At 35.6% G+C, this 576,716-nt stretch overlaps 1 protein-coding gene, 1 non-coding gene and 3 pseudogenes across 2 annotated transcripts; 3 read left to right on the top strand and 2 right to left on the bottom strand.

Moving 5' to 3' along the window:
* The first annotated feature begins 41,922 nt into the window (after nucleotides 1-41,922).
* On the top strand, nucleotides 41,923-88,947 carry LOC101140295 (dolichyl-diphosphooligosaccharide--protein glycosyltransferase subunit STT3A-like; annotated as a pseudogene).
* A 7,864-nt stretch (nucleotides 88,948-96,811) lies between these two features.
* CFAP47 (cilia and flagella associated protein 47) lies at nucleotides 96,812-566,490 on the bottom strand. Its single transcript, XM_019019001.4, has 64 exons — nucleotides 566,242-566,490; nucleotides 560,235-560,386; nucleotides 544,636-544,751; nucleotides 537,607-537,745; nucleotides 534,688-534,916; nucleotides 534,083-534,243; nucleotides 532,326-532,453; nucleotides 529,850-530,085; nucleotides 519,473-519,662; nucleotides 518,389-518,602; nucleotides 515,296-515,451; nucleotides 514,447-514,633; nucleotides 514,254-514,350; nucleotides 510,848-511,064; nucleotides 510,299-510,540; nucleotides 496,763-496,893; nucleotides 494,272-494,394; nucleotides 492,896-493,027; nucleotides 488,817-488,894; nucleotides 485,765-485,909; nucleotides 484,485-484,579; nucleotides 471,306-471,444; nucleotides 454,820-454,914; nucleotides 450,328-450,487; nucleotides 447,002-447,197; nucleotides 439,092-439,301; nucleotides 420,431-420,531; nucleotides 414,193-414,339; nucleotides 412,796-413,021; nucleotides 400,696-400,920; nucleotides 387,328-387,409; nucleotides 386,323-386,451; nucleotides 381,527-381,719; nucleotides 348,118-348,215; nucleotides 347,712-347,828; nucleotides 340,837-340,971; nucleotides 336,958-337,073; nucleotides 326,854-327,004; nucleotides 325,662-325,750; nucleotides 307,019-307,096; nucleotides 297,728-297,798; nucleotides 296,226-296,371; nucleotides 285,935-286,049; nucleotides 284,933-285,159; nucleotides 281,317-281,470; nucleotides 257,611-257,807; nucleotides 250,361-250,504; nucleotides 249,579-249,752; nucleotides 235,020-235,131; nucleotides 206,716-206,859; nucleotides 201,674-201,771; nucleotides 188,894-189,069; nucleotides 186,878-186,985; nucleotides 184,089-184,200; nucleotides 181,189-181,293; nucleotides 177,080-177,236; nucleotides 168,794-168,892; nucleotides 140,769-140,928; nucleotides 138,934-139,028; nucleotides 135,383-135,535; nucleotides 127,571-127,742; nucleotides 115,850-116,011; nucleotides 103,171-103,339; nucleotides 96,812-97,898 (listed from the first exon to the last, which is right to left on the bottom strand). Exons 1-64 carry the CDS (start codon nucleotides 566,488-566,490, stop codon nucleotides 97,686-97,688), a joined length of 9,567 nt encoding a protein of 3,188 aa, XP_018874546.3. The 3' UTR covers nucleotides 96,812-97,685.
* LOC101138498 (small ribosomal subunit protein uS8-like) lies at nucleotides 107,515-107,937 on the top strand (annotated as a pseudogene).
* LOC101138118 (high mobility group protein B1-like) lies at nucleotides 274,696-275,318 on the bottom strand (annotated as a pseudogene).
* LOC115932455 (U6 spliceosomal RNA) lies at nucleotides 464,180-464,286 on the top strand. Its single transcript, XR_004068735.2, has one exon. It is a non-coding gene; the product is annotated as a U6 spliceosomal RNA (small nuclear RNA).
* Nucleotides 566,491-576,716: the final 10,226 nt, after the last annotated feature.

The following is a 576,716-nucleotide window of genomic DNA, read 5'->3' as shown; positions in this document are numbered from 1 at the left end:
TTAACTTCTGTTTTATTGAGGAGGGTGGGTGTGAAATCCCAGGAAAGTAAGGGATTAGAGAGAGAAGGAACTGAGGGGAAAAAAAATACAAGAAAGAAAGTAAAGTCAATGTAAAGAAATAGTATTATCAAGCTTATCATAAGAAAAGGTAGCTGCTTAATTCATCACATTGGTCATTCCCTGAGAGGCTATATGGAATCACTGTACCTCAGAAGAACATGTGGAAAGAAGAAAGCGAATGGGATTTATCTAACAAAACCTTCTTGTTTACTGCATCACGCTGGTCTTAGTTTGACACACAAAACTTTATCTCTCCAAACCTCTAGGTTGTGTTACTTAGCTTCTTCAGGTAACCACTAGGAGAGTAAGATTCCCCCATCCATTATGCAAGACATCATCTAAACCAAGAAGTGGTGCGGTTTGCAATAGCTTCTATGGGTTGTAGGACTTGAGTGTCTGAGCTGTGATGACTACTGCTCTCAGACCATGTGGAAGCCCAGTATCACCCTTGAAGGCAGAGAGAGCTGGTAGTGTTAGGAGATGTGTCCATTAAAATGATTGATGAGTTTGGGAGGCTGAGGCGGGTGGATCACGAGGTCAGGAGATCGAGACCATCCTGGCTAACATGGTGAAACCCCGTCTCTACTAAAAATAAGAAAAAAAATTAGCTGGGTGTGGTGGCACATGCCTGTAGTCCCAGCTACTCGGGAGGCTGAGGCAGGAGAATCGTTTGAACCTGGGAGGCAGAGGTTGCAGTGAGCCGAGATCGCGTCGCGCCACTGCACTCCAGCCTGGGCGACAGAGCGAGACTCCATCTCATATATATATATTTTGATCAGGCTCTTCATTAAGAAGCTGGTCAAATCTTTAGGTGGTTACAGAGAGGCATATAGGTACAAGAGAATCTGGGGGAGTACATAAACTGGGTTAACCAATTGTACTCCCCCAATCTACTTGCACACTGAGACTGAAGGTGATGATTCAATCTTCGCCAGTTGAAATCTCCTAAAGTTCTAAATATTTGTATAACCGTTGCTTTTACTGGTCTTGAGGTTGTAATAGATATTCATCATCTTTTATTTTACCAGAAGTTCTGATTTCCATCATCATCGGCAAACATTTAGTTTCACATGGGTTTCTTAAATGGTAGGGTGAACTAGAGTTTCATTCCCTAGGAGTTTAATCCCTATTTAGCCTTGCCCCTGTTGACCTGGTGTTATAAGAATTGCCCATTTATACTAATCTCTTAGGTAGGAAGCATCAGTGTATGACTCTGGAATTTCTGGCTGAAAGATGAACTCTCCTCTGCCCCCCATTGTGCCATAACATCCTTGCTCTTCATAATAATCAAATTATATTCCATCTCTCAGTCTAGTAACACTTTGCTTACTTTCTCACAGCTATAGGGAGTCCAAAATTGATAAGAGGTGGTTGCACCTTCCAATTCAGTTCCATAATGTGCACCTGTCAGGTTATTCCCCTTCTGAGACCTAAGACATTTAATCTGCTGCAGCTAAAGATTACATAAGTGGGTCAGTAAAACTGAAGGTGAAATGGACATATCCTACATTATGTGCATTCTAGATGTTAAATACAAAGGACCATATGTCACCTGTTGATTTAGTGCCTATACTGCACTTGGGACTCCTCCTATCCATGTATTTGGTGACTCATAATGCTGCTATCCATGTATTTGATAACTCAAGTATTTGCTTTGAGTTTAGCTCATTTTGAGAGAGGGCTCTTTAGCATGTCTAGTTTGTGTCATATGTTGCACTGGCATTTGAGTCAAATGACTTAGATCTGATAATGCTAGAGATATGTGGTATGTGAATAATTCTGTGTGGAATCTCTGGCAAAGCCCAATAGAAGAGTTGTATAACAGACCCCTGGAGCTCTGAGAATAAGCTGTGGTCTACACAATGAAGAGCTATTCTTATTTTTAATAAAATAAATAAAAATAAAATGGCTCCTGGCATGCTACTGAACCCTTATAAATACTGAGCAACTTGATGCCAGGTGGCTAAGAGACCAGAGATACTTGCAATAAAGCAACTGCTATCAAGTCCATTGAGTTATAAATTTGAACTGAGTTTTAAAAGGGGAAAAAGGGGAAGAGGCTTATAAGCTGGGTTCAGAATATATCATGTAAGAGATTGTTATGTACTGAATGCTTGTGTTCCTGCAAAATTCATGTTGAAGCCCTCACTCTTAATGTGATGTTTGGAGGTGAGGCCTTTGGGAGATAATTAGGGTTAGATAAGGTTTGGTGATATTAGTGCTATTATGAGAAGAAACACTAGAGAGTTTTCTCTCTCTCCCCAAGTGAACAAAAAGGAGGTCTTATTATCAAAAGCCAAGAGAAGAGGCATCAGAATGAAACCTACCTTGTAGGTACCTTGATATTAGATTAGCCACTAGAACTGTGAGAAATAAATCTATGTTGTTTAAGTCTGTGGTATTTTGTTATAGCATCCTGAGAAGACTAATACAGAGACCAAAACAAACACAAAAACGTAACAGGTACATTAAGCCTAGAATATTAGAAATAAAAGGGATCTTTGTGAACTTATCAGTTCACTTAATAGTTATTTTGCAGAGTTCTTAAAGGTTTGCAGAAATTAATAGGAAGAGGAAATATTTGATGTCCAAAGCTAAGTAATAACTGAATAGGACTAGCTTAAAGTCATTTACTTTATATTAAAGCAGCTGGCTGCATTTAAAGGTAGAAAATGTAAATCACAGTCTAGAATGCTCCAGTTCATAAAACTTGCTAGGTGGATAAGGGCAATGTTGACAATTCAATTTAACACATCATCCAATACCTCAAAATTGTTACCAAGAGAGATTTTAATGATGTCACAAAGCATACAACTTATGTAAAATTGAATGCTATTTAACTTATACAACATTTTTGTGGAAGAATTGGTAGTTCCTTTTGTTTCTAATGAATATGAGGAGCAAAACAAAAGAAAAAAGGAAGGTAGGAAGGAAGGAAGGAAGGAGGGAGGGAAGGAAGGAAGGAAGGAAGGAAGGAAGGAAGGAAGGAAGGAAGGAAAGAAAAATAAATCTGTTCCAGTTAGAAATTTGTTATTGAATAAAAAATTATAGAGATCTTACTCTACCAGTGCTTCATAAATGTTAACACATTAAAGTTCTTGACAGACTTATGAAATTTTACTATTATCCCATTTTTACAGTTGAGAAACTTTGTGACCTTGAACACTTTATTTAATATTTTTATGTGTCTTTTTTTATATGAAGTTGATAACTGCCTGTAGTTGTGCAATAAAATATCCTTATTCTTACAAAATCCAAGCAGGAAGTGGCAGTGGGAGATATTTTATTTTCATAGGTAATACTTAGTGACACAATTAAAAAGTCTTACAATTACACAAATAAGCAAAAATTATCACCAGAGTTTAGTCTTTCATAAGATTCGCAAATGATAAAGGAGGATTAGTGCTCCTGTCATGGCATAATAATTAACTGTTCTTTATTCATAAAATAATGCTAAAACTAAATTCATGTTTTAAGCAACTGAAATATCAGTAAACCTATTGTAAAAATATGTGTGGTTCAAAAAATAAGTCTACAAACTACACAGAAAAAGAATTTACAGATACTGCAACATATTTACAGCAACAAGAACAAAGCATTTAATCTGAGTTGAAATTGTTAATATCACCACGGAGATCCATTTCTTAGAAAAAAGCTAAAACCTGTTTTCTCCAAAGTTCTAACTCTGATGGAAAATCAGCTTACAGAAACAATAACAATAATATTGAGAAAGTATCTCATCTGAGAGACTCGGTGGGAAAGAAAACCATTCTTCTGGCTGTTGGCAGATTGTGTTAAGCAGTGGACCATAATATGGAGCAATAACCTTCTACTGTGCACTAAGTGCACAGCTCAGAAATTGCCATGAACTCAAAATTCCCAGTGAGATCAAGAGATGTCACTGGGAAACTTAACAAGTAGCACATTTTCTAAATAGGCATGTGCCTGTCATTCAGTGTAGAAATGTCAGTACCTTCAGCAAAAGATAATATTTGACCTCCGTCTCCATTCCATGTGATATTTGCCACAGGGAGACAAAATTGGCATGCTGAATGGCCTTGCAGAAGAACAAACGCTTTCAAAGATTCCTATCATGGCACTCTGGATTGTCCCAGGTGAGAAACGGAAATTTTGTGCTCTCAAATACCTTTGGCCTGGGATCCTTAACTGATGCTGTTGGTGCCATGCCCTTCTACCCTTGGCATTCACCTCAGCACACTAAAGGCAGCTTACTGCAAGCACTTGCTACTCTCTGCCTGAAGGCTTTGTTTGGAGCTAGCTCAGTCTCTGTAGTGAGCAGGACAAAGTGGCCAATAGAGTCAGTACCTCAAGAAGCAGTTTTCAATCAATAATGGGCAGGCCATAAGTCCCCATTGGGCTCAGTGCCAATTGCTTGAAGTAGAAATTACCTTATAATGTACCATGTATGGCTTCCTCCCTTCCTTGTCTTACTTCCCTAGCCCCTCATGAGTTTCCAGGAAATAACGTCCAAAGAAAATATTTGACTCAGGTTCTGCCTTTGGGGGCCCCAAAACCCATACTATCATTGAGGTATTTTTAAAGCCTCAAGGGATGGAAGGAACATCCTTGTAGGCCATCTGGCCCAAAGTTAACCATATATAACTTTTCATGGTGACTTTCTTTAGTAAACATGAATTATGCCCTTTAAGGAGAAAAGATCTCACAAGATGAGCATTCAGCTTAAAAGATATTTGAAAGGAAGAGATTTTGCCTGCTTTGGCCTGCTGGCAGAATGGACTCCACATCTTATTACATGCCATATATGTTTACAAAGGCGAGCTCACATATTTTAAGCACCACTTGTAGAAAAATTTTATCCAATTTCTTGACCCTTGCATCTGTACTCCCTGAGTCATTGCTTTACCTAATTCATCAACAAACTCGGAAAAAGACAGGATTTTTGCCAGCTAACATTTTTTAAACCTTAGGATAACCTTTGAATGGTTTCCCTTGAAAAGTTGGGAGTTGCATATTCAGGGAAAGGGGATGAGTCAAGAAAAAAGGAAGAAATACAGATTTGAGTTACAGAAATAGGGAAGTCAACCTTTCCAATGTTTTGTTTCCTTAGGATTTAAGTCATACCTCTTTCCACCAATTATCATTGCCCCTGATGAACCACAAGTCTTTTATATTTGGGTTGGTGTTTTGAGGGGAATATTTCATGGGAAATTTTGTCACAATTTTTAATTTTATCAACCTGAGAGATATCCTCAGCTTCTCTTGGTAGCCAGGCAATCCTAAACAAAATTCTGGAATAGAAAAATAAATGCTGTGTGTGCTGAAGTCTATGATATTCCTATCCAATGTCTTTCACAACTCATGGCCCTCTCATTCAAGTACAGTCTTGCTTTCCTACTGTGCTCTTATTTAGACCTACTCTTAGGAAATATCTTAACTTCAATTATTTATAAATCTGTTGCATTAGGTCTTGTAAGAGTGTTTAAGTTCTTCTTAATTATGAAATGGAAATTTTTACTTCTCATTAATGATATTTTGGACCAAAGCATGGAAGTGAGTAATGGTTGTGGGGATGGGTAATTTTCTGCTTAGAAAGTATTAACTCACAATTATCTGTTTATCACCTATCACTAGACTTTTCCACAGCCATTTCTCTATATAATTTATATCTTTAACGGAATCTTAGTAATAACATTCTTTCCGTAATTTTGGTTTAAAGTATCACCATTATTTAACTACGTGGCAAACAGTACATATTTATTGAACCACCAGAAATGAAAAGTGTAGCAAGGATTATCATTTCTTTAAAATTTACCATCTGATTCTTCATAGCCTTTTAAAAACTAATTTTACTTGAGAGTTCATATATTCATTTTTTGAACAATAAAAAGCATCGTAAGTGTTGTCTTCCTGGCCTTTTAGGGGAAAGAATAAAATGGGGTTGGTAGGTCTGCAGGGAAATTAGGTAAACCTAGCAAAGGATATCCACTGCACACTACTATATTGAAAATCTAGGGATCTACATTGGCCCCATGTCTATCCTATGAGGCCAGATGCTAACTTATTTTGAACACAACTTAAGGGAAAAATTTTGAAGGCTGAGGTAGAATGTAGCAATAGAAAAGATTTGATCTCTTCATTACCATTCTGTAGCATGTATGATTGTTTTTTGATATGTTTTCTTATGCATTATAAGAAAACATTATACTTTTTAATTGATTGTTTTGCTAACCTATTTTATGTTTTATTTCTTAAATTTTAATTAAAATGATAATTAAAATATACTTTTTATTAAGTAACCATAAATGACACAAACAAAGGAAACATATCCCATGCTCATGTATGGGAAGTATTAATCATGTGAAAATGGCCATACTTCCTAAAGCAATCTACAGATTCAACGCAATTTTCATCAAAATACCAAAATTGTTTTTCACAGAACTAGAAAAAACAAACCTAAAATTGGGAACCAAATCCAATCCTAAAACATGAAACCAAAATACAGCCCAAATAGCCAAAGCAATCCTAGGCAAAAAGAACAAATCACAAAAAGAACAAATCTGGAAGCATCAGATTACCACACTTCAAATTACAGTACAAGGATATAGTTACGTAACAACATGGCAACGGTATAAAAATAGACATTTAGACCAATGGAACAGAATTGAGAACCCAGAAATAAAGCCAAATACTTAGAGTCAACTGGCCTTTGGCAAACCATAAGAAAACACAGACTGGGGAAAGGGCAGCTTATTCAATAAACGGTGCTGGGAAAACTGGCAAGCCACATGTAGAAGAATAAAACTGGATCCCTATCTCTCACCTTACACAGAAATCAACTCAAGATGGATCAAAGACCTAAATCTCAGACCTGAAACCATAAAAATTCTAGAAGATAACTTTGGAAAAACTGTTCAACTCTTCTGGACATTGGCCTAGGCAAAGAATTCATGAATAAAACCTCAAAAGCAAATGCAACACAAACAAAGTAAATGGGACCTGAATAAGTGAAAAAGCTTCTGCACAACAAAAGAAATAATAATCAGAATAAACAGACAATCTACAGAATGGGAGAAAATATTTGCAAACTACACATCCAACAAAAGACTAGTATCTAGAATCTACAAGGAACTCAAAGAAATCAGTAAGAAAAAAAATAGTCCCAATTTGTTTAAGGGATACATTATACTTTTTAAATAACGCTAGTCATAGTCCTATTATATTAAATAATGTACCCAGCTGCTTTGCATTTAAAAATAAGACATGGTGTCAGTAGTTAGTTCAAGATTCCCATTATTCCCTTTGAACAAAAAAAAAAAGACTGAAATTCTTTCTGAAAAAAGTAGTCCATAATGTTGCCTTTGAACACAGCAGTGTGACTATATGACAGAATTGCTAAACATAAGAAACACTGGTGGTGAATGACAAATAATAAAATCACAAAAAGTCATGACTAAAAGACAAACCATAGATAAAATGATATCCAATGTCTTCACTTATTTTTTATTGATTCCTTGTTTTTTTTCACTTGTATTTTAGGTTTGGGGTGTATGTGCAGGTTTGTTATGTAGGTAAACTGCAAGTTATGGGGGTTTGGTGTATAGATTATTTCATCACACAGGTAATCAGCATAGTACCTGATAGTTTTTTGACCCTCACCTTCTTCCTATTGTCTACCCTCAATTAGGTTCTGTTGTCTGTTTATCCCTTCTTTGTGTCCATATGTGCTCAATGTTTAGCTCCCACTTATAAGCAAGAAGAAGTAGTATTTGGTTTTCTGTTCCTGAGTTAGTTTGCTTAGGATAATGGCCTCCAGATCTATCCATGTTGTTGTGGAGGATATAATCTCATTTTTTTTTAAATGGCTGCATAGCATTCCATGGTGTATATTTACCACATTTTCTTTACCCAATCTACCACTGATGGACATATAGGCTGATTCCTTGTCTTTGCTGTTGTGAATAGTGCTGCAATAAACATATGTGTACAAACATCTTTATGGTAAAAGCAAATTATATTTCTTTCTGTATATACTCAATGATGGGATTTCAGAGACAAATTGTAATTCTGTATTAAGTTCTTTGAGAAATTACCAAAATGCTTTCCACAATGGCCGAGCTAATTTGATTTCCACCAGGAATGTGTAAGTATTGCCTTTTCTCCACAACATCAGCAACATCTCTTATTTTTTAACTTTTTAATAATAGCCATTCTGACTAGTGTGAGATAGTATATCATTGTGATTTTGATTCACATTCCTCTAAGATTAGTGGTGTTGAGCATTTTATCATATGCGTGTTGGCCGCATGTATGTCTTCCTTTGAAAAATGTCTGTTAATGTCCTTTGCCCACATTTTAATGGGGCAGTTTGTTTTTTGCTTGCAAATTTGTTTATGTTCCTTATAGATTCTCGATATTAGATATTTGTTGGATGGTAGTTGGCAAATATTTTCTCCCTTTCTGTAAGTTATCTGTTTACTCTACTGATAGTTTCTTTAATTAGTTGCCATTTGTCAATCTTTGTTTTCCTTGAAATTGCTTTTGGCATCTTCGTCATGAAATCTTTGCCAGGTCTTATGTCCAGAATGGTATTTCATAGATTATCTTACAGGGCTTTTATAGCTTTAGGTTTTATAATTAAGTATTTAGCCCATGTTGATTTGATTTCTGTATATGTTGTAAGTAAGGGGTCCAGTTTCAATCTTCTATATATGGCTAGCCAGTTATCACAGCACCATTTATTGAATAGGGAGTCCTTTCCCTGTTGCTTGTTATTGTCAACTTTGTTGAAGATCAGATGGTTGTAGGTGCGCCACGTTATTTCTGGGCTCTTTATTCTGTTCCATTCATCTAGGTGTCTGTTTTTATACCAGTACCATGCTTTTTTGGTTACTGTAGCCTTGTAGTATAGTTTGAAGTGGGGTAATGTAATGCCTCTAATTTTGTTCATTTTGCTTAGGATTTCTTGTCTATTCAGGCTCTTTTCTGGTTCCATATGAATTTTAAAATGTTTTATTTCTAATTCTGTGAAGAATGTCATTGGTAGTTTTATAGAAACAGCACTGAATCTGTAAATTTCCTTGGGCAGTATGGCCATTTTAAAAATATTGATTATCCTATTCATAAGCATGGAATATTATTCCATTTCTGTCAACTCTTGATTTTTTTGAGCAGTGTTTTGTAACTCTCATCATAGAGATAATTAACCTCCTGGTTAGTTTTTTTTTCTAGGTATTTTATTTATTTTGTGGCTATTGTGAAAGAGATTGCATAATTGATTTAGCTCTCAACTTGATGGTTGTTGGTGTTTAGGGCCAGTCTTCATTTGGGCCTTCACAGCAGCCATCTTCACTTTTGAATTGAGTGATCTGAGGCCCAGAGATAGGTGAAGTAATCCTGATCATCATCAAAAAGTTGCTTGACAATATATTAGCATTGGGTAATGTTCAGTTTTAATATCATAAAACAACATTTGTGCTCTTAAAGTTCTCTGTGGAGTTATTTTACAATTGGCACTGCCAATATATAGTCACAGAGTTTCACAGGTCAAGGTGTTGATATTACTTTTTGTGTTTAAAATGTCTTAAATTTAATAGTATCCCTTAAACTACAATTGTCCAGAGCACATATGAACATAAATAAATCTTTTACAGATCACATTATTTGTTTTTTTTTTTCTGACTACTTCCCCTTAAACAACAGTTAGTTGTGGGGCGGTTTCATTTCAGTTGTAAGCATGATGTTATTTATGATAATTAATATTTCAGATTTTAGAGATTTAAGGGCTTTTTAAACAATGTTCAACAACCTGTTTGTTTTCAGCATTCCTGGTTAAAATGTAGTATTATTATCTGTGATATTCTATAATAAATGAAGTAAATTTTTTGTTCTGTATATCTTTAGATATAAGTAATCATTTGTCACTTTATAGCAGGGCACAGTAGCCTCTTATTGAAAGGGGTAGGTAATATCTCAGGCTTAGCATGCCATGGGGACTCTGTTGCAACTATTCAACTAACTCTGCATTATAGTGCAAAAGTAGTCATGAACATTATGTGAAACAATCATCTGGATTTGTTTTTATAAAATTTTATTTACAAAAACAAGGCAGAGTGAATTTACCCCATAAGTTGAACATTGCTAGCACTTTAGAAGGAAATATATTTTTAGTAGGACAATCAGAATTCATTAATAAATGGAAAATCTCAGCATTGTCTTCCTAAAGTCTTCTGTAAAGATTTATGAATAGGGTAACCTGTCTACACTCTTCTTTATTCAGATATTACTATTGTACCCATATCTCCACCTCCAACTGGGTTCATAAATGAGGTTCGATTCCTTTGTCACCACCTCAATTTGGTGGGATTAATTAATAATTTTTAATCTTATTTTTCTCCACCCCAAACATGTTTCACCTACCATATAAGAATAATGGGAATCATAATTTTGGTGTAAGACATAATTTTTTCAACAATATTACTTTGCTGCTGATTTTCAGCATAAGATGCCTCAGGTTACAAAGAAACTTGATTTTATTTGTAAACCATTATATTCTATCTTTTGAAAAACTATGTCTGTGACATATGCCTCTGAGATACATAATGTGAGTAATTGAAGATGTTATTTTACTATTGTTAAGCAAACAAAGAGTATAAATATAAACACAATATGTCATACCTGAATATTAAAGAAAGCAAAAAACATATTCATTGGCTAGATGTCTCATTTATTGTAGCAGGATTAATTCCATTGTAAAGGTGTTAACTTGTAGGTATTATTCAATTGTTTATCTTAGGAAACAAATTGAAATTGCTAAAAACAAACTATTATATTCTTTACTGTCAAACATAATTACTATTTAAAAGCCATTTTTTTCACAAATGTAGGACATTCTGATTAGGGCCATTTTATGTAGAAGCACAAATACATACTTGGTGAGGCGGAATCTAAAATATGTAAGATGAATTAATGCATATAGAGATCTGGGAACATAAATCCCAAACCTTGGAAGGTTATTTCTGTTTTCTAAATTAAAATTTATTACTTGTTCCATAATATAAAGACAGTTTTCTTGTAAGAATTTCCAAAATAAGATACTTTCCAGTGCTTAGAATGGGTATACTATTCTGGTCCCACGTGAAAGATGAAATGTGAAAAAAACACAGGTATCCCTGAGTCAGTGGTTATATTAAAACTGGGATGTACCTCATAAAGTAGCTACAGTGGTTATTCAACTGACTTGGTCATGCACTAAGTGACAGTCTATGTATATTATATTCAATAATCAGATGCACAGAGAGGACTATATTAGAACCTTCTACCCTCAACCAATGTGTGACTCCTAATCTTTTGAATAGTTTGATGCCAACTGAATTCACTGGTGGCATAAGATGTCTGATTCCTACACAGCAGAAAAGACCGGAAAGACTTGTGGATACTTTCTCCTTAAAAAGTAAGCCAACCTAAGCCAACCAACCAACAAAAAATGAATACATGAATATTCTGATTCTGAACTGTAAACCTTTCTATGAAATTGTAAAGAGCGGTGCAGTAGATGACAGTGAGAATATGTAAAGCCTGTTGAAGTATTTGTTAATATTTCTGTCCATTTTCAAATTGTGTTTTTCTTTTCTTTTGCACTTTTAGTGTTCTTTGTCTAATGTCTTTTTCCATACCAGTGTTTCATACAATTACCAATATCACGTGCCTCTCAATTGGAATATGTATGTTTCAATCCATTTTCTCGTTGCTATAAAAAACTACTGAGACTGGGTAATTTATAAAGAAGGGAGGTTTAATTGGCTCACAGTTCCAAAGGCTGTATGAGGAACATGGCTGGGGAGGACTCAAGAAACATACAATCATGGCAGCAGGTGAAGGGGAAGAAAGACATGTCTGGAGCAGGAGGAAGAGAGTGAAGGGGGAGGTGCTACAAACTTTTAAACAACAAGATCTCATGAGAACTCCTTCATTATCATGAAAACAACAAGGGGAAAATCTGCTCCCATGATCCAATCACCTCCCACCAGGCCCCTCCTCCAACACTGGGGATTACAATTTGACATGAGATTTGGGCGGGGACACAAATCTAAACCATATCAATGTCTTCTGTTTGTCTCACAATTAGACTGGGATTTTGGGTTTGGGAGAGGAAAATCACAAAGATAAATTTTCATTTTTATCACATCAGATCAACAACTGTTATGATTATTGATATTACTATGTTTCCCTTGTTTCTTTTATTGTATGTATTTATTGTGTATAATATGAATTTTAAAATATGTATACATTGTGAAATAACAAAGTCACACATAGATTACCTCACATACTATATTTTGTGGTGAGAACACTTAAGATCTCTCTTAGTGATTTTCAAGAATACAACGCATTGTCATCAACTACAGTCCCCATGTTTCACAAAAGAACTCTTGAACCTATGCCTCCTGTATAAGTGAAATTTTGTATACTTTGACTAACATCTCCTCAAAATCTGCTCCACCCCAGCCTCTAGTGACCACCATCTACCCTTTACTTCTATGAGTTCAACTTTGTTCGATTCCATACGTAAGTGAAATCATACAATGTTTACCTTTCTGTACCTGGCCTTTAATGTCCTCCACATTCATCTATGTTGTCAAGAATGACAGGATTGCTTCTTTTTTAAGGCTGAATACTATTCCATTGTAAATACATGTACCACATTTTCTTTATCAGTTCATCTATTGATGGACACCTAGTCTGATTCCATATCTTGGCTATTGTGAACAATGCTGCAATAAACATGGGAGTGCGGACATCTTTTTTACATGCTGACTTCATTTCTTTTGGTTATATGCCCAGTAGTGTGATTGCTAGATCATATTGTTAAAGTTAATTTGGATCACTTGATTGAAGTAATATTTGTCAGGATTCTTCACTGTAAAGTTACCCTTTTGTCCCCCTTCCCATACTGTACTCTTTGAAGGAAATCAATATGGGCAAGCCACACTTAAGAAATAGGAAGTTATGTTCTACCTGTTTGAGGATGGAGTGTCTACGTAAATAATTTGGAATTCTGCATGGAAGATTTATCTATTCTTCGATTCTCTTTGTAATTCACTCCTCCTGTAGCCAGCTGTGAAGTTCTCCTCAGTGGCAGGAAAGAATGGGCCCCTACTGTGCAGAGTGGACTCTGGGCAAAGAGGCCAGCTGAGGCTCTGAGATCAAAAACGAGCCCAAACAGATATTTAGAGAAAATTATCTAATTCCAGGATCCAAGACTTCAAATCATCCAGTCTTCTTCTTTCTAATGTCACAATAGCCCAGTTCCTTAAAATTTGACCCCTGGAGAGTTTGTGTTTTCCCCCAGTGGAACCCCACAAACCATACTCACATTTTTAAAAAGGAAACCTGCTTTATGTTACAGATTATTTCTCCTTAATTTGATAAAAATAATTTTCAGAATTCTGGGACAGAAGGTGGGTAATACCCCTGAATTTGTCTGTTTGCTGCCTCAAAAAACAGAAATAAAATCCTATTATTTATAATATTTCATGTAACTTTGGGGCTAATAATATAGGTTTTCTCTGAAAATAGACCACTGCTCACTAAAATTATCCCCCAGTGCTGGAAAAATGTGACTCTTATCATTCCCATGGTACATCTCAATCTTTCTTTTCAAAAGTTTGGGAATCAAGTCTTCCTGAAAAGAAAGTCAAGTCCCTAACATACTAAATAGATTTATTATTTGAAGCCAAATATGCCCTTCGTCCCATTTAAACTACAGAGATAACTTTAGCAAGTGCCCTAAATAAATGATTCTAAACTGTAACATCTATACAAATCTTCTGCATATTTTGTTAACTTGTAGATTCTGATTCAGTGGGTCTGGTATGGGGATGGAAATTCTGCATTTCTAATAAGTTCCTAGGGGATGCTGGACCATGCACCACACTTTGACAAGCAAGGGGCTAGATACCCTGAGTGGACAAATTTATCCTGGTCAAAACCCTGGCAGGAATGAACTAGCTCAACCTTTATCCCCTTCCATTCTCTGTTTAGCTTGACGTGAGCAAAAGTGACCCATTTTGAGATTAAACTACACAGTTCTGCTATAGATTTAGGTGCTCTGAGGCAGAACCAAATAGAATAATTTTTTGTGAGCTTTGCAGAGAGTTTGGGCTAACTCTGCCTGTGGCCCAAATTGCCACATTTAGCTTTTTGCATGTAACTTGCTTTGAATTGGTCAACACCAATGTGCTTTCCACCTCCTCCCTTTCCTGCTCCCAGATTCACAAACAACTCAAACATCTTACCCAGCACCCCAGGCCACACACTTTTGGAAAATCTAGCATACACACACAAATGGAGAAGCAAACTGCAAGTTGTGTTTGAGGCCTGTTACCTGCTTTTCTCCCATTTCAGTTGAATTTATTGGACACTTGTACAGGGAAGCCCAGGCTTTTTGATTGCTCTATTCTGAAAACAACAACAACAGCAACAACAACAAAAGACAACTAGGCTGGAGAGGCAACTGCCTGTACAAATAGTCTTCACTCTGATTGGGGTCTTTCTAGAGCATATTGTAGTTGCAACACTGTGCTGGTGAGCATGACAGTGTCATGCTTAGTTGTAGCAAATAAAACAAAATAATGATGGAAAAAATCGAAAAGGCTGCTAAGACATTTCCCCCACCGCTAGAAGAAGAGGGGCTATGCCATGAAAACTTAGTTGATGGGCCTTATAAAACATTTCATTAGAGGCCAAGTTGGTAGCTAATAGAACTCAGTTCCTCTAACATAGTGTGCCACCTTAAGGGACCTGCAGCACAGGTGATTACACCAAGACATGAGGAGAAGCAAGAGAAGAGGCAGGTATCATTTACAAAGGCTCCTACTAGAATGGCCCTACTTATAAATAAGCAATGATACCTGACTGACTTTCTCTGTGTACTCCGCAAGGGATGTCATGAGGAATGGTGCTTCGAGGTGACATAATCTACAGGACATACACTGCCCACAGCACCAAATTGCTGTTAAGAATGGACATTTCTAGCTACTATTGAAGGAAAACGCCAGAGCCTTTTAATTTCCTGAGCATTATTAGTGTGAGCCTGAAAATTACTGACAGCCAGTCAGAACATTGTTTGCGTTCTTTGCTCTCTGGGCACTTCTTAATTATGAATAATAATTCCATTAATTATGCACTTGAAACAAGTAAATTATCCAGAAGAATATCATAATCAGTTGTATGAAAGAGCCTTCCAGGAACCTCTATGCTGCTTTGTTTTTAACTTCTACATTTGCAGCTCTCCCAGGGAGCTTCAGAAAGTCAGGAGTTAAGAGGCTTGGCTCCTAGCACTGAAAGGCATCTATCAGCGAAAGGCTTTGCAAATGAAGCCACATCCTATAAAAGAATTGGTTGTTATTCACCTTTTTAGGTTTACTTTTAGCCTTCTGACTTGCCAGACTTACCCTTTGGGTTACCACCAGGGCATGCTACAGACTGACAGTGAGCATTTCCTCTCCTTTTCGGAGCTCGCAAAGGACATGTCCTTTCTTCCTTCCTTCCTTCCTTCCTTCCTTCCTTCCTTCCTTCCTTCCTTCCCTTCCTCCCTCCCTTCCTTCCCTCCTTCCTTCTAGCTTTTCTTGGCACATGAATACTTGGTTCCATCAATTTGTAACACATCTTGCTCTCAGCATTTGCTGTGTTGTGCTGAAAAGCAGGTTATCTTTCTGGGGATGTCACTGGTGAGGCAAATCCCAGAAAATGGTCAATCTATTTTTTTTTATTAAGGTAACATTTCTTCTTCTCAATTTTGTTTTATTTGTATTATCCTTTACCAATAGGAATTGTATTCCTTCTTTCACAAAAAATAGACAAATTAATTGATTTGAAAACCAGAGCCAGATCCATCAGCAAAATCAAGTGATACAAAAGCTCTATATATTGACATTAAGTGAGGGGGAAAAGGTAAACCTCTGGATAATTAGTCATTCTACTAAATACATTTACTGTGATCCTCCATGGCAGCAGATGCTACACTAGGCTCTTAATTTTGTGTGTGGGGGGTGAGATTACAATGAAAATATATAAATAGCTGGACTAAGTGGCTCACACCTGTAATCCCAACACTTCACGAGGCCGAGGTGGACAGATCACTTGAGGCCAGGGGTTCAAGACAAGCCTGGCCAACACAGCAAAACCCCATCTCTACTGAAAATACAAAAATTAGCCAAGCATGGTGGCACATGCTTGTAATTCCAGCTCCTTGGGAGGCTGAGGCACGCGAATCAGTTGAACCCATGAGGCAGAGATTGCAGTGAGCCAAGGTCACGCCACTTCACTCCAGCCTGGCTGACAGAGTGAGACTCTGTCTTACAAAAATAAAGAAAGAAAATATATAAATAAGAATAAAAGATAGTACTCTTTGCCAGGGAATCCACACTTCATTTTATCAAAATGAAACTGAAATGTGACACAGAATCTGGCCAAGTCCTACAGTGATTCCTGCTCCATTTGTACTAAATTGGCTCTTCTGAACAGTTGAGCATCCTGGATGTCCAGATGTTTGTCTATATAGAAGTGGTTGTTGAGTATATAATGAAGCACCACAAAAAAGTATCACACTTGTACAATTAAACGAAAAGCTATGAATACAAAATTGAATACACAATCAGTGATGGGAGCCAGGGATATGTGCAGTTAAGATCTCATTATAAAACAAAACTCACTCTTCAGCTTCAAGGGGTGCAATTGGCTGACAGCGTCCAGCTGCATGACCTTCAAGATCTACTACAGTTTTCCAGCTGATGCCATGCTCTTCTTGGACAGTCTTCGGTCAATGACTATGCAACATGGGGTTACTAAGGCCTGGCACTTCTGCCCAATGCATGGGTACTCTAACAAGCAACCTAGCTCTTCAACTCCTCTCTGGGTAAGCTGAGACTTTGTCAGATCTGAATTTTGAACTAAGCCCCTCTCTGCCCAATCCTGATCCCTCCCGCATTGTATCTTTTTCAGGCATCATCCCACAATGAACTTCTTGTAATAGCAAAATGTATTTGATTGGCCAAGCTTTGGTCAGGCATCTGAAACTTCTGCTGAGCCCATCTGAGCACTTCTCTGTAAAATTCAGTTTTAAGGGTGATTCCTGCTAAGTCAAGAACTCCTATTGTTGATATCTGATCATCCTTGATATCTGATCAGGTTCATCTTTCTCCACTGTCCCCCAAGTGATGTTTTACCACTCTGGCCTGTCGTCAGCAGGGATCCTGTTAGATCAGTTTAGCCAGAATATCTTTTACCCCTGATGTTTCCTTTGTTTTTCTTTTCTGCTTATTGTATTTGATTCAGGGAGTACATGTGAAGGTATATTCCATAATAGTGGGGTTTAGGCTTCTACTGAACCTACCACCTAAGTAGTGAACTTAGTACCCTCTAGGTAGTTTTTCAACCCTTTACCCACTCTCTCCTTCTTTGGAGTCCCGTGTCTATTATTTCCATCTTTGTGTTCATGTGAATCCATTATTTAGATCCCATTTATAACTTAGTACATGTGGTATTTGATTTTTGTGTTTCTGTGTTATTTCTCTCAAGGTAATGGCCTCCAGTTGCATCCATGTTGCTGCAAAAAACATGATTTTGTTATTTTTATGGCTGCATAGTACTGCATGGTGTTTATGTATCACATTTTCTTTATTCAATCCACCATTGATGGACACATATGGTAATTCCATGACTTTTCTATTGTGAATAGTGCTACAATATACATGCAAATGCAAGTGCCTTTTTGATAGAATGATTTATTTTTCCTTGGGTAGATACCTAGTTGTGAGATTGCTGGGTCAAATTGCAATTCTATTTTTAGTTTTTTGAGAATTCTCCAGAGTGTTTTCCATGGGGCTGAACTAATTTATATTCCCCCAAACAGTTTATAAGCATTCCCTTTTCTCTGCCTCCTCGCCAACATCTGTTATTTCTTGGCTTCTAAGTAATAGCCATTCTGACTGGTGAAGATGATATCTCATTGTGGTTTTAATTTGCATTTTCTGATAATTAGCAATGTTGAGCACTTTTTGTTTGTTGGCTACTTATATGTCTTATTTAAAAAGTGTCCATGTCCTTTGCCCACTTTTTAATGTAGTTTTTTTTTGTTTATTTGTTTAAGTTCTTCATGTATTCTAGGCATTATTCCTATGTCAGACACATAGTTTGCAAATATTTCCTCCTATTCTATAGGTTATCTATTACTCTGTTCATTGTTTCTTTTGCTGTGCAGAGCTCTTTAGTTTAAGTGGGTCTCATTTCTCAAATTTTATTTTTGTTGCATTTGCATTTGGGGTCTTAGTCATAAATTATTTGCTTAAACCAATGTCCATGAGAATTTTCCTAGGTTTTCTCCTAGGATTCTTAGTTTATGGTCTCATATTTATGTCTTTCGTTCATCTTGAGTTACTTTCTGTATATGGTGACAGGTAGAGGTCCAGTTTCATCCTTCTGTATATAGCTAGCTAGTTATCCCAGCACCATTTTTTGAAAAGGGTTTCCTTTCCCTATTGTACATTTTTGTTGACTTTGTCAAAGATAAGTTGGCTGTGGGTGTGTGGCTTTATTTCTGGGTTCTTATTCTGTTTCATTTATCTACGTATTTGTTTTTGTACCTGTACCATTCGGTTTTGGTTCCTATAGCCTTGTAGTACAGTTTGAAGTCAGGTAATGGGATGTCTCTGACTTTACTGTTTTCGCTTAGGATTGCTTTGGCTATTTGGGCTCCTTTTTGGTTTGATATTTAGAATTATTTTTTAGCATTATGTGAAGAATGGCATTGGTAATTTGATGGGAGTTGCATGAATCTGTAGATTGCCTTGAGCAGAATGGTTATTTTAGCTGTGTTGATTTTTCCAATTCACGAGCATGGAATGTTTTTCCACTTGTTTGTGTCATTCATGATTTCTTTCAGTACTGTTTTGTGGTTCTTCTTGTAGACATTGTTCAACTCCCTGGCTAAATGTATTTGTAAGTACTTTATTTTATGTATGGCTATTGTAAATGATATTGCATTCTTGATTGGGTTCTCAACTTGAACTTCACTGACATGTAGAAATTCTACTGGTTTTTGTATATTGATTTTAAATCCTCAAACTTTACTGAAGTCATTTATCAGGTCTAAGTGTATTTTGAAGGAATCTGTAGGGTTTTCTAGGTATAGGATTTTGCCATCAGTGAGGGGAGATAATGTGACTTCCTCTTTTCCTATTGGCATGCCTTCTATTTCTTTTTCTTGCCTGCTTGTTCTGGGTAGGCCTTCCAGTACCATGTTCAATAAAGGTGTGAGAGTGGAAATCTTTGTCTTGTTCCAGTTCTTAGGCGGCATGATTACAAGTTTTGCTCATTCAGTATGTTGGCTGTGGGTTTGTCATAGATCACTTATTATTTTGAGGTATGTTCATTCAATGCCTAATTTGTTGTGAGTTTTTATCATGAAGAGATGTTGGATTTTATTGAATACTTTTTCTGCATCTATTCACAAGATCACATAATTTTTGTTTTTAATTCTATTTATGTGGTGAATCGCATTTATTGTCTTGTGTATGTTGAACCATCATTGTATCCCAGTAATAAAGCCCACTTGATTGTGGTGAATTATCTTTTTGATGTGCTGCTGGATTTGGATTGCTAGCATTTCATTGAGGATTTTTGTGTCTATGCTCATTAGAGATATTTGCCTGTAGTTTTCTTTTTTGTTTTGTCCTTGCCAGATTTTGGTATCAAGATATACTGGTTTGTAGAATGAGTTAGGGTGGAATCTCTTCTCTCTGACTTTTTGGAATAGTTATAGTAGGATTGGTACCAGATCTTCTTTGTATGTCTTGTAGAATTCAGCTGTAAATCCATTTTTCCTTGATTTTTTTGGTTGGTAGATTATTTATTACTGATTCAATTTTGTAACTCATTTTTTGGTCTTTCCAGCACTTCAGTTTCCTCCTGGTTCAATCTTGGGAAGTTGCGTGTTTCCAGGAATTTATTAATCTCATCTAGGTTTTCTAGTTTGTTGGCATAAAGATGTTTATAGTAGTCTCTGAAAATCTTTTATACATCTATGGTAGCTGTTGTCACTTCTGATTGTGCTTATTTGGATCTTCTGTCTTTCGTGCTTGCTTGATCTAGCTAGTGGTCTATCAACCTTGTTTTCCTTTCCACTAACCAACTTTTTGTTTTGTTAATTTTGTGTATGACTTTTTAGTCTCAAGTTCATTTAGTTACACTCTGGTATTACTTACTTCTTTTCTTTTATTATCTTTGGTTTTGGTTTGTTCTTATTTTTCTAGTTCCTTGAGGCATGATGTCAGGTTTTTAATTTGCAATCTATCTACTTGATGTAGGCATTTAGTGCTATGAACTTTTCTATTAACAGTGATTTTAGGCCAAGGTGGGGCAGATCACCTGAGGTCAGGAGTTCACAAACAGCCTAGCCAACATCACGAAACCTCGCCTCTACTAAAAATACAAAAATTAGTTGGGCATGGTGGCACATGCCTGTAACTCCAGCTACTCAGGAGGCTGAGGCAGGAGAATCACTTGAAACCAGGAGGTTGAGGTTTCAGTGAGCTGAGATCGTGCCACTGCACTCCTGGGTGGCAGACTGAGACTCCATCTCAAATAAAAAAAGAAAGAGAAAAAAAACAGTGCTTTTGCTGTATCACAGATGTTTTGGTGTATTGTATCTCTATTTCCATTTATTTCAAATAATTTTTGGATTTTTGCCTTCATGTTGTTGTTTATCCAAAAGTTATTCAGAATCAAGTTGGTTAGTTTGTGTGTATTTGTGTGGGTTTGAGACCTTTGTATTGATATCTAATATTGATTTACTCTTTGTATTGTTTTCTAATTTTTTCGACTATGGTCTGAAAAAATGCTTGATATGATTTTTTTTAAATTTATTGAGACTTGTTTTATGACCAAACATGAAGTCAGTCTTACAATATGTTCCATGCTAGGATGCAAAGAACACATATTCTGTGGTTGTTGGATGGAATAATTATTACATCCATTTTGTCAAGAGACGAATTTAAGTCCAGAGACTTTTGTGAGCTTTCTGCCACAATGATATCTCTAATGTTGTCAGTGGAGTGTTAAATTCCCCACTATTAATGCATGTCCATGTGTCTCTTTTTTCCTAGGTCTAGTAATATTTGTTTTATAAATCTTGGTGCTCCAATGTTGCATGCATATATATTTAGTACAGTTAATTCTTATTCTTGAATTCACCCATTTATCACTGTATAATGCCCTCTTTGTCATTTTTTTACTGTTGTTGGTTTAAAATCACTTCTGTCTGATACAAGAATAGCAACTTCTTCTCTTTTCTGTTTTATATTTGCATGACAGATCTTTTTCCATCCCTTTACTTTGAACCTGTGGGCATCATTACACCATGTGAGATTGTCTCTTGTGAGCAATGGTGTCATGTGACATGGGTCTCTTGATGGCAGCAGAAGGTTGGGTCCTTTTTAAAAAAATATAATATGTCACTCTGTTTCTATTAAATGGAGGATTTAGGTCATTTACATTCAAAGTTAATATTGATATGTGAGATTTTGTTACTGTCATAGTGTTGTTAGCTAGTTTATTTGTAGTCTCAATTGCATAATTGCTTTATAAGGTCTGTGAGGTTTGTACTTACATGTGCTTTTATGGTAGTAAGTACCTTTTGTTGTTGTTTTTGTTTGTTCCCATACTTAGAACTTCTTTGACTATTTTTTTTTTTTTTTTGGTAGTCTGGTCTGTTTGTGATGAAATCCTTTAGTGTTTGCTTATCTGGGCTAGATTTTTTTTTTCCTTTCTTTATGAAGCTAAGTTTAGCTCTATATAAAATTATTGGCTGGATTTTTCTTAAGATGGCAAAGATAGACCCCCATCTCTTCTTGCTTATAAGATTTCTTCTGGGAAGTTTGTTGCTACTCTCATGAGATTCCCTTTATAGTTAATTTGGCCCTTTTCTCTGGCCACCTTTAAGATTGTTTTCATTTGCTTTGACCTTGGATAGTCAGATGACTGTATGTCTTGGGGATGGTTGTCTTGTATAGTATTTTGCAAGAGTTCTCTGAATTTCTTGTAACTGTATGACAATCCCTCTAGCAAGATTTGGGAAATTTTCCTGAATTATTAATTTAAATGTGTTTTCCAAGTTTCTTACTTTTTTTTTTCCTTCTCAGGGATGCCAATAAATCATTGATTCAGTTGCTTTACACAACCACATGTTTCAATAAGATTGAGTTTATTTTTAAAAAAATTCTATTCGGGCCAGGCACAGTGGCTCACGCCTGTAATCCCAGCACTTTGGGAGGCCAAGGTGGGCAGATCACAAGGTCAAGAGATCAAGACCATCCTGGCCAACATGGTGAAACCCTGTCTCTACTAAAAATACAAAAAATTAACTGGACGTGGTGGTGCACACCTGTAGTCCCAGCTACTTGGGAGGCTGAGGCAAGAGAATCACTTGAACCTGGGAGGTGGAGGTTGCAGTGAGCCGAGATCACGCCACTGCACTCCAGCCTGGCAACAGAGCGAGACTCTGTCTCAAAAAGAAAAAAAAATATTCTATTTGTTTTTTCCTTAATGTATCTATCTCATTGTTCATATCCTTGGTCTAGTCTGTTGTTAAAACTTCCAACTGTATTTTAAAATTTCTGCGGTAAAATTTTTACAATTCCAAAAATTCGATTTGGTTTTTCCTTAATGTAGTTATCTTGTTGTTCATATCCTGGATCATTTTTCTTTTCTTTATATCTAATTTAAAATTTATCTTGCATCTTGTTGAGTTTCATTGCAATCCATATTTTGAATTGTAGTCTGTCATATCAGACATTTCAATCTAGTTAAGATTCTTTGCTAGAGAGCTAACGTGAACCTTTAACAGTATGAATCACTGACTTCTTGTACTGCTGAATTTCAGCATTGATTCCTTCTCACTTGAAGAAGCTGTTGCTTGTTATTTCTATATTTGCTATCATTCAGATGGGGCTTTTAAAATTATTTTATTCTTTTTCCCTTAAAAATATGACTAGGTGTATGTTCTTTATGATTGTTTAGCGCAATTTCAGGGTGCTTTCCGTGGTCCAGTGCTTTGTATGAATTCCTTAGTTGTGGTTATCTTTTGTGTGATGGCTTTCTGCTGCTTGTTGTAGCAGTGTATTGAACATAAGGGCCAACACACTATCTCTGGAAGGGTTGACGGTATGGAAGACTCAGGAGTTTTATCTTGTGGACTAGCATTAAGCCCTTCAGGTTGAAGGTTTTTTATTTGGTGGTGCTTTTCAGGCTGCAGTCAAGTATATGTTGATTAAAGATAATAGCCTACAGGTAGGCTGGTGATTAGTGGACGCACCTGCCCTGATGTGGGTTGCAGGAAGAGATTGTGATGAGCTGCACTGACGTCTTGGGAGGAGGTGCACTGGCTCCTCATTCTGAACCAGCAGGAATATTATCCACTTCCTTACTGTGCCCCTGTTTCAGGGCTCATGACCTTCAGTTTATGAAGACTTCATCATTTGCTTCCCAGCCTCAGTGAGGCTGTGGGCTACTGGTAAGCTTTTCTGATGGCTACCACTAAAATAGGGCTTGGAGCGCAGCCATTTTTTCCCAGGCCAGGGCAGGCAACTCTGTGGTATGTCCCCTGTTGCTGGGGCACTGTCATTTTGTGTAGGGATGGGGAGCTGGGCCTCACCCTTCATGAAAGCCTGAGTGGGCACACATTCACATTCGGTTGAGGTGGAGTCACTGCAAGTGGCATGAAAAACACTTTTTTTTTTAGTTGCTCTAGTTGTCTGTCCCCCAGTGGGAAGAACCACTGCTGTACCTGCAACAGTGTATGGGAATGCAGGAGATAACTCCCTCTCCACATCCACTCCTGGGCATAAGTGCTGCCCGCTTCAGTGGTTGGTGCCACACACACTTCTGATTGATTGGAGATCAATTGGTGAGACAGTCTTCTGAACCACTGTTCCAGAACAATGTCAGTTGAAGCTGGCAAAGTCACATTTTGATTCTTAAGGTAAGTGTGCGCTCTCTGAAACTTGGTTAGAGTCCTAGGATTCCGTGGAAAAACATGTCCTGGGCTGGAAGGTTTTCTACCTGGGCCCTTGTTCTGTGTTGACATTATTCCCTGACTCTTTGGACTGGTAGTCTCTTCTTTCTGGCTCTTTTCCTGAGTGGGGATTATTCCCTGACTCACTGGTACTTCTTCCTGGCTTTCTGTGGGGCTTTTCTATTCTCCCTATTCTCTCTGTTGTATCTATTGGATCCTGGTTTTTCGATGAGAAGCATTGTCAAATAAGAAATGCTAAAACTTAAGTTATATTTATGACTATATTATTGATATGAGTTTCCCCCAAATTTCATAAGATTCCTAGAAATCTAATGTATCAATATAATTAAATAATGTATAATCATTATAATAGTGATTAAATGATATTTAATAATTCCTAGAAATCTATCAGTTTAAAAAATGATACTTTTGGTTATTATGTTAAAATGTTTTATGCCACAAAACTAAGGAAATTTTCCTTTACATCATTATTATAATGAATTCACATTATATTTTTACTGTGGCCATTTTAAGGACATTGTCCTCCATAGACAGTTATTGTTTTACATTAATTATAATGTAAAAGTATTTGCATTCAACTGGAGTCCAAAATTGCTTTTTCTTCAAGGAGATTCATGGAAAATACTCTGATAACTACTCTTGAATACAAATTTCTGGTAAATTTTAATTTTGAATTTTCATGGGTACATAGTAGGTATATATATTTATGGGGTATATGAGATGTTTTGATATAGGCATGCAATGTGAAATAAGCACATCATGGAGAATGGGGTATTCTTTCCCTCAAGCATTTATCCTTTGCATTTCAAACAATTCAATTATACTCTAAGTTATTTTAAAATGTACAGTTAAGTTTTTATTCACCATAGTCACTCTGTTGTGCTATCAAATAGTAGGTATTATTCATTATTTAAAATTATTTTTGGACCCATTAACCATTCACACTTCACTACACAACTCCTCACTACCCTTACCATCCTCTGGTAACCATCCTTTTACTCTCTATGTCAATGAGTTCAACTGTCTTGACTATTAGATACCACAAATGAGTGAGAACATGGGATATTTGTCTTTCTGTGCCTGGCTTATTTTACTTAATGCAATGATTGCCAGTCCCATTTATGTTGCTGAAAATGACTGGATCTCATTCTTTAGTTATCGCTAAGTAGTACTCCATTGTGTATATTTGCCACTTTTTTTTTATCCATCCACCTCTTGGTGGACATTTCGATTGCTTCCAAATCATAGCTATTGTAAACAGGGCTGCAAAAAACATAGATAACTCTTTGATATAATGACTTCCTTTCTTTGGGGTACATACCCAGCAGTGAGATTGCTGAATCATATGTAAAATCAATTTCTAGTTTTCTGAGGAACCTCCAAACTGTTCACTGCAGAGACTGTACTAATTTATATTCCCACCAACAGTGTACAAAGGTATCCTTTTCTTCACATCTTTGCTAGCAATTGTAATTGCCTACCTTTTGGGTATAAGCCATTTTGACTGCAGTGAGATGATATCTCATTGTAGGTTTGATTTGCATTTCTTTGATGATCAATTTTTGAGTACTTTTTTGTATGTCTGTTTGCCATTTATATGTCTTTTTTGACAAATGTCTATTCAAATTTTTTGCCCATTTTTTATTAGGTTATTACATTTTATTCCTGTAGAGTTGTTTAAGCTCCTAATATATTCTGGTTATTAATCCCTTGTCAGATGTGTAGTTTGCAAATATTTTCTCTCATTCTGTGGGTTATCTCTTCACCTTCTTGATTGTATCCTTTGCTTTGCAGAAGTTTTTTAGCTTGATGTGATTCCATTTGTCCATATTTGTTTTGGTTGCCTGTGCTTCTGGGATATTGCTCAAGAATTTTTTTTTCCCAGACCAATGTTCTGGAGATTTCCCTGATGTTTTCTTGTAGTAGTTTCATAGTTTGAGGTCATAGATTTAAGTCTTTAATACATTTTGATTTGAATTTTGTACATGGTGAGAGATAGAGGTCTAGTTTCATTCTTCTGCATATAGATATCCAGTTTTCCCAGCACCATTTATTGAAGAGACTGTATGTTCCCCAGTGCATGTCCATAGTAGGTTTGTCAAAAATGAGTTCACTGAAGGTGTGTGGATTTGTTTCTGGATTTTCTATTCTGCTCCATTGATCTATGTCTCTGTATTATGCCAGTACCATGCTGTTTTGGTTACTATATCTCTATAGTATAATTTGAAGTTAGTTAATGTAATTCCTCCAGTTTCATTATTTTTGCTTAGCATAAGCTTTGTATAGTTTGTATACTTTGTATACTAAGTATACTTTGCTTTGACTAGTCTGTGTCTTTTGTGGCTCCATATAAATTTTAAGATTCTGTTTTCTATTTCTGTGGAGAATGTAATTGGTATTTTGATAGATATTACATTGAATCTGTAGATTGCTTTGGATAGTATGGGCATTTTAATAATATTGATTCTTCCAATCCATGCACATGGAATATTTTTCCATTTCATGGTGTCCTCTTCAATTTCTTTCAGCAGTGCTTTATAGTTTTTATTATACAGATCATTCAGTTCTTTTTTTAAAATTCCTAGTTATTTAATTTTATGTCTGACTACTGTAAATGATGTGACTTTTTAAATTTATTTTTTATATTGTTCACTGATGGCATTTAGAAATGCTAATGATGTTTGTATGTTGATTGTGTATCCTGCAACTTTACTACATTTGTTTATCAGTTCTTATAATATTCTTGTGGAGTCTTTAGTTTTTTTTCAAATATAGCATCATATCATCTGTAAACAAGGATAATTTGACTTCTTCCTTTCCAGTTTGGATGCCCTGTATATCTTTCTCTTGTCTGATTGCTCTAGCTAGGACTTCAGGTACTATGTTGAATAACAGTGGTAACAGTGGGCATCCTTGTTGTGTTCCAGATATTAGAGGAAAGGCTTTCGGTTTTTCTCTATTCTGTATGATACTAACTGTGGGTCTGATGTATATGGCTTTTATTATATTGAGGTGTGTTCCTTCTATCCCCATTTTTTGAAGGTTCTTATCATGCAGCGATATTGAATTTTATCAAATGCTCTGGGATACATCCTACTTGGTCATGATGAATGATCTTTCCAATGTATTGTTGAATTTGGTGTGCCAGTATTTTGTTGAGTATTTTTGTATAAATATTTCTATGTGTTATTGGCCTCTAGTTTTCTTTTCTTTTCTTTTTCTTTCTTTTCTTTTCCTTTCTTTTCTTTTATTTTTGTGTGTCCAGTTTTGGTATCAGTGTAATACTGGCCTTGTAGAATAAGTTTGGAAGTGTCTCCTCACTCTCTTGCTCCTGATTTTTTCATGTGACATGTCTACTCCCCCTTTCCTTTTGCCATGGTTGAAAGCTTCCTGAGGCCTCCCCAGAAGCAGATGCTGCTACTCTTCCCATAGAGCCCAGAAAACCATGAGCCAATTAAAACTTTAAAAAATATAAGTTACCCAGTCTCAGGTATTTTTTCATAGCAGTGCAGGAATGACCTAATATAGAAAATTAGTACCAGGAGTGTGACATCAATATAAAGATACCTGAAAATGTGGAATTGGGTAACAGCATAGGTTGAAATAATTTAGAGAGCTCAGTAAAAGACAGTAGGATGAAAGAAAGTTTGGAGTTTCTTAGAGATTAGTTAAATGGTTGTGATCAAAATGCTGGTACTGATATGGACAATGAAGTCCAGACTGAGGAGGTCTCAGATGGAAATGAGCAACTTACTGGGAACTAGAGCAAAGGTCACACATGTTATTCATTAGCAAAGAATTTAGCTACATTGTACCCATGCTTTGGGGAACTAAAAACTTTGAATTTGAGAATCATAATTTAGGGAATTTGGCATAAGAAAGTTCTAAACAGCAAAATGTTCAAGATGTAATCTGGCTGCTTCTGACAGCCTGTGTTCAGATGTGGGTGCAAATAAATGACTTAAAGCTGGAAATTATATTTAAAGGGGAAGCGGAGCATAAAAGTTTGGAATATTTGCACCCTGGCTGTGTGGTAGAAAAGAAAAGCCCATTTTCAGAAAAAGAATTCAAGTGGACCACTGAGCAACCACTTGCTAGAGAAATTTGCATAACTAAAATGGAGGAAAGTGCTAATAGCCAACACAATAGGGAAAAGCCCTTGAATATGTATCAGAGACATAAGAGGCAGCTCCTCCCGAGGTCCAGAGGCCTAGAGGGACAGAATTGTTTTGTTTGTCAGGCCCAGGTCCCCACTGCCCTGTGCAGCCTTGGGACATGGTTCTCTGCATCCTACCCACTCCAGTTCCAGCTGTATCACCAAAGAATCCAGGCACTGCTTGGGCAGGATCTTCAGAGATTGCAAGCCATAATCTTTGGTGGCTTCCATGTGGTGTTATGCCTGCATGTGCACAGAGTGCAAGAGTGAATGAGGCTTGGGAGCTTCCTCATAGATTTCAGAGGATGTATGGAAAAGCCTGGGTGTCCAGACAGAAGCCTTCTGCAGGGGAAGAACCCTCACAAAGAACCTATACTAGGGCAGTACAGAGAGGAATCATGGGGTCAAAACCCCTGCACAAAGTCTCCACAGGGGCACTGCCTAGCGGAGATGTGAAAAGAGGTCTACTATCCTCCAGACCCCAGAATGGTAGACCTACCAACAGCCTGTGTTTTCAACTTAGAAAAGCCACAGGCACTCAACAACCTGAGTATAGCATCTGGAACTGAACCCTGTAAAGCCACAAGGGCAGAGCTGTCCAAGGCCTTCAGAGTCCACCCATTGCATCAATGTGCCCTGGATGTGAGATATGGAGTCAAAGGAGATTAGTTTGGAGCTTTAAGATTTAATGACGGCCAGGCACAGTGGTTCATGCTTGTAATCCCAGTGCTTTGGGAGGTCAAGGCAGGCAGATCACCTGAGGTTGGGAGTTCGAGACCAGCCTGACCAACATGAAGAAACCCTGTCTCTACTTAAAAAATACAAAAGTAGCTGGCGTGGTGACACATGCCTGTAATCCCAGAGAGGATGAGGCAGGAGAATTGCTTGAACCCCAAAGGTGGAGGTTGTGTTGAGCTGAGATCATGCCATTGCCTGAGCAACAAGAGTGAATCTCCGTCTAAAAAAAATTAAAAAAAAAAATTTAATGACTACCCTGTTAGGTTTAGTACTTGCCTGAGGCCTGTAGCCTGATTTGGTTTGGCTGTGTCCCCACCCAAATCTCACCTTGAATTGTAATAATCCCCATACGTCCAAGGTGGGGCTAGGTGGAGATAATTGAATCATAGGGGTGGTTTCCCTCATACTATTCTCCTGGTAGTGAATAAGTCTCACGAGATCTGATGTTTTTATAAATAGGAGTTCCCCTGCACAAGCTCTGTTTGCCCACCACCATGTAAGACGTCCCTTTGCTCTTCCTTTGTCTTCTGCCATGATTGTGAGGCCTCCCCAGCCATGTGAAATTGTGAGTGCTCTTTCCTTTACAAATTACCCAGTCTCTGGTATGTCTTTATTAGCAGTGTGAGAACAGACTAATACAAGCCCCTTTCTTTTGTGCGATTTCTTCCTTTTGGAATGAGAGTGCTTATCCAATGCTTGTACCTTCATTGTACCTTGGAAGTAACTAACTTATTTTTGATTTTACAGACTCATAGGTAGAAATGTCTTGCCTTGTCTCAAATGAGAATTCAAACTGTGGACTTTTGAGTTAACATTGGAATAATTTAAAACTTTGGGAGATTCTTGTGAAGGCATAATAGTATTTTAAAATGTGAGAAGGACATGAGATTTTGGAGGTTACAGCGGTGTAATGATATAGTTTGGATGTGTGTCACCGCCCAAATCTCATATTGAAATGTAATATTCAGTGTTGGAGGTGGGGTCTGGTGGGAGGTGATTGGATCATGAGGGCGGATTTCTCATGAATGGTTTAGCACTATCCACTTGGTACTGTCCTCATGATAATGAGTAAGTTCTCATGAGATCTGGTTGTTTAAAAGTGTGTAGCAGGTCTCCCATTGCTCTCTTGCTTCTACTTTCACCAGGTGATATGCCTGCTTCCTCTTAGCTTTCTGCCATGATTGGAAGCTTCCTGGGACCTCCCCAAAAGTAGATGCTGCTATGTTGCTATGTTTCCTGTACGGCCTGCAGAACCATGAGCCAATTAAACTTTTCTTTTTAAAGTAAATTACCCAGTCTCAGGTATTTCTTCGTAGCAATGCAAGAACGGCCTAATGCAATATATATGAGTATAATAATAAAATTTTCCTCATGGGGTCATTGTAAACATCAAATAAGTAAATACAACTAAAGAATATGAGTTGGCATTCAATTACCACATTGTGACTGTCTGCTGTCCTTATTATTACCAAATATATCACATTTCTGAGATTGTGAAAACACTACCACATAATTTGTGATAATCTTAAGGGTATAAAAATCAGAGTCCTTGGCAGGAGTTGTACACACATATGCAAATGCACACACACACACACACACACACACAGAGCTCATAATAACAGTGAAAATATGTGACAGACAATCTCGAGGTCTATGACGATTACTATGAAAGAGTCAGAGTGGTCATCAAATCCTTTTGAAATTTTTAATAACCAAGCTTCCTTGACAAGAATTTTTGAGACAAATAAGTGTAAATGAATTTTGCTTTTTATTGCTTGGCACTGTAATAAGTTTACGGGTTATGTGTCTTTTAAGTTAGAATTGAATATAGACACAATACAGATACTGTCAGTTTTAGTTATAGAGCAACTGTTACAAAACGATGCAATATAACTTTTTTCTCATATCCCTAAGAGGCAACACTTGGGAAACAAAATGCATTTAGACATTCTACTGACCAGAGGTGGATTCCCAAAGAAGTAAATTATGCTTCAGCATCATCAGCACCCTTCAATTGCATGGACCCTTGAGTGCATTGGAATTTTCTGGGAGTTGTAGAGTGTTCTAGGTAGAGAGACGAAGTAAATTTGCCAAAATGAAACCTGTCTTATAAGCATCGTTGGCCAATTTCCTGAAGTTTCTGGGAGAAAGGAATCTGGATTTCCAAGAGTATGCAAAAGTGTTGTTATTTATTTTCTTATTTTAAATATATATTCAATTTCCTATATTTTCATAATCTTGTATTATTTTCCTTAAAGGGACACACTCAAATTGTATAAACTTCAAATTCCACAATATCTGGACCTGCCCATGTGATTGACTTCTTATCTTTTGTGTTAACTTCTACTACTTGATCTCAGACCCTTTCTTTACCCTACTTACCCTGTTTAATATTTGTTAGTCTCTTCAGTCCTACTTAGTGTAAGAAAGGCAAATATTTCCAAATTAGTTTCTATTTCAAAATCAGTGAGAGCTGATGTAAACTAGTACTACAGATACGATTTGAAATGTCAGTGAAAAAATATATTGATCTATGTTTATAATTATATTCGAATTGGTGCTAAAGCATACATATATATAACAAATAATTATGTCTCCAAGGCCATACCATGTGTTAATCAATGGGAGTCAATAATAGTCTTTCCTACTGATTTGAGAATTATCCTATACATTAGTTATTATCACACAGTCTTCATTAAGTTTTGTTACCACAAAGTTAAGTATCTGTAAACATATTGATGCCAAGTACAGAATTAAATATATGACATGCATTGTGTAGTCAGAATCCTATGGAATAAATCCACTTTAGTCATTTATTTCCTAGATATTCCAAATCAGTCTTAGAATCATGATTATCTCTTTATTGAGTTAAGAAAATTGGTTTTTAGAATAGAGGAAGACAAACTTTTTAAGATTAGAGTCACAGGACTGGCATAGGAAGAAATAAGAACCAGCCACTCAATGGCCTCCAGTGTGAATGGCACAGTGCAATTAGAGTTTGGCTGCCTTTCACTTTCAGGGAAAAGCCACTACTCAGAAATGCAGTGTAGGCAAAAATTGGGTCATCAAATGTCCTCCTTTTACTGAAAGTGTTCCAGAAGAATTCTTTTTTTAGACTATAGCCCTGATTCTGCAGTTTCTAACCAGACTCAGCTGAAACTGTTTAAGGGAGGAAATAGTAAGCATTTTCAGCTATATTACAGTAGCTTAGCTCAGAGACAACAAAAGTCCAGATATACACTAACCTATACTTAGGAATACACATGTTTACACAAATTCTATTTATCTTAAGCAAGCATTGGAAGTATACTTACTTTTTCATTCTCAGAACACTAATGCAGGAGTGCCACAAATCTCTTTATTTACACTGATTTTCAACTGTACACTCCAAAATCATACTAGCTAAAATAGTCCTATCTAAGGAATAGGGGATTTTCACTCCTAAATTCAGAGCTTGTGCTGATATAATCATAGTAACTTTCATCCTTTCCTTGGACACTAACACACAGAAATAAAGGATTTCTCTCACCCTTTTTGATTACATAGCTTTTGACACTGATAGACTAATTTCTTAAGACAATCATCCTAAAATGTTTCCCATTCTATGCCCTAAGGAAGGCATATAGATAATTTAGCTGTTAACAAAAATGAGGATATTTGCTTTTATCATCCTCATCATTATCATAACCATCATCACCCATTATACATATAAAATAGCATGTATAGCATATAACACATTTAAAGAGCATTGAGGTGAACAATACAATTGCTAGCCAATATGATGTCTTTGTGTGGCTAGAGGAAGCTCTGCTTCACGTTGCAAGTCAAATTCATCTCTTCCCATGTGCCTCATTCTGGGACACAGACTAAAGGGGCCCTAGCTACCTAGGGCATATTCTCATTATGGCAGAAATACAAATTGCCCGCAAAGGGTGGGTGTAAACACACAATGTCTCCTGACCTAGGTTTGAAACTGGCACACTGTCACTTCAATCCACTTTGTATTGCCAAAGCAACTCACATCGTCAAGTCCAGAATTAATGGGATGGAGATAAATAGACATACCCCTCTCAAGAAGATGGGGTGAGAGACAAATATTTGCTGAAAACTAATGTAATTTATCATTGCCATACTTTTGATACTTTTATTTATTTAAAAATATTAGACACGGGCCGGGTGCGGTGGCTCACGCCTGTAATCCCAGCACTTTGGGAGGCCGAGGTGGGCGGATCGCGGGGTCAGGAGATCAAGACCATCCTGGCTAACACGGTGAAACCCCGTCTCTACTAAAAATACAAAAAATTAGCCAGGCGTGGTGGCGGGCACCTGTAGTCCCAGCTACTCGGGAGGGTGAGGCAGGAGAATGGTATGAACCCGGGAGGCGGAGCTTGCAGTGAGCCGAGATCGCGCCACTGCACTCCAGCCTGGGCGACAGAGCGAGACTCCGTCTCAGAAAAGAAAAAAAAAAAATTAGACACGTGTCTGATAATGCCAATATTCTTTGTGAACTTGATATCATAGTTTAATATTTTTGTTGACATTTATTTATGATACTTTGTTTCTCTGTATATGTGTGTGTTACTGTAATATCTTATATTACAGAGCTTTAAGTGGAGTAATTTTTGGAATTTAAAGTACAGTCTTTCAGATAGAATTTCCTTTACTTCTGCCAAGTAATTGATGATGTGTTCAGCTTCAGAGGTTGTATGAATTCAAGCTCCCACAGGTTTTGAAGAAAGAGTGAGTTAGGAAAGACATAGCAGTCAAATTGGCAAAGGGGCCAAATATTCTCCTGAGAAAAGATATATATATAGTGTCTGACTTCTTTCCCTCTCAAGGTTCCACATTCTTGAAAATCTTTTAGAAATGAACTGGTTCAGAGAGCAGTAGGAAGGAATTTGGAGTGATAATTAAGGCAATTAAGGCCTAAATCAGGCCTTAAACTAATAGGATGTATCATTCCAGGAAGGTTAACTGCCTAACTACCGACCCCTAAATCTTAGTTGCTTAATATGACACAAATCTAGTACTGGCTCATGAAATTGTTGTGTGTGTGTTTGGTGGATGATCTTACATGGAGAGATACAGGACCCAGACTTTTCCTTCTTATAGCACTGCTAACTTGTAGAGCCTCAAGGTCTCCTGCTAGGTTTTCATCTTCCAGGTACCAAAAAAAAAAAAAAAAGAAAAGAAAAGAAAGTGGAGAATTCAAGAGCACAGGGCCCTGAATAACCTTGACTGATACAGCTCTCCCCACTATCGCTTGCAGTTCTCAGATCAAATGTACCTAGAATGCAGCATCATAAGATAAGGAGAAATGGGAACAACCCAGGCTTCTTCCTCATTCCTCCTAGAACAGGACTACCTGCAACACTTGATCTCAACAAGCCAAGTTATCTTTGGGGTATAAAACCCAGAGTGGAGTGCTTTTTGGGGTCCCTCAGCTGTGACATAAAGTGGAGTACCCACAGAAAAACTTCGCCCTGGGAAGCTTTCCTGAGCCTTGGGGAACTGGCTCACTGTGGATCCTAGGCCTCTGTTTATTCTTGCTGCCCATTTGTGTGTAATAAATTTGCTTTCTCTGATTCATGCAAGTGATGTGTCTCGCTAGACTCATACTCTGACAGCCAGGTTTGTGCAAAACCTCTGCTAGCTGAGTTTATGCAAAGCTTCCTGCCAGATCTAGGAACTGGTGCAGAAATTGATGAGGCATTTAAAGTCCTTCCCTGGCATTGGTAACTTATGTATAGCGTTCCCCTCTCAAGGACTGGTACTGGTGCACAGTATTCTGTGTCACAAAGGATAGTTCAAGAGATTTATTGATGGGTTAGATCTGGAAGTGGTTTGTATCACTTCTATCTACGTGTCCTCATCTGCTGCAAGGAGGGTCAGGAAAGGTGTCCATGAAGAAAAGGAGGCATGTACAGTGGCTCACTCCTGTGATCCCAGCAATTTGGAAGGCAGGGATAGAAGTGTCGCTGGAGCCCAGAAGTTTGGGACGAGTTTGGGCAGCAGAGCAAGATCTTGTCTCTACAAATAATAAACAAATTAGCCAAGCATGGTGGTGTGTGTCTGTTGTACCAGCTACTTGGGAAGCTGAGGTGGGAGAATCACTTGAGCCCAGGTGGTCAACGTTACAGTGATCTGTGACTGTGCCACCTCATGCCAGCCTCATATAAGAGTGAGACTCTGTCTCAAAAAGAAAAAAAAGAAAAGGAAATGGGTTTGCTAAATAGAAAACCAGTGTCTGTGATGCATGGAGTGCTAAGGAAAGCAGGTTGAACCTGAAAACTTCCTGTGGCTAAATAACTCAAATACCAGGATATGGTTTAGGGATTAATGGCTATACAGACAAACCCCAGCTTGTAATGGTTCCATTTATTCATTTATTTATTTATTTATTTTGAGATGGAGTCTCGGTCTGTCGCTCAGGCTAGAGTGCAGTGGTGCGATCTCTGCTCACTGCAAGCTCCGCCTCCCAGGTTCCTGCCATTCTCCTGCCTCAGCCTCCCAAGTAGCTGGGACTACAAGTGCCCGCCACCATGCTTGGCTAATTGTTTGTATTTTTAGTAGAGATGGGGTTTCATCGTGTTAGCCAGGATGGTCTCGATCTCCTGACCTCATGATCCACCCGCCTTGACCTCCCAAAGTGCTGGGATTACAGGCGTGAGCCACCACGCCCGGCCTGGTTCCACTTATATTTTGACTTCATGATGGTGAAAAGTGATACACATTCAGTACTTTGAAATTGAATTTTGATGTTTTCTTAGATTAACAATATGTGGTATGACACCTGCTCATGGGGTTGAGCAGCAGCAGTAAGCTGTGGCTCCCAGCCAGCCACACAATCAAAAACTGATACGCTACAGTGTACTGTGTTGCCAGATGATTTTGTCCAACTATAGGCTAATGTAAGTGAGCACGTTTAGGTCAGGCTAGGCTAAGCTACGATAACTGTGATGTATGGTAGGTTAGGTATATTCAATTTTCAACTTACCATATTTTCCACTTGGGATGAGTTTATTGGGAGGTAACCACATGGTAAGTAAAGGAGCATCTGTATATTAATAGTAAAATGACGGGTTATAATGTTGGGAGGCTATGATGGTATGCAGTAGTCACAGCTCACTATAACAGTGGGAGAAAATAGATCATTTTATCTCCACATTCTCCCATTCCCTCCCCACCTCTTACCTCCAAAATCACCACCACAACAATAGGAACCAAAAAGAGCAAAAACAAAATCATAAAACCTGAGCAGCCACAACTCGACCAGGAGAGGTATTACTGTATTACAGAAATGATATGTGGCTACTGAAACCACTTTTTCTGTTTTATTTTGTTTTTTGTTTTTTGTTTGTTTGTTTGTTTGTTCTGAGACGGAGTCTTGCTCTGTTGCCCAGGCAGGAGTGCAGTGGCGTGATCTCGGCTCACTGCAAGCTCTGCCTCCCGGGTTCACGCCATTCTCCTGCCTCAACCTCCTGAGTAGCTGGGACTACAGGCGCCCGCCACCTCGCCCGACTAACTTTTTGTATTTTTATTAGAGATGGGGTTTCACCGTGTTAGCCAGAATGGTCTTGATCTCCTGACCTCCTGATCTGCCCGCCTGGGCCTCCCAAAGTGCTGGGATTACAGGCATGAGCCAACGCGCCCGGCCAAAACCACTTTGTTTTTAACAGTGACACCATAAGGTTGCAATAGCATTAGTCAAAACTGGTGGGTTCTGCTTACCTGAATGACCTTGGCAGGGCAATGGAGATTTGGGAATTGTCTCCCTAGATTGCTAGGCACAGACATTGGTCTCTGGCTTCACAGCGAGTGGTGGTTGCAGAATCACTCAACTTCTAGTGGTGTTTCAACTCTAGACTGAAGTAATTTCCACAGCATACAATATTCCAGTAAATATTCTCCATCCAAATACCAGGAGTGGGATGATCTTGGTGATGTGCCTATGAGGGGAGGGCTGGATAGTCTTGCAGTACTGATAGGGGAATTCATAGAAATGCTGAATTGATTATTGAAACTACTGTTACCATATTTACACCCCTAGCATGTGAAGTAGGCTTTTTTTCTGTTACAGTTAGAATGAGGAAACTTATGTTGCTGCCTGTTATGGAGAGAACAAAATGTATTATCAAAAAGCATACCCATATTGTAGTGCCAGGGTGATGTAGATGTGCACTTCTACAGTTTGCATGTCTGCTTGGCAGGATTGGGATTTCACCATAACTTATGAGTCCTCTGAAGCAGCACATGGACATCTGCAGGGACTCACTTTCCTTCACTCAGAAAGAAATTGACCTTGAACACTACCATCAGCTGGCAAAGTAATGATCCCATTTCCTGTCAAAACAAGCTATCTATTTGCTCCAAAAATAACTGTTGTGTAAGAGAAAAAAATGCAAAAAAAAATACCCTGAATCAAGAATGCTTGAGTTTACAAATTGCGTTGTTTGTACCCTGTGTGTTGGAGGTATTATTTCAGGTCAGTCATTCTTCTTTTGATTGTTTCACAAGGCTGCCAGGACAAAATAGTAGCACAGTGATGAGCCAATGGTCTCCTGGGGAAAATATAGTCAAATGACTTTTCATTTGTTTATCCTGCTTTCCCTTGTCCCTGATTTTTCTTCTTGTGTTTTTTTTCCACAGCATCATAGGATATTCTATCTGTTCTTAGTGTGCCTAAGGAATAACCTGACTTAAAGTGGGTTTTTCAACTCTGATGCTCATGTTCTAGGTTGCACATTCTGCAAACTGGATCAGGTTGTAAATCTTTGACTTTTGAGCATGAAGATCTCTATCCCCATAGCACAAAACCATGCTGCTCGCAAAACCACAGATGCTCAAGAGCTGACACAGTGACACTGTTTTATTATGATGCATTGTTCCTTGTCTCTGAGCTCTGAGGATTGTTGACGTTTACAGACATTGTATGTTGGGTAGTACTAGGAATTGGGATCTAGATATTGACCTCTAGACATCCTATATTGCACTTTGGAAGTATTCTGGGGCAAAGAAAGAACTAGGTGAATACATAACCAAGCAAGGGAGATTCACACCTTACATTTTCAGGAAGAGATTATCAGTTGGTGCTATATTTAAATGCAGGATTTCGAAGATTAAGCACAAGAAGAGGCCTGCCATGTTTATACTCAGGAAGCAGCCCTGAGAGTAAGCCAAGTGAATGGGGTCCATCACTGAATTCTTAAGAAGAAAGGGCAGGAAGGGCCTTGCATTTGTCCACTCAAGGAACTAGCCTGAGGATAGGTAAGTAAAAGGCATGCAGGTTGAATTCCCCCTTTTACCTTAAGTTTATATGAATCCTTACATGTTAGATGAGTATCTTGAAGACAGCAGATGTCTGGTTTGTGATTTTTCTTTTTTTGTAATCCATTCTGACAATCTGCAATTTTTAAGTGGAGTATTTGGGACATTTATGTTGAATGTTAATATTGAGATATAAAGTACTGTTCCATTTATCATGTTAATTGTTACCTAGATACTTTGTTATTTTTTTCATTCTGTTATTGTTTTATAGTCCCTGTGAATTTTATGCTTTTAAGAGGTTCATTTTGGTGCACATTGAGCTTTTGTTTTAAGATTTAGAACTCCTTTTAGCATTTTTTTGTAGCATTTGTCTGATGGTAACAAATTCCCTCAGCTTTTGTTTGTCTGAAAATAACTTTTTTTCTCCTTCGATTATAAAACTTAGTTTTTCACTGGGCACAGTGGCTCATGCCTGTAATCCCAGCACTTTGGGAGGCCAAGGCAGGTAGATCACTTGAGGTCAGGAGTTTGAGACCGGCCTGACCAACATAGTGAAACCCTGTCTCTACTAAAAACACGAAAATTAGCTGGGTGTGTTGGTATGCACCTGTGGTCCCAGCTACTCAGGAGGCTGAGGCATGAGAATCGCTTGAACCTGGGAGGTGGCGGCTGCAGTGAGTCAAGATTGCGCCACTGCACTCCAGCCTGAGTGACAGAGTGAGACTCCATGTCAAAAAAAAAAAAAAAAAAAAAATTAAAAGAAACTTAGTTTTTCTGGTTACAACATTTTTGGCTGACGGTTATTCTGTTTAAGGAGGCTAAAGATAGGACCCCATTCCCTTCTGGCATGTGAAGTTTTTTGCTGAGAAGTCTGCTATTACTCTGGTAGGTTTTCTTTTATAGGTTGCCTGATGCTTTTGTCGTACTGCTCTTAGGATTCTTTTCTTTGTGTTGACTTTAGGTAGCCTGATGACTGTATGCCTCGTTGATGACCTTTTTCCAGTGAATCTCCTTGTAGTTCTTTGAACTTTTGTATTTGGATATCTAAATCTCTAGCAAGGCCAGGGAAATTTTTCTCAATTATTTCCTCAAATAAATTTTCTGAGCTTTTTGCTTGCTCTTCTCCATCAGGAACACCATTTCTTCTTAGATTTGGCCATTTTACATAATCCTATAGTTCTTGGAGACATAGTTCATTTCCTTTGATTGTTTCTTCTTTATTTATGTCTGATTGGGTTAATTCAAAAGCCTTGTCTTCAAGCTCTGAAATTCTGTATTCTACTTGTTCTAGTCCATTCTTTAAAGTTTCAACTGCATATTGTAATTCCTTAAATGTGTCTTTCATTTCCAGAAGTTCTGACTGGCTTTTCTTTAAGATGTCCATCTCTTCAGAAATGTTTTCACTCATATCCCGTATTTTTTTAATGTTTTTATGTTATTTTCCCCCTTCCCCTGGTATCTCATTGAGTAGCTTAATAATCAACCTTTTGAATACTTTATCTGGTATTTCAAAGATTTCATCTTGGTGTGGATCCATTGCTTGAGAGCTAGTGTGATCTTTTGGGGTTGCTATAGAAATTTTTTTGTCATATTACCAGAATTATTTTTCTGGTTTCTTCTTATTTGGGTAAACTATTTTTTCGAATTGGTTTTGCATTTATCTTTGATTTGACTGTGTTTTCTTTTATTTCTTTTTCCCCCTTAGGGGATGTGACTTAATGATTATAGTTTATTATAGCCTAATTCAGCTCTTGGTGTTTTCAGGATGAAGACTTGTATGTGTTCCTTGGTTCTAGAGAGTCTTTGTATGATGGCTTTCTCAGATGCTGATTCTAGTGTTAATCTGCTTCATGTGAGCAAATTCACTGTCTTCTATAGGGTTGGAACGACAGAAGTCTCTTGAAACTTATCTCATTCCCCTGTGGTGTGCATTTTTTTATTTATTTATTTTTCCTCGGTATTTTATTTACTAAGTTGAATAGTTCAGGCTTCAGGACAATAGGGGAGGTGTCCACAGGTAAAAATTGCTGACAGTAAAGCAGGTGGGTAAATGTAATACCCAATGGTGGGCAGAAGTCCCAGCCTTGACAGAGGTGGCTGAAGGAGCTCTTAGTGAAAGCATTGAGGTCTTATCAGAGAGAAGAATTTGAGCTACCTCAGCTCCCTTGCCAGGCCAGCAGGAAAGCTGTCCACCTCCCAGACATACTCGTGACCCAGTGTTGCATCTATTCAGATCAGACTGGCTCCTCTTTTCATCTCCAGGAATGGTTATATTCCAAGTATAGAGGAATCGTGACTCTAGCCCTCGTGCAAGCCTGCACCTGCAGGGTGCTCCTTCTGTGGGGATGCAGTCACCCTGAAGTGTTCCAGAGAGGCTGTTTATAGGTGCACCCATGCCAAGCTCCCATGGGAAAAGCCCCAACTTTGTCTGTGCTGGTGGATGAGAGGGAAAAGAAGTCCTCTTCTCCAAGACCCTTCACAAGCACTAGAGTTGCCTGACTGTTGGGAGAGAGCTACAGACTTTCCCTGCTGAGCCCAGCACTGCAACTGTGCTGCTGCTGAAAGACACTTCCCACCAGCAGAAATATCTGAGACTTAAGGTTTGTCATCCAGGTTCTTTTGTCCCACGGGGTGTTCCCTTGAGGTGGTGCACTCCCTATTCCTCCAGGAGTAGAAGTCTCTGATAACCAGACTACTGTGAATGCTGTTGCTAATTTGGGTCTAGCTATCCAGTGTGGCTGCCATGTTCCAGCTTGGCACTGTGGAATGTCTGTAACAGATTCAGAAATGTGACCTGTCCTCATGTCTGCAGTGAGTACCAGCACCAGCTCTGATGGGGGTGGTAAGGGAATGATTAAGACTCTGTGAAATTCCTTGGTTATAGATAATGTTAGTGTGTCGGCTTTCTCAAATGTCAGTTATAGTAGTAATAAACAGGTCATGTGGACAGACTCAGCACCTCCTCCTTAGCCAGGGTGATGCACACAATGTTTATAAGCTGAGGTCACATGCAAGTTTTCTTCTTTCTGGGTGCAGTGTTATTATACATGGAGATGCTGTGATGGACTGTATTTGTTGGCTTCCAGCCAGGAGATGGCATTTGCAAAAGTGCACCAGCTGCAGTAGTAGTGTGCGGATTTGTGCTTCTCTTATGTTACCCAGGGACAGTACTCTGGTTTCTTAGGCAATGAGCAGGGCCATAGAGCTCCCAAAAGTTTCTGTTATTTGTTTTTAAGTACCAGGGTGGGTTGTGGGGCAGAGCCAGGTGGGTGCTCTTTCTGGCAGGTCTGTGCTCTGACTCTCTGCATGCAGGGCAAGCAGTAGCCCTTGTGGGAGTTGGGGGTGGTTTTCTGACCACTGGGATAATGTTCCAGAAAGGAGTATATCTGCCTCTGCTGCACAGAAGTGTTTGTGCAGGGAGTGGGGAGTAACAGCCTGCAGTAAGCCCCGCTCTGCTCCCACACCCTTGGCAAGACAGATCTCACATCCACAGTTTTTCACTAGCAGCAGCAAGCTAAGTTTCAGGCTATCTGTGCTCAGAACTCAAAACTGCCCCAGGTCATAAGTCTTACCCACGAAGACATGAACCTTGGCTTTCAACACCTGCCCCTCCCAGTCCGCCCATACAACCGGGATGCCCAGCTCCCAGTGCTTGTGGCTGCAGCACACTTTCCACTCACCCCCAAATCTGGCCAAGGGAGTTCTTTCTCACTTGAGGTTATATCATGAAATTCAGTTGGGAGCTTTTCTCAACCTGCAACCATTGCCTGAGTTAGTTTGCAGACTTCTGCAATATCCCCTGTGAGGCAGAATAATGGAGGGCCTCCCTCGATCTGCACTGGAGACTGGGAATGTGCCCAAGGCTCTTCCTGCTGCTGTTCCTACATTTATATTCATCACTGCTCCCTAAATCAGTTCCAGCACTGGGTAGGGTTAAGGCCTTCCCCCCCTGTGGTTTGTATTTCTAGTTTCCCTGGTTGGGGAGTATATCCTCGAGGCAGTCTCCCCTCATCTTACACTTTCTTCTGGCTCATGGCATAGACTGCAGCCTGCCAGTTCTTTCAAAGAATGTGTTTACTTCAGTTTTCCTATTAAGTGCCTGCATTGCTTCTTGGAAAAAATTCACAGTGTGAATATCTATACACGATTTTGCCTTTCCAAGTGAGAGAGGTGTGCTAACACAGTCTCCGATCTGCCATCTTGGAAAAAAGAAAAGTTTACATTTTTTAAGATTAATTTTCTATGACCTCTATTAGTTCCTATTGCTTGAAGGTTGGCTAGATGTATAAATGTCTTATAAAACTTATTTGTGTGTTTTAATGCATTTTTAGTAAGACCTCTAGGTTTCAAAGCTGACTGACCTGGGTTTGCATCTCAACTCCTCTACACACTGTCTGTAGGGTTAGCGGGGGAAGATTTTTAAATTAATGTCACTAAGACCCTATTGGTAAAATTAGGACAATAATATAGCTTATCTTGTAGGGTTGTTATGATGATTAATTATATTTTGTAAAGGTGTCTGGTAGACATGCTAAATAAAAATTAGCAATGATGATGATGAGGAGGATCATGGGAGTGACGATGATGATGATGATGATGATGATGATGTTGATTACTGTGATGGGGAAGCTGATGGCAAATCATTAAGTGCCTGGTAGGTCACACTAAAATATTTTATGTAGATGTAATGTGCAGTCAGATATTAGAGATAGAGATATTTAAAGTCACTCTAGCCTTTCAAGTCCAGCAGAAGCAAACAATGAGGAATCAGAATGATGTAATCATGACTTGGCCAGAATGCCATGGATGTTGTCACTTCACCAGGGCTATTAGATAATTTAGATAGCTCTCAAGCAACAGGAGGTCCTGGTGCTTTCATAATCAACCAATTGTAACCAGATATCACTTCCTGTAATTTCCACTGAATTTCATCACACAGAGCTACTTAAAATGTATAATTCATAGCAGAAAAAAACAATAGAATTTGTAACTCACAGACTGGGTATGTAACTGCAGCTGTCTTATTCACATAACTAATTTAATGATACATAAGACATTAATGTATTTTGTTTATGTCAGAGAAGAAGCTCAGTTCTAGATGTCTTGAAGGAGAAATTCTAGATCCCAAACGTATGCCAATGTACAAAACCCCAAGTGAAGAGGCCAAGCTGCGCACTTGGTTTCTCAAGTCGCCCGCGCGGCCCTCTCCCAATCTGCCCCTTCCCCTCCCTTCCCCTCCCTTCCCCTCCCTTCCCCTCCCTTCCCCTCCCTTCCCCTCCCTTCTCTTCCCTTCCCTTCCCTTCCCTTCCCTTCCCTTTCCTTCCCTTCATATTCTAAAGCTTTTTCATAAACTTCCACTCCTGCTCTGAAACTTAACTTGGTTTCTTCTTCTGCCTTGTGCTCCTCAGTTGAATTCTTTCTTCTGAGGAGGCAAGAATTTAGGTTTCTTCAGATCTGTAGCAACGGATCCTCACTTATATCTCAGACTATGTAATACCCTAGCATTCCATAGTAAAGGGGGGGTGGCTGGTACATGAAGTAGGGGAGATGGGGATTGCTGTAGCTTATGTGGAATCCATCCATCAAAGGGCATGCCTAGTTATTATCCCATCCAGCTGATACTAGGTACTAACCAAGAGCAACTCAGAAGAGGTTATAAAAGTTTTTACTGAAAAATTACACCTCTCTCTCTGTCTCTCTCTCTCTCTCTCTCTCACACACACAAACACACACACACACATATATATATACACACACACATAAAGAGAGAGAGAGGCTCCCATTATCATAAAATGGTTTCAGGGTCCTAAAATCTAACATGGACCTTATAATAGAAAGGTGTGGGCAGCAAGCCACCCAGGTGCTGAGGTAAGAGACTGAAGGCACAAGGTGCTCCAGTATAATAAAGAAAATATATACAATAAGAATAGTTATACTAGAAATAGATTATAGAAATGATGATATATGAATATTATTAATCATTAGTTTGTAGCATTACTCTTTATTCCAATATTATAATAATCTTTGTTCTACAATTATAACCTAGGAAAAACCAGGCCATACAGAGACAGGAGCTGAAGGGACACGGTGAGAAGTGACCAGAAGACAAGAGTGTGAACCCTTTGTCACGCCCGGACAGGGCCGCTAGAGGGTTCCTTGGTCTAGTGGTAATGCCAGTGCCTGGGAAGGCACCCGTTGCTTAGCAGACCTTGGTCTAGCAGTAGCGCCAGTGCCTGGGAAGGCACCCGTTACTTAGCAGACTGGGAAAGGGAGCCTCCCTTTCCCCCAGGGAGTTAGAGAAGACTCTGCTCCACCACCTCTTGTGGAAGGCCTGACATCAATCAGGCCCGCACGCAGCCATCCGGAGGCCTAAACATGTCCCTGTGATGCTGTGCTTCAATGGTCACACTCCTGGTCCACTTTCATGTTCCGCCCTGTACACCTGGCTCACCTGGCTCCACCTTCTCGATAGCAGTAGCAAAATTAATGAAAGTATTAAAGTCTTTGATCTCTCTGAGGAATACATAGAAGAAATAATGATGTAAGCTGTCCCCTCTCTCTCTCTGCCTCGGCTACCAAATAGGGAAGGGCCCCCTGTCTGGTGGACACATGACTTGCGTGACCTTACCTATCAATGGAGATGACTCACACTGCTTAGCCTACCCCCTTGCCTTGTATACAATAAATAACAGCACGGTCAGGCATTTGGGGCCACTACCGGTCTCCACGCCTTGGTGGTAGTGGTCCCTTGGGCCCAGCTGTCTTTTCTTCTATCTCTTTGTCTTGTGTCTTTATTTCTACGATCTCTCGTCTCCGCACACGAAGAGAAAAACCCACAGGCCCTGTAGGGCTGGACCCTACAGAAAGGCATTTAGATATTTAAAATCTCAATAACAATAGCATTCTTGGAGTAAAATGACAATGATTCACCATGACTTGTAATTCTATATATAGCGTTTAGGCTTTATTATTATTAGTTATAATTTTTGTATGGATTCTTACCTCTGAAATGAGACTCAAGGGCTTTCAACATCACCCATATTGCCCATACACATTTCCTCTCCCCCTCTTTGTTCTTCAGCCAGATCCGTATCTGAATAAACTTTTACCATTTAATTTTTATCAAGCAAGGCAACAACACTGAAACATCTCTCAAAGCCTGCCTAAAAAAAGAAAATAACAAATTGGTGGAATCAAACACTTCTGAAGAGAAAAACAAAACAGGACTTTGCCCTGGTAAGTTATGTATTTTTCATAACTATTCTGACTTATGCAAAGCCACACTTGACACGTTTGTCTGTAACTGGGAGAATGAGGTAAGATTGTCTGCAAAGACATTTGTGTAGTAACTGCCACTTGTCTTTTTGCTTTCGACATTTATTATAAAACCAAGATATAAGGGCTTCACAATGGAAATAAATGAAGTCAAGTTGCTTTAGTTCCACTAGGCTGTATAACCAACATGACCTCATTCTTATGGTATTTGGTGATGTCCATACCCATACTACTAAATATTCTCCTTGGCTAGCAGTTGTCATGGTAACTATCTAAATTCATTCCAAGAATACATGACACATGATATGCGAAGTCTCTTCCTCCATATGTGCAGGTGTTTGGAGGAGCCTAGTCTCTTAGTCGAGCCATGCTAAAGACAAAGAAATGTCCTCCCTTCCCACATTTGTTATAGTTGAGTCACTAAGACTGTAACAGTTGGTGATAATGTAGTTTTCTCAATCATTAAAAAGGGTAAGTTTTGAGATGTCATTTTAGATTGTTCCTTTGGCTGTTGGTATGATACCTTTCTGTTGTTATTTAATTTCCACTTCTGATAAAATACAAACTGTGGTTTTAATTTTTATTATTATTTTATTCTCTCCAGTATAAAACTTTATTTTTTCTTATATTCTCTCTCTCTGTCTCCCTCCCTCTACCCACACACCCCCACGTGCTGGGTCTTCAAAAAGTTCATGGAAAATGTACATTATGAAAAAACTATGCATGGATTTTAAAATATTTTTGCACCAAAATAAACTCATACTAACTTCTCATAACATGTATGAACAGGATCTAGTTGTCTGGGGCTCTAGATGAGAAGAAAGATTTCATCAGTGTGAAAAGACCCCCTATCAGAGCAACATGAATTCTGCTGAAATTGAAGCAAGAACAAACATCAAATTTATGGTGAAGCTTGAACGGAAGAATGGTGAAATTATTAATGCCTTATAAAAGGTTTATGGGAACAGTACTCCAAAGAAATCATCAATTTACAAGTGAATAACTCATTTTAAGAAGGGATGAGAAAATATTGAAAATGATGCCCCAGCAGCCCACCATCCACATCAATTTGCAAGGAAAAGATAGTCTTGTTTGTGTTCTAACTGAAGAGGACCTATGATTAAGAGGAGAAACAATAGCCAGCACCATAAACACTTAGTTCAGCTTACACAATTCTGACTGAAAAATTAAAGTCGAACAAACTTTCCACTGAGTTATTTGTTAAGAGGTACAAAACTTCAGTCATGAGATATATAAGTACTGGAGACCTAATGTACAACATGGTGATTCTACTTAATAATGTATTACTATTATTATTATTATTATTATTACTGAAAATTTGCTACTAGAGATCAAGTGTTCTCACCACAGAAAAGGTAACAATGTTAAGTGATTGCTATGTTAATTAGCTTGATTGTGGGAATCATTTTATAATGAATACATGTATCAAAATATAACATTTTATACACTAAATATATACAATTATGTCAATTATATTTTAATAAAGTTATTTTTAAAAGAATAAATTTAGCCAAGTATGGGCAACAGATATATTATAATATTGGATAGATGCAATATTTTTTTTTTTTTTTGAGACAGACTCTTGTTCTGTCGCCCAGGTTGAAGTGCATTGGTGCGATCTCAGCTCACTGCAACCTCTGCCTTCCAGGTTCAAGTGATTCTCGTGCCTCAGCCACCTGAGTAGATGGGATTACAGGCCTGTGCCAGCATGTCTGGCTACTTTTTGTGTTTTTAGTAAAGATGAGGTTTTACCATGTTGACCAGGCTGGTCTCAAACTCCTGACCTCAGATGATCCACCCGCCTCAGCCTCCCAAAGTGCTGGGATTACAGTCATGAGCCACCGTGCCCGGCTTAGACTCAATACTTTTAAGATTTTCAAGCTACCCAAATACATTTATACACTTAATACAAACACAATCAAAATATAAGCATGTTATTTTGTAACAATATACAAGTTTGTTCTAAAATCATGTGGAATTACAAAAGATATAGAATAGTCAAAAATTATGAAAAAATCTGTAGTATCTGATTGAACTATTATACATTTTTAGTAAGCAAGACAGGGTAATACTGGCACAATATTGACAAATAGTTTAATGCAACAGTATATATAGTCCAGAAATGTATCCACACATATGAGATCAGCTGAATTTCGCAGGTTTCCAACTACTTTAGTGAGTAAAAGAGTATTTTTTCACAAATGCTCCTGGAGGAGTTGGACACTTGGAAAGAGAAACATCTTAACTCATTAAATCATTCAAAAAATAGTTATTCATAATGGATCCAATTTAAACATAAATGTTAAAACTATAGCATTTTTATAATAAAATAAAAATTGTAATTTTTAAACATCTTTGTGACCTTAAGATATTTTATATAAGATAAAAACATAAACCATACAATTTAAAAATATTAAACTACATCAAATTTGAAAACCTGTCCTCTTTATTGACCAGTTAAGAAAATGAATAGACAAATTGCAGCTTGGGGAAAACTATTTGCAAAGCACACATTTGAAAAGGGACTGGTATCTCAAAAATAAATGTAAATATTTAGATCTTATATTTTAAAGTAATATATATAATAAATCTATACATTCATTTAAAAATTCAATATTGAGGGAAAAAAATGAACAATCATAAATTAGCAAAAAAATTGAAGATATCTTTCAAAAAAGAATATATAAGAATGGCCAGGAAGCACATGTGAATAAAATATCATTAGCAATGAAGGAAATGCCAATTAAAACCACTATGTAATACCTGTACGTATCTCCTAGGTGACCATGTCGATAAGGATATGGAGCAACTGGAATTCTCATCATGCTTTGCTGGAGGTAAGGGAGAATAGTAGAATGGCTTTAGATAGCATTTTGGCAAGTTTTTATAATGTTAAAAATATACTATTGTGTGAGCCAATAATTTTACTCACAGGTATTTATTCAAGAGAAATGAAAGCATATGCACAGAGAAAATCTTGAATATGAATGTTCTTAGTACCCTATTCTTAATATTCGAAATCTGGAAACAATCCAGTTAAACAGAATATACTATATTCATATAATGGAAAACTACTCAACAATAAAAAAAGGGATGAACTGCTGATACACACAATAATATGAGTGAATTCAAAAACATGTTAATTGAAATAAGTCAGCCACACACACACACACACACACACACGCACACACAAACACACGCACACATAGAGAGGCTATCTAATTTTACTTGTACATGTATTTATAAAGAGCAAAATTAATCTATAATTATAGGAATTACAGCAGCTCTTCTCTCAGTCAGGAAGTCAGAAGACTGACTTCATGGAGCATAAGTAAATTTTTTGGAATAATGAAAAAGTTTTACATTTTGATTAGAGTGCTAGGCAAATTGTATATAAAAATGCTCCAAAGCTCTGTAAACTGTATGCTTATAATCGGTGCATATTTTGTATGTTGTCAACGTAAAAGAAAAGAATTGAGGCAAAATTAATGTAAGTAAACAGTTTATTTGAAACAAGTTTGAGAAGTGCAACGCAGGTGCATGTATTCACGTTGTGCTACAATACACACTCTAATTAATAGCAGTTACAAGCGGGTTTTTAAAGAAAAAGATCAGTTCCTAAGTTGTTTACCAAGAATTTACATTAAAATAGCAATCTATTGATCGGACATACATTATTCTTAGTGTCATAAATTCCAGAAACATGAAGATAATGAAAGAGACAGCCTTTAAACCATTGCTCCTAACATGGGGGCAGAAGTGCGAATGAAATCCCATAGTTTTGTCTTTTTAGGCCTGATAATTTTTGCATACCTCACATAGCTCAAACTTTTCTGGGCTATTTTCATTTTTTTCATTTACCCTCTTTTGATCAATAATCTTGCCATGGAAGCATTAATGATTGATTATCTTTGCTGAGGCTACAGTGATAGACAGCCTTCATCCCTTAGTGCTCAGAAAGCTTATTCCTGAATAGTCGTGTTCTGTGTCAGTAGGTGGGAGGGAGATATGTTTCAGTCAAGAATTTTAAGAGCACTGAAATCTGAATTGGGATGGCTTCACAGGGGGATGGGGTGGCAAAAATAATACTTCGGTGAAGTCAATGATTTATAGAGCTACTTTTGTTTGTTGAATCATCATCTCTATTCCTCGGAATACCACAAGTTTACTTTTCTTGGAAGACGTAAAACAATGAGAGATAAATTAAAAAAATAATTTGTATGCCAAAACAAATTTTAAAAAGATACCTGTTCCATTGGGGAGTCAACTAAAAACATAATGAAGAAAAATAAATCCATATTCTTCTTTAGATACTTGTAGCCAGGAAATAATTCGGAATTCAGTCTAAATTGTAGGAAAATAATAACAAAAATAATTTCAAGACTAGAATCTGATAACAAGCATTCTATACTTGTAGCCAGGAAATAATTCAGAATTCCATCTAAATTGTAGGAAAATAATAACTTAAAAATAATTTCAAGACTAGAATCTGATAACAAGCATTCTATACTTTTCTTCTGAAACATATTTTCGCTCTCTAATTCTCCATTTCTACTGAAGATAAATCTCATTAAGATAAATTTATTTGAAAATAAGTTTTAGTAGTATACTTGGCTTGATTATTTGCATAAGTGAAACAAGAATAGTGATTGGCGATGTAGGCTCTTTTAAGTTGGCTTTGATGAAACTTTTTCATAAGGAATCTCAATTAGACTTTCTAAATACATCTTATGGGTAGGAAGCCAAACCAAGTTTTTGCCATTAGACCGTTCTGATAATATCTGTACAAATTGGGTGAATCCCTCTCTTCTCAAGGTCCCCAAAATACCTTGAGTTTCATGGGCCTGTCAGAAAGTGACATTCTTTACTTACACAAATTTAGGAACCTTGTAAGAGAACCAAATAGACAAAGTATGAGGCCAGTTTTTTGTTTTGTTTTGTTTTTGTTTTTGTTTTTCCACATCTATTGGCTTTATCAAATCAACCTCAATTCCTCAAAGCAGTTTGGTTACATTTTAAACTATGACATTTCAGTCAAAGGCCTGATAAAATAATCAGTGTATCCAATATGTCCTATTACAAAAGAAAACAAATTTTTATTGAACATACTCAAATAACTACATTGCCAGAAAATAGCAAAATAAAAATAAAACAAAAAGTAGTTCTGAATTCTGGATAAATCAGGTATAGAGAAAGGAAAATGTTTGAATTTTTCTCACAAAAGTATACTTTACCCAATTGCCGTTAGCTACAGATAGCTCAAAGGAAAAAAGTTTTCTTGACCATAGAAAACTAAATATTTTAAAAAATCAACATTGTTTCACAATAAAGGTCATAAAAATCCTTTCAGTTTTCTATCAGTTCACTAACATGTAATTAATTATTAGTCTTCTTGATGTTGGCTTAGCAATCTTCATGGACAAATCATTTTTGTACTGAAGCTCTGAAAGATTTTACTTAGTCTAATGATACGAATTCCAAAGTTATCAGAAACCTGTATTGAATTGTACTTGTCAGGGTCATTTCTATTAATTTTCTTGAAGAAAAAGCAAATTTTGGACTCTAGCTGACTGTAAACTGTGTTCTGAGAAGAATCATAGTAAAATAAAAATTTTCTGTGGATAGCAAAAGATTTAGAGTAGCCATGGTTAAGGACACAATTGACATGGAAATTTTCTTATTTCTGTGGCATACAACAATTTAACATAGTAATCATAATTATGACTGATAACATATACCACACATGTCAGAATTTTGGAATATCACAGAATTTTGAAACACGTATTAATAACACATTTATACAAATACAACTCAAAGAAAGTTAAATACCATTTCTTGTTTGACAATGCTTCTCATATAATTTTAACATACCAGATAAGCCTAATACATTTTTCCTGAATTTCCAGGGGTTCCTTTTGGAAAAGACTTAATTTTAGAATTTGAAATTTGATTTGGAAACATCAAATATTAACTTTAGAACACTTGATATCAAAATAGGATCACAAATTACTGTAAAATAATGGTAATTAACTTAGCCAAAGTAATAAGTCTTAGATTTCATTAAGCGAAGACCTTTACTTTTTGATAGAGAGGAAACTCAGTTCTCAAACAATAAAGAAACCTAGTAAAGATAGCATAAGGCAAACTTTCTCCTCTTTTTTATTTTGCAGTTTACTCAAAGGATAAAGAAAATATTTTATTATCTCTTTTTAATACTATATGAAAATCTTGTTCAAAAGAGAAAACTAAAGTTTACCTTTTCATTGGTGTATTGTTAAAATTAAATCTATTTTTTTCTGTCTGAAAAAATAATCCACTTAATTGAAAAACCTGGAGGAGACTACTACACTCCCCCAGATGAGGAGGCTGAAGAGACCAGACCCCTACATCACCTCATAGCCACTTCTGATACACTTCACGAGGCAGCAGGCAAAGACAATTCCCAGGACATCATAAATCTTTTATAACCTCTTACAATTTTTTAAATTCTCTTTCATTTCAACTTCTCTATAGCCTTTCAATTTATTTATCTCATTGTATCCTTTTTTATCCATTCAACTTAAAAAAACTTTTAAATAACTTATACATTACTTTTCCTTTAACAAAAACCACATTCTCATATCTTTCTTATAACATTCATAACCAAAAACTTATTTCCCTTTCCTTGTACATTCTGTATATAGAATCATTTCTCCTTTTTTTTTTTTTTTTTTTTCTGACAGAGTCTCGCTCTGTCACCCAGGCTGGAGTACAGTGGCAAGATCTCAGCTCACTGCAACCTTCGCCTCCTGGGTTCAAGCTATGCTTCTGCCTCAGCCTCCCCAGTAGCTGGGACTACAGGCACGCGCCACCACACCCCACTAAATTTTGCATTTTTAGTAGAGATGGAGTTTCACCATCTTGGCCAGGCTGGTCTTGAACTCCTGACCTCATGATCTGTCCGCCTTGGCCTCTCAAAGTGCTGGGGTTACAGGTGTGAGCCACCACGCCCAACCTCATTTCCCTTCTTATGTCTAGTTTTAATTATCATATATTACTCAGAATTTTAACCCGTAGTAACCCTAGTAAGTAATTTTTAACTATTAGTTGCATACTAACAATTTATGAATACACATTTTATAATATTTAGAAACATAGTCTTCCTAATGGAACAATTTTTAAAACGTGGAATAGAACATATTTATTTAAAGGTCTAAATATATTTGTTTCTCTGAAATAAAAAGCCAAAAATATATAAGCTTCAACTCATAATTAGTCATTAATGTCTTAGTATTACATCGTATCTGTAAATGATTTAGGTATTCAATGAACATTTATAATTTAATTTAGCTTAGCAAAATCCCTAAGGGAAAAATTACCAAAAGGATTTGAAAAATGTTTTTAAGTAAACATGTTACCAGAGAGGGATCCCAATCCAGACCCCAAGAGAGGGTTCTTAGACCTCGTGGAAGAAAGAATTTGGGGCGAGTCCATACAGTAAAGTGAAAGCAAATTTATTAAGAAAGTAAAGGAACAAAAGAATGGCTACTCCATAGGCAGAGCAGCAGCATGACCTGCTCATCTGATTGATTATACTTATAGTTACTTCTCGATTATATACTAAACAAGGGGTGGATTATTCATAAGTTTTCTGGGAAAGGGGTGGGCAATTCCAAGAACTGAGGGTTCCTCCCATTTTTAGACCATATAAGGTAATGTCCTGACATTGCCATGGCATTTATAAACTGTCATGATGCTGGTGGGAGTGTATTCTAGCATGCTAATACATTAAAATTAGCATATAATGAGCAGTGAGGATGACCAGAGTTCACTTTTGTGACCATCTTGGTTTTGGTGGGTTTTGGCCAGCTTCTTTACTGCAAACTCTTTCATCAGCAAGGTCTTTGTGACCTGTATCTTGTTCCAACCTCCTATCTCATCCTGTAACTAAGAATGCCTAACCTCCTGGGAATGCAGCCCAGTAGGTCTCAAGTTTATTTTACCCAGCCCTATTCAAGACAGAGTCACTCTGGTTCAAACCCCTCTAACAAACACGTTATGAAGCAAAATTATAATTAAAATATTTATTCCATTTACATTTACTTAGTTTATTCTTAACAATTATGTTTGGAAAATTTCAGGAGACATTGGACAATTGTAGCTATCATTTCAAGTTACATTTTCCACTATCCATTTTTATATTACTCTATGTCAGGCAAGTATCATAAAAGCATAAAACTTAAAATACATGCCTTTTTTGTTGATTACTCAGAAGGCAGTTGTTTTTATTAAACTGATAATATTAAATTAGTCTTATTGGTTAGAGATATACCTAAGTCATGTGAACTAAAAGATATTTTAGTTTCTGATTTTCTGATAAAATAATTGATTTCAGTGGTTACTTTTTTAAGTCAATCAAAGCACTTTCATATATTTTAGTAGTGAAATATTACATATACATGAAACATACAGATATACATACAGACAGACACACAGGTAGAAGCAGAGGCCTAATAGCTTTATAAGATTCTTCATTTTCCAATTTTCAAATACCTTTTCTCCCACTTTTAGACTATTGATCCCTTGATTAGCTGTTCAAGTGCTGTAAACAATTGTTAGTGAGACAATCCCACATTTGCACTTTCAAAGGCATGACTCAGGTAAAAATTTATATCCCCAAAGCACAGAACTTACATATAAACACTATTATTTGCTGAAGCAAAGAAGGGCATAGGTAAAAACCCAATCAAGACAAGTTTCCTAGGATAATTATCTTGAACAAAGGTAAGGTACTTTATGTACAATTTAAGGCAATGCCTTCCCCATTATAAAATTTCTAGTAGTTTTGATGCAAAGAGGGAGATGCCCTTACTAATGAGAATTTTTTATAGATGTAAATTTCTTTTAAAAAAGTTCAAAGCAGCCATCTAAATATCAAAAAGTTGTAGGTTGGAGATGGATTCAGTTTAATAGGTGGTCTTTTCTGCTTAGCTTGTTTCTAAATTTGATTACTGACCTCAGCATTGAGCCCTTTAAAGAATAGGGCAATGAAAGCATTTGTAGTTTTCAGGGCCTAAGATTTAAACATATGAAAAGCAGGCACAGCTCTAAGGCAGGGCATCTAGATCTGTACAAAATCAAGGATCTCACTTTTACACTGAATTCCAGGTCCCCCCAAAAAGGGAAGCACCATGAGAATAGGCCATATAATGCTTCCATAGTGCACCTTACTACAAAGACATTCCGCAAGGCTAATAGGTGACCCAACACCAATCAACCCACTCTGTGATCAACCCATCTCCTGCCAGAGTATTAGTTCTTGGTGGTGAGTGTTTCCATAGCCTCCAAGTCTTCAAACTGTGCCTTTCTTATGGAAATCTACAAAGAAACAAGTATTCCTCTGCAGTGATACCCATTCACTGTAACAGCTGTCAGCAATTTCTGAAACTGCAACTTTTGCCAGTGACTTTTTAGCCACTGCACACACAAAAGTCAAATTCTCTCTCACAGTATAATGTAGTCCCTGGCACCCTGAAAGCAAAAGACATCAGGTAACTCTATGCAAAAGAGAGCAAAGCTTTTGACTGGAGAAAAAAACCTGCCTATGACTGAACTTTGCAAGGAAAACAGAAGACCCCCAAAAGGGAGTAAGTGGCATTTTTTTCTGTACTCCACATAAAGTCTGAGTCACTTGAAGTCTCCTTTGCATTTCTTCATGTGTTATCAAACATGGCAAAGGGATGGAAAAGCATAAGTGGAAAAAAAAGAATACATAGAGAAGCCAATTTGAGGAGATTTTATGCTTTCTGAAAGGCCAAAGAAGTTTTACATTTTTCTCAGCAGTTATACCAACAAGATAGTAAGCAAACAGAGGTATGAAACATTTTTTTAAAAGCTTACTTGACTGAAAAAATTTCACAGAAATATGATCCAAGAAAAAAAAGCAGAACAGCTTTTTATTTTCCCAAAAAATTTGTAGCCTGAATATCCGATTTTTTTTTTTTTTTTTTAGAGACCGTGTCTCACTCTGTTGCTCAGGCTGGAGTGCAGTGATGTAATTAAAAATCATTGCAGCCCCGATCTCCCAGGTTAAAGTGATCCTCCTGCTTTGACCTCCCAAGTAACTGGGACCACAGGTGCTTGCCAGCATGCCTGATTAGTTTCTGTTGTTGTTGCTTTTTTTAATCTTTTTATGGAGACGGGGTCTCACTATGTTATCTAGGCTGAGGTCAAACTCCTGGGCTCAGGTGAACCTCCCACCTTGACCTCCACAGTGTTGGGATTACAGGTGTGAGCCGGTGTGCCTGGCCTTGAATATAAGCTTTTAATTAAGCTAATTTATGACAATAGAGTTCTTAAACAATTATTTTCAAATCTCTTATTTCATCCAGAACAAACATGAAGTAGTTCTCCCATTCAATTTTCTTGTTCTAAAGGTAGCTTTTTCCAGTTATGTGCATTAATACATTATTTAAGCAAGTCAAAGCGCCCCCATTTTGGCCATTTCTGTATATGACCATCCCAGGTTAGGTGAGTCCTCTTTCCTAGATATTTAAGAGAGAATACCCAATAATTGTTGTACATAAAACCAACTGGTATTTAATTAGTTGATGACAAATAAAAAGCCAAGCCTAAATTTTAAGCAGTAGAAAGCAGCTGCAATTTTTAAAGCATGCTATTTAAAACAAGACCACTGTTGCCAAACTGCCAATCTCTTCATCCAAACCTTATGTTGTGAGACAGGTGGAAAAGCAAAATTTCTATGGAGCGCTCTTTGCCTGACCTTGACCCCAACCTCCAGTCCTGAGGCAAAAGCAGAGAAACTTTGACATGAACCACCTGCTGTGAGACAGAGGCAGAGAAAATGCAGTTTTTGTTTTGTTTTTTACTGTAATCCAAATCTGCCCACAGGGAAAACATTAAAAAATCTTTATTCTAGAAAGGAATGGTTTGTAAAAACAGCCCAAATAAAGTGTAGACCTTCCATCAAAGAGTGGGATAAAGTCCATATTTCAGTAGAACTTACCCACAACAACTAATGGGACTCCAGAAGAGAGAGAAGGCAATGGCTTCATGCTGCCATCAAGCACCCCTTTCAGACAGAAACACTGGATGATCTGGGAGAGTCACTTTGAAACATGTCGACTGTACCAGATACATCAACCCAAAGGGAAAAAACTGAGGCAAAAATTAATATAAATAGAGAGTTTATTTCAACCAAGTTTGAGAGCTGCCAACTGGAAGCATAGATTCAAGTTGCCCTGAATATGTGCCCTGATTGGCAGTACTTACAAGTGGGCTTTTAAAGGAAAAGGCAGTTCCTAAGTTGTTTACCAAGAATTTACATTAAAATAGCATGAGCTATTGATTCGTTCTACGATGTTCTTTCTATAACCAATTCCAGGAACAGGTAGATAATGGGTGAGTCAGGAACAAAATACCTTTAAACAATTTCCCCCATCCCAGTCACGAGTGCAGCAGGCATGACTGAAGTCCCATAATCATGTCTTTTTGGGCCTGATAAATTTTGCATACCTCATATAGCTCAGACTTCTCTGAGTCATTTTTCCTTTTTCAATGTGAATTATAATTTAATAAAGCTTATTTTGTAAAATAAAATAATTGGACAGGTGAATAACCTTTCTGGTACAGTAACATTCATCTTATTGTCACTTTCAAAAGCAAAAAAGTGAAAAAATTAGAGACATATTAGTTTGCCATGGCTGCTGTAACAAAGTACCACAGAGTGACATAAACAACAGAAATTTATTGTCACAAATTTCTAGAGACCAGAAATCTAAGATCAGTGTCAGCAGGGCCACATTCCCTCTGAAGGTGCTACAGAAGTATTTCTCTCAGGCCTCTCTCCAAGCTTCTGGTAGTCCCTTGGCTTGTGACAGCATAACTCTAATCTTCTTATGTTCTCTCAGTGTGAATGCATGTCTGTCTCTTCACATGACATTCTTTTCATGAAGAATCCAGTCATATCGGGTTAGGGGCCCACTCTACCCTAGCATGACTTCATCTTAACTAGTTACATCCCCAAAGCCCTATTTCGAAATAAAGTCACAATTTGAGGTATTGGGATTAGGATTTCAACATATAATTTTTTGGTGGGGGTGATACAATTCATCTTATATTTAAAATTACGGTGTTTTTATAAATCAGAATGGTAATCAGCTTTAGAAATCATATTTCCAATTGTAGTTAAGGATGTTGTAAACTACTATGTTATATTAAGTATAATCAGATTAATGTGTACATATATAGATATTATATGTAAATATAGATACATAAATATATATGTGTATTGTATGATGTATTTACAGAATTTTTGTAAGCACAATTCTGTACATAAAATAGGCACCACAATATTAATATTTCTTATCTGGTAGTGGTATAATTATAAATTCTTTGAATGAGAAGTGAACTATACGTATATATTTTCATCATTCATTCAACTTCACATGAAGTAACAATAGCAAATTACTTTAGATGACAGTTGGAAGATGTTCTATTATGTAGAAATAGTCTGTAACTCTTCTATCAGGTAGAAATAGTCTGATTAATAGGCCTATTGTATTATAATTAGAAGGAAGTTTCTCTAAATGTCTCTAGGAGTTAGGAGTATAATAGAAACATTTGATTTCAGACAGAGAACATCAACTGATGAGAATTTGCATGATTTTTTCACTGAGTCTAAAAATTCAGATTCTATAAATGAGTCATTAAATTCTCTTAAAAATCAATTTAGCCTAGCTGTCTTTTATTCATAATATTATTTCCACACAGACCAAAATGTAGCCAAGTTTGACAGGAAAGTAGTAACAAAGACAGAAAACTTTAAAAAAAAAAATAGAGCTCTGTTCCAAGATGGCCAAATAGGAACAGCCCCAGTATGCAGCTCTCAGTGTGATCAACACAGAAGATGGGTGATTTCTGCATTTCCAACTGAAGTACCTGGTTCATCTCACTGGGACTAGCTGGACAGTGGGTGCAGCCCACGGAGGGTGAGCTGAAGCAGGGCAGGGCATGCCTCACTTGGGAAGTGCAAGGGGTCAGGGGATTTCCCTTTCCTAAACAAGGGAAGCCGTGATAGACTGTACCTGGAAAAACGGCACACTCCTGCCCAAATACTGCACTTTTCTCAAGGTCTTAGCAACTGGTAGACAAGGAGATTCTCTCCCATGCCTTGCTCGGTGGGTCCTATGCCCACAGAGCCTTGCTCACTGCTAGTGCAGCAGTCTAAGATCAAACTGCGAGGCAGCAGCCTGGCTGAGGGAGGGGCACCCACCATTGCTGAGGCCTCAGTAGGTAAACAAAGCAGCCGGGAAGCTCGAACTGGGCAGAGCTCACCACAGCTCAGCAAGGCCTACTGCCTCTAGACTCCACCTTTGTGGGCAGGGCATAGCTGAACAAAAGGCAGCAGACAACTCCTGCAGACTTAAACGTCCCAGTCTGACAGCTCTGAAGAGAGCAGTGGTTCTCCCAGCATGGCGTTTGAGCTCTAAGAACAGACAGACTACCCCTCAAGTGGGTTCCTGACCCCCGTATATCCTAACTGGGAGACACCTCCCAGTAGGGGCTGACATACACTTCATATAGGCGGGTGCCCCTCTGGGACGAAGCTTCCAGAGGAAGGATCAGGCAGCAGTATTTGCTGTTCTGCAGCCTCCACTGGTGATATCCAGGCAAACAGAGTCTGGAGGGGACCTCCAGCAAACTCCAACAGACCTGTAGCTGAGGGACCTGACTGTTAGAAGGAAAACTAACAAACAGAAAGGAACAGCATCAACATCAATAAAAAGGACATCTACACCAAAACCCCATCTGCAGGTCACCGACATCAAAGACCAAAGGTAGATAAAACCACAAAGACGGAGAGAAGCCAGAGCAGAAAAGCTGAAAATTCTAAAAATCAGAGTGCCTCTTCTCCTCCAAAGGATCACAGCTCCTTGCCAGCAATGGAACAAAGCTGGATGGAGAATGACTTTGACGAGTTGACAGAAGTAGGCTTCAGAAGGTTGGTAACAACAAACTTCTCCAAGCTAAAGGAGAATGTTTGAACCATCACAAGGAAGCTAAAAACCTTGAAAAAAGGTTAGACGAATGGCTAACTAGAATAAACAGTGTAGAGAAGACCTTAAATGACCTGATGGAAATGAAAACCATGGCACGAGAACTTCGTAACGCATGCACAAGCTTCAATAGCCGATTCGATCAAGTGGAAGAAAGGGTATCAGTTACTGAAGATCAAATTAAAGAACTAAAGTGAGAAAACAAGCTTAGAGAAAAAAGAGTAAAAAGAAACGAACAAAGCCTCCAAGAAATATGGGATTATGTGAAAAGACCAAATCTATGTTTGATTGGTGTACCTGAAAGTGACGGGGAGAATGGAACCAAGTTGGAAAACACTCTTCAGGATATTATCCAGGAGAACTTCCCCAATGCAAATCAATAAACATAATCCATCACATAAACAGAACCAATGACAAAAACCACATGATTATCTGAATAGATGACGAAAAGGCCTTCAACAAAATTCAACAGCCCTTCATGCTAAAAACCCTCAATTAACTAGGTATTGATGGAACGTATCTCAAAATAATAAGAGCTATTTATTAAAAACCCACAGCCAATATCATACTGAATGGGCAAAAACTGGAAGCATCCCCTTTGAAAACTGGCACAAGACAAGGATGCCCTCTCTCACCACTCCTATTCAACATAGTGTTGGAAGTTCTGGCCAGGGCAATCAGGCAAGAGAAAGAAATAAAGGGTATTCAATCAGTAAAAGAGGAAGTCAAATTGTCCCTGTTTGCAGATGACATGATTGTATATCTAGAAAACCCCATCGTCTCAGCCCAAAATCTCCTTAAGCTGATAAGCAACTTCAGCAAAGTCTCAGGATACAAAATCAATGTGCAAAAATCACAGGCATTCTTATACAACAATAATAGACAAACAGAGAGCCAAATCATGAGTGAACTCCGATTCACAATTGCTACAAAGAGAATAAAATACCTAGGAATCCAACTTACAAGGGATGTGAAGAACCTCTTCAGGGAGAACTACAAACCACTGCTCAACAAAATAAAAGAGGACACAACAAATGGAAGAACTTTCCATGCTCATGGATAGGAAGAATCAATATCGTGAAAATGGCCATACTGTCCAAGGTAATGTATAGATTCAATGCCATCCCCATCAAGCTACCAATGACTTTCTTCACGGAATTGGAAAAAACCACTTTAAGTTCATATGGAACCAAAAAAGAGCCTGCACTGCCAAGACAATCCTAAGCCAAAAGAACAAAGCTGGAGGCATCATGCTACCTGACTTCAAACTATACTACAAGGCTATAGTAACCAAAACAGCATGTACTGGTACCAAAATAGAGATATAGACCAATGGAACAGAACGGAGAGCTCAGAAATAACACTGCACATCTACAACCATCTGATCTTTCACAAACATGACAAAAACAAGAAATAGGGAAAGGATTTCCTATTTAATAAATGGTGCTGGGAAAACTGGCTAGCCATATGTAGAAAGCTGAAACTGGATCCCTTCCTTACACTTATATAAAAATTAATTCAAGATGGATTAAAGACTTAAATGTTAGACCTAAAACCATAAAAACCCTAGAAGAAAACCTAGGCAATACCATTCAGGCCATAGGCATGGGTAAGGACTTCATGACTAAAACACCAAAAGCAATGGCAACAAAAGCCAAAATAGACAAATGGGATCTAATTAAACTAAAGAGCTTCTGCACGGCAAAAGAAACTACGATCAGAGTGAACAGGCAACCTACAGAATGGGAGAAAATTTTTGCAATCTACCCATCTGACAAAGGGCTAATATCCAGAATCTACAAAGAACTCAAACAAATTTACAAGAAAAAAAGAACAACCCCATCAAAAAGTGGGCAATGGATATGAACAGACACTTCTCAGAAGAAGACATCTATGCAGCCAACAGGCACATGAAAAAATGCTCATCATCACTGGTCATCAGAGAAATGCAAAACAAAACCACAATGAGATACCATCTCATGCCAGTTAGAATGGGAATCATTAAAAAGTCAGGAAACAACAGATGCTGGAGAGGATGTGGAGAAATAGGAACACTTTTACACTGTTGGTGGGAGGGAAAATTAGTTCAACCATTGTGGAAGATGGTGTGGCAATTCCTCAAGTATCTAGAACTAGAAATACCATTTGACCCAGCCATCCCATTACTGGGTATACACCCAAAAGATTGTAAATCATGCTACTATAAAGACACATGCACATGTATGTTTATTGCAGCACTATTCACAAGAGCAGAGACTTGGAACCAACCCAAATGTCCATCAATGATAGACTGGATTAAGAAAATGTGGAATAAAGGATGAGTTCATGTCATTTCCAGGGACATAGATGAAGCTGGAAACCATCATTCTCAGCAAACTACCACAAGGTCAGAAAACCAAACACTGCATGTTCTCACTCATAGGTGGGAATTGAACAATGAGATCACTTGGACACAGGGCGGGGAACATCACACACTCGGGGGTGGGGAGCTGGGGGAGGGATAGCATTAGGAGAAGAACCTAATGTAAATGACGAGTTGATGTGTGCAGCAAACCAACATGGCACATATATACCTATGTATCAAACCTGTACCCTGTGCACATGTACCCTAGAACTTAAGGTATAATTTTAAAAAAACCACTTTCTGAGCATAACAATAGCAATTATTTGATCCTAAATGTATTTTAGATATTTCACATTTACACTTTGAGGCATGGTAAGGAACTAAGACAAGGAAAATTCTGAGATACACGTATACGTAATACAAAAAACACCCTCTTTTCTTTTAACATTTAAAGATCTGTAAGTGTACTTTTAGTAGACAATGGGCTTATAAGCTACCTCCATTACCACAACAAAACTGAGAAAAGATTAAGAGAGATAATGATTCCTGAAATTTTAATATTCATTTTTGTACTTTTTGGATTGGTAGAAGACAGATATCATGGACACTATGTTTACCAAATAGTGAACATACACTGTCATCCTCTACACAGACACCACTATTAAATATACCATGAATAACAAAAACTTCATAATTGTTAATAATTTTATTTCACTTAAAATTATATCCACACTTGCTCTAGAAAAAATATGTAGGGATACTTTTCCTTTTCATCTCCGACCCGACCAGTTAGTACCCCTTACTCATTGGCCCTCCTCACCCACCGCATTATCCTGAAAAACTCTGATGCGTGAATGCTAGGGGAGACTGATTTGAGTAATAATTAAACACTAGTCTCCCTCACAGCCAGCTCTGCATGAATTACTCTTTCTCTATAGCGATTCCCCTGTCTTGATAAATCAGCTCTGTCTAGGCAGCAGGCAAGATGAACCCCTTGGACAGTTACAATACAGAAAGGAAATGTAGGTTTGAAGCCCCCACAGTTCCACTATGCAGAGTCTGGGGCACTGCGTAGTGGAACTATGTGAAGAGGATTGTTATCCTCCAGACCCCAGAATAGTAGATCGACGGACAACTTGCACTCTTAACCTGGAAAAGCCACAGGCATGCAATGCCAGCCTGTAAGAGCAGCCATGGAAGAAGAACACTGCAAAGCCACAGGAATGCAGCTACCCAAGGCCTTGGGAGCCCACCCTTCACACCAGTGTACCCTGGATGTGGGACATGAAGTCAAAGAAGATTGTTTTGGTGCTTTAAGATTTAATGACTGCTCTGAGGGTTTTAAACTTGCACAGGGCCTGTAGTTCCTTTTTTGGCTGATTTCTTCCTTTTTGAAATGGGAATGTTTATCCAATGCCTATAACTCCACTCTATCTTGGAAGTGACTAACTTGTTTTTTTTTAATTTTAGAGGCTCATAGGTGGAAAGGACTTGCCTCATCTCAGATGAGACTTTGGATTTTGTACTATTGAATTAACACTGGAATGAGTAAAGACTTTGGGGCACTACTGGTAAGGCAGGATAGTACTTTGAAATGTGAGAAGGGCATGAGATTTGGGAGGGGCCAGGGCCTAATGATATAGTTTAGATGTGTGTCACTGCCCAAATCTCCTGTTGAATTGTAATCCTCAACATTAGTGGAGGGGCCTAGTTGGGAGGTGATTGGATCATCAGGGCACATTTCCCATGAATGGTTTAGTACCATCCTGTTTGTGCTGTCCTGACGATAGTGAGTGAGATATCATAAGATCTGATCATTTAAAAGTGTGGTACCTACCTCCTCTCTCTGTCTTGCTCCTGCTGTGCTCATGCAATGTACCTGCTCCCCTTCCCCTTCTGACATAACTGGAAGTTTCCTGAGGCCTCTCAGATACTGAGAAGATGCCAGCATCATGCTTCTTGTACAGCCTGCAAAGCCATAAGCCAGTTAAACCCCTTTTGTTTGCAAATTATCCAGTCTCAGGTATTTCTTTATAGCAATGCAAGAATGGACAATTACATCAGGGTTGAACTTCTTCCTGGAACTTTTCTGAAACAAAAACTCAAGGTGCAAAAGTTACCAGTGGGTAATTTTTCACTGTGTACCCCCAAACCTAGAGACAGGTTACAATTTCATCACCTTTTAAATTAAAGTAGGAGATGAAGGGGTAATGTAGAGTAAGAGAAGATATGCATGCATGAAACTTATTACAGTAAAATGCATTATAAATATTCTGTGCTTAGTTACATATGTAAAATGTATCATAGATCTCAATTGCTTTGTGTAAGTACCCACCAGCAGAAACTTTGATATGTTAAAGTGTATATAAGAAAGAAAATGTTCCCAAAATCTCTTAATACTATTTATTATTTTGTATCTCTTGTAAATAACAGTACCTTGTGAGGACAGTATTTTTCTAGTGAAAATGTTATAATGGGGAAACCAAGGGGTAAGACTACCCTTCCTTTTCTTTAATGTTGTTTTAGAGGACAGATTTCATAAAACCTTCTTAATATGTACAAACAAAAGTGATCTACTATTACCGTCAAATGGCAAAGACAGGGCTAGAAAGCCTAGGTTCAGGCCATTGGCATACTGTGTCTTAATTTCCTCCACTAATACCTAGCCATAAGTGGAAAGCAGAATTTATATTTGTATGCCATGCATTTATAGAATGGAAAAGAGTAGTATTTTCCATCTTGTGTAGGTTCTCTGGCTAAAAGCACAAAATATCAAAGAGTAATACACAAAGCTATATGATTAAAGGACATTAGTAGCTTGCAGGAATTTTTCATCAGTGCACTACTGATGAGTTTTACAAGAGCCCTATGGAGAACATTTCATCAAAGCTGACATCTTGGAGAGCGTAACTTCAAACAGATGAGAGTAACGCTGGGCTCATATGTTGGTTACTATGTTTTCTGACATTAACTATAACATTAAACACATTAGGTGAGCAGCTTAAAGCTGTACAGAGCCTGACAAAACAAACAGAAAACTACTTTAGCAAGTTCCTGGCAACACTGTTAACTATGAATTGAGATTTCAATAGGGTTCTCGGGCCAGAACTCTATTATATTTTCTGGTGTGCAAGCTCAGGCAATGGGTGTTACATTTATCACTACTGACAAGAATGAGACACCTTCATTGCTCATGGCCTCATTTCGCTGTGACACAAGGTTTGTAGGCATAAGAGGTACACTTCCCAGAAACAGGGAAGACCAGTGGAGTTCATAGTCCAGTTCAGGTCTTAACATAGAAACTCATCCTGAAAAAAACAGCACATAAAACTACAGATTTTATGGACAGGCCATTGCTTATATTTATTTCAGCAAAATTCTGAATACATGGGAGGAAATTTTGAATGTTTATAATGTTATTTTTAGACTTTTATCATTAAGAAGAATAAGATGTTTAGCTAAATGAGTTGATCCATCAGAATAACTTTCAACTTATTAAAGCTTTGTTTTGGTTTTTTTCTTTACTGAACTTGTCTTCTGTGTTCATTTCATGTTATGCTGCTTTAACATTTTTGGAAACATTTTCTTTAGGAATTAGCATATTATTTTAACATACTTTTATAGAGTCAGAGAAGAAAATGAACTGAAGGAGATGGAAATATATGAGACAAATAGGAGCACAAAGGAGGGAGGCTAACCCTTTTGTGGAAAGACAATAAAACTTTTCATAGAGAATCTGAAGTTTGAGCTAATTTTAAAAGTCCTAGGTCATTAGCAAGACAAGAATAAAGGACATTTCTGGCATATGAAATGGCACTTTTGAAATCATTGCAGTGCATAAAGATATTTAAACACACTAAATGTATTGTGGTACTTGTAGAGAAAAAGATATTGCAAGACCAATGGGTTAGTTAAAGCAATATAATTTGGGCCAAATTACAATATATCTTGAGTACAAAATAAAGGCATTTATCTTTATTAATCATCACATTTATAAACAAAAATCATCTATTGCATTAGGCTGAGTAATGAAAAAAACCTGAATGTATATGAAAGAGAAGAACAACATATACTGAGCAACTATCATGTGCCAATCTTAACTTATGTAACAGAATATGTCATGAATTAAATCCCTATTCAGACTCCTACAGGTCAATCTCCATGCAAAAGCTTGAGGAGAAACAACATGGCAACAGGAAGCCATAATTATAGGCCACTGTTGCTGAAATCTGAGTTGTTTAAGAATATTGGCTCCATAGTAGAGCCAACATAAGGTGAATATACCAGGGTTTATGCCCCTAAAGTGTTTTGCATTGGATAAGTCAACCTCTCTAGAAAGATTTCCACTAAAAAACATGAATCATTGTACCAGGTGATATCTGGTGGTGTTTCCTGGAAAAAAATGTGAAGAACATTCTAAAATTCATAAGGACTCTCAAGGGATCCAGAATAGCCAAAACAGTCTTGAAAAATAAAAAAGTTGAAGGCCTAACATTTTCTGATATCAAAACATACTACAAAACAACAGTAATCAAGATGGTGTGGTACTGGCCTAAAGACAAATGTATATAAACCACTGGAACAGAATACAGAGCCCAGAAAAATATCTTGCATATTTGTCCAAATAATTGTTGACAAGAATGCCAAGACTACACAGTGGAGAAAAGACAGTCTCTTCAACAAGTGGTGAAGGAAAATCTGGATATCCACAGGCAAAAAAAATGAAGTTACACCCTTAACGTTACACCATATACAAAAATTAACTCAAACAGAAAAAATAAAATGATAAAAACCAGAGGGATAAAGTTACGGTATAGAATCCTTATTAATTTTCTTTTGCTTGTTTGTTTCTTTGTTTGGGCAAAGTGTTAAGTTGTTATCAGATAAAAATAATGGGTTATAAGATAGTATTTGCAATCCTTATGGTAACCTCAAATGAAAAATCGTGCAATGGATACACAAAAAATAAAAAGTAAGGAAATAAATCATATCACCAGAGAAAATCATCTTCATTAAAGGATGGCAAGAAGGAAAGAAAGAAGAGAAGACCACAAAACAACCAGAAAACAAATAAGAAAATGGCAGCAGTAAGTACTTACTTATCAAAAATAATATTGAATTTAAATAGACTAAACACTCCAATCAAAAGATATACATTGACTGAATGGATTAAAAAGAAACAAGTCCCATTGATCTGTTTCTTACAGGAAACACACTTCACTTGTAAATACACACATAGACTGAAAATAAAGTGATAAAAAAAAGATCTTACATGCCAACGGAAACCAAAAAGAGAAAGATTTCCTATACTTATGTCAGACAAAATAGATTTCAAGACAAAAACTATAAGAAGAGATAAAATAAGGTCGTTATATATTGACAGAGGGGTCAGTTCAGCAAGAGGCTATAACAATTATATGTATATATTTGTTATGTCCTCTGTCTCTCTCTATACATGTGTGTGTGTGTGTGTGTGTGTGTGTGTGTGTACACCCAACACTGGAGCACCCAGATATATACATAAAGCAAATATTATTAGAGCTAAAGAGAGATATAGGCCCCAAAACAATCATAGTTGGAGACTTCACCACACCACTTCCGGCATTGGATACATCTTTTGTACAGAAAATCAACAAAGAAACATGAGACTTAATCTGCAGTATAGACCAAAATGGATCTAATAGATATTTACTGATCATTTTATGCAACAACTATAGAATACACATTATTTCCCTCAGCATATGAATTATTCCCAAGGATAGACCATATGTTAGGTCACAAAACAAATCTTAAAACATTCAAAAAAGTAAAGTAATATCTAGCATCTTCTCTAAGCACAATGGAAAAAAATTAGAAATTAATAACAAGAGGAATTTTGGAACTATGAAAATACATGGAAATTAAACAATATGCTCCTGAATGACCAGTGGGTTAATGAAGAAATTAAGAAGTAAATTGAAAAATTTCTTGAAACAAATGATAATGGAAACACAACATACCAAACCTATGAGATATAACAAAAACAGTACTAATAGGGAGTTTATAACTGTAAGTGAGTACATCAAAAAGAGAAAAAATTCAAATAAACAATCTATGCATCTTAAAGAACTAGACAAGCAAGAGCAAATCAAGCCCAAAATTAGTAGAAGAAAAACATACTAAAGATCAGAAGCATAAATTAATAAAATTGAAATGAAGAAAACGGTACAAAGGGTTATTAAAACAAAAGGTTGTTTTTTTGAAAGGTTAAACAAAATTGACATACCATTAGCCAGACTAGGAAAAAAAATCAAAATAAATAAAATCAGATGTGAAGAAGGAGACATTCCAACTTATACTACAGAAATTCAAAGGATCATTAATGGTGATATGGGCAACTCTTTGCCAATTAATTGAAAAACCTAGAAGAAATGGACAAATGCTGAGACACATAAAACTTACCAAGATTTAACCAGAAAGAAATCCAAAATGTGAGCAGAACAATAACAAGTAATAAGATCAGAGCCTTAATAAAGCAATCTTCCAGTAAAGAAAAGCCCAGGAACTGACGGCTTCACTGCTGAATTCTACGCGACATTTAACAAAGAAGTCATACCAATTCTACTCAAACTTTTCAGAAAAATAGAGAATGGAATGCTTCCAAACTGATTCTAAAAGGCCAAAGTCACATCAAAAAAGAGACCAGACAAAGTCACATCAAAAAAGAAAACTACAGGTCAATATCTCTGATGGATATTGATGGAAAAATACTAAAGAAAATTGCCAAAAGATTTCTGTTCTCAGGTCTCCCATTTTCTTCAACTTTGGCTAGGAAAAAAGACATTCTTCTTTTGTCTGTGCTTGTCGGCATTTCTGGGATATGTGAAGTTGATTAAAAAAATGGGTTTTATTGACTGAATTGTGGCCTCCCCATTTTTACGCATTGAAGCCCTAACCTCCAATGTGACTATATTTGGAGGTAGGGCTCTTAAGGAGGTGACCGAGGTTAAATGAGGTCATAAGGCTTCATAAATGAAGCCCTAATCTTACATGACTAACGTTTTTATAATAAGAGGAATAGATACGAGAGTTTGCTCTCTCTCTTTTTACATGTATACAGAGAAAGTTCATGAGAAGGCGTTTCCGGTAGTAAGTCTGTACAGCTGTGCAGCACTCTCAATTCTTGCCTCCTCTGAAGAAAGAATTCGACTGAGGGGCATAAGGCAGAATAAGAGACTGAGGCAAGTTTTAGAGCAGGAGTGAAAGTTTATTAAAAAGCTTTAGAGCAGGAATGAAAGGAAGTAAAGTACACTTGGAAGAGAGCCAAGTGGGCAACTTGAAAGATCAAGTGCGCGAGTTGACCTTTTGATTTGGAGTTTTGTACATTGGCATGCTTCCAGGGTCTTGTGTTACTTCTCAGATTTCTCCCCTAGGGTTGGTTGTCCGCATGCACGGTGGCCTGCCAGCACTTGAGAGGGGCCGCATGTGCAGTGTGTTTGCCAAAATTGTGCATATGCTCACTTGAGACATTCTTCCCGTACCAGTCCTAATGTTTCTAGAAGGTTGTATACCAATTAAACCTCACCATTTTGCCTCTTAGTGTGCATGCTTGAGCCCACTGGCCCAACTCCTGAGATCTTATCTGGAAGCTGCTGATCACCAGTTTCAGGTTTTTTCTATCTATTGGGAGACTGCCTTTCCTTAGTGCCAGCTGGGACCAATTACTATTTTAGAGAAACAGTGTAGCAACCACCTGACCATCACTTGATGGTCCCCTGACATTCCTGATGGGGGTGGCAGGGATCCCTCTCCTGCTCTGCTCATGCCTGACTAGCTGCCTACTGTAACAGACACAGTACAAAGGTAGCCATGTGCAAGCCAAGGAGAGACGCCTCAGGAGAAATCAACCCTACTGGCACCTTGATCATGTACTTCCAATCTTCAGTTCTTTGAGAAATTTATGTTGTTTAAGCTACCTAGTAGGTGGTATTTTGTTGTGACACCCTAAGCTAACTAATACACTAGGGAATTCATTGCCATATTGTTCTTCAAGTTGCAAGGTCCCTAGGCAACCCACCTTCTTTCCATGTTTCAGAGTCGTCTCATGATTTTGTGTTGTATTATATCCAGAGTTTAAGTTGTAAGAGGGAGAACCTGGAAGGACAGGGGGGTCTTCTCAGTCTTGGTTGGAACTGAAAGTCTCTTACCACCTTGTTTGAGTGCAAACAATTAAGGGTCACCAGGAAGAGTAGGGAGTAACTTTATTATGTAAAACCTTTCTAAATTATATGGGTCAAATAAAGCAGGCTGAACATAGATACGTGTCAGCATTAGATGTCTACCTTTACTGTGACACCCTCCCTGCTTTTCAATCTATATCTATACCCTCGGCTGAATGTGAGTAAAGTAAGCATCAAATTCTGTCCACACTTCATTGCTCTTATCTCTTTTAATTTATTCTCTAAATAATAATGTCCACCTAGAGACCTTGACCAGCTGATACACCTGAATTGTTTCATCTTGGCTAGTGTATGCATCCAGGGAGATTCAACTTGCTTTAAGAAACAAATAAACACCTGTCTTTACCTTTGCTATAAATCTCCATAAATAGAGCATTGCAAGCCTCTTGCTTGCTCCATGTGCAGAATTATTCCAGCTTATTGCTGTCATTTCTTCAAGGATTAGTAAATAACAACAATGTTTTGGGTTTTAAAAAATCAGGTATCTTTGTTATCCACAAGACACTTTAAATCTGCACCAGTAGACCATTTGGGATGGAAGGGGCTTCCTGTGGCTTTTTATTGAGGATGGACCCCTTTTTCTTAGCCCTACGCATTACATTCCCTGAACGTAGAGGGCCCAGAAGCATTACAACTTCCTGGTCTCCCATTTAATTGCTCTTTAATAGTGACTGAAAGGAGTAAGCAGTGCCAGAAGCGTTATCAGAATCTATAGGGTTACATGGGATGACAATAAAGGAAGTTCTTGCTTGCCTTCTCATAGTTTAATCACATCTGATAAGAAAATGAGCTCCCAGTTTCTTATGTTTCTGAATGAGGCCTTTGCTCACACTCCTCCAGGTCCAACGTGCTTGACTGTCCTCATTATTTTGCTAATATTTGTAAGTGTTCAGCCGCAGAAAGGTCCTGCCAATTGATGGTAGAAATTTGTAGAAAGGATTCTTAATCTCTTCCCCTCACTTCATATTCTCTCTGTTCTCTCTAAACATAATTCAGAGTGGCCAAAATTTCATGACACTGTAAACTTTTTAACATCTTGTGTTGAACCAGAGGAGTGTGGCAGACTTACACAAACTCCTGACAAGTATTAGTGCTTAAAAGTACTTTGCAAATACTTTTTAGGTTCATAAGTTGCTATTTATAAATAGTTATAGTTAAGAACCTAAGTGTTAGTTCTCAAATGAGTTACAGTTATAGAAAATATAAGTCCCCATTCTGCATCAAACAAAAACACACAATTACAACAACACAAGCAAATCACCCCAAGTCATCTAGGCTTAATAGTAAAATCAGTGACTATTGTAATAAGAAACCTGAAACACTTTCTATTTGTAAAGGAAAATTTACATTTCAAATTGTATGTGGAGATGAAAATTCATACTCTCCCAGCTGTATACAAAGAACCTATTAATTAAAGCCACAACTGGTTTAATTGCTAGCCCTTTGTATAGTCAACAAAGCTCCCAATTCATATAATTTACCAAATTCTAGATAGTAGTTTCTCAGAGATCATACTTCCTTACCTAATTTGTGTGTTTCAGGGTCATCCTAGAAGGCTAAGGTAGAAAAAGCCCAGGAAGTTATATGATCCAGACCTCATTTGGAGATGAGAGAACTGATATTCAGAGAAAGTATGTGGCTTGTCCAAGGTTGCCAAACCAATTGATCCTGAACTAAAATTCAGATCTCTTAACTTCCAGAATAAGATTTTTGTTTCATCAGTGGTTCCCATTATTTAGTCTTGCATCCAAATCACCTGGAGGGCATGTTAAAAAAATAAATTGCTGAAACCCACCCTCAAAGTTTCTGATCTAGTTGATTTGGGATGGTACCCAATAATTTGCATTTTATACCAGATCCCATATAGCTGTTGATGCTGCTGGTCTCAGGGACACCTCTTTGAGAAATACTGCATTGCAATGTTTTCCTCTTATGACTTATAGTATTTTAATTTAAAGGGCTTCTTTTTGAATTTTACATTTTGGAAAATTTTGAAAATAAACAAAAGTGGACAGAAGTATACAAGGAATCCTCATAGAAACATATCAAGCACCAACAACCATCCAACAATGGTCAATCTAAAAACTTCTAAATTTACCACCTTATTTTTATTTTTTGCACTTTCTTTGGGAAGACAAGAACTCTCATAAGTTGCAAAAGTTTAGTATAAACAACATTTTGTATTATTACCTTAGTCTGTTTCAATTTGCAGTTATTTAACATATACTATCTTTAAAACTCAATGAAAAGGTGGAGACAGTGGAAACTGGCTTCCATATTACAATGAGGGAAATGGAGATTCAGATCATTGTTAAGTTACTTACTCAAGACTCAAACTGAAGTCTGACTCCAAAGTTTGTCTTGTCAGGCAAATGCTTCAATAAACTTCAAATATGTCCGATTTTAAGACAAAAGCAACTTAGCTCCATTTATTTCTGTGTATGTAGTCAGTAATGGTGACACAGCTATAGCACTTGTAGACAAATGTTAAATGATTGGTAGCCCAGGAATATTCAGATCAGTGGACTGGAGATGGCTGCATTTGCAGCCAAACTCCCAATATGATTAGTTGTTATAAGAATTTAAGACACCACCATCTGACTCCAATATTTATGCCAGAGTATGAGGTTATTCTTTCTTCTAAGACCAGAGACTCACTGGAATTCTGCCTTTTGCCTTCAGAAAAATGTATAATCTTTGTCATTTATGAGCCTCCAACAAATTATGAGGCTTAATGAACGATCAAGAGCTTTTTGGATGAGTATTTATTTATAGTAGCATGTGTCTCTACATAGTTTTATGTTATGCACATTCATATTCATATACATCATAAGTAATTTGTGCATAATTAGGATTCAGTGTGCAGACCAAATTATAAAACACCCATGTGTGGCAAATAAAATGCCACTGATCATATCTTATAAAATCTTAATATAACCTCTTAATCCTTGTACTATTCTAACAGTTACCACTTTTGAGATGTAACTAATTTCATTAATGTTATCACATGTGATATGGTTTGGCTCTGTGTCCCCGCCTAAATCTCATCTGGAATTGTAATCCCCATGTGTTCAGGGTGGGACCTGGTGGGAAGTGATTGGATCATGGGTGCAGCTTCCCCCATGCTGTTCTCGTAATAGTGAATGAGTTCTCATGAGAGATCATGGTTTTTAAAGGGTTTGGCAGTTCCCCCTTCACTCTCTAAATCTCTCCTGACACCATGCAAGACGTGCCTTGCTTCCGCTTTGCCTTCCACCATGATTGTAAGTTTCCTGAGGCCTCCCCAATCATATGGAACTGTTAGTCAATTAAACCTCTTTCCTTTATAAATTACCCAGTCTCAGGTGATATTTTTTATAACAGTGTGAAAATATACTAATACAATATGCCTCCCTGATTGTTTGTGACAGACAGCCTGCTCTGTATTTTTGATGATTAGCAGAGAACAAAAAGCAAAAGATCAGAGAAGCTCTGTTGAGCTAAAGCTTGGCAGTTACAGTACTTTCTTACCACTGACGTTTGGCTTTCTTATGTGATTCTGATTTCTTCTCTTCAAGTTTGGAATAATAGTGAACGGTTTTGGGGAATTTTGTGAAATGACAACTGTTTTTACCTAATATGTATGAAAAAAATAAAAACATTTAATTTCTACCTTTTAAAATTAAACTAGTTCACTTCCAATTCAGATTGCTAACTAGTGTAGGAAAAGTTGTTCAACATCTTAAGTCATCAGGAAATGCAAGTTTAAACTTCAGTGAGGTATCAGTAGGCCACTTCCAGAATAGCTAAAATTAAAAGGACTGAGAATACCACGTGCTGAGATGAGTTCTTGCTGTTATAAAGTAACTGGAACCTTTACACATTGTTGATTGGTGGTTAGATTGGTAAGACGATTTTGGAAAAATTTGTACTAGCAAATGATAAAGCCAAAAACAAATACTCTAGCATCCAGAAAATTTACCCTCGGCTATATATATAATAGAAATGCGTACACATATGCACCAAAAAACATGAACAAGAATTTTTTCTTGGGAGCTTTATATATAATGACAAAAATCCTGGAACAACACAGAGGTCTATCCACACATGAAAGGATGAATATACCTAATATGTACATACAATGGGAAATAACTCAGAAATAAAAAGGAATTGAAAACTGATATATTCAAAAATGTGAATGAATCTCACAGACAAAATATTGGATGAAAGAAAGCCAAACAGAAAAGAGAACAAATTATGATTTCATTTCTAAGAAGTCCAAAACAACCAAAACAATTTCATAGTGATAGCATTTGAAATTGTTGCTACTTTCTGGGGAATATTAAACAGGCACAAACAAGCTATCTAGATAGGGGGATAAATTCTACATCTTGATCTGGTACATATGTAAAAATTCTTTGACCTTTATATTTGAGACTTGTTTACTTACTAAAATATTTTTAATAGATGTGAAATTATTTATCCAATAGTGTAAAAGATCCTATTTGATACTTCGGGACTGATGATTTCCACATATTCTTTCTGAGTCACCAAGTCATATTTCTGGATCATCTATATGCATAGGCAATAGAACTTATATGCTGCATTCAGGAGCAAGTGATGCTGAAATGTAGATTTGGTATCATAATTTTCTATTCCTAAATGTAGATGTTAACAACTTAAAAACAATTTACAGCCTGCATATATCTATGTAGCCACCACAATTTACACAACTTCTTGTAAGCTATTGTTTAAATAACTACTACATGTATCCATTCTTGGAGGACTGTGATATGAGTCTAAGTGAAGAGTGTTATTTTAAATATTTATCTTTTTGAAATTCATAAAAACACATTATAAATGTCACATTTTTCTTATACATATCTTATTTTCAAATTTACCATATTATTCTTTCAAAAAATGATAAATCATATGCATACCTGTAAGAAAAGCACAGCCCCATTTCCAAACCATGCTTCAGATGGAACTATTTTCTTCTTAGTTTGGACTGTCTTACAAAGGCATACAAAACAGGAAGGTGCTCTAGATGCTGAGGAAAACTGAGACATGAAGACATCTGCCTAGAGGGCCAGGCATGGTGGCTCATGTCTGTAGTTCCAATGCTTTGGGAGGCCAAGGTGGGAGGATCACTAAAGGCCAGGAGTTTGAGATGAGCCTGGGCCAAATAGCGAGAACTCATCTCAAAATAAATAAATAAATAAATAAGTGTAGTGGCATGTGCTTATAGTCTTAGCTACTTGAGAGACTGTAGTCTTAGCTGGGAGACTGAGGCAGGAGAATTGCTTGAGCCCAAGAGTTGAGGCTGCAGTGAGCTATAATCATGCCACTGCACTCCAGCCTGCGAGATAGAATGAGACCGTGTCTCAATTTTTTAAAATAAGAAAAAAAAAATATCTGCTTAAGTGTTATGTTTTGCTTCTGTTAAAGTTTTGCTTGGGCCTCTGTGAGTGGTTGTCCTAGATATAAAATCACGTAGGGATTCCCAGGGATGAAGCTAAAGTCATAGGTTTTTTTTTGTCTCTGAAAAGCTCATAATGCTCTTTCAGCACTGCTTTTCTGATCTTTGAAATGGAGCAAACCCTTGTTCCCTGGGGATTATTTTTACATGAAAGATATTCTTAAATACCATTTTTATTTTGAGCAGTGTCTGTCCCTTAAATAGTAGACTTGACATATTATTAAATGTGTCACTCTCCCAGTTAAAAGATCTTGTTACAAGTCAGGTGCTACTCTCAATATTCCCATGACTGAAACAAGGATAATATGGAAGAAGGTGTTTTATGCCCGTAGAAGTGGTAAGAGCCCCACCATGAATTGGATTTCCTTTACGTGAGTCTCTTATGAATCAGCAGATTTATCCAGTTGCTTAAAAAGCAGTTAATACTCCATTAGTGACACACTGTGATCTGTGTCAGCAATATAAGCTATTCTTCAGTCATTTATTTTATTGTAATATGTTATTGCAGAAAAATGCAATTATTGAGTATCTAAGACACAAATAAATACTGAGATAAAACTGGGACATTTTCTTACAGAATTATAGACATAATGTTTGAATCTTCATTTAATCAAAGCATTTGGCTGTTTTATTTTTGTCAGTAAGTTTACAATAAGGAGAGATGAAATGATTTTTTTAAAGAATTTGAAATTTAACTTATATTTACAAAATTTATAGCAATAATTTAAGTATCAATTGCCTGAAGCTATTGAATGAAAAAGATAGGAAATGATTGTTGGGATTTCTCAAGCCTATATTTGGGGCAAGAGCACTACCAGACAAAAAGAGAGGCCTGGTCTCAAATGCTGGGGAGTCTTTGTGAGATCAGAGCATTCAGAAGCTCATCACTTCACAGTTCCATTCACCTTGACTGCATTGGGCTTAACTTTATGCCCCTAAATTTTAGAATTTCTCTTATGCATTCAGAGGACAGAGGCAAATAGCAGAAAAATTCAAAAGGTGTCTGTCAGGCCGGGCACTGTGGCTCACACCTGTAATCCCAGCACTTTGGGAGGCGGAGGTGGGCAGATCACTTGAGGTCAGGAGTTTGAGACCAGCCTGGCCAACATGGTGAAACCCCATCTGTACTAAAAAAAATACAAAAATTAGCTGGGTGTGATGGCACATGCCTGTAATCCCAGCTACTTGGGAGGCTGAGGCAGGAGAATTGCTTGAACCCAGCAGGCAGAGGTTGCAGTGAGCTGAGATCATGCCACTGCACTCAAGACTGGGTGACAGAGCAAAACTCCATCTCAAAAAAAAAAAAAGAAAAGAAAAGAAAAGAAAAAGTTGTCTGTGAATCACATTGAAAATTGATTTACCATAGAATGGGATTGATAGGTGAATAGCTCTGCACTCCTTTTGACTTTTGAAATAAACGGATGACAAAGATACTGGTGGAAATGAAAGCAGCCATGCTATTTTTTTTTTCTGAATTAAATAAATGTAAAGATGGATTTCCTCTTCTGTAAAGATGGAGTAGATAAACTTTTTTCTATTCCTCCCACTTAGTATAACTAAAATAACTTCTAAGTTATTTAAGTGTATAACTGAAATATGGAGAAAAGGGAATAAAGTAGATAAGAAGCTCTGAACTCAGGAAACAACACAGCGGTGAGTTTTCAAAAAAAAAAAAAAAGCCTTCCCTCTTTAGAAAAAAGACTAAGAAAAGGTCAGCATAGCAGAACGAACATTTAGACAGTCTGCTATATTCCAACCAAACACTGTAAAATGTCATTGAGGGAGCCCTCCCCTTCACCTTCACCAATAAGAACAAATGGAGGCTGAGAATTTGACATTCCCACTCACACTTGTCAGACTGTAATGAAGTGCCACGACCCCTCACTGAGGTGGTGTCAGAGAAGCACAAGTAGGGAGCAGGGATTTCACATTCATTCCTGCTGGGTGGTAATAAGGCTCTGCCCCACTCACAGTGACAGAGAAGACAACATGGAGGGCAGGATATCCACTTATACCCTGCAGTAATAAGACACTCCTGCCCTCCTAATTAGGGTGTATTCAAAGGAAGAATAGTGAAGAAACAGGATTTTCATCACCTCTTAACTGTGATGACACCCTCTTTGTGGTGTCACTGAAGGTCATGTGAGTAGCAATAACCAAGTACTTCTGCCTCCCAACAGAAAAGTGTCACTTAAGGTCAAGTGGAGAGCTCAAACTTCTACCCTACCCAGCAACAACAAGAGGCGCATCCATGTTGAATATCAAAAGAGGCCAAGTAAAGAAACTGGACTTCTACTTCCACCTGGCTGTAAAACTGTGGTGTCTCCCTTTCCCTGTTGGACTGTTATTGTATGAAACCACCTAAAACAGAAAGTTTAAATAAGACACAGAGACTCATAACATGATATCTAAAATGTCCAGGTTTCAAATAAAAACAAAAGTATTCTTCATACCCCAAACCAAAAAGCCTTAATCTGAATGAAAAAAGTTGACCAATAGATCCCCACACCAGGATTGCAGAGGTGTTAGAGTGATCTGACAAGTATTTTAAAGCAGTTGCCTTCAACAAATGATAAAATAAAAGCTTCAACAAACATTATGAATATGTTTGAACCAAACAAAAATAAAAACTATCAGCAAAGATAGAATGTCCCAGCAAAGGAACAGGCAATATAAGAAAAAAAAATCAATGAACTGGAAGATGGTACAATAGAAACTATCAAAACTGAGTAACAGTGAGAAAGTAGAATTACAAACAGACTTAGGAACCTTTTAATCCATATCAAAATATCTAGTATTAATGCCATCAGAGTTCTGGAAATAGCAGAGAAAAAAAAGGTAGGGCTGAAAATGTAATTATAAAAATAATTAATGAAAAATTCCAAAATTTGGCAAAAGATATACATCTATAGATTTGAGAAGCTGAAAAAACCCAAACAAAAAAAGAAACACAAAAAATCCACACTTAACACACAGCAAGGTCAAACTAATGAAAATTGAAAACAAAAAATTTTCAAAGTAGCTACAGTAATGTGTGACATCTTACATAAAGAGTAAATATAGAAGACCACAAACCTACAACTATCTGATCTTCGACAAATCTGACAAAAACAAGCAATGAGAAAAGGATTCCCTATTCGATAAATAGTGCTGGGAAAACTGGCTAGCCATATGCAGAAGATTAAAACTGGACGTCTTCATTTCAACATATACAAAAATCAAATCTGGATGAATTAAAGACTTAAATGTAAAACTCAAAACTATAAAAACCTTAGAAGACAACCTAGGCGATACCATTCAGGACATAGGCACAGGTAAAGATTTCATGACAAAGACAGCAAAAGCACTTGCAACAAAAGCAAAAATTGACTAATGAGCTCTAATTAAATTAAGATCTGCACAGCAAAAGAAACTCTCAACAGAGTAAACAGATAACCTACAGAGTGGGAGAAAATTTTTGCAATGGATTTATCTGACAAAGGTCTAATATCCAGAATCTACAAGGAACCTTAGCAAATTTACAAAACAAACAAACAAACCCAACCCCATTAAAAAGTGGGCAAAAGACATGAACAGATAGTTCTGAAAAGAAAACACACATGGGGCAAACAATCATATGAAAAGCTCACATCACTTATCATTAGAGACATGCAAATCAAAACCACAATGAGATACCATTGCACACCAGTCAGAATGGCTATTATTAAAAAGTCAAAAAATAACAGATGCTGCTGAGGTTACAGAGAAAAAGAAATGTTTATACACTGTTGACATGAGTGTAAATTAGTTCAACCATTTTGGAAGACAGTGAGGTGATTCTTCAAAGATCTAAAGACAGAGATACCATTCGACTCAGCAATCCCATTACTGGTATATACCCAAAGGACTATAAATCATTCTGTTGTAAAGACACATGCACACGTGTGTCCCTTGCAGCACTATTCACAATAGCAAAGCCATAAAATCGACCTAAATGCCCATCAATGGTAGACTGGATAAAGAAAATGTGGTCCATACACACCATGGAATACTATGTAACCATAAAAATGAATGAGACCATGGCCTTTGCAGGGACATGGATGGAGTTGGAGGTCATTATCCTTAGCAAACTAATGCAGAAACAGAAAAACAAATACTGAATGTTCTCACTTATAAGTGGGAGCTAAATGATGAGAACACATGGACACACAGAGGGAAACAAGACACACTGGGGCCTATCAAAGGGTGGAGTGTGGGAGGAGGGAGAGGATGTGGAATAATAACTAATGGGTACTAGGCTTAATATCTGGGTGATGAAATAATCTGTACAACAACCCCCCATGACGCAACTTCACCTATATAGGAAACCTGCACATGTACTCCTGAACTTAAAATAAAAGTTAAATAAAAAAGAAAATACTTGCAAACTAAACTCTATGTATATCTGACAAATAAATACTATCTACAATGTATTAGAATTTTTTAAGACTCAGCAGTACCCAATAATGACAAAGCAATCTGATTACAAAATGAGACATAAACATAAATATACATTTCATGGAATAGGAATCGTATAGAGCAATTAACCTATTAAAACATATTCAACATTATCAGCCATTTTGGAAATGCAATTTAAATCACAATGAGGTATTACTATACACGTATCAGGATGGCTAAGATTAAAAATATTGAAAAGACCAAATTTTTTAAAAATTCAATTTAATTTTAAGTTCCAGGGTACATGTGCAGGAGGTACAGGTTTGTTATATAGGTAAACATGTGCCATGGTGATTTGCTGCACCTATCAATCCATCACGTAGGTATTAAGCCCCGTGTGCATTAAGTATTTATCCTGATGCTCTCTGTCCCCTTGCCCCCTGACAGGCTGCAGTGTGTGTTGTTCCCCTCCCTGTGTCCAGGTGTTCTCATCATTCAGCTCCCACTTATAAGTGAGAACATGTGGTGTTTGGTTTTCTGTTCCTGTGTTAGTTTGCTGAGGTAAGCTCCATCCATGTCCCTGCAAAGGACATGATCTTGTTCCTTTTTATGGCTGCATAGTATTCCATGGCGTATATGTACCACATTTTCTTTATCCAGTCTATCATCTAGAAAAACCCATCATCTCAGCCCCAAATCTCCTTAAGATGATAAGCAACTTCAGCAAAGTCTCAGGATTCAAAATCAATGTGCAAAAATCACAAGCATTCCTATACACAAACAATAGAAAAGCAGAGAGCCAAGTCATGAATGAGCTCCCATTCGCAATTGCTACAAAGATAATAAAATACCTAGGAATATAGCTAACAAAGGAAGTGAAGGACCTCTTCAAGGAGAATTTCAAACCACTGCTAAAGGAAATAAGAGAGGACGCAAACAAATGGAAAAACATCCCGTGGTCATGAATAGGAAGAATCAATATCATGAAAATGGCCATACTGCCCAAAGTAATTTATAGATTCAATGTTATTCTCATTAAACTACCATTGACATCCTTCCCAGAATTAGAAAAAAACTACCTTAAAATTCATATGGAACCAAAAAAGGGCCGGTATAGAAAGACGATCCTAAGCAAAAAAGAATAAAGCTGGAGGCATCACACTACCAGACTGCAAACTATATGACAGGGGTACAGTAACCAACAAAAAAAACAAAACGAAAACAGACACATAGACCAATGGAACAGAATAAAGACCTCAGAAATAAGACCAAACATCTACAACCATCTGATCTTCGACAAACCTGACAAAAACAAGCAATGAGGAAAGGATTCTCTATTTAATAAATGGTGCTGGGAAAACTGGCTAGCCATGTGCAGAAAATAGAAACTGGACCCTTTCCTTATACCTTATATAAAAATTAACTCAAGATGGACTAAAGACTTAAATGTAAAACCTAAAACTATAAAAACCCTAGAAGAAAATCTGGGAGTCCCATTCAGGACATAGGCATGGGCAAAGATTTCATCACAAAAAAATCAAAAGCAATTGCAACAAAAGCCAAAATTGACAAACGGCATCTAATTAAACTATGGAGCATCTGCACAGCAAAAGTAACTATCATCAGAGTGATGAGACAACCTACATAACTGGAGAATATTTTTGCAATCTATGCACCTGACAAAGGTCTAATATCCAGAATCTACACGGAACTTAAACAAATTTACAAGTAAACGAAAAACAAACCCATTAAATGTGGGCAAAGGACATGAACAGACCAAATGCTTTTGAAGATGTGGAGAAACTGGATTTTACATACATTATTGGTGGGAATGGGAAGCAGCAAAACCACTCTGAAAACAATATGTCAGTTTTTAATAAAACTAAACATGCAACTGCCATATGACTCAGCAACTGCACTCTTGGGCATTCATCCCTAATAAATAAAGTGCGTGTTCACACAAAAATCTGTAAATGAAAGTTCATGACAAATTTACTTTTTAGTAGCCAAAAAATGTGAACAATGTAGATATCTTTTAATAGTTAAATGGCTAAACATATTATGTTAGCCATGTGAATATTACAAAGATTCATGCTATGGAATACTACTCTGTGATATAAAGGAACATATTATTTAGGTACAACAACCTGGTTAAATCTCCAGAGAATTATGCTGAATGAAAAAATCCAATCCCTAAATGGAACATACTGGATGATCCCACTTATGTAATATTTTTGAAATGACAAAATTATAGAAATGGAGAACATACAAGTGGCTGCCAGGGGTAAAATAGGGGATTGGGATGGCAGGGGAAGGAGCTTGGGTACGAAAGGACAATATTAAAGGAGCCTGGTAATGGCACTGTTGTGTATTTTGAGTATATATATCCATGTCAATATCTTTTTGGGCTATTATACTATAGTTTTGCAATATATTACTATTGGGGTAACTGGGTAAAGGATATATGAGATGTCACTTTTTTATCTTTACAACTGCATGTAAATTTAAAATTTTAATGTAAGAAAGAATATTAAAAACAAGTTTTTAAGTATAACTACTTCAAATTTCTGCCTAGGGGCTTTCTTTCACACATGTGTCAGTTAATGCCCTAAGAAAGTTAATTCTACTAGGGAGCAGTTCTTAGCAACAACTGTGACCAGAAAAATAAGAACGTGTAATTCTAAACCTCCCTTGGATGAAGATACTATAAATCTTTATTAAAAGTTATTTGACTCAGTTGGAAAGAATATGCAGAAATTGGAGCCCTTATACATCACTGGTGCTAATGTAAAATGGTGCGGGTGCTACAGAAAAGAGTATGGCAATTTCAAAAAATTAAAAATAGAGTTACCATATGACCCAGTAATTCACTTCAGGATATATATCCAAGAAATTGAAATCAAAGACTCAAAAAGATATTTGTATATCCATGTTCATAGCAGCATTATTTATAACACCCAAAAGGAGGAGGCAACTTAAGTGTTCATCGATCGATGAATGCATAAACAAAATGTGGCATATACATACAGTGGAATATTACTCAGCATAAAAAGAAATTTAATCCCAACACATACTACAACATGAAAGAACCTTGAAGATATTATGCTAAGTGAAATAAGCCAGTCACAAAAGGACAAACACTGTATGCTTCCACTTACTGCCCAGGGGCTTTCTTTCACACATGTGTGCGTTAATAGTGTGAGTACCTAGACTAGTCAAAATCATAGAGACAGAAAATAATATGGTGTTTGCCTGGGGCTGTGGAATGGAGAAAGAGGGAATTATTGTTCACTGGGTACAGAGTTTCAGCTTGGAAAGATAAAAAGAGATAGATAATAGTGGAGATATTATATAGTGGATAGATAATAGTGGAGATAGATAATAGTGATGGTTGCACAGCAATGCGAATGCACTTAATGCTACTCAACTGTGCACTTAAAAATGGTTAAAGGGTAAATTTTATGCTTTGTATATTTCACCATAATAAAAAAATGTGAAAATGAAAATGTACTTGACTCAGATATAATAAGGTGCCTCATAGTATTTTTTTCTCTATATATCTGGTAATATACTTCATCTTCCTCACTCCAACTTGGTCTGACTTTGGTAAAATGTGGAGGCTGTCAACCTCCTATGTTTTTTTATCCATATACCAGTATTCTTGTGCATCCTCTTTAAATGGGTCTAGAAGGAAATTCATTTGCTAAGTTCATTCAGAGTATAGAATTTATGCTTGAAATTTAAGTGTGAAGGATAAACTTATAAAATTCAGGTATAATCTGTGAAACCCAAGGATAGGCAATAAGGACAGACATCCCCAGAATATGAACAAGCCATTAGAATGTCATTAGTAAACAAACATCTCCAATTTGTCTCTCTATGTGTATTTGCCTTATTTCTCTATCTGAAGTCAGGAATTATTGATGCTTTTCTTGCTGCATACAGTGCTACCTCTCAGCCCCCAAACTTACCTGAGTAGGTGAGACCAAATAGCTTCTTCAGTTCCAAAGAGAAATGCCTAGAAAGAGAATGTAATGATTTTTTTTTCTAGGTCAATTCCATGCCCCTCATTCAATTAACTATGGGATCATGTGGGAGAATAAACATGGATATTGAGGATGAGTCCAGTGAACTGAGTGTTTCATCAGCTACTACTAGTACCTCCTCCATACTTTCTTAATATTCACTGTCTAGTACCTGACAACCTTGTCTAAGGCAAATTTCTGCCTGAAGGCTTTCTTTCACCCATGTGTAAGTTAATGTCCTAAGAAGGTTAGTGCTATTAGGCAGCAGCCTTTTGAAATGACAAATGGGAATCAGAGGATAAATACTAGATCCGACATTCCCCTGGAAAAGGAAGGGGATAACTCTCAGGCATATATTGTTCCAGATTTCAGATGTCTCCAGTAGAAGTGAGCCCCAGTTGCCCATAGTACTAACCTTGTAATAGCGTACCCTTTTCTGGCTTTATCCTCATTTGCATTTCAATTTCTAAATCCCCTAATGGTGCTTCCTTTGGTTAACTTCCAAGTAAACTATAATACCTCAAATTCCCATCTAAGGTTTTATGGCCTTCATTCAGTGCTGGCATGATGGAGGGAAACAGAAGAGGTCAATAATTGATAAAGATAAGAGACGTAAGCAAAAGCCATAAGAAAGCGTTGTCCACAGTGGACACTGCTGAATCAGTGCACAGAAAGTAAATATGGCTTGAACACTGGAGGAAGACCTGATCTGTGCAGAACAAGAAAGAAGAATTGTTCCAGAATAGGGCTCAAAGTCTTCAATCAGATCATGGAGTAAAATAATTAAGAGGCAAGCCAAGTGAAATTCATCACTTTGGAATCTTAGCAGATTGAAACGTAAAGGGAGAGGGACCCTGCCGGATGTCTGGATACAGAGGATTCCCCACCTATGGTCAATGACTTGAAGCATACTAAGGATATTTCTCAGCTGAGGTCCAGTAGAGTGAATTAATCGATACATACATTCTTAGTTCACTTGAATAAAAATGTTAATCTGTCTATGCAGACTTTATAATATGGCAAACATGGTAAAACCATATAATATGGTATAATATGGTAAAATATACAGTCTATGTCTCCATTTAGATTAATGTAGTGCTTCTTATAAGAGGAAATGATTGTTTCCTTGTAGGTATAATTTTTAAATATAAGACCTTCAGCTTAAAGCTCAATATAAAACACAACATTTTAGGGCTTCAAAACAGAGTACTTCAGACCTTCACTCAGGTACATGTTAATGTACAAGCAAAGATATAAAGATTCGACAACCTGATATTCAGTGTAAATTTTTTCACTCTTGCAGAAAAGGGTATAAAAATTACTTAACCAACACTAAAATGTAGACACTGAGGCTCTTCTCAGTGATAGCTGATGAGGAGGAACCATTCCAATATCCTTAACTAGTTGATTGAATTGCAGTTTTAGATAACTCTTTAAATGCTAAGCACCTCTTGAAACAGAGCAGAAAGAATTTTAGTAATTGATTATCATCTATATTTTTAAATTACTGGATACTCCATAGTCATTTTTACTTCAAAGTGGTTGGATTTCCTTTATGAATTACACTGAAAATCACTAATGGAATGTGAGTTAAAAATGAACCCAGGGACACCAGAAAAATGGCATGCTCTTTTTCTTCTTTGATGTAACCCCTTCTGCTCTACAAATTTGGCAAAGATGGATACAGTATAAAAATAAATAATCAAAGAGACTTGACAAGATAAACATTTTCATAGACCAGAGACAAAAATAGAAGGCTGAAGCGGTTAACGGAGCTGAAGTACCATATTCCAAAGCAGGCAATAGAAGCTACAACTTCATCTCCTAGGGGGTGGGAAGGACTACAGATCTGTGTAAAATGGAGAAATAAAGTTGGCCTCACTGCTTAAATCCAGGAGCTTATGATTAATAAAATTAGAGTGAAAATATACCGACAACTGGTGCCTGAGGCTACAATTTTTGTGGGGTTTCCAGGCAATGTAAGCCTGAGGATACTGGCATAGCCTCAGGACAGCCCTGTCCTGAGGCTCACTAACCAGTCTTGTAAATGCTTCATATCCCTACCAGGGAGGAGGCACAACCCTTGATTATAAAATAGCCTCATAACTTCTTGTCAGGGAGGAGGGAGCCAAGGGAATTAAAGAAAAATAAAGCAATGCAAAGCAAAAAATACGTTCCCCTCAAATAAGCCTGTGATCCACAATTCTAAAATGCATGAAGAAATCTAAAGCTAAGAAATACAACCAACATTCTAAGTGTTCTTGCCATGAAAAATAAGTGTTTGAGAAAATGTATGTTAATTAGCTCAATGTAGCTGTTTTACAATGTATACATATTTCAAAACAACATGTTGTGCAGGATAAATATATAAAAATTTTGTCAATTAAAAAATAAGTTAACTTTTAAAAGTAAAAATACAACCAACTAAATACAGGACAGGAATTGCCTCTTGATGATGTTAATTGTATGAAATAATTTGACAAATATTTTATAATAAATTTGGTTGGTATACTCAAAGAGATTAAAACATACCATTCAGAAATGAACAAGAAAGTATTAAACAATAAGTTACATATATAAAATATGAATATTAAAAATAATCAGGTTGCCAGGGTTGAGTGCACCACTGAATAGATCGCTGAGGGAGCCTAGGGGATTGCTTAGGGATTCTGGCCAGCTGAGTGTTGCCTGGCCTGTTGCCACCCGTTGATGTCAAGATGACTAAGGCTGGATGGATTTTTGTGGTTGTCCTATGAGAAGGCAGAACACACTTCTGAAGCTTCTCATTATGTCAATGGCCACTATGTTATCTTTCTCCAGCTGTCTCTTTGCTGTCCTGAGATTTTAAAGTGTTATCTATGAGGTTAATCCACACTTTAATTATCAGACTACCAGGTTTCTGGCTAAGGAAGAGTTTTATAAATTCTATAGCTTATGTGATGAGAGAGCCTAGTCATCATTGGGATGAATCATTGGAGGAACAATTTACCCAGGCTTAATTAGCACCCCTGCTGCAATCTACCACATACTCCAATTTTTCCACATCACCGTAGACATTCAGAATGTCTGCGTGTCTCCTCCTTCATTATTATTGTCATTGCCACCTTACAAAAGAGCTCAAGGATGCAGGCACTGGGCTTCTTTTGGCTGCTGTGTTTGCTATGGTTCCCACATATATCTTCCAATCTGTGACTGGCTCATATGATAATGAAGGGATTGCCATCTTTTGCATCCTACTCACCTACAATATGTGGATCAAGGCAGTAAAGACTGGTTGCATCTATTGGGAGGCTAAGTGTGCCCTTGCTTGTTTCTACATGGACTCTTCATGGTGAGGTGTTGTGTTCCTGATCAACTTGATCCCTCTCAGTCTTCTGGTGCTGATGCTCACAGGCTGTTTCTCCCACTGGATCTACATGGCCTGCTGTACTGTTTACTGCCTGGGCACTATTCTTTCTATGCAGACCTGTTCTGTGGCTTTCCAGCCAGTCTTTTCATCAGAGTGCATGGAAACCATTGGGGTTTTTGGTCTTGGCCTTATCCATGTCTTTCTGGATTACCTGTGCAACAAGTTGAATCCACAGCAAATTGAAGTTCTTTTCCAGAGTGTCCTCTCTCTAGCAGGCCTTATCCTTCTCACTATGGGAGCGCTCTTCACGCTGACAGAAAAAAATCCCTCCCTGGACAGGGCATTTCTATTCACTGCTGTATCCTTCTTATGCTAAGATGAACATCCCCATCATTGCCTCTGTGTCTGAGCATCAGCCATGACTTGATCCTCATACTATTTTGACGTGCATTTCCTTGTCCTTATATTTCTAATTGGCCTCTACTCCTGCTTTAGCAACTTGTTTGATGCTCAGAGGTTTAATATCATGTATGGTGTGACCAGTGTGCACTTTTAAGCTGTAATGGTGCGTCTAATGCTAGTATTGGCACCTGTTGTGTACATTCTTTCCAGCACTGGAGTCTCCCAAATGTTGTCCACATATAGGAAGAGACTGGACATAAGTCATCTAGACAAGAAAAGCAACAGGATTCTACCTACCTGATTTAGAATGAAGCAGTAAGTGGGATGATATTAATGCCAAAATGGCCTTGGTCCATTTTGGCTTTCTTTCTCATCCCCTACACTTTTTACTCACTCCTGGGTGACCAGTAAGGCCTCCTCTTCTTCTTCCTTCATGCTATATGCCTGGGGTGGATATGGCAGTAGTAGCAAAATTTCTGATGACTACTGAGAAGCATATTATTGGCTTTGTCACAATACTCCAGAGGATGCAAAGGTCATATTATGTTGGGATCATAGCTACCAGATTATAGCTAAGGTGAACTGGACAATTTTTGTGGACAATAACACATGAAATAATACCAATATTTATTGAGTAGTTCAGGCAACGGTATCCACAGAGGAAAACTCTATGAGATTATTAGAAAGCATGAGGTCAGCTATGTGCTGTTCATTTTTGGAGACTTCACTGAGTATTGCTATGATGATATCAACAAGTTTCTTTGGGTGGTCCAGATTGGAGGTAGCACAAACACAAGAAAACATATCAAGGAGAACGACTATTATACTCCAATTGGGGAATTCTGTGTAGGCCATGAGGGTTCTCCAGTGCTGCTCAACTGCCTCATGTACAAGATGTGTTACTACCACTCTGGACAGGTTTACACAAAAGCCAACCATCCATCAGGCTTTGACCATGTCGGAAATGCTGAGATTGGGAATAAAGGCTTACTTTGAGCTTTATGTCCTGGAGAAAGCATATATCACAGAACATTGGCTGGTTAGGAAAGACAAGGTAAAGGACCTGGATAATCCAGACCCATCAAGGACATAAATGTCATGTCCAGCTCTGATTTGCTTCACACTGAGTGCATCATATTTAGGATGTTGAAGATTTTTTATATGCCTTTTATAAGAACAGATCTAGATGAGATTAGAATTGTATGCAACTTTTGTCTTAGGCAATATGGCTGGGCCAAATAAAATAATTTTTACAATTCTAAGCAGGTTACCAATAAAATATCATGGCTTTACTGTGGTCAATTAAAGGGAGGAATAAAAAAATAAAAATAATCTAATCAAAATATGAGAAATAATAATATCAAAACAGAAAGTAATTAATAGGATAAACAGTGCCTTGGAAGATAGCACTGAACACTTCACTTACCACACAGCAAATCAATGAAAGATGGAAAATATTTGTGCAAGCATTTAAGATTCTCACAAGATTTATTGAGATAGTTGACACTAAAACTTCAGGTACTAATCTCCTGTAATCTCTGTTCCAGAATATAGAGAAGTAGACAATGGCAGGGAATAAGTATTTAATATAATATTAGCTAATTTTCATACGTTGAAAAGAAATGCAAGTACTACATGAATAGTGCATTTTAAGTAACAATCAGAATAAAATAATAATAACAAATATAATTAGATCAATTTCTGAATATGTAATAGAAAAATTTTAGGAAATCAAGAATAAATAAAAAAATCTTAAAAGTTAAAATGGTTACCTAAAAGTCAGTAATTTGGCATTCTAGATTTCTCACTATCAACAAGAAAAACCACAGAAAATGGGGTAAAAGCTTGAAAGTATTGAGGTGAAAATTATTCATGAACCCAGAATTCTATATTCCAGCAAAAGTGTAATTTGAAAGGAAGGGCAAGTGAAAACAGTTTTGGAAACAAAAAAAAAGAATAAAGAATTTGTTACAAACAAACCCTTACAATATTCACTTTGGTTAAAAGAAAGATGCTAAATGAATGCCATTTTTTAATTTCCTGAAGGTAAAGTTCAATATTGTGCTTACTGGGAAGTTAGTTAGAACTCAAAACTTTCCTTAAGTTCCCTACAATACCCCTGGCTTTAGTTCATTTTGTGTTGCTATAACATAATACCACAGACCGAATATTTAAAGAAAGCTGGAGATTTATTTCTTACAGTTCTGGAAGGTGGGAAGTCCAAGATTGAGAGGTCAGATCTTGTGAGAGCCTTCTTGTTGCATCGTCCCATGGTGGAAGGTGGAAGGGTCAGAGAGAGAGGAATGGGGCTGAACTCATCTATTTTTTCAGTAACCCATTCCCTCAATAACAAATCCACTCCTGCCATAGTGACATTAACCCATTTATGAGAGCAGAGCCCTCAGGGCCTAATCACCTCTTAAAGGTCTCATCTCTCAACACTGTTGCATTGGGGATTAATTTTATAACACATTAATTATAAGGGACACGATCAAACCATAGCATTTAGCCTTTTGCCACCAAAAATTTATATTATTTTCCCAATGCAACATATATTCATTCTATCCCAATAGTCCTCAAAGCCTTGACTTGTTCCAGCATCAATTCAAAACACCAAAGACCAATGTCTCATTTAAGTAAGATACGGGTGAGACTCAAAACACGACTCATTCTAAGACTACTTCCTCTCCAGCAGTAAGCCTGTAAAACTAACAAGTGACATGCTTTAAAAATGCAATGGTGGGACAGGCGTAGGATAGACATTCGCATTCCAAAAGTAAGAAATAGGCAAGAAGAAAGAAGTAACTGGTCTCAAGTAAGTCCAAAACACCACAGAAAAAACAACATGAAGTCTTAAAGCTGGAGAATAATCTCCTTTGACTCCATGTTCCACATCTTTGGCATAATGGAGCCGGGATTGGGTCTCCAGTGTCTCAGCCAGCCCTGCCCCTATGACTTTGCTGGGCTCAGTTCACGCCGCAGCTCTCACAAATTGGAGTTTCCCAGGCTTGAGTTGGATACTAGTGGCCCTACAGTTCTGGGATCTCTGGGTGGCCATTTTCTCTCAGCCTCCACTAGGTACTGCTACAGTGTAGGCTCTCTGTGGCTTATCTGACTCCATATTGGTACTCAGCATTACCCTACTAGCGGGTCTCTGTGGTGGCTCCACCCCAGCAACAAGTCTCTGCCTTGATGTCAAGAGTGTCTGCTACATCACTTAAAATCTTGGTGCAAGTCACACGGCCTTACAGCTCATACACTCCACATGTCTTTGGAGTCAGCACCACGTGCATATCACCAAGGCTTACCCTTTGTGTCCTCTGGAGCAGCAGCATAAGCCACACATGGGACAACTTGAACCGAAGGTAGAGAAGTCAATGAACATTGCACTGGAATGCCGGGAGCAGAGACTTGAGGTGGCTAAGGGCAGTGAATGCTGAGGTCTTTTTTGTGCCTCCCTGGAAACCTTGCCCTCAAGGTCCTAGCTTGCCTCAAGGATCTCTGAAATACCTTGAGGGTCATCCTCCCGTTCTCTTTGTGAATAACACCTGGATCCTTTTAATCCATATTAATCTCTTTAGAAAATGGTCTCTTGGCCACATCCTTGGTTTGCTTTCCTAAAGACACCTTTTTCACTCTTTACATGGTAAGGCGGTAAGGCTGTGAATTCTCCAAATTTTTCCATTCTTCCTCCTTTTTAGTTGTGAACTTCATCTTTAAATAATTTCTCTCTACTTGCACCTTACCCTGTTAGGTTAAAAGTAGTCACACGGTCTTTCTGTATTTTACTTAGAATTTCTTCTGCCACCAGATATCACACTTCATTGCTCTTAAATTCTGCCTTCTATAAAGCCCTTGGACAGGGACAAATTCAGCCAAGTTATTTGCAACATTATAAAAAGAATGGCCATAACTCAAATCTCCAATACTTCTTTCTCCTTTTCATCTGAGACTTCATCAAAATGGCTTTTACTATCCATATGTCTACTAACATTCTGATCATGACACATTATGTAATCTCTAAGACATTTCAGACTTTCTCTACAGTTCTTCTCTTCTGAGCCCACACCAGAATCACCCTTCATGCTCTATTCACAGCAATCTAGGCTTTTTCTATCCTGGTCCTCCAAATTCTTCCAGCCTTGTCTTACTACATTGATGTTGTAATAAAGAAATACCTGAGGCTGGGTATTTATTTATTAGTGTTTTGGCTCATGGTTCTGCTGACTGTACAAAAATCATGACACCAGCATCTGCTTCTGGTGAGGCTTTTAAGCACTTCGACTCATGGTGAAAGGTAAAGGAGAGCCAACACATGCAGGATCACACGGCAAGAGAGGAAGCGAGAGAGAGAGGGAAGGCAGGTGCCAGCTTCTTTTTAACAAGAAGTTCTCATGAGAACTAATAGAGAGTGAATTCACTCATTACCACAAGGACTGCATGAAGCCATTCATGAGGCATCTGCCCCATGACCCAAACACCTCCCATTAGGCACCCATCCCCAATATTGAGATCAGATTTCAACATTTGGAGAGTCAAATATCCAAAGCATAGCATTCTGCCCCAGATACCCTAAATCTCATCTGTTTCTCACATACAAAATACAATCATTTCATCTCAGTGGTCTCCAATGGTCCCCAAAAGTCTTAACATGCTCCAGCATCAATTCAAAATTCCAAAGTCCAAAGTCCTAAGACTCAAGGAAAGTTCCTTACAGCTATGAGCCTGTAAAATCAAAATCATATTGTTTACTTCCAAGATATGATTCTAAAAGGGAGAAATAGGCCAAAGGAAACTGGAAACAGGTCCCACATAAGTTGAAACCCAGAAAGATAGGCATTAAATCTTAAAGCTCTAAAATAACCACCATTAACACCATATCCTACATCTTGGGCACACTGGTATAAGGAGTGGGCTCCCAAGTCCAGAGGCAGCCCCTCCCTTTGCTGGGTGCAGTCCATGTGACTGCTAACATTAGTAGGAGTTGAATGCCTATCGCTTTTCCAGGCTGGGGTTGCATGCTACTGGTGGCTCTATAATTCTTGGGTCTGAAGGGGAGAAGACCTGCTTCCGAGGGTCTACTAGGTACTGTCTTAGGAGAGGCTTTCTGTGAAGTTTGTTCCTGTGTCAGGCTTCTGCCTGGGCACCCAAACTATCTGATACATCCTCTGAAATCTAGGCAGAAGTTGCCACGCACATTCAATCCATGGCTTCCCCTTAACCTTTTATTCCCAGTGGGTAATTATTCCACATCGTCCAGTCTTTTCTCCACGACCTATGCCTTGCTGTGGTTGGCTCAGTGAGGACAGCACCCTTGATTGGAGTACTCCCACCTCAGGAGGAAGATCCACACATATCTCTTTCTAACTAGTTTCTTCTCAGTGTATACCACCTCTTTTTCATTTCTATGCTTGTTGCTAATTCAAAAGTTTTCATTTTTCTGGGTTGTTTTTATGCCTTGCTTCTCTTACTCAATATTTTTTCTTAATGTGTGAACCTTGGAATCATCTGGAGCATGTGTTAAAACATACATTCTTGGATCTCACTTCAAATATACTGAATCAGAATGAGAGAATGTGAATATTATAAATCTGCATTTTGTAATCAACTCAGATAATTATAATGCATACTAAAGTTTGAGAACTACTGTTTTTTTAATAAACTTTGTCTAAGCCTTGCCTTGTACAGATTGGTTTTTGACAAATAATTAACCAATGAGTCATAAAATTTACGTCAAAATCAAATTCCTGTTCTAAGTTCCATATATCTGTCTGTTAACTGGTCATTTCAATACAAATGCCATATCTTTACCTAAAAATAGCATATTCAAATTTGAGCTCATCTTCTTACATTTTTATTTCATGTCGTCCCTGAACTAAGAATGTGAGTCACCTTAAGGTCAACTGTTCTCACTTATATTTGTTCCCACCTTTTTCGTCACCCCCTACACTATTTTTCTGAGCTTCAGCCACTTCTTCCTACTCTTGAGACTGGCCATGTTTTCACATGTTCCTCCTCCAAATTCAAGTTGTTTCTTCTTGTTACTCTTCTTCCACACTTGGAAGACTCCAATTTGAAGCCTTTTCTCTCTCCTCTGCCAGATTTCTGCCTCTAGGCTTCCACACCAAGCTCTCAATGACAGCACTTTCCACATGTATGGGAACTACCCGCTCATACCTGCTTTCTTTACCATTCAAGAAGCACTGTCAAGAAAGTTTTGATCAGGATTCTTTTCTCTTTTTATCTTAGGATGGAGTACAGAAACTAGTTCTGAGCGGTACTCAACATCTGTTTCCTAATAAAAGGCATAAACCCATGAGTAAATTGATAAGTATTTAATCTGGGTTCAGAGATTATACAATCATCTTTCAAATTTGCATATGTATTTTGTGTAAGTACAATGTCAGATTTATGTGGAACTTTCAGATTCCCCCCCAAAAAATCTCATCTTCCCTTCTTTTTTTTTTTTGAGACGGAGTCTTTCTCTGTTGCCCATGCTGGAGTGGAGTACAGTGGCATGATCTCGGCTCACTACAACCTCTGCCTCCTGGGTTCGAGGGATTCTCCTGCCTCAGCCTCCTGAGTAGCTGGGATTATAGGCTCCTGCCACCATGCCCAGCTAATGTTTTTTGTATTTTTAATAGAGACAGGGTTTCGCCATGTTGGCCAGGCTGGTCTTGAACTCTTGACCTTAGGTGATCCACCCACCTCTGTCTCCCAAAGTGCTGGGATTACAGGTGTGGGCCACTGCGCCTGGCCTATCTTGCATTCTTCAGAGAATTCACATACTAAAGGGCAATTCGTGATCCTCAAATAAGAAACTCCAAGTAAAACATCTTACAGTTTTTTATTTCCAGACTGCATTTTTAATATGAAACTATGAATATCGACATAACATAGCATGTTCTTTGTTCTCTAAGAATTAGGGAAGAATTTTGAGGCTATTAGGACATTGTTAGATCTCTTTATAATCACTCTATGTTTCCCACGTAACTGCTTTAGTCTCTGAATCGGTTTGATGCCATTTAAGAGCCATTGATATTCACTAGTGCTGTACTAAGAAATATCTGAAAGTACACAATGCAAGTTTACTCTCACTGAATCCTTTCCCAATGCCTTTGTACTATTAGAATAAAATAAAATAAAACAAAACTGGTCTTTCTTGCAGAATTTTAAGAGGTCTTATTGATTTTGCCCTAAAAGTTACCATAAGAGCTATAATCATAACTGTGTAAAGATGGACATTCTGAAAAAAAGCTTTTACAAGAAATTGAAAATGAAAAAGACTGCCAAAGGAAAAGTTTAATCTTCTGATCTAATTTCAAACCTTTTGAATGTAAAATAGTCCACAAATTGATGGGGCAGGAGAGGGGAGAGTTTGACACTATGACCTTGCCCCTTATGTCTTCTTGATAGCTTAAATAAAAAGAATAAATATCACCTTGAATAGCGTGTACTTCTAATCTCTTCTTGTGAAGAAAGTAATCCAGGATCATCTTCTAAGTCCAATGGAAGATTCCATATTTTTGGAATTGTGGTATTCATTCAATTATTCTTTCCTTTACTGCCAGAATTATCAACTTGAACTTGGCCAAATTGTCCCACATCATTCATTCCAATGGGCTGCTTCGGAATTCAAGAATAACTTGCTCATATTACCTTTATAAAAGAGCAAATAAGTAAAAAAAAGTGTTTTGAACATGTAGCAACAGTGTAGGGATTGTTTATTCATCCTCTCAAGACTCTTAGTTATACATGTGATAAAGTCACTTTTAGAACATATACATAAACACCAATTAACTTACCTAAATTTCCTGTGCTCTCTTCAATGCAACATGACTGAAAATTCATCATCTATTATCTATATAATAATCATTTATTTTGTGTATTTATAGAAGGGTTCATTAGTGTTAGATAAAAATGGAACTACCACCAGGGATCATAAGAGCAAGCAGAATGTATTCCTATCTTGGCAAGAGTGAGCTGGGAAGATGACTCAAGACACAAGTTCACAGGGTATCACCAAGTTAGAAGAAGAAAGACCGGATACAGTAAAAAAAAGAGTGAGATTTTCCCAAATCCATGGATGTTAAATCCATGGAATATGGACTTCCACTCCCCTCTTTCTCAATTGCTACAGACAATACAAATTAATCCCAAAGATACGTTTCCAAACATTTTCTGTAAAGAGATAGAGAATAGTTTAAGCTTTGCAGCCATGTGGTTTCTGTCTACTCAACTTTGCTGTTGTAGTGCAAAGCAATTACAGACAATATATAAGGAAGTGATTGTGCTGTACTCCAGTAAAACTTTATTTATAGGCAGTGAAATTTGAATGTTATATAATGTTCTTGTGTCACACAGTATTATTCTATTTATTTTTTCAACCATTTAACAATGTAAAAATTGTTCCTAGCTAGTGTGCTATATAAAAATACGTGGCAGTCTACATTCGTCCCATGGACCATAGTATGCCAACCTCTGTCCTAGTATAGTCCCTTCATTTTGGAAACAAGAAAATAGGGTAAAAAAAGGGTAAGCAACTTGCTTAAGAATACATGAATGTTCTGTGGCAGAGCCAGTTTGTGTCAAAATATCTTAAAGCTGGTCCATACTGGCTTCCCTTTAATGATAAGTACCAAGCAACATACTCCCCTTTACTTTGATTAATACATTACTGAAAAGGATCAGACACACATCGAAATGAACTTTCTCCTGGATCCTTTTGAGATATACCTATATTATTTAAATGCTGCAATATAGAAGTAGATGAACTACATACACATATCTACATGGAATTTTTAATTAATTAGTTTTTAAATAGCACATAATATTCCAAATAGAAGATATAAGATATAAGCATATATTTTATAAAGCAGATATAAGAAATGGTCAATCCTTCTGTCTTCAGTGCTAATTTAATCATTAATGTTTTAAAGACTCACAAGCAACATCTACATCGGAAATTGAGCTTTAATAGCAATACTAGTATTTGAAATATATACACAATGAGATACCGTTCAGCCTTTAAAAAGAAGGAAATCCTGCCATTTGTGACAACATGGATGAACCTGGAAGATATGACATTAAGTAAAACAAGCCAGGCACAGAAAAACAAATACTACGTGATCTCACTTATATGTGAAATCTAAAAATAGTGAACTCATACAAGAGTACAATGCTGATTACCAGGAGCTGGGTAGGGGGAATCAGGATGATAGGGAGATGCTGGTCAAAGTATACAAAATTTCAGTTAGATAGGAGGAATAAGAAGTTCAAGAGATCTGCTGTACAACATGGTGGCGATAGTTAATAACAATGTATTATATACTTGAAAATGGCTAAGAAAGTATATTTTAAGTGTTCTTACTACAAAAAATAAGTATGTAAGGTAATGCATGTATTAATTAGCTCAGGCTAACCATGCTGCAATGTATGCATATTTCAAAATATGTTGTATACCATAAATATATACAATATTTAGTTGTCAATTAAAACATAAAGACTAACAAGGAATATCTACATGAGACATTTAGCTTTATTAGCAATGCTGTTATTGGAAATACTGTTGTCATTTAAATTATATTTCGTTTTACCACAAATATACACCTGCACTTTAAAAGTGAACCAATTCCAATATTCGCAACCAAAAAACATTCATAACTCACAAATGAAGTATAATATATTCAGAGAACAGATTGAATTTTAAAAGACAAGGAAATATAGAAGGCCTATTATAATTAAACCATTATTCCTCAGAAATATTCCAAAAGATGAAATAGTAGTCATCAAAGTTCTACCTGAGACCAAGAAATATTTTGGAAAAAAATTTTATTGATTCTTCATCACCAAAGGAGCACCCTTGATGGTGGAAGACACCCCCGTTCTTATGAGTTTAGTATTTTCACGGACAAAATTACGTGGACGGACTGGCATGTTGTCATGTGTCTTGTGAGTAGCATCAATTTTGGCTTTTGCATTTTTCGGTGGCACAGTAGTTGGAGGTAATCCATTGATCTCATACTTCCAGTACATTTCTTCTGTCTGGATAGAAAGAGGGAGAAATTTTCATTTGAAATATCCAGGGACTTCAAAACATGTAGGGAAAAGTTCACTATAATTAACATCTTCTGTTCTCCATGTAGAGTATGGAAAAGGTACAAAACTGAAACCACTTACAGTGACAATTAATGTGGAAAATAAAGAAAGTATTTCACTTTATGAATTGAGAATTATTTACTAAAAAATCTCTCAGAGATTCTCCCTGTAAACTACACATCCATCTGATAATAAGGGAAAGCAATCTATTTGGCTTGCATAAGACTGTTGTACAGTATGAACCCCAACTAATGGAAATAGTACCTTCCAAGATAAACACATTCATGAGAATTTCAGTGTAACCATAGAAATCACTGGTAAAATATATTTAGCTGCTTTGAAGATTATGAAAGTACATAGCATGTATAACTATTTATTTATTTATTTTTATTTTTTATTTTTTAGACAGGGTCTCACTCTGTCACCCAGGCTGGAGTGCAGTGGCACGATCCTGGCTCACTGCAATCTCCACCTCCCGGGTTCAAGCAATTCTTGTGTCTCAGCCTCCCCAGTAGCTGGATTTACAGGCATGTGCCACGACACCCGGCTAATTTTTGTATTTTTAGTAGAGACGGGGTATCTCCACATTGGCCAGGCTGGTCTCAAAATCCTGACCTCAGATCATCCACCCTCCTTGGCTTCCCTAAGTGCTCAGATTACAGGCATGAGCCACCGCACCCAGCCCATAGTACGTATAACCATTTTAATATACCACAAATGATGTAAGATCATTGCTGACAATCACCATCTAAATCCAAGTGAGTAGAATTTACATAGTGATTTATTTAAAGATTCTTCATTTCTTCTGCATATATGTTTATGTTTATACTGAAGTCTCATTCCTTGTGCAGAACTTCCTGAAACCACCTGTGTTTATACTGGTGTCCTCCTAACACTAAGATTTACACCACGTATACTCAGAAAACTCATTCAGAATAGGTCCAGACAAAGTGAATATTGCAATGCTCTGAGCTTTATATGTAGTGTGATACCTGTCAATTAATATTAAGTGCAAGAATGTCTTGCACAACAATACAACAAGAATGTATTGCACAACAATAGCCTCATCTTAATCATATCTGGACCATTTATCTAGTGTTTGTAATAATTATGTATTCAGAATCAGTGTGTCAAAAGTGGACCAAACCCAGGAGCATAATACGACTGGGTAAAAAAAATTTTACTTCGTATAAGGATGTTTAATTTGAAAAACAAAGCTATATTTTAGTGATTGTGCACATACATATATTTTCCAGTACATTGACCCACTTGATGGGTAAAAATGAGTGAGCTAAATGAAGAGACCTACACCATGCCTGGCATTTGATACTAATGCCTGAGTTACTGAAGGGCCCTGCGCCCACGGCCAGCATTTAGTGGGTATACATGAGTAAGCTCTATGAAGGGATCTATATCCTTATTCAGCACTTAGTGGGTACAAATGAGAGCTAAAAGTAGGGACTCGTACCTTCACCTTCGCCAAGACACTTTGAAGATAATTACTTTTAAAAACATTGTTTTAAAGTCCCAATTATATTTATTGAAATTCAATTAATATTTAAATTTTACAATAAGTGATGCTGAGTGTGTGTGTGCTTGTGCGTGTGTGCTTCGTGTGTGTGTATGGAAGTTGTTCATACTCTTCATTCCAAAAAGCTATACAACATTAATAGCCTTATTTTATGAAATAAAGATTGAACATTATAGTTGTTTTACATATAGCTAAATTTCTTCAGTCTAACCATAAATGAAAGCAACTATCCATGTATATTTAAAAAAATTTAAAGATATAACTTTATATCTTCTATCCCCAATCTCCCTTTGAAAATATAAATACAAAACAGAAGTTAAAATAATATAAGAATACATTAATACTTCCATATTACTAACATCTCATAGAATTACCACATTGATTTTTCACAAAAAATGCCAGATTGACAATTATACTTCTCAACTATTTATTTAAAGAAATTTAAAAAAATGAACAGATGAAACGTCCACATTCAGGTTGTGTCTCTCTGTGTTCTGAAAAGAGATCACCCAAAGTCCGTGATCTCATGGGCTGAATAACCAAAGCTGTATATATATTTTTATTTCCCAAGTTTCCATTAAGAAAGCTATATATTTAAGGCATAGTTCTATGAATGGAAACGATTGATAATTATCCATTTGCAGATGTGGTCTGTGTCCACCCACAACCCTCAGGTGTTTTCATATCACTGCCTGCTTCAACTTTCAATTGTAAGATTGAAAGTTTTCCTTAGCCTAAAAGTCCTTACTATAAAATATGTGTGAAACTTCATAGATCAATTTTGTACCTCTTTGGCTCAAGATTGTTCAGAAACCCCAGAAGGCTTCTCTACTGGTGCTAGAGTTTGAACAATCCCTGAGAGCACTCTTCAATCAATGATTGGAATAGTGGCGGTTACTGTATACGTAAGCAAACTTTCTTAACCTCTCAGGTGTGAAAACTCTGAGGTATGTGTTCCACGCCATTTCCCAGAGATCTTCCACGGGATTCATTTCCAGTTGCTCACTGTGGCAGATGCCTGGATAAAGTACCCTTTATCGATTTCTTCCCCTTCCCTATCTCACATCCTGTCTTCCCTACATCTGTTAATTGAGATCACATAGCAAATATGGTACTTGGATTTCAATCCTGATTTCAAGATCTGCATCTCAGGAAATACAAACCAAGATATTTACAATGCCATTTCCCACAATTTCATGCTAATGATCTATTCCTTTAAAAGCAAACACAAATTATCAATGTCTGGTTATGTCTCTAGTTATAACAGGTACATCTGTATATAAATATTACTTATATGAATACTATATTACTTATATATTATCAATGAAATCACTATCATATATAATCTTATGTATTATATATTACTGTGTAATATATATGAATAATTTATATAAGTATAAAGATAAAGCATCATATATTTTATGTTAGATAATTCTGATAATCCTCACATTTTCATAAACTAAGATTTATCATATCCACCAAGGGAAAGTTGAGCAGATTTACTACTGTCTTTGAGTGGCACCGCTTTTTGTAAAACAGACTAAATAAGTAAACTTTAGTCTCAAAGTCTCAAAACTAGCACTATATATCTTGTTTACTAGTGGGAAAAGACAGCTTTTAATAATTTTAAATTTGATTTAATGGAATGGGAAATTATGAAACTTGTGAACAAGATCATTGAGGTTTGTTTGGGCTAATATTTAATTAACACGTTCTTTAAAATCATCATTTTTATTTCCAAGTGAGGCAAAATGAAGATAATATAGTTGCAAACATTGACTTAAGGCTTAAAATCATTCATTTAAAAAAGATGATAATGCAAATAATATTTTTTATTTGGATAATGCTTTAATGATTTAATGGTTCCATTTATATAATGTTCTAGAAATTACAAGATTAGTGGTTGTCAGGGGTAGGGCAAGAATTACAGTGTTGGATATGCTTAGCACAAGGTAACCCTTTATACAGAAGGTGGGGAAGAGAGTAGGCATATAGGCGAAGCAGAATTGGCCATAAGTTGATGAATGTTCATACTGGATTATTAGTGCATGGTGATTAATTATGCTCTCTATTTCTACACATATTTGGAATTTTCAATAATAAAAGTAGAATTAAGAAAATCATGATTTCTGAAACGTTTCAAACTCAATTTTCCCTACATAAACTGTATCAAATTGTACCACTTCAGGCTAAAAATGGCATATTCTCTGTTGTTCCCATGTAACAACTTGTTCCCTCACATAAAATCTTTAACTGCACTGCCAGTAATTTGTCAAATCAACACAGAGAACTCAGGCACAGGTTTTGTTGGTAAAGCCTTCTGTTAATTGCAGAACTGTCTACTGTATGCTAGATAAAATGAATATAATTTTAATTTGAAAATATTTTTAAAGATGCCATTTAATCCCCTTAAAGCAAACTGAAGCAAGTACAATATGATCACTTTAAATTATATATCAAGGCTGGGCGTGGTGGCTCACGCCTGTAATCCCAGGACTTTGGGAGGCTGAGGCGGGTGGATCACAAGGTCAGGAGATCGAGACCATCCTGGCTAACATGGTGAAACCACATCTCTACTAAAAATACAAAAAAGTAGCTGGGCGTGGTTGCAGGCGCCTGTAGTCCCTGCTACGCGGGAGGCTGAGGCAGGAGAATGGCGTGAACCCATTCGGCGGAGCATGCAGTGAGCCGAGATCGTGTCACTGCACTCTAGCCTGGGCAACACAGCGAGACTCCGTCTCAGGAAAAAAAAAAATTATGTATCAATGTAGGCAACAAGGTAGGTGCAAAATGTCAACAAATGCTTTTTCTTCTTACTACCTAGATTGTAAGGACTCTTAGAAAGATGAAAAGAATAGAAATAACTTCCTCAAACAATATTCAATATTTTGTCTCTGTTAAATAAAACAATAAATGTTTTCTGCCTATGGCACTGGCTAATTATTGCTTGACTGAGAAATCTAGAAATCGCTTTTGTACCAGGAGTTGTGTGTATATGACAACATGCTTGTGCGCCAATGTTACTGAAAGTAGACAGTGGTAATAGATATCTTTTTAGAAATAGTTTGAAAGTTGTATTTAGCCTGAAAGCTCTTACTATAAAATATGTGTGAAACTTTATAGATCAACTTTGGTTACTGAATAAATGTTCAAAATTGTATTTACCTTAACTGTTAATAAAATGATGACTTTAACAGATGATTACTGGCTCACATCATTTTTTTTTCAATTCAAAATAAATGTTATATGTTATTCCATTTTTTTATGTTAGACTTCAACATCTTGCCAATACTCTGCCTTAATTAAGGGCTCCAAAATCCCTATCTCAAATAACTTAAAGTTAATGAAGTCCTTGAATAGGTATGTTACAGAAAGTGATACATAACTATACAAATCACTTCACAGTCATTATTTGTCTCTTCTACAGTTCCTTAATATGGAAGGAAAGTATTTTCTTTTTTAACTTTCCTCTAGTGTTGACAACTGTTTGTTATATACCATACTTAAAATTCTGCTCTTTGACAAAAGAAAAGTAAACCAAGATGTAGCAGTTGAGATAAGTTGATTTTTGCACAGCAAAATTGTTATTCTTTATCTGTCACCATGTAGTAAAACCTTTTCTTGCTAGTTTATTTAGTGTCTTTAGTTGCATCAAACATCCTTGGCTATTGCCTTTATAGAACTCACCTGTATTACTAATGTTGCTTTATATTTCCTACAGTACATTTTAGGTTTAAATCCTACAGTGATGAGAGTTCCGTTTGTGTTAAAAGGAAGAAGTTCTCCAGCCTGAGGTTTTACAAAAAACTCCAGATCACTGCCAGGTAGGAAGTGTGCGGTGAACGGCTCAGGATTTCTGGAACAAAAGTACAAAATTCAACTTAGTAAATTTCATCATTACTTCATTCTCTTTGTGAGAACTTGATGAGTAGAATTTGAATCCTGCTGCAATAGGCCTGGTTAACATTAATGCTGAATGCTTACCAAATAATAGTGAGGAGGCATTTTAAAAAAAAATTACTGAAGTCATTCTTCTCAGGGTGACAAAATGAAATTCTAAAGATTCTTAAAATCACATCTTATACTTATAATGCACAAAGAGGCTGGGCGTGGTGGCTCACGCCTATAATCCCAGCACTTTTGGAGGCCAAGGCAGGTGGATCACCTGAGGTCAGGAGTTGGAGACCAGCCTGGCCAACACGGTGAAACCCCATCTCTACTAAAAATATAAAACTTAGCCAGGCACGGTGATGTGCGCCTGTAATCCCAGCTACTCAGGAGGCTGAGGCAGGAGAATCGCTTGAACCTGGGAGGTAGAGGTTGCAGTGAGCTGAGATCATGCCATTGCACTCCAGCCTGGGCGACAGAGTAAGACACAGCGCAGTGGCTCACGTCTGTAATTCCAGCAATTTGGGAGGCCAAGGCGGGTGGTTCACCTGAGGTCATGAGTTTCAGACCAGCCTCGCCAACAGGGTGAAACCCCATCTCTACTAAAAATACAAAAAATTAGCCAGGCATGGTGGCTTACGCCTGTAATCCCAGTTACTAGGGAGGCTGAGACAGGAGAATCGCTTGAACCCGCGAGGCAGAGGTTGCAGTGAGCCGAGATAGCACCATTGCACTCCAGCTGGGGCAACAAGAGCGAAACTCCATCTCAAAATAATAATAATAATGCACAAAGAAAAAAATGTTGAATCTATACAAATTGGAACTATTCAATGTCCTTAATGGAAATTTAGGCATTTGTAAATTAATCCATACATAAAATGACTGACCAGCAAAGCTATCATAATACCTTTTGTTTCTGTTTCTATTCCATGGCAATATTTACTCATCTTCCCTTTAGCTTTTCACTTGCTGAGTGAAATGAAAGCACTTTATAATTTCATTAAACATTCTTGGGCCTGAAAATGGGTTGTTATGATCTGAAGTGAATTGAGTGACATTTAAGATTCAAGTGACTATCTTTATGTCAAGGTTGACTATACTTGAGATAAGGACTGCAAAATAATTTGAAGAATTTCTTGGTAGAATACAGAAGAAGAGAGGAACACTGCATGGAAGTTTTGAGAAATTTAAAACTCAAATTGACAGGAGTGATACTCATAAAAGGCCAAGTTCAGCCTCCAAAAACAGATTCAACAGTGAGACATAGGAGAGGATGCAGAAAGGATTCAGGCTGGAACTCACTGATCTATTCAGCAAATATGTATTGAGTATCGTAACAGAAGGTTTGAGAACATGGACTGCGGATTGGAACCATAGCTTTATTTAGATGGATGACTTCAGGCAATTTACTTAACTTTTCCCTACTTTAGTGTTGACATCTGTTAAATTGTTAATAGTCACTGCAAAGCGATTAGATTAGTGCCTGACACACAAAAAGTGCATTATAAGGACTAGCCAATAATACTTTAGTCATCAGTATCGCTGTTGTTCTTATTTCAAAATATTTTATTACCAGTGCTAGGCTATGATGAATGATACAATAAATGAGAATGAATAAGACAGGGCACCTAAGGGAATTACATCAATAAAATGGCAGAACAGGAACTCCCAGACCTTCCTTCCACAAATGAAGACACAAATTCAACAACAGTCCCTTTTGTGAGAAATCCAGAAACCAGTTAAGAGGCTTTTGTAGCATAGTAGAGCATACATTTTGCAATCTACCCATCTGACAAAGGGCTAATATCCAGAATCTACAAAGAACTTAAACAAATTTACAAGAAAAAATCAAATAACCCCATCAAAAGGTGGGCGAAGGATATGAACAGACACTTCTCAAAAGAAGACATTTATGCAGCCAACAGACACATGAAAAAATGCTCATCATCACTGGCCATCAGAGAAATGCAAATCAAAACCATAATGAGATACCATCTCATACCAGTTAGAATGGCGATCATCAAAAAGTCAGGAAACAACAGGTGCTGGAGAGGATGTGGAGAAATAGGAACACTTTTACACTGTTGGTGGGACTGTAAACTAGTTCAACCATTGTGGAAGACAGTGTGGTGATTCCTCAAGGATCTAGAACTAGAAATGCCATTTGACCCAGCCATCCCATTACTGGATATATACCCAAAGGATTATAAATCATGCTGCTATAAGGACACATGCACACTTATGTTTATTGCGGCACTATTCACAATAGCAAAGACTTGGAGCCAAGCCAAATGTCCATCAATGATAGACTGGATTAAGAAAATGTGGCACATATACACCATGGAATACTATGCAGCCATAAAAAAGGATGAGTTCATGTCCTTTGTAGGGACACGGACGAAGCTAGAAACCATCATTCTCAGCAAACTATTGGAAGGACAGAAAACCAGACACCGCATGTTCTCACTCATAGGTGGGAATTGAACAATGAGAACACATGGACACAGGAAGGGGAACATCACACACCGCAGCCTGTCATGGGGTGGGGGGAGGGGGGAGGGATAGCATTAGGAGATATACCTAATGTTAAATGATGAGTTAATGGGTGCAGCACACCAGCATGGCACATGTATACATATGTAACAAACATGCACGTTGTGCACATGTACCCTAGAACTTAAAGTATAACAATAATAATAATAAAACGAACTATATTGAAGCCAGTAGGAAAATTATTGGCACCCTCTTGCCATTATCCCTCCTGCTGGCACAGTGCCACATAATTGGGAAGAAATGCTCAGCTTCTGGCTTCTCTGTAGGGAAAGAAAAAGAAGGCTGGACCAGACATCCAATGTTCTGACTTTACAGGAGAGTGAGGCTGCTCAAGGGGCTGGCTTCTGATTTGCCTGTCTCAGAATGCTGATGGGACTTAGCATGCTCTAGATTTCTGAGGACTACTAAGAACAAAAAAAGGCTGAGTGGTGTGCTGCTGCTTCAGAGGACTAATGGTACAGCAGACAGACACCAGAAGGAACAAGAGACTATAACTTTCTGAAAAAAGAAATAAACCAATACATCTCTCTAAATAGAAATATACATGAACAAGTCCAGAAAAGACACATCCACATAAAAGGTTTGCAAGGCCTCCAGAATCTCTAGCCAGGATGATTGGTGAAAATCTTCCCAGTAGAAAGCCAGTCTGTGAAGACTAAGAGAGACACCACGAACAAGCCCACAGCTGGCCTCTGCCTCCACAGAAGTGTCCACAGTTGGCTCCTGCAGCTGAGTGTGTGTACATTGCTGGCTGTAGCCTCATTGCTGCCTGCCCTGGCCTCTTGCTTCTTGACCCAGAGTCAAGACTAAGGATCTCAAGGGTCTTCACAGCCACCATGGGCATCCCATATCTCTTGCAACCATGGATCATACAGTTGCTGATGTTACAGACTCTAGCTGCCTGAGCCAAAGCAATATTAATCTCTCACAGCCTGAAGCTACTGCATGCCACCACACTTAGAACACTACAGAACTAGACCCAGTGCCACAACACACTCCAATGTGCCCTGTTACCCTAAAGGTGAAAGTTTTTATTTACTGAAGCCAATTCATAAAGTCTGGAAAAGATAACTTCTTTAAATGAGCAAACTTCTTAGCAAGGCTAGAAAGATCATGAAGAATCAGGGAAATATTACACCACCAAAGAAACAAAACACTGCACTTTCAACAATGGATAGATCATCCAGATTAGATATCAGTAAACAAACATTGGATTTGAACTACACTTTAGATTAATGTACATAACAGCTATATACAGAACATTCTATCCAACAGCAGCAGAATATACTCTTCTCAAGGGCCACATAATATTTTTCAGGGTGGATCATATGTTAAGCAACAAAACAAGTCAGCAAATTTTAGAACATTGAAATTATATCAAGTATCCTTACTGACCACAGCGGTATGAAACTGAGAATCTATAACAGGAGAAATTTAGGAAAATTCACAAATACGTGGAAATTAACACACACCTGAACAACCAATAGGTCAAATAGGAAATCAAAAGGAGTGTTAGAAAATATCTTGTTCCCATAACTGTGTGCGCTCTCCCCTCCCATTCTCTTTCCGCCATCTTTCCGCATTGCCACAATGGTGCTCATGAATGTCCTGGCTGATGCTCTCAAAAGTATCAACATGCAGAAAAGAGAGGCAAACGCCAGGTTCTTATTAGGTCATGCTCCAAAGTCATCATCCGGCTTCTCAGTGTGATGATGAAGTGTGGTTACATTGGCAAATTTGAAATCACTGATGATCACAGAGCTGTAAAAATTGTTGTGAACCTCACAGGCAGGCTAAACAAGTGTGGAGTGATCAGCCCAGATTTGATGTGCAACTCAAAGGTCTAGAAAAACGCCAGAATAATCTGATTCCATTGTGCCAGTTTGGTTTCATTATACTGACAACCTCAGCTGGCATCATGGACCATGAAGAAGCAAGACGAAAACACACAGGAGTGAAAATCCTGGGATTCTTTTTCTAGAGATGTAATACATATTTACAAATAAAATGCCTCATGGAAAAAAAAAGAAAATATATTGAGACAAATGGAAATGAAAACACAACAAAACAAAACTTAATGGGATGCAGCAAAACTAGTATTAAGAGGAAATCTTATAATGATAAATATCTACATTAAAAAAGGCAGATCTCAAAATAAGCCACTTAAATTATATGAACTAGAGAAGGACAAACTAAACCCACAGTTAGCAGAAGGGAGAAAATAATAAAAAATAAGAGCAGAAATAAATAAAATAGAGAATAGAAAAGTCATAGAAATTTGACAAAACAAAGAGTCTTTTAAAAATAAATTTTAAATTAACAAACCATGAGTGAGATTAAGATAAAAAGAGAGAATACTCCAATAAATCAAATAAGAAATAAAGGGGGAGACATTTCAATTGATTCCTCAGAAATATAAAGGAACATAATGACTATTATGAACAATTATCTGTAAGCAAATTGGAAAACCAAGAAGGAAATGTATATATTTCTAGAAACATATAACCTACCAAGATTGAACTAATAAGGAATAGAATGCTTGAAGGGGCCAATTTTAAAAAAGATCGTAGCATTAATTAAAAGCTTCCCAACAAAGAAAAGTTCAGTAGCAGATAGCTACATGGCTAAATTCTACTAAATATTCAAAGAAGATTTAATACCAGTCCTTATTAAACTCTTCCAAAAGATAAAATCTCATTTTATGAGGCCAGGATCACCCTGATACCAAAGCCATATAAAGACAACAAGAGAAAAAAATACTACAGACCAATATATCTGATGAACATGGAAGCAAAAATCATCAATACAGTACTAGTAAACCATTTCTGCCAATACATTAAAAGGCTCTTCACCATAATCAAGTGGGACTTATCCTTGAGATGCATGTTTTGTTTAGCATATGCAAATCAATCAACGTGATATGCCAAATTAAAAGAAAAAAGCTACATGATCATCCCAACGGATGCTGAATAAGCATTTGGTAAAGTTTAACATCATTTCATGATAAACTCTCAACAAATTAAGTTTAGAAGGAAATTTCCTCTCCATGATAAAGGTCATTTATGAAAAGCCTACTGCTAACACCATAATCAATGGAGAAAAACTGAAAGCTTTTCCTCTAAGGTCTGGTACAAGGAGAAAATGCCCCCTCTTTGCATGTCTATATAACATACTAGAAATACCAGCAAGAGCAATCAAGCAAGTAAAAGAAATAAAAGGCACCCAAATCAGAAAGGAAGAAATACTATCATCTATCCCTATATGCAGAGGGTGTGTTCCTATATGTAGAAAACTGTAAAGATTACACACACACACACACACACACACACGCACACATGCAAAAACCTGTTAGAACTAATACATAATCTCAGTAACACTGACATTGATGGATGAAAAATCAACATACAAAACAAAGTAGCATTTATATATTCTAACAACAAACTCTCCCAAGAAGAAATCAAGAAAGTAATCCAATTTATATAGCATTAAAAAGAATAAAATTCTTAGAAATGAATTTAGCCAAGGAAATAAAATATTTATACACTGAAAACTGTAAAATTTGATTTAAAATATTGACAAAAACACAAATGGGAAAATACCTTGTTTTCATGAGATTGAATAATTAACATTGTTAAAATGTCCATACTACCCAATGTGATCTACCAATTTAATGCTATCTATAAAAATTCTAGTGTTATATTTTAAATAAATAGTAATCTCTAAACACTTCAACTAGCCAGAGCAATTCTGAGCAAAAAGAAAAAAGCTGGTAGCATCCCACTACCTGATATCAAAATATATTACAAACCTACAATAATTAAAATAGCATATTACTGTCATAAAAACAGACACATAGGTCAATAGAACAGAATAGAAAGCCAAGAAATAAACCTAAGCATGTGCTGTCAAGTAATTTTTGACAAGGGCATCAAGAACACACAATTTTAAAAGGTTAGTGTCTTCAATAAATGATGTTGGGAAACCTCAATATCTATACTGAAATAAATAAAATTTGACCTTTATCATCTATATTTTGGTCAATGATGAACTGTACATACAATGGTTGTTCCATATGATTTTAATACTGTAGGTTTACTGTACCTTTTCTGTGTTTAGGTATACAAATATTTACCATTGTGTTGCAGGTGCCTTCATTATTCAGTATAGTAACATCCTGTGCTGGTTTGTAGCCTAGAAGCAATAGGCAATGCCACACAGCCTAGGTGTGCAGTATACTATACCATCTAGGTTTGTGTAAATGCACTCTATGATGTGTGCAAAATGATGGAATCACCCAAGGATGCATTTCTCAGAACATATCTTTGCCTTTAAGTGATGCATGACTGTACATACAAAAGAAGGAATCACAGTAAATGAATATATGCATATATGCACAAAATAGAACTACTATACTATGTCAGAATATCACACAACACTTGCAGAAATTTATCAATCATCAAAAAATGTTGCCCTAAGTTAGTTTCCCAAATATTCACCAAGATGTTCTAAATCCACAAAATTTTTAATGAGTATAAATTCATATCAAGTTTTCTTTATATGCCATCTTTTTTTAAAGAAAGCAGCTTTATTGTTATTGTTAGAAATAAATGGAGACTCAGCTGTGGTATAAAAGTGTTAATGAATTAGAGAGGGTTTAAACAATGTGGGCAGCATGATTCACTAAAGACTTCTTAAATTATATGTATTTAGCTGTGTGTTTATATATATATACACAAACACATATATACATATATACACACATATATACATATACATATATACACACATATATACACATATATACACATATATACACACATACGTGTGTGCATACAAACACATATACACACATACGTGTGTGTATACACACACATATATACACACATATGTGTGTGTATACACACACATATATACACATATGTGTGTGTATACACACACATATACACACGTGTGTGTGTGTATATACACACCTATATACACGTGTGTGTGTATACACACATATATACACATGTGTGTATATACACATATGTACACGTATATACGTATATATGTGTATATATACGTGTATATATACACATATATATGTATATATATACGTATATACACACATATACACACATATGTGTGTATATATACACACATATACACACATATGTGTGTATATATACACACATATATGTGTATATATACACACATATATGTGCATATATACACACATATATACACACATATATACACACATATACACATATATACACACATATATGTGTGTATATATACACATATATACACACATATATACACACATATATGTGTATATATGTGTATATATACACACATATATACACACATATATGTGTGTATATATGTGTATATATACACACATATATACACACATATATGTGTATATATGTGTATATATACACACATATATACACACATATATACACACATATATGTGTATATATGTACACACATACATATATATACACATATATATACACACACATATATATACACATATATATACACACATATACATGCCTATATACACACACACCCAGCCGTACAATTAGTTTTCTTAATGAAAATGCTCATCTACAGAAGATTTTCATTTTATAACAAGATAATTTCCATGTAGCATGATCCCAAATGACTATTTCAAAATATGATTAGCTTATATTACTAAGAAACCATTTGTTTCTAATTCCTATACTCTACCAGAATTGAGCTGGACTTAGTGATAGTGGCCAAGAGATGGTGGATTTCTCATTTCCTAAGATTTACATTATAGTTTTTTGTGTAATTCATAATGCTCATTTATATAAAAACAATTTTTAAATGTTATCATAAAGGGCAGACGTTAGTAAAAAAATAGGATATTCAGAAAAATAAGGATTTTATATTTCTCAAAAGTTTTACTTATTGCTAATTACTTATATGCACATAAAATATTTTAGGAATAGGTAACCTATTTTGATACTTTGAACTCTGTTATGTTTTTATACTGATTCTTCAGAATACTTTGTATTATTATGTTTAAAATTGCCCCTGGATACACTAACGCTTTACATATTTAATTTAGGAAACAGAGTAGCTACCACCACGTGGTTTGTCATGCATCTTCGTCCTTCTTTCCTCTCCTTGTATGCCCAGCACACAAGAAAAATGTATAGTCAGTAGGACAGGGGGTTGTTCCTTTTCAGAACTTATTTTACTCTTGATTCCTTAAAGAAAAAGGAAATATTACTGGGTTCGTGAGGAACCAGTCAAATCCTGAATATAATTAGGTCTGCCTGTTTTCCTATCCTATTTTTTTTCATATACGCCCCTCCAGTTCCCTAGATCTTCAAGATAACTTGAAATTTCTAATACCTACCTAGATGTAGCCTCCCAAGGGCTGGTAAATAAGCTAGAAATATTCAGTAGCTTATTTACATCACTGAATCCTCTAAAAAAAAGTTTAAAACAGACTTAATGTAAGGAAGCAGGTAGTTTCCATTTGCTGTAGAAAATAAACCCATGCAAAGACTTGGAACCAACCCAAGTGTCCATCAATAATAGACTGGATAAAGAAAATGTGGCACATATAAACCATGGAATACTGCGCAGCCATAAAAAAGGATGAGTTCATGTCCTTTGCAGGGACATGGATGAAGCTAGAAACCATCATTCTTAGCAAAATACAAGGACAGAAAACCAAACATCTCATGTTCTCACTCATAAGTGGGAGGTGAACAATGAGAACACATGGACACAGGGAGGGGAACATCACACACTGGGGCCTGCTGGGGGGTGGGGGGCTGGGGGAGGGATAGCATTAGGAGAAATAACTAATGTAAATGATGAGTTGATGGGTGCAGCAAACCAACATGGCACATGTATATCTATGTAATAAACCTGCACGTTGTGCACATGTACCCTAGAACTTAAAGTATAATTTTAAAAAAGAAAATAAACCATGAAGAGAAAGTAAATTCACCTTCTTCTGTAACTTGGTTATGTTACCCATCATGATCTGATTCTTGCCATCCAAAGACTTGCAGCTGGTGACAATACCCAGGAGGAATCTGGACAAAATTTTTGGACTTAGAAGAAGCTAAAAACATTCAAGTTAGCATACTCCACTGTGGCAAGCCTGCACGTTCTTTAACAATTTTTCCATAGAAAGGTGGGATCTATGTTCCCTTTCTTAAATCCAGGCCAATATAGTGACCCCTTTGTAACCAATAAAATGTGACTAGAGTGATTGTTGTTGAACTTGTGTGTGTAGGTCAGAAAATGCCATGCATCTTCTACGTGCTTCTCTCAGAATATGCTCTCTATGGAAAACCAATCACAATGTACAAATTCCACTATCCGGGGCATCCATTAAAGAGTGACTACGTGGAGGCACTATCAGTCAACATCCAGAGTAAACATCTCCAGTTATAAAAGTAAGTTATTTTGATCATCCAGCTGTGTAAAACCTTCAGATGACTGTAGACATGGCCAACATGTGATTTTAACCACAGGAGTGACCCTATGTTATTAAAATGTACCTCAAATCTGCACATTAGAAGCACTTATGGGGGATAATTCCATTTGCTATTGAATCTTTAAAAAAAATCACTCTCCAGCATCAATATTATAAAGGGTATATATAATTATGCCCTTAGAACAAAAATAGAAGAAAATCAAAATCTATACTTTAGAAAATAACCTATTGAGATTTTCAGATTTATCCCTAATTCTAAGTAGTTCATTCAGTATAACAGGGTCATCAGGGTTCAATACAGAAGAGTCAGGGTTTTTTTTTTTATATTTTGAATGTGTTTTTCATACATAATTGTATATCATAGAATTTCTGACAACTGCATTTATCCACTAGAAAAATGTTTATTGCAATCTAATGAACTAAGTCTACTGTATATTTCTGTAGAAACTGCCCTTGAACTTAATGCTTGCAGAAATATATCAGAATAGAAGAAACAGACTACTTCTAATTTTAAACCAAACATCTAACAGAATCTTAGTAATATTAATTAAAAATAAACCTGGACTAATCTGATTGTAGTACCACATCAGCAAGATGGCTGACTAGAGTTGCCTGGCTCTCAATCTCTGGGTTTTAAAACATAGGAGACTTAATATCAAAAACATTTACTCTCCCAATATTAGGTTTTGGATAACTGATCAGGTTGATCAAAGATATGAAAAAATACATAATAACAATACCATTTATTGAATATTTAAAAGTTCTTGGCATTGTGTTGAGTAATTTATATACACTGCATTATTTGTTCTCATGGCAACATTATGGGTTATATTTTATCTCCACTTTATAAATGAGGAAATGGAAGCTCGGAGAAACAAAAATATATAGCTAAAAGTCCCACAGGTATTTAGTGGTTGAGCAAAAAATTGTTTCTCATTCTGTTTGACTATGAAACCAGTTTTTTTCACAAGAGTATCATATTTTCAAACTGTAAGAGAAATTCCAGGTCATATAGTCCAATATCCACCTGATGTTAGTTTCTTCTACATTACAGGTACTTCTCTGACTTAACATTTAAAACTCTCTAGCAAAGTGGAACATTCTGATCCCCAAAACTATCGCTAAATTTAACTGACTTTACCTCCTTAAAGCCTCTCCAATCTGTCTACTTTCCCTCTCCACTCGCCCTGCAAAAACCTCAAGCAACCTTCAGACAACAGCATTAGCCAACTAACTAATCTACCTCCATTCACTCTTACCATTTTTGCATTTGTTTTCTACACATTTCAGCTAAATATTCTTTTTCAAATATATCACTCTGCTGATTTAATGACTTTTTAGTCTTTTTTGGATAAACAGCAAACATCTTGCCACAGCCTATAAGAACAGTAACTGTTAGGTGCTGGTTTGCTCAGATCTGTCCCAGTTTACCTTGTTGCCAAGCCTAATTATTAATTATCCTCTTTCATTCTCAAAAGGTTCAAGTTTGGACAGTGAATTTTGTGGTTATCCTATCTATAAAGTCTTGCATCACCTGGCACAAGTGATTATACATTTAACTGTTCACCACTCATTTTGACCATAAAGCTGGACAACTGTTACAAACAACCATTTCAGCCCTTGAGAAATGGACCAAATATATACAAAGCTAACAGGTGCTTACTCATGAAAACTACTGAACTTCAGATAAGTATAGTGTAAAAAGTCACATGCAAAATACTACATATTATGTAATTTCATTTATTTGAAATATCAGAAAGGGCAAAACTATAGAGACAAAGCAAATCAGTGGTTGACTGAGACTGGTAATGAGTATGGGAGTTGACTGCAAAAGGGTTTGAGGGAAATGTGGAGGGAAATGGAAAAGTTCCATATCTGGAATGTGGTTATGACTGCAAATCCTATAATTAAAAACTATTAAAATGTACATTCACAATGAATGAATTTTACGTTACGTATGCTGTACCTCAAAAAGCTGTAAAAGTATATTTTACATGTGAGATTTAAGGTAAAAGTATTGTCAGACTGCCTATGTTAGCACAAATGTAACAGACAGCTATCATAGAAAGAAAATTAAACATAACACGGAATCAACGTGGGTTTACCCAATTATTTCTGCTTAGTTAAACCATTTGATATACCAACACAATTGACATTTGCAGAAAAACACTGAAACATCCTTTGAAAACAAATGGAAATATTAATAGTATCCTATATTTCAATTTTTAATTATTTACTTTTGTTTTTCATTCTTGTCTTCACTTTGTATACCCTATTTTCCAATTGTTAAGTAAAAATTTATGTAGTATATGAAGCTTTGAGTCAGAGAACCAATGTTGCGCTGGCTTAACCAGCAAAAGATGAACTATAGAATTTTCCATCTTAAATTTCATTCCAAAGTTCAGCATATTCACTAAAACAGCTACATACTTTTGTTTAATATATTACCTTGTCTGACTTTTCAGCCTAAGTTCAAAAACAGATTCCTTAAATAAACCAACTCCTTCAATGTCAATGACAGCGTCCGTATCAGGCTCAGTAGCGATCAACATTATGGGAAACTTCCAGATCCCTTCTGTTACGCACTCTATTTTCAGTGTTATGTGAGACCTTGAATATAAAAGGAGATTTTAAATGATACTACATTAAAACAAGTAAAGAGAATAAATATAGCAAACTAAACTAAGGTAAAAATGTAAGTAAACTCTGTGGTTTCAGTGAAAACACTATGACATTTAATTCTTAAAAATAATGTAAATGACTTTTAATTACATTTTATAAATAATTTTTGGGTCATAGATTATATTTTCATTCTCCCTTTGAAGTAATTATTTTTAGGGTGTCTTATCTACCCTCTAGTTATTTTCTAAGAACTAACAACATATGCAGAATGAACTCTGCAAATTTTCTGTAACCAGCATAGATTATCACAGTGCATAAGAAGGTAAGGGTGGATTTGGCAAAATAGACCCATGTTTTATACTAATAGGTATTCCATTCGGGGATTTTTTTCAAAAATGAAACATTATGTGAAAGTATTTTCAACTCTTGTTTCACAAAGAAAAAAATACATTTTCTGTGAAAACATGCAAAGCCCATACAATTGACTTAAATGGCAGTTTTTAAAAAATGAAATTGCAATTGGTAAAGACCACATACACCTTGCAGAATAAGATAAAATTGAGTGGCAGCTGAATTAAGGAAGAAAGTTAGTAGAGATAGACTTAAGACTTTCAAAGCATTTGACTATGACAAAGAGTGGAGAGATAGGGCAGTAGCCAGAGTTGATGAATGGTTATCTGTTTGCTTGTTTAGGGCAGAAATGACTCAAACATGTAACAGTGTGGTTTCAATATCATAAGTCAGGATTAGAAAAGGAATCTCATACCTCTTACTTAAAAGTGACAGAAAGAACAGCTCTGGGAACTCTTACTCTTCTTAGGTGGGACTATAAAATTACTCAACCATTTTGTGAGCAACTGGATAGTATCTTAACAAATTTGTGTAAAGCAGTGTGGCAATTTCTCAAAGAGCTAAAAACAGAGCTACCACTGGACCCAGCAATCCCATTACTTGGTATAAACCAAAAGGAATATAAATCATTCTATCATAAAGACACATGTACTCATGTGTTCATTGTAGCACTACTCACAGTAGCAAAGACATGGAATCAGCTTAAATGCCTATCAAAGGAAGACTGGATAAAGAAAATGTGGTGCATATACACTGTGAAATACTATGCATTCATTTAAAAAAAGAAACCATGTCTTTTTCAGACACATGGATGCAGCTGGAGGCCATTATCCTTAGCAAACTAACATAGGAACAGAAAACCAGAAAACCGAATACCACATGTTCTCACTTGTAAGTGGGAAATGAATGATGAGAACACATGGACACAGAGAAGGGACCAATAGACACTGGGGCCTACCTGAGGGTGGAGGTTGGAAGGAGAAAGAGGAGAAGAAAAAATAACTATTGGGTACTAGTCTTCATACATGGGTGAAGAAATAATCTGTACAACAAACCCCCATGACAAGAGTTTACCTAGATAACAAACCTGCCCATGTACCCCTGAACCTAAAATAAAAGGTTTTAAAAAAGAAAAGAAAGCTTCACTCAGTAAATTAGGAGTTCCACTATTGGTACTTTCCTCTGGAGAAATGCCTCTAAGATTTCAAGAAGTGATGTATATACGGGTATTCATTACTGCATTGTTTATACTGTCAAAAAAAAGGGAGTAAAATTTTAAAATATTCTTTCAATAGGGTACTGCTAAAATGAAGTGTGTTGCATAGAAACAATGGAATACTATGCAGCATAATTTAGCCAATGATGATTAATACATAATCTTAAACTTAACACATTCAAATATACATTTTAAACCTATACCTCTTTCACATTCTCCTGTCTTTGTAAATGAAACTATATTCCTCTATTCCCACTATTTCAAGACCATTGTTTCAAGAACCGGTTTCTCCACTTCTGCTGTTACCATCTTACAAGAAGATTTCTACAATTTAGAGCTACTGTTTTCTTTTGGTTTTTCTTATTTAACTCTGTGTCTTCCAGTAAACCATTCCAAATTAATTTGGAACAAGGAATGGCAGAAGTAAATGAATATGTATATATATATATGCACAAAATATAACTGTTAAGTTACACCAGGTATCACTTAACACTTACAAAATTTGATGAATCATGTGCACACGTTTTCCTAAACTAGTTCTCCAAATATTTATTCTTCAATAGTTTTCTATTGTTTCTAATATAAAAGACCAATGCATATTGTCATGATCCTATGTGAAAAAATCCCAGTAAAATTCTCCAAACTTATTTCCTCCTTTACTCGCTCCATTAGAGAAAGATTGGCTTTCTTACTACTTATTGTTTGTGCTAAACACTTCCTGTCTTACGACTTCTGCATTTATTATTTTCTCTGGCTCAAATGCTCTCTCCAACTTTTTTATGTCTGTAAGGTCTTGGCTTAGACATCATTTCATGGAAGCCTAACTATCCCCTTTATCTGATGTGCATCCTTTAAAGTTCTCTATCTCCCTTTATTTATTTATTTATTTATTTATTAGGACAATCTGAAATTTACTTTCTTGCTTATTCATTTATTTCTGTTATCTATCACTTTCACTAGATGATACACTCCTAAAGTGCAGGGATTTTGTCTCTTTTGTAGATGTTAAATGATTTTTGATAAATTAATGTACAAGTTCAAATGAACAATGCTGAATAATTCTATTCTGCGAGCGACTTCTTTGAGTTAATGAGAAGTTGCTGAGTCAAAATGTGGGACCCTTCCAGAGAAGACCACAGAATTTCATGGATGACATGGTGAGCCATTTTATGATCAATACTGTAGATTCATAACAATGCATATGTGTGATATTTCTTATTTTAAGTTGCCACCCACAAACTCTGAAATAGAACTTTGTTTCTCATTCTGTTCAGCTCTTGAACAGGTATAAAGTTCTAGGAAAATGTCAAGCTAAGGTAATTAGCATTTCTGAAGATGCCATAAGACAAATGATATCTGTTATTTCATTATTTTAAAAAAGTTACGACCTGTTAAATTAGTATCTTCAGACTGATTCATTACACTCTTTTTTTTTCTTTTTTTGCATGCACAAAATCAGAGAGTCTGCTAAGAACTATCAGCAGACAATTTTCACTTATTACTACCTTTTAATGCAAAATCAGTTACTATGGCCTTTTCCTTTTTTTTGTTTTTGTTTTTGTTTTTGTTTTGTTTTGTTTTATTATTATACTTTAAGTTTTAGGGTACATGTGCACATTGTGCAGGTTAGTTACATATGTATACATGTGCCATGCTGGTGCGCTGCACCCACTAACTCGTCATCTAGCATTAGGTATATCTCCCAATGCTATCCCTCCCCCCTCCCCCCACCGCACCACAGTCCCCAGAGTGTGATGTTCCCCTTCCTGTGTCCATGTGATCTCATTGTTCAATTCCCACCTATGAGTGAGAATATGCGGTGTTTGGTTTTTTGTTCTTGCGATAGTTTACTGAGAATGATGATTTCCAATTTCATCCATGTCCCTACAAAGGACATGAACTCATCATTTTTTATGGCTGCATAGTATTCCATGGTGTATATGTGCCACATTTTCTTAATCCAGTCTATCATTGTTGGACATTTGGGTTGGTTCCAAGTCTTTGCTATTGTGAATAATGCCACAATAAACATACGTGTGCATGTGTCTTTATAGCAGCATGATTTATAGTCATTTGGGTATATACCCAGTAATGGGATGGCTGGGTCAAATGGTATTTCAAGTTCTAGATCCTTGAGGAATCGCCACACTGACTTCCACAATGGTTGAACTAGTTTACAGTCCCACCAAGAGTGTAAAAGTGTTCCTATTTCTCCACATCCTCTCCAGCACCTGTTGTTTCCTGACTTTTTAATGACTGCCATTCTAACGGGTGTGAGATGGTATCTCATTGTGGTTTTGATTTGCATTTCTCTGATGGCCAGTGATGATGAGCATTTTTTCATGTGTTTTTTGGCTCCATAAATGTCTTCTTTTGAGAAGTGTCTGTTCATGTCCTTCACCCACTTTTTGATGGGGTTGTTTGTTTTTTTCTTGTAAATTTGTTTGAGTTCATTGTAGATTCTGGATATTAGCCGTTGGTCAGATGAGTAGGTTGCGAAAATTTTCTCCCATTTTGTAGGTTGCCTGTTCACTCTGATGGTAGTTTCTTTTGCTGTGCAGAAGCTCTTTAGTTTAATTGGATCCCATTTGTCAATTTTGTCTTTTGTTGCCATTGCTTTTGGTGTTTTGGACATGAAGTCCTTGCCCATGCCTATGTCCTGAATGGTAATGCCTAGGTTTTCTTCTAGAGTTTTTATGGTTTTAGGTCTAACGTTTAAATCTTTAATCCATCTTGAATTGATTTTTGTATAAGGTGTAAGGAAGGGATCCAGTTTCAGCTTTCTACATATGGCTAGCCAGTTTTCCCAGCACCATTTATTAAATAGGGAATCCTTTCCCCATTGCTTGTTTTTCTCAGGTTTGTCAAAGATCAGATAGTTGTAGATAGGCGGCATTATTTCTGAGGGTTCTGTTCTGTTCCATTGATCTATATCTCTGTTTTGGTACCAGTACCATGCTGTTTTGGTTACTGTAGCCTTGTAGTATAGTTTGAAGTCAGGTAGTGTGATGCCTCCAGCTTTGTTTTTTTGGCTTAGGATTGACTTGGCAATGCGGGCTCTGTTTTGGTTCCATATGAACTTTAAAGTAGTTTTTTCCAATTCTGTGAAGAAAGTCATTGGTAGCTTGATGGGGATGGCATTGAATCTGTAAATTACCTTGGGCAGTATGGCCATTTTCACGATATTGATTCTTCCTACCCATGAGCATGGAATGTTCTTCCATTTGTTTGTATCCTCTTTTATTTCCTTGAGCAGTGGTTTGTAGTTCTCCTTGAAGAGGTCCTTCACATCCCTTGTAAGTTGGATTCCTAGGTATTTTATTCTCTTTGAAGCAATTGTGAATGGGAGTTCACTCACGATTTGGCTCTCTGTTTGTTTGTTGTTGGTGTATAAGAATGCTTGTGATTTTTGTACATTGATTTTGTATCCTGAGACTTTGCTGAAGTTGCTTATCAGCTTAAGGAGATTTTGGGCTGAGACAATGGGTTTTCTAGATATACAATCATGTCATCTGCAAACAGGGACAATTTGACTTCCTCTTTTCCTAATTGAATACCCTTTATTTCCTTCTCCTGCCTAATTGCCCTGGCCAGAACTTCCAACACTATGTTGAATAGGAGTGGTGAGAGAGGGCATCCCTGTCTTGTGCCACTTTTCAAAGGGAATGCTTCCAGTTTTTGTCCATTCAGTATGATATTGGCTGTGGGTTTGTCATAGATAGCTCTTATTATTTTGAAATACGTCCCATCAATACCTAATTTATTGAGAGTTTTTAGCATGAAGGGTTGTTGAATTTTGTCAAAGGCTTTTTCTGCATCTATTGAGATAATCATGTGGTTTTTGTCTTTGGCTCTGTTTATATGCTGGAATACATTTATTGATTTGCGTATATTGAACCAGCCTTGCATCCCAGGGATGAAGCCCACTTGATCATGGTGGATAAGCTTTTTGATGTGCTGCTGGATTCGTTTTGCCAGTATTTTATTGAGGATTTTTGCATCAATGTTCATTAAGGATACTGGTCTAAAATTCTCTTTTTTGGTTGTGTCTCTGCCCGGCTTTGGTATCAGAATGATGCTGGCCTCATAAAATGAGTTAGGGAGGATTCCCTCTTTTTCTATTGATTGGAATAGTTTCAGAAGGAATGGTACCAGTTCCTCCTTGTACCTCTGGTAGAATTCGGCTGTGAATCCATCGGGTCCTGGACTCTTTTTGGTTGGTAAGCTATTGATTATTGCCACAATTTCAGATCCTGTTATTGGTCTATTCAGAGATTCAACTTCTTCCTGGTTTAGTCTTGGGAGAGTGTATGTGTCAAGGAATTTATCCATTTCTTCTAGATTTTCTAGTTTATTTGCGTAGAGGTGTTTGTAGTATTCCCTGATGGTAGTTTGTATTTCTGTGGCATCGGTGGTGATATCCCCTTTATCATTTTTTATTTTGTCTATTTGATTCTTCTTTTTTTCTTTATTAGTCTTGCTAGCGGTCTATCAATTTTGTTGATCCTTTCAAAAAACCAGCTCCTGGATTCATTGATTTTTTGAAGGGTTTTTTGTGTCTCTATTTCCTTCAGTTCTGCTCTGATTTTAGTTATTTCTTGCCTTCTGCTAGCTTTTGAATGTGTTTGCTCTTGCTTTTCTAGTTCTTTTAATTGTGATGTTAGGGTGTCAATTTTGGATCTTTCCTGCTTTCTCTTGTGGGCATTTAGTGCTATAAATTTCCCTCTACACACTGCTTTGAATGCATCCCAGAGATTCTGGTATGTTGTGTCTTTGTTCTCTTTGTTTTCAAAGAACATCTTTATTTCTGCCTTCATTTCATTATGCATCCAGTAGTCATTCAGGAGCAGGTTGTTCAGTTTCCATGTACTTGAGCGGTTTTGAGTGAGATTCTTAATCCTGAGTTCTAGTTTGATTGCACTGTGGTCTGAGAGATAGTTTGTTATAATCTCTGTTCTTTTACATTTGCTGAGGAGAGCTTTACTTCCAAGTATGTGGTCAATTTTGGAATAGGTGTGGTGTGGTGCTGAAAAAAATGTATATTCTGTTGATTTGGGGTGGAGAGTTCTGTAGATGTCTATTACGTCAGCTTGGTGCAGAGCTGAGTTCAATTCCTGGGTATCCTTGTTGACTTTCTGTCTCGTTGATCTGTCTAATGTTGACAGTGAGGTGTTAAAGTCTCCCATTATTAATGTGTGGGAGTCTAAGTCTCTTTGTAGGTCACTCAGGACTTGCTTTATGAATCTGGGTGCTCCTGTATTGGGTGCATATATATTTAGGATAGTTAGCTCTTCTTGTTGAATTGATCCCTTTACCATTATGTAATGGCCTTCTTTGTCTCTTTTGATCTTTGTTGGTTTAAAGTCTGTTTTATCAGAGACTAGGATTGCAACCCCTGCCTTTTTTTGTTTTCCATTTGCTTGGTAGATCTTCCTCCATCCTTTTATTTTGAGCCTATGTGTGTCTCTGCCCGTGAGATGGGTTTCCTGAATACAGCACACTGATGGGTCTTGACTCTTTATCCAATTTGCCAGTCTGTGTCTTTTAATTGGAGCATTTAGTCCATTTACATTTAAAGTTAATATTGTTATGTGTGAATTTGATCCTGTCATTATGATGTTAGCTGGTGATTTTGCTCGTTAGTTGATGCAGTTTCTTCCTAGTCTTGATGATCTTTACATTTTGGCATGATTTTGCAGCGGCTGGTACCAGTTGTTCCTTTCCATGTTTAGCGCTTCCTTCAGGAGCTCTTTTAGGGCAGGCCTGGTGGTGACAAAATCTCTCAGCATTTGCTTGTCTGTAAAGTATTTTATTTCTCCTTCACTTATGAAGCTTAGTTTGGCTGGATATGAAATTCTGGGTTGAAAATTCTTTTCTTTAAGAATGTTGAATATTGGCCCCCACTCTCTTCTGGCTTGTAGGGTTTCTGCCGAGAGATCCGCTGTTAGTCTGATGGGCTTCCCTTTGAGGGTAACCCGACCTTTCTCTCTGGCTGCCCTTAACATTTTTTCCTTCATTTCAACTTTGGTGAATCTGACAATTATGTGTCTTGGAGTTGCTCTTCTCGAGGAGTATCTTTATGGCATTCTCTGTATTTCCTGAATCTGAACGTTGGCCTGCCTTGCTAGATTGGGGAAGTTCTCCTGGATAATATCCTGCAGAGTGTTTTCCAACTTGGTTGCATTCTCCCCATCACTTTCAGGTACACCAATCAGACATAGATTTGGTCTTTTCACATAGTCCCATATTTCTTGGAGGCTTTGCTCATTTCTTTTTATTCTTTTTTCTCTAAACTTCCCTTCTTGCTTCATTTCATTCATTTCATCTTCCATCACTGACACCCTTTCTTCCAGTTGATCACGTCGGCTCCTGAGGCTTCTGCATTCTTCACGTAGTTCTCGAGCCTTGGTTTTCAGCTCCATCAGCTCCTTTAAGCACTTCTCTGTATTGGTTATTCTAGTTATACATTCTTCTAAATTTTTTTCAAAGTTTTCAACTTCTTTGCCTTTGGTTTGAATGTCCTCCCATAGCTCAGAGTAATTTGATCGTCTGAAGCCTTCTTCTCTCAGCTCGTCAAAGTCATTCTCCATCCAGCTTTGTTCCGTTGGAGGAGGAGAGGCACTCTGATTTTTAGAGTTTCCAGTTTTTCTGCTCTGTTTTTTCCCCATCTTTGTGGTTTTATCTACCTTTGGTCTTTGATGACGGTGACGTATAGATGGGGTTTTGGTGTGGATGTCCTTTCTGTTTGTTAGCTTTCCTTCTAACAGACAGGACCCTCAGCTGCAGGTCTGTTGGAATACCCTGCCGTGTGAGGTGTCAGTGTGCCCCTGCTGGGGGGTGCCTCCCAGTTAGGCTGCTCGGGGGTCAGGGGTCAGGGACCCACTTGAGGAGGCAGTCTGCCCGTTCTCAGATCTCCAGCTGCATGCTGGGAGAACCACTGCTCTCTTCAAAGCTGTCAGACAGGGACATTTAAGTCTGCAGAGGTTACTGCTGTCTTTTTGTTTGTCTGTGCCCTGCCCCCAGAGGTGGAGCCTACAGAGGCAGGCAGGCCTCCTTGAGCTGTGGTGGGCTCCACCCAGTTCGAGCTTCCCGGCTGCTTTGTTTACCTAAGCAAGCCTGGGCATTGGCGGGCGCCCCTCCCCCAGCCTCGCTGCTGCCTTGCAGTTTGATCTCAGACTGCTGTGCTAGCAATCAGCGAGACTCCGTGAGCGTAGGACCCTCCGAGCCAGGTGTGGGATATAATCTCGTGGTGCGCCGTTTTTTAAGCCGGTCCGGAAAGCGCAATATTCAGGTGGGAGTGACCCGATTTTCCAGGTGCGTCCGTCACCCCTTTCTTTGACTCAGAAAGGGAACTCCCTGACCCCTTGCGGTTCCCAAGTGAGGCAATGCCTCGCCCTGCTTCGGCTCGCGCACGGTGCGCGCACCCACTGGCCTGCGCCCACTGTCTGGCACTCCCTAGTGAGATGAACCCGGTACCTCAGATGGAAATGCAGAAATCACCCATCTTCTGCGTCGCTCACGCTGGGAACTGTAGACTGGAGCTGTTCCTATTTGGCCATCTTCTCATTACACTCTTAACCATTGTTCTCATATGTTTTTGTATTGGACCCTTGATTTTTATTGGAAAAAGGCCAATAGAAATAATTTTCCTGCATTTCTTTTGTAATACCATCATTTAGCTTATTGATTATTATTTTTAGCATGCACAACACTGTATTCTGTGAAAAGATGAATGTCAGAATTACCTAGTATTCACTGTTGTGAAACATGATGTATTTTCTTTTTATCAAAACACATAAATGTTCTTTTTAACCTTGCCCACAAAAAAGAGCAGAATTGAACTTAGTACTAATTCATTAATCTAGGTAAAGCATGGGATAATTATTTTCCTGTTATTTTTCATAGCTCAATGCTATTGGTGTAATTTTGATTTTTCTTGTTTAATTGTTTCTCTTGCATTGACATTTTGGTCAATGATGAACTGTACATACAATGGTTGTTCCATATGATTATAATACTGTATGTTTACTGTACCTTTTCTGTGTTTAGGTACACAAATGTTTACCAATGTGTTACAGTTGCCTTCATTATTCAGTATAGTAACATCCTGTGCAGGTTTGTAGCCCAGAAGCAATAGGCTATACCATATTGCCTAGGTGAGCAGTAGGCTATACCATCTAGGTTTGTGTAAATGCACTCTACAATGATGGAATCACCTAAGGATGCATTTCTCAGAACATATCTTTGTTGTTAAGTGATGCATGACTGTACATACAAAAGAAGAAATCATAGTAAATGAATATATGTTTATATACACAAAATAGAATTGCTATATCAGAACATCACACAACACTCACAGAAATGTATCAATCATCAAAAAATTTTGCCCTAAATTAGTCTCTCAAATATTCACCAAGATGTTCTAAATCCAAAAAATTTTCATGAGTATAAATTCACATTGGCTCTGCCCATTTTCACAAATAATAACATTGTTCCCTTTCTAGTGTTGCTGTAATTTCCATGTCATTATATTAATACATATGAAGCAAAATGTGAAAAAAATTAACAAACATAGAAAACTGTGTAAAATGAAAGAAAATACAAACATAGAAAATGTCAATATGTATGGTATACTTTCTTCTTGTAGCTTGATTTTATTGCTGCTTCCTGAAGATGACCCTGGTATCTTTTCGTTATCAAACTACATATTCATAGCCACTTTAGATGTATGACTACATCGAATACAAGGTTGAACTTTAGAAATTGACTCAGCAATCCCATTATTGGGTATATACCCAAAGAAAAATAGATCATTATATCAAAAATCCACATGGACTCATTATGTTCATTGTCACATTATTCACAATAGCAAAGACATGGAATCAACCTAGGTGGCCATCAATGGCGGATTGAATAAAGAAAATATGACATGTACACACTATGGAATAATATGCAGCCATAAAAAAGAATGAAACCATGTCCTTTGCATGCATCCATGTCCTCCTTCCATGGATGGGGCTGGAAGCCATAACCCTAAGCAAATTAATGCAGGAATGGGAAACCAAATACTGCATGTTCTCACTTACAAGTAAGAGCTAAACACTGAGCACCTGTGGACATAAACATGGGAACAACAGACACTGCAAACTACTAGTTGGAAAGGGGATAGGTTAAAAAGCTACCTACTGGGTACTACGCCCACTGCCTGAGTGCAACATACCCATGTAAAAAACCTACAAATATACTTCCTGTATCTAAAACAAAAGTTGAGAGAAGAAAAAAGAAATCATTAAAAACACAAATAATATTTTCAATTGTTTTTTCATTGCCAGGCTGTACTTTGTGTATATCATGGTGCTCATCGTGTCTCTGCATTTAGACACAATAAAGCCCTATTTCATAGTGAAATATCATATAGTGTTTGCAGATGCTGAATAACAGGTGTCCAGAAAGCAAATATAATGACACTGGATGAAGTTTCCTAGAGGACAGACATCTAAAGGCCACCCTTCGCACAGATTCACTTATATCTTACTAAGGAATGTGTAATGTTATGTATTGAGTAGTAAAATGTAATGAAAGCAGTTGCAATGTAAAATATAGCTTAGGCATTTGCATCATTTGAACTGGTTCTGATAAGCAACATCAAGAAATATCATGTTGCTATTGTGCAATGCTAAATCAGCTTTTTTAAAAAAAGATTTTACAGAAGAGACTATTCTCTTTCATTAATGTGATACACTAATGACCTTAGGGAAGTCATAATTCTTGAGGGATATCTTAGATTTTCAACCATTTAGACTACATTCTTCTCATGAGAATATTTTTTGTAGCTAGATGCAATCCAGCCCGAAATATTTCTCAATAATATCAAGTAAGTAATGCAATTCAAATATTGAGAAATAAAAAGAGAAATCAACATTAATACATTTAAAAGGGTAATACTATTGTTTAAATAAAAAAGAGGAAAGTAGATTTACCTTAATGGTTTCTTTGGTGTGAATACCAGATTGAAGATAAATGTTATCCTTTTAGCCATAATATCATAAGATTTTTCAATCATATATAAAGCTACACAGGATTCCAACTTAGACTTCATAGCTTCAGATTCAAATTGAATTTCATACTCAAATTCATGTATTTTAGGAATTTCTAGGAAAGTCAAGATGAAAATATATTTCAATTTAATTAAATATGCATAGATTTAATATCAATTTCCTGTCAAGACTAACAATGCACAGGTATTTAGAGAAAGGGAGGGGGTATATATTATTTAGCTTAATGTCTATAAAGTCTAGTTCATTATCAGGCATATAATGATACTCAGTATATTTTTGTTAACAAGTTAATAAATAAATGAATGCATATAAAAATAAACATAGAAGACAATTCTCACCACTCTTAAATCTTTATAATTCAGGTCTATAAAACAAGAAAGGCCACATGGAAGTTAATAATCATTAACTGTCTAATGAAAATAATGACATTTGCTCTATATAATAAATGTATTAAAAACCTATAGACTTAAAACTTATGAAGAAGTCATTTAAAACTTGCTTTGAATTAAGTTTAAACAATATTGAAACAGCATTTCAAACTATTAGATCAGGATTTTCAATTTCTGGTATATTTTGATTAACAAAAACTGTTCCTCATGTTTTAGTGTTGGAGTATACAGACAATATGATGAACAAATATTTTCTTAATGAGTAGGTTACCAAAGAAAAGTAGTAGTTTTTCGTCCACTGCACATGAAAAATATCTTAAATCCAGAGCTAGCATGTAGATGAGAGGTACAAACATGTATTAAACTTACTCTCCAGTTATATGTAAGGAGCCCAACTCACAAATCAAGAAGTTTGTTGCATATGGAACTTGGAAGAGAGGTCAGAGAATCATGAATTGACTGGATCTACAGCTGTGCTAATCCAGAATCCAACCCTCTCAGCCCAGTGATGAGACATCCCCTTAGCCCAGGAGTTCTTAAACAGGGGAAGGGAATAGCAAAGGGAGAAGCCAACTCTGTCATATATCCTTGCACTAGGCCTGGCCTCATAGACCCTGGTTCCAGGCCTGTCCTTGTAGACACAGGTGCCAGATGTGTCCCCAGTCATGGCCCCAGATCTGCCTACAAACCCAGGCACCAGGCCTACACCAAGATGCATTATAATTAAATTGTTGAAAGTCAAAGGCAGGCTACTCTGGGCCACTCTGCTTATGGGATGTCCCTTCTCTGTCTATGGAGCAGTCAAAAACGGGTCGAAGACAAAAACAGAACTTTGAAAACAGCAGGAGAAAACTGTCTCATCACATACAAAGGAACTATTATTACACTACCAGTGGATTTCCCAACAGAAACATTGAAGGACAGGAAACAGTGAGATGACACATTCAAAGTGCTAAAAGAAAACAAAAGGCCAACCAAGAATACTACACTTGACAAATCTGTCTTTTAAAATGAAGAGATATTGGGAGGCTGAGGTGGGTGGATCACAAGGTCAGGAGATCGAGACCATCCTGGCTAACACAGTGAAACCCCGTCTCTACTCAAAATACAAAAAAAAATTAGCTGGGCATGGTGGCGGGCACCTGTAGTCCCAGCTACTCCGGAGGCGGAGGCACGAGAATGGTGTGAACCCGGGAGGCAGAGTTTGCAGTGAGCCGAGATTGCGCCATTGCACTCCAGCGTGGGTGACAGAGCAAGATTCCGTCTCAAAAAATAAAAATAAAAATAAAGAGATAAAAACCCTCAGATGAACAAAAGCTGAAGGAGTTTGTCACTACTAGACCTGACTTATAAAATGTACTAATAGGGAGTTTTTCAAGCTGAAATGAAAGGGTGTTCAAAAGCAACATAAAAATATATAAAAGTATAAATCTCACTGGGAAAGTAAATATATATACAAATGTAGAATAATGTAATACTGTAATAGTGGTGCACAAATAACTTTTAACCCTAGTAGAAATGTTAAAAGAAAAGTATTTAGAAAAACTATAGCCACAAAAAATTAGTTAATGAATATACAATAAAAAGTGGCTTTTAATATCCATAATATAAAGTGTATTTAGGAGGAGTAAAAGTATTTTTGTATGTGATTGAAGTTCTTATCAGCTGAAAATAGACTTTTCTATATTATGATATAAAATAGTTATCATGCTTGCCTTTTCAAAGCACCTCTATTGTCAGTTGCCTCCCCGTCTGTATATATTTTCATGAACTGCTGATGAAGACCTATAAATTTTTACCTCGGGGAAACTTTATAGCTATGGTTAAATTCATGAATAAGGGGCAAATAATTTTGTTTCCACAGCCAACACCTAAACATACATTAAAAACATAATGTTTTTCTTATCGTTATTTATATTTTCATTTCTTTATTCATTCAGCAAATATTAATTAAAGGTTTTCATTGACATGAGACATCCAATTCTTGTCCTCATGGAGTTGATGATCAAGAGGAAGAAACTGACAATAACTACTAATGCCACAACTAGTTTTTAAATTACTACTGTGATAACTACTACCATGGAGAAGTAGAGGATCCCATGAGAGCACAGGTCCTGGGAACATCACTGCTAAGGATTCCAGAGGAAGAGACCAACACACCAAACTGAAGGATGAGTAAAGGTTAGCTGGATGTAGAGAGAGGGAAAACTCCTTCTACTCATCAAAGCAGCCTGCAGGAATTACTCAGACTGCAGGAATTGTTCATGGTGAAAACCAGCTGGGCCCACTTGAGAAAGAACTTATGAGGGCAGAGCAGAGAGGGTGAGAGGAGTTTATCAAACCGTGAAGCAGGCAAAGTAGAAAAGAGCGAGACAATGCAGGGTGTGGTGCTAAGAATAACAGGAGACAACTAGACTACTAGTGATTAGCATCCAATTTCAGACTCTATTCAAGATTAATACTAAATAAAAGAACCCAAGCAGTCTGACTTAAGACTTTACAACTCAGTATAGCAGGTTTGTCATATGGCACAATTGCTGAAGAAGCACCATTAGCACCATTAGCATCATTGTCTGGAAGGGTGCAGGACATAATTTGTGCATAGGAATGTGGTGGCTCTCAGAGCAGAGCCCTAGGGCACTCAAAAAGTTAGGTCAGAAAAGAAAACAACAGAAATCAAGAAGGGGCAACCAGTGTGATAATAAATTAATAAGGTTAGTCATGAAAGCCAAGGGCAGAAAGTACTTCAACTTGATCAACTGGTAAATGCTGATGACATGTGGAACATAGATATGACTGCTGTATTAGGCACACTGGATAAGGTTGGCAGTCTTTTCAAGGGTAATCCTATTAGAGTAAGCAGGACAAAGGCTGAATGAAGTAAGTTGATCGGAAAAAACAAAGTGAAAAGAAACAGAGGACAAGAGAATCAAGGACAGGAGGTCAATATGAGGTCACAGGAGGAACAATGACAGGTTTCTCAGGAGCTGTTTGTGATTACAGGCCAAACCTAACATGGGAGTTTACAAAAAACAGGCAAATACGACACAGGAAGATGACTGGCCTGGGATGAAATGAGACACATATGTCACATAAAGCAGAACATCACACAGAAAAAAGACAACAGATTAATCAAAGAAAAACAGTATTGAGCTACAGAACAACTGGGAAATAAAATTAAGGGGCATGACTAAAACTACTTTCAGATAGAAAGCCCCGAGAAAGTCACTGAACCAATCCACAGAGAATTACAAAGAATGCATGGACCAGGAGGTACTTAGGAAGAAGAAATACACTTATAGGAGAAATCTTGCCCACAGAGTAATTTGTAATCTTACAGAAGTGACATTGCAAAACAGTCTAAAAATCCAAGAATAATCATATTTCAATAGGACAATACCAATTGATGTAAATAGTACAGGTGCATAGATTTATCAGTTGAATAAATATTTTTGAAAACCTTAACAACAGAGTATGTGTTTTGCTAATTTTGGCATCTCTGGAGCTGAATGTAGTATCTGGCAGAAAAGATGCTTGCTGGATTGTTGCTGAATGATAAAGATATGAAGGCAATCAATCCCAGTTTACTTAAAGGTATGTGTGATGAGTAAGGATGAAGAGAGCACAGTAGTCCTTGTATTTTCATTTAATGAAGCTTGATAGTTTTATGTGACTCAGAAATTCTATGATGAATATAATGGGAAGGGAATGCTGGGAATTCTTATCTCCTACTTATCAGGTTTACATAAAGAGGCCTATTCACTCTCAAGAAGGAAAAAAATATAGGAGAAAAATATCTCAGCCTCAATCTGCCTCCTTCATGATGACTTGCCACGGGTGGAAAAGCAACATATCTGATCAGTGAATCTGAGTGAAGGAATGGAACATGAGCAGGTGAGCATACCCTTCTCTTTCTTCCCCAATGTCTTGATTCCAGGATTCACACTTTCTTCTACTCGCTCATGTGTAAGTTGTTTGTTCCTGCAAGGAGTTCACAACTGGCCAGTTTGGCATGAATGCACTCAATTTTGGTGGAAGGTATTTAAAAGCCCAAATTTCTCCACAGTTCCAAGTCGTTTTCCAATTCATTTGTATAATTAATAAAGCTAACACTTTGATTTCCATCTGCTTTATTTTTATATCTGCCTCTCAGTTAGTTTCAAACTCAGATGAGAGAAGACAAGTATGTGATTAATTATCACTCTTAAAATCCTATCAGAGTCCATGCCACTCAGTGTAGTGCTTTAATTTCCACTAGAAGAGACTTAGGAGACAACAGGAAGTACAAGACTGCATGGTCAACATGACTCCTATTCTTAATGTGCTGAGTAAACTGTAATTAAATTGCACAGGAGTGAGAAAGGAGCTAGCCTGCTTTTGCATATACTAAAGACTAAAGTAGTATTCAGACTTTCTGGTAAGATTTGTCCTTTCATAAAGAAAAAGGTGTCAAAGGAGGGTCAAGCAGAGAGAATTACAGATTGGTAGAGAGTTGGCTACACCTTTGGAATAAGGGCAGGGGAAAGGAACCAAGTTATTGCCATATGTCTTTAAGGAGACAATGAGGTCGATTTCTTTTTTTAAATATTTAGGCACTATATAGAAAGAAATATGTTAAATTTGAGAAGAGACTGGTCTATTCTTCTATATAGCAGGACATACATCAGGAGAACAAAAAAGATTCACAAGTTAGCCAAAATATGAATGAGCTTGTTGAGTGTGGTGGTATTGAGCAGAGAGCAGAGAAAACAAAAGCTGTTTTAGAGAGAATGACGGGTGGAGATGAGACTGCAAACCTTCCCGACAGTTATTTTCAATAGTAAATATTGTTTTTCATCATGAAAAATAAGGAAGCAGTAAAATAAGAGCCATATCAAAAGGTATATTTTCAAGAGCTATTTTGAGAGAGATTGCTCTCCTAATATGACTTTCAAAGTTCCCAAAATGATGTTGGTAGCTTCTTTCAAGACCCCGATTATCTAGGAGTTAAGTGGATTTTTTAGGTCATAAGTATAATCAATGTATATGATCAGAATTGCAATTTCTTTTGTTTACAACCTGACAAGAGTACATCTTAAGCAATTTAAAGTAGCAAGAACATGTTAAAATGGTTTATATGTATAAGCATTTATTTACCTTCCTTTACAGTTACTGTAACATGAGCTCTGCCCTCTTAATATTTTTAAAGTGCATTTTAAGTGCACCACACAATATTGTTAACTCTAAGCACTATGTTTTACAACAGATCCCTAGAACTTATGCATTTAGTACAATGGAAACTTTATACCCAATGTTCAACTCCCCATTTCTTCTCCCTTCCAGATCCTAGCAACTATTATTCCATATTATTCTGCTTCTATGAGATTGAGTATTTCAAATTTATCATATTAAGTGGTATCATGTAGTTTTGTCTTTCTGTGACTGGCTTATTTCACTTAGGTCCATCCATGATATTGCATATTATAGAATTTCCTCCTTTTTAAGGCTGAATATTATTTCAAGATAGTATATGCTACATTTTCTTTATCCATTCATCTGAGGACATAAATTTAGGTTGTTTCTATATCTCGGCTATTGTTAATAATGTTACAATAAACATTGGAATACAGACCTCTCTTGGAACTCCCGATTTCAATTTTTTTGAATAAATGCCCAGAAGAGGGATTGCTAGATAATAGATGATAATTCTATTTTTAATTTTTTGAGGAGCTTTCATACTGTTAGACTGTTTTCCATAGCAGATGAACCATTTTGCATTCCTACCAACAATGTTCAAGGGTTCAAATTTCTCCACATCTTTACCAACACTTTTTTTTTTGACGTTAGCCATGGTGATAGGTGTGAGGTGATATCTCATTGTGGTTTTGATTTGTATTTCCCTAATTAGTGATATTGAACTTTTTTTCATATAGTTTTCACCATTCATATGTCTTTTCTAGAGAAATATCTATTCAAGTATTTTGCTTGTTTAAAAAATCAGATTATTAGTTTTTTTTTAATTGAGTTGTAGGAGCTCCTTAAGATTAACCACTTATCAGATATATGGGTTGCAAATGTTTTCTACCTTTCCACGTGTTATCTTTTCACCCTGTTGATTGTTTCCTTGGTTGTGAGGAAGCTTTTCAGTTTAATGTAGTCCTACTTATTTTATTTTATTTCTGTCTGTGCTTTTGGTGTTATATCCATGAAATCATTGCCAAGACCAATGTGTCATGAGAAGACCCTTTGCCAAGCACAGGGTCTTTGGCAAGAGGGTGTCCTAAATCTCCCTAAAGGCTTTGGTAAGTCTGGTTCCTCCTGAAGTGCAAGAAACTTTCAATTAGTTTCTGTTGTCTTACGAAAGGAATTATTGCTGAATTGGTGTGTTTGTGGGTGTTTGGAGGGTCCAGAACTCTCTACTTTCCCTTGTTTCTTGTATCACTCAGTTTCATATATTTACCTCAAGTAAAACACCACATATTTGAAGAATTAGATAACCTATTTTAAATTATTTTGATTTTTTTTAAATTGAGATAGTAAATCTTTTTTTTTTTTTTTTTTTTTTTTGAGACAGAGTCTCTCACTGTTGCCCAGGCTGGAGTGCAGTGGCACGATCTCGGCTCACTGCAACCTCCGCCTCCCAGGTTCAAGTGATTCTCCTGCCTCAGCCTCCCAAGTAGCTGAGATTACAGGTGTCCGCCACCACACCTGGCTAATTTTTTATATTGTTAGTAGAGACGGGGTTTCTCTATGTTGGTAAGGCTGGTCTCAAACTCCTGACCTTGTGATCCTCCCGCCTTGACCTCCCAAAGTGCTGGGATTACAGGCGTGAGCCACCGCACCTGGCCCAAGATAGTAAATTCTTATGTACAAATCTGGAATATACAGTAAATACGAGAAGCATTATTATTATTATACAAACTTTATTTAGATATTATATCTAATTTATGTTCATTTTCTATTTCTTTAAATTAGAAAATAATTTACTCAAGGTTTTGTTTCTAAATTTAAAGCTGCATTTTATGGCATTATCATAATCCTTAAATCAGAAAGAAAGAGTAAAAGAAGAAAACAAAGTTGAGGGAAGTGGAAATTATAGTTACTACAGTTTTCTCTCTTCTCACTATTGATGGAATCACAATCTACATCTTATAAATCTAGTGATAACTGTAACTTGTTATTTTTGAGCTACGTGAAAATAACACACATAACAACTGAACACTCCTTAAGCACTATGTGAATAAGTAGTGAAATGAAAAGTAAATGGACATGGATCTTAATGTAACTGCACAATCAGCAACCTGCAATTCATGGAAACTAAGCTTCTTTTTTCATTTTATTTTTTCTATAACCGTAGTTCTCTTACCATTGGGATCCTCACAAAAATTATGTGAATTTCTTTTTGGAATCACTAAAACTTCTGTCAGATCTGGAGTAAGACTATATCCGAAAAAACCAGCATTCAGTATGATTTCTACCTTCTCTTCTGCCCGCTTCCTGGACTGACATTGTATGACAACTGCAGGAGAGAAATATTTCCAGTTAACTTGACTTGTAGGTGATATGATCATTCTTGAGATAGAAGAAAATGAACTATGTCATAAAAATAAAACTTCCTTTGATATACTCTGACTTGTCATTGTATCTGGCCACATACACACATACACACACACATTCATGCAATATCTACATCAGTTAACATTTGGGAAGAAAATATGAATATTAAAGACTATGTAAAAATAGCACAGGAAAATAAATCTGTAAGATATATACTAGATTATAAAACATTATATTAGGATATAGAAATTTGATTCGGGAACTGATGTAGTTAGATCCATAACTCAAGGGGCAATTGTAAATGCATGAATTTTTCCCCTTTTGAAATATATGTTCATTGTGATAATACTAAACTTTACTTTTATAACAATACTATAGAAAATGCCTTCAAATAATTAAAAAAATAAGTTCTGTAACACTTATTTTGCAATATTTTAAAAATATTTCCTATTAGATTCATTACGTTTTTACATGTACCATGAAATTCATATTCAAATTAAATAAAATATTTAAAATTATTTTTGATTTACTTTTAAGTTTATAAAAATTACCTTTTAAACACATAAAAGTAAAATTGTAATGATTTAAAATTCAAGTTAAATGTGATTATATATTAATTTAATGTACAGAATTAAATATGTATATATAAATATATTTCATATGTATTAAATTCCAATATTTTATCATCTCCAGTGATGAAAAATTTTGTCAGCAATGTTGTGAGAAATCAAAATAGTCTGTTTATGTACAACTACCAATTATATCAAGGAGGAATATCAATGTATTATTTTGACATTAGCTCTGTAACCATGTGTACTGGAGTCCACATAAATAAGAATATTATTTCTCCCAAACATATAAAATGCTCTACTACTATCAAGTCAAATACACATTGAATATAGGGGAAAAAGGAGAATCATAATATAAAAAAGCTTGTGAAATGTATTATGCTATGATTCTGTGGCATCAATAATAATATATTCACACAAACTACAAAATTAGATGATGTCCTCAGATGTATGTGTTTTCACAATACATATATTTGTAGTTTAAAATACTATAACAAATGTAAATTTTATTCTAAAATTTAAAAATTTATATTGAACATTCTGGATTTAGAATGAGTATGTGAAATGTACAATAAGAATACAATGATATATATAAATTAAAGGGTTTTAAATGGCTAGGAAAAACTGTACAAGCTTTTCTGGTTATAACTATCTTCAGTATCAAGGCATTAAATCAGAAATTAATGTTATCAAAGTTACAATTAGTATCATGTCACTGATTGTGTCCTAGAGGTCCTTAGGAAATTAGTGCTGTGGCAATGTATGGATCACTCAATCACAATGAATTCTCATTTCATTGTCTTTACAGTGTGACAGATAGTAGAGTGTTTTTCCAATTATCTGGCCCAATAGACAGTAGTAGATAAGAATGCACAAAGAGAAAATGTGGCTTAAAGAACAAAAAAGTATCCTGGGTTTGAGAATAACTTGAGTGACAGATACATAAAAAAGAAAATAATTAATAAACTTTGCTAATGATATAGGTGAGCAGGGAAAGCAGTAGGTTATATCCGATGTTACTAAGAACAAAAAATGGACTACACAGAAAGTAAATGATATGTATTTATAAAATTATACCCACTTGCCTTTCGAGGGCATGTGTAGATAAAAATAATCACCAGCATAGATTTTAGATTTTGGGGAAAATGATTTAATAACTAATACACACTCTATTTCAGAACATTAATGTTACGATAGGTTGTGCTAATCTAACACAAGCTATTTACAGAACTCACGTTTAATTTAAAAATCAAGTAATTACCAAGAAAAATGACTCAAAGAAAAATGCTCTAGACCATGTTTAACTGTCTTTGAAGAAAAATTTGCAAGAAATCTATGTTTTTGTGTTCTCATAAGCATGGTTTTTGACTAAAAATTTGGCTTTAGACCTTTAATCTGGATAAAATGAATCTGTCTGCAGTAGACATGAGCAACAGTATTATTAGCATTCCAACAGAGTACTGTCTAGGGCTTATTATATCACTTTGATCAGATGACTGTGTATTATAAATTTTAAGCAGTTCAGCTATATCAGAAGTATACAATCAACTATCTTCTGGAAGGAAATAAAATAAATTTTATGACAAGTTTGTGAAATATTCTGAAGATAATTTATAATATTTAAAATATTTATCTATGTGTTGATTTTTTAAAGTCAAGAATAAAAATGCTTCAAGTAAAATAAATGACATTTGTGGTCAAAGGTATTACTATATTTGTGGATTTTTACTCCAGTTCAAATTAAACTACATAAGGAAACATGTAGTCTTGATCTTCCTTTACAACCAGTGTATCTGGGGAAATGCTTTACTTACTTACAAGCAAAACTTACTACTGTCTCTTCTTTCTAAGTGTGGTGATATAATTACATCAGTGGAAGTCTAACTCTTTTTTATTTACAAAGATTGGTATCGGAGGGAGAAAGAAAAAGCAAAATTTCAAGACTTATTTTAACTCATCTGTGTTGCTAAAGGGGGAGATTCAAAATAAATATTCCTTTGCTTTGCAGAGCAATTCAGTGCATCTTAGTGATGCAGAATGCCATCTAGAGCCTGGTAAGAGGTCTGGATACTAAATATCACTGGTTATATAAGAGAAATTTTGTTTCTTAGGCTGATCCTGGGAAGGCAATGGGAAAATCAAGGAATGCAAAAGAAGTGAGAAGAGTATTGAGGAAAGAGAACACACAGAAACTTTAGAGAAGTCCAGGGTATGCCGAGGCAAAAAAAAAAAATAATAATAATAATAATAAAGGTCAAAGAGAACAAGAAAGGCATTTAAGGGCAGAGATTTTATATTGTGTTTATTGTGACAAAGTTAACCTTCCTGAAAACTTCAGTACATTCTGACTGGTTTGGGGGAACACCATAAAGTTTTATGCTTGAGACAATAATAAAGGGATCCACATCTCCACAGCATAGTTCTTAGATGAGATCGAGAGTTACACAGAAGCCGAAAAGGGATGACTAAAAGTGACCTGAGAGCAAGTATACCTGAGAATCTTACAAATCTAGTGCAGAGCTCTGTGGAATAAAGGAGTCTGAAGTTAATTTGATTTTAATTTTAGCCGATATCTGCATTTCACCAACAGGAAGGCAACAAAAAATAGTGTGGTTTTGTGGAAAACTCATTGGACACATTGGGAGAGCATGTTTATGTCATAGAATTCCCACCAGTAGGACTGTTCACATTACTACCTACTTTCTCTGGACTTCAAACAAAAAAGATGGGAATAGAGAATATCTAAGGTCTCTAAGAATTCTGGCATTCTCTGACCCTAATGTATACCTACCTGGGGGAGATTTAGGAGGTGGTGCTTGTGGGAGTCCAACAATAGGGTATATCCAGTGTATTGCTTGGATTTCTTCGCTGTCGATTCCCACAATACTAATTAGAAATTAAAATATTAAGAGGGAACAAAAGGAGAAACTCCATATTAACAAAAAGCTTATTATTTATTAACTTTATGGTATTTTAGTAAAGCTTGTAAATTCAGACTTTGGTAGAGAGAAACTGATGAAAGAAAGAACATTTTCTGCAAATACTGATTTTATAAACATTTCAAAGCAAACCCTGGAAAATCATCACAAAGCAAACGTAATGAAACCATCATGAAATATAAGTTAAAATTGAAGAGCTTTTTTCCCTACTTTAATGAGAGGTACTATAGCCCTCTTGGGATCTATTCTATATCGGATGGGCAAAGCACAAAACAAAAACTGCCATGAAGTACAGTACTTCAGAATTTTGTGAGGCATTTACTTTTGGAGGATACTACTTAAAAGAAAGGGGGCATTTGTCCAAATATTTTAGGTGCATCATACAACAGTAGGAGCACAGCAATATTAGAAAATGTTTATAGGCCTGGTATGGTGGTTCATGCCTGTAATCCTGGCACTTTGGAAGGCTGAGGCAGGCGGATCACTTGAGGTCTGGAGTTCAAGACCAGCCTGGCAAACATGGTGAAAACCCATCTCTACTAAAAATACAAAAATTAGCCAGGCGTGGTGGCACACACCTGTAATCTTGGCTACTTAGGAGGCTAGGCAGGAGAATTGCTTGAACCTGGGAGGCGAACGTCGCAGTGAGTCAAGATCATGCCACTGCACTCCACCCTGGGCAACAGAGTGCGACTCCATCTCATATTAATCAATTAATTAAAAAAATTTATGATCATTTTTGAAGTTGGGATTTTTTTCATTAAAATGAAAGACAAGACATTGCAGGCAAGACAGGTTGAGCACGGGGCTTATGCAAAAGAATAAGATCCCATCCTTAGAAGGCCTTCAAGCTTCTTTAATGCATTCCTGTAACTGTTTTGAAATTCTTAATAGTTTTTGAGCAAAATATTAAGTTTGCTCATTCTCATTTTTCACTGAGACTTACAATTTATGTAGCCAATCTTGACTATAAGGGTGGTGAAAATGCATGGTAGAATGGATAGTAATGGGCCCACAGTAAAGAACTGGCAAAAAATGAAGGAAAGAAATATGCACATGTAGGACAAAGTAAAAATTTATTTTTAACTAAGATTTCCAGATTATCATTTAATTAAACTATAAGAACAGAGAACACATTTAGATTTTGCACCATTATTGAATTTTGCTTAACTTCCAGCTAAGCAAGAAAGATACAAGTAACTTGCATTCTGGCAATGGCAGAATACCTCTAGCCATGGCAGTTTCATATGATGGATATCATATCCACCTGGCACAGTGTGAATTCCAGTATCATGAATTCACTTCACTCAGACAAGCTGTTTTAGGTTGTCCTCTGTATACTGATTATTTATTATGTTAGCAGTCACTATTTTCCATGTCAGAAAGGAGTCCCTTTGCGTGTCGCTGACTTTGATTCACTGATGATACTTAAGATTAAAGTTGTTCATCACTCTGAGCTTCAAATCAACCATTAGATATATATATATGTATATATTATTTTCTATATGTTATATATATCCATATGACAAATATATTTTCCTCCTCTGAACATATGAATTTCAACAGTTCAGAGTAAATAAAATCATGAGCTTGACATTATATATGTATAACATGTAAAAGAAACCTAGCATGTCAGTGGCTGTCAAAATAAAATTATTTTCCTTCAATGTCTTTATTTAAATGTTACCTTTTAAATTTTATATCCAACTCATCAAAATTGTCAATAGGCCAATATTTTCCATTTGCTTTTGTCATCTCAATAATAACCATTGTTTTGTGTAATTTCATAATTTGAGGTATAAATAACAATGAGATATCTATATTTCCTTTAGGAGGCAGTGCAATTCCTGTAAAACACACAAAAATAATTTTTAATATGGTAAATATTAACAGACTATAATTTTAACAGGAGAAAGTAATCACCTAATTTGATTACTGATTATCAATTTTTAAAAACTGCTTCTGAACAAAAAACGCATCATGCAAAATTATAAGTTCGCTTCACTATTTTACCTTAGATGCCATCAACCTTATTTTTTAATTATTATTATACTTTAAGTTCTGGGTTACATGTGCAGAACGTGCAGTTTTGTTACATAGGTATACACATGCCATGGTGGTTTGCTGCACCCATCAACCCATCACTTACATTAGGTATTTCTCCTAATGTTATCCCTCCCCTAACCCCCCACCCCACAACAGGCCATGGTGTGTGATGTTCCCTGCCCTGTGTCCATGTGTTCTCATTGTCCAACTCCCACTTATGAGTGAGAACATGCAGTGTTTGGTTTTCTGACCCTGTGATAGTTTGCTGAGAATGATGGCTTCCAGCTTCATCCATGTCCCTGCAAAGGACATGAACTCATCCTTTTTTATAGCTGCATAGTATTCCGTGGTGTATATGTGTCACATTTTCTTAATCTAGTCTATCATTGATGGACATTTGGGTTGGTTCCAAGACTTTGCTTTGTGAATAGTGCCACAATAAACATACGTGTGCATGTGTCTTTATCATAGAAGGATTTATAATCCTTTGGGTATATACCCAGTAATGGGATTGCTGGGTCAAATGGTATTTCTAGTTCTGGATCTTTGAGGAATCTTCACACTGTCATCCACAATGGTTGAGCTAATTTATACTCCCAACAGTGTAAAAGTGTTCCTATTTTTCCACAACCTCTCCAGCATCTGTTGTTTCCTGACTTTTTAATGATCGCCATTCTAACTGGTGTGAGATGGTATCTCATTGTGGTTTTGATTTGCATTTCTCTGATGACCAGTGATGATGAGCATTTTTACGTATGTCTGTTGGCTGCATAAATGTCTTCTTTTGAGAAGTGGCTGTTCATATCCTTTGCCCATTTTTTGATGAAGTGGTTTGTTTTTTTCTTATAAATTTGAGTTCTTTGTAGATTCTGGATATTAGCCCTTTGTCAGATGGATAGATTGCAAACATTTTCTCCCATTCTGCAGGTTGCCTGTTCACTCTGATGATAGTTTCTTTTGCTGTACAGAAGCTCTTTAGTTTAATTACATCCCATTTGTCAATTTTGGCTTTTGTTGCCATTGCTTTTGGTGTTTTAGGCATGAAGTCTTTGCCCATGCCTGTGTCCTGAATGGTATTGCCCAGGTTTTCTTCTAGGATTTTTATGGTCCTAGGTCTTACGTCTAAGTCTTTTTAAAAGACACATTTTCCTGAAGTAAGAAGTTTCTCCTGAAGATGCCACTAGAACTGAGGAAATGTTGAAAGTGATGGCTGAGGTTTCCCAGAGTGATAAAAGAGCCACAAAACCCATGAGTCTTTTCATATCTTAACACATTTTGCAGAGGATAAAGTACAGCAATTTTTGATTCTTTATTTTCTCATATATGTTTCTCTAGACTATAACAGGTGCAAGTCTCTGCTTAGAGCCCCCAAATTGCTGCCACTAAAAGCTGTTAATTTGTTTAGTTGATCCATGAGGAAAGCCAAAGCTTATCTGTGAAAGGGGCATCTGCTCCTAGTTGTGAAAACCAGAAGACAGAAACACTGACAACATTTTCTTGTGGTCCAATGGATTAGAATTTTTCAACATTTACTATGCATGAGTCACCTGAGAGACCTGATAGACATGGAACCTGCAGAGCCTCATTCCAAGAGATTCTGATTTATTTAGGCTGAGCTAAGGCCCAGGAAGCTGCATGATTAAGTAGCACCTTATAGGATCCAAAGGCAGGTGGTCATGAGAACTTATTTAAAAAAAAGAAAAAAACACACACACAGAAATGAACAAACAAACAAACAAAAAAACAAATTACCTCCTGGACAAGTTTCCAGAGGTTTGAAGAATGTTAAGCTTCAGGGCATTTGTATCAGTGAGGGTTTCCAAGCCTATGAATGTCTACATTTAAAGTAACACTGCTTTACAAGATAATAGAGGATTATTGACTACACTCATTTTTTATTCTGTTGTAAGACTGATGATAATCAAAGTCATTTTTTCTCAAATAAAATTATTTTATTAAACTATTTAAAACATCACAAATGGAAATTAAAAATGGCCCCTTTGCAAAACTTTCCAACTCAAAATTCTTGTAAATTTTCAAATTTTAAATGTTATTCCTTGAGGAAATTAAAACATTCTAAGGCCTAGTAACATTGTTAATAATAATCAATAATTAATATAATTAACAGTTAATATTTGTTGAGTATTGACTATATTCAGGCTCCGTGCTAAGTATTTTTATACAACAATTTATTTAATTCTCAGAAAACCAGCATAAATTAAATGCTTTTACGTTTCTCATTTTAGAAATGAAAACATTGACACAATTTAGTTAAATAACTTGCCCAAAGTCCCCTTGAAAGATTATGTTGTTTACTAAGATATCTAAACCAGGGGTCCCCAACCCCCAGGCGGTGGACCAGTAAGAGTCTGTGGCCTGTTAGGAACTGGGTTGCACAGCAGGAGGTGAGCAGCAGGTGGGTGAGCATTACCACCTGAGCTCTGCCTCCTGTTAGATCAGTGGCTGCATTAGATTCTCATAAGCGAGACCTGTTGTGAACTGCACATGTGAGGGATCTAGGTTGCAGGCTGCTTATGAGAATCTAACTAATGCCTGATGATCTGAGGCAGAACAGTCTCATGCCAAAAATCTCCCCCTACCCTGTACCGCATCTCTGGAAAAATTGCCTTTCATGAAACCGATCCCTGGTGCCACAGAGATTGGGGACTGCTGATCTAAACAAACTCAATTATCTTCAACTTTGTTTTTATGAATTCTATATTTTCATGAATCATTGTTGTATGAAATAGATAAAGTTAATTAATATAAACACACTTCCTAAAAAAAGTTATACATTATGAAGGTCATTACATTTTGTATACACAGAGATATTTGCAAGAACTTGTAAAATATATTTGAACCCAACCTACTCCTTTGCTTTTGACTAATATTTTTATTGTGGTTCTCAATTATTCTTAGTACAATAACATAGATTTTCTATTGTGACTTTAAATCTATAAACCTCCCTTCAAGGTAATGAAAGAGTAAGCTAGATGACTATATATTTCACAGGTCATAAGTGCAAATGTTATTAAGAGTATAGTTTATGGAGATTTCATTATGTTTAATTTCAGGGAAACTATAGATTAATTCATTTTAAAATATGTTCAGATAAAAACAGCAAAGGCTAACTCAAATAAACCATGCATGCATCCCCAAGGAGATAAAGTTTAGAAATTATAACTTAGCCTTACAAAGATTACATTATTACTAAAAAAAAAATATATTACCACTAAAAATAAACCTAGGCTTTTAGATAGTGAAGATAGTGTAAGAAGTCAAGACAGATAAAAAAAGAGTAGCTCACTACTTATACCATGATTTCTTTTAACGTTTAAATTGAAAGTATAGAAAGATGATGTCATGACAAACATGCCCATTTCATTAAAAATCTAGTACCCCATTTGTGGTTGTAACTTTTTTACCAAGCCTACAAGTAGAACTGAAGTTCATTATTGAATTCACCACAGGTTTCTTTAGCTATTATTATACCTTTGGATGGCTAAGAACCACTCTGTAATGCTGTTAACTTCCAAGAAATCACTGAAAATTAACATTGAAAAGAACTTTGAGAATGTATCAAGTTCATTTTTCATCTCACAAATTAGTTTTATTTTCTATGGTTTTCCCATTGCCCTTCACAATACTTTGACTATAGACAGGAAAGCTGTTCTTCCTTCTAATAAAAAATCTATCATTGATGGGCATTTGGGTTGGTTCCAAGTTTTTGCTATTGTAAATAGTGCTGCAATGAACATATGTGTGCATGTGTCTTTAGAGTAGAATGATTTATAATCATTTGGGTATATACCCAGTAATGGGATTGCTAGGTCAAATGGTATTTCTGGTTCTAGATCCTTGAGGAATCACCACATTCTTCCACATGGTTGAACTAATTTACACTCCCACCAACAGTGTAAAAGTGTTCCTATTTCTCCACATCCTCGCCAGCATCTGTTGTTTCCTGACTTTTTAATGATCGCCATTCTAACTGGCATAAGATGGTATCTCATTGTGGTATTGATTTGCATTTCTCTAATGACCAGTGATGATGAACTTTTTTTCACATGTTTGTTGGTTGCATAAATGTCTTCTTTTGAGAAGTGTCTATTCATATCTTTCACCCACTTTTTGATGGAGTTGTTTTTTTCTTGTAAACTTATTTAAGTTCCTTGTAGATTCTGGATATTAGACCTTTGTTGGATAGAATACTGACCATGGAATACTATGCAGCCATAAAAAAGAACGAGTTCATGTCTTTTGCAGGGACGTGGATGAAGCTGGAAACCATTATTCTAAGCAAACTAACACAGGAACAGAAAGCCAAACACTGCATCTTCTCCCTCATAAGTGGGAGTTGAACAATGAGAACATATGGACACAGGGAGGAGAGCATCACACACCAGGGCCTGTCAGGGGGTGGGGGAAAAGGAGAGGGAGATCATTAGGACAAATATCTAATGCATGTGGGGCTTAAAACCTAGATGACAGTTGATAGGTGCAGCAAACCACCACATCACGGCACATGTATACCTATGTAACAAACCTGCACGTTCAGCACATGTATCCCAGAACTTAAATTTAAAAAAAGAAACACCACGAATTATGTATCAACAACAAAAAAATCTACCCATGTTTTCTTCTAATACTTGTATGTTTTCATTTTTATAGTTAAATATTTGATCCATCTGTAATTTACACATGTATGAAGTGAAGAATTTATCTAATGTTATTGATGTTTTAATATGGAACTAATTATCAAAAAAACACACTTATTTAAAAGAGTGTGAATTTGAAATGCTAGCTTCATAGCATTTCCATATATATTTCGGTTTATTTCAGGATTTCCTAGAAGTTTGCTTTGGTCTTTCTGTCACTTCATGTGTAAGTATTACATTGTGTCAATTACAGATGCTCTATTTTCTAGTAAGACTAACTGCTTTCTTTTCCAGCTCATTTTTAAAAATAATATTTAAAACTTGCAATGATCTGTTAGCTCCAGGGAGCAGACTGGGGTGGGGGAACAAACGGTATTTTTAATGCCATCACCCTACATTTATACATCAGTTTAGGGATATTCGAAATTTTTGTTCATCCATACCTACCCAAGAACAGAAACATACCATTTATTTTTCTTATTTGAGTGCCAACCTCATTATATAAAGTGTTTCTAGGTTCTTGGAATAGGTTTTCAGCTAGTCTTAGTTTTCAGTGTTACTAGTAGTTAAACACATCTTCATATGTGTTTACCAGGAAGCTGGAAGTAATTACATCAGTTGTTTGTATCTTCTGACTGGGAAATCTAGCTAGTATAATGATTATATTTATTAGATTAAGTAATCTAATAAAACATATTATAAACTCAAAATGTTTGAGCTTTTTTCTTTCTTTTTTTATCCATTTCCATACAGTAACTACATAATTTGACCACAGATAGATTTATTATTTTCTGTTACAGTCATCATTCTTAAAGTTCAACTCTAATAAGCATCTCGGGAAAATATGCATATTTAATTTACATAACTTATTTTACACATGTATATATATTTTAAAAGAGTTATACATTATTTTTTGAATTTTAGAAACCCTGATAATAAATCATGTTTAGTATCTCAGGAATACTAAAAATAATGACATTATTATTATCATTATTTGTGCTTTGCTTTTAAAATCTACTATAGCCCAATTACAGTTAGCATTCAAATTTTATTTGGTGTATATTAAAACTGCTATTTTGATTGTTCTTTTGATTAAAGGTGTTAGAAATTTTTACTCTTTGATCTCCTATTTGAAATATGGAAATTGTACAGTGTTTTAATAGCTATGAGGTCTTCTGTCTTTCAAGAAAATTTTCTCAAGATAGTAAAGTGAACATAACCCTAATTTTAGTAATAAAATTATTTCAACTTGGGCAATTCATTTTTCATCACTTTAGTTGTATTACATTTCTGCTCCCATTTTTAAATAAACTGTGCACAATTTCTAATAATTACTGTGGCATTAGAAATGGCCCATGTCAGATAATCCAAGAGACACTAAGAAATATTCTAGCACCGGCCAAGCGCGGTGGCTCACGCCTGTAATCCCAGCTCTTTGGGAGGCCGAGGCGGGCAGATCACAAGGTCAGGATATCGAGACCATCCTGGCCAACGTGGGGAAACTCTGTCTCTACTAAAAATACAAAAAATTATCTGGGTGTGGTGGTGCACGCCTGTAGTCCCAGCTCCTCGGGAAGCTGAGGCAGGAGAATCGCTTGAACCTGGGAGGCAGAGGTTGCAGTGAGCGGAGATCACACCACTGCACTCCAGCCTGGTGACAGGACGAGACTTTGCCTCAAAAAAAAAAAAAAAAAAAAAGAAAGAAAAGAAAAGAAATATACTAGCACCATAAGTAGTACTATTATTTTTGCTTTAAATACAAATTCAAGTTTTTTATTTTTAATTAAGAATACTTGTTTTTATTTTTGAAACATAAAGTGATCAAGAATGTGACTTTTCATTAACCATTTTCAAACATAAAATTGATGTATTTTTCCATTTGAATACTTTGTGTTTCCAGTAGTTAATTTTTTTTAATAAAAATAGAACATAATTACTCTATTGGTGGTTTGAAGGAGAGTCGCATCCTGTAATTTGTTCTTCCTAGATGTTAGGGGCTGAATTGTGCCCCCAACATAAAAATTCATATCCCCAGTACCTCTTAATGTGATTGTATTTGGAGGTTAGGCCTTTAAAGAGTTGATTAAGTGAAAATTAGGTTGTTAGTGTGGGCTCTAATCCAATATTACTGGTGACCTTATAAGAAGATATAATTTGAACACAGAGAGACACTGGGGGCAAATGCACTGAGATAAGACCGCGTGAAGACACAGCTTGCCCAGGAAAGAGGCCTCAGAAGAAATCAAACCTGCTGACACTTTGACATTGGACTTGTAGCCTCTAGAACTGTGAGAAAGTAAATTTCATTTAAGTCACTCAGTCTGCAGCATTTTGTTATGGCAGCCCTAGCAAACTAATTCATGAGACTATCTTTTCTTTTTATATATTACCCCTGAGTCTGTGGCATGGCTGTCATTAAATTTACTTACAGAGATTCTAACTCCTTGCAGTCAAAACATAGAGCAGATAGAAAAACATCATCTGACTGCCATTTGGTTGCTCTGATGATGGAAAAGCTAGGGATGAATCATTCTCCCTTTCCTACCTATACTCCCTTGACTGAATGGGAGTATCTACTGAATAGTGAGAAGGGCATTTAAGGGATTACATTTTTCTCCTAAAGAATTAGAGACTGTTGCTGTTTTACCTTGTTAACCTTTCGTAGAGTTAGCTAATGTTTGAGATTTAATAGAAGGTTATCCGAAGAAGACACTGTCAAAGGAAATAGTATAGAAAAAGGAAGCATAAGCAGAAGGTCACATTACTCATGCATGCAACTGGGGAATAAACACAAATCCATGCTTCTTAGAAAAATGTTCAGTTTGAGACATGACATAATGCTCTTTAAGTAGGTTTTGGGGTTATTCAGTGCAAATATGATTGCTAAGATAAACTTTACAACATGGGCTAAGTACCTGTAAGTTAAAGTTTTATATTTTCTTTTTAAGAATATATTAGCACAAATAACAAAATTATACTTAAAGCAAAAATTGCTTTTACTGTGAACACTTCATTACTGGCTCAAAATGAGTGAATAATCCATTATCAGAGACTGTTGATAGGAGGCACAATGAAGGAGAAAGTTTCCTGACATTGAGGACTGTCAAGCACACGTTGCATAACCACTGACATGTATAACAGGGAAGGGTTTCTGGCTTTACACGTGTGTTTAGAATCTCTTAATGCTTCTTCCATCCCTATTACTCTATGACAACATTTTTCTTTATATGTTGAAAAAACAACTAAGATTTAAAACATCGTTAAGAAACTGTATATTTTTCTAGGAAAGTGGCTGGTTTTAATTTTAATTAAATTACCCACAGATAATTTTAAGATAAAATAATGTCTCCTACTACTACTACTATAACTAATACCTTATTGATCAATCATCATGTCTTCCTCTTCCTCTGCACTATACTAAGAGGAGTTTAATTCTGTGCTCAATTACTCACTATTTCTGGGAAACTAGGAAAGTTATTTATATTTATAAGTGAGATTTTCTTCATATAAAAAAGGAAGCTAATATAATATACACACCAGGGTTTTGTTATGGAAAAGGTACAACCTCAGACCTGTCTAGATAATTCCATTTTGTGCAATATGCTTTTTATTCTACATTATTTTATTCTTCTGTTTAATCATTTAGAAAATATTTATGTGTTGTGCATTATAATAAGCACTGAGGATAAAATATTAAAGAAAACACATCTCCTGTTTTCTTGAGTCAGAGATTCCAGAATGTGTTGGCAAGTGAGAGTAGACATTAACAAATAAATAAAATGTATAGCACCTATGGTGTTACGTAAAACAGTTAAAGGTTAGAGAGTGAAATCGATATTAATACAGGGTGTTCCAGGAAGGTCTCTGTGATAAGGTGTCACTTGAGCAGAGCACCTAAAGAAATTTGAGAAGCCTCATAGATATCTGTAGGGGGAATATTGAGATAGCTGGTGGACATATGAGTCTGGATTTAGAGGAGAGGTTGAGGCTGGGGCTATCAATTTAGAAGTTGACATTTTATGTGTGAATAAATGAGATCCCATTAGAAATGAATGTGGATAGAAATGAAAAGAGAAGATAGCCTCTAGGAAGTTAGGGGGGCAGGAACAGCAAAGGAGAATGAGCAGGGCTCACTAAAGAAACAGAAGAAGAATAAAGGGAGAATTGATTCCTGGGGATCAACTGTTTCCAAAACAGAGAGATCAAGTGCTTCAAGCAGTGCTCATGGATGGAGCAAGATGAGAACTGCATATGATGGATAATTAGATCTGGCAATGTTAGGTTATTAGTTAATTAAAAGAGCTGTATCAGAGAGTAAAAGAGAATGATGGTGTATAAAACTGGATTAACTTGGGTGAGATAATGATATAAAGAAGTGAGGGCAGTAAATACAGTCAGGCTTTCAAATAGTTTTGCTATCAAGGAGGATCAGAGAAATGGGATGACAGCTGGTAGAGTCAGGGGATAAAGAGCCGTGTGACTTTTAAACTGAGAGCTATTGTAACATGGGTATGCTGATAAGAATAATCCATTAAAAATGTATTATGGAAGGCTGGGCACGGTGGCTCACGCCTGTAGTCCCAGCACTTTGGGAGGCCGATGTGGGCGGATCACGAGGTCAGGAGATCGAGACCACGGTGAAACCCCATCTCTACTAAAAATACAAAAAATTAGCCGGGTGCAGTGGCGGGCGCCTGTAGTCCCAGCTACTCGGGAGGCTGCGGCAGGAGAATGGCGTGAACCCAGGAGGCGGAGCTTGCAGTGAGCCGAGATCGCGCCACACCGCACTCCAGCCTGGGCGACAGGGTGAGACTCCGTCTCAGAAAAAAAAAAAAAAAAAGGATTATGGAAAACAGAGGAGAAAATTGGATAGCTTCACATGATTGAGTAGGTATGGGATTCAGTAAACTGGTGGAGGACTGGCCAATATGAGCACAGAGTCCTTTTCTGATGTAATGTGAGGGAAGGCAAGGCACATGGATGCAAATAAAATTAAGCTAATCTATTAATATGTAATGACAGAAACAGATAATTTGCTTCTGTTTTGCCTCCATATTCTTAATAAAATAGGACGAATATCAGTGAGAAAAGGGGCAGAAGTGTTACATGTCACTAGTAGTCTTCAGGTTTCAATTCACTGTAGGAAATTTGACTATAGCAAATTTTAATAAAGGAAAATGATGTCCCACCACAAGTTCATCACTCACACACATTTTACCTATTTCTCTACCTCCCTTTCTCTCTACCATCTATATATATCCACCTACTAATCTACCTCTTGTAAAGGCCTGGTATTCGTAACTCCTAAGCAGGTATTAGTCCTCTTTTTGTTATGATATTTACCTGTATTTCTGAATTGAAGAAAACTGCATAAAATGACAGAAAAATGACACTGTGCTTTGTGTTCCATTTAATAAAACCAGACACTTACAAGTGATTTTAATAGATGCAGTTTCTGCTCTCTTCATAGAAATATTCTGGTGGTATAAATAGGTCTACATTTCAGGTTATGGAGATTTTTTTGAAGGGCAAGCTCCCAGGCATCTTTGCATAATGAGAGTTACGGCCTTGTGTTTTTCAATAAAATCAGCAGCTTCACTGACTAGCTCGGAAACTCACATGCTTTAGGCTATAAATCATAATTACAAATCTATATAATTGAAACCTGAGCTAAGTTGGGTGGAAAATTGAATATTTGACATAATAGGGAAGAAGGTTTATTTTAAAATGTGAAACCATGCTAAGCTGCCAATGTAATTTGATAAACTTCCATGACAATTATCTGGAGATCTGGGCATGCTTTATGTAAAGCAGCAGTAAACATCATCATATGTCACTAAACACTGGGTCCTTGAAGACCTTTTCCAATTTATAAATAGTTGCCTTTTATTTCAAAAACACATTATTTTTCAAATAGTATTTTTCTTATTTATTGTCAAACTAAATTATACATGTCAACTAAAATCAACATGACACGAGTCACAGCAATTATATCTCCTACGGAAAGAAAACATAAATGTTTCTTTTCTAAATGCTGATGCTAGAACTCTGACAGTTGAGCTCTGGTTATTAGCAATCATATAAATATCATATAAATACAAATGATGAATATTTTATCTTTTAAAAATTAGATATGTTATAATTTTTATTGTTATGGCTCTTTCAAATTTGGTCTTGAGATCTGTCTATTGCTAGTGGACATTAGCCAAAATAGTCAGTCTAGGAGAGCCCTGACGGGTGACGAGTTAGATTCAGGTGTATGTGTCAGGTGAGACACAATGAGGAGGTGAAACCAAATGCAAGAAACAGAAGAAATTTATTATTCACAGGTCCCAGAGAAGTTAGGCTTGAAGGCAGAGGACCAATGGGAAGTTCCTTGGAGCTCAACCAGCTGGTGGAGAGTGTGTGTGTGTGTGTGTGTGTGTGTGTGTGTGTGTGTCTGTGACAGAGAGAGAGAGACAGAGAGACAGACAGAGAGAGAGAGAGAATGTGTTGGGTTTAGGTTTTGGGTCAGTGGAGATGAGAAACAAGCGGGTTATAATAGCAAACAAACATAAGGGGAGGGGAAGTCTTAACTAGGCCACCTGTATGACTGGGTTTCAAATAACTTATGTCAGGCACAAAAATGGATGCCAAGGCAGCAACTATATTAAACAAGTTTATGATAAGATATTACAAATGCCAAGTATAGTGTATGTCTTTATCCTTTACAGTTTTCTCATTATGATATCTTTTTCTAATACAAAAATAGTTGAGATAATTATAGATTCACATACAGTTGTAAGAAATGAAAGATTCCATGCACTCTTTACCCAATTATCTCCAATGATGACATCTTGTAATATTATAGTGAAGAAAAATCAGAATACTTATATTAATATAGTCAAGATACAGGAAAGTTCCACCACCACAGGAATCTCTCAGGTTGGCTTTTTATAGCCACCACCAACTCCTACCCCATTCCATTCCTGAATTACTACAACCACTAATCTATTTTCCATTTTTATAATTTTGTCACATCAAGAATGTTATTTTAACAACCAGCTTTCATGGGAACCAACAGAGTGGAAACTCACTACACCCTCCAAAAGAGGGCATTAATCTATTTATGAGTTTAAAAGCTTCCTAGAAGAAACCTTCAGGCCCAGATAGCTTCACTGGTAAATTATAACATTATTTATAAGGTGATTTTTGCCATATAAGGTAATATTCATAGTTCTTGGGATTAGAAAGTCGATATATTTTTGAGGTGGGGGGTATTTGTTAGCTTATCAAACTAGGTGACAGATAAGATGACAATTTAAAGTAGTTTGGTAGAGGTAGATGTCATGTTAAGAAGAGGAATATTCAGGATGCATTTTTTAAAAAGGTTGGTAGGGCTTGTTGACAGGTTGATTGGGGGATGTGAGAGAAAGGTGAGAGCAAGGATGACACCATATCTCGTCTTAGTATCTATCATGGCAGAGCTGCAATTAATGAGACAAGTAAAACTGAAGGACAAAGTATTTTGGAGAGAGAGAGTTATTTTGTTTTGGGACATGTAAAATTTACAGATTTATATTAGATATTTAAATATAGATAATGTGTAGGCCATTGAATTTTTAAGCCCAAATTTTAAAATGTTTGTGGGTTGGAAAAAAATTAAAAACTTGGCATCTAAATTAAAAATACACATGGCATCTAAAACCATGAGTCTGGATGAGATCACCTATGGTATGAGCACAGATAGAGATCCATAAAATTCATCATAGATTGCCATAAAAGAAACAAACACCATGTTTTGTAATACTCCAACATTTAGAGTATTTGAGATCAAAAGGCACAAGCAAAAGAAAGCAACACTTTGCAGGATGTGAGGTAGGAAAACAGCTAGGATAGTGTGATATCCTAGAAGGCAAGTGAAAAACTATTTCAGGCTGGAGGGGTTGAGGTGAGGTAAGATTAGGAGTATGAGTTCATAGTTAAATTTGGCAACACAGAGATCATATAAACCTTGATAAGTGTTGCTTTGATACAGTGTTAAGAAATAGCCTGATTGAACTGGCTCAAGAAAAAAAAAGTGGGAGGTTTGGAATCGGAGTACTCAACTCTTCAGGTGTCATCAATTTTTAGGAGCTTTAATATAAAGGAGAGACATAAAATTGGGTGATACCTTGTAGGAGATGATGTGAGGATAAGCATTAATTTTTAATACAAGTAAAATTGTATAACTTTATATACAAATTAGAATAATTTAGAAGACAAAAACATTTATGAAGCTACTGATAAAAAAAGGATATCTGGAGTCATCACAGATGGAATCAGTGGACAATTATATACAGACCTAAAGAAAAGGGTAACAGGAATTCATCCACTGTAACAGGAGGGAAGGCAGACCATATGGTGGCAAGTAGTCGTCTGTTTCATTGAGATTGTGGAAGCTTTTGGAGGTTCTCATTTGATTGCCTGTAGCCTGTATTTTTCTCAATGAATTAGTACTCTAGGTCATTAGTCAAAATTGAGAATGTAGGAGATTTTGGAGGTATGAGGAAGGAGTTAGGTGGATGAAACTGTCAAGAGTGAGAGGGCTCAGGAAATGTAGTATGATTGCAAGAATTCCTTAGGGAACAATTTGTATTTAGTGGTCATGGATTTAATGTGATCCCTTTCAGCACATTTGTATATTTTTATTCAGCTACATTTATCTGAACAGAGACAGGCATAAATGAGGTCGCCATTCACAATTACAAGTATTAGATAAGGTAGGGGAAAGGGATACTGAGGAAGCAAGGAAGATGAGACTATATGCAAGAGATTTATTGTACCTATGGACCATGAAATTGATTTGGTGAGGTGAAGGCATGAGGAAGGGCAAGTTGTGAGCATGTTCCAGAATTGCAGTACTAGAGGTAATGAACTGGAGAAAGAGGAGGTGGGAGTAAGAGAATGAGACACTTGAAATGGAGATTATGGAGGGATTGAAGTTATTGGGAATGAGAGTACAGAATCTGAACATATGCATGGCTAAGTTGGGTAAAGAGCAAGTAATTGAGGGAAAGTACAAGAGTTATAGAAGAGATCAACTATGTGGATATTGACGTCAACAAGGATTTTAAGAAATATAGTGTTGGAGCTAGAGACATTTTCTTTGATGGCTGAAAAATCAAAACTAGAGATTTTTAGGAGAGAGGGAGAATGGTCTAGAAGCAGAAACGTAGAAGAAGGAGGACAGCTTCCCTACCTCCATGCCCAGGATTGTGAGTGTGTGGGAAAAAGCCACAACTTAGAAAGGCTGTAGGGAAAGAAGTATCTTCTCAGGGAGGAGTCAGGTTCCAAGAAAGTATAGAGAAAGTTCAGATAAGTTGATGTAGAGAATAGAGGGTATTTTTCTGATGATAGAATATGAGTTTGAATTAATGGTATGGTAAAGTTTTAGAATTAGGAAAGGAGTGAGAATTATGGTAAAAAAAAATGTGGATGTATACTGTACTTTGGGATAGATATGAATGCAAAGATGAAGGATGACCCAAAAGAACTAGTATTCACATGGTGACAGATATAAAGAGAGATAAATGTATAATAAGATGCTTCCACATGGAAGAAAGATAGATAGTGGTAGGAAAATCTCACACCCCCAACTACCTTTTGGAGATGCGACATTGGAGATGGGACAGAATTGATAGCTTTGAAAATAAACATTACATATAAAGATTGCTGATGGCCTGAAAATAATCCACTAATTATTCAACACACTCTAATTACCTAAACCTATGTATATACTTTGCTGCATATGGGCTTAGCATTCCCAAAATTTAGCCCTCACTAATAACACACTAATGTGATATGTGGAGAGTTTGCTAATGTACCCAGGAATTGAGTACTCGGTTGCAAAATAATTGTCTCATCATTTGCCATTTTACCCCTACTAGCTTTCTTTCTGATAGAAGTTGTGACAAATATCACAGCACCATTTATATGCAATAATAAAATGAACAATAGTCAATGATGGCTTCTTCCTCTCCTTGATAGGGGCAGGGATTCCAGTATATGCCCAGTGCTTCAGAAAGGATACCCATTATAGCTACCAGAGGTCAGGAAGAATAACAGTGACAAAAAGTAATGTGTGGTTGTGCCCACTTAAAATAGGAAAATTCTAAAATGAATGTTTTCATAGAATGCATTCATCATTTTCCTTTTTTGAGATAACTGAAAAAACATATATCTAATCCTTTCTGTAAGAATTAATTTTGACTTGCCCACAAAGCTGATGACAGTAGAGAGTTTCATTTGTGTACTTATTTCCTACTCATGGAGATGTGACAACTTATATCCATTTAATATTACATTTAGACTTAAATAAACATAGGAATGTCAGCTAAAAGAAAAAAAGATAATTTTAGTTCAGTTGTAATTAAATTTTTGACAGATCAGATAGGGCTCCAACTACATTTGATGGATTGATTTTCATTTTAAACTCTTCTTATCCAATATATTTTGTTATTTCCAGAAATTTTACTTTAAATTAAATAAAGGTTTGAAGTAATCAAATATTTTAATTAACCTTACTGGTTGAATATAATATCCACATGGAATTGGAATTTGATATATTTTTCCAATCAAAAGTAAATATAATGAGCAACTTAATATTTGTTTATCATAAAACAGAACTTCTCATATTTAAAGTGTACCAGATAGCCCCTAATGCATGGCTTAGAACATATTTTAGCTTATAAGAGTCTGAGAATTAAAACAAAAATGCTAAGCCTACAAAATCACATTACAAGGAGGTTTTAAACAACATGTTGATACGACCCAATTTATTTTTTGTTACAAAATATTACTCCGGGTTCTGTTTGAATAGACTGCTTGGTGCAAGACTGAAATAAAGGAAGCTGTTGCAGCAGCTTAGGTTGGCGTAGATGAGGGTGTAAGTGGTGGAGGTAGTAAGAAGTGGTCAGAAATGTGGTACATCTTGATGGCTTTACTATCAGTATTTACTGATGTGTTGGAAATTTGCAGTGAGACAAAAATAAATTAAGTATGACTCCTAAGTTTTTGGCAAGATAAAACTAGATAAATAATGGTGCCATTAACTGATATGGAGAAATCTTTGGGGAGTAAATTAGGAAGAGAATGAGGGGGCAAATATACCAAGAATAATATTTAGTTTGAGAAGTGTACTGGATATCCATGTGAAGAAGAAAATGTGCTATTATAACTCGGGAGAGAATTTGCAGTTGGAAATATAAATTAGGAAGTCACAATGTATAGATGGTATCCACAAGCCTGCAATAAATGACCAGGAAGATAATATAACTAAAGAAGAGGCAGGAGTGAGTCCACAATCAAGCCAAAATTTAGAGTTATGATAGCATATAAGAGCAGAAAAGAAGACTTAGGAAGAGTGAACAATGACAGATTGGAAAAAAAATAGTCAAGCAAATATAACATTTCAAGGAGAGAAAAGTCAATTATATTAAATACTATTGAGAGAGAACGTAAGATAAAGAGATTAACCTTTAAATTTTGCAGCATGGAAGCCCTGATTTTTTTAACAAAAGCAATTTCAGTAAAGTTGACAGGATTAAGTCTTCAATGAAGTAAGTTAGAAAATTGGTGGTAAAGAAGTACAGACAGTTAATACAGACAACTCTTTCTAGGAATTTTGATTCGTAAGAGAAGTAACTGGACGATGGGATCAAAGTGTTTATTTATATATATTGATATTGTAACTTGCTGGTATATACTGTAGGAATAACCTAAAAGAGGGAAACATTGATATAGGTAGATATAGGTGACATGAGGGATAATTGAGGGGTATGATCATTGAAAAATTAGAAAAGGCAGAATCTAGGGTTCGAGTAGAGGGGCTGGCTTTAGATGGCGCCACAGACAATTTAGTCTTAGTAACGGAAGTAAAGTCAGAGCTTTCTTTTTTGCTTTCTTTGTCCTCCAGCCACGTTCAGCTATTTGTGTGCAAGTGTAGAAAGGGCAGAGAGCTGGCTTGTGCCTTATGTAGTAGACTGGGTTACTGTTCCAGATATTTCACTCCTCTTTATTATTATGTAATCATGGCCCTTGCTTTGATTTTGATTTGACATTGATGCATCCCATGTTAAGGTAGGCAGAGTATATTTCCCATCTTCACTGATAATGAGTATAACCATGTGACTTAATTTGGCCAATGGAATGTGGATTTAGGTGATAATATACAAGTTGAGAACTTAAGAGGTATATCGGATTTCCACTTGCTCTCTTGTGCATCTTCTATCTACAATGAGAAAAACATGTTCTAGCTATGTCTCAGAATGTGTAAATATATACAGCAGTCCTTAATCTGATGCAAAAATCTAAAATGCCCAGCTGATAAGCAGATCCATGAGCAAAAAAATAAATAAATGTTTCTGGTTGTAAGACACAGATTATAGGGTTGTTTGCTACTCAGTATTAATGCAGCAATCACTGACTAATTTATCATGGTTCTAGTTTTGCCTAGTGAATATTAATAGAAGCTGGAAGATAGATAATAAAATTGAAAGCATAAGGAAGCGAGTGACTATAATTATTGAAAATCTGTAAAGATCATTTAACAGAAGTTTGGGATATAAGTGTTCAATGTACTAAAATACACATACTTGTACAAAAAGATATTATGATAGATTTATCCAATGCTTTGTTGAAAATAAAGAATTATCACACATTTTCAAAAATATAAGAATTTAGCAAAATAAAATTAGATTATCATGTCAGAACTTGCTCTTAATTTATCTGTGCTATTGCTGCTTGTCATGTTTGCTTTTATTTTAAGCATTTTACATTATTCTAATGGTATATCAAGGATTTTTCCAGGAATGAACATAAGCTGTCCAGTTTTGATATCCTCCTTGTTCTGCTTTTTGTAAAGTAGCAAACAAAACTCATCAAATTACTTACCCAAATTTACCTTAAATTAAAAATAAAACCCTTGATCTTATAGAAATTATATACTATGCAATAGATTTTTAATAACAAAACAAAAATGATGTCTGAAATAATGCCAGAAATGATATTTCTCAACTGACTTATTTTTTATAACTTATTATTGAAAATTTACACTTATCAGAATGAGGAAATAAACATTGGAACAAGATAATTAAATTATATATTGTATTCAAATTTGTTAATTATTCCACTGCTGTTCTTTCATTTCACAGAATACAATCCAAGATTTCACATTGCATTTAGATGCTGCCATTATCTCTTACTCTCCTTCAATCTGTGACAAGTCCTTACCTTTCTTTGTCTTTTCACGACTTTGTCACCTTTGAAGAGTACAAGTCAATTATTTTATAGAATGTCCCTCAATTTGAGTTTGCCTGATTATTTTATGATAAGACTGAGAATATATATTTTGGAGAATATTATCAGAGAGACTATTTTCCCTTTTCAGTGCCTCTTTATCATGGGATATATGATGTTGATATATTTTATTACCAGTGATGATAATCTTTATCATAGGATCGAGGTGGTATCCTCCAGGTTTCATCACTGTAATATTAGTATTTTCTGTTTGTATTTAATAAACATTTCACGGAAATACACTGAGCCGATGCAAATATTCTCTTTGTCTTTGAGCTTTCACCATCTAATTTGATCATCCATAAGTGGATCTTGCTTGTATGAATTATATATTTTGTATTTCTTGAGAACACAAAACCTCAGTTGATTATATTTGTGTGTCTAAAACTGGGCTTTCCCTTGTGCTCATTTGATTCATATGTCTATCTTTAGCCAATACAAATTTAGGTAGGTTGTAAGTTTATCCTTAACTCTGTTAGTGTACATCTTCCAATTTTGCTCTTCTTTTACAAAATTTTTTGGACATTACTGCTCTTTTGTCTTTTCATATATATTTTATAACAAGCTTGTCAATATCTACAAAAAAGCATATTGGGACATAGATTGGAAATTCATTTGATCTGTATATCAAGTTAGAGAATATTGCCATTTTAACAATATTAGGTGTTCCAATCAATAAACATAATATGCTTCCTATTTATTTGGGCTTACTGGATTTTGTTCATCAGATTTTTTAGTATTTAGTATAAAGATCTTGCATGTGTTTTGTTAAATTTTTATTTAACAATTTCAGGGTTTTTGTTGTATTTTAAATGACATTTTTAATGTCAAATTCCAGTTATCTATTACTACTATATTCAAATTGAATTGATTTTTGTATATTCAACATAAGGAGTCTTTTTAAAAATAATTTCACCTTTTATATTCTCTACAGAGGGAACATGTGTGGGTTTGTTACATGGGTATATTGCATGATGCTGAGGTGTGGGGTATGAATCCCATCATGCACGTAGTGAGCATGGTACGCAATGAGTCGTTTTTCAACTCAATCCCCCTTCCCTCCCACCCTCACAGTGTTTATTGTTTCCCATAATTATGTCCATGTGTACTCAGTGTTTCTCTCCCACTTATAAGTGAGAGCATATGGTATTTCATTTTCTGTTCCTGCATTAACTTACTTAGGATTATTGCCTTCAGCTGCATTCACGTTGCTGCAGAGGACAGGATGTCATTGTTTTTTATTGCTGCATGATATATATGTACCACATTTTCTTTATTCAGTCCACGGTTGATGGGCACCTAGATTGATTGCATATCTTTGCTATTGTGAATAATGTTATGATGAACATATGCATGCTTGAGTCTTTTTTGGTAGAATGATTTATTTTCTTTTCAGTATATACCCAGTAATGGAATTGCTGGGTCAAATGGATGCTCTGTTTTAACTTCTTTGAGAAATCTCCAAATAGCTTTCCACAGAAGTTGAACTAATTTACATTCACACCAACAGCGTAGAAGAGTTTGGTTTTCTCCACAACCATGCCAGCATCAGATATTATTTGATTTTTTAATAATAGCCATTCTGACTAGCGTGAGATGGTACGGCCTTGTGGTTTTGATTTGCATTTCTCTAATGATTAGTGATGTTTAGCATTTTTTCATATGTTTGTTGGCTACTTTTACATCTTCTTTTGAAAAGTGTTTTTTCGTGTCCTTTGTCCATTTTTAATGAGATTATTTGTTTTTGGCTTGTTGATTTGTTGAAGTTCCTTATAGATTCTGGATACTAGACCTTTGTCAGATGTAAAGTTTGTGACTATTTTCTCCCAATGTGTTTACTGTGTTTACAGGTTTTTGTATGTTTGTTGGTCTGTTTGTTTCTGTGCAGAAAACTTTAGTTTAATTAGGTCCCACTTGTCAATTTTTTGTTTTGTTGCAATGGATTCTGGTGATTTAGCTGCAAATTCTTTACCAAGGCCAATGTAGAGAAAGATATTCTCTAGATTTTCTTGTAGGATTTTTATAGTTTGAGGTCTTACACATACATCTTTAATATATCCTGAGTTAATTTTTGTATATGGTGAAAGGAAGGGTCCAGTTTCATACTTTTGTATATGGCTAGCCAGTTATCCCCACATCATTTATAGAAGAGAGTGTCCTTCCCCCAGTTGCACTGTCAGGCTGAAAATTTTCCCAAGTTTTATGCTATGCTTCCCTTTTAAATATAAGTTCCAATTCCAAACCATCTCTTTGTGAATTCCTAAAACTGAACACTCTTAAGAGCTCCCAGGTCACATCTTGAACACTTTGCTGCTTAGAAATTTCTTCTGCAGGTACACTAAATCATCTCTCTCAAGTTCAAAGTTCCGCAAATCTCTAGGGCAGGGGCAAAATGCTGCCAGTCTCTTTGCTAAAGCATAGCAAGAATCACCTTTATTCCAGTTCCTAATAAGTTCCTCATCTCCATCTGAGACCACCTCAGCCTGGATTGCATTGTCCATATCACTATGAGCATTTTGATCAAAGCCATTCAACAAGTTTCTAGGAAGTTCCAAACTTTCCCACATCTTCTTGTCTTCTAAGCCCTCCAAACTGTTCAACTCTCTACCTATTACCCAGTTTCAAAGTCGCTTCTAAATTTTTGGGTATCTTTATAGCACAATTCAAATCAAAATCCTAGCACGTGTGTGTGTGTGTGCGTGTGTGTGTGTGTGTGTGTTTGGAAATTGGCTAGCTGATTCCAAAATTCTTATGTAAGTGCAAAGGATCTAGAATAACTATAAAAATCCTGAACAAGAGAAAAAGTTTGAAGTATTGATGTTACCAAATATCAAGACTTACTATATAGCTGTAGTAGTGGACAGTATGGTATACTACAAGGATAGATGAATAGAATATTTGAACTAAATAAAGTCTAGAAACAGGCTCATACATATACTGTCACCTGATTTGGGAGAAAAATAGCACAAAAAATCAATGAAAAAATGTATGGCTTTACCCATAAATGCTGCTAGGAAAATTTGGTATACATAATGACTAAATGGAACTTTGAGTCCTATATCTTACCATACTTGAAATTATGGAGAGTAATGAAATTATGAAAAGTAAACAACAAAGCTTCTAGGTAAAAGAGAACTATATCTTCATGACTTTTTTATGCCCCAGATTATTGAGATTATTGCCAGTATATAGTACCTAAATTTCAGCTGAAGAGAGTCACCTGACCAAGGTGAAACTCCTTTCCTGAGGGCAGAGTGCATTCAATGATGAATTGATGTGGAAGGTGAGGGAAGGATGTGTAAAATCCTGGCATCTTCATCCCAAATTGGGGCAACTCTGAGGAGCTATCCTAGCTTCAGTGCTAGCCATTGTGTGAGCTGACACCTTTGTCCCCATCTTCTCCCCCTACTCAATCCTGCTTCATCCTCTTCCCTCAGTTGTGTTGATCCTCAGAGCACTCCCTAATACACTTCCTACCTACTACCCTCCTTTCAGAGTCTTCTTCCCAGGAAAACTATTCCGTAACAGTGATGTTTAAGATACTTTCGAGTGATACTGGGATCTATATGTTTACATTTTTTAAGTTATTTATTGGTGTTTTATAGAAGTACTGTGTAGAGGGTAAGAGTCCAAGCGCCAAATTCAAACCTAAGTTCCAGCACGTACTGTCTGTGAGTTCTTGGGCATAACTCCTATATATCTCTCAGCATATTCATCTCTAACATAGGAATATTAATGGAATTTGTCTTATAGTGTTGTAAGGACTAAATCAATTAATATTTGTAAAGTGATTAAAATAGCTCCTGGCACATTGTATATTGCTATTGTTCATGGTAAATGACACCGTTTTCCATTAGAATGCCTTTAAATTATTATATAGGTGATACAAAGGTATGCTAAAAATTGTGAAGGTAACATATGAATAACTGAAATATGGAGAGTCTTTTCTACAGAAATGTTGAGGAAGAGTAAAATATATGAAGGGTTAGGAATGTCAAAAGGAATAAGGCTGGATAATTTTTTATATCTATTTAAATCTAGATATGGATGTAACTGTAGATATAGATATCAACTGTTCCATAAGAAGTTATTTTCTAGAAAACTGGTATTCACCAAGATACCAAAATTATTTAATCAATTAGTAATTTTAGTTTATAAAATTAAAACCATTTGCTTAGGAATTGTTTCATCTAGAAAAAAATGGATTTCATAAGAAAAATAACTATTTCTTTCTTTTCCAGTAATGTATTTCCTGGCATGTAACAGCAGGTGAAAGATCTTGTTTCCTATAAAATTGAGGAAAAGTAGGAGTCCATTTTGAAGTTAACCTATTTTCATCTATACAAATAATCCCAATAACATATATTTGTACATAGTTTTAGTGTTCAGAAATGTCTTCACATACACAATCGTGTATGTTTATCAAAATGTCTTACTAGGTAAAACAGATTTTTTAATAATGTCCAAAATAGGGTTCATACAGGATAGAAACCAGCCCAAGCTAATACAGCTTATCCATGTTACAGTCAAAAGAAGAACACAGATTATTTGACCATAATGCTCAATCCCCATACCTTGGCTGCCTTCCTAACGTTCTAGGTCTAATTTTACATCTATGTGTAGATTTGTAAAGTAGTACTTTATTCTCTAGTAACACTAGAGATGTAATAATGCTAAACCTCCAACTTTTTTTAAATGTTAGTCAGATGACCCAGTACGATGTTACAGCTAATATATTTCCACAAGTTTAATCTTGTTTCAGTAACATTTGATTATTTCCTATTAAAAGAGAAAAAAGAATACTGCAAGTCCTATAACTTTATCAGCTTTGTAGAAGGATGTCCTTTGAAATCACAATTCACCTACACTCTTGTCTCGTTCTTGGTTATTTGACCTAATTAAATCTGTAGACAAGATAACATTTCAAAGTGAAAACCTGGCAGGTTAAGGTTTCTGTCTTCACTGACAGAAAGACCCTTTTCTTCTTCCTGTCTAGTTCTTGTCACCAGTTTTGAATGATAACGAAAAGAACAATGAACTTTCTAAAAACAAAATGAAGTACTTCACTATCTACAGTATAGTATGAAGCTCATTCCAAGGAAATAATTTCTAGAAATATATATTTGCTTAAAGGAATAAAAGGGCTGTGAACCCTTTTTCCAATGGGAAAAATATAGTGTCAGTGGCTAGAGCTCCAATCTAGGTCAACATATAACTACATCTAGATCTAATTTTACTAAACAACTTTATAAGCACAAGGAATTGTAAAATTTCTGAAAGAAAGTAATATGAGAAATAATTACAGAAATTATTTTTATCCATGTCCTTTTGTAATACAGAGACTAAAATTTTTGTAAAGTCAGATTGACTGGGATGATGAATAGAATGGCTGCTATTATGAAATGAAGCAGTAGCATTCATACTTGAGGAACATATGTTAGTCATAACAGTTGTCACTCAGTCTCCCTTACTGCCTAATATTGAATAAAATTGAATAGAATGCATTGTCACATCATATGGCAAATTAGAAGGTGCAAGTTTAGAACTTCCCTGCTGAATCAGTTTATGAGAAAATAACATTTACAAAAGTATATTTCTTGGCCAAATACATTTTGAAATACATATCACGTCCTCTACCTAAAAATACACACAGCATTAGAGAGAGAGAGAAAAAAAAAAAGGCCTAGGAAACCCTGCCATAAAGAAACTTTGTTTAGCCAAGTATTTCTCAAATTCATTTAAGCATAGAACTTAAGGTTTTTATTTGTTTTTAATTCTATTTTTGTAGCTACATAGTAGGTGTATATAACTTAGTTGTTTCTGTTTCTTTGTGTTCTTGTTTTTACAAAATACTTAGGTAAACACTGGTCAAGGATAAGGTAATCCTTTCAGTTCTCAAATATTCACCAAGAAAATGTTCTATGTTAATGTAGGAACACTTAGTTTTAAGGGTATAAATGCTTTTTCTGTTACATGATAGTGTCCCTAGAGGTAATTTTTATAATACCAATAGTGCCCCAATGTCTTATGCCAATAGTGATATAAGAAGCCAAACTGCCATTTCTGTTGTACTCTTAATGTTTTATGTTCCTCAAATAAGTAGAAAAACTCCTACAACTAGTATTATAGCATGTAAAAATATCAGAGCAAACAAAAAGTTTCTATAAAATAAACAAGCCCCTTTGGAGATCTTACTATACAGAGCAGCAGGGAGCACATCATGAACTGTCAAAAACACTACATAGGCCGGTGTGCATTGTTTATCTTAGAAAGCAAGTCATGGCAGAAACTAGAGAAGACAATAAGAAATTCACCAAGAAACTGGTTTAAATTTGAAAAAATATTTTATGACAATAAGAAAAATAGAAATTATAATTAATAAACTACATTTAATTTCTATTTTTCAAGCTAAAATTCTTAAAATGGAACACAAATGTTGGTCTCTTTGTTGCATAAAAATTGCATTATATATAACTACTAACTGTAGTATTTAAAATAAAAGTAGTTATTAGAAGGTTTATATTTTTGTTTTGTAAATATAGATTTTATTGGCAGTCATAAATACTGTGTTTCAAAATAGTGAGGAAATGAATGGCCCTGAAAAAGAAGTTTAAATACTATAAAGATGTAGTTGTCCCTAAATGTAATTGCCATTAAATAATTATTGGGATTTGGGGGGGACTTGATAAAAATTTATTATAATTTTTACTAGAAGAATAAGTAGGTAAGAGAAAATAAATCATTTAAAGACACCAGAAAGAAAGAAAGAAAATAAGAAAACAAAACCATGGGGTTTAAACTGTATGGCACTGGCATTAGATCTGAAATACAGATGCAGGGAAAAGTATATATATGATCTGAATATCAGATAAGTCACACTGCAAACATAAATAGCAACAAAATAATAATTATTATTCAAGAAAAAATGGAAAAGTGGCTAATTAAGTGAGGGGCAATCAAATTAGGTTTTCATTACACAGCAAAAAAGCACAATATAGATAAATTGAAGGAGTAAAAGTTGCCTACCTACCTGTAACCATTTCCTCATTAAAAACAAAGGAGAAGAAAAAGAAAATGTAGGTGAATTTTCAATTGATTTCAAAATGTGGAATGACATTGATAGTGTAGAATCAATGGAAGAAATGTTAAAAACAGAAAATGGCTCACGTATTTAATGAATCAGTAAAATTAAGTATAAGCAGATGTATAAATAGTTGCCACAAATATAACAATATTATTTGACATGAAGGCAGTTTTCAATTATTTGCTATTATAAAAAATGCAATATCAAGTATATTTATTCATACATTAACCATACTTTGAATATATCTTTGTTTCAATTTTTAATTTTTGTGGGTATCTGGTAGGTATATATATTCATGGGGTTTATGGGATATTTTGATACAGGCATAGAATGTGTGATAAACACATCAGGGTAAATGAGATATCCATCACCTCAAGCATTTACGCTTTGTGTTACAAATAGTCCAGTTATACCCTTTCAGTTATTTTTAAATGTACAATTAAATTATTTTTTACTATAGTCACTTTGTTGTGTTATGAAATACCAGAACTTATTCATTCTTTCCAATTTTTGGTACCCATTAACCCTCCCCTCTTCCCCTCATGGCCCCACCGCCACCCATTACTCTTCCCAATCTCTGGTAACCATCATTCTACTCTCTATCTCCATGAGTTCAATTGTTTTATTTTTAGATCCCACAAATAAGTGAGAACATGAGAAGTCTGTCTTTCACTTAACATAATGACCTACAGTTCTATCCACGTTGTTGCAAATGGCAGTATCTCTCTCTCTCTCTTTTATGGCTGAATACTACTACACTGTATATATGTACCATATGTACTTCATCCATTCATCTGTTGATGGACACTTAGGTTACTTCCAAATCTGGGCTATTGTGAATAGTGCTGCAATAAACATGGAAGTACAGATATCCCTTCAATATACTGATTTCCTTTCTTAAGGGTATATACCTAGCAGTGGGATTGCTGGATCATATGGTAGGTCTAGTTTTAGTTTTCTGAGGAACCTCCAAACTGATCTCCACAGCAGTTGTACTACTTTACATTGCAACCAACAGAATTGGCATTACTAGGTCAAAAGAATGACAGTTGCAAAGTTTCTTTTTATACATTACAAAGAGTGCTTTCCAAAAACTATGTAGTAATTTGTATTCCCACAAGTATTGTTTGATTATTCCAGTTTCACTATAGAAACATTAGCATTTGTAGTTCCATTAAAAGACAAAAACAAACTTAAAAAAAGGAAAAAAATCTAGATGGTCATTTTTAAAAATCAGTATCTGATTATTAGTGACATTGAACATATTTTAAACCATTTTTTGCCCATTTGTACTTTATCTTTTGTGAACTGTTGTTCACTCTTTTTTTAATGCATTGCAAAGAAATAGAAAGAAAAATTTTGAAACACAAAAAGATTCAAGTATGCCATTAAGCAATTATTTTGATTCTGTGTAAGTTAATTTTTCCGAATTGCACTCTCCATAATTCAGTGAGAATAATAATAACATCCAGCTGTCCCTTGAAGTTGTAGCAAATGAATTCAATTAATGACATTTAGGATGTTTTTATAAATGGCTATGGCTACAGAAAATTTAAGAGAAATTAATTAACCCATTCTTACTGAAATGTTAGTAGTGGTTATTTATTTCAGTTAGTATTTTTTATATTAATTATGTTAAGATAATTCATATTTTATATTTACCAAAACAATTATGTTTTATATTTTTAAAACATTGTTATTGTTAAGCAAATTCATAATTTTTTAGCGTTAGATTTTTAAGAAACTTCATTAGTTCTTAGAATTTTTCCTATTCATCAATACACAGGTGGGGTGGTTAATATATAGAAGAAATAGATATTGGCTGGGCGTGGTGGCTCACCCCTGTAATCCCAGCACTTTGGGAGGCCAAGGCAGGTGGATCACCTGAGGTCAGGAGTTCAAGACTAGCCTGACCAATATGGTAAAACCCAATCTCTACTAAAAATACAAAAATTAGCCATGTGGGATGGTGTGCGCCTGTAGCCCAGCTACTTGGGAGGCTGAGACAGAATTGCTCGAACCTGGGAGGCAGAGGTTGCAGTGAGCCGAGATTGCGCCACTGCACTCCAGCCTGGGTGACAAGAGTGAGACTCTGTCTCAAAACAAAACTAAACAACAACAACAACAAAAATAGTCTCAAAAACAAAACAAAACCAAACAACAACAAAAATTTATACCCTGTAATAAATTCGCAGTGAAACAGTAGTTGAAACTACTGATACTTTTTATTAGTATTAAAACTACTGATACTACTTTTTATTAGTACCAGTAGTTTTAACACACTATTTATAATTTTCTGAAATCTTTCTTGACTCATATAACCATGTGTTAAGTGGTATGCTATTCAACCATGGAAAATTTCAAAGTTAAAATACTTGGCAAATCTTACTTATGTTCTGAGGAATTAAAAATAATACAAATGTTATATATATATATATATATAGGTTTTACCATCCATGTTTTTCCATCAACTTACTAAAATTTGTTCCAAAATTTTAAAATTATATTTTTGTGTTAAATATTTACTAAGGCAACAGACATATATTTCATTATCTCTGAAATGCAACAACAAACAGAATGATAGAATGTAAGGTAGAAATCCTGTACCTTGTATTTCACTCGGAGAACTAAATCTGAAGGCAGAACTCTCATAGATGAAGCTATCCCAGCAATGATCAATGACAAGATTCCTGGGATGTTCCACACCTAATTAAAAAATAAAGAGATATTACACTTCAATGTCACATTCAAGAAGAAAAACAGCGGTGGAGATGGAAATAGAATAAAAATTATCCTCTAATAGGAAACTTATAAGATGAATATCTTTCAAAGTATATTTTAAAATGAGATTTAAATGGCATTTTTGAAGAACATATTTAATAATATAAATGGTTTTATCTATGATGTTTAAAAAATAAACTCATAAATTCTTGGAACTTTCAGGTGGACACAGTGGCATGTGCCTAAAATTCCAGCTACTGGGGAGTCTGAGGCAGGAAGATTGCTTGAGGCCAAGAGTTCAAGGCCAGTCTGGGCAACATAGCAAGACCACATCTCCATATTTTAAAAATCTTGGAATTTTAATTTGAACTACTCAACAAGCAGATATTAAGAGTGAACTACTCAACAAGTAGATATTAAGAGTCTATTTGAGCCTGCTGTTTAAAAATAGATTGTATTGATGAATACAGTTGGCCTTCTGTATCCATGGGTTCCATATCCATGGATTCAACCAAAGGCAGATTGAAAATCTTCAAAAAGATAATGGATGGTTTCATCTACATTGAATATGTACAGACTCTTTTCCTGGTCTTTATTCCCTACATCATACACTATGACAACTATTTACATAGCATTTACATTGTATTAGGTGTTCTAAGTAATCTAGAGATGATTAAAATATATGAGAGTATATGTGTAGGTTACATGCACACACTATGCCATTTTGTATCAGGGACATGGGGATTTGTGGATTGTGATATCCTTGGGGGTTCTGAAATCTATTCCCTATGGATACAGAAGGATGGCCTGTATATAAATATGCACAAATAAACAACATTTATCCAATGTTAACAATGTTAACAAGTTCAAACCAATAGATACAAAATATGTTTATTAATTCTCTATTAAAAAGATAAGCTCTACTTACATTAAAAATATGAGTTGATAGTGCTAACTGGTTATTTTTCAAATGTAAATATATATACATTGAAGGAAATGCCAAAAGATATTTACTAACAGTGGTATACGATAAAAGGGAAACATGTTTTGAGATCATTGTATATAGATTAGTGTTTCTAAACGTGTAGTCTTCTGAAAACCTGCATTGGAATAGCTTGTGATGGCAGGGCCTCACCCCAGCCCCTATGAATCAGAATAAATGAATGTGGACCTGGGAATATGAATTTTTATAAGCTCTCAAATATTGTTTACTGAATTTGGAGTGTTGTTAATCAAGAATCAAATAAAACAAGTTCCAAATGTTAAGATATCTTATCAGCATCTAAAAATAAAATAATTGTAAGCAAGTAGAGTCTCAGATTACTCACTTCAAAAATGGTTATAATTATTCTACATTTACTTTTTATTAGTACAATAATATTAACTATTTCTTACCAGCAAAATAAACTAAGACAACCCAATTAAACTAAGTTATAAAGACTTAATATAGGCCAGGCACGGTGGCTCACGCCTGTAATCCCAGCACTTTGGGAGGCCGAGGTGGGCGGATCACGAGGTCAGGAGATCGAGACCATCCTGGCTAACATGGTGAAACCCTGTCTCTACTAAAAATACAAAAAAAAAAAAAAAAATAGCCAGGTGTGGTGGTGGGCGCCTGTAGTCCCAGCTACTCGGGAGGCTGAGGCAGAAGAATGGCATGAACCTGGTAGGCGGAGCTTGCAGTGAGCTGAGATCACACCACTGCACTCCAGTCTGGGCGACAGAGTGAGACTCCGTCTCAAAAAGAAAGAAAAAAAAACACAAAACTTGATATATTTGATACCCCAACTTCCCTGCCAAAAAGTCTCAAATTTCTCAATACTATTTATTTCTTAATTCAAATATTTTAAAAGTTGCATGTCTGAATTTGGGAGGGATTTTTAGGTTCTGGGAGATTTTCTTACACCAATTTGTCTCTCTTCTTAAGTATAAAACCATGCTTATCCTGATTGGCTATTTGCAATGATTACTACATATATTACATAAATATTTGTTCAACTCTGGATGTACTTTAGATAAGATTCAGAGGATCTCCAGGGATTTTCATAACTAATTCTACCATGTGAATTCCAACATTCACTCTGAGGGCTGGGCACGGTGGCTCATAAGCCCAGAAATTTGGGAGGCCAAGGAAGGTGGATCACTAGAGGTCAGGAGTTCCAGACCAGCCTAGGCAACATGGCAAAACTTCTTCCCTATAAAAAATACAAAAAATTAGCTGGGCATGGTGGCACATGCCTGTGGTCCCAGCTACTGGGAAGGGTGGAGTGGGAGAATCATCTGAGCCCGGGAGGTGGAGGCTGTAGTAAGCTGAGATCGTGCCACTGCACTCTAGCCTATGGGACCAAGTGAGACCATGTCTCAAAACAAAACAAAAAATTACCCTGTTCCTGTTACAGGTTGAACGTCTCCTTGCGTGAAGAGTTCTATTCCTAAGTTGGGTATATCACAAAAATATAAAACACAAAAAAGATGAATTAGAATAATTTTTTAGAAAGTTGAAACAAGATTAGGGACACCATCTGCAGTCACGGATGAGACACAGTATGGTCATGTCACTTACTTGGAATAAGCCAAAATGTTTTCTTAGAAACTAATATACTGAGGAAAAATGTAGCAACATAATCAGGCTCCACAGTACAAAAACCAGACAATTGCTCAAAAGAGACAACCATTCTTCCTGATACTAACAGCTGATTCTTAAAAAGATTTCATTTAAAAAAGATTGCAATGTAATAAGAAAGCCTTTGATAACATCTCCACCAACATCATGATGACCTCCTTAGAATATCTCTATGCAATCTGGTGTTACGGGTAAACGACATCACAACACAGTGAAATTCACTGAACACAATTCTTAATGTGGTTGGGGGAGGGTGTAGTTGATTTCAAGTACTGGGCTTTTGGCTCCTTCTATTTAATCTGTTAAGTAGATTTCAGACCACTCACAGAAACAGATTGCAAGTCTTTCCTGTAATCCTTTACTATCTCTCCATTTGAGCTTTTCAGTTTTATATATAACTAGGTGAACAGTTAGTGAGAAATTGCTCTGCCTGCTTACTGAGAAGCCATGTGCAAAGGTACACAGAAACCTGGCTTTGCAGAGTTGGGTTTTTAATCTTACTTCCTTCGCTTAATAGCTCCATGATCGTGAACAAGTTGTTAAGCCTCTCCATTAATCAATTTTATCCTCCTTAAAACAGATATAACGCCAATTTCAGAGGGTTCCTGTCTTAGTTGGGGTTTCCTCAGAAGCTGTTATTTGGGACGTGACCTCAGGAAATGCCAGTAGGGAAGAGCAAAAGTGAGACAAAGATTAGAAGGACTCCAATGAATGGGGTATTATAAAGGAAGTTACTACTGTGGATACATAAGGCTCAAGGCAGCTAGGGAACTCTGAGAGCCAGTGCAGAACACACATCTCAAAGGTATACTGCTCAGGGGAATGGGAACTGTAATATTTTTCCACCACTTCCTGTCATCCATAGGTTGAGGAAAAATTAACTCACTAGGGCAGCCAGAGGAAATATCCAAGAGTTACAGGTGTTGGTAGCTGGACAATGGCCCAGATAAATACTAGTCGAATATTTGTTGTCCTGAGATAACCTAAAGAATCACACACATCAAGTGCTCAGTAATAACTATTAGGTGTCCCCAGATTCAATCACAACTGTGTATCACCTGTTAAATTACAAGGGCACCATATGCCCTAACTGAAAGTTAAGTTAAAGGTCAGATTCACACCCTCATGTGCAAATTGTGGAGCATAACAAGTATTTATGCTTGAGTGAAGGGCAAGCCACTCCACTAAGTAATTCCCTGTGAATGGTGCCAAAATTCTCCTTAGGAAATAATGGTAAGTTTGTTGTAATGCACAGACCAGTGTGTGCCCAAGGTGCTCAATTTCTTCTCCAAATAGCACAACCACAATAGTATTTAGCATCGGACTATTTTAAGATGGATATAACAAAACACTCATCTTGAGTATTAAAAATATCAGGAATACAGGTAAGCCTTTAGAAACATACTTTTAGGCAACATAGTATAGTTGTCTGAAGAAAAAGTAGTCTGGACACATGAAACATTAAATATGTTTGCTAAAGAAACAGATTCTCAGGTTTTTGGGAAAATTCTAGGTATATACTGTGAGCTTTTCTGCTACCTGTGGTCATGGACTTTTCCACTGTTACTGGCTTAAATCTTCTGAGCTTTGCTTCTCAATTCCAGTTTTCCCCCAACCCATCCATATCTGTCATCCACAAATAATTCTACAGTTAGCGTTCAAAATGTGGGTTATAAAGTACAGGTAATCTTTTGAAAACTCTCATTATCTAAAGGATAAAAGTTGGATTCCTTATGATAGTATTTAAGACTTTTTCAATATCCTAACATATCTCTCCACTCTCTTTTGCCTCTCTCTCTCTCTCTCTGATAGGTAGGTAGATAGATGATAGATAGATAAATAGATATATGATAGATAGATAGTCAGATAGATAGATAGCATTAAAAAGTTTAGCCTAAAACTGCCTCCTTACATATTTTAAGTTCAGCCTAAAGGTTTCTCTGTACATAGAGAACCATAAGCTATATGGAACTGTAAACAGACTGTAGGCCTACTCTTGTGCCAATCATTGAGGTTTGGCCAATCAGAGGTTGCCAAGTGTTCAAACCATGTTCAAATAAGGCAAACTCAGAGCTGTAACCAATCGGCTGTTTTTGTACCTCCCTTCTGTTTTCTGTATGTCACTTTCCTTTTGCTGTCCATAAATCTTACACCACGTGGCTACGCTGGTTTCTGGGCCTACTCTGGCTTAGGAGGCTGCCTGATTCATGAATCATTATTTGCTCAATTAAACTCTGTTAAACTTAATACAGCTAAAATTTTTCTTCTATCACTACACAGACAGAGTTAGAAATATATAAAATATATAAAGATCTTCAAATTCACTACTTTTCCCAAGAAGGCAGCATTTTTAGAATTTCAAACTCACTATCAAACTTCTGGATTGCCCAATTCTCTGTCTTTTCTCCTGCTAATGTCTTGGCTATTTCTATTTTTATTACTTCTCCCAGAAATAATGTCTTTTGATATTCCAAAGATCTTTGGTACTTAATTTCTACTGTATTATCTCTAAGTTTTAGAAATTTGGGTATTTTATTTATGGTCCAGTCATTCAGCAGACAAGCATCAAAAGCCTCTTCTGTCTCATTTGCTCAAGTTACTAATAGATCATGTCTGCAAAGATCTCACAAATATTGTGGGATTAACAAATATTAGCTACAATGAGTGTGACAGATGTTTAAATCAAGCTATGCACAAGTTGCCATGCTATCCATAAGGGGAAGAAATCATTCCAGGATTTGCAGCTAATGAGGAGAGAGAGAGAGAGAGAAATGAGGAATGCAGGATGCAGCATCTGAAAAGCTGTGAGATTCCTCACACCAGCAAGGAACCATTTGGTGAGATGAGTCTTGTTATCAACTTGCCTAAGAATTTTTTTTTAATTCTGTAGAATCTGTAAGAAAATTTACATCTTCTTTTAAAAGACAAAATGAGATTGCCTACTCCTATCATGAAATAATCTAAAGACATTTCCAAATATTTAAATGAGAAGGTATTTGATATGGTTTAGCTTTGTGTCCCCACCACCCAAATTTCATCTTAAATTGTAATCCCCAGGTGTTAAGGGAGGAATCTTGTGGGAACTGATTGGATTATGGGGCGGTTTACCCTATGCTGTTCTGATGAGAGTGAGTGAATTTTCACGAGATCTGATGGTTTTATAAGTGTTTGATATTTCCTCCTACACACTTGATCTCTCTTCCCTGCCGTCATGTAACACGTGCCTGTTTTTTTTCCACCATGATTGTAAGTTTCCTGAGGCCTCCCCAGCCATGAAGAACTGTGAGTCAATTAAACCTCTTTCCTTTATAAATTACCAAGTCTCGGTTATTTCTTTATAGCAGTGCAAAAATGAACTAATATAGTATTAATCTCTGTTTTTAATGAGTATATTTTGCATATATATTAAATATTTTAATTCTTCTCATCAGTCATGTTTTTCTGTAGACCATGTTTTTCTGTAGATCAAATTGTGAGGCTTAGCCACCAAGGACTATAAGCACAAGTAGATACGTAGATAATGCCTAAAAAAGATACCACAAAAGGGAGAAGGATAAGAATATAACAGAAAGGGAGATGCCATCAGCAACAAAGGGGAAAGAGGTTCTTTTTCACATAGGATAGGGAGACAGAGAAAGAGAAATAAGATATTCAAGGTCTGTGAATCTTCCTTTGTCTCATATCTCCTCAGGTTTAAGGAAGAAGGGGGAGAAACAAAGCCTGAACATTTGCCCAAGAGCAAGTGAGTTTACTTAAAAGAGACTGTTTTGAACTGCAAAAGACTGATCAATTTTTAATTGTCAAGCTATGTTTTATTGTTACATAGCAGAAAGAAATGTACAGCAATGTTAGAAAACTAGAAAGTCACACATTATTTTAAAATTTATTTTTAATGTTAAAATCTTAATCCAAATTTGTTTTTATAACATGCTCATAGTTATAAAGTCATTTGGCTGCACCTATCCTGAAAATTTCATTCCCTGGAAAGATCCATTGATACGCCTTGTATGCCGACATTCTAAAAATTCTGTGCCCTACAATTGGTATAAACGTCACAAACACACATTTTTTTGGTGCATATCTAAATTTATGATTTAAATCCCATCCAAACACAATAACTTTTATATTTAATTTTGTCAGCTCCATGTTCCTTTTCCTCCAACAGTTATTTCAAACCACCACTCCACTCTTCAAATTCTCTACTATATCTCTCTTCCTCAGCAGATAAAAATGTAAATATATGACTGCTCCTAATTCCAAAGCCCTTCCACTACCTACCAATTTATTGACATCCATATTTGTTTTATTTTACCCCCACCTAAGGAAGAAATCCTCTCCTGTTCAGCTCTTCCTTTACCTCTGTTCTGATCCCAACCCTCCTAGACCCTTAGTCTATCAGTTAAACCTTACCTCGTTTATATCTTTAACTCCTGTTCAACCCTGGCTTCTCCCTTCTGCTTATACATATGCTCAAGTCTTTTCCATCTTAAAATGCTAATTTCCTTGAGCTTGCAATCAACATTTATTAAACACCACATGCCTCTCCTGATCGCAGCCAAAATTCTTATAAGGGAATTTTACATGAGATGACATTACTTTCTTAATATTTAAAATTATTTCATTCCAAGAAGATGAAGAAATGATGGAAAAGCACCAAAGTGCAACAGGTAAATGACATGTTCAGCTTCAACATTATATAAAAAATTTGCAATGATGATACAATATAATGTTCTTTCAATCAGATTGATGGAGACTAAAGACAGTGTTATTACTCAGGGCTTACACCGTTCTGGAAAATAGGTAATGTCTATATTATACTTCTAATTGCAGCATGAATTGCAAAAGTATAAACATTCTGGAGAGTAAGTTGGTCATTTATATAAAAAACCATAAAATATATAACTTTAACCCAATAATTGCACTAATAATAGTTTTAGTAGAAGTAGTAATAATAGTTGAAAAGATAAATTGGTACTGCTCAATATTAGATTGAAAATGTGTTTCAAAAAACTCAAGCTGTGTTAATTTTTAATTCAGACTCACATTATTTATTTGTTTAATATAAAGTGATCAAACTCTTCAAATAATCTAATTAAAAACATACACCCTCAATATGGCATAAAAAAGGGACAAGGCTGATTGAAGCCAAAATTTATTCCAAATATGTTGTCTCTTTATTAAGAAAATGCAAAAAGGAAACAAAATCACCATATCAGAATTTCTATAAGGTTTTGAGGAATAAGCATTGGCATATTTGAATAATATCATAAGAATCTTACAAATCTACTAATTTACATATTTGGGTTTATAGATCAAATTGGAAGAACTTGATTTGTTATATAGTTATCTAATTCTGATTCTGTACCATTATGAGCTGTGATTTCAGCCAAAATACTGCGTCTCTCAAATCTTGTTTTCTCTTTTATAAGATAATTTTCTTTACAGATTTCTAAAGTATCCATTTGTTCTAAAATGTTTTGATTCTATGATAAAATAAGTCTGATAAATACCTATAAAATAACATGTAAAATATAAGAAAAACAACTTACTTGTCAGTATTATATCAATGAGGACATCTTCCGTTGTGGGATTTTTGAAAGGTATAACAATAGTTGACTGAAGACCAATGCGTGTGGTTATTCTTTCCGTGTCTAGAGGCTGGGGAAATAGTCCTACTCCAGATAAGTAGAATTTCCATTCTGTAAACTGTTTGAAGATAAGTATTCGTAACTTATGTGTCCTAACTGCATATACTTTATTTGCAATACTTAATAAGTATAATGCATATAAAAATTTGGAAAGATAAGAAAAGTTTTGTTGTTAAAAAGCATTGTTTTATTTTTCCTTTCTTTTCCAAATTCCTTTTAATTTTATGGAAAAATAATTCTATGTATTTTTACTTTGAGGCAGAAGAGGGCAAAAGTGCAATATTCAAATATCAAACATATTTCAATGCACATAAAGTTATTATAGCAACATAAAAGAGAAAGTTTAATGGAAAACCTGGCACTTCTGTTCAAGTTGTTTTTTTTTTTTTAACAAACTTGATACCAAACACTGCATGTAGTTTCCAAACTCTTTGGGTGAATTTCAAATGAAATTCAGATAGCTGCCACATTAAGGCAAAGAAGATGAGGCACAGATTGAAGCTCCAATAAAAGGAAGTATGTACAATTGCATGCCATATTATTTATCTCCATCATCGAGTCCAGTGCATTATCTGTTATCACATGATATGGATAAATGAATCAAAAATTATGTGAAGGAGATTGAATGTGGCTATTATTTTTATCTAAGTTTCATTAGCATGTAAAGCTCTGTTTGAAAATCTCTTTGTATTTTAGGATAAAAGTCCCTTCAGAGTACAGTACACTGTGACTCAGTTCCAGGGTCTCTTAAACTTCTGCAACAAACACTTTGCTAATGTTGCAGATGAATAAAGGGATCACAAACAATGTCCTACTTTATAATCTCTCAAACTATATAGACGTTTCCAAGCTTAAATTCTGATAAAAAGATGGAAACTTGCTTGAAGATTACTTCAAATAAGGAGAAGTAGTGAAAGAAAACTCATAAAAATCCTGCCTCCTTAGTAGAGAGAATTAAAGGCATATTTCATCTGGATATTATCTTCAAATGACTATACTACTATTAGTCACAGATTTGACTAGCATAATACAAATTAACTATATTTTCAATAATAATGTCCTAACTTGATTCACAAAATTGACTGTTTAAAGTCAAGCATCAGAGTTCAATTAAATTAAAAAGTGGTTTAAGTAAATTATTTACTATTTGGATATTTTATAAAAGAAATCTTAAATGGGAGAACTCGTGTTACTTTAAACCATTGTAAATGAGCCAAGTGACAAAAAGAAGGTCATGGTTTCATGTTTTCTCAAGTCGCATAGAGTACTGGAGTTTCTATGTTAAACCACATCCCACGATTATTGAACACTGACATCCAACACTTTTCCTAGCATTGATTAAATTATTCACTTGGGTTCAGAATGGCAAATTAAAAAGTAACCCAGCAAACATATGCACTCAACAACTAATATATTCAGCCCATATTTTTCTCAATCTTCTTCTAAAGGAGAGACATTAAAACTTTTAAAGATACAATTTTGATATTTCTGAAAGAGAAAACAAGTGGATATAAAGGATAGCAAATCTAGTTTGCACACTGAGCTCCAGAGAATTAAAACTTGTTAAGAAGAATCAGAACTTTCCATAGGCACAGGCTACAAAGATCACAGACTCACACTGGATTGTAAAACCACTGATTTTATAACTTCTTCCTTAATTTTTGCTATTCTGACCTTTAGATGAAACAAATCATACAATCAAATATGAATGAAATAAACAAGGCACCTATCTGAAAATAAAAAGGAAGCATCTGAAAACCAAGAAAGAAAATCTCAGAACATAATCTTTGAAACCAAAGAGAAGTTATAATTTACCACATTTGCTGCTTACTACTGCTCCTCTTATTCTGTTATGTAGTAACGTAATTTAATTTAGAGACTCTGGTTGCATAAAATATAAGTTTATGATATTTGCAGTTGTGATGTCCTGACCAAATTAATCACAGGATTCAAAATCTGCACAAACAATTTGAACTTAACCCAAACCCTAATCATAACTGAATGGTTAGATTGTTTACATTGCAGAGTTTTTCACATGAATTGAAACCAGAAACAAATGAAGCAGATAATGAACCATAGCCATTTCCCTCAATCCAGCAAAGAGGAACCATCAGAAATAAAGTTTACCCTATAAGAACAGCCATTAGTTGACTTTAGATTCATCAGCTAATCAGCTGTGTGTGTCAGTTTAGATAGATTTAATCAGTTAAATCAAGAGAGGGATGGAAATCTATATGGCTATTTCCCTAATGGTAAATGTTATTCCAAACTCAGACTTAGAAAAATAAACTCTAAAGTTTATTTTAAAAAATATTTTCTTTAGATGCCTGTTCATACATAATGCATACCACATTTTCAAAAGTTCATTCAATTAATACTTTATGATGAACTTGTTTTTCTTGCAAAAGATGTCAACTGGATGAATTAAATAAAAGAGGAAGACCTAAATGATTCAATGATAAATATGGCAAGAAAAATCACAAAGGTTACAGCAATATATTGAGAAGGTTGAGGAGGTCTAGACCTGATAGCTGAAAGCATGAATTATTGATTGAAGTCTAATCATGGCTGAATCCTTATAGATTTGCTACAAGTTGGAAGGAGATACTCAGAGTGACTGAAATTAACCATCAGTGTTCAACTGACTCATAGAAGGTTTGAATTGATAATATTTTCTTGTTTGAGCCTTTTTGTGTTTGATAAAGAATTTAACATTCAACTTCTAGGCTAGGATTTTTTAAAGCTATTAAGATACAGAACTGATTATCTCCCTGCTGAGTTCTAACACTGTCCTTGAATAGATATGCTTTCCACCAGAAATGCAAGCAAAAAAATTGCCCCCAATAATTATGATGAAGGGGTTCTAATCCTGCTATGCAGCAATCGCTTAAAAGAACAGCCTTGTTAAAATTACTTGTCTGAAAGAAAATAATCTCCATTATGTATTTCCTTCTGTGTGAGAAGGATTACTGTTTGTCTCCTTTAATATTTTTGAAAAAGAAGCATATTTCTATAGCATTTGTCTCAGGTAAAGTGTTAGTCATTACCATATTTAGACAAGTTAACAGCCTCAAAACAAATTTTCTAAAAATAAATTACAGATTTTTTGGAAATGAAGATACTTCAGTTACCCATAGGCCCTGTACTGACATGGAGACCCCTGTATTATATTGGATTCCACTGCTCCTCAGATGTCAGGGTTTTGTAAGCTCCTTGATGTCTTCTAATATATAAAGTACATTCCTCCATTTGCATTCCTCCCCATGAACATTTGAAGAAGTAAAAATAATATAAATGGTAAAATTTTACATAAAATTTTAATTGGTAGTAAGAGAGTTAACAATCACTTGGCTAACTAAGTAGCTGTGAAAAGTAGACATGAAGATGAGTTGAAACCAGATTATCCTGGATTCAGGTCACACCTCAACCTTTTACTGGCTGCCTGATTTTAATTTCTCTGTGTCTCAGATTCCTGATGCATAAAGTAGGATTGATAACAGTACTTCCATTATAGGACTATGTTGAGAATGAATTGGGATAATTCTTAGAATGATACGGGACATATTTAGAGATTGTCAAAAGCGAAAAACTATTGTTTTTAAAAATTAATATTTAGGAACACTGTTCAGATGAAATGCAGTGGAAAAATAACAAATATTTACAAATTGCACTCTATATTTTATATTTAAGTTTATGGAAAGTTGAGTAGTAAAACTCAAGTCAGAAAATTAACATAAATGCCAGTGATTTGACGTGTACATTGAAATATCTGTGTTTTAAATCTGGGTATATATTTCTCTTTATTCCACTGATCTATGTATCTAAAAATACCTTCTTCAGATGTCTGCATGTACATAATGCATATTTTATTTTACAAAAATCATTTAATTAACTTATAATTAACTTGTTTTACTTGCAAAATATAATTGGGTGAATGATGAATTATATTTCTTTATATATTGATTTAAAATTTAATTAACTTGGTTTGGTCCAAGAATACTCTATCATACCTGAGTACAGTAGAAGTTGATGCAAGCTTGATGATCAGCTCTTCCAAGTGCAGAAGGATAAAAGAGAACAGGTAATTCTGTGGTGGAGTGAGGAGATATGATCAGCTGTGTAAACGGAAAAAGCAAAGGGGGAACAAAAATTAATACCCAATTGGCTTGAGTTGGTATCTTTGTGTACTAGGTATATGCAGGGTTGATGTTTGTGTGATTAATGTGTTGTCTTGCACACATTATCTGTTCTCAGTATGCCTGCTCCTTGAATATTGTTCAAAGGGCCCATGTTAAACCGTGTTTGGGGGTGATCACATCATGTTCTTATCCAAGATAATCACCACTTGGAGGACTCATTCTGTACAAGGAAGTCAGGGTTAATTTTTAAAGCTCAGTTCGAACCTTCAATAAAAGACATATACACTTTATGTAAGATCCCATAGCATATTGCCCATCCCAAGGTACATGTCAAACCACCAGTAACTTAATTTGTTACTTTTGTTCATTTCAAAAGAAATGAACTGTTTCTAAGCATGCTTCTTTAATGTGCAAGGAAATTTTCCTCTTCCTCCTACACATTCAAGGTGTGACCTGCTAGGATAACTTGAGTCTGTACACTATTAGTTTACGTTACTTCTTTAGAGACTGTGAAAGAAGCCAGTGACTCCATCACAATATAATAAGGGCTTGAGTATATTATGTAATCAAAATGCTACACTGGAAATAATTTAATTTGAAGATAAACACAAAATGATAGCATGAGTGGCACATGTATGAAAAGGAAGTCTATTATTTTACACTAATATATTTTGCCAGAAAAACTTTGAAAAGGCAAAATTACAATTAAGCAGTATCTTTCAATCCTTCTTGAATACAGCAGTTGATGCCCAATAAACTGTGATAATTATTTATGAAATGCAAATGCAAACTAAATTTTATATTTAGAACAGAGTCACCTGTTTATTACACAATTGTAGTTTATCTACATCTAATATTTTTATCTCAGGCTGGCTTGCTCTCTGATATCTTGAATGTTTCAGGATTATCAGTTAATATACACTTTAGGATTATTAATTAATTTCACTGTCAGACTTAGCAAAAATAATAAGTAAAATTGCATTTTATATAGTGTTTCAACTTAGAAAATTTGGAAAAATAGTTTATTCTCTCCATGGATATAAATAGATGGATATTTCTCTCTATATATTTTTCATTTATTATCATTACAATTAATGTGTGCTCCTATTTGTTTTCTAAAATGTGATAGTATTTTTCTCGTAAATAGCTTTTTGAGTTGTTTTCTAATATTAGAGTTAATTGCATATTCAGTGCTCAATAATGTTTGATAAATGAATAGAAGAATTAATGGACTAGAAAGCCATGGTTGGAAATGTTAAAACAGAGTTTATATTCTTGATTATGTAATGTAACTTTGGATGTGCAAAATATTACATTTATTTTCCCTTGGACCACAGATTAGACTGTTCTCTAAAAGTAGAGATATAAAGGATACAAAAACACCACTTTCTAATGAGGAATTTCAGTAATATATAAATTATATCCTGAATATCAGACTTCATATAATTTATGGAAAAATGTGGTATTGAATGATATAATAATGTGTGTACACTTTAATATACGCTTTCTAAGATTAAAGCATATACACCAATTTTAGCAATATAGTAATTAGTGATTTCTAATTTGACATATTATGATAGCTAAGAACTACTTTTATATCATTACATAAGTTGGCAACCAGTAACTGACAAGAGACAGATGTTAAGATATAAATAAATAAATCAAAGTGTAGATTTGTTAAACAATTGTTAAACAACAAATAGTAAAAGCCTTTATTTAAATACTATATCTACTAGCAGGGCTTCATGATATACTTTGAAGTCCCTTGATAAAAACAGTCTATTGTAATTATCATTTTGATGGTTACCTGAAAGTATGACACTCACTGCAAATAAATGGTGTCCTATGCTTTAGAAACAGAGATAGTCATGCTAAACCTTAGGATCTTATTTTGTAACTTGCAGGAAGGAGAAGAGTGATTTAGTATCATTGACTGGACCTAGCCTCTGCCAGGATCTAAGAATGAGAAAGTTGGGCGGAGAAAGAAGCAGAGAGGGCTAGAGTTGTCAGCATTGTCTCAAAGTGTGTGTCTGTGTCAGGGGTGAGGAATGGGGGATGGGCAAGAACTCAGGAAAGGCTAGAAAACAACTGGTCCCTTGGAACCCTGGTAACATATAATGACAATAGAGTTAATAATCATAATACTGGAAACTATCACAAAAACTGATTACTAAAATGGTGAGAAAGAAAACGCAACCAATTTATTAGAATGAAGTAATCATGAGCATGACTCTACCATATATAATTTTAAAAATTTATATTAACATGATATTGTTTTGTCGATAAATTAAAATTCAAGGGGAGAAGTATATAAAAGAAAATCCTTTTTTTTTTTTTTTAATTACTTTTGGAGACAGAGTCTCGCTCTATCGCCGAGGATGGAGGGCAGTGGCACGATCTCAGCTCACTGCAACCGCTGCAACCGGGGTTCAAGTGATTCTCATTCCTCAGCCTCCCGAGTAGCTGGGATTTCAGGCACGTGACACCACGTCTGGCTAATTTTTGTATTTTTAGTAGAGACAGGGTTTCGCCATGTTGGCCAGGCTGGTCTCAAACTCCTGGCCTCAAGTGATCTGTCCGCCTCAGCCTCCCAAAGTGCTGGGATTACAGGCATGAGCCACCCCGCTGGGCCTATAAAATTCAATTCTTAAATTTTAGAAATTTAAATCCTTAGTAATAATTCAAGTGATAATACTCCACCAGTGTCCCAAAATCAGAATTGGAAAATGATCTAGCAGCAGTAAATTTCACGGCTCTCTGAACTTACTTACTTGTGATTTTCTGTTAATATCCAGGACAAAATTTTCAGGATTACTGTTTGTTGCTTGCAATTTTAAGGTTTCATGCGTACAATTAACTAAAGGAATGATCTGAGTGACATGCCTAGGAGAAAAAAAAAAGCTAGTAAATTTGCTGGTATTCATAAACTTATTTAGTGTTAATTCCATAAACTTGATGACCCCTAGGATTAACATATGTCACCCCATAAGATATATTGAAGTCTTAATTCCTAGTACTTCAGAATGTGATATTATCTGGAAATAGAGTCACTGCATATGTAACTAGTTAAGATAACATCTTACTGGAGTAAGACAGGCCCTTAATCCAGTATGACTGGTGTCTTTGTAAATAGAATCATGTGAAGATACACAGAAGATGGCCATATAACAGTGGAAGTAGAGATTAGAGTGATGTATCTCAAGTCACAGAAAGCCAAACGTTGCTGGCAAGCAGAAGAAGCTAAAAAAGACCAGGCACAGTGGCTCATGCCTGTAATCCCAGTGCTTTGGGAAGCTGAGTCTGGAGGGTCACTTGAGGCCAGGAGTTTAAGACAAGCCTGAGCAATACAGTAAGAACCTGTCTCTACAAAAAATTTAAAAAATAGCCAGGCATGGTGGCTTGCCTGTAGTCCTACATACTTGGGAGGCTGAGGCAAGAGGATCGCTCTAGCCCAGGTGTTTGAGGCTGCAGTGAGCCATGATCGCACCACTGCGCTCCAGCCTCAGTGACAGAGCAAGACCCTGTCTCTAAAACAGAAAAAAAGAAGAAGAAGTAGAAGCTAAAAGAGGCAAGGAATTATCCCTTACAGGTTTCAGAAGGAGCATGGTCATGGTGAACCCTTGATTTTAAACTTCTAGCCTCAGAACTGTGAGACAATACATTTTTGTGGTCTTAAGCCACCCAGTTTATGATGCCTGTAATGGCAACCCTAGGAAGCTAATATAATGACTTCTTTTAGTTTCAAACTCAAAATAATTATGTATGAACTAATGACATTTTAATCCTTGGTTCTCTATTTTTGAGACCTAATGTTATCCCCTATTAGATATTAGAATATATTCCAGTTTTAGGAATAATGTTTACTTATTGTTTTATAATGCTAAATCCAGCCAAAAAAGCTAACACAGTCTAGTCGTAATAACAGAGTAATAAATGCACGAAGTTTTCATTGAGAACATTAACAAGATCCAAATTGATGATGAATAAATGCCCAAAATATGTGACTATTTATGCTCTAAACAAATAATAAATGAGTGTTCATAATTCTCAACTATCAATTCTAATGGTTTTTAATGTACAGCATCCAGCTTGTCATCTTCATTCTTTCTGTAATGTTAAAGTATAACATAATAACATAATTTTATCTATGTACAGTTTTTCATATCTCTTTACTGTTTCTTGCTTACAATATAGAGTAATTAAGATTAAAATATTTAGGTAGCAAATCTGTAATAAAAAGAATGGAATCATCACCATACATATATTGTTTTTCACAATGTCATGGCCCTGTGACAGAGGAAAATTAGGTAATATGTGCTGAGCAGAATTCAGTTCATAAATTCAAATTATATAATTCAAATAAAGCACCATTTTCTTGTTTTTATATAAAGTATATGTATAAAATGATTCACCTTAAAAAGAACATTATATGTCAGTTTTGTGATTCTAGACTACAAATTTAACAAGTCTCTGTAAATCATGAATTTGTTCTTTCACCAGGGACATATGAAGAAATTCAATGAAAATAACCAAAACTTCATTAATTATAGTGAATAAAATACACTAAAAATCATGACAGATTTCCCATCATTTTTTGGTAAGCATCTGCTTCGTATATTACCAATTTCCCAAGTTTTCTCATACGCAATACCTTAGAAAAATAGGAATAAAATATTTTCATACTAGATATCTATGCTACTGTAAGAAAAAAAATTTCAAATGTCATTGTTTTGGCTAAAGAGCTGGTACTGGAAGAATGCAACACTCTTTTGATGTGATAAGGGAGAGAAATTAGTTAAAAGGCACTAATTTGCTCACTACGGTGTATACTCTTTAAAAGTAGGGATTATGCCTTGTTTACCCCTATTTACCAGCACCAAACTTGATAAATAGTAGGAACTCAACTACCTAAATAAGAATGGTCATATCTCAAGGGATCACGGCATTAACCCACTGACCAAATGTTCACAGTTGTTCATTGCTTACCTCTGCTTCACCTTGAGGAAAGTTTGCCAGGTTTCTCTCCTTCCCACCAGCCCCTGAACTCTGCCTGTCCCTAAGCCTAAACAAGCATGCAGACACACAAAGTAACATGACCCTTTCTCAGCTTCTCCTGGGAATTAGCTGACCACAGTAAAACCCTTTTCCTGTTAGACATCACTGGCCATTTTCCCTTGCTTGTCCAGCTTTCCCTCCAGAGATTCTGTCTATATCTGCTTGACCTTCCTTTACTTTATAAAAGACGAACTTTTTTCTGTTTGATTTTGTAAACCCTTGTAGACTTCTAAGATGGGAGTCTTTCCCTATTGCAATGGTCCCTTTTTATCCCTTGTAATAATCCTTTTGAATAAAACTCTTTCCTTGCTAAGTCCTGATTTGTTTTTATTTGACAAGTTTTCCACAGGGTAGTTTACATATCAAACCTTCCCTAGGGGAAAAAAATCAATGACTAAAGATATATTTATTCTTTATTTTAGAAACTGAATGCATTATAACAACACTGTAATAGATTAACTATTTTTCTTGCAAGCAATAACTTTATCTATTAAGTAGAACTTACTTGCCAAGGTCGCACTGTATTTCTGGCATTGTGGTTGGTTTTGGTAATTCAATAGTTAACTTCAGTAAATACCAGAACTCTTCAGCCATTTCAGGCTGAAAAATAATGCTGGTGGAGAGAAATACACAAAATTTTGTCAGCAGTTTTAGTTTGTGTAATAAATTGGGCAGAAGTATACCCCAAACTAGTATAAATGGTTTTAAATACAACATTTGACAACTACTCTGTAACACATACTACTCTTTTTGTAGATGTATTTTTAATTCTTCATTTTTGGTTGAGAAAATCACTTCATTATTCAAGAAAAGCAGTGTTGTTGTCATTAATATCTGTTTAATAAATGCCTGTTGGATCAATAAAAATGTTTAAACGTGAGTATTTTAAATATCTTGCAGAAGGTGGAACAGTAAAAGCCCTGCTTTTTAACTGTGACTAAGTCAAATTTAGTTTCAGTTGAATGCATGTGCATTTTCATGTGAATGCTATCAAGTGACATATAGCTCTAGAGAACTTCCTTTATGATCAGCACATCCTCAACTCCCAGGGAAGCAGAGCTTGTGACAGTCTAAGCAAGTATAACTGGGGGCCGGGCGTGGTGGCTCATGCCTGTAATCCCAGCACTTTGGGAGGCCGAGGCAGGTGAATCACGAGGTCAGGAGTTCGAGACCAGCCTGGCCAATATGGTGGAACCCCCGTCTCCATTAAAACACAGAAAATTAGCTGGGTGTAGTGGCGGTCACCTGTAATCCCGGCTATTTGGGAGGCTGAGGCAGGAGAATCGCTTGAATCTGGGAGGCAGAGGTTGCAGTGAGCTGAGATCACGCCACTGCACTCCAGCCTGGGCGACAGAGTGAGACTGTCTCAAACAAAAAAAAAAGTATAACTGGGATGGTATCTCAGCTCTGTCATCTTTTATTTGTGCAGTCTTGAAAAAGTCACTTAACTTTTTGAGCTTCAATTTTCTCATTTATAAAATAGGAGGAATCAATCTTACCTCTTACAGTTACTATGAGAATTTTATGTTTATGTATGTAAAATACACGCCCCAATGATGATAACAGAGTAGGCAGACAGTAAGTATTAGCCAAAAATTTTTTTAATGTATGCTGATAAAGAAAATTCAAGATTCAGTATATGTTCACAAAGCTTGTGCAGTCATATTGGGGCAAAAAGACCAGCCCATATTTCTAATAATAATTTTTTCAGAATAGTATCTTTCATGTTATACTCTTACTTTCATGCTTCACAGAATAATAATTTTTGTCCTTTAAAATTTCACAGATGTATTCATTTATTTACTGACTCATTAAAATAACAATTACTGGTTTCTATTGTAGGATACTGTACTTGAAGCACCAATAAGAGTTATTCTGAAGGATGTTACATTAAATAAAATATGCCAGGCACAGAAAGACAAATTTCACTTATATGTAGAATTTTAAAAAATTGAACTCAGAAGCAGAAAGTATAATGATTATTGTTACCAGGCGCTGGGAGGTGGAGGGGACACAAACTTTGGGGAGAGACTGGTCAACGGATGCAAAATTTCAGTTAGCAGAAATAAGTTCAAGATATGTATTGTAGGACATTATGACTGTAATTAATTACTTTAATTCCTTTATGTCCTCCAAGTGAATTATTTGTATTTAAGAAGAAAAATATATAAGTTAATTTTCATCAAGAAAATTGAAAATTTAATCCCTAGTCCTCATGCAATTGTTTTCATTTGTTCAGTTTTTGCATCCATAAAGATTTACTTAGTAAAAAGTGAAGTGAAAGGGGATAAAAGGAGAAATGTAGAAATTATTTAATTTGATATTCTGATAAATACTATTTTTGCACTGAAGCAAGCAAAAGCTAACTCTAAGTCAGTACATTTTTTCAGGGACTAGTATTAAACAAAGTTAAAACTATGAGCAAGTGTAATTTTAATGATTATAGTATAAGAAAAAATAAATTTTAAACGTTAATTTCTAAGGATCAACAATGAAATATAATGCCACACTCAAACCATACCTTTCATCGCTGTAGCCTGTAGTTGCTGGAGAATACCATACAATATATTTGGTGCACTGTAGTGGACTCAGGATAATTTCATTATCCCCATTAAGGGCAGCACTCGTTAACTGCACCTCTAAGTGAAGACCTCTATCTTTTGGATTAGAGAGAGGTATTTCAATGCAAGTGCTGTCCTAGAATTATACAACAAATATGTAATCAACTTTCAGTGTCAGCATGGAGTCATTATACTATGAAAGGAAATGTAAAGGAAATTATTACATAATATAAGGCCATTTGTTTTATTTTTTTTACCTTGATACACTATTGAATATATCTCACTAGCTTTGAATCTCTTATATGTTTTCTTTCATTAGCCTTGATAAATTGTAACCTTATTTTTTTTCAACAGCAAATACCACACAGAGATCCATGTAACTAAATGGATGAAAACTATTTGTAAAATTACATTTAAAATATATTTTTCACTGGTATCATTATTTTTATGAGGTCCATTTTTCAGTGTTTACTCTAGGAATGGTACTCAAACTTTATTGCACATAAGAATCACCAGCAGAGTCTGCTAAAAGAGAGATTTTTACCCACCTCTCCCCCACAGCCTTTCTTCATCCCAGAGATTCAGTAGCTCTGGGATGGGGTCTGAAATTTATATTTCTAAAAAGTTTCCACATGATGCTGCTGCTGCTGCTGATCCAAAGGAAACACTTAAAGTAGCAACGTATCTTAGCATCAAGTAGCAGGGACAATCTAAACTAAAAAGTCAAATTATGTTGATGATACATCTTTCTGTTTAGATTTCTTCCTTCTGTTCTTGTTCGTCCTGTCCTTCCCCCAGGGTACATTGTCTTAGCCCTGGAAGGCACTCTTTAAGTTCTAAGATATTTCCTGATCCTCATACTGACCCATCCTGGCTAATGACTTATAAAGCATCCCATTTCAGCCATGATCTCCACTACGTCAAAAGCTATAACTGAAGCAAATGTAGTACAGATAATTAGTAGACAGGACACATCTCAATCTTAACAAATTCCAGTTGCCTAAATGTTTTAACCTAAAGAAATGGAGAAGGTTGAGCATTTCAATTATAAATCAAAGCTTGGTAATAAACGTACTTTAGAACATGGAGCTGTTATGAAATTTATCAAATCATGTTACAGGGGTGACAAAAAATTCTTTCTAAGCTTCTGGGAACATATCTTCAAGGTAGATATTACAGCTTTGTCTATGGCTGTTTCAGAGGACCTAGCTCAGAATATTTGCCTGATCACCTCTAATAAATAAATGAGTTCGAAGGATGCTACATTTTAGAGGAATGGAAACAACATTTAGTGTGGTGAACAACATCTGGTGAAGAAAGATGGAAACTAAGAATATATACAAATTAACAATTAGATTAGAGCAGATATCACTTATTAGAAATCAGTGTTGATTATAAATGCAATGAAAAATAGTCTTCTACAATGGTTTCAGGAGACATTAGAATTATGAATTCTTAAAATAAGCGGGCATTTAAACTTCTACAGCAAAATATTCAATGCTCATAATTATAAAGAAGGAAAAATAAAAGTGTAAAATGTAAAATACTGAACAGTGACTAATTTCCTGGGTAACCTGGCATATTTTATAAAGTTGATAGAGGACTTGGCCTCTAAATAACTTCCAATGGTCAAAAATAACAACAACTAGAAAAAAGGGTATGCCAAGGTAACACATACTATCAATCCAATATGAGCCTAGAGATTTTACTCAGGGCATAAGACAGAAGATGGAAATGACACATTTGGCCTAGACATTTGTCCTGGTCTACCACTCAGAAATTATTCAGAGAAGATCAGTGTCCGTTCAACAGAATGCTATAGCCTGTCATAGAAGTAAAAATGCTAGAATCTAAACCACTGAGTTTCAAAATGTTTTAACCACAACCCACAATAATTTGTTTTATATCACAATATGGTTCACATACGCATATCACAAAAGTTTTACAAAACAATCCCTGCATTTACCACATGTAATATTTTCTGATACTTTCTACTACCTTTTATTCTATTCTATTATTTCCCACTCACATGTTGAGCCACTCACATGTTGTGACCTACACATTAAATTTAGATTTAGACTCTGGTCTAAAGAGGAATAAATATTGGAATATAGAACTACTTGAAGTCTTATTACATATATAAGTCTTGAAAACAAAATGAAACAAAATCACATTAAACCTACTATTTTCTCTGTAAACTACAACCTATCTAACAAGACCATGCTCTCGTGGTACAAAAGTGTCATAATATTCTACAGTTGGCCAGATCTTAAGAGTGGGAAATACAGATGGTGTCTATGGAGTACTTAAATCACAGCTCCTCCTTGGCATCCTTGCAATATCCATGGCAAATACTATTAACTGATCATTTCACTCTTATTCAGTAGATCTGGACACATCCTCAAAATCCTTTACAGAGCAGCCTTCCAGAGAGCAATTGTTGAATGCTTAGCGCTACCAGTACTGCAATCTCTTGAAAATCTCTGGAATCAAATTATTTGGAGTTTTGAAAATAGCAAGACTCAATAGAAATAAATGTTTCACTATAGTCAAAAGCTTTAAGTTTCTAATTAACTGTACTATATTTCTAGGATGGTAGAAAGTATCTCAAATGTAACTATAATATTACAAAAATAATTTCTAAATTACATTACTGTTTGGATATTATTTTCTTCTAGGTTTAAACAGAAAAAAATCTTAAATGACACCTTTAACATAATGAATAATTTGTATTTTAAATATCCACCTGCCAAAAATATCTTCAAAATTTTAGGGAAGATTACTTTTCTAAATATCAATATTTCTTAAGGTTGTAAAATTACATTTTTAAAGTATTTGATATGTTCACTAAGTTAAAGAGAAGAAACTTATGTTATCCGTCATTTTATAAGACGATCAAAATTCATGTTTATTCTTGAAACAACTTTCTTAGGTTATCTATATGATTACTGAAATGCATAACCATTTTGGGAAAATAACATACAAAATAAAACATTAAGATTATATTTAAAACAAGATTAATTGTTTTGGCTAAGTTATCCTGTCACCTCCCATTCCATTTTATTTTATAAAGAACTCTTACTAAATGAGAAGCACACAGTCCACTGAATTCTGTGAATACTCTATAAAAACGTTTGAAATACTTGGTTGGTGTCTGTTTTGCAAATGGCATATTCCTCCACTTTCATGAGTAGGCTTTTAAAGTTAATTTGTGTTCAGAATTAAACATAAATCAGTTTTGACTGATTTTTTCTTGAAACTCAAGTAAAACAGTAATGGCTGAACACTACATGATGACTTCTAAAGCCTTCTTTCATCTTCACATGCACTCTTTTAGGTTTAATGATGGAAAGCATTCTTTTATAAGGTATCCCAATATTTTTTCTGGCTTGTACTTAGGAATATTGTAGCAAACATAATGGCTGTTTAAAGAAATTGCTTCCATTTCTCAGACTCCTTTGTAAGAGGACTAAACAATGCATATTTAAGCCCGTGAAATACAAGCAAAAATTGTAAAACAGAAAAGACATTCACAAGATGCTGAAATTGAAAATAATTAAAACATGTAACCACTCATGTAGAAGTGGAATACTCTTTTAAAATATATAAAAACAGTTGTATTGAATTTTGCAAATTATAAAGCTTTTCAGAGGAAGTTTGAATACCTACACACTTTTAAAACAAATATTAGATATTTTCAGCATTTATATATATATTTATACACATACCTATTTATTTATTTTTTATTTTCATTTTTATTTTATTTTTTAGATGGAGTCTCGCTCTGTCGCCCAGGTTGGAGTGCAGTGGCACGATCTCGGCTCACTGCAAGCTCCGCCTCCTGGGTTCAGGCCATTCTCCTGCCTCAGCCTCCGGAGCAGCTGGGACTACAGGCGCCTGCCACCACGCCTGGCTAATTTTTTTTGTATTTTTAGTAGAGACGGGGTTTCACCGTGTTAGCCAGGATGGTCTCGACCTCCTGACCCCTGATCGGCCTGCCTCGGCCTCCCAAACTGCTGGCTCCCAGTGCCAGAAGAGTCTAATTTTGAGGTATTTATAGAAATCTCAAATCAATCAACACTTTCTTCTCACATGCAATTGAAGTCTTCTCCTGATTGTTTCTGGCACCTCATCCTCACCCTCAGGCCTGTCTGGGAATTTTGCACACTGCCTGTGAGGAAGGAGGTAAACATGGCCTGCTCTTTTCAACCCTCTGCTCCAGCTTCCTCTCCTATGATCATGGTGCTGACGTGGCTGGCTCTTTCAGGTCGCAGGATGAAATGAGATGACAGGTAGAAGAACAATATCCACTTACTTAATTGGTGCTACCTGATCTTATCCAGGTGACTATATAAGTTCCTTTTGGCTTCTTCTATCTTGAATTACCCTCATGTAGACTCTCCTGGAGTCTTCTCACCCTAGAAGAATGTTTCTTGCGCTGGGTCCTTTCAAATAAGCTCAAGCCTAGCCTTATTTCATTATGTCAAATTCACTTTGGCCCACTACATCTCTTGACTTGTACCGATGAAAGTGCATCTTGCTCTCACTCTAACCACCTTCCCTCCCTCTGTGGTCCATTCTGTTGGTAGGAACTCACCAAGAGCCACGGGCATTAAACTATCAGCTTCCCCTCCTTAAAGAAGACACTCCCACTGTCTTTTTGTTCTGGCCATCACAGATATGAGCTGTAAATGGGTGATGGGCTAAAGATTCCTCCCCTCCCTTGATGTGCCAGAAACATCATGTCTCCATTAAAATCCTATGTTCTCCTTTCTTGGCATGAAGATGTCACTTGGCAGTGGCTGTCCAACTAGAGATTCCATTTCCCAGACCCTCTTTCACCTGGGCATAGCTGTGTCACTAGTTTTCTCCAATTGTATGTGAGTGAAAGTGATGTGTCACCTGTGTGTCAAGGCCATTAAAACTATTGGAAATTCTCTTCTCTCTGCTTTCTTTTTCTCCAGCTATATGTAGGAACCTCTGAGTCCCTAAAAAGGAAGGAATCACAAGATGGAACGAGCCTTGCTCCCTGAATCACAACACAGAGTATGCCACCCACCAACCAGGGACACATTCACTAGAATGTTACAATTGTTAAAAACTTTTACTGTGTTTAGCCATTGCAAATTTAGGGTTTATTTGCTGTATCAGCTAGATATACTCGGAATACTATATTTAGAGAGTCTTAAATAAACAGGACAGCAACCACTTTCATAATATGGAAATATAATTATCTACAGTTCCCAGGTTTGTGACTTCATTTGAAAATCCAGGATAAAAGGAGAACTTCCCAGGAAACATCCTATTTCAGTTATTTTATTCGTTTTCTAACTCCACTAGAATGGTAGCTCCATGCAAATAGGGGCCTTGCTTGTATTGTTCATCACTGTTCCTTAGCATCTAGAACAGTGGCAGGAATATCAGAGATACCCAGTAAATACTCATTAGAAAATAAAATGTGCAATTTATGAGATGATTTAGTGTTTGTGTGTATGTATATACATATTATACATTATATATTATGTATTACATATTGTACATTACATATTACATATTATATATAATTATTGATATGTCTGATATTTTGGATAATCACAACTTTTAACTAAATAATAAAGCAACTTTGTAAAAATCTAACTCAAAAGGAATTTAAAAGTCTCCAGTTAATTCAGCCTGCCTCCTTACTTGAAAGTTACTGGGTGAAGACAGCAGTTTCAGATGGGAGAAAGACTTTATTGCCTTATCACTTTGTCACTTGGTTGCCAGTTCATACCTACTCTAAGAGGAAAAATGTAATTCACTGAGTGCAATAAACACTTCATCATTTCCTGCTTGGTCAGAATAAATAAAGATTATTTACTTCCACATAACCACTTAATTGAGTCAATGACAATTCAATATGCACTAGCATGAAGTATTTTCACCATACCATCTCTCAGAAGATAATCACAAGTTCATTATAAAAGGATTATTTCTGAGGAGAAAACACACAATAATATTAAGTAAGGCATATTATTGAGGAAATCTTCAATTTTAATTTTATTCCATTTGAAAACATTATCAAGTCAGTAAACAAACTGAACTAATGGGTATTTTGAAAGTATCATGTAATTGAGAGGAAGTGATCATTATAATCTGGGTCAATAATTTTCCTAAATTGAAAAGTCAGAACTCACATAAACCATGTAGACAGCTATATTTAGAAACACCATGGTCATTCCTTTGCTATTTCCATCTGTACAACACTGTATCTAATGATGTCATGCCTTATACCCACCCCAATCCCCAATCCTCCACCATATGACTTGAAATGTATAGAATGCTGAGATGCAATCAAGGTGGTTTGCTAATGCCAGACTGGGGGACATGTATGTTGAGGATGCATTAATAGGCATCTGGGAGTTGTGAAAAAGCCAGAAAACACTGGAAGAGCCTAAAGTTTATTAATTTGTATTCAGACACACCCCATAACCTTGAGAGAGAAAAGAAAACTATTAAAAATAGAAATATTTCTAATTGCAAGGACCGATCCCTAGGAAGTAACCTCCTGCTTAACTGTTTAAGATAGTATTCTACCTCCCCCGCCGTATATGTGTGTATGTATTCTCTATGTATTTATTCTCTACGTATATATATGTAAGTATACATATATATGTATATGCATGTGTGTGAATTACTAAAATGCTAACTCTGAATGACCATGTAGGCCAGCCATTTTGAAGAGTGTTTGTTACGAGTTAAGCAAACAGTGCTTAGATACATTACACATAATTTAATAATCATGGGGTATGCGGTACCCCAGGGGGTAATTCTTGACACAGTGAGTGGGTATTTGCCTTTTTTTTTTTTTTTGCATGTCAGGTGTTTGAACTTGCATAAATGAATCCAATGTCATGTTCAGTCAATTCTTCTTCATCTGCATTTACGGAAGAAGGCAGAGGCATGAATAGCTCATAATGACAGAGTAGCCAAAAATTGTTTTATTTTGGAATGTTTTGTGAACTTTAATTGAAATAATGGTCTTTCAGATAGCTGTGATGTTGATTTCAACTAATTAATATACTCCTGACTTAAAGACCTACACGAGAAGGAAGGACAATTATGATTTTCTTACCTGACTCATTCCTTTCTATCCCCTAAACAATATTTCACTCAGAAATACAGTGATATCTCAAAACAATTATAATTTTTCATCTCAAAATTTCCAAGGTACAATATGAGTTTTAGAACAACTTCTTAACTCATTATGTAAAATTTGAACTTGCCCACAAAATCACAAATTAGATTGTTTCCATCAGAGCTAATGCTAGCTTTTCCTCATCAGGTACAATAGGCTGATAGTTTGCCATATTAACCCAGGTCACCTCACTCCATTACCTTCACCTAATTTCCAGTGCTAAAGCTTTCTAAGCTCACTGCACACTGGGTGGGGTTGCTATACCCTGAATGCAAGGAAAAGAAAGTTCATCTATTTTTTCCGACATACTCTTGTTTTAGATATTTTATTTTATTTTGTTTTGATTCTATTGTTCTGATACAAACCATAGTTTTTGGAGAAAATCTGCCTAGCCAGTGTTAATAACCAATAAAGAATAAATTCAGTTTTCCTCAGCTGGTGGTGGCGACAGACAGAAAACACACACTTTACTCAAGACTTAAACTTCCTCCTAAATTCCTGTCCTATCTCAGCTACTTTAGTGACTTTTCACTGGAATTTAGAAAGCCTTAAGGATGTTCTGCTGTGTCCTTTTGGGGCTACATGAAATTTGATGGGGAGAGCCCCTTGATATTCAATGACTAGCCAGTAAGACTTTTATATTGCTGATGTCAGGACAAGATGGTAAGGACCAAATTCCCTCCGTCTCTGAACTTGGAGTCAGGATGCCCTCTAAGTTTCCTTTTAACCCCTCCATAACACCCAGGAGAACGTAGCATGAGAACACTGAGAAGGAGTTGAATCTGACCTGAGAGGAAACTGAAGCTGACTGAGTTTACCAGAAAGTAAAGACAAACCTAAGTTCAGCTTCTAAAATCAGCTGTTTATCCCACTCTCTGTTTTTAAGAGTAAATAGCTAAATCTCTATTTCCAAGTCATTTCTGCAAATCACACTAGTTAACATCGTATCTAACCAGAACAGCATTGTTGGTAATTATGAACAAAGAGTGTCAGTAGAATTCATTATGACTACCTAGATACTCTGTAAATACAGGTCAGCATTCTTGCTTTAACTTGGAATAAAAATTTCCTGAAAAGCTTTGTTTGTTGCAATTCTATACAGAGTCATTACTGGAAAAGTTGTATGTGTGAAAACTAGAAAAGGAATCAGCCTTCAGAGCACAGAGCTTGGCCAGCATAGATGACTTTGATGAAAAAATAAAAAGAACTAAGGTGCCGGGCGAGGGGCGGGGAGGAGGAAGGGAAGAGGGAGGGAGGAAGAGAGGGTGTGGAGGGAGAATGGGACGACTGGGGGAGACTGAGAGAGAAAGAGAGAATAAAGGCACCCTTCCTTTTGGCAGAGCACCTTATTTGGAGAGCAGACCCTCCCCCACACACAACCTTTTCCCTTTAATTAGGCACTTCAGTGAAGCACAGACAGTTGACAATTTAACTCTAGGCACGGCCTTGAGTCCACTCTCAGTTGAAGTGAAAGTGGCTAATTATTGCTGATCTTTAAAGCCACAGACATTATGTACAAAATCAATTCAGAATTTAGAAATAAGTAAATGAATCAGAAAATATTCTGGCAATTAATGTAGATATTAAATCCAAGTATATTAGCTCTATAATTTTAGGAAGAACATTATATCTTTTGGGAGCCAACAAGTGCTTTAAAATTTTTAAAAATAGAGTATAGGCAGATTAGAGATGAGATTTTATCATAATTCTAACTTCTATAGAATATTTTTTATATGAGTGTTTTCAACATTAATCAAAATAGCCTCCATAGCTACATCTTCATTTTTTGTATTTAACTCAAATTAGACCATGAGATATTTTTTCTGGATTAAAAAATAGTATTTAAGAATTTTTTACAACTTGTCAGGATAAATTAAAAGCAGAATGGTAATTTTGCTTCCTCAACATTTCATGAGGAAGAGAAATTTCAATGTCATGGACAACACTTATGATATATGATCTTTCCTACAGAAAAATAAAGTATACAAAGTATGAAAGAGGCCCGGGTGCAGTGGCTCACGCTTGTAATCCCAGCACTTTGGGAGGCTGAGGCGGGGGGCAGATCATCTGAGGTCGGGAGTTCAAGACCAGCCTGACCGATATGGAGAAACCCCATCTCTACTAAAAATACAAAATTAGCTGGCCACGATGGCACATGCCTGTAATCCCAGCTACTCAGGAGGCCGAGGCAGGAGAATCGCTTGAACCCGGGAGGCGGAGGTTGTGGTGAGCCAAGATCATGCCATTACACTCCAGCCTGGGCAACAAGAGCAAAACCCCATCAAAAAAAAAAAAAAAAAAAGGATGAAAGAAGAAAATACATTGAAAACAGTAACTCAAAATATATTTTTGAATTTATGGAGGCTAAAACTAAAAACTTTTTAAAAATGGTTGGCAACTCACATGTGTTTTTTAAATTTTTATTTTTTTTTACTAGAGACAAGGTCTCACTATGTTGCCCAGGCTGGTCTCAAACTCCCGAGCTCAAGCAAGCCTACCACCTTGGCCTCCCAAAGTGCTGGGATTACAGGCATAAGCCACCGCACCTGGTCTCACTTGTGTTGTTTTGTATGGATGCTTTTATGTTTGACACCAAGAGGATTAACAGTGTTTTTAACTGTGCTTCTCTTTTGCTAGTTTGTGGAGAGATTTCTGGATCTCTTTATTAACAATACAGTGAATTTCACTGAAGGTTGTTTATAGAATTAAAAGCTCAGAAAGAAATAAATGATCATGCAATTTTCACTGGCAATGAAGTAAGTATTTTGAAGGCTATGGCTGTTTAAAATGTAAATTATATAAAGAGTTGCTCACACACTTAAGTTTTGTTTCCACAAAATATTTATAGCTCAGTGATATATATTAGAGTTATTGAGTGTCAGTGGAAAGACAGCGGGTTATTGTCATCATTCTCCCATAGCCGAACTATATGACATACAAGAGATTTTTGAGATCAAACAAAATGGAACAGCAGCTATTACATGTTAAAATTTCCAAAGGAAATCCTAAATACTTTATATGAACAGAGAATGGACTACTAACAAGCAAGTATTATTTACTGAGAATGTAATCTGGTTTTGGAACCTGCAGCAAGAAGTAACCAAATATATGTGTTTCAAGATTGTAAGTATTTCTTACATGAACCCTATTTTAGAGAGATTCTGATCATTCATCTGTAGAAAAAATGTGGAAATTGAGTTGAATGTAATAAAAACTGAGATGCAGATAAAAAAATAAGAGATGGCTTAGTATCTTGAGTGCACCATTGCCACATCTGGAGGTATAAACTTTAAATAAAGTATTTCTCAAATGATTCATCTGAACAGAATATGCAGTCAATAATATTAGGAAATAATATACAAGTGAGGACCACAATTTTAGTATACTTCTGAAAGTAGTCGGAAAGCATCTTCTTCAAAGAATGGACAAAGGTTTCATTTGATGGCATTATTTAAAAGAGATCATACTATCTCTAGTAAATAAATCTTCATGTCTGAAAGTTAAAGAGGGAATAGATTTTTACCTTCGACAATTACGACTAGAAACGTGAGAAAACTTAATAATTTGGCAACATCACTAGCCACGATAGCCTAAGTTGGTAAACTTAGTTGAAAAAGATGTCCCTTCTCAACAAATCTCAGTTAAATGTGAACATTTAATTAATACAGCAAACCTGCCTATGGTAACAAGGAAACTATCTAGCAGCTGTCATGTGTTAAGAAGTTTCACTCCTGCCTTATAACGTAAAACTACTCAATGAAAAGGGGACTCGATAATTGCGTTTTAATCTAAGTAGATCATGAAAAAATATCATTTAAGTATATTTATGAAATAACTATGCTAACTGTTCATAACGAATAATAAAAGCAAAAATGATAGCAATTAGAAATATATATGTGCATAAGATGAGTTACACATATCCCACTGTGGTGCCAAAACAAAAAGAGGTTTAAATTGAAAACTTATAGGAAATCAGTACAAACTGAATTAGGATTACATTATAATATACATGGGGAGGGGCAAGTCCTTGATGAAAAACGAACAAGGGCCATTATTCAAAAGTACATTATTTATTAAAATAATATATTCCTGAAAGGGTATATGCAAATTTAATTTCATAAATGAAAACATATTTGAAATTTCTCATTCAAAGAGATAAGTAGTGGTTTTTTGGTTTCGGTTTTGTTTTTTTGTTTGTTTTTGCTTTTTGCTCAATCTTCTTACATGTGCACATAAAGTACCCTGATGGTGTGTATTTCTCAGCCTGTGTGACAGACCTTTTAAGGTTGAGAGCTATAGAAATCTCAATTTCTATCAGTATTTTCTTGAAGGACTAATAGCTCTTGCAGAAAAAAAAGGCACTTTATACACCATTTAATGAGAAAATGCAACAATTGACCATCTATAATTTATTTTAAAATTGTATTTATTTCTGTTTGTTTTGCATATTTTGTCATCTCTATTCCTATTTTAAGCATATAGTTAATAAGAAAGCCAATTTCTCCTTTTCTGAGGTGCTACATCATGCACTCAATTTTTTCAAAGCCTATTTAAATGTTTTTCTCTACATCTTGATAAAGGGATACATTTTAATGTATATTTTAAAGTAACCTTTAAGGAAGATTTTACAATGCAGTGGTAACCAATTCATAGAAATAAGACATTTTCATTGAGTGAAATGATCCTACCGTCATATTAAATAGTTTTCCACTTAGAAGATAATGCTTTTGCAATCTATACTTGAGCACATTTCAAAATTTTAATGATTCATCTTCTATGCCTAAATGGAGATTTACCCAGAAATCAGGTGGGCAAATAATCAATTTGTAAACTTATAGTATTTTAAATCTTTTTTTTTTGTTTTTACTTTCTATTTATTGGAACCAAAGTTCAAGATTCTAAGTAATCAATTCTATAAAGAAATCTATCCACATATTTAAAAATAAAAATAACATTTATTATTATCAATTTAAATATTTGAGTACTAACAATAAGGAAACTAAATTTAATTAAAACATTGTTAATAGCAATATTGTCCTCGTTTCATTTAAAATAAGACTCTTAATATTTAACTTTATTAAATAATTTTTGACACAAATTTAGTAACATTTTAGTAATTCACATCAGACAAATCTATTCCAAGTATTAATGGAAACCCCAAATGTATGCCAGTTGCTCCAAATATGTTTCCAAGTGAAAGGTCTGCTGTAGAAACCAGGAAAAAGCAATGCTGAAAGAGTCTAGTAGCACAATCCTGTTTTTATCATCTATGTGTGAACAAACATGTACGCTAAGGTTAAGTTTGCTCTAGTAACTCTTGAAACAGATAGAATGCTAATCAATGCAGTCACTATAAGATAACATATAACTAAAAGATGTTTTCCAAAAGCATTTAAAGTCCGTAGTACTAGATTTAAAAATAAAATTGCTATGATTGACTAATTTATCTTAATACAATCATCTGATACAGACCTTTTAAGGGATAGTAAATAATTTACTATACAACAAAAGGTCTGAGTGCTCACAAAATGACAGAGTCTATGAATATGCAATGGGCACTTACCAGAGCAATACATGTCATTTCCATAATCTCTATGGGTGGTCCAGGAGTGCTATGGATCTCAAGATTATACCAGAATCTTAAATTGTTAAAATTACCATCTGAAAAACAAAACAAAACACTTTTTAATATAGACTTCAGAATACCATACTTAACATACACATTTGAGAATCATGAACAGACATCATTTTCAACCTTTTTTTTTAATGGACTTTTTGTCAAGACAGCTGAAGAAAGGGTGAGAAGCTGTTTTTATCACAATTAGTGAGGAATAAGAGAAGCTCCATCCTTGCATGGCCAAGAAGAGAATGTCCTGTACAAGTTCCTGGCCCTATACCTATGCCAGTAACTCATTAAGTTCTTCCATAAAATGAATTTCGGAATGTTTTACTTTTAAGTTAAGGATTCATGTATTTGTACATAGATATATCTAAATAAGTCTTTACAATTTACAATGCTACATTTCCAGGACCATAAGAATCTAGTATAAGGAGAAAGTCAGGAAAATGAGATTGCATGTTTCCTGAAAATGTGAAATAGGATCCTAAGAATTTAGCCCAAGGAAATTCTGAAAGGGACATAGACTAAGTCGTGAGACAATTATTTTTACATCTTGCTTCCCTAATATTTTTAAAAAGCAGGCAATTCTGCCCCTGATGATAACCAAAACCATACTCCCTCACGCTAAAACTGGAATCCTCATCAACCAGGCCCTTCATAAAAAGGTTTTTTATGTCTGTCAAATTCACTTTTGTTTTGTTTTGTTTTTCCTCTCTGTTCAGCTTCCCATTTTGATATTCTTTTGTTTTCCTGTGTTGAACTAGGTCATGGCTTAAGATTGTCCTCCAATTTCAGTAAATTGTATACATATTCACATCAGTATTGTCATGTTTAAAAGATTTCAAGAACTGTTATGCTAGATTAACTTATTTAGGTAAATTGCTAACCTCTTTGGGCCTCAGTTTCCTCATCTATGAAATAAGAAGCACAAACTAGTGGAATTCTCAGTGTTTCTCTCTACTGAAAAGGTTTTTCACGAGTATATGCTTTGCATTGCATTGTACTGTATTGTATGGCACTGTATGACAGTGAATAGCATCGTATTGTGTTGTATTGTATTGCACTGTATGGCATTCGTAGCTTTGTATGGGATTGTATTGCATGACATTGTATTTTACTGCACTGCACTGTTCTGTACCATACTGTATTGTACTATTTTGCATCCTGTCTCAACACTTTAGGTAACTAAAATACTTATAAGATTGGTGGACCTGAGAACAATCCAGATATTTAACGTAAAGAGCTAGTAAGAGGGAGAAAGAGAAAAAAATAGTTATAATTAATACGACCCAGTTGAATTCTTATTCCAAATAACTATGAGGAGTTCTTGAGGGCAAATTTATTTCCACATTTTGAACTGACTCCTGTACTTGTTTATTTTTCAGACATCAGTTCATTCCCTTAAAAGCAGAAATGTGCAGAAAATAAGGTTACCAAATTTATACTGATGAGAGATTATTAAGGAAGGCTCTGCTCACATTTGCTTCTTCAATTTTATAAAAGCACTTTAAGTGCTTTTATGACATTTAAATGTGACTTCTCCCAAAATAAATCAAAGTTCTTAAAATGAAAAGTGTTTTCCCTTCTAGGTAGCTTATGCATATTTTATCTGGGCCTTTCCAATATTTTAACCCACACTGAACTCACAGAGAAAATAATTCTGGAAATAAACAGTAGCTATGACTGAGGAGATGCTTCATGACTCTGGGTTAGTGCAAAGATCAGTGGAACGACTCAGAGTTATAAGGCCAGGGTTCAAATCCCAATGTGACCACCATTAGTTGGTGATTTTTGGCAAAGAATCTCAAGAGTCTGCCCATTTGTGGAACAGGGACTATATTTGTCATGGTTCTTCAGAGAGATGGAACTAGCAGGATGTGTAAAGAAGAGCGAGAAAGAGAGAGATTTTAAGAAATTGGCTCACACAACTGTGGAGGCTTGGTAAATCCAAAATCTGAAGTATATTGGGGTAGGTCAGATTTTATTTTACTAAGGTTTTCAACTGATTGGATGAAGCTCAACCACATTATGGAGGGTAATCTGCTTTATTCAGAGTCCATGGATTCAAATGTTAATCTCATCCAAAAAACACTTTCTCAGAAACATTAAAAATAAAGTTGACCAAGTATCTGGGCCCTGTGGCCTGGCTAAGTTGACACATAAAATTAACCATCGCAGGGACAATAACACCTATTATTTATAATTACTGTGACTATCACACGTGGCAGTGTTGTGATGTAGCTGATTTAGTTCCTACAGTACTAGACATTGAGTATGAATTTATTGATTAGAGTGGGATTGGTGAATGATTTATTGATGAAAACAACAACAAAATAGTGATTGTTTTTTAACTCTGAGCCTTAAATTAAAATATTTTTCTAATTATAAAATCAATAGCATTCACTATAGTGATTTTAGAAATTCCTGAATAGTATGAAAATGAAAGTTCTTCATAATTTCATGACTAAATGACAGCTACTTAATACATTTGTACAAAATTCCAGGCTCAAAATATCAAGAAAGATATGGATATATAGACATAGGCACATAAATATACTGGGGTGTATACAATATACATAATTGATATTCATATGTACATAAAAATATACACATTTATATTATTCAGAAAATACTCACTATTAAAACTTTAGTTTCAATTATTCAATATATCACAAAAGAAACATTCTTAAATGTCATATGTTTTGTATATCTTTGAATATTCTAACAAATTCCTTAGACTGAATCATTAGATTGAAGGAGATAAAAAATTATTAAAAGTTTAAATATACTATAAATGTTCTCTTAAAAAAGTTTTTATCAATTTAAATTTCTGTTGTAATGCATGAGATTGCATCTTTTGATCTGATTCTCATTAAAAATGGGTATTACCATTATCTTTCATATTTCCCTATTCGGAAGGTTAAAACGTTCTGATTTAGGTGTTGCTTTCATTTCTTTGATGAGAGGAAAGCTAGAAGATTTCTCTAATTGAAAATAAATATACTGTGGAGCAGTCTTTAAAAAAGGATCCATGTTATTATAGGGGAAAAGTTAATTCTGTCTGAGAGTAAGGATATGAAAAGACCTGTCTGAAGAATTAGGGATACCTTTAATGTTGTCAGGTACATTTTTCCTAGCTTTTAATCTATCTTTCAACCTGTTAATATGTAGGTTAGTATGTTTATTAGAGATCAGTCTTTTTTAGCCTATTAACATAAAATCATAATATTTTGATTTTCCTTCAAATTCTTCTGAACACTTTAACCCTCATGAAGGTTTTCCTTCATGGTTCTTCTGCCCTAGATATTAATGAGGATTTAACTTTTAACATAACACATCTACAGCAATTATCTATTCCTTTGTCTCACCTGCATGATTTCACTGAAAGAGACCCTAAACCTTTACAACTCATGTTAATATTGTTTTTTTCCCCCTAGTTTCAGCTACAAAGATTCAATTGGCAACTGGATATTGCTATGTAAATATCTTGATGTCAGATCAACATCATGAAGTACAAAACTTTGCTAAGTGTTACAATCTCCAAAACTTTTTTCTTTCCTTCTGAATTTCTTTTTTTTTCTATTGACCAAAATACAAATGAACTCTCATTATTATTTTTTAGAATCAATGCCCTTTTTCATTATCTTCTATAAGGACAGTCATCCAATGCTAGTCTCTGAAATATTTCTCATCTTTAGTGATATTTCTATATTTCCATCACCACCACCACCATAAAATACCTGGTTATCTTCACTTTAAACTCAATTTGCTGTTGTAGTAGTCTAACTGGCCCAACTTCTCTTCCCAAATCATTTTGAATATTCCTAAATACCACTCTTTAGTCCATGGATTCTGTGATGCCTAATTTCATGTGTCAACTTTGCTGGGCTATACTGCCCAGTTGTATGAACAAACACTAGTCTAGATGTTCCTGTGAAGCTATTTTAGAAATGTGATTAACATTTATGTTAGCATAATTTGAGTAAAGCAAATTATCTTCCATTAAGTAGGCCTCCTCCAATGAGTTGAAGGCCTTAAGTGCAACCACTGATGTTCCTCCAAAAAGAAGCAATTATTTCTCAAGACTGTAACATAGAAAGACTGCCTGAATTTCCAGCCTGCCTGTCCTATCCTGGGGAATTTGGACTCAAGGCTGCAACATTGACATTGACTTTTTAGCCTGCTGGCTTGCCTTGCAGATTTTAGATTTACCAGCTCCCACAATGGTGTCAATTGCAAATCTTTCTCTCTCAATACACACAGACACACAAATACAGACACACACACTCCATCATTTCTGTTTCTGTGAAGAATGCTATCTAATACAAATTCATTCAATAAAGATTTCTTCTTTTGTATAACATTTAAAATGTCTCCACAAGTTTGTCCCTGTTGAACCACTTTTCTTTACTAAGGCCTTGCATCCCTGCTACTCACCCATAAAAGAAAAACTCATTCACCCATTTCCAGGAAACCTGCCCTGAGTATTCCAACTCCTCATCACCTTATTTTACTTGGAACTTGTACTAAAAAGACATGATGTTTAACAACATTCAAATAAAGCTTTATAATATAGGGGGGGAAATAGTGTTTAGTTTCTTTGGCATATGAGGAAGATTGCTAGTATCTCTTATATTGAAGTAAGCAATGCATATTACATTATTAAACCAATATACTCATTAACATTTTATTAGAAATTTGCTGTATGCTTTTGTATAGTGACAGAAAAATATGTAAAGCTTTTCAATTATGAAAGAGTGGGCACCCTTCTAGCTGAAATATTTTGATACTATTGACATTAATAGCAGTGGAACTCCAGAATATATGCTACATATAGTTAATACTGAAATAATAAAATTCTTACAGAAACATGCAATACAAATTTGGATATGTATTATGCGTGTAAACTATCTATTTCATTCAAAAGTGAATGATGATTTGGATTTATGCAAACTAATAGTGAAACTCTGTCATAATAAACTTACATGTGTCTGCATCATCCAAAATGCTAGATTGTTCTGTTATTGAATCAAGACAGGAGAGGGCTTGATCTTGATCTGTGTCTTCCTCATAATCATCATGTTTCCTTCTTGTAGTACATCTTCTTGTAGTAGAAAATGTAATTGTACCTACAACACATAAGTACAAGATGCCCTATTCATCAGGGTTTAGTTTTCTAAAACAAAAGGTAAGCTACAGATATTAAAGTTACTCTAGCTTAAAACATATAAATATAAAGTGAAAATTAATTCTAGATGTCAGTGTTAGAATTAAACCTGATACCTATTCAGAACATTTTAAGGAAAAGCTCAAGGAAAGAGTTTAAGGAAGTGTTTTCAAAATCTCCATTAAAATGGTAATTTTTCAACAACTTTTATAAGATAATTTTAGAAAGTGGAAAATAATAGAAACGCATCAACTTTCAGAATACTTATTGCCCCTGGGTAACTGTTCTTATTTTCTTCCTAAGTCATTTTAATGCTCTATTTATTACCCCATTAAAATAATATTTATTTTATATAATATCACAATATCCCAAGCATGAAATTTCTTGAAAATATTTAATATATAAAATGTTAAACATTTTGTTATAAAAGTTATTAGTGAGGCCAGGCACAGTGACTCATGCCTGTAATCCCAGCACTTTGGGAGGCTGAGGCGGGTGGACTGCTTGAGGTCAGGAGTTTGAGACCAGCCTGGCCAACATGATGAAACTTGTTTCTACTAAAAATACAAAAATTAGCCAGGCGTGGTGGCACACATCTGTAATCCCAGCTACTTGGGAGGCTGAGGCAGGAGAATTACTTGAACCCGGGAGGCGGAAGTTGCAGTGAGCTGAGATGGCACCACTGCACTCCATCCTGGGCGAAAGAGCAAAACTGTCTCAAAAACAAAACAAAACAAAACAAAAAAAGTTATTACTATAAAAAATCATCACTCTGGAATTTTTTTATACTAAAATTGACCTATATAAGTTGGTATTAATTTTTAAGTTAAAGTTTATATTCTTATGGAAATGATTCAGAAATGGTCCCTGACCTCTAAATACCAGCTTGACATAAACAAACCTTTGCACACAAAACTGTATGTTTCTAGCCACGCATCAAAATCAAATAGTTTACAGCAATGCCTATAAATACTGTTTAGTTGAATTATGGTAGTATCCACACTTCATTAATTGTAAAGACAAGTAGAACTACAATTAAACATCAATATTTTCTTAGTTTTTACTTGAGAGTAACAAACTCTTCCCGAATTTTTTTTAATAAATTCTATTTTTTTGGAGTGTGGTCTCCTTAGAGAGAGAGCTTGAAGTAAAATCATCTTGAAATAAGACCTAATAATGTGTGTATGTAAAACCAACTTGAAATGAAACGCATATGGAAAACAATTAGCCAAAAGCACAGAGCAAATACCCAATAAATGACATCTTTATTTATGTTCTTATTATTCCTGGTTAGGAGATGGTCCCAAACAGTAAGATACTGTTGGTCACACTGCTCTTGAAGAGGACAGATATCTAAAAGAAAGAAATGCCTAATTTGGAAAAAAAATAATATTTTAACTTGTTTCTGGGGGGAGGTGAGAAATACAGGTGTTTCGTGTGTTGACGGGCAATACAGATGTTTCACGTGTTTCATATTTTTACAGACAGTTAGACAGGTGACCAAAAGTCCTGAAAGTTGTAACTTTAGACATGTCCTGTACAATATGACAGCCATTAGTCACATGTGACTACTGAGCAATTAAAATGTTGGTAGTCCTAAATAAGATGTGCTGTGTGAAATATACATTATATTCCACAGACTGTGTAAAACAGAATGTAAAACATACTACTAATAACTGTATGTTAGCTATGTTGTAAAATTATACATTTGGGGTCTGTTCCAAGGTGGCCAAATAGGAACAGCTCCGGTCTGCAGCTCCCAGCATGATCGACGCAGAAGACGGGTGATTTCTGCATTTCCAGCTGAAGTACCTGGTTCATCTCACTGGGACTGGTTGGAGAGTGAGTGTAGCCCACAGACGGTGAGCCTAAGCAGGGCAGGGCATCGCCTCACCTAGGAAGCACAAGGGGTTTGGGGATTTGCTTTTCCTAGCCAAGGGAAGCTATGATAGACTGTACCTGGAAAAACGGGAAACTCCTGCCCAAATACTGTGCTTTTCCAACGGTTTTAGCAAATGGCACACCAGGAGATTATATCCCACGACTGGCTTGGCGGGTCCCACGCCCACGGAGCCTTGCTCACTGCTAGTGCAGCAGTCTGAGATCGACCTGCAAGGCAGCAGCCTGGCAGGGGGAGGGGAGTCTGCCATTGCTGAGGCTTGAGTAGGTAAAGAAAGAAGCTGGGGTAGCTTGAACTGGGTGGAGCCCACCGCAACTCAACAAGGCCTTATGCCTCTGTAGACTCCACCTCTGTGGGCAGGGCATAGCTGAACAAAAGGCATTAGAAACTTCTGCAGACTTACACGTCCCTGTCTGACAGCTCTGAAGAGAGCAGTGGTTCTCCCAGCACGGTGTTTGAGCTCTGAGAACAGACAGACTGCCTCCTCAAGTGGTTCCCTGACCCCCGTGTAGCCTAACTGGGAGACACCTCCCAGTAGGGGCCGACTGACACCTCATACAGGCTGGTGCCCATTTGGGACGAAGCTTCCAGAGGAAGGATCAGGCAGCAATATTTGCTGTTCTGCAATACTTGCTGTTCTGCAGCCTCTACTGGTGATACTCAGGCAAACAGGGTCTGGAGTGGACCCCCAGCAAACTCCAACAGACCTGCAGCTGAGGATAGAGACTTGACAAGATGGTAATATTCTATATTTGTGCTATCCAATATGGTAGCCACTAGCCACATATGGCTAATGTAATATTATTTGGTTTTAATTAACTGAAATTGAAATAGCCACATGTTTCCACTATCTTTAATACTGGACAGGACAGAGATTAAACTGAAAACACATTCTACGTAGTAAAGAAAGTATTGCTTCATACAAATTTTGTTTCTGTTTTACTTGTAGCTGTGCATATAATAGAAAATATGTATATGTTTGTGTTTATTGAGTCACAATGTAAAATCAATATTTTTTTAAATTCTAGGTCTTAGACAAAAATGTTTGAAATCCACTTCTTTTTAAAAATGCATTGTCCTCAGGTACATATATGTTCTCACTGTCCAATGCAGTGACAGCAAGCCGCAGGAACAGGCCATGAATTCCTCCAGGCACAGATCATGCCTGTTATGGGCTTTGAATACTTGTAAGACATAACATTTACTATCATCAACAGAACATTTGCTGCTTTTGTTTTCCATTTTAAAAGACAGAGGATAGAGACTTGACAAGACAATGTGACATCTTATATTCACTATCAGCTTCATTTTTCCATTAGTGGATCACTTTTATGTTTACATGGAATATAACTGCTATTATGAAACTAAATGTGAATGATTTACTGTACATGTCCATGAAATTAAATAATTTCTTCTATAGTTGCAAAATAAATTAAATCAGAATAAGAATATACTGTAAGAAATTGTATGCAAAGAAGCCACAGGAAGGTTCTCACTGCAGTCCTCTCATTGTCCCACAGTCATGGAACTCTGGGAAGTATTCTTTCTCTGTATTGCTTCCGCTAGAAGATTTCTCCTCCCAACTCCCTCAAAATTCCAGGCTTCTTTGAAAAGCATGACATTAGACTATGCTGCCTGCTGTCATCCGTGGGTAGTCATGTACTAGACTCAAGATCACCATCCTATATTTAATAATTTTGCACGTGGTGTATTGTTGTTCTTTCTCAATTACTTCTGGACATTAATCTAGTTGTTCAACTCTCACATAAATCTGAGAACCAATTCTTTCTAATGGGTGTGTAGATATGTATTTGTATATTTGTATATTTTTATGTTTATTTACACACACATACTAATATTATTCTAGGCTTAGTTCTAAAATCTGGATGGAATGTGCAACATAAATTACCAAAAATGACTCAAAACATACCTGACACGGACCTAAGCAAATCTGTAAATAACAGAAGATTGTCATGCTACTTAAAATTTTAGAAAGCATTAAAGGTAGAGAGTAAAAGTGGTAGTTTAATATTTAAAGCTAAAATAACACATACTAAAATTTAATAAGCACATTATATGGAAATATAGATTCAAATTACTTATACTCCCCTCCAAAAATAAAAAAAGATATTTTTCTTTCAAATTGGCAATTCTTAACACCTTTGGTAACATTCACCTTAGATAAAAATGTTGAGTGACAGCCCTGATCTCAAACACTGGTAGTGAGAGAGAAAACGGGTATTTTTTTGGAGAGTTATTTTGCAAAATCCACAAACTTGAAAGTGCATATCACCTTTGACATATCAATTTTGTTATTTATCCTATAAATAACTTGTATATTAAATGTTATCCCTACAGGTAAACTAGCACAGTCAGTGAAGAGTTATATACAAAGATGCTGTTGAAATATTATTCATAAATGCAAAACAACAGGGACTTGATTTCAATCTTGGTATGCATGACTAGTGACATGAATTAAGATTATATATATATATATAATATATATAAATATGCTTTTATGTTATGAATTTTACCAAAATAAAAATGATTATAAGAGAATATTATGAATAATTATACGCCAAAAAAATGGATTACTTTAGATTAAATGGAAAATTTCTTAGAAACACATAATCTACGAAAACTGTCTCTTGAAGAACTAGAAGATCTGCATAGATACAAAACTGTGAGGATATTGAATCAGTAATAAAAAACCTTCCAACGAAGTAAAGCCCAAGACCAGACGTCTTCCCTGCTGAATTCTACCAAACATTTAAAGAGGAATTAACATCAATCTTTCTCAAACACCTCCAAACATTTGAAGAGGAGGAAATACTTACTAACTCATTCTAGAAGGGTAGCATTGCCCTGATACCAAACCAGACAAAGACACTACAAGAAAAGAAAACTAAAGTCCAGTATCTCTTGTGAACATTCATGCAGAAATCCTCAACAAAACACTGGCATACTGAATTCAGCAACATAGTAAAAGGATTATACACTATGATCAAATGAAATTAATTTCCAGAATGAATGAATGGTCATTCAACATACAAAACTCAATCAATTTAATATACCACAGTAATAGAATGTAGGAAAACACACACACACACACACACACACGACGATCTCACTTAATGCATAGAAAACTTTTGACAAAATTCAGGTCAGTTGTGGTGGTTCATGCCTGTAGTCCCAGCACTTTGGGAGGCTGAGGTGGGTGGATAGCTTAAGCCCAGGAGTTCAAGACCAGCCTGAGCAACATGGCAAAATCCCGTTCCTACAAAAAATACAAAAATTAGCCTGGTGTGGTGGCACCCGCCTGTAGTCCCAGCTACTCAGTAGAATCACTTGAGCCTGGGAGGTGAAGGTAGCAGTGAGCCGGGATGGTGCCACTGCACTCCAGCCTGAGGACAGAGTGAGACCCTGTCTCAAAAAAAGAAAGAAAAGAAAAAAGAAAGCACTTGACAGAATTCAACACCCTTTTATGATTAAAAAGAAACATTCAATAAACTAGGAATAGAAGGAAACATCCAAAACACAATAATGGCAATGTAGGATAAACTCACACGTAACATCATATGTAAGGTATAAGACAGAAAGCTCTTCCTGTAAGATCAGAAACAAGACAAGGATGCCTGTATTTTTTCCACTTCTATCCAACATAGTACTGGGTGTTCTAGGCAAAGGAGTTATGAAAAAAGTAATAGAGGCATCCAAATTACAAAGAAAAAATATTTTTTTCTTTTTATATGACATGCTGTATACAGAAAACCTTAAGGATTCCACATAAAAACTTGTTAAAGCATTCAGCAAATGTTCATGAACAAAATCAACAGGCAAAATCAGTTACATTTTTATACACTAGCAATGAACAATTTGAGTAGGAAATTAAGAAAACAATTCAGTCAGATAAAGCCAATATTTAGACAAACCTACATATGTTACACAATATGCTTGGCTTAAATAATAAGGAAATCTAATCAGTATTTCAAATACTATCAAGTATAGATGCCCCTCAATTTGCAAAGAGGCTTATATCCCGGTAAAATGATCATAAGTTGAAAATATCATAAGTTGACAATGCACTTTAAACTTACCATATTTTATAAATATACAACGGGTTTATACAGCCATAACCCCCATCATAAGTCAAGGAGTGTCCTAAATGTGTATTGCTTTTGCATCACCATAAAGTTGAAAAGTCATAAGTAGAAACATTATAACTCCAGGACCATCTGTACTCTCACAAATTAAAAGTACATATTTTCCATTCTCACTCATTTCAGTCCATTATAGACTCAGCATATTTTTCTTTCCCCTAACTCACTCATTTAAAGTTTATTATGTTTTATTATCCCTTAACAAATAGAAATTGGGCATTCATTTGTAAAATAATTTAAAAGCCCTATATGAGTATTACAAGACTGTATATTATAGAACAGAATGAGAAATAGTTAACTATCACAAAAAATAAAAATTGGTGAAGAGAACTACAGAAGCAATTATGTGTTTACTCAGTAGTTCATGTTTTAATTGAAGGAACATTTTTAAACAATATATCTTAGAAGTATGCCATTAATTTGCCCAGATATTTTTCTCATGAAAAACCTTTTTCTTGACAATGTCAATTTAATTTTGTTTCTAAACATTTTTTTCTTTTCCTTTTACATATATTTTTTTATTGTTAATTAGCTACTGTGGAAGAGACAGTCAAATTCTTGTCACATATTATAATGAATAACATTATACTTAGCAACCTGATTGTCAGCAGTAAATCTTCAAATGAAATGCAGCAAATAATGATTATGAGAATAATATATTTTCCAAAACATGATAACTTTTTTTCACAACATAGGTACATGCTATGTTTTTGGCCTATATTCCACTCTTCAGGGTAAGGTCAATTGTTCCAACAGGAAACAGAAATAAATATAAAACTTGGTTTGCTGGTGCTTGACTTTGTCAAAGTAATAGGAAAATTATTAGACTGCTTTGGTAAAACTATAAATATGACAGTAATAATACTAGTATCTAAAAGCAACTCCCCACATTAAGATAACAGCATCATTGAATTAATGGAGATTTTCAGTTTGTCTCAATAGACTATGAGGGGAAAAAATCTAATAGGAATAGCAATTAAACCCATTATGTTTTTAATAGCACAAGTTTTAATTTTGAAAAACAGACTTGTTTCTTTGCTAAACATTAAGTGGTTGATTTTTCAAAATCATTTTTTCACAGTCAGTAAAACATTTTCTAGTATACAAGTCTTTTTTAATCAAGTTTTTTCCAAGTATATATTATCATATAAAAGCCTGAAGTTTAAAGGCTGAAAAACATAATTTTATATTAATGGGTTTTCCTTTGAAAATAATTTTTAAAATATTTATTGAATGCTTACTGTGTGCTAGGCATATGCTAAATGCTTCCTGTTCATCATCTTAGTTAACTCTTGCAAGAAACATAGGAGTTAATTACTCACTGGGCCCATTTTAAAGCTGAAGAACCTGGGCTTAGGGAAGGTTGTCTTTTTGCCTAGATCACACAGTTAGTAAGTGGCAAAGGCATATATATTTCCCTGGCATATAATATGAGAAATTATAAATTAAATTGTGCTTGAATATCACAAAATATACTACAGAATAACTAGAATTTTGATTGGAAAAATATAAAAATCACTCACATATGAGGGAACTTCAAAAAGTTTATGGAAAAATGGAATTAAAACATAAGAATAAAAATTATATCAATTTTATTTCTCAACATAAGCTATATCAAGTTCAAGACACTTTTGTAAGTGTTGGTATCAGCCATTTAGTTCATCCCTAAGAAAACTGAGGGTCCTGGAAATTTAACCATGTCAAAGCAGTCTTTATTACATTATTAACTGAAGAAAAATACTGCCCTTTAAAGATTTTTTTAAGATGAGGAAAAAAAAGCAGAAGTCAGAAAGAGTCAAATCCAGACTGTAAGGTAGATGCCTAATGATTTCCCATTGAAAGTCTCACAAAAGTGCCCTTGTCTGATGAGAGGAATGAGCAGGAGCATTGTCATGGTGCAGAAGAACCATCTGGATAAGCTTACCTGGGCATTTTTTTTTTTTGCTGAAGCTCTGGATAACTTACTCAAAATACTCTCTTAATAAGCAAATGTTATTGTTCTTTGGCCTTGCAGAAAATCAACAAGCTAAATGCCTTGAGCATCCTAAAAAACTGTTGCCATGACCTTTGCTATCATATTTTGCTTTAACTGGCGCATTTCTACCTCTTGCTTTAATTTACTTTGTATTCAAGATTTTGCCTGTAAAGCCATGTTTTACCTGTTACAATTACTTGAAGAAATGCTTCAGAATCTTGATCTCATTTGTTTAAAATTTCCATTGAAAGCTCTGCTTTTGTTCGCAGCTGATCTGGGTGTGACAGTTTTGGCACTCATCAAGTACAAAGTTTGCTCAACTTTAACTTTTCAGTCACAATTCTATAAGCTAAACAAATTAAGATGTCTATAGTGTTGGCTATTGTTTTTGCCAGTAACTGTAGGTCCTATTGAATTAGGACTCAAACAGGATGAATTTTTACTCTCAAATTGATGTGCCTGCCACTGTGAACTTCATTTTCAACATAATCTTGTACATTCTTAAAATGAGTTACCCATTTGTAAACTGCTGACTTCTTTGGGGTATTGTTCCCATAAACTTTCTGTAAAGCATCAATGATTTCACCATTTTTTCCGCTAAAGCTTCACCGTAAATTTGGTGTTTGCTCTTATTTCAATATCAGCAGAATTCATATTGCTTTCATTGGGTCTCTTTCAAATGATGTCTCATCCTACTTAGAATCTCAAACTAGGTCCTGTTTAGATATGTTATGTCAAGTTAGCATGAGTTTATTTTGGTGCAAAAAGTATTTTGAAACCCATGAATAGATTTTTTTCATAATATGCATTTTCATAAATGTTTTGAAGTACACTTGTCCTTACATAACATTTAATTTGACCTAAAGAGATAGAGCTCAGATACTGCACATTAATCACCTAAACTCTCATCCCTCAGAAAACTGCCAAAAGCCAGTTTCCATAGTAATGGGTAAATCTGGCAAAGCATTTTCTGTCTTTGCAATTGGTCCCCTCACACCCACCTTGCATCATCCTTTGACTCCATGCTTCATTGCCTCCAACTGCTAAGGAGACGTACTGTAAGGAAAATCTCTGTATGACTGGGACTTCATCAATTTGTGAACCATGGAAGCAAATTAGTTCAGTCAAGAAGTTTTGGTATAAGTATCTTCTCTGTGAACATTGTATTACATATGATCAAATAAATTTGAATAAAGTTTTGTTTCTCTAATATCATACTACCCTACAAAATCTATAAAATCATTGAAGCAAGACTATAATGGCCTAAAAAATCTTCCACTAATTTTTCTCTTCCTTCTGTCCCTTTCTTTTTTCCACCCTTCATTTTAAGCTTACTTTTAACCCACCTTCTTTTGTTTTATTGCCCCTTCATTAGGGGACCAAAACAGCAAGGTGGGAAAAACAAAATTACATGGCTGATGAAAAACAGAGGCTGGGACAAAATGTTAAAGCAGTGATGGTTCAGATAGCTATTAAAACCACGTGCTTCTTTCTGATTCATGTAAGAAAAAAGTAATTCATTACATTTCATCAAAATAAAAAACTGCTCTTCAATAGACATCATGAAGAAAAAAAGGCAAGTTGCAGACTGGGGAAAAGTTTATAAAAACATGTATCTGATAAAGGGTTTGTGTCCAGAATATGTATATAAGTATATATATTCATTATATCATATATATACTATATATAAAAACATGTATCTGATAAAGGATTTGTGTCCAGAATATGTATATAATATATAATTATATATATTCACTATATTATATATATACTATATATAATATATACATACTAGACACAAATCCTTTATCAAATACATGTTTAGGGTATCTGAGATATATATATATATATATACAAATTTTAAAACTCTCAAAATTCAACAATTAAAAAACCCCAATGGGGGAGCAATAGGTAAAGGATTTTAAAAGGCATTTTAGTAAACAAGATACATAGATGACAAATAAAGACATGTAAAGATACTCAATGTCACTATTCATTATGGAAATGAAAATTTAAACTACACTGTGATCGCAGTATCTACAAATTTAAATAGTTAAAATTAGAATGAGTAACCCTATTAAGTATGGTCAAGAATGTGGAGGAACTGGATTTCTCATACACTGTTGGGAGAAATGGGAAAAGAAACACTCTATTTGGGAAACTATCAGGCAGTTTCTTTAAACAGTATAAACTCAATTACCATGCGATCTAAACATTGCATTCATAAGTTATTTCCCTCAGAGGTATAAAAACATATGTCCATACAAAGACTTATACTTGAATGTTCATAGCAGCTATATTTTTAATTGCCAAAAAATAGGGAAAAAAAACAAATGTTTATCAACAGGTAAATGGATAAACAAATTATTGTGGTATATCCTCCATTAAATACTACTCAGCATTAAAAGGAATAAACTATTGATTTAGGCACCATGTAGACTGATCTTAGAATAATTATTTTGCACAAAATAAAACAGCATAAAACTGTGCACACTGTATGATTTCATTTATATACAATGTTTGAAATGCATATAAACTGATTGAAAACAGGTAGCTGGTTGCCTAAGGCAAGGGTAGTCTAGCATATGAGGGGAAGGGGAAAAGGGATTAAAAATGGGCACAAAAAAACTTCTTGGAGTGACAGTTATACTTATTATCTCAATGGCTTCATAGGCATATACATGCGTTAAAATTTCTCAAAATCTATACATTAAGTATCCACAATTTATTGTATTTCAATTATACAGGAATAAAACTGTTAAAATATACACTGCATGTTTCAGAAATTATACCCATCCCTTCCAGCAAGCACTGCTCAGCAGTATGATAGGAATTGAGAAATGTCACCCCAAATCAGAAGTATTGTACAAAGTGCAGAAGTGTAGCTAACAGTCACTTATATGGATCTTTCCAACACGAAGCAATGTCATGTGCAAGAAAATTAATGAAGAATAATGACTGAAGCCACCATATTTATACATCCAGGAGAACTGTAATCTATCTGTCTATCACCTGTGTTTGTTTGTATCTATCTATCTAAAATCTCTGTTAGTTGACCTCTCCTCTTAGGTCCTTAAAGTCAAGTATGTCTCATTGGTATCAAATTGAATTGTCTGACCATTTGTTTAGATTCACTACACTTAGGAGGGTGGCTTTCTAAGCCTCTGTGTAAAGTTTTCATTTATTTTTCTTTCACTTTAGTGTAACCTTTTTCTATGAGTTATTTTTACATTAGCTATAAAAGGAATTTTAGTATTAAAAGTATCTTTCGCTCCTTATCCATGCAATAACAACAGAGAGATCACTTTTCACAAAAGCGTAAAGAGTGGCCAGAGTCAAAGGTTTATCAGTATTTGCAAACCTTTTTGAAATACTGACATATTTTAAAAGATTTAAGAGCCAATTCTTCTAAAGGTTCAGAATTTCTGAAAAATTGTCTAACCGAATTAGTAAATTCAATAGGTTATGCTTAAATCCTGACATTTAGAAAATTATCATTGAAGAGTATTTTAAACTTGAAAAGTCTCTAATTGAAAAAAATATATAATGAAATACTTTACAATAAACGCTTGTATCTGTGATTCTTATGTAACTGCTATATCTGAGATTCTTATGTCTTACATGAGAAAAACCAACAACCTGCCAAATCACATTTTCATTTGACTGTAAATAACTTTCCACAACATACACAAATTCTTTTGATTGAGCAAGCAGGACAGACAGAGAGACAGACAGACATACAGACACACATACACAAAGAAAGAGAGAAGTTTAATTTTTTAAATAAAAATGCTAAGCATATCTTTGTAGCTCAAAATTCAAAGAAAAATACTTTCTCTAGAATATAACGGGTGGATTCATCAGCCACTAGAATCTTGTTCCTAACGTAACCCAAATTTATATTCAATAGAGCATCTATAGCCTTCACTTCCAGTGAGAACTATTTATCTAATATATAATCAAAAATTACAAGTGAGTGTTGGACCTTGTGGCAAACAATTAAGTTGCAGGAATGTCTTTCCTTCAGCATGACAGAGTATAGGCAGTTTCAAATTTACTTTTCTTCAAGCAGGTAAATCTTCCTTTTTCTCATATTTTATTGTACTCTTATTATCACAATACTAAGTAACTTTTAAAATATATTGGGAGCAACTTCATTTTTGAAAATGCATTGCTTCTTCTATTCATTGTTGACTGGACACCTGCAGCTGTATGCCAGAAATTGGCCTGGAGGCCAAGGCCAGGCTAGCAATCAGAGGACAGATCATCTTATGTAAAGGCAGAAAATGCCATATGTGACATCACTTGTAGATCTATTTACACAAATGAATTCATTTCTAGACAATCATGTGAGTACAACTTGGGGACAGAATTAATACTCATCTTGATTTTGGTATCAAGAGTCAGAAAGAAAAGGTCTAGTACTCACAAACCCTCTAGGGTAATACCATCATGAAACATCAGAGCATAGGCTACCTGGGAAAGCTAAAATTGTAAACGAAAAGAAAAATGTCCAAAGGACCATGAGAGCATCCAATAATACCAAAAATACGATCTCCACAATGCCTCAAGGTCTTGCTTTTAAAAATCACTCCTGTCACCTAAAAGAACATGAACCACTTTGCTGGGCGCGGTGGCTCACGCCTGTAATCCCAGCATTTTGGGAGGCCAAGGCGGGTGGATCATGAGGTCAGGAGATCAAAACCATCCTGGCTAACATGGTGAAACCCCGTCTCTACTAAAAATACAAAAAATTAGCTGAGTGTGGTGGTGGGTGCCTGTAGTCCCAGCTACTCGGGAGGCTGAGGCAGGAGAATGGCGTGAACCCAGGAGGCGGAGCTTGCAGTGAGCCGAGATCACGCCACTGTACTCCAGCCTGGGCGACAGAGCGAGACTCTGTCTCAAAAAAAAAAAAAAAAAAAGAACATGAACCACTTTATAGCAAACAATAATTATTTTCAAAGACCAATGACACCTGATTGGTTTTGTGTCTACAAGTATGGCAGTCAATATTGCTGATGGCAAAAAACCAAAAAGATCCAAATTCAGTTTCAACCAAGATATTGATAGCACTCTACCTAGTTTTTTTCACTGAAATAAGCTAGGATAGAGAGGGGACAAAAGAAGTTCCAAATCCCCCATATGCCCATATCATATTTGGAAGTTGTCGAGAGGTATATATAATCATCTGGCATTTTTGGCCTTTGCAAATCAAATTAAGAAGGGAACAGTGAGGAGAAAGAAAAACACAGAAAAAAGCAAAATTTACATTAGATAATATCTCAACTGTTCCTGTGGTACTATGGTCAATAAGTTTCTTTCAATGTCAAAGACTTGGACAAGATGGCTAACTAGACACAGCCAGGAAGAACTTCTCTCACCAAGACAGATCAGAATATTGAGGAATATAGCATGCGTCAAGCAGACTGTCTGAAAGAATGCACTGAGAGAGGTTGAAGAGAGGGCCCAGATGTTGGGATTGAAGGAGGAGGAAGCTGGGAACCATGCATGGGATTGCTGAGGGCCAGGATGCGTTCCAGGCCCTGAACAGCTCCTGAGGAAAGGGGTGGGTCTGACATATGTAAGCTGCTAGACCTGGAGAGAGAAGGGCTGTCTTTTCCATAGGACCAGGGCGAATCTGATCTGCATGCCCCACTGACCTCCCAACCCCTCCCAGAGTTCCTGCCGGGCCATGCCTACACGCGGTGCAGCCTCAGCTACCCCACCAAAAGGTTTTTTGCCAGCATCTACCATCATAGCACTTTAACCATATCCTCCTGTCACCCCACTGGAGCACTTTTGCTGACATCCTCTCACCAGAAGGCATTTGTCTGCAACCTCACCACTGTCCCTATGGGTCACAATCAGCTGCGGCATCACCACTGTCCCACCGAAGTACTTTCTGCCCATGGCATCCCCTGCCAGAAGGGTTCCCACCCACAGTGCCCCTGCCAGAGCACCTCCTACAAATAGTGCCCATGCTGTGCCCACTGGAGCACTTCCAGCCCATGGCCCCCCACCTCCCCAAGTACTTCCTTCTGGTGTCACCCTTGCTGGAGTGCATCCCACCTGTGGCACCCCTGCCACCCCATCACAGTGTGTCCCATCAGTGGTCAGTGGTGCCACCATCAACCCAGCCCGAGTGCATCCCACCCATGGCACCCCTGCTGAAGAGCCTGTCACCTGTGGTGCTCCCAAGTCCCCCACCAGAGCACTTCCCACCCATAGTGCTGTCGCCACCCCCACTGGAGCATTTACACCCACCGTGCCCCCATCATTCCCTATGGAGTGCTGTTGCCAATAATCTGGCAGTGCCTCAGCTCCTCCATCCCAGCTGGGGCTTAACCTCAAGGGACCAGTGGACAAAGCCATGGACCCAGTACCAGTCACTCATGGATAGAGTACATAGCCCAGCAATGTGGAATTGAGCACTGGCCCTCTGAAAGCATCCAGAAACTAAGTCATTCAACTATACACAACTTGTACCGCAGTCACACCTTCAAGGGCAATAATGACCATAAAAATATAAAGCCCATCGAAATGACAGCAATTTCAAATGATAAGGAACATCAGCCCTCACAGATGGAAAGAACCAGCATAGAACTCTGGAAACTCTAAAAGTCACAGTATCTTTTTACCTCCAAAAAAAATCACACTATCTTCCCCAGAAATGGTTCTTAATCAGATTGAAATGGCTGAAATGTCAGACATAGAATTCAAAATCTGGATGGCAAGAAAGCACATTAAGATATGAGACACAGAAAAGGTCTTCAATAAAATTTATCATCACTTCACATTCAAAACCCTGAACAAATTACTTACCAAAGGAACAAACCTCAAAATAATAAGAACCATGTACAATAAATCTATAGCCAATATCATACTGAATGGGCAAAAGCTGGAAATATCCACCTTGAGAATTGAAACAAGACAAGGACGTCCACTCACACTACTCCTCTTCAACATAATACTGGAAGTCCTAGCCAGAGCAATCAAACAAGATAAAGAAATAAAGGGCATTCAAATCAGAAGAGAGGATGTCAAACAATCTCTTCACAGACAATATGATTCTATATTCAGAAAACTCACAGACACCACCAGAAGGCTTCCAGAACTGATAAATGACTTCAGTAAATTTTCAGGATACAAAATCAATGCACAAAAAAATCAGTAGCATTTCTACACATGGAAAATGTCCCAATTCAGAGCCAAATCAAGAACACAGTCCTTTTATAATAGGCACAAAAAGTATAAACTACCTAGAAATACAGCTTACCAAGGAGGTGAAAAATGACTACAATGAGAATTACAAAACACTGCTGAAAGAAATCACAAGACACCACAAATGAAAAAACATTCCATGCTCATGCACAGGAAGAAGTCTTATTAAAATGGCCAAATGCCCCAAAGAAATTTACAGATTCAATGTTATTTCTGTGAAACTCTCAACAACATTTTTCACAGAATTAGAAATAAAAATTATTTTAAAATTCATATGGAGCCAAAAAAGTGCCCAAATAGTCAAAGCAATCCTAAGCAAAAAGAAGAAAGTCAAAGGTGGGAGAGGTGGAGCAAGACGGCAGAATAGAAGGCTCCACTGGTTATCTCCCCTGCAACAATAGCATTTTAACACTTATCTGCACAGAAAAAGTACCTTCATAAGAACCAAAAATCAGGTGTGCCCTCTTAGTACTTGGCTTTATAGCTGTGTCACTGAAAGAGGCACTGAAGAAATAGAAAAAAAGTCTTGAGTCTCCAATGTCACCCGTCACCCACCCCACAGCAATGGTGGCAGTGAGCGGAGAGCATCTCTGGGTGCTGGAGGAGGAGAAGCACAGCAGTTGTGGGGCATTTAACTCAGTGCTCTCCTGTTAGAGCAGAAAGGAAAACCAGACCAAAATCAGCTGATGCCCACCCACAGAGGGAGCCTTTAAACCAGTCCTCGCCAGAGGGGAATTGTCAATCCCAGTGGTCTGAACTTGAGTTCCTACAAACCTTGCAACCAAGGGCTAAACTGTGCTGGGTCTATAAATATACTGGAAAGGCAGTATAGTCTATAAAGACTGCAATCATTAAGCAAACCCTAGATCTAGCCCAGAGACAATGGACTGGGGGGTGTACGTGATCTACTGAGACACCAGCTGGGTGAGGGAGAGCTGGCATCACCGAAGTCCTAACCCCAGGCTGCAAGGCTCGTAGCTCCAGAAGAGACCCCTTCCTTCCCCTTGAGGAAAGGAGAGGGAAGAATGGGGAGTACTTTATCTTGCATTTTGGATAGCAGCTCAGCCACAGCAGGATAAGCATCAGTCAATGTTGTGAGGACCCCATTCTAGGCCCTAGCTCGCAGACGACATTTCTAGACACACACTTGGTCAGAAGGGAACCAGATACATTGGAGGGAAGGACACAGTCCTGGCAGCATTCATCACGTGCTAACTGAAGAGTCTTCGGGCCCTGAATAACCAGCAGTAATATCCAGGTACTACATCAAGGGTCTTGGGTGAGCCTCTGAGACTTGCTGGCTTCAGGTGAGACTCAGCACATCACCAGTTGTGATGGCTATAGGGTGGCTGCTTGAGAAAAGCAGAGTGAAAAGTAAAAGGGACATCAACTTGCACCTTAGGTACCAGCATGGCCACAGGGGCTCTTGGTGTCCTTGATTTCAGGACTTGTCTATTGGATGACGTTTCTGGACTCGCCCTGGGCAAGAGGAGAGCCCAGTGCCCTGAAGGGTGAGTCCCAGGTCAGGCAGCATTCACCACAAGCTGACTTGAGAGCCCTTGGGCCTTAAAGGAACTTTGGCTGTCATTTGGCAGTATTCCTCATGGCCTGCAGTGGTTTTAGCTACAGGTGGGGCTCCTCTGTCTTTGGAAAGATAGTTATTGGCCTTAAAGGGAAGGTAAGCAAATAACTATGGGTAGAAAGTTTATTCCAAGGGATAAAAATGGAGAACTTCCCAAACCTAGAGAAAGATATGACTATCCACATTCAAGAATGTTACAGAAACCAAGCAGTTTTAACTCAAAGAAGACTATCTCAAGGCATTTAATAATCAAACTCCCAAAGGTCAAGGATAAAGGAAGGATCCTAAAAGCAGCAGGAGAAAAGAAACAAATAACATACGATGGAGCTCCCATGTGTCTGACAGCAGACATTTCAGTGGAAATTTTATAGGCCAGAAGACAATGGCAAATTAAAAATATTCTGCACAGTAAAAGAAACTATCAACAAAGTGAAGTGACAATCCACAGATTGAGAGGACACATTTGCAAACTACACATCAGACAAGGGATTAATGACCAGAATATATAAGGAGCTCAAACAACTCTATAAAAAACTAATAATCTGATAAAAATGGGAGAAATATTTGAATAAATATATCTCAAAAGAAGACATACAAATGGCAAACAGGCATGCAAAAAGGTTCTCAACATTATTGATCATCAGAGAAATGCAAATCAAAACTATAATGAGATATCATCTCACCCCAGGCAACATGGCTTATATCCAAAAGGCAGGCAATAACAAATGCTGGTGAGGATGTGGAGAAAGGGGAACCCTCATATACTGTTGTTGGGAATATAAATTAGTACAACCATCGTGAAGAACAGTTTAGAGGTTCCTTAAAAAATGAAAAATAGACATACTGTATGATCCAGTAATCCCACCACTGAGTATATATCCCAAAGAAAGGAAATCAATATATCAAAGAGATAGCTACACCCCCATGTTTGTTGTAGCACTGTTCACAATATTTAAGATTTGGAAGCAATGTTAGCATACATCAACAGATGAATAAATAAAGAAAATGTGTATATACACACAATGGAGTATGATTTAGCCATAAAAAAGAATGAGATCCTGTTATTTGTAATAACATAGATGCAATTGGAGATCGTTACGTTAAGTGAAATGAGCCAGGCACAGAAAGACAAACATTGCATTTTCTTATTTGTGGATCTAAAAATCAAAACAATTGAATTTATGGTGATAGAGAGTAGAAGGATGGTTACCAGAGGCTGGGAAGGGTAGTGGGGGGTTGGTGGGAGGTAGGAATGGTTCATTGGTACAATAAAATAGAAGAAATGAATAAGACCTACTATTTGATACCAAAACAGGGTGACTATAGACAATAATAACTTAATTGTACATTTTAAAATAACTAAAAGATTGTAATTGGATTGTTTGTAACACAAATAATAGATGCTTGAAGGAATGGATATCCCATTCTCCATGATTTATTTCATATTGCATGCCTTTATCAAAACATCTCATGTACCCCACAAATACATACAACTACTATGTACCCACAATAATTAAAAATAAAAAAATTTAAAAGAAACGCAAAGCCAAAGGCATCACACTACCTGACTTGAAACTATACTACAAGGCTAAAGTAATCAAAATGGCAAGGTACTTGTACAGAAATAGACACATAGACCAATCCAACACGTTAGAGAAACCAGAAATAAAGCTGAACACCTACAGCCATCTGATCTTTGACAAAGTCAACAATAACAAGCAATGAGTAATGGACTCCCTATTCAATAAATAGTACTGGGATAATTGTCTAGCCATATGCAGAAGACTGAAACTGTACTCCTTCCTTTCACCATACACAAAAAGGAACTCAAGATTGATTAAAGACTTAAATGTAAGACCCTGAACTATAAAAAAACCCTAGAACAAAACCTAAGACATACCATTCTGGACATAGACCTTGGCAAAGATGTCTTGCTGAATATACCAAAAGCAATTGCAACAAAACCAAAAACAGACAAGCGGGACCTAATTAAAGTAAAAAGTTTCTGCACAGCAAGAGAAACAGACAACTTACAGAATGGGGGAAAATATTTGCAAAGTATGCATTCAACGAAGGTCTAATATCCAAAATCTATAAGTAACTTAATACACAAAAAGCAAACAACCCCATTAAAAATGTAGCTAAACACATGAACAGACAGTTCTTAAAAGAAGACAAACATGTAACCAACAAATATATGAAAAAATGCTGATCATAACTAAATATTAGATAAATGTAAATCAAAAACTCTATGAGATACCATCTCACACCAATCTGAATGGTTATTATTAAAAAGTCAGAAAATAATAGATGCTAGCGAGGTTGTGAAGAAAAGGGAACACTTACACATTGTTGGTGGGAATGTAAGTTAGTTCAGCCACTTACATTCTGTGTAAAGCAGTTTGGATACTTCTTAAAGAATTTTGAACTATCATTTGACCCAGCAATCCCACTATTTGGCATATATCCAAAGGGAAATAAACAGTTCTACCAAAAGAATTTATGTACTCATATTGTTTATCGCAGGGCTATTCACAATAACAAAGACATGGAACCAACCAAGATGACCATCAAGAGTGTACTGAATAAAGAAAATGTTACACACACACACACACACACACACACACACACACCATGGAACACTATGTAGCCATAAAAATGAATGAAATTGTGTAATTTGAAGCAACATGGATGCATCTGGAGGCCATTATCCTGAGCAAACTAACACAGGAACAGAAAACCAAATGTCACATGTTCTCACTTACAAATGAGGGCTAAAGATTGAATAGATATGGGCACAAAGATGGGAGCAATAGACACTGGGAACTGCTTGAGGGGGAAAAGTGGGAGAAGGGCATTGGTTGGAAGGCTACTTATCAGGTACTATGCTAAATACCTTGGTGACAAAGTCATTTGCACACCAAGCCTCAGCAACATGCAATTTACCCATGTAACAAACTTGCACATGTACTCCCTGAATCTAAAATAAAAGTAAAAAAGGCAAAAAAAAAATTAATAAAGAGACAATGTGGTAGAGTGATGCAGAGCAAATACTTTGGAGTCAAACTTCCCAGGTTCCAATTCCAGCTCTGCCATTGACAAACGATGTGCCTAAAAATTAAGCTGTCTGTGACTTAGTTTCCTTCTTGGTACAACAAAGAAAATAATAGTACCTATATCAAATACTGTTAAAGGATTAGAGAAGTATATGTAATTGTTGTTAATAGTTATTATTAATAAAGAAATCATGCATTTTTCAATAGTTACTAGGAGACATAAAAATGAAACTGACAATCATAAGCAAAATTCTAATAAGCCTCAAATACTACATATATACATATATATTTATATATTTTGCAAATCTATATGTAAATGGTATATTTTTACATTTGTATCATGCATGCCCTAAGCCAGTTTCTCACACAGATTTTTTTCTAGGACTTGCTACATTTAAAGAATAAAAGATAAATTTTAATAAACACAGCGATTTTGTGCAAATTATGCCCCTAAATGATCTTTTTCAATGTTGGAAATGACTTTTTCCAAATGTGAGGAGCAGATGGGTAGAGTTGAGAGTTAGTGTTTTAAATAAGAGCAATCGACATTAATTGAACACCTACTAAATTAACACTTTTCATATATTTCCATTTAATCCCCATAGCCACCCTGAAAGTCTAAATATTATCTATATTTCACAAACAAAAAAACCCGACATTCAGGGAGGTTAAGTAAATTACCCAAGATTACACAGTTAGAGAAGGATAATATTGGTAGTTGAAGTGATGTGTGTCAAATTGCATAAAATAATAAGAATATTTATTTACTGCCTTCTGCATGTTCTATGTTAGGGGCTTCACAGTGCTATCACCCATTGATGACACAGCAACAGGTGATAGAGAAAATATTTATATTGCATTTCTGTGGATAAAGAAATGGATGCTCTGGGGATGGAATAACCTGGCTGAGGTTCTACAGCCTGAAAGTGGTATCAGGTACATAACCAGAGTCTTTTATTTATGTAACATGGAAATACAGAAAAATAATTATATGTCAATGGTGGCCTTTCATTTTTAAAAAGCTGCATTTATTTGAGAAAATATTACATATTCCTAAGATACATAAACTCACACTGAAACTACATTTTATGTAAAGTTATCCTCAATTGCTACAATATTCTTGTTTGAAGCCCTGAAAATAGTTGTGCATCAATTAAATGTCAAAAATCAAAGACGGCTTATTCAGGATATGTAAATGTAGCTTGGCTTATATTCCAGAATAAAAATAATAAATATTAAAGAGCTCTCATTGTAAAGAAAATTATTTCTTTATATTCTAGAAAGTAATATCTAAAAATTGTTTTATAAAAGTAAAGACAAAATAAGCCTACTATGGATATATTTAGTGTTGAATAAAAACAAAACTTCATATTTCTCAAGCTAACTCTATTGGTTTGGGGATCTTTTACAAAAGTGAACTAAAAGCTTGTTTGCAATTTGAATGAAGCTTTCTTATGCCAGTGTCATAAAAAGACCCCATTCCAGTGTAGCAAGTTCCAAATTGCAAATTTTTTAGAAATGAATGTTCTCTATACATAAACAAGCACAAAGTTTACAGTTGTGTTAATGAACACAATAATTTTTCAGCAAGTAAGAAAGCACTTTTGGGTGCTATTAAACAAAATACAAGCTGAATTTTGACAAAATCAAAATTGATCATTCTTACTTATTTGCTGGAGCTACCAGGCTACTAACGGTCATGGATAATAAGAGAATTTCACACTACTATAGCATGAATGTTCAAGGTAGAAATGAAGACTACTAATATGACTGGAAACCCTTTGGTCCTTTGTATTTAGTTTTTTAGTATGGAGTAAAAATGATTTAAAGCACCTTGGTGACTACAGTGAACTGAGTCCATGTAGGGTTATATAAAATCCAAAGACTTGCCACTGTAAGTGCACAAAGTACATACTGTGTGCAAATATTCTTGCTGGCCAGGTGCAGTGGCTCACGTCTATAACCTCAGCACTTTGGGAACCCAAGGCAGGTAAATTGCTTGAGCCCAGCAGTTCAAGAGCAGCCTGAGCAACATGGTCAGGCTCCACATGTTAAAAAAAATTCAAAAACAGCCAGGCATGGTGGTACACAACTGTTGTCCCAACTACATGGGAGGCTGAGGTGGGAGGATCGCTGAGTCCAGGAGGTCGAAGCTACAGTAAGCCATGTTCACACCACTGAACTCTACCTGGGCAACAGGGTGAGACCCTGTCTCAATTAAAAAAAAAAAGAAAGAAAGAAAAAAGAAAAAGAAAATATTCTTGTTGTGTAATGTTTGGAGATAGTTTTAGGCCACCAGGCCATGATCAACATATTAAAGTCTTCTAGCCTGGTTTTGTTCATATGCTTAAATGGCTCATAATTCAATAAATTATTCTTGTTATATCCTTTCTCTGTTGCCCTTTCATCAATCCTGCGGGCAAAGGGAAGATACTCGATTACTGAGTTCTACCCCCTCTTTTTATGTCCTTCAGGTTCACAAATAAAACATCATTGATGACTGTAAGAAATTCTAAAAACTTTTTCCTTGGAGATGAAACTGTATTTGTTGCTTACATGTAGAAGTTCACAAGAGATAATTATGAAGTCCTATACTAAGGCTTTAAAAAATCAACTGCACTAGTTAACAATAAAATAAAAGCCTTTAAAAATATTCATGGGTTTCTATTTTTATAATATGTTGGAAAGATATTCAGAGAATCCTCTCTCAACTGAAAATTTTGAGTTAAACACACAGAAACTAAAACAGCATGAATCTACTGTAGTGGGTCATCACTGGAGATGACATTTGTTCTGGAATATGTGCTACTCAGTAGTGGCTGGAATCTTGGCTTTAGGGACCATAAGAGCAAAATCATTAGTTAAAGAGCTCACATTTGCATGGTTTGAGGTACAGTTTTCACATATTTTTGGATCACCAAGCTGCAAATTAATTATTTAGCTTCCTAGCTCTAGACATAGAAAGGGGTCCCTAGAAGTATCTTTACAAGTTTACACAGTTCCCTGTTTGTTGTTTGTAAAACATGTTTTTTAAAGTTGTAGTTTAACCCTGATGTTCACAGGCTGAAAAAAAGCTAAGCTGATTGATGACATCTTCATACAGAGCTCAGAAAAGTCATGCCAGAGACATGAGGTCTATGTAGATTATTAAAGAACAACTGGAGCAAATTATTAGGAAAATGATATGTAAGCTATACCAAATGATACAGTCTTAACCCTTACACTTACAAGTTATTTTGCTAGTGCTACATTACAAATTAGTTGCTTTATGTTGTGAACATGCATCTTTACAGCCATCTCTAAATCATATTTCTGAATCATATCATGTTGTTGCAATCAAAATAAAATTAAGAATTACTACTAATAAAGTATATAATCACCACCAAGGCCTACTCATCTTCACCTATATACTAGTCTTGTGCAAAACAAAACAGCTTCTAGCTAAGACAAATGAAAATTTATTTGCATATTTCACCACTGCCAATAAGTAACAGGCCATTACTCTGTGTCTACAGTTGGTTTTACACACTAATCCTGTAATAATGAACAGTAATAATAGCTTTTTGCATTCTCATATTTATCTATACCAGATAGGTCATTTTATAGTTACAAAAGAAAGAATTAAGCAATCGTGTTTTATTGCTTTCAGTCATTAACACATTATCTCTCTCACACCTGCAAACATGGTGATTTTTGCTTGGATTTGTTTGTTTGTTTCTCCTTAAGGTTATATGTTTTTATATCTAGGTTTACTTATTCTATATTGTCATTTTTTTCCAAAACTTAATGACATAAAAAGATAACTTTGAAGTCGAGATAGAACTAGGCTTTCATTCCTAAGCAGTAAACTTACCCTTCTGATTACTTCCCCCTCACAGTTATTGGTTTCACTTTGCTTAGAGTTGCTTACTGTCCGAAGTACATTTGACTCTACTTTCTCCTTTCTTTTTCATATTCAATTTTCATCAAATACAACTGTGGAAGACACTACAGTGCACTAATGATATATCTTTTCAGGAATGAGGAACTTACTCCCATAGCTACTGGACATAATGCTGGAAGATGGCCATCAGGTCAGCCCTCTTTATGCATTGCCTTGCTTGAAAAAAAAAATAAAAGCTTCACTCAAGGTCAAACCTCCTTCCACATGTAGCCCACTTTCAATGACTGATCAGCACAGTACTGTGAAGGTCTAGTCTCTTTCTCCCAACTCGGGACAACTCTGAAGGGCCATCCCAGCTTCAGGAGCCTTAATGAGTTGGCTGAAGCCTTCAGTGGGCCTTCGCCAAAGCTCAGTTTCTACCTCTGCTAAACATACTTTCTTACCTTTTTTTCCCACAAGTGTTGCTCATAACACTTTCCCTAATAAATGTCCTGCATTCTAACCTCCTCTCTCAGAATCTGATTTCCTGGAAACTCAACCTGTTACAGCATCATTTTCCCTCTTTATTTCTCTTGAAGCTGTCCCTCTGTTTCTTAATTCATTATCATTGCCTAGTTTGTTCTGCCCTAACTCTGATTTAGAATGGTCCATCTTCACTTTTGGTTCCATGGCCAAACAGGCATTTAAAACAAACCTCCACATAGGCACACTTGGAACATGATTGTAGATCAATCACTGCAGGCTGCCTTGAAAATTCCAAATCCATCCAGTTCCCAACATTTCTTTCTACCAACAAACATACCAAATATAATATTGGTATAACATTAGTACATGCTGTCAGTGCCCTCACAAAAATGCCCCCCTCAGAGAGTTCCTATACACACCAGTGGTTTCCTACAACTCTGCCTGTGGGAACTCACTGTTACAGATCTCTGACCTAAGAGAAAACTTTAATCAATTAGGGGTTAACAGATAAATACTCCAACTCCCTTGCCCTTCAGTATGACAATTCTTTCTGAAGGTCCCAGTGAGGTCCCTCAGTTTTCAGCAGTAACCTGATAACTAGCTTGCTTACTTATTGGCTTTCTCCCTCCAGCATCTCACTTCCCCATTTACTTAGTGTGATTCTCCTGATCACCTCTCAGATTAACTACTTGCAATTAAACTCTTGCCTTAGGGTTTGCTTTTGGGAGTGGGTACACAGAACTGATTACCTTGGATATTGTCAAAGACCCCTAAATGATCTCCCAGATCTTACTGGCCTATCTCACCCCTCCTGTCTGTTTTTTATATTACCTCCAGATTTCCCTTTTTCAAACTCAGTTGACTCATATCTCTTGCCTCCTCAGCAATCTTCAATGGCTCCCAGTGCAATAAGTAAAACAAAACTCTGCCCTAAAATGTCTACCTGCATTGCTAATTGTATGTCACTCTGCATTCCCTACCTCACACATGCACTCCAAACACACCCATCTACTTTTCAATTTACAGAAACTGTCTATTCTGTGTTTTCAATAAGGTTATTTCTCCTGCTGGAAAGTTTCCCCAACCCCCTGCCATATCCTTCAAGGTTCAGATCAAACCCACCATCCCCTGTGAAGCTCTCTCAGACCCCCATTGTTAGGATTAATATTTCCTTCCATCAGGCTCCCCAGTGCTATAATTAAACTTTAGATATATCAAAGCATATCTTCATTGAGATGATTTATGGATACCTGTTTCCACCACCAGATGTGAATTCTCGGGAAGAAGGAGCTATGTGATATTCATATTTAGATACAGTGGTAATATTCAAAATAATTAACAAAACTTTATCCCAATACTGACCAACCAGAAAGGACACCTGATCTAGGTCCTGCCTGATCTAGGTCCTGAGGCATCCTGATGCTTTATGTGTTAACACTTTAGGAGCTGCTAAATTGTTGGGAGGTTCCAAGAGTTCTGGGTGAGGGGCTGTGGTATCTGGACTGGCAAAAGTTATTTGATAGTGGAGCTCAAACAACTGAATATTTGCCAACATATAAGAAAAGATCAGTTGTTACAATATTTCAATAAGCAAAGCATAATTAGTTGAATGTCAGCTTTGTTCATCACTACTATGTTTATAAAGGCTTTCCAAATTATAGGTCTTTAGTAAATAATTATTATATAATCAATAACAGAATTGAAAATTAACACAAAATTTTAAAAAAGTATCTGATACATAACACACGTGTGTACACATGCATGCACCCATACATGGACACGGTTCTTTAACCAGCAAAAGCAGGAAAATTCTCACATGTGTGAAATTTTTATAATCTAGTTTTCTTTATATCACTTCAGATTAGTTAGCAGCTGTTCAGAAGCAATTGTATTTATACTGTTTAATCTATAGTTTAAGTCTTCCAATAGTAATATGAATAAAAATTAGAGCTAGGCTCCCTTTTACAGGCTGTTTTTTTCCAAAGCATAATGGGACAACTAATTTAACTCTAAGGCACTGCCCTGGGAAGAGCTAACATGATCACGTCTTGTAAATATTTTTCAAAATTATGAAGCCTGTAAAATGGTTTGTATAGCCAGAAACATTAACCTAATTCATCCTCACTTAACAATGTATCCTGCACTGCATTTAACTTCACCAAATATGTTCCAAATTTTTTCAAACCAACATGTTAATAGTCCATATCAAAATAGTAAAAATACGTATTGAAATATTGTGGTGCCACAAAAGCTGCTAAAACCAACAACAACAAAAAAGATTACACAAAGGAAAGGCCTGCCAAATCTAATTATTTAATTTTTCGTCAGTCTATTCCAATAACTTTAAGAGTTTGATTCACAGACCAGGGGCTTTGTGGTAGTTATAAACATTCCGAATTCAACAATGTTTCACAGTTCGTGGTTTCTTATGTGTTTCCTCTCATAAGTAGTAGAACTCACTGCTTCCTACAGAACAGGAAACTGAAATTGACTATGTTTTATCAAAACTAATTATACCAATTCTGAATGACTTGCTGCCTTTTACAAAAGACGAGTTAAAACTCTAAAATTAAGGAAAATATACCAACTACTAGGACTGTCAATGACAATTAAAATGAAAACTAAAATTTAAATTTCTTTAAATCAATTCACTTCTTATGGATTACCTAAAAAATAGTAAAATATGTTACTTTATTGAAATGTTTGGACTAGAGACATTATAGCTCAAATCTACCTATCAAATGAGGACTTATTCATGGGGTTTGTAAATCTAAACATCTCAAAAACAAGGGGAAGATTTCAGAAGATGCTAACAATTTTTGCTGTGTTGGCATTTGAGGTTAAGCACACTAGAAGCAGGGAATGGGGATTGGCAGCTGTTTCTTCCTACATAAATTCTATTACAGTGGTAATAATTGGATCATTGTGGTTGGCACTCTGAAATTTCCCTTCTGCTTTTTAATAGCATAGGCATCCAGTATGCTCTCTGCACTTTCTTCTTTGCAGCAGCTCTCTATCGCTTCTATACTAGATATAAACCCTTCCCTCAAACACTTTGTTGAGGTAAGCAGGGATGCGAGGCTAGTACATCCAAGGAGCAGTAGATACCACTACATATGTAAGTGTAGAAAGAATATGTGTATATGTATATGCTTTCTACACTTCTAAAGTTGTATCCACTCACCTACATTATAATAATTTCCTCAACAGTATCCAACTACCATAGGAAATTTAATTTTCTCTCAAATAGGACAACTTATTCCTTTGATGAATCATAATCACTCAGTACTAGCTATATTACTCTTCTATCATTTCTTACTCCTCTCCCTTCAAAAAGTAACAGGAACACCTCTCCCTCCGATTCCCATGTAAGTAATTCTGTTCTGGGACCATTGTGGAAATCTGCATAAATGAATACTTTATTACAGACAAGGGAAGATAAAGGAAAAAAATTCACATATATCAAACCTTTAACTTATTTTTCATATATCAAGTAAGTGCATGTGAATGTTTTTATAATATCCAGTCCTGTAAATAAACATTCTCTTAAAATGTCATTGGGTTGATATGCAGGTATAACTATTTGAAAGTATTTATCACATTTTACATGTAAATACCCTTAATTAAATATTTTCATTTACAGAAATTTGTTCCACAAATAAATTTGAATAAATGGCCAAGATAATATAGCACTAGACATAAAATGTATGCATCAAAGCCCTGATTATTTAGAAAGCTAATGACTGAAATATAAAATTAAACTTTCTTCTGAGTCATTTAATAGAAAGTGGAAATACAAACTGCATTTCTATTTGTCTCATCATATTTCCATCCTAGCATAGTAGGAAAATGACTAATATTTTATCAATGGATTTTATACCTTTCAATATACCACGTTTCCAAGGGCGCACATGAATCAGGTACAGAATTTCTTTATAAGGGTATACTGTAATTTGTGGATTTCCCCACACTATCGGAAGATCTGCAGTTACCTATAAGAGATAATTCAAAAACAAGAATTATGTAGTATCAACATAAAATAAGTACATTACACTACATGAAATTACTGTAACAAGTTAAAGCATAGAACAAACTGAAATTTAATGTAAATACTCCCAATAAAATCATTCACTTTTTTAAAAAACAGCAAGCCAGAAAAATTCTACATCCAGTAGAAGAGAAATCTAAGAACAAACCTATTTAAAAATGGAACAAAGGAAATTATTCTTACAAAACAAATAATGCTTATATTCTGTTACTGCTTATATCAAGATCATTGATGCTTAGAAAGTCTGAATAGCTCTCATCAACCATGCACAATTGTCTTTAGGCAGTTTGATATACAAAAGAGATGAATCATTTCAATAAATTTCTACATCAATATTAATAAAACAAATAAAAAATATTTAAGCAGCATTTGACCACACCCTGGCTAAACCCAACTTTCAGTTTACTGCGTGCTTATATCTTCCTACTCCCCACTGCTCAGGGAAACAATAATCTACTTTGTGTCTCTACATATGAGCCTATTATGAACAATTATTAGTAATGAAATTAAACAGTACGATGTGGACTTTTGTCACTGACTTTTTTATTTAGCATACTTTTAAAAACTTTTTCATACTTTTAATGGATGAGAAATTGTATATAATGTACATGATGTTTTGATATATATATACATTGTGAAATGGCTAAATCAAACTAATCTATGCATTATCTCACATAGTTATCATTTTTGTGGTGAACAAAAAATCTCTCAGCTCTTTTCAAGAATATAATTCGTTGTTATAATTATCATAACCATGTTGTACACAAGCTCTAATAATTCTCTTGAACTTATTTCTTCTATCAAACTGAAATTTTGTGTCCTCTCATTCACATCTCTCCAACAACTCCCCCCATCAGCTCCTGATAACCACCATTCTACTCTCCACTTCCATGAACTGAACTTTTTTATATTCCACATATAATTGAGATCATGCAATATTTGCTTTTCTGTGACTGGCTTACTTCACTCAACATAATGGCTTCCAGGTTCATCCATGTCACAAATGACAGGATTTCCTTCTGTTTTAAGACTGAATAGTATTTCATTGCGTACATATCACATTTTCTTTATCCATTCATTTGTTGATGGACACAGGTTCAGTCCATATCTTGGCTATTGTGAATAATGCTGCAATGAACAACAAAGTGCAGATATTTCTTTGACATAGAGATTTCAAGTCTTTTGAATATATACCCAGCAGTGGAATTACAGAATCATATGATAGTTCTATTTTTAATTTTTGGAAGAAACTTCATAATGTTTATCGTAATGGCTGTACTAATTTACACTCCCACCAACAGTTTAAAAGAGTTTTCCTTTATCCACATCCTCACCAACACTTGTTTTTGAATTTTCTTTTCTAGGAATCTTCAAACACTCCAGTAGTGTAGGGAAAGTCCATATATCGCCATGGACTCTCGTAATACAATTCCATATATTCTATGTTGGTGTATAATCATTTTTAAATGTTGTTGAATTCAGTTTTCTAATATTTTGTTGAGAGTATTTCAGCTATAATCCTAAGGAAAACTGATCTGTAGTTTTCATTTCCCATGATGCCTCTGTCTGGATTTATTATCTAGGTAATAATATTGGTCTCAAAGTGGAAGTTAGAATATGTTTACTTATCTTTTATTTTTTAGAAGTGTTTGTGAAACATTAATATTAGTTCTTCAACTGTGAGTAAAATCCACTATTAAAGCCATCTAAGACTGTGTTTTCTTTGTGGGAAGTCTTACAAATGCTAATTCTCTCCTTGTTGTAGGTTCATCATATTTCTATTCCTTCTTGAGTCAGCTCAGTAGTTTTTGTAACTCTATATATTGGTCAGTTTTTTTCCAAATTATCAAATTTATGGGCATACAGGTTTTCTTAGTATTTATCTCTAATTATTATTTCTTCAGGTAGATAGTGGTGTCTCCGTACTCATTTCTTAATTCAGTAGTTTGAGTATTCTCTCTTTTTCTGTCAGTCAAGGTAAATTAGCTTATTTACTGACCTTTTCAAATAACTAACTTTTGTTTTTATTGGTTTTCTCTATTGATTTATTTTCCATATCATTTTATTTCACTCTACTCTCTCTTACTGCCTCTTTGTGCTTGCCTTGTCTTTCATTTGCTTGTTTTTCTAGTTACTTAAGATACGAAGTTAGGTAACTGACTTAACATCTTTCTTCTTTTTTTACTACAGGTATGCACATCTACAAATTTCCCTTTAAGCACTGCTTTAGGTGCACCTCCTAAATTTTGGTCAATTGTGTCTTCATTTTCACTCATCTCATATCATTTTCTAATTTCCCTTGTGATTTCTTCTTTGACTTATTGGTTATTTAGGAGTATGTTGTTTTAAATTCCACATATTCAAGGATTTCCCAAATTTATTTCCATTTTTGACTTCTAATTTAATTCCGTGGTTGTCAAAAATCATACTGTACATGATTACCTCACTTTTAAATTTATTAAGGTTTATTTTATGCTGTAAGACGTAATGTATCTGGGAGAATATTCCATGTATGCTTGAGAAGAATATTTATTCTGCTGTTATTACATGGAATGTTCCACAGATGTCTATTAGATCTCATTGATTTTTGCAAGTCTTCTATATCTATGTTGATCTACTGGCCAGTTAATTACCCATTATTGACAGTGGGATATTTAAACCTCCAACTAACATTGTTGCTTCTGACTTCTTAAATTCTGTTGGTTTTGCTTCATGTCTTTTCAGGCTCTGTTGTTGTGTATGTGTGTGTGTGTGTGTGTGTGTGTGTGTGTGTGTGTGTGAGATATAATATGTGATATTTTTAAAATACTTTTCTATGCTTTCTTTATGTTATAATAAAATTATATTATATATAATATCAAATATATTATAATATATAATATAATATAATATATAATATGTTATAATATATATACACATATTATAAAGAAAGCATAGAAAAATATTTTATGTTAATACTACCTAATTCTTGTTTTTGAATTATCTTTTACAGGTAACTGCGGATCTTCTGATAGTGTGTATAATATAATACATAATACAAATACAATATATAATACATAATAAATATAATACATAATACATATATGATATGTGTATAATATATGATAATATATATACACACACACATATACATGTATATACTTATAATTGGTATATATTCCTGAGAGATTGACACTTTTATCTTTATAAAATGTCTCTTCATATGCAGTAATAATTTTAGGTCTCAAGTCATTTGATTTCTGAAATACTCCAGCCACTTCGGCTCTATTTTAGAAACTATGTTCATGGTATATGTTTTACTTTCAAACTATTTTTGTCATTTTATTTAAAATGGGTCTAATATAAGCAGCCTAAAGTTGAACTTTTCTTTAAAATACATTCTTCCTATTTCTGACATTTGAGTGTTTAGACAATTTATATACAATGCAGACAAGAAAACTGAAATCTGCCATTTTCCTATTATCTATATATCTTATGTCACCTTTATTCCTGTAATCTTCCATTACTGTCAGATTTTGAGTAAAATATTTTCTAATGTGTCACTTAAATTCCTTTTCGTATATTTCACTCTATTTTTGAGTTATTTTCTAAGATGTCTTGGGTTTTATAACTAGCATCTTATTTTGAAACAATTTGCTTTGTAATAATTCTAACTTAATTTCAGTAGCATACAGAAATATTTTTCCAGTATGCGCCTATCCTTCTAGTCTTCCTGTATGTTACTACTTTCATACCAATTACATCTTTATACATTTTAAGCCTGCCAAGACATTTATATAATTATTAATTTTTAAGTTTTTTAATAATTTCAATTTTTATTTTAGATACAGGGGTTACTTGTACAGGTTTGTTACATGGGTATATTGCATGATGCTGAGGTTTAGGTTATGGATCTTGTCACTCAAGTAGTAGGCACAGCACCTAATAGGTAGCTTTTCAACACATGCCCCCTCCTTCCCTTTCTCATCTAATAGTTTGTGTATCTATTGTTCCTATCTCTATGTCCATGTGTATTCAAAGTTTAGCTGCCACCTGTAAGTGACAAATTGCAGTATTTGGTTTTCTGTTACTGCATTACCTTGTTTGGAATTCTAGACTCCAGCTACAACCACGTTGCTGCAAAGAACATGATGCTGTTCCTTTTTATGAATGTGTAGTATTCCATGGTATATATGTACTACATTTTCTCTATCCAATCCACCACTGATAGGCACCTGGGTAGCTTCCAAGTCCTTGCTACTGTGAATAGTACTGCAATGAACATATGAGTTCATGTGTCTTTTTGGTAGAGTGATTTGTTTTCTTTTGGGTATATACCTAATAATGAAATTGCTGGGTTGAATGGTAGCTCAGTTTAAGTTATTTTAAAAATCTCCAAAATGCTACCCAAAGTGGCTGAAACAATTTACATTCCCAACAACAGTGTATAAGCATTCCCTTTTCTCTCAGCCTCTCCAACATCTGTTATTATTTGACTTTTTAATAACAGCCATTCTGACTAGTGTGAGATGGTGATATGGTTTTGCTGTGTCCCCACCCAAAATCTCATCTTCAGTTGTAATCCCCATAATCCCCACAATCCCCATGTATCAAAACCGGGACCAGGTGGAGATAACTGGATCACGAGGGTGGTTTCCCATGCTGTTCTCATGACAGTGAGCGAATTCTCATGAAATCTTATGGTTTTATAAGCATCTGGCATTTCCCCTGCTTGTTCCTCTCCCTCCTACCACCCTGTGAAGAAGTGTCTTCTGCCATGATTGTAAGCTTCCTGAGGCCTCTCAAGCCATGCAGAACTGTGAGTCAATTAAACTTATTTCATTTATAAATTACCCAGCCTTGGGCAGTTCTTTATAGCACTGGACTAATACAGACGGTATGCCATTTTGGTTTTGGTTTGTGTTTCTCTGATGATTAGTGATGATGAGCATTTTTTCATATGTTTGCTGGACATTTGTATGTCTTCTTTTCAGAAGTGTTTATTCATGTCCTGTGCAAATTTTTAACAGGCTTATTTCTTTTAAGCTTGCTGATTTAAGTTCCTTATAGATTCTGGGTTTTAGACCTTAGTTGGATGAACAGATTGTGAATATTTTCTACCATTCTGTAGGATGTCTCTGTTTTGTTGATAATTTATTTTGCTATGCAGATACTCTTTAATTTAATTAGAGCCTTAATAAAATTTTTGATTTGTTGCAATTTACTTTTGGGTACTTAGTCATAATTTCCTTGCCAAGGCTGATGTTGAGAAAGGTGCTCAAGCTAATAAAATCCAGGAGTTTAATAGTTTGAGGTCCTACCTTTAAACTGTTAATCAATCTTGAGTTAATTTTTGTATACAGTGAAAGATAGGGATCCAGTTTCATTCTTCTGCATATGGATAGACAGTTATCTCAGCACCATTTACTGAATAGGAAGTCCTTTTACTATTGCTTGTTTTTGTAGGGTTTTTTGAAGATCAGATGATCGTAGGTGTGTGGCTTTATTTCTGGGTTGTCTACTCTGTTCCATTGGTCTATGTGTCTGTTTTTGCATCAGTACTATGCTGTTTTGGTTACTGTACCCTTAGAGCGTGTTTCACATTTTCCTTTGCAGAGATCTTCTACCTCCTTGCTTAGCTGTCTTCCTGGATATTTTAACTTTTTGTGGCTATGGTAAATTGGAATGTGTTCTTGATTTGGGTCTCAGCTTGAACATTGCTGGTGGATAGAAATGCTACTAATGTTCATACTTCTATTTGTTTATCCTAAAACTCTATTAAAGTTTTTTATCATTTCTTGGAGCCATTTGGCAGTCTTTAGAGTTTTCTAGGTGTAGAACCACATTGTCTGCAAAAAGACATAGTTTAAGTTCTTCTTTTGTCATTTGGATGCCTTTTATTTCTTTCTTTTGCCTGATAGCTCTGTTTAGATCTTCCACTACTATGTTAAACAGGAGTGGTGAAATTTGGCATCCTTGGCTTTTTCTAGTACTCAAGGTGAATGCTTCCAGCTTTTGCTCTTTCATTATGATTTTGGCTGTGGGTCTGTCATAGATGGATTTTTTGATACCTAGTCTCTTGAAGGTGTTTCCCATGAAGAGATGCTGGATTTTATCAAAAGCTTTTTCTGCATCTATTAAGATGACCGAATGATTTTTGCTTTCAAATCTTATAATGAGTGAATGACATTTATTGATTTGTGTATGTTGAACCAGACTTACATGCCAGGAGTAATGCTTACTTGATCCTGGTGTATTGACTTTTTAATGTGCTTCTGAATTTGGTTTGCTATTATTTTTTTGAGGATTTTTGTGTGTACTTTCATCAGGGATATTGGCCTCAAGTTATCCTTTTTTGTTGTGTCTCTGCCAGATTTTGGCATCAGGTTAATGCTGGATTTATATAATGAGTTAGGGAGAAGCCCCTCCTCAATTTTTTGGAATAGTTTCAGTAGGATTGGTACTAGTTCTTTGTCTGATATAATTCGGCTGTGAATCTATCTGGTCCAGGGCTTTTTTGGTTGGTAGGGGTTTTTTATTACTGATTCAATTTTGGAACATGTTATTAGTCTGTTCAGGTCTTCACATTCTGGTTTTATCTTGGGAGGTTGTGTGTTTCCAGTAATTTATCAATTTCCTTTAGATTTTTAAATCTGTATGCATAGAGTTGATGACAATAGTCTCTGAGGATCTTTTGTATTTCCGTGGGATCCACTGTAATGTCTTCATCATTTCCAATTGTTCTTATTTGCATCTTCTTTTCTTCACTCCTGTGTTAATCTAGCTAGTGCACTTTCTATCTTGTTTATTTTTTAAGAGCCAACACTTGATTTTATTGATCCTTTGTATGGATTTATGTGTCTCAGTATCATTTAGTTCTTCTCTGATTTTAATTCTTTCTGTTATAATACTAGCTTTGGGGTTGGTCTGTTATTTTTTTCTAGTTTCACTAGGTGCAAAGTTAAATTGTTAATTTGAGCTTTTTCTAACTTCTTTATGAAGGCTTTTAGTGCTGTAAATTTTTCTCTTAACATCGCTTTAGCTGTATCCCAGAGATTTTTATAAGTTATGCCTCAAGTTTTATTAGTTTCAAATAATGTTTGATTTCTGGTTTAATTTTTAAGTTTACCCAGCAGTTATTCAGGCGCAAGTTATTTAATTTTCATGTATGTATGTGGTTTTGAGAAATCTTCTTGATATTAATTTTTATTACTATTGCACTGTGATCTGAGAATGTGCTGGGCATGAGTTTTGTTTTGTTCTTTAACGTATTGAGTCTTGCTTTAATTACTGAACATGTGGTCAATCTTAAAATATGTTCTATGCACAGATGAAAAGAAAGTATTTTCTGTGATTGTGGACCATTGTATAGCTTTCTATTAGGTCCAATTAGACAAGTGTGAAGTTTAAGTTCAGGACTTCTTTTAAGTTCAGGACTTCTTTCTAAATTTTCTGACTTGATGATCTGTCTAATGCTGTCAGTGGGGCGTTGAAGTCTCCCACTATTATTATGTGGCTGTCTATGTCTTTGGAACATCAAGAAGAACTTGTTTCATGAATCTGGATGCTCGAATATTGAATATATATATATATATATATATATATATATATATATATATATACACACACACATATAATAGTTAAGTTTTTTGTTGACTTGCACCCTTTATCATAATGTAATGCCTTTTTTTGTTCTTCTTAATTGTTGTTGGTTTAAACTCTATTTTATCTGATATAAGAATAGAGACTTGTACTCTTTTTTCTTTTTATTTTGCAGGTAAATCCTTTTCCATCCTTTTTACTTTGAGCCTGTGGGTATTGTTACATGTGAGACGGGTCTCTTGAAGACAGCAGTCAGTTGGGTCTTGTCATTTAATCTAGCTTTCCATTCTGTGTTTTCTAAGTGGGGTTTTTAGTCCAATTACATTTAGGGTCAGTACTGATATGTGAAATTTTGATACTATCATCATGTTGTTAGCTGGTAATTATGAATCCTTGGTTGCACAGTTGTTTTATAATGTCTATGGGCTATGTGCTTAAGTGTGTTTTTGTGGAAGCAGGTGTCCTTTCAATTCTATGTTTAGCACTCCCTAAAGGACTTCTTGTCAGTCTCATCTAGTAGTAACAAATTCCCTCAGCATTTGATTATCTGAGAAAGATTTTATCTCTCCACTTATGAAGCTTTGTTGGGTGGGACATAAAATTCTTTGTTGGAATTTCTTTTCATTAAGGATGTAGAAAATAGCCCACCACTACCACCAATTTCTTCTGGTTTGTAAGGTTTCTGCTGAAGGATCTATTGGTAGACGATCAGGTGTCCTTTCTATGTGCCCTAACCTTTCACTTTACCTGCCTTTAGGACTTTTTCTTTCACATTGACCTTGGTGAATGTGATGAGCGTGTGCCTTTGGGATAGTTGTCTTGTATAGTATCTAGCCAGGGTTCTCTGTATTTCTTTAATTTGCTTGTCAACTTCTCTAGCAAGATTAGGGAAATTTTCATGGACTATATCCTCAAATATATTTTCCATGTTGCTTACTTTCTCTCCTTCTCTCACGAATGCCAATGAGTCACAAGCTTTGTCTCTTTATATAATCTAATTTTTATCAGAGGTTTTGTTCAACTTTTAAAATTCTTTTTTCTTTATTTTTGTCTGACTGAGTTGACTCAAAGAACATCTTTGAGCTACGAACTTCTTTCCTCAGCTTGGTCTATTCTGCTGCTAATACCTCCATTTGCATTATGAAATTCTTGTAGTAAATTTCTCAGTTCCAGACGTTCAGTTTGGTTTTTTTCTTAAAATGGTTATTTCACTTTTCAGCTCCTTGGATCATTTTATTGGATCATTTTATTGGATTCCTTGCATTGGGTTTCAACTTTCTCCTGAATGTCGTCAAGTTTCCTTGCCCTCCAGATTCTGAATTCTATTTCTGTAATTTCAGTCATTTCAGTCTGGTTAAGAACCGTTCCTGGAGACCTAGTGGGCTCATTTGGAGGTAAGAAGACACTCTGGTTTTTGAATTGCCAAAGTTCTTGCATTGATTCTTTCTTATCTGGGAGGGTTGGTTTTCCTTTAACTGTGGTGTAATTTGGGTATAGTCAGTTTGCTTTGTTTGTGGATGTTTTCAGAAACAATATTTATTTGAGGCTGAATTCTTGCCCTTGGTTTCACAGGGGTGTATGTTAGCAGAATATTTTGGGGGCTGTCTTTTGGGCTGTGATCCAGTAGATGGTGCTTAAGAATAATGACTGGTAGATAAGCTCTTACACAGCCATGTGACTCTTTTTCTCATGTTTGCATGTGTGCTCTGTGGTGGGAGAGGGTGGGGAAGAGATGACACTCTCACCAGGTCGATTTCTGGGCCCTAGAGGAGCCCCATTTGATTACTGGCACTGCACCCACATTTCTTTTGTTAGGCATTCCAGGCCAGGGGGCTCACTTGGGCAGAGGCTGCAGCAGGCAGGTAGGCCACACTGTTTCTAGACTGGCCTTGCAGAAAAAGGAATGTCCCACTCCCACACCAGCTGATGGACTAATGTGTGTCACTGTTCTCAGTGCTCTAAGACTGGGGGCTCCTCTTCAACTTGAGTGCTGGCCAAAGATATTGGCTCAGTACTCCTGAGCTGCATGATGCAACCCTAAGGCATCATGACAGGCCCACAGCTAGGGGTCAGGCTCCAGCTGCTCTCAGGGATCTGAAGTGCTCCCAGGTTGCCAGGAAAGTATTCAGTTGGAGCAAAGCACTCAGCCTGGAGAGTGGAGGCTGTATTGTGCACACACTTCTGTGGGGCAGCCAGGCAGGTGCCCTGGGAGATGCTGGCTAGCAGTAGGGCGTACAGAATAAATGTGCCCCAGTTCCATCTGGAAGCTGCCCTTGCTCTCTCTTGGCCTGGCAGTCAGCTGGGGCTAGAGCTTCTAGAAGGGAGATGGGGATCCCTGGGGCCTGGACACTTACGGCTGCACTCCAACAGAGCTGCTTCATGCAGGAAAGCCCCTGGCTCCATGTTAGCTGAAGTCCTGTCTCTGCCTACTTTCTGAAAAGATCTCTTTCTCAGCTCAAACATCCATGGGGACATGGAGTCCTCTGTAGCTGGTATCCTAAAGGTCTGCAGTGAGAATAAGCTGTACCTTAGTCCCTTCACTCTCCCCTTCCCCAGAAGTTGTTTGGGGCCAGGAACTATCTCTAGCACTCAGGTACCCCATGTAGGGTTTCCAGCTTCCTCCTCCTTCAGCCTCAGAGTCTGAGTTGCCTCTCAATCCACTCTCGGTGTTTTCCCTCTGAAGATCTGCTCTAATTATGTTGGCTTACTGGATATTTTTGTCTCTATCAATGGGAACAGCAGTTCTTGGCTGTGTCTATTTGGCCGTATTGTCCCCCTCCCCATTTTTTCTTTTAAATGACCTAGAAGAAAAAGCAGTTACATCTAGCATATATTTATGTTGTACATTCTATTCACCTATACAGTTATTTTTATTGATGCTGTTTTTAAGTTGGTTGAGCTTTTTGGATATGTAGTTTAAAGTTTAATAAAATCTGGGGCTTTTTTGGCCTTTATTTCTTTGAAAACTATTTCTTTTCCTTTATATTTCTCTTCTGTAGAACTACTGTAAGTCATACATTGGTATGCTTGATGCTGTTCCACGGATATCTAAAGTTCTGTTCATTTTTCTTTATTTTTCCTCTTCCCCAGACTAGACAATCTGTATTGACTCATATTAAAGTTTGATGATTATTTCTTCTGCCAGCTTACATCTACTGTTGAGGCTGTATAATTAATAATTCTCATTGTACTTTTCAACACCAGAATGTTGGTCTTTCTCATTATTTTTATAACTATATTTATATGATCTATTTATTGAAACATCATTGTCATACTTTTCATTAATTCTTTAGATGGGATTTCTTTTAGTTCATTGCATATACTTACAAAGGCTTATTTAAAGTCGTAGTCTAGTAATTCAACGTGCAGGTCCCCTTAGAGATAGCTTCTAACAATTGCTTATTTTTTGTGCATTGGTCATACTTTCCTGTTTCTTTGCTTCCTTGTCCTTTTGCTTCATCTCATAATTAATTTCTTATTGAAAACTACTTTTTATGTAAGGTAATATAGCCACTTTGGAAATCAGATCATCCCCTCCTAATGGTTTGTTTTCATTGTTCTTGTTTTTGTTGTTTTGTTCTTTTATGGTTTAGTGACTTTTCTGAACTAATTCTGTAAAGTCTGTATTCATTATAGTATGTGCCCACTGAAGCTCTGTTTAGTTGGCTTAGCGGTCAGCAGTAATTTGCCACAGGTTTCTATAAACGGTGAAAGAACCAATAAATCTTCTATCCTTTGACAAGGAGTACTGATATGTGTTGTTGTATACTTTAAGTACTCAAGTAGTTTAAAACTCTGATTTAGCCTTAATTTTCAGCTCTCACAGTGTCTGTATCAGCCAGAGGTGAAAAATTAGGACTCTCTCAGGCATGTACACAATCTTGAACATCCGTGCGGCCTGCTTGTTTCCCAGGAATATACCAGAGATTCTAAAATCCCCTAAGGGCATCTTATATTCCAGATCTTCCTTTCAAGTTTTTAGCCAATCTCTTATTAGCTGCTATTGTTATTGCAGCCTCAGACAACTGCAATATTAAACCATTGCTGCTAAATATTTTTTACAAATGCTCTAAGGATAGGACCTATCCATCAGAGCAAACTCTGAGACAAGTCAAATAATGATAATGCCTTCCTAGTGGGATGCTGCTAGCAAACTTGGAAAAAGGTCAAATAGTAATCCATACACTGTCTCTTCTTTTGACTGCAAAGCTGCTGGTTTTCATAGTTACTACAGTTGCAAGACTGCAGAGCTAAAGAGAGAGGGATAAGAATAATTCAAGTTAAAATGCCACAAACCATCCTGCTCTTTCCAGGATTCCGAGTTTTTCTTAAATATATAGTTCTTAGATTATTTCAAGTCTTTAATTTCAAGATCACTGAAAAATTTGATTTTGACAATTTTTGCCAGTGTTTTCATTGCTTTTCTTTAAAAAATGAATTTACAAACCTTCTTGCTTCACCTTCGTGGAAGTCCCACATCTCTTGTCTTCTTTATTATATAATTATTTTCTACTACTTTGTTAATTTGATAAAATTCTATAGCATTTTACCTATATCTCATTTATGTTCTCTAGTTTTTAGTTTCTCTTTCATGTTAAAGAGGTCTCAACCTTCAGCAATCAAATGAAATGTATATTAAAAAGCTTTTTAAAAATACAAAGCATCATAAAAATAGTTACTAGCACCAATGAAAAATTGAACAAGGAAAACATTTAAAAGAATATGCTGAGTCTAGTCTATAGTAACAGATTATCAAAGTGGAGTGGTATAGCAAGGAGTTGAAAATGAAGGGCTGGAGCTAACATGTACATCTTGAATAAAAGTATGAATTTGGTATTTGTATTTAGATGATAGCCTGAAGCCAGGAAACTGCCAAGTGGGAGGTCATACAGAAATAAGGATGCTTTTGATGTGTGAAACTTGAAATCAGAAGGTTAGAGGAATAAAAGGACCAGATAAGTAATAATCAAGGTTTGATTATCACTTGATAATCCAATGTTAAGGAATTAATGTCAAGGAAACAAGAAATGTAGAATAATATAAAATAAAGGGTGAATAACATTAAGAAGGTAGGTCAACAGTGTCAAACTTCACTTGTTACTGGCCCTTGAGTTCACAGAGGTCACAGCAAAGGAAACAATCAATGAAATGTAAGGCAACCTAAGGAATGGACAAAATATTTGCAAATTACATAGGTGATATGAGGATAATAGCTAAAATGTATTAGTCTATTTTCATGCTGCTGATAAAGACACACCCAAGACTGGGTAATTTATAAAGAAAAAGATTTTTAATGGACACACAGCTCCATGTGGCTGGGGAGGCGTCACTATCATGGTGGAAGGCAAAAGACATGTCTTACATGGCAATAAGCCAGAGAGAACATGTGCAGGGGAACTTCCCTTTATAAAACCATCAGATCTCATGAGACTTATTCCTTATCACGAGAACAGCATGGGAAAAATCCACCCACATGATTCAATTACCTCCCACCAGGTCCCACGCATGACACATGGGAATTATGGGAGCTACAATTCAAGATGAGATTTGGGTGGGGACACAACCAAACCATATCATAAAATATAAGGAAAACACAACTCAACAGAAAAAAAAAAGACATTAAAATCCAGATATCCCTATAAAAAAAATGGGCAAAGGACTAGGTTTTGATTTTGAAGGTAAGAGATGGCACTGAATAATTTTACTCGGACATGAGAAGATAAGAGTTTCATTTAGAATATTAATTCCATTTGCAATCTAGCAAAAAAAAGAAGAGGAAAACCAAGGCACATATTTATCAGGGTTACAAAAAAAGCAAAGAGTAAACCCAGAGAATTTACAAACTTCTGTAGTCCCCTCTAAAATTGAATTCAGGCACCTATAATGGGTAGATATTTGAAGCTTCTTTTGAGGATCCTATTGAGCAAATAACTATTTGTGGGTAATTGTAGGAGTGAGTGGAAAATGTTATTTAAAGATTGGTTTAAACAAACCAAGTGAGGATGACAGAGTATAATGCTTCATAAAAAATAAGGATATAGGCCAGGTGCAGTGGCTCATGCCTGTAATCCCAGCACTTTGGGAGGCCAAGGTGGGTGGATAACTTGAGCCCAGGAGTTCGATACCAGCCTGGCCAACATGGTGAAACCCCATCTCTACAAAAAATATAGAAAGTAGCTGGGCGTGGTGGCACATGCCTATAATCCCAGCTACTTGGGAGGCTGAGACACAAGAAACACTTGAACCCAGGAGGTGGAGGTTGCAGTGAGCCGAGATCATACCACTGGCCTCCAACCTGAGCAACAGACAAAAAATAAAATAAAATAAAATAAAATAAATAAAACCTAAAACAAAAAATAAATAAGTAAAAGGATGTAAACAATTATGCATTCCTTAATATTTCCACTATTATTTACACTGGTAAATGATAGGCTACACTTCTGAAATTTTGTTTTGCTTACAGATTTCACATTAAAATTTTAAAAGATGTTTCTAAATATTTTTGAAAACACCTTTTATTATCATGTACAATTTTTTCAGTGAAAAGCACATGACTCAAATAAGTAGATTTTAATGTGCTTTATAGTTATATACATATAAGACTTATTTCATCCTAATTCAACTTTATAATTGAAATGATATTTAAAAGCTGTTGGACTAATAATAGGTAGGATTGTAGACATCTTATGTGACATTGCTTCATCTGATTAAGTAAAACTAAATGTTTAAAAAATTGTTTGTAATTATTATATTTCATGTGATTCACTATATTCAGAAAAAAACACTTTCACACTAAAAATAAATTCTTACCTTAAATGTTAGGGCAGTATTTGTGAAATGAGGCAATGTTATATGCTTTTGTGTCACATTCCCCACTTGACATTCCACAGTGATGTGTTCCAAGGCTGAAGGTTTTTTCCCAACCCCTTTTATGTCAAAGATGTGCTCCATACCATCTACTTCATTTTGTAGAATAAGTTTACCCTATGAGAAACCAGACAAATTTCAGGTCTATAGGAGTCATAGTTAAATGTTAAACAACCTCTGCTATCTTATTCAACTTGTGTCTGGTTAATAAAATGAGCTTGTAGAGAGGTGTTAGCCATTGACTTTTTCAATACACAAATAACTGCTTCTACCGAACACATAAAGACAAATTTCTGGTGAAAAGTCATTTATTTCTGATTACCCTCGCTAAATTACAGAGTGTAAATAGGCATTTTCATACACAGCAATTATATGCATGTCTACTTCCATGTAAAAGAAATATTGTCTTAAGAAAGTATTTTCTGATACACCAATTTCTTTAATGAATAGGAAGGAAAAGTAATTATCTTACTTTGTTCAGCCTGTTGTACAAAATTAATTTGAATGCTAGTATTCACAGACAAAAATATTGTTATGTTCATGATGTTTATGCCTCAAATTAAAACATGTATTAAAGTTTTAAGTAAAAATAGTCAAATTCATGGAAAATATTAACTTTTCTGCTAAACAGTTGTACAATCAATTAAAAGACTAATGTCATACATTAGTTTATTAACTAATGATACTATTAATTAATACTGGGGAAAATATCAATGAGTTCATACCGTAATGACACATTCAAAAATAGGTTTGAATGTGAGAGGATACTCCACAATTTCATCTGGTCCAACATGTAAATCAATAGGTCCATAAAACCATTCGCCTTCTATAGTAACTTGAAATGTCCACTTATCGTTTGTTTGATTTTTCTAAAGCATGAAAAAGGTACAGAAATATCAGAGGGATGATATTGATGAAACTGAATTACATATGAATTCTTGGTAATTTTTATAGCACTATATATTGTATTTTTAATTGTATTTCCTAGGAATCACCAGTGGAAAGTCATATTTGTTAAGAATAAATATCGATGGGCTGGAGCCAAGATGGCCGAATAGGAACAGCTCTGGTCTACAGCTCCCAGCGTGAGTGACGCAGAAGATGGGTGATTTCCGCATTTCCATCTGAGGTACCGGGTTCATCTCACCAGGGAGTGCCAGACAGTGGGTGCAGGTCATTGGGTGCATGCACTGTGCGCGAGCTGAAGCAGGGCGAAGCATTGCCTCAATCGGAAAGCACAAGGGGTCAGGGAGTTCCCTTTCCTAGTCAAAGAAAGGGGTGACAGAAGGCACCTGGAAAATCGGGTCACTCCCACCTCAATACTGCGCTTTTCCACGGGCTTAAAAAAACGGCGCACCAGGAGATTATATCCCGCACCTGGCTCGGAGGGTCCTACGCCCACGGAGTCTCCCTGATTGCTAGAACAGCAGCCTGAGATCAGACTGCAAGGCAGAGCGAGCCTGGGGGAGGGGCGCCTGCCATTGCCCAGGCTTGTTTAGGTAAACAAAGCAGCCGGGAAGCTCGAACTGGGTGGAGCCCACCACAGCTCAAGGGGGCCTGCCTGCCTCTGTAGGCTCCACCTCTGGGGGCAGGGCACAGACAAACAAAAAGACAGCAGTAACCTCTGCAGACTTAAATGTCCCTGTCTGACAGCTTTGAAGAGAGCAGTGGTTCTCCCAGCAAGCAGCTGGAGATCTGAGAACAGGCAGACTGCCTCCTCAAGTGGGTCCCTGACCCCTGACCCCCGAGCAGCCTAACTTGAAGGCACCCCCCAGTAGGGGCAGACTGACACCTCACACGGCCGGGTACTCCTCTGAGGCAAAACTTCCAGAGGAAGGATCAGACAGCAGCATTCACGGTTCATGAAAATCCGCTGTTCTGCAGCCACCGCTGCTGGTACCCAGGAAAACAGGGTCTGGAGTAGACGTCTAGCAAACTCCAACAGACATGCAGCTGAGGGTCCTGTCTGTTAGAAGGAAAACTAACAAACAGAAAGGACATACACACCAAAAACCCATCTGTACCTCACCATCATCAAAGACCAAAAGTAGATAAAACCACAAAGACGGGGGAAAAACAGAGCAGAAAAACTGGAAACTCTAAAAAGCAGAGCGCCTCTCCTCCTCCAAAGGAACACAGCTCCTCACCAGCAACGGAACAAAGCTGGATGGAGAATGACTTTGACGAGTTGAGAGAAGAAGGCTTCAGACGATCAAACTATTCCGAGCTACAGGAGGAAATTCAAACCAAAGGCAAAGAAGTTGAAAACTTTGAAAAAAATTTAAACTAATGTATAACTAGAAAAACCGATACAGAGAAGTGCTTAAAGGAGCTGATGGAGCTGAAAGCCAAGGCTCGAGAACTACATGAAGAATGCAGAAGCCTCAGGAGCCGATGTGATCAACTGGAAGAAAGGGTGTCAGTGATGGAAGATGAAATGAATGAAATGAAGCGAGAAGGGAAGTTTAGAGAAAAAAGAATAAAAAGAAATGAACAAAGCCTCCAAGAAATATGGGACTATGTGAAAAGACCAAATCTAAGTCTGATTAGCGTACCTGAAAGTGACAGGGAGAATGGAACCAAGTTGGAAAACACTCTGCAGGATATTATCCAGGAGAACTTCCCCAATCTAGCAAGGCAGGCCAACATTCAGATTCAGGAAATACGGAGAACACCACAAAGATACTCCTCGAGAAGAGCAACTCCAAGATATATAATTGTCAGATTCACCAAAGTGGAAATGAAGGAAAAAATGGTAAGGGCAGCCAGAGAGAAAGGTCGGGTTACCCACAAAGGGAAGCCCATCAGACTAACAGCTGATCTTTCAGCAGAAACCCTACAAGCCAGAAGAGAGTGGGGGCGAATATTCAACATTCTTAAAGAAAAGAATTTTCAACCCAGAATTTCATATCCAGCCAAACTAAGCTTCATAAGTGAAGGAGAAATAAAATACTTTACAGACAAGCAAATGCTGAGAGATTTTGTCACCACAAGGCCTGCCCTAAAAGAGCTCCTGAAGGAAGCACTAAACATGGAAAGGAACAACCAGTACAAGCCACTGCAAAATCCTGCCTAATTGTAAAGACCGTCGAGGCTAGGAAGAAACTGCATCAACTAACCAGCAAAATAACCAGCTAACATCATAATGACAGGATCAAATTCACACATAACAATATTAACCTTAAATGCAAATGGACTAAATGCTCCAATTAAAAGACACAGTCTGGCAAATTGGATGAAGAGTCAAGACCCATCAGTGTGCTGTATTCAGGAAACCCATCTCACGGGCAGAGACACACATAGGCTCAAAATAAAAGGATGGAGGAAGATCTACCAAGCAAATGGAAAACAAAAAAAGGCAGGGGTTGCAATCCTAGTCTCTGGTAAAACAGACTTTAAACCAACAAAGATCAAAAGAGACAAAGAAGGCCATTACATAATGGTAAAGGGATCAATTCAACAAGAAGAGCTAACTATCCTAAATATATATGCACCCAATACAGGAGCACCCAGATTCATAAAGCAAGTCCTGAGTGACCTACAAAGAGACTTAGACTCCCACACAATAATAATGGGAGACTTTAATACCCCACTGTCAACATTAGACAGATCAACGAGACAGAAAGTCAACAAGGATACCCAGGAATTGAACTCAGCTCCGCACCAAGCAGACCTAATAGACATCTACAGAACTCTCCACCCCAAATCAACAGAATATATATTTTTTTCAGCACCACACCACACCTATTCCAAAATTCACCACATACTTGGAAGTAAAGCTCTCCTCAGCAAATGTAAAAGATCAGAAATTATAACAAACTGTCTCTCAGACCACAGTGCAATCAAACTAGAACTCAGGATTAAGAAACTCACTCAAAACCACTCAACTACATGGAAACTGAACAACCTGCTCCTGAATGACTACTGGATACATAACGAAATGAAGGCAGAAATAAAGATTTTCATTGAAACCAACAAGAACAAAGACACAACTAACCAGAATCTCTGGGACACATTCAAAGCAGTGTGTAGAGGGAAATTTATAGCAGTAAATGCCCACAAGAGAAAGCAGGAAAGATCCAAAATTGACATCCTAACATCACAATTAAAAGAACTAGAAAAGCAAGAGCAAACACATTCAAAAGCTAGCAGAAGGCAAGAAATAACTAAAATCAGAGCAGAACTGAAGGAAATAGAGACACAAAAAACCCTTCAAAAAATTAATGAATCCAGGAGCTGGTTTTTTGAAAGGATCAACAAATTGATAGACCGCTAGTAAGACTAATAAAGAAGAAAAGAGAGAAGAATCAAACAGACGAAATAAAAAATGATAAAGGGGATATCACCACCAATCCCACAGAAATACAAACTACCATCAGAGAATACTACAAACACCTCTACACAAATAAACTAGAAAGTCTAGAAGAAATGGATAAATTCCTCGACACATACACCCTCCCAAGACTAAACCAGGAAGAAGTTGAATCCCTGAATAGACCAATAACAGGCTCTGAAATTGTGGCAATAATCAATAGCTTACCCACCAAAAAGAGTCCAGGACCAGATGGATTCACAGCCGAATTCTACCAGAGGTACAAGGAAGAACTGGTACCATTCCTTCTAAAACTATTCCAATCAATAGAAAAAGAGGGAATCCTCCCTAACTCATTTTATGAGGCCAGCATCATCCTGATACCAAAGCCGGGCAGAGACACAACCAAAAAAGAGAATTTTAGACGAATATCCTTGATGAACATTGATGCAAAAATCCTCAATAAAATACTGGCAAACCGAATCCAGCAGCACATCAAAAAGCCTATCCACCATGATCAAGTGGGCTTCATCCCCGGGATGCAAGGCTGGTTCAATATACGCAAATCAATAAATGTAATCCAACATATAAACAGAACCAAAGACAAAAACCACATGATTATCTCAATAGATGCAGAAAAGGCCTTTGACAAAATTCAACAATCCTTCATGCTAAAAACTCTCAATAAATTAGGTATTGATGGGACGCATCTCAAAATAATAAGAGCTATCTATGACAAACCCACAGCCAATATCATACTGAATGGGCAAAAACTGGAAGCATTCCTTTTGAAAACTGGCACAAGACAGGGATACCCTCTCTCACCACTCCTATTCAACATAGTGTGGGAAGTTCTGGCCAGGGCAATCAGGCAGGAGAAGGAAATAAAGGGTATTCAATTAGGAAAAGAGGAAGTCAAATTGTCCCTGTTTCCAGATGACATGATTGTATATGTAGAAAACCCCACTGTCTCAGCCCAAAATCTCCTTAAGCTGATAAGCAACTTCAGCAAAGTCTCAGGATACAAAATCAATGTACAAAAATCACAAGCATTCTTATACACCAATAACAGACAAACAGAGAGCGAAATCATGAGTGAACTCCCATTCCCAATTGCTTCAAAGAGAATAAAATACCTAGGAATCCAACTTACAAGGGACGTGAAGGACCTCTTCAAGGAGAACTACAAACCATTGCTCAATGAAATAAAAGAGGATACAAACAAATGGAAGAACATTCCATGCTCATGGGTACGAAGAATCAATATCATGAAAATGGACATACTGCCCAAGGTAATTTATAGATTCAATGCCATCCCCATCAAGCTACCAATGACTTTCTTCACAGAATTGGAAAAAACTACTTTAAAGTTCATAGGGAACCAAAAAAGAGCCCGCATTGCCAAGTCAATCCTAAGCCAAAAGAACAAAGCTGGAGGCATCACGCTACCTGACTTCAAACTATACTACAAGGCTATAGTAACCAAAACAGCATGGTACTGGTACCAAAACAGAGATATTGATCAATGGAACAGAACAGAGCCCTCAGAAATAACGCCGCATATCTACAACTATCTGATCTTTGACAAACCTGAGAAAAACAAGCAATGGGGAAAGGATTCCCTATTTAATAAATGGTGCTGGGAAAACTGGCTAGCCATATGTAGAAAGCTGAAACTGGATCCGTTCCTTACACCTTACACAAAAATCAATTCAAGACAGATTAAAGACTTAAACGTTAGACCTAAAACCATAAAAACCCTAGAAGAAAATCTAGACATTACCATTCAGGACATAGGCATGGGCAAGGACTTCATGTCTAAAACACCAGAAGCAATGGCAACAAAAGCCAAAATTGACAAATGGGATCTAATTAAACTAAAGAGCTTCTGCACAGCAAAAGAAACTACCATCAGAGTGAACAGGCAACCTACAAAATGGGAGAAAATTTTTGCAACCTACTCATCTGACAAAGGGCTAATATCCAGAATCTATGATGAACTCCAACAAATTTACAAGAAAAAAACAAACAACCCCATCAAAAAGTGGGTGAAGGATATGAACAGACACTTCTCAAAAGAAGACATTTATGCAGCCAAAAAACACATGAAAAAATGCTCACCATCACTGGCCATCAGAGAAATGCAAATCAAAACCACAATGAGATACCATCTCACACCAGTTAGAATGGCAATCATTCAAAAGTCAGGAAACAACAGGTGCTGGAGAGGATGTGGAGAAATAGGAACACTTTTACACTGTTGGTGGGACTGTAAACTAGTTCAACCATTGTGGAAGTCAGTGTGGTGATTCCTCAGGGATCTAGAACTAGAAATACCATTTGACCCAGCCATCCCATTACTGGGTATATACCCAAAGGACTATAAATCATGCTGCTATAAAGACACATGCACACATATGTTTATTGCGGCACTATTCACAGTAGCAAAGACTTGGATCCAACCCAAATGTCCAACAATGATAGACTGGATTAAGAAAATGTGGCACTTATACACCACGGAACACTATGCAGCCATAAAAAATGATGAGTTCACGTCCTTTGTAGGGACATGGATGAAATTGGAAATCATCATTCTCAGTAAACTATCGCAAGAACAAAAAACCAAACACCGCATATTCTCACTCATAGGTGGGAATTGAACAATGAGAACACATGGACAAAGGAAGGGGAACATCACACTCTGGGGACTGTTGTGGGGTGGGGAGAGGGGGGAGAGATAGCTTTAGGAGATATACCTAATGCTAAATGACGAATTAATGGGTGCAGCACACCAGCATGGCACATGTATACATATGTAACTAACCTGCAGATTGTGCACATGTACCCTAAAACCTAAAGTATAATAATAATAAAATAAAAAAAGAATAAATATAAAAAATGTAAATATAAGGCATAATGATGACTACATGTTCTTTCTATGTCACATAAGAGCATTGCCTAATAGATCCATCAAAGGATTATTTAATATCTAAAGAAATTCCCTTTGTCTCACTTACTAATTATCATTAAGATGATAAAATGGCCTTAGAGGACACACTTTACTTCTAATTCAAGGTAATAATTGTCATTCTAACTGGTAGATTGCTCACATAGCAAAGATTATATATCTCATCAGAACAAAATTTTGTGCTTCAGATTGACTTTTGTCATGTCTTTAATAATTAGACAAATAAACCAAAAAAGGCAATTTATCCCTCTAAAAAGCCAAAGTTCTTTACAATTATCTTACCTTCTTTTACACTATATTGTCATTTTGACTAATAGGTTGCCAAGCTACAGGTAATCATTGTTCTCAGTGCCTATGAACCCATCGTAACCAAGTGTTAGATCACAACAGAATTTAGAGTAGAGTGACCTGAGAGTCCATAACTCTGCTTGTTGAAGCAAGAAGGAATTTAATGATACATTAAGGACATTGGAGTTAATTGTTTTAAGCAAAGAGCCAGCAGAAGTGATTAATGAGATGAGTAACATAATAACATTTATATTTAGGAAGAGATTCTGACATAAATATGAAGAAATAATTGACAGCAGATAAGACAGTCAGAAATTCATAATAGTCCAAGATGAGAGGTCTGGAGGACTTTAATTGACACAGTGGCAATATGAATAAAGAAAGGTACCAAAAAAGTTTATACATACTATTGGAATATTCTGAGTAAGGGCTTCAAATGCTGGTGTTTCAAACTCAAATTTGGCCTCTGGTTGTTCTTCATTCACAATACCTTCAACATAATAGGCACGCACATCATACCTTGATTTCAATAAAATTTTACAAGGGTAGCGTCCAGGTTGGAGAGGAAGAAATTGCAAAGGAAGTGGAACAGATCCATCTGAAGCTATCAAAATAATTTTAAAACAGTTCATTTAAAATCATATAAAACCTAAAATTCATCTTGGTAAGCAATATTTAATATTATTGTATTAAATTGTACTGCATAACCTAGAATAGGTTTCACTGGGATAACACACTACCTCTAAATCTCCAGGGCTTACCATGCAAGCTTATTTATCAATTACAGTATATATACTGCACTGGTCAGAGAACAGTTTGCTCCTCAAAGTCACTCAGGACTCCATACTGTGAAAGATACCACCATCTTGCAGTTGTACCATAAGAAATGTCTCTGCTCTTTGGCTGAGAGGTCAGGGGAAAAGGAATGGCTGGAAGTTTGCTCAAGGACTTTTCAGTTTTCAGCTCAAAATTAATATACACATTACATTTAACTGGCCAGACCCAGCTATGTGACTCTACCTAATTGAAAGGGGGCTGAGATAGAAGGAAATACATGCAATATTAGATGGGCTTTACTGTCAGCCACATTTCTATGACTTAGAGGTGCTCTGTCTCACAGCAATCAAAATAATTTGCAACTTGGCCAGCAGATAGAAATAATTTTTTCATAGCTAATAACCAAGGGAACCAGAAAAGGGCATGTGTAATTAATACTTCTCATAACACCCCGTTACATTTACCTTAAGCTACTAGCTAATTTTACTTCTTACGCTAGGTTGAGCTATCTATTCTCATTCTTTCCTTTCAGGCAACACCACTTTTTCTCTGAAGGTCACCATTTCCTTAGCATCCATAAAATGAGAAAATAGTTATACAAATTTGGCAACCCTAAAGTAGAATGCAGTATAAGAACATAATAAAAATTTCACAGTTAATGCCAAAGTATTTAAACAGTCAACAAACAACAAATGATTTTAAAAACATCTGACGCCTAATTCTGTACAAGGAAGTTCTCTGAAACCAAGAAAACAAATCAAGCGTATCAATCAATTGGCCAGACACATATTATGACATTAAATGGCTACAATTTTAATTCTCCCGAAGTGAACATTTCAAATGTGAAAGGTGGCATGTTGTTTTCAAATACAATGAAATGTATATGCCAAGATATGCAAGAACATTTATACGCAAGAACATTCTATGCAAGAACATTAACTACCCTAAATCCTTTATCAAACAAGAGTTTATGTGTGTGTTATACATTATACATTATGTAATGTTACATATCTTATATTAATTGAATATTATATAGCATATATTCCATGTCTATGTTGCTATATGTAATACAATATATATAATGTATAATGCTACATTGAATAGTACATATTAAAACATGCTGATAATGGATAACATTTGAAATTTGTATTACATCCAACAAGTCCAAGACTATCAGCTTGTCTGAGGAGAAAACAGTTACTCTCAAAGGCTCTCAGAATGTTATTTTTGTTCCATCCTATTCAAGCATAAACCTAATTTTAGAACACATTTTTTTCTTGGCAAAAAGGACTCCAGGCACATTTTATCATCTGTTGTTAATTGATTACTTTTATCCTGAGAGAGGTATTTGTGTTGTGGCAATCTCAATAGAACAAATAAGCACAGAAAATTATTTGTTGTTTTAATAACAGGCATAAAGAGAACGCATTTTTTTTTCTTGGATGAAGAGAATGAAATAAAAATATTTAGAATATGTAATTTAAATAGAATTCTATTAATTTACTTTTATTTAATTTATATAAGAATTAAACTGTTCAGACAATTTTAAGAATTGCAGAATATCTATTGTTTTCATCAAAGATAAAAACCTCTTGCTATTTAATGCTACACAATCATTGCAATGCACAAGTTCAAGTATAAAATTTCTGTCAAAAGCTTTATGTTATACATTTCTTTTTCCAAAAAAAAAAGTTCATTTCCTAATGATTGCTGAGTCTGAAAGTTAAAGCCAAAGACATTCTTAAGTGTACATTTTCCAACTCATGAAATGTTTATGAGCAAGGACTTTAAGGGCTACACAATGTCAGCCCCTCTCTCTTACAAATCCAAAAAGAAAATCATTATAATAGTGGAATTTGTGGAAATTATAATTTTAATTTTGATGATGTATTTATAAATCAATATGTTTCATTTTTAAATATCCAAAATAATTTTATTAAGTTGTATAAGAAACATAAGTAGGGGTGATATATATTATAAATAAGAGATTTTAAAACTTCTGGGTTAAGATATTTATTTGACAGTATTTGCGTCCCCATCAGATGTAAACTAGCAGAGGTAGAAACCATTTTGATCTTCAGAAATTTGGAAATTTTACTGGACACATTGTGCCATCATATAATAATGGGACATGTTTTCTTAAATCTATTTCCAATCTAGACTGTAGCAAATGCTGTCCATGCCTTGACATGTCCCCTTTAAGTATGCCTTAAAGGGCATGGATTTATGGATATCTGTGACTTCCTCCTTGAAAGTTATCTCTAGACAAAGAATGGTGCTCAGTTCTCACATAGATCATCCAAAAGTGGTAGTAAAAGCCTGCAGGAGCAGTACCAAACCAAAAATTGATCAAAATTGCTAAAAAACAAACGAACAAAAAAACCTGTTCTCTTGCCCTTTGGTTAGAAGAACTCTGAGGCGAATTTGACACCAGCTTCCAGATGCCCCCAGTGGGACTGAGTCCCAATTGCCTGCAATGATAACCTGTTAATTAAAATCCCCGGAATTGGTTTCTTCTCTTTGCAGTCTCCTACTCCCCTACCTATGCTTTGAGATCACCTCTCAAACTACTTGCTCTCAAGACCAGATCTCAGGGTCTGCTTTGGAATTACCTAGCTTAACACATGCCCTAAATCCCAGGATAGAGAGGTTCCTGTCCTGGTCTCATGCTTTCTAGGGCCTTACTCTGATCCTCCTCTGGCATTGACTCTCTGCACGTGCAAGAAGTACATGGGCCCAATGGGACAGATCTATACGGATCCCAGCCCCACCCATGGTTCAAGTTCATGAGACATTATAATTCACAATCCATAGTTCCTTGATCCTGTTTACAGTGCTTTCACAAGACTCTTCCCTAGGTCAGTCCTCTTGGTAGAAGGCTCCTAGAACTATGCAGTAACTAAGAGGTCACTATTAGGAGGGTATGGACCAAGAGTAAGTGTGTGGGCTGACATATCCACATGTTTAAACATAAGAACCATTAGAGTGCATGTAAGAGTTGAAAGAAGACAATGGTGTGGGCACCTGACTAGCACCCAGCTACCCTGTGCTGTCATTTTCTAGTGCAAAACTCTGAGGAGTCCAAAAATTCTAAATTCAAACTTGGTCTTCAAGGTTCTTATAAAGTTAGATTTGTTAAAATGGAATAATAGAATGTATTCTATTTTGAAATGTGTTAGTTTGATTTGTAAGTTTTTAAAATTTAGACATATGTTATGTGGGTTTCCATTTGTACTCTTGACTTGGGCATAACAAATGTTAGGGACTATCTGGATCTGTCCCTTCCATCCCTACTCAACTCAGATGTAGTTAACCTGTATCTTTTCTTTACAAGTGTGGCAATTGTCAAGATTCTATATTTAAAGATAACCGAATATATGTAAATTTACAGAAAAATTACAATTACCGAAGAAAATAAACATAAAGAAAGAATTTCTTGAAGTAAAGACTACATCATTTCATTTAACTTTGGTTATTGGAAGAAATCAGTGCTATCTACAGTTTTTCAAATAACCCATAAAAATATACTATGTTCAGATCCTAGAATAGGTCATAGTTGGAACAAAAAATCAATACCATTGTTTTGTTCAGCTACAACTGCATAACAAACTACCCAAAAACTTAGTGATTTAAAGCAACAACCATTCATTTGCTCATAATTCTGTGGCCTGAGCTCATTTGGGACAGCTTATTATCTCCACATGGTACTACCTGGGTATTTTGACCCGTGTATATACTGGGTATTGACTGTGGTCTTTGGATCTCAGCTGGGAATTCTGTCCATGAGCACTCTAATCCTGTATGAGATGAGCCCAATCATTTTTCATAGAGTACAGAAGAATTACCAGCAGCAAAAAAGAGACTAATGTAAAAGAAGCTATCAAATATCTGCCTCTTTCCCATTCCTAAATGATCCTTTGTCCAAAGCAAGTCACGTGGCCACAACCAGGTCAACGAGGAGACTATACAAAACCTGTGTATAGGCAGATATGATCCACTTGGGCTTTTACTGTAATAATCTACAATTCCCTAACTGCAGAGAAACATACATGTATAAAACTTGTGACCTGAAAAAGATAAAATCAACCGAGAGTTAAAACACTTTTTTTCAGTTTTGGTTCCAATTCTACATGTGTGACCTTAAGCAAACAACTTAAGGTTTTTTTTAAACTCAACTTCTTTTTTTTTTCCTTTCATTTTTCAACCACAAGTTTATTTTCTAAATGTACTCTATATATTTGTAATACCAGAAAAGGGTTTATTTCCCCCCATGGATACAAGGTAGTCCCTCCCAGATATTTTTGGCATGTGATTTTAAAACTGAAAGCCATCTAAAAATAGTTGTGAAAGTTAAGACATAAGCATTATTTTAATATCCTCCCAACTATTTAAGAACATCGATTTTTAAAACAATTTTTAACTTTATAATTTTTTTAATTTTAGCTTTTATTTTAGATACAGGGAGGTACATGTATTGAATTTTTACATGGGTATATTGGACCCAGGTAGTGGGTATAATACCCAATAAGTAGTTTTTCAACCCACACGTCCCTCCAAACTTCTTAACCTCTTTCAATGAGTGGGATTTGATTAATAGCTTTCAAAAATTTTTATTTTCTGGCTTAGACGTACTGTGTATGAACAATATTTAAAATTGAATTAACATATAAAACAAAGGAAACTGGAGTTAATCTGGTTGAAGTAGAATGAGGAGCTAGAAGTCCCCATTTACTTCCACGGCCTCACTATAGATAAGCCAAAGCACTTCAGAAGAATTTTGGGGCTTCATAGAATATAATTTGATTAACTAATTTATTAGACTTGTTTGTGCCTTAATAGGTCATAATTGTATAAAAACACATCAAACAAATGGAAGAGATTAAGTAATATAGTAAGTTGAACACTGCCTTCTATAGCTGTTTTTGGTATATTATTAACAAACAATAGTCAGAGCTTTTAATTCAGAAAATGAATAATTAAGAATGAATAATTATATTTATTACATGTATATACATAATTGTATAATATTTATTATAAGAAAACATGAATAATTATATTTTAGAGAATTTTTTGGCCTATTTGTTAATCACACTGCCATCTACTACTAAAAACTCAATGTAGGCTTTTTTTCTATTGTATAAGTCAAAAGACTAACTTACGTGCTCTCTTAGGCCATTCTCGCATTGCTATAAAGAAATACCTGAGACTGGGAAATTTATTTAACTAAAAAAAAAGTTTAATTTGCTCATGGATCTGTAAGCTATAAAGGAAGCATGGAAGTATCTGCTTGGCTTCTGGGGAGGACTCAGGAAACTTACAATCATGGCAGAAGACAAAGCAGGAGCAGGCATCTTACATGGCAGGAACACAAGTAAGAGAAGAGAGTAGGGGGAGGTACTATACACTTTTCAACAACCAGACCTTACTAGAACTCACTCACTATCCTGAGTACAGCATCAAGAGTATGGTGCTAAACCATTCATGTGAAACTACCCCTAAGATCTAATCACCTCCTACTAGTTCCCACTTCCAACATGGTGATTACAATTTGAAATGAGATTTGAGCAGGGACACAGATCCAAACCATATCACAAGTAAAGTGAAATTTTTCCCATTTTGGTTATATTATTATATTTTTGTAGGCACATGAGTATCTGAATCACAAATACTCTGGAAAAGTAAGTGATTTTGCGCTAAAAACTGTTCATTACTATTTCCTCTTTAATAAAAATATGAAATGTAGCCATAGACATTAAAAAAAGAATTCAGCAGTTAAAAAATTTACAGTGTTTATTTTGTAAAAAATTTGTATTAGTAGAAATTTTGTAATATGGTCCACTCAGAAAAAAAAACATTTTCTAAAATGGACTAACTGCTTAAATTGTTATATTTATTATAATATTCAATAAAATAATAATTTAATAAAGACCTATACTTATTATTGACAAATTCAATTTTTAAAATATTGGTTAAAATTCATTTTATTATTTAAAAAGAGGTTGAACTACTTTTCCTTTTCTATTACCAGGGAGATTTAAAATAATATAATACTTACGGGATAAAAGACAAAGAGTGATAGGAAGAGAGAGGGGAAAGGAAAAGGAAAGAAAGGAAGAAAAGAAGAAAAAAAGAGGATAAATATAAAGGAGAGGGGAAGTAGGAATTGAGGAAGGAAAATGAAAAGTATTTGGAATGCTAAAAGAATGTCATGTGATCCTTTTTGCCGGACCAACCTCAAATGTCTGAAAGCACTGGACTTGCCTTCCCATGAAGTTTGTAAGTATCTGCCAGCAGGGCAGACTGGTATGCAGTTCCCTGTTACTGAAAAGTTGTTAAGTGCACATTCTCCCAGGTGCCCTAAAGCACAGGGAAAGAAGGTCATAGACAGATACCAGAGTGCTGTAGTACGTAAATGGCAAGGATGGCCAATCATTACCAGCACAGTCAAGCTAGCCTTAAGAGATATAGAAAAACTTATTAATTTTGTTGTTCAAGTCTAGTAGGGCTTTATTAACCTTCTGTCTGCTTGATCTCTCAATTATTGAGAGAGGTCTAATAAGATCTTCCACTGTAATTTAGAATTTGTTCATTTCTCTTTTTACATTAATTGATTTTGGCTTTATACATTTTGAGAATATGTGTTCAGGTATAAATAATTTCAAAGTTTCTTCTCTAAGTTGGATTTTTCCCTTTTTGAATTAAGTAATACTTTATTTACCACGAAGCCTACTTGTTTTAATATTAATATATCTATGCCAACTATTTTATGATTAGTAAATACCTGGTATAGGTTTTTTGATATTTTACCAGGAAATTTTATAAACAGTATAAAGCTACATTTTAGTTTTCATTGTGAAAATATCACCTTTTATAGTTTAGTCTGTTCATATTTATTGTGATTAATGATATATTTGTGTTTATTTTTACATCTCATTTTTTGCCACACTTTATCCCATTTTATTTTGTTCTTTTCTATTCTTGAATTCTACTGAATTCATCAAGTTTTGTTTATTTTCATTTATGCCTCTACTGGTTTAGAAATTATACATTCTATCCCTATACTTTTCATTGCCCCAAATATTCAACATCTAATACTTCACAAAAAAATATCTTACAATAATTCAACACTGGTCCCTAAAATGTAAGAACTTTACATGCCTATAATGGCAAACCCTTCCTTATAAAGTTGCTATCTAGTAATTGAGCTCACTTTGTTTTGGTAACACCTGAATTATTTATTCTTATCATTATTTCTACAGTGAAATCCTCAGGGGAGTTACCCACATTTACTGATTATTTTAGTAACCATTGTTCTTGGATCCCAAGTCTCTCTTCTGAATTCAATTTCCTTCACCAATAAGAGGCCTTCTACTTGTTCTTTTACCAAAATCTCTGAGTTTTAAATGGTCTCCAGTTCATTGTTGAATTACAAATGTTTTTATTTCATCTTTACTCATGAGTTATAGTTCACTAGGACACAAAATTCTAGACTGGTAGTTAATTTTCATCAGCACTATAATGCTATTGTCTTTTTGGTTCTAATGTTACCGTTGGTAATTCTGCCTTCAGTATAACTTTTGTTCCTTTAAAAATAATCTGCCTTTTTTCTCTCATTGCTTTTTGGAATTTCTCTTATCTTTGCCATTCTATGGTTTCACTATGACCTATCTATCTATGTGTAAATTTAGGTATTCTTCTATTGTCTTCTGGAATTGTAGACATTTTATTTCTGCTTTTCCTTATTCTTATTTGCTCCTAGTAAGATAAGAAATTTATCTGTCTTAGGTGGTCACTTGTAGAGGACCTCATTCCATATTTACTTTACAGCAATCTCTTAGTTCTAACTATGGAGGTAACTCAATATGCAGCCCTTGGGCCCATTTCCTGTATCAAACAAGCATCTACCTATTAAATGTAGATAGGGTACTTGTTTGTTTGGTTTTTCATGCCCTGGTAGTTTTGCAATGATCTAAAGAAAAATTTACATCTTAAAAATATATATATAACATATATATGTATACATATACAAACAGGATATATATATATCTTCGTGTTAACAGGTTGAGTATTCCTTATCTGAAATGCCTGGGGCCAGAAGTATTTTAGATTTCAGAATTTTTCAGATTTTGGAATACACGCATATGCATAATGAGATAACTTAGGGATAGGACCCAAGTCTAAACAGGAAATTCATTTACGTTTCATATACACATTATATACATAGCCTGAAGGTAATTTTATATGACATTTTAAGTAATTTTGTTCATGAAACAAGTTTTGACCGCCTTTTGACTGTGACCTAATATGAGATCAAATGTGAAATTTTCCACCTGTGGCACCATATTGGTGATCAAAACGTTTCTGATTTTGAGCATTTGGGGTTTTGGAGCATTCAAATTTTGGATTTCCATGTTGGTTTTACTCAACCTATAATCAATAATGTGAACCCTGAAAATCTGAGACAGGTCTCAGTTAATTTAGAAAGTTTATTTTGCCAAGGTTGAGGATGCACACCTGTGATGTGACACAGTCTCAAGAGGTCCTGACAACATGTGCTCAAGGTGGTCGGGGCACAACTTGGTTTTATACATTTTAGAGAGACATGAGACATCAATCAATATGTGTAAGATGTGCATTGGTTCAGTCCGAAAAGGTGGGCAAAGGTGGGACAACTCGAAGAGGGGAGGGGGCTTCTAGGTCATAGGTAGATAAGAGACAAATGGTTGTATTTTTCTGGGTTTCTGATTAGCCTCTCCAAAGGAGGCAATTAGATATGCATTTATCTCAGTGAGCAGAGGGGTTACTTTGAATAGAATGAGAGGCAGGTTTGCCCTAAGCAGTTCCCAGCTTGACTTTTCCCTTTAGCATAGTGATTTTGGGACCTCAATATTTAGTTTCCTTTCACAATAAACTCTTGTCCCACCAATAATATTACAGCCAAAAATATAACCCCAACCACTTAGGCAACTGAACGGACCCCCTCTGGGCCAAGGGAAACCTGAAACATTGAATTACCAGCCATGATGGAAAGGGAGGTTGGACATGCTTTGTTATACCCTCTCCCTTTTGGAGTTTAGACACAACTGATCATCATTAAGATTAAAATAGATATCATAAGACTGATGAAACAGACTCTTTTTGTCAATAAGATACCATATTCCAAACTGACTCTGGTATAGCATCACATGGCAAATAACAAACCCTGAAGAAATAAAATCATTTTACCCCCAAATACATGTCTTTGACATATTTTGAAATGACCCTGCAAATCTTCTGTCTTTTGTGGGAGTAATTTTGTATCTGTAGAGAATCTTCATTATTGCATCTAGGCCTTTCCTGATCCAGGAGAGATTAACTAAGCATCTGATACCTTCTAAGGTCTGAAAAAAAGACATTTAGCATCTATTGTCTCTGATGCTTGCTATCCGGAGGCTTAATCTACATAACAAGAACCTTGGCTTCCACAACTCCATTTATCTTAACTCAAGCATTTCTTTCCAAGCAGATTTCCAGGACTGCGAGTCTTCAGCTTAACTCTTTAAACTAATTGCCAATGAGAATACCTTTGAATCCTTCTATAACTGTAATAAGCCCTCTCTGTCCTCACATTGAGATGTTTGACTTTTCTAGGCCAAACCAATGTATACATTACATGTATTGCCTTATATCTTTCCCTGTAACTTGTCTCCCTAAAATGTATAAAACCAAACTGTAACTTGACCATCTCAGGCACTTTCTCAAGACCTCCTGAGATTGTTCTCCTGTCTATGGTCACTCATATTGGCTCAGAATAAACCTCTTTAAATATTTCACAGAGTTTGGCTTTTTCATCAACAAAATGCACCACAACTCACTTAGACTCTTCCCATCTCTGCCACCACTACTACCAGATCTCATGTGAGATTCTATACATTATTGATAGAGTGATGTTCCTCCACATAATCCCCTACAGTTGTGGTCATTTTTGGGAATTCCTCATAGGATACACGTAAATGGCTAGCTGCTGTTGAATTTTTGAATTTCTGTAGGCCTTCATGGGTCATTTAATGAAAAAGTAGGAGGGGACCTTTCAAGGAGTTCTAGCTTGATAGCATTTTAAATAGTAAGTTTTCTATAATTTTCTAAGAAGACAAAATTACCCAAAGAGAACAACTGATGTAAGATTTCACTTTCTAATTAACCCCTCCACATGGAAAGAAGCAAGGGATTGCTGACAGCAAATTAACTTTGTATTTTGCATTTTCATTTCTGAATACCATAAACTTTCTCTAATTGTCCTGTATTAAATATAAACTCTGTTTTGAACAGAGTTTATTTTTAATTTCTTGCAGACTGATTTACTAAGTGTGCAAATTAGTATGAATGTGCTGCTAGCAAGCCAATAAACAGCATGTTTTCTAGGACTTAAAATAATGGAAAAGACTACTGAAATTTCTGATTAAATGCCTCCCTAAATATATAATTGTAGAGCATATGTTTACCACTGAAGACCTAACAGAAAGAACAAGAAACTTTTTTAAAGTTCACTTTTTTTTACTTACCAGCTCTGTCTATAAATATAAAGCAATGAAAGGCAAAGTGAGTCATTTATCAAACTGAAAATAAATTAAAACTATAAGGACAAAGAATATATGCAGTCTTGGATATTACAATTATATTGAATTGGTTATGTTACATTATTTGACTTAAAGTGTATTTTTTTAAATAACATAGAACACAATCAAATCTCATTGTAGTTTGGTGCATGCAGAGTAGGAGGAAAGAATTTGGATTGGGCAGAAAACCAAAATGTTAGTAGGACATATATTTGTAACTAAACAAAGTACACAGGGCATATATTTGCAACTAAACAAAGTACAGACTCTGACTATGAGAAGATAGGTATGGGAGGGCAGCAGGAGAAAGGCATATCCATCAAGTAACAGTTATCACTGGGGTTATCTAAAGTAAGAAGCAAGCTTAAAATAAGGGGAGTCATATAGAGAAAAGAATAAATGGGTAAGGCTGGTATAAAAGAGGCCAATTCCACAGTTAAAGACCCAGGATCTCAAGTTGAGGGAAAGATTCCTATTTGAGGGGCCTAGGGCTATCCAGAACAATGATGGATGGCAGGAAGAGTGTACCAGTACCCAGGGAGGGAGCTGGCAGAAACAAACTAGGCTGTTAAGAAATAAAGTAGAAATCTATGCCTGAGTGCTGGGACAGACATGACAGAAATAAATGTATCACAAAGAAGGATCATGCTGAAACCACATTTGCAAAAATTACGACTGAGAAAATAACGACAGTGAAAGAAATCTTATCCAATGGAGTCCATCTTTCTTCTAACCTCCAAGCCATTGTTGTTTATTCCTGGATATGAGCCAAAATAACTTTGGGAGGAACTCAGTTTATAGCTTAACTTTGAAACAAAGATGGTAACAGCTCTTTCCCAAAACAAATCCCCTTCCTACTTGGGGACGAGACTGCCTTTACAGAACTAACACATTAGACAAAAGATTAGAAATTATGGGTTAGGAGTCATGCAGCCGGAGGCTGCAAGAGTCTGAACCTCCCCAAATTGCTCCTGGAGATAACATCACTATTGTAAAGCCCAAGATCAGTGCTTGAGATATTTTGTAGACCCTGTATCCTGGATGGATCAGCTGCCAGGAGCCAGATGATAAACTGGCTCATCTGGTCTTGTGGCCTCCACCCAGGAACTGACTCAGTTCAAGAGGATGGCTTTTACCCTCTGTGATTTCATCTCCAACCTGACCAATAAGCAGTCCTCACTTCTCCAGCCCCTACCTGAAAAATTATCCTTAAAAACTCTGATCCTTGAATTCTTGGGGAGACTGATTTAAGTAATAATAAAACTTGAGTCTCCCATACAGCCAGCTCTGCATAAATTAAACTCTATTACAATTCCCCTGTTTTGATAAATTGGCTCTGTCTAGGCAGCAGGCAAGGAGAACCCATTGGGTGGTTACAATGTAAATGAGGAGCCAGGGCTAACAGATCCAGCATCAGACTGGTACTCACTAGACTGTAAGTAGGACATGGGAGACTGGTGGTCAGCACAGATGGGCCTCTGGAACCCACTCCTGAGATAGAAATTGGCTCAGGACCTGGGATGGAACATGTCAACAAGGATGGTAGGGGGAAGAGAAAGAAATCAGAAATTTTCTACATTTAATGCTACTGACAATGTAACTAGTAGACTTCTTTAAAATAACAATACGACAACTGAGGTATTGCTTCTCACAAGAGGGCATTAGCTGTGGGGCTCTGCCCGCAGACCCTGACCCAAATGACGTATGAATAAAACGTACACTGACACACAGATATTCTATTTTGCCAGTCCTGCTGAGTGTCCGACCGCCTGCCCACCAAGAGAGGTTTGTCACTGCGGCCAGCCCTGAGCAGCTTGCACTCCAGGCATTTATTTCATATACAATTAACAACAGAAGCTCTGAGTCAACACACTTGTGGATAATTAACATGGTTAAGAGAGTAGTTCTCAGAATGATTAAAACTCAGGTACCATGGTCTAAAATAAATACCATTAGGGGGCAACATCCCTAGTTGACCTCCCCTGGAGAGGGCCATCTGGCTCAAAGGTTAGTTAATGGAGGTAGGGTAAACAGACTTAACTGGGGAAGCCTCTATTGTCCCTAGTATTTACCCTATGACCTAATGCTCTAAGGTAAGCACCAGCTGCCTTCAGCCGGTTCAATTATTACAAGCTATGTAACCTTTCGGCCTTCCAAAAGGTTTGTGACTACTCCCTATAACTTTCCCTAATATTTCTACCACCATTCTGATTGAATCCCAACAGACAACATTTCTGTATGTGATACATTTTATGTGCCTCCTCCAATTTTTTTATGTGCTTACTCCAATTCCTTTGCTGCCACCACCTCCATCAACCTCAGCCACTTGTCTTTTTTTCCAGGTTCCTCTGCTTGGGGGTGACCTATATCTTGCATCAGAAGCAATAGTGCCAACCCCTTGACTGCTCCTTTACAACCAAGCAGACCTGCCCCCATGCTCAGTTTCAGGCTCCTTTTGCCTTGGTAGAGCATGGAATTTGACATCTTAGCTAGAGAATGCCACCTTAAATGCTAGGGCCATGGAGTAAAGTTTAGCAAACAGGCACAGGAGACAAGGAAGTAAATATGCAGATAAAATTCCTTTTCTTTTCTCTCTCACATTGATTGCTCAAGGGTACTTTGCAGAGACACCTGCTGAGCAATCTGATGCATATACAGTCATGCACTATCTGGTCAACCACTGAGTGCCTATATGATGGTGGTCCCATAAGATTATAATGGAGATGAAGAATTCCTATTGCCTAGTGACGTCATAATGTCCTGCTGCAATGCATATTATGTGGTGATGCTGGTGTAAACAAACCTACTGAGCTGCCAAGTGGTATAAAAGCCTAGCACATACAATTATGTACAGTTCATAAAACTTTATGGTAATAAATTACCAGAATTTATTTGCCATGGCAAATAATTACCAGCCTGTGTTGTTGATTTATGTATTTATTATACTATACTTTTTCTTGTTATTTTAGGGTGTACTCTAAAAATTAACTGTAAAATAGTCTCAGGCAGTTACTTCAGGAGGTATTCCAAAGTAAAATATTGTTATTATAGTTATTATAGGAGATGACAGCTCCATGCATGCTATTGTTCCTAAAGACCTTCCAGTGTGGGACAAGATGTGGAGGTGGAAGATAGTGATATTGATGATCCCAACTCTGTGTAGGCCTAGGGCAATGTGTGTGCTTGTGTCTTAGTTTTTAATAAAGAAGTTTAAGAAGTAAAATAAATAAATAAATAAACTTTAAAGTAAAAAAGTTTATAGAATAAGGATATAAAGAAAGAAAATATGTTTGTACAGCTACATATGTTTTAGCTAAGTTTTATTACAAGAGTCAACAAGTTTAAAAATACTAAGAAGTTTATAAAGCAAAAAAGTTATAGTAAGCCAAGATTAATTTATTATATAAAATTAAAAAAAAAATTTAGTGTAGCCTAAGTATCAGTGTTTATAAAGTCTACAGGAATGTACAGTAATCTTCCAGAACTTCACATTCACTCACCACTCATTCACTGACTCTCCTAGAGCAATTTCCAGTCCTATAAGTTCCATACATGGTAAGTATCCTGTACAGGTATATCTTTTAAAAAATATTTTATACCCCATTTGTACTGTACCTTTTCTAGGTTTAGATATGTTTAGCTACACAAATACTTAGCAGTGTGTTACAAATGCTTACAGTATTTGGTACAGTAACTTGGTGTGCAGGTTTGTAGCCTCAGAGCAACAGGTTGTACCATATAGCCTAGGTGATTAGTAGGCTATACCATCTAGGTTGGTGTAAGTACACTGTGATGTTCGTACAAAGATGACACCACCTAACAAGGCATTTCTCAGAATGTATCCCCTTTGTTAAGCCATGCATGATTGTATTCACAGAGGTAAGTTGTGGATACTGAGGCAACAGCTCATGTATCATGCATTGCTTTACCTCCCATCCTTCCCTTCCTTGTTTCTATTTTTATTTTTCCACTCTCAGTGCCCTGAATTCGCATCTCCCAAATAAAGTATTCGTATTTAACTATTGCTTAAGGTTTTATTTTCTAGGGGACTCAAACTAAGACAATTACTACAGTAAGAATAAACAGCATTGTGATTTCACCTTTTGTGCAGCATAACATAATGGAAACAGAATAGAGGAAGACTTAGCAGGCTTACTCAGTGTACTTACTCTAATTACTTAGTAGACTTGAATGCTTACTCAGGAGACTTGATGTGATCTCCTACATGGTCTGTGAAGACACTTAAATTTCCTGGGCCTAACATTCTCCCTTTTACAAATGGAGATGTTGTACCATGGTGGCATTATGCTGTGAAAGTGGTGGTTCCCCAGTTTATTCTAATACATGGATTAACTACACAAGTGATCTGGGCAGGGAGAATTTTGATAATATAGGTTTCTAGACTCCTTCCAAACTGAGGATAATTCAGTAGGCCTAGAGTTGGGCCTGGAATATGTATTTTGTTGCAGTTACCCAGGTATCACTGATGTATATCCAGGGTTGGTGACCACTGGCAAACAATAACCAAAAGTGAGCTGGAGTGGCTATACTACAATTATAAATGGGCTTTAAGTCAAAAAATGTTAAAAGAGCCAAAGAAAATCATTATAGAATGATGAAAGTTCCATTATTTAAGAAGATACAGCAATTAGAAACATATATAACCATAAAATATAATCCTCAAATATATAAAACACATTGACAGAATTAAAGAGAGAAATAGGCTTTTTAATAATAATATATAATAATAATAATAGTTGGAGGTTTCCATACCTCACTTTCGATGCAGTGGCATGATCCTGGCTCACTGCAACCTCTGCCTCCCAGGTTCAAGCAATTCTCGTGTTTCAGCCTCCGGAGTAGCCGGGATCACAGGCTTGTGCCACCACGCCCAGCTAATTTTTGTGTTTTCAGTAGAGACGGGGTTTCGCCATGTTGGCCAGGCTGGTGTCGAACTCCTGGTCTGAAGCAATCTGCCCACCTTGGCCTCCCAAAGTGCTGAGATTACAAGCATGGTGAGCCACTGCTCCTGGCTGTGTATGGTTTTTAAATTGGTGTCCTTGCAGAGGGGATGATCAATGGAGGCTTGTATTCTGCCATCTTGCTCTGCTTATCTCTGATACACTTTCAATATACAAAAATATTGTGTTTCTATATATTTGTAATGAATAATTTAGCATGAAATTAAGAAAGCAATTACTTTTAAGATATCAAAAAGAATAAAATAGGAATATATTTAACTAAAAAAAGTGTAAAACTTATACTCTGAGAAATATAAAACCCATTTTAAAAAATAAAGAATTTCTAAAGACATAAAAAGAAATTCTAAATTTCTGATTCAAGACAATATTGTTAAGATAACAATCCTCCTCAAATTGATCTACAGAATCAATGCAATACTTATCAGAAGGCCCGTAGGCTTCTTCTTATAAATCAACAAGCAGATTCTAAAATCCATTTGTGGTTGGGAAGGGTCTGGAATAAGCAAAATAATCTTGTTAAAAAGAAAAATATTGAAGGACTCACACTTTCTGATTTCAAAACTTACTGCAAAGCAATAGTAATTAGACCAGTTTGGGACTGGCATGAGGACAGACATGTAGACCAATGGGATAAGATAAAGAATACAGAAATAAACTATGGATCTATGGTCAACTGATTTTTTTATTTCAAAAATTGTTTTTACTTAGAAGCATTCAGAATGTCAACAAAACAGCTGAAACTGTTTCTCTTTTGCAATTAGAGAGATATTCAGTTAACAGAACAATTATTTTGTGTTAGATGCATCACAGACAATTGAAGAAGAAAAAACTACCATCCCTATATATAACTAATTTGTGCTGTGCACTAACGAGAATCTGATTTAAATTTCCATGCCAATTTACAACCCCCATATTCTACCAGGCAAGGTTAGTGGCTATTGTAAATACCACCAGAACAGGGCTTTCTAAAGACACATTCAGTAGTGTGTTAACTATACAAAAAAAAAGACACTGTACAGTTAAAAAACAAATCTTACACAGCCCTACATTTCAATTTTTTTTCTTTAAAAGAAGGGAGTTGTGTACAGGGGGATTAAATGCTTCATAGACAAGAAAAAAAGACTACACTAGAACCAACTTATTCATCATCATCATCTTCATCTTCTTCCTCCCCTTGATCTTCATCTTCTTCATCTTCCTCCTCTTCTTTCTTTTTCTTACTTTTTTCAACCTTTACAACTCCCTTTTTTTGCTGCATCAGGCTTTCCTTTAGCTTGATATGCAGCAATATCCTTTTTGTATTTTTCCTTCAGCTTCACAGCCTTCTTTTCAGGAGGCTGCTTTTCATCTGCAGCAGTGTTATTCCACATCCCTCCCAGTTTCTTTACAATATCACTAGTGGACTGGACAGGATGTTCTCCTTTGATTTTTGGGTGATACTCAGAACAGAACAGAAAAACGCCGAAGGAGGCATCTTAGGTGCATTGAGATCCTTGAACTTCTTTTTTGTCTCCCCTTTAAGTAGGGATATATTTTCATTTCTCTTTCATAACAGGCCTTGTCTGCCTTTGCCATGTCTTCAAATTTTCCTTTCTCTTTAACAGACATGGTCTTCCACCTCTCTGAGCAGTTCTTAGAAAACTCTGAGAAACTGACTGAAGCATCTAGTTGTTTCTTCTTGTGCTCCTTCTGATAAGTTTGCACAAAAAATGCATATGATGACATTTTGCCTCTTGGCTTCTTAGGGTCTCTTTTGCCCATGTTTAGTTACTTTTCTTCAGTGAGGCACAGAATTGCCCAGTGCCCTTCTGGCTCTCACTTGCCCTGGCACTGTCTCTATGGAGATCAATGTACTGCAATGGCTGTGAGAGGGTCAACTGATTCTCAACAAAGGTGCCAAGATCATTCAATGTGGAAAGAGTAGTGTTTTCAACAAATGCTGCTAAGACGACTTGGTAGCCACATGCAAAGGAATGAAGTTCTCACAGGATATACAGATATTAACATAAAATGGATAAAACACCTAAATGTGAGAACTAAAGCTATAAAAGTCTTACAAGAAAGATAAGGATAAATCTTCATGACCTCACATTGGGCAATGGATTCTTAGATATGATCAAAAGCAAGAGCAACAAGAACAACAAAAACAGTTAAACTGGACTTCATTGAAATAAAAAACTCCTGTGCTTCAAAGGATACTATCAAGAGAGTAAAAAGACAACTCACAGAATGGGAGAAAATACTTGCAAATCATATGTCTATCTGATAAGATATTGTATCTGAAATATAGAAAGAACACTTGCAACTCAATGATAAAAAGACAACTCAATTTTTAAAGTGGGTAAAAAATCCGAATAGACATTTATACAAATAAGGTATACAAATGGCAAATAAGCACATGGAAAGGTGCTCAACATCATTATTCATCAGGAAAATGCCAATGAAAACCTCAATGAGACACTACTTCTGCTCACTAGGATGGCTAGAATCAAGAAGTCAGACAATAACAAGTGTTGCCTATGATGTGGAATAATTAGAATCCTCATACACTGTTGGTGGGAATGTAAGATGGTGCAGCCACTTTGGAAAAAATTTTGGCAGTTTCTCAAATGGTTAAACATAGAGTTACCCATATGATTCAACCCTTCTACTCACAGATGTATACCCAAGATAAATAGAAACATATGTCTGCATAAAACCTTGTACGCAAATGTTGATAGCAGCATTATTCATGGTAGCTAAACGGTAGAAACGACCCAAATGTCCATTAACTGATGAATAGATAAACAAAGTAGGGCATAGTCACAAAATGGAATATTATTTGATCATTACTAGAAATGGCATACTGCTACGTGAAGAAGCCAGTCAGAAAATGTAACATACGATTCATTTTACATGAGATCTCCAAAACAGGCACTTCTATAGAGATAGACATTAGATTAGTGACTGCTTAAGGCTGATGGGATGGTGGAGGATGGAGGGGCATGGTACCTAAAGAGTACTGGGTTTTTTTTTAAGACCATAAAAGTGTTCTAAAATTGACTGTGTTAATGACTACACATATTTATAAATATACTGAAAACTATTGAATTGTACACTTTAAATTTGTGAATTGTATGGTATGTGAAAGATATCTCAACAAACCTTAAAATCAAAATACATAAATAGAGGATTAGAGATCTGAGTGTGAGCACAGGTGAATATCCTTTTATTTTTTACTTGATGTAAATTCAAATGACAAGTATCCTTTATGGTTATTTTTGCAACTCTTCTAGGAAGATAGACTATAATAAAATTTATTATATTTATAATTAAATTTACATTTAAAGACCGAAAACAGAGTTGTCATTTCCTTGCTCTTGCCAATTTGGGTTTGCTAAAAAATTTATTTTTTGATCTTATAAGATTTAAATGTAGTATATGGGTTACTGATTTTCTTCCAGAATCTAATCACATTCTTATACAGACTATAATTGGACAGGATGCTTTACAATTGTGGCAATCCTCTCTGAAAGATACATATAAATTATATTTCTAAGTGAGTTAAAGAAATTCAATTTTAAATTTGTTTTGCAAATTTGAAGAGTTTTTGCCAAAAACTAATGTGACGAATATAATAACACAAGCTTAACCCTTGTTATTTTGAGAAAAATTAACCGACTCATACTTTTAATATTAGGTAAGTTTTGGCAATGCTAACAATAAAGTATAACAGATTTGTTCCAATTAAAGTCAGCTTACATCATTAAAACTAGCATTTAATTTGATATTCTGTTAAATAAAATTTATTTTTTATCCTGTTTGAAATGTATTTGTGGTTATTCCATATAACACAGAGATGTAGAGTTTATTTACAAAGTATATTTCATAAGTTTTTTGTTTTTTTGTTTGTTTGTTTTTATTTTTGGGGGGACAGAGTTTCTCTCTTGTTGCCCAGGCTGAAGTGCAACGGTGTGGTCTCGGCTCACTGCAAACTCCGCCTCTCAGGTTCTAGCAATTCTCCTGCCTCCCAAGTTGCTGGGATTACAGGCACCCGCCACCATGCCAGGCTAATTTTTGTATTTTTAGTAGAGACAGGGTTTCACCATGTTGGCCACACTGGTCTCAAACTCCTGACTTCAGGTGATCCACCCATCTCAGCCTCCCAAAGTGCTGGGATTACAGGCATGAGCCACCGCACCTCGCTTATTTTATAAGTTTTAAGGATTAATTTAGTTTCATTTTTTCACAATTTTTCAATTATATTTTGAGGCTGAAGAGTAATTTAGCTATTAATGTATTTAATCTTCATAAAATGAGAACTGCAGTTGACCTTTGAACAACATGTATTTGAACTGTATGGGTGCACTTACATGTAGATTTTTTTTCAACCAAATGTAGATAGAAAATACAGTGTCTGTGGGCCGTGAACCCGTGTATACCCAGGGCTGAGTTTTCTTATCAGTGAGTTCCCCGAGATCCATTGTGGGACTTGAGTATGAGTGGATTTGAGTATACACGGGTGGTTCTGGAACAAATCCCCTGTGCATACTGAGGGATGACTGTACATATAGTATTAGTTATTGATAATAAATATTTTCCACATATTTACAATTACGTTACACATTAAAAAGTTGTCATGGATGATTTACTGGTATTTCAGTCACCAATTTAACTTCTAATTATTAGTGAATATTTTAAAATTAGGGAAATTAGAATTAGGTGGGAGAAGGGACAGAAGGATAACAGTGCTCCTACAATATGCTCTTCTAACATGTCTGTCACATTAGAAGATCAATATTTAGATCAATATTTTGAATTAATCTAATTTCTTCTTCTTCTCCCAAGAGAGAAGGAGCAGAAGAAATTAGAGCGATACAAAATACTAGAAACTGAAGTCATTAACACTTAGGAATGAGGGTTTTGAGCTCCATATTAAGTGATCAGCAAAACCAGCCCAGAGCATTTTGTTTGAGTGCTTTGGCAAATATTGCTCATATAGGACTCTGTATATTGGGGAAGTGATTTGGATAATTGCTAGTGGAAACATAGCAGGTCTCCTGCTTAGCTATGCTAGCAATTTAAGGCCAATAAAGCTCTGCCTGTCCTTAAATTTCAACATCCCAGGAACCACATGTAGAAGGGATTGTAAGTCAATATCTACACCCAGGTTCAATTCTGAGTTTTGTGAGGCATGAGGTTGTCACAATTTGCGGGAGGGGCCTTCCAAAAGAGCAATAATGTAAAATTAGAAATATAAAAGTAGGTATAGGGACTAGGAAAGGGGGTCAAAAAAGTAAAAAATCATAAAGCTTCTGCTCCTTTGGTATCACAGTAAATCTGTCCCTAAAATCACTAAATGTTTCAGTAAAGACTGACTGACAACATTAATGTGAGAGGAAAGAAAGCCACATTTTTAATACCTTAAAACTAGCTTCTTTTGATGAGTTTAGAACTTCAAGTGATCATAAATATGGCCCTACTTCTACCTGTCTTCTGCAGTTAGGGGAACACTGGGCTATCCCTGGTTCTCCAGATAAATTCTTGTCATTTGTTTCTTTCTCCATGACACCAAAAGAAAAAAAAAGTTTTGTTTCAATATTGCCATATTTATTATCAGAAATTTGCTTGTTTATTCTCCTAAAATCAGTTTATACCATAAAAATATATTTTCTAAACACATAACTCTAATCTTCTAACACACAAATTCTAATAGAATTCCATTTATTAAAGTTACAATGCTTGCATCCCATTCTTTTTCATTATTCAAGTCCACGTCTGAACAGCAGAATGCACAGAGTTTAGGGCATGCCTTTTATTTCATTTGTTACTATCCTGAGTTATAATATCCTATTTTTGAAAGTTTCCTAATATCTTTCTTCTTAAACTTACTTCATTTAAGTGCCTGTTTAAGGCAGTGAAAACAGAAACATAGGATGAAAAGATCCCTTTATAATCTCAGCTGCACAGAAAATCGAGTTAGACATAAACCATGATAGCCCAACTACATTTAAAATGTTTTATTAATGATAATTCAAAATTGTTTGCCATTTTATTTTTTCATATTTTGACAGTAATCATCTTACCAAAATGGATAATTAATAATTGATATGAAAGAAAAAATCAGCCTTAGAAAAATATCTGAACAGATTTTTAAATGTAGATAACTTAAAAACTATTTAAATATGACACAGTCTTCATGAGTGTTTAATAAGGCTATACTTCGAGTTTTAAGTCAATTCTGTGCTGTGTATCCTTGGTTATACATTTTCTCAAAGTGAAATGCTTTAACATTTGAATTATCCTATATAGTCACCTGAATTAATTCTTAATTTTATTTATAAACACATTCTATACGTGTCTATATATAACACTTATCTCATTGTATTATAAGAGCTACTTATCTGTGAGTCCACCAAAGGAAAGAATAAGGCAATTTTTATCTTTTTGCCTAGGGGAATTGATGCTCAACATTGTCGATGAACGAATGGCTGAATAAATACATTCACAATCCTCTCTGTGTTTTAAAGTAGATGCAGCTTTATCCAGTTATCTCAAAAGGGATTAAAAAGTTACTAAAACAAGTTATCCATTTAAAATTCTAATAGCACATTGAAAAGCTGAGTTAATAAAGATTTTAATAAGATAAAGACTTACGATGAAGGGTCTCAAACTGATTGCTGGTAAGCCAAATATCCCTCCGTAGTTGTTTGGCTGGCTCAGGTTATTTTTATTTTTACTTTTTGAATGTGAATGTTTAGACAGGGCATCTACTCTCTAGTTCACCATAGGATCTATCATCCCTATTACCTTAGACCAGACCTAACTCTTAATTCCTTGTTATTTGCAAGGCCACTTAGCATTTGAGTCTGGGATCTCAGTTCTCCTAGGGAGGGAAAGTAAACAGACTATCTTGTAATTTATAAGTTGTAATCACCCTTTCAGGCTTACAAATATTTTGTAGCCAACACAAATCCATACTAGAATGACAAATGAAGATTTAACAAAACCAAATTTAGCAAAAGCATAAGTGAGAATCCATGATATTGGAATTGTGGAACATTCTAGGAATAGCCTTAGTGAATAAATTACATTCCTACTATTATCCAGTTGTTTGAAAAGAACTGAAATGAAAAAGAAAGGTAATTTTGAATAGTTAAAAATATTTAGTCACTTGTTTATGTCTTATCACTTGTATTTAGTAATGCTGGTATATCAATATTCATATTAAATTTGGCTTAAACCTTATTGATAATGGCAACAGAATAAAGGGGCACCAGGAGATCAAAAATAAGTACAGTATTCAATAAAAATCCTGCTCCAGATCAAAGATAAGTTACTCACAAATAACACATTCTTCTCCTCTGATAACCTCTAGCCATCAACATTTTTCCTTTCTTTTAGAGCCAGCCTAAGCCTCAACTTCAGCACAACTTCCGTAACCAAGTTCACTCTCAAAGCAAGAGCTCACCTTCCTCAAAGTGCACTTATTATCTTTATCAGATTACCACTCTTTAACAAATTTGTAAGCCTGCAAGTTTCAGTACCAGTAATTTAGCACCCAAATTCAGTACATAATTTCGATTACTGTGATGTAATATGTTGATTATATGTAATGCAAAGCATCATTCAATAATTGGTATTTACTTCACTGAAACTCTTCAATTATATTATGAACACTTTGTCAGTAAAAGTGTAATCTCTTTTTGCCTCAACTGTGAAGTGAATACATCATCATTCCTGGAACACTTAGATTTTTAGGCCACACATCACTGATTACCTTTTGCTTTTGAAAGTTTAATTACTTGAGGTTCTGGAATCCAAGGAATGGAGATTTTCTCAGGGATATAAAAATACTTTGGAAGGCTCACTTCTGTTGTGTATGAAACGGTCTTAGGCTTCCTCAACTTTGAGATACGAAAGAGCATAAGAGTCTGTGAACAAACAGTAAAATTAGAATGTAATTTTCTTAACTTTCACCTCCAAAACACAAAAGACAGCATTATGTATTTAGACTATACCTTTGGGAAAAAAAATCCATCAAGGATTGAATTTGATTATTTCATTATTTTTATTTAATTGGTGGAAAACAGTACAAACACATTTCAGAAAACCAGTGGAGTCCTCTTTTATTGAGAGATGACCAATGTCACCCGTGCTAATGCTTTCAGTGTTGAGAAATGCATTGCCTTAAGAGGAAACTATTCCACCGCTGACCAGCATTTGAGAAAGTGCTTTTCTCCTTTAGTTGAAACCTGTACTCCTTCATATCTACCCATCAGATATATCAGATACATTCTTTTGTTTTTGTTATTATACTTTAAGTTTTAGGATACATGTGCACAACATGCAGGTTTGTTACATATGTATACATGTGCCATGTTGGTGTGCTGCACCCATTAACTCGTCATTTAGCATTAGGTATATCTCCTAATGCTATCCCTCCCCCTCCCCCCACCCCACAACAGTCCCTGGTGTATGATGTTCCCCTTCCTGTGTCCATGTGTTCTCATTGTTCAATTCCCACCTATGAGTGAGAACATGCGGTGTTTGGTTTTTTGTCCTTGCGATAGTTTGCTGAGAATGATGGTTTCCAAGCAATGGCAACAAAAGCCAAAATTGACAAATGTGATCTAATTAAACTAAAGAGCTTCTGCACAGCAAAAGAAACCACCGTCAGAGTGAGCAGGCAACCTACAGAATGGGAGAAAATTTTTGCAACCTACTCATCTGACAAAGGGCTAATATCCAGAATCTACAATGAACTCAAACAAATTTACAAGAAAAAACAAACAACCCCATCAAAAAGTGGGCGAAGGATATGAACAGACACTTCTCAAAAGAAGACATTTATGCAGCCAAAAAACACATGAAAAAATGCTCATCATCAGATACATTCTTATTAGTAGCACAGCCTGAGGCCTCCTATTTCACTAAAGACAATTTTGTGAATTTATAAAAATAACTGGGTACCACCTCTCCACAGATGTTCAAAAACTCTCTTACCTAGGTTTGTTATTTTTAGTTCCTCAATGATTACTCATATAATGGGGGTTACAACAACTCACCTCCATGCATATGCTCCTCTAGACAAAATGTAGTTCAATACTATTCTTCGTAAAGTGGACACTTAATATAAGCCCAGGTCTCTAAGTGTAAGTGAAGCAAGTTAAAAGTGACTTTTGTTTCTTTAGGCATATTTTCAATTCAATTAAACAACGACAAGGCTCATATCATGCATAAGATGTCAAAGGATAGACCAAAACACGTGAGAAAAGTTCTTAAGATTCTAGGATTTCACAATCTGACAGGAGAAACAGTTAAACATAAAAGTAAATCCAATAAAAACATAATTTATTAAATGTAATAATAAACACATATGCTGCGTTCCAAGGAAAAAGCTAAATAAAGGAAGAAGGAGAAAGAAACTATATATATGCATACACAATGAAAAGGCTAGTCATGGACAAAATAACACCTCTCTCAACCATTTATAATTTAAATAAAATGTTTTGACAAGAGGTAATAATGAAGAAAATGAATTGAAAAAGAAAATGGGAAGGCATTATGACAGGCTTAAATTTTGAAATAGCCACTAATTGAAAAATTTTAATGTAATAGTGTACTGAAAGTTGAACATAAACCTTCTGAAATCTATTGTTCTATATCAGAAAGAAGTGGTTTGTTTTGAGCTAAAGAAAACCATCAACTTCTTAGAAGCACGGTACAGTCAAAAAAGTATCAAAGCCTCAGGATTTAACATTTTTTGAGCCAATCAGAAATTCAAAATCCAGGTCATTTAAAAATATCATCATCAATTGTTAGAAATCTGGGATTAGGCTGTATTGATTCTAGCATTCTGACAAATAAAAAAATAAATAATTTCTACAATGCCAAGTATTTTGATATATAGAAATGAAGATAAATCTTAAGAAAGAAAAATGTATATAAAAATGTGTGTAAGTTGCTAAAACAAAACCTCATTTATAGCTTTTTTTCTTTCTCTTTTTTTTTTTTTTGAGACGGAGTTTCACTCTTGTTGCCAGGGCTGGAGTGCAACGGTGCGATCTCAGCTCACTGCAACCTCCACCTCCCAGGTTCAAGCAATTCTCCTGTCTCGGCCTCCCAAGTAGCTGGGATTACAGGTGCACGCCTCCACACTAGGCTAAGTTTTTTGTATTTTTAGTGAAGACCGGGTTTCATATTGGTCAGGCTCGTCTTGAACTCCTGACCTCAGGTAATCCACCTGCCTTGGCCTCCCAAAGTGCTGGGATTACAGGCGTGAGACACCACGCCTGGCCAGTAAGAGCACTTTAACAGACACCTGAAGTAACTGAGAGAGGTAGCCCACTAATGTGTAGGGAAAAGTAACAGAGAAAGTTCAAAGGCCACGGGGAAGACACCTGGCATGTTTGAAGCAAAGCAACTAGGCATGTGCTGAGGGAGTGGCCTTAGAGAATGGACTCCAGTAGAAAAGGTGAGATGAGGGAAGGAAGAGGAACTGATGGACTCCTACATGACGGGTCATGTAGATCATCCAAAGGATATGGGCTTTTAACAAACATTAGCTGGCAAGCCAGTAGAAGAATATGCACACAGGAGCAATATGAGCAGGCTTGCGTTTACAACAATCGCTTTGGCTGCTCTGTGAGAATAGATTGTACCTAATTCCAATCATAAAAATAGATTGTACCTTATTTTAAGCTGTAATGATAGAGTCTACAGCAATAGTTAATAGTAATAGTAATGTACTATTACTATAGGGTAGTAATAAGTACCTCAATATCATGCATAAAGAGTGCACTTATTATATATACGAGGTAAGCATTTTATGTATAATTATTTCAGTTTTTACAAATTACCAATATCTCCATATAAAAAAATATAAAAATTTAGGCTTGAGGAGGTTTAAATAACCAGCCTACAGTCACACAGCTAGACAGTGTTAGAGTCTGAATTCTCAGCCTGGCTATCTGACACCAGAGATGATTCTACCTGGCTACACAGCAAAACACCCTGGGCAACTTTTAGAACATATTCCTGCCCACCCCCTCCTAGTGATTCATATTTAATTTTTCTTGAGTGGGGCCTGGGTATGGGCATTATTTTAAGTTCTCCAGGGCACTCTAATGTGCAAATAGAAGTGAAAACTACTGTGAATTAGTGACTACACTGTAATGCCTTAAATTACATAGTAGAATGCTTTGTTTCAGATTCATTATTTAACGAGGCATAAAGGAAAAAATGACAACTGAGCTGTCCTTCGGTACTCATTACTTTTCCTTCTAAAAATGCTATTTAATCAAAATAATATTTTAAATAGTAACAGCTCTGTAACTCTGTGTATTTTTAAAGAGAGAGTAATTGAAGTGAATCATCTATTACTCCATTCCCACCTCGATCTTCGTCAGTCCGAGGAGGGCGATGGCCACACGGATACTACTGCTCTCTAGAGTGCCTGTGATCAACCTTCGCTCATACTCAATACTCGACATCTGTTGCTGTGCTGCAAAAGCCAAAGCCTTTTCCTTGGCTTCATTAGTCATTGGCAATTTAAGGTCCACATACAGGATTTGATAGGGTTTGCATTTCAAATATAGAACTGGATATTTCTTATTAGGCCCTGGAGGAAGAAAAAAAATATTAATGAATACAATGAACATTTATGCCCTTGACATTGTCATCCAGGATGGACTTGGGAGGTTTGAAATATAAAATTGCAGTTATGGTCATTATGAAACAGAGTAAAAATAAATGCATAGCACATGTCTATTAGTTCTAACTCAGTAATTAAAGAGCAAGTTTTCAGGAATTAAAGATTATTGGTATTCTCTAAGAGATCTAGTCAAATGATTGGTCCATATAAACGTCATCAACATGCTCAAAAATTCAGTGACCATTGTGCTCCTATCAGTGATAGGTAGGGGGAGAGTAGACATAAATGTGAAAAAAAAAGACACCTGTCAAAAACTCCCAAGAACTGCCATTTTCTTTCACTGACAACATTTTAATGCTTAGTTCCTTAAGGAAAAATAATCAAGAACTGGAGGCCAGGGTAAAATTCCAGGTTATATAACATTATGTAGATTTTTTGAGAGTAAAATAATTTCCAGATTATTTGAGAAATGGAAAATGTTGCCAAGTAAATATTTTGTATGCCAAATTCCAATATTTAGCTTAAGACTGGAAAAGGAAGACTTAAAAAATCACCATTGAAATTTTTTATTTGGTAAAATGGTGCTCTATTTCATGGATACTGACATAATAAAGTTAAAAGAAGCCCTTTCGAAATCTAAACACACAGAAGAGAAGCTTGCTATGAGTATGCTTAGGTAACTATATGAGGAAAAGTCCATTCTTCAACATTATAACTGAAATAAAACACACGTGTACTCTACCTTCTTCTCGAGTACTGCTGTAATAAACTGGACTTGAAGAAGTATTCATTGGAAGGCAACTGGAAGGCAAGGGGGTCATACCTTTTCCTTCCGCAACATATATTAACTGTCCAATCTAAAACACAAGACATTATAATATTAAATTTCAAAATCTCTCATAAAAATATAACTTTTTCTGCTACAAGGGAAATCTGCATACTATAAGAACTACCATGCATTGTGCTTTTATAAGCAACACAGCCTATAAATGGGTAAACAAAGGTAAGGCAGAAATATAGTTCAACCATAGTATGGGAGAAACTTTGCCGGCAACCAGAGCACAGGGATTGCTTAACAAGGTCCCAGGATTGCATTGATAGCAGTTGATCTTCCCAAATATCCTCAGGCAAATGCTGTCTTAAAACGAACAAATGAGGAAGCAAGAAATTTTTTTCCTTTAGTCTGTAACTTATTATTGGACAGGAGTGACATCAGTTTTGCCAGGCATCTGAGTCCCCAAAACTCTACATTTTAAAGTGCAGGCTTTCAAAATGAACATGGAAAAGTCTAAATTTTTTTTAGAAAAAATAATTAGACCAGAAATAGAAAAGGCTTAAGAAAGAAAAGAATCTTTTATTTGATTAATAAAAGCCCTCTTTAATTATCCATCCCAGAGAGGCATTAAAATGTGACAGCAGTTGGGTTTCACATCCCCTTGAGCTAAATAATTACTTCTTGAGGCCACTTGATATGTGGTCTCTACACTAACTGAAGCCAAGTAGCCATAAAATGCCATATGCTAGAAATCATAACTCATACTCTATAGTTCAAACAATATATAGCCAATCATTAGCCAATATTATTTCTATAAATCAGGGAGGATTCCTGTCAAACAACTTTGTATCAGCCACCCTTGTCCCTTTTTGCCTTTAAAAATCTGTTTGTAACAAAGAATGAAGGGAGCACTACCCAAGGCAACCTGGAAGTAAGTCATTTGCAGCCATCCTGAACCTTGGCCCAAATAACCTCTCTATATTAATGTTGCCTCAATTTCTTTCTTTAGACCAACAGGCTAAAGAGATAAGGCAAAAACAAAAGCAGGAATAATGCAAGGGCAGCAACATGATATAGTGAAAGATCAGCAGAGGTGGACATGCCTGGTTTTAATTGGTACTGCCATTTCTTAGCTACTAGGCTTCAAGCAAGTTTACTAAACCTCTGAAATCCAGTTTCCTCCTCTGTAATATGGGATGATCAATACCTTAATTTTAGGAACCTAGAGTTTTAATAAAAAGGAATAGGAGAGAGGGAGTCTCAAAAGACATATGCAATCACAATGGTTGAACCTTATTTAGATCCTGATTCAAAGAATCTTAAAACGAAGTGACAGAAAAAACATACAAATAAGTGTAAGACAATTGGAGAAATCTGAAAACAGCCTGGATGTTTGGATGACATTAAGAAAAATTTTACCATATTTTTATAGCAAGGATATCTTTGGTAGTGTCAAAAAAACATTTTTGTTGTAGAAACACTCACTGAATTGCTTATGAATAAAATTCTGTGATCACTGGGATTTGCTTCATTATAATCATGAAACATCTAGATAAATGATGTAAACCAAAAATAAAATTCTAAGATCCCAACTAACTAAATGGATCCCTGCCCAGCCAAAGGCATTCCAAAGTTAACCTGAAAAACTAGTTCAAGCCATGACAGGAAGTGGGGGAGTCCAGACATGCCTCATTATACCTTCCTCTTGTTGGAATTCAGGCACAGCTGACCAGCATTAACATTACAACAGAGACCTTAAGACTGACAAAACAGACTCTAGCAGGAAGATATCAACATGAAATAGCAGGCCCTGAAAGAAATCAAAGTATTTTATCCCAAATAGATTTCCTTGACATTTTGAAATGGCCCTGCAAAGCTGTCACTTACGGGGATAACCTACATTCTGTAGAGAATCCCCTTTCCTTTTCCGGGTCTTTTTCCTGATCCAGGAGAGAATTAACTAAAAAGTTTGGCATCTTTTTAAGTCTGATAAGAATAATTTGCTATCTATTCCTTCTGAAGCCTGCTATCTGAAGACTTCATCTGTATAAGAAGAATCTTGGTCTCCACAACCTAGTATCTTAACCAACATTCTCCCTTCCATGTATTCCAGATCTTTAGATATACTCTTTCAACCAATTGCCAATCAGAAAATCATTGAATTCTATGACCTGGAAGTCTCCACTTTGTGTTATCCTGCTTTCTGGACAGAACCAATGTATATCTTACATGTATTGATTGATGTCTTATGCCTCCCTAAAATGTATAAGACCAAGCTGCATCCTGACTACCTAGGGCACATGTTCTCAGGATCTCCTGGGGCTGGGTCACAGGCCATGGTCATTCATATTAGGCTCAGAATAAATCTCCCCAAATATTTTAGAGTTTGACCCTTTTTGTCAACAATGATATAAAGGTAAATTGATCATGCAAAAAATACATATTCTAAAATATTACAAATCTAGATAACAAATGAAACAGAAATTAAAAATTAATCTATAAACAATAGAAGAATGAAAAATTTCTCACTGTGAGGTCTATTATTTATAGCTTTGTTATCCCCCATTAGGATTTGTTTATAATTCATTTGGTGGTCTATTGCTGTATGATAATGTTCCCTAAAATTTTATTAATTAAGACCCACAGTTATCTATAGTTCATGCTGGAAAAAAGAATATGAAAAACTTTGAATGTTTTATATTATTTATCATTTAAGTCTATACACTCCTGGCAATAAATACTACATAATACACAATTTTCATATAGTATATTTTCTTAAGCAGCCACGTACTTTACAAGCAAAAATCCAAGCTAGCCATTTGAAATGTGATTTGTGTGTTTGTGTGTTTGTATGTGTTTCCATACAAATACAACTGAATGATCAACAATTAAAGATGTAAAATATTCAGTAATTCAAGTAGAGGAAAAATGCATCAGTTAAAGACTGAAGATCTTTAGATAAAACAATGAAATTAGATAACTAATTACCTAAAAATTCATTGTTTTATCAAAAATAAAATATGCATAAGCAATTAGACTCATTGAGTGTGGAGTTATTATAACTACCTGTTTCCTTTAATGTGTGCCCAAATAAAACCTGAACTAGGGCTTGTCTACCATGTGAAAATGAATACCAACCTATGGGAGTCAATTTAAAAGGAGTAAATGGCTATTTGCCAGAATATTGTCCTCAAATATAAATTATAACATCTTCTCAGCCATTGATTCATCAATTAAAATATTATTAACTAGGACTCCACTCAATTTCCACTAAATTCTACATCTTACACACACAGTATATTACCATATCTCAAAAAATTATTTTGACTAACATGTTCAATATCAATATATTCTTTGTATTAAAAAATCACTTAATATAATCGAAAATAATGCTTATCTTGCCTGTGTCAGAACATTATTCAGAAGAGCCATAATCTCTACTATAGTTTGATTATTTGCTTCCACTTTTTCTTGGAATAAAATTAGACCATGAAAGGCACAGAAACGCAAAAAATAAAAAGCTGTTTTAAAGTAGAAAATCCTCTCATATTCCAAATCTAGAAGCTTTGACAAGGGAAATGAAATTAGTTGACACTTAGCAGACGCTTGTCATCATGAGCTGTTCTAATAATCACCTATACAAGTTTTTCCTGCTTTTAATTTCATAACTTCCATTTGGCATGCTTAATTAGAAATATATTGTATTTTCCAGAAAGATGCCAAAGCTCATCGTCAATTATAAGAAACTTTTACAGAAGATATTTTGTTCCTCTTGTGTATCTAGTTAAATGCAGTCCTCAAATAGCACAGTTACACGCAAATTTGCAAGAAGACCAGCTGTTAATTACCCAGAAAAGAGGGATACAAACACTGAATTGACACAAAAGTTTTAATCCCAGCTCTGCCACTAATTAGCTGGGTAACCTTTGACAAGTCACGGATGCCCTCTAGATACAAATAACCTCAATCTTCCCCCAAAAAAGTGCATTTACCTAGACAGAAAATCTCCATGATTTTTCATAGGTATTAAATCGTATTTATTCTCTTATTTTGGGTTCGGATCTTTCCTGTTTTGTGATTTATTTGTTTGAGAAGGCTGAGCAATATTATATTATTTTGATGGCTAAACAGGCACATGGAAGTTAAGCTAAAATTCTAAATGTTAAATTCCATATGCTAAAGAGAGATCATTAATCATTATAGGTCACTATTTGGCTATCAAAATTATAATATAAACCTGATTAGTAAGAATAATCACTGTTATTTAAAATTATATTTTTATAGAACAATTTATAATAATTAAGGCAGTGAGCTAGGAGCTAGGAAACTCAGTGCGGGTGAGAAGACTCATGAAAAGATTTGTATACCTGCACTTAAAATTCAATTTTCTTAACAACATTTTGACACAACATTAATTGCATGCCTTACAGATTATTCCACAGACATTTTGAGAAGATAAAATATATTTGAATGACATAAACTATTAATGGATTGTTTAATAATAATTGGTGGTATGTTTTAGGACATTATTTCCTCAAAAACCTGGAAGCTGTCCTCAGACTTTAGAAGTCACTGTGGCAATGAAATCTACAGTCTCTCTTTCCTTTTATTACCACATTTTTCAGAACCATTTCACTCAAATGTGTCACCAATTTGCTCTGCAAGTGAATGAAAACTTCCTTCCCTTCAAATGCGAACATCACTCAAACTGTCATTAAGTTTGATCTTTATAGCAATATAAACTGTGGTCCTTGGAATCCCTTACTAGAATTACAGAGGGAATAGCCGAGGGCAGTATAGAAAGGGAGTATGTGAAGCAGTGTAACACAATACAAAAGTCTCCTAGCCAGTCTCCCTATCTCCAGTTCCTTTCTCCAACCTGTAATCTACTACCTGTTTTGGCACCAAAGATGCTTTCTAAAACAAAGATGAAATCAGGCCCTGCCTATTCTTCCACTGGATTCCTGCTTCAATAATAATTATAATGATTATAAATAATTCAACTTAAAATTAACTGCCCTACTCAATATCAGTCTGATTTATCCATCCAACCCATTTTCTATCACTTCCAAGAAACCATTCTCAGAATCATTAATCCATGTGTACATGAGATTTCATACTTAGCTGTTTTGCTGTGTTCATAGAATCTTCTTGGGAGTACCCATCTCTCCTGCCCAGTCTCTTTGTTTTATTGGCAACTCATCCTTGATCAAACTCCTGTATTAATCAATTATCCCTGTCTTCACTATCATATAGAAATGAATTCTTCTTTCTATTCTAGAAATTGTCACAATCTGTCTAACTGTTTTATAGAAATTAGTGGACATGTTTCAGGACACTGTGTATACTAGCAAAGAGTATGCCTTGCATGGGGGCATTTTGTCAAGGACAAGAATGTCCCATCACAAAGCAGCATCCACTGAGTAAGAGATGCATTTTTCTAATTCATTTGACTGTGTCATATGTTCAGTAAGCTTCTCTAATTCACCAGGAGGAGGCACTTATATTTCAAATTCATGCAAAGTTTCTGTGTGAGGTAGGCCAGCCCTATGCAAGTTTGCCTTCTCCACTGGTGATGTAGTTTGGCTCTGTGTCTCCACCCAAATATCATCTTGAATTGCATTTCCCAAAGTTGGAGGTGGGGTCTGGTAGGAAGTGATTAGATCATGGGGGTGGTTTCTAATGGTTTAGAACCATTCCTCTAGTGCTGTCTCATGATAGAGTTCTCACAAAATCTGGTTGTTTCAAAGTGTGTAGCACCGCCCCCTTCACTCTTTTTCTTTCTCTCTCTCCTGCCAGCCATGTGAAGACATGCTTGTTTCTCCTTCTCCTTCTGCCACAATTGTAAGTTTCCTGTGGCCTCCCCAGAAGCAGAAGGCTATACAGCCCGCAGAACCATGAGCCAATTAAATCTCCATTCATTACACATGACCCAGTCCAGGTAGTTCTTTATAGTAGCGTGAGAACGAAGTAATATAGAAAATTGGTACCAGAATTGGGGTATTGCCATAAAGATACCTGAAAATGTGGAAGGGACTTTGGAACTGGGTAAGAGGCAGAGGTTGGAGCCATTTGGAGGGCTCAGAAGGAGATAGAAAGATGAGGGAAAGTCTGGAACTTCATAGAGACTTGTTGAATGGTTGGGACCAAGCGCTGACCAGTGCAAGAATGGACTAATACAACTGGAATGTGAGTCCCTTGAGCGCAGGGATCATGGATTTTGCATATGTTCACTCTCTCTCTGCCTAGAAAATTGGCTGTATACTGTTGGTGAATTAAACTATGTTGGGAAGAGTGAGCAGAATAATAAAATGAAATTATTAAAATCCAGCTTGAAGGATACAAACTTTTTAAAATGTGATATAGTCATTCTCTATATTCTACAACTTCTTTGTAGAATGAGAGGGTCCATAAAAATAGTATTGATTTTGGAAAATAGCAGTTACTGTTTCCTCAGCTGTGCCATGTCATGTGAGGTGATATTCCCTAGAGCTAAAATGTTGGTACCTCAGGCATGTGGACTCTTTACAGTCTATCTGATAGTACCGTTGATAAGGAACCAAGAGAGTAGCCCAAAAATAAATAACTGACAATTAGGTACAAAATTCTAATTTTCAGATTTTTCTCTTCATGTTTATCTTGAAAAAGTCTGCACTGCTTATTGTAGGATGAGGGTTTTCTGGTTAATAGGAGAAAGGAGGGGGCTGAAGAGCAAAAAGGCCTTGCAGTAAGAAGGGAGCTGAGAATCTTTGTAACTTTGTGAGTATATGCCACATTGACAGAGACTTCAAGGTTGACATAACCTGCCCCCATATTGGCAGCAGGCTTTATGAGGTTAACAAATGCTTCAAAGCAATTATAGGCCAAATGGGATTTCATCTTGCCTATGTTTCCCCAGGAATTCAGGGGTGTCACCTGTAGGGAGGAGTGTAGTTATCCTCATTCCTCAAAAAAAGAAAAAAGTTGTGACAAATTGAATAAAAAAATCAAAGGACAAATGAAATAGGGCTTGCCATTATAAATCATGAAAAATAAAAAAGAAAGCATCCTCAAATAATACTCAGTTCCTCAAGCTATAAATATATCTCTAATAAAACAAAAGTTAGTCTGCTTAAATATAAAATCACATAAAGATTTTAGCATAATATAATTTAATGTTTTTACCTTCACATTCAATAAACAAGCAAAATCAATACTGTTAAATTCTGTATTAATGTTATAAACATTCATTATAATTGAAAAAAGTTGCACATTCTTGGAAAATATTTAAATATATGCATATTAGAGACTGCCAACTTAATCTCTGCATCACCAGACACAGGAAGACACAAAAGACTGAGAGAGAATGAAATGACTGAGAGTGGAAAGAATCAGAGGAGCGGCCCTACTGATTTATGCAAATATATGGGAGATGGCCAAAGTGACATTTAATATACTTAAGAACTGGTGCTTAATACCCTTAGGCTAAATTATTATAGACCATAAATCAACAAGAAAGCCTTGCAGGGTCTTCTACCTGGGAGTGGGCATGCTTTCCCTGTTAAACTCCAACTTGACTTGGCAAGGCTGAAACTCACTTTGGTATATGGCACCCTGGTGTGGGCCTGACCAATTCACATAAGTTATTCTGGGATGCTGACCTCCCTTCTGGCTTCTTCAATTCAGCAATGCCTGGACTTTGGTCTCAATTTGTTCTAAGCAAGGTTTGTAGACAGAGAACAAAAAAGGCAAGAAGATAAATCTACCAGGTGGAAGGGAGGCTCTGGGTCAAGTCAATAAAAAACACTGAAGGTTTGTTGGGAGGGGGCTGGCTATATCACAGCAAATGGCTGCAACTGGAACCCGCTGTTAACTCAGCCCCCAGGTCAGGCATCCTCTTTTACACCCTTGCCTCCCTTACATAGGTCAGCTCAGCAATGCCAAGTGGTTTACTGCATAAAAAGCCAGGATCACACAGAGTGGGTGTTCACATGCTAGACACTACAGTGAAGACAGAACCCCAAGGTTTTATCAATACATCATTGTGTGTTTTGCAACGTCTGTGTGCTTTGTAAAGGGGTCTGTCAACCCCTCCTCCCAAAAGGTACAATTCATCAGGGACTGGACACTGATTCTGCTCGAAATTCCTCCACCTAATTTGCTCCATTCCACGTTGGAGCAAAACATTTTTGGCTCTGTAGCATTTGATAGCATGAATTTTCAGGGCTTTCATAGGTTTCTCCCTTAGTTAAGAATTTCTATGAACACTAATGTAAGATGTGTAAAACTATTCTGTTTTTAAATAGTTGTTCCTTAAATCTTTTCAACTTTATTTGAAAATTCAAACGGAAGAGCCAGAATGAAAGAAATAGTCTTTGCTTGATAACAGTGTTGGTAGCAATGTTTCAATTTTATACATGGAAAACTATCAAGTAGAGGTCTAATTTCAGTTTTCGATAGGTGGTTTTTGTTGTTGTTGTTGTTGTTGTTTGAGACAGTGTCTCACTCTGTTGCCCAGGCTTACAGTGCAGTGGCATGATCTCAGCTCACTGCAGCCTCCACCTTCCAGGTTCAAGCAATTCTCCTGCCTCAGCCTCCTGAGTAGCTGGGACTACACGTGCGTGCCACCATGCCCAGCTGATTTTTGTATTGATAGTAGAGGAGGGGTTTCACCATGTGGCCAGGGTGGTCTCAAACTCCTGACCTCAGGTATTCTGCCCACCTTGGCTTCCCAAAGTGCTGGAATTACAGGCTTGAGTCACTGCGCCCGGCCAACAGGTGGTTCTTAATGGTAAAGCAGTTACGGCCCGTTTAAAAAGAACAGTAGCTAACTAGGTGAGCTTGCATGTTTGATTAACTATTATATTTTTAATATAATTAGCAATGTGTAAAACAATAGATCTTCTTCATGTAAGAAACATTAATTCAATGTAATACTTTGTACTGAGGGCATTGTTTCTCAATTGATAGCAGTATAATTTCAAGATTGTTGTTTTATTTTAATGTTTTCTCTGACAAGGACAAAACATACGTAAGCAAGATTTAGTTTTTAGTAAATTGAGATAACATGTTAATTATATTTTGATTAATTATATTAAATTTGTGTAAGCTAATATTAATATTCCAATAGACTAAGTCAAAGAATAAAATCAACCTTGTTACTATGCTATTGAGAATTAACTCTAGTATTTTGTTGGGTCATATTACAAATTAATATACAAAAGTGACTGTGAGGTATTTGATCAAACTACTGGTCACAATATAGTTATTACATTTCACAAATTTTATATATGCAGGAATTTACTTAAATCCTGATCTCCTTTAAAAGAATTTAACAAACAAGTTTCAGCATTACTATAAAAATGCATTTTTTTCCTTCTAAGTGGTAATTTTAAGTGTAAAATTAAACTATATTTTACATTTCTAATAGGTATATTATTTTTCGCATGTAAATACTGCCATAGACACCAGGTAAGTACAATACCTCTTTCCAATTACCATTTTTCACTGTATATGTATTCAATTTACTGTACATATAACTGGTGATAAATTTGGGACTACATCCTGGGGGTTATAAATTTCTTCCTAAGGTCAACACATGGCAGTGTCTCTCTGGAAGCAGGTAATGCTATAAACCTTCCCTCAGTGGTGGCTCTAACTCTCTCTCTCTTTCTCTCTCACATCTGTCTCTCTCCCCCTCTCTAACCCTCTCTGTCTCTCTCCCCCTCTCTAACTCTCTCTGTCTCTCTCCCTTGCTAGTTTTGAAAATGTAGGTGGCATGGATCCCAGAGCCATAAGGAAATGAATTTTGCCAACAAGTTGAGGGAGTTTGGAAGCAGATCCTTCCTCAGTTGAACCTCTGAAGAGAATCCAGCTCTGGTCAATCCCTTGAATGGAGACTTGATAGACTGTTGTCGGAATATCTATCTAGGTCATATCTGGACCTGTGACATACAGTAACTGTGAGATAATAAGCATGTCTTGTTTTAAGCCACCTGGTGTGTGATAATTTGTTACAAAGCTATGGATAACTAATACAAATAGAGCCACAAAAAGGTCACTCTGCTCCCATGGGACTGCTTTATGCAGCTATTATAAAATTTACCCACAACTAGTGTAACTGTGGATATTCTTGAGGATAAGCTCTTTGCTTAGTAACTTGAGAGCTGAAATCATCCACATTTCTAGAGTCTACAGTTGCCTTCAAGTCACCTGCTGTTCGTTACTCCATTAAAGTGGCAGCTCGTGATAAACACACAGATCACAATTCTGTTCTCACCTTTTTGTTGCTCAAGATGATGACACAGTAGCGCACGTGCATGTTAAAGGGAAGAAAGCGGAGCTCTAGGCTTGAAGTTCCTTTCACTCCCAGGTGAACAGTATGCATGGAGCAGAAGAACTCTCTCATAAAAGTGGACTTAATTGCTAGCAAAACATAAACAGAGCTTGTTGACATATAATTTTGTAAGTGCTGTTCATTTAGTGATTAAAGTTTTGGTATCAAAAAATGTTCATAACATTAGCATGTAAGATTAGAAGATGATACATACATCTGTTAATGAAAATACAGTGACCCTAGATCAACCTTGTTATGAAACAATGCTTAATTATGACCCTCTATAAAGATTCCTTAATACATAATTTCATTACGAAGAATTTCACTAATGTGTAAAATTAGCCAGGATATGTGAAACAAAGTGGTCATCCAAGAATCTTCAAATTTGTGTGGACTATGCAATGTTTCACAGGGTACAATGCATAACTTAAACTGGAAACAAAGGAGGTATTATCTATATGTTTATCTAAGTATGGCACACTAACTTATTGTGCCATGGAGCTCCATTTATCTATCTAGCAGTTTTAAAACATGTCCACACATTATCTGATATTGCCTTAAATATGATGATGTAGTGGGCCAGCCTTAGTGACTTGATCCTTACAAATTGTATGCTAGAATGCAGCAAAAGTGAAGCAGTGTGATTTTTGACACTAGATCAAATAATGTAACTGAATTCTGCCAACTCTTTCTTTTTTGGTTCACCTCACTTTAGAACTTAACGAGATCCCATAAAGAAGCCTGGGCCACATAGAGAAGCCATGAGTAAGTGTTCAGGCCAAGAGCCCCAGCAGATGTCCCAAACAAAAGGCAGCATTAACAGCCAGACATGTGAGTGAAGAAGACTTTGAAAGGACTCAAGCCCCAACCTCCATTTGACCGCGAGCTAGAGTCACACAGCTAAGCTCAGTCACCCCAGATGTATGAGAGATAACCATTATTATTAATTTTTGTTGTTTTATGCCAGTATATTCGGGGTGGTTTGTTCTACAGCTCTAGATAACCAGAACATTCCTATGTCCATTTGTTCTACCGATCATTATATCCATCTTTTCTAGACCTATAGTTATTTCATAAAGTAATTTTATGAAATAAAATGCTCCCCTTACAACTCTAAACTTGGTGATACCTGTCCCCAAAATAAGTTTAAACAATTTGGAATAAGCCAGAAGAGACATATAGGCCATATATCTAAACACATTATTTGTACATTGGAGGGAAGTAGACTGGCAGTGAAAGGAGAGATATGTGCAGAGTTGTCCAAAGGGTCATCAAGGGAAAAGACTCAGGACCTATGCTTCAGCCTCAAATCAGCCAGCAATCCCCAGGACTTACTACTCTGTCTATTCTTGTAACCATCCCTGTTGAATATTTCATTTCATATTATGCTTTGCATATAAAAATCAGACATGAAAACAAATAAAAACTTTTATTTAGGTACTCACAGGTATGTAAGACATTTGGGGAATCGCAACAGCCCTGATCACTGTCACTCCCACTGCTACTCATATCATCACTGACACAAGAAAATAGGAAAACAACATCAACAACAGAAACAAAACTCAAGAACAATTCTTCATATTAGTTAAATCATATAGAGCCTTGAAAGTTATGGCTAAGTACAAATGATATGAAAAGACCATAGACATAATTTCAAATATTATTTGATGTTCACATTGTTTTTGAAATTAAAAAACATAAAAATACAAAAAGAAAACTAACAAACATCCATATTTCCACCACTCTTTTCAAAAAATTGATAAAATAATTATTTTCACTTTAAAATACAGTACTGTAGAGAAGTGCAAATTTGATAATAATAGAAACCCTAATCCAAAGACTCAAAACGTGGATGATCTCAATTTAGGACTAAATAGGTACTTTTTCCAAAAGTGGTTCTAGAAATTGCTTTCTTGATAAAATTTCCTTCTCTAAGTTTATTATTTCCACATTTGCTTGTTTCTTAGAAAGGTATAAGAAGACTTCGGAATTTGATTAATTTCTGATTGCATTTCTAAAAACAAACTAGTAGATCACAGCCTGAAGCAACTGCCTCCCTTGAAAGGTTCCAGGTCTTTCAGAACCCATCAATTTCACCCATATCACTCTTCTTGTAGTATTCATGATTATTTTGCTCAATAAGCTGTCAATTACTATTTTGGTTTAGAGATATTGATTACGTGATTTTTTTCTGAGAACACAAAACCCCATATTTGCTCACTTTGACATCTGCTTTTCCCTGAATTTGATGCTGTAAAATATTTTGACTCTTTACATGTAAAGTTATTCTAAAGTTATCCATTCCTTTTCACCATTTGATTTTGATGAGTAACACTGTACTGTATTTTCTTTACACCACATTTGTAATTACACCACATTTGTAATGAGGTTACTTACCACTTCTTACAGTTACTCTGTGGCTTAATTATACTCACAGATATTCTGGTTAGCACTGTAAATTATATCTTTTTTTAAAAAAGGTAATACCTTTTTAAAATAAAAACATTTATTATTTTACATAATTTGCACATTTGATAAACATTTTAACACTGCTATAGACACAATAAATGGATATCTTAGCATTTATAAGGGAGACCATACAGAATAGAAGGAATAACAAAGACTGCTTATTATTTCTCCATATTTGGCTCCATTGCTATTTCTTTGATATTGGAGCTCTGGGTAGAAAGCCTGATTAAAATATACAGATAATTTCCAAACCTCATTTTGTTCAACCCTTGTAATCTCTAGTTCAATCATTTTTATTATAGTGAGTAGAAAAGCAGACCAATTTGGGCTTCATATCTTTTTCCTTGTCTTTACCTATTTTGTTGGAAACAAGTAAGGAAAGTACCTTTTGAAGAAATCAGAGTTGCCTCATCCCCAAAAAGAGACTCTCAAACCCAGAACAATTGATTGACTGTTTAAGCTAAAGATAAACAGAACACATTGCAGACCTAGATATTTGTTTTGACTTGCTAATGAATCCAATGGTTATCATGATTACAAAAGACATCAGAAAATAATTTGATGAAATAATTTGACTGGAAAAATTCTATTTTACCTGATGAATGTTTCTGAGTCTAGAAAGCCAGTGATAAATCTAACATTTTTACAAAACTTCAGGGTCCCAAAGACAGAATGGAAAAGAACTTTATTTACCTTTTTTTTAATCCTTGCACCTCAGTCCACACTACCACTTTCTAAATGCTCATAAACTATTCGTGAATTAAAAGAAGAGTAAGTCTTTAATCTTAGGGAAAAAATAAGAATCAAAAGAGGCTAAAATTATTTAAAAAATACTGTAGAACAACCAATGAAATATTTCCTGCTAACCCGGTAGTGGCCCAGAGTCAGGGAGTGGAAACTACTTTTGAGGTGTGAAGGGGTAATATTTCTTTTTCCTCTGCAGTAGTGGTATGCATCACTTTTCAAGCTAAAATGATAAAAATCGCATTGGATTGATTCGCTTAAGGGTATGACTAAATCAACCCAAAAAGTGATTTCCTACTCAAACCTCTACCAAAAGGGTTAGGAAGATGTTTATCATAAGCCTTCATGAAGTTAATTCAGGACAGACATTCAAGGCTGTATCTCAACCAAATAGCAGAATGTCTGGTTCAAGTCTAGTTTTGATGCATCATACCCTTTGAATGCCACATGCATCATGAAAACTAGAGAGCATGAAGTTTTACATTCATTCTATCTTGATATACATAGGTGTTTCTCAATAAAAGGCCCAGTGGATATCTAGAGGCAAGTAAAAATGAAATATTTGCTGTTTTTTGCACCACCTTGACCCCTGAGCAGTTGAGAAGTGTCTAAAGCAAGGAGTCCTAAGATAGAAGGGCAGAGCTGATCTACAAATGTCAATGGGGAAAAAATTTCAGCTTGACTTCCACTAACTTAACAACAATTTAAATCAAACCACAGTAGTATTAAGCATATCTATGATTTGGTCACCAAATAATCACAGATATGTTTATACCACATGTCAGTTCATATCTTAAGATATTATTTATGTTCATCACTGCTTTTAAAGTATAGTAGGCATTAACTTCACCATTATGTCTATTAATAAACAAGTATATATTTTATTATATTACACTCTTAAAATATTTTGATAATCTATTGTAATATTCATTTCCTTTGTGCCATGGACTGCATGGTGCCCTTCACCCCCAAATTTATATGTTAAAATCCTAACCACCAATGTGACTGTATTTGGAAATGAGAAATATAAGGGGGTAATTAAGCTTTACTGAGATCACAACGGCCTTGATCCAATAGAATTAGTGTTCTTATAAGTAGAGATATATGAGAGCTCTCTCTCTTTGCCCATTCTCACATGTAGAAGAGGTCATATGAGCACATAATAAGATGGCAGCCATCTACAAGCCACCAGAAGAGGACGCAGAATAAAATCTATCTTGCAGCACCCAGATAATGGACTTCCCAGCCTCCAAAACCATGAGAAATAAATTTGTGTTATTTAAACCATCCAGTCCATAGTATTTTGTTATGGCAGCCCATGCAGACTAAGATAGTCTTAATCCCTGCATCTTATCTTATGTGTTTAGAAAACACTATTCTTCAAAGTGCGATTGCCTTCATGAGAACCAAAGAGCCTGATAACATTTTCAAAAGTTAAGAAATCCTAATCTAGAAGAATAGGATCATGGAAGATAACTACCATACTTGGCCTTCAATTCACTCTGCTTTCTTTAGAGACTAGCTACTATAGACTGAATGTGCTTCCCCTGCCCTGACCCCCTCAATTCATTTGTTGAAATCTAATCCCCAGTTTCATGGTATTAAGAGGTGGGGTCTTTGAGAGGTGAAGACCTCTCAAAGGTCAGAAAAGTGGAGTCTTCATGGATGAGATAAGTGCCCTTATAACAAAGACTCCAGAAAGCTCCCTCACCCCTTCTGCCATGGGAGGATGCAGCAAGAAGACTGTCTTCTATGAACCAGGAATTTGGCCCTTACCAGACACCAAATCTGCCAGTGCCTTTATCTTGGACTCACCAGCCTCCCAGCCTCCAGAACTGTGCAAAATAAATATTTGTTGTTTAAGCCCCTCAATCGATAGTATTTTTTATAGCACCCTAACAGACTAAGACCCTTGCCTAATTCTAATTGTTCCTAATTATTCAGTATAGTAAAAAGAAATATTTTAAAATCATGAGTCTCCAGAATCCAGCTTTCTTTTTTTTTTTTTTTCTTTTTTTTTTTTTCTGAGACGAAGTTTTGCTCTTGTTGCCCAGGCTGGAGTGCAATGGCACAATCGTGGCTCACTGCAACCTCCGCCTCCCAGGTCCAAGCGATTCTCCTGCCTCAGCCTCCTGAGTAGCTGGGATTACAGGCATGAGCCACCACGCCCAGCTAATTTTGTATTTTTAATAGAGAGAGGGCGTCACCATATTGGTCAGGCTGGTCTCGAACTCCCGACCTCAGGTGATCCTCCCGCCCCAGCCTCCCAAAGTGCTGGGATTACAGGCGTGAGCCACTACAACCAGTCTTTTTTTTTTTTTAAACAAAAATCAAGACCCAGAAAATTATCTGTATCAGGGCCTTCTTTCATTTTTGGTTGCAATTCTGAACCAAGCTCTTCTGAGACATAGAGATTAACGATGAAGCCCCTAAGCTCATGGAGCATACAGTCTACAATAAAACATAGGTTTGTGAGAAATACTTTCAAAGCAGAATGATAAACACTTTGTTACCTTCTCAACATTAATTCCTATGCTCCTATATTGGCCCTGCAGTTTGTATGTCTTTTATTTCCCCTTGCATACCCCTACCCATTGCTTCTGGAATTCCCTCCACCCATGTTCCTATGCTCATAAGAAAGTTCTCCTCCTTCTCTAGATTCTGGCCATCAAGATCTTACTCATATTTCAGGTCACAATTTGTTTATAATAAGAGAAAATACCAAAATACTTTTTTTAAAATGTCTTCTCTTCCATGAAATTCTCCATAACATCTAGATAGTAATATTCTTAAGCAATCAGATCATAGAGTACTTTTGTCATCTAATACTTTCATCTAATACTAACAAATACTTTCTTCACTGTAAAACTTCCTCCACTGGTAGGGATTTTTGTTTTCTGCTTGATGATTGGTTCATCGAGGGCCAGATATGTGACTTATTTATCTTTACGTTTTTCCAGTGCCTGAGTTGCCACTTAATAAGAATATGTTGAATGATTAAATAACTCAATATTGCTGGAAAAAAAACACAGCAGGTCTTATAACCATTAGAAATAATTGCCAAAGTACTCATTTCTGAGCCCAGCTGTTCCATTCATTAATTTCAAGGTTTGGCTAAAATCAGTTGCCCACACTGATACGTTCCTGATAATTCCTTTGGGTTTCATTAGAATAAGAACTTACTAAATGCTCTCATTATGCTCATGGATCATGTCCCCACAAAGTAAAATGTGTGATGAATATAAAGTTTTATCATTCATGTGGTTCCAAATGGGTTATTTTATATGTATCTGATTGCTTACAAAGAGCAGCTCATGGAGGCTTTTTAAGTAGACGAGTCTATCATTATTTTAAAGCCAGTTTAACAATGCTTACTATTTCATACTTTACTACTCACTTAAGAAGAGAAAATGTATTATTTGGAGAGATATTAGCTGATGTGAATCTGAGGAGGAGTATCAGTTAATAGTACAGGCTAGGTCATGCTGCAATAACATACAACCTCATGTATCAATGGATTAGCACAATAGTTTATTTCTTGCTAAGGCTACATGTCTATCATGGTGGAGGGTACACTCAGGGATCCTTGGTGAAGGAGGCTTCTTTCTTCTTTATTTTTATTTTTTGAAATAGGGTCTCACTCTGTCACCTAGGCTGGAGTGCAGTGGCGCAATCTCATCTCACTGCAACCTCTGCCACCCAGGCATAAATGATTCTCATGCCTCAGCCTACCAAGTAGCTGAGATGACTACCAGTAGTGGCACCCGCCACTATGTCCAGCTAATTTTTGTATTTTTAGCAGAGACAGGGTTTCACCATGTTGCCCAGGCTGGTCTTGAACTCCTGAGCTCAAGTGATCTGTCCACCTCAGCCTCCCAAAGTGCTGGGATTACAGGCGTGAGCCAGCATGCCTGATCAGGAGGCTCCTTTCTATATGTGTTTCAACGATAGTTGTGGCAGGAGAAGGGAACATGAAAAATTTCTCACTGGTTCTTAAAGCTATCATTTGGAAATAACATACAGCACTTCTCCTCACATACCATTGGCCAAATAGGCTACATGTTGACACATAAATTCCACATTGGTGGAGAAGTGCAATATTACCATGAGCCTAAGTAGAGGAAAACAGGAACATTTGAGAAAACCTCTTTTAAAAATCCAGTTTATTTATGGAGTTTTTTTAAAAACATTTTCTTGTTTTACTTGCTACCATGCTGGTTAAACATAGAGATTATACTAGGATTTTATTGAGACAATATAATGATTATTATATGGTGGATTGCATAGGAAAATTAATCATAGAGGCACTGCTATTGACTTTCATTCTGGTCATGATTTAAAATACATGTTATTAAATTTCAGTTTGTATATGGAAATCTCTTCAAGATAAACAATAAAAAGCTTTTAAAAGTAATGTGTAACGTTACTAAGTATTATTTTATTAAGACATATTTAAAGACAGAAATGCCTCATTATGCCAAAGAAGCCAGATTGATGAAATATTAGATCGTTTTGTGCTACTTGCGGATAAAAGTCTTTGTGTCCCTTCATGGTGGAGACTTGGTTAATTACCCCAATAATCATTTTCCTTTTCTCCTCACTGACAAAACCCTAATTTTATTTAGATGTGTATGGAGAAAGGAGGTTTCCCAGTCTTTCCTCCAGCTAGGTTTGGTCATTTAATTAAAATCTGGCCAATGGGCTACAAACAGAAGTGCTGTGTGGTATTTCTGGCAAACTTCCCTAATAGAAAAAGGGCACACTCTTATCCTTGTGCATCTTCCTTTCCATTGCCTAAGAAGTGGATTTGATTGTCGGAGCTCTGGATAGTTTAATCAATCCCTCAGAAACTGAATACAGATTTTCGTGCTACATGATCTAGAGTCTGGAGGTGTTATACAGGAAGCAGGCAGAATTCCAGATGAAGGAGCCATAGTAACTTCTTCTCTTTAGAACTGTCAGAAAAACAACCTTTTGCATGAACTTAAGACTACTTTATCTCAATTCAACATACGGACTTGGGCCTCAGCCATCATCTCATGCTAGTCCCTAAATGATAAACCAAGAGCTTGCATTAATTGACAAGCCCTCTTCCTTAAGAAACTTTGTGGCTTTTGCCTTTATAAGAATTGCCCTTGCCTTTGATTTAGGAGACAGTCTTCACAGGGGTACACATGAGTAAATCCGCAGTATTTTAAATGTATGGCTCTGAGTTATTCTTGCAGAGTTAATCTGCGTGAGCCTGACTGCTCTATTTGGGATCAATGTTCTCTCTGACCCAACACTCAATGTCTCAGCATCTTTAAGTTTTTCTTGGCTGTTGTTTTGTTTTGTTTTTCATCACAGAAAGGCTTGAGAGAAGAACTAGGGAAGTATAGCATTATAAATAAAATGTATGACACTAATTAGAAAGAATGATCAATAATGCTTGGGACCATGACAGGCACACTTCTTAAGCTATATTTCATGCTGAATTGGTAATTATTTGGGATGAGTACTTCCAAGGTTTCCTTTCCTGGAAAAATTAAATTGTAAATGCTTTTATAATTGTTTGCTCTATTTTCTTTTTGATTTGGGGAGCAATACCACAAAAAAGATAACCTTACTTGTAGCTTTAGATTCCATGGCTTCAATAATCCCAGAACTCTGGATCTAATCAAACCCATTCCAGAGTATTATATAAAGAAAAACATGATAAATTTGAGATGCAGAAATCATATTTTGTATTCTAAATCCTGAAAGTATACTCAATTTTTCTGTTCATTACACTGATTCAATTTTGAGTTATTTATACTCACAGATACCTACAGTGTTACTTCAAGATCTGACTCTAATTTACCATATACTATAAATTTTACACAATTAAAGTGAAGAAGTTATTTGAAGTCCATTCAGGCAAAATCTACAATCACAAAGCAGCCACTTAATCAAGAAGAATCAAGGGGCTGAAAAGATAAAAATCTAGGAGAACTGTTTACAGAAGTGTTTTTAGCAATACTTCAGTAAAACTTGAATTTCACATCTACAAAGAAATTAACATAAAATACCTGCAATCCTCTTATTCTTTTGGTATCTTTAATGCTACCTTATAGCTCAATACATCAATTCATATTTTATTGTTCACTAAAGCAAAATGTGAAAGCAAGACTTCAAAAGCCCTAGGTAAGCATGACATTGGCATTCAATAAAATAAATTCAGTGAGACAAAAATGGTTTCTTCTTTAATAACTTTTCTCACAGAATAACCATTGAAGGAATCAAACATCTCGTAATAGGTGCAACTCATATAATCTCCCAAAAGTGTTAAGTTAAATACAAGTCACTTTTGAAAAAAAAAAAACTATACTCATTTTAATCTTAGCAAGATCTGTACAAGCACTTTAACGGTTTCTAATGACACTGGGAATTCCTGTCATCTAAATTGTCAAATTCTTGCCCCTTGATACATTTTTGGATCTAAAAGGATGATATTGACGCTGTCAAGCACTATACAAAGACAAACAAGGGTGTGAAATAAACTAAAAACATAGTAGTAATGGTCAACATAGGCATGCATTTCATTAATAGACATCTACATTATTTTCTCTCTACTTAACTTTCTTTAACCTTGATAACATTGTTTTTAATTGTACTTAACTTTATATAGTGATTCTATAGTGTAAAACAGAGGAGCAACATAAAACAATCAATTTTTTAAAAATCCTGTTTCATTATTCAGAAAATTTCTTTATAAACTAAATATAGCCCTCATAAAGTAGGTAGAATAAATTTAAATACTGTCAATCCTCATTATCCATGAATTCCATATTTGCAAATCCACCTACTTCCTAAAATGTATTTGCAACCCCAAAATCAATACTCGTGGTGCGTTCATGGTGTTAAAGGACATGCACAGAGTGGTGAAAAGTTCTCATCACCGGTTGCACCAATTCACAGCTGAGGTCAAACAAGGTGACAAGGGGCCTTCTTATTTCAATCCTTATAAAAGTATAGAGATGACAAGAGGTAGAGACAATAGTGGGCAGTGCAGAGTAATGCAAGACACTCAGGCCTAGTGGACAGGGTTTGAATACCTTCTCTGATGCCTTTTATTGGGGCAGTGTCAGGAAAGTCATCTGATACTTCTGAACTTTGTTTTCATTTTGTAAAAAAAAAAAGAAAATAGAGTCTTCCATGACGGGTTATTTTTAGAGTTTGCTATTGTAATCTGTATGATTATATGTGTTTCTTCTTGGAACAGTGGTTCAGTATTCACAAACATAATATGTGCAGCAATTTTATAGAACATAACTACCACAAATAATGAAAATCTACTATATTTAATCAAGTTCAGATTTATTCAATTTTTATGCACATGAATCTAGTAACATATAAATATATATTTGGATACGAGTGTGAATTAGGTAAATTAAACATTTTGAATAAATGAAAACTATTGTGTAATTATATAACTAGTTTCCTTGACTACTTATTTCTCAAAACTTTTTCTCAGATACTTATGAGTACAAAATATAGACACTTACTCATGTTTCGGGTATTGCCTGGATTCAGTTAACTTTGTTGGCGAAGAGACAAATGTTGAGGATTCCACCAAAATGACACTGGAATAAACGAAGAAATAATTATTTTTAATTGATTGCAACAAAATTCAGATAACCACAAAACATTCTTCTTTTATTTTTTCCTATCATTCACAAAATATCCTTAGAATCAGAATAAACTACGGTTTAAAAAAATCCATGTGCTTTCATTCTGCAACTCAAAAGATATGTTAGAAAGAAGGGAAAGATCGGGAATGGAAATATGTGAAACATAGTATCTTTTTATATGGAATGGCAGCACTGAATTCTCATAGCAAGGACATTTAGAAGATAAGTGACTGGTCAAATTATATTCCAGAAACAAACAGGAAATATCACACTGGTCTTACACATCACCAGAGCTGTACACGTTTCATAATTTCTAAACCTATTTCCATAAAAGAAAAATGTTTCTTTCAGGAGTGGACATGAGATGTGGGTAGCTAGTCAATCAGTATGTTAATAATTATGCCATCTTCTGAAATCACACAGCAATGGAAAGTCTTCCTATATGACAATGCTAATATATTCAAGAAATAGTTATAGAGACGCATTTGTTTCTTACTTGTAGGACATGAGGTTCTGGAAACACAAACATTTTTGCCTCAGGCTGCTCACATCATAGGATAGGAATAGCATACAAATGATGCCCTAGCAGTACACATTAAAGATGTCATGAAAATTCATGTCATGAATGGCTAATTCTACCTTCAGAAGTGAACAGATTGTGTCAAATATTGTTAAGAATAAAATATCCAAACTTGATTTATCAAAAGAAACCCCTTTTATTATGTAACAGTTATTGAGATCCCAAAATGCTAGCTTTTTGAGAAAAACTAGGCTAGTAATAAATTAATCAAAAGTTTTAGTCTTGATACACACACACACACAACTCTGCACATATATATAAACTAAAACACATTTTCCTACATCCTAAAATTTATTATTTTTCTTATTCCATTTTTTTAGTCAAATTTTTATTTTTTATTTTATTATTTTTAAAACTTTCAACTTTTATTTTAGATGCAGAGAGTTCATGTGCAGGGTTGGTACACAGGTATATTGCATGATGCTGAGGTTTGGGGTATAATTGATCTCATTACCCAGATAGTGAGCATAGTACCCAATAGGTAGTATTGCAGTCCTTGCCCCTCCATCCCTCTGCCCTCTAGTAGTTGCCAGTGTGTATTGTTCCCATCTTTATGTCCATGTGTACCCAATGTTTGGCTCCCACTTATAAATAAGGACATGTGGTAATTGGTTTTTAGTTTCTCCATCAATTATCTTAGGATGATGGCCTCCAGCTGCTTTCATGTTTTTGCAAAGAACATGAGCTCTTTGATTTTTATGGCTGCAGAGTATTCCATGGTACATATGTACCACGTTTTCTTTATCCAATCCACCATTGATGGGCACCTAAGTTGATTCCATGTCTTTCTTACTGTGAATAGTGCTGCAATGAACATACGAGTGCATGTGTATTTCTGGTAGAATGATTTGCTTATCTTTGGGTATATACCCACTATTACGATTGCTGGATCAAATGGTAACTCTATTTTAAGTTCTTTGAGAAATCTCCAAACTGCTTTCCACAGTGGCTGAACTAATGCCAACATCAGATTCTGTACTATTGTTTTAAATTGATATTTCTGATGCTTTCATATAAGAATTGTAAAGAATTATGTGAATATTAAACACTAAAAATTTTTAAACAGACAAAATTAAATATAGTAAAATGTAAACTGTGAACTTTCTGAAACATCTGTCAGACTACCAGATTCACCTATATTATTATTAAGTCACAATTAGGCAAATACATAAAGAAGAATTCCTCTCCAGAGAGTAATTTACATTTAAAGTCAACTACTAAATTCTAAATTCTCATCTAAATTTCATAAAATTATGAGGCAGAAGAATATTCCAACATTTATTTCTATTTCTATAAATCCAAGGTAACTAATTGGAGAAATTTATTTTGGTGATAATCTGTTCTGGCTAAAAAGTAGTCACAAGGATCATAAAATTTGACACACAAATAAAATGACTAGACCAACGTAATAAATATCATATTTTTATACACTGTACATATACCATTTTGAGACAAAATAGCAATCTACATGTGTCTGAATCATCCCTGCTTAAATACAAAGAACATGTTTTCCTAAAATATATAGAAATATTAACTGTAAAAATGCAATATGAACTACCTGTTAAAAGAAAAAAATAATCCTACTTGATAACTGCAGTTTCTAAATCAGCAGCTCTCACACTTCAATCTGCATAATAATTACTTAAAGTTTGTTCAAAATTCAGATTTCCAAAGTTCTACCTATATGAATTCTAAGCAGGTCTGGAATGGGTTCCAGAAATCTTTATTTAAAACAAGTTCTTAAGATGCTTTTAATATAGTTTGCCCATTTATTTAATTTTTTTATTTTTATTTTTTTAGACGGAGTCTCACTCTGTCACGCACGCTGGAATGCAATGGCACAATCTCGGCTCACTGCAACCTCAGCCTCCAGGTTCAAGTGATTCTTCCACCTCAGCCTCCCAAGTAGCTGGGATTACAGGTGCATGCCACCATGCCCGGCTAATTTTTTTGAATTTTTGTAGAGACTGAGTTTCACCATGTTGGCCAGGCTGGTCTTGAACTCCTGACCTCATGATCCCTCCGCCTTGGTCTCCCAAAGTGCTGGGATTACAGGCATGAGCCACCAAGCCTGGACTCACCCATTTATTAAACTTTGAAACCTGCTGACCTAGAACAACATGATTCTAAAATTAATGTAAAAACAAATTTTCTGGAGATGTTATTAAATGCAGATTCTGACTCAATTGGATTGAAGTGGGCCTCAAATTTTGTCTTTCTCGCAAGCTCCCAGGTGATGCTGGTGCTACTAATCCAAGGATAACACTTTGAGAAGCAAGAGCCTAAGCTAAAACATAAAATATTTTTCAAATTACAAAACTACACAACCAGTGAAAGAAAGGCAGAGAATTACAGCATTAGAACCACCATACAGTTGGAGGAGCCAAGATGGCCGAATAGGAACAGCTCCGGTCTACAGCTCCCAGCATGAGTGACACAGAAGATGGGTGATTTCTGCATTTCCATCTGAGGTACGGGGTTCATCTCACTAGAGAGTGCCAGACAGTGGGCGCAGGTCAGGGGGTGCGCACACTGTGCGCGAGCCAAAGCAGGGCGAGGCATTGCCTCACTCGGGAAGTGCAAGGGGTGAGGGAGTTCCCTTTCCTAGTCAAAGAAAGGGGTGACAGAGGGCACCTAGAAAATCGGGTCACTCCCACCCGAATACTGCGCTTTTCTGACGGGCTTAAAAAAGGGCGCGCCAGGAGATTATATCCCGCACCTGGCTCGGAGGGTCCTACGCCCACGGAGTCTCGCTGATTGCTAGCACAGCAGTCTGAGATCAAACTGCAAGGCGGCAGCGAGGCTGGGGGAGGGGCGCCCACCATTGCCCAGGCTTGCTTAGGTAAACAAAGCAGCCGGGAAGCTGGAACTGGGTGGAGCCCACCACAGCTCAAGGAGGCCTGCCTGCCTCTGTAGGCTCCACCTCTGGGGGCAGGGCACAGACAAACAAAAAGACAGCAGTAACCCCTGCAGACTTAAATGTCCCTGTCTGACAGCTTTGAAGAGAGCAGTGGTTCTCCCAGCACGCAGCTGGAGATCTGAGAACGGGCAGACTGCCTCTTTAAGTGGGTCCTGAGAACAGGCAGACTGCCTCCTTAAGTGGGTCCCTGACCCCTGACCCCCCGAGCAGCGTAACTGGGAGGCACCCCCCCAGCAGGGGCAGACTGACACCTCACACGGCCGGGTACTCCAACAGACCTGCAGCTGAGGGTCCTGTCTGTTAGAAGGAAAACTAACAAACAGAAAGGACATCCACACCAAAAACCCATCTGTACCTCACCATCATCAAAGACCAAAAGTAGATAAAACCACAAAGATGGGGAAAAAACAGAGCAGAAAAACTGGAAACTCCAAAAAGCAGAGTGCCCCTCCTCCTCGAAAGGAACGCAGTTCCTCACCAGCAACGGAACAAAGCTGGACGGAGAATGACCTTGACGAGCTGAGAGAAGAAGGCTTCAGACGATCAAATTGCTCCGAGCTATGGGAGGACATTCAAACCAAAGGCAAAGAAGTTGAAAACTTTGAAAAAAATTTAGAAGACTGTATAACTAGAATAACCAATACAGAGAAGTGCTTAAAGGAGCTGATGGAGCTGAAAACCAAGGCTCGAGAACTACGTGAAGAATGCAGAAGCCTCAGGAGCCAATGCGATCAACTGGAAGAAAGGGTATCAGCGATGGAAGATGAAATGAATGAAATGAAGTGAGAAGGGAAGTTTAGAGAAAAAAGGATAAAAAGAAATGAGCAAAGCCTCTAAGAAATATGGGACTATGTGAAAAGACCAAATCTACATCTCACTGGTGTTCCTGAAAGTGACGGGGAGAATGGAACCAAGTTGGAAAACACTCTGCAGGATATTATCCAGGAGAATTTCCCCAATCTAGCAAGGCAGGCCAACATTCACATTCAGGAAATACAGAGAATGCCACAAAGATACTCCTCGAGAAGAGCAACTCCAAGACACATAATTGTCAGATTCACCAAAGTTGAAATGAAGGAAAAAATGTTAAGGGCAGCCAGAGAGAAAGGTCGGGTTACCATCAAAGGGAAGCCCATCAGACTAACAGCGGATCTCTCGGCAGAAACTTTACAACCCACAAGAGAGTGGCGGCCAATATTCAACATTCTTAAAGAAAAGAATTTTCAACCCAGAATTTCATTTCCAGCCAAACTAAGCTTCATAAGTGAAGGAGAAATAAAATACTTTACAGACAAGCAAATGCTGAGAGATTTTGTCACCACCAGGCCTGCCCTAAAAGAGCTCCTGAAGGAAGCGCTAAACATGGAAAGGAACAACCAGTACCAGCCACTGCAAAATCCTGCCAAATTGTAAAGACCGTCGAGGCTAGGAAGAAACTGCATCAACTAACCAGCAAAATAACAAGCTAACATCATAATGACAGGATCAAATTCACACATAACAATATTAACCTTAAATGTAAATGGACTATATGCTCCAATTAAAAGACACAGACTGGCAAATTGGATAAAGAGTCAAGACCCATCAGTGTGCTGTATTCAGGAAACCCATCTCACGGGCAGAGACACACATAGGCTCAAAATAAAAGGATGGAGGAAGATCTACCAAGCAAATGGAAAACAAAAAAAGGCAGGGGTTGCAATCCTAGTCTCTGATAAAACAGACTTTAAACCAACAAAGATCAAAAGAGACAAAGAAGGCCATTACATAATGGTAAAGGGATCAATTCAACAAGAAGAGCTAACTATCCTAAATATATATGCACCCAATACAGGAGCACCCAGATTCATAAAGCAAGTCCTGAGTGACCTACAGAGACTTAGACTCCCACACATTAATAATGGGAGACTTTAACACCCCACTGTCAACATTAGACAGATCAACGAGACAGAAAGTCAACAAGGATACCCAGGAATTGAACTCAGCTCTGCACCAAGCAGACCTAATAGACATCTACAGAACTCTCCACCCCAAATCAACAGAATATACATTTTTTTCAGCACCACACCACACCTATTCCAAAATTGACCACATACTTGGAAGTAAAGCTCTCCTCAGCAAATGTAAAAGATCAGACATTATAACAAACTGTCTCTCAGACCACAGTGCAATCAAACTAGAACTCAGGATTAAGAATCTCACTCAAAACCGCTCAACTACATGGAAACTGAACAACCTGCTCCTGAATGACTACTGGGTACATAACAAAATGAAGGCAGAAATAAAGATGTTCTTTGAAACCAACAAGAAAAAAGACACAACATACCAGAATCTCTGGGACACATTCAAAGCAGTGTGTAGAGGGAAACTTATAGCAGTAAATGCCCACGAGAGAAAGCAGGAAAGATCCAAAATTGACATCCTAACATCACAATTAAAAGAACTAGAAAAGCAAGAGCAAACACATCCAAAAGCTAGCAGAAGGCAAGAAATAACTAAAATCAGAGCAGAACTGAAGGAAATAGAGACACAAAAAACCCTTCAAAAAATTAACGAATCCAGGAGCTGGTTTTTTGAAAGGATCAACAAAATTGATAGACCGCTAGCAAGACTAATAAAGAAAAAAAGAGAGAAGAATCAAATAGATGCAATAAAAAGTGATAAAGGGAATATCACCACCGATCCCACAGAAATACGAACTACCATCAGAGAATACTACAAACACCTCTACACAAAAAAACTAGAAAATCTAGAAGAAATGGATAAATTCCTAGACACATACACTCTCCCAAGACTAAACCAGGAAGAAGTTGAATCTCTGAATAGACCAATAACAGGAGCTGAAATTGTGGCAATAATCAATAGCTTACCAACCAAAAAGAGTCCAGGACCAGATGGATTCACAGCCGAATTCTACCAGAGGTACAAGGAGGAACTGGTACCATTCCTTCTGAAATTATTCCAATCAATAGAAAAAGAGGGAATCCTCCCTGACTCATTTTATGAGGCCAGCATCATCCTGATACCAAAGCCGGGCAGAGACACAACCAAAAAAGAGAATTTTAGACCAATAACCTTGATGAATATTGATGCAAAAATCCTCAATAAAATACTGGCAAACCGAATCCAGCAGCACATCAAAAAGCTTATCCACCATGATCAAGTGGGCTTCATCCCTGGGATGCAAGGCTGGTTCAGTATACGCAAATCAATAAATGTAATCCAGCATATAAACAGAACCAAAGACAAAAACCACATGATTATCTCAATAGATGCAGAAAAGGCCTTTGACAAAATTCAACAACCCTTCATGCTAAAAACTCTCAATAAATTAGGTATTGATGGGACATATCTCAAAATAATAAGAGCTATCTATGACAAACCCACAGCCAATATCATACTGAATGGGCAAAAACTGGAAGCATTCCCTTTGAAAACTGGCACAAGATAGGGATGCCCTCTCTCACCACTCCTATTCAACAGTGTTGGAAGTTCTGGCCAGGGCAATTAGGCAGGAGAAGGAAATAAAGGGTATTCAATTAGGAAAAGAGGAAGACAAATTGTCCCTGTTTGCAGACGACATGATTGTATATCTGGAAAACCCCATTGTCTCAGCCCAAAATCTCCTTAAGCTGATAAGCAACTTCAGCAAAGTCTCAGGATACGAAATCAATGTACAAAAATCACAAGCATTCTTATACACCAGCAACAGACAAACAGAGAGCCAAATCATGAGTGAACTCCCATTCACAATTGCTTCAAAGAGAATAAAATACCTAGGAGTCCAACTTACAAGGGATGTGAAGGACTTCTTCAAGGAGAACTACAAACCACTGCTCAATGAAATAAAAGAGGATACAAACAAATGGAAGAACATTCCATGCTCATGGGTATGAAGAATCCATATCATGAAAATGGCCATACTGTCCAAGGTAATTTATAGATTCAATGCCATCCCCATCAAGCTACCAATAACTTTCTTCACAGAATTGGAAGAAACTACTTTAAAGTTCATAGGGAACCAAAAAAGAGCCCGCATCACCAAGTCAATCCTGAGCCAAAAGAACAAAGCTGGAGGCATCACACTACCTGACTTCAAACTATACTACAAGGCGACAGTAACCAAAACAGCATGGTACTGGTACCAAAACAGAGATATAGATCAATGGAACAGAACAGAGCCCTCAGAAATAACGCCACATATCTACAACTATCTGATCTTTGACAAACCTGAGAAAAACAAGCAATGGGGAAGGGATTCCCTATTTAATAAATGGTGCTGGGAAAACTGGCTAGCCATATGTAGAAAGCTGAAACTGGATCCCTTCCTTACACCTTACACAAAAATCAATTCAAGACAGATTAAAGACTTAAACGTTAGACCTAAAACCATAAAAACCCTAGAAGAAAACCTAGACATTACCATTCAGGATATAGGCATGGGCAAGGACTTCATGTCTAAAACACCAAAAGCAATGGCAACAAAAGACAAAATTGACAAATGGGATCTAATTAAACTAAAGAGCTTCTGCACAGCAGAAGAAACTACCATCAGAGTGAACAGGCAACCTACAAAATGGGAGAAAATTTTTGCGACCTACTCATCTGACAAAGGGCTAATATCCAGTATCTACAATGAACTCAAACAAATTTACAAGAAAAAAACAAACAACCCCATCAAAAAGTGGGCGAAGGACATGAACAGACACTTCTCAAAAGAAGACACTTATGCAGCCAAAAAACACATGAAAAAATGCTCACCATCACTGGCCATCAGAGAAATGCAAATCAAAACCACAATGAGATACCATTTCACACCAGTTAGAATGGCAATCATTCAAAAGTCAGGAAACAACAGGTGCTGGAGAGGATGTGGAGAAATAGGAACACTTTTACACTGTTGGTGGGACTGTAAACTAGTTCAACCATTGTGGAAATCAGTGTGGCGATTCCTCAGGGATCTAGAACTAGAAATACCATTTGACCCAGCCATCCCATTACTGGGTATATATCCAAAGGACTATAAATCATGCTGCTATAAAGACATATGTACACGTATGTTTATTGCGGCATTATTCACAATAGCAAAGACTTGGAACCAACCCAAATGTCCAACAATGATAAACTGGATTAAGAAAATGTGGCACATATACACCATGGAATACTATGCAGCCATAAAAATGATGTGTTCATGTCCTTTGTAGGGACATGGATGAAATTGGAAATCATCATTCTCAGTAAACTATCGCAAGAACAAAAAACCAAACACCGCATATTCTCACTCATAGGTGGGAATTGAACAATGAGAACACATGGACACAGGAAGGGGAACATCACACTCTGGGGACTGTTGTGGGGTGGGGGCAGGGGGGAGGGATAGCATTAGGAGATATATCTAATGCTAGATGACGAGGTAGTGGGTGCAGCGCACCAGCATGGCACATGTATACATATGTAACTAACCTGCACATTGTGCACATGTACCCTAAAACTTAAAGTATAATAATAATAAATAAATAAATAAAAAGAACCACCATACATTTATCCCTCTATATACGCAACAAAAACCACTGGTAAGGGTTGTGAAAATTAACTTTTTCAGAACACTGGTAAATACAGAGAGGCATGCAACAATCTCAGGAGTAGTGTTTATCCAAGAAAAACTCCAAACTTTGGTAAGATCAGTGGAGTTTGTTGCATTGGAACTTGTGTGTTGTAACTCCCATCCTCCTTTTGACAGCTCTGCAGCAGCCTTGTACCCATGGAAGTTGTAGCTTACAACCTGAAGAAGGGAAAGACTGAGATTGGACTTCTTCAAAAAAGTCTTATTCCTGAGCACTGTTTTTATCTAACCTGTCTTGCTGCTTCCTCGAAAACTTCAAGCCTTAATTTGTAATGCATTTGTCTTTATTTGACCTGACTTAAGGGAGAACACCTACCACACCAGGATGTTTGCTGAAATCAATCCACAGCAATTATGTGTGAGATTGCTGCAGCAGTTGGGTCAAACAAAAGCCTGATGAAACATGAGAGGAACATATGGGGGAAAAGATGCCCATGTGTTGGATTAAGCTAACTTGCCTGATCCCCAAAATATGTCAAAGATCTTTAATGCTGCATGTGAGATACAATGATGTGTCACCAAATAGACAACATCAATTAAATAGATAGAAATGATACAAAAGAACCAATTAGAAATTCTAGAATTGAAAAATAACATCCCTGAAACTAAAAATTACTAGAGGGGCTCAACAGCAGGTTTGGTATGGCAAAAGAAAAAAAGAAGCAGTGCATTTAAAAATATGTCAATTGATATTATTTATTTTGAGGAACAGGGAGAAAAATAATAAAGAAAACCTAACAGAGCTCCAGATGCCTGTGGGACACCAACATAAGTCTAATGAGAATTTCCAAAAGACAAGAGAGAGAGAAAGGTAAAAAAAAAAAAACATTTTAAAAATAAAGAATAAATACTTCTAAAATTTGATGAAAAACAATAATTTCCACATCCAAGAAGCACAAAGAACACTTTGTAGGATAAACTTAAGGCAATCCACATATAGATAATAATAATCAAACAGTGGAAAGGCTAAGATATAGACAATCTTGTAAGTAGCAATACAAAATTGACTCAGTGCCTACAGTGGCTCCTTAATATGATTAACAGCTGACTTTCCATCTGAAATGCTGGAAGACAGAAGACAATAGGACTATGTATTCAGTACACTGCAAGAAATAGAGTTGATGAAGTACAATGTATACAGAAAAAACTCTCCTTCAAAAAAATTTTTTAAAAAAGAGAAGAAAACAAAAAAACTGTCCTTCAAAAATGAAGGAGAAAAGATATTCTAAAGTAAAGAAAAACTAAAACAATTCATTACTAGCAGAACTGTGGCACAAGAAATATTTCAGCTGAGATAAAAGGACACAAGAAATTAATCAAAACCACATGAGGTAATAAAAGGCATGAAGAAAGGTGACTACACTGGTAAATATATATCTAAAAACAAGCTATAAATTTTCATTTTCTTTGCAACTCTTTATATTTGCCTTTCTCATTTAAAATAAGCAGGAGGGCTGGGTGCGGTGGCTCATGCCTGTAATCCCAGCTCTCAGGGAGGCAGAGGCGGCAGGATAGCTTGAGCCCAGGAGTTCGAGACCTGCCTGGGCAATATAGCGAGACCCTGTTCTCCACAAAAAGGAAGAAAAAGAAAAAGACAAAAAAAAATAAGCGTAAAATAAGCAGGAGTAGGACAATAAATATAAAACTGCTTTATGGGCTTATAATGCATTAAGATGAAATTGGTATAATAACACTAGGGAAAGGCTAGGAAAAAGAGGTACATTGCAGATACAAAGTTTCTGAGTTATATTGAAATTCAGTTGGTATTAATCTGAGTTAGATTGTTTTACATTAGATGCTGATTGTAATCCTCAGGGTAACTATTAAGAAAACAATTAGAAAATCATGAAGTAAAAGGAACTAAAAGGAATTAAAATGGTATACAAAATAACTATTAAAAAACTCAGGCAGTAACAGAGAAATAGATGAACAAAGACATTAGTCATATATAAAGGAAATATAAAAGTGACATATAAAATCTACTAGATTACAGATTGAGTTAAATTTAACAGACTAAACACTTCAATCAAACAGGAAAGATTGACAAGATGGGTAAGAGAAAAGAGACAAACTTTGGGTTCAAAAACACAAACCAATTGGGATTAAAAAGATTTAAAAAGGAATACCATGAAAATAGTAATAAAAAAGGAGCTGGAGTGGCTATCTTAATAACAGTTAAAATAATATTTAAGACAAACATTAAGCCTGACACCATGAGAGATCCTTGGACTCTCACCCCAAGCAAATGAGTAAAAACAAAACAAACAAACAAGGAAACCCAAAAAAACACTTTGAAATTCTCTGGAGATGGTTCTAAGGGCATACAGCAAATTAAGAAAAATCTTTAAACAAAATAAACTAAAATATAATAAGAAAACCAGTAGTCTGTGATATCTGAACCAAGAACTCTATCTCCTTCTTCCTTTCAAGCTCAACAAAAAAGAAACTTTGTTTCAGACTGTTTTTGCCAAGAACATAGGGCTCTTCCTTCCCCTGGCTCCCATTTGGAGGCCTATGTTTCTGGGAGGCATGGGATATCAACATTTTCACCTCAGTACATGTTGCTAAGGCTAGGTTCTGGGCAAGCGCAGTTGAGAGACCGTGAGAAGCTCTTTTCTTCTACCCGGCACCCACTCATGGACTGAAGCTCTCACTAGTGTGGCACTGCTGAAAATACTGAAACCCCAACTGCCTTTGCCCAGTTTGTAAGGTGGTAGTTCCACACTGGGAGAAGCAAGTCAAAAAATCCTGAGGCTATTTTGCCCCCTTGCCCACCTAGCACTCAGCTCCTAAAATGGAGGGTTTGCTGAAGAAAAAGTGCACCATTGTCCCCACCCCTAGCTCTAGAGTCATGGATCAGATATTTTCCCTGAGGAGAGAAGCGGGCTTTAAAATGAATAGCTCCTAATCGCTTCCCAAAGTACTGATTTCATTTTCAATAATGTGTGGAGAAATTCAAGCGAAAGTTGAATTTCTCAGAAACAGTGCCAGTTATGGTGAAATACAATTGGATGGAGATTGGTAGATCAACAAAGATGCAAGCTAAACTACAGGCCTGTTAGTTTGCTGGAGAGAACTGGTGAAGGAGACTGCTAGAAGTCCTCCTGGAGTCAGAAAAAATCTTAAACAATGATTTATAGAACTGTTTTTTCAAAGAGGTCTGAAGTTGACTGAATTAGCTTGAAGAGTAACTTATCCACCCCCACCCCATGCAGGGAATTTAACAGAAGGGTGTGGTCAGGAAAACACACAGGGAGCCCTGCCAAAACCACTGTAATCCCAGGGTAATTGTGGGCATGCCAAAGACGGTGGCCTTTGACAAGCAACATCAGAGCCTTAACACTATGTGTGTGTAGGTTTGAGCAGGGGGAGATAGACATCACCAAAATAACCCAGCCAGTCAGTAAAAAAATTAGAAGTGCAAAGAACATTAGCAAGCCTGGGTCAGATAGAACACGTATCTAGAATTGGCATAATATATTGTCTACAATGTCTACTGTATTTCATAAACATGAAACACACACACACACAAAGAAGAAAAGTAACAGACAGTAGAAACTGCTTGTTAGAGTAACCCAGGTATCAGATTGAACAGAAATCAAATTTAAAATAGCCATTATAAAAATCTGCAAAGAAATAAAGGAAACTATAATTAAAGAAGTAAAGGAAAGCATGATGACAATGTGGCATCAAATAGAGAATATCAACAAAGAAATTGAAATTATAAAAAAAGAAACAAATGGAAATTTTGGAGATGGAAGCTACAATAAGAGAGAGATAAAAATTCACTCGAGGGCTTAACAGTAGATTTGAATTGGGGGAAGAAAGAACTAACAAACTTGAAGATTGGTAGAGATTACACATTCTGAAGAACAGAGAAAAAAATGAAAAAAAGTAAATAGAATCTGACGTATGGTAGGCACACCACTAAGAACAAAATGTGGGCAATGAAATTACCTGAATAAAAAAAGGAGAGAGGAAAGAGAAGAGAAAAAATGTTCAAAAAATAAAGTGGGTGAGATGAAAGCTGGATCAGGTCACAGAAATTATTCTATATGGTAGCACCAATCCATGCGAACAAATGAAAAGAAATGGAAATAATAAATAGGAAGGTTAAAATATAAAAAACTATAGATATATACTTGCTGTTTGTTATGGGCTGAATTTTGTCCCCTCCAACTTCATATGTTGAAGTCCTAACCCCGGTATCTCCAAATGTGACTGTATTTGGAGAAAGAGCCTTTAAATGGATAATTAAGTTAAGGCCCTCAGGGTGGGTCCTAATCCAATCTGAATTATGTCCTTATAAGAAGAAGGAAATTTGAAAACACAAAGAGATATCAGGGATATACATTCACAGAAAAAAAAAACAAATGAGGAGACAACTATCTGTAGGCCAAGGAGAAAAGTTTCAGAAGAAAGAAAAAATGACGGTGTTTTAATCTTGGACTTCTAACTGCCAGAACTCTAAGAACATAAATTTCTGTAGTTTATTCCATCTGATCTGTGGTGTTTTGTTACGGAAACCCTAGTAAACCAATACACTTTCTCCCAGCTTTCTCAAAGTCATACAAATTATATAAAGTAATAATTATAGCAATATATTGTTGGGTATGTAATATTGATGTAATATGTATGACAATAACACCAGGAAAAGAATGGAAAGGGAAAAGAGCTATATAAGAGTAACACATTGTGAATCTTACTGGAATTAAGTTAGTATATATCTGAAGTTGATTATGATAAGTAAAAATGTCTATGGTAAACTCTGGTGCAATCATTAAGAAAACAAATTCAAAAATATATTGAAAAAGCCTTCAAAAATTAAAATCCTGCATTGAAAAATATTCACTATTATTAAAAAAAGAAGTCATGGACTAATAAAGAAACAAACAAAAAGACATACAATATAGCAAACTAAATGGAAATTGGCAAAAGTAAAATCAACTGTGTCAATAATAACAAATTTGTGAATTGATTAAATAATGCAATCAAAAGCAGTGATTAATATACACATACAATATTATTCTGACTAAAAAAAGAGGAAGTCTTGCATCTGTAACAACGTGGATGAACCTGGAGGACATTATGCTAAGTGAAATAAGTCAGTCACAGAATTATAAATAAGCATAATTCCATTGATACGAAGTGTTTACAGTAGTCAAACTCATAGAAGCGAAGAAGGCCATCATGACTGACAGTAGCTGTGGGTTTAGGGAAATGGAGAGCTGTTGTTCAATGGGTATAAAGTTTCAATTATACTTTTAGATGAATAAGTTATAGACATCCACTATAAAATATAGTGCCAATAGTTAACAATATCATGCACTTCAAAATGTAAGAGGGTAGATATCATGCTAAGTGTTTTTACCAAAAAACAAACAAACAAACCAGAAAACCAAAGGGACACAAGAGAACTTTGGGAGGTGTTGGAAATTTCTGTTCCTTTGATTATGGTAATGGTATCATGGGTGTTTGCACATGTCTAAACTCATCAAAATGTACACAGTAAATACCTGCAGTTCTTTCATATAAATGTTATCTTAATGAAGCTGTTAAAACAAAACAAAACCCCCAAATCTGGCAATATGCTATATAAAGGAGACATACTTTAGATTGAAAGATAAAAAATAGATTGAAAGTAAAAGGATGAAAAATTATATATCATACATACAACCACAAGAATGTTGAAGTAGCTATACTAATACAAGACATGATAGAATTTGAAACAAAAATTGTAACTATAGATAGAGACATTTTATATGAACAATCAGGAAGATAAAATTACTATAAATATATATTCACTGAATTTTAGAGCACCAAAAGACAGAAAGTAAAACTGACATAAGTGAAGGGAGAAATGAACAGATCAACATTAATAGTTAGATAGTTAAATACTGCCCTTTTAATTATGAATAGAAAAATTTAGGCAGAAAATCTACAAGAAAATATGTCTTATACAATATTATAAACCAACTAAAATTAAGAGATACCTATAGAACACTTTACTCAACAACAGCAAAATATAGATTCTTCTCATGAGCATTCCGCAGTATGGACCTTATGATACGCCATAAAACAAATCTTCATAAATTTTAAATGATTTAAATAATACAAAGTATGCTCTCTAACTTGAATGGAATAAAATTAGTGACAGAAAAGTTGAAAATTAACAAACATGGGGAAATTAAACAACATACTCCGAAATAACTGGTGGGATAGCAAGAAATAAAAAAGAAATTAAAAATAATTTAAGATTACTGGGCATGGTGGCTCATGCCTGTAATTCCAGCACTTTGGGAGGCCAAGGTGGGTGGATCACCTGAGGTCAAGAGTTCGAGACCAGCCTGGCCAATATGGTGAAACCCCATCTCTACTACAAATACAAAAATTTGCTGGGTGTGGTGGTAGGCACCTGTAATCCCAGCTACTTGGGAGGCTGAGGCAAGAGAATCACTTGAACCCGGGAGGCAGACGTTGCAGTGAGCCGAGATCACGCCATTGCACTTCAGCCCGGGGGCAAGAACATAACTCTGTCTCAAAAGTAATAATAATAATTTAAGATTAATGAAGATAAAAATAACACATTCCAAAACATATGAGATGAAGCTCAAGCAGTCCTTAGAGAGAAATATGTAGATAAAAATGCCTATATGAAAAAAAATCTCATAATAATAATCTAAATTTTCACCTTAAGAAGTGAGAAAAAAAGAGGTATCTAAACACAAAGCAAAGAGAAGGAAATAATTAATATCCAAAAAAGTTAGCACAGAAATAAAATAGAGGGTAGTAAAACAATAGAGAACATCAAGGAAAGCAGAAGGAATTTTTTTAAAAGATCAGTGAAATGACAAATTATTACCTAGACTGATCAAGAATATAAACGAGAAGAATTAAATTACTAAAATAAGGGATAGAAGGAGGAACATCACTATTTGCCTTTCAGAAATTAAAAAAGGATTATAAGGGAATACTCTGAAAGCCTCTGTGCCAACAAATTAGATAACTTAGAAGAAATGCAGAAATTTCTGGAATAAAATAAACTAGCAAAACTGGTTTGAGAAGAAACAGAAAATCTGAACAGGCTCATAACAAAGAGATGGAATTAGTAATTACATAAACTTCCACAAAGCAAAGCTCAGAACCAGATGGCTTCACCTGTGAATTATATCAAACATTCAAATAACTAACACCAATCCTTCACAAAGTATTCCAAACAATAGAATAGAAGGTAACATTTCAGAAATAATTCTATAAGGTTAATATTAATCATACAAAAACAGACAAATCACTGAAAAAGGCAATTACACTATTAAATATTATAATTGTACAGGCAAAATCCTCAATAAAATACTGTACTAGCAAACTAAATCTTATCAAATATAAAATTAAAAAATAGCATTATAGAGCATGAAACAGTGGTGTTCTGCAAAAGAAGAATTTGAGAATCACCAGTCTGGGAGCAAGGCATGGGAATTAACAACCTGGTCAGCTAATCCTATCTCTGTTAAATATAGACTGGATTGCCTTATTTGTTCAAAGTAATGTGAAATTTTGATAAAACATGATCAATTCTTGTCACTTATGCATACAATATTGGGGAATATATGGGGATATTTTTATTTTATTTTAAAGTATGTTTAATATGAGACTGCTAATAATAACCAAGTCAATCATTTATTAAGTGTAACATTAAAAACTGGGTCACTTGTTATATTGGTTAAAACTTAAAAATAGTTTCTATATTAATTAATTAGTCAAATTCCTTCTTATTCAATCTATTTTATTATGTTAAAATTTCAAACATAATATATGCCTCTTACACAATATTGGTTTTACACATTTTGAAATTGGTTTTATATTTTTGAGTTTATTTGTCCATTGCCTAAGTTTGAGGGACATATTCAAAGGAAGGATATAGTTAAAATCACTTGATTAACAATTTTGCTTCCTATCAAACCACAAACCCCTTATAAGCATTAACCATTTTAATTAAATCTGAGATACAACATAAAGACATGTTAAAATATTACTGTTATTTGAGAAATATGTATCTGTAATATTCTCCCAATTTCTGGAATATCCAGATTTTCTTTCTGCTTTAACACTAGAATGTAAGACTAAATTTGTTTGATCCTGTTTTTCTCTGAGGAATTGCAGTCAGTCATTTGGTCTACTTAAGGGCATACTTTAGTACTGTGTTAACACACCATATATTCTAAAATTTTGTGTTTCTTATACTCCAATGTATCACTTTAATAAAACTGCACTAAATCATATTCTCTCTCACATGCACCTAGGAACCAGGTATTTACCAATCACTGTTTCAAAACAATATTTTTTAAAACAAAATGACCAAAATTATTAGAGAAAGATAAGAAATTACCAAAATCCTTTACATACAGTGATTAAAAGAACTGGAAATTATCAAACAGTAAAATAATAAGCATATTATAACTTCCGGTTTCAATATAAGTATCATAAAAATCTGATAGCTGAAGCTGGAAAAAACAGAGTTCCTAGTTTAATCAGCACAGAAGGTATCACCTTCCGTCGTCTTCCTCAATGTGGTGTACATTTCCAGGAAGTTACTTTTCTATTGTGTCATTAAATAATACTTGAAAATTTTATTGTCTTTTTATCACAAATATGTATTTTTGTTATTATTATTAAATCTTAAGATGAACACATGCACATTGTGCAGTATAAATTAGTTATGATGCTCTAAGTAAAAATGTTTTTTTCTGCTTAAATTGATATTTCAATTTTGGACATGTACAGAATAAAATTAGAAGTAAAAAATCTATTAATTATACATATTTTTTAATAATTGAAAGAACACTGAATTTCAACAAACAACTTGCAGACAAAACTCATAAATTTAGTATGATCATTTCAGGAAAACTGATTTACTTTAATTAGTCGTTTAATTTTTTCTGATGGTGCTTAGAAGTTTATAGGAATTTGAACACATATAATTTCTGCTCGAAATGGTTCATGTTGAAGAGATGAAGAAAATTACGGCCAGGTGCGGTAGTTCATGCCTGTAATCCCAGAACTTTGGGAGGCCAAGGCGGGTGGCTCACGAGGTCAAGAGATCGAGATCATCCTGGCCAACATGGTGAAACCCCATCTCTACTAAAAATACAAAAATTAGCTGGGTGTGGTGGGGCACCCCTGTAGTCCCAGCTACTTGGGAGGCTGAGGCAGGAGAATTGCTTGACCTGGAAGGTGGAGGCTGCAGTGAGCCAAGATGGTGCTACTGCACTCCAGCCTGACCACAGAGCGAGACTGTCTCAAAAAAAAAAAAAAAGAAAGAAAGAAAATCACATATGTCTCTTCAGAGTGGAGATAGAGCTAATTGCAATGAATTTACACCAAAACAATAACTTACCTGAAGTCCCCAGCTGTATGGAAGGGGTTTTTCACATTTACAGTGACTTCCTGAAATTGATAACATGGGCTTTCGCATTTTATAATGTCCTAAAGTAAAAAAATAAAATCTTACCACATGATAATAACAAAAAATGAACTTTCTGAATTATAAAATATAATCTTAAAAATCTATAAACCGTCCATTTAATATTACACTGACAGTACTTCCCACTATCAAAAGAAATTCCATGGAGAAAAACTTTCTAGGTATTCTATAGTTTCAGAAAGATTATTTTACTGTTTTATTTTATTTTGTTTTTATTATCTAATCTGCTTCCCAGTGACTTAAGACCATATAGGGGCAGATGGGGAAGTAAACAGTTGCATGTCTACCCCCAGAACCACCAATGACAGGCTAAGCCCAGCCATATCTCTTAGCCACATGTGACAAAACAATGTCTTGTTTCAGATAATTTGTGTGAGAGGATTGGGAAAAGTACATGTTCATTATTCAGGAGGAAATAAGATTATACATAGGAAGTGACAAATGCCCACTTCCTGTTCTGAGCATCATTGTCTCAAAAGACAGTCTGTCCATATGAGCATCTCAGTGCCCTCCTCAACAACAGGCCATCACTCAACCATCCTACAGTCATTTTCTCTGCTTACCACTCTTGCCCTGCACACCTAAATTTCTTTACAATCCATTTGGAAATCTGGCAATCTAATGAATTTACTTATTCTGTACCATACCTCCATTGTAGAAATTAATATTTAGAAGAGATAATGGCTACAAAAAGTCAATCACAATAATGTCACAACCATTTTTAAAGATTTAAAAATCTCTCTTCCCCACCATTTGAAAAAGAAATACTTAGAACTCTGTCTGGAACATCGTCACCTCTCAATAAATGCCAGCATTAGCCTTATCTTTATAATAGATTTGGTCTACAGGACACACAAGATAAACTGATGAAAGTTCCTGCCAGAGAACAGGAAAGTCCTTTTTTACTGCATAAACTCTCAACCCTTAGTCCAGCAAAAACACAGACACAGGCCCAGAACTGCTTTAACTTAAATCACAAGTATCCATGGCACAGGGATGACTCAAGAAACAGCTGCCTAAAGATAAAATGTATAACAATAACATGCTTTTGATACTTCATGGTCTGATAAGAGAAGCAAAGACATCGTAGGTAAAATTTACTTACAATGGCTTTAAAATCGAGGACTTTGCCTTTAAGAGCAAAAGTCATTGTAATTCCTCTTACTGCGTTCTTGGGTTTTGAAATTAATAGTAGTGAAGCTTCAGCAGGACGAATAAAGCGACTGGTGAATTTCAGAGTGACATTAATTTCATTTCTATTTAGTAAAAGATAAAAGAGAAAACGTTTTAACAAAAAAGACAACTTACAAGCATTTGTTTAATGTAGACCATGTGTCTAGTGCCTACATCCCCCTGCAAGGTACTCACTTCAGCTGCAGTTATCAAGAAGCCTACAATCTAGTTATTGTCATCGGTTAAGCTATCGTAATATATTTTGTAAAATCTGAAGTTAACTTTCAAATATATAATCTCTCAAATAAAGGATTTTCTAACAGCAAGCCACAGGAAACCATGTATGAATTGTTTTGAGGGAAATTCATAGGACATTCTGTGCTACTGTTGAGGCAAATACTTTGTCATGTCACTGGTCTCTGGTAACATGTGGAAACATTAATAAAGTAAAAATTCAAAAAATGCTGCTCTAGGAACATTTCTCACTTGCCTCCCTAATCTCCCCTGAGAGACTGTCACCAGAAAGTTTATCATTGCTTCCTGGATTGTGATGAGGTATGAGGCTTGCTTCCTTACTCCTTTTAGGATAGAGTTACAGGCCATGAAGCTTAATGACAGCATGAATTTAGCTCCTCAGCAAGAGGGTGTCTTACCATCCATGAGGCAGTGATCTGACCCCTTTTATTTTGATATTGCCCTGTACAAGGGACATGTGAATCTGGTACCTTTGATTACTCATGCTTTCACTGTTTAAATAAGTTATACACTCTAATTTAAACAAGGGACTCTCTATTTTGTTACTGGATCAATCTTTCAATCTTGCCTTGCCTTGATACAGCTGTAGGTGATAAAACTTGGGGAAATTTTATCTTTGCTTTTCCTCTGGTTTTTAGCATGGTTACCATTATACATCCCATAACAGTTATTCTTTTGTACCAACTCCTACCTATTGTCTTCGCTTAGAATACACATATTTAAGAATGGAGACGGGAATAGATTCCCTTGGTGTCAAACCTTGACCTAATTGCGCCAGAACTTTTGTGCAGTTGCTGTTGAATGGGTGAGACTAGGAAGAAACGAGGAGTGAGATGAATGAGGGGTTTTCAAAAGCAATAGAAATGTTCTCAAAATAGTTTTGTAGGGAAAATTACAGCTCACATCTTGCAGGAGTGGGGGTGATTTTAATTTAGATATGTGTCCTCAACAATTTCAATTGTGTGCAAAAGGACTCTTATGAAAACTCATGGGCATGAATTTAACTGAGAACAAAGAACATTTGACCTTGAGGTCTTTTTCCAGGTATATAGGCTCAAATTATTTATTAAGATAACAGTGAGTGATTTAGAGTATTTCCAGTTATTCTGAAGTACATCACTATATAAGATCATTTATCCATTAATTCTTTCATGCAATTGATATTTTTAGATAATTTATAATGTTCCAGGCACTCTTTTAGGTTTCTGAGATACAGTAATTAGAAAAAAAAATCACCACTATTCCTGCTCTCCTGGATAGTACAAATGGTAGGACATGGCCAACATTCTACCATCACAAAATAAATGTGAAAATTACAAATTATATATGTGCTGTGAGAGCATACAATGGGGAGTGTGACATAGTCTGAAAGGTCAGAGAAAGCGATATATTAGGTGGAATGTGAAGGATCAGAATGAGTTAACTAGATTGAACAGGGGATGAAAGAAGGCATCCAAGGCCTCTGGTATGGGGAATTAAAATGTGTTTGAATAACTAATCAAAGGCCAGTAATGCTAAATCTTAGCAAGCAATAGGGGTAATGATGCAAAATATAGCCAAGAGCAAGCTGCGAAATCATAGTGACTGTCACAAAAGTGAAAGTGTACTTTGGACCATGTTAAGCATATTCAATGTACATCCAAATGTTGATGGGAAGCTAAAATATTTTAAGCACCTTTTAAAATTTCTGTTAAAGGTTTAAATTTCTGTTAAAAATTAGCTGTCATTCTAATATAGAGGATACATTTCAGACAAGATTTTTAGGAGTCTATTGTGGCAGTCTAGTATGAAGATGATGTTACATTAAATCGGGGTGGAACAGGTGAAGAAGGGAAAAAGAAACAAGGTTTATGACACAATTGGTAAAATCGATAGGATCTGGTAACGGATTGGATCTCGATGGAAGCTGATGAAAAGAGAAGCATTCAAGAATGACCATCATCTAAAGAACATGAATTTAATGAAAGATTTTATGAACCTATACTTAAGTCTTATGGAATACATTTCAAAATAGAGTATCCTTTTTATGAGATAAATAGCTGGTTCCATGAACAGCCTTCTCTTAAGTATAGGTAATTATTTTTTAAATTTTGTGGTTATATTGAAGCATGTAAATGACCAGCATTCTTTTCTGAATTTGTTAGAAACTTCAGAATCAAATGTGTAGTCTACTTAGAGTAAGTTTCCTAAGTCTCCAGGCATTTCTATCATAACTATAGGTTTCATTTTAATTATTTTACCTTTTATTTTCTTTTTGCTCCGATTGCCTTTCCCTGATTTTTTTTTTAAAAAACCTCCTTGATATTACATATACATTGTAAGCTACTTCAATTTAGCCTTTGGAATAGATGGAGAATAAACATACAACACATCAATGTCAGTGCACATATGGCTCAATGAAAATAACGAGAAAAAAAAGAATGGTTTGCTAAATTTATACTTTCACTTTTATGACAGTCACTCTACGGTTATAGCTAAATGTAGTCATAAAGTTAGATGCAGAAGTAAATATGTTTGTTTATATGCTGGTGCAGCTGTTTAACATTTTCTATATAAGTAATATGTCTGAGAATTTAAATCCATAGCTGGCAGAAAGAGACATTATTAACTGTGATCTAGACAGTATCTAACAAAGAATGTGGCACACATAAATATATAATTATATAACATCTTATAATGATAAAATTATTCATTTTTTTGTTTAGGAAAACAAAATGTTTTCTGAGTCATATTTGTAAAAACCAAATCCTATGAAATTATTTAGCCTAACTAAAGAGAGCCACCTAAAATAACAGCTACCTAAAATAATTTTATTTCAAGCCTACAAAATAAAATGCATTTAGATAAGTGAGTAGTTGTTTTTTATATGTGTTCAGAATTAAGCATTACTTCTTCTGGGAACCCTTCCTTGGTTTCCTCAAGAGTAGGCAGGTGCTTCTTTTTCAGTTTTCATCTAGTTCTATACACACATAATAAATAAAATAATTATTGATTTATATCTTCGTTATGTATTTGCTTGCCTGGCATTGGGATAGATTGTAAGCATTTGCGAGTAGTGTTGATATATTTTAATTTGTGAGTCACCAGTACTCCAAATTGAGGCGGTCATCCTATTAATTGCTTCCTATAAGTTCCATTATGGTACAAGGTGTTTTGCCTACATAATCATATTTATTACTGACAGCACTGTGGGTAAATAGCCTTATCCACATTTTTCAAATAAGGAAACTGAGGCTGGATCATAGAGCCTTTACATGTCAAGACTGAAACATAACATTTAATTGTTAAATGATATAAGAGGAGTTCTAAACCACAATGGCATCTGAAACCCAGATTCATCATTTCTTTTCCTAAGAAAAATCTCATGAAAATTATAATAAAGAGATTTTCAAAACACAGCTGGTTAGAGGAAACCATCACCACATAAAGGGCAAGATGGGGTTCAGACAACCCTACTCCCTTCAATGCCATTATAAAATGTCAGACAATTGAGCATAAAAGCAGAATGGTTTTTCACCCTAATGTGAAGCCTACCAATTGACACACCTGTGCACATACAGTACAGAAATTTACTTTTCTATTGCCATGTTATTACATATGAATGAATAACCATGTGTCAGGAGGCATTTGAGCGAATCTTTTAACAGGGAACACTAAGATCAAGGTAAATAAAGCAACTGACTTTAGAGAAAATTCAAGGAGAGATGAGAACATAAAAGTCAGAGACAATTATGAAGATATGGTACCTCAATTTAAGAACAGGATGTCATGAGATGGAAATAGTCAGAGAACAAGTGCTCTTAGCAATTTATATATATATAAATTCATACATATATGAACCAGAACTCAGACCCTTGCCAGACACTGAATCTGCGAGCACCTGGATCCCTTGGACTTCCCAGACTCTAGAACTGTGAGAAATAAATTTCTGTTGTCTGTAAGCTACCTATTTTATGGTTTATTGTTATAGCAGCCTGAATGGACTAAGATGGCAAATTAGTATTGAGAAGTGGGTGGGGGTGCTGCTGTAACAAATACCTAAAATGTCAAAGTGGCTTTGGAACTGGGTAATAGGTAGGGGCTGGAAGAATTATGAGGTGCATGCTGAAAAAAAAAAAGCCAACATTACTATATAAAGGCCATAAAGGGTGATTATGGTGCAGGCTCAAAATAACACAGCTGTAGAGAAAGCTTGAACATTCTTAGAAATTACCTAAAAGGGTGATTCTGGTAAAGCCTCAAAAGAATAAAGCTGTAGAGAAAGCTTGAACATTCTTAGAAATTACCTAAAAGGGTGATTCTGGAAAAGGCTCAAAAGAATAAAGCTGTAGAGAAAGCTTGAACATTCTCAGAAATTACCTAAAAGAGTGATTCTGGTGAAGGCTCAAAAGAATAAAGCTGTAGAGAAAGGTTTAACATTCTTAGAAATTACCTAAAAGAGTGATTCTGGTGAAGGCTCAAAAGAATAAAGCTGTAGAGAAAGGTTTAACATTCTTAGAAATTACCTAAAAGTTCGTGAAAAGAATACTGGTAGAAGTATGGACAGTAAAGGCCATCCTGATGAGGTCTCAGACAGAAATGAGGAGCAAGTTACTAGACAACAGAGGAAGAAAATCCGTGTTAAAAAGTGACAAAGAACTTGGCTAAATGGTGTTTGTGTCCTGGTGTTTCCTGGAAGGTAGAACTTGTGAGTGATTAAATAGAATGTCTGACTAAAGAATTTTCCAAGAAAGTGTTAAAGGTGTGGATTGGCTTCTATTGAATGCATATAGTAAAATGGAAGAAGAAAGAAATGATTTAAAAACAGAATTTTTAACCAAAAGGGAAGCAGAACTTAAAAGTTTGGAAAATTCTTAGCTTATCCATATTGAAAAGAATGAGAGAAGAAACATGTTTAGGGGAGAACAAGGGTGTGGGCAAGGAACTGTTTGATAAGGAGATTAATATGGATCAGGAATCTCCATGAAAACCAGATGATATTCATTAAAACTATGGAGAATTACCCCAAAACATTTCAGAGATCATCCTTGCTGCCTCTCCCATCATAGGCCCAGAATGCCAGGGCCTGAGAGACAGAATAATTTTAAGGAGAAGGGAGTATGAACAGCTGTGAGACCCTGGTGTTTGCTGCCCACCAATGCCTCAAGGCTCTACTGTCCACATTCCAGTATCATGCTCCTTGGCTGCCCCAGGTGCTGCTTCAGCAGACCCAGGTGTGGCTTGGAATGTGGTAGCTGCCCCTCTGATGGGCACAGACAATAAATTTGGGAGGCATCCATGTAGTACCATTTCCACTGGTGCAGAAAGCACAGAAAGTGCATGCCTTCACCTATATTTCAAAGGGTACCCTGGAGAGTCTTGGGGTTCAGTTAGAGAATTGCCATGGGGAAGGGCCACTGCAGAGTTCCCACTAAAGCAATGCCCAGTAGAGCTCTGGAGGCAGGCCTCCCTGAAGACCTCACACCAGTAGAGACATTGGAGCAAGATTCCAGCTCAGGGTAACCACAACCACAAGACCCAGGCATAGAATGACCACAGCGGTGAGGCTACTGCAGAGAACTGACATGTTCTCAGACACAGAGCTGTGGCAGGCACTGGGCTGCCTCAAAGCCATCGGGGGCAGGACCACCAGTGGGCCTGGAGAACAGAGTTTCAAGTCAAAGAAGATTATTATGGTGCCTTAAGATTTAATGTTATTTGTCCTGTTTAGTTTTGGACATACTTAGGACCTGTTATCACTTTCTTCTTTCCTATTTCCCCCATTTGGAATAGGGTAGAAGTGTCTACCCTACGCCTGTTCCATCATTGTATTTTGGAAGCATATAACTTATTTGATTTCACAGAATCACAGCTGGAAAGTAATTTGCCTTAGGAAGAATCATACCTTGAATCTCACCCATATCAGACTTATACTTTTATTTATTTTTCTAGGCAAACCCTAAATACAAGATTTATATGACAGGTGAGAATTAAGACTTCAGACTTTTGAGTTGATGTTGAAGTGAGCTAAGATTTTGGGGGGCTATTGGGATGGAATGAATATATTCTTCAGGCAAGAAGACATAAATTCTGGGGCTACAGGGTAGAAAGCTAAGGTCTAAATGTTTGTGTCCCCCCCACCAAGTTCACATGTTTAAACCTAATTACAAGAGGAGTGACATCATCAGAACAGCAGAGTAGGAGATACTAATCTTCATTCTCTCCACATAAAAAAAATAATTAAACAGCTATCTATGAAAGAAAATAGCTTAGAGAGGGCTCAAGTTTCCAATTAAGACCCAGAAGTAACACAATGGAGCAATAACCTGACGAAAACCACACAGAAAGATCATTAGAGAGACAGGCATACTTGAGCTGTCTAGAGGTGGCTAGGAACAAGGAATGGCAGGGCTTATCATTATCAGCCACACAGTGGGTGCTACTTAGGTCCCCAGTAAACTGCTCTATAGAGTATGCCAGCAGCTTTCACTCCTGTCATAACCAATAGCCATTCCTGTTGTGAATCCCTTGGAAAGGGAAATGCTGCTGGGTCATGTACCTCATCAAGGAAGGAGCCACTGTTGGGTCAGGTGGTGGAGAAAATGAGGAGATACTAATCAAAGGGTATGAACATGAAGATATAACTTGAATAAGTTCTGGATACCTAGTTTATATCAAAGTGACTATAATGTCATTTACACTTGACAGGTGTAAAGAAAGTATATTTTAAGTATTCTCATAAGACATATACAAAAGGCAACCTTTTGAGGTAATGAATATGTCAATACCTTGATTGCTGTAATCATTTGACAATGTATATGTATACCAAAACATCATACTCTATACCTTGAATATATATAATTTTTATTTACCAATTTACCTCAATAAAGCTAAAAAAAAAAAAGAGAAGAAAACCTAATCACCATTGTGATGGTATTAGGAGTTGGGGACTTTGGGGAGTGATTAGATCATGAGATCAGAGCTCTCATTAATAGGATTATTACACTTAGAAAAGAAGCCCCACAGAGCTGCCTTGATCCTACCACCACGTGAAGACACAGAAAGAAAGTACCATCTATGAACTAGAAAGCAAGCCTTCACAAGACACTAAATCAATCTGTGGGTGCTTTGATCTTGAGCTTCTCAGCCTCCAGAACTGTGAAAAATACATTTCTGTTGTTTGTAAGCTGCCTAGTTTTTGGTGTTTTGTTATAGCAGCCCAAACAGACTAAGACACAATTATATCATGGATCTTCAGGATTGCTTAGAAATAGTCAAAGTAACATTATATTGAATGCAAAGGGCTTTGTTGAATGTGACACAGACACACAGACAGACAGACACACACACACATACACATGCACACGATATGTGCAAGTGTCAGTTTAATAAAAGTGCCAGCTCTGAATTTGTATTGACTGGTCTTGAATCTCTACTTTGGCATTTAATAGCAGGGAACATTGGGTAATTTAATGTCTCTGTGTCCAATATCTTCTTCTGTAATATGAGAACACTAATAGGGTATTAGGAAGATTAAATATGAAGTGCATACTATATAGATATTGACATATGAAACAAAGTTCATATGATATAGATATTTTTATATAGCAAATGTTTAATAAATATTAAGTATGTTAATATTTACATATAATGCCTGTATTATGTAAATACATAAGTATGCATATGTTATAATAAACCTATGTGTGCCTATGAAAAGACTGGAAAGAAACGAACTAACAAACTGTGTTTGATGTAACTCTAGGTGATTTTTGTTATCCTGTTTATTTTTCTGTAACTCAAATTTTCTACCGTGCACATTTATAATAAAAATAACAAATATGAACTTCCTTAACAGGAAAAGTAATCTTAAACTAAATTATCAGAGGTTTATTGTGGTTATTAGGAAGAATTTCCACATAGTGAAAGCTTTGAAATACTGGAATAGGCTATCAGGTTTATGAGTGGAAAAAATGCAGGAGAAACTTCATCCTTTTCATTTGTATCACCCTATTGGAAGAGTGGAGTATAGACCTCAAGTTTTAAAATCTTTGACAACAAAATAAATGGTTATGTGACAATGTCCAAATGAACTTGTGTTATTATCGTTATGTTTTTTAATAGACATATTAGAAATTTAACTATTTTATTATGGTCTTGGAAAATGGGTAGGTTCTTTTTATTATACAAGGAATTTTATTCTAATATTTTATTTATAATAAAGAAGCAGGCAAGTATAGATTTTTTCCTCAGGTTTACTTTAGGTTGAATTAAGATCTTTTATATGCCCCTTTAGCATGGAGTAATAACTGAAGAAAGCTAACACAGGCTAATGACACGAAACAAGGGCACTGTTGAAAATGGGTTACAGGATATTTTAAGTACAATTTAAAATGGCCCTTTTTTATTATTATTTCTGTGTTTGATATACTAGTACAGAAATAAAGACTACAGCTTGAAAAGTTACTCAATTTAATGTATAGTTAAAATCCAAAGAGATAATCAAGCAAAGTAACTTTAGTAGTTATCTATCACATTTCATTGGAGAAAAATAATTGAATGCAAAGGCAATGACTAAAATTCAAGACTAGTTAAAGTTCATTAGTAGTTATCAAATTTGTCAACTGCTATGGTACTGACACAGCTGTTCTCATATCATCTTTGTATTATTTAATAAACAAGAGTATTTATGTCATTAGCATATGTTGGCATATCCAACATGATTTGTTGATCTGGGAAGACTCACATTATGCTCAGATTTAATTTCTCAAAACTATACTCTGGAGGTTTCAATTATACTTTATTTTTGTGAGTGGGATAGTAGTAGAAACATTAAATAAGTATGAGAACACAATTAGATAAAAATGACACATATAACATTATCAAAATTTGGGAGTATATTTACATGTATATATATCATCTATCTGTCTATCCATCATTTACACACACATACACAATGACTATGAGGGCACAGAGAAAAATGGCAACATTGGGACTTCTTTGAGGTAGGATTATGAACCTTTTATTTTCTGGTTCTTCATACTTTCATAGTCTCTAAATTTCCTATAATGAGTACATGCTGCCTTTATAATCAGCAAAAACCATATATAAAATATATATAGGCCGGGCACAGTGGCTCATGCCTGTAATCCCAGCACTTTGGGAGGCTGAGGTGAGTGAATCACATGAGGTCAGGAGTTCGAGACCAGCCTGGCCAACGTGGTGAAACCCTGCCTCTACTAAAAATACAAAAATTAGCCAGGCATGATGGCAGGCGCCCGTAATCCCAGCTACTTGGGAGGCTGAGGCAGGAGAATTGCTTGAACCCAGGAGGCAGAGGTTGCAGTTAGCCAAGATCGTGCCACTGCACTCCAGCCTGGGCGACAGAGGGAAAATCAGTCTCAAAAAAAAATAATAAATAAATAAATAAATAAATAAAATAAAAAATATATATCTTTAAATTATATGCATACATACTTTTAGAATGCACTGGTTTCAGTTTCCTGCAGGAAACAGAATGGCAGTACACAACAAACCAACTTATAGTCTTGTTTCTATGACCCGTATGCATAAAAAACAAATTAAAATTAAATGCATATATAAAACAGCTGTTTTATGTTGTTAGCATTGTTTCAACAACTTTGGTGAGGAATTGTAGAAACATACGAATATTTGTCTGACTGTGAGTGACAATCGTTTCATTAAATATCTATCAATATTAAAATCAAAGTCACATTTTATAATTATAACATTAAATCTTTGGGGTTGATATGTCTGATAATGTAAAATTAAAAAAAATACTTACCTTGGAGAAATTGTCACAACATTCCCTTTTTGGGAAAGGGAGAAGTCAGCAGCATCTCTTCCAACAATTCTAGCATTATACACTAAGTTTCGCGAGCTGGAATTTTTCAGTAGAATCTATGTAGAAGAAGAGGATATAAGTAAGATTATAAAATTAAAAACTATGCAACTATATCATTTCTTATTTTTATCAAAGATAGCATAGATTTTAGTCATAAATATACTTATTTATAATGTACACCAACTGGACAAAGCCAGAATTTGTGTTTTAAAATAACAACTACACACACACACATACACACACACACACACACACACACACACACATACATACAGTTTAGCTGAAGTCGGCAAAGAGAAGGAACTTTCAACAAAGGGAATTACAAATGCAAAAGCATCTTATCACCAGTGATTTGAAGATCAACATTTGCAGCTTGGATTTTATTTTTATTGCAAAGGAAAACCATTGGGGAATTTTAAAAAGGGAACTTATATATCCAATTTACAAAAAGGATACTCTGGCTGCTCAGTGTAGAAGGTATTATAAGGAGTATAGATTTAAAAACAGTTTCAGGCTGAATATAATGGTGGCCCAGTCTAGATGTGGTAGTTCAACGAAGGGTTGGCTGTCTCTTTCCTCCTGATCCAGAGACATGGGGAGGATTAGAAAATGAGTTGCTTTATTACAAAAGAGTACTTCTTGAAAAACGTGAGTACACAAAGTGTTTATGTAAAATATAATGGAGATTCAAAAAACAATCTTTAGGAAGACTGACAAAGATTTTCTTCTCAACCACACTCCAGTAAGGCTTGTCTGAACTCTTTTTTAACTAGGCCTCACCTTTGGGCATGTCCTCAAGAGCCCAATTTTAGCAAGAATCCTGCTAAATCAGTTTAACCAGAATTCCACACCTTCAGTATCTAATCACCCTTGATATCTAACCAAATTCCTCATCTCCAGCCATTGCTCAGGTAATGTATGATCACCCTGGCCTTCCTTTAGCAAAAATCTTATATTGGTTTAGCCAGAATCCCCCCTTACCCATATGTTTCCTCTTAGTCATTTCCCACCCACTGATCTCCATCCTGCTCCTTGGCTATAAATTCCTACTTTTCCTTGTTTTATTTCGAGTTGAGCTCAATCTCTCTCCCCCACTGCAAAACTGCTTTGCAGTGGTCCCTATAACTATCATAATAGTCCTGAATAAAGTCTGCCTTACCATTTTAACAAGTGTCATGAACATTTTTTTTTCTTTAACAAGATGCCAAGGTATCACCAAAAGTTCTGACCCAGAGAATGGTGAGGATGAGGGAAAAGGATAATTGGTCAAATTAGAGTGAATAAAAGGTCACTGCAAATTATGAAGTTCAGGACCTATAGTCACAGATATTTGAAGAGTGAAAAAGTAGCAGTAGGTATGGTTATAGTGAGTCATAAGGAATATGATGAAAATCTGGTGAAAGATTAATTATTTTCTTAGTTCAATGGGAACTTTGGTAACCAATAGAACAAGTGTGTTGTTGATAAAGCGTTTCCAACTTTAGTTTCTTTAAGGATTTGGAGGCCTCATGTTCTCAAATACTTAAAGACATCAATAATGGGGGCAAGACCCCCACTATAGTGTGGTACCCCACTGTGGTGTGGTAATCTTTTTGTATGTACATACATTCATACAAATTGTATGTATCTCAAATATTCATTAACAGACCAAGTGATTTTAAGTCCCAGAGAGCTAATTCCTATTGTTTTGGAAGGAAATGTTGAAAATTATAGTAGATTTGTTGTGAACTGTTTAGATCATAAGGAAGCCATTCATTGTCACTATATCATACATATCACACATATGACAAAATGGTATTGGACTCATCTGTGGTCAGACAGTCATACCACCCAACTCCAGGATTTCGTGTAGGGGTGATGAGGAGTAGATAGGAAGAAGAGCTAGCTGTTTAAGGGAACAAAAGAAAGTTTTAAAGTCTCAATTCCTTTTTTGCAATGACAGACATTCTTTATTCTGCTTCTGTGTAAATTTTGTTTCAAAAGGAAAACAAAATTCAACTGCTTTTGAATGTCTTGGAAAATCACTGCACTCTATGTTTTTTCACTGACCACTACTTTTTTGTACTTGTTCTAGCATTCTATGTGTCTATTATTTGCCCATAGCTATAGAAATACTTTTTTACACTTTGGAAGGCCGAGGCAGGTGGATCACCTGAGGTCAGGAGTTCAAGACCAGCCTGGCCAACATGATGAAACTCCGTCTCTACTAAAAATACAAAAAATTAGCTGGGCATGGTGGCAGGCACCTGTAATCCCAGCTACTCAGGAGTCTGACGCAGGAGAATCGCTTGAACCTGGGAAGGCAGAGGTTGCAGTGAGCCGAGATCGTGCCACTGCACTCCAGCCTGGGCAACAAGAGTGAAACTCCGTCTCAGAAAAAAAAAAAAAAAAAGAAAAGAAATACTTTCTCAATTTTGTAGCCATTTCTGGAGATTTTGCTATATTCTGTAACATTGATAGGGTTGGTGGTAAGAACGACTTTCTATGACTTAACACACTGCCATTCATCGTGTTGATTCACAGGAGCAAAATACATAAAAGATTCTCAGCAATTTCCAAATCACTAATTTTCTTAAATAAAAGGTAAAATCAAAGCTTGTTGTAATTTGTTTTATCCTGCATATACATTTTATTTATTTCTTCTTTCAAAAATTTTTCTTACATTGTGGAAAAATGAAAGGTATATTTGTATAATTTTATCTATAATCTTAGGTAAGAGCATTATTTCCGGCAAAATAATAAAATGAGAAAATAAATCATGTTCTATTTAAACATGATTTAATTTGGTTTTTAACATCATAATTTAAATTTATTTTTAAATGTTAGCTAGCATTAATATTAACTACTTAAAATCATCAATAACAATTAAGTGATATGAAGGAGTACAATCATGTAGACAGAAATAGAGAATTGGTAATAATAGTTAACAGTAATAAATTATACTTAAATCAAATTTACACTCTTGTCTCCTGCAGGCCTAAGCAAAAGACTTTTAACTCTTCTGAAATGTTATTTTGAAGTCAAAAATTCAATCTAATTATAGCTCAAGGCTTGTTATTTATCCAAAGCCCTTGGATATCATTGCAATTAGTGAATTATCATAGTAAATACTGAATTCTATGGAGTTTTATGTCGTTTTTTTTGACAAAAAAGGAAAGAAATAAAGTAAATAAAAGAGATTGAATCTCAGTATTTACTAACACAAACCAAACACAAAAAAGAGGAGGCTTTCTTTTCACTAAATTCAGCCCTCTACATTTTGAGATAAGAACCTGGGTTTTGTGTTTTTTTTTTTTTCAATTTTTAACTAAATCCTTATCAACTGATGCTCACACCATCATGGAGGCTACAGTTATTTTCTCAAAGAAGTTACAATTACAGATCAAAGATCACCGTGGCATATCTTTTGAAGACCACATATGGATAAGTTTTGCATCAAAAATATAAAATTATCCTCCTTCCCAATTATATATTAAGAGAGACACACATAAAAGAGCCTGAAAAAAGGAATAAACATGAATCTTATCAAAGCAGTAAATTAACTTGTATACAGAATAATATTATTTTAAATCAAATGAAAATGAGCAAGAAAAGAGTCATCATTTCATTGCAAGTGGTGATTACTCTTAAGCAAAAATTGCACCTTTCGCTCATCTAGACCTTTGGCTTAGAAGAAGCAACATTTGATAAGGCGTATTCACTTTTAATAAAATTATTCCTATAGACGCTTGCTGTTAATTTTGGGTTGGCAAAGAAATATCTAAAACCTCTCTTAATTGTGTAACTCCTTATGCATTTTGACCCCAAAATTATCCTTACCTTATTCAGCACCGTGTCATGTAGAGTACATTCAAAGGACACCACCTTCTTAGGGAGATATGTAGGGAGTCTTTCATACATGTAGACACAAAGCATGAGCATCAGGATTGGATTTGGGTCACAGATGTCTGTGGCCTAGTTTCAAAGAAGATAAATCGAAATTAGAGGATGCATTAGTTAGAGTTCTACATAGGTAGAGAACCAATAGGATATATATCTGTATATATGCGCACACACACACACACACACACACACACATATATATATAAACGGGAATTTATTAGGAAGAATTGGCTGAACAATCACAAAGGCGAAGTCCCACAATAGGCTGGCTACAAACTGCAGAATGACAGAAGCCAATAGGTGCTCCCAGGGAAGCCAGAAGCATGGCTCAGGCCATGTCCCAAATCCCCCAAACCAGGGAAGCTACAGTGCAGGCCCCATTCTGAGGCCGAAGGCTGAAAGCCCAAAGGAGGCTGCTGGTGCAAGTCCTAGAGTCCAAAGGCTGAAAAACCTGGAATCAGATGTCCAAGGGCAGAAGGAGAAAAAAATGCATCCTGCTCCAAAGGGAGAAAGAGATCACGACAAAAATAAAAAAGAACAAACAAACAAAAAAACAAGCAAACTGAATATCCCCCTTCTTCTGTCTCTTTGTTCTGGCCACTGCCACAGCCAATCGGATGGTAACAACCCACACTGAGGGCATATCTTCCTTTCTCAGTCCACTGACTCCTGCATCCATCTCCTTTGGAAACACCCTCACAGACACACCTAGAAACAAAACTTTGCCAGTCATCTTGGCATCCTTCAATCCAGTCAAGTTGACACCTAATATTAACCATCAAATAAGATAATAGATAAAAATATAAAAAGAGGAAAAGCATAGTAAATCAATTATTGAATTACTTTAAAACATTTAAAATATTTGTGATTGACAATGACACTGAAATATAGATACAGCAATAATACCGCTCTGAATCAGAAGAGCTTGACGTAAGTGTTAAAAAATAAATGTGTCCTAAGTAGAACACTGATCTAGTAACCTCAGACTCCGTAAAAGCTAGTCGGAACTCAGAAGAACACTACACTCTAGAAATTATGACTAATGTGACTATTACTCCTGAAGTTAAAGATGGCAAGAGATTTTCAAGCAAAGGCCCATAGAACCAATGGCACATTAAATGGGCCTTATAGAATCCTTGAACTTCAAATGTGTATTTGATGTGAGGAAAAGAGTGTATTTTTTCAGAAAAGCAAATCACTATAGGATGAGGAGATAGAGAAGCATAGTGTTTGTTCAGTAAAGAACTACCATTTGGGTCACGCATAAGAAAAGATGGGACAATTAGTGAGAAAAAAGACTAAGGAGTGCCAGGCTACATTGTGGAGGTCTTAGATGGCAGGGTGAGGGACTTGATTTCTGAACAAGAAATAACATAATAAGAGCAACAATTCAGGCAGATCAGGTAGGGGGCAGTTGAAGAAGTACTTTTCCCAGAACAGATAAACAATAAGGCAGAGGATGTAATTACTCTGATAAACAAAATACATTAGTAATGATTACTGGAGTATATTTGAGATAAAATCCAAAATTACAGCGCAATGATATCAGGACAATAAACATAGCCAGAACGTAAGCTGAAGCCAAAAAGTAATGTCAGGAACAGAAGAAGATAGAAGCAGTGGGGAAAAGTTATTCACAGCACAAAAGTATTGGGGTTGGTGTGAGGGATTCGAAGACATAAAAAACACCATTAATAGACAAACAACTCTGTCAGTGTCAATATACAGGGAGCTCTCTGTACTTCCACAAAATGGAAATGAAGGTCTGCTATGACTTAATGGCACATATTCAAGTTAGCAACTGAACACGATCTGAGCCCGGCCTAGAAATGCAAATGGTGTGAAAGCCAAGGAGACCCAATGTGCTAGGTGGAACTAAGGCACTTGATTCTGAAATTTGGCAGCAGTTTTTAGAGAATGATGACAACCCCACTGGTGATCTGCTAGTCCACATTTCTTCATGCTCTCTTATTCTTCTCGGGAAAATAGAAGAGTTTGTTCTTTCTTGTTTTGTTGATTAGAAGTAAGGCTTACCAACGAAGGTACCTGGGCAAAAGACTGACAGAAAGAAAACTGGCCTGCCTTAGCAGGGTAGAAAGCTAACTTTGAGTATAATTTGAGGAAAACTTGGAAATATACCAGGACCATAAAGTTTCTCATCAGTATTTTGTGGTCTCACATTCTTTAAAGACGACATTAGTAAATAGATGTAGAAAAATGATTTAAGATAAGAACAAAATAAAAAAATGCAGAGTTTAATTGTCACATCCACTTTTGAGGCCTAAGAAGGTAAATTTTTAAGTGAAGAATGTGTGGCTCTGCTGGGCCCTGTGTTTGGAATCAACCTATAGGGTATGCTCCAAAGAGGGCTATCTAGGGTGACGGGAGGTGTGTTTACTGGGGAAAAGAGGAGTAGTAATGGCAGAACACTCTGGGCTCAAGTCTGGGATGAATCAAAGTCTTTTGAACCATGTTTTAGTAAGTACCCCATAAAATGATATAAATAGCAATATAAAAATTATTTCAAAAGCTAAACTTCGAAAAATCCAGCAATTTGGCAAATTAAAAAATACGTTTTTAATGGGAAACTATATTTAATAAGACACTATACTGAAAAACCAAATAAAAGAGCATTCTTACCTTTCCTTATACATTTAAACAAAAGTGACCTAAAGCAATCAGACTTTTGTCAACCTTAGGCTAGAAAGCCAAATGTTAAATAAAATGTTAGGTTTATTTAAAACTAAAATTTCATGTGAAAGTACTTTTAAGGACATAATCATTATTTTCACTATATAGATCTAACCAAAAATAACTTCAATTGTATTGGTCCTTTTTTTCCCCTTGATGACTATGTTTTCCTACTAGATTAACAAAATGCAGGAATGTAAACAAACAAAAAAATCATAAAAATCATAACAAAAAATCAATAAATCTGGTAAATTAATTCAAGTCTGCTATGACACAGTGCCATGCTCTTGATTAAGACAACTGAATTTCCTGGGCCTCAGTTTCATCATCAGTAAATAGAAGGGGTGATGAGATCTTGAGTTTTATGCTGGATTTAATGTGCCATATCTTTTAAGGTATCACTAACTTTCAAATAAGACACCAAATATAATTAGCAGTACATAATGATATACTATAATCCTACAAAGACAGCTATTGAATGCCTTCCCAACAATCATTTTCCCCTTTCTTCTTTACTAAGAACCAAACTTTTTGTGAATATTCTTTTTTTTAATTTTTAATCAACCACTGGTTAGCGACAAGAATAGGATTCAATTCCGGTCAATGATATGCAATGGGGAATATGCCATGGGGCCGCTGGGAAAGGTTTACCTTCTGGAAAAAGAGAAGCACAAAAAAAGACGCCACTCAGCCAGCCCCAGACAGAACTGTATGAAGGTGTTATGTGAGACTTCTGCAGAAATTTGGGAGTTATTTGTGCAGAGTCCTAAAACAAAGCTAGTAGGTCAAGAACGGCTCAGCAAAACTGAATCTCTGATAACTTTGTTAAAAAACTGAACAATTATCCTTATAATCTTTGATTGTCTGGCTTTATCTTTTTATAAAATATTAAATTTCCTTATTTTTAAACCACTTTTACTCAAGAATTCTGTTCTTTAAAGCTGAAAATTTCCTAGTGATTGTGAAGGTTAACTTTAGGTGTCAATTTGACTGGATTGAGGGATACCCAAATGGCTGGTGAAGCATTGTTTCTGGGTATCTGTGAGAGTGTTTTCAGAGGAGGTTGAAGCTGAGTCAGTGGACTGAGAGAGAAACATCTGCCCTCAATGTGGGCAGACACCATCCAATCAGCTGGGGCTGGGACAAGCAGGTAAGAAGAAGGAGGACTCTCTGCTTTCTCTCCTTTCCAGAGTGAGACACCTTTTCTCCTCCTGTCCTTGGACATCAGACTAGGTTCTTCAATTTTTAGACTCTGAAACTTGCACCAGTGCTCTCTGGGGGCTATCTGGCTTTTAGAATTGGACTAGGGGCTGCACCACTGGCTTCCCTGATTCTGAGGCTTCTGGACTGAGCGATGTCACCAGCTCTTCTGTGTTCCAGCTTGCAGGCAGCCTATCACGAGACTTCTCTGACTCTGTGTTCATGTGAGCCAATTCCCCCTAATAAATCCCCTCTCATATGTCCTATTGTTTCTGTGTCTCTAGAGAACCCTAACAAGTGATTAAAAAAAAAAGAAACAAAAAAATTTAAGGACAAAATTAGAATATCTATTCACCCTTAGCTCCAATCACTACTCATTAAATTATGTGTACTAAAGCTCCATAAATGCTTATTATATGTATTTTGTTATCTATCTTTGCATGAGGGAACAAAACATGCATTCTATGCTGTGGTCAAACAATTCCATAGTATTTTTGCTTCAAATAAAAATCATGTCATGAAAAGGAGAATATGTAATATGTAATAACTGTATATTCCTACTGGCAGGATTCTCCAAAAAGACATAACATTACCCCAGCAACTTATGAAGCTAATTTTCAGGCTGCAATTAAGAACATAATAAAGAAGAAACTTAAGCATTAATAATTAAGTCCGTTGCTGAATTTTACAGGATTCAAGGGTGGACCAGTACAAGCACCAGCATTAATTCATTATGTATAAGTTCATTAGAGGGTGATGGTTTTAAATCTGCCATTTAGTGTGGTTGGTAAATCTGGGCTAATAAAGAGTTAGGGCATTGGAATTGGCTGATAAAGTTTTGGTCATTATCTGCTAAGCCGACTTTCAATTACTTCATTCATCAAATCTTGGGCAACTTTTCTACATTTTTATCTAGTCGATACTTATTTTTAAATTATTTTTGACTATACAATAAAATAAACATATTGAGCCAACATATGTGAGGAAATCAAAAAAGCAAAGAAGAGAGTCACAATGTATGGTTTTTCTAAACAAAGGTATTTTAAATTTCTTATGAACTCCTACCAAACTCTCAAGGGTCAGCTTAAACTCTAAGTGTTCTGTGCAAATTTTCCTGGTATCCTTTTTAGAGTGACTTCTCGTCTCCTTTGAGTCTCATAGCATATTATTTCTATGTCTATTGTGACATTCACTGTCGCTTTGCATCAGCCTTGTTTCACGTAACTTGTGATTATTAGTCTGCAACACCTTTGAAGGCATGAGTGTAGTTTTGTCACATCTGCACCCCTGAAGGACGTATCCAGTGTCTTTCATGAGGGAGGTTAAATAATGTGTTGAATTTATGGGAATTGTAATATTTTTATTCTTCAAAACCAAAGACTTTTATTAGAGTTTGTCCATAAAATTCTACTATTAGAACTCTCTGACTAAAATTATTGATTGCAGTTTCCCTTTACAATTGTACCAAAAAAAAATAAATGAAAAGAAAATGAAATAAAAAGAATACAAATGTCAGGAATGGTACAAAGTGACATTAACATGCAAGTGACTTCAATACAAAGAAAAAAGTGAGCAATTATAAAACTCATTTCTCCAGCAGGTGTAAGATATCATTTTGGGCACTAGTATCATCAGTCTTTCTGGATCACAGATTGAAAAACTCAGAGTTAGTTATAATAGTCTTTCTCCAATGCCCTTCTTTTGTGGCTGGTCACCAACTCTAGCAAACCTCATGGTTTTTCCTACATCAGCTTATTATGTTTTAATCCTAATTAAAATGATAAGAGTAGAGAAAGTAATTACTGTACTCCTTGACCAGTTCAAATTGCATTGCGACTGGTCTGCGTTCCCTGTCACCAGTTCCTCTCCTCTCGGTCCATCCTGACGATTGTTGTTGCAAGAGTAAAGGCCTTTTATCCCCTATAAGGCCCACAGGATAAACTCCTCATTTTTTTATGCTGATATTCAATATCCTAGTATATGCCTATGTCTCTGTTTCCAATACCAAACTTCAACTGGGGAAACCTATTCACACAATTTCCTTAACGTATGTCACTTTTTCACACTCTACATTCTGTTCATGTTACTTCCTCTGAGCAAACAACTTTCTTTCTTACCACTACCAATGCAAATCCAATTCACCCTTCCAGATGCCAATTAAATTCTGTCTCTTCCACACTGTCTTTGATGTATCAGTCTGCATCACATTGATCTCTTCCTTCATCTGAATTCTATACTTCATTTTTTTCATAGACCATTATTAACAATTAAATAAGTAGAGCATTATCTTTTAACAGGCAAGTATCTTGATAATTTAATGAATTTATATATTCAAAGTCAGGAATCATTTATTTTACCATTTTATTGCCCCTAAGTAACAAACAAAAGGCTCATAAAATAGTAAGAATCCAATATATTTTTGATTATTGCTATTGAGGTCTTGATGTGAAAAGCCAAAAGGAATTACAACTTGAAGGTCAACATACAATTAAAACGTATATTGCCATTATGACCTCTACACAAACATTTATTTTAATACTAAAGTGAACATTTATTTTTGCTACTAAATTAGAAGATAATAATATGACATCTATATTTAAATAAATATGCTCTTTTAGTTCATTCTTAGATTTTGAGTAATGATTATAATTCACTCAATGTTTATTTTTGGGGTTTCAGGCACTTGGACTGGAAGTACTTTCCTATTATGCACAGCTGGATGTATATAATTATACAAATTTTAAAATATCCAGTCGATTTCTGTGGAGTCATATTTCGATTTCTACATTTTAGCAATGTCTCATCAAAAGCCTGTTTCAATTTAAATTTCAAAAATATGAACAAAGCAATATTATAAATGAGCAAGCTATCAAAAGAAATTTATAAAATGTTTGTAGAATGTTTAATATAAAGGCACCCACCTGTATTTCCATGTCAAAGTCAATTTCATAAAGAGTATTTACAATAATCAGGCAATTGTGCAGATACTCTTCAGGACTTTTTGGTCGCGTGTACATATTTATAAAATGAGACTCAATCTGTAAAAAAAAAATCAAACCTTTTGGTAATGGAATAAAAAATTCTGTTTTTTAAGTGTTCTCTATAGTTAGGCAAAGAATCATTTAAATATTAATAGTTGTCAGTAATAAATTATTGCAATCAAAATGCAAGAATAAACAAAAAGGTAGTGCTGGCCATGCATATTCAGGTGTTTGACTTGAATGTAAGACGTTCGAAATAATCTGTTTACAGAAAATACACTTCAAATTTTAATCACTAAGTTTTTATAAATAATAGAAGATCATTATGCATAAAAACGACTCTTACCAAGAATGGGCAATAGGCTCCCAACTGTGTTGCAAAAACAAGACCATCTGAAAGGTCTTTGTCAAAATTTACTATCCATCTCTCAGAAGGGATAACATCTGTTTCAAAAAAGAGGGAGAGTAAATACAACAACAGTTTTACTTTACTAAAAGATACCTATGGAAATTTGAGCAATAGTAAAAGAAAATTTTGCTTCTGCTTGGAAAACAAAAAGTATATTATATTGGAAATAAAAACAAATTTTAAGTCTCAGAAGATTAATACTATGAGAGTTACCTGTAAGGCTTTATAAACAATTGCAAGCTGTCTTCTTTATTTCTATATGAGCTGCTTTAAAAAATACACTACAGTGTAATAATGGAATAGAAATTCAATGTTTCAAAATTACCCATTCTGTTGAGTACCTTGAGGTTCAAATGTTTAGTCAATGATCATCAACATGGGTAAGGAGACTGAAAAGGCATGGAGTTACTTGTAACTTTAGAGTGCTAGTGCCAGTTTCTTTATTTCTTGCAGAAATTCATCCACATGGCAGGAAAGTATGTGAAAGGAATTCAAGATTTATGGCTTAAAGAAACCAAAATTGACCTATAAAAGGCAATACAGGATGGAGGAGTAGTAAAAGGAATTCTCAATTACAGACATGATTACTATGCTGAGTTTGGAACAAAAAGAGGAAGTATCTGAATTTTAAGTGAATATCTGAAATACTGACCTATATTGGGTGGAGGTTAATTTTAAACAGTGGAAATAATCCCTATGTTGAATGTGACATTTTCTTTTTCAATAAGTTTCCAAATAGCCTAGATTCTTCATGGTGTGAGACAATTTCTTGTCTGAAAACAAGGGGCAAATGGTGATCTTTATAAATTCCCTCAAATCTCTCTACTCCCATTTTCTGTGAAGAAGAAAAACCATGACATGATACACCCATGACATGTATATTAGCTTCAAAACCGGGATTGCTTTACACCTGGAATTGGAAGACTTAATTTTCTCTTGAATCACAGATGTCCTGGACACTTCACAGACAATGTCCAGTACTTTTTCATCTGAGAAGCTATGACATTGAACATTTCTATAGGATTTCTATAGCATATTGTCACAAAATCAGTCTAGCAAACACAGATCACTAAGGATTTTCAACTAATGCATAGCAAACAATCTCTGTATTTTTCAAAGTATTATTTCCTGATCAAAACTTATAAGTAACATTTTTGATATAAGATTCAATGTAATCGAATTAATGATTTTAAATACACATTGCCAGTTGGCTGAATAATGATAACCTACATGTGCTTCTCTTTTTTGTCCAGCTTTGATGTATAATTGGCAAATAAAGAGTATATGTATACAGAACATAAATTGTGTTTTGATATAAGTATACCTTGTGTAGTGATTCCCAAAATCAAGCTAATTAACATATTCATCACTTCACATAGTCACTATTTTGTGTATATGTATGTGGTGAGAACCTAAGATATACTCTCTTAGCTAAGTAAAATGTGCTTCTCTGAATGTATATTTGCCACCCATAGCTATCAATAAAAGCAAAATATTTCACTTTTGTAGTTAATATTTATTTTTCTCTGGACTGGAAGCAATGATAACTTTTGATCTGAAAAAGATAATTTGCTAGCCTTTTACACTGATAGAGAATCAGTCAGTTAGCAGTGGACATAGGCTGTATCCACCAGATAGCACATCCTTGTCTTGTACAGACATTAGAGGAGGGACAGAAACTGTCTTGAAGGAGCTTAATATCTTGTTGTAGGAAAATCACATCCATAACAGGAAAACAATGAATTAAAAAAAATCCTCCAAGCAGAAGTCAATGAATACATAACAATACAGCAACAACTAATTGTTATCCTGTTATTTCCCACTCCACCAATCACAACTCAGGACCACAGAATTCATTATGACACCCGCCCCACCTTATTTTGTCAACAGTGAAAAATCTCAATCTCATTATCTACAATATTTTTATGTATTGGTTAAACTCTAGTATGTATATAAAGTGCTTTCAGAATTGCAAAGCCATACCCCTGTGAGAAACTAGAGTAAGGTGTGTATGTATAGTTCTTTACACCTTTAGTCTTAGACTACACAGTTATATTTCTTTACAATTAAATAAGCTCATTTCTTTTTCATTACCATCAGTGAGGTTGTCCAACATTTGTAACCCAGTTATATTCATTTGCCACAGCCTGCATTTTGTCCTTAATTACTTACATATCTTGGTTGATTTTATAAAATTACTTACACTAGCATTCACTCTTTGTGGTACACACCTATAGGAACTTGAGGAATACATTTTCACGTACCTGCCATCACATTTCCATAAAGAAAAGTGTGATCACCCCCAAAATTCCAACGTGCTGCACCTTTGTAGTCAATCCCTACCGTCATCTGTTAGCACCTGGCAAACACTGATGTGTTTTTAATCTCAATAACTTCACCTTTACCAAAATGCCATAAAAGTTGAATCACACAATATCAACATGTAGTCTTGTGGGGTCTTGTTGTTTTGGCTTCTTTTACTTAGTGAAATTCATTTAAGATGCACCTATGTTGTGTGAATCAATAGTCGTTGTTGTTTTCATTGTTGAGTAGTACTGTATTTGATGGATGTCACAGAGATGAGGTATTCATTCACCAATTGAAGGGCATTTGGTTTGTCTTCAGTTTAGAGGCAATTATGAAAATCTGCTATAAATTATCTCATGTAGTGCTTATTGTGATCAGCAATTCTTTTTTAAAAAAAGTTTTATTTCCATAGGTTTTGGGGGGGAACTGGTGGTACTTGATTACATGAGTAAGTTCTTTAGTGGTGATTTGTGAGATTTTGGCGCACCCAGCACCCAAGTAGTATTCACCGAACCCAGTTGGTAGCCTTTTATCCCTCACTCCCTTCTCACCCTTTCCCCGTGAGTCCCCAAAGTCCATTGTATCATTCTTACGCCTTTGCATCCTCATAGCTTAGCTCCCACTTATGAGTGAGAACATACGATGCTTGGTAATTCTAATGTATTTTGGTGAAACAGCTGGAAAACAGATTTCTGGATTATATAGTAATTGTATTGGGCAACTTATATATGTCTTTTTTCTATCTTTCTTTTTTTGGTGATGTATCTTTTCAGAACTTTTGACTATTTTTCAAATTTGGTTGTTTATTTTCTTGTTGTTGAGTTTGGAGAGTTCTTTATGTATCCTGCATACAAGAAATTTGTGGAATATGTTATTCAAAAACACTTTCTCCCAGTCTGTAGCTTGTCTTTTCTTTCTCTTAATAGTGTCTTTCATAAAGCAGAAATTTTAATATGGTAAAGTCCAATACATATAGATATGTGTATACATGTATATATGTGTATATATGTATGTATATAAAAGTTGTGTGGGTTTACATTTAGATCTATGATCTACTTTGAGATAATTTTAGTACAAGATGTGAGGTATAGGTAAATGCTCATTTTTTACATATGCACTTCCAATTATTCAAGTAATATTTGTTGAAAACACTAGCCTTACTTGATTTAATTGCTTTTGCACTTTTGTAAGCAAAAACACCCAGTTGATTACATTTGTGTAGATATATTCCTTGTCTCTCAATTCTGTTCTTTTGATCTACCCATCTATTCTTTTGTCAATACCACCCAGTCTTAATTATTGTAGTTTCAAAATTTCTTCCGCCTTTTCAAAATTGTTTTGGCTATTTTAATGGCAACGCCTTTATATATATATTTTAGAGTCAACTTACTGATATTGATCTATAAGAATATGTGATGGTATTTTCACTGGAATTGAATTGAATCTATAGATCAATTTGATAGCCTAACAACATTTAGTTTTCCAACATCATGTGCATGCTATATTTCTCTATTTAGTTATCACTGATTGCTTTCATCAGTGTTTTGTAGTTTATAGCATATATATCTCTAATTTATTTTGTTATACATACTTATACTAAGTACTTAATATTAGATACTTAAGTATTTCTTCTATGTTAAATGGTATATTTTTATTTTAAATTCCAATTGTTTACTGCCAATATATAGAAATATAATTTAATTTAATTGTATAGTGATCATATATCCTCTGACTTTGATAAATGCATATAGTATTTCTAGGAGTTTTTTATAGATTGTTTGGGATTTTCTACTTGACAGAAATGTTGAATTCCAGCCCCTTTCTTGGGGCAAGAGGTGGTTTGTTATTTTCTTTTTTTTCCTTTTTGTTTCTTTTTCTTTTCTTTTTTTTTTTTGAAACTGCAATGAGTATTCACCAGAGCCCTTTGGGTGACAGTATCTGTTGTCCTTAAATTAACATAGATGAACACATCTGTTCTATAAGGTATTGCTATGGTTTGAATGTCCCCTCTAAATCTCATGTTCAAATTTCATTGCCATTTCAATGGTTAATACCAACCAATAGAAGTGGGACTTTTAGGAGGTGATTAGATCATGAGAGCTCTGGCTTCATGAATGGATTAATGGTGTTATCTCAGGAGTGTGTTAGTTACATTGGGAGTCTGGCCCTCTTTTTCTCTCTTTCTTGCATGCTCTTACTTTTTATCATCTTCTCTAGCTATCGGATGCCTACCATAATGTAATAATGCAGCAAGAAGGCCCTCATCAAATGCAACCTAATTATCTTGGACTTCCCAGCCACCAGAGTCATGACCCAAATAAACTTCTATTGTTTATAAATTACCCAATCTGTAGTATTCTGTTACAGCAACACTAAATGGACTAAGACAGATATACAGAAGTTGGAGTGAATTGCCTGCCCCTACACTAGGTACTAAGGAGTACACATTCTCCAGACTCACTTTAGTCATTTCTGTGAGCAACATGTGAAGTTTGTGGAATAAACACCTGCAAGAAGATGCAGAGTCTATAACTGCGGCCACTAGGAGTTTCATGATCTCTCACTAGTCTATACTTGGCCTCTACCAATACACCAATCACCCTAACTCAACTATTCTTAATGGCGTCTAGATCTATCTACAGGTAGACCATTGCTATCATCTCATTTCTTCCAGTAAAAACCAAGTCTCTCTTTGTTGCCCTGCAATCTCAGCTTTATGTTAAGGTTCAAGAAAAACAGAGAATTTGCTGCTTGTCTGACTTTCATTGTTGTTATAAGGGTGGGAGAAAACAGTTTCCAGTTCTCTATCTCCCTGAGTAGAAACCAGGGCACCTATTTTTGTTCAACCCATCACAACTTTGAATCTGCTTTGATATTATTACTTGTTGAATACCAGTAGGCATGGGCTGTAGCTGTTCAAACAAGGCTCTCAGTAAGAATAGGATGACAATGATTCTTCCAAGGCGATGATGTGAAAAAGTAAAGACAAAACTTCAAAGCTCTTCTCTAATCTCTGATCCTATGCCTGTATCTTGTCTTTTATACTCAAGGCTGCTGCCAAGCCCTCATCACAGTTTATCACAGCTTTGATACATCAAGGATTTTCTCTACTTTTATGATAGTTCCTTTGATACAAGCTACTCTCTCTTCTATACGCCCTCTAAGGATTTGCTACCCAAAGTGAGCTAAGTGAATCAGCAGCACCTACATCAAATGGAAGCTTGTTGAAAATGCAGAATTTCTGGCCTCACCCAACACCTAGCAAAATATAAAAACATTAGCAAAATCTCCAAGTATTCACATTATCGTCTGAGACGTGTTGGTCAATGGTTGTCTTTTTTTGGAGACAGAACCAGCAGTCTAATGTAGTTGTCATTTGTCAGAAACCAGAAAATTCAAATGATGCTCCACACATTTTTAAAATTTTTAATTGGGAAGTTATGTTTTTATCCAGTTTTACATTACATCACTTCTGATATTCAGGTATATTTAAGTAGCAATAAAAATACTGGTCTTTATAGTATTATGAATTAGAGATGTGTTTGTTAAACACAAAATTTAATCAGAAATTTTAGAAAAAATTAGTCAATTTACTTATTCTGAATATAACAATTGTCACATGATTTTTATGTTAGATGACTATAACAGTACATTTTTATAAAAGTTATATTGAGATATAATTCACATAACACAAATTTCATGCAATTCAATTGTTCAATTCATTGTTGTTTAGTATAGTCATATAGCTGTGCAATCATCACTACTATCTGCTTTTAAAATATTTTTATCAACACATAAATAAGCTTGATACTCATTAACTGTCACTTCTCGTTTCTCTCTTCCCTCATACCATGGACATAAATGAATCTACATTCTGTCACTATGGATTTGTCTATTATGGACGTGTCATAGAAATAAAATTATAAAATATGTGCCCTTTTGTGTTCTGTTGTCTTTTATTTAGCATAATATTTTCAAGGTTCATTCATGTTGCAGCATGTATAAGTATTTCATTTCTTTTGATTGCTGAATAACATTCCACTTTGGGAATATACCACATTTTCTTTATGGATATTTGTGTTTCTAATTTTTGGCTATTGTGAATAATGCTGCTATGAGCATTTATGTAAAAGCTTTTTGTAATCATATATTTTCAATTATCTTGAGTATAAACCAATGAGTGGAATTGTTGAATCATATTGCTAATCTATTTCCCAAGAGACTTTTTTTATAGCAGTTTTACATTCACAGCAAAATTGTACAAAAAGTGCAGAGATTTCCCATATACTCCCTGCCCCCATGCATGCATAACCTCTCTCATTAGTTAATCTAATTTTAACATTTTGAGAAACTACCAAACAGTTTTGCAAAGGGGTTGCACGATTTTACAATCCCTCTAGCAACACATGAGGTTTCCGATTTCTATGAATCCTTGCCAACACTTGTTATAATCTTTATTTTTTTAATTCAAAAAATTTAATTTCCGTGGCTACATAGTAGATGCATATATTTATGGGGTACATGAGATGTTTTGATACAGGCATTCAATGTGAAATAAGCACATCATGAAGAATAGGGCATCCATCTCCTCAAGCATTTATCCATTGAGTTGCAAACAATCTGATAACACCATTTTAACCAGTACAGTTGTTATTGACTATAATCACCCTGCTGTGCTATCAAATAGTAGGTCTCATTCTTTCTAACTATTCTTTTTTGTACCCATTAACTATCCCCACCTCCCCCAGCCTCTCACTACCCTTCCCAGTCCATGGTAACCATTCTTCTACTCTCTGTCCATGACTTTAGTTGTTCTGATATTTAGATTCCACAAATAAATGAGAATACGCAATGTTTGTTTATCTGTGCATGGCTTATTTCACTTAACATAATGATTTCCAGTTCCATTCATCTTGTTGTAAATGACAGGATATCGTTCTTTTTTATGGCTGAATAGTACCCCATTGTGTGTATGTACCACATTTTTTTTTTATCTGTTCAACTGCTGATGGACACTTAGGTTGCTTCCAAATCTTGGCTATGGTGAACAGTGCTGCAACAAACTGTTAAGTGCAGATATCTGTTCAATATACTGGTTTCCTGTCTTTTGAATATATACCCAGCAGTGGGATTCCTGGGTTATACTGCAGCTCAATTTTTAGTTTTTTGAGGAACCTCCAAACTGTTCTCTATAGTGATTGTACTAATTTACATTCCCCCCAACAGTGTACAAGGACTCTCTTTTCTCCACATCCTCACCAGCATTTTTTATTGCCTGTCTTTTGGATATAAGCCATTCTAACTGTGGTTAAATGATATCTCACTGTAGTTTTGATTTGCATTTCTCTGATGATCAATGATGTTGAGCACTTTTTCATGTGCCTATTTACCATTTGTATGTCTTCTTTTGAGAAATAGCTATTCAAATTTTTTGCCCATTTTTTATCAGATTATTAAATTTGTTGTTCCTATGGAGTTGTTTGAGCTCCTTATATATTCTGGTTATTAATCCCTTATCAGATGAATATTTTGCAAATGTTTTCTCCCATTTCTGTGGGTTGTCTCTTTACTCTGTTGATTGTATCCATTACTGTGCAGAAGCTTTTACATTTGACTTTTTAAAAATTTTAGTTACAGAAGTTGGTGCCAAATGCTAACTTACTGTGATTTTGCTGTGCATTTCCCAAATTACTAATTAGGCTGAACATCTTTTAATGTGCTTGTGGGTCATTTACTCATTTTCCTTTTAGAAATGTCTATTCAAATATTTTGCACATTTTTAAATTGGGTTGTCTTTTTATCACTGACTTGTAAGTGTTTTTTATATATTCTTCATACAAGTCTCTTGCTAGATACATAATTTCACTGTTACTGTGTCCATTGAAATATTCCTTTTTCTTTATTTTTATTTCATTAATATGATGTACTACATGGACTGGCATTTATGTTAAAACAACTTTGTACTCCTAAGATAGATTTCATCTCCTGATTATATTTTATACTTTTTCTATATTGCTGGATTCTGTTTGCTAGTAATTTCAGATTTCCATATCTATCTTCATAAAATATAATAGGGAATTTTCGAATTTTGTTTTGAAACACTTCTGAAATGCAATGAGGTATATTCTTTAATGCACACATAGATAATCTTGCTTGTAAAGGTAGTTGAGTTATGAAGATATGTGAACTCTAAATCATTATAAGATCAGTCACATATAATAGTTATGAGTCACATGAAATGTGATATAAAGTAATGCATATAATACTTGATATGACTTCTACATAAGTGAACAATAAACTGGAAATTAAGTAAAATATTTTCAGTATCAAGATAAAAATTGCTATGGAGAAAGACTGAATTAAAACAGAAGATGCTATAAGAAAAAAATTGAAAATAAAAAGAAAACAATTACAGAAGTTGCATATAATAGAATAGATACAATAATTTATGAATAATTTTGTGCTAGTATTTTAAAAATCTTAGATAAAGCTCATTAATTTCACAAAAATATGTTACAAAATCTCATTCAAGGACAAACAGAAAATAAGAATAATCCTATAACAATTAAACAATTAACTTGTTATTTAAAATCATCCTACAAAGAAAAAAATCTAGATGGTCTTATCAGTGAATACTATAAAATTCAAAAGACAAGAAATATCACTAACACAGAAACTCTTTCAATGTCTCCAAAAAAAGAATGCTCTCCAGGTAATTGTTTAAGGTTTGCATTAACTGTATTAAAAAAAATAAAATGGTAGAAAAAAATTATAGACTAATTATCATTCAAGTAAGTTAAAGCAATCAACTAAAATAACAGTAAATATTCTTTCTGGTAAGTTAAATAAAAATAATTTAACTATCATGGAAAATTTGAGTTTGTGCCAGGATGCAAAGTTAATTCACATTTTTAAATAAATTTAATTTGACAAATTAATATATATATATTCAATATTATTCATCATAAAATTCCCAGAAAAACTAAGGAGAGGAGATAACTTTCAGGATGTAATGAAAATAATCTGCAAAATAATCATATAGTAAATACCATAGTTAATAATTAAATGTTAAATATGCTCTGTTTAAGATTACACAAAAATATCAGGTATAATACAAGAGCATTTATGTTAATAGAATATTCTAAAAAGCATCTTCATATCTGAGTTTCAAGCAATATTGTAGAATTTAAATGAGCACCAAAAATATCTTATATGCCAAATTTACAAACAAATGTATATTTTAGAATAGGTTTTAAATCCTTCAAAACCTCACTCATTTTGAGAATATAAAAAAGTGCAGAACAAAGCAAAGCAATTCACCTACAGTGTAGGAGTTATCAGGCTGATCTCAGTTTTTCACAGCTACTTTACAGGCATAACATAGTGAGGGCACTGTGCACAGTGTTCAGAGAAAAATAATAACCCCCAAATTTTATACTTAGTAAGATACTATTCACATATAAATCACACTAAGATAGTTACAAAGAGAACTAAGAGAATAGAGATTCTTGAAGTGGTTAGAAAAATAAAATTATTATGCCCTCTCTCACCACGCCTATTCAACATAGTATTGGAAGTTCTGGCCAGGGAAATCAGGCAAGAGAAAGAAATAAAGGGTACTCAAATAGGAAGAGAGGAAGGCAAATTGTCTCTGTTTGCAGATGACGTGATTCTACATTTAGAAAACCCCATCGTCTCGGCCCAAAATATCCTTAAGCTGATAAGCAAATTCAGCAAAGTCTCAGGATACAAAATCAATGTGCAAAAATCCCAAGCATTCCTATACACCAATAATAGACAAACAGAGAACCAAATCATGAGTGAACTGCCATTCACAATTGCTTCAAAGAGAATAAAATACCTAGGAATCCAACTTACAAGGGATGTGAAGGACCTCTTCAAGGAGAACTACAAACCACTGCTCAATGAAATAAGAGAGGACACAAACAAATGGAAAAACATTCCATGCTTATGGATAGGAAGAATCAATATCATGAAAATGGCCATATTGCCCAAAGTAAATTACAGATTCAATGCTATCCCCATCAAGCTACCAATGACTTTCTTCACAGAATTGGAAACAACTACTTTAAACTTCATATGGAACCAAAAAAGAGACCGCATAGCCAAGGCAATCCTGGGCAAGAAGAACAAAGCTAGAGGCACCACGTTACCTGGCTTCAAACTATACTACAAGGCTACAGTAACCAAAACAGCATGGTACTGGTACCAAAACAGATATATAGACCCATGGAACAGAACAGAGGCTTCAGAAACAATACCACACATCTACTGCCATCTGATCTTCAACAAACCTGACACAAACAAGCAATGGGGAAAAGATTCCCTATTTAATAAATGTTGTTGGGAAAACTGGCTAGCCATATGCAGAAAACTGAAACTGGACCCCTTCCTTATACCTTATACAAAAATTAACCGAAGTTGCATTAAAGACTTAAACCTAAAACCTAAAACCATAAAAACCCTCAAAGAAAACCTGGGCAATACCATTCAGGACATAGGCATGGGCAAAGACTTCATGTCTAAAACACCAAAAGCAATAGCAACAAAAACCAAAATTGACAAATGGGATCTACTTAAACTAAAAAACTTCTGCACAGCAAAAGAAACTATCATCAGAGTGAACAGGCAACCTACAGAATGGGAGAAAATATTTGCAATCTATCCATCTGACAAAGGTCTAAAATCCAGAATCTACAAAGAACTTAAACAAATTTACAAGAAAAAAACAACCCCATCAGAAAGTGGGCAAAGGATATGAACAGATACTTCTCAAAAGAAGGACATTTATGCAGCCAATAGTCATATGAAAAAATGCTCATCATCACTGGTCATTAGAGAAATGCAAGTCAAAACCACAATGAGATACCATCTCACGCCAGTTAGAATGGCGATCATTAAAAAGTCAGGAAAAAACAGATGCTGGAGAGGATGTGGAGAAATAGGAACACTTACACACTGTTGGTGGGAGTGTAAATTAGTTCAACCATTGTGGAAGACAGTGTGGTGATTCCTCAAGGATCTAGAACTAGAAATACCATTTGACCCAGCATTTCCATTACTGGGTATATACCCAAAGGATTTTAAATCATTCTACTATAAAGACACATGCACATGTATGTTTATTGCAGCACTATTCACAATAGCAAAGACTTGGAACCAACCCAAATGTCCATCAATAATAGACTGGATAAAGAAAATGTGGCACATATACATATGTGGAATACTATGCAGCCATAAAAAGGATGAGTTCATGTCCTTTGCAGGGACATGGATGGAACTGGAAACCATCATTCTCAGCAAACTATCACATGAACAGAAAACCAAACACTGCAAGTTCTCACACATAAGTGGGACTTGAACAGTGAGAACACATGGACATAGGGAGGGAAACATCACACACTGGGGCCTGTCAGGGGGTGGGAGCCTAGGGGAGGGATAACATATAGGAGAAATACCTAATGTTAGGTACTGGGTGATGGGTAGATGGGTGCAGCAAACCACCATGGTACGTGTATACCTATGTAACAAAACTGCACGTTCTGCACATGTACCCCAGTACTTAAAGTATAATAAAATAATAATAATAATAATAATAATAATAATAATAATAATTTTGAAGGGAAAAATAAAACAAAAGCAAAAAAAAGAAAAAGAAAATTATTATGGTATTTATCCATCTAATAGTGAAATGCAGTAAAAATGGAAGTTCCAGGTAACATTACACATGGTTGAATAGTAGTAACAGAATATAAGTGTTACACATATTTATAACGTAGGCATAGTAAATGTAGCAAAAATGATGACACTGAGGGAGGAAGGTGAGAGGAAATGAGAGTACTATTTAGACAATACATTAAAAGGTAAGATTTCTTCAAAAATGAATTATCTACATAATAACTCTGAACATTATGGAATATGATAGTTGCTTGTCTCTCATATTTCTTAACTTTCTATTTACAATGATATCACAAACACTGTTGTTTCTCTGACCATTACAAAGGGTGACAGTTTGTCCTGATAATGGGATTAAGGACAGAAGACAGCTAAATTGGAAATCACTGGAGTCAGGCATGGAAACATTGATAAAACAGTTGGTGAATAAACATATATTTACTTATGTATTTTTCTATATTAAAAAATGCTAAATTATATGTGGATGTGTATATGTATATTTATATAATATTTATAATTCTTCTGATTTTTTGTAGTTCAATAAGCAACCAAGAATTCCAATTATAAATATAATAAAAATTTTATTTAATCAGCTTGTGAATGTATTGTGAGTGATAAAAATTTCCACCTGCTACTCAAGAGACTAGACTAATTTCCAGGGCCGATGCAGCTGAGTTGCTTCTTTTTACTAGAATTTACCTGACATGATAGAAGGGATTTGGGCTCTTTTGTTCACTACTACATCTCTAATCCCTAGAACAGTGCTAAACATATAAATTGGTGATTAATAGATATTTGTTAACCAAATAATAGTTTTAGTGGCTTCTGTCCTTGTGAGGATTACTTTAAATAAATTATCATACAAAAATCAGATAATGATTCACTTATTTTTCCTTCAAGTTATTTACAATCTTGGCATTTATTTATTCATTTTCTGTATGTGGTATGTAATACAGAGATAATTTTACCTGTATTCCAAAGTATCAGCCAATTGATCTAGCTCTATTTACTGACTGAACTAATATTTATTATGGATTTTGTAATGTCACTCTCATTATACTAAATTCTATTATACATATTCATTGTTCTGAGTTCCCTATTGTGTTCAATGCAATTGTGAATATTCCTAAAATTTTTAAATATATATTTTTTATGAATCGAGGGTGGAACAAGATAGCAGAATAAATGGCTCTACTGATCATCCCCCAGCAAAGACACAAATTTAACAACTATCTACACAAAATAAACATCTTCATAAGAAGCAAAAATGAGGTGAACACTCACAGAACCCGGCTTTAAATTCATATCACTAAAAGAGGCAATAAAGAGGTAGGAAAAACAGTCTTAAATTGTGGACACCATCCCTCCCCTAAGCCTTGGCAGTTGCAGTGTGGGGCAGAGAGCATTTCTGTGCACTGGGGAGAGGGATATTGCAGCAATTGTGAAGCACTGAACTCAGTGCTGCCCTGTTATAATAGAAAACAAAACTGGACTGAACTCAGGTGATGACCAGCCACAGAGGGAACATATAAACCAAGCATAGCCAGAAGGGAATCACCAATCACAGTGGTCAAAACTTGAGCTTGCACAAGGCTCACCATCACAGACTAAAGTCCTATTGGACCCTAGGTGAACTTGAAAGGCAATATAGGCCACAAGGACGGCAACTCCCAGGCAAGTCCTAGCGATGAACTGTACTCAGAGCCAGAAGACTTGGGGGCTGCAACCTATCGAGACACCACTGTAGGCATCACCTCTTCCCTACCCCCATGTTGCACAGCTTTTGCGGCTCCAAAGGAGATTCTTTCCCTCCACCTGAGAAGAGAGGGAAGAGTTGGGAGAACCCTGTCTTGCATCTTCAATACCAGTTCAGGCACAGCAGGATAAGGAACTTTTCAGAGTTGTGAGGTCCTCTTTCTAGAACTCAGCTCCTGGACACTACTTCTAGACACATCCAGAGCCAGAAGGGAACCCACTGCCATGAAAGGAAGGTCCTAGACTTAGCGGGATTCATCAACCACTAACCAAAGAGGCCTTGGGCCCTGAATAACCAGCAGGTACAATGTTGAGGAACTTGGATGAGACTCTGAGACTTGCTGGATTCAGGCGAGACTCAGCACATCCCCAGCTGTGGTGCCTAGGGGGTAAGACTACTTTCACCTAAGAAAAGCAGAGGAAACAAACAGTAAAGAGAACTTTGTCTTGCACCTTAGACAGTAGCATGACCACAGTGGGTAGAGCACCAAGTGGGCTCCTGGAGTCTCCGATTCCAGAACTTGACTCTTGGATGGCATTTCTCAACCTGCTCTGGGACAAAAGGGCACCCACAGTTCTGAAGGGGAAGTCCCAGTCCATGCAGAAGTTACTACAAGCTTACTGAAGAGCCCTTGGGCCTAAAAAAAACATCAGTGGTCTGGCAGTACTCACTGTGAGCCTGTGGTGGCCGTGGCCACAGGGTAAGGCTCCTCTGCCTTCGGAAAGGAGAGGGAAGAGTGGGAAGGACTGTGTCTCATAGTTTTAGTGCCAGCTTAGCTGCAATACAATAGGACACCAGGTAGACTATAAAGGTTTTTGACTTTAGTCCCTGGCTGTTGAAGAGCACCCCTGGACACACTTGGGACCTGGGGGAACTCACCACCCTGAAAAGAAGGGAATAAGCCTAGATCGCTTTGCCACCTGATGACTGTAGAGACCCAGGACCTTGAGCAAACATAAGCAGTAGCTAGGGAGTGGTTACAGCAGGCCTTGGGTAAGACCCAGTGCTGTGCTCACCACAGTCCTAAGACTGGTAACTACAGAGGTGTCTGTGTCACTACACCCTTAGCTTCAGGTATCTCAGAAAAGAGAACAAGACTTCATTTGCTTGGGTGAAAGTAAAGAAAGAGAGTAAGAGTCTCTGCCTGATAATCCAGAAAATTCCTCTGGATTTTGTCCAAGACCATCAAGGCAATACCTCTATGAGTCTGCAAGAACCATAACATTGCTGGGCTTGGGTGCCCCCTAAAGCAGATACAGCTTAGAACATGACATTGAAGTCCTTTTGAGTATCAGGAAAGCTAATCCAAGAAGTATGGGTACAAACAAGCCCAGACTGAGAATAGTACAATAAATGTTAAGAGTTCTTCAACTCCCAGTCACCGAAGAACATATACAAGCATCAACACTATTCAGAAAAACATGACTTCACCAAATGAACTAAATGAATCACCAAGTACAAATCACAAAGAAACACAGATAGGTGACCATTTAGACAGAGAATTCAAAATAGATGCTTTGAGAAAACTCAAAGAAATTCAAGATAATATGGAGAAGGAATTCAGAATTATATCAGGTAAGTTTAACAAATATTAAAATAATTAAAAAGAATCAAGCAGAATTCTGGAGCTGAAACATACAGTTGGCATACTAAAAAATACATCAAAGTCCTTTAATAGCAGAATTGATCAGCAAAAGAAAGAATTACTGAGCTTGAAGATAGGCTATTTGAATATAAACAGCAGAGACAAAAGAAAAATGAAAAAAAAGTAGCATGTCTACAAAACCTAGAGAATAACCTCAAAAGGGCAAATCTAAGAGTTGCTGACGTTAGAGAGGAGGCAGAGAAAGAGATACGGGTATAAAGATTATTCAAAGGGATAATAACAGAGAACTTCCCAAACCTAGAGATAGATATCAATATCCAAGTACAAGAAGGCTATAGAACAGCAAACAAATTTAACCCAAAGAAGACTACCCCCAGCAATTTAAAAATCAAACTTCGAAAGATCAAGGATATAGACAGAATCCTAAAAGCAGTAAGAGAAAAGAAACAAATAACATACAATTGTGCTCCAATAAATCAGGCAGTGGACTTTTCAGCGAAAACCTTACAGGCCAGGACAGAGTGGCATGACATATTTAAAGTAATAAAGGGAAAAAGGAAGAAAAACAAAAAAAAAAACCTTTTGCTCTAGAATAGTATATTCAGCAAAAATGTCCAACAAACATGTAGGAGTAATAGAGTTTATCAGACAAACAAAAGCTTAGGGATTTCATTAACACCACACATGTTCTACAAGAAATGCTAAAAGGAGTAACTCAATCAGAAAGAAGAGGATGTTAATGAGCAATAAAAAAATCATCTGATGGTACTAAACAAATTAGTAATAATAAGTACACAGAAAAATGCAGAGTATAATAACATTGTAAGTGGTGTGTAAACTCCACTTTCAATGTATCAAGACTGAACGATGAGCCAATTAAAACTAATAACTACAAAAACATTACAAGACATAGACAGTACTATACAATATAAAAAGAAACAATAAAAAGTTCAGAAGATGGGGAGGGATGAAGTTAAGACATAGAGTTCTTAAGGGCTTTCTTTTGGCTTGTTTGTTTGTTTAGGCAACGAGTGTTAAGTTGTTATCAAGTTAAATAATGGGTTATAAGACAATATTTGCAAGCCTAATGGCAACTTCAAACCAAAAAACATGCAATGGATACACAAAAAATATAAAGCAAAACACTAAATCATATAATCAGGGAAAATCATCCTCACTAAAAGAAGACCGAAAGGAAAGAAAGAAGAAAGAGAAGACCAAAAAACAACCAGAAAACAAGCAACAAAATGGCAAGAGTAAGTACTTACTTATCAATAATAATATTGAATGTAAATGAATTAAACTCTCCAATCAATACATACAGTGTGGCTGAATAGATAATAAAAAACAATACTCAATGATTTGATGATGAAAAAAACACATTTCACCTATAAAGGTACACATAGACTAAAATTATAAAGGGGTGGAAAAAATATTCCATGCCAATGGAAACCAAAAATGAGAAAGTCCCTATATTTACATCAGACAAAATAGATTTCAAGACAAAAACTATCAGAAGAGACAAAGAAGGTCACTATATAATGATAAATTGGTCAATTCAGCAAGAGGCAAAAAAATTGTAAGTATATATGCACCAAACACTAGAGCACCCAGATATGTAAAGCCGATGTTATTAGAGCTTAAGAGAGAGATATAACCCAATATAATAACAGCTGGAGACTTCAACACCCCACTTTCAAGCTTTGACAGCTCTTCCAGACAGAAAATCAACAAAGAAACATCAGACTTCATCTGCACTATAGACAAAGTGGACCTAATAGACAGTTACAGAACATTTACTCTGAAGGCTACAGAATACACATTGTTTTCCTCAGTACATGGATCATTCTCAAAAACAGATTATATGTTAGGGCACAAAAAGCCTTCAAACTTTAAAAAAAAAATGAATCATATCAAGCATCTTCCCTGAACACAATGGAATAAAATGAGAAAGGAATAATGAGATAAATTTTGGAAACTATACAAATACACAGAAATTAAACAATATGTTTTCAATGACCAGTGGATTAATGGAGAAATTACAAAGGAAATTGAAAAATTTCTTGAAATAAATTATAATGGAAACAACATACCAAACCTAGGGGATACATCAAAAATAGTAGTAAGGGAGAATTTTATAGCTTTAAGTGCCTGCGTTAAAAACAGGAAAACTTAAAATAAACAACCTAATGATGCATACTAAAAAACTAGAAAAGCAAGAGCAAAACAAGCCTAAAATTAGTAGAAAAAGAGAAATAATCAAGATCATAGCAGAAATAAATTCATTCAAAATGAAGAAAATAAAACAAAAGATCAACAAAATAAAAAGCCGATGTGGGCCGGGAGCAGTGGCTCATGCCTGTAATCCCAGCACTTTGGGAGGCCAAGGTGGATGGATCATGAGGTCAGGAGATTGAGACCATCCTGGCTAACACGATGAAACCCCATCTCTACTAAAAATACAAAAAAAAAAAAAATTACCTGGGTGTGGTGGCAGGCACCTGTAGTCCCAGATACTCGGGAGGCTAAGGCAGGAGAATGGTATGAACCTGAACCTGGGAAGCGGAGCTTGCAGTGAGCCAAGATCATGCCACTGCACTCCAGCCTGGGCAACAGAGCGAGATTCCATATCAAAAAAAAAAAAAAAAGCTGATGTGTTGAAAAGGTAAACAAAATTGAGAAACCTTTAGACAGACCATCTAAGAAAAAAAGAGAGAAGAAAGAAAGAAGAGATGAAAAAGTAGACATTACAACTGATACCACAACAACTCAAAAGATCATTAGAAGACACTATGAGCAACTATATGCCAATAAATTGGAAAATCTAGAAGGAATGGACAAATTCCTAGACACATATAACCTACCAACTTTAAACCATGAAGATATCCAAAACTTAAATAGACCAATAACAAGTAACATGAATGAAGCCATAATAAAAAGTCTCCCAGTAATGAAAAGCCCGGAACCTGATGGATTCACTGCTGTATTCTACCAAACACTTAAAGAACTAATATCAATCCTATTTAAATTATTCTGAAAAACTGAGGAGGATGGAATAATTCCAAACTCATCCTACAAGGCCAATATTACCCTGATATCAAAACCAGAGAAAGACACATCAAGAAAAGGAAACTACAGGCCAATAAATCTCATGAATATTGATGCAAAAATCTTCAACAAAATGCTAGCAAACTGAATTCAAGAATACATTAAAAACAGCATTAATCATGACCAAGGAGGATTTATCCCTGGGATGTAAGGATGGTTCAACATATGCAAATCAACAAATGTGATACATCATATCAACAGAATAAAGAATTAAAAAAATACCATTTCAATTGATGCTGAAAAAGCATTTGATAAAATTCAACATCCCTTGTAAAAACCCTCAAAAAGCTGAGTATAGAAGGGACATAACATAATAACAGCTACATACGACAGACCCGAAGCTAGTATCATACCAAATGGGGAATAACTGAAAGCCTTTCCTCTGATGTATGGAACACAACAAGGATACTCACTTTTAGCACTGTCATTCAACAAAGTACTGTAAATCCTAGCTAGGGTAATCAGACAAGAAAATAAAGTAATAAGCATCCAAATTGGTAAAGAAAAAGTCAAATTATTCTTGTTTGAATATGATATGATGTTACATTTGGAGAAACCTAAAGATTCCTCAAAAAAACTATTAGAATGAAAAACAAATTCAGTAAACTTGCAGACTACAAAATCAACATGTACAAATCAGTAGCATTTCTACATGCCAATAGCAAACAATCTGAAGGAGAAATAAAAACAGTAATATCATTTACAATAGCCACAAATAAAATTAAATACCTAGGAATTTCCTTAACTAAAGATGCAAAATGTCTCTAGCCTGGGCGCGGTGGCTCACGCCTGTAATCCCAGCACTTTGGGAGGCTGAGGCAGGTGGATCACAAGGTCAGGAGATCGAGACCATCCTGGCTAACACGGTGAAACCCCATCTCTACTAAAAATACAAAAAAATTAGCCGGGTGTGGTGGCGGGCGCCTGCAGTCCCAGCTACTCGGGAGGGAGGCTGAGGCAGGAGAATGGCATAAACCCGGGAGGCAGAGCTTGCAGTGAACCAAGATCGCACCACGGCACTCCAGCCTGGGTGACAGAGCAAGACTCCATCTCAAAAAAATAAATAAATAAATAAATAAAAAGATGTAAAATGTCTCTATAATGAAAATGATAAAGCATTTTTGAAAGAAATTGAAGATGACATCAAAAAATGGAAAGATATTCCATGTTCATGGGTTGGGGAAATAAATATCTTTTAAATGTCCATACTACCCGAAGCAAACTACAGATTCCATGCAACCCCTATGAAAATACCAAGGGCATTCTCCAAACAAAAAGAAAAAACAATTCTAAAATTTCTATGGAACCAGAAAAGACCCAGAATAGCCAAAGTTATACTAAACAAAATGAACAAAACTGGAAGAATCACATTATCTGACTTCAAATTATACTACAGAGCTATAGTAACCAAAATGGCATGGTATTGGCATAAAAACTGACACATAGTCCAAGGGAACAGAATAGAGAACCCAGAAACAAATCCACACATCTACAGTGAGCTCATTTTTGAGAAAGGTGTTAAGAAGATACACTGGGGAAAAGAGAGTCTCTTCAATAAATGGTTCTGAGAAAAGTGGATATCTATATGCAGAAGAATGAAACTTGGACCAATCTCTTTTCATATATAAATATCAAATCAAAATGGATTAAAGACTTAAATCTAAGACCTCAAACTATAAAATTACTACAAAAAAACTTAAGGAAAACTGTAGAATGCTGATCTGTGTCAAAATTTCTTTATTAATACCCCACAATCACAGGCAACCAAAGCATAATGGACAAATAGAATCATATTAAGTAAAAAAGCTTCTGCACAGCAAAGAAAATAATTCACAAAGTGAAGAGACAACCCACAGGATGAGAGAAAATGTTTGAAAAATACCCATCTGTTAAGGGATTAATAACCAGAATATATAAGAAGCTCAACAACTCTATAAGAAAAATGGAATAATCCAACCAAAAAATGGGCAAAAGGTTTGAATAGGCATTTCTCAAAAGAAAGTATACAAATGGCAAACAGGCATATGAAAATGTGTTCAATATCATTGATCATCAGAGAAATGCAAATCAAAACTATGAGACATCATCTCACCCCAGTTAAAATGGCTTTTATCCAAAAGTCAGACTCTAACAAATGTTGGCGAGGATGTGGAGTAAAGGGAATCCACCTACACTGTTAGTGGGAACGTAAATTAGTACAATCACTATGGAGAACAGTTTGGAAGTTCATTAAAACCCTAAATATTGAGCTACCATATGATCCAGCAATCCCTCTGCTGGATATATACCCAAAAGAAAGAAAACCAATATATCAAAGAGATATCCGCACTCCCATGTGTGTTTTAGCTCTGTTCGCAATAGCCAAGATTTGGAAGCAAATTAAGTGCTCATCAAGGGATGAATGAATAAAGAAAATGTGATACATATACACAATGGAGAACCATTCAGTCATGAAAAGAACAAAGTCTTGTGATTTACTAAAACATAGATGGAACTGGAGGTCATTATGTTAAGTGAAATAAGCCAGGCACAGAAAGACAGACTTTGCATGATCTCAGTTATTTGTGGGAGTTGCAATCTGAAACAATTGAACTCATGGAACTATAGAGTATAAGGATAGTTACCAGAGGCTAGGGAGAGTAGTGGAGGAGTGGGAGGGAAGTGGGGAGTGTTAATGGGTACGAAAATAGTTAGAAAAAAGTAATAAGACCTAGTATTTACTAGCACAACAGGGTGACTATAGTCAAAAATAATTTAGTTGTACATTTAGAAATAACTCTAAGAATATAATTGGATTGTTTGTGACACAATGGATAAATGCTTGAGGTGATGGATACCCCATTATGTAATTAACACATATTGCATGTCTGTATCAAAATATCTTATGTAACCCATAAATATATACACCTACTGTGCACTCACAAAAACTAAAAATAAGAAAAAGGCTAATTTAATGCTATTCCACACTGCTTTAAAATGTCCACTAAACAAAAAATTCTGAACTAGCTAATCAGTTTATTCTCTGACTAATTCTTGGGATGCCCAACTGGCATCTCACCAAAACACCTAAGCTCGTTAACTATTATATATTTAAATGTATTGTAAGGAAATGTATATTAAAATTCAAACCACACCCAGCAATAAAAAGAATGAAATCATGTCCTTTGCAGGAACGTGGATGGAGCTGGAGGCCATTATGCTAAGTGAACTAACTTAGAAACAGAAACAGAAAACCAAATACCACGTGTTCTCACTTGTAGTGGGAGCTAAACAATGGGTGCACATGGATATAAAGATAGAGATAACAGACACTGGAGACTCAAAAAGGGTTGAGAGTGGGAGGAGGTCAAGGATTGAAAAATTACCTATCGGACACAATGTTCACTATTTGGGTAATAAGCACACCAAAGCCCAATCCCCACTGGTATGCAATATATCCATGTCACAAAAATGCACATGTCCCCTCTGAATCTAAAATAAAATTAAATTTAACTCAAAAAAGAAACTGCAACGGTTACAGTGTGAAAAAATGTCTAACATACTACTTGGTCTATTTCAAAACAAATGACTTGATAGGAGAGAGAAAGAGATGGGTTGATTTATTCAAACTATAAAGAAAAGTGGAGAGTTCAGAGAGTTATTTGCTCTTTATCTCCAGATGAAAAACTACAGATTTATGTCATATTAGATGGAGTTATTCTTCTGAAATATCTGTGATGAATCAATTTTTGTGAGGAGAGATGTATTTTCAGTGCACAGGGATGCTATGGAAATGGCTCTAGTAAAGGTAATAAACATTCCAATTTTATATCTGTTGGCTATTTTCATATATAAATCCACAGTTTAAATATCAGCTTTTAAAAAAACCTAATTTTGTCCATAACTGTATCCTGTTCCTCCCTCCATACATAGGAAACTTCAAAATAAATAAATGATGAAGTTCATAATGGTCATGCTACCCTCCAGTTTCACCTGTCTGAATCTCTGGAAGGTCCCAGTGCTTGATTAGCATAGTACATATTATGTCAAATTTCAATACAATAACTTCTCATCACAGACACTATGGTGGTGCAGTACCTTGCCAAACAATATCGACTTGTTTGATTTTTATTATTCTCATAAATATTTTTAACATTAGAAATAAAAACTCTCTACAGATGTTTACTTGACAATAATGTTCCAAGTGTTGTGATAAATAATATGAGTAAAGAGCTTACCATAGAACCATTAGTAAATATTCAATATTTTTGTGATTATGATTTTTTATTTTTGCTAATAATAAACTAGAAAAACCTCTGCAATAAAGGACTTAAATTCTTATGGGAGAGAGAAACAAGTAGAAACAAATGTGAAAACCATATGACAAACACTTTAATAAGCTTACATAAAGTATGTTACAAGACAAGGAAGATGTATTCCATCTAGTCTTGGGGAGACTGTGGGAAGGTTTCCTAGAAGAGCTGATGTCTATAATGAGACTTGAATTGTGAGGATAAAGAGACACTGAAAAGAGATTCCAGACAAAGCAAAAAGTACTATAAAATTTAAATGCAGAAAGAAGCAGACAGAGTCACCAGTAGGGGCCTCCTTGCATTCCAAAGCCAAGTTGCCTCCACCACTGGAGTGAACACCTGCATGAAGGCAGGAATCCCAGCACCCACTAGCACCCTAATGCAGCTGATATGCATGCACCCCATCGTGCTGCTGCTGGCACGTATAAATTAGGAAGGATCCTGTTGCCACTGCACTATGAAAGGCTTCAGCCGACACTACTCACCAGAGTGTAGTGACCAGCAGTCTGGGAGCACCTCACCCTCCACCCCCACCCAGTGCAGTCCATTCCTAAACTCGAGGAGCCAGAGAACAAAGTCAGGGCCTGGCACATATTCCCCAGAGTTAGAGCACGCAGTCTAGGAGTAGAGAGCTGAGCGCTGGCCTTCTAAAATCTTCCAGAAATGAAGCCAATCAGCTGAATCCACCTTATACCACAATCAAACCCTCAAGGTCATAAAATAAGATAAAAGAAAAAAGAAAAAACACCCAAAGGTGAGCCACTCTAAAGGCTGAAGAAACATCAGCCCACAAAAATTTGAAAGAACCAGTTCAAGAACTCTGACAACTCAAAAAGCCAGAGTGCCTTCTTTCCCCAAACTACTGCATCACTTCTCAAGGATTATGAACCAGGCTGAGTTGGCTGAAATGACAGAAATAGAATTCAGAGATGGATAGGAATAAGGATCATGGAGATGCAGGAGTATGTTGAAACACAATCCAAGGAAACTAGGACTCATAATAAAATAATACAGGAGCTGACTGACAAAATAGCCAGTATAGAAAAGAATGTAATCGACGTCATAGAGCTTAAAAACATACTACAAAAATTTCATAATGTAGTCACAAGTATTAATAGCAGAATAGACAATGCTGTAAAGAAAATCTCAGAGCTTGAAGACTGGCTTTCTGAACTAAGACAGTCAGACTTGGGAGGCCAAGGCGGGCAGATCACGAGGTCAGCAGATCGAGACCATCCTGGCTAATGCGGTGAAACTCCATCTCTACTAAAAATACAAAAAAATTAGCTGGGCATGGTGGTGGGCGCCTGTAGTCCCAGCTACTCAGGAGTCTGAGGCAGGAGAATGGTGTGACCCCAGGAGGCGGAGCTTGCAGTGAGCCGAGATCGTGCCACTGCATTCCAGCCTGGGCGACAGAGCGAGACTCCAAAAAAAAAAAGACAGACAAGAATAGAGAAAAACATATTTAAAGGAAGGAACAAAACATCCAAGAAATATGGGATTATATAAAAAGACCAAATCTATGATTCACTGGTGTCCCTGAAAGAGACAGGGAGAATGTAAACAACTTGGAAAACATATTTCAGGGTATCATCTATGAGAACTTCTCCAACCTAGCTAGAGAGGCCAACATTCAAATTTAGGGAAGGCAGAGAACTTCAGTAAGGTACTTCACAAGAAAGATAATCCACAAGACACATAATTGTCAGATTCTCCAAGGTCAAAATGAAAGAAAAATTGTTAAAGGCAGCTAGTGAGAAAGGTCAGGTCACCTACAAAGGGAAGCCCATTACACTAACAACAGACATCTCAGCAGAAACCCCACAAACCAGAAAAGATTGGGGGCCAATATTCAATATTCATAAAGAGAAGAAATTCTAACCCAGGATTTCATATCTGGCCAAATTAACTTTATAAGCAAAGGAGAAATAAGATCCTATTCAGACAAGCAAATGTTGGAATTTGTTACCACCAGACCTGCCTTACGAGAGCTCCCGAAAGAAGCATTAAATATAGAAAGAAAAGACCTTTACCAGCCATTACAAAAGCACATGTAAGTACAGAGACCAGTGACACTATAAAGCAACCACACAAACAAGTCTGCATAATAACCAGCTAACATCATGATGACAGGATCAAAGCCACACATATCAATACTAACCTTGAATGTAAGAGGGCTATACGCCCCAATTAAAAGGCACAGAGTGGCAAGCTGGATAAAGAACCAAGACCCATTGGTATACTGTCATCAAGAGACTCATCTCATATGCAATGACACCCATAGTCTCAAAACACATGGATGGAGAAAAATCTACCAAGCAAATGGAAAACAAGAATAAAAGTAGGGGTTGCAATCTACATCTCAGACAAAACCAAAGCAGATCAAAAGAGACAAGGAAGGGCATTACATAATGGTAAAGGGTTCAATTCAACAAGAATGCCTAACTATCCTAAATTAATATACACCCAACACAGGAGCACCTAGATTAATAAAGCAAGTTCTTAGAGACCTTCAAAAAGACAAACTCCCACACAATAATAGTGGGAGATGTTAACAACTTACTAGTAGTATTAAACAGATCATCAAGACAAAAGATTAACAAAGATATTCAGGACCTGAACTCAGCACTGGATCAAATGAACCTGACAGACATCTACAGAACTATCCACCCAAAAGCAACAGGGTATACATTCTTCTAATTGCCACATGACACATACTCTAAAATCGATCACATAATTGGACACAAAACACGCTTCAGCAAGTGCAAAATAGCTGAAATCATAACAACCACTTCTTGGACCACAGAGTAATAAAATTAGAAATCAAGACTTAAAAATTCACTCAAAACCATATAATTACATGGAAATTGAATAACCTGATCCTGAATAACTTTTGGGTGAATAATGAAATTAAGGCAGAAATCAAGAAGTCCTTCGAAACTAATGAGAAAAAAGATACAACATACCAGAATCTCTGGGAAACATCTAAGGCAATGTTAAAAAGAAAATTTATAGCACTAAATGCCCACATGAAAAGTTAGAAACATCTCGATTTAACCACTTAACATGACAATTAAAAGTACTAGAGAGTCAAGAGCAAACAAACCCCAAAACTATCAGAAGACAAGAAATAACCAAAATCAGAACTGAACTGAAGGAAGGAGATTGAGGCACGAAAAACCATTCAAAAGATGAACAAATCCTGGAGTTGAGTTTGTGAAAAAACAATGAAATAGACCATTAGCTAGAATAATAAAGAAGACAAGAGAGAAGATCTGAATAAACACAATTAGAAATTACAAAGGGTACCAGTCACCCCACAGAAATACAAATAATTATCAGAGAATATTATGAACACCTCTAAGCACATAAACTAGAAAATCTAGAATACATGGATAAATTCCTGGACACAGACACCCTCCAAAGACTGAGCTAGGAAGAAATTGAATCCCTGAGCAAACCAATAATGAGCTCCAAAACTGAATCAGAAATAAATAACCTACCAGCCACAAAAAGCCCAGGACCAAATGGATTCACAGCCAAATTCTACCAGATGTACGAATAAGAGCTGGTATCATTTCTACTGAACTTATTCCCCAAAATTGAGAAGGAAGCCCTCCTCCCTAACTCATTCTATGAGTCCAGCATCATCCTGATACCAAGCCTGGCAGAGGCACAACAACAACAAAAAAATGAAATCTTCAGGCCAATATCCTTGATGAACATCGACGCAAGAATCCTCAACAAAATACTGGCAAACTGAATTCAGCAGCATGTCAAAAAGCTAATCTACCATGATCAAGTAGTCTTTATCCCTGCAACGTAAGGTTAATTCAATGTATGCAAATAAAAATATGTGATGAATCACATAAACAGAACTAAATAGAAAAAGTGCATGATTATCTTAATAGATGCAGAAATGGCTTTCAATAAAACTCAACATGACTTCATGTCAAAAACTCTCAATAAACTGGGTATGGAAGGAACATACCTCAAAATTGTAAGAGCTCTCTATATTAAACCCACAGCCAATATCATACTGAATGGGCAAAGGTGGAAGCATTCCTTTTGAAAACCAGCACAGATCAAGTATGCCCTCTCACTAGTCCTATTCAACATAGTATTGGAAGTCCTAGCCAGAGCAATTGGGCAAGAGAAAGAAATAAAGGATATCCAAATAGGAGGAAAGGAAGTCAAATCTTTCCTGTTTCCAGACAACACGATTCTATATGTAAAAAACTCCTTAGTCTCAACCCAAAAACTCCTTATGCTGATAAACAACTTCAGCAAAGTCTCAAGACACAAAAGGAACATATAGAAAAATCACTAGCATTTCTAAAGACCAACAACAGTCAAGCAAGAGCCAAATCAGGAATGTAATCACATTCACAATTGTCACAAAAAGTATAAAACACCTAGGAATAAGAAGGAAGGTGAAAGATCTCTACAAGGAGAATTACAAAACACTGCTCAAAGAAATCAGAGACGACACCAACAGATGGAAGAATCATTCCATACTCATGGATAGGAAGAATCAATATTGTGAAAATGACCATATGACCCAAAGCAATTTATACATTCAATGCTATTTCTATAAAACTACCAATGGCATTCTTCACAGAACTAGAAATAACTATTTTAAAATTCATATGGAACCAAAAAAGAGCCCAAATTGCCAAGGCAATCCTAAACAAAAAGAACAAAGCTAGAGGCTTCACTGTATCCAACTTCAAACTATACAATACAACGGGGCTACAGTAACAAAAAGGGGATGACTGGTACAAAAACAGATACATAAACCAATGGAACAGAATAGAGGTCAGACATAAGGTCACACACCTACAACTATCTGATCTTTGACAAAATTGACAAAAACAAGCAATGGGGAAAGGACTCCCCATTCAATAAATACTGACAGAATAACTGGCTAACCATATGCAGAAGATTGAAACTGGACCCCTTCCTTACACTATATACAAAAATTAATCCAAATTGTATTAAAAAGTTAAATGTAAAACCCAAAAGTATAAAAACCCTGGAGGACAACTTTGGCACTACCATTCTTCATGTAGAAATGAGAAAAAATTTCATGACAAAGACACCAAAAGCAATTGCAACCAAAGAAAAAATTGACAAATGGGATCTGTTTAAGCTAATAAGCTTTTGCACAGCAAAAGAAACTACCAACAGAGTAAACGGACAACCTACAGAATGGGAGAAAAGTTTTGCAATCTATGCACCTGACAAAGGTCTAATATAAGGAATATAAGGTCATCTATAAGGAACTTAAACAAATTTACAAGCCAAAAAGAAACAACCCATTAAAAAGTAGGCAAAGGACATGAACAGACACTTTTCAAAAGACATACATGCAGCCTAGAAGCATACGAATAAAAGCTTAACATCACTGATCATTAGAGAAATGCAAATAAAGACCACAGTGCAATACCATCTCACACCAGTCAGAATGGCTCTTATTAAAAAGTCAAAAAGTAGGCTGGGCGCAGTGGCTCAGGCCTGCAATCCCAGCACTGTGGGAGGCCGATGTGGGTGGATCACGAGGTCAGGAGATCGAGACCATCCTGGCCAACATGGTAAAACCCCATCTCTACTAAAAATACAAAAATTAGCTGGGCATGGTAGTGTGTGCCTGTAATCCCAGCTACTCAGGAGGCTGAGGCAGGAGAATCGCTTGAACCCGGGAGGTGGAGGTTGCAGTGAGCCAAGATTGTGCCACTGCACTCCAGCCTGGTGACAGAGCTAGACTCCATCTCAAAAAAATAAAAAATAAAAAAATAAAGTTGAAAAGTAACAGGGGCTTGAGAGGTTGCAGAGAAAAAGGTACACTTATAAACTGTCGCTGGGAGTGTAAATTAGTTCAACCATTGTGGAAGACAGTGTGGCGATTCCCCAAAGACCTAAAAATGGAACTACCATTCAACCCAGCAATCTCATTATTGGGTATATACCCAAGGAATATGATTTGTTCTATCATAAAGACACATGCAGGTATATATTCATTGCAGCACTGTTCACAATAGCAATGACATGCAATCAACCTACATGCCCATCAACGGTAGACTGCATAAAAGAAACATGGCACATACACACCATGGAATAATATGCAGCCAGAAGAAAGAATGAGATCACGTCCTTTGCAGGAACATGGATGGAACTAGAGGCCATTAACCTTAGCAAACTAATGAAGGAACAAATATGACATGTTCTCACTTTAAAGTGGGAGCTAAATGATGAGAACACATGGACACATAGAGGGGAACAGCAGACACTGGGGCCTACAGGAGGGTGGAGGATGGGAGGAGGGAGAGCATCAGAAGAAATAACTAATAGGTACTAGGCTTAATACCTGGATGATGAAATAATCTATACAACAAAGCCCCGTGACATGAGTTTACCTATATAACAAACCTGAACATGTACCCATGAACTTAAAATAAAAGTAAAAAAAAAAAAAAAAGGAAGCAGCAGCCAATCAATAGTTGACAGCGCTGAAGTATAATGTGCAAAAGTGAATGTAAAGAGTTATGGTTATAAGGTATGGTAGATATTGAAGTGAATAAAATACCATTAAAGATTTTAGGCAGGAGTCTGATGCTAAAATTTGTGTTTTATGAAGAACTAAGTATGGCTGTGTGAGCAACAGATGGGCAAATGGCAGGACTGGATGTGGTAAATATGAGAGGGTGACATCGATTGAAATGATAAATTACAAGAGTGACAGAAGAGCTAGAAAAAAGTAGGTAGATTCAGAAGATAATTTGTGGATAGAATCAAAATAAATTGTTGGTTGGTGATTAATTAGATGTAAGAAGGAGGGATGCCTAGATTTTTGACCAGTGAAATTTGAGGTGCTTATGGAACATTTTAATGAAGGTGTTCATAAGGAGTAAGATATACAGAACTGGAGGTGAGGAGGTAGGTCTGAGGTAGATTTGGATCTGGGAGGCATTGGAAGAGTAACTTAAAACCACAAGAGGATATAGATGGCCAAAATGTGGAGGTTTGGAGCAAAGACAGAAGAAGGAAAATATCAATGTGATGAAGGAAAGAGACCTTGAACAGAGAATGCTAAGGAGGGTCTTGAGAGCCACAAAGAAAGCCAAAATGCTTTAGCTAGCATACAAGGGCAAGACAGGAAATCTGAGGAAAAATGGTGTCTGTATATCAGAGGGTAGAGGAAATGCCTCCCTTTGAATCTGAACAACTCTAATGCTCAAAAAGCTTGTAATTTTTAAGCAGAAGCCACAGTGAGCAGTATCTTCTGGAAACACTCATAGTTAAAATTCAAGTGTTTATTCCCTGAATGGTCAAGGGAAAAATAAATAAATAGAGATTGAAGGAGAGGTGTAAGGCACGTAAAGGAAGATACTGAAAAGAAAAGAGACGTAAGAAAAAGGTAATATAGAAATAAGAATCTTAGGTAAATAGCAAGATTGAGGAAAGTAATGTGGGAAAAAGAAAGAATGTTATATATGGTAATAAATGAAGGAAAATAGTAACAGAGGAGAAGAGAGAATGTATAAGATGAGAAGAACAAAGCCAAGACAAGAGTGCACATCAGCACATCACCACAAAATAAGTCTGTATAGAACACTGTTTATAGGTTAATTATATCCTCAAGGGAAAAAGTGTAATATTTGATACAATAATAAGCTGTTGGCTTGTCTCTGTTCCTGTCAGATGTTCAGCTTTTCAACTAGTTTTAAATACTTGAACATCTTTTCAACTTCTTTTGGCTTTATCTATATAACCATCCATTTAGCCATTGATTTATTTAAGAGATATTTATTCAGCACCTTCAACGTGCTCACATAGGATTTAAAGCTTGGTGCGGAGCTTACAGATATTTGCTATATTAATATTTTAGAAAATATGAGTTGTATCTAACATTATTAAAGACTTGAAATTTAGATCAATGATTACCTAAAACACACAAATAATTTTACATAAATTGCAATGTACTGAAGTTTATGAATTTTCTGAAGGACTTTTATACTGTGCGGGTCATCAGAGCAATGGATTCATATTTATTAGACATATCGCTTAATGAGTCTAACAATGGAATTGTTATTTTTTGCTTGAAAAAATGTATTACTAAATTATTTTTAAATAGACAGTTTTTTAAAGCATTATCAGGTTTGTAGCAAAATGAATCAGAAGTTACAGAGAGTTACCCCACACACACACAATCCTCCCCCACTATCAATCTTTTGCACTGCAGTGGTGCATTTATTACAACTGATGAACCTACATTAACAAACCATTATCACCCAAAGTTCACAGTTTACATCAGGGCCCACTCTTAATATTATACATTCTATGGGTTTTAACAAATGTATAATGACACGTATTCATAATTATAGTATCAAACAGAGTAGTTTCACTACCTTAAACGTCCTGTGTACTCTACCTATTCATCACTCCTTCCCCACTAACCCCTAGTATCCACTGATCTTTTTCCTGTCTCTATGGTTTTACATTTTCCAGAAAGTCATATAGTTGAAACCACACAGTGTGTAGCCTTTTCAAATTGGCTCCTTTTACCTAGTAATACATCTATAAGTTTACTCCATGTCTTTTCATGCCTTGATAGCTCACTTCATTTTACTGCTGAATAATACATTGTTCTTTGATGGAGGGAGTTTATCTCTTTTGTGCCTTCTGCCACGTGAGGACACAGTGTTCCTCTTGTTTGGAGTGTGCATCGTCTAGGCACCATCTTGGAAACAGACAGCAGCCCTTATCAGACATAGAACCTGCCAGTACCTTAATCTTGGACTTCTCAGCCTTTAGATCTGTGAAAGATAAATTTCTGATCTTTATAAATTACCCAGTCTATGGTATTCTGTTATACCAGGACAAAGCTAAGACAGTATGTGTCTGTTATTTTGTTAGGCACAGTTCTAGGCTCTGGGAATAAATGAGACAAGATTGTTCCTTGGCTAATTAAGAAGGTCACATTCCTAATTAGTCAAAGAACAATCTTGTCTCATTTATTCAGAAGGTCACATTCTACTGGAAGAGACAGATGATAAACAAATACATTTATGTTTACAATTACATTTATATTTAAAAAGTGCTGTTGAGAATAAAAATAGAGCAGGAAAGAGTAGGACTGAAGGATATCCTGTTTTAGGGAAGATATTGATAAACCTTCTCAGATAAGGTGACATTTAATCAATGACTCGAATGAAATGAGAAAGGGAACCATGAAGATATCTGGTAAAATAATAGTCTAGTCAAAGGGAACAGGAAGCACAAAAGCTTTGTAAAGGCATTGGACTCAGTGTGCTAAAAAACAGCAAGGAGGTAAATGTCTATAATATATTATTTGGGAAAAATGTGGCAAAATCTTTGAAATTAACTGGCATAGGCCACTGTTTTGGTAAAATTAGAACCATAATACTTTTATAACAAATTAACACGTTAATTTTTAATATATGCACATATTTTATGACACCCTGGTCAAAGTGTTACTCTGCAATAATCAAACTAATTTTTATGTGTTTTTGTGTAGTTCACCTTAGCATTATTTATTTGTACTTTGTTTTGTATTTTAATGGGGCAAATATATTTTTATAAGATATAAATTTTGATATTTTCAGCATGTCAATTAGAAGGTAATAAAGTATTCTATGTTTGCTGTTCTCAAATACCAACATGTCAATATATCTTTTTCAATCTTGGTGTTTTCTTGAATGTTTTCTAAAATAACACCTTCAATTTAAGGGCAATCATAATTCAAAGTCTCATTTTTAAACTGAACTCTTAATCTTCCCCTTACTTGTAAAGTTTGAATTAAATTCTGCATATTGGATATTAAAAAGTTATTTCATGTTAAAAAACAGTCTACTTTGAACACAACAGGTTTGTATGTACTTGGAAGAAAGGAGTTGAATTGAAGCTAAAGGAACAATGACCGTACGCACTGTCCTTAGTACTATCTGTGAACACCAACATGTCTCAGCACCACACTGTATAATTTACAAGAGGCTTATGACTCGGTTAAAAAAACTGCATTTTAAGGACAGTTCTGTTAGAATGTAAATTCATCTAAAACACAAGGATGTGAAATGACTTTATTTCATTGTGAAATACCTAATATGACCTACCCTCCAAAGAATTCATGAAGCATTATTACTCTTAGTGATTTCCAACATGATCCTCATATGACACGTGAGATTTTTTCTAGGAGATTTTACTTGATCTCGACTAGTTATATACTAAGTTTGAGCAGTGTCACCTATATATTTAATACTCTATACAGTTGAAAATGTCAGCAATGATTAATGCTTTCATTCTAGAGTTCCTCCATATGCTTTTAAAATCAGTTATTCTTCAAAATAAGTTAAAGAAGCACCTTTTATTATTTCCATTTTATATGTGAGGAAACATATCTTGAAGATGTTAAGGAGGCATCATTTTTGTAGAACAGAAAGTAAATGTTGGAGAGGGGTCTAGAATCCATGGATTCTGAGTCAATTGTGTATCCATGGCTCCTTCTCCATCATCACACTACAATTTGCAATAATTTGTTTAAAGAAAAATATCACTTCTCACCTTTGTGACAGTTTTTCCATATCACATGTCGAGTATTCTCATAATTTATGTTCATCCAACTAAGCAAAATTCTTTCAGAATCAGAATATATGTTGCTGGATGCAAAACAAGGATTGACTTTTGGTGTATTTTGCACACATATGGGGGGCATATTATTGCTGCAGTATGGTACTACACGGGATAGAACCAAAACCTGAAATTGGGAGAGATAACTTTTATTAGATGCAAATGGAAAAATAGCAAATTAATATTTGAAGAGAAAATTTTAAAAAACATGACAGGAGATTAAAGAGGGCACTAGTATTTTCTGGTTAAATGGATTCAATCAGAAGTAAAAGAGTAGAACAGATGTGTCCCAATAATGCTCATTTTAAATTGACAACTTTTTGCTTCTGTGGTATTTAGTCTTAAGGAACTACACTGTATAATTTACAAGAGGCTTATTGTACATTTAAAACATAACTGCATTTAAGAACATTTCTGTTAGGATGTAAATTCATTTAAAACACAAGGATGTAAGATGCCTTTCTTATTTCCCTACCAGCTCATGCAGCTTAGAAAAGCCAAAGTAAAAGTAAATAAGTTAACAAGTCAAAAATTATTTTCTTACATTTATTTAAGAGGTCTGTTTTAAGATGATAAAAGTGTACAAAATTTGTCATTTGACATATTGTTACCCTATAACTTAAAGTGTGGTATATTCACATCATATCACCATTCACTACATGTACACCACATGTTTTATTAGGTAGCAATGCAACTGGATTTAAAAATAATTTTAGCGATATTAAGATGAAGTAAAGAACTCTATCTGTCAGTAAAGTACTATAGTACAGAGCTACTCAAAGTAACACTCTACTAACCATTGTCTACAAGTTCTAGATGAGATGAACAGCTTGTGATCTGCTACCTCACTATATATATCTCAAGAGTTTCTGAATGGAGCATTGGTTCACATTAAAGTACACAGTGTAAGCTCAGCTCCTTGATTTATCCCAAACCTTTAATAGATGGTTTTCCAATGGTATGGGTATGAATACAACAATTTGAGTCATATGTGCTATAAAGATACTCTTGATACCCTGCTCATATCTCCTTAGTTCCACCTTTACATTCTGAAGCTTGCTTATTGTGAAAACCTGTAAGTCTCTGCTTGAGGGATTTTTTTTTTTCTGGCATATGAGAGCACACTCAGCTCACAGAGGGCAAGGTAGGAGCGCCAGAAGATAATGACCCCAGCAACGGCCCCTTACCAAAGATGGTCAGGGAATTGGTAGTTAATTACTCCAGATTCCTCACTAGTCAGTTGAGATAAGTCTGAGACATGTTCTAAAATGTATCCTATTGGTCCCCAGTGGCACTGAGCTTCAGTTGCCCACAGCGAAACCTGATTGAAACCACAACTGTTACTGACTTCATTATATTATCTGCTTTAATTCCCTACTCTACTACTGATGCTTCTTGGGAGCACTTCTGAAATAAACGATTTGCACTCAAATACTTGTCTCAGTGTCTGCTTTTAGGGGAATCTAACTTAAGACAAGTACTCTTACAGTCAAGTACATGTGAATAGTAACTGAAAAAGTGCTCTTTTTCTAAGTAGTGCATATTTATGCCATACAGTGTTTCAAATAACTACAGTATACAGATTGTTAAAATACCTATGAGCATCCAAAACTGTTTTTTTGTTTACCACTACAAGAAGTACTTCAAAATTTGATTTAAAAAAATCCATTTCTGAATGTTAGCAATTTATCTAGCATATGTGAATTGCATCATTTTAGCATTTTGTATAGATGTTTAATGGAACTGCCTTCTTTCATTCTGGCAGTTTTGTGGTCTAGAAGTCCTACATTTCAAATCTCATGTATTATAAAAATGCAATTTAAAGCCTTTGAAAAGGACCCCCATCAATTTCTGTTTATTTCTGGGAAATACCAAATGATAAATTACTTGAGTACAGCTGATGAGATATATGTTTGGGACTAATGACCTGAACTGGCTCAGGATTCATCTGTCATCTGTCACTTCTACTCTGCAAATAAGACAAGATCTGCAAGTGACCCTTGACTAAGAATACAGATTTAATGATGGACCCATATGGAGCATGGTTGTAACCTTTAGTATTGGAAGAGCCATTACACTGAGTGCTTAATTCTACAGCAGTGTTTCTGAAATTATCGGTGGTAAAAAAAAATTTATTAATTTTCTCTTTACCACAGAATGATAGTTTTGTAAAATACTCTGAAAATAAATTGCTAGAAAAATAAAATGAAGAATTAAAATGTATGCAAAGTCCAAGACTCCATCACTTGCAAATCCAAATACACCTGGGGCAATACGTGTTACTATTTATCCGTTAACATGCAAACCACACCAAGCATGAGTTGAAGGAATGGAGTAAGAATTACAGAGGCAAGAATGTGCTGTGAGCCGTGCCAGCTAAGATGAAATTTGGGTAAATCATATTTCGTGATCCATACTCAGGAAATTCTTTCATGCCCTCAGAAAACATTGTTTCGAATTATCTTTCATTTTTGTTAAAGATTTGATTCAAGAAATGTAATAGCACCCTTTAAAGTCAATACATTGGCCACAAAATAGAACATAGTCCTGGGCTATCCCACTATGTCACTATGGGACATTTAAAAGACTTCAGAACAACAATGACAAAACTACTACTAATAGTATACATTTACATATATTGAGCGCTATCCCACCCCTATCATATGCACTTTCAGGTTCACATGAACTTTGCTATTATATTTGGCTTATTGTTTATTAACGACAACTTTTTAAATTATGTGTTCTTTTAACCCACTGGCTTAGAAAACATAATGTTCATTTTTACTTGTCCATAAAAATCTCTGTATTTTTGAGACTAATGAGATATTTGGATTTGTTCTGAAGAATCATCTTGACTAGGCTTATGTTGACCCAAAGAAAAGAATCAATTGTCAGTTTATGTATGATCTTTCCTTTAGATTTAGAGATGCCTGATGGTTTAACACTTATTTGGAGTCTCTTTAAACCCCCTTAACTAAAGAAATGTATAGCAATACATTTATAGGACATCCAAGTTACTTGAGAATCCAGATGAGGATAGTGTACCAGATCAAGCACTCATACCTCATTGTCAGTGTTTTGTATTGAGTAATGAGAAATTGCTCATTACTCTGAGGGTGCTGCATGACTAGAAAACTGAAAAGATTTCTCAGACTTGAAGGCTTTCCTGTATTGAAATGGTCCTTGCCCACCATATTCCACTTCTTGTAACCATTTCTGACGTGAGTGTGAAGTGAGTGGGACACTGGAAGCTATGCTTTGAGTCACAGCTCTTGGCTTCGCTGTTGGTGTGCATTCTGTGTTATAACTATCTTTTGTACTTCCTTAAAACTAAGTTAACATGTTGCTGTGTAAAATCTACTGTATTTCACAGTTTTGATTATCAAACCAAACCCAAGACCATGCTTCTGGTGAAGCAGAGTAGGCCCTATATGACTAACAGTGCAAAGGATCATATTTCCAGCATTAACAACCAGTCACCAATGAAATGAATTTTTGCACAAGAATTCTCTTCTTACATTCAGCAAGAAAGATAGTTCAGGTTGATGGTGAAAAAGAGAAGCACAGGAAGAGCAAGTCAGGAATCATGCAGAAGAAGGAACTCTCCAGAGGGTGATCTGGGTGGCTGACTCCAAAGGAGACTTCAGACTGCCAGGGGGCAACATGAGGGCCCTGGACTCCTGGGCCCCAGCAGAGAACAACATGGAAGAAATAAGCACTACCTGCATCAAATTGTTGCATATGGTCAAATTCATGTGATCTTGAAAGAAAGAATGTGTGCCTGTGACACTCAGTTTCTTCATTGCTAAATTGAGGATTTCAGTTGTGAGGATTTAATATTAAAAAATTTATTGACAGAGTCTTACACATACTACTCACTATTCAGCTCTTAATTTTGCCCTTTCCTTTGAGTCACTAATTCCTGATTCTATTCAATTCCTCCCTTGTTCTAACTCTCAGTCCTACAGCTCACCCGTCTGGGGTTGCAAGGTGTGAAGACAGAACAAAAGCCTCCATTGGTCCCAGTGGACAAGACCTATAGTGCTATATTTGAAAACCTAGGGAATTATTCAAGCACTGAAACCAGGACTTGTTTATGCAATAAGGGTATAGAGTATAGAGGTATAATTTACGCTATGTTAATCTACCCACAAATGCAATTTGGCAGGAAGTAAGTTCGAGAATCTCATAAAAACCTTTTGCCTATAGTTGTATGAATCTTAGTGAATATAGTTTTACAGCAAGAGACTACTGTGTATTAGATATGGAGACAATAATTTTCACGAGTACTCATTCTTTAATTCTCCCTTTTAGTACTAGAATATTCCTGTAGCTACTCATTCTAGAGACTGTATTTCTCAACTTTTTTTTGCAGTTAGATGTGACTGTATAACTGAATTCTGCCTAATGAAATCTGAAATGAAAAAGACATATTTCACAGGTCACATCCTTAAAAGGTAACTCCTTGCCTCCAGTACTCCTTTACCTGCTCTTCCTTCTTCAGAGAAATCAGACCCATAAATGAAAGCCTAGTACTGAGGAGGAAAGAGATATTCCAGAAGCTTTGACCCTCTCACATTTCAGCAGTTCCATGAGAAAGCAATAAAAAAAAATCTCTCATTTAAGGCACTGTGTTTTTGAATCTTTCATAGCAGCATTGTCTATACTTTAATTAACATATGATTCATATTAATCAACAGAGAAGCAGCGAACAATAATGGAAATGTTACCTTGTATATCTGTAGAAATACATCTGTCCATGCCCGTTTACTCCAGGCTTCAAATTTAGACATTTCTATAACAATAGAACATTTTTTCTTAGGTGTACAGGAACTCACAGGCATCGTATTAGTGGAAGACTTTAAGAAATAAAATAGTACAACATTAATTAAAATTTAAGGCAAATTTAGCATATGAGTTTTTTTTTTCAAAACATGTGGATGCCTTTTCTATACTTTAATCAAGAGCTCTAATTTGCAATGTGCCAATAATAGAAGATATCAACACAGGTAACTTTATGGAGCACACAGTCTCTTATTTAGATCGTACATTTATTCATTCAATGCACCTACTAAATCACTCTGCAGAATAAGTGGCCGAACACGACACGAAGTTCTTCTGATTGCTGAGCCAAGAAAGAATCACACCCTTTGGATAAGGCAACAGGACCTCAGCATAGTGCCAAAGAACAGGCAGGCACCTGGTTCTCTACTCATGTCACATGGCAAGCATAGTGAGAGTCCTACAACCATAGTTGCCTCAAAGCCTGCAGACTCCTCAAAGACCACTCCCCTCTCAGTAGGTTACCACAAAGTAAACTATATATTATGACAAAACTATATATTTCTTGCTTCATTTCTATTTTCCCCTGAAAACAAAGAAGAAAAGTGGCACATGGTGGTGAAATAAAACCAGTACTTTATTTGGAAAATATATATTCTAAAAGTTTAAGAATAAAATTTACATAACCCCACCTTATTCTTCATTTATAAATTCTCCAAAGTAGGAATTATATATATATTTAAGAAAGCCATGTAATCATTTTTTGCATAGGAACTCCATAGAGATTTTTAGACAAATGTACAAAAACATATGGGTTATCCAAAAATTATGATCCTAATAATATTTTGCATATAAAACTCAACAGTCTGAAGTAGAATATTCTAACATACACCAAATACCAGTACATACAATAATAACTGTGTGGTTTGTTCCAAGAAATTATATTTTCTTACCATAATTTCAATCCACCTCTTATAATCTTCTGGTTCAAGCAAAAATTCTGGCAGGACATGGGAAATACATCCTCCTTGAGCACTAAAATTAAAAAAGAAAAACTCAAATTATAATATACATGTTCTATATATGATTTGCATTGACCATCAATTAAATACTTCAAGTCACATTTGTATATATGCTAGATTTTATTTTTCAAATTTAAAAGTTATATAATTAGCCAGAGGTGGCAGTGGCCACTGGGTGAAGCTTCTCTGCCTTTGGAAAGGGGAGGGAAGAGTGAAAAGAAAGTGTCCTATGGTTTGAGTGCCAGCTCAGCCACAGTACAATATAACAACAGGTGGAATTCTAGGTTTTTTTAACTCTAGTCCGTTGCTCTGAACAGCACCTCTGGACCCACCTGGGGTCTGGGGGAACTCTAAGCCTTAAAGGAAAGATATAGGCCTGGCTGGCTTTGCCACCAGCTAATTGTAACTCTTCAATGCCCGAATACAGATACATATTTCCAAGAATCAAGATGATACAGGAAAACATGAGCTCACCAAATAAATAAGGCACCAAGGACCATTCCTGGACAAACAGAGATATGTGACCTTTCAGAGAGAGAATTCAAAATAGGTGTGTTGAGGAAACTCAAAGAAATTCAACATAACGTGGAGAAGGAATTCAGAATTCTATCAGATAAGTTTAACAAACAGATTAAAATAATTTAAAAAAATCAAGTAGTAATTCTGGAGTTGAAAAATGTAATTGGCATACTAACGAATGCATCAGTCTTTTAATAGCAAAATTGATTAAGCAGAAGAAAAAGTGAGCTTGAAGACAGGCTATTTAAAAATAGATAGAGGACATAAAAAAAGAAAGAATAAAAACAATGAGGCACACCTACATGATCTAGAGGATGGCCCCAAAAGGGCAAACCTAAGAGTTACTGGCCTTACAGAGGAGGTAGAGAAAGAGCTGGGGGAAAAGAGTTTATTCAAAAGATAATAGCAGAGAACTTCCCAAACCTAGAGAAATATATCAATATCCCAAATCAATATCCAAATATCCAATATCCGAATGAATGTTAGAACACCAAGCAGAGTTAACCCACAGAAGACTACCTCAAGGCATTTAATAATAAAACTCCCAAAGCAGGCTACCTCAACACATTAAATAACCAATCTCCCAAATATCAAAAATTTTAAGAAATGATCCTAAAGGCAGCAAGAGAAAAGAAATAAATAACATATAATGGACCTCCGATATGTCTGGCAGTAGACTTTTTAGTGGAAACATTACAGGCCAGGAGAGAGTGGTATGACATATTTAAATTGCTGAAGAAAAAAAAAAAAACAAAAAACACTTTTACACTAAAAGAGAATATCTAGTAAAATTATCCTTCAAATATGAAAAAGTAATAAAGACTTTACTAGACCCCTAACAGTAGTTGAGAGATTTCATCAACACAAGACATGCCAACAGGAATACTTCAAACAGAAGGAAAAAGACAATAATAAACCATAAGTAATTATCTGAAGGTACAAAACTCAAAGGCAATAGTAAGTACACAAAAAAACCCACAGATTATTACAACACTGTAACTGTGGTGTGTAAACTACTCTTATATTAAATAGAAAGACTAAGTAATCAATCAATCAAAAATAATAACTACAAAGCCATAGAGTACAATATGATATAAATAGAAACAACAAAAGTTAAAAAGCGAGGGGTTGAAGTTAAGGTGTAGAGTCTTTATTAGTTTTCTTTTCGCTTGTTTCTTTTTTGTTTGCTTGTTTATGCAAACTGTGTTAAGTTGTTATCAGCTTAAAATAATGGGTTATAAGATACTATTTGCAAGCCTCATGGTAACCACAAACCACAAAACATATGACAGATACACAAAAAATAAAAAGCAAGAAGCAAAATCACATTACCAGAGAAAATCATCTCATTAAACTTAAACAGGAAGAAAAGAAAGAAAGAGGAGACAATGAGAAAAGAAATTTTAAAAAGGCAGAAGTAAATCCTTACTTATCAATAATAGCATTGAATGTAAATGGACTAAAGTATTAAATCAAAATATATAGAGTGGTTGAATGGATGAACAAAGATCCCATGATCTGTTGCCACAAGAAACACACTTCACCTATAAAGATGCACATAGACTGAACATACACGGATGGAAAAAGATACCCCATGCTAATGGAAATAAAAAAAAAAGCAGGAGTAGCTATACTTGTATCAAAAAAAAGTAGATTTCAATACAAAAACTATAAGAAGAAACAAAGAAGGTCATTATATAATGATAAAAGGGTCAATTAAGCAAGAGGATATAACAATTGTAAATATATTTGCACTAAACACTGTAACACTCAGATATATAAAGCAAATATTAGAAATAAAGAGCGAGATAGGCCAATAGATAATAATATCTGGAGAGTTCAACCCCACTTTCAGCATTCGATAGATATTCCACACAGAAAATGAAAAAAACATCAGACTTCATCTGCACTATAGACCTAATGGATCTAATAGATATTTCCAAAAGTTTTCATCTAATGGCTACGGAATACCTATTGTTTTCCTCAGCACATGGATCATTCTGAAGGACAGACCACATGTTAGGTCACAAAACAAGTCTTAAAACATTCCAAATTTAAAATTATATCAAGCATCTTCTGACTACAATGGAAGAAAACCAGAAATAACAAGAGGTATTTGGAAACTATACAAATATGTGAAAACTTAAAAATGTGATCCTGAGTGACCAGTGGTTCAATGAATAAATTAAGGAAATTGAAAAAATTCTTGGGATAAATGATATTGGAAACACAACATATTAAAACCTATCAAATATACCAAAAGCAGTACTAAGAGAGAAGTTTATAGCTGTAAGTACATACTTCAAAAAGAAGAAAATCTTCACACCAACAACCTAATGTTCCATCTTAAGGAAAGAGAAAAGCAAGAGCAAGCGAAATCTCAAAGTAATAGAAGAAAAGAAATGATCAACATCAGAGCAGAAATACATGAAATTGAAATAAATAAATCAATAAAACAAAGGTTGCTTTTTTGACAAGATAAACAAAGTTGACAAACCTTTAGCCAGACTAAAAAAGAAAGAAGATACAATAAATAAAATCAGAGGTGATAAAGAAGGCATTACAACTGATACTGCAGAAATTCAAATGATCACAAGTAGCTACGATGACCTATAAATTGGAAAATCTAGAAGAAATGGACAAAGTCCTAGACACATACAGCTGACCAAGACTGTAACAGGAAGAAACTCAAAACCTGAACAGACCAATAACAAATAACAAGATCACAACCGTAAGAAAGAGTCACCCAATAAAGAAAAGCCCAGGACCAAATGGCGTTACTGCTGAATTCTACCAAATATTTAAAGAAGAACTAATACCAACCCTACTCAAACTATTTTATAAAATAGAGGAGGAGGGAATGCTTCCAAAATCATTATATGAGGCCACTATTACCCTAATGCTGAAAGTAAAGAAATATAAAAAAGGAATGCTACAGTCCAATATCCCTGATGAATATTGATGCAGAAATCCTCAACAAAATATTAGCAAACCAAATTCAGCAATACAGTAAAAAGATCATTAATGATGACCAGGTGAGATTTATCCCTGTTGAGTCAAGAATGGTTTAATGTATGCAATGTATGTAATATAATCAATCAAGTAGAACACATCCATCAACAGAATAAAGGACAAAAATCATATGATAATTTCAACCAATAGTGAAAAAGTATTTGATAAAATTTAACATCACTTTAAGATAAAATACTCTCAAAAAACTGGATATGGAAGGAATATACCTCAAAAGAATAAAATCCATATATGACAGACCCACAGCTAGTATCATACTGAATGGGGAAAAACTAAAAGCCTTTCCTGTAAAATCTGCAACACAACAAGGATGCCCACTTTCATCACTGTCATTGAACATAGTACAGGAAGTCCCAGCTAGAGCAATCAGACAAGATAAAAAATAAGGAGCATACAAATTAGAATAAAAAAGTCAAATTATCCTTGTTTGCAAATGATATGATCTTATATTTAGAAAAACCTAAAGACTCCACAAAAAAACCTATTAGAAATAATAAACAAATTCAGTAAAGTTGCAGGGTACAAAATCAACATACAAAATTCAATAGCATTTCTATATGCCAACAGTGAAGAAACTGAAACAAGAAATTTTAAAACAGGAGTCCCATTTACAATAGCCACAAATAAAATTAAGTACCAAGGAATTAACTTAACCAAAGAAGTAAAATATCTCTATAAAGAAAACCATAAATCACTGATGAAATATGTTGAAGAGGACACCAAAAAATGGAGAGCTATTCCATGTTCATGAATTGGAATTATCATTATTATTAAGATGTCTATGCTACCCAAAGCAATTTACAGATTCAATGCAATTTCTGTCAAAATACAAATGATATCCCATACAGAAAGAGAAACAAAATCCTTACATTTATATGGAACCACAAAAGACCCAGAATAGCCAAAGCTATCTTAAGCAAAAAGAACAAAACTGGAGGAATCACTTTACCTGATTTCAAATTATACTACAGAGCCATAGTAACCAAAACAGCGTGTTACTGGTCTAAAAACATACACATCGACCAATGGAACAGAATACAGAAACCAAAATCAAATGCACAGGCCTACAATGAACTCATTTTCAACAAAGGTGCCAGGAACATACACTGGGGAAAAGACAGTATTGTCAACAAATGGTACTGGGAAAACTGCATATCCACATGCAGAAGAATGAAACTAGACATCTGTCTCCCACCATATACAAAAATAAAATCAAAATATAATAAAGGCTTAAAGCTATATCCTCAAACTATGAAACTACTACAAGAAAACTTCAAAGAAACTCTGAACGATACAGGTCTGGGCAAAGATTTCTTGAGTAATACCCCACAAGAACAGGCAATTAAAGCATAAATGAATACATGGCTTCTGCACAGCAAAGGAAACAATCAACCAAGAAAATAGACAAATCCTATAATGGGACAAAATATTTGCATACTACCCATCTGTCAAGGGTTAATAACCAGAATGTATAAGGCGCTCAAACAACTCTGTAGAAAAATATCTAAAAATCCAATTTTAAAATGGGCATAATATTTGTTTCTTTTTAAAATTTTTATATTTATTTTGTTTCTTTTTTTACCTTCAATCAACTCACACCATTTGTTGTTTTGTTTTTTCATTTTTGTAGTTTTCTATTTCTCATTTCATTTTTTAAATGGGCAAAATACTTGAAAAGGCATTTATCAAAAGAAAACATACAAATGGCAAATGGCCACATGAAAATGTACTTAACATCATTGATCATCAGATAAATGCAAATCAAAAGTATAAAGAGATATCATCTCATCCCAGTTAAAATGACATTTATCTAAAAGACAGGCAGTAACAAATGCTGCTGAGGATATAGAGAAAAGGGAGCCTTTGTACACTGTGGTGGTAATGTAAATTAGTACAACCATTCCAGAGAAAAGTTTGGAGTTTCTTCAGAAAACTAAACACAGAGCTACCTCAAAATCCAGCAATCCCCTTGCTGGGTATATAGCCAAAAGAAACGAAATCAATATTTTGAAGAGATAATCTTCACTCCCACATTTGTGCAGGTTTGTTCACAATAGCCAAGATTTGGAAGCCACCGTAGGTCCATCAACAGATGAATAGATAAAGACAATGTCATACAAATACACAATGGAGTACTATTCAGCCATCAAAAAGAAAAAGATTCAGTCATTTGCAAGAACATGTATTAACCTGGAGGTAATTATATTAAGTGAAATAAGCCAAGCACAGAAAGACCAAAGTCAGATGTCCTCAATTATTTGTGGGATCTAAAAATCAAAACAATTGAAGACATGGAGATAGAGAAGAGAAGGATAGTTACCAGAGTCTGGGAAGGGTAGTCAGGGGGTGAGGGGGAAGTGGGGATAATTAATGGATATGAAAAATCATTATAATTAATGAATAAAGTGTAGTATTGGATAACACAACGGAGTGACTCTAGTTAATAATAATTTAATTTTTCATTTTAAAATAACAATAGTATACATAGATTATTTGTAACACAAAGGATAAAGGGATTAATACCCTATCTTCCATGATGAGATTATTATGCATTGCATGCCTGTATCAAAATATCTCATGCACATACTATGTACCCCCAAAATTTAAAATAAAAAGTAAAAAAAAAAAAGTTATATAGTTAACTTTTAAAACCTCCCTTAATTCTAAAATGTGCCTACGATGTTTTCTTTAGAGAACTTGATAAATGAGAAAGAACTTACTTAGACCTATAATCAGCTACATCAATCCCTACATGGTAACAAAACACAAAGTTTTATGAATTGGATTTGTAGTCAATGCAGTAATCATTTTATTCCTGTTATAATATTATAAAATTGAATAAAACATCTGGAAATGTTTGAATACAATAAAACATCTAACAGAGAGATCACTAGTCATCCAATGTTTATTGAGTACCTATAACCACAAATACCTAAATATAGAAAGCTTATGTAAGGTAATTCATTATCTATTTATTCTAAAGAGAATATCCAAAAATTGCAGACTGATTATATATTCTTGTGGTAGCATATTTGATGCAGTAAATATTTATTTATATCATTTAATACATTTTAAAGCCTATGTATGTACATATTTATATGCATATAATTTACCACATTTATGTTTTTATATATACTTTTTTCATTGTCAAATTCATTGAAATAATTTTAGCCAAACTCTTCATATGAATATCCATCACCATCAGAGCCACTGTGTAGAAATCTAGTATTTTGTGGCAAATATTTCCTAATGGAGATTCAGATATTCAGGTCTAACTCAGTTAGTGAACCTAGAACACCACTCACCAATAAACATTTAATAGGAAAGAATCCTACATCTAGTTCTCAATTCTGGAAATAACCTCAGAATTTGCAGTCTTGTGATTACAGAGAAGTTGGAAAAAGAAAAAGGAAAATGGAGGCTTAAGATGATTCTGAAAACTCAAACCTTGAAGATGGTGCAGATGACTGAGAAAATAGAAGTGAGGAAGGGAACTCTTCTTGGGTGGAGGCAGTGTCCACTGTTCTAGAGTTAAGTTTGACATGGCCCTGGGTCAGTCTAAGCTAGTAGAAGAAATCATACTGCCTACATAAAGTTCCTTTGTTGGGAAATAAATCATAAAACTTTCTTTTTGATTTTCACACAATTCCTGTCCTCATGCACATTACTTCTGTGAATCTTCATTACAGTCAAATTGGTATAGATTTAAATAAGATCTAAATTTACGTAACACCACTCCTCAGCAAGATTAGCCAACCTACAGCCTATGTAGAAATGCAATGAGATGATGTCTCCATTAAGTTGAAATCCTCTAGAGTAAAACAAAACATACAACTCAGAGGCATATGAAGAAACTGGAATATTTTCTTGTGCCCAAAGCCAAGACAGAATTTCAGTATGTAAGTGGTCACTTCAATCAAATGTTACTGAGAACTGGAGGAAAATATCAGGGAACCACTAAAATGGGAGCTTCTTGAGGAGGGAGCCTACATGTTATTTATTTGAGTATTCCAAAGTGTCCACCAGAGAGTAAACCCTAGGTAAAACTGAGGACAAGAAAAATGCTTTTTTTTCATTTTAAAGGCTGAGACTGTTATGAAGACTTGTTTTATGCTTTTCATTTTGAATCTACCTCAAGGCCTAACTTCATCAGTACATAAGACAATATTTACCTTTATGTCTTATCAGAAGATTTTACGTCTTGTCAGTAGTTTTATAAAGAGTTGACTTTCCCAATTGATTTCATTAAACTTTTACATAGTAGGTTTTTTATTTGAATATTTTTTCCAAGTTCGCATTGGGTGGATCAAAACATAATTAGGTGCAATTAGTTATTAAATGCTAAACTTAATCTTCAAAAAATTTGTTTCTTAAAAAATCCTAGCTTAATCCCTAAACATAAGTTGCTCATTTATTGCAGGGTAGATATTTCACGTGTATAAAAGTTCTCACCTATTGTATTATCAAATTTAAATGGGGAAGCTGATAACATTTATGATTATTTTGTATTTGAATACATATATTTCCATGATGAAACATATGCACATATCTTGAATTAATGACTCAATTTTATTAACCATACTGTCACTTTCTAAATGTTAAGTCATTTTATCACAGTCAACATATCCTGATAGGCATGTATTTGCAGATAAAGAGCAAATAAATCTGAATGGCGTGGCTTTAATGTCAAAATTATTCTTCCATACCTGCATCCTCACATCATAAAATGTCATAACACAAATGACCCATGTTAATGTCAACACTACTGGGAGCTGTGCCAAAAAGAATTCTACAAGAATAACACAACGATTGCAAGTTCCATAGAGTTTAATGATGCTGTCACAAAGTTGTTTGATTTCCATTATATACATACGATCAGGATTGACTTAAGTATGTAAGCCTCCTTCTTTTGCTCACAGTTAATATTTATTATATTTTCAGAGTAAAACTAACTTTCTGAAAAAAATGTATTCAGGTTTTGGACTTATTGAATTAGAGCACTTACCTTATTGAATCAATTATTGAGGACCAAAAGTAGGAAGTGGTAAAATTAAAAGCTATGTGCTTTCTGTTATAAACTTATTAAAATTTAAATAAAGTTTCCATTCAGTCTAATAAATGTGAGGCTATAATTGATAAATACTGGCTTTCTGACATTTTTATGTCAACAAGACATTTATTACTCATAAAATGGATTTTTAAAATAAGTATTCCATTTCAGTGATAGTGATATCACAAGAATCAGTTTCAGTATGTCACTAGTGGTTACTATATTGGAATAGTTTAAGGAAATACCTAAGCAGGTGAAAGCCTTAGGCCATAATTCATTTCATTTAACAACAATAACAATAACAATCTACTATATGTCATGTGATTCACATTATATTATTTCTAATTCTTTTTTTATTTAAATTTTAAGTTCAATAGTACATATGCAGGTTTGTTATATAGGCAAACTTGTATCATGGGGGTTTGTTGTAGAGATTATTCTGCCACTCCAATATTAAGCCTAGCATCCGTTAGTTATTCCCCTGATGTAATTCTTCTAACAACCAAGTTAGTTATGGAATTATCACCCTTAATTTTACATATTGAACTTAGAGCTAAAACAGGTGAAGTAACTTGTGCAAGGAAGGTCACAGGAGTACAGAAGAGTTGGAATATAAGCCTATATCTGCATGATTCAAAAGCCATGTTCCTTCAACCCAGTTCAGTGCACCCTTCCAGGATTACTTCTTGGATTGTTTCTTTGAAATATTTTCATTCTTAGATGCAATTCCATTAAATAAGATACTATAATGGTCATGCATAAGTGAGAAGGATATAACACTTTAATTTTTTATTTTCTTTTTTTCCTTTTTTTATTTTTTGAGATGGAGTTTCGCTCTTGTTGCCCAGGCTGGAGTACAGTGGTGCGATCTTGGCTCACTGCAACCTCCGCCTCCCGGGTTCAAGTGATTCTCCTGCCTCAGCCTCCCGAGTAGTTGGGATTACTGGCGCCCACCACAGCGCTCAGCTAATTTTTTGTGTTTTTAGTAGAGATGGGGTTTCTCCATGTTGGCCAGGCTGGTCTCAAACTCCTGACCTTGTGTGATCCACTCACCTCGGCCTCCCAAAGTGCTGGGATTATACGCGTGAGCCACCGCACCCAGCCCAGGATATAAAATTTTTAACGATCAAAGTGAAAATCACAAGTGGAACTAAATTTACATATAAGGGGATGTGAGTTGCTTTTTCTAAGTGTATTTATTTTGGTGAATTAACTATTTATTTAAAAACAGTGGAATTTAAAAATAAGAGTTATAATAGCTTTATATTCTTCTGATGGTCTACTTTTTAGTTACAATGTACGGCAGAAGATGTTGATATTCTGTGTCGGTTTTAGTTTTATACTACACAAGTTATAAATTTTTAAAAATTTTATTATTTTCAATGAAAATTAATTAATCATAAAATGATAATAACTATAAACAAGTGAAATTGTATCATAGGATGTTAGATATGATATTGGTAAGCTCAAGCTGCCATAAGAAAATACCACAGGATAAGTGGCTCAAACAAGACATTTATTCTTTCACCATTCTGGATGCTGTAAGTTCAAGATCAAGGTGCCAAAAATTTGGTTTTAGGTGAGGCCTCTTTTCCTGGCTTGTAGATGGCCATCTGCCCACTGTGTACTCACATAACATTTTCTCTACAATGAGAGAGAGAGAGAGAGAGAGAGAGAGAAGAGAGAGAGAGAGAGATCTGGCATCTCTTCCTCTTCTTTAAAGGACATCCATCCTATTGGATTAGGGCCCTACATTTAACCTTAATAACATCCTTAAAGGCCTTATCTCCAAATAAAATCACATTGGGGGTTAGGGTTTCAACATATGAATTTGGGATGGGGCACAATTCAGTCCATACCAGACACAAATGACAAGAAATATATTACTGCAAATATATCCATACAAAATATATTATAAAATATAACATCCAATTACAGAATATTGTTTCATAATATAACACATATGGTATTGCTATGGTATACATAATATAACACATTATACCCCTCCACAAAGTTCATATGTTGAAACCATAAATTTCAGGACTTCAGAATGTGACTGTATTTGGAGTTAGGGTCTTTAAAAAGATAACTAATGTAAAATGATGTAATTAGAGTGGTACCAAATCCAGTTTGGCTTGTGTCTTTATAAGAAGATGAAATTTGAATACACAGAAAGACACCAGGGAAATGGGTACACAGAGGAAAAACCACGTGAGGATACAGCAAGAAGAGTTTATCTGCCAGCAGAGAAACCTCGGAAGAAACTAACCTTGACAATACCTTGATCTTGGACTTCTAGCATCCAGAACTCTGAGAAAAAAAATCTACGTTGTTTGCTCCAACTTGACCCTCTCATTTGTTACATTCTCCTTCCTGAAATGCAAATTTTTCACCCTTTCTTTTACCACTTTTTATATTTCACAGCATTTTCTTCATTCTTATATAAATGTCCTGCGATGCAATTTCCATGTTTTATTCCTTATACCACACAAATTCAAAAGGTAAATCTCTGTGAAAGAAAATGTTAAAAAATAAATATGTAATGAACATTGGCCCCATTCCATGCTCCCAGTGATCCTGGGTGTTAGAAATTCCAGATGAATGAGATGTGGTTTCCGCCCTTAAGATGCTCACAGATTTGTTGGATTCACTGACTCAGGGATAAGTCAGCGGAGTTGAAAGTGATTTACAAAATTCCACATAGCTGTGTTATTTCCTTAACTGATATAACGGTTCTCATTCTCCCATTTAGATTGAGTGCAGAAGGATACAGAGAAAATGCAAAATTGCATCTCCACGTATCTTTAGGTCTTCTACCCAAAGAATCTCTTTACAGAAATTCTGTTATTTGTGATTAACAGTCAAAATTTCACCCCCACCTATCCATGCCAGATGGTACCTGAGAAAAGGTAGACTCATTGTCAAATAAATACTGTTTTAACTTCAGGTTTTTTTACTTTCATGATTACCTTCTAAAGCCATGTATCTAATATTTATATTTTTCATTTGCTATTTTATATAGAAGGGTTCCTCAAATTGTATTAAGAACTCTCAGAATTAGGATCATCCATGCTGGATTTGGGCTTACACGAGACAGGGAGAGGGACTCCTATATTTGTACATGAAGGTCGGTGATTGCATTTCTGGATACTTGTTCTTTTTTTGCTGTGCCTCTTCTCCGCCTGAAATGTCTGTGTCATGTGGGCATATGCTGCTGATGTCTGAGATGGGGCTCTTCTGTCTCTGCCCTTAGGCCCGTCAAGGACCAAGAGGTCTCCTATAACTGACTCAGCCACTCCCTAGTCCTCATATATTTGTCATTCCTATTGTGGCATCAGGGCCAGACAACTGCCACTCTTCTGCCTCTCCAGTGGCGTCCCTCTAACATCCCAACATGGAAACCGCCATGACAAGCTGCCTGGATCTTGATCAGTCACCTTAAGTGATTTAGAAACTTCTAGCTACCTTGTAATCCACAAGGAACCAAGCCAGTCTTGCCTTATTACCATTATATTGAGAGCCTAAGAAATGAAAGAAAATATTTTAAGTAACATGTCAAAGTTTTAATACACAGTATCACTAGGGACTCAAAAATCCTGATTTGGAAATAAAAAATTGAATGTCAAATCTTTAATTTGTATTCCTGCTATAAGAGTATTCTTCTTGCCCTCCATCTCTATTCCTGCTAGGATAGATGAACATCTCTGAACAACTATGGAGCAGATTCCATAAACAAAGAAGCAAAAGAGAAAATCACAATAATATATCTAAAAATATATTAACCATATTACATAAATAATTATAAGTGATAAATGCCATTTTAATTGTATAGGAGCATGGAAGAGGGAGTAATAACATGTTCAACTCGATGCTAAATAAATTACTGCCTATGGATGTGGGATGTTTCAGTGTACATGGATGTTGCAAGCGCAGGCTAAAGAAGCAATGTAAATTCACCAGTACTCTTCTCAGAATGTAAATGTACATTGTTTTTCCATTTCTTGGCAACTTGCCATTTAATCTTTGCAGAGGAACACAGATATTATGACAATTATTTTTCCTATCTTTTGCATCAACCATTTAAAATTCCTTTCGCCTGCCTACTATTTTAATATTAAAAGACTTTACCTATGCAGACTAAAAGTCCATAGTACCCTTAAATTGAGATGATACTAATAATAGTCTGAGAAATAAAGCTTGTTGGTTTCATCCCTTTTTAGCTAAATGGATTTATGTATTTGCTGTAGACCAGGATTTTCAAAATGAAGGTAATGGATCAGAAATATCAGCATCACCTTGAAACTTGTTATAAATGAAAATTAACTTTGAAAAACTCAATGGGTAAGGGTCAGTAAACTGTTGTTTTAACAGACCCTCTCAGTGATTTTGATGCATGATAAAGTATAAGAATGATTGCCTTAGATTAAAAATCCAATACATCATAAAATGCTTATTGGCTATTAAGCATTATATATTTTTCAAAATGTGTGAGATATATATACTTTACCATACACACACGTATATATATATATACGTGTGTGTATATGTATATGTGTGTGTGTGTGTGTGTGTGTGTGTGTGTGTGTGTGTGTGTGTATTTGGTTAAAAAGGAAAATAATATCAAAGTCTATCTATCTGCTCATTTATCTAACTATCCAAGCCAGAGTTACATGCTTATATGAGCACATCCAGGCACTTACTTGAGAAAGTCCAGAAGTGAGGAATGTTGCAAATGGAGTTGAATTACCCTTTTTTCATGGTTATCTACAGGTAAAGATTGACTTGAATTAATTCCAGGTGGCATTTTTCCACTCAAATGGAGCAGCACATCATAAATGGTCTTATTATATTTGGAAAAGTCATTCTGTCTGGAAAACTTTTGGGGTGGCGAGGTTGATGAGTAGAATTGCATTTTATATACATCCCTATGAGAAAAAGACTTAAAATTAAAAACAGTCTCAAAATGTTATAGTATGGGGGAAAAAAACATGTTCAATTCAATGACTAAATGAAACTCTATTAAAATTAACTAAGTAAGAAACTCCATAATACACTTCACTAGGCTACCATCTATTGGTCAAAAAAGATTTGTTAAATATTATCATAGATTTCCAGTATCTCATTTAAACACAAATAATTATCTAATGTTGCAACTGTCAAATCTGAAGTATCAGATTATGAATAGATTGGATCTTGAGAAACAGAATAGAGATTGAATTTAAACCCATCATCTACTAGCTGAGTGAGTATGGCAAGCTATCTAAACTCACTGAGCTCAATTTTGCATGATATAAATTGGAGATAATAAGGTCTATAATAGTTTCCAAGATAGATTTCAAATGTTTATCACACATGTATATATAAAAATAATGTACACACGTTTTCTCAGTATTTGTATTTTAATGCTTAGAAGGGCAAATCCTGCACATTGGCTTAATAAGCAGGGATTTTCATTTTAAAGATAAAGCCCACAGATAACATATATTCCTCTGTTCTTTAAATCAGACACTGCAATCTCTAATTCCTAGTAATATTGCACAAGGTTGTGATGCATACTGACTTTTAATGAAGTTAAAAATTACCACTATTCTTGCTGTCTATAATTTATTAAATATCTCACACCACATTGTCTAACTGTTAGCAATGAGAGTCACAGATGTATCACTTGCTTAGATTGACAAATAAGTACCCGAGGCCATTTTGAATGGCTGTTACCCACTTTGGCAGATAGGAAGTTCACACAGAAGAAAATACATTCCACTGGGCAAGAAATAGACTACCACTGCTCAAAATATGGCTCTTTCACTTATTGCATGACATTATAAAAGTTACTTGACTTTTCTGTGCCTTAGTTTCTTCATAAGTAATGGGTATGATAGAGCTAGTGTATCCTGAAGTTACCAGCAAAGAAACAAATATTTTATGGAGAAAATTAATAGCACTATTGGTCAAGATTAATGCAAATTAAAAGGAACAATAAGCAATAAAAATAGACATTCAGGGATCCCAGGTATTATAGTTGTAAGACACAGGTTTTAAACTAACAATATGTACTATGTTCAAAATTGATAATTTTGCCATGGAACAATAAGTTATATAAAATTTGACTAACGGAGCATTCACAAATAAAAATCTGAATAAATAAAATTAAGAAATCAATGGATGAGCCTAACAGTAGATTAAATCAAATAAAAACAAAATTAGTGCAATGAAATATAGGTCATAGAATAGTATTCATACTGCAACATTTGAGAAAATAAAAATCATCCTACCTGCAAGACTAATGACGCAAAAAAAAGAACAATGATGTTGATAAATATATGGGCAAATATGAACTGATTAAAAACCATAATTAAACAAAAATAATAGTATTAAACATTATTAAATCATTATTGTTTAATAACTCCATAGTTGCCTATATATAGTTTAACTACATTCATTTTGCTCTTACATATATATTAATATGTTAAAGGATTTTGTTTATTTTTCAATTATGAGAATCCCCTATTTGGAGATTGAAAATATTGAAAAGTCTCACCCATCACTATCACCAGCAAACATGCAGTAAAATGATTAACAAATGAAACTCTTTTAAACATAAGAATTGTAGAATATCTCATTATTGTTATACTAGTGTGCAAAAGTAAGAATTCAAGGAACACAACTAGAATGAGTTATTATAGTCATTTTCATTTTAATACTTAGCTTGAATCTAAAGTCAAGTTTCTATGACTTTGTTGGACACTGTTTACAGTATGAATGGGCAGGATGCCCAGAAATAGAGGTGACACTTCATTTTAATACTATTAAATTTATCAGTGAGCTTGCCAGCAGCTCAAAGCTGCAAACAGAAAAGCATGCCATGCTTTATATATGTGTGTATATATATATACATATATAAGTATATATGTAATATATAAGTACATATACACATATATGTGTATACATACGTACATGTATACATGCATGTATACATGCATATATGTATACTACATCTATATGTATGTATGCACATATGTGTGTATATATATAAATAAAAGTTAAATGTTCCTGAATCAAGCTGGGGAAACATCCTGCAAAGAAAGGTGAAATATTATTAATAAAACATAATTTGGAAAAGTGCTCTCTTGAAAATGATGAGTTTTAAACTGACTACTGCCAAATACAAAAAGAGTTGGTGAATATGATTAATGAAATTAGAAATACATAACTATATTAACATAATCCTAATTAAATTTATTAATAATAGCTAAGATTTACTGAAGACTTACTAGGTCCTAAGGTCTGCTCTGACATGCATTAAATATATTATCTCATAAATGTTACAACAACTGTATTGGTTAGGTATTATCATTATCTCCTTTTTTACAGATGAGAAAATGGAGGCATAGAGGAAATATTTTCCTCATTTCAGATCCTCTTGTTATGAAAGATAAAACATTCTACTGGATGGATTTGATTTTCTATAAGATTCTATGTATTATACTAAATGAGAGGCTCTGGGATGGAATAGTTAGCTTTGGAACAAGCTTTCCTTAAGCTTCCCCTTAAGCTTCCTGACTGGCATTCTAGGATGTGTTATTTGTATGTGGCAGCTGCAGGAAGCTTCATGCTAGAGTGGAATCCTGGGACAGCACCTACATGTACTGCAATTACTCCTCTCAGAATAAGTGGGACTTCCAGTACGATTCAAATGACTCTATGATTAGTTGCTTAGAGATCTTCCCAGCGGTGTTTATAGAAAATGTTATTTCTACAATTCACCCAGCTTGAAAAGAATAGACTATAATATTTACTACATTTTCTGTGATTATCTCTGAAACATAAATTGTGTTTTCTTGTCTATTTCAAGGGCTACTTCTATCTTCTGGTGATTTAGGGAAGAGCAAAAAAGAAATAATACCTAAGGGCTTCTAGGAACTGAAAAGTGACTGATGCCAAAAGTCATTAATTATAAAGGAAGTACAAATTAAAATCCCAACGAGATAGTATCTCACGCCTGTTAGATTGACTTATAAGAAATATGAACAATAACAAGTTTTGGAGAAGATGCGGAGAAAAGGGAACCCTTGCACACTTCTGGTAGGAAGGTAAATTAGTACAGTGATGTAGGAAACATTATGGAGGTTCCTCAAAAAAATAAAAATAAAACTAGGGTTTTCTAAGCATAAAATCATAACATCAGTGAAGACAGAAGTAAGACTTCTTTTATTTGGATGCCTTTTGTTTCTTTCTCTTGTCTGCTTGCTCTGAAAAGGACTTCTCATACTATTTTGAATAGCAGTGGTCAGAGTGGGCATCCATGTTTTGTTCTAGTACTCAAGGGAAATGGTTCCAGCTTATGCCCATTCAGTATGATATTGGCTGTCATAGATGGCTCTTGTTATTTTCAGGTATGTTCCTTTGCTGGTGACTCTGTTGAGATTTTTTATCATGAAGGGATGTTGGATATTATTGAAGGCTTTTATCACATCTATTGAGATGATCACACAGTTTTTGTTTTTAATTCCTTATATGTGGTGAATCATTGATTAATTAGTGTGTGTTGAATCAACCTTGCATCCCAGGAATGAAGCCTACTTGATCATGGTGAATTAGCATTTTGATGTGCTACTAGATTCAGTTTTCTAATATTTTATTAAGGATTTTTACATCTTTGCTCATCAGGAATGTTGGCCTATAGTTTTCTTTTTTCAATGTGTCTCTGCCAGGTTTTGGTATCACAGTGATGCTGGCTTCCAAGAGTGTGTTAGGGAGGAGTCTTTCCTCCTTGATTTTTTGGAATAGAATCAGTATAATTGTTAACAGCTCTTCTTTGTATATCTGGTAGAATTTGGCTGTGAATTCTTTTGGCCCATGGCTTTTGTTAGTAGGTTTTTTATTACTTATTTAATTTTTGAAATCAATATTGATCTGTTCAGGGATTCAATTTCTTCCTGATTCAATCTTGAGAGGTTGTGTGCTTCCAGGAATTTATCCACATTCTCTAAATTTTCTAGTTCTTGTGCACCAAAGTGTTCATAAACATCTCTTAGGATCCTTTGTATTTCTGTGGGATCAGTTGTAATGCCACATTTAGTGATTTTGATTGTGCTTATTTGTATATTCTCTCTTTTTTTCTTTCTTAGTCTAGCTAGTAGTCTATCAATCTTGTTTATCTTTTCAAAAAACCATGTTATGGTTTTGTTGATTCTTTGCATATATTTTTGAGTTTCAAGTTCATTCAGTTATGCTCTTATTTTAGTAATTTATTTTCTTCTGCTAGCTTTTGGGTTAGTTTTCCTAGTTTTTCTTTTTTTTAATTATACTTTTAAGTTCTAGGGTGCATGTGCACAATGTGCAGGTTTGTTACATATGTATACATGTGCTGTGTTGGTTTGCTGCACCCATTAATTCATCATTTACATTAGGTATTTCTCCTAATGCTATCCCTCCCCCATCCCCCAACCCCACAACAGGCCCTGGTGTGTGATGTTCCCCACCCTGTGTCCAAGTGTTCTCATTGTTCAGTTCCCATCTACGAGTGAGAACATGTGGTGTTTGGTTTTCTGTCCTTGTGATAGTTTGCTGAGAATGATGGTTTCCAGCTTCATCCATGTCGCTGCAAAGGACACGAACTCATCCTTTTTTGTGGCTGCATAGTATTCCATGGTATATATGTGCCACATTTTCTTAATCCAGTCTATCATTGATGGACATTTGGGTTAGTTCCAAGTCTTTGCTATTGTGAATAGTGCCGTAATAAACATACATGGGCATGTGTCTTTATAGTAGCATGATTTATAATCCTTTGGGTATATACCCAGTAATGGGATCACTGGGTCAAATGGTATTTCTAGTTCTAGATCCTTGAGGAATTGCCACACTGTCTTCCACTATGGTTGAACTAGTTTACAGTCCCACCAACAGTGTAAAAGTGTTCCTATTTCTCCACATCCTCTCCAGTACCTCGTTTCCTGACTTTTTAATGATTGCCATTCTAACGGATGTGAGATGGTATCTCACTGTGGTTTTGATTTGCATTTCTCTGATGACCAGTGATGATAAGCATTTTTTCATGTGTCTGTTGGCTGCATAAATGTCTTCTTTTGAAAAGTGTCTGCTCATATCCTTTGCCCACTTTTTGATGGGGTTGTTTGATTTTTTTCTTGTAAATTTGTTTAAGTTCTTTGTAGATTCTGGATATTAGCCCTTTATCAGATGGGTATACTGCAAAAATTTTCTCCCATTCTGTAGGTTGCCTGTACACTCTGATGGTAGTTTCTTTTGCCATGTAGAAGCTCTTTAGTATAATTAGATCCCATTTGTCTATTTTGGTTTTTGTTGCCATTGCTTTTGGTGTTTTAGACATGAAGTCCTTGCCCATGCCTATGTCCTGAATGGTATAGCCTAGGTTTTCTTCTAGGGTTTTAAAGGTTTTAGGTCTAACATTTAAGTCTTTAATCCATCTTGAATTAATTTTTGTATAAGGTGTAAGGAAGGGATCCAGTTTCAGCTTTCTACATATGGCTAGCCAGTTTTCCCAGCACCATTGTTGCTTTGACAATTTGACAGAAGTAGGCTTCAGAAAGTCAGTAATAACAAACTTCTCCAAGCTAAAGGAGGATGTTTGAACCCATCTCAAGGAAGCTAAAAATCTTGAACAAAAGATTAGATGATTGGCTAACTAGAATAAACAGTGTAGCGAAGACCTTAAATAACCAGACAGAGCTGAAAACCATGGCACTAGAACTACGTGATGCATGCACAAGCTTCAGTAGCCAATTTGATCAAGTGGAAGAAAGGGTATCAGTGATTGAAGATCAAATGAATGAAATGAAGCGAGAAGAGAAGTTTACAGAAAGAAGAGTAAAAAGAAACTAACAAAGCCTCCAAGAAATATGGAATTATGTGAAAAGACCAAATCTACGTTTGACTGCTGTACCTGAAAGTGACGGGGAGAATGGAACCCAGTTGGAAAACACTCCGCAGGATATTAACCAGGAGAATGTCCCCAACCTAGCAAGGCAGGCCAACATTCAAATTCAGGAAATACAGAGAACACCACAAAGATACTCCTCAAGAAGAGCAACCCCAAGACACATAATTGTCAGATTCACCAAGGTTGAAATGAAGGAAAAAATGCTAAGCGCAGCCAGAGAGAAAGGTCGGGTTACCCACAAAGGGAAGCCCATCAGACTAACAGTGGATCTCTTGGCAGAAACCCTACAAGCCAGAAGAGAGTGGGGGCCAATATTCAATATTCTTAAAGAATTTTCAACCCAGAATTTCATATCCAGCCAAACTAAGCTGCATAAGTGAAGGAGAAATAAAATACTTTACAGACAAGCAAATGCTGAGAGATTTTGTCACCACCAGGCCTGCCCTAAAAGAGCTCCTGAAGGAAGCACTAAACATGGAAAGGAACAACCGGTACCAGCCACTGCAAAAACATGCCAAATTGTAAAGACCATCATTGCAAAATAACCAGCTAACATCATAATGACAGGATCAAATTCACACATAACAATATTAACCTTAAATGTAAATGGGCTAAATGTCCCATTTAAAAGACACAGACTGGCAGATGGGATAAAGAGTCAAGACCCATCAGTGTGCTGTATTCAGGAGACCCATCTCATGTGCAGAGACACACATAGGCTCAAAATAAAGTGATGGAGGAAGATTCACCAAGCAAATGGAAAACAATAAAAAAGTAGGGGTTGCAATCCTAGTCTCTGATAAAACAGACTTTAAACCAACAAAGATCAAAAGAGACAAAGAAGGCCATTACATAATGGTAAAGGGATCAATTCAACATTAAGAGCTAACTATCCTAAATATATATGCACCCAATACAGGAGCACCCAGATTCATAAAGCAAGTCCTTAGAGACCTACAAAGAGACTTAGACTCCCACACAATAATAATGGGAGACTTTAACACCCCACTGTCAATATTAGACAGATCTACGAGACAGAAGATTAACAAGGATATCCAGGACTTGAACTCAGCTCTGCACCAAGCAGACCTAATAGACATCTACATAACTCTCCACGCCAAATCAACAGAATATACATTCTTCTCAGCACCCCATTGCACTTATTCCAAAATTGACCACATACTTGGAAGTAAAGCACTCCTCAGCAAATGTAGTTTTTCTACTGCCTCAATGTGTGAAGTTTAATTTGAGATTTTTCTTTTCTTTTTCTTTTTTTTGAGACTGAGTCTTGCTCTGTCATTCAGGCTGGAGTGCAGTGGCACGATCTCAGCTCACTCCAACCTCCGCCTCATGGGTTCAATAAATTCTCCTGCCTCAGCCTCCCTAGTAGCTGAGACTATAGGAGTGTGCCACCATGCTTGACTAATTTTTTGTGTATTTTTGTAGAGATGGGGTTTCACCATGTTAGCCAGGCTTGTCTTGAACTCATGACCTCTGGCAATCCACCCACCTCAGCCTCCCAAAGTGCTGGAATTACAGGTATGAGCCATTGCACCCAGCAATTTGGAATCTTTCTAATTTTTGAGGTAGGTGTTTAGCATTATAAACTTTCCTCTTAACAATGTTTTTGCTGCATCCCAGAGATTTGCTGTAACTGATAAATGACTTCACTAAAGTTTCAAGATACAAAATCAATGTATGAAAATTGGTAGTATTTCTATACACCAATAATGTTCATACTGAGAGCCAAATCAAGAAGGCAGTCCTATTTACAATAGCCACAGAAAAATAAAATACCTAATAATACATCTGACCAAGGGGGTGAAAGATCTATACAAGGAGATCTATAAAACACTGCTGAAAGAAATCATAGATGACACAAACAAATGGAAAAACATTTTATGCTCATTGATTGGAAGAATCAATATAGTTAAAATGGACTTACTGCCCAAAGCAATCTACAGATTCAATGCTATTTCTACCACATTACCAATGCTATTTTTCAAAGAATTATAAAAAAAAACTTTTCTAAAATTCATATGTAACCAAAAATAAGCCCAAATAACCAAATGACTCCTGAGCAAAAAAAAAGCTGGAGGCGCTGTATTACCTGACTTCAAACTGTACTATAAGGCTACAGGAACCAAAATTGGATGGTACTGGTATAAAAACAGACACAAAGACCAACAGAACAGAATAGAGAATCCAGAAATAAAGCTGTATAACTACAGCCGTCTAATCTTCAACACAGTCAACAAAAATAAGCAATGGAGAAAGGATTCTGTATTCAATAAATGATACTATGATACTTGGCTAGTCATTTGCAGACGATTAAAAGTAGACCCCTAACTTTCACCATATACAAAAATTAACTCAGGATGGATTAAAGATTTAAATATAAAGTCCCAATCTATAAGAATTCTAGAGGAAAACCTAGGAATCACCATTCTGGACATTGGCCTTGGGAAAGAATTTATGTCTAAGTCCTCAAAATCAATTGCAACAAAAAGAAAAAAGTGACAAGTGGGACCAGTTAAACTAAAGGGCTTCTGCACAGCAAAGGAAACTATTAACAGAGTAAACAGACAACCTATAGAATGGGAGCAAATATTTGCAAACTATGCATCGGACAAAGGTCTAATATCCACAACCTATAAGGAACTGAAACAGTTCAAAAGCAAAAAACAAATAACCCCATTAAAAAGTGGGCAAATAACATAAACAGACACTTTTCAAAAGGAGATATATAACTGGCCAACGAACATATGAAAAAGTGCTCAACATTACTGAACATCAGAGAAATGCAAATCAACATCACAGTGAGATACCATCTCACACCAGTCAGAATGGCTATTACTAAACAGGCAAAAAAAAGAGATGTTTGTGAGGCTGCAGAGAAAAGTGAATGTTTATCACACACCAGAGCTTGTTGTGGGGTGGGGGGAGGGGGGAGGGATAGCATTAGGAGATATACCTAATGTTAAATGATGAGTTAATGGGTGCAGCACACCAACATGGCACATGTATACATATGTAACAAACCTGCACGTTATGCACATGTACCCTAAAACTTAAAGTATAATTAAAAAAAAAAAGAAAAGTGAATGTTTAAATACTATTGGTGGGAATGCAAGTAAGATCAGCTACCGTGGAAAGCAGTTTGAAGATTTCCCAAAGAACTTAAAACAGAAATACCATTCAACCCAGCAATCCCATTGTGGGGTATATATCCAAAAGAAAATAAATCATTCTACCAAAAAGCCATATGCACTTGTATATTCATCACAGCACTATTCATAGTGAGATAGAATCAACCTAGTTCCCCATCAATGGTGGACTGGATAAAGAAAATGTGATATATATACACAATGGAATACTATGAAACCATAAAAAAGAATGAAATCATGTCATTTGCAGCAACATGGATGCAGCTGGACCATTATCTTAAATGAAAAAACACAGGAACAAAAAAACCAAATACCACATGCTCTCTCTTGTGGGACCTAAATATTGGGTACTCATGAACAAAAAGATGGCCACAAAAGGCACTCAGGACTAACAGAAGGAGACGTGAGGGAAGGAAACAAGTGTCGAAAAACTAACTGTTGTGTACTGTGCTCTTTATTTGGATGATAGGATTATTTGTATTCCAACCCTCAGCATCACACAATATATGCATGTATATTGCACATGTACCCCTGAATCTAAAATAAAAGTTGAAATTATTAAAAAATAACAACAGGCTGGGTGCGGTGGCTCATGCCTGTAATCCCAGCACTTTGGGAGGCCAAGGCAGGTGGATCACGAGGTCAGGAGTTCTAGACCAGCATGGCCAACATAGTGAAACCCTGTCTCTATGAAAAATACAAAAATTAGCCAGGCATGGTGGCAAGCACCTGTAGTCTCAGCTACTTGGGAGGCTGAGGCAGAAGAACTGCTTGAGCCCAGGAAGCAGAGGTTGCAGTTAGCCAACATCGCGCCACTACACTCCAGTCTGGGTGACAGAGAGAGACTCCATCTCTAAATAAATAAATAAATAAAAATAATACATATAAAATTAAAATTATAACATTAAAATAAAGCTACCACATGATCCACCTATCCCAATACTGGGTACCTATTTAAAGTAAATGAAATCAGTACATTGAAACGATATAATCACTCCCAGGTTTATTACAGCATTATTCACAATAGCCAAGATATGGAATCAACCTAAGTGTCAATCAACAGATAAATGGATAAAGAAAATGTAACACTCCTCAGCCTTAAAAAAGAGTGAAATCCAGTAGTTTTTGACAACATGGATGAACCTGAAGGACATTATGCTAAGTGAAATAAGCCAGGCATAGAAAGATGAATATTACATGATCTCACTCATACATTTTATCTAAAAAAGTTGAATTGATTGAAGCCGAGAGTGAAATGGTGGTCATCAGAGGCTGAAGGTTGAGGGACCCAAGACATGTTGGTCAAATGATACAAGGTTGCAATTATACAAGAGAAATAAATGATAAATACTTAAGATGATGAATATGTTCATTATCTTGATTTAATTATTCCACACTGTACATATATATACCATATTAACGCTGTGTACTGTATAATTATATATGATTGCAATTTGTTCAAAAATTTGAAAAAACTCCATAAGTCATCTAATTCATTAACTAGGTCCCAAAATATGTTTATGAAGAAAAGTTATTGTAAAAGACAAAATATAACTTAATAAAATTTTCATAGCCTTATGAAAAAGAAAACAGACTAAGAATTATCAATAAATAGGAAATCCCCTCAAATAATTTCTTTGTCTTCTGCTATTCTACTTGTATATATCTCAGCAATCAACAAATGCACCGGGCCTTATTTTCCTTACTGCTGTGAAGTGGTGTTTCTAAAGAGTGAAATTACCCAAGGTACACATCAACAAAGAGCATTTCTGACAATCTCTATCTTCAGGTTCAAGAAAGAAGATGCACAAACATTCCAAAAAATGTTTCAATAACAAATGATTTTATGATGAAAACTATAAATTTTCAGGGTATCAACTGCATTAATTTTCTCACAGCAGGGACAAAGATGAAATATTAGCCAATTCATTCCATGAAGCTAGGTTTGTCCTATTAATTAAAAAACCTGAAAAAGGTAACATATAGGAAAACTGCAGCCTTAGTTTTACCTAAGTCACTCGAATATAGAGCAGAAATTCTGTAAATAGCCCACAGTCCACTATAGCTATGAGTACTGTACTCCCCTCTGTGGTTGCAGCAAGTTACCTCATTGCTGAGAAAGCAGGTAGAAAAGCTCTGAGAACATATCACACCAACAACATTATAACCAGTAACAGGCCTAAACTCCTGTTTAAATTAACAACAGAATTAAGTCACTTGATACAATCAAAACAGTTGAACTATTTTAGACATACTGAGTAACAAAACAGCACATGAAAGAAGGGAAGTAAATGCACTGTAAAAGAGGAAATCAAGTCAAAGAAAAGTGAGCCCTCCTTGTTCATTAATACCATTACCTGTCTACCTGGCTATAATCTTGATCTAGGGCTAATATTAAAAGGGCTTTCCTACTCACAGTATAACCTTCCTCATATCACAGATGAGGAAAGTGAGGTTCAGAGATGTTCAGTGCTTGCCTAAAATTATCAGATATTTAAAAGAAATTAAAGATGACATTATACTAAAAAAATTTGTGTTTGCATCATTTTACTCTTCTTGCAATAACAACAATAAATTATGAGATGCTTCATAATATATCAGTTTAGAATAAATTACTTCATATTGTATTTCACTTAAAATAATCTCAATCAATAGATTATATTTTATGATGTGATATGATGCAAGGAATTTAGAGAAACATGGGACTCTCACCTTCTTATAGTCTCTGGAATAGAAAAAGAATGGGGTCCTTCAGGCCAGCCAAAGAGACTGAACCAGGTCTGTGCTGCATTTACAACCTTCTCAAAAAAGTAGTGTGCCTTTGTTCCTTCTTCAAGAGAAAGGAATTGTTCATATTTTTCCTTTTCCATAGACCCATCATCTTCCTTTGATGTTTCACTTTCATCCAAGTGCAAATTTTCAGGCAGTACTTCCACTCCTAAAATTCAAATTAGTTTGTTAAAAAAGGGCTACTTGACCAGGAGTAAAATATTCTGTCAGTTACTGTCATTTGTATGCAGACTAATAGAACCTATTCTACGAATTATTCTATGCTCTCAAAGAAATTCTGAGTCAATTTACTATATCTTAAAGTAAACAATGAAAATACATTTACTTTTAAGTACCTAAGAGAAACGTTTTAACAATAGCTGGATTTCAATACATAAAAGTTACATTTTCTTCTTGCCATAATGGTATGTGAAAATATTCCCTGAAGTGGAATCTTTCATTTTTTATTACATTAGTAAAATGTATTGACAATCTTCAGCATTATGTATTAGAAAAAATTTAATCTCATCTGAAAAAATTATACAAAGACAGTATTGGTTTAGATCCCAAATGACTTTCTATCCAAATCAAGTACTTTAATAAAACAAAGCATTTTCAAGTTAAAGTAATTTTCAAGAATATAAAATGATTTCATCTTTTTTTTCCAAAAATATCTGGTTATATAATGGCACAATCACATACTCACTAAAAACCTCATATTATTTAATTTGGTTTGGTCCATTCAATAAAAAGAAAAATGTTCATTATTACCTATATCCAGAGAAATAAATATTTGAACAGTTAATGGTAAATAATAGTATGAAACTCACATATTTATCTGTGCTGACCTCTTTCTAAGACAGGAAACCTTGGCTACAGTTAGTTAGATAATGAAGAAACAAGTCCTTAGTTCTGCAGTTCCCAAACTGTGCACAGAGAGTGCTTGGGATGTCACAGTAAATTTACAGAGGCTCCACAGGTATTAACTAACGTTTTTGTTAAATATTACTGCAACATCTATTAGACAGCACATAAGTACTACTCTTACATTTTTGTCCCAATGCATTTAATAAATGGAACTATGTGCTACATTTTGGCATTCAGAAAAGTAAATACTGAAACAGTAAGAGTGCTGTGAACCAAGAACATTAGAGAATCTCTACTATTGACCCTTGAAGACAACTCTCCAAACAGATGATCCATTTAAAATTAATGACAAATTCCCAATTTTCTTCATGAATTTCTTGTTATTTGTAAAAACCTAACCTTAAATTGAGTGATATTAAGGAGATCATGTCATGGACTAATTTTGGAAAGTACACTATATATTTGCTACATACCAATAAATAAGTTTCCCTTTGCAGGTTCAGCATCATTGAATTTGCTAGTGGTGTATGTCTTTTTAATTGAAGCAGGAGAGGGTGATTTAGCATCCTTGTAGGGAGGCAAAACACCATCTCTAGTCTTCTTAAGATATTCATCCTTATCTACAAATGACACATTGGATCACAGTAAGCAAAACATGCATTCACGTATTTCTTTATACCATTATTTAACCTGAGTTTATCTATTATCTATTGATGTATCTATCTATCTATGTATCCATCTATCTATGACAAAGTAAAAAAAAGTCTAAACACCCACTGTACATCAAATAAGATGTCAAATAGGAAAAAGATAAAAGTTGATACAATTTTCTAAACTAAATGAATTTTTTTGGTAAGGCAATTGTTATGGTACATCAAAGTTATTAGAGAATGAACAATGTTCAACTTTAGCATAAAAAAAAGAATATGAAAATATTTTAAATGTTTCTACATCCAAATAAATGAAATTATTACATATGCTGTTCAAAATAAGATATAGGAAAAGAGTCACCAGAAAAACTAATATCTTCCTAGTTAGCTCTCTGTAATAGTATCACAGCTTGGTTATGAACTGATACCATTTTTGTACAGATTTCAATCTCGATTTCAGTTACAGTTGCTATATATGTATATTAGGGACTGCCACAGTGTAAATCTGAATCCAACCAAAGGCAGTGCTGGCCAAGAAAAGCCAGTAGGTGTGACCTAAGGCCAAGCCTCAAAATACATACGCAATTTACATATAGTCATAGTCTTGATGCAGGACAGGTGGGCCACAGAGTGGATCTTAGCCTGCAAGGGTTCTTGGCTTTGCCCAGGAAAGAATTCAAGGGCAAGCCAGAGGTAGAAGTAAACGGCTTAATTGAAGAGGCAGTGTTACACCTCCAGCAATATTACAGCTCCATGACTGCCCTTGGAGAGCAGGGCTAGCCCTAGGCAGAGGGTAGCAGCTCAGGGCAGTTTTGCAGTCATATTTATTCCCATTTTTAATTGCATGCAGATTAAGGGGTGGTTTATGCAGAAATTTCTAGGGAAAGGGTAGTAATCCTTGGATCATTGCCATGTAAAGGGGCGGTAACTCCCAAATGTTGCCATGGCAATGGTAAATTGACATGGCACACTGGTAGGCATGTCTGATTGAAAGCTGATTTTGCAGCCAGGTGAGGTGGCTCACGCCTATAATCCCAGCACTTTGGGAGGCCAAGGCGGGCGGATCACCTGAGGTCAGGAGTTCAAGACCAGCCTGGCCAACATGGTGAAACCCCATCTCTAGTAAAAATACAAAAATTAGCCAGGTGTGGTGGCGCGTGCCTATAGTCTCAGCTACTCGGGAGGCTGAGGCATGAGAATCGCTTGAACCCAGGAGGTGGAGGTGAGCTGAGATTGTGCCACTGCATTCCAGCTTGGGAGACAGAGAGAGACCTTGTTTCAAAAAAAAAAAAAAAAAGGAAAAGAAAAAGAAAGCTAATTTTGCCCGCACTCTGTTTTAGCTAGTCCTCCATATGGTCCATTGTCCAAGCCTCCAAGCCCCACCCTGGTGTCAAGTCCCAGCTCCTAACTCAGTCTAATTCTGTCAAAAAAGCATAGACTCTGCAGTTAGAAAAATCTGATTTGAAAACTTGGCATGCCTACTCCTACTCACAGTTAAACTGTGAGTGTGTTATACAAATTATTTAAAACATGTATTTATCCATAAAATGAGACCAAAGTTTCTGAGCTCATGAGTTTGTTGTGAAGATTACATTAAAGACAATAACAAATATAAATGAGCTATTATATGCTAAGTTTCTTGCACTCTTTCATAACAGAGTCATTTAGAATTTGCCTGAGACTCTGTAGTCAATAGGTGTGCATTATTTCCAGAATGCTACACCACTATAGACTTCATAGAAGTGAGCCTCAGAGAACTCGATGATAAAATTATTTGTGGTAGATGCATTAGGCTAAATGTTTTTAACTTGCCATTAAATGATAAAAAGTTCCTAGTGGAATGCAAAGCCACATCTATACACTTTCAACTAAACTCAATAATTCACTTTTTAAAAGAATTTTGCAGATGAACTATACTAAAATAATCATACTGCTTTACTTTTAGATATACTTGATATATTTTAAGATTTTACCTTTATTGATCATATCATACCCTAGCACACACTACCAAAGTGTGTAGGAGCTGAGGCCTCAAATTTCATTAGAATTCCCTGGGATAAGCTGCTCACCCTCTCTACATATTCAGATTTTTAATTTGTAAAGTGAGATATATAAGGGCATCTAACTCAGAACTTCTGGGAGGACTAATTTGAAGGACAAATATAAGGCACTGAGCAGAGCACCATACACCTGGTAAGCATTAAATATATATTAGAAATTATTACTATATATATTTCTAAAGATGTTTTAGGATATCTAAGAATTATAATTTCTTTCTTTTGAAATATTTCCCCAAATGGATGCATTATTTTAACACATAGACTTTATGCTTAATAATCTAACAAGAAGGTTTTATTTATTTATTTTAAAGAGATAACAATATTATTTATTGCCCAGTAATTAATCTTTATTTTCTGGAAGTAAATTATAAAGCATATAAAAATGATAAAGCAATCACAACCACAGTGATAATAGCAATAATAATGAAATATTATTAATAACAATAATTTCCATGTATTTGCAGTCTATGGGTCCTCACAAAAGCCCTTTTAAATAGGTAAAACAGATATTATCAGTATTCTATTACTGTTCTGTCATGCACATTTTGCTTAATAAAAGATGGTAAATTTGAAGATTTGAGAATAAAAGATAAAATCATATGGCATAAAAGTGTGGTTAGAACACAAATGAGAATTGCCATCATCCAGTTTATGTGACTCTTCATAACTATTATGTTGTATAATCTGAAATCCTCCCCCTGGAAGTACAGTGGAATATAAAAATATTATGTCAATATTAGTCAAAAAAATCTTTTTTCTTTTTTTTTTTTTTTTTTTTAATTGAGGAGTCTCGCTCTGTCGCCAGGCTGGAGTGCAGTGGCATGATCTTGGCTCACTGCAACCTCTGCCTCCTGGGTTCAAGTGATTCTCCTGCCTCAGCCTCCCGAGTAGCTCGGATTACAGGCACGTGCCCCCATACCCAGCTAATTTTTGTATTTTTAGTAGAGACGGGGTTTCACCATGTTGGCCAGCATGGTCTCGATCTCTTGACCTTGTGATCTGCCTGCTTCAGCCTCCAAAAGTGCTGGGATTACAGGCGTGAGCCACCGCACCCGGCCAAAAAAAAAAAAAAATCTTTACATTTTGACAATGTGTGTTAAAATTTTGAGATATCTATCTCTCCCTATATATCTCCACTCTGCCAACTGCATTATTCCATAAATTGCTTTAAAATAATTTTTTGGTGTTCAGAATATGCTATTTCACATATAACCCATTCTTTCATGAAAATATATAGCTAAAAGATGCCTTCCTGATGGTTTATGATTCAAGTAATCCATTTTACAATACTGAATAAATACCTTTTATCTGCTAAACACTGTGTGAGGCACTATGGACACAAGGGTGAAAAAGAGAGAGGTGATTCCTACTCTCACAGACTTTATAGACAGCAACATTTAGAAAAAGACATTGATAATAGGCAGGTTAAGTCAAAATGTAGTAAGGGCTATGACAGAAGAATTGCACAGAGCTATGAGGATACACCAGAGAAACACATAATTTTTGCATGCAGAGGCAGGGATCTTCTATAACTGTGTACGGTGTCATGGGTAAAATGCTCCAGTCACAAGAAAGAATATCAGTAAAGATCAAGATGCTCAAAGAACTTGCAGAAGATTAATGTGGCTTGAGCATAAAGGGAAAAATGTCCAGAAATGACAACTAAACCACTTGCTAACATGTGTGGTCTTGTAGGCTTCATCCACGTAGCAATGATATTCTATGGAAAGATTTTATACCCGGGAATTAAAGAATGAATTTTCAGTCTGTAAATACCACCGTGGCGGCCAGGCGCGGTAGCTCACGCCTGTAATCCCAGCACTTTGGGAGGCCGAGGTGGGCGGATCACGAGGTCAGGAGATCGAGACCACGGTGAAACCCCGTCTCTACTAAAAATACAAAAAGATTAGCCGGCTGTGGTGGCGGGCACCTGTAGTCCCAGCTTCTCGGGAGGCTGAGGCAGGAGAATGGCGTGAACCCGGGAGGCGGAGCTTGCAGTGAGCCAAGATCATGCCACTGCACTCCAGCCTGGGTGACAGAGCGAGACTCCATCTCCAAAAAAAAAAAAAAAAAAAAAAAAAAATCACCGTGGCCATTGTGTGAGGGTAGCTATGTGAAAGGGGAGACCATTGTAGGAGGAAGGAGAACAGTTTAGAAACCCCTGCAACAACCCTGGAAAGGTATTATGGCAGCTTGAATGTTTGTAGTGGCAGTGGAGAGGGAGAAAAGTGAATGGATTTGATAAATATTTAGGCAGCAAAAGGGACAGGAATTGGTTGACTGGAAGTGGAGTGTGAGAGAGAAGACATTGCCAATGATGGCACTCAGGTTTCCGGATTTGGCACCTGTATGGACTATAGGTACAAACATAGAGATGGGGTATATAGAGAAAAAAATGTCAGAGAGATGACTTCAGTTTGGGTTATGTTGTTTTGGGGGTGCCTATGGGAATACAAAGAATGGTATCCAGAAGACAGTTGAATTCTGAATTCCTGAATCTCTGAGAGGAAACAAGGCTAGAGGTATAGCCCACGGATTATAGCTGAAGTCATGGAAGGAAGAAGAGAGGGGTCAGAACTCCTATTGACACAAACAATTTAAAAGTACAGATAGAGGAAGAGGGAGGAATCTATGAAAGATGCTCAGAAGGAACAGTCAGAGAGGTTAAAGGAGACCAAAAGAAGTATGGTATGTGGAAACCCAGAGAAAGTTTGAAGATGGAGAAAGAGAATAGTCAAGTCTTAGCTGTGCTCAGTAGTTTAGTAATGGCAGCATAATGGATAAATTCTTCTTCCTCACCCCTGAATTTTTTTTCCTGTTAAAGGCAGCTGAAGTATTCTAATTGTTTAATTTCCTCTGCTGCTTTTCTCCTTCTCCCTGGGAAGTTGAGTGATTTATTTTACTGTTAGATTTGGAAAGAATTAATAAGGAATGCATGGCCTGAAGCTACCCTTTTTGCTCTTTGGGAATGAGCCTGCTGGCCACTGGGAAAATACAGTCTCCTTTCTCCTTTCTACTGTCTTCCTAGATGCTCACTCAAAGCAGCTAAGAGGGAGACAGAAATGAAAAGATACGCAAGGTTACTTGATTGAGAAAGGTACCTGGGTAAAGGGATTCAGATAAAGGAATAAGTTAAGGCAAGAGAGAGCCCTGGCTCCCAGCTTTGTGACCAGTAAAAAGAGTCACGATACATGCTTGTGACTTGCTTGTCACAATCCAGTTCCAATCCAAGAGGGTATTTGGAAGTTCAGAGTGGTACTGCTTAATGGCCTCTATTTCTTCTGAATAGTAAGAAAAAAGAGTCATCCCCTGAAATTAAGGTAGAATAAGACTAAATATGTTTCATCAGAATTGTAAATATTTGAAGAAACAAGTGAAGAATATGAGAAAATTGGTTAAAAACAAACAAAAGATCTCTAATTCAGCACTGAAAATTAAGACCTTGACGATCTACACAGATGGGATTTTTTTTTTGTTACCCACTCTCCCTCCTTTCTCTAATGTACTCCCCTGTTTCTTGCCTTTCATATTTCTCCATGCTCACTAGCTTGTTTAGTATTCTTAGCTTCTCTCACAATTTCCCCTGCAGCAATTCCAGGATGGTCTAATGACCACACTCTGTCCCACTTTAATTCATCACACATCCCAAGAATTGTTCCCTTTCTAAACACTGATACTCAAAAAATGACAGAAGGTTCCCACTGCTACAGAATAAAGGGCATAGCATTATGGTCCTGTACCTACATTTACTGCCTTACACCTCCTGTCATACCTGCATGTTTTTGCTATATTGTCTTTTGCCCAAATCATTCTATTCAAACTAGATCGTCAACTTTTGGAATTAAGAGACATACAGATTCTACTCTCAATGACAAGCACAGCTTCTATCAGAGGCAGCTGTTTAATAAACAATTGATAATTTTAAATTCACTTTATTTCTAGATGTTGGCCAAGAACCTATACAGTGAGAGTTAGGGATAAATAAGTCATACATAGCTTACCATTCTTTAAAATAATGTTTTGCTTATCCAGATGAATTGCCATATATGGGTAAATAGTAAGAATGCAGTTTTCTGCTGTTGCAGTAACTGGAAGTGAAAACCTGAAAGTGAAAACATTGCATTTCAATACAATAAAAATTTCAGATGCAGTAAATGCAATGCATTTAAGTATCCCAGATGCCCTTAATGATGAAGACATGATTTATTCATTTTTTCTTTCTACTTACTTTTTTTTAACCATCTACTCAATGTTAATGATTTTTAAAATTTTTACTTTTAAAGATTTTAATAGATAGTATAAATTTCACTGTCAAGTGTGCTATAGAACACAGCTTGTAACTGTGCAGGTGCAAAAACACAGATTCAGGAAAGTTTAGAGTTGAAGGTGTCTCATAGTTAATTTACTCCATTCTTCTATGGAGTCCCTGACAAATGGTATGTAGCCTTGGATGACGCTATTAGGGAGACACTACCAGATGACATTCACAACACAGGAACAGCCCATTTTTTATCTGGAGAGCTGTAACTTCAGAAGTTCTGTCCCAGCCCAACACAGAAGAAAACCTACAATCTGAACCCCATTACAGTTCTTCAAATATTTAAATACAGTCATTATTTTTTCTCTAAGGTTTATGTTCAGATTTCAGAAATTTAGAACATTCAAGGATTCTTTCTACTGCCAGGTCTCCAAATCTCTTATATATCAGTCTCATTTATTTAGATAACCTTTTGTTTTGTGTTTGTCCTTCTTTAAATGTGTCTGAGGACTGAAAGCAATATATACTACAAAAGTTATTCAACAAGTACAGAGTACTATTACCTTCTATAACCTGCATACTCTATTTTATGAAAGCATTGTGAAATTGTCTTATTATGTTTACCAACCACAAAACACTCTTAAACTATATTTGGGCTGTCTATCTTATATGACAATTCTATTCTTGTGCAACTGATTTTTTAATAGAAGGGCTATATTTTATATCTATATCACTTTAATACTGCCTTATTAATTTCAGATCTGCATTATAGTATACGAAGAAAATATCACTGTTGAATCAGCCATCTATCATCTACTAGTACTTTATGGTCACTAGCTGAGGTAAAATGCCAAAATCCCATGTTTTAATGCAAGTAACTATAAGTAAATATAGAATAGAATGAAAGTAAAAAAAGTTCATAGCTGAAATATAATGAGTTATCGAGTAAATTAATGGTAAACATATATTACATGCAATTGAATGATTTCCACCTCAGTTCTGCATACAATATTTTCCAGTAAGAAAGGAACTACATTTTTCTCTTTATACATTGATATAAACATTGATATTAACATTTTATGTAAAATACACACACTCAACATCATCTTGGTTAACAAACACTAATCTTATCTTTCTTTGCTATGGCTCCTAAGCACATGTATCAGATAGCCTTACTCAGGATTATATTTCATATCTATATGTAATTTTTACCATATGATATCATTCTTAAATTTAAATTTCCTTGATAGCATAAATCAGTACTTCTACAAATTGTGCATTTGTGTTAAACATAGTGATCAATCAAAATTTCATTAGCCAATTATCTATATTTAACCAATAATTTTAGATTAAATAACATAGTTTACATACAGGCACCATCATCACTACCACATAGAATAAGAAATACTACTTTTTGTTTTAACTATGACTACAGAAGGAAAAAAAGACCACTGTAATAAATTCTGTGGATGCTCTGCCCTTATACTCATATCCCCTGTGATGTACCCTGGGGCAGGCCCATAGCCAACACCTGTGGGAATGGAAGTTTCGAATCTCAGCTCCATCACCCCAATCACAACAAAAATTGTGATGTCATTTCAGTTCTGGAGAAACCTACAGGATTAGGTTGCCGTTGAGATTTTGATTTAAATGTCACATTTATTTGGAGTGATCAATTCCCTGATCTACTTCTCTTACACCATTACTTGTTTTTTGTGGGGGGAACATTTCCTTAATGCACAGACCCATGAATCATCATCTAAAAGTGAGCTTGTGGACAAAGTTCCCTAAGACAACTACCAAATGAACAAACCAAAAAAACACTATCACTTGAAATATTTCTAAAATGGTAAAGAATTAACGTAAATAATTCTGAAAATAAACTTTATTCCAAGAATGAAGTGAAAATAAATATAATGTTTATTTGTTTCTCTTACAAACCTAGTTTGCAGAAGATAACATTTGATTTCAGATGTTCCTCATGGTAAAAAATAGCCAAACATATACAAAACTGACTTGACCACATTCTTTTCATAGAGCATATAATATAGAAATTATACAAGTAATATGGCATGGGACTATGGACACTTCACTCATTGATATTACTATTAAAAATATATTAAAACAGAAAAAAGGACATACAGTTGGTATTACCAATAGCCTACATTTTAATAAAAATATTTCTGGGGAAATAGAGCAATTTGTGTTACTTCATCGGGGACAATGGTAATATTTATGAATTCCCTATGCCAATGCATAGAGACACAAATAGTTACTGACAGAGGAATTGCTCTAAAAAACACTCAGTATTACAGCAACAATGAGATGAAAAGGCCCTTTGATATTATGAGTTTCAATTCCATTATAAGATTTAAATAGCTACCTCAGGCATGTGTGATTTAAAATAGTTCTACTGAGTAAAAATCAGAATGAATATTCCTGGCAATGAGAGGGTCAAAGATACGATGTGAATGTTAATGAAAATGTAAATGGGCTTGTACTATTTTTGGCCGTGTTTCCTGTTATAAGTAATACTGTGTTTGGTCATTTGGTTATGGTGGTGTCCACCGGATGTCTTCATTTCTTTTTACAGCAGCATTAGACATGTAATTTACATACCATAAAATTCATCTTTTAAAGATGTACAATTCAGTGTTTTTTTAAAATATAATCACAGAGTTGGGCAACCATCACCATTATCTAACTTTAGAAAATTTTCATCATCCTTAAATGAAACTCTCTACCGCTTAACAGTCACTATTTGCAACTCCACCCCACCCCCAGCCCCTGAAAACAACTAATCTGTCTATGGATTTTCCTATGCTGGAAATTTCTCTTTTGGAAATCAGTAAGTATTCTGTGGATGAAATGTGGAAACCACGTGTACATCCTTTTCCTCACCAGTCTTTCATATTTTGATATTGAATGGTATGATGACCACATACAATTCATTAAATAAGGTGTGAAAGTCTCACAATTCATCTCTCTGGTCATTAGCTAGTGAATAATTAATACTCTAATCACACATCACTAATTCTTTCCATATCATTAGTGAGGCTGAGAGATTTTATGGTTGTCTGAGCAATTTTTAGGAATAAAACTTTGAAGCTTCATATTAAATTTCCGTGATAACTGGCCTTGTATTTATAATATTTTGCCTTGTATTTATAATATTTTAGCACTTCCCATTAGCACACAAAATACTGTGATGGCATGTCAAACACATGTCAACATCATAAAAAATATTATGATATTATATTTATCATCTTTACTAAAGTTCTGCTCCCATCTATACTATTTCAAGGTAGATCTTACATTCTAAAAGCGATCTTACATTCTAAAAGCAGTCTTACTGAGCATGATTTTAATTCACAGAGAAATGGACAGAGCAAGAAAGCCTCCAGGTTTATAGAAACACGTCTCTTTAGTCTTACTATGGTTATCTGACTAAACATTTTTCTGCAAAGCAGCTAGAAAAAAAATTATATGTTGGTAACACTGGCAGTGGCTACGAAGGGTTAAAAGAAGAGGTTATGGTAACATTGCTTTTGATTAAGGAACCATATTTCTGTATATAGGTTTGAATAAAGTGAACAACAGGTGAAGGAGAGGAAAAGATGCTGGGTTGGTGTTTTGAACATGCTTTAAATTGTGAAACCAATGACCACCCCCATCACCATAAAAAACAGATGCTTACAGAATTCATATAGCATTTAGGTAAAGACTTAAAATCAATGGAATAAATTCAGATGACTATATTTCCTTCAGGGAAATTTATTACACAAAACAAACTTCCTTGAGCAACCATTCTGATGTGGTTTATCCATACCTATTTACAATTTTTCTCAACTTCAATAACCATTAGCAAAATATTTCATATGTAACTTTACTCATATGCATAAAAATCCATTGATATGTGTCTTAAATATCTAACACTTGCTATAGCTATTACTTCATGTCAATTAAGTCAATTGATGGGACAAAAGAATTTTAATTCTGGTGCTCTTATGTATATTTATAACATACATAGAGCTCATTGAGTATGAGTAGAGCTCATTCATTATGTTGCCAGACACAAGAATCTCTTGATCACAAGTGAGGACATCATATGTCATGTTGTTAATCAGTAATAGAGTTACGAAGTGTATTAGTTCATTCTCGTATTGCTATAAAGAACTACCTGAGGTTGGGCAATTTATGAAGAAAAAGGTTTAATAGACTCACAGTTATGCACGCTGTACAGGAGGGCATGCCTGGGGAGGCCTCAAGAAACTTACAGTGATGGCAGAAGGTGAAGAGGAAGCAGGCCTGTCTTACATGGCCGGAGAAGGAGGAAGAGAGGGCAGTGGGAGATGCCACACACTTTTAAACAACCAGATCTTGTGAGAACTCACTACTGCGAGAACAGCAAGGGGGAAATCTACCCCCTTGATCCAATTACCTCCCACAGGGCCCCTCCTCCAATATTGGGGCTTACAATTCCACATGAGATTTGGGCAGAGACACTAATCCAAACCATATCGCAAAGTCTGGACTTATTTATTTATTTCTAACAGATAAAAACAGACTGGACATACTTTTTATTATAATGTGATTGTCACTTACTTGTTTTTCAGTGTCTTTAACTTGAATGAGGAAGAGGAAGGGAGTAAAGTTATAGCTGCTCTTCTGGGCATTGCAATAACCCATAATATGTTAGCTGTAGCCCATCAAGAAATTGTTATTTATAAACATTAATAATTCTAGAAAATATGTGCTATGAACCAATTTCGTGCCCTAAAATAGACTTTAGGTTCTAAATCCCCCTAAGTCCAAGGAAGTATGTTTCACATATGAATGTCTTCCATTGATTTGTATCACAGCAGAGTAAGATAAAGGAAGAGAATTCTTCTTCAGATCACATGAGAGATCCATAGATATTCATCAAATATAGAAATATATGTTCATTTAGCAATTCTATAAATGTATATTAATTCTTTTCACATGAACCATCTCATTGGTAGTATGTCTTTTTCTCTGGAAATGATGCTATAATTCATGTAAAACATTTTTGAAATTTCAAAATCTCTCTTTAGGGTCTATTTTCACAATTTTAAATTGTGTTAACATCAATCAGTATACATCAGTATATGTTTTATTTGTAATTCAGTGATTTTATGAGAAAATATAACAGATTTATAATGCTGTTTCAAATGAAGTTTCCAGGAAGGAATTGGGGCAAAAAGTAAAATTTATCACTTCTAAAATGTTTATACTTAGAAATATTATATTTTGTGTATATATATATGTTCACACACACACACACACGTGCACAGAAATACATGGACATTGTCTTAGTCTGTTTGCATTTCTATAAGAAACACCTGAGGTTAGGTAATTTATAAAGAGATTTATATGGCTCATGGTTCTGCAGGGTGTACAAAAAGCATGGAAACAGTATATGCTTCTGGTGAGGGCCTCAGGCTCCTTCCATTCATGGTGAAAGGCAAAGAAGAGCCAGTGTGTACAGATCACATGGTGAGAGAGGAAGGAAGAGAGGGAGGAGTGAGGTGCTAGGCTCCTTTTAAGAATCAGCTCACATGGGAACTATCCTGGGTACTAACAGAGGGAGAACTCTATCATTACCTGAAGGACAGCACCTAGCCATTCATGAGGAAACCACTCCATGACCTAAACAATTCGCATTAGGCCCCATCTCCAATACGGGGGATAAAATTTCAACATAAGATTTGACAGGGCCAAACAAACCATATCCAAATCATAGCAAACTTATTAGTGTGTATGCACAGATATACACATTATTAATGTATAAACCTTATGTTTGTGTTTTTATGAAGGCATATACATGTATTATATTCTAAAAATACACAGAAGGAATCTAAACTTTAATCAGAGATTAACATATTAAATGGCTGTGTCTTTACCTCAAAGAGTAGAACTGCTAAATATCACGCCTTGACCTGTAATGCAGTAAGTACAGCAATGCCTAACAAAGAAAAATTATTTCTAATCATTAGCTGTTCTGCTGTTTGCATGCTTATCTAGTTGAAGGTTAATTTCACAGAACTTAGAGCATAGGCACTAGCTATTACATACCCTATATGGGTTAATATTTGCAGCCTGATGGAACCAAACACTAAAACTCCAACATGATGATATGAAGTCACACAAAACAGTAAGATCATTGTCATTTTCATTCCAAGAATAGTGTAGTGCACTTTATTGACTTTATAAGACAGGAATGACCTATCCAAACCATGCTTTTTACAGGCTCTTCTCCTTATATCTCTTAGGAGATTTCAGGATATATATAACTAATTAAAAAGGAATAGTTATACTTTGAAATGGCTCGATTCTAATTTTTTTATAAACAAAGAATAGCACAAAAACAAGGTCAGAACTGGCCTTAAAAGTTGAAGGACATTAACTCCGTGTAATGTTAAACTTCCTCTGATAGAAATACTTGTTAAAATTATTTTCCCAACTGTCTGGCCAATGGTCTGAATTCCTACCATGAAATATGTATTCTCATTAGTTAGAACAGTACAATCCGAAAGAATATTTGTTGATTATAAATTAGTAGCTTGAAGATTAGCTATTAACATTTAAGCAAGGGCTCAGCTATTAGAGATCAACTAAGACATGATGAAATGACCATAGGAAATTAGGAAGTTAGGTGACGATCTGACATCACTTTCAAAGGGAATATGATTGCATATGGGTGAGTGCCTCAGCTGGGAACTCCTGGCAATAAGAAAATGGTACAAAAGGGAAGGGCAAAATAAATCAATTAGGAACTACAATATATTCAACACAGCATAAAATACTCTCTTATCTCATTGATTATTCCAGAGTTAGATGATCTCTTTTATAATGTCCCCATTAGATATAAGGGCAATAATAGAAAGATGTGTGAACTTAATAAAAATAAAGTTCACATATTGTGTTGTATTGTTCCTTTCAAATGAGAGGTCAATAAAATCCATCCAAAATATAACTGCATTATTAGTAACAGACTCGGAATGGTAAAACTACTGTTTCTGTAATCTATGAAAATGGTTCCCAATTTCTAGGCTGCAGACTCTTACAAAGCAGCTGAGGATGTACCTGCAAAACAGTCAGTTTGATAAATAATTTTTAATACATCTTTTAAAATGACTTTACAAATGTCATTATATACTCTAAGAGGTAATACAATTACATTTTACTTCAGAGTTTATCTGAATTTATAGTAATGTTTGGTGATATGTTTTCTCAAAAAACAGGTAATAAAATGTAAGTATTTTCATGTAGAGTGGCTAGCAAATGGTTTGAGCTTAAAAAGCATGCAGGAATTGAAAAGAATGAGATCACAGCTCTTCAGTTTGAATGTAGCAGAAAATAAATCATGCTAATATTTCATTAGTTTATGCAAGACTGAAATAAAAATCATTTAATGTTCATGGAAGTCAGATGTCACTTCAAGCCTTAAAATAGAATTCTGAAGTACTATTTGCATTTCAGCATGGAAGAATTAAATCCAACTTTCTGCCATTGACGCTTCTTTATGTACACTTCTCCAGTAGTAATAGGAAAGTACCATGCCCAGCAAACTACTGGAAAAGGTCATAAACACCCATGTTCTGGCTACAAAAGCTTAAGTTGGTGCTGTTGGAGACTGATTCTCACAGTTACATAGAATACTATTAAGATTATGGGGCTAACATTTACTTCTAGATTTAGTAATTGGGAAACAAAATGTTTAAATTTTAATAAGCCTGAGGAAAACAGTTGCCAAGAGAATAACAGAGGGTGAGGATGGGAGGAAAGAGAGGCATTAAAAAAATTATAAAACATAATGAATTTGCATGCCCATTTCAATAAATTGACTTAGAAGGTTTGCAGTTTTACCAATCACTGCAAGGTCTATATTTTTAGTAGAATATAGGGTATTTTTTAACAAAAGTTAATAAATATTCAATTACACAAAACAAACTAGAGTCAGCTATGAAGACTGATTTGTGAAGGTGTAGCACAAAATTGACATGTATATATGCTGCCTTTTTATTTTCTTTTATTTCACAGGGTTGTTGATGTTTGACTTGCTATCAATCACCATGTCCTAATATTTATTCCATCAAAATCACTTGTTCTTTCCCATTCACAGTTTAATTTTCATTCTAACAACCACCACTCTAATTCTGCACATCTGCACAGCATCAACCTGGAATAGCTTATTCATTGGTCTCTTTACTTCTGCCCTTTGTCATAATTACCTTGCACATAAATATCTTACTCATTATGTCTAGCCTCTTAAATGCAAAGATAAGCATATAGCATGTAAAAAAGACTGCAATATGAGTGTATGGATGGATGGATAAATTGACATCCTCATCTGTGATACATTTGAGCTACTGGAAAAAAAAAACTACTTTAGACATCAGTGGGGATCCTACATGTATAACATTCAATCCCTAATTGTCATAGGTTGAGTTTTCTAGAAGCAGACAGTTTGGAGTTTAAGAGGATTATTAGGGAGTAACACGTGTAAGAAATGGAGATGTAACCAAATGAAGAACAGAATGAAGTAGAACAGCTATGCAAGCCCAGTGAGGACTTGTTCAACCAGGCTGGGAGCTCTGGATTGCCTTTCAAAGTTTCTGGTATCAGGCTGAAATGTGTAGTCCTCTAAACATGTCTTAATCAGTTAAAAGAGGCAGACTTGCCTGGTAGGGTGTCACCTTAGTCAAGGTGGCACTCTTCAGCTGAGAAAGATCCTGTAGGAACTGACAAAAGGAGGCAGGTAGCTGATAGCATTTCACATAGCTAAGCACCAAGTGCTAACATGAAAAGGCATCTGGGAAGTTCAGTTCCACATATTTCAAACTAATCAACTCATTTTTATCCTAATTTCCAAATCATAAAAAAATCTAACAGTTGTGATCATCCATTATAGCAAGCTGTATCATTTGCCAACCCCACACACTTGGTGCTTTTGGTGTGTTTTAGGACAGAGAGATACACGCTGGTCAGTACACCATTTGAGCAGCCTTCCTTAAGTGAGGAGAGACTGAGTAGCCACTTGAGGATTTCATATCCTTGTAAGTCTGCGAAGCCCTTTGTAAAGCACAGCTTCTTCAGGCATTACTTGAAATTCTATCGAGTATAAATATGAAATGCCCTTCTTGGTCAATTTTGCTCATAGCCAATTCTTATTCATTAGTCAACCCATGTTGTATATGTCACATATCACTCTTTTTTTATACATATTGTTAGGATACCTAATTACCAAGATGATGCATTATGGTTTTTAAAGTTATGGTCTCATCCAGTAGGAACCACCACAATGCAAGTAGATGATACTTTTATTTTGAAAGTAAGAGCTTGAAAATAAACTATCATCGGAATGAGCAGACAACCTACAAAACGGCAGAAAAAATTTTGCAGTCTGTCCACCTGACAAAGTACTAATATCCAGAGTGTACAAGGAACTTAAAGAAATCTGCAAGAAAAAAACAACCCCATTAAAAAATGGGCAAAGGACATAAACAGACACTTCTCAAAAGAAGACATTCATGCAGCCAACAAACATGAAAAAAAAAAGCTCAACATCACTGGTCATTAGAGAAATGCAAATCAAAACTGCAATGAGATACCATCTCACGCCAGTCAGAATGGCAATTATTAAAAAGTCAAGAAACAACAGATGCTGGCAAGGGTGTGGAGAAAAAGGAGTACTTTTACACTGTTGGCGGAAATGTAAATTAGTTTAACCATTGTGGTGATTCCTCAAAGATCTAGAAGCAGAAATACCATTTGATGCAGCAATCCCATTACTGGGTATATACCCAAAGGAATATAAATCATTCTGTTATAAAGACATATGCACATGTATGTTCACTGCAGCACTATTCACAATAGCAAAGACATGGAATCAACTCAAATGCCCATCAACGATAGACTGGATAAAGAAAATGTGGTACATATACACCATGGAATACTATGCAGCCACAAAAAGGAAGGAGATCATGTCCTTTGCAGGGACATGGATGGAGCTGGAAGCCGTTATGCTCAGCAAACTAATGCAGGAACAGAAAACCAAACAACAAACACATGTTCTCACTTATAAGTGGGAACTGAATGATGGGAACACATGGACACATGCTAGGGAACAACACACACTGGGGCCTGTCAGTGGGGAGCAGGGGGAGAGAAAGCTTCAGGAATAGCTAATGGATAATGGGCTTAATACCTATGTGATGAGTTGATCTGTGTAGCAAACCACCATGGCACACATTTATCTATGTAACAAGCCTGCGCATCCTGCACATGTACCCCTGAAATTAAAATAAAAATTGAAGAAAAATAAATAAATAAATAAACTGACCATGTCTACATGGTGTTAAATTAAAAAAAAAAAATAAGAAAAAATACTAAGTGCTGGCCGGGCATGGTGGCTCACGCCTGTAATCCCAGCACTTTGGGAGGCCGAGGCGGGTGGATCACGAGGTCAGGAGATCGAGACCATCCTGGCTAATACGGTGAAACCCCGTCTCTACTAAAAATACAAAAAATTAGCTGGGCATGGTGGCGGGCGCCTGTAGTCCCAGGTACTCGGGAAGCTGAGGCAGGAGAATGGCATGAACCCGGGAGGCGGAACTTGCAGTGAGCCAAGATCACACCACTGCACTCCAGCCTGGGTGACAGAGCGAGACTCCGTCTCAAAAAAAAGAGAAAAAATAGTAAGAGCTTGAATGAGTTCTCTAAGATTCTTTATAATAATATTTATCTTTAAATAACTTTCAAGCATTAAAATGATGAATTTTAAGTCTGCTGAAATTCTGAAAACCGTATTACAAAAGCATTTTTTATATTGGTTTCTGTTTGGTTGAAAAAACTAAAAATGTTCAGGATAAAGGTAAATGTTAAATAGATTTAATTAATTAAATTACATAAAATTAAGGACATTAAGAGAAAACCATTCAATACATTTAATAAAATATTTAAATGAAGAATTGATATAATAAAGTTGGTTTTAAGTTGAACAGAAATTTTTAAACAGAAAAAATATTTAATTTAATTGTACACATTATTCTTTTCTTTTTAACATGAAGAAAAGTAAATGCATTTTGATTTCTAAAAACACCCTTTGTAAGCATAAAGCATACATTTAAATATCACCTATCTAATATGAAATGCCCAAATTACAGACAGCAACACTTATAGATAACTAATGGCTAGGTAATTTATTGAGTAATCAGTTCAGATTTACAAATAGGTGAGAAACTGGGTAGCCACGGTGGGGGTGGGTCTGAGGAAGATGAGATGGAGAGGGCTGTACTAGGAGGTCCTAAGGTAGCAGTTGACTGCATGGGCATCCACCTTCTAGGAGTTCTGTGAAGAACAGCAATCAGGAAGGTGCTCACAACCAGTAAGGGAGATAAAGAGGACAAGACATTGGAATTTCCTTTAAAATGAGAAATCTCTAAGCAAGGCAGAGGTTCTCCAACCAACTTCACAGATCCCAAAGAAGATGGGGTTAGAGAAAAGAAAAAGAAGGATATTAGAAAAACTACATCTGTGGTTAACTCTTTTATTCTGCTACCTGGTGTTAAAAGTACTATAATTTTAATAATCTGGGAAGATGTGGTAAATATTACCTTGACAGTTTCTCAGCTTTTGCATTTCTATGCAAATTTTAAACTCCACCATTTTGCTACAAGTAAATGATGAATAACTTCTAGTTATGAACATCGTATGTTTATAGTGTATTATGACACACCAGTATTATATTTTTTGTTAAATATAAATGAAACATTCTACCTTGTATAGAGACTATGGTTTGTTTGAATAGATTAACCATGAAAATAATGCTCTTTGTAGGATGAAGGTGCCATTACAAACAGCTTTTCACAGGGCTAGGACAAAGAATACAGAGCAGATGATTATATCAGAACACAGAGCGGTCTCATGTGAACTCTACTCCCTTCCTCACTGCTTATTCTATCTACACACACAACACTAAGGAAGGTGGACAAGTGTATGGTATTATGCATAACTCATCCCCCCAAACCATGACAAATAATGTTTTGAGGTAATATTACCATACTGACTTCAGTTATGAACAATTAAATGGATACTAAGATTTCCCATTGCCTGCCTTTTGTTGCCATGATGCTAAAATTTGAGATGGACCATTGTAAATGGTTTGCATTAAGAATGGAGTCTCCAAAAGATGAATCTATCCTTAGTAATTCTTCTTAATCCATAAGGAGAGCTTTGAGTACCTCAAAAGTTGCCTGTAGCTACCTGGTAGTATCCCTCAGAGGTACGCAACTCACATTACTTGCTTATTATAAGCCTTAATTTAAATATATATTCAAATATATCTACATACTTATTTTAAATATCCAATATCAAATATCCCAAAAAGGCACATAAAAAGCAGGAATTAATTTACACTACAGTTCCTAAGGTAGCATTGCCAACTTGAGTGAATAAGTGCTTTCAAACTGATTTGACTCTGGATCTGATTCATTCTCTGCTAGTCTCCTTTATGTGATGCAGTTTCCTATTCATTCAAAAACAGGAAGGTATCTGAAAGAGGCATGCTAAATATACATTTTAAAGTACTAGGGACTGACCCAATGGTGCCAAGCGCACTCTACCCAAATGCCAAATTATGCACTGAGCAGAACAATATTTAGAATTACCTTCATTATTCCTCAATTCTTTCTAATTGTATTGAATGCTTTCTAAAAATAGTATAATTTCCATTTAAGTGATTGTCAATGAGAGTAAGTATAAGAAGCTTTATTATGCAGCAAAAGTGTTTATAAACCCATAACATGGTTGATAAAATGCTACTGAATAGAGGAAAAGAGCTAATATAATTAACAGCTGTATATTCTCAGTTTTAAACATCAGACCTGCCTATTTAAAAATATATTTCTCATGAGAAAAATGTTAAGTACATTTGCAACAAAGTCTATGAGTTTTATCTCTAAAGTTTGAATGTATTGATTAATTAAAACCTCAATGAAAAATGTAAGAATTCTAATTTTTATTATTTAAAACACTTATAAATGCATTTATTTATCTTTATGTGCAAAATTTTATTGTACCTGTTTTAAAGGCAGAGGATATATATAATCCAGTTCCTCAAATGTGGCAACTTGCAAAATTAAGCAAGAATGTGGTTAGTTATTTTTAAGTAAAGGTCAATCATTCTACTATGCTGTATCTCATCCATGATTAGGAAAACAGTCAATTTTTATTGGCTTTGAGTGGACAACTATATCAGGTACTTTCCAGGAGTTTCTGTGCCAATAAATTCATAGAGCAGACACTTCAATATCAGCTTTGCTGTTAATGACACTGTATTAGTCCATTTTCATACTGTATGAAGAAATACCCAAGGCTGGGTAATATATAAAGAAAAAGAGGTTTAATGGACTCACAGTTCCACATGGCTGGGGAGGCCTCACAATCATGGTGGAAGGCAAAGGAGAAGCAAAACACGTCTCACATGGTGGCAGGCAAGAGAGTGTGTGCAAGAGAACTGCCCTTCATAAAACCATCAGGTCTTGTGAGACTTATTCACTATCATGAGAACAGCAAGAAAAAACCCACCCCCTGATTCAATTACCTCTGACTGGGTCCCTCCCACGACATATGGGGATTATGGGAGCTACAATTTAAGATGAGCTTTGGGTAGAGACATAGCCAAACCACATCATTCCACCCATGGCCCCTCCCAAATCTCATGTCCTCACATTTTAAAACCAATCATGCCTTCCCAACAGTCTCCCAAAGTCTTAACTCATTTCAGCATTAACTCAAGATTCCACAGTCAAAGTCTCATCTGATATAAGGCAAGTCCCTTCCACCTCTTAGCTTGTAAAATCAGAAACAAGTTAATTACTTCCTAGATATAATGGGGGACAGGTATTGGGTAAATACAGCCATTCCAAATGGGAGAAATTAGCCAAAACAAAGGGGCTACAGGCCTCATACAAGTCCGAAATCCAGCAGGGCAGGCAAATCTGAAAGCTCCAAAATGATCTCCTTTGACTCCATGTCTCACATCCAGGTCACATTGATACAACAGATGGGTTCCCATGGTCTTGAGCAGCTCCGCCCCTGTGGCGTTGCAGGTTACGGCCCCCCTTCTGGCTGCTTTCATGGGCTGGCATTGAGGGTCTGCAACTTTTCCAGGTGCATGGTGCAAGCTGTCAGTGGATCTAGGGGCTGGAAGATGGTGGATCTGGGGTCTGGAGGATGGTGGGCCTCTTCTCACAGCTCTCCTAGGCAGTGCCCCAGTGGGGACTCTGTGTGGGGGCTCTGATTCCACATTTCCCTTCCACACTGCCCTAGCAGAGGTTCTTCATAAGGGCTCCACCCTGCAGCAAACTGCTGCCTGGACATCCAGGTGATTACATAAATCATCCGAAATCTAGGGGGAGGTTCCAAAACCTTGACTCTTGACTTCTGTGCACCTGTAGGTTCAAAACCACATAGAAGCTGCCAAGGCTTGGGACTTGCACCCTCTGGAGCCATGGCCTAAGCTATACCTTGACCCCTTTTAGCCACAGCTGGAGCAGCTGGGACACAGGGCATCTCATCCCTAGGCTGCACACAGCAGGAGTACCCTGGACCTGGCTCAGGAAACCATTTTTCCCTCTTAGGCATCCAGGCCTGTGATGGGAGGGCTGCTGTGAAGATCTCTGACATGCCCTAGAGACATTTTCCCCATTGTCTTGGTGATCAACATTTGGCTCGTTAGTTATGCAAATTTATGCTGCTGACTTGTACTTCTCCACAGAAAATGGGTTTTTCTATTCTACTGCAGTATCAGGCTGCAAATTTTTCAAACTTTTATTCTCTGCTTCCTCTTGAACACTTTGCCACTTAGAAATTTCTTCTGCCAGATACCCTAAATCATCTCTCTCAAGTTTAAAGTTTCACAGATCTCTAGCGCAGGGGCAAAATCCCATCAGTCCCTTTGCATAGCAAGAGGGACCTTTACTCCAGTCCTCAACAAGTTCCTTACCTCCATCTGAGACCACCTCAGCCTGAACTTTGTTGTCCATATCACAATCAGCATTTTGGTCTAAGCTATTCAACAAGTCTCTAGAAAGTTCCAAACTTTCCTACAACTTCCTGTCTTCTGAGCCCTCCAAGTCTCTAGGAAGTTCCAACTTTTCACACATTTTTCTATCTTCTTCTGAGCCCTCCAAACTGTTCCAACCTCTGCCTGTTACCCAGTTCCAAAGTCACTTCCACATTTTTGGCTATCTTTATAGCAGCACCCCACTCTCTGTGGTACCAATTTACCCTATTAGTCCATTTTCATACTGCTCTGAAGAAATACCAACATGGGGCAATTTATGAAGAAAAAGAGGTTTAAGGGACTCACAGTTCCACCTGGCTGGGGAGACCTCGCAATCATGGCAGAAAGTGAAGGAGAAGCAAAGGCACATCTCACATGGTGGCAGGCAAGAGAGAGCGTGCAGGGGAACTGTCCTTTATAAAACCATCAGGTCTCATAAGACTTATTCACTATCACATGAACAGCACAGGATAACTCACCCCCATTATTCAATTACCTCCTACTGGGTCCCTCCCATGACACGTGGGGATTATAAGAGCTACAATTCAAGATGAAATTTAGGTGGAGACACAGCCAAACTGTATGAGACACTAACACTTCTGAACACCAGCCAATAACAAATGTGCGGGTCCATTGCTCCTGATGTCATTGGAACCACAACAACTACGTTCTTTGAATACAGTCACATTTCATATTTGTTTGATTTTATGCTATAACCATAGAGACAATTCATGAGATTTTGCCTCATTAATTAATATATTGAGCAAAATAAATTAATAATGCCTCAGTACTTATTGAGTAGACTGTAATTCTATCATTACTATATGTGGAACACAGAAGTTTCACTAGTGTGTGTGTGTGTGTGTGTGTGTGTGTGTGTGTGTGAGAGAGAGAGAGAGAGAGAGAGAAATACATGCAGAAGAGTAGGAAAGAAAGAAAACATCTCTTATTCTTTGGAAAATCTATATATGACATATAGTAGTGTAACCCTCAAAAACGTATGCTTATTATAAAAATTTCTATATATTTATAGTCTAAATGGTATTTAAAATAAGGTGACTAAGTGGAAAATCTTTGGAAACCAAAATATGGTTTACATTCTTGGCTCCCCCATTTAATGTTTGAGTGAGTTTGGACAAGTTAGGTCACACTGTGAGCCTTAGATTCCTCTTCTATAAAACAGAGATGATAATCTAGAAACAAAAAAAAAAACCCACTTCTCAGGACTATTGTGTGGATTCCATGAGATCTAGCCTATGAGTAGTACCTGACTTGTATTAATTAATAGCTGTAGACCTTATGCTTCCTGTATTTGTTCAACCTTGATATCCATAACATCACACTCTCCTGGTTCTCACCCTATTTCTCACTCATGGATAGCAAAGCAGAGCACGGACGACTTTCATAATCTGTTCCTGCTGCCTTTTCAGTTTCATCTCCCAGCTAAGTCTTGCCAGAATTCACCAAACCGTAACACCAAAAATGCCATTAAAATATGGGTTGCTTTAGCCTCCATACCTCATGTTTCATTTTACTGTTTATAATACTCCTTATTCACATCACCATTTCTCACACAGATATATATTTAGGTTGGTGCAAAAGTAATTGTGGTTTTTCTGACATTGAAAATAATGGCAAAAACTGCAATTGCTTTTGCACCAATTGAATAAAACTTCTATCCCCAGACTTTTTGGGGAATTTGGGTAAGACGCAAGTAGGGTGTACAGTCTCTGAGCTGGGAGCACATTATTGTGGATGGGAAAGCAGACAGATTAGCAGAAAATATTTATTCCTGCTATTATTCACAGATTTCCAGCTGGTTGGGCCAATCCAAATGTGACAAAATTTAAAGAAAACAAAATTAAAAGCCAAGCATGTTAGCCCCCAAGAGAAGCCACATTATGAAAGAATCTTACAAAGTAAAAGAAAGCAAAAAAATCAAGAAATCAGTGTTATATTTTTAATTAGGCCCATGGGCTTCCATATGAACAAACCAGATGCAAATAAAGGCTTCAACATAGGGCAAAAAACCTACCACACTGACATCCATCAAGGATTTGCCCCCTTTCTTTACCTAAATCTTGGGCAGAATACACACGTGGTTTGCCTACAATAAATATATGTTAATAGATTACCAATAATAAATGAGTATAATTTATTTCATAGAAATTCTAAAATGAAAAGGAAGCTCTTGAGGAATTCCTTTCTGGAGGACCTCATTTATCTCAATGAGATCAGAAATGGGATGCCTAAAGAGAGAAAGGCAAGGACAGCATTGGAGAGTAGAGAAGAGTAAGAGGATCTGATCATATTCACTGTAGAAAACCAGATAAGGAGTTAACCAGTCCCCAGTAAAAGGATTTGCCAGTATTAAGGCTCTGGGGAATGCTTATGGCCTTAGTGCCTTGTTTATCTGGGTGTACAGAAAAGTCTTTTGTTGCTCATCTATGATTTGCAAAGTTTCTAAATTAGTTCCAATAGCTCTAATTTATCACAAATCTGCTGAGGATTGAAATGGGATGTTGTGAAATATGATGTATTAAGAAGAAGGTATTTCTATGTATTAAGAAGAGAGATGTCCCTCTCCTAATGCCAAACACATGAATCAGTCCTTTAACTACAAATATACAAATGACGCCTCTAAATGTTAATAAATGAGCACATAGAGAACATACTCTGACACTAATTTTACTTTGCATTATAAGCCTTTTAAACAAACTTTATAGCTCTACACTTCAACCTCTTGCCATTTAGTTAGTCAAGTTATTTCAGGATATGATGTAAAAACGGTATTTCTGGTCCTACAAGATAAGATATCCAGGAATATCATTTTGCCAAGGTGTATTTGAAATCTCCTCACCCCGTTAAAGTAACATGCAAAAAAGCTATATTGTAGGGAAATCATTATGTTGATATTTCTCACTTTCAGTTGACACTTATTTAGCATTTCCTTTGGGTTATTTCCTGTCCAATTGCTCAATAATTACTAACTCACTGTACTTTTCATGATGACAGATGGGATAGGTTCTGCTATTAGCTCCATTTCATAGATGAGGAAACTGAGAGTCTCAGAAGTAATGTTAACAAAGCCTGGATTTGACCCCAGGCAGTCTAGCTCCAGAGTATAAATTGGTAGCCACTATTATGCTGCTTTTTGTGAGAGCACACTTACATTTGGAATTTTAGAAATAATCTTTATGTCCAAGGTTATTACATTAGATCCCTCTCTTTTTAACATTTTACCATGGTGTAAAATATAAATATGTTATTCTTTAATGTCAGATAGAAAATAATGTACATTTAGATATCTTACCAGTTTTTTCTGTCATCACAGAAAAGAAGATTGGTAAAAAATGACACAGGTTTAGATGACTTGAAACTGAGGTGGCAAGTGAGCTTATTATTAATTCCACTGTGAGAGCCTGGGATGACTCTGTCTTTTGGAAATTTCACAGAAAGAGGGTGAATCTCTTCACCATCAAGAAGCCTTACTGTGGGAATCTGGACACATAGAGTTGAATTTCTGTTTAAAATTAAAAAAATGTTTCATTAGCTCAAAATACCTGCCAGTCATTGGCTTTAAATGTATATTTCATTTTTTTGAATCCTCAAGAAAATTAAAATAAGAAATATTTGTAATCATGTGCCTAATTATTAAATATATCTTTGTATCATCTCTTATTTTCTGATCACAATGTAAGATGGATGATAACTAAGAACCACTTGAGATGATCAAATGTTCCTTTTGTTCTATAAGGATTAAAAAGACATGTGACACCTGATTAAACACAATATTTCTTAATTACCATCATGATATAAATTACTGTTTTTAAATGTATTCTGATGAAAATTTACCAAAAGTTATCACTTTAATAGGTACAAACTTAATGCATATAGACTAAATAATATTAACAGATGCATATACATGTAGGTAGATATTTGAAAATTTGGATACTATTAAGTGCATATATACATATACTATGAATGTTTTTCAATCATTACCATTCAAAAATTCCACTTAATGCTGACATACTTAATTATACATTTATAATTTTTATAGCCATTCCAAACTGTTTATTTTTAATATAAAAATATGTATTAATAGTATTCACTTTAAAATTGAATTACTACTTATTATTTTTAGTGACCAATAAATATTTAATCATATTACTTTGTTTACTTATATATGTAAGAACTTACATATCTATGGCAGATAAGAGGTATCATCAAATGGAAATTATATATCCTTGCTATTTTAATCAGTGTGAGAATTATTTAGCTAATAAGAAAAAATAAAGATCTAAAACTGTATTAGTTAAACCTATATGCTACCTTGAATAAAAACATGGAAAGTAATTTATAAATCCAGTTTGAAAATAATTCAGTTATTACTTAGCTAATTAACTTATCTTTGCATAAGTGATTAATGCTGTTGATTTTATTACATATGTATAACTTGGACACTGCATTACATTATTTCTTCAGTACCTCTCATATTCATTTCATTATACCATATTTAGCAAGACTCAACTTTTGAGTTGAAGTAGCTTTTAAATTGATACCTTTATACATTAATTCCAAAGTTGAAAAATTAAGAGATTAATTCATATATTAGAAAATGATTATTGATTTAAAACTGCTTTCTAGCACAATTTAATTGAAGCCACTACTATTTCCCATTTAAACAACAAAGGTTAGTGTCTATTTATAAGATAAGGTCTTAAAGGAACTGCAAATCCCAAAGTTTTGATGATGTTGAACATTACCTAACAAAGTAAATGACATTTTGAGCCAGCCCCATGGAGTCTGTAAGTACTCAGTCCTGGCAGCATTCATCACCTGTTAACTGAGGAGCCCCCTTGGACCCTGAATAACCAGCAGCAATACCCAGGTAGTACATTGAGGGCCTTGGGTGACCCTCTGAGACTTGCTGACTTCAGGTAAGATTCAGCACATTACCAGCTGTGGTGGCTATGGGGCAAAACTTGTTCTGCTTGTGAAAAGCAGAAGAAAAAGTAAAGGAGACTTTGTCTTGCACCTGAGGTACCAGCACAACCACAGTGGAGTAGAACACCAAGTTGATAAATTTCATTATCCCTTCATGACAAAAACCCTGAAAACACTGGGGACAGGAGAAACATACCTCAGCATGATAAAAGTGATGTATGACAGACCAACAGCTAATATCACATAGAATAGAGAAAAACTGAAAAACGTCTAATAAGATTTAGAACACAACAAGGATGCTCACTTTCACTACTGTCATTCAACATAGTAATGGAATTTCTAGATAGAGCAATCAGACAAGAGAAAGATATAAAGGGCATCCAAGTTGGAAAGGAAGAAGTACAATATCCTTGTTTGTAGATTATATGAGCTTATATTTGAAAAAGACTGCAAGAAAACTATTAGAACTGATCAATTCAGTAAAGTTGCAGGGTACAAAATAAACATAAAAAATCAGTAGCATTTCTACATGCCAACAGATAACAACCTGAAAAAGAAATAAAAAATAATAGAATTGGTACCAAGGTAGTGGGGCATTGCTGTAAGATACCTAAGAATGTGGAAGTGACTTTGGAACTGGATAACTGGCAGAGTTTGAAACAGTTTGGAGGGCTCAGAAGAAGACAGGAAGATGAGTGAAAATTTGGAACTTTCTAGAGTTTTGTTGAATGGTTTTGACCAAAATGATGATAGTGATGTGGACAATGAAGTCCAGGATGAAGTGGTCTCAGATAGAGATGAGGAACTTATTGGGAGCTGGAGTAAAAGTCACTCACGCTATGCTTTAGCAAACAGACTGGTGGCATGTCGCCCTTGCCCTAGAGATCTGTGGAAATTTGAACTTGATGGAGATGATTTAGGGTATCTGGTCAAATAAATTTCTAAGCAGCAAAGCATTCAAGTTTTAACCAGGCTTATTCTGAAAGCATTCAGTTGTATGCATACACGAAGAGATGGTTTGAAATTGGAACTAATGTTTCAAAGGGAATAAGAGCATAAAGGTTTGGAAAATTTGCAGCCTGACCATGTGGTAGAAAAGAAGATAGCATTTTTCTGAAGAGGAATTCAAGCCAGCTGCAGACATTTGCATAAATAATGAGGAGCCAAGACAATGGGGAAAATGTCTCCAGGGCATGTCATAGATCTTCATAACAGCCCCTCCCATCACAGGCCCAGAGGCCTAGGAGGGAAAAATGGCCTTTTGGGCTGTGCCCAGAGCCCTGCTGCTCTGTGAAGCTTCAGGGCTTGGTACCCTGTGTCCCAGACGCTCCAGCTCTAGCTGTGGCTAAAAGGGGCCAAGGTACAGCTCAGGTCATTGCTTCAGAAAATGCAAACACCAAGCCTCGGTGGCTTCCACATCGTGTTGGGCCTGCAGGTGCACAGAAGACAAGAGTAGAGCTTTGGGAACCTCTGCCTAGATTTCAGAGGATGTATGGAAACACCTGGATGTCCAGGCCAAAGTCTGCTACAGGGGCAGAGTCCTCATGGAGAACCTCTGCTAGAGCAGTGCAGAAGGGAAATGTAGGGTTGTATGTGCCACACAGAGTCTCCACTGGGACACTGCCTAGTTGAGCTATAAGAGGGCCACCATCCTGCAGACCCCAGAAAGGTAGAACCACCAACAGCTTGCACCATGTGCCTAGAAAAGTTGCATGCACTCAACATCAGCTTGTGAAGGCAGCCACAACAGCTGTACCCTCCAGACCCATAGGGACAGAGCTGCCCAAGGATGTGGGAGCCCACCCTTTGCATCAGCATGCCTTGGATGTGAGACATAGAGTCAAAGGAGATCATGTTGGAGCTTTAAAATTTGACTGCCATGCTAGGTTGCAGACTTGCATGGGGCCTGTGGCCCCTTAGATTTGGCCAATTTCCCCTATTTGGAATATGGACATTTACCCTGTGCTTGTACCCTCATTGTATCTTGGAAGTGACTATCTTGTTTTAGATTTTACAGGCTCATATGTGGAAGGGACTTACCTTGTCTCAGATGAGACTTTGGACTTGGACTTTTGAGTTAATGCTGGAATGAGTTAAGACTTTGGGAGACTGTTAGGAAGATATGATTGCTTTTGAAATGTTAAAAGGACATGAGACTTAAATGTTTTTAATACTTATTTGTTTTTAATACAAATATATATATTTGTATATATTAATACTTAAATGTTTTTAATACTTAGTTTCTACATTTGGCCTTTCATATTTAAGCTTTTAATACATTTGTAATGAATTTTTGTGAATTGTGTGAAGCAGGGATACAATACAATTTGGAATATTTCATACAGATATTCAATCATTCCATCATTTACTGAATAATAACTTTCTATCTCCAAAGAACTTCAATAACATCTTCATCATAAATCCAATAACTATTCATCTATGAAACTTTTTCGAGGCTATTTTATTCCTTGGTCATTTTATCTACCCCTGTACCACTATCATATTGGTTTAGTCTTGAGGTTCCCTATGGCAAGCACTTCCCACCTTATTCTTCTTCCTCTTGGGGAGCTTAGCTATTCTTGATCCTTGACCCTTCCATATAAAATCAAAATTTTACTTTTCAATCTCCATGAAAACTTTAGTTGAATTTTTATTGAAGTCACATGAAATATGTAAATTTATTTGTGGAAAACTTTTTTTACAGCATCGAATATTCCAATCCATGAATATCGGTGTATTTATTTGAGTTTATTATTTATTTATTTAAATACAGGTGTATTTAACTTGAGTTTTATAATTTTCTATATACAGTTCCATACAGCTCATTCATATCTTTATCCATTATATTTATCTTTTATCTATTATCTATTAACTTTTAATCTATTATCTATTTATCTATTATCTTTTAATTTTTGATGTTATTGTAAGTAGTAATTTAAAGTTGTGTGCTCTATATATTATATGCTGAAATTATATTGAATTTTAAGTATTTAAGTATATTTGTCTATTTTGATAAGTGATCTTCCCAGTTTTAAAAAATCTTGTAGATTCTTTGAACTTTCTATATGAAAAAATAATCTAATATACAGATAATGACAGTTTTGAGTTTCATTTCCTAATCCTTACACATTTTGCTTTTCTTATCCCCCTGCCACGTGCTAGGTTCTCTATTAAAATGCTTTAGGGAAGCAGTAATGATAAGCATTGTTGACTTTTCTCTTGTTAAAAGGTAATTCATGTATATTCCAGTTTCAATAATGATATTTGCTCTAGGCTTATGATAGGAACCTTAAACAATAAAAGAATATCTATTTTATTACTGTTTGTTGAGAGTTTTTCCATGAATGATTTAAAAATTGTATCAAATGCCTTTATTCTCAATCTATGAAAATGATCATATCATTATTCTCTTTAATGACATTTTAGATTTTTTGATGATAGACAAGCCTTGAAATACTGGAATACAAACAAGTTGGTCATGATCTATCTTATATATACACGTTGTTTGATTCTTTTTTTTTTTTTTTTTTTTTTTTTGAGATGGAGTCTTGCTCTGTTGCCCAGGCTGGAGTGCAGTGGTGCAATTTCGGCTCACTGCAACCTCTGCCGCCCAGGTTCAAAGGATTCTCTGGCCTCAGCCTCCCAAGTAGCTGGGATTACAGGTGTGTGCCACCATGCTCGGCTAATTATTTTTAATATTTTTAGTAGAGATAGGGTTTCACCATGTTAGCCAAAATGGTCTCGATCTTGTGACCTCGTGATCCGCCCGCCTCGGCCTCCCAAAGTGCTGGTAGATTCTTTAAGGATAATTATATGTATGTTCTCATAACACAGTTTAGCCAATAATTCAGCTTTCCTATACTGTCATTTCCTGATTTCATAATAGAAATTTCTGAGATCATAAAACAAATTAGGCCGCATTATTATTCTATAGTTTGATATATCTGTTTCCTGAAAGTTCAGTAAAACTTGACTGTAAAATCATCAGAGGATGTTTTCTCGTGAAGTTTCAAGTATTAACCCAAAGGCTTTCTACTTATTCCCAGTATATTTTTAGTAAATTATATACTTCTACAACTTTCATATTTAAGTTTTCACATGTATTAGAATAGACCTCTTTATAGTATTTTGATTATCTCATTTTTTTCTTTGGATTTATGGTTATGCTTCCTTATTTCTAATATTATTTAACTGTCCCTTCTCTGTTTTGTTCCTTGTCAACTTCACTGTATTAGTATCCATTGTATTCCTCTTTCAAAGAAGAAACTTGGTTCCACTGAGTTTCTGTTTTGTATGTATTTTTATATTCCTTTAATTTCTACTGTGTATAATTTTATCTCACCTTCTACACCCCATAGGTTAGTCTAAGAGGCTACTATTTGTAATCTTACTTATAAAGTTGAATGTTTAAAATTTCCAATCATTTTTTTCTTTCCTAATATCAGTATTTAAGGTTATATATTTCCATGTATGGATAATTTTGCTGTACTTTATTAAGGTTTTTTCTTCAATCACTGAAATTTTGATGTTTATTTAACAAAACAGATAAAGTAAACAACGATGCCGGCCTAATTCTTTTTCTAAAGAAAGTAGTAGAAGTCCCAGTAGCTGTTTTAAGTTTAGTTTTCAGCTCTAATGTCCACATGGTGTTTATAGTACTTGATTGTATTATACACTCCTGATCCTCAGTGAATGTTTTCAAGATTTGGAATCTAGTATTTTAATTATTATTTATTTGTGAAATTCAGTATAATTTCTTCTTTCACTCTGTAGAATTTTTTTTAACATTTTCTAACTCATGGTGGATCTTGTTATCTTTTCTTTATTGACTTTTAGTTTATTATATTTATTTTTGGAGAACATAGTCTATATTATGTCAACCCTTTAAAAATTTTTGAGACTTGAATTATAACTATAGAATCATACATTGTCAATTTCTATAAATGTCTCATGATTGATTTAAAAATGTGTATTCTCTAATTGTAACGTGCAATTTATACATGTTGAATGAAGCTTGTTACAAATACTGTTCAAATATCTTGTCTCTGGACTCATCAACACTTCTGAAACATGTGTTAATATCCTAGAGTTATGAAGGACTAGTCAAATTTTCCCAATTTTAATTTGGAGGTGACACATTTTAAGACTATTTTAATTATGCATAGAATTTTAGAATTCGGTTGGCTTTCAGGTGAATTTAATCTTTTACAATTATTTGATGACTTTTATATCTTAAAACCACACTTTACCTATAGAGGTTATTGCATTTGAAATTAATACTGCTACCCAGCTTTATTTTGGTTATGCTGTTATATCTCTTCCTATCATTTCACTTTGGTGCTTTTCAGCTGAGGGTGATTTTGCTCCCCAGGAGACAAGTAGCCATGTGTAGAGATACATATTTTCTGTCATATCATGGGGAGGAACGCTATTGGATAGAGGCTATGGATGCTGCTAAACATTCTACAATAAACAACATAGCCTCCCACTATATATATTTATAGACTTTTCAGGTGTAATTAAGGTCTCTGATTAATTGACTTTGAATAAAGCAAGAGGGAAATTATCATGGATGGGTCTGACATAATCAGTTGAGATCACAAAAGAGGGTTTGAAAGTCAGAAGCAGAGAAGTCTGAGAGATGGTATACTTTTGGCCTTGAATTAGTTGTACACCATGTTGTGAGGATGTGACCACATGGCTAGGACTTGAGGGTGGACTGAGTGTGTCCCTAGGCAAAAAATGATGCTTTAGTTCTATAAGGACCATGAAATTAATTCTGTCAACAACTTGAGAGCTTGGAGGAAGACTGAGCCTCAAGTGAAAGTGCCACTCCAGCCAACACCTTGACTTCTGCTTATTGAGACACTCAGCAGAGGATGCAGCTAAGACAGCTGGACTACTAAGTCAGAGAAACTGCAAGATAATAAACAAATTCATGTTGTTTGAGATATCAAATGCATGTTTTAAGGCACCATGTTTGTGATAATTTTTCACATAGCACTAGAAAACTAATATATTGAATTTTTAGGCTTGCTTATTACTTCATGAAGAGAGACACAGCAAAAGAAAATTTACAAGAAAAATCAATGACTAACTGTGAGATAATTGAGAAAGATTTCTTGTTTTTTTTGTTAAATTTTAATGTATGGTTAAATATTTTAATAGTTCTTTCCAACTATAGAAACAAGCCATTCTTATATAATTCTTATATAACACAGAAACAAACAAAAAAGCACATAAAGAAAATGTGGTAAATTCACATTGAGTATTTACCTGAAATAGTTTTGAGGTAAAATGTTGATATCCATCACAGTTGTTATACCCAAAGGAACAGGAGTGAAAAATATAAATGGAGGGTCAAACAATAACTCTGGTGATTTTACTTCCCCAGTAAGACATAATATTTTATAGCAAACTGGAATATGATTTAAAAGCATAGGAATATCTGCTGTGTATGTCCCAGGACGATCTAATGAAAAACAAATTTTAAGGGTATTTTAAATTAGTTAAAACACACAAAAAATTTACATAGCTGAACTATTACTAAATTTCAAAATGTATGATGATGTTACAACTTAATGGGACAGAATAAATTACCCAGAAACAAGATTTAGCTTGCTGAAGAACTTAAGAGACGTAATGAGGTGCTGTTGAAAGAAAACTATTTTAAAGTACAGCTTGACTAGAAATGGAGCAAGTCTCTTTAATGTAGATTTTCATAATTTGGAGAAAATAAATATACCCTGGGAAAGCAGTGCAATTGAACATTTAAAAAAGTATTTTCTGTGTTTTAATAGAAGCTTCCCAGGCCTTTAAAATATGCACTATGAAGATGAGGATAGATCATTGCCATAAGGATCCCAGGGGACTACTGAGAAAAGGAGGTCCTGAGATGAAAGGAATGTGCTGTATCCCAAATTTTTAAGTTTAAGAAATACTACCAGGGTTGACTGGCCAATTTTACCTGGTAGGAAAGGACAGGAAATTCCCACGCCATAGCTTAATAAGAGAAAAGGTAGTTTGCGTTAGAGAGCAGGGCTCAACATGGGAAGCTGAAAGCTAGTTTCTGGGGACAGTTTCCATCACAGCGAGTGATCAATACCCTTTCACACTGAAATCTCCAAGCATAGTGTGTGATAGAGAGAAAAGAGTGACCCAGTGATTGTGATTTCAAGCTGATATCTTAGAACCCTAAAATGGGACACCAGTGCACCCTAGCAAAGATTGGGGCCATCAAGGGTATCTTCAGAGCAGAAAATGACAGTGCACTGGGTGATGCAAGACCATGTTCAAAAGTGGCACTTAGTGCTAGAAGCAAAAGCAATGGACTCATTGAAATCATCAGCCATGCTAGTGCTCTCTGTACTGAAGGCCATTACTTAATCAAATAAGCCCTTTACCTGATCAAGTAAGTAGTCTAGGGTTCTTGGAAAAAGGGAGGCAGCTGGAGAGGAAAGGAGAGGAGGAACAGAAAAATAATGGGCTCCCTACTAATAATGACAAATGAGTACTGGAAAGACTATGTGAAAAATTTAAATAAATTACATATACTTTGAGCTGATAAAATAAGCTATAAGAGAATGTATGTATTTAAAACATTACAAATCTATAGGGAAATAATGGTTTCATTTCATAAATTTGATATTGTTAAATTTGTTTTGGGGAGAAAAAATAATTTCAGAGTTAGGGAAGGTTTTAAGATTTATTGAATTCTGGATTTTGAAAGGCCTACTTTGAGATTATTTCAGAATTTCAGACCTCTTAAATGGTTCTAGGGTGATAGAGAAGGGGATTCTTTGTATAACTTCAGACTATTGGAGATTCAATCATACCCTTTTTAAGCTGAGAGTGTTTTCTCTCTCATCTGAGATGTAATTTATAAAGGCATTTTAAGCATGTTTAATTCTTAAGAGTTAGGTTGTATTAGCCAGGCATGGTGGAGTGCGCCTCTAGTCCCAGCTACTCGGGAGCCTGAGGCAGAATAATCGTTTGAACCTGGGAAGTAAATGTTGCAGTGAGCTGAGATCGCACCACTGCACTCCAGCCTGGGCGACAGGGCGAGACTCCATCTCCAACAACAACAACAACAACAACAACAACAACAACAACAACAACAAAGAGTAAAGTTGGGAGCCTAATAAAAGAAACCACAGATATGACTGCTAGGGCCCAGTGCATATTGAAAGAAAAGTCAAATGGAAATGTTTTTTATTTCCTTCTAGATGGACCAGTCCAGTCCATTTTATCTGAGTATAAATGTTGACAGGCACATAAAGGAGAAGTTCTGAACAGAAAAATGGATGGTAGGTTCAGCTGGAATAGACTTTGTGCTATTTCTTTCAAACCAGAATATGGAAGAAATGGAGACGAAACTAGAGAAATACATAATAAAACTTAATTATTTTTACTAAACAAATTTCAGAATGCAAAGAATAGTTGGTATTTTCTATCATATTTTCAGAGATTTAAAGAGAGGTAATAAAAAGATTAAACATTTTTAAGCCTACTAATCATAATATGCTATGAGATGTTTCTCACACACAAAGCTAAAATGATTATACAATGCCATGCTAATAGATATAGTAGAACATCAACTTAATGCAACACAGTGCTAATAGAATATTATTGAGAGAGAGAGAGCACACTTCAATGAACTCTCTAATAAGCTTTAAAGCTATAATAGATTCTTACCCTGCCTGAACTTCTACTGATAACTGAGCCAGTTGTGGGTATTTTATCTAGATTACCACATGTGTAAAACTTAGTGTCCTCAGAATTTGGGTATTTTATAAGTCTAATAAAATGAAAAACAGATTACATTGCACTATAGTGGCTGAATGTGATAAGCAGAATTCTGAGAATGTTCCTCAAAAAATTAAAAATAGAGCTACCATATGATCCAGTAATCTCAAAGGAAATGAAATCAGTATCTCAGATATCTGCACTCCTATGTTTATTGCAGCAATATTCACAATAGCCAGATTATAAAAGTGTCCATTGATGGATGAGTGGATAAATAAATTGTGATGTATGTACACAATAGACTATTATTCATACATACAAAAGAAGAAAATCCTGCCCTTTCCAAAAAAAAAAAAATGATTGAACCTAGAGGACATTATTGTAAGTAAAATAAGTCAGACACTGAAAGACAATTACTGTATAATCTCACTCATATGGAATCTAAAAAGTCAAACTCATGGAAGCAGAGTGTAGGGCATTGTTTTCTAGGGGCTTGGGAGTGGGGGAAATGGGGAGATGTTGATCAAAGGGTACAAACTTTCAGTTATAAGATGAACAAGTTTCTGGGGATCTAATGTACAACATGGGTGATGATGGATATGTAATTTCATTGTGGCAATCATTACACAATGTATACATACATCAAATCCTCACATTGTACACCTTGAATATATACCAACTTTGTCAATTAAATAATGTAACATTCAAAAATGAGATTAATAAAATTGCATTATTTATAATTATTCAAATTAAAAGAAATAACAAATAATCTAAATTTCTGTATACATAATAAAACAATTTCATATATGAAGGATAAATTGAAAGTATAACTACAAATATAGGAGAAAATATCTTACTTGGACAGAAACTTATGGAAACATTATACTTTTCATTTGGTCGTAGAATCCCATTCAGTACACTGAACTTGAATGTGCCATCTTTGAAAAGTTTGCCAGTATTACTAAGATCCAAAGTCCATGTCACATGGTGTTTGGTAATGTTATATAAAACAAGATTCTGCTCACACACACAAAAAGACAAAAAAAGTTTAAAATTATAGCATGCAATCTAAAGTTTAGTTGTATTACCATCTCAATTTGATGAGCCTATGTATAAATTCAAATGATTAATCATAGATAAAATGCTTTAAAATGATATTAGACAAAGGGGTTTTTAGTCTGATGAAACTCTTCTCTATGGCATTGAAGTGGTAGACACATTATTCCATGCATTTTTCAAAACCCAAAGATCTTATGTAAACTTAAATGTATGTAAATCAAAAACAAGCAACCCAGCTGTAATACAGTGCATCACAGTCTGTAATCCATCTTGGAATGTTGATACACTGTCTTACAAATGTGTGAAATAACCTCATTGAATGTAGTTAGGGTAGGGAGAAATTGACGTCAGTAACTTTGAAAAACTGTGTTTCTGACTGAAAGCTACAAGGCTAAAGAGTAAGAATTGTGTATGAATAATGTACTCTAGGTGATAAACGTGTCAGCAATTTTAATAGGCTACAGGTTAGAAATTCTGAAACTTCTTTATTTGAAGTTAGGATTAAAAAATAAGTAAATAAAGTGTAAAAAATGAGAGGCAGATTTCTCACTGTCAGAGAAATTAGTCAAAAATGAGTAAGAGAGAAAGATGGGAATGGACATTGTGGTGCTAGATTAGAGATATCAGTCTGAGCTGGTGTTAGATGGATGTATGGATAGATAGAGAGAGAGAGGGACACATACATAAATAATTATAGGTATATGTGTCTATGTGGATTAGTATATATACACATATTTCCTGACTCTATTGTTGAAAGGGCCTAGAACCTGTGACAATGCAGTAGCAACTCTTATACACAGTACTTAGACCCTGGTTTCTAAATATCATTCTACAATAAAAAGTACTAGGGGATCTTGGAGAAATGTTGATTTTAGAGCTGGAGCAAGTAAAATAAAAGATGAGCCTGGAACATTTGGTAGTACCACTAAGAAAATACTTCAAAATCACAATGATGGGAGCCTGTCAAAGGACCAACGTAGAAGAGCTTATAATGGCCAAAGCAGAAACAATTTTAGCAACAAAATAAATAATGTAATATTAAATTATAACTGAAAGTATAAAAATAAATATATGTGTGTTCATGCTGACATATTATGTAATAAAATAAATAAATAGGGAGAGGAAATAATCTTTTTTAAAGAAAATTTCCAAGTAATACACGTAATATATAAGTAGAGCTTAACCTCCTACCACTTGATTGTAGGCTAAAATTGATCAGACAGTTCCAAAGGATAGAGTATGGAAAGTGAAAAATAGTAACTTCACAGTGGAGAAACCTAGAAGACATCACGAGTAATTAGTTATTTTCATATCATGTATTCCTTTATATGATGTGATAGAAAAATTATTTCACCTCGGTAACATTCTTCTCCAAAACCCATGGAAAATAAAAACTCAGTCTAATCAGGTGAAAAACACCAATCTCAAATTAAAAGACATTTTCAAAAAATGCTGGACAAATACTCTTTAAAATCGTGAAGATAATAAAAAATAAGCAAGATTGCGAGCCTGTCACAGGTTGGATGAGACTAAATGCAATGTGCTATCCTGGTTGGACCCTGGGACAGTAAATGGACATTAGTGAATAACCATTGACTTCTGAATAGAGTCTGTTGTTTAGTCAATAATGTACTAATGTTAATTTCTCATTTTAAAAAAATGCCCTATGGTAGTGTAAGGTAATGTTAGGTAAAGTTGGGTGAAAGCTATCAGAAATTCTCTGCACTACCTTTGAAACATTTTAGTAAATCTGAACATTATGGGCCTGACTTGCAGGCAGACTCATCTTTCCAATGTAACCTGCTATTAAAATAAAACTATCAACCAGGTTTTTTCATTAACTTTACTCTTCAAATATTTGAAGACTATAGAATGAGCCATACAATTATCACCACAACAAAATACATACCTCATTTCTTTCTAAAGCATGATTGATTTAAAACATATAGGATAAACAATGAGCCAATTTTTTTCCCAAGCCTTGAAGTACTCAAGCATCTATTTAGCTCTAACATTGGTATATCCTAACTATAAAAGGTTAATTTACACATTCTAAAGAAAACAACATGTTTCAATACAGAAAGTGAGCACAAAATCATACCAGCCATTTGAAGCTTAATTTTTGTCATTTTAAAATAAGGAAGTTATTATACTTCCAAAATACTATCTACCTTCTATATCTTATAATTCTGAGAAATGAACTGATACAGTTATCTATAAAGAAATATTGGTTAATTTGTTCATAATGTTTAGTGTTATTTTTTCTTTATATTTTTGTCAAAATGATATATGTATGCAGCTTACACAAAAAGTTCAAAATGCTTGTTTAAAAGCAGTTGTCCCACCAAATTCCTCTTCATCAAAAGTTCTGCTTCCCAGAAGCAACCAATTTTAGCCAATTGTGATTTGAGTTTTTATCTAAATGTGATGCCAATATGGCTTATGTTAGTTTTTTATTGCTGCCATAACAGATTACCACAAACATAGGGACTTAAGAAAACACAAATATATTGTTATATATCACAGTTCTGTAGATTAGAAGTCCAACGCAAATATCATTTGGCTAAGATCAACGTGTTAGCAGGAACTGTGTTCCTTTCTGAAAGCTCTAGGGAAGAGCCCATTTCATTTCCTTTTCTAGTTTCTAGAGGCCAGCTGCATTCCTCAGTTGGTGGCCTTCTTCCTCTAAGTTGAACACTGCAACACTCTGACCCTTCTGTCATCACATCTCCCTCTGAGCACAGTTAGAAAAGGTTCTCTGCTTTTAACCACTCATGTTATTAGATTGGGGCCACCTAGATAATTCAGGAAAATCTTCCCTTCTCCGAGTCCTTTACCATAATTACGTCAGCAAAGTATCTTTTGTGATATAAGGTCATGTATTCACAAATTTTGGAGATTAATACTTAAGCATCTTTGGGGCCATTATCTGCCTGCAGCATGAGTATTTTATGGTTTATCAGCTTCAGATATTGTCTTTTGATGGCCCACTAGGAAAAATGAAGACTCAGCTCCACTTCCTATTTTTTTCCTATTTTGGATATTCATATTTTTTAAAATTTTAAAATTCTTCCATTAGTCAACTTGGTAATTTTAAGCAAAATATATATATCTCTTGTTTTTCTTTTTCTCTGTACTTTAGACAATATCCTTTAATTACCCACTACGTAAAATGAATTTTATTTCTTTATTCCAAAATCCTTAAACCTTCAGTCAAATTAACCTTCCATAAACATATTAAGTCTTCTCTGTACCATATATCTTATATATTATGACTGCAAATATCATTCATGGGAAGTTTAAGTAGAAGATTAGAGTCACATTTTTTTTTTCTCCATGGGGCCAATGTCCCTCTTTCTCCTCAAAAGAGAGAATGCTATTGGTGTCTAGATCTTCTTTGCTTACATCGATTGAATAAAATTTCAATGATATAAAATAATCTCACACTTATGAAGGTATTGTTTTTATCTGAAATCCATTAAATTCAGTTAATTAAAGTTGCCTTTCTAGCCCCACACATAAGGTCTTTGTATCCTTGAAGTTCTATTCGAAGCAGTTTTCTTGACTTTTGATACTCTAAACAGTCACATTTTAATTTCAGTAGATCCTTTATTGATCTCTAACTATAATTTTATATAGCACTCTGCTATTTTTTATTAATGCAATGCTAAATATTCTCTCCATATAATTTTTCTTCAATGCTATAAAGGTTCAAAATTGGTTACAGGTATAGCAATATATAAGACAAAAAGGGGCAGTGCAAATACAAATTTCTATAATGTGTGCTGAGCTTCTTTTTTATGCATGTCTCTCTGTTTTCCTTCCTAATTAGAAGAGAGGCAGAGATATCCTGTAAGAAAAAATAGTAACTCAACTGAGAAGCTACTTTATTATTATTATTATTATTCAGATTTATTATTGCCCCCTAGCACATTTTCTGTTATCTATGGAATATATTTCATATTAATTTAAATCATAGCTTCCATTTGTATAAGGAGAATGGAATAATTTAATTATATTAAACTTATTTTAATATTCTTATTAATTATATGCATATATGTATTTATAAATAGCTGTATATGTATTTGTATATTTTGAAAATTACTCCTGAGAAATTTTATCTGTAAGTTTTCTAAAAAATGCCAGTATTCTTGCTCCAAAGAGCATAAACAATTGGGGAGAAATTAATCATAGGGAATAGTTCATATCACTCATGCTTATGAATAATCAACAAACTAGAATTCATAATCATGAAAAGAATTGTAAACTGTATCACTTCTTTATACATACCTGAGTTTTTGTGACCTTGTTATTAGGATTCATCTCATGTAAAGGGATTTCAAATACAAACTTAGTACTAGATAAGTTCAATGGTGATTGCAATGCTGTGAGAGGAACATAAATATACTGATAAAATATCAACAGATATAAGCCCATAGGTACTTCTTAGTATACTTTAAAACATTAAACAATAAGAAAATAAGATTTGTTTCTATATATTTTTATATTCCCAACCAGAAAATAAAATAACATTTAAAAACATTTCTAAAATATCTTGGTTTATTGAATTAACAAAGTTCCCTTTTGTGGAATTTTTTTAATGGTAATGAATTATAAGTAAAATAGGAAAATTATCCTTGAGATAATAAAAAAGATGATATTGAGCTAAGAAAAAAGTAAACAGAGCTAAAATGATCTCCACACTAGAGTTTGAACAACACAGAAGTGAACAGAAATGCAGAAGGAAAATTTATTGGAATACAGAGAAAATATTTAGCTGGCATAGTATGTAACATTTCCTAGATAAAACAAGAAAACTCTGGGAGTAAATGGCTGTTCTATGGAAGATTAAGAAAAGGGGTATCTGTAAAAATACTCACTGCATTAGAGAAGATATTATAATCTACTGGAAAAAACCTATACTTCTTGAAACTTACCTCTAAGACATTTGTAATTCTTAATGAAAACTAAAGGGTATCACCAGCTTTTGAAAAAAAAAGTAAATAAAATAAAACAATTTCTGATCCTAAAAATGTATGTATCTTACACGTGTTTTTACTATGCCACTGGAATTAATGGATGATTTGACAGGGGGCCAGGACATGTGGGATAGGAGAAAGTTATGGATAGTGTTCATCCTTGTGTTACTCCCAAAACCTGTCATGTGAAATCCTAAAAGAGACAATGTTACCACAGATATATAAAAAGTGGCACATGTAATATTGTATTTCCATTTACAAATTGGCATCTAGGAATAATCAGTGAAAATAATATGTTGACTATAACCTTAAAAACAAAGCATTGTTTTGGCATATTACTTCACCATTTAGAGAGTCTTATTTCATTAAAACAAATAAGTTATACTCTGCCTATCACAAATTTTTATAGAATCATTTTCTGAAGAAACCAAACCACCTAAGATTAAAGATCACAGACTAATTTCCCAGACATACTTTCTAAAATTAAAACATTCATTAGTATCCTGATTGCCAGACAGTGACATAATATTTAATGATAAAGCCAGCCTTTTGAGAGGTATTAATAAACATGAGCAAACAGGCAAGGGTCAATAGATATTAAAGAACTATTCAACATGAAAGAGAGACATAAAGGAAGAAATAATTCAGTAAAAATACTGAAAATGTAGTCAACAGAAAAAAGTCAATGAAATCTTATTAAAATTAGAAATAAAAGGTATTATTTTCCAAAAATAACAGGCTATAAATAAAGAAATAATTAGTAAATACTAAGAACTCTTGCTAGTTTAAAACTGCCAAAATAAGATTTTAAGATTTAGAAAAGTCAAGTAAGAAAAATATTGGGAAATTCAATAAAAAGATGAGGAAAAAGGCAATAAGAGAGACTGCCTAAGATAATAAATAAATATATATATGCATGTATATATACACATATATGACATAATCCATAAAGTATAAAATCCAACCAATAGTAATCTGAGAATATAGAAAACGATGATTGAAAATTTTCAGGAAATAATTTATGAACGCTTTGTAGAACTAAAGGACATGAGTTCCCCATTTGAAAGAACACAAAAATGGAACACAATAGTGAAGATCAAAACCTGTGGGTTATAGCAAAAGCAGTGCTAAGAGGGAAGTTTGCAGCATTAAGTGCCTACATCAAAAAAGAAGAAAGATCACAAATAACCTAATTTTACACCTTAAGGAACTAGGAAAACAAGAACAAACCAAAGCCAAAATTAGCAGAAGAAAAGAAATAAAGATCAGAGCAGAGCTAAATGAAATAGAAACTAAAAAACAACAAAAAGGATTAACAAAAAGAAAAGCTGGTTCTCAGAAAGTGTTTAAAAAATGGATAAGCTATTATACCAGCCAGACTAACAAAGGGAGAAGATTCAAATAGACACAATCAGCTATGAAAACAGAGACATTACAACTAATATGAGAGACATGCAAAAGATCATCAGAGACTATTATGAGCAACTGTACACTCACAAACTAGAAAATCTAGAGGAAATGGACAAATTCCTGGAAACATACAATCTCTAAGATTGAACCAGGAAGAAATAAAACTCCTGAACAGACCAATAATGAGTAATGACATTGAATCAGTAATTTAAAAAAGAAATCTACCACCCAAAAGAGCCCAGGACCAGTGTATTCATAGCCGAATTCTACCAAATATACAAAGAATTATACCAATCATCCTAAAACTATTTCCTGTAAGAACTGGAACATGACAAGGATGCCAGCTTTCACACTCCTATTCCACATAGTACTGGAGTCCTCACTGAAGCAATGAAGCAAGAGAAATAAATAAATAAATACATAAAAGGCACCCAAACTGAAAAAGAGGAAGTCAAACTATCCCTGCTCATTGATAAAATCTTACATCCTTTAAAGACTCTACTAAAAACCTCTGAGATTTGATAAATGAATTCTGTAAAGATTCAGCATACAAAATTAATATACAAAAATCAGTAGTGTTTCTATATACAAACAATAATCTAGCTGAGGATCAAATAATGACAGCAATCTCATTTACGATAGCTTAAAAATAAATAAAATACTAACCAAGGAAGTAAAAGATATCTATAAGGAGAGCTACAAAACACTGATGAAAGAAAACACAGATGACACAACAAATGGGAAAACATTTAATGCTTAGGGATTAGAAGAATCAATTATCATTAAATGGCCATACTGCCCAAAGCAATCTAGAGATTCAACACAATTTCTATCGAAGTACCAATGTCATTTTTCACAGAATTAGAAAAAACAATCCTAAAATTCATATCAGAATAATGAAACTGGACCCATACCTCTCACCATATACAAAAATTAATTAAAAATGGATTAAAGACCTAAATATAAAATCGTAATCTATAATGATCCTAGAAGAAAACATAGAAGAAGCTCTTCTAGACATTGACCCAGGCAAAGGATTCATAACCAAGTCCTCAAAACCAAAAACAACAAAAATAAAAATGGACAAATGGGACTTATTGTAACTACAAAGCCTCTGAACAGCAAAATAAACAAGAGAAAGAGTAAACAGACAACATACAAAATGGGAGAAAATATTAACTATGCATCTGACAAAGGACTAATATCCAGAATCTGTAAAGAACTTAACAAATCAAGAAGAACAAAACAAATAACCCCATTAAAAAGTGGGCAAAGGACAGGAAAAGAAACTTCTCAAAAAAAAGACAAACATGCAGCCAACAAACATGAAAAACATTTCAACATCACTAATTATCAGCGAGGTGCAAATTAAAACCACAATGAGATACTATCTTACACTAGTCAGAAAGGCTACTATTAAAAACTAAAAAAACAACAGATGTTAGTGAGGCTATGGAAAAAAAGTGAACACTTATATACTGTTGATGGGAATATAAGTTAGTACAACATTTATGGAAATAGTGTGGAGATTTCCCAAAGAACTAAAAATTGCACTACCATTTGATCTAGCTATCCCACTACTGGGCATAAACCCAAAAAGAAAGAAATCATGACATCAGAAAGACACCTGCACATGTTGGATAAAGAAAATGTGATACACACATATGCACACATGCATGCACACACACACACATACACGCACACCATGGAATAGTACTCAGCCATAAAAAAGAATGAAATCATGTATTTTGCAGCAACATGGATGAAAGTGGAAGCCATTATCCTCAATGCAATCACTCAGAAACAGAGTCAAATACTGCATGTTCTTACTTTTAAGTGGGAGGTAAACGGTGGAGACACATGGACATACCTCGTGGAGTAATAGACATTGGAGATTACAAAAGGTGGGATGGTGTGAGATGGCGAGGGTTGAAAACTTACCTACTGGCTACAATGCTCACTATTTGGATGATGGGTACCCTTAAAGCCTAGACTTCACCACCATGCAACATATGCATGTAAGACATCTGCATTTGTATCCCCTAAATATATATTTATGTGTGTGTATATATATTTATAATCATATATATATAATCATATATAATCATACATATATAATCATATATATATAATTATAATCATATATATGATCATATATATAATTATATATAATCATATATATGATCATATATATATGATCATATATATATATATATATATATGATGAGAGATTCACATGAAAGTCACCAGTATAAAATAATGGAACACCAGGAGAAAAGAGAAGTTTCTAAAAGCTTCAAAGAAGAAACACTGAGTAGCATACAATGGATATAGAAGAAAAATAACAGATTTCTAAATACAAGAGAAGATAGAAGACAATAACCATAGTTTCAAAATTTTGAAGAAAAATTATTTGAATACAAAATTATATATTCAATCGAATTATATCATTCAAATGTGGGAGGAAAAATGATACTTTCAGACATGAAAATTCTCAAAAAATTAACTCCCTTGGAGTTAATGATGGACTTGATCAGAGTTTTTTGTTAACACTGAAATGGTATTCACAGTGGACTTATAAGAAGAAGGCCTTTGACATACCTGCCTAGAGAGCTTATCAAAAATACATAGAATTTATGAATTTATGGAGCATGGATGACAAGGAGTAGAAATTTATCATACAGGCATTTTGTATCTATGTAACTATTAAGAGTACAAAAATAAGGAGCATCAAACAAAAATGGCATTCTTTGGGAACAAGGTTTATAGAAATGTCATTCAAAATGATCTAATAAACAGCATGAGGACTAATGTTAATTATATTATATTGTGTACTGGAAATTTCCTAAGAGAGCAGATTTTAAGTAATTTTGCCACCAAAAAATGTAACTGTGTGGGATGATGGATATGACGGATATGTTAATTTGCTTGACTATAGAAATCATTTCACTATGTATATGTATATCAAAACATCATGTTGTACAACTTAAATATACACAATAAAAATTTAAAAACTCACCTGTTAATTCAAAACTAAAAGGAATCCTAGGGAGGGAGAAAAGAACAATTTGGAAGATGTGTCTGACAGATCTCATCTTCTTGAAGAAGAAATGCTACATCTTTGCCTAATTTTTCTTGTATCATTTGAATCATTAGTGAACTTTGGTTTTGGTTAAGTTATATAATACAGGTAAGTCTGATTTTACATCTCAAATTTTTGTGGAAGGACAAAAATATCTGTAAATGCGTTACATATGTACTTTTTGGAAGTACCAAATGTCTAATAAAGTATTACATATTTACCAACCCTCTAGCTGACAAAGACATTCTAAATTTTCAAGCAATGTTAGACGTCATGAACAAGAGAGATTTTCCATAAATTTAACAAAGAGATCTATCGGAAAATGAATAATGCTAAAGGCAAATAACAAATCTTGGAAGACATTCACATTAAATATAAAAATAATATAAACAGCTCACCCAAATCTACCAGACAAATACAAAAACTTAAAAAGCAAAGGTACTTTACTTAAAGGTGAAGTATATGAACAGACAAGTTACATAAAAATATACAATTAAAAGCAAAGGTAGGAAATTCTCATCCTCATGAGCAATCAAACTGAACATTGAAATAATATATTTTTAATCACAGAGAAAGATATACAAATTCTTTTTTTTTTATAGACACCATCTTACTTTATCACCCAGGCTGGAGTGCAGTAGCAGGATCATAGCTCACTACTAGGTTCAAGAGATACTCGCGCCCCAGCCTCCTGAGTAGCTGGGTCTACAGATATGCGTCACCACATTCAACTACTTTTTTTTTTTTCATTTTTATTTAGAGACAGGGTCTCACTGTGCTACCCAGGTTGGTCTCAAATTTCTAGCTTCAAGGGACCCTCTAGCCTTAGCCTCCCAAAGTGCTAGGATTATAGGTGTGAGCAGAAATTACCAGTCAAGATAGCCAATTTCTTCAAGTCAACATTAATAAGATTTTACACCAAGGAGGGAGTAAAACGGTACAACCCTTTAGAAATGTTCTGTGACAACATTCATCTAGAATCTTTAACATGTATGCACTTTAGAAATAATAAAATCCATTTTGAGAATCTCTCCAAAAAATTCTAAATAAGAAAAAAAGTATTATACAAAAAATTTTCACTACCACAATATTTATATTAACAAGAAGGTAAAAGGAAGAAACAACCTAAATGCTTATGATGATGTTTAGGTCACCTAGAAGAGACACTTACGGGATGAATTTTTTTTGCACTAGCTCTCAGGGTTAATTTAAATAATTAATAAGGAACTACAATATCCAAGTAAAACATTCTATTAAGATTAAACAGAGAGAGAATGAGTGCAGCAAAATGTTGAAACAGAAGGTCCTCCCTGCAAGGTCACCATTTAACAAGTATCTACACAAAAAAAGCAACTTCATAAGAACCAAAAATCAAGTGACCACTAACAGCACCTGGTTTCAACTTCATAACACTGAAAGAGGCTGAAGAAGTAGGTAAAACAGTCATGAATCACTGACATCACCTGTTCCAAATACCCGGCAGTGGCAGTACGGTACTGCCCTGTTAGAGCAGAAAGTCAAACTGGATCAAACACAACTGACATCTACCCATGGAGGGAGTGTTTAAACCAGCCCTAGCCAGAAGTGAATCACTGATCCCAGTAGTCGAAAACTGAGTTCCCACAAGCCTCGCCACCTCAAAATAAAGTGCTGTGGAACCCTAGATAAAATTGAAAGGCAGTCTAGCCCACATGGACAGCAATTCCTAGGTAAGTCCTAATGGCCGAGCTGGGCCCAGAGCCAGTGTTCTGGGGAGGCACGTGACCTAATAAGACACCAGCTGGGGGAGCTAAGTAGGTGCTCGCATCACACATCCTCTAACTCAAGGCTGCAGAGCACACAGCTCCAAAGAGATCCCTCTCTTTTACACTTGAGGAGAAGAGAGGCAAAAGCAGGAAGGACTTTGTCTTACATTTTGGATAAGAGCTCAGCTGCAGCAGGAGAGGGCACCAGTCAGGATCATAAGCTCCTTTTCCAGACCCTAGCTTTCACATGACATTTCTAGAAACACCATGGGCCAGAAGTACACCCTCTGCCTTGAAGGGGAGAACTCAGTCCTGGCAGTATTCATCACCTGTTAAGAGCCTGTGGGTCCTGAATAATCAGCAGTGACTCCCAAGTTCTACATCAAGGGCCTTGGGTGAGACTCTGAGACTTGATGGCTTCAGGTGAGACTCAGCACATTAAGAGCTGTGGTGGCTATAGGGTGAGAAAAGCAGAGGGAAAAGTAATGGGGACTTTGTCTTGCACCTTAGGTACCAGGTCAGCAACAGTGGGGGAGAGCACCAAGCGGGCTCTTGGGATTCCCAATTCCAGAACTTGGCTCTTGGGTGACATTTCTAGACATGCCCTGGGCCGGGGGGAGCCCACTACTCTGAAGGCTGAGTCCCAGGACAGGCAGCATTCACCACAAGCTGACTGAAGAGCCCTTGTGCCTTAAGGAAACATCAGCAGTAGTCTGGCAGCACTCCCTGTGGGCCTGTGGTGGCAGTGGCCACATGATGAGGCTCCTCTGCCTTTGGAACGGGGAAGAAAGAGTGGGAAGAACTGCATCTTGTGGTTTGTGTGCTAGCTCAGCTGCAGTATAATAGAACATCAGAGAAACATGTAAGGTTTTTGACTCTAGTCCCTGGCTCCAGGACAACACCTCTGGACCCACCCGGGGCCTGGGGGAATCTGCTGTCCTGAAGGAAAAGACACAAGACTGGTTGGTTTTGCCACCATCTGACTGTACAGCCCTAGGGCCTTGAGTGAACATAGGTGGTAGCCAGGGAGTGGCTATAGGAGGCATTGGGTGAAACTGAGTGCTGTGCTTCAGGTCTGACACAGCATAGTCCTAGTGGTGGTGGCCACAGAAGTACTTGTATCACTCCACTCCCAACTCCATGTGTCTCAGAACAGAGAGAGAGAGACTCTGTTCATTTGGGAGAAAGTAATGAAAAGGTCAAGTCTCTGCCTGATAATTCAGAGAATTCTTCTGGATCTTGTCCAAAATCATCAAGGTGGTCCCTTTCTGATTCTGCAAGAATCACAGTGTTATTGGGCTTGGGGTGCCCCCTAAAGCAGACACAGCTTAGATCACAAAACCCAAGTCCTTTCAAATATCTGGAAAACCTACCCAAGAAGGACACGTACAAACAATCTCAGAATGTGAACACTACAATAACTACATAACTCTTGAATGCCCAGACACAGACAAACATCTACAAGTATCAGGATCACCCAGGAAAACATGGCCTCATCAAATGAACTACATAAGACACAAGGGACCAATCCTGGAGAATCAGAAACATGTGACTGTTCAGAAAGAGGATTCAAAATAGTTATTTTGAGGAAACTCAAAGACATTCAAGATAATAAAGAAAAGGAATTCACAATTCTATAGATAAGATTAACAAAGAGACTGAAATAATTTTTAAAAATCAAGCAGAAATTCTGGAGCTGAAAAATGCAATTTGCATCAGAGTTCTAATGGGAGAACTGATCAAGCAGAATAAAGAACCAGTGAGCTCAAAGAAAGTCTATTTAAAAATACAGTCAGAGGAGATAAAATAAAAAAAAATAAAAAAAATTAAGCATGCTTACAGGATCTGGAAAATAGCCTCAGAAGGACAAATCTAAGAGTTACTGCCCTTAAAGAGGCAACAGACAGAGAGAGGGGTAGAAAGTTGCTTCAAAAGGATAATAACGAAGAACTTCCCAAATTTAGAGAAAGATATATAAATATCCAAGTTATAGAACACCAAGCAGATTTAAGCCAAAGAAGACTACCTCAAGGGATTTAATAATCAAAATTCCAAGATCAAGGATAAAGAAAGAATCCTAAAAGCAGACAAAAGAGAAGAAACAAATAAGATACATAGGAGCTCCAACATGTCTAGCAGCAGATCTTTCAGTGAAAACCTTACAGGCCGGGTTGGAGTGGTATGAAATATTTAAAGTACTGAAGAAAAAAAAACTTTTAGCCTAGAATAGTATGTCTGGCAAAATTATCCTTCGAACATGAAGGAGAAATGAAGACTTTCTCAGACAAACAAAAGCTAAGGGATTTGATCAACACCAGAATTGTCCTACAAGGAATGCATGGAGTACTTCAATCAGAAAGCAAATGGTGTTAATGGGCAGTAAGAAGTCATCTGAAGGTACAAAACTCACCGGGAATAAGAAGGACACACACAAGTGCTCACGTCGGAGGCACATATACTAAAATTGGAATGATACAGAGAAGATTAGCATGGCCCCTGCAAAAGGATGACATGCAAATTCATGAAGTGTTCCATATTTTTTGGAACCAACCCAAATGCCCATCAATGATATACTGGATAAAGAAAATGTGGCACATATACACCATGGAATACTATGCAGCCATAAACAAAATAAGTTCATGTTCTTTGCAGTGACATGGATGAAGCTGGAAACCATCATCCTCAGCAAACTAACACAGGAACAGAAAGCCAAACACCGCATGTTCTCACTCATTAGTGAGAGCTGAACAGTGAGAACACACGGACACAGGGAGGGGAACATCATACATTGGGGCCTGTCGGGGGGTGGGGGGAAAGGGGAGGGATAGCATTAGAACAAATACCTAATGCATGTGGGGCTTAAAACCTAGATGATGGGTTGATGGGTGCAGCAAACCACCATGGCACATGTATACCTATGTAACAAACCTGCACATTCTGCACATGTATCCCAGAACTTAAGTACAGTAAAATGAGTAAATAAAAAATTAAAAAAATAAAAACACAAAAAATTAGCCAGGCATGGTGGTGCATGCCTGTAGTCCCAGCTACTCAGAAGGCTGAGGCAGGAGAATCACTTGAACCCAGGAGGTTGAGGGTTGCAGGGCCAAGATCACGCCACTGCACTCCAGCCTGGGCAACAAAGCAAGACACCATCTCAAAAAAGAGAAAAATTAAAAAAAGAAGGACACACAAAAAACAAATATTATAGCACTGTAACTATGGTGTGTAAAATACTCTTACATAGACTAAATGATGATCCAATCAAAAATAATAATTGCAACACCTTTTCAAGACATAGTACCATAAGATACAAATAGAGACAACAAAAAATTAAAAAGCAGAGGGATGAAGTTAAGGCATAAAGTTTTTATTGGTTTTCTTTTTGCTTTTTTATTTGTTTTTCATGCAAATAGTGTTACCTTGTTATTAGCTTAAAAGGAAAGGTTATCAGATACTATTTGCAAACCTCATGGTAACCTCAAACCAAAAAAATACAACAGATACACTAAACATAAAAAGTGAGAGACTAAATTATATCACCAAAGAAAATCACCATCCCTAAGAGGAAGACAGGAAGGAAACAAAGAAGAAAACAAAGACCACAAAACAAGCAGAAAAGAAATAACAAAATTCAAGAAGTAAGTCCTTACTTAACAATAATAACATCAAATGTAAATGGATTGGCTGAACGGATAAAAGTACAAGACCCAGTGACCTGCTGCCTATAAGCAACACACTTCATCTATTAATATAAAGACCCACATAGACTGAAAACAAAGTGATGGAAAAGATATTTCATTCCAACAGAAACCAAAAAAGAGCAGGAGTAGCTACACTTTTATCAGACAAAATAGGTTTCAAGGCAAAAACTATAAGAAGAGACAAAGAAGGTCACTATATAATGATAAAGGAGTCAATTCAGCAAGAAGATATAACAATTATAAATGTATATGAACCCAACACTGGAGCACTCAGATATACAAAGCAAATATTATTAGACCTAAAGAAACAAATAGATCTGAATGCAATAATAGCTAGAGTCTTCAACACTCCACTTTCAGCATTGGACAGATCTCCCAAACAGAAAATCCAAAAAGAAGCATTTGACTTAATCTACACTATAGACCAAAAGGATCTAATAGATATATACAGAACATTTCATCCAATGGCTACAGAATACATATTCTTCTTCTCAGCACGTGGATCATTCTCAACGAAGAATCATATGTCAGGTCCCAAAACAAGTCTTAAAACATTCAAAATTTGAAATTATATCAAGCATCTTCTCTGAATACAATTGAACAAAACAAGAAATCAATAATAAGAGGAATTTTGGAAACTATACAAATTCACAGAAAGAAAACATAACATATCCAAACCTATGGGATACAGCAACAGCAATACTAAAAGGGAAGTTTATAGCTATAAGTGTCTACATCAGAAAAGAGGAAAATCTTCAAATAACCTAATGATGCATCTTAAAAAACTATAAAAACAAGAACAAACCAGAATTAGTAGAAAAAAATAAGATCTGAGCAGAAATTTTAAAAAACGAAATGAAGAGAGTACAAAAGATCAATGAAACGAAAAGTTGTTGTTTTGAAGAGTTAAACAAAATTGACAAACCTTTAGCCAGACTAACTAAAAAACAAGAGAGAAGATCCAAATAAATAAAATCAGAGATTTTAAAAAAGGCTTATTACAACTGATACTGCAGAAATTCAAAGGGTCATTAGTGGCTACTATGAGCAACTATATACCAATAAATTGGAAAAATCTAGGAGAAATTGATAAATTCCTAGACACATACAATGCACCAAGATTGAACCATGTTGGGGTTCAGTCAGGCTGGTGGGAAAATATTAGATAGTTATAGTAATAGCGACAAACTCTCTTGGAAGGCCTGAGAGTTTGCATAGCTTCACATTGCTTGGCTGAAGGCAGCCAGGGTCTCTTTGCAGGAGCCAGAAAGATTAGGGTGCAAATACAAAGGAATGTGTGGAGTTTATCTTACCAAACTGTTTACTTATATGCGCCTAAGACTAACCTTTGTCCTACCACAGGTGCTTAACTGCCTCCTACTCCGGGGAGGAGGTCGGCAGAAGTTTATTACCTGCAAATCGTGTTTGCTTTAGGCCTAGGAACCTGGCCTTGAATCTTTACCCTCTAGTGATGTTTACTCAGGACCTTTTAATCTTTACTAAATAAATGCAAATCTCACTGACTGATTGAGGCGGCAGTCTCAACTGTTTACAGGACTCTGCTGGAGTCTGTAAGAGGCTCAGACATTCAGCTGGACTGGCAAAGCAGAATATCTGTGTGTCGGTGTACTTCATTCATCTGTCGCTGGGTCAGGGGTCTGCAAGGGACAGACCCCCCCACAACTGGTGCCCCTGTGTGAGGAGCACTACCACAGAACCAGGGGGAAATTCCAAACTTCAACAGACCAATAATAAGTGATGAGATTCAAGACATAATAAAAAGTCTCTTAGTAAGGAAAACCTGGTATCATCACTGTTGTATTCCACCAAACATTTAAAGAACTAATACCAATCCTCTTCAAACTATTCTGAAAAATAGAAGACAATGGAATACTTCCAAATTCATTCTATGAGGCCAGTATTCCTCTGATACCAAAACCAGACAATGACACATTAAAAAAAAAAAAAAGATAGGACAGGCCAATATCGCTGATGAATATTGATGCAAAAATCTTCAACAAAATACTAGCAAATCAAATTCAGCAATATATTAAAATGATCATTCATCATGACCAAGTGGGATTCATCCCTGGGATGCAAGAATGGAATAATATATGTAAATCAATCAATGTGATACATCATATCAACAGAATGAAGGACAAAAACCATGTGATCATTTCCATTAATGCTGAAAAAACACTTGATAAAATTCAACATCCTTTCATGATAAAAGCCCTCAAAAAACTGGGGATAGAAGAACAATTCCTCAACGTAATAAAAGTCATACATGACAGACCCACAGATAGTATCAAACTGAAAGCCTTCCTCTAAGATATGAAACATGACAAGGATACTCACTTTCTCCACTGTTACTCAACATAATACTGGAAATCCTAGCCAGAGCAATCAAACAAGAGAAAGAAATAAAGACATACAAATTGGAAAGGAGGAGGTAAAATTAACCTTGTTTGCAGAGCAACATTATCTTGTATTTGGAAAAATCTAAAGACTACATCAAACAATATTATAAATGACAAATTCAGTAGAGTTACAAGATACAAAATCGACAGAAAAACCAGTAGATTTCTATATGCCAACAGCAAACAGCATGAAAAAGCAATTTTAAAAGTATTCCCATTTACAATAGCCATAAATAAAATTAAGTACCTAGAAATTAACTTCATCAAAGAAGTGAAAGACCTCTACAATGAAAATTATGAAACATTAATGAAAGAAATTGAAGAGGGCGCCAAAAAAATGGGATGATATTTCATGTTCTCGGTTTGGAAGAGTCACTATTGTAAAAATATCCATATTACCCAAAGCAATCTACAGAGTCAATCTAATCCCTATCAAAATACCAATGACATTCTTCACAGAAACTGAAAAATCAATCCTAAAATTTATATGGAACCACAAAAGATCCACTATCTTAGGCAAAAGTTCAAAACTAGAGGAATAACATTACCTGACTTTATACTACCTAGCTATAATAATCAAAACAGACGGTACTGGCAGAAAAACAGACACATAGACAAACGCAATGAAATAGACAAACCAGAAACAAATCCACACACCTACTGTGAACTCGTTTTCAACAAAAAAGCCAAGAAAACACAATGGGGAAAAGACTCACTTCAATAAATGGCACAGGAAAACTGGATATCCATATGCAGAAGAATGAAACTACACCACTATCTCTCACCATATACAAAAATAAAATAAAAAGTAATTACAGACTTAAATCCAAGACCTCAAACTATGAAACTTCTACAAGGAAATATTGGGGAAACTCTCCAGGACATTGGTCCAGGCAAAAATTTCTTGAATAATACTCATAAGCACAGGCAACCAAAGCAAAACTGGACAAATGATATCACATCAAATTTAAAAAGCTTCTGTGCAGCAAAGTAAACAATCCACAAAGTGAAGAGACAATACCCCAATGGGATAAAATATTTGCAAACTACCCATCTGACAAGGGTGTATCTGTACCACATTTTCTTTATCCAGCAATCTGTTGATGGAACCTTAGGTTGCTTCCTAACTGGGCTATCATGAACAGTGCTGCAACAAACATGGAAGTGCAGATATCTCTTTGATACACTAATTTCCTTTCTTTTCGGTATATGCCCAGCAGTGGGATTGCTGGATCATATGCTAGCTTTATTTGTATTTTTTTGAGGAAACTTCAAACTTCAAATGGGTTAATAACCAGAATATGTAAGGACCTCAGACAACTCTATGAGAAAAAATCTAATAATCCGATTTAAAATTGAGCAAAAGAATAGACATTTCTCAGAAGAAAACATACAAATGGCAAACAGACACATGAAAATGTGCTCAACATCATTGATCATCACAGAAATGCAAATCAAAACTACATGAGATATCATCTCCCCTCAGTTAAAATGGCTTTTGTCCAAAAGATAGGCAAAAACAAATGCTGGTGAGGATACGGAGAAAAGGGAAGGAACCCTTGTATACTGTTCGTTGATGCGAATGTAAATTAGTAGAACCACTATGGAGAAAAGTTTGAAGTTTCCTCAAAAAAAAAAAAAAAAAAGGACTGGCATAAGATCCAGCAATCCCACTGTTGGGCATATACCCAAAAGAAAGGAAATCAGTATATCAAAGAGATATCTGCACTCACATGTTTGTTGCAGCACTGTTCACGATAGCCAAATTAGAAAGCATCCTAAGGTTCTATCAACAGATTACTGGATAAAGAAAATGTGGTACAGATACATAATGGAGTACTATTTATCCATAAAAAGAATGAGATCCTGTCATTAGCAACAATATGAATGGAACTGGAGGTCATTATGTTAAATGAAATAAGCCAAGCACAGAAAGACAAACATCACATGTTCTCACTTATTTGTGGGATCTACAAATGAAAATGATTGAACTCATGGAGACAGAGAGCAGAAGGATGGTTACTACAGGCTGTGAAGGGTAGTAGGTGGATGAGGGGCAGGATGAGGGGATGGTTTATGGGTACAAAAGCATAATTAGAAAGAATGAATAAGACTTAGTATTAGCTAGCACAACAGGGTGACTACAGTCAATAATAATTTAATTATACACTTAAAAATAACCAAAAGAGTATCATTGAATTGTTTCTAATACAAAAAATAAATGCTTGATGGGATGGATACCCCATATTCCATGATGTGATTATTACCCATTGCATGCCAGTATCAAAACATCTCATGTACCCCATAAAGATATACACCTACTATGTGCCCCCAAAAATTAAAAATTAAAAAATAAAATGAAACAGAGCTGGTTTCAACTTAGCATAAGCAGTAAGATCACAAGCATATTAAAAAAATACATTAACAAAAGGGATATATAGAACAAAAAAGATATCAAAATATTAAGAACACTTTAAATATTTGAATTTCAGATATTTTTGCTTCTACACTTTCCAATTTTCTTTAACAATGCTATCTTAATTTTTAATTTTCAAACAAGTAAATGTTTTGAAAGCTTATCTACCTAATTCAGGAAGCAATATTAGATTATGATTACTTTCCAAAAGAAATTCTTAATTCAAAGGGAAAAACTTTAACTTCATTGAGCCTCCGTATCAGCTGTGGAATTCCTAATTCTGGATTTTAAATGAGAGTGAAATATTTTTATCATGTGCATGCTATTTTCGTGAGACCTCTCTTACTAGTTACCAAATGCAATTATTAACTGATATGATACTCCCTACTATTTTATAATTAATGACAATTTAACTTAATATCAGAACTATAAAAACAAAATATAGACTTCTTTTATTTTCATGAAAAATACACATATATAATTGAAAGCAAAGCCAACTTGCAAAAATGTAATTTGCAGAGTACATCAGATTTTATCTTTTAATATTTGAAGAAAATGAGTAGATAAATATTCAGCAAAACTTTCAAATTTACAAAATACTTCTTCTTTTCATGTACTTGGTCTTTTAGTAACCCATCCCTTTGGAATAGAGATATGTTCTTAAACAAAATTCTTATTATTTTATTTTATGTTAAATGCATTTTGTAATATTTTAATAATTTATATTTTGTCTTAATTATTTAAAATTGACCACATAATAATGTACTAAATCGGCCTGATTTTCATTCTATTATCTTTTTTTTAGCAAGTTGCTTGCCAGAGATTATATCTGCGCTGTTTGTCAACATTCAAATCTCATAGACTCAATTTAAGTGACACACAAAGGAATCCTCTTAAAATTTTATTTTCTAATATTTCCATTTATGAAAAACAAATAGCATATTCTATTTTTTATCTTTTAGATACTTAAGTGTAAATCTTTGGCCTACCCACACCAGTTGATTATTTTATATTACATACCAGTAGCTTGAACGTAACATGGTCGGATAAGTGGTACTGTTTTTGGATTCGAAGGAGAACTGGACAAATATTTAGTGTAGAGCTTTGAAGACTCAAAGAAATTAATCTGAACTTGAATGATAAATTCAACTACTGTCACCTGATAGAAAAAAAAATACATTATACTTGTTAATTTTTGCTTTGTGAAATATGGGATACTATTTATTTAGCCAAACAGCAGTTTTTAAAAAGCAGTTTTAAAAAATAAAATTATCTTGCGACATTGAACTACATTTTTTAAAAAAAGATGGTTCATTTTTAATGAGTTCAAAAATAATTCAAAAAAATAAAAATAAATTTTTAAAATAATTCTTATTCATTCAAAATGAACCAGATTTTAAATATAAAATCCAAAGCGGTAAATATTTAGGAAGAAATTATAGGAAAAAAAATCCTTGTAATCCTTGGGTAAGCAAAGATTCTTAAATACAAAAGCAACCGTCTATTAAACTATCTATTAAAAAGCAATTAAATTGTACAGTACCAATTGTTTAATCTGTTATTTTAAAAGACATTATTAAGAAAATAAAAGTATAAGTCAAAAACCCATTTCTCACAAAAAATCTATCTTGTATCCAAAGTACATAAAGAATACTCAAAGTTCAATTTAAGAAAATGAACTAATGAAAAAAGTTGGTGAAATATTTGAAAAGACACTTCAGAAAAGAAGCTATACAAATTACACATTAGCACATGGAAAGATGTTTCATACTAAGGAAATGCAAATTGAAACCGTATGAGATATCACTTCACACCTATCACAATTGCTTAAACAAAAATAACATGTGAACACGTAAAACACATACATTGCTGATGAGAATGCAAAATTTTATAGTTACTTTGAAAAACAAGTTTCTTCATTATTAGAAAGTGAACTATATATTTCACATAAAGCTCAGGACTCCCAAATTTAGGTGTTTACCCAAGAGAAGTGAAACTTATTCATACAACTTATTCATTATTGCCAAAAACTGAAAATAATCCAAATGCTCTCCAAATGGTGAATGAATAACAAACTTACTTTTCAACAATAAAAGAATGAACTACTGTTGCATACAATAATGTGGATGAATTTCAAATTTATTATGCTAAGTGAGAGAAGTCAGACTGAAAACCTCATGATTACCTTATGAATACCTTATGATTTCACTTATATGACATTCTATAAAAGGCAAAATTATGGGGTCAAATTCAGATTAGTGTTTGCCATGGACTAGAGGTGGAGGAGGGGATGAATACTAGGTCTTAATTCATTCTTTTTAACTATGTTTTTGTACCCATTAACCATCGATACCTCCCTCTCATTCACCTAGTACCCTTCACAGCCTATAGTAATACACACAATAAAATGTACAGAAGGTGATGCAACTGTTCTCTATATTGATTTTGTTATTTTTTTGCCCAATTGTATACATTTGTTAATTGTTCATATATGCGAAAGAGACTTTTAGTTTATGCACATTTTTTAAAAAGTTAAAGCGAATTCCTTGGCTCTGATTTTTATACATCTGGATTCAAAACCCGAAATGGACTGACAATATCGGCACCCAGGCAGGTGAATCATAAAACAATTAACACTCAGAACTACAAAATATATTTGCAATTATATAGTGCTAGCCCCTCATTTTGAAAAAAAGAATATGTGGTCCAGCCTAGATGAAAACACAGAGTCTGCATCAAAGAGAAAAGAAAGAGTCGATCTTCATGTTTGGGGGCTGTATCAAAACTAAAAAGGTTGGCTTCAGCCAAATGGTAAACAGGCAGCTCTAAACGTCCATGGCCCCACAGAAATGTCAAAAACACGTAAAAACTGTCAGGAACCGTGTTGTCAGAACTGGAAAAAAGTCAAAAGTTTACAGCAATCAAGTGAACACTGAATCAAAAAAAAAAAGACAACTTAAAAATAGTAGGAAAGCTTTGTGGCACTTTTACTTGCCCTTGTGCCACTCCCTCTGACTCAGCAGTTGTCTTGAGGCTAGCAGCCTTCATTCCCCAGTGCAAGACCCTGGGACCTGTTTTCTTTATGTTTTTAACTTAATTTAATTTTTTATTTTAAGTTCCAGGATACATGTGCAGAATGTGCAGATTTGTTACATAGGTATACTTGTGCCATGGTGGTTTGCTGCACCTAACAACCCGTCATCTAGGTTTTAAGCCCCGCATGCATTAGGTATTTGTCCTAATGTTCTCCCTCCCCATGCCCTCCAACCACCAACAGGCCCCACTGTGTGTTGTCCCCCTCCCTGTGTCCATGTGTTCTCATTGTTCAACTCCCACTTATGAGTGAGAACATGTGGTGCTTGTTTTCTGTTCCTGTGTTAGTTTGCTGAGGATGACGGCTTCCAGCTTCATCCATGTCCCTGCAAAGGGCATGTTCTTATCCTTTTTTATGGCTGCATAGTATTCCATAGTGTATATGTGTCACGTTTTCTTTATCTAGTCTATCATTCATGGGCATTTGGGTTGTTCCGAGTCTTTGCTATTGTAAATAGTGCTGCAATAAACATACGTGTGCATGTGTCTTTATAGCAGAAAGATTTATAATCCTTTGGGTATATGCCCAGTAATGGAATTGCTGGGTCAAATGGTATTTCTGGTTCTAGATCCTTGAGAAATCGTCACACTGTCTTCTACAATGGTTGAACTAATTTACACTCCCACCAACAGTGTAAAAGCATTCCTATTTCTCCACAGCCTCACTGGCATCTATTGTTTCCTGACTTTTTAATAATTGCCATTCTGACTGGCATCAGATAGTATCTCACTGTAATTTTGATTTGCATTTCTCTACTGACCAGTGATGATGAGGTTTTTTTAATGCTTGCTGGCCACAGAAATGTCTTAAGTATCTGTTCATATCTTTTGATGGATTAAAAACTTAAATGTAAAACCCAAAACCATAAAAACCCTAGAAGAAAACCTAGGCAATACCATTCGGGACACAGGCATGGGCAAAGACTTCATGACTAAAACACCAAAGGCGATTGCAACAAAAGCCAAAATTGATAAATGGAATCTAATTAAATTAGAGAGCTTCTGCACAGCAAATAAACTAGCATCAGAGTGAACAGGCAACCTACAATATGGGAGAAAATTTTTGCAATCTACCCATCTGACAAAGGTCTAATACCCACAATCTACAAGGAACTTAAACAAAGATAGCTGGTTTTTGATGAAACAGAACAGACTTCAATCAGAAATTACTGTGTTTATCTCTTCTAACCTTCCTGGGGGTACATGAAGGACTGATGCAAGGTGCTTGCCATGTTTTGCCTATCTTTGAACTCACTCAAGGCAGAAAAGCAGTGAAATTGTTAAAAAATATATTGCAAGATAACCAAAAAACCCAAAGCCACCTGACAGAATATTATGGTTGAGACATGCAAACGCTACCTAAAGTCTGGAAATAAAAGTAGGGGAGGTTTTGGAGAAATTAAGGCATTTAAAAGTGCCCTGGAGAATTTAGAAAGCATCAAGGACACTCAGAGTAGGACATGTGCTCAGAAAATACCTGAGAAGATGCTAAACTTTCATCTTTGTCTGACTCTAGGCTAAGTGCAAGTAGTAAATAAAAACTAAGAAATTGTTGTAAACAACCTCACTAACTGCTGAAGAAGTGCCTCAGGACACTCTATCCAAAAAGACTATGATAGGTGTTTTTGTTTATGTGTCTGATTATTTTAGTTCCTGGCATTCAAGGAAATATATCTCAAAACACTACTCAACACCAGCTAAAGGAACAGACACTTCAGTGACCATGCATAGCAAAGAATGTATTCTTTGCAATAATAGTTTTGAAAAGTCAATAAACAAATGGATGACTACAGCCTTCAATAAGCAAGAAGAGTAAACCCAGAGAAAGGAGGATAATCTGATGTACAGAGTTACCATATTATAATATTCAAATGTCCAGTATTCAATAACCAACAAAACAAAACAAAGATTATGAAGAAATCCCAGCCATAGGACTTATTAGAAAAAGACTTTAAAGCCACTGTTTTAAATACATTCATAGAACTAAAGGAAACCATAGAAAAGAACAAAAGAATATCATGAAAATAATGTATACACGAAACGAGAATATCAACACAGAAATCATAACAATCAATAAAACAAAAAGTTGGTTGTTTAAAAACATTATAAAAATGACAAAACACTTTGGGAGGCCAAGATGGTTGGATCACGAGGTCAGGAGATCGAGACCATCCTGGTTAACACAGTGAAACCCCATCTCTACTAAAAATACAAAAAAATTAGCCAGGCGTGGTGGCGGGTGCATGTAATCCCAGCTACTCAGGAGGCTGAGGCGGCAGAATGGCGTGAACCCAGGAGGCGGAGCTTGCAGTGAGCCGAGATCATGCCACTGCACTCCAGCCTGGGCAACAGAGCGAGACTCCGTCTCAAGAAAAAAAAAAAGACAAAACTTTAAACTAGTCTGACAGTAAACAAATGAGAGGAGACATGAATAACTAAAATAAAAGATGAGATTATGGACATTACTATCAACCATATAAAAAAGGGTTAATTCAAAGAGAATACCATTCTTATGGCTCAAGATCCAAATCTCAATTTTGAAAATAAAATTATAAATTACATAATTTATTAGAAATTTAAATTGATAAAAATAAAATTGATCTATACTAAAGCTGAAAATGCTACGGAAGTAATATCACTGCTAAAATATTTACATATGTATGAGAAAATTCTTATTGCATTTCAAGTTACATTACAGATAATTTAAAATAAAAATTCATTTTTTCTAATGACATGTTTTTAGACTTTGTGTTGATTTTTTTTTACCAAAACCTTATTACATTATTTATGTTTAAAAAATATTAAGATGGTCAACCCTGTTACTCCATGGTACCTTGGTAAACTTCTAGAGGTGGCAGGTAGAAAACAGGCAAGAATGTGAATATTTTAAATGTGAAAAGGGAAGAATAATAGTACTTCTCACATGCCAAAACCTCCAAGGTCACGACAACAAGCATTGATGGGTTCAGAGGTACATATATCTAGTGCTGTGCTATACTCATAAACTCAGTGCTGACAATCTAAACAGTTTTAAATAAAATGAGGAGCTGAATATTATAAAGTGCATATGTTCAGCTCTAGTCATTCATATTGCCCTAATAGGCAAAACACTTGGGTTTCTATCTTTATTTAACTGGCTGTACCACTGCCAATTCCATTTTCTGTCATAGAATCTTATGTACAGTCCATTCTTATAACCAAATTATAGAAGCCTAAAATACTGCTCATATGTTATTTTCCTGGAGGTTTCAACTCTTTTGTCAAAACAGCAAGCAACTCATTCCCATGATAATCTATTTCTGCAGTGGCACTAGCATGCAGACATCAAGGAATAAATTGCATAAAGATGTTGTATTTCATGTTCAAATACAACCTGTTTTGATATTTCACAGATAAGAAAAAACAACAACAACTTTGCTTGATCTTATTTCCCTGGAATCTTAGCATTTAATCATCAGCAGCTGGTTATATTTTGCGTCTCATTTTTATTTTTTCACTTCTGGTTCATCTGCTTTTTTTCTTAATTTGATTATTAATATCATACATATTATAATATTACTATTATTTTAGGCTATTATTTTATTTTTAAGGCTTTTTTATATATTAATAATATGGACTCATATTTTAAAGTCAAATACTGCCAAAGAGTATGTTTCCCAAACTGTCATCTTCATCTGATTGCTGGATGGACATTAGTCTTTAACAGAAGCTGAGGGGACTGGAAATGTGAAGAAAAGGAAAATTATAATGATAAGACCCGTCTTTTCTTTCAATGTGTCACTTAGTTTCTTCCACATCAATAGAAATGTGAAGAAAAAGGAAGTGTGAGGCCAGGGTTCTGGATAAACCTCCATGTGGATACTGAAATCACTCAGAAAATGAGATGAGTAGGGTACCGGATATACTATGAGTCTGGCTGGCAGTGACCAGGAGCATGTCTGGAGATGACTATTCACAAGAGACCACTCACCAGAGATTTCAGAGGGGAACTGGCAAAGTCACACAATACAAAGTTCAAAGAAGCAGGCTTTTTAAAATTATTTATTTTTTTATTTATTTATTTTTCTTTTGAGACAGAGTCTCACTCTGTCACTCAGGCTGGAGTGCAGTGGTGTGATCTCGGCTCACTGCAGCCTCCTCCTCCTGGGTTCAAGTGATTCTCCTGCCTCAGCCTCCCTAGTAGCTGAGATTACAGGTGAGCGTCACCATGCCCGGCTATTTTTTGTATTTTCAGTAGAGATAGGGTTTCATCATGTTGGCCAGGCTAGTCTGGAACTCCTGACCTCAGGTAATCTGCCCACCTCGACCTCCCAAAGTGCTAGGATTACAGGCATGAGGCACCACACCCAGCCAGAAGCAGGCATTTTTAACAGATAAGGACCCTCTAGAAAAATCACCCCAAGGAACAAGGCTTCCAGAAAGGATCACTTCTAGACCCACAGCAAGATTCATAGGAAACGCTATTTTAAAAAACAGTGCTATTGAGATAGCCAGGTTCCCAATGAGAAGAAATCTCATTGAAGAAAAAGGAAGCCCAGAAAAATACAGAGGACTTATAGAAGTGTAGGGACACTAGAGGCCAGAGAAAAAGGGAAGGGAAGCTAACTGTGAGGGGAATCAGAGCCGACAGGGAAGAGAAGCTATTCACAGGATGCTCCAATTTTGGAGAATGACTGAAATAAAGAGGAATCTGAGTCATGATGAATTGAGTCGACAGTTACTGGGGCTTGAGTCTTCACTGTCTGTCTTCGAGTCTAGTGCTGGGTCCCAAAGTTAGAGATGATAGGAGTGGAAAGCTGAAGTTACGGGATAGGTTTAACACAGGACTAGACTGAGGGCTCTATTTTAAAATGTCTGATGCTGTCTTTGTTGATGATTGTTGGTGACTGTCAATGATAATGACTGTTGATAATTATCGAGATAATTCAATGTATTCATCTCAGCCCTTAACTGTCTCTTTTAAGTATGAAGCCTTTCTCCCTCCTGAAACATACAATTTTTCTAAAACTGTGTGGTGAATTCACAAGGCTAAGGGTTAATCCCTGCCTTCTCTGATTATCAAGTAGGTATAGGTGAAAAGTCATACTGGACTTGCCTTCTCTTAACTGACATCTTCACACACAATTTGCATAAAATATGTTTTTATCCAAAGTAGGTCTATAATTACACAGAATGCCAAATTAGGAGGTTCCATGATTCCTTCGCCCATGGAAGTCTTCTCCCTTCAACAAAACTGCAAGAATACAAGTCTTATCTTTTACACAGAAACTAAATGACACATTGAAAGAAAAGATGAGCCCTATCATTATAAAATCACTGAGGTATTCAATGAGGAAGGAAAACTTTGAACGTTTTGTGATGTGTGATATTTTAAGTGATTTCCCAGATGTTGTCATTCAAAGGCAGGAATACCTCAAATTGAAAAGGATATTCTAATGAAGTCAGATTTCAGTACCCAGTCCAGTGTTGGTAGACAGACATGTTTATGAATTGAAAAGGAGCAGGTGTCATTCAAATGTCCTTTCCTTTAATCCTTGAGGAATTATTCTTAGCTTCCCGTAAGAATGATTGTAAATCTAGAATAACCGTTATGAAAGGTTTACCCAAGGTTCTGCATATCCTTAAATCGCAGATCAAGGCTAGTGGGAAAAATAAAAAGCATGAACAATTCTCCCTCACATTCAAAAACTGCAGGGAAAATACAGAGCAACAAAGATGAAAGTTGCAAAGAGCTGCAGAGTAACTAAGGCACTGAAGATGAACCAGCCTGTGCTTCAGGGCAGAACCTGGGTCATAGCAGCAGGAAAAATAAGAGTAATAATAGGGAAAGATCTATACTAGTGCTGTCCAGTGAAACTCTGTCATGAAGAAAATGCTCTGCATTGTACAATAGCCACGTGTGAATCTACAGAATGAGAAATGTAGGTATTGTGATAAAGAACAACATTTCTGTTGGGCTTAATTTTAATAAATTTAAGCTTTAATTCAAATAGCCACATGTAGGTAGTGACTACCATATAGGAAGTACAATTCTATATATTGGCCAAGAAGACACGTTAGTAGCCCACAAGAAAAGGAGGAGCTTGAGTGACTTACAGAAAATAAACAAATCCATCTGAAAATGCCAAATACGACTGCAATTGACTACTAGCACTTCAGGTTGTGCTCAAACCTGGTGCAGTGTAGGAAAGGAAGGTTTACAACTAACAATAAATCAATCATGTATTGTTGATTTCACATTTTCCTGCTACATAGGTCAACCAAGAGAGCATCAATTTGCTATTTACATTTTGACACATGCACAAAGATAGACAACTTACACCTAGCAATAAATATAGTGGAGGACATTTGAAATGACTGGAAACCAGATAATCAATCTGCCTTACTGGCACAGATTTACAGAATAAATTCTCAAAGGGTGTGCTGTCTCTGCAGGAGTTTATATGTTCTTCTAATTGTTGAAGTGAATTACATTCCAATACACTAAGTAAATCTTCTTTTAAAATACCCAGTTAACGTAGAATGATTCAGAATCTAAGCAAAGTGTGGCACTTCACAGAAATTTAAATATATATAATTAATTTTAATTTTATGATCAATTTCTAGAATCCTAAACATTAAGAAATACTTAGAACTTTTTAAATTGCTGACAGTGTTGGTGAACTATTGTCTAAATATATTATATATAATACATTCTCCAAAAAAGTCATGTAAGATACTTAAATTGCATTATAGATTTTTCTAATTTTCAATGATCCTTAAGTAAAATGTTTTATATACATTTCAATTATATGAAAATATAAAATCACAATATAGACTTATTAGAAAAATATATAAACTTGGCCTTAACATAATTTAAAAAATCTATAAATTACTGCAGAACATTTAGGTTTTTTCTTGTTGAAAGTGTGTGCATGTGTATGTGTGTGTGTATATCTGCATACTTCTATGTACATGTGAGATATAAACATTATATAGGTGAATGACATACCTTAATTTACCAGAATATTAATTTGTGAGAAAAGAATTACTTAGTTTTTATTTAGAGGGTTTTTAAAAATCAGAATAATAAGAATACATGTTTGAAAAAATAATCTTACAAAGTTTATTTTTAAAATAATGAGCATTCCCCTCATTTCACCATTGCACACATGTGCACACACACAAACATACACATACACATCCAGATGTAATCATTAGTTGTTTTAGACTTACTGCAACATAGTTAAATAACCTACATAGAGTGTCATGAAACAAGCTGCAATAAATTTACAGTGATTTAAATGAATTAAAGTGTGTTCTCTAACTATAAGGGAATTACATTAGAAATCAATAAGATAAACAAACTAGGTAAATGCACAAATATGTGGAAATTAAACGAGACACACCAAATAACTAATAGGTGAAAAATAAATTATGTGGGAAATTGCAAAATATTTTGAAGAGTAAAAATGAAAATAAAACATATCAAAACTTTAGGGGTAAATGTAAAACAGTATTTAGAGGAAAGTATGTAGCCGTAAAACCTATATTTAAAAAGTGAAATATCTCAAATCAATGCCCTAACATTTCACACTCAAAAATAAGAATAGAAGATCAAATCAAACAGAAAAAAATGAATAATAAAGATAAAGTGGAAATGAATGAAATAAAGAATCAAAAATAATACAGCAAATCAGAAATACCAAAAGTTGGATCTTGAAAATATCATCAAAACAGACAAAACTTTAGATATGCTGACCAAGATAAAAAGAGAGATGGCTCAATTTTATAAAATCAGGAATGAAAGAAGGAACTAAATTATTACCTACCTTACAGAAATAAAAAAAACACCATTAACACATATATATCAATAAATTAGGTAACTTAAATGAAATTTCTCAAGAAGAAACAGAACATTTTATAAATACAGACCTATAACAGCAAACAGATTACATTAATAATTTTTTTACAGTTCTAACAGCTGTATTGAGATATATTTCACCAAAAGGGTACAATTCAATGGTTTTTAGTAAATTTACAGAATTTTGCAATCATCACCATAATTAAGTTTTAGAATGTTTCCATCAACCCCAAGAGCTTCTTCATGACAATTTGCCTAACTCCAGGTAACCACTGATCTACTCTATAGATTGTCTCTTTTGGAAATCTCACATAAATGGAATCATACAAAATGTACTCTCTTTTATCTAGTTGCATTCACTTAAAATAACATTTTTGTGGCTTATTCATCTAGCAGGACATATTAGCAATTTGTTCCTTTATACTGCCAAATAATATTATAGTGTATGGATATACCACATTGTGTTCATCCATTTATCAGGTGATGGACATTTGGGTTGTTTCTACTTTTAAGCTCTTGTGAATAATGCTGCTATGAGCATTCACATAAAAGTCTTTGTATGGACATGAATACACATTTCCCTTCTTTTGGGAAGAAATACACCTCCCTAGTTAGCAATATTCTTAGATATTTTATTCTTTTGTAGCAATTGTGAATTAAATTGCGTTCCTGATTTGGCTCTTGGCTTGGTCGTTGGTGTATAAAAATTCTACTGGTTTTTGGTCTGGTGTAGTGGCTCCCGCCTGTAATCCCAGCATTTTGGGAGGCCATGGTGGGCGGATTACCTGAGGTCAGGAATTCGAGACCAGCCTGGCTAATATAGCAAAACCCCATCTCTACTAAAAAAATATACAAAAATTAGCCGGGCGTGGTGGCACATGCCTGTACTCCCAGCTACTCGGGAAGCTGAGGTAGGAGAATCACTTGAATCGGGGAGGTGGAGGTTGCAGTGAGCTGAGATCGCACCACTGCACTCCAACCTGGGTGACAGAGTGAGGCTCCATCTAAAAAAAAAAAAAGAAAGAAATGCTAGTGATTTGTACCCTGATTTTGTATCCTCCAGCTTTGCTAAAGTTGTTTATCAGCTTAAGGAGCTTTTGGGCTGAGACTATGGGATTTTCTATATATAGAATCATGTCATCTGAAAACAGGGATAATTTGACTTCCTATTTAGATGCCCTTTATTTTTTTCTCTTGCCTGATTGCTCTGGCCAGGACTTATAATACTAAGTTGAATAGGAGTAGTGAGAGAGAGCATCCTTGTCTTTGCTGGTTGTCAAGGGGCACACTTCCAGCTTTTGCCCATTCAGTATGATGTTGGCTGTGGGTTTGTCATAGATGGCTCTTATTATTTTGAGGTATGTTCCTTCAATACCTAGTTTAAAATTAATATTTTTTAAAAAAAAATGCTGAGGACTAGATGACTTCAATGATGAATTATAAGACCAATTTAAATAATTAATTCAGTCCTTCACAAATTCTGCCAAAATAGAAGTGGAGACACCACTCTATAATTCATTCTAAGAAGCCAATATTAGCCTGACATTCAAAACAAAGGTATCAGAAGAAAAAAAACAATAAGGCTAACAAACTACAGACCAATGTTCCTTACAAGTACAGATGCAAAAGCCTTCATCAAAGTACTAGGGAATTGGATTCAGCAATATATAAAAAGAATTATATCTTATGATCTAGTGAGATTTATTCCACAATGCAAGGTTGGTTTAACATTAAAAAAATCAATCAATATAATATACTATATTAATATAATAAAGGACAAAAACGTGACCATCAAAGTGGATAATAAAATTAACAAAATCCAGGTCTTTCAAAATCAAAATACTCAATAAACTATAAAAGGAAACTTCCTCAACCTAATAAAGGAAATTTTTTAAAAAAGATAACTGTTGCTAACCTTATATTTAAAGGTGTAAGATACATGCTTTCAGGAACAAGACAAATATGTTTTTCTATTCCACATTATCTTATCTCAACTGAAGTACTGAACTTCAAAATAGCAAAATTAATCTTTATCATTTTCTAATATTCAAACTCATCCTCAAACTTTATTTTTTCCATCTGAAAGCCAAATAACAGCTTACATTGTTCCTGAAATAAAATTTAATCTCAGTAAAAATAACATTACCAAAAATTAGATTATTAAAGATAGCATTTAGTAGCATTCAATACAATTTTATTGTGTTATTAGTTATTTTCTCTTAATTCTAATCTATACCTATTGAGTAGAATCAATTTAGTTATGTTGGTGTATTAAAAAAAGTTTTGACATAAGAATCTTATACTCTGATTGCCATATAGAAGTTTGATTCTTGCTTGGAAGGATACACTAATATGCAGTTTTTTGTTTGTTGGTTGGTTTGTTTTTTGAGACGAAATCTCGCTCTTGTTGCCCAGGCTGGAGTGCAATGGTGCGATCTTGGCTCATTGCAACCTCTGCCTCCCAGGTTCAAGCGATTCTCCTGCCTCAGCCTCCTGAGTAGCTGGGATTACAGGTGCCTGCCACCACGCTAATTTTTGTACTTTTAGTAGAGATGGGGTTTTGCCATGTTGGTCAGGCTGGTCTCAAACTCCTGACCTCAGGTGATCCGCTGGCATCGGCCTCCCAAAGTGCTGGGATTACAGGGCTATATGCACTTTCATATCATGCGCAGAGAGAAGCTCTCTCCTTGGGCACTTCTGTTAGAGAATCTGTGAAGCAAAAGCCTGCTAGAGTTGGCTCCTGAAACCTGACCAATGGTCTCCGTTCCTTCTGGGCACATTTCAGAATAGGTTTTTTGTCTGTTTGTTTGCTCTTGTTTTTAAATCACTAAACATCAAGGGGTACAATATAAAAGGAGCCAATATCATAGCAACTCCTCTTAAATCTTCACAATATGTCTTTGACAATTTCAGGTAGTGGTTCACAGAGCATACACCACTCAAATATAAGTACAAAGCACCAACTGCCTGGAATATAACTTTCCTCTCTTTCAAAATGTGTAATATCTTGAATTTTCTAGATAGTATAACAAAGACCACACGATCATAGGTCCCCTGTACATGCCTTCCGCTCCTCTTGAGGCAGTCTGCAGCATGAGCCAAACCCTCCAGCAATCGTTTTACTGAATTAAGGTATACCCAGGCATGCTTACAAGTCAGAAAGAAAAACCCTCTACAGATAGATCTTGGGTGATCTTTAATAGGTTATTGGTTCGGAATACCCATAATTGCAGTAATATGAGGAATAGAAAACTGGAACTTACTTCTTTGGGAGAAAATGTTATGCTACATTCCAGAGATGTATTTTCCTCTAATTCCAAAGAATATATATAAGGAACTGCAGGGTCTTTAAATTCTTCTGTAAGAGGTGAAAAAGTACATATATTCATGACAATCAAAAATCAATTTCTGAAATATTTGTGCAGGGCTATGTGAAGATGCTCAGTAAAGAATTGTTCTAAATACCAAGATTCTAATTAGCAAAATTGATATCTATACATGGAACAAATATACATTCAATTGGCAAAACAGTGACAGTAAACTCATTAAAAAATAACTCCAAAGTTCAAGAAGCATGTTATAGTCATACTCAGATGAATATAAATAGGAATAAAGGGCAAGGTCAAGTAATTAACTAAATCTTAGGTCCCGGAACAGCTAGGAGACTCCCTTTCCAGTGAAAATTGATCAGGGAAGAGTCAGATCTCCTTTGATGCCTCAAAGAGTCCGTAAGTAATACAAATGCATATCCATTACCTCACTGATACAGTTACTTTTCACTTTTTGAGGATATGTAAGATGTCTTACTTATTTTTATGGACTCAAACGCTACTATCTTGCCTGTAATTGGGATTCAACAAATATTTAATGAATAACAAATGACTAAACCAATGACTAGGAAACTTTCTGTAAGAATCCAGATAGTAAATATTTTAAGCTTTGTGAGACATATGGTTCCTATCACAGCTATTCAACTCTGCCAGTATAGCATAAAAGCAGCCATAAGCATTATACAAACAAATGGGTCTGTGCGTGTTCTAATAAAAACTTATTTATAAAAACAGGTGATGGCTCATATTTGGCTCATAGGTCTTATTTTGACAACCTATGGAGTAAACTTATAAAAATGCGTATTTTGTTTAAATCTAATTTAACATCAAGATATCTAATACATGAGTAAACATATAGACATAGCTCCCCAAAGACATTTATCTAAAATTATTGAGCAATTAAAACAAGCGATTCATAATTTTATGTTCATTTAAGGCATATACTTATATATAACATACTTAACTTACCATATTTAACACACTAATAAGAACGGTTACGTTTCATGTATTACCAAAGTGTTTTGATATTAATAATGATATATTTCTACAAACAAAACCATGATGAGTTACAGAGTGTAAGAAAAACATGCAGTGGTCATTAAAAACATTTAAGAAGAACTTCCCTTGATTGAATTAGTTTTAGAAATTATACCACAGGGCAATTTAAAACTGTTTTCCTTTTACAATAATACCATTATATACAAAATATATACCTGATTTGTCTTTAAGAGCCATTGAAAAATCCGGAAAGTCTTTTAGATTAAACTCCACTCTGGCACGTGTTATACCTTTGTTTTTTATTACAAATGGAATAATCTGGGTACCACCAATATAGGCGCCACCGAAATTAAATACATCCTAAAATTTAAAAAATAAAAATAATTAGAAAATAGAATAATAGTTTATGAAAATGTAAACTAAAACTTGCAATGTTACATTTATCAAGGAAATTATTAACTACAAAGCAGAACCCTATAAAAATCAGTCACATTTTCCTTCCTCTCCCCCACCTCCTTTATGCCTCCTACATGTAATAAGTTAATAAATCCTATTAATTCTTCCCCTTTCTTCACCTCTTGTCCATATTGTAACTGTATGAAATGAGTAAATCATCACTTTTCATTTAGTTTCTAGATTTTTACTTTTCTCAAACTCTCCCCTTCATAATGAAGCCATATTTAAACTAATTAAGAATTTGATCATATCACTTGTTTTAAAATTTGATGGTTTCTCACGATCTACAGGACCATGTCCAAGCTCATTAGCAGGGCTCATAAAGTTCACCATGGCCTCCTGCTGCCTCACGTTCCAGCTTCAACTAGCTCCACTCTATTAAGTGATAACTTAATATTTCAGCAAGCTGTATGACTTGGTATTTCCAACCAACACCTGATGCTTCACCCTTCTGTGTCTTCACCCTTTTGGTGCCCCTTCTATCACAAAAGCCTTTCTGTAACTTGCAATTGCCTAATAAAATATTACACATCCTTCAAACCCCAGACGGATAAACTGCAGTTAATCATGCTGTGCTCAGGACCAATTCTGTTTCTTATATTTACTTATATTATGATATCACATAATTTATTTATGTATTTATTTACTTATCTGTCTCTTCTACTGGACCTTAGCGTGATTCATTTTTGTATCCCTAGCACCTATCCAACATCTACCTTAAATAAACAAGGAATGTTTATTAAGTGTATCTGAGCTGTAGCTCACACACAAGGCATGTGCTTATATCACAAAGCTGTTTAGAATTCCTCCTTGTAGTAGAGTTACTAAAATACCATGGAGTTTCTTAGTGATAGAATTACATACAACATTTAAAGGAGATCGAGACAACAGCATCCTAATATTGAGGAGAATTCCGTATGAAAGTAGACTGGCTACTATTTGTTTCATTTAAAATGTCAACGCAGTTGTATATGTAAAATTTCTAAAATCCAAAATGGAAAACGAAAGTTTGATGTTTCGTATATGTAAAAATAATCACTCTTCTTATCCCATTCAAATGAGCATATATATGCAAATGAGCATTGTATATGTGCTCATTTGAGTAAAATGTCCTAATTGTTAAGACACATAGTCAATGCCTTAGCCATTACTGTATAGTTAATAAATGTATAGCTAAAAATATCTAGTGATGTGTGAATATTATTTTTTAAAGTCAGCTATGTCTAAAATGCTATAAAATAAGGGAATATTGATAAAATATATTAAAGTCCTATAAATTATTCAGTTGTACCATAACATGCAAAGCATGCCCAAAATGACTTTAGGATGAGAAAAGAAAGTGATAAAAGACTCAATATTATCTAACATTTTTCAAGGAAGGATGCCATAGTAATGCAAAAAACACTCTGGATACTACAGAGTTTAACCTCCAGGAATCACCACAGCCTTGGACAAGCTAACTTAGTATTTGTCAGTCTACCTGGACTTATGCCTTCACCACTGAATAAAGAAAGGTTATAAAAGTATAAGTTAAAGCCATACACTGGAATTTTGGTGATGCCATTTAAATGCAGACTAGCAGTGAGCCCCCTACCTGAGGCAGCAAGCTAACCTCTTTATCATCAATTTCTGCTCAATTTAGCTCCACACCAGTATGGTGGTGGATGTTAACAGTACTAGTGGGAGAAAAAACAAAAGTACAAATAGCCCCAAAATAATATGACAACTGCTCTGATGGTGATGTTCCCAGGGTATAAGATTTCTGTAATACCTTATAAATGTCACAATGAGGGGGCCCTACTTTGAAGAATCAAGGAAAGTTTCTTTGAATAGGTAAGTCCAGATCTAAACACTAAAGTGCTGGCCAGAACAACAACAAAAAAGTGGTGTATGTGTTTGTCTGTGTGTGTGCACTCTATCAATTATAGAACAAAATTTTTTCAGGGTACATACAATAATGCAAAAATAAATGTGATTCTAGTTCAGAAAATGAAAATCAATACCACAGTGAGGTATCATTTTATACTCAATAGATTGGCAAAATTTAAATCTGACAATATAACTTGTAGAATAATAGAATTTGAAGCAATGGAAATTAGAGAGGACATTTTAGGAATAGTCCTGTGAAGTTAAACACACTCATAACTCTATGTCTCAATAACTCCATTCCTAGAGAACCTCTTGTATGTGTACCTCAGAAGATAATAAGCATATAAATGTTCACAGCTACAGTTTTTGTGTTTAAAAAAAAACCAGAAATACCTATTGGGATGAACAACTGAATGATCATGTAAATTATAGTATGTCTACACAAATAACTATTATGCAGTATGACAATGATTAACATACCATTACACGCAATTTAGGTGAATGTTGAAAACACAATATTTAAGTAAAAGTAACTCACCAAAGGCTACAAATAGTACATCTTTGTTATAAAGCTCAAAAACAAACAAACTAAATAATCAACAATGAAAGCATTCATATTCATATTTATGTGGTGTCATTTTAGGCAAGTGGTTATCTCTTATAAGGGACAGGACCATAATGAAGATGATTTTAATGGTACTGGTAGTGTTCTGATCCTTACATTCAGTGGTAAATTCTTAAACCTTCATTCAATATTCTGTTTCATCACTTACATTTATATGACATATATTAATTTTTATTAATTTTTTACTTTATATATAGTAATTTTTAAAAATTATACATTGGAAAATATTTTTAACATAAATGGGCTAACTAGAAACACATAACAAATAAAAATCACCACACTCAGAGTTTCATCACACAAATAAGTAACATACTCACAGGATTGATTTCTACATCAGCAATTTCAGCAGATCCACCAATCCTAAGGTCTATAACATTCGCATGACGAATAGAAACCTTATTTAGGAGAAATAAAAACTTTGTAGAAACCACATTAAAATATAATCATAAGTTGCTGAAGTATTACCTGGCACTTATATAACTTTTTTTCATTTAAATAATAGTAACATATTATAAATGTACAAGATTTTTTCTGGTAATTGTCATCACATTTCTTGTTTTGCAGAATTGATACTCCTAAGAAAAGTGAGTGTTTGACCCCTTAGAACCACCATAAATGTGATTAGCTGATGGTTTGTGAATTTGAATGCCGAGCTCTACCTATTTGACTAAACTTTATTGCCACTCCTTGCAGTACAATTGTTATTTATCTAATTTCAAAGCATTATTCAAAATTTTTAAAAAACAAACAACAGGAGAATGGTTGCAGTATATATCTTCCCCTAGAAAGATACGAATATGCACAACAACCATAACAGTAATGAGACTAACTAAAAATTGCTGTGTATATGGGTCAAGTACAGTGAAATCCTTTTTGTGCTCAGTATTCTATTAGATAACGACTGTTAATACTCCTAATTTTAAACTGAGGAAACTGACTCTTGCAGAGGCCAAGTATTTTGTCTTTTTCATGAGATCACAAACTTGAAAGCAGCAGCAGCTAAACTAAGGGCTGCCTGAACATTTTATTGCTTCCAAGAAAATTAAGATAGCAAATTAAGAATTTAGTTGTATAATTCCTACAAAATAAGAACTATAGAGTATCTGAGCATATAGTTGCTCAAGCAAAGTCTCAGAAGTGTAAACCTATAGTTCCTTGGAAACCCTGTCTGTATAAGCACAGGAAAGAGTCAAGGTCTAGATTTAAATTTAAATGTATATTATATCTAAGAAAGCAAAGCGAGTGTATTTCACTCTTCCACAATCACTGATACTGTTTATATGCAAAGAAACCACAAAATACCATTTTTCAGAATTACTGGGAAAATCAATATGCCAGCTAGATAGCCTTATTAAAGTAGCTATATTCATAATGCTATATGATTGCCACATTTTATTCAGAGTATATAATACATAAAAAACATATTTGACTAAAATCAAAAGAAGCATAACTTAATGCTTCAGAGAAAATTACAAATTGATGTGTTCTTCATTAATAAACCCCATAAACAAGTCCCAACTCCCTATGGCTGCCTTTTACTCACCTCCCAATCATTCCTTATTCATCCAAAACTCCTGGCTGTCATAGCTTATTCACCACCCTAGACCATTGGTCTCTTGACATTTTCATCTCTAGAGACTTAAACTACACCCTGGACAACATCACTCCTCATAAATGCACAACCTCTGAAACCATAAATTCATTCATCTGCCTCATTTTTACAACTCCCTCTCTCCCTTGCGTTCTCACTCATTTTCAGAGAGAACAGTTCCTGGATGTCACATATCGAAGAGACTTTCAAGCCTTGATGTGTATGTAATATTCTCCCAATCAACCCCAATTCAGCTTTCTCCTCTATATTTTCCTTTATTCAATTTCTTTCAACTTTTATCATTCCAACTTCTCAATTATATATTTGGTTCACTTACACACATCTGGACCCATAGAGTGACAGTAGAAACATTATCTTTCATCTCTATGATGAATCGTTAGCCTTCAGACCAGTATATATATGTGGCTGCCTCTTTACTAGACATCTCTACAATCAAAAGATGCCTCCAATTCAAGCAAACGTTTTCCTCTAATAGGGTGTTACTCACACTCTGATCTCTTTCTCTCTAAATGTTGCCACCATCTGCCTCATTCTTGACATACCCATTTTATTTACATGGGACCCCTTTTCAATCACCAATCCCCATGTATTTATCAGTTTCTCACCAGTCTCTCTTGCCTGGACCTCTTCACCAGACTAATAACTCTGCATTCCATCTTTCTGGTCCCAGCTTACTGCTCTACCACCAAAGTGATCTCTAAAAAATGCAAATCTCATTGTGAAATCCCCATAGTTAAAACTCCTACCTCTTAAAATGAAGCCTGGATTTCTTAATGTTGATAAGGCCCTGTACGATCTAAAACTTACACGGGTCATATAAGTACATTTTTTCCCACTATCATCCATTCGGTAGTATAATCTAGTCATGTTAATCTTCAAGTTTCTTATGTCTGCATTGCAGCTCTCTCTCTCACACAAGCCTTAACACATGCTAGCCTTGAATAACCTTTCCTCCTCTCCCCTTACACCCCACTACCATCCTTTTAATCTGGCTTATTCTTAACTTATTCTTAACTTCAGGTGTCTTTTAGATATACCTTCCCCTAGGGAGCTGTCTCTGATAATTTAAGACTGGGTTGTGTATCTCTCCTGTGTACTTCCTTAGCCTGCAACATTTCTTCATCACAATACTTACGATAGTGTATTTTAATTATTTATTGAGTTGTTTATATTACCCACCAGATTGTAGGCTCTTTGACATCAAAGACCCTGGTTATCTTGTTCATCATTGCATCCTTAACATTTACAAGAGATTGGTGCATAACGTGAATGTTGAATGAATGAATAAATGAGTCTCATTATACTATAATGTTAATAAACGTAAGATTAGAAAAAAAACCCAGCATAATCCTCTAAAATACAGTGAGAATTAAGTTTAGTAAAACCTACATTTTTGGTGGCCATTTTTTTTATTTTTCCCAGATATTGTGTTTAAAAGTATTCTACCCAAGTCTCAGATAATATATCATAATATATAATTTATAAACATTTTCAACACATTTATTTATGAAAATAAGATATCATTCTTAAGTGATTTGTTCAAGGGTTGGGGAAATCAGTTTTTATTATATTAAGTTACCTATTATTTACTCATGTATTGTTATGGTCTATTCAGGGATAACATGTAAGATATACTTAAAGTTATTCATTTTGATCTGATAACAGTGTACATATTATTTTTAATGTGAGTAAATACAAACAGTTGATCATAAGATTGACCAAGAACACTCTAGTCTTTGAGTTTTACAATTAAATTTTACACATACTTGTCTTACATATTTTATTTATCACTTAGAGAAGTGCCTAATATCAGGGTAATATTTTTCTTTTTTTTTTTTTTTTTGAGACGGAGTCTCGCTCTGTTGCCCAGGCTGGAGTGCAGTGATGTGATCTCAGCTCACTGCAAGCTCCGCCTCCCAGGTTCACGCCATTCTCCTGCCTCAGCCTCCTGAATAGCTGGGACTACAGGTGCCCACCATCACGCCCGGCTAATTTTTTGTATTTTTAGTAGAGATGGGGTTTCACCATGTTAGCCAAGATGGTCTCAATCTCCTGACCTTGTGATCCGCCTGCCTCAGCCTCCCAAAGTGCTGGGATTACAGGCGTGAGCCACCACGCCTGGCCGAGGGTAATATTTTTCATTTACGTAATTCCGAAAACATAAAGCAGTAAAACATTTTATGTGTGCTCTAAAATATAGATGTTAAAATCATATAGAAATTACATATAATTCATATTATTAAGACTATTTAGAATTAGCATTGCAAAATTGATTATCTTTTTCCTAATCTACCTAACTAATGCTTTGAAAAAAGCAACCCTCTTCTCTGTGGCTATCTAGGTTCGTCAAAACTCAGAAATGACAACTATCATTTCAATTTCATAAGAAAGTGCCTCATATTGATGGAAGGTATCCATTTCAACTTAGTAGAAATTTCCATTACCAACTTCATCAAAAATATTTTCTGCAAATCCTCTCCAAGTTCTGCTATCCAATTTTTCATTAGATGATAAAGCTAAGTGCTTTTTTTAAATCTCCAAAAACTCTACTTCTTTAAAGCTAACTTAATTGCTAGAAAAATAATATACTTTTTGAAAACTGCTCTTTAATGTCATAACTTTAAATCCCATTCCCAATAGAAGAAAGAATTAAAACAAGTTTTCTAATAATAAACATGTATACTCCATTTTGTAGCATTATACCTACCATTATAGATAACTTAAACAACCAACAAACCCACATAGACATATGTAAGGTGCAAAAACTCATATGTATGGACATACCTTTGCTCTTGTATCAAACTTTTCTGCCACAGTGGGTTTACAGGAGATATTGAGAACAGTTATTCCCCCAAATGGAACTATTCCTTGCGATGGAATGATATTAATGATAGGCAAAAGACTCTGACTACAAACCTGTAATTGAAAATTTGCAGAAATGATACATTATTCTTTAAAATTATAGTTTCAAAGCTTTCATAGGAAAGCCTCCATGCCACTACCTAGAGAGAAGATCTCCAGGCACAGGACATAAAATGATTTTGTAATAGTGTTTGAAAATACCAAAGGTACAAATAGTTTGGACTAAAACAAGAAACTGCAACCCTATCCAAGAAAACAGAACCTTTGGTAGTGACAACTTCCAATTCAAATAGGATGCTGAAGTTTATTATCTGGAGTGCTTTCAAGACAGCAAAATTTATAAAGATGATATTTCTGTTCGAGAAGATGACAACATTCTAGATACTACTTTTGAGAGTCTGTCTTTCCCTGATCCTAAAAACTCAAAATAATGTTAGTGAGGAGGTAGGATGATGAAGTAATCTCTTGTTTATTTCCTTGACAGAAAGCCTAATGTCTAAGATATCATTTTGATCTTCAGAAAACTTCTAAGTAACTTATCAATTATTTATTCTATGGATTTTCATAGGCCAATTTAAACCTATTTACCATGCTTTAAGCTAGAATAATTTAAAGGAAAAATGGCCAAGAGGTTTTTGGGACTAAAGGAACAAATAGACTATGTAGGTAAGAATTAATTCTAAAGCAGCAGAGTAGAAAAGATCATCCTCATTTTTCAGTTTTGCTAAAGACTTAATTTGGGCAGAAAAAAACACATTAATGTAAAGCTTGAATGAAAAATCTCAAATGCTAAACTCTATTACTACTACTGGGAGGGGAAGCCGGTCTTACTACATTTTTCAATTTAAAAAAAAATCACCACTTTGCTCCTCTTTCCATTTAAATCAGGAGCAACAACCATAAACATACTCTCTCCAGAATGGCCTTGATCTAGTTCCCAGGTGCTACCATCATGGCCCTGATTACAGACTGAAATGAAAAGGAAAATCATATAACTAAATATGGAGTGTAACATTAATTAATAATGTATATTTTAAAACGTAAACATCTATTTTTTCAATAAAACCAAATAACAGAAAGAATAAAAGGGAAAAGAGAAGAAACAGAGAGGCTAAGGAAGGTAGTGAGAAAAATTGTTCTTACAAGAAATTAAGAGGACAAACTAGATGAACTATACTCAGGTAAATTTCATGTGAAGTATCTAAAAATTAGCAAAAGTGAAGAATAAAGTATTAACTTCATAGCATTATGACCATGTCATCTGATCCAAATAAGAAATTACCAACATCCTATGTTACCTTGAAATAAGCATGGTTTTGTCCTACATTTTGAAGAATGGCTTTCCTCCAAGTTGTTAAACCTTGAGGGCAATTACTAAAGAGTATCCTTGGCTGCAAAAGTAAAACCTTGGTGCGACCAAGCTAATAATGAGAGGAGGAAAGAAAAAACACAATTGAATTAATGGTAAATAAAATACTTTGTTTAATTGTTTTGGTCACAAAAATAAAGTATTCTAATTTTGAATATATATTAACCAAAGATATAAATACTAAAAGAAAATAAAAATTATAAGACTCCTATATTCTTTATTCAGGATGTTCTAACATGCAAAATAAATCACAAATCAGGACTTTATATGTTAGTTTTGATGAAAAAGTACCCAAGGTATAATAATTTTATTTTCCAAAATTTAAACTAAATCTGCGATAATCTAGTTAAGATGGGGTAATAACATCACAGGAGATATTTTATTTAGATATTTTGGCTGTAATAGTAACTAAATATTTAGATATTTAGAATTTAGATATTTAGATATTTTTAGGTAAAATATCTAGATACTGGTGGTAATCATAAATAATGGGGATAATAGTAATAATAATATTATTGTGTACCCAGTATTCACCAGATATATGATTAATTTTTACTTACATTTCCACTATGGTCTACTAGTCCAGAAAGTGCTCAGAGGGAAGCTAGACTATGCTTATGTTATCCATCTTTAAATACACAGAGCCTATATGGGGCCTAGTACAGTGTAGAGGCTCAATAAATAAATGTTAAATGAATGAATGGATGGTACTATCACATTTTACAGTGGAAGAAACCAAAATTTCAGGTGATTAAGTATTTTGTCTAAGTCACACAATGATTACATAACATTCGCCAGCTCCACAAAACATGTATAAGTATATTTCAACAAACATATGTAGTTTTTAATGTGTCAATCTTGTGTGGTCTCTTTACAGTTGAAAAAACTCCTATGAACAAGGAAGTAAAGTCAATTCTCATGGGGAAAGAAGAGAAGGTAATGAAGCTATAAAAAATACATTTTTCACTTTAAGACATGACACAATTTTTTTCAGCTTCATAGTGACTTTGAAAATAAAAAGTGTTACCAGATTTTGTGGAGTGCTTAAGGGAAAGGAAACTGAATGGAATATTTAAAATATACTCCCAAACTAGGTAAGGCAAGAGGAATAAGATAATTCTATTAAGAAAGTAAACCCATGACTAAGAACTGTGTAGATTAATCACTGAAAGGGATCTTAGACAGTATCTAAACAACTATGTACAAGGTGTTACCATGTGCAGTGCAAAAGGAAAGAGTTGAAGGCTCACCTAAGTATGGAAAAGAAGGTGTCAAATGAAATTATTCAGGCATGTTTCTACTAGAAGTCTACTCATGGGGCTTAACATACTGATAATGAGCACTTTGCTTATCGAAAAATGGGGATTCACAGAATTACTTAAGGTCAGGACTCCCCCTCCTCATCTCACACAAAGCACCTCACAGAACTAGTGCAACATAGACTGATTTTTGGAAATGTTGGTATCATCCACCTCTTCGATTTTTCAGGAAAGCAAGCAGTAGCCAAAGAGGAACTAGAATCCAAGTTTTCCAACTTCTCATTATGTGTTCTTTATATCAGACCCTATTGTCTTCACTTATGAAATATTATTTGTTATTGTCATAGGTTTTAATATACTCTATAATTACATTTATTTGAAGAATATTATCCAGGTAATTGGAATAATAAATTTTCAAACAAAACTAACAGAAGAGTAAACAGACCAATCAGGCCTTCGTATATGAATGACAAACAAATGAATATTTTATTTAATCACTTCATGTTTCTCTACATATACATATACATATGCATGTTATACTTCAATAGAAAGTTTTTAAAAAATAAAACTAATTTACACATAATGAAAAGCAGTAGGACCCAGCTTATTTTAGGCTTAGAAGAAAAACCATACTGAGTTCTGTCACTTGCCATCACTAAAAGTAGATGAATTTCTCATCTCTTGAGGCTAAAAACTCCTCCACAGCTGAAATATGTGAGAGTATCATCATGTCCTAGAAATATAGATGGGGTTTAGTAAAAGAGCATTTGGCTTCTTTAATATTTCTAAGAACATTGAGTGGGAAATTTGGTACACATATAAAATCATGCTTGGTGATTGAGTCATGAAGTTAAGGCCCTCTGGATGTACCAGAAAAAGGTTAAAATTGCATATTACAGCTTTCCCTCTACTCACATTTTTAATCCATCAAGTATATTCTCTGAAAATACTTTTTGTGTCTCTTAATAAAATAATTTCATTTCAATGGCTCCCATGATGATATTACATATTTATAGAGGCTCTAACAAAAAAACTAGTACTGTTGCATGAAAGTCTTGGGTTTTACAGTTAATTCTAGATATAGGTAACTATATACACCAGTGTATACCCAACCAATTCATAGCCCTCAAAACAAAAACCATGTTCAAGGAAAATAATTACATGTGCAACACATTTTAGCTTCAACGCGTTTCCTTGAAAGACATGAAGAATAAATTCTCCTTCTTCTGGAGAACTGAAGCCCTGCTGCCATGTTACTTCACATTCCAGTGAGGAATATGCTTCAACAGTGCCTACAGAAAATGTAGAGAGAAAATAAGACATTTTCCACATTTTAATTGTATTTCTTTTTGTTAATATCCAAAATAAGAGTTAAGGTAAAAATGTGATTGCATTAAATAAACTATTAAAATTAAACTCCAAAAACAGAAAAACGCTAAGTGAGATATTATCAAATGAGTATTGACCTATAGGGTTTGATTAAAATAGAAAATGCCTGCCTTATTTTTCAATTTTAATAGGCAAATAAAATATATGAAAAAATATGCCAATATTTGGAAAACAATAGAAAATTTAACAATGAAGCAAACACTCTATGATTAGAGATAAATTTACATATAGACAGTAGAAAATCATTTGTGATTCCTAACCAAATTGCCCACACATGTTTCCTGACATTCTGGAATACTTGTCAGCATCATTCATTCAGCTTTCAGAAGGAAGAATTATCATTACCACAGAATTTTTTTGAAATACATACATCCCTAGAGATGTAGCTTCTGATTTAGCTATCAGTAATTAACACATTGCTATAATTCAAATACATTGAGAACTTATGTGGTATCAGGTACATTTGGAGTGAGCTGTTTTATCTGTTTAAATTCATCATTTCCTTTGGAGAAAGGAAAATATTACTTAATGGAAACAATAACTTAGATGTTCTTCCTTCGGAAAGGGAGAAGCCCCTGAGATTCAAAGGCACAGGATACTGAATGAAAGAAATCAATTACCATCACAAGAAAACTTTGCCTTGGATCAGGTTGACTGTCATGAAATGGAAGTTTTCTAAATCTTAAAAACTATATACTGCCTACCTCCCTCTTAGTTTTGCAGTGGCCACATAGGGAGATAACAACATATGTACGGGGAGTAACATAGTGTATGATGCCCGGAAAGCACCTAATATCAGATATTTTTAATACTCTTGAATGCCAACACTCTGTTAGGCACATTAATTTATAAAAAGAAGAGAACTGGTTATGGAAGTGCCATCAGCTTAATCAGGGTCCATCAAGATTACATTTGAATGTAAATAACAAAAAGTCCTGCTTCAGTGGATTAGGTAGGTAAGAGTTTATCTTATGCAATTAAAATCCCAAGGATAGGTATTCCAGATCTGTCTTAATAGGTTGACAGTGCCTTCAAAGACCAGTGAGCTCCTGCTAGCTTCCCATATTAACATTCCTTACCATGTGGCCTTCCTCGATGTAAAAAGGTATCATATATCATGGTGGTTAAAAGAGCACAAATTTGAATTCCCAGGCAAGATGGCCGAATAGGAACAGCTCTGGTCTGTAGCTCCCAGCGAGATCAATGGAGAAGGTGGGTGATTTCTGCATTCCCAACTGAGGTACCCGGTTCATCTCACTGGGACTGGTTAGACAGTGGGTGCAGCCCACAGAAGGCAAGCCGAAGCAGGGTGGGGTGTCACCTCACCTGGGAAGCACAAGTGGTTGGGAAACTCCCTCCCCTAGCCAAGTGAAGCCATGACGGACCTTGCCGTGAGGGATGGTGCATTCCAGCCCAGACACTACACTTTCCCCATGGTATTCGCAACCCATAGACCAGGAGATTCCCTCAGGTGCCTATGCCACCAGAGCCCTAGGTTTCAAGCACAAAACTGGGTGGCCATTTGGGCAGACACCAAGCTAGCTGCAGGAGTTTTTTTTCATACCCCAGTGGCACCTGGAATGCCAGTGAGACAGAAAGGTTTACTCCCCTGGAAAGGGGCTGACGCCAGGGAGCCAAGTGGTCTCACTCAGCGGATCCCACCCCCACAGAGCCCAGCAAGCTAAGATCCATTGGCTTGAAATTCTCACTGCCAGCACAGCAGTATGAAGTCGACCTGGGACACTGGAGCTTAGTGGGGGGAGGGGCGTCTGCCATTACTGAGGCTTGAGGAGGCTGTTTTCCCCTCACAGTGTAAAATAAGCCTCCAGAAAGTTTAGACTGGGCAGAGCTCACAGCAGCACTGCAAAGCTGCTGTAGCTGGACTGCCTCTCTAGATTCTTCCTCTCTGGGCAGAGCATCTCTGAAGGAAATGCAGCAGCCCCAGTCAGGGGCTTATAGATAAAATTCCCATCTCCCTGGGACAGAGCACCTGGGGAAAGAGGCAGCTGCGGGCACAGCTTCAGCAGACTTAAACTTTCCTGCCTGCCGGCTCTGAAGAGAGCAGCAGATGTCCCAGCACAGTGCTCGAGCTCTGCTAAGGGACAGACTGCCTCCTCAAGTGGGTCTCTGACCCTCGTGCCTGCTGACTGGAAGACACCTCCCAGCAGGGGTCAACAGACACCTCATGCGGGAGGGCTTAGACTGGCTTCTGGCGGGTGCCCCTCTGGGACAAAGCTGCCAGAGGAAGGAGCAGGCAGCAATTTTGCTGTTCTGCAGCCTCTGCTGGTGATACCCAGGCAAACAGGGTCTGGAGTGGACCCCCAGCAAACTCCAGCAGACCTGCAGAAGAGGAGCCTAACTGTTAGAAGTAAAACTAACAAACAGAAAGCAATAGCACCAACATCAACAAAAAGGATGTCCACACAAAAATTCCATCCAAAGGTCACCAATGGCAAAAACCAAAGGTACATAAATCCATGAAGATGAGAAAAAATCAGTGCAAAAAGGCTGAAAATTTCAAAAACCAGAATGCCTCTTCTCCTCCAAAGGATCACAACTCCTCGCCGGCAAGGGAACAAAACTGGACGGAGAATGAGTTTGACCAATTGACAGAAGTAGGCTTCAGAAGGCGGATAATAACAAACTCCTCTGAGCTAAAGGAGCATGTTCTAACCCAATGCAAGGAAGCTAAGAACCTTGATAAAAGGTTAGAGGAACTGTTAACTAGAATAACCAGTTTAGAGAAGAACATAAATGACCTGATGGAGCTGAAAAACACAGCACGAGAACTTTGTGAAGCATACACAAGTATCAACAGCCGAATCCATCAAGCAGAAGAAAGGATATCAGAGTTTGAAGATCAACTTAATAAAATAAAGTACGAACACAAGATTAGAGAAAAAAGAATGAAAAGGAATGAACAAAACCTCCAAGAAATATGGGACTATGTGAAAAGACCAAACCTACATTTGACTGGTGTACGTGAAAGCAACGGGAAGAATGGAACCAAGTTGGAAAACACACTTCAGGATGTTATCCAGGAGAACTTCCCCAACCTAGCAAGACAGGCCAACATTCAAATTCAGGAAATACAGAGAACACCACAAAGATACTCCTCAAGAAGAGCAACCCCAAAAGAGCACAAATTCTAAGGTCTTCCTAGTTCAAATTTCAGAACTGGTACTTACTACCTGAGACCATGGGCAATTTCCTTAATTGCTCTGTAGCTCAGTTTAATTACATGTAAAATGGAGATAACAATTGTATTTAACTGAGAGAATCACATTGTGGGGATTAAATAAGCTAATGATGGCAGGGAGAGCCACTTAGGAGGAAGGGGCAGGACTCCAGGCTGTGTAGAGCCCCGAGGGTTTGGCATGGGAACTGCCACAGTTGAGCACAACTTGGGATCCCCATACTCCAAGGCTTGCAGTGATCCTCTAGAATAATTTAGCCTTTGGATAACTATTAGACTTGGGCAGAGCAGGGCTGTCTTGCTCATAGGACAGGACTAGTCTGATCTGAGCAACTTCCTGTCTACTGTCATTTCCAGTAGCCCTAGTCTGGCCATGCCTGCTTGCACCACAGCCTTGGATGCCCAACCAGGGTGCTTCCTGGGGGCCCTTATCATAGCTCCTTCACTGTCAGACTGTGCCTGACCATCAAGGAACTATAGCAGACCAGCTTCCACTGAAATGTACCAGCCCACCTGCACTCTCCCCCCATCACAGCCTTCCCCTGCCACTTTGCTGGCATGTACTCACCCACAACTTGTTCCACTGCTTTGCCAGGGCATGTGTGCAGGCAGATCTCCCCTCTCCTCCCCTGCTGGCATTAGTGTCCATGTGCACCCCACTACACCACCACTGCTAGTACAAGTGCATCCCACCACTCTGGCCCCGATGAGGTGCTTTTGACAGCACCCCCAATAGGAATGTTGTGGCCAGCAGACCAGGAACACCTCAGTCCCTCCAGCACGGATGTTCCTAATCTTGAGGGGCCAGAGAACAAACCTGGGGCCCACTACCAGCTCCCAGAGTTACAGCACACAGCCCAGGAGTGCTGAGAAAAGCCTTTGTATATGTACCCAAAACAGGAGCACCCAGATTTATAAAACAGGTTCTTTGAGACCTACAAAGAGACTTAGATAAACACACTAATAATGGGAGACATCAACATCCCACTGACATTATCAGACAGACCACTGAGGCAGAAAACTAACAAAGATATTTGGGACCTAAACTCAAAAACCTAACCAAATGGACCTAACAGACATATACAGAACTCTCCACTCCCAAACATCAGAGTATACATTCCTCTCATCTGCACATGGCATATACTCTAAAACTGACCATACAATTGGCCACAGAAAAATTATCAGTAAATTAAAACAAAATCAAACAAAACACCATCAGACCACAGCACAATAAAAATAGAAATCAACACTAAGAAGGTTGCTCAAAACCATATAATTAAATGGAAATTAAACAACCTGCTCCTGAATGACTTTTGGGTAAAAAATGAAATTAAGGAGAAATCAAAAATTTCTTTATAACTAATGAGAAAAAAATACAACATAGCAGACTCTCTAGGACACAGCTAATACAGTATTAAGCAGAAATTTTATAGTGCTAAACACCCACATTGAAAACTTAGAAAGGTCTCAAATTAACAACCAAACATCACAACTAGAGGAACTAGAAAAACAGCAAACCAACCCCAAAGCTAACAGAAGACCAGAAATAACCAAAATCACAGCTGAAGTGAATGAAATTGAGACATGGAAAACCATACAAAATATAAACAAATCCATGAACTGGTTATTTGAAGGAATAAATAAGATTGATGGACCATTAGCTAGAGTAAGAAAGAAAAAAAGAGAAGATCCAAATGGATGCAATCCAAAATGATAAAGGGGACATTAACACATACCCCACAGAAATACAAAAAAAAAACTTATATTACAAACACTTCTGTACACAAAAATAGAAGGCCTACAAGAAATAGATAAATTCCTGGAAACATACAACATCCCATTATTGAACCAGAAAGAAAGTGAAACCCTGAACAGACCAGTATTGAGTTCTGAAATTTAATCAGTAGTGGAAACCCTACCAACCAGAAAAAGCCCAGAACCAAAAATATTTACAGCCAAATTCTACCAGATGTATAAAAGAGAGCTGGCACCATTCTTACTGAAACTATTCTAAAAAATTGAGGGGGAGTGACTCCTCCCTAACTCATTCAACAAGGTCAGGATCATTCTAATACCAAAACCTGGCAGAAATACAACAAAAAAGAAAACTTCAGGCCAATATCCTTGATGGACATAAATGCAAAAATTCTTAGCAAATTACTAGCAAGCCATATCCAACAGCACATCAGAAAGCTAATCCACCATGTTCAAGTAGGCTTTATCCCAAGAGACACAGGTTGGTTCAACATACACAAATCAATAAATGTGATCCATCACATAAATAGAACTAACAATATAAAACACATAATAATCTCAATAGATGCAGAAAAGGCTTTCAATATAATTCCACATCCCTTCATGTTTAAAAGCCCTCAATAAACTAGGCATTGAAGAAACACATCTCAAAATAATAAGATCAAAATAATAAGAGCCATCTATGATAAACCCACAGCCAACATCATGCTGAACAGGAAAGAGCTGGAAGTATTTATCTTTAAAATTAGATCAAAACAAGAATTTCTATTCTCACGACTTCTATTCAGTGTAGTGCTAGAAGTCCTAGCCAGAGCAATCAAGCAACAGAAATAAATAAAAGACATCCAAATAGGAAGAGATAAAGTCAAACTATCTCTGTTTTTAGATGATATGATTCTATACCTAGAAAGCCCCATAGTCTCTGCCCAAATACACCTAGATTGGATAAACAACTTCACCAAAGCTTCAGGATCCACAATCAATGTATAAAAATCAGTAGCTTTTCTATACAACAACAATGTCTAAGCTGAGAGCCAAATCAGGAACGTGATCCCATTCACAATAGCCTCAAAAGGAATAAAACACCTGGAAATACAGTTAACCAGGGAGGTGAAAGATCTCCACAATGAGAATTACAAAACGTTAGTGAAGGAAATCAATGATGACACAAACAAATAGAAAAATATTCTGTGCTCATGAATTGAAAGAATCAATACTGTTAAAATGACCAAAGCAATGTACAGATTCAATGCTATTCCTATCACACTACCACTGACATTCTTTACAGAATTAGAATACTATTTTAAAATTCATATGGAACCATAAAAAGAGCCCAAATAGCCAAGACAATCCTAACCAAAAGAACAAACTTGGAGGCATCACATTATCCAACTTCAAACTATACTACAAGAATACAGTAATGAAGACAGCTTGGTACTGGTAGAAAAACAGACACATAGACCAATGGAACAGACTAGAGAGTCCAGAAATAAAGCCACACATCTACAATGATCTGATCTTTGACAAAATTGACAAAGACAAGCAATAGGGAAAGGACTCCCTATTCAACAAATAGTGCTAGGATAATTGGCTAGCCATATGCAGAAAATTGAAGTTAGACCCTTTCCTTACACAACATACAAAAATCAACTCAAGATGCCTTACGGATTAAAATGTAAAGCCTAAAACTAAAAATCCTGGAAAATAACCTAAGAAATAGCATTCTGGAGATAAGCCCTAGCAAAGATTTCATGATGAAGACACCAAAAGCAATTGCAACAAAAACGAAAATTGACAAATGAGACCTAATTAAACTAAAGAGCTTCTATACAGCAAAATTAACTATCAACAGAGTAAAAATACAACCTACAGAATGGGAAAATATATTTTCAAACTACGTATCTGACAAAAGTCTAATATTAAAAAATGGGCAAAGGATATGAACAGACATTTCTCAAAATAAGACATTCATGCAGCCAACAAGCATATAAAAATTCTCAACATCACTAATTATTAGAGAAATGTAAATCCAAACCACAATGAGATACCATCTCACACCAGTCAGAATGGCTACTACTAAAAAGTCAAATAATAACCAATGCTGTTGAGGTTACAAAGAAAACAGAACACTTATGCACTGCTGGTTGGAGTTTAAATTAGTTCAGCCACTGTGGAAACCAGTTTGGTATTTCTCCAATAATATAAAAATTTAAAATACCAATAATTTAAAAAAGAAATACCATTTGACCCAGCAATCCCATTATTGGGTATATGGCCAAAGGAATATACATTATTCTACCATAATGACACACGCATGTGTCTGTCACTATTAACAATAGCAAACACATGAAATCAACCTAAACACCCATCAACACTAGACTGGATAAAGAAAATGTGGTACATATATACCATGGAATACTACACAGCCATAAAAAAGAATGTGATCATGGCCTTTGCGGCAACCTTGATTGTAGCTGGAAGCCATTATCCTAAGCAAACTGATGCAGAAACAGAAAATCAATACTACATGTTCTCATTTATAACTAGGAGCTAAACATAGAATACACACGGACACAAAGAAGGGGACAACAGACTTTGCGTACTACTTGAGGATGGAGGTTGGGAGGAGGGTGAGGATTGAAAACTACTTGTTGGGTACTACGCTTATTAACTAAGTGTCAATCTGTACATCAAATCCATGTGACAGGCGGATTTTCCTATGTAACAAACCTGCACATGTACCCCTGAACCTAAAATAAAAGTTTTTAAAAATGTATATTTTGTCTAATTGTTATATCATCACTCCAGCTTTCTTATGTTTCCTGTTTGCAAGTTTTTTATCCTCTTACTTTTATCCTGTTTCTCTGGATTTAAGCTACTTTTGTAGATTGTTTGTGGTAGATATTTCAGTTTTCGCTGTTGTTTTAATATCTAGTAGACAGTCCTTGCCTTTTTGATACTTGTTTAATGCTTTCATATTTAGTGCTAGAATTGACATATTTGAATTTATATCTGCTCTTTTATATTTTGTTTTATGTTTGGCTCATGTATTTTTATTCTTTATTCCACCTTTACTATGTTCTTTGGTACTAAGTGAATATTTTCCACTGACATTTTAATTTGTGTAATTATTTCCTCCTTTATGCTGTTTGTAGAACTGTTACTCTTACATAACTTTACTCCCCTTTTCCTCCTTTGTGTGGTACTAATGTTATATTTATTGTATATTTATGTTACAATCTCAACAATATATTTTTATAGCTATTTCTTTATGTAATTTTGTTTTAAATAAGCTGGAAAGACAAAGAGAGCAATTTTATATATATATATATAAAATCACAAACATATATATACACACATATATGTTTGTGATATTAAACGTCTTATTGTCCAAATAAATAAGTATGATAATACATGTAAAAAATACTTGGGGAAACAGTTTCAAGTACATAGGAGGAGGGTGAAGCTAAAGAAAATTTATGTCCATAGCAAAAGAGGTTTGGGGAAGAGTTTTTTCAGATGAGAACATTGTTGCCCTAAACAAAATGAGGGTCCTGTTGGGAAGAGGAACCAACATCAGATATGGATTTAGCAACGCCTGCCAAAATAAGAGACATATAAAAACAAATAATTGTTGATGACATAACAAATGCATAATAGGAGCAGAAATAAAGGGTAAAAAAAAATTAAATTAGCCAAAAAGCTAGAGGAAACTTCATTATATGGAGGTGGCATGTGAATTGTGACATGAAAGATGATCAGGAATTCTGCAGAAAAACAAATCCTGGGGAATATGTAAAAGTCAGGTTACGGAACAGCTTTTTCCTGTTCTTTGGGGTTTGGGGAAGATTGTGATGGGAAGTAATTTCTGCAAAGAAGATTCAGTCCTATAAATAAAGCCATCTTAGTGCACTGAGAAGAGTTGAAAGCAGTGAAAGAATTATACATCCATATTGACAGGTCAGCTTGAGAAGAATTTTCTCCCTCCAATGAGCACAGTTATATATTTTTTCTTCAGGAATATTAAGTATATCAGGGGTATGGGAAAGAAACTGGATGGCTGTAAAGGAAAACAAAGTATTTCTCCCCAATATATCAAGATTGTTAAATTAAAAACACAGGAGAACGCTGGGCCTCAGCCTCTGTTTGCCTGATGTTGGGATGTAAATCCTTCCTTACTGGAGACATCACTTGCTTATTGCCCCAGAGAAGATATCAGCAGGCACCAGAGAAATCTGGGAGCAGATTTTAGGTGTATATTTAAGATATTCTAGATAAACCTTCTTCAGTTTGTTTCAACAGGTATCAAACAGTGGTTGTTGTATTATCAGCATTCCAGCTATAGGTCCTGACCAACCATTTGATACTGTGCTAAGGTTTAAAAAGCTCAATACCCTATACTTTTCCTTGTATTAATATTTCTCTATTCTAACTAGGGAGGAATGGGCTGGGCTTGCCTTACGGCTGCCATGGTAAAATCTACCTTCTTATATTTTTCTGCCTTTTAAAAGACTGGAACTGCATTCTCCTTTGTCTTACTATGCTAAGATTTATTGCTCTTTGTTAAAATACTATTTAAATAAGACCTCTAAGCCACTGCCTTGCGAGATACTTTTGAACTGAGGCCTCTCCTATGTGATCAGTACAGCATGCATCAATAAATTTCTGCTAGTTTTTCTTTTGTTATTCTGACTTTTGTTTCGAGAGAGTATCTCAGTTAAAAATTTATGAGGATTGAAAAAATAAATTAGATCTTCTCCCCTTCAGCTGGATTGAGCAAGGCTGGGACTTGTAGAGCTGGTACTGCATACAACCAAGGAGTGAGAGAAGTGAGAAAGAGAGTGGGAGTGAATTGATCAAAAGCAAGTTCATGGATTGTGTGATTCAAGGTTTTAGTAAGGATAAAGATAACAGACAAAAACAAAACAAAACAAGCAGAAGCATGAAAAATACCCACAGAAAACGTCAAATTAGAATTGAATTCTGTCTTAGAAAATACCAGTCCACTCTTGGCCAGGCACGGAGCCTCATGCCTGTAATCCCAGCACTTTGAGAGGCTGAGGCAGGCGGATCACCTGAGGTCAGGAGTCCGAGACCAGCCTGACCAACATGGAGAAACTCCGTCCCTACTAAAAAATACAAAATTAGCCAGGCGTAGTGGCACATGCCTGTAATCCCAGCTACTCGGGAGGATTGAGGCAGGAGAATCGCTTGAACCCGGGAGGTGGAGGTTGCAGTGAGCTGAGATGACGCCATTGCACTCCAGCCTGGGCAACAACAGTGAAACTTTGTCTCAAAAATAATAAAAAAGAAAATATCAATCCACTCTTATATTCTCCCCTTACAATATCCACTATCAAACACAAACACAAAACCTATCATGCCTCAGGGAAGAAGGACAAAGACAATATAAATTTTAATTTGGAATTATTCATTTCAGTTTATAAAAATATAGAGAGAGGTATACGATTAAATGTATTGTCCAGGATGCAAAACTGATACAGCACAAGAAAAATAGCTTGGTAAAAAGTCACTTTCTGTTCATAAAATGGTAAAAACAATATGAAATTGAGTAATCATTATATAAATATTCTGAGGAAAGGAACATAAGGAAAACTGTATATGCTACAAATTACAAACACTTTTTTCAATGCTATATGAGATAGATTTGAGGATTATATTTTTGTATTCTTAAAAAGAACTTAAGTACTAATGGCATTACTTACACAAAAATTTTATTTGAAATTAAATATCTTTGTGTGTTTGTACCTTGGTAATTGTTTGTTTAAAAATTATAAGAGGTGTCATGAGCAACCAAAGAAAATAAAAGTAAATGTAAAAACCTCTCCTGTAAAAATAAGAGTTCGAAAGACCACAAGAAGCATAACTGGTACTCCAGCTTATAATATCATAATCCCACTTCTCTTTTACAAAAATTAAGTATCATCATTGCATTTCCACGGTAGCCATAAGGCAAGCCCAGCCCATTCCTCCCTAGTTAGAATATAGAAATATTAATACAAGGAGAAGTATAGGCTAGTGAGCTTTCTAACACTCTTAGCACAATATCAGATGGTTGGTCAGCACCTGTAGCTGGAATGCTGATAATACAACAACCACTGTTTGATACCTGTTCAAACAAACTGAAGAAGGTTTATCTAAAATATCTTAAATGTACAGAAATATGTTCTTTCTTCTCTAATTACTCTCTCAGCATTTCAATAGATTGAGGCAGGATCCAGTATTTTCAGTACTAAAATTGATAAAGAGCTCGGTCAAGTGAATCTGTGAAATGTTGATGAAAGTATATTTCAGATACTTAACAAATTATGATCTAGAATGGTGTTAAATCAATCCACATTAATAAGAAGATTAAATAGCTGTGTCAGTGATCTCCAAACCTAATGAAAGGACTGTCCTACTGTTCCACTTGTTAAATTTGTCAAAATCTCTATCTACACATCCACAGTAAAATTAAGTGAATTTAATTTAATACTTAAGATTGTTTTTATAACACTCCCTGTTACAAGCACTTTTAGAGCTATGTAAAATACTGATTTGGAAATGACTGATATTCACAAGAAAATATGTTTAAGGCAAGATTTCTACAAACCAGGACTCGTCTGAAATATGAAGTATAGTATATTTCTATTTAGACCCTAAATAATTACTGTTGCTAAATTAGACTTAAAGAGGGAGGGAGAGAGAAGGGGAAGGGAACTAGAAAGGGAACAAAGGAGGGAGGAAAGATGGAAGGAAACAGGGAGCAAGGGTTTTCTAATGAGGATGGATGGAAAGGTGCAGGATAGGTTATTACTCTGAGGATCGTTTCAGGAAAAAATTCCAAACAGATTTAGAAAATTTTCGTAATAAAATGGCTATCCATTTATTTGGCACCTACTCTTTGCCAGGCATTAGAGAAGTTTCTCACACGATTAATCTTTGAGATGTAGTCATCTCTCCATTTTACAGATGAGGAAACTTGTATTCATAGAGTACTTTGCTTAAGTTAAAATAGCTAGCGAGCAGCTAAGATTATCCAAAGTCTGTTTTACTTTCCATTCATGCAAAATTGGACTTCGGCTGTTATAAAGTACCAAATGGGTCACTATTGATACAAAGATCCAGCCTTTTCATCTAGCTGGAAAGGCACGACATGTACATAAAACAAAGATATCGTATTGATCATTCAACTTCTTAATTGCTACCTTATTTCCTAAATGATAGCTTGTGCCATCATGAGGTCCTCACAGCACATCACAAGGATGTTTGCCAAATTTGACAAGCTACTAAATAAGTCACAGTTTAGCAGTTACGAGTGTTCATGTTACAGCGGGTATACTATGTGGAATTATAGACTCCAGGGAATGGCAGAAACAAGGTTAAGAGGATGGTTCACAAATACAGGGCACGTCAAAAATGGTATATCTGAGATTGTCTTCTATTAATTAAAAATCATCTTATTTAAAGTTCTTAATTTTATTAATTGGATTTTATGAGTTGTATTAAATATTGGCTATAAGTAATTTCTAGATCTTTCTAAAAGAATTCATACTAGAAAAATATGTCATTCTGAATCATAGATTATCATCATTATCTAACTAAAACTAAACAAAATTTATTCTGTCCATAAGTATCTGTGATGATCAATTTTATCTGTCAACTGCTCCAGGCTGTAGGGCTCAGTTATTTGGTTAAACTCCAGTCCAGATGTTGTTGTGAAAGTGTTTTTTTAGATGTAATTAACACTTAAATCAGTAGGCTTTTTGAAACAGTTAATTGACAAAGACTGTATACATTCAAGGTGTACAACATAATGATTTGATATGCATATATAGTATAATAATTATCACAATCAGTTAATTAACATGCAGATTACCTTTCATAATGCGGGTGGGTCTCATCCAATTATTTGAAAGCCTTAACAGAAAAGACTGATGTCCCAGGAGGAATAATAAATTCTGCCTCCAGAATGCCTTTGGACTCAAGACTCCACCATCAACTCTTCCCTGTATCTCCAGTCTACCACCCTGCCCTGCAAATTTCAAACTTGCCAGGCCACACAACCACACAACCTGTGAGCCAGAACCAGTTCCTTAAAATGTCTCTCTCTTTATCTCTCTCTCTCTGTCTCTCTCTCTCCCTGTTGGTCTGTTTCTCTGGAGAACCCTAACAAGGGTTCCATATTTCCAAATCATATTATATCTGTAAAAATAAATACCCCTGATGACAGTATCTGATTTACTTCTATACTCTTGGCACCAGTACACAGTACACACTCAATAAATAATTAATACCAGAATACATGAATACATGAAAAAATAAATGTCTAAATCAAACAAACAATAAACCGTTACCTTTAGCTGGACAAATAGAAAATGCTATCCCTCTTCCTGTGTTTACGGGTTGCCATTGAAACTGAGCACAACAATTCTGACGATTATACAATCTAACTGTCCCCCGAAAACATGTTTTCATGAAGAAGCCTCGTGGTCTCAATACTAGCTCATTAGAAGATAGCTCAAGTGTTACTGGCTGGACAACTGCCATCACTAGGATGTGTCCACTGGGTACATTGTTCACTCTAAAGGTGAAAGACCTGTAATGCAGCAAAAGCATCCAAATTTAACTGATAATAGTTATTTGTGATTATAGAATTCAGCTACATGTAAAATGCACATAGCATTGATTAACATCCACAATTCTTAGCATTAATACTTTAATTATTAAAGATAATTAGATTGCTACTAAACTATCAATCTATATATCTAAAAATTGATGCACATATAGCTTCTATGTTTGGAGAACAAATATAATATACAATACAATTATTCAGGAAAATAAATACATATTCTACAAAAGTACACTTTGATTCTAACAAGCAGAAATTCAAAAATAATTCCTACTTCCAAAATTTTCCAATGGTGGGAGAGTCAAACACCATTGAAATATAAGTACTGGATGTAGGTGGAATCACATATGAAAATTGGTTGGTCTTCTGAAGTTCTTCTAAATCAGTATCTAACTGGAGCAAAACATGCATAGGTAGCACATTAATAACATGAAGTAGATGAGTATTTGGAGAGTTCACACAAGTATTACCAAAGTTAAGGACAGAAGGCCCTGAAAAAAAATGAAAAGTATTTTGTTAAGTTTAAAGATGGCAAATGAGTTCATTTACTTTTTAAGTTTTCAAAATATATTTTGATCAACCAATTTGTATAAAAATGAAATTTTAAAAAATGTTTACAATAATATCAGGAATTATTAAGTAAGCATTTTTTTCTAGATGACCATGATTAAATGTTTGGACGTTATTGGCTACAATTCAATATAAATATATTCTAATTATATGAAAAATTATATGACTAAATAAGAACCATTCACTACAGCTTATCTTAGCACCTTAATTTGCAACACTTCAACACCTCCTCTATTCCCACTAGTGCAAGTATTTTGTTCACTTATCTATAATTTACGGAAACTGGTAAATTTCCCATGACCCATTGCTTAAGTTTTCCCCTTAAAATGCCCAGGATTTTATATCAAAGCAATTTTAATAATTTTAAGTTTTGCCCCGCCTTTAACAGCTTAATTAGTTAAAACTGGCATATAGTAAACTGAACATATTTAAAGTATAGAATTTCATTAGTGTTCGTATATGTATACACCTGTGAAACAATCACCACAATAAAGAGTGAACATTTATCACTCCAAACATTTTGTGCCCCTTTACATTCCTTCTCTCCCACCATTCTCCATGTTTTATATGCTGAATTCCCCCCTAGAGAGAGAATCAGCCCATCTACACCAATCAATCATCCTTTGTCCACATCTCCCTCATGGCCACCTTAACTGTGGTTAGAATGAAATGAGAACTCCCACTTCAGACCATTATAGCCACTACTTCTTTAATCATAACTGTCCTTCAATCACTTGGTGAAAACAGACCTAGAAGGGTATATTGTATAGCACTTCTTCAAGGTTAAAAAGGAGTTTTCACTTGTTCTCCTAACTCACAGTCAGCCCAGATGCCTCATGTCTTTACCTCACACAGGTATCTGTCTCTGCTCAAATATACTTCTCAGAGATGCTAACCACCTGGTAAAAGAGACTCTCCATGAAAACATTGTATTATTCTCGATCTACTTAACCTGGTTTATGTTTCTTCATACCTTGTATACCAATTATGTATTATATAAGGAAAGGTTTATTATCTCCCTCCCACCCCAGCCAAATGTAATCTCTATGAGAGCAGGGGCTCAGTCTGTTTTCTTCATTGCTGTATCTCCAGAACCCAGAACTGTGTCTAGTATACGGTGGTCATTCAATTAACACTTATAAAATGACTGAATGGATAAAGGAATTACAATTAGACTTTAAGCATTTTCTAATGCAGCATACTCATCTTATGGATGAAGTGTTTTCACTAAAACTTTCTAAACACTTATTATGTGTAAGGCACTCAGTTCACACAATTATACTATGGGGTAGGCAATATTATCACTTCCCATTTCACAGATGAATAAACTGAGACCCATAGAGGTAAACCCTAATGTCACTGCACTAGTAGGTTGCAGAACCAAACCCAGTTTGGTCTCAGTACAGAGCCTTCCTACTCTATAGCACACACGGTGTTCTTGAAGCACACAAACACAATTCCAGAGAGAACTAAGCTAAGAATCCAAGTTGCAGGCATATCTACATTATGCTACAGATAAACACATACACAGAACATTTCCTATAATAAGAAAGCAAATATTTGAATAAAAAATTGGGCAAAGAGGCCGGGCACGGTGGCTTACGCCTGTAATCCCAGCACTTTGGGAGGGCGAAGCGGGTGGATCACAAGGTCAGGAGGTGGAGACCATCTTGGCTAACACAGTGAAACCCCGTCTCCACTAAAAATACAAAAAATTAGCCGGGTGTGGTGGCGGATGCCTGTAGTCCCAGCTACTCGGGAGGTTGAGGCAGAAGAATGGCATGAACCCGGGAGGCACAGCTTGAAGTGAGCTGAGATCACACCACTGCACTCCAGCCTGGGTGACAGAGCGAGACTCCGTCGCAATAAATAAATAAATAAATAAATGGGTAAAGAATTTAAAAGGCATTTCTCCAAAGACTATATATGACATACATAGACATTTCTCTAAGTAAGTACATGAAAATATATTCAACATATTATTCATTTAGGGAAATGAGTATCAAATCCACAATGAGATAACATTTCATACTCACTAGTAGGTCTATAATCAAAAAGACTGAAAATAACAGTGCTGGTGAGAATGTTGAAGAACTTGTAACCCTTCTACATTGCTGATAGGATTACAACTTTGTGCAATCACTTTGGAAAACATTTTAGAGGGTTTTTTTTTAAGTTAGATATAAATTTATTGTACAACCCAGCAATTCCACTCCTAGAAATCAGAATTTTATGTGAATGTTCATAGCAGCATTATTGATCATAGCCTCAAACTGAAAACAACTCAATGTCCATCAACTGGGGAACTGATAAACAAAGTGTGGTATACTCATAAAATGGGGTGCTGTTTCAATAGAAAAAGGACCAAAATATTGATACTACCTACCACGTGGGTGAACCTCAAAAACATTATGCTAAGTGTAAGAAACAATATATGAAAGGCTAGATATTGTATGATTCCATTTATTTTCAGAATAGGCAACTGTATAGAGATAGAAAGTTGATTAATGGTTGTCTGAGGCAAGGGGTAGAAATAGTAACTGGGCGGGGTGCGGTGGCTCACACCCTGTAATCCCAGCATTTGGGGAGACCAAGGCTGGTGGGTCACTTGAGGTCAAAAGTTCAAGACCAGACTGGCCAACATGGTGAAACCCCATCTCAATTAAAAATACAAAAACTTAGCTGGATGTGGTGGTGCTGCACCTGTAATCCCAGCTACTTGAGAGACTGAGTCAGGAGAATCGCTTGAACCTGGGAGGTGGAAGTTGTAGTGAACCGAGATCATGCCACTGCACTCCAGCCTAAGCAACAGAGTGAGACTCTGTCTCAAAAAAAGAAAGAAAGAAAGAAAGAAATAGAGAGTAACTGCATACGGGCATGAGAATGATGACAGCATTCTAAAATTAAATTGCGAAGGTGGTTATATAACTTCAAATTTACTAAAGTTCACTCTCTCAGTCATACTTAATAACTATGACTACTCTGAGGACTTCTTATATTTCCAAAGTTGATACTTGCATACTTTAAATTTTATGAAATATAAATTACACTTTAAGAAATCTTTTTTTATAAAAAAATAAAGGCTGTAGTAGGTTTTTGTGTATTCTCACCAACAATTACTTGATGAATTTGCTTTGGTGTCAAAATTAAGCTGCAATCATGTTTTTCTTGTGGAGTGGATGGTTCTGATTTAAGTCCTTTGAGAACCTGTAAAAAATCATATTTTTCCAGAATTATTCATTATTAGCAAAAGCTATTTTAAGAATTCTCGTGGAATAACCAAATGTAAAACATTGCACGTGCCTTTCTTCTCACGGACTCTTCCTCCTGAGATGCTATACTCCTGGTGGTTAACAATCGATTCGCTCTGATTGATTTCGCTGCTGAAGACAGCTCCTCTTCTATTTCCGCTTCTGAGAGTGAGGGTGACTTTAGACCTGATCCTGGCTCTAAGCCTATGTCTGTATCATCATATGAATACATGCGCTCCCTATAAAATTAATAATAATAATAATCAGTAATTGAGGTCAAGTCATTCAAAAAATGCATCTGTAAATTCAAGCCTTTCCCATAGTGCATATTGCTGCTGCCTCACTCATATCCACTTAACCAGACTGGTGCACTAATCCACATAAAATTGTCCTCTGCTGAGGAGACTCCCTTCTCAAACATCTCATCGAGGAAATTATGCTCATGCCTGCCACACCCAAGGACAGCCAATGACTGATATGGAACACAAAAGACAAGCCCCTTTGGCTCAAGCCAGCAACAACTTTGTGGTAAAATTTAGTCTCAAGAGACCCTGAGTGTCAACTTTATTTGAAATACATTTTTCCTCAGCTGTCACTCCTTCCCTATTCTGCTTCCCTCATTCTGTACAGGTTTCTCCTGAGAGCACACACTCCATAAATCATAGGCACTGGAATCCCTGTCTCAAGATCTGCTTCTGGGGAAACCCATCTAAGACAATTCCAAGTCAAAAGGTAACAAAAGAAATAATTGTGGTTAAAGCAGCTCAGTGTTTTGCTTTTATCACGTATTGAAATGTAGTTCACAACATCTAAAATAAAAAGAAACCAAGGAGTTAAAAAAAAATTCTGACTCTGTAGACACCATGATCTGTTGCATATTTTTTGAGGAACTGAACATTACCTCTCTGCTTGTTTCTTCTGCAAGCGCACACTTCTTAAATATTTAAGATACATTGCATAATAGTTTTCATGTAATTTCTTTTGCTGTTTTTCAAATGTAGTATATGCAAAATCATGATTCACATAGTTAAATCTTGGAACTTTTGTGAAAATTGGCCTGCAATATAAGCAAGTCATGTTAATATTTTTATATATGCATTTGTTCAATCAGTATTTATTGAGAGCCTCCTAGCCAATTTCTATATCAGGTGTTGGATGTGGAATGGCAAATAGGACAGATTCTAGTCCTTCCCCTCATATGCTATTCTATATCAAGACATGATTGAATGTAGAACTAGAGTGAAGCCTATTTTTTCTTAATCTAATAAAAAAAATCCGTTGTAAGGTCACTGGGATGTAATGGTGCCTATTCTAAACCCATCTTTGAAGAATTAGTCAGTTAGGCAATTTGGACACTGCTAGATTACAGATAAGACTCCAAGAAACTAGATCTGAATCTGACTAGTGTTTCCTAAAAGTTAACTGTTTTTAGATCATTATGATCAAAATCAGAAAAAAAATGTACAATAATGAATCTTTTTGCTAAACATGCTACTTCCTTTAAACTTCACAACTTATGAAATAACCATCAACAATAAGCCTATATAGAGGAAACAATTCATAAAAGAACTGCAAATTACTTTATATCTAATATTCACTCAACTGGGTTTATGCTCTTCCTTTTTACCCACCATATATTTTCAATTAAAAAAATGTGCAAGTATTCACACCTTCTGGCTTTGGTCTACCTCAATCTTCAGCAAATGTTCTTAATCATTAGGATATTCACCCTCAGTAATTAAAACATAAGTATGGAGGGATGGGGGAGGGATAGCATTAGGAGATATACCTAATGTAAATGACAAGTTAATGGGTGCAGCACACCAACATGGTGCATGTATACATATGTAACAAACCTGCACGTTGTGCACATGTACCCTAGAACTTAAAGTATAATGAAAAAAAAGAAAAAAAAACATAAGTATGAAGATATTAGTCACAAAGTCAAATGAAAATTAATTTTTCTTCTTGTCTTCAACAATTCCTCAATGTTTACAGTAATACAGCTTTAATTGTGTTAATTTCTTTAAGAGTGAAAAAACAAGACAGGAAACAAATGCTTTGTTGTTCAAAGACGATTTTTGATATTTAAATTTTCTTTCAAGATCTGAGACACTTAACCACCTTTAGAACCTAGAAATAATTCCTACATATATTTGAAGTCCTGATACCTCTAACAAGGAGAGAAGGATAAGGAAAGAAGTAGTGGTGTAAATGCCTTAAATGAGAAAGAGCTGACTATTAACATATCTAAATCCTTATCAGCTCCTTAGAAAAACATCTAGAAATGTAATCTCTGCAGCTTAAGGAGGATAAGTTTTTTAAAATATGCAAAGAACAGGGGACAAAAATTACTAGGGAATTAAAATATTTTTCCTCATTTATTTATTCAAAAAATATTTACCAAGTGCCTACTCTATGCCTGACACTGTTCTAAGCACAAGGCATACTGCAGTAAATAAAAACTAGACAAAAATCCCTCCCTTATTTTATTCTCAAAAACTGAAAAGGTAAAATGCATTAAAATGAAATAGAAATTACAATTATCAACAAGTAAATACACTATAAAACTTATTTCATTACTTAAAGTTACTAATTGCTGGCCAGAAAACATAAGGACTAAATACTGCCTTAACTATTAATATGAAAAAGTGTTCATTGAGAAAAATAATTATGGTCAGGGGATAAATAGTAAATACTTGGCCTTATTTTTAAAATTCTGCTATTTTTAGATCATTTGATTAATACAGAGAGACAGAAACAAATGTTAATATTAAATTAACACATTATATCTCTATATACATATATAGATATATGCATATATACATATGTAGATACATAGATATATCTCTATATAGATGTGTATAACCTTAAGAAAGAGTTGAAAAAAGTACATAAAAAATTATTGCTAGAAGCCACCTCTGCAGGGTGGGAGTGAACAGAATGAGCCAGAGGAAAAAACAGAATTTTCTTTTCTATAATATGGCAATTATTTAAAATGGAGTCTGAGCGGTTTTTATGTTTCTGTGTTTTATGGTACTTGTCAAGTAATAATTTTTAAAAAGGCTAATTTGGATGGAATTTGTAAAATAATAAGATAGACTATAGAAAAACCTGGAGTTTTCCTATCATAGACAATAAAACAATTATGTCCTAAAAATCAAATGGTATTGCAAGAAAATGTCTGCAGAATTAAGTGAGCTTAATGACTAACCAAAGCTAAAAAGACAAGTGCAGAAAGCCCAGAGCCATTATAAAGTTTAGATACTTTACTAGTAGCATACAAGCAGGCAGAAAAAAATAAAAAAACTTATTTCGGTCTCAAATGTGTAAAAACTATTCCTGGGCACAAGGCCCAGATAAGCATGTCGGGATGCCTGGTTCACTTCGCACTAACCATTGGAAAGTTAGTAATTTATTTGAGATTTGGATAAATATAAACTGAGGTTGAACACTTTTTATCATCCTAATTGGGGAGGTTTAAGTTCACTTTGCGGAAGATTATTAAAAATGTGCCTTTGGAGGGGGTCAAACAAAGATGACGATGATGAGGATGATGATGATGATGATAATGATGATGATGATGATAACCATGACTGTTTTACACAATTTTATTTTTTAGCTTAAATAAACTCAAGCTTTCAACCATACTTAATAAACATTACTACTCTGAGGACCTGTTACATTTCCAAAGATGATTATTTGTATTATTCTTCTATACTTGTCAATAGCATATTTTAAGAACATTTTATATACCATTCACTTCCAGGCAAGTACATATTGAGGTGAAAAGAGGTTCTAACTGAAAACAAACACAGTGGCATTCAACAACCATGTCACTCCATGTAAAAAAAAATGAAAAATAATTGCAGTTTTATTATTATTATTATTATTGCAATCATTAGTGTTATACAGCAGGATCTGATGAAACTTCTGCATGTCATGTTGTCCATTAAGCTTTTCCAAATTTCAGGGTTTTAATATTTCATGTTACCTGAAATGTTTATGATGGTCTTTAGACCTGATAGTTGCAGCTCGGTCATTGGGAAAGGCTAATAGCATATCCTTCACTGGCTCTTCACATGAGCGATGATTGTGAGTGCGTGTCATGGCTGATTGAAGCATTGCTACAGGTGCATAATTCTTGCGTTTTGCCAAGTCTTTGACCACAAACTTTCCCGTGGGATTACGGATCGAAGGCAATATACCTTTTATAGAATTGAATATAAGTTTATAGATGGTATTTTTAATTTCAACTTTAAAAACAATAACCATGAATTAATTAATACACTAGTTAATTGATTCTAACTTAAATGCTCAACTCCTAAACACATTTGGAAAATACAAATCATTAATAAAAAAGACCTACACAACACAATTTAGCAAAATAATAAAATATGAATAATAAAAATGCATATATAAAAATATAAAATATGATAACTTGAAGGATTTAGGTTTACCCATATGAAACTAAATTTTTTGTTGGTCCAAAACAGTTGAATATCAGCAACTTCATATGGTTCAACATATAAAAGATAATGAGGAATTAGATAAAACAGTAGCAACAAGTAAATCCATAGAATAGTCAAAAAGTTTATATTATAAACTCCCTCAACAACAAAACTGAGAAGAATAAAATATAAAAACCATGAAAATATTAAATAAACTGTATACATCAATAAACCAGTGCTACTCAAAGCGCAATCCTCAGAATGGCAGTAATGGCAGTGTCAGCATCTACTGGGAACATTGTAAAAATGTGAGTCTTTGGGCCGTAACACAGACAAGCTTAATAATCATTGCTGGGATGTAAGCCAATGACATGTGTTTTAATAGGCCTTTTAGGTGATTTTGATGCATGTTAAAAGATGAGAACTCCTGGGTCAGACCACATTATTTTATATATATACATATATATATGTCTTTAGACCTGATAGTTGCAGCTCGGTCGTTGGGAAATGCTAAAAGCACTTCTTTCACATATATGTGCGTGTGTAATTAAGCAATTAGTATATTAAAATAATCTTAAATTAACAACAGTAACAACAAAGCCAGGTGGGCATTACACAATAGCATACCAGGATCAAATTTCATCACAACTTTCTTGGTGGAAGCTTTACAGATGCTGTTGAAAGCTAAATATACGTGATGGAAAGATTTTACCGATAAAGATTGCAAATCTTCTTCTGCCACTAAACCAATAATCTCTATCATCTGCTTCACTTTGAAGACTCCAAGTTGATGTGGAACAAATGAACACATCACATCCTAAAAAAAAAAGATGAAAAGTAACAAATAATAAATTGGTAGAAAAAAAGTTAAAAGCAAATCTAAAAAAAAAACCAGTTAATAAAATTTCAAGGAAAGCTAGTTCATAATGGTAATATGAAAGTACTTCAGAAATATACAGCATTGACAAACTTTTAAAATATTCATTACTTTTCTTAAATAATTTTTTATTTTTCTTAAATATTAGCAACTAATATTTCTTAAATATTAGTAACTTTAAGTAATGAAATTATTTAAAAAATTATTTTTCTTAAATAATTTTAAGAAAAATTAAACATAGTACCAAAGCAAATTCAGAATGGTGGATTAAGGACTTCCAAAAACCTACTTCTCCAGAAGAGGAAAGAGAACACTGGCAATAAAAATTGTTAAAATGTAGTCCTTTCAGATATTTGAAGATTACCTAAAGGCTCACAAAAATCCAAGGAGTATTTACTTAAAGAAAAAAGGTTGAATCTCTGAAGGAATAGAAGACTGTGCCATTTTTACTTGACGTAATCCCATTCTTTAAAATTCAGCTTTGTGGTCTCCTTGAAAAACAACAGCCTTGCAACTGTGTGTGAAAACCATTAGCCTAGTAGCGAAAAGAGGGAAAAGAATGAGTTTGGAACACTCCAAACGCCTCACTACCAGAGAGATGTACGTATTTGTTTTGTCTCACATGATTCAGAGTTCACTCTGTGTGCACAATTCTCTCTCCAGGGTTCTGTCAAATATACAGGTATATATTACTCTGTGTATGCATATATGCAGCAATTTTTTAACTTCTCAGTAACTTGAGGTGGCATTACCATTTAAGGCTAAAAGAAGGCTATTCATAATAAATGCACAAATAGAAAAGTTTAAAAATCACTTGAGAACAAGATATTCAGATGGTATTTGAAAAGCTCTGAAATATTCCTGGGAACCTAGATTGTGACACACATCTGCAGGACTGTGTATATTCCCAGAAAAGATTTAATTAAGTTCTCATGTCTCATCTATGGCTGAATTTGAGGCTCTTTACAAGGAATAATTAAAGTCTAGAAAGAGTTGTAAACTACTTGACAGAATATTGAAGACATGCCCCAACATACTTACTTACACAGAGGCTCTTGATATAGGCTGTGAGACTTATTGATTCAAGGAATTTAAGGGAACCTCTATCCAATCATTAGCTGAACACTAAATTAACTGAGTAGAGACTTTATTGGCTGCACACAATAAACAAAAAGCTTTCACAGAATTAGTCTAGAGAATCACTAAATAAACAAAACAACAACAAAAAAGCAACAATAAATAATGCGATGATTTCCATAGTTGCCAAGTTATATTATGTACAATGCCCAGTTTTCAACATGAAAAAAATACGAGACACCCAAATAATCAGGAAAGTATGGCCAATACCTAGGAAAGCTGTAGTTCATAGATAATGTCCCTATGGAAATCCAAATGGTGAACTTATTAGACAAACATAGTAAGTTAACTATTGTAAATATTTTCAAAGAACTGAAGGGAAACAGGTCAAAAGAATTAAAGGAAGTATGTGAACAATGTCTCACAAAATACACAATTTCAATAAAGTGTGGAAATTATAAAAAAGAACAAATAAATGTTCTGGAATTGAAGAGTAATGTAACTAAAATTTTAAATTTACTTAAGGGACTCAATAGCAGATTTGAACTGGCAGAAAAACTAACCAATGAAATTGAAGACAAGACATTTGAAATTATTCACATTGAAGAGAGATACATAAGGATGAAGAATAAAGAACAGAGTCTCAGAGACTTTGGGGACACCATCAAGCATAGTCACATATGTATGATGGGAGTCTAAAAAGGAGAGAAGGAAAAGGTCAGAAAAAATATTTGAAGAAATAATAGATGAAAAGTTCAAAAACTTGATTAAAGACAATCTACATATCAAAGAAACTCAACAAAACCCAAGCAGGGTAAATCAAATAGATCCACACCTAAACACAACAAAGTCAAACTATCAGAAACCAATGACAGAGAATCTTGAAAAACTACAAGAAGAAAGGTAATCATCACATTAGAAGGATTCTTTAGAAATGAACATCTAACTTCTCATTGGAAACACTGAAGGCAAAAAGGCAGTGGGGAGGTGTGTTCCAATATTGAAGGAAAAAGACTGTACATGCAAAATTCTATAACTAGCAAAACTATCATTCAAAACTGAAGTATAAATTAAGACATTTCCAGATAAATATAAATGAAGAGAATGTATCATTAGTACATTTTCATCACAAAAATATAAAGGGAATTCTTCACAATGAAGTAAAAGGACACTTGATAGTAACTCAAATTCAGACAAGGAAATTAAGAGCACAGGCAAATGTAACTACCTACATAGATAAATATAAAAGCATAAACGTACTTTTGTTTGCAATGCTTTCCTGCTCCTATCTGATTTAAAAAGCAATGCATACAGAAATAAGTATTAGAGTATGGATGAGCTTTTAAAGCGTAAACACATATTATTTGTATGACAAGAATAGCACAAAGAGGAGACAAGAACCATAATTCTATTGGAGCAAAAGTTTTTGTATACTATACAAATTAAGTTGACATTAATGTGAATGAGACTGTTTTATGTTAAAGATGTTAAATGTAACCCAAAGGGCAGTCACTAAGAAAATTAAATGTTTTTAAAGTTTCGTAAAATAAATAATGACAAAATTAAAATGGTATATTACAAAATATCTATTTAGTACAAAATAAAGCAGTAATGAAATAACAGAAAATTAGGAGGATATGTAATTATAGAAAACAAATAGAAAAATAGCAAATGCAAATCCTATGTTACTAGTAGTTACATTACATATAAATGGATTGGCACACATTTACCTATGTAATAAACCTGCACATCCTGCACATGTACCCCAGAATTTGAAATTAAAATTAAAATTTTTGAAAAAAGTAAATGGATTTTCTTTACATTTCTTTCCCCCAGCTCTATTAAGGTACAACTAATAAATAGAAATTGTTTGTATACAAATATATAGTGAATATATAGTATTTAATATGTAATTTTGATGTAATTTTGAAACAATTAAATAAAGCTAAATAATATATCCTTACTGTTTTGTGTTGAAAATATTTATACCCTTTTATTAACCATAGTCGCCATTCTGTACAATAGACTCTCAGAACTTATTCATTCTGTCTAACTGAAATTTTGTATTCTGTGATTGACATCTCCTTATTCGCCATCCACTGCCCCTGGCAACCACAATTCTACTATCTGCTTCTATGAGTTCAACTTTGATTCCACATATAAGTGTAGCCATGCAGTATTTGTCTTTCTGAGTATGTCTTATTTCACTTAGCATAACATGCTCCAAGTTCATCCATGTTTCACAAATGACAAGATTTCCTTATTTTTTTAAGGCTGTATAGTATTCATACACACACACACACACACACACACACACACCACATTTTATTTATCCAAGGGGAATGAAATCAGCATGTTGAAGAGATATCTTCACTCTCATGTTAATTGCAGCATCATTCTATAGCCAAAATATGCAATCAACCTAAGTGTTCATCAATAGATAAATGGATACACATAAATGGATTAAATTGTGCAGTCAAAAAGCAGAGATTGGTGGAGTAGGCAAAAACACATAATCTATATATTTCCCACAAGAGGTACACATTGTATACAAAGATACAAATAGGTTGACAGTGAAAGGATGGCAAAATAATATGTCATATGCAAACAAAATCCAAAAGAGAACAGGGTGCCCATACTAATATAAGACAAAATAGATATTGATAGAAAAAGTTCTACATTGAAAAAAGAGCATTTTATAATGATAAAAGGGTCAAGACATCAGGAATGCATATTATAACCATATATGCACCTAACAGCATCAAAAAACTGACAAAAGTGAGGGAAGAAATAGGCAATTCAACTACAATAGTGGGAGACTTTGATATCCCACTTCCAATAATGATTAGAAAAACTAAGCATGTGATCAACAAAGAACAGAGAACTGAAAAACATCATAAGCCAATTAGACCCAAAATATACCTGTAGAACATTTTACCCAACTATAGTAGAATGCACATTTTTCCAAAGTACACATTCGCACTTTGAATGAAACATTTTAAATATAGACTATGTTAGTCTGTGAAATAAGCCTCAATAATTTAAAAGGATTGAAATCTGTGCAGTATGTTTTCCAACCAAAATGCAATGAATTAAAATCAATAAGAGAAGAAAATGTGAAAAATTCACGCATTTTGGAAATTAAGCAATACATGTCCAAATAACCAATAGATTAAAGAATAAAACCACAAGGGGAATTCAACATTATTTTGGGATGAAGAAAAACTAAAACACAACATACCAAAACATATGAAATGCAGAAAAAGCAGTGACAAGACAGAAATTTATGGTTATAAACAAATGTATTTTTTAAAAAGGACTTTAATCAATATTCTAACCATCCACCTTAGGAAATTTGAAAACAGAACAAAGTAAGTTCAAAGTGAGTATAAGGAAAGGAATAATAAACACAAAAGCAGTAATAAATAATAAAGATAATAGAAAATGTTAGAAAAAAATCAACAGTCCTGAAACTATATCTTTGAAATGATTAACAACACTGAAAAAATTTTAACTAGACTTAATAAGCAAAAAAAGAGATGACTAACTTTGCTAAAATCAGGAATAAAAGAGAGGACATCACTGCCAACTTTACACCAGTAAAAAGGGGTATAAGATTATGTGATCAACAACTGAATACCAACAAACCAGATAACCTAAATGACATGGGCAAATTCTTATAAAGAGAAAGACATAAACTACTGAAACTGACCCAAGAAAAAATGGATAATATGAATAGCCCCACAACAAATAAAGGGATTGAATTAATAGCCAAAAAATTTCTGACAAAATCCCAGGACAAAATGGCTTTGGTGGTAAATTCTACCAACCGTTTAAAGAAGAATTAGTGCCAATCCTTCACAAGCATTTACAAAAAATTTAAAAGAAGAGTGTATTCTCAATTCATTCTGTGGCACCGGTTTTATTCTGATGCCAAAATCAAAAACATTTTTTTAAAAATCTGCATTCTTATGTCCCTTATGAATATATATGCAAAAATCCTCAACTAAATACGATCAAACTGAAACCAGCAAAACGTAGAAAAGATTATATACTATGTACAAGTATGATTTCAAGTTTAATATCCATATGTCAATGTAATGCACACTCTTAATAGAATAAAGGACAAAATCACATTATCATTTTAATAGACACAGAAATAGTGGTTGACAAAATACACTTCCATAATAGAAACATGCAACAAACTAGGAATAGAAGGGAACTCCCTCAAGTTTATAAAGGCAGTCAATGAAAAACTTACAGGTAACATGGAACTTGATAAGAGACTAAATGCTTTCCCCTCAGATCAGAAGCAAGACAAGATACCCCTTTTGCCATTGCTATTTAATATTGTACTAGAGGTTCTAGCTAGGACAAGTAGGTAAGAAAATAAGTTAATAAAATGAATCCAGATTAGAAAGAAAGATGTAAAGTGACCTCCATTCACAGGTGACATGATCTTGTATCCCAAAGAATCCACCAAAAAACTACCAGAACTAATAAATGAGTTCAGCAAATTTGCAGAATACAAGGTCAATATGCAGAAAACAAATGCATTTATATGCACTAGCAATGAATAATCCAGAAATAAAACTAAGAATTCTATTTCATTTACATAGCATCAAATAAGGATAAAATATTTAGAAATAAATTTTTAAAATAATTGTAAGACTTGTACATTGAATACTACAAATATTATTAAAAGGTATTAAAGAAGACATAAATAAGTGTAAAGGCATACAATCTTCTGGATCACAGGATTTAATATTGTTAAAATGGCAATATTCCCTAAATAGACTTACAAATTCAACACAATTCTTTTCAAAATTCCAGCTGTCCTTTTTTTTTTTTTTTTTTTTTCAGAAATTAGCAAGCTAATGTTAAAGTTCATATGTATTTGCAAGCATCCCACATTAGGCAAAAATGTTCTTTAAAAAGAAAAAAATTAGAAGGCTCATATTTCCCAAATTCAAAAAATACCATAAAGCTGCAGTAATTACAGGCCGGGCGCAGTTGCTCACACCTGTAATCCCAGCACTTTGGGAGGCTGAGGCGGTCAGATCACTTGAGGTCAGCAGCTCGAGACCAGCCTGGCCAACATGGTGAAGTATCTTGTCTCGAAAAAAAGAAAAAAAGAAAGCTACAGTAATTAATACATTGTAGTACTGACATAGGATAAATACAGATATGCAAAATAGAATTTTTAGTCTAGAAATCCTTATATTCACGTTCAATTGTTTTTTTTATATATGTGACAATATTCTGTGATAACCTGACATCTCCATGAAAAAGAATACATTTCAACCTCTAAATCATGCCATTTACAAAAAATAACAAATAGATTTTTTTTTTTTTTTGAGACGGAGTCTCACTCTGTCACCCAGGCTGGAGTGCAGTGGCACAATCTTGGCTCACTGCAACCTCCGCCTCCTGGGTTCAAGTGATTCTCCTGCCTTAGCCTCCTGAGTAGCTGGGATTACAAGCGTGCGCAACCTCCGCCTCCTGGTTTCAAGTGATTCTCCTGCCTTAGCCTCCTGAGTAGCTGGGATTACAGGCACGTGACACCATGCCCAGCTAATATTTGTATTTTTAGTAGAGACAGGGTTTCGCCACGTTGGTCAGGCTGGTCTCGAACTCCTGACCTCATGATCCGGCCGCCTCGGCCTCCCAAAGTGCTGGGATTACAGGCGTGAGCCACCGTGCCCGGCCAACAAATAGATTTAACAGTTTGAGCTAAAATTCTTAGAGAAAAACATGGAAACAAAACTTAATGACCTCAGACAGTATATGACTACTTAGATATGATACTAAATGCACAAGAGACAAAAGAAAAAAATAGATAAATTGAACTTAATCAAAAGTATTACTTTTATCCTTCAAAGGTAACTATCAAGAAAGTGGGAAGACAATCCACAGGATGGAATACAATATTTGTGATTTCTGTATCTGTCAAAGGACTTGTATTGAGAATATATAAAGAACTCTTGCAATTCCATAAAAAAAAAGACAGCCCAATTAAAAAAATAGTAAAATGTATTCTATTAGTTTTCTATTTTGGCAATAAAAAATTACCAAAAATCTTGTTGACAAAAATAACTCAATTTCTTATCTTACACTTGTCAGAAGCCTAACACAGGATGAAAATCAAGGTGTCAGGTGTCAGCAGGCCTGCTTATTTCTGGAAACTGTAGCAGAGAATCTGCTTTCTTGCCTTTTCCAGATTCCAGAAGCCATCCCATTCCTCAACTTATGCACCCCACCCCCTTCCACCTTCAGAGCCAGAAATCAATGGACAGTAAAGTCTTCCATTACTTTGACACTGACACATTTTCTGTCCTCCATTTCCACTTTTAAGGAACCTGAGAGTACATAGGGTTCACCTGGAAAATCCAGGCTAATTTTCCTATTTTAAGGTGGGTTGATTAACAGTCTTAATTTCAAGTGAAACCTGAATTCTGCTTTGCCATAGAACATCACATGTTCATAATTTCTAGAGATTAGGATAGAGATATTTTAGGGGGCCATTATTCTGCCTATCATAGATATGCATAAATATTTCTCCAAAGAAAATATACAAATGGACAATAAGTACATGAAAAGATATTCATCATCATTAGTTACTGGGGATATTTAAATGAAAACCATAAGGACATGCCACTTTGTACCCATTGGGATGGCTATAATAAAAAAAGAAGTACATTAACAAGTGTGGTGGAGGGTATGGGTAAATTGGAATGTTCATTTATTGCTGGTAGGAATATAAAATGGTATAGTCACTTTGGAAAATAGTATGACAGTTTCTTAAAAAGTTAAACATAGAGTTTTCATATGACCCCAACAATTCCACTCTTAGGTGTATTTCAACAGTATTAAAAATCTGTCCACACAAAAACTTGTACATGAATGTTTATAGCAGCATTATTCATTATAGCCAAAAGGTGGAAACAACCCAAATGTCCCTCAATTGATGACCGGATAAACAAAAGGTGGTATATCCACACAAAAAATATAATTTGGCTATAAAAATGAAGCATTAATACATATTACAATGTGCATGAACCTTGAAAATATTATGCTAAATGAAAGAAGCCATACACAAAATGCCTTATATAAATATAATATTTATAGAAAATGACCCAAACTGGAAAACCTACTGACATAGAGAATAGATTAATACTTGCCAGAGGCTGATGAATGAGGAGAAGGGGAATGACTGTTAATGGACATGGAGTTTCTTTTTGGGGTGAAGAGAACGTTGTGGAATTAGTGCTGATGTGTGCAATCTCTGAACATATTAATATCACTGAATTGTATACTTCAATGTGTGAATTTTATGGTATGTGAATTACATATCAATAAAGTTGTTATTTAAAAAGAATAATCTTATCACACTTCTAAATAGTCAAAAGCCATTTGACCAGTCTGTGCAGGCCACAGTTCTCCAGTGTCTACTATACTTCTTACATTCGCATTTTTACTAATTTGAAAATTATTAGTGTTGGAAAAATTCATAAATGTAGAGGGTTAAAAATAATATTGGGGAGTTAGCTATTAGATATGTTTTGAAAGATGCATATGTTACTGGAGAAAAATAATTGAGTCAGTAGGTTTAAGAGACTTGGACTACAGGAAATCTAGGAAGCAGTTAAAAAGAAAACATTTAGTATAAAGTGGCTAACATTTGTTGCTATTCTATGAAAACTGATAACATCTATCCAAATTTGGAGGGAGAGAGTCATACTAATGAAGCAGTAAGATATAAATAGGAGCTGCATGTATATAAACATGTATACAATAGTTCTTAATTGCAATTGGAAGAAAGTTTCCTTCAATAACTTTATGAACTGCATCACTGCAGTGGAACAAATATGATAACATAAGAAACTGAGGAGAAACTGAAAGCACTCATGTTTGCTATATTTAAGGCAGGGTTCAGCAAACCCTTTCTGTAAATTGCCAGACAGTGAACACTTTAGGCTTCATGGGGCATAGGTTTTCTCACAACCACTTAAGTCTGTCTTTTTTTTTTTTTTTTTTTTGAGATGGAGTCTCACTCTGTCACCAGGCTGGAGTGCAGTGCTGTGATCTCGGCTCACTGCAACCTCCGCCTCCCGGGTTCAAGCGATTCTCCTGCCTCAGCCTCCTGAGTAGCTGGGACTAGAGGCATGTGCCACCACGCCCGGCTAATTTTCATATTTTTAGTAGAGATGGGGTTTCACCATGTTGGCCAGGATGGTCTTGATCTCTTGACTTGTGATCCACCTGCCTCGGCCTCCCAAAGTACTGGGATTACAGGTGTGAGCCACCGCGCCCAGCCAACTCTGTCTTTTTGTATGAAAGTAGCCTTAGACAATAGGTGAACAAATAAGAGTGGCTATATTCCAAAAACACTAATTACCAAAACAGGCATCAGGCCATATTTGACCTGTGGACCATCGTCTTTTAACCCATGGTTTAGAGGATATGGGAAAGAGTTACCTGTGCAGCAATTAAAAGAAAAACAGCTCCTGACAACCAGAAGCTGACCTAGTGCTCACAGGTATGTCTTGGCATTCTCTTTTTCTGCTTTGTACCAGCATTACAAGTTCTAGGCCTGGTAAATATCACCAGTTTCAAACTTCAAAATTCTACTCAAGCTTCAATGTCTGGCTCATACATTACTCTCCTATGGAGACCTTTCTATCTGGTTAGAAGTAAACATTCTGTTATTTGAGTTTCTATATCACCTTGTTACAACTTTAACATGTTTTATATTCTCCTTAAGCCATACCTACCTGTGTATATGTCTAATATTTTAGAGGAAGTAACTATGTTTTGCATTTCTTTAAATTCCCTAGTGCCAAATGCTTTCACTGGCACATGACAGGCACTTAACAAATCATTATGGATTCTATATGAGTACCAATACAAAAATCTTCATAACTAGGCTGCAGAAGAGAAACAATTTATAAACACTGGTAGAACACATGTTGTTTCTAATCCTCTGCATAGCATTTTAGCACACCTTAAAATGTTAGCTGCCATGTAAAAGCAAAGAAAAATTATCTTACCACCATACCCCCTCCAGTAATCTTGCCCTTTTCAGGATCAATTTCAAAATTTGCAGTTTTTTTAAAGTGGTACGTCACAGGAAGTAATTCGCATTGATTTTTTATGATGCACTGAATTTCTGAACGTTCACCCATGAAACAAGGTTCAAAATTAAGAACTGGTCCTGGATCAAACTGTAGTAAAACAGGAAGTCCTGTGCCTGTCAGTGCTAATTCCACTTTCTGAAATCGTTCACCTGTAAAAGCAATAATAGCCGTTGAACATAAAAAGTGTTTGGAGAATCCAGAATATATTTGCTTAGTCTATTTGTTGTCTGAAATACCTAATGCAAATTGGGTAGCTCATTCAATCTTTTCATTCAACACAATTATTGAGTGTCTTCTCTGTGGCATGCCTTGCGGATACAGCAGTGAATAAAAGAGACAACATTCCTGCTCTTACGGACTTTACATTCTAGTGAGGTGACATTGACAATAATCAACCAAATAATGTTATATGTTTACACAGCATTTCATAGAAAATAAGTATTATGGGTAAAGGTAAGACAGGTTGAGACAGAGTACAAGGTCTTGGGGATTCTGTTTTATGTAGAGATGTCCAAAAAGGCCTCTCTGATAGGGAGATACTCGAGCCAAGATATAAAGGGAGTCTGGAAAAAAATGTGAAAATCTAGGAAAAGTTTATTCCAGGCAGAGAGAACAGCAAGCACAAATACGCTAAGGCAGGAACTTGTCTGTCATGTTCAAACGCCTTTAAAGAACAAATGGCTGGAGGAGAAGAGTAGAAAAATGGAGAAAAATTGTCAGATTTTTAGATATATTTTTGAGGGTAGACTTAAGAAGATTTGCTGATATATGGGACACAGAACAGGGAAATGAAGAAGTGATAAAGGATGACTCTAGGTTTTTTGCCTTAGCAACCAAAATGATGGAGTTGCCATTTCTTGAAACAAGAGACTGAAGGAGGAGCCGGTTGTGGAAAAATCAGGAGTTCTGTTTGAGACATGTTAAGTTGAGATACCTAGCAGATATTCTTATGGAAATGTCTACTAGACCACTCTGTGTTCAAGCTTACAAGTGAAGACGAAGGAGGAAAGAGTGGAGACTTGAGGAGAGAATAAAAGGTGTGTTATATTCATCTCAGATTGTGTAAGAGTGAATGAATGGGTGAATGCAATAGGGAATGCCAAACAGCTTAAAGAACTCACTTGGGATTAGTGATTATAGATACAAAGTGAAACCTCTCAACAAGGTTGTGTGTTTTTCTCCAACACAATCAGATTCCCATGTGCAGACCCAATGTAAGCTGAAAGCTGAATTTCATAGAATTAGAGGCTTTTCACTCAGTCATTGTGGGAGACAGACCAACAGATATAAGTGCACATGGAAAAGAATAATTAGAATAATGAACAATGGAATAGAAGCTGGGCAAAAATATAAACATGAAGTTTTTGGGAAACTAGAAAGATGATAACAGAAGAACAATTTTGCAGAGAGAGAGCAGTGTAACTAGAACCAAAGAAAAAGAGTTTGCATTTTTTCACTAATGCTCTTAGTAGCCAATCTTAGACTAAATTACCCTTAAGGCAAACCTAGTAACTCCATCCCTGGCTATTCAAAACTGGATTAACCTGTAAACTTTGTACAAATGTGGAATTCTCATTGCTGTCTAGGATCAGCAGACGTAGCTCAATATCACAAAACACAATATAAATAGTAACAGAACAATCCATTTATGCCCAAGGAATACAGTTAAATCCTGCTCAATATCACTTATACTGACATACTCGATTTGCATAAATATCCAGGATGGTGATCTAATCCCTCCTTGGTATAGCTCATTTTCCTGGATTTGATTCCTAACCTTCCTAATTCTCTATTTTCTCTTTGATCTGTCTTGCTAAGCTGAACTCCAGGTCCCATCCCATTTTTTTCCTCACTACAACCAACCTAATATAACCTGAGAATATAAAACATATAAGGCATATTGACATGTGGCCTGCAAAACATGTGCAATTATCAGTATCCAATAACACTGTCCTGTACTCTACTAACTAGATCTCTAGATCTTGTTTTTTACTGTTCCTATTTGTAGATTCTAAGAGAGCTGAAGGATTAGTAGAGATGGAAAGGGTCATTTGTTCCCATACCAATCCCTGAGAAAAAACCTAGGCATACATAGAAAACAAATCCGGGTTTTTTTTCTTATTCCTTAAACTCTAGATCATCATGTTTATCTAACATCATTTAAAATTATAACCTAACTTCTAACCTGGAAAATTATTATGTAAATGATTGTGAAGTTGACTTCTTAACATGCCACAGATGACACTTTAAGGTCTCTTGAACATGTTTGCTTTTTTTTCTATTCAATAATTATATATTTTATTAGATTGTCTCTACAGATATTCATGTTCACATTTTTAAACAATTTAAATGGCTATGGATTTGATAATTTTGTTAATTTCACACTTACTTTTGATGGTTTTATAGTCATCATCTCTCAAAAATCCATCTTTACTTCCTACGGACTCAAATCTCAAAAAGAGAACATAGTCCTGTCTGTATGAAGGTCCAATATCCTTTTTACCAACAGCCATTAGCCTATAAAAAAATCACAATGAGTTATTTTTAAAGCAAAGGTGATATACTTTATCACCTTGTAAGAGGAAATATCAATCCAATCTTTAAATCTATGCAAGCAAATGAATGTTAAGGAATGAAAATACAACTGTAATCCATTATCCAAATTTACTGCAAAGCCAGAGAGATTTGCCAAAAGAAGGCTACGGAGTACAAAGCTGAGAAAAATGAGTTTGTGCCAACATCGTCAAGACAAGAGTAATTTAAATATACCAAGTCATCAAGGTCTAGCTCAAATGCCACTTTCTCTGCAAAGAATTTTCTTTCCAGGCAAAATTCATCTCTAACTAAGGACTCTGATTAATTCTTTACAATAGTCCATCTTACTCTTGGGCATAATAAAAAACATTTGTTACAAATTTGTCTTCCCCAATGTACTAAGTGCATATTGCCAGCCATGCTCTTGTTGTGGACAAGTAATTTGGAGAACAAGAATTGCTAACAGTTAAATTTTGTTTGAGGAGAAAAGGAAAGGAAGGCTAGGAAGAAGGGAAATAGGAGTAAAGGCAGAGATGGTTTATGTCATAGGTCTGCTCATTGGCTATTTTTACCTGCCTTACCTAGAGGTCAGCTCTCTAGTAGTGCAAACTCAACTACATTTACAAAATACTGACATGTAATATTAAACATGAATACAAATAGTGTGGTCAGAACACATTTAACTAAGACTTCAAATCATACATATACCTATGATTCTATGCTAGACTCTCAAGTTAACATGCTGCCATGAAAAAAGAATAGAATATTTGAAACTTCAAAGATTGTGTATTAAACAGAATCTTACAGATTCACCAAAGAAACTACTTGTATGAAGGTATCATTAATAAGGCAATTGTGGATTTACATATAGAACAATTACTTGATTTATTAACCTCTTTAAATTAAAGCAAGCTCAATCTTCAACAGGCAACCCTGTTCCACAAACAAGAAGTACATTAAACATTACCCTCTCACAAACAAGCGAAAATATTCTTGCAATTGAATCAGTTCACACATATTACAACCTATCAAGGTGTCACTGAAATTGCTATTATATATTTAAAACAGCATGCTCTTCAAATTTAATAACAAAACAAAGTTCATGGAATTATGAAAAATGTATACTGGCTTAAGTGCTAAAAGTCTGTATGAATTTCAGCAAACAAGTTTGACTGATCCCTGGAAGGTGCTATAGGTTTAATACTTAGGATTGTCAGCAATAATTTTGCCCTGCCAGAAGCATTGCATCCTCTTTGGAGGGACCTACGACATGCTGCATGCACCTGACTATTCGTGGGGACAACAAGGTCTTGACTGCACAAACAATTTGGGGCCACACTCCAAAACAACTCAAAACTTGCACTTCCACCACCCCATTTCCACAAGGTCTAGGGAGATTTTTAACTTTACATGAAGTATTTAGAACCATATTTAGAATTATTAGAAATATTACTAACCATGTCAGAAACATCTAGAACCATGACAAGAAAAATCTGACTTGTGCCTTCTGGCAAGTTTTACTATTATAGTATTAAAGTGAATCTGATTAAAGTGTGGTTAATATACTTTCCATTAATATTTAACATTACAATGAAATTAATTTTTGCTTACTTTGGGGTGAAACAAAATGTAATTACAGTCTTTTGATAAGGTTGTAAAGTCCCTTCATTAGGAAGACAGGAGATAATGATAGTAGTATCTATGTTCTTTATTTTTCTTATGTAGGTGAGATTATTTAAAGCAATATCTGTTCTTTGTTGAATATCTGTACCCTGTAATATAAAGTCAGATATAAAAGAGTATTAAGGCAAAACACAAAAAAATTTTTTGAGGAGGTTACAAAATAATTATTGAAATTCCAGAATCTAGGAAATAGCAAATATCTATCTTTAAAGTAACATTTACACATAAATTTGACCAAGGAACATCATACAATTTGAAAAAGGATTAAAAAATTGATGAGAACAGAAATACCTTCAATTAGCCACTGATCTATAAGAAGTACTTGTCTGGTTTACTTCAGATATATATTACTATAAATGTTAGCTTAATTTCTGAATTTTTTGAGGTTGCTATTGGATACACATAAAATCAAATCTATCTGCCCATGTTAAAAGATATTTTGAATAATTAAAAAGCTTGTTGGTTATTAGTAGATTTAACACAATCTCTTTTAAGTCATAATACCTGATATCCCCATCGCACCATTTACTTACCAGTTCTTCTCCCACGGCATCATCTTGTATTATGGCCACCCAATTTATGGGCTCTGGGCTATTATTGTATACACGTGCATGTTTAATTTTTGATGATCCGAAGAAAACGGGACCAAAGTGTATGCATTCCAGCCTTCTGTCACTACTCATGTTTAATAATTCAATAATCTGCTCAACCACATGAGCTTTGATATTCAAGAGCATCTCAGGTTGACCTTGCAAAATCACTCTACAGGATAATAAGATATGCACATACATACATATTTTAATTAGAATTCTATATATTTTGTTTTTCTCCCACACATTTCGACAAACAGAAACTTTATAGAATCACATTATCATTAAAATTCAGTAGCCTAAGAGTAGTTCCTTTCACGTACATACCAGAGGTTATCAGGTTCTTCTGTACATCTGAATCTACAAAATGGAATGGCACATGTGCAGCCTAATTCACTGTCTTCAGGAAACAGTAAAGTTGTAAAACAATCTCATGAATTGAACCCAGAAAAAACTCAATGGCATATTCATATTGCCAATTATTTAAATGATTTGTATGGTTACCTCTAGCTCTCAAATTCTGAAATTCTTTTCTAATTCTTCTCATCTCCCAAGTCCAACAGCTTATCTTATCCCCATCCTTACACCTCAATTCCTTACAATCTAACGTACCTCAGTAAAACCCACTGCTGCCTGGGTGTGATCTCACACCTGTAATCCTAGCACTGTGGGCAGCCAAGGAGGGAGGATTGCTTGAGTCCAGGAGTTCGAGATGAGCCTAGGCCACACAGTGAGACCCTATCTCTACAACAACAACAACAAAAATTTAAATAGCCAGGGATGGTGACACACACCTTAAGGTCCAGCTACTCTGGAGGCTGAGGTAGGGGAATTGCTGGAGCGTGGGAGGTCGTGGCTGCAGTAAGCCGTGATTGCACCACTGCATTCCAGTCAAGGTGACAGGAAGAGACCCCATCTCAAAACCAAAACGAAACAAAAATCCCACTTCTTTGCTGAAATAAACATTTCCCCATTAACTTCATTTCTCAAATGAATTTCAATTCTCTTTGGGAACTGCTCTTTCATTTTATCCCACTCTGGCATAAATGCAATCTTTCAATTTAGGCCCGTCAGATACCACAGATAACTGACTACTCCACAACTATCACCTAACCCTTATCTTACACTATATCCTATAACATTGGGCATTGAATTGCTCCTCCCTTAGCTTCCTTGACACCATAATTTCAAGGTTTTCTTTTAACTCACTCAGGCCCCACCTTCTCACTCTTCTAAGACTGGGACCTTTTTTAAACTTGATAAATAGTTAACATGAATAGTAGTGTTTTTTCTCTTACTGTTTCTCATTCCACTCTCCTTCTCAAAGTTATTCTCAACACTTCTGTTTCTTCTCCCACTTATACACTGATGATCTTCAACCCTATACAGGCTGAGTATTCCTAATATGAAATCCATAATGCTCCAAAATCCCAAACTTTTTGAATGCTGATATAAAACTCAAAGACAATGCTTATTGGAGCATGTCAGATTTCAGATTTTTAGATTAGGGTTACTAAACTAGTAAGTATAATGCAAATATTCCAAAATCCAAACAAAATTGAAATCTAAAACACTTCTGATCTCAAGTATTTTGAGTAAGGAACATTCAACTTGTACATCTAAATCAAATTTCTTTCTGGGACTCAAGATAATTTAATAAGCTGCAGCCAGCTCCACCAGGAATCTGAAAAGTAAAACCATTCCAACATATCAAAACTGAATTTAAGATCCTCTCCCATAACCCTGTTCCACCTTTTATCTTCCTTTGCTACAATCAGTCACCAAATCTAGTCAAATCTACTTCTACAACCTATCTCCAATTTGCACACTTCTATCAGTCTTCTCAGTTGACCTTATCTCAGACCTTTATCATTTTCCTCTTGCTTTACTGTAATTTCTAGTCAAGCTTCTCACTCCACATTTGTACTCCCTGGTCTGTTTTGCACACTGCCACTAGCATGACCTTTCTAAAATACAAACTAATCATGACACTCTCACCCTAAAACCCTCCTAAGACTTCATAGCCTTCACAATAAAACCCAAGCTCCTATCAGGGTTCACACCTGTTTATCACATATTTATGACTGTGACCTTCAGTAAAAAAAGTATTTTATATCCCAATACCAGAACACACACACACACACACACACACACACACACACACACACACTCCACAGATGCATTCTGATATTTTTAAGTCGTTTGTTAAAAATACTGGTGATGGCCCATTATATTGACTGCACATTCTAGCAATTAATTAAGACATACCTCACAAAAATGTTGGACTACAAAGCCCTTCAAACTAGACATTCCATTTGGTTTTTCTGGTCTTGTGTCCTGTCACTCCCCACCTCCATCTTTTTAATTCTACATTGCCAAAGATGCCTTGGTGTGCAACACTGTCTTTTTGCCTCTAGGATTTCCAGTATGTTACTTGCTTTGCCTGAAATCCCTCCTCTATGCTACTCCCATCACTAACTCCCACCACCCCTACACACACACACACACACACACACACACACACACACCCCAAATCACATCACTGCTCTTTGCCTGGCTAATTACTACTCACCAGTAAGTATTTTATTCAACTATCACCTTGTTAGTGGAGCCCTTCCCTAGTCCACTCTCTCACCTCAATGAAATTCAAAATAGAAGATCCTGTTATGTGTACCCATATGCTATCCTCTAGTTCTTCCCATTTCTTAAAAACCTACTGCTTGGCAAATAGTAGAGACTCAATGAACAACGCTGAATGGAAGAACAAAGGAGCTAACATACAATCAAAGTCACATCTGCAGGGTTAAACGGGAAAGCACTGAGATCTGTATTATAATTTTTAGAACCACAGTATATACTCACATTGCCTCTTCATCTAGAATTCTTGGCTGGTCTGCACAGAAATCTACTTTAATAACCATTGATGACTTAGCATCCACGATACCACTAGTTGGAAAAATGAGGATGGGTAATTGGCCGTGGTATTCTGCCTTAAATATGCCTATAGGGAATAAGAACAGTTGATTTACATCTGGACCCTTACAATGTTGCATATACACTCTCAGTAGGGGACCAACATACTTTACCCAGTAGACCAAGCTTGCCTAACCCATGGCCCATGGGCCACATGCAGCCCAGGACGGCTTTGAATGCAGCCCAACACAAATTCATAAACTTTCTTAAAACATTATGAGATTTTTTGAGATATTTTAAGCTCATCAACTATCATTAGTGTTAGTGTATTTGATGTGTGGCCCAAAACAATTCTTCTTCTTCCAACGTAGCTCAGGGAAGCCAAAAGATTGAACACCCCTGGAGCAGATGGTCTACAGTGTACCAAGAATTAAAGCTTTAATTTTAAGTCCAATCTCTGAGGTCACCCAACAAATATGATCCTGTTGTTAGAATTCAAGTCTCACCAATAGTTAAAATTATCTGCTTACTACGTTCAGACACTTATGTTAAGAGCTCTGCATAGGTTATTTAATTCCCATAAATAATCTATGATATAATATTTTCAATCATTACCTCCATTTTACAAGTAACAAAATAGAAGCTTTGAAATGATGAATGACTTGTTCAAAGTCACACAACTACTGTGGTAGATTAGCTTGCTGACCACAATTCTTCACCTTTTTCCACATTCGTATCTTTACCCTATTGTTCCAGAGTTTCTCACTGCAGGTCTGTGGGTCAGCTGGGTGACTCTGCTCCACATTTGCTCATTCTAGGGCATGGGCCAAAAGGACAGCAATTACACAGGATAAAACACTTCCCACCTCCCATGGTAGAAGTGCATCTAGGTTGGAACTGGCATGCTATCAATTACACCCACATGTTATTAGCCAAAGCAAATCATATGATCAAGCCCCTTGACTTTGGGAAGTGTTTCTCCTGAGTAACTGCTGTCCTTTTGGCCCATGCCCTAGAATGAGCAAATGTGGAGCACAGCCACCCAGCTGACCCACAGACCTGCAGTGAGAAACAGAACAGGCCCAGCTGCTTCAGCTTGAAGCAGAGCACCCAGATGAGCCTAGCCTAGATCAGTCAAGTTCCAGCCAATCTGCATACACATAACCACATGACCAATTAAAAAATAACTGCTGTTTGAAGATATTTTAGGGTGGTTTGTTATATAGCAATAACTACTACAGTTAGTAACTAACTAATGAAGATGAGATTTTCACTTGGATATTTCTGACCACAGGTTCATACTTATAGTTATTACCATTCCCTAGGAGATGAATTTATCCAGTTCACACAGGATAAGGGCAAAGGGGATTGGTTTCTGAAATCAAATGGCATATGAGAAGGAGGGTACAAAGATTCTTATTCTGAAAGCAGAAATGGTTCATAATTTATGGTAATGTTTTGTGCCTATATTAGAGCATGTGGTCCTTGAAATCAGATATGATCTCTTTCTCATGTCTGTGGTCACAGCACCCCACACACTGCTTAGCACTAAGCAGTACTTAAAGTATGGCCAACAAATAGAAGCAGCCAATCACTAGTCCCTTTATTATCATTATAACACAAATGCGCATGGTGCCAAAATAAACAGTTTTGCAAATTCTGAAATCACCAGTCTTAAATCACATCTGATGATATTTTCCAAATGTATTCATTTAGTTTAGGAAAACAAAATGTTAGCACAATAAAAGTAATGAAAATATTAAAAAGACAATATTTGAAAATGCAAAGTAACAAAATTGGTCACTTCAATCATTTCATAGATGTGCTAATAGCGTAATATTTGAAGTTAATTTTCTATCATAAATCAAAAATATATAAAATTATATCCATTTCAAATAAATAGGTATTATTGACTCCATTCTGTAAGAAAAAAAAGGTATATAAATTTAGTTAGGACTGAGTCAGTGAAAAAGTTTCCCATATTGTAACCACTTAGACATAATTTGACAAAAGAGTTTAAGTGAATATTTCAAAAACTTATTCAGAAGCAACACAAAATACAAAAGAATATTGTTTAATTTTCTAAATACATTTAAATTGCAGGTATGTCAACATTACTATATCTTATTTAACTTTAATACAAAAACCATTTGTTTGGCTTTTTAAATTGCTAACAACAGAAGCAAGAATATCATCCTAAGAGAAGAGAGTTATTGAAAAAAAGAATGTCGGCCAGGTGCGGTGCTCATGCTTGCAATCCCAGCACTTTGGAAGACGGAGGTGGGAGGATCACTTGAGGTCAGGAGGTCGAGACCAGCCTGGTCAACATAGTGAAACACCATCTCTACTGAAAACACAAAAATTAGCTGGGCATGGTGTCGCACACCTGTAATCCCAGCTACTGGGGAGGCTGAAGCAGGAAAATCGGTTGAGCCTGGGAGGCGGAGGTTGCAGTGAGCCAAGATCATGCCGCTGCACTCCAGCCTGGGTGACATAGAGAGACTCTGTCTCAAAAAAAAAAAAAAAAAAGGAGAAGAAGAAGAAAAAAGAACGTTAAAAATGGAATATCTGTGATCAAATTTTCATTTCTTCTCAGATATGGCACTGGCTAATGTGTGGGAAATAAACTAAAAGGAAGTAACGTCAGGAGAATAATTTAGGTTAATGTAGTTATTCAGCAGGGGAAGATAATGGCTTTTTGTCAAAAAAAGTGGCATTGGGCAGAGAAAAGTAGTATTACTGGCTTAATTATGAAGTGAACAGATAAGATTTACTAATTGACTAAGGGGGTAGGAAGTGAAAAAGAGAGAGGTGTTGAAAATTGTGCCAAGTTTTGGAACTGTCCAAATACATAGTGGTAACATTAATTGACAAAGAAAAAAGAAGTATTGGGGGAAGCTGTTAAGTTTGAGAAAACTGAAGGATACCCAAAGGATTGTATAGATCTAGGAGTAGTCGGTGAAGTAAAAGGAAGGGAAGTGACGGTCCAAGGAGAGTACCTTGACTGAAGAAACATAAGAGTCTGTGGCAAACCTTAGGAAACATTCACATTTAATATACCACAAAAAGAAACACCAGTCTAGGAAAGAGAACCGAAGAGGGCAGAGGTGGTAGAAAAATAATAATTATAACATAAATAGCTAATATTTACTGAAAAGTTATATATGCCAGAGAGTGTGCTAAGCATTTTATTAATCATCACCACCATTAGAGGAGGAAGGTACTATCTTTATCTCTAATGTGTAAGTCAGACAATGGATGTTTTGGAAGTGCAAATTCCTTACCCAGGGCCTCCCAGATAGTAAATGATGCAACTAAGATTTGGGCCCTATTCAACCTCACTTCAGGACCTGAGTTATTAATTAGCATTCTATATAAGAGAGTGAGTTGTCACAGAAGCCAAAGGGCTTTGAATTGTTTTTGTTTTGTTTTCCCAAGAAAGTGGCAGTGGCTAACTATGTCAACTTTTGCCAATAAGCCATGTAGAACAGACCTATAGACTTGCCCACTGATAAGACTTAGTGGGGGCACATAAAACATAAGGGTACCCACAGCTACAGCTGCGATGAGGGGTCCCTCACACAAATCTGTGTGGTTTTTGAATCTGGATTCTTCTATCTTCTCTAGAGAAGCAAATTAGACACTAAGTGGTGCAGTATACATGGTTACACTGTCTATACTCCTTGAAAAAATTTTTAGGAACTGCTAAGCAGATTTTTGCCTCAGAGTATCTGTAAGATCAAGTCAGGGTAACCAGATTCTGTAGTTCTATAGAATGTTATTAAAAATCAATTGTCATGTACCCCAGGCTATTGCTATTTCTTATGATTTTTTAAAATTCCCTTGGTTCTAAGCACACTAAATATGTATGAGGCTCCACATGTTTCCAAATGACTAATTTTTAGAGATTCTTCAGAATGCTCATATGGATTTAACAGGTTCCTTCTGGGTTTAATCATCTTTCATTAAAAGCTTCATAGTTCTTTAGTGAAACTCCAAGAAATCACTAAACCAAATAAATTATGATTATGTCAAAATATATAATCCTATAAATTAGGGTTATGTTATGCATGAAGAATATATGGAGATGCCATGGCATCAGTTTCCAAAAAAAAATTGAAGACAAGAATTATGCACTGAGAATAAGTAGGGGGTGCTTTTGTGAGTTACTAAGGAAGATCCCCAGGACCACTTCTGGGTTTGGTACAGTTTGACAAATTTCCTGGTTTACAGTTGATTCCAGGATATTTTAGACAATGAAATAGAGAAATGATGCTGCTGATTAGGGGAAAAGGCAGAGTGGGCCTTAAGAGCAAATGAAAGGTCATATATTTTGGACAAAGTAGACCAAATAAACCTAAAGGATGATAAGTTCTGAGGCAGATGTTCAAACTCAGAAATGATATGTAAGGCTCTCACTTAGGAATTTGAGAGACTGTTCTATGTTATAATACTGTAGTAGAAAAAGTCTACTCAACATTCTCCATGATGTACTTATTTCACATTGGATGCCCATATCAAAACATCTCATGTACTCCATAAATATATACACCTACCATGTGCCCACAAAAATTTTAAAAAATAATAAATAAATAAGTATGCTCACATTAAGGAAGAAATGATTTTAATTCAAGGCATGCTAAATTAATAATTTCTTTTTCTAATCTTCAGTGATAAAAGCTGAGAAACAATAGTGGTATTATCAAGCCATAAAATCATAAAAGTAAATATGGAATTTATTAACCTACAAAGTACTAACATTAGAGACACCATAAAGAATGGACCATGTCTTCAGAAAGAAGAGCACTGCTTTGTACAGTCAGGGGTAAATTTGGGAACCATTTCTATAAAGGATGAGGAAACAAAAGTTATTCAACAACATATGGCTAGATCCATGGATGTTTACTCCATAAGAGGCTATTAAAATAAATCATCAAGGAGTTGTTACACACATAAACTTTGGGGGTCTATAAAAACAAAGGTTATAACTGCAGTGATACTACCAGACAGAGAAAACAAAGATGAGGAAATGTTAAATCTGCCAAGTGTTGAGTTTTAAATATCCTATTAAGTATACATACAAATTTGTAAGCATTTGAACTTTGACTCTAAACCTACAAAAAATTCACCATATAAAATGCTTTTTAAAAATGTTATTAAAATCAACTTTGATGGCTGAATCTATTTTCAGAATGTTTTTCTTCACGAATATACATTGCTATTATCATGAACATGTATATATTTTGCTTGTAGATGATAAGGACTTTATGACACTTTATAGGTACTAGCTAATCTGAATGTAATATACACTATCAATTTTGATAATAGTAGAAAAAATAATCTGATTTGATTCCAAGCATGTGGGATAAAGTCAACACTAATAAAATGTAATTCATTGATCACAATTTGTTTCAGTTTGTAAGGTAATAGCCATTAACATTTCACAGTACTCAATTATAATAAACCCAACCAAGGTATTACAAATACTATATACACACAAAATACTAACATAATCCTAATAGCTAATGCGCAGTATTTTTCCTAAAACATTATGTATTCCAGTCTGCAGCTTAATTGTACTTATTCTAATTTATTGAGTAAAATTATATTAAATATTCAATGAAAAGTAAAACCATATTCCTTTTTTACTTATAAGAGAGCTTTCATATGAAATGAAACTGTAAAATTTGGTGAGATTTTAGAACAAAAAGGGAATATATTATTGCTATCAAAACATTGAAGGTTATTGAATATACAACAGTTAAAAGAAATTCTGGAAAGTAAAATAATACAAATAAAAATACCTTAATTAAATATCAGTGCTCTAAAATATAACTAGAGAGTCTAAAGGATCATATTGCCCATATCACTTGCTGTAAGAGACTTCCTCCTTAACACTCGAGTCAGGCCACAAATGAGCCTAATTCTATAATCCCACAGGCATCAGACATGCACTCATTTAAAAACCAAAGCATAGAAAGTGAGATGAGTAACATCCAATGTGGAACAGTTATGAGTTTTATTCCTTTGTATCCTAAGAAGAAATCAGTAAACTGACAGACTGCCTTTGTCTTCATAATTCCCAATGCTCAATCAGGTGGCCCCAGAAAACACTCTCAGTTAGTGGAATAGAAGCTTGGATTTAAGACCTACTTTATATATTCAACAAACAGTCTCAGATAGAAATACCCTCCCTGTCTGGAGCTAGTCCTCATTTTAGATTGGGAGAAATGGCAATCTTGCAACCCCACATGCCAGTGAATCAGGACACTGAAGGGATAAGCAATCCTATGCTTATTGTATGCTATCAATTTAATGTGTATATGAATATACACACACAGAGACACACACACACACACACATCCTTATGTAAACTCTTAGGCCACAGTAAGAATCCCTGAAAATAATTAAATCTGGAAAAGAGAGAAGTATTTATTCTTTCAAAAAAGAATTAGTAAAAGCCTTCTGGGGAGTTTGACATTAATTTAAAGTTGAATATGATTGAGAAAGAAGACAAATATTTATTAAGCATCTATGATGAGCCAAGTAACATACCACAGTTCAAAGTATGTACATAATTCATCATCATACATTTTATCAGCACCCGTTTATAAATGAGGAATCTCAAGTTCAAAATCCTTAAAAATACTTGCCCCAGATCACACAACTAATAAGGCGCTGTGCTCTAATTCTGTCTCTGAACTATGTAACTTCTCTGACACTATCCTGCCTCCTATCCTGAGGGATTTCACCATTTTCTGACTGTATTAATCAGGATCATAAGGAGGAAGGTTCATTTTTCTTGAATTGTTGCCTATCAGTCTTTTACAGTAATACTATTAAGGACCTTTGGTTTTGAGCTATTTGAAATGATAGACCTTTTTTCAGTTAAATTAGGTAATCTATTACACAAGGTATACATTTCAAATAATACCAACTCTTCTAAAAGTGTAAGTAAATATGACAGGAAGGATTTACCTGGAGCTTTGCCATGGTTAGTGATAGTAATCTCTTTAGAATATACTTTACTATTGGCAACCAGTGTGCCAAAATTAACTACTGATTCAATTTCCAATTGACAGGATGGAATCAACCTAGGGAGGAGAAAAGAAGGCCACATAATTAATTTAACAATCATAACAGCCTGATAGCTAAATATGTAGGGGAATATAGATGGACACTTAAGCCCTTAAAAGACATTTCAGTTTATTTACAGGTCTACTGGTGGCATGTTTGTCAATAAAAGGAATTATGAAATAAAGATATGAAAACAAGGTAATGGGTTACATTTTTAAGAAAGAAATGAGACTTTATGCAGCTAAGTGCATGGTATGTCATCCCAAATAAATAGTTTGAATGTCTCCAAATCTTATGAAATAAAAGAATGCAGTGATGCTGTAACATATCATTTAGGGTCTAAAACAAGATGTAAGTACAAGATGTAAGTACTTACAAAATGTAAGTACAATTTATTTTCCATATGTATTTCTAAAAAATTCACTGTAGCATATTTGTAGCATGTGTTCCTACAAGTTTTTAAAAATCCATTATCATCTTATATACAAACCTCATAAGGTTACATACATTTTCTATTTGGCTAGACATTCGTGGTTAAAAAGTACCCCTAAGTATATTATCATACTTTGGATATAGGAAAAGGTCTTAAGAATAATTTCTTAGGAATCTCCACACTTCGCACAGAGAGAGAGAGCGGGGGAGAGAGAAAAAGAGGGACAGAGTCTACTCCAGTGTTAAGATTTTGGTAATATATAATGATTTCTCTGCATCTCCTGTTAGTTTCTCTTCCTTTTGTAAAAAAATCTTGAAATCTTGTTTTGGCTTCATATATACCACAGCATATAAAGACAGTTGACCTCTGAGGACAACAGAGTATCTAGTCAGCTATCAGAGGAAGTGCCTATCTAAGGACAATAGTTAAACGTTAGACCTAAAACCATAAAAACCCTAGAAGAAAACCTAGGCTTTACCATTCAGGACATAGGCGTGGGCAAGGACTTCATGTCTAAAACACCAAAAGCAATGGCAACAAAAGCCAAAATTGACAAATGGGATCTAATTAAACTCAAGAGCTTCTGCACAGCAAAAGAAACTACCATCAGAGTGAACAGGCAACCTACAAAATGGGAGAAAATTTTCACAACCTACTCATCTGACAAAGGGCTAATATCCAGAATCTACAATGAACTCAAACAAATTTACAAGAAAAAAACAAACAACCCCATCAAAAAGTGGGTGAAGGACATGAACAGACACTTCTCAAAAGAAGACATTTATGCAGCCAAAAAACACATGAAAAAATGCTCACCATCATTGGCGATCAGAGAAATGCAAATCAAAACCACAATGAGATACCATCTCACACCAGTTAGAATGGCGATCATTAAAAAGTCAGGAAACAACAGGTGCTGGAGAGGATGTGGAGAAATAGGAACACTTTTACACTGTTGGTGGGACTGTCAACTAGTTCAACCATTGTGGAAGTCAGTGTGGCGATTCCTCAGGGATCTAGAACTAGAAATGCCATTTGACCCAGCCATCCCATTACTGGGTATATACCCAAAGGACTATAAATCATGCTGCTATAAAGACACATGCACACGTATGTTCATTGCGGCACTATTCACAATAGCAAAGACTTGGAACCAACCCAAATGTCCAACAATGATAGACTGGATTAAGAAAATGTGGCACTTATACACCATGGAATACTATGCAGCCATAAAAAATGATGAGTTCATGTCCTTTGTAGGGACATGGATGAAATTGGAAATCATCATTCTCAGTAAACTGTCGCAAGGACAAAAAACCAAACACCGCATATTCTCACTCATAGGTGGGAATTGAACAATGAGAACACATGGACACAGGAAGGGGAACATCACACTCTGGGGACTGTTATGGGGTGGGGGGAGGGGGGAGGGATAGCTTTAGAAGATATACCTAATGCTAAATGATGAGTTAATGGGTGCAGCGCACCAGTATAGCACATGTATACATATGTAACTAACCTGCACATTGTGCACATGTACCCTTAAAGTATAATAATAATAAAATTAAATTAAATTAAAAAAATAAGGACAATAGTATAAGGAATCTCTAGAAAAGAAGAGAATGACAAACACAACAAGGCTAAGTACAAGTGGTCATTAAACTCAGCGATGCCCTAATAGGTAAACAATATCTTCCGGCCGGGCGCGGTGGCTCACGCCTGTAATCCCAGCACTTTGGGAGGCCGAGGTGGGCGGATCACGAGGTCAGGAGATCGAGACCACGGTGAAACCCCATCTCTACTAAAAATACAAAAAATTAGCCGGGCGCAGTGGCGGGCGCCTGTAGTCCCAGCTACTCGGGAGGCTGAGGCAGGAGAATGGCGTGAACCCGGGAGGCGGAGCTTGCAGTGAGCCGAGATTGCACCACTGCACTCCAGCCTGGGCGACAGAGCGAGACTCCGTCTCAAAAAAAAAAAAAAAAAAAAAAAAAAACAATATCTTCCAATGGTATAAAGGCATCTTCTCGTTTTACTATCTCATTAGGTATATTTGCTGATACAAATAGAACAAAGAGGTCTATGCATATTTTGTTTTCTCAGCCCATTTTTCACAATTCCTCTCCCATTTATTTATACAAAAGGAGAAATAGATGTCATCTTTTCTTAATTTAATGGTGATGCATTGCTTTGGAGTGGAAACATCTCTGGGACACCAAACTAAGGGACAATTGAAAATATTGGTGTTGACATTGATAAAGTGAGTGACCAAAATTACTAGGTAACAAATCTATTTACATAAATGTGTTTATCCAGTTTTCTTTCATCAACATTAAAAGAGGGGAATACAACTGACGTACCTGACACATTGTTAAAAATAACACTTGATAAACAACTGCTGTAATTTTACCCTATAACTTTACAGAGTTGAAAAAATTGAGAGACATTACTACAATAAAATCCTTTCATTCCAATCTACTCATTATGGAGACAACTTCTCTCAGCATCCATATCAAAAAATTTTAAATAGGGATAAAATGCATGTGGGATTCACATAAGCAATAAGTAGATATCATCCATAAACATGCTAACTAAATAAAAGTTTAAAATGCTCCATTCATCTGATTATAAATATTTCCAGTAATACTTTGCTTTTCTGTTACAAAAAAAACTCATCAAACTTAGTTTGATATATGGAGTTTAAATCAATTTGTATTAATAATATCATTTATAAGAATTATTAAAAATAATGCATGGATTTATGACTATAGCAAGTATATTTAAACACATATCTGTTTATTTGATGCACACACATAAGTTCATATGTACATATACATATATAGACATAAACTATAGACAAATTGCCTATGCACTTTATTCCTGGTGATCATGAAAAAAACTTCTAAGCATAAAAATGTAATACATTAGGATGTGATGCTGTGGTGAAAAACGGAATGGAGCTACAAATTTAAGAGGAAAAGAAAAGAGGTAATTTTTTCACCTGTTAACATATTATTGATATTTTCATTCTACTGGAAACACTTTAAAAAGGCATATAAGTATTTTATTTTTAAATCGTAACACTTACTATATATAAGCCATTACCTCTTTACAAGTGTTCAAACTAATGATGAAAATCGTAGATATTTTTAAATATAAAAGAAGGTCATAGTTTTGGGAGACACATTAAAAAATGCTCTGAAAATCACTAATTATATCATCTACCAACTAGGGCACTTTGGAAGTCCAGGTTGATGTACGAAAATGTAGAAATCAAACATGTAGTTTCTGTTTTCTTTCTTCTTTTTTCAGGGTTCACTCCATAACAAATACATGTTCATGTACATATGTACATATGTTCATATGTACATATGTTCATAACAAATACATATATGTTCATTACATGTCTGATCCATATACAGAAACTCTGAAGTAAAAATAAATGTGCTCACTCCAACACAGTTTTTTTAATCACATTCCAGTCATGCCATTAGGGAGTAGTTCAGATCCAGTTGGACTAACTTTATTCACAAAACATTCACTGAGTATATACAATTTAGATTATAGAAAAAAATAAAACTCCCCTGGACCTCAAGAATTTTACAATCTAATGGAGAGAAACAAACAAATACAAACTTCTGGTCCAGAAAAAATAGCATAAACCTATCTTTTCCTGTTCCTTCTACTAAACACAACTATAAACCCTGAAAATGGTACACGAGGCAAGCAAAAGAGAATGATGAAAGGTGGTGAAAAGGAGAACTGGCTGATTTAGAACTCTGGGACTGGAGGAACAATAGCAGCAGGGTGTCTTACAATTCCCCAGCCAACAGAGAAAGGCCACGCAGACCCAGTATTCTTTGCCCGCTGACCTAGTTAGAATCATTCTTTTTCTGGATCAAACAGGAGCCCCCCTGAACACACCAGGTGAGCCAGATAATGCCAGCCTGGGGATCAATTAAGAGGTATACCAATCATAAGTGACAAGGGGAAGCACTCTCCTTCTACTCCAGGCCTGAGATCCTGCAGAAGAGGAGTTCTCTTTCTCAGGAGTTTTCTGTCCAAAAACACCAAGGTAGTTTGAGGAAACCAGGGAAAAAAAAAAAAAAAACAGCAATTGCAAGCAGCTATATCTGAAAAGCCTCTTTGTCACTGCTGGCTCAAACCTCTCCTTTTTCACTCAGGGACACTGGAAAGGTAAGCGGGACTTGCAAGAGATCTAGATACAGCAACTGGCCCAGTACAACAAACTTCTTTGCCCCATAAGTCAGATTTTTCTATCTGCTCAGAAGACCTGGGCAGCCAGGGGGGTACTTGTATAGCGTTCTCACCACATTTCTCCTCTATCAAGAGACATGTGGCAGCCAGGCCTGGGGAAAAAAAATGCCTCCACTCCTTCAGGAAGCACCAGCAGAAGACAGTGGGAGCAGTAGTGATAACATATAAATAAAACGGATCAAAATAATACCACAAACATACTGAAAACTAAATTGTCATCACAACCACAGCATACAAAATAGGCTAAGAAAAACATGCTGAACATAAATGGGGTGTGTGCCTGTTAAAATAACAGATTTAAATAAGACCCAGAGTCTCCTAACATAACAGAAAAAAAAATTTAGCATTCAATCAAAAATCACCTGTCATATCAGGAACCAAAAAAATAACGATTTTGATGAGAGCAGACAATCAACAGATGTCAACCAAGATGAACCTCAGGTTGAAATTATCTACCAAGGATTTTAAAGCAACTGCCAAAAAAAAAAAAAATGCTGCAACAAGCAATTTCAAGTTTTTTTGAAACTAATGAATAAATAGAAAATCTCAGCAAATAAATACAAGTTATAAAAAAGAATCAAATGGAAATTATAGAATTGAATAATACAACAACCAAACTAAAATCATAGTGATGAACGCAATACCAGGATGGAGATAACAGAAGATAAAATGAGTGAAATGGAAGCTCGATTAATAGAATTCACCCAGACTTGACAAAGACTGAGAGAGAAAGAGAAAAAAATGAGCAAAGTCTCAGAGGCCTGTGGGACAATAACAAATGATCCAATATTTGCATCATTAAAGTCTCAGAAGAAGAGAAGAAAGAGAATGGGGCTGAAATAATAGTTAAATGCAAATAATGGCTAAAACTGCCAAAACTTGGCAAGAGACACTGACATACAAATTCAAAAAAGCTGAGTGAACTCAAACCTGATAAACTCAAAGAAAATCATGTAAAGGCATATCATAATTGAACTTTTGAAAACAAAAGATAAAAACAAAAATCATGAAATCGGCCAGCGAGAAAGAATGTGTTCCATATAGAGAAACACCAAATTAAATGAATGCACGTATCACATCTGACTCCATGGAGTCCGGAAGGAAGTGTCACAATATTTTTCAAGTACTGAAAGAAAAAGAAAACTGTCAACTGAAAACTCGATTTCTGTTAAAACTACGTTTGATAATGAAGGGGAAATACAGACATTAGACAAAGAAAAACTAAAAGAACTTGTCACTAGCAAACACACCCTTAAAGATCACCTAAAAAAAATTCTTCAAGTGGGCAGAGGAAGAAGGCTGAATAGAAGTCTCCACCTATCATCCCTCCTACAAGGACACCAATTTAACAACTATCTATATAAAAAAAAAAAAAAAGCAACTTCGTAAAAACCAAAAATCAGGTGAGCACTCACAGTACCTGGTTTTAACTTCATATCACTGAAAGAGGCATTCAAGAGTGTAGGAAACACAGTTTTGAATCACCTCTGTCAACCCTCCCCAACCCCCAGCAGTGGCAGCATGGCATGGAGAGAGAATCTGTGCATTTGAGGGAGGAAGATCACAGCAATTGTGAGTCACTGCATTGAACTCACTGCTGCCCTGTCACAGCAGAAAGTAAAATAGGGGAACTAAGCTGATGCCTGCCCATGGGGGGAACATTTAAACCAGCACTAGCCAGAGAGGAATCACCTATCCCAGTGGTCATGACTTGAGTTCTAGCAAGCCTTGCCACCATGAGCTAACATGCTCTGGGACCACAGATTAACTTGAAAGGCAGTCTAGGCCACAAGGACTGCAACTTCTAGATGAGCTCTAGTGTTAAACTGGGGTCAAAGTCAGTGGACATGGGGAGACACACAACCTACTAAGACACCAGCTGGTGTGGCTAGGGGAGTGCTTGTGCCAACCCTTTCCCCAACCCCAGGCTGCATAGCTCATGGCTCCAAAAGAGACCCCTTCCTTCTACTTGAGGAGAGAAGAGGCGAGAATAAACAGGACTTTGTCTTGAATCTTGTATACCAGCTTAGCCACAGTAGGATAGAGCACCAGTCAGAGATGTGAGGCCACCTTTCCAGGCCCTAGCTCACATATAACATTTCTAGACACACCCTGGGCCAGAAGGAAACCTATCGCCTTGAAGGGAAGGATCCAATCCTGGCAAGATTCATCACCTGCTGACTAAAGAGCCCTTGGGCCCTGAGTAACCTGCAGTGATACCTAAGTAGTGTGCCATGGGCCTTGGGTGACACTTGGAAACTTGCTGGCTTCAGGTGAGATTCAGCACATTCCCAGCTGTGGTGGCTACAGGGCAAGACTCCTTCCACCTGACATAAGTGGAGGGAAAAGTAAAAGGTTGTATCTAGTACCTTAGGTATCAGCTTGGCCACAGAGGTATAGAACACCAAGCAGGCCTCTGGGGACCCTGATTCCAGGCCTTAACTCTTGGATGGCATTTCTGGACCTGCCCTGGGCCATAAGGGAGTTTACTGACCTGAAGGATGAGTCCCAGGCCAAACAACATTCACCACAAGCTGACTAAAGAGACCTTGGGCCTTAAGAGAACATCAGTAGTAAGCTTGGCAGTACTCCCTGTGGGCCAGTGGTGGTGGCGGCCATAGGGTGAGGCGCTTCTGCCTCTGGAAAGGGAAGGAAAGACTGGGAAGAACAGTGTCTTGTGGTTTGAGTACCAGCTCAGCCACAGTACAATAGGTAGACTTCTAAGGTACTTTACCCCAGTCCCTTTTTCCTGGATGGTACCCCTGGACCCACCCAGAAAACTCTTCAGAACATTAGACTGAGCAAAGATTTCTTGAGTAGCACCCCACAAGCACAGGCAACCAAAGCAAAAATTGGCAAACAGGATCACATCAAGTAAAAAAGCTTGTGCACAGCAAAGAAAACAATCAACAAAGTGAAGAGACAACCCACAGTATGGGAAAAATATTTGCAAACTACACATCTGACAAAGGATTAATAACCAGAATATATAAGGACCTCAAACAACTCTCTAGGAAAAAATCAACAGTTAAATTTTAAAATGGGCAAAAAATTTGAATAGACATTTCTCAAAAGAAGACATACAAATGGCAAACAGTCACATGAAAAAGTGCTCAACATCACTGATCATCAGGGAAATGCAAATCAAAACTACAATGAGATATCATCTCACCCCAATTAAAATGTCTTTTATCCAAAGGTTAGGAAGTAACAAATGCTAGCAAGGATGTGGAGAAAAGGTAACCCTCATACACTGTTGGTAGGAATGTAAATTAGTACAGCCACAAAGCAAAGGAGAACAGTTTGGAGGCTCCTCAAAAAGCTATAAATAGAGCCACCATTAAGATCCAGCAATTCCACTGCTCAGTATATACCCAAAGAAAATAAATCAGTGTATTGAAGGGATATCTGCACTCTCGTGTTTATTGTAGCATTATTCACACTAGCCAAGAACTGGAAGCAACCGAAGTGTCCATCAACAGATGAACTGATGAAGAAAATGTGCTACATATACACGATGAAGTACTATTTAGCCATAAAAAATGAGATCCAGTCATTTACAACAACATAGATGTAACTGGAGGTCATTATGTTAAGTGAAATAAGCCAGGCATAGAAAGACAAGCATTCTATTTCTCACTTATTTGTGTGATCTAAAAATTAAAGCAATTGAACTCATGAAGATAGAGAGTAGATGGATGGTTACCAGAGGCTAGGAAGGGTAATTGGGGGTGGGGAAGAAGGGGGAGGGTTAATGTGTGCAAAAATATAATTAGAAAGAATAAATAATAAGACCTAGTATTTACTATCACAACAAGATGACCACAGTAAAAAATAATTTAATTGTACATTTTAAAATAACTAAAAGACTGTAACTGAATTATTTGTAACACAGGGATAAATGCTTGAGGTGATGGATACCTCATTTATCTTGATGTGATTATCAGTCATTGCATGCCTGTATCAAAATATCTCATGTAAACCTTAAATATATACACATACTATGCACCCATAAAAATTAAATATGGCCAGGCATGGCAGCTCACACCTGAATGCCAGCACTTTGGGAGGCCAAAGCGGGCAGATCACAAGGTCAAGAGACCGAGACCATCCTGGCCAACCTGGTGAAACCTCATCTCTACTAAAAATACAAAAATTAGCTGGGCATGGTGGCACGTGCCTGTAATCCCAACTACTCAGGAGGCTGGGGCAGGAGAATCACTTGAACCCAGGAGGCAGAGGTTGCAGTGAGCCGAGATCACGCCACTGCACTCCAGCCTGACGACAGAGTGAGACTGCGTCTCAAAAAAAAAAAATTAAATATAATAAAGTTCTTCAGAAAGTCAGGAAATAATAAAGGAGAGAATCTTGGAGTATCAGAAAGAAAAAACTGGAGCAGGCTGAGCATGGTGGCTCACACCTGTAATCCCAGCATTTTGGGAGGCCAAGGTGGGAGGATTGCTTGAGCCCAAAAGTTTCAGACCAGCCTGCACAACATAGTGAAACCCCACCTCTACAAAAAATTAAAAGTGCGTGGTGGCGGGTGCTTGTAATCCCAGCTACTCAGGAGGCTGAGGCAGAAGAATCACTTGAACCTGGGAGGTGGAGGTTTCAGTGAGCCGAGACTGTGCCATTGCACTCCAGCCTGGGCGACAGAGGGAGACTCCATCTCAAAAAAAAAAAAAAATAGAAAGAAAGAAAGAAAAGAAAAGAAAAAAAGAAAGAAAGAAAAAATTAGCCAGGCTTGGTAGTGCATGTTTGTAGTCCAAGCAACTTGGGGGGCTGAGGTGGGAGGATCATTAGAGCCCAGAAGGTTGAGGTTGCAGTGAGCCATGTTGACACCACTGAACTCCAACCTGGGCAACAGAGGAAGATCCTGCCTCAAAAAAGAGAAAGGAGGGAAGCAAGGAAGGAAGAAAGGAAAGGAGGGAGGGAGGGAGGGAGGAAGCCAAGAAGGAAGGAAAGGAGGGAGGGAGGGAGAGGGGGAGGAGCAACGGAAATAGCAAAACACTACCTACATACAATCAGCTACATTTTTCCTCATAAGTTTTATAAATTATATTTGATGATAAAACAAGAGTCATAACACCCTTAGATATTCAAGACAGTAATATTTAAAAGTAGGGAAAGAAAAAAAGACTCAAATGGAAATGAAGCTTCTACACTTCACTTAAGGTGACAAAATGTTTATGCCACTAGAATATTATATCACGTATGTATATTGAAGTACCCAGAAAAACCACTACAATAATTATGCAAAGAGATGCACACAAAACAGTATAAATAAATCAAGATGCAATCCTAAAATAACCTTCAATTAACCTACAGGAATGCAAAAATGAGAAACAGAAGTATGAGAAACAAAGAGAACAATGAGAAAACAAATAATAAACAAGCAGACAAATTATAGCATATACAAATTAACTTAAATATAAATAGCCTAGATACAACAATCAAAAGACAGAGGTCGAAAATATGGGGAAGGGAACCATTGCTCAACTATATGCTGCTGCTCAGAAAAAACTCAGTTTAAATTCAAGGCCATAGTAGGGTGAAAGTAAACGAATAGGAAAAAACATAGTATTCAAATTTTACTTAGAAAAAAAAAGTGCAAAAAGCTACATTAATATCTAATAGAGGCTTCAGTGCAAGAAAATCACCATGCACAAAGACGGATATTATGTATAATAAAAGGATCAATCTACTAGAAAGGAATAACGATCATAAATATGTCCATAATAAACCTGTGGAAATTAACACACTTCTAAATAATCCAGGAGTCAAAGAGAAACTTTAAACAAAATTAAATACATAGAACTGAGTCAAAATAAAAATATATAACAATTTGTAGGACACAGCTAAAGCAGTGCTGAGGGTCATTTATAACATTACATGCTTACATTAGAAATGAGAAAATTTCTCAAACTCATTATCTAATTTCCAATATCAAAAACTAGAACAAGAGCAATATTAATTCAAATCAAACAGAAGAAAAGAAATAATAGAGAGCAGCAATCAACGGAATTTAAAATAAAATGAAAGGAAAGCAATGATAGAAAGCTGATTCTTTGGAAAAAAATCAATAAAGTTGATAAACCACTAGCAATACTTTTAAAAAGGACAAAATACACACATGTTCGACATCAGAAATGAAAGAAAGGATATCATTACAGATGCAGCAGCTTATTATTTATTTAAAAATAATCAGAAAAAATTTCTAACAGCTCTAAAATCATAAATTTGACAACTTAGAATTGGAAGAATTCCATGGAAATGAGAAACTACAGTAACAACATAATAATATAGGCAGTATGAATAGCCCTATAAGCATCAAAAAACTAAATTCATAATTTAAAACATTCTGAAGGAAAAATTTCCAGGCCAGACAGTTCCACTAGAGAATTCTACCATTTAAATAATTGCTATCAATATTAAATAAGCTCTTCTAGAATATAGAAGAGGGAGCATTTCCAAATTCATTTTATGAGGCTGGGACTATTCTGATAGCTAAACCATACAATGACAATTAAAACAAGCAAACAAATCAATCAATCAATCAAACTATAAACCAATATCACTAATAAACTGGGACACAATAATCCCTAATAAAACATGAGCAAATCAAATTCCAGGATATATAAAAAGAATGATACATGATGACTAAAATGGATTTATTTCATGTATACAAGGGCAAGACTGATTCAACATTAAGAAATTAACCAATGTAATCCATCATATCACTAAGTTATGGAAAAAAAATATGATCATGTAAATTGACACAGAAAATGCATCTGACAAAATTTAACACTCCTTTATAATAAAAACTCTTAGCAATTTAGAATAGTTGGGAATTACTTCAACTTGATATAGGCCATCCAAAAATACTGACAGCTAAAATCGTCAGGAAAGGATGTCTCACTGTTTTTTTTGTTCGTTTGTTTTGTTTTGTTTTTTTGAGACAGAGTCTCACTCTGTCACCCAGGCTGAAGTGCATTGGCATGATTTCAGCTCACTGCAACCTCCACCTCCCAGGCTCAGGTAATTCTCATGCCTCAGCCTTCCAAGTAGCTGAGATTACAAGTGTGCACCACCACGCCCAGCTAATTTTTGTATTTCTAGTAGAGACGAGGTTTCTCCATGTTGGCCAGGCTGGTCTCGAACTCCTGGCCTCAAGTGATCCGCCTGCCTCAGCCTCCCGAGGTGCTGGGATTACAAGCGTGAGCCACCAAGCCCAGCTTCACCACTCTTACACAACATAATACTGAAAGTTATAGCCATGGAAATAAAGAAAGAAAAAAAGGTAAAAAGCATATGCTTTTGAATGGGAAAAAACACACAAACGAATTATCCCTGTCTAAAGATGACACGATTATCTACATATAAGATGGCAAGGAATCTAAAAAACATACAAAAACCTCCTAAAAAGGGAGTTTCAGCAAGGTCAGAGGATACAATGTCAACAAACAAAAATCAATCACTTCTCTGTATATAGCAACAAGGAATATGCAGTAACCAAAATTAAAAACACAATATTATTTGCAATCACTCCAAAGAAAATGAAATAGTTATACACTTAACAACACATGTAGAGAATCTCTGGGCTGAAAATTACAAAATAGTGATAAAAGAAATCAAAGAAGACCCAAATAAATGGAAAGACATAGCACATTCATGTTTGGGGAGAATTACTATAGTAAAGATGTCTATTTCCCTCAAATTGATCTATAAGCTAAGCTCAATTATTCTCAAAAGCCCAGCAAGTTATTTTTTTTTTGCAGGCTCAGAAAGATTATTCTAAAATTTACATAGAAAGGTAGAGATATTTTGATAACTAAACTAATGGTGACAAAGAAGAATAACACGTGAGGAATTATTCTACATGATATTAAGAATTACTATATAGCAAAGGTAATTAAGGTAGCATGATGTTGGCAAACGTATGGATACACAGATGAATGGAAAAAAATGCAGAACACAGAAATAAACCAATGCAGATTATGTTGAAGTGATTTTTTTCAAGGGTACACAATTCAATGGAGGAAAATAGCTTTTTCAACAAATTTGGTCAGAGCAATTGAACATCTATAGGCAATAATTAGAACCTCAATGTAAATCACACTTTATACAAAAATTAACTCAAAATATATCATAGACTTAAATGTAAAACTTTAAAAGTTAAAAATAGAAGAAAATCTTCAACCATTATGATCAAGGATTAGGCAGAGTTCTTAGACTTAACACTAAAAGCAGTACTAATTAAAGGAAAATTGATAAATTGGACATCATTGAACGTTTAAAAAAAAAAACCCTTTTGTTCTACAAAATACCCGGTTAAAAGGATGAAAAGTCAAACCTCAAACTGGGAGAACATATTTGCAAGCCACATAACCATCAAAAGACTTGTATCCAGAATATACAAAGAAATTGCAAAACTGAATAATAAAGAGCAATGTAATCAGAAAATGAGAAAAACACATTAACAGAGATTTCACTAGAGAGGGTGCTCAGATGGCAAAGAAGCACCTGAAAATATGTTGTCAACATCATTATTCATTGGGGAAATGCAAATTAAAACTATGGAGAGATTCCATTAAATATCTATCAGAATAGCTAAAATTTTTAAATAGTGATGAAAGCAAAAAATACTGGCAAAGATACCGTAAAAGTGGATTACTCATGTATCACTCTTTGAAATGTAAAATGGTACAGGCGCTCTGAAAAGCAATTTGGGATTTTCTGTTAAACAAAATATGTAATTACTATATGACCCTACAATTACACTCATGAGCATTTATCCCAGAAAAAATAAAAACTTATGCTCAGACAAAACTTGTACAAGAATATTAAAGCAGCTTATTTGTGATAGCTAAAAACTGGAATCTGTCCCTTTGTTCTTCAACAGGTCAATTGTTAAACAAATTGTTATATATATATATATATACACATATACATATATATAAAATAGAATACTACTCAGCAATAAAAAGGAGCAAAATATTGATACATTCAACGACTTGGCTGAATCTCCTGCAAGATTTTGCTGCAAGAAATTTTGCTGCAAGAAAAAAACAGAAGGCTACATAGTGTGTGATTCAATTTATGTAATATATTTGAGATGACAAAAATTTGAGATGTAGAAGACAGATTAGCAGTATCCACAGTTTAGGGTTTGTGGGTGTGAGGCAGAAGGGAAGTAGATACAGTTGTAATAAAGCAACAGGAGGGACTTTCTTGTGGTATTGGAACTGTTCACTATGTTGACTGTGGTGGTGGATACAAGAACCTACACAGGTGATAAAAAATGTGTAGAAATTAATAACACACATGCACACACACATACACACACACACACACCCCTTCCTTCAACCCTGTCCATCACACCAAAAGAAGGGCAGTGCTCTTCTTATATTGCAACCATGGTGAGAAATAGACTTCTGATGAGAGAGGGCATATACTCTGGAAACAAGAAAAAAATCTCTGTTTTCAAGGACAGAAGCATCTTCAACCTGTCTCTCCATACATACCACAAACAAGTAAATCTGAGTGCCAGTCATAGATATGTCGAAGTGCAGAATGCATACAAAATGGTTCTACTTAAACTGCAAAACACGAATTAAATATTTATACTGGGTTAATAGCTTGTTTTTTTCCTACCATGTGTCTACTGTTTGATTCCTATGCAAAAATGGGATGATGTGCTAAATCAGAACTTCTCAACAACACAAAGAAACAAAATAATTGAGGATCTAAATTTAGTTTATAGAAATGAAAAAGAAAGGGAATTTTTTTTTTTTTTTTTTGAGACAGGGTCTCACTTTGTCACCCAGGCTGGAGTGCAGTGGCGTGATCTCGGCTCGCTGTAGCCTCTACCTCTTGGGTTCAAGTGATCCTCTTGCCTCAGCCCTACAAGTAGCTGGGACTACAGTCATGCGCCACCACTCCCAGGTTTTTTTTTTCTTTTTTTTTGTATTTTTTGTAGAGGTGGGGTTTCACCATGTTGCCCAGGCTGGTCTCCAACTCCTGAGCTCAAGTGATCCACCCGCCTTGGCCTCCCAAAGTGCTACGTGCTAGGATTACAGGCATGAGCCACTGCACCCAGCCTGAATAGAAGGGAATTTTGTAAAAGGTATATATCTAATACCATGTAATCCGCAGAAAATATTCCAAATTAATTCTGTAGGTGGTGGGCAAATAGAGGCAAAAGAAAACACCTATGGAAACCACATTCTGCTGGGGAAAAGGAGGATCATACATGTATGTATATAAATAAAGAAACACTAAATTTTAACACTAACTTTGATAGATAAATTTATGATGAACAGAAATATACTTTTTAATATTAAAAAACAACAAATGAATCATCATTCATCCTGGTTAAATAAATAATTTGTAACAACCAAGTCAGTCACTTAGCTTTTTTATACTTACATCCATCCATATTTTTCAACCAGTCTCAGAAGAACAGCATTTTGATTTTTTTGACACCAAACATTTGCCTAATTTAAAATTTAGTGAAGTGAACCTGACAATACTTTAAAATTAAATTAAAATGTGAATACAAGTTTGCAAAAATTCAATTATTAATACATTCAATTGTTGAATGTCGTTTTTTTAATAAAAATAACAGAGAATGAGGTTTCATTTCTTACAAACACTACTATTTTCTAAAAATGTGTCCTTTAAGTTCAACTGTCAGGAAACTATGTCAGAAAAAATACAGAATATTACTTTGACACTCATTTTTATTTAAAGAGTATTCAAAATGTCAGCATGAACTATGAAGATTACATACCCAATTAGAGGAATTTCTGTTGTTTTATTTTCTATTGAAATAAGTAGTCGGTCAAAAGTGTCTTCGTCTTTATCAGGATGATATTCCACCATAGCTGTCATCTGAAGGCCAGAAGCAAGTTCTTTATCCAGACTGGTCAACATCAGTTTGAACTTCAGTGGGAGAAAGAGAGTCAAATTATACATCTTAACTCCTTATAAAAAAAAAATACCATGGCTGGGCACAATGGCTCACGCCTGTAATCCCAGCACTTTGGGAGGTGGAGGCCAGCGAATCATGAGGTCAGGAGATCGAGACCATCCTGGCCAACATGGTGAAACCCCTTCTCTACTAAAATACAAAAAATTAGCCGGGCGTGGTGGTGCGCAGCTGTAGTCCCAGCTACTCACGAGGCTGAGGCAGGGGAACTATTCGAACCCAGAAGGTGGAGATTGCAGTGAGCCGAGGTCGTGCCATTGTACCCCAGCCTGGGTGACAGAGCAAGACTCGGTCTCAAAAAATAAATAAATAAATAACGTTAGCAACTATAGTTAGGAGTGTTACATTATTATCAAAATACAGGCTCTATTCCTGCCCTAATGCCAAAGACTTTCTAATTTTAATTTTATTTTTAATTGACAAATAATTGTATATATTCATTGACTGCAATATGATGTACTAATACAGGTATACATTGTGGAATGAGCAAATCAGGCTAATTAACATATCCATCACATCACTTATTTATTTGTACTGGGAACATTTAAAATCCATTCTTTTAGCAATTTTGAGATATACATTATTATTTTTTTTTTGAGATGGAGTCTCACTCTGTTGCCCAGGCTGGAGTGCAGTGGCGTGATCTCTGCTCACTGCAAGCTCCACCCCCTGGGGTTCACGCCATTCTCCTGCCTCAGCCTCCCGAGTAGCTGGGACTACAGGCGCCCACCACCACGCCCAGCTAATTTTTTGTAATTTTTTAGTAGAGATGGGGTTTCACTGTGTTAGCCAGGATGGTCTCGATCTCCTGACCTCATGATCCACCTGTCTCGGCCTCCCAAAGTGCTGGGATTACAGGCGTGAGCCACCACGCCCAGCCATACAATACTTTATTATTAACTATAGTCACGTTGCTGTACAATAGATCACCGGAACTCATTCTTCCTGTTTAACTGAAACTTTGTACCCTTTGACCAACATTTTTCCTTTCTCTGCCCACCCCAACCCTCAGCCTTTGGTAACCACCATTCTACTCTCTACTTCTACGAGTCTGAATTTTTATATTTCACATGTAAGTGAGAGCAAGTGATATTTGTCTTATGTACCTAAAGGCAAAGACTTAATGCTCATGTTTATACCTATCTGATTCTAAATATTTAAGATATGCTTTCAAGAGTACACAACTTGAATCTGACAATGCAGGTAGCTAAGAAACATATAAATGCCGATGAGCTACTTTAAAAATATAAGATACTTATAGAACTAACGTGGCTTCTATTCTAAGAAGCTTAAAATCTGAATACAGAAAAAAGGAAGAAGAACCTAATAAAAATGTTGCTCAATCATATACATACATAATATATACCCACATGCACGTATGTGTGTGTATATATATGTACATATATATACACATATATGTACATACATATACACATATGTACATATATATACACATATGTACATATATACACATATATATGTACTTATATATACACATATGTACATATATATACATATATGTACTTATATATACACATATGTACATATATACACATATATATGTACTTATATATACACATATATATGTACATATATACACATATACACACATATATGTACATATACACACATATGTACATATGTACACATATGTACACATATATACGTACATATGTACACATATGTACATATGTACACATATTTACACATATATACGTACATATGTACACATATATACGTACATTGTACACATATACGCACATATGTACATATATACGCACATATGTACATATATACGCACATATGTGTACATATATACGCACATATGTACATATATACGCACATATGTACATATATACGCACATATGTACACATATATACGCACATATGTACACATATATACGCATATATGTACACATATATACGCATATATGTACACATATATACGCATATATGTACACATATATACGCATATATGTACACATATATACGCATATATGTACACATATATACACACACACATATATATATACACTTTTTTTTTCAGACAGAATCTCGCTCTGTTGCCAGGCTGGAGTGCAGTGGTGCAATCTCAGCTCACTGCAACCTCCACCTCCCAGGTTCAAGCAATTCTCCTGCCTCAGCCTCCTGAGTAGCTGGGACTACAGGTGTGCACCATCATGCCCAGCTAATTTCTGTATTTTTAATAGAGACGGGGTTTCACCATGTTGGCCAGGATGGTCTCAATCTCTTGAACTCGTGATCTGCCCGCCTCGGCCTCCCAAAGTGCTGGGAATCACAGGCATGAGCCGTCGTGCCCGGCCCTCATATGTATATTTTATACGCTTTATCCATGGGAATTTGAGCTTCATAACTTGGAGGAAAAATAAAAGAAGAATATAACAAAGAGGATAAAAACACTTTTGTTCCAGTAAGACGTTTGCTAGATGCCAGGAAAAATATAAAGGGAGAAAAAAGAGAAATAATATCTATTATGCATTTATAATGTGTCAAGCATTTTACATGTATTATCTTATGTAAATACACTTCTACAGTCCTGTGAGGCTGATATTAAGGCTCTCAGTATATAGATGAGGGAACTGGGACATGTAAAGTATAATTAACGTCTAAAGTCACTCAGGAAGTGAAGACTCAAAAACATATCTATCTGACTCTAAATCATAAGCACTTCCTCCCCTTCAACTAGAAAGAGTCCCTCTCCTGAATTCATAATCTCTTTAAGGAAGCAGACTACAAACCCCTTGAAAATTAAATATAAGCCAGGGACTAGTTAAGCACCATATGAGTGATAGAGACGTAAGTGTCAAGAAAATCCATGAGAGGACATGATTATTGTGGGCTAGAAAGGAGTGTACCTGGCCTAGTCTTAGAGAATGGATATTAAAGGTGGAGAAGAAGCGAGGAAGGTGCTCATTATAGGTGTAAAAATATCTCAGACACAAGCAGAAACAAGAATAAGCAAAATAGTCTCTCAGAAAGCAGATAATAAGCCAGCCTCCCTGGGCAAGAGTCCCCAATGAGAAACAATGGAGGTTATGTTGAAAATGATTATTCAGGGATTCTAATGTGAGGCCAAGTCTAAATAGTGCTTTGCAGCAATTAAGGACATAGAGAAGTGGAGTGATTTGGAAGTAACACTGATCTGGGAGCTTCATGCTTTCAGCAAACAATGCTGATACCTCCTAACTACCACATTCGAACTCTCAACCCTCCTGCAATTTATAGAACAGAAGGAAAACAAGGGATACAATATTTTCCACATAAGCCTTTGGGTGTTGGAAGTCCACATATCAGGTTTGACTATCTTCTTGTAAGTAAGCTACAGTTTCAAGAAGGAAAACCAGTACTTCAGAACCATGTGCTTTTGGTCAAACTGCATGTTGCTGAGCACTCTTAGTGAGATGCAAATGTGTGCAAGGCACCATCCCTACTCTTAGCAGTTTATGAGCTGAAAATGGAGGCAGTACTAACATTTAACAAGAGGCATAGGGACACAAATTCAAACTATAAGGAATGTCTGTAAATGAAAATGGTATCCAGTAAGACAGAAATAATTTGGGGATAAAATAATAACAGACTTCTTAGAGAAAATGAGAACTCACATTGACCTTAAAAGATGGATGGGATTTGGAAAGGGATGATTTTTGCAGATGACAGGGTATGAAAATGTGGGTGAGAAGAAAAAGAAGCCTGAGTCATAAGGGAGAGGGGGCAGGTATGAGTAAGGCTGGTCTGACCAGACCAGAGGCCACACAAGCCATAAAAACACTCTTAGATGGATAGTGTTGGTGAGATTGAAGGATGTTATTGAAAATCAGTAATAGTACTATCAATTCTATTTTCTTTGAAGATAAAGTATGTGTCTTCTTATTTTTCTACCAGCAATCTATGACACATAGTGGGTATTCAATACATAGGGTCAATGCAGGTTCTTGAGTCTGGGTGAAAAACAAGCACTGCTGTATGTTAGAGGAATCATTTTCTGAGTAATTATAATAGTGATGATGACAATGACCTTTCCACAGCACCTTGTTTTTACTTTTTCTTATCCCCCACCCCCACAAGATGCACTTTTCACTATTTATCTAATTCCCTTTATGAAGGATCAGGAGTGCATTTCATAGTCTTGCAACAAAGGAAAATTCACACTGATATTGGCTTCTAACTACTAAGCATATCTAGATGTTCTCTTGTCAATGTCAAGACTTGTGGAATGAATTGTTTTCCATTATATCCTAGATATAAACTGAAATAAAACCAATTATAATATTTTTCTTGTTACTGCACAGAAACCATCCATACAAGTGTCCCCTGAACATCCATAAAATAGTGGTTGTCCACATCCAAACATTACCACCAGCTTGTTTCAAAAGAAAGTATTTTCAGATACACATGTAATTGTCCAATAAATATGTGCTAAGGTAGTGAAATAACACAGGCTTTCCCTAATTTTAGTGTCTGGAGTAAGCAAGTACTTTTTGATTTAAAGAGGAGTTAATAGTCTCTTGAGATATACTTTTTAATAAAAATATTTAAATATGAAAATCATTAAAACCTGATTCCATTTATATGAAAGCCAAGGATAAGCCAAACTAACCTACCATGTTAGAAATCAGAATAGTGGTCAGTTCCACAGGGTGATTACTCCAGGTACTGTAAGGAAGAAGCACTGGGGATCTTCTGGGGTGGTGAACATATTCTATTATTTGATCCAGGTGGTAGCTAATGGAGATTATCTATCTAGCTATCTATCTACACACACACATATTTATTTTTTTGTAAATTCATCAAACTTTACTTTTGAGATCTGTGCACTTTAGTAAGTAAATAATACATCGATTTTTTTAACAGAGCAAAAATTAGAACATGGAAGTCCTTTTTCTCATTGCTCTTCTAATCATTAACATAGGTTTTTCTACATATATACAAAGAAATATATGTAAATTTAATCTAAAATTATGGACATCTTTTTTTTCTGCACATATAGTCCAGCTGTATTCAACACTACTTTTTATTAGGAATATCTCTTGAAGTTTTCAGTTATTTATTGCTTACATTTCAAAAATTCTTACCGCATTTCCTATATCAAAATTTGCCTGAGAAAATGTGATCATACTGAACTAATAACCATCCATTCACACACATGATGTAAAATAACACAGTGAGATACAGAGGAAATTCTGCCCACTTTAAATTAGAAGATAGAAACACCCTCTCAGAACATTAACTTTCTTGATGGTTAGATCTGTACTAAAACCCCCTCATTAGTTTCTAAGTTCTATGAGGGCAGGGCTGTGTCCATTCTGTATTCCTCATGTCTATTACCTGTTATATAGTAGGTGCTTAACAAATGTTCGTTAAAATATGAAATAATGAACCTTTCCACTAATCCTACAGTTCCTGGAGTTATCAGGCACTTTATGATTCAAAGGGCAGTTAATAGAGAATTTTGTTCTCATAATTCTTAAGGCAACAGCAAAATCATAAAACCAAGTTGCACAGATTTTGGGATTGTTAACAAGTTTCTAAACCCAGGTTGAAGAAATGGGGAGGCTCTAGGTCAGCTTTTCTCCACCCTGCCCTCCCCATCTCCTAATCCTAAACAAAACAGAAAACAAAGAGAAAAAAAAAAGAGCACACACACAGAAACCTGTCACTGTTTCCCGGGAAGCCCAATCCTCCCTCCATCCCGGCAGGAGCCAGATGACTACTCCCTGGGGCAAAGAGAGACGCCGTGTGAGGAGGCGCTCTCACAAGGTCCCGCTCCCAGCACCCCTTAGTGTGTCACCTGTGGCTTGATGGGCTCCTTAAATCGGATTTTCTGGTTCCAGCGGCAAAGATTATGCACAGTAATCGGGAGGCGGTACACCTTCCCGGCCATGGTGTCCAGGAACTTCACCTCAGCCGGGATCACCCGCAGCTGCATGTCTCTCCCCGAGCTATCCATAGCCCGGGGTACGAGGGAACCCCTTTGGATGCTCATGGCGAGGGAACCTCTGTGGACGTTTATGGTGAGGGAACCCCTTTGGGTGTTCATGGCTGCCCTCTCGGTAGCCAGAAAACAGATGTGGATCCGTCCGGCCAAGGATTAGCGTCGACGACCGTCGCTAGGCAACCATCAGACGCCAAGCGCTAGTTTCAAGCCCTGCTCTCATTGCCGCCTCCCAACCCGCGCGAGTTGCTAACGCGAATAGAATAACCCTCAGGTCACAGGTGTCACCAGAGTAACTGAAAAACACGCTGTGGCAGCCCAAACGTCAGAGGCACCTCACTTTGCCATGGCCTGGCACGGTACTAAAATCACAGAGGCATAGTGGGCATTTTCCTGGACCTCTCGTAAGACAAAGTTTAAAGTACCATGCATTTTAAAGAAATCTGCCCACAGATGCACTGTAAACTGGCCTTATAATTCAATTAAAATTTAAATTTACAAAGAAAAAAAAGATCAGTGAAAGTGATGTGCCCACGTGGTCTATTAAGGCAGCAAGATATAACAGAAAGGGAGAAGTATAGGAGAAACAAAGTCAGTGTCTCCTAGATGTCCTGCTCAGAGGTCTTTACGTCAGCGTTTCTGAATCAGAATGTTTCTTACAATAGCAAAATATTGGATTCATATGAATACCAATCAGTAGCGATGGATACAATAACTTACTGTTTATTTATGATGAATAATAACGTAGATCTGTGTTGACATAAGAGATATCCATTACACAGTATTAAATTTTAACATTGACCAAACAGTATGCATATTGTGACACCTGTATCTTTTTAAATGCACACACACACACACACACACACACACACAATGTAAAAGCAATCCTCTGGGTCTTTTGTTAAAATGCAGATTCTGTTTCAGTAGGTCTGAAGCAAGGTCTAAGTATCTGTATTTATGACAAGCAAGCTCCCAGGTGATTACAATGCTTCTGGTTCCGGGGCCACACACTGAATATAGAGGCTTTAGGAACCTTGTTAACTATTCCAGGGTCCTCATTTGTGAAATGGTGTTGCTCAGGAGATAGAGATCACACGTCTTCGCTGCTAGATGAGGACTTTTCCAACAAACTCATATTCACATTGCCCAGTCCCTACTCTCTCCTCGTCCTTCTTCTATTATCTCAGAGTTTCAAAATATACCACACGCTTTCATTTACTCCTTGCTACTGCACATTATGTTCACTCTGAGGAGAATGGCCTCTCCATCTGCCAGCCAAACAGTTAGTCATTCTTCAACAGTAAAACCTTTCCCACAACACTTTTACAAGGTTCTCACAGTACCAAGATGATAAAGAACTTCTTGCTTCATTTTCCACAAGGATGCAGAGATTAATAAGTAGTTCTAAATACAAAGACAAGTAGTCACATTTCTTGGAACTGCTGTCAATAGTTGAAAAACAGCAGAAGTGGTGATTATTATTTGTAAATTCTTAGGAATTGATAGATGCAAACCATCGACATTATCTTTCAAAATTCTATAGATCTTGGTTTAACAAGTGGGAGATGTGAATCATGGCTGGAATTTTTATACTAGTCGCTACTACCATATCACAATACAAATCCTGTCCATGTTCCTGAGCCCCTAAGCAGGACAATTTTACAGCATTGAAATAACAATAGCTCATATAACTTGACTGAATCAAGACCACAGCTCATACAAAGCCCCTCAATCAATTTCTGAAAAAATTGGAAACTGCGAAGAAGCCTCAAAACTCCCTAATTTTTTACTCTCAAGGATAAAAGCCAAGTCTGGACTTCTGTGTATAATCCAAAGATATGGCAATAAAAATCAAATGAAGAACAATTTTGTTTATCTGTTCTGTTGGTATTCTCATCAACAAAGGAGGAATGTCACATAGCTCTACAAGTTCAACAAGCCTAAAGCTCAATCCATTGTCCTTAGTAACTATACATAAAACTTCTTGGCTTCTTATATATTCTTTTATCCACTCAAACTATTAATTTTAGATGAAATAGTCTAATATTTGCATCACATGTTTAGCTCTAAACTCTCTTGTTCAGTTTCTATTTTCAAAGAATGGCCATATAAAGACTTTTTAATATTTTCAATTTTTAATTTTTGTGGGTATATAGTAGGTGTATATATGTATGGGTTACATAAGATGGTTTGATACAGGCATGTAATGTGAAATAAGTACATCATGGAGAATGGGGTATCCATCACCTCAAGCATTTAGTTTTTGTGTTACAAACAATTCAATTACATTCTTTTAGTTATTTTTAAATGTACAATTAAGTAATTATTGGCTATAGTCAAGTCACCCTGTTGTGCTAGCAAATAGTAGGTCTTATTCATTCTTTTAAATGATTTTTTAATACACATTAAACATTCCCACCTCTCCCAGTGCCCCCCACTACCCTTCCCAGCCTCTGGAAATCATCCTTCTACTCTCTTTATGCATGAGTTCACTGTTTTGACTTTTAGATCCCACATATAAGTGAGAACATGCAATGTTTCTCTTTCTGTGCCTGGCTTATTTCACTTGACATAATGATCTCCAGTTCCATCCACATTGTTGCAAATGACAGGACCTCATTCCTTTTTTATGTCTGAATAGTTCTCCATTGTGTATATGTACCCCATTTTTCTTTTTTTTTATTATTATACTTTAAGTTTTAGGGTACATGTGCACAATGTGCAGGTTAGTTACATATGTATACATGTGCCATGCTGGTGCACTGCACCCACTAACTCATCATCTAGCATTAGGTATATCTCCCAATGCTATCCCTCCCCCCTCCCCCCACCCCACAACAGTCCCCAGAGTGTGATGTTCCCCTTCCTGTGTCCATGTGTTCTCATTGTTCAATTCCCACCTATGAGTGAGAATATGCGGTGTTTGGTTTTTTGTTCTTGCGATAGTTTACTGAGAATGATGATTTCCAATTTCATCCATGTCCCTACAAAGGACATGAACTCATCATTTTTTATGGCTGCATAGTATTCCATGGTGTATATGTGCCACATTTTCTTAATCCAGTCTATCATTGTTGGACATTTGGGTTGGTTCCAAGTCTTTGCTATTGTGAATAATGCCCCATTTTTCTTTATCCATTTATCTGTTGACGGACACTTAGGTTGCTTCCAAGTCTTAGCTATTGTGAACAGTGCTGCAGCAAACATGGGAGTGCAGATGCCTCTTTGATATACTGATTTTCTTTCTTTTGGGTATATACCCAGCAGTGGGATTGCTGGATCACATGGTGGGTCAGTTTTTAGTTTATTGAGGAATCTCCAAACTGTTCTTCAGAGTGATTGTACTAATTTACATTCCCACCAACAGTGTATGAGGATTCCCTTCCAGCATTTATTATTGCCTGACTTTTGGATAAAAGCCATTTTATTTGTGGTGAGATGATAGCTCATTATAGTTTTCATTTGCATCTCTCTGATGATCAGTGATGTTGAACACCTTTCCATGTGACTGCCATTTATATGTCTCTTTTTGAGAAATGTCTATTCAAATTTTTGTTCATTTCATGATTGGATCATTAGTTTTTTTTTTTCTTATAGAGTTGTTTGAGCTCCTTATACATTCTGGTTATTAATCCCTTGTTAGATGGGTAGTTTGCCAATATTTTCTCCCATTCTGTGTGTTGCCTCTTCACTTTATGGATTACTTCCTTTGCTGTACACAAGCTTTTTTACTTGATGTGATCCTATTTGTCAATTTTTGCCTTGCTTGCCTGTACTTGTGGGGTGCTACTGAATAAATTTTTGCCCAGAACAGGACCCTGGAGAGTTTTCTCAATGCTTTCTAATAGCAGTTTTATAGTTTGAAGTCTTAAATTTAAGTCTTTAACCCATTTTGATTTGATATTTGTATATGACGAGATATATGGGGTTTGTTTTCTTCTGCATATGGACATCCAGTTTTTCCAGCACCATTTATTAAAGAGACTGTCTTTTCCCCAGTGTATGTTCTTGGCACCTTTGTCAAAAGTGAGTTAACTGTAGGTATGTGGATTTGTTTCTGGGTTCTCTCTTCTGTTCCATTGGTCTATGTGTCTGTCTTTATGCCAGTATCATGCTGCTTTGGTTACTATAGCTCTGTAGTATAATCTGAAGTAAGGTAATGTGATTCGTTCTGTTTCTTTCTTTTTGCTTAGGATAGTTTTGGCTACTATGGGTCTTATGTGGTTCCATATAAATTTTAGTATTGTTTTTTCTATTTCTGTGAAGAATGTCATTGGTATATTGATAGGGATTACATTGAATCTGCAGATTGCTTTGGGTCTTATGGACATTTTAACAATATTGATTCTTCCAATTCATGAACATGGAATATTTTCCCATTTTTTTGTGTCCTCTTCATTTTTTTCATTAGCATTTCATAATTTTAATTTTAGAGATCTTTCATTTCTTTGGTTAATCCCTAGATATTTAATTTTATTTGTGGCTATTACAAGTGGGCTTACGTTTTAAATTTCTTTTTCAGATTGTTCACTGTTGGCATATAGAAATGCTACTGATTCTGTATGTTGATTTTGCATCCTGCAATTTTACTGAATTTGTTTATCAGTTCTAATAGGTTTTTTCCTGGAGTCTTCGGATTTTTTTTCCAAATATAAGATCATATCATCTCAAACAGAGATAATTTGACTTCTTCCATTCCATTTATTTCTCTTGTCTGATTGCTTTAGCTCAGATTTCCAGTATTATGTTGATTAACAGTTCAAGGCTTTTTACTGAAATATAAGCTGTTTTTAGCCAAATTTTCAACAATGTGTATTTATGTAATTACTTTAAAGTTGAACAAATAACACAAAATGATAAGAGATTTTGCATAATCATAATTAAAATATAAATAGTATTCTATATGTTATACATATAGATATATATTTATATTTTTAAAAAAATCTTCTGGGGGCTTCATGAAGAATAATGTTGATTATATACCATGGATTAAATATGCATGTGCATTTTTGTTCACATTTCCAAGACAGCATAGTTGGCAAGAACTTGTATGTAAAAGTCAAAGAAGGTGTTCTTACTGAAACAATGTATATATTATAAATAAGGTTAAACTTTATTTTATTATTATAGTGAATGATGAACAGTACTATTACGGGGCCATTGAAGTTAAGGAGAGACATCCTAAATGTTCAATTCAGACTTGCCATTCTACTCTGAATTAATTTATGAAAAAATATAACTCTCATCTAATAACTATAAAAGTTGCCATGTGAACTAGAAATCAAAGGCTCTACTTCATATATAGTTAGAGGAAATTCTAATGAAGTGTAGAGTTTCTGAACACCAAGGCAGGGATAACAATGAGGAAGTATGCAAAATTATCCTTAGTAGAATGTTTGGATATTTACTTTTAGATCTGCTTAAAGGACTGAAAAAAATGATTTAAAAGATCAAATAATTCATTTAAAATGCAGTCTGCATGCAATCAAGAAAAATCTACTATAGTGGTTAGAGTACTGACTTAGATGTTACTGAAATAGGATAAAAAGGTTTCTTCTAGGCACACATCCATAAAACGAAACAAAATAATGGCTTTTGAAGCAACTTGGATGGAGTTGGAGGCTGCTATTCTAAGTGAGGTAACTGAGGAATGGAAAATCAAATATCCTATGCTCTCACTTATAAGTAAGAGCAAAGCTATGAAGATGCAAAGACATAACAATGATATAATGGGCCAGGCGTGGTGGCTCACGCCTGTAATCCCAGCACTTTGGGAGGCCGAAGCAGGTGGATCACCTGAGGTCAGGAGTTCGAGACCAGCCTGGCCAACATGGTGAAACCCAGTCTCTACTAAAAATACAAAAATTAGCCAGTGTGGTGGCACATGCCTGTAATCCCAGCTACTTGGGAATCTGAGGCAGGAGACTCTCTTGAACCCAGGAGACAGAGGTTGTAGTGAGCCGAGGTTGTAGTGAGCCAAGATTGCCCCACCGCACTCAGGCCTGGGCAACAGAGCGAGACTATGTCTCAAAAAAAAAAAAAAAAGAATAATATAATGAACTTTGGAGATTCAGGGAGAAGGGCAGAAGCAGGCTGAGGGATAAAATACTACATATTGGGCACAGTGTACACTGCTCGAGTGACAGGGTCACCAAAATCTCAGAAATCACCACTAAAGAAGTTATTCAGACAGCCAAAAACCACCTCTTCCCCAAAAATCATTGACATAAAATACAAAAGTATAGTAATCAATGTGTTTATGAAATAATTTGAAAGTGAGTAATGTACAATACAATTGACTAAGGTAGCATATGATTAAAAGTTCTTCTAGATAATAAAAAGCCATGCCAATAAGAATAAAGTTATGAGACTAATGCCTGGATAGAATAGAATAGCGTGAATTGGATGGCAGCAAGATGAATTACCAGAAAAATAATCCATTATTTTTACAAAGGATATGATGAATGAGGAAAGGCTTCAAGAGATCAGGGCCAAAGGATACACGTTTCTCTAATGTTAGTAACAAGTGTGCTTTACTACAAACAGAAATTATTTCAGAGACTGCTAACTGTGCCGCATTATCCATTTTTTCCTATTTTTTCATGGTAGAGTTTTTAGATGTGCCTATGACTGCACAGGTTGATTACATTTTCCAGGCTTTCTTGTTGCTAGATATAGCCATGCAAACAAGGTTTGGTTGTGAGTGTAACTGACTTGTGCCACTTCTGAATTATAATGTTAAAGTGGTGCCTTACAATGGTGGGAGATGCTTTCCCTACCCTCTTACCTTGCTTCTTGGGCTCATTGTAAATATGGTAGTGGGCCACCTGATCACTTTAAGGTAGATAGAGTGAAAAGATCAAAGGAGCCTGGGCCTTGACTAAATTGTATAGCAAAACTACCAACCCAGCTGGGACTATTATTTGAGAGAGAGTTGAAACTAAATCATATTTAATGCACTATTAGTTTGAGTCCCTATAGAGCAGCTAAATCTAATCAATGCAGACACCAACAGAGGACAGGAGCTCTGAAGGGCATGTCCCCGTGAAGTTGAACAGTTCTGATAATATCACCCTATTAGATTGAGTATCATAACTTTTGAAAAACCTTGTTTTAGCCATCCAAAGCTCTTGCCAACCTTTCCTACCTCTAGACTACTGTGGTGACCCTCGATTTTCCTCTCATGTTCACTGGGGGCAAATACCTGATGGCAAGTATACCTCTGGTTCCTGAGTAATTATAGATTCCTGAGTGAAACAGGCAATTGAAAGTCAATCATCTCATGCAGTATCTCTCATCAGGAGAGGCCTCACTTGATAGTAACAAGAGTAATTTTTGCATTATTTTACTCTCCTACAGGGCCATTTCTCGTACTACCTGAAAGGATGTTGGCACCTTTAGTCAATCTATCACAAGAAAGTTTTAACAGAGTTGGATAATAACATCTACAGGAATCGAGAGAAAGACAAGCAATCTAAAATATCAGGACTTTACAGTATGGAAATGTGAAGAATTAGGAAAGAATTTGGCTGAATTATATAGTACTCACATGAAAGAGCAAAATAGACACAAACTTTTTCATGAAACTTTAAAACCAACAAGACTCTGAAAATCTCAAAATGGTAGTTTTACAGCAGAATTTCTCAACCTCAGAACTATTGACATTTTTTGACCAGATAATTATATTTTTAAGGTGCTATCCTCTGCATTGTAGAATATTTAGCTACTTCCTTGGCCTTTACCCACTAGATGTCAGTAGCACATCACTCTCCCCTCAATTATGACAACCCAAACTAACTCCAAACATTGCTACATGTACCCGTGGGGCACAGGGGAAGGGGGAATATTTTCTCCGTCTTTTTTATATCACTCGTAGCATACTATTACATCATTACTTTACTGCTTATTTCACACAACAATACATCTTGGAAGTCATATCAGTACATCAAGAGTATCTTCATTTTTTACAACAGCATAATATTCCATTATGTGGATGTATAATAATTTATTGACCTGGTGAACTTCTGATTCACCTTGAGTTGTTTGCAATCTTTTTAAAACTACAAACAGGGTAGTGATGACTGTTGTCGTGTATATTTTTTCTCACATGTGTGAGTATATCTATAGAATAATATAGAATTACTATAAGGAGAATTGATCAAAGTTCTGTGCACTTGTCACTAGACTGTTATCAAGAAATGTCACTGTTAATAGAAACTAGAAAGTTGTTCTTCAGTGAGTTTATATTCATCATAGTCTAGCAAAAAATGAGAGTACATTTCTTCCCACGCCTAAGCTGTTACAGTATGTGTAGTAGGCAGGGTTTCTAAAATACCCCCTCCACTCATATATCCTGAACTAATTCACAAAACCTGTGGATATGATGACTTATCACTCCCACGATTATGTAAATTTGTATGGCATAACAGATCTTAAGATACGGAGAGTATCCAGGTGAGCCTAATTTAACATAAGCGCGCTTTCTCAAGCTCAGGAGTGAGCCAGAAGTCAGACATTTTTATTTCTTTTTTTTTTTGAGACGGAGTCTCGCTCTGTCACCCAGGCTGGAGTGCAGTGGCGCGATCTTGGCTCACTGCAAGCTCCACCTCCCGGGTTCACACCGTTCTTCTGCCTCAGTCTTCCGAGTAGCTGGGACTACAGGCGCCCGCCACCACGCCCAGCTAATTTTTTGTATTTTTAGTAGAGACGGGGTTTCACCTTGTTAGCCAGGATGGTATCCATCTCCTGACCTTGTGATCCGCCCGCCTCGGCCTCCCAGAGTGCTGGGATTACAGGTGTGAGCCACTGCACCCGGCCAGTCAGAGACATTTTTAGTATAAGAAGGACTTAATACACCATTACTGATTTGAATTTGAATATTCTAGTATAAATGAACTAAATCCTATCAACAACCTAAATGACCTTGGAATCGAGTTCTTCCCCTAGAGCCACCAGAAAGGAGTGTAGCTCTGCGGGCATCTTGATTTTGTTTGCATTTCTGAGCAGAGAATCCAGCCATGCAGTGCTGAGATTTCTGCCCCCCAAAAAACGTGAGATAATAAATGTCTGTTGTCTTAAGTTGTTAACTTTGTGGTAATTTGTTATGCAGCAACAGGAAACAAAAACTTTATCAATGTTTTGATATTTTTGCAACTATCTTACATAAGAAATGATATTTCCATGCATCTTAACTTGCATTTCTCTTATTATGATAGAAATGAACATCTTTTCATTTATTTAAAAGTCATTAGTATTTATTTTTTCCTATACTCTGTCTATTCATATTTTTTTCTTGGAATGTTGATCTATTTATTATCAATAGTGGAAGTGCTTTATATATTAAGGAAATTAGTCTTGTCTGCATAAATATATGTTTCTGTATATCTATTTTTTAAACTTTTCTAATTACTGTATTAGTGAAATGTATCATTTTTTATGGCTTCAGGTTTTTAAAAAGCATTTTTATTTATTCCTAGAAAAACTCTCCTTATGCCAAAATTGGATAATGAAGAACCAACGTTCTCCCATGGTTCCTTCTGGTGCTTTTACTGTTTGTTTACTATTGTTTCTGTTTGGGGTTTTTGGGGGGCTTTTTCATGTTTTTGTTTGTTTGGGTTTTTATTCATATAAAATTTATCCTGATATAAAAGTGATTTGCTGATCCAAACTACCCCAACATCATTTACTGCATAATTTATGATAATTTCAAAATGTAGTATAGTATATTAAGTTTCCTCAAAAGTTTAATTTAGTGCATGATTAGCAGAACTTAACAACTGAACATTAATTCTTTAGATAGCACATTCCCTTATTTATTCTCTGGGAATTGCTTGTTGAGTTTCAATACTTCTATCAAATAATCACTTTTGCATATTGGTTTTCCTACTTTTTCTCTTCAATTTGTATTAATAATTATATTTCTCTGTTGTGATTTACTATATCTAGGTAATGACTCTGAATGTATTTTTAAATTCTTTCACTCTGATTTTCTCCATAGTTTCAACATGCCTGAATTTTTGCCCTTTCCCTTTGTTGTACATTTCCAATTCCATTTTTGTCATTTCTCCCTTTAACTTTATGCTTTTGTCAAAGCAAACATTGCTGTATCTTTCTATCTTTTATTTAAGAGTTCAGTATTTGATTGCTGAACTATATACGCTGGCGTTTTAGACAAAACTAGTTTTGTATCAAATATATTTTGGCTATGGGATATTGATGCCTTTTGAATTATACAACGCAACTACAATCAAATCAGGACCTGAATAAATGTGACTAGTTGACTGAGAAAAAAGTCCCAAAGTAGTAATTGTGAAAGCAATTATTCATCAAAT

The sequence above is a fragment of the Gorilla gorilla genome, chromosome X (assembly GCF_029281585.2).
Source record: "Gorilla gorilla gorilla isolate KB3781 chromosome X, NHGRI_mGorGor1-v2.1_pri, whole genome shotgun sequence".
NCBI lineage: Eukaryota > Metazoa > Chordata > Mammalia > Primates > Hominidae > Gorilla > Gorilla gorilla.
The sequence above is the reverse complement of the archived record's forward strand: the minus strand, read 5'-3'. Positions and strand labels throughout refer to the sequence as shown.

Bases quoted from the DNA above. Each gene is read 5' to 3' on its own strand.
- CFAP47 (XM_019019001.4), bottom strand. From the start codon at position 566,490: ATGAACACCCAAAGGGGTTCCCTCACCATAAACGTCCACAGAGGTTCC. The intron at 420,532-439,091 runs GTAAGATATCTA...TTTCACTTTCAG, and splicing joins TGTGATGACAGAAAAAACTG to GTTTTCACTTCCAGTTACTG. The intron at 139,029-140,768 runs GTAACATTTAAA...ATTTCTAATTAG, and splicing joins TTGGATATAAAATTTAAAAG to TATTGTGGGAATCGACAGCG.